Here is a 576,716-nt window from a genome sequence, read left to right as displayed (position 1 = left end):
TGCGAGAGATAAGCGTAGATAAAGACATATGTATCAGTGACGATAGTGCGAGAGATGAGCATAGATATAGACATGTATCAGTGACGACAGTGCGAGAGATAAGCGTAGATAAAGACATATGTATCAGAGACGATAGTGCGAGAGATAAGCACAGATATAAACATATATATCAGTGACGATAGTGCGAGAGATAAGCGTAGATAAAGACATATGTATCAGTGACGATAGTGCGAGAGATAAGCATAGATATAAACATATATATCAGTGACGATAGTGCGCGAGATAAGCACAGATATAGACATATGTATCATGTAAACCTGTAACAAATGTTATATTTGGGTTAACACTTTTTTAGTTAAGTACAGATTCTCATACATTTTTGGGGTTGAGTCCCGTCCGGGATTCGAGCCCACACTATAACATTTGTTACATTTGACCACTTTCTAAATGGTATTGTGTATTCATATAAACATATGTTTTTACTGAAGATAGTAAGAGGGTCGTACTTAAGATATAGAGATATGTATCAGTGAAGATAGTAAGGGGACGGTACATAGATATAGACATATGTGTCGCTGAAAATAGAACGAAAGTCAAACTTAGAGATACACATAGGTATCGTTGATGATAGCACGGAGGGCGAACCTAGCTATAGACATATGTGTTACTGAAGACAGTACTGAAGTCGTACATACGTGTAGATATTTGTATGGCTGACGATAGTACGGAAGGCGAACTTACATACAGTCGTATTATCACCAAAGATAGTAGTAACATAGATATAGACATATGTATCGCAGAAGATAGCAAGGGGGTCGTACATAGGTATAGAGATAGGTATCACTGAACATAGTACGGACGCTGTGCAATAGATGTAGACATTTGTATCACTGAGGATAGAACTGAAGTCGAACTTAGCTTTAGACAAATGTATCACTGAAGATACTGCGGAAGTCAAACTTAGATATACAGATATGTATCACTGAAGATAAAACGGAAGGCGAACTTAGATACAGACATATGTATCACTGAAGAGAGAAGGGAAGTCAAACTTAATATAGACATTGGTATCACTGAAGATAGAATTGAAGTCGAACATAGAGATAAACATATACATCACTACAATAGCTGGGAAAGCGAAAATTAGATATAAACATATGTATCACTGAATATAGTACGGGTGTCGTTCATATAGATATGGAAGTATGTATCACTGAAGATAGAATCGAAGGCGAACATACATATAGACATATGCATGCCTGAAGATAGTACGGGGGTCGCACATAGACATAGATGTATGTCACTGAAGGCGAACATAGATACAGACAGATGTTTCACTGAAGATTGTGCGGAAGTCCTACTGAGACATTTACATTTGTAACACTGGATATAGCATTGAAGTCGTACATAGATACGTGTTATGTATCACTGTGGTTGTACGAAAGGCGAACTTAGATATAGACAGATGAATCACTGAAGATAGTACTGAAGCTGAAGTTAGATATCGACATATGTATCATTGAACATATTACGGAGGTCGAACATAGACACAGACAAATGTTTCACTAAAGATATTACGGATATTGACCATTTATCATATCACATTGAGATGAAAGATTCAGCTTTTGGAAAAGTTTATACTTGCTTCATGTTTTAGGGCTATAGCATAACAGTAACGAGAAGGCAGAAAGAAAACTATACGTTTCAAGTTCTGTGAGGTAGAATAGTGTTTAAGTAGTATTCTGTTTAACTTGCTCTTTCACTGAAAAATTGAAAAATGGATTTATACCTGGAGGAAATTTACAATATGTTCGCCACTACAAATAATGTTCAAAATTGTTTGACTGCCGATTCAGATTATTAAAAGGAGATATTATATGCCTCAATAACTTCAAACCTTTTTGAGAATAATGTGATAGGTAAAATGTTAAACTTTATAATTAGTGGGTTTAAAAAGTAGCGAACATATTACAAAGTTGTACCCGTGCCAAAAAAACACTTGTTACATGAAGCTTGTGAGTACCATTTGTCAAACTTCCATTTTTGTCCCGGAAGGGACTCAACTCCAAAAATGACTAGGATTTGCACTTTACAGAGAAAGTCTTATCCCAAATATGTCATTTTTACATTGTACTTATTTATGTTTAAAATACTCTTTACCATCAAAGTTAGAAGAAATAGGGGTGACTATGGTATTTACATGAAAAGAAAACTAATATGAAACTATTCCTATATAGTTTTAACTGAACTTCTCGCATCTACATGAATGTCACCAGAAGACCACGTGCACCACATGTACTGGGCAGTAACATGATCTACATTGCACCTACAGGTTTATGGACACGCTTATAGCTCTTTAAAGATATTTCTTATTATAATGTGAAATGTTGAATCCAGTTATTATATACTGTTTCTGCTTCATATAAAATACACTTGACTTGTTAATTATGAACATTTGTTTTAATTATTCATCAATGTCTACTGTACTTTTGATATTTTCGTACACAACTGACTTGCTAAATGTTTCACGGCAAAAGAGTTTTGTACTTTCAACATAATTCTAGTCTCCCGCCGTTGTGCCAACGATTTCGTATACATTTGTAAATTCTTCGCCACTTCCCAGTTGTTGTATTTCCCAGGGAAAGTGATCCGTGTATAAAGCCTTTACCCTGCCCAGGTCCATTAGGGATTACTGGCGTTACCGTAACCTCAAACTCTTTCGTGTCATTAATATAGTACGCACCCAAAATCCCCTCAGCCGCCCATACACTGTTTTGACGTCTTCCCATAATCCCCGAAGGCGCCTGGGCCATATACCATGTAGATCCGATAACGCGTGACGGTCACTTAATGACTAGCAGGCCACTCTCTCGTTTTCTGCCTAATGATAAATTTATTACTGTTCTGATATATGAATCGATTACTCAAATCCACAGGAATTATCAATGCTTAAGAGCTGTACAATGGTGTATAGGAAAGACACGAACCTGCAGACTGTAGCGTCTATCTACAGTGTAACTAAAATGTCTTTTCATCTGTGCGCCAACCTGCCGGTAAGGTGACACCTGAGTGGTTGTTACTCTTATCTGATACAGACATACATTCAAACAACGTACTGGTTTCGCGCCACTCTATTTATTGAATTGTTACCATCGCAACGACGCAGATTGTCATAGCGAGAGTTACTTAATACGTTTTGGAAGCGAGAACAGCAATCACGTCAAATGAGAGTTATCTCCCCACAATGCTCGACATTGCTTGTTTCCATTTGCGACTATTCCGATACCAAGAGCGTGAGCATCGTTTTCACGACGCCAAACTCCTCCCTGTAAATGGCGTTGTTCCCTGTTACCTTTATTTTCTCAATGTTGGATATGTTTCCTCATCGCGTTTCTCATCACTTTAGCAAAGACATTGACTTGAGAAGTAACGTCGTATTTTCAGAGGCGTTAACAGTGGCCCTGAAAATCGTGTAAAATTCGTCCTACTGGTCTCTTGTGGATATTATACGTGCACTGTTTTACAAGAATACTAAAAGGCAAAGAGGCTCACGGTAGTTAAACATTTTGCAACTATTACATTCGCTATATAACCTCGATCAGTCAGAGCGACACATGTGTTCTTTATCAAACTTAATAGAGGTGGATTTAAAATAACTCAAGGATAATAATTATTGCATCTTGCTAGAGGAAATTATTGTCAAAATGTAGCTGAAAAAGACTTTCATCTGGAACTGCATATGTTTTGTTTAAGACAGGGTTTAAGGTGTCGTGTGGCAGGTCGGTAAATTAACCACAATTTGGTTTGATGTTTTTCGTTTGGCATTGGTCATGCAGGTGGAACGGACATAGCACAAATCTACCTCAGGTTATTGTGTCGCTATTGTTTCCTCGCAATTTAAAAAACCATGCCACAATGTCCTTTATAATGATAAGTGAAGGTGTGCATAAAATATGACTTTAGGAGCCAAATTTGTTTTCATAAAGCACATTTGCAGCTGGTCCTGGAAAAAGTCCAGAGGGTTAGAGGAAAAGGTACCTCTGCCTCCAAACGTACCTTCCCACTCCCATCACCTCCCCAACCCAGCTGCTAACATCAAGGAAAGGGGACGTCCCCTGATCTGAGGAAAGCACGTTCTGTTTTTGCTGTTCCTTGCGCATCTGCTTGTGTGGAGGGGGAAATGACTACTGAAGGGGGAAAAACAATGCCTTAAAAGGTAGCCATACGTTGCAATGGAAATACAGTTGGTTGGAAGCTTTATTTGCACTACCGACAGCCCTCTGATTCAGGTGTTGGTGTTCAATACAAGCTATGTCGACAGGGCGGCTGACAGACTCCTAGTAGTGCATTGGAAACTGAAATGACTCCCCAAAGTGTCTGAAGTAAACGAGAAAGGGGGCTGGCAGCAGCGGGTATTGTCATTCTCGTTCATTTCTCATGCACGTCCGAGGAACAACTCAACATTAATCTTTGCATCACGCGCAATTTCTTTGTGGGCGAAAAGTTTGGGGCTATTTTTTGCGTCGGTAGCACACGGCCTGTATTTGAGGGCTGCCTAACCTCCTTCCTTCACCTGGCCTGCCTCAAAGACGTGACAGTGGAGTGAGGGGAGAACCCCTTACAACAACCAATTAATCAAACAGTTCACCAAGCGCGCACTGAAATTAAGTAGAGTCAGTTTTTATCTTCTAATTATTCCGATTTAACATAAAAATAGGGGTAACGGTACAGCACTTTGTCTGGCGGGCTGCTGCTAACGAAACGATCACTGATAGGCAGCTGGTCTGCTTTAATACTTCCACATTGAATAACTAATAAACAACTGCAAATATCTGAAAGGATTGGGCTACCGTTCGTGTGGCATAAAGCGGAAATAATAGAGAGTTTGGTGGGAGAACCTAGGGTAGAAGAGAGACAGGAGCTGGGGCTGGCGGCCACAGTGGAGGAGACGTGTGTCAGTCAGAAAACACTGCCAAGTTGCAATGTGGACATGCTAGAACCTTCCAGTGAAAATTTACCATACTTCTAGGTGATAAGAGAGGTTGATAAATAGTGGGGGAAAGTCGTGGGGTATCTCTGAATGTTTGCAGAGAGGCAGATGTGAGAAGCTTTAGAAGTACAACACCAGGTCCCTTTGAGAGCCCGATGCAAACTTAATCGATAGTACCTTACTTCATGTGCAACAGTCATCTATACTATATAATCTGTAGATGCTAAAACATATTTGCGTTCGGCTCCTTAAAACGACAACCGGTCAGAAAAGCGCGCGAAAAAGTTTGCTTCGCAGAACGCAACACACGGCCCCCGTGAAAAGTTTTAAATTTCCCTCCATTCCACAGAGCTAAACATGACGCGCATGCGTGGAAGGTGTGTGGCGTCAGTCAAAGCACAGCCACCCATGCATCACAATTGCTTTATCGGCGAACGCGTAGAAAACTGAACATTAAAATGGCGATTCCGTGTAACTCATTTCGTTATTCTCGACTCTCTATGCTTAACGTTGATGTTATTGACGAGGTCAGGCTATAGTATACACTGATTATCATATTGACCTTTGTTTTTCTTTGTTTTGCAAGCATTTTTAGTTCCACATGTTTTTAACCCTGGGAACAATCAGACTTGTGTTAGTGCGTACATGCATAAGTAATTTAGAATAACATAGGGTGTATTATTTTTAATTAATGATGGAATTGGATGTTCATTGTTTGATTAATTATGTTAATTAGCATAATTTACTTGTCAATCACATTTATAAAAGATCGTAGCCATATGATTGTATCACAATGCTTAAGGACACTGTATTTATGTCTTTAACTGTGTGTTTGGGCTGTTCCCAGGAAGGTTCTCTCCCACTGTGCACATACTATGAATTCTTAAGCCATGTAGTCATCAAACCGCAATATGCATATTAGTCAGGAGAATTTGGATGAAAAAAGCAACAGTTGCAAAGAACGTCTTAAACTGGATAATTCCGCTTTGACGAAAGCTTACTGTGCCACTGGGCGGCACCCCGAGTGTTGCTGTCAGAGACTCCTTAGTGTGTTATATATAAACAGGTATATTCTAATCATAGGTTACTGCGCACCAGGACCAGGAATGGAAAACTTCCGATCATTTTATTCATATTGTTGTCCATGATTTAGGCATATTTGAATGAATTTGAATAATTGTAATTTTTCTTAACGAGAGCGGCATGTTTCTTCGTTGAAAACTACATTAAAACACCCTCGTCATAATACCGGACGGCAGACCGCTACTAACTCAAGCCTATCACTTACATTCGCAGCCGGGCATTCAATTGAATACATTTTTTTGTCAAATCAAATGTGAATTTCGTTTAAGGTTAAGGTTAAGGGATGGCTGTCTCGCGGCAACACTTCGCCATACGTACTCACTATACGTGACTGCCAGCGCTCACTATAATTTCGCAACCATGTTAAAGCATGAAGATAATTCAAAAGCTTCGAAAATGTTATGATTTCATAACATTAATATTCAAGGATATTTTCATAGGGATGCAGATTCGTTATTTTGGACTGATGAGCCCATGTCTGATATAACTCCCCCTTAAAATCCCAGTCTTTACGCAAGTTACTTTGTTGATTTGGTTCCACCTCGCCAGGCTACAAGTAGAAAGAAGGCCACAGTTTCTGTCGTCCAATAACAACAAAAAAAAATATCAAATTTCCTTCAGACTTTTCCCACTTCAATTTTGATAAGCAGACAAGTAAGCGTGTTTTATGACGTCACCGTTTTGTGTGTACGTATCCCGTTAGACTGAGGAAGTTTTCAACCGTGTCCTGTGAGCACCGTGTCAGTGTACAAAGGATTCTTTCACACATGATGCAGAGCTTGTGACGACGCTTCAAGCTTCGAACAAAACGTTTGTGTATCGTCAACATGTGCTTTGTACGTGCAGTATATGACTGATAGTGGAAGGATTTTATTTGGTCTAGTCGAGTATTGTGCTACCCTGGCCAACATGGTTTTCTATTTATACAACCACCCAGGTCCTGTTGGCGAGCGCGTGACGCTGTGATTCTCAGATGAAAAGAATATGAAGGCGGACAGAGTTACTCCCCTTGGGCCATGCCACCAAAGCGGGGCAACATTTCCCCAACGAAACAAACATGCCGTCGAACTGTGCTTCTTGCAGTTACTTGCACATAACTTCCACTGACATTTCCAAAGAATCATAAAGGTGAATACATGAAGGCTTTGACATCAAATGGCCCAGAAACTCTTCCACGTGCCACCTGGGAGCGCGTGTCACCGTGTGGAATCTCAAGTCACATTCCTTTCACGGAATACTTACACTATAGTTGGTAAAGCATTGCTCGCGGTCTGAACGAAGAACTGTAACCTATAGGTAGTTATTGCAATTACGACTGCTTCTGTTCTCCTTCCTGGAGATCGGCTGATGACGGGAATGTGTACATGTGACAGTCTGCCCTGATTAGCATGTGCTGTATACATGGAGTGTAAAGAGACAAATAAATACGAAATAGGAAGCAACTGATGGTTGTCATGTTTACTTTCCGCTGGTTCAAGTTTTGTTTGATGTATTCTGTGTTTGCTTCAATCGTAAAATGTATGTTGTCGCAACCAGCATTCAACTTACGCCTAGTCATCGGAAGCGCCTGTAAAATGTTCACGTTTTAGGGCCTGCTTGCTCACAAGAGGACTCAACTCATAGTTCATCTGAACTATGTCGAGTAAACTGGGGATGTTATATACAGAAGAAGTCATTAGCATAAACATTTTAGGATTCGTATATACATTGTCAAGGCAGTGTTTATGGGGGCATACCACTTCAGGGTCTAGACTGCGTCGTCACAGGACATGTCTTTTGTAAACAGATGTTCACTTGGAAAACATTATTACCAATCAGTTATCTCCCTTACACTTGTTCTTCAACGATCTGAGTTATGCTCGGGATGTTGAATCACATGGCGAAAATAAACTAGTTGATACCTTGACAGATATTCTAATCATTTTACGTTTTTATTTTACTTGACATAAATAATGGGTTTGAAATAAGAATAGAATAAGAAAATAAAATAATAAGCAAGAAAAGATGTCAGAAAATATTAATTATCCATATAAATGTAATAAATGTTGACCATTTACTTAATGGAAAGTGATGCAGGACATATATACTAGATACAAGGGGTGGCTGAAAGCTCTGAGCCTTACTATGATAGACTTCGTTCATGAGTTGGTTGCTAATCCTTATTCAGCATAATCCCCTCCGAGGTCCACACACAACCTATGATACATGGGTGCCTGGCGTTCTTTATCACGAGTCAGTGGCCTTGGAACTCAACCTTTGTCATGCCCAGTTCATTCCTCAAAATGTTCTCAAGTCATGTGAGGTGTAGTGATGGGTGAATGTTGGGGCCAGCCTTTCAGTTGAAGCACGGACTTGTATAAGTACTTGATAACAGCACGGTTGCCAATTTTGACCATTTTCAACAACGGAGAATACCTTGTTACTGTGATGCCTGAAGAAACATGATGAATGGTTGTGTATGAGGTTCAAATGCATGGAAAATAAAGTACTTAGTACAAGCAAAATGTTAAGGGTGTATTATACATCTTTCGCGGATATACTCAAAACGTTTTAGTTACCCTTTGTAAGTCTTTGTCCGTAGGTGATATTAGCTAAAGGCAGAGCACCGCACTGAGCCTAAGTTACATCGTTTTATGTAAGACATGCTACTGCTAAGGTCCCTCTGAACGTGTCCAGGGGTCATTAAGCGAAATCTGATACGACGGGAATCTTCACTGTCCAAGTACATCAAGCTGCAGGCGAGACATCTCGACACATGAAGGTGTTATACTGACTAATTTTAATTACACAGTGACGTAAAGGGGAACCAGCGCATTCTCAGTTGTTGATGGATGTTTAGATTATATGACGTCGACCTCGTGTGTATTACTCACACGAAGAGTACATTCAGCGTTGCCAGTGATGTCCCCCATGTTATGATATACTTGATGAACAGTACTATGACCGTGTTATACATGTTTATCAGTTTTATACTCGTGTTATACATTTTTACCAACAACATACTCGTGTTAAGCATAGGTAACAGTAACACACTCTCGTTATACATGGTTACCAATACTATACTCGTGTTATACATGAGTAACAGTCTCATACTCGCGTTATACATGGTTACCAGTACTATACTCGTGTTATACATCGGTAACAGTCTCATGCTCGCGTTATTCATGGTTACCAGTACTTTACTCGTGTTATATATGATTACCAGCGGCATACGCGAGCTATTCATAAGTACAAGAAACATTTTAATTTTATTTTTACCAGTACTATACTCCTGTTATATATGATTATAGTACTATACTGCTGTTATATATGGTTACCAGTACTATACTCCTGCTGTAAATGGTTATAGCACTGTACTTCTGTTGTGTATGGATACAAGTACGAAACTCCTGTTGTATATGGTTATAGTACATACAGTTACGCCCTCACTCTATGAAGGTTCATACTCTAGTGCATTTCTTCATTTTGTTCACTAGGATGGGTGGTAGCGAAGATATTCGTTAAACGATCATGCAGTCAACTCTCTGACGTTTCTCAATGTATACCAAAACACTGAGTTCAAGATTAAAGGGTCTAAATGATCAGCTAGAACGTTTCCAGGAATGTGGAAGCAGTGCGTCAGTGTTTACGTGGTATCAAGAAAAATGGTTTCGTGAAAAACGTATGAATTGTGTCGTTTCCACATTAATGAACGTCAATTTCGCGGTCATGTGACCGACCTGTTGTCCAATGAAAAAGCCGTATATCGTGTAAACTTCAAATTAAAAAATCTTTAATAGTTACCAGTTATGTACTCATGTTATATACGGCTATAGCACTATACTCATGTTATATATGGTTACTAGTACTATACTTATTTTATATATGGTATTAGAACAATACTTATGTTATATATGGTTACAACTACTATACTCATGTCACAAATGGTTACAAGTACTACACTCGTGTTATATATGATTACAAGTACGAAACTCGTGTTATATATAGTAATATTACAATACTCATGTTATATGTGGTTACAAGTACTGTTTTCAGGTATATATATGGTTACACGTACTATACTTTTGTTATATATGGTTATTGTACTATATTCGTGTTAATAATGGGTACCAGAACTATCCTCGTGTTATGTATAGTTACCAGTAACATACTCGTGTTATGCGTAGTTACCATAAGATACTAGTGTCATGTATAGTTACCAGTAACATACTCTTGTTATGCATAGTCACCAGTTACATACTCTTGTTATGCATAGTTACCATAAGATACTAGTGTTATGCATAGTTACTAGTAACATACTCTTGTTATGCATAGTTACCATAAGATACTAGTGTTATGCATAGTTACCAGTAACATACTCTTGTTATGCATAGTTACCATACGATACTAGTGTTATGCATAGTTACCAGTTACATACTCTTGTTATGCATAGTTACCATAAGATACTAGTGTTATGCATAGTTACCAGTAACATATTCTTGTTATGCATAGTTACCATAAGATACTAGTGTTATGCATAGTTACCAGTTACATACTCTTGTTATGCATAGTTACCATAAGATACTAGTGTTATGCATAGTTACCGGTAACATACTCTTGTTATGCATAGTTACCATAAGATACTAGTGTTATGCATAGTTACCAGTTACATACTCTTGTTATGCATAGTTACCATAAGATACTAGTGTTATGCATAGTTACCAGTTACATACTCTTGTTATGCATAGTTACCATAAGATACTAGTGTTATGCATAGTCACCAGTAACATACTCTTGTTATGCATAGTCATCAGTAACAAGTAACACACTCGTTTTATACGTAGTTTCCAGTACTATATTCGTGTTATACATGGTTATCTGTGCCATACTCGTGTTATATACGCGTGTTATACATGGTTACCAGCCACATACTCATGTTATACGTTGTTACCAGGGTGCCGTTGTACAGATCGATCTTAGCGCTAAGGAAACACCCATATAACTTAACATAGACTTACGACAGTCGTAGTGCTTAGGTTGTTTTGTACAACGGCACTATGTATTATACTAGTTTTGTCCATGACTTTCAGTACCATACTCGCGTGACATATGAGTACCAGTTACATACATGTGTTATACAACACACTCGTCGTTGTATAAACTGCCGGGCAAATGAAAGTTTACACCTTTGTTTGATGGTGACTAAAATGAAACTAAGAAAAAATAAGTTAGCATTTCTTTGTTTGTTGTCCTGTTGCCACTAACTAAAACTACTTCCATTGTCAGCTTCATGCATGAGATAAACACTATTAGGCATACATCAACAACACCTTTATGAACACAAGATTTTTATACCCCCTGGGATTCGAACCTGCAAACTCTTGGTTTGTAGACTGTCATGCTACCATCTGTGCTACGGAGATGTTGTCACATGTGTCAGTTTTTCTAGTTACCTTTGGCTTGGCGTATTTGTACATGTTTTATGTTAGTATTGTAAGTTCGTTTTACGTCCTGGCAGTATAATTTCAACATATATCATACATCTCATCCATTTTTGACTTATTGTCTGATGATATGCACCTTATCAAACATGTTTAAAGGTATTTAAATTCTAAACATGTTTAAATGTGTTTAACTTCTAAGCATGTTTGTATTAGGGGATGTTGCGTGTAGGTAATGTTTAGGCTGTGAGGCAATAGGAACACATTCCTAAACATGTCTTGTATGTGTTTACATTCTTAACACATTTCTTACGGTGTGCTTTAAGTATTGAATTATACTAATTTAATAAGTGATATTTGCTTATCTTCAGCATTTTCTTAAATCTACCAGGCAGGTTAGTAAATACGTTGTTTACTAACCTTCTGGCCGCTGTGACTAATGAAGTACGAAAGTTTCTCAGTGTCTGCAGTATGCAGCCTGGCGCTGTCTGCTGTAAGAGTGTTCCCCGATGTTGTTGGCGAAGGAATTGTACCACCACGTGCAGAAGAACGTCATCCCAGTAGATCTAGCCTTTGAGGTTGCCACGAATGATGACATGTCCTGTCCGTTGGTTGCCACAAATTTCTCCCCAACCACCCCCCTACCGCCACCACATAGATGCGGCCATTCTGAATGTAGCCTTGAGCCAATCGTTTCTGAGTACCCTCTGCGACGATAACCCCGAGCACGACCATCGTTATGGAATAGCCAGAATCTGCTTTGGTCAGTAGAATACACTCTCTGCCAGTCAAGGATCTTCCAGGGTTCTTACCCAGCGGCGTCTTCGACGTTGCTGTTCATGGGTCAAATCCATACCTCGGATGGGGCGGTAGGTTTGAATACCCTGTGACACAGAGACGTCATAGCATAGTGCGTCGACAGATACGGCGTCCTGACGCTGTTGCTGCCGTTTCCGTCAATGTCACAAACCTGTTGCGCAAACGTAAAATGCGCAAGTACAGTCATCGCGTCACGCGTGGTCAGACCGGTGTTGCCCTGACCTGTGTAGTGCCAGCCTGTAACGTTCAAACCGCCTGATGATGGTTGCACGTGTACAGTAATATTTAAACTGCTAAAGTTTCTTGCAATCTTGGTGTGGTTGGTACCCATTTGTCTCATTCCTACGACCCCCTCACCCACTGTTGTACTGGTCAACGCGAAGATCGGGGTTAGAATAGGTATTCAGCAACCCATGCTTTCCGTATTAAGCGACTATGCTTGTTGGTGGCGACTAACGGGATCGGGGGTTCAGGCTCGCTGACTTGGTAATGTATATCATCGTATCCTCATTGTGTGGACCGATGCTCATGATGTCAATCACTGGATTGTCGGTCCAGACACAATCATATACCGACCGACGTCATTTAGCTAGAAGATTTCTTAGTGCGGCGTTAAACAACAAATAAAACAAATAAACATACATTACCTGTGATGTTTTGGCAACGATCCGTTGTATTTTATACTATTCTGCTGGTGTATTTTTACGGGTACCCCTACCCCAAAACACCCCAAACACAACCCCTACCCCATCTAAACATATTCCCCATAATTCAAACATGTTCAGTCTTAAAATACTTTAAAACATGTTTAGATTTGAAATTTAAATTTAAATCCATATGCAAGATTCTCGGGTTTAGAAGTCAATATTCATTAAACGCGACTCCTATTGATAGGAATCAAGACACCATCGAGAATAAAACTGGAAACTAAATTGGGACCAAAGTAGATAGCTGAAGTTGTAGGCTCTGCACCAAAGACATAGAAACAATCACATATATTCATGGATTGAAGTAAGGTAAACATTATCTAGAAATTACTTGAAATATGGCTTTACAATATAAGTCACATTTGAAATTAGAAAGAATCACGTACTATTTGATTATCCAAGTAGAAACAATGATCTAATCACCATTAATATTATACTTTAAGAAAAATAAATTTTCAAAAGTAAGTTTCACAAAACTATGTCACCATTCTATACTTTCGAAAATGAAGTAAAACAATACCACATGATCACTAAATGTTCCTCTGTAATAGGGGCGGTCGGGTAGCCTAATGGTTAAAGCGTTCGCTCGTCACGCCGAAAACCCGGGTTCGATCCCCGACATTGGTACAATGTGTGAAGCCCATTTATTGTGTCCCCCCGCCGTGATATTGCTGGAATAATGCTGAAAGCGGCGTAAAACCATACTCATTCACTCCTCTTTAATAGATCGTAACGCATATTCCTTTTAAAAGTTCTGGTCGTCCTGTCATGCTCTATCTTTTTACAGTCTACACATTTCCACTCTGGTGCTCTTTAATCATTCATATCACTAGAAGTCATTGTTATTGCAACAAAATGCATGAATGAAACAACAGAATAAAATAATATTTTTATATATGTTATTTTTAATAATATTTGAACATGATTAGATTTTAAACATGTTTGAGCATATACAACATATTCTTAACCCATGACCACAGTACATCATGTCCCTGATACTCAAACCATAATACACCACTTCCCTGTCACCGACCACAGAACGTCATGTCCCTGTCCCCAACCACAGTACACCATGTCCCTGTCCCCAACCACAGAACACCATGTCCCTGTCCTCAACCACAGAACGTCATGTCCCTGTCCCCACCCACAGTACACCATGTCCCTGTCCCCAACCACAGAACACCATGTCCCTGTCCTCAACCACAGTACACAATGTCCCTGTCCCCAACCAGTGTACATCATGTCCCTGTCCTCAACCAGAGTACACCATGTCCCTATCCCCAACCACAGTACACCATGTCCCTATCCCAAACCACAGTACACCATGTCCCTGTCCCCAACCGCAGAACACCATGTCCCTGTCCTCAACCACAGTACACAATGTCCCTATACGAAACCACAGTACACCATGTCCCTGTCCCCAACCTCAGTACACCATGTTCCTGTCCCCAACCACAGTACACCATGTCCCTATCCCCAACCACACTACACCATGTCCCTATCCCAAACCACACTACACCATGTCCCTGTCCTCAACCGGTGAACACCATGTCCCTGTCCTCAACCACAGAACACCATGTCCCTGTCCTCAACCACAGTACACAATGCCCCTGTCCCCAACCACAGTACACCATGTCCCTGTTCCCAACCACAGAACACCATGTCCCTGTCCTCAACCACAGTACACAATGCCCCTGTCCTCAACCACAGTACACCATTTTCCTGTCCCCAACCACGGTACACCATGTCCCTATCCCCAACCACAGTACACCATGTCCCTATCCCAAACCACAGTACACAATGTCCCTATCCCTGTCCCCAACCACAGAACACCATGAGCCTGTCCTCAACCACAGAACGTTATGTCCCTGTCCTCAACCACAGAACACCATGTCCCTGTCCCCAACCACAGTACACCATGTCCCTGTCCCAAACCACAGTACACCATGTCCCTGTCCCAAACCACAGTACACCATGTCCCTGTCCCCAACCACAGAACGTTATGTCCCTGTCCTCAACCACAGAACACCATGTCCCTGTCCCCAACCACAGTACACCATGTCCCTATCCCAAACCACAGTACACCATGTCCCTATCCCTGTCCCCAACCACAGAACACCATGAGCCTGTCCTCAACCACAGAACGTTATGTCCCTGTCCTCAACCACAGAACACCATGTCCCTGTCCCCAACCACAGTACACCATGTCCCTGTCCCCAGCCACAGTACACCATGTCCCTGTCCCATGACCACAGTACACCGCGTCCCTGTCCCCAAACCACAGCACACCATGTCCCTGTCCCGAACCACAGTTCGTCATGTCCCTGTCCCAAACCACACCACACCATGTCCCTGTCCCCAACCACAGTACACCATGTCCCTGTCCCCAACCATAGTACACCATGTCCCTATCCCCAACCACAGTACACCGTGTCCCTGTCCCTAAACCACAGCACACCATGTCCCTGTCCCGAACCACAGTTCGTCATGTCCCTGTCCCAAACCACAGTACACCATGTCCCTGTCCCCAACCACAGAACACCATGTCCCTGTCTCCAACCACAGTACACCATGTCCCTGTCCCCAAGCACAGAACACCATGTCCCTATCCCCAACCACGGTACACCATGTCCCTATCCCCAACCACAGTACACCATGTCCCTATCCCAAACCACAGTACACCATGTCCCTGTCCCCAACCACAGTTCACAATGACCCTGTCTCCCACCACAGTACACCATGTCCCTGTCCCCGGTCACAGTACACCATGTCACTCTCCCCTACCATAGTGCACCATGACCACAGTACACCATGCCCCTGTCCCATGACCACAGTACACCGTGTCCCTGTCCCCAAACCACAGCACACCATGTCCCTGTCCCGAACCACAGTTCGTCATGTCCCTGTCCCAAACCACAGTACGTCATGTCCCTGTCCCCAACCACAGTACACCATGTCCCTATCCCCAACCATAGTACACCATGTCCCTGTCCCCAATCACAGTACATCATGTCCGTGTCCCCAACCACAGTACACCATGTCCCTATCCCCAACCACAGTCCACCATGTCCCTGTCCCAAACCACAGTACACCATGTCCCTGTCCCACAACCACAGTACACCATGACACGGTCCCAAACCACAGTACGTCAAGACCCTGTCCCCAACGGACATTGTCATTGTCCCTGGCCACAGTACATCGATCATGTCCCTGTCCCTGCCAACATTACATCATTTCCCTGTTTCCGACCACATTACATCATTAATCTCAGTTTCCCCGATAGAAACATCGTTCTCCGGTATCCACACACGGTACATCTTCTCCCTGTCCTCAACCACGATACATCATGTCCTTGTCCCCGACTACCCCCAGTACCCAACCACAGTACGTCATGTCCCTGTCCCCAACCACAGTACACCATGTCCCTATCCCAAACCACAGTACACCATGTCACTATCCCCAACCACAGTACACCATGTCCCTATCCCAAACCACAGTACACTATGTCCCTGTCCCCAACCACAGTTCACAATGACCCCGTCTCCCACCACAGTACACCATGTCCCTATCCTCAACCACAGTATACCATGTCCCTATCCCAAACCACAGTACACCATGTCCCTGTCCCCAACCACAGTTCACAATGACCCTGTCTCCCACCACAGTACACCATGTCCCTGTCCCCGGTCACAGTACACCATGTCACTCTCCCCTACCATAGTGCACCATGACCACAGTACACCATGCCCCTGTCCCATGACCACAGTACACCGTGTCCCTGTCCCCAAACCACAGCACACCATGTCCCTGTCCCGAACCACAGTTCGTCATGTCCCTGTCCCCAACCACAGCACATCATGTCCCTGTCCCCAACCACAGTACACCATGTCCCTGTCCCCAACCACAGTACACCATGTCCCTATCCCAAACCACAGTACACCATGTCACTATCCCCAACCACAGTACACCATGTCCCTATCCCAAACCACAGTACACTATGTCCCTGTCCCCAACCACAGTTCACAATGACCCCGTCTCCCACCACAGTACACCATGTCCCTATCCTCAACCACAGTATACCATGTCCCTATCCCAAACCACAGTACACCATGTCCCTGTTCCCAACCACAGTTCACAATGACCCTGTCTCCCACCACAGTACACCATGTCCCTGTCCCCGGTCACAGTACACCATGTCACTCTCCCCTACCATAGTGCACCATGACCACAGTACACCATGCCCCTGTCCCATGACCACAGTACACCGTGTCCCTGTCCCCAAACCACAGCACACCATGTCCCTGTCCCGAACCACAGTTCGTCATGTCCCTGTCCCCAACCACAGCACATCATGTCCCTGTCCCCAACCACAGTACACCATGTCCCTGTCCCCAACCATAGTACACCATGTCCCTATCCCTGTCCCCAACCACAGAACACCATGAGCCTGTCCTCAATCACAGTACATCATGTCCCTGTCCCCAACCACAGTACACCATGTCCCTGTCCCCAACCACAGTACACCATGTCCCTGTCCCAAACCACAGTACACCATGTCCCTGTCCCAAACCACAGTACACCCTACCCATGTCCCATAACCATAGTACCCATCACCCCCAGTACCCAACCACGGTACACAATGTCCTTGTCCCTGATTGTGTCCCCGGCACTCAACCGGGGTACATAATCTCCCTGACCCTGACTATGGCACATGATCTGCCTGTACATGACCCTATTACGAATATCGGTACATCATCGACCTATCCCCCACCACGGTGCATCGTCTCGAGGGTCCCAGTTCTTCTTCTAGCTAAGTGCTTTATAGCCCACGCAAAACAGTTACGTTGCTGACATCAAGATCTCTGAAGTTTAAAGTTTACCAAACAGGTGGCTTTCCCCCGTAAGACCGAGGATGAGTTCAACGTGGCAGTCAAGCTGGGCCTCTGTTGTCAGGCAGTGTTCTTTTACGTCATTCTTTGACATTGTATTTAATAGTTTGTAAACGACACCATTCAGCATTGCTTGATACTTCTCTGTCCTGACGTCGTCAAACCCGGACGCTCATGTTCTGGTAGCATATGGTTTGGAACACGTCTCACTTGTAGATATATATTCATTCTTATTCATGAATAAATTCAAATTGTCACGCAAAGTACACACTATACAGATTTATGAGATGTCATACACTATGCACGATCAATATTACACTTGGAAATATGCACTAAACTATTACACACTCATATAAGTCCAGTGATGCAGATAATCTCTTGAGCAACTGAGTATTAATATTGACATGTTATCATTTTTCAATGTGTATACATGTTTCTGTTTGGGTCTCTAATATAATTTTCTTCCTTGTGCCAACTTGGTATTTAAAAACAATGAGTATGCATTCTTAATAAACAATTTTCATTAAAATGCTGTAGCAGGTGTCTTCAAGTTTGAATATGTTCGTGTGCTGCCCCAAGTGTACCACAACTGCGAAATATGTCTATTATCATGTTCACAACATTTACAGCTGCAGAGTTCAAGTATTTTATGCCTGCACTCGATCAGCAAGAACTATACCTATATTCCCAACCAATGGTATGTTCTGTTCAGTGCAAGACCCAATCTCATGACCGCAGAAGCCACTTTGGATATGTTTAATAGAGTCAATGACAGTGAATAATAAATCTGATTAGTATGCTGCTAGCTGACTGGTATACCTTTTTAGCTATCTCAGTTGGGTAATGTTATTGTGAGAAGATCACTTGATTATCATTAGATACACTTGTATTTTTCATTTGCTTTGATGGAATTGGAGTCCAATTTGTTGTCTTGGAAACCGGAAAATAATATTAAAGAATAACATTCCTTAAATAGCAAAAGGCTTCAGCTCATGGATAGACTGATATATGTATATGTGCAAAGTTTAAACAAGTAATATTGAATAGTCTTAGAAACAAAATGACGGACGGGGGTAGGGACAGTACCGATTCCTATTTCCCTCTCCTGCTTTGTGGCGGTGGATAATGATGAAATAAAGGTACGCACGCAGATTAGGCTAAATTGGGTAAGTACGCACGTTGGTTGTCATGATATTGCCGTTGTCATCTTGTTGTTTTTCAACTTGTGCGCAAATACTCAAAAAGGCCAATGGTTAATATATCAATATCAATGGAAGTTTCTAGAATTGTATAGACTGCCTCCTTGGGGTAGAGGATGGTGATTATGCCACGAGAGCGGAGTGTCGGTGGTTTGTTCCCCTGGCTGCATCATACTAACAGACGTTAGAATATGGTGCATGCTGTGCCTGAGAGAGGTAACAATGTTAAACTACGGCATGGTGTCTCGGTAGCACTACATCAGTCGGCTAATTACGGACTAGTACACTGACAGAGATAGTTTGTGAAGTTTACTTACTTAGTGAATTTCACTCTCCATTCAGACACCAACATGACAGGAGTTTTACTATTCAGTTAGTAAATATTTGCTAATTAGACTAGTATAGGTGGTCCCTCGTAGACTAGTACAATTTACTAATCAGTTAGTCGACATTACTATCTGTTTTTCAAGGAGCTTCTTCTCATAACTTGCTAACTTTAATATTGTATTTACTAAACATGTAGTAAGTTTAACTACACTAAAATAAAGGCTCGTTTCTTGGTCATTTTGCGCTCAGTGCTGACAGCTGCTGAATACAATTTGCAAAAAAACAAGTACATAACAAACGCATAACCAATACATTTGATATAAAATAATTATTTGCAGTGGCATTTAAGGATAGCTCAACGGTATATAGTTGAAATGGTCATTCATTTGAAGAACCTTAGCACCTAAAATGTTTAAACAATTGAGTTGTTTAAAAAGATATTCAAAAACGCTATGCTTAACTGTGAGGACACTGAGTGAGTCGGCCCTGCTTGATGCGTGCCGCCTTTCGCACGTACACCTCGCTCTGTGGCGGCTTGGGTGTCCAGAGACCAGTGTACAATTCACACAGGACCAATTTGAGCATATTGACCAATCACTTTAATATAACTTGCCCATGCTGAAGGGCTTATTGTGAGCAAAATTATCCCTTATCAAGATAAGAGTAATCTCTTTTCTATCTGTACCTTTCTTTTAACGAAAGCTACCAAACCTACCATTCGTACAATACATCGAATAACATATTACATAAAACTTATCGCATAAAACACATATTTCAGCGTTCATAAACGGATAAACTATTAGTAAGTACATATTTAGTTGTTCATTTTATAACGTTTCTTCGATGTCGATATGGCAGAAGACCATATTCGTTAGCATTCTGTGTGTACTGCGAGGTTTTGTTCCTGTTGTATGATAGGGGAAAACGATTTTGTAATTGCCAAGTTATGCTCAACTGACAATTCGGTCAGTTAATACCCGTTCAAAGACAAAGAATGACGCTGGGGAAGCCTTTACGTTTGCTCGTCACGTCGAAGGCCCGGGTTCGATTCCCCACTAGGGTACAATATGTGAATATGATATTCCGTGATATTGATGGAATATTGCTAAAAGCGGCGTAAAATCCAACTCACTCACTCAAAGACAAAAAAGCCTGAGTTTAAGCTCAGTTACACAATATTACAAAAGGTAAATACAATTTACGAGTCTTTTTTTTACACAGGCACACTAACCCCCTTTCTCATTCAGTACATGTAATAAAATGGTCGGTCATGAAAAAATAGCATTAACGTTATCAAGCCAATAGATAGATCTAAGACTGAATCTTAATCACCTCCTTGTTTCCGCAAAATGGCGAGCGTGACACTTACCAGGCGGAATTGAGGAATGCCTCCACTGCTGCCGTGTGCACTCTACCAAGCAGGATAGTAAATTCGTTGTTTATTAACCTTCTGGCCGCTGTTGCTATTTAAGTTAGTTGAATTCACTAGACTGTTTTCTCAGTGTACACGCAGCCAGAAACATACGCCATATAAGCGAATTAATCTTGAACGCGACCTTAACCCCATTTAACTTTCACTTCTGGAATTGAAAATAACACATACAATGATAAATCGAAGCCTTGACTATCTCTCGTCGTTCGTGTATGAATATGTATCTCAATGTTTGTTCGTGCGTCTCTCAGGCTGTAGATTCCGAGTCGTGACTATGTACAGACTAGGTTCTTACTACAATACTTAATGAATTTAGTTGTGTCTTACATCGTAATGACAAAAATGGAGATTTGTATATTTCCTTGTGGCCTTCGGTTCAATGTCATGATACATTCATATTCATAAGGATGCCACCTCTTTCCCACCTTACAGTGTATTTCCAGGCTAGAAGAAAATGTTCAAGAGTTTTTATATCATCCTGGTTATTCTGGTGTGTGTGTGAGTGTGTGTTTGTGTTTGTGTGTATGTGTTTGTGTGTTTAAGGAGATGTATATAACTGTGACGATCCAAATCTTTATTATCACGATGTGTGCTGTATGTTAAGTAACATGTTCAGTGGAAATATGAGAAGTATATGGCAACAAGTAATCCGTATATAACTGTGACGATCCAAATCTTAATTATCACACGATGTGTGCTGTATGTTAAGTGACATGTTCGGTGGAAATATGAGAAGTATGTGGTAACAAGTAATCCGTATATAACTGTGACGATCCAAATCTTTATTATCACACGATGTGTGATGTATATTAAGTGAAATGTTCAGTGGAAATATGAGAAGTATGTGGTAACAAGTAATCCGTATATAACTGTGACGATCCAAATCTTTATTATCACAAGATGTGTGCTGTATGTTAAGTGACATGTTCAGTGGAAAAATGAGAAATACATGGCAACAAGTAATCCGTATATAACTGTGACGATCCAAATCTTTATTATAACAACATGTGTGCTGTATGTTAATTGACATGTTCAGTGGAAATATGAGAAGTATGTGGTAACAAGTAATCCGCATATAACTGTGACGATCCAAATCTTTATTATCACACGATGTGTGCTGTATGTTAAGTGACATGTTCAGTGGAAATATGAGAAGTATGTGTTAACAAGTAATCCGTATATAACTGTGACGATCCAAATCTTCATTATCACACGATGTGTGATGTTTGTTAAGTGACATGATCAGTGGAAATATGAGAAGTATGTGGTCTTAAGTAATCAGTATATAACTGTGACGATCCAAATCTTTATTTTCACAAGATGTGTGCTGTATGTTAAGTGACATGTTCAGTGGAAATATGAGAAGTACATGGCAACAAGTAATCCGTATATAACTGTGACGATCCAAATATTAATTATCACACGATGTGTGATGTATGTTAAGTGACATGTTCAGTGGAAATATGAGAAGTATGTGGTCACAAGTAATCCGAACATAACTGTGACGATCAAATTTTTTCTTATCAAACGATGTGTGCGGTATGTTAAGTGTCATGATCAGTAGAAATATGAGAAGTATGTGGTAACAAGTAATCCGTATATAACTGTGACGATCCAAATCTTTATCATCTTACATCACACGATCTGTGAAGCATGTTAAGTGACATGTTCAGTGGAAATATGAGAAGTATGTGGCAACAAGTAATCTGTATATAACTGTGACGATCTAAATCTTAATTATCACACGATGTGTGATGTATATTAAGTGACATGTTCAGTGGAAATATGAGAAGTATGTGGTAACAAGTAATCCGTATATAACTGTGACGATCCAAATCTTTACTTACACACGATGTGTGCTGTTTATTAAGTGACATGTTCAGTGGAAATATGAGAAGTATGTGGTAACAAGTAATCCGCATATAACTGTGACGATCCAATTCTTTACTTACACACGATGTGTGCTGTTTATTAAGTGACATATTCAGTCGGAATATGACAAGTATATGGTCACAAGTAATCCGTATATAACTGTGACGATCCAAATCTGTATTATCAAACGATATGTGATGTATGTTAAGTGTCATGATCAGTGGAAATATGAGAAGTATGTGGTCTTAAGTAATCCGTATATAACTGTCACGATCCAAATATCAATTATCAAACAATGTGTGCTTTATGTTAAGTGTCATGATCAGTGGAAATATGAAAAGTATGTGGCAACAAGTAATCCGTATATAACTGTGACGATCCAAATATTAATTATCACACGATGTGTGATGTATGTTAAGTGACATGTTCAGTGGAAATATGAGAAGTATGTGTTAACAAGTAATCCATATATAACTGTGACGATCCAAATCTTCATTATCACACGATGTGTGATGTTTGTTAAGTGACATGATCAGTGGAAATATGAGAAGTATGTGGTCTTAAGTAATCAGTATATAACTGTGACGATCCAAATCTTTATTTTCACAAGATGTGTGCTGTATGTTAAGTGACATGTTCAGTGGAAATATGAGAAGTACATGGCAACAAGTAATCCGTATATAACTGTGACGATCCAAATCTTAATTATCACACGATGTGTGATGTATGTTAAGTAACATGTTCAGTGGAAATATGAGAAGTACATGGTAACAAGTAATCCGTATATAACTGTGACGATCAAAATCTTAATTATCAAACGATGTGTGATGTATGTTAAGTGACATGTTCAGTGGAAATGTGAGAAGTATGTGGTCTTAAGTAATCCGTACATAACTGTCACGATCCAAATCTTTATTATCACAAGATGTGTGCTGTTTATTAAGTGACATGTTCAGTGGAAATATGAGAAGTATGTGTTAACAAGTAATCCGTATATAACTGTGACGATCAAAATCTTTATTATCACACAATGTGTTATGTATAATAAGTGACATGTTCAGTGGAGATATGAGAAGTATGTGTTAACAAATAATCCGTATATAACTGTGACGATCCAAATCTTTATCATCATATCATCACACAATGTGTGATGTATGTTAAGTGTCATGATCAGTGGGAATATGAGAAGTATGTGGTCACAAGTAATCCGAACATAACTGTGACGATCAAATTTTTTCTTATCAAACGATGTGTGCGGTATGTTAAGTGTCATGATCAGTAGAAATATGAGAAGTATGTGGTAACAAGTAATCCGTATATAACTGTGACGATCCAAATCTTTATCATCTTACATCACACGATCTGTGAAGCATGTTAAGTGACATGTTCAGTGGAAATATGAGAAGTATGTGGCAACAAATAATCTGTATATAACTGTGACGATCTAAATCTTAATTATCACACGATGTGTGATGTATATTAAGTGACATGTTCAGTGGAAATATGAGAAGTATGTGGTAACAAGTAATCCGTATATAACTGTGACGATCCAAATCTTTACTTACACACGATGTGTGCTGTTTATTAAGTGACATGTTCAGTGGAAATATGAGAAGTATATTTTAACAAGTAATCCGTATATAACTGTGACGATCAAAATCTTTATTATCACACGATGTGTACTGTATGTTAAGTGACATGTTCAGTGGAAATATGAGAAGTACATGGCAACAAGTAATCCGTATATAACTGTGACGATCCAAATCTTATTTATCACACGATGTGTGATGTATGTTAAGTGACTTGTTCAGTGGAAATATGAGAAGTATGTGGTAAAAAGTAATCCGTACATAACTGTGACGATCCAAATCTTATTTATCACACGATGTGTGATCTATGTTAAGTGACATGTTCAAAGGAAATATGAGAAGTGTGTGGTAACAAGTAATCCGTATATAACTGTGACGATCCAAATCTTTATTATCACGCGATGTGTGCTGTTTATTAAGTGACATGATCAGTGGAAATATGAGAAGTATGTGGTAACAAGTAATCCGTATATAACTGTGACGATCCAAATCTTTATTATCACGCGATGTGTGCTGTTTATTAAGTGTCATGATCAGTGGAAATATGAGAAGTATGTGGTAACAAGTAATCCGTATATAACTGTGACGATCCAAATATTAATTATCAAAAGATGTGTGCTGTATGTTAAGCGTCATGATCAGTGGAAATATGAAAAGTATGTTGTAACAAGTAATCCGTATATAACTGTCACGATCCAAATCTGTATCATCATATCATTACACGATGTGTGATGTATGTTAAGTGACATTTTCAGTGGAAATATGAGAAGTATGTGGTAACAAGTAATCCGTATATAACTGTGACGATCCAAATCTTTATCATCTTACATCACACGATCTGTGAAGGATGTTAAGTGACATGTTCAGTGGAAATATGAGAAGTATGTGGCAACAAGTAATCTGTATATAACTGTGACGATCTAAATCTTAATTATCACACGATGTGTGATCTATATTAAGTGACATGTTCAGTGGAAATATGAGAAGTATGTGGTAACAAGTAATCCGTATATAACTGTGACGATCCAAATCTTTACTTACACACGATGTGTGCTGTTTATTAAGTGACATGTTCAGTCGAAATATGAGAAGTATGTGGTAACAAGTAATCCGTATATAACTGTGACGATCCAAATCTTTATTATCACACGATGTGTGCTGTATGTTAAGTGACATGTTCAGTGGAAATATGAGAAGTACATGGCAACAAGTAATCCGTATATAACTGTGACGATCAAAATCTTAATTATCGAACGATGTGTGCTGTATTTTAAGTGACATGTTCAGTGGAAATGTGAGAAGTATGTGTTAACAAGTAATCCGTACATAACTGTGACGATCCAAATCTTATTTATTACACGATATGTGCTCTATGTTAAGTGACATGTTCAGTTGAAATATGAGAAGTATATGGTCACAAGTAATCCGTATATAACTGTGACGATCCAAATCTGTATTATCAAACGATATGTGATGTATGTTAAGTGTCATGATCAGTGGAAATATGAGAAGTATGTGGTAACAAGTAATCCGTATATAACTGTCACGATCCAAATATCAATTATCAAACAATGTGTGCTGTATGTTAAGTGTCATGATCAGTGGAAATATGAAAAGTATGTGGTAACAAGTAATCCGTATATAACTGTGACGATCCAAATCTTTTTTATCACACGATGTTTCCTGTATGTTAAGTGACATGTTCAGTAGAAATATGAGAAGTATGTGGTAACAAGTAATCCGTATATAACTGTGACGATCAAAATCTTTATTATCACAAGATGTGTCCTGTTTATTAAGGGACATGTTCAGTGGAAATATGAGAAGTATGTGGTAACAAGTAATCCGTATATAACTGTGACGATCCAAATATTGATTATCACACGATGTGTGATCTATGTTAAGTGACATGTTCAGTGGAAATATGAGAAGTATGTGGTAACAAGTAATCCGTATATAACTGTGACGATCCAAATATCAATTATCAAACGATGTGTGCTGTATGTTAAGTGTCCTGATCAGTGGAAATATGAAAAGTATGTGGTAACAAGTAATCCGTATATAACTGTGACGATCCAAATCTTAATTATCACACGATGTTTGCTGTTTATTAAGTGACATGTTCAGTGGAAATATGAGAAGTATGTTTTAACAAGTAATCCGTATATAACTGTGACGATCCAAATCTTTATTATCACAAGATGTGTGCTGTATGTTAAGTGACATGTTCAGTGGAAATATGAGAAGTACATGGCAACAAGTAATCCGTATATAACTGTGACGATCAAAATCTTAATTGTCAAACGATGTGTGATGAATGTTAAGTGACATGTTCAGTGGAAATATGAGAAGTATGTGGTCTTAAGTAATCCGCACATAACTGTGACGATCCAAATCTTATTTATCACACGATGTGTGATGTATGTTAAGTGACATGTTCAGTGGAAATATGAGAAGTATGTGGTCTTAAGTAATCCGTACATAACTGTCACGATCCAAATCTTTATTATCACAAGATGTGTGCTGTTTATTAAGTGACATGTTCAGTGGAAATATGAGAAGTATGTGTTAACAAGTAATCCGTATATAACTGTGACGATCAAAATCTTTATTATCACACAATGTGTTATGTATAATAAGTGACATGTTCAGTGGAGATATGAGAAGTATATGGTCACAAATAATCCGTATATAACTGTGACGATCCAAATCTTTATCATCATATCATCACACGATGTGTGATCCATGTTAAGTGACATGTTCAGTGGAAATATGAGAAGTATGTGGTAACAAGTAATCCGTATATAACTCTGACGGTCCAAATCTTTATTATCACTCGATATGTGCTCTATGTTAAGTGACATGTTCAGTGGAAATATGAGAAGTATGTGTTAACAAGTAATCCGTATATAACTGTGACGATCCAAATCTTTATCATCATATCATCACACAATGTGTGATGTATGTTAAGTGTCATGATCAGTGGGAATATGAGAAGTATGTGGTAACAAGTAATCCGTATATAACTGTGACGGTCCAAATATCAATTATCAAACGATGTGTGCTGTATGTTAAGTGTCATGATCAGTGGAAATATGAAAAGTATGTGGTAACAAGTAATCCATATATAACTGTGACGATCCAAATCTTAATTATCACACGATGTTTGCTGTTTATTAAGTGACATGTTCAGTGGAAATATGAGAAGTATAATTTAACAAGTAATCCGTATATAACTGTGACGATCCAAATCTTTATTATCACACGATGTGTGCTGTATGTTAAGTGACATGTTCAGTGGAAATATGAGAAGTACATGGCAACAAGTAATCCGTATATAACTGTGACGATCAAAATCTTAATTATCAAACGATGTGTGATGTATGTTAAGTGACATGTTCAGTGGAAATATGAGAAGTATGTGGTAACAAGTAATCTGTATATAACTGTGACGATCCAAATCTTATTTATCACACGATGTGTGCGGTATGTTAAGGGACATGTTCAGTGGAAATATGAGAAGTGTGTGGCAACAAGTAATCCGTATATACATGTAACTGTGACGATCCAAATCTTTATTATCACGCGATGTGTGCTGTTTATTAAGTGACATGTTCAGTGGAAATATGAGAAGTATGTGTTAACAAGTAATCCGTATATAACTGTGACGATCAAAATGTGTATTATCACACGATGTGTGCTGTATGTTAAGTGACATGTTCATTGGAAATAAGAGAAGTATGTGGTAAAAAGTAATCCGTATATAACTGTGACGATCAAAATCTTAATTATCAAACGATGTGTGCTGTATGTTAAGTGTCATGATCAGTGGAAATATGAAAAGTATGTGTTAACAAGTAATCCGTATATAACTGTGACGATCCAAATAATAATTGTCAAACGATGTGTGCTGTATGTTAAGTGTCATGATCAGTGGAAATATGAAAAGTATGTTGTAACAAGTAATCCGTATATAACTGTGACGATCCAAATATTAATTATCAAACGGTGTGTGCTGTATGTTAAGTGTTATGATCAGTGGAAATATGAAAAGTGTGTTGTAACAAGTAATCTGTATATAACTGTGACGATCCAAATCTTAATTATCACACGATGTGTGATGTATGTTAAGTAACATGTTCAGTGGAAATATGAGAAGTGTGTGGTAACAAGTAATCCGTATATAACTGTGACGATCCAAATCTTTATTATCACGCGATGTGTGCTGTTTATTAAGTGACATGTTCAGTGGAAATATGAGAAGTATGTGGTAACAAGTAATCCGTATATAACTGTGACGATCAAAATCTTTATTATCACACAATGTGTTATGTATAATAAGTGACATGTTCAGTGGAGATATGAAAAGTATGTGGTAACAAGTAATCCGTATATAACTGTGACGATCCAAATATTAATTATCAAACGATGTGTGCTGTATGTTAAGTGTCATGATCAGTGGAAATATGAAAAGTATGTTGTAACAAGTAATCTGTATATAACTGTGACGATCGAAATCTTAATTATCACACGATGTGTGATGTATGTTAAGTAACATGTTCAGTGGAAATATGAGAAGTACATGGTAACAAGTAATCCGTATATAACTGTGACGATCAAAATCTTAATTATCAAACGATGTGTGATGTATGTTAAGTGACATGTTCAGTGGAAATGTGAGAAGTATGTGGTCTTAAGTAATCCGTACATAACTGTCACGATCCAAATCTTTATTATCACAAGATGTGTGCTGTTTATTAAGTGACATGTTCAGTGGAAATATGAGAAGTATGTGTTAACAAGTAATCCGTATATATAACTGTGACGATCAAAATCTTTATTATCACACAATGTGTTATGTATAATAAGTGACATGTTCAGTGGAGATATGAGAAGTATGTGTTAACAAATAATCCGTATATAACTGTGACGATCCAAATCTTTATCATCATATCATCACACAATGTGTAATGTATGTTAAGTGTCATGATCAGTGGGAATATGAGAAGTATGTGGTCACAAGTAATCCGAACATAACTGTGACGATCAAATTTTTTCTTATCAAACGATGTGTGCGGTATGTTAAGTGTCATGATCAGTAGAAATATGAGAAGTATGTGGTAACAAGTAATCCGTATATAACTGTGACGATCCAAATCTTTATCATCTTACATCACACGATCTGTGAAGCATGTTAAGTGACATGTTCAGTGGAAATATGAGAAGTATGTGGCAACAAGTAATCTGTATATAACTGTGACGATCTAAATCTTAATTATCACACGATGTGTGATGTATATTAAGTGACATGTTCAGTGGAAATATGAGAAGTATGTGGTAACAAGTAATCCGTATATAACTGTGACGATCCAAATCTTTACTTACACACGATGTGTGCTGTTTATTAAGTGACATGTTCAGTGGAAATATGAGAAGTATGTGGTAACAAGTAATCCGTATATAACTGTGACGATCCAAATCTTTACTTACACACGATGTGTGCTGTTTATTAAGTGACATGTTCAGTCGAAATATGACAAGTATATGGTCACAAGTAATCCGTATATAACTGTGACGATCCAAATCTGTATTATCAAACGATATGTCATGTATGTTAAGTGTCATGATCAGTGGAAATATGAGAAGTATGTGGTCTTAAGTAATCCGTATATAACTGTCACGATCCAAATATCAATTATCAAACAATGTGTGCTTTATGTTAAGTGACATGTTCAGTAGAAATATGAGAAGTATGTGGTAACAAGCAATCCGTATATAACTGTGACGATCAAAATCTTTACTATCACAAGATGTGTGCTGTTTATTAAGTGACATGTTCAGTGGAAATATGAGAAGTATGTGGTAACAAGTAATCCGTATATAACTGTTACGATCCAAATATTGATTAACACACGATGTGTGATGTATGTTAAGTGACATGTTCAGTGGAAATATGAGAAGTATGTGGTAACAAGTAATCCGTATATAACTGTGACGATCCAAATATCAATTATCAAACGATGTGTGCTGTATGTTAAGTGTCATGATCAGTGGAAATATGAAAAGTATGTGGTAACAAGTAATCCGTACATAACTGTGATGATCCAAATCTTAATTATCACACGATGTTTGCTGTTTATTAAGTGACATGTTCAGTGGAAATATGAGAAGTATGTTTTAACAAGTAATCCGTATATAACTGTGACGATCCAAATCTTTATTATCACACGATGTGTACTGTATGTTAAGTGACATGATCAGTGGAAATATGAAAAGTACATGGCAACAAGTAATCCGTATATAACTGTGACGATCAAAATCTTAATTATCAAACGATGTGTGATGAATGTCAAGTGACATGTTCAGTGGAAATATGAGAAGTATGTGGTAACAAGTAATCCGTACATAACTGTGACGATCCAAATCTTATTTATCACACGATGTGTGATGTATGTTAAGGGACATGTTCAGTGGAAATATGAGAAGTGTGTGGTAACAAGTAATCCGTATATAACTGTGACGATCCAAATCTTTATTATCACGCGATGTGTGCTGTTTATTAAGTGACATGTTCAGTGGAAATATGAGAAGTATGTGGTAACAAGTAATCCGTATATAACTGTGACGAACCAAATCTTAATTATCAAACGATGTGTGATGTATGTTAAGTGTCATGATCAGTGGAAATATGAAAAGTATGTGGTAACAAGTAATCCGTATATAACTGTGACGATCCAAATCTTTATTATCACGCGATGTGTGCTGTTTATTAAGTGTCATGATCAGTGGAAATATGAGAAGTATGTGGTAACAAGTAATCCGTATATAACTGTGACGATCCAAATATTAATTATCAAAAGATGTGTGCTGTATGTTAAGTGTCATGATCAGTGGAAATATGAAAAGTATGTTGTAACAAGTAATCCGTATATAACTGTCATGATCCAAATCTGTATCATCATATCATTACACGATGTGTGATGTATGTTAAGTGACATTTTCAGTGGAAATATGAGAAGTATGTGGTAACAAGTAATCCGTATATAACTGTGACGATCCAAATCTTTATCATCTTACATCACACGATCTGTGAAGCATGTTAAGTGACATGTTCAGTGGAAATATGAGAAGTATGTGGTAACAAGTAATCCGTATATAACTGTGACGATCTAAATCTTAATTATCACACGATGTGTGATGTATGTTAAGTAACATGTTCAGTGGAAATATGAGAAGTACATGGTAACAAGTAATCCGTATATAACTGTGACGATCAAAATCTTAATTATCAAACGATGTGTGCTGTATGTTAAGTGACATGTTCAGTGGAAATATGAGAAGTATGTGGTCTTAAGTAATCCGTACATAACTGTCACGATCCAAATCTTTATTATCACAAGATGTGTGCTGTTTATTAAGTGACATGTTCAGTGGAAATATGAGAAGTATGTGTTAACAAGTAATCCGTATATAACTGTGACGATCCAAATCTTTATTATCACACAATGTGTTAAGTATAATAAGTGACATGTTCAGTGGAGATATGAGAAGTATGTGTTAACAAATAATCCGTATATAACTGTGACGATCCAAATATTAATTATCAAACGATGTGTGCTGTATGTTAAGTGTCATGATCAGTGGAAATATGAAAAGTATGTGGTAACAAGTAATCCGTATATAACTGTGACGATCCAAATCTTAATTATCACACGATGTGTGATGTATGTTAAGTAACATGTTCAGTGGAAATATGAGAAGTACATTGTAACAAGTAATCCGTGTATAACTGTGACGATCAAAATCTTAATTATCAAACGATGTGTGATGTATGTTAAGTGACATGTTCAGTGGAAATATGAGAAGTATGTGGTCTTAAGTAATCCGTACATAACTGTCACCATCCAAATCTTTATTATCACAAGATGTGTGCTGTTTATTAAGTGACATGTTCAGTGGAAATATGAGAAGTATGTGTTAACAAGTAATCCGTATATAACTGTGACGATCAAAATCTTTATTATCACACAATGTGTTATGTATAATAAGTGACATGTTCAGTGGAGATATGAAAAGTATGTGGTAACAAGTAATCCGTATATAACTGTGACGATCCAAATATTAATTATCAAACGATGTGTGCTGTATGTTAAGTGTCATGATCAGTGGAAATATGAAAAGTATGTTGTAACAAGTAATCTGTATATAACTGTGACGATCCAAATCTTAATTATCACACGATGTGTGATGTATGTTAAGTAACATGTTCAGTGGAAATATGAGAAGTACATGGTAACAAGTAATCCGTATATAACTGTGACGATCAAAATCTTAATTATCAAACGATGTGTGATGTATGTTAAGTGACATGTTCAGTGGAAATGTGAGAAGTATGTGGTCTTAAGTAATCCGTACATAACTGTCACGATCCAAATCTTTATTATCACAAGATGTGTGCTGTTTATTAAGTGACATGTTCAGTGGAAATATGAGAAGTATGTGTTAACAAGTAATCCGTATATAACTGTGACGATCAAAATCTTTATTATCACACAATGTGTTATGTATAATAAGTGACATGTTCAGTGGAGATATGAGAAGTATGTGTTAACAAATAATCCGTATATAACTGTGACGATCCAAATCTTTATCATCATATCATCACACAATGTGTGATGTATGTTAAGTGTCATGATCAGTGGGAATATGAGAAGTATGTGGTAACAAGTAATCCGTATATAACTGTGACGATCCAAATTTTTATTATCACACGATGTTTGCTGTTTATTAAGTGACATGTTCAGTGGAAATATGAGAAGTATGTTTTAACAAGTAATCCGTATATAACTGTGACGATCCAAATCTTTATTATCACACGATGTGTGCTGTATGTTAAGTGACATGTTCAGTGGAAATATGAGAAGTACATGGCAACAAGTAATCCGTATATAACTGTGATGATCAAAATCTTAATTATCAAACGATGTGTGATCCATGTTAAGTGACATGTTCAGTGGAAATATGAGAAGTATGTGGTCTTAAGTAATCCGTACATAACTGTGACGATCCAAATCTTATTTATCACACGATGTGTGATGTATGTTAAGGGACATGTTCAGTGGAAATATGAGAAGTGTGTGGTAACAAGTAATCCGTATATAACTGTGACGATCAAAATCTTTATTATCACGCGATGTGTGCTGTTTATTAAGTGACATGTTCAGTGGAAATATGAGAAGTATGTGTTAACAAGTAATCCGTATATAACTGTGACGATCCGAATCTTTATCATCATATCATCACACGATGTGTGATCCATGTTAAGTGACATGTTCAGTGGAAATATGAGAAGTATGTGGTAACAAGTAATCCGTATATAACTGTCACGATCCAAATATCAATTATCAAACAATGTGTGATCTATGTTAAGTGTCATGATCAGTGGAAATATGAAAAGTATGTGGTAACAAGTAATCCGTATATAACTGTGACGATCCAAATATTAATTATCACACGATGTTTGCTGTATGTTAAGTGACATTGTTTTAGTAGAAATATGAGAAGTATGTGTTAACAAATAATCCGTATATAACTGTGACGATCAAAATCTTTACTATCACAAGATGTATGTTGTTTATTAAGTTACATGTTCAGTGGAAATATGAGAAGTATGTTTTAACAAGTAATCCGTATATAACTGTTACTATCCAAATATTAATTATCACACGATGTGTGACGTATGTTAAGTGACATGTTCAGTGGAAATATGAGAAGTATGTGGTAACAAGTAATCCGTATATAACTGTGACGATCCAAATCTTTATTATCACACGATGTGTGATGTATGTTAAGTAACATGTTCAGTGGAAATATGAGAAGTACATGGCAACAAGTAATCCGTATATAATTGTGACGATCAAAATCTTAATTATCAAACGATGTGTGATTTATAATAAGTGACATGTTCAGTGGAAATGTGAGAAGTATGTGGTCTTAAGTAATCCGTACATAACTGTCACGATCCAAATCTTTATTATCACAAGATGTGTGCTGTTTATTAAGTGACATGTTCAGTGGAAATATGAGAAGTATGTGTTAACAAGTAATCCGTATATAACTGTGACGATCAAAATCTTTATTATCACACAATGTGTTATGTATAATAAGTGACATGTTCAGTGGAAATATGAGAAGTATGTGTTAACAAATAATCCGTATATAACTGTGACGATCCAAATCTTTATGATCATATCATCACACGATGTGTGATGCATGTTAAGTGACATGTTCAGTGGAAATATGAGAAGTATGTGTTAACAAGTAATCCGTATATAACTGTGACGATCAAAATCTTTATTTTCACACAATGTGTTATGTATAATAAGTGACATGTTCAGTGGAAATATGAGAAGTATGTGTTAACAAGTAATCCGTATATAACTGTGACGATCCAAATCTTTATGATCATATCATCACACGATGTGTGATGCATGTTAAGTGACATGTTCAGTGGAAATATGAGAAGTACATGGTAACAAGTAATCCGTCTATAACTCTGACGGTCCAAATCTTTATTATCACTCGATATGTGCTCCATGTTAAGTGACATGTTCAGTGGAAATATGAGAAGTATATGGTCACAAGTAATCCGTATATAACTGTGACGATCCAAATTTGTATTATCAAACGATGTGTGATGTATGTTAAGTGTCATGATCAGTGGAAATATGAGAAGTTTGTGGTAACAAGTAATCCGTATATAACTGTGACGATCCAAATATCAATTATCAAACAATGTGTGCTGTATGTTAAGTGTCATGATCAGTGGAAATATGAAAAGTATGTGGTAACAAGTAATCCGTATATAACTGTGACGATCCAAATATTAATTATCACACGATGTTTGCTGTATCTTAAGTGACATTGTTTTAGTAGAAATATGAGACGTTTGTGGTAACAAGTAATCTGTATATAACTCTGACGATCAAAATATTTACTATCACAAGATGTATGTTGTTTATTAAGTGACATGTTCAGTGGAAATATGAGAAGTATGTTTTAACAAGTAATCCGTATATAACTGTTACGATCCAAATATTAATTATCACACGATGTGTGATCTATGTTAAGTGACATGTTCAGTGGAAATATGAGAAGTATGTGGTAACAAGTAATCCGTATATAACTGTGACTATCCAAATCTGTATTATCAAACGATGTGTGACGTATGTTAAGTGACATGTTCAGTGGAAATATGAGAAGTATGTGGTAACAAGTAATCCGTATATAACTGTGACGATCCAAACCTTTATTATCACACGATGTGTGCTGTATGTTAAGTGACATGTTCAGTGGAAATATGAGAAGTACATGGCAACAAGTAATCCGTATATAACTGTGACGATCCAAATCTTATTTATCACACGATGTGTGATGTATGTTAAGTGACTTGTTCAGTGGAAATATGAGAAGTGTGTGGTAACAAGTAATCCGTATATAACTGTGACGATCAAAATCTTTATTATCACACAATGTGTTATGTATAATAAGTGACATGTTCAGTGGAAATATGAGAAGTATGTGGTAACAAGTGATCCGTATATAACTGTGACGATCCAAATATTAATTATCACACGATGTGTGATCTATGTTAAGTGACATGTTCAGTGGAAATATGAGAAGTATGTGGTAACAAGTAATCAGTATATAACTGTGACGATCCAAATCTTTATTATCACAAGATGTGTGCTGTATGTTAAGTGACATGTTCAGTGGAAATATGAGAAGTATGTGGTAACAAGAAATCCGTATATAACTGTGACGATCCAAATCTTTATTATCACACGATGTGTGCTGTATGTTAAGTGACATTTTCAGTGGAAATATGAGAAGTACATGGCAACAAGTAATCCTTATATAACTGTTACGATCAAAATCTTAATTATCAAACGATGTGTGATGAATGTTAAGTGACATGTTCAGTGGAAATATGAGAAGAATGTGGTCTTATGTAATCCGTTCATAACTGTGACGATCAAAATCTTATTTATCACACGATGTGTGAAGTATAATAAGTGACATGTTCAGTGGAAATATGAGAAGTATGTGTTAACAAGTAATCCGTATATAACTGTGACGATCAAAATCTTTATTATCACACAATGTGTTATGTATAATAAGTGACATGTTCAGTGGAAATATGAGAAGTATGTGGTAACAAGTAGTCCGTATATAACTGTGACGATCCAAATCTTTAGCATCACACAATGTGTGATGCATGTTAAGTGACATGTTCAGTGGAAATATGAGAAGTATGTGGTTACAAGTAATCCGTATATAACTGTGACAGTCCAAATCTTTATTATCACTCGATGTGTGCTCTATGTTAAGTGACATGTTCAGTGGAAATATGAGAAGTATATGGTAACAAGTAATCCGTATATAACTGTGATGATCCAAATATTAATTATCAAACGATGTGTGTTGTATGTTAAGTGTCATGATCAGTGGAAATATGAAAAGTATGTGGTAACAAGTAATCCGTATATAACTGTGACGATCGAAATCTGTATCATCATATCATTACACGATGTGTGATGTATGTTAAGTGTTATTTTCAGTGGAAATGTGAGAAGTATGTGGTAACAAGTAATCCGTATATAACTGTGACCATCCAAATCTTTACTATCACGCGATGTGTGCTGTTTATTAAGTGACATGTTCAGTGGAAATATGAGAAGTATGTGGTAACAAGTAATCCGTATATGACTGTGACGATCCAAATCTTATTTATCACACGATGTGTGATGTATGTTAAGTGACATGTTCAGTGGAAATATGAGAAGTATGTGGCAACAAGTAATCCGTATATCACTGTGACGATCCAAATCTTTATCATCACACGATGTGTGATGTATGTTAAGTGACATGTTCAGTAGAAATATGAGAAGTATGTGGTAACAAGTAATCCGTATATAACTGTGACGATCAAAATCTTTATTATCACACAATGTGTTATGTATAATAAGTGACATGTTCAGTGGAGATATGAGAAGAATGTGGTAACAAGTAATCCGTATATAACTGTGACGATCCAAATATTAATTATCACAAGATGTGTGATCTATGTTAAGTGACATGTTCAGTGGAAATATGAGAAGTATGTGGTAACAAGTAATCCGTATATAACTGTGACGATCCAAATCTTATTATCACACGATGTGTGCTGTATGTTAAGTGACATGTTCAGTGGAAATATGAGAAGTATGTGGCAACAAGTAATCCGTATATCACTGTGACGATCCAAATCTTTATCATCACACGATGTGTGATGTATGTTAAGTGACATGTTCAGTAGAAATATGAGAAGTATGTGGTAACAAGTAATCCGTATATAACTGTGACGATCCAAATCTTTATTATCACAAGATGTGTGCTGTATGTTAAGTGACATGTTCAGTGGAAATATGAGAAGTATGTGGTAACAAGAAATCCGTATATAACTGTGACGATCCAAATCTTTATTTTCATACGATGTGTGCTGTATGTTAAGTGACATTTTCAGTGGAAATATGAGAAGTAGGTGTTAACAAATAATCCGTATATAACTGTGACGATCCAAATATTAATTATCACACGATGTATTCCTGTATTTTCACCTGTACTGAGAGACACATGAGCTCTTGACTGGTTCAGCTTGTTCCATTTAATGATGGTGTAACTAGACATTCAGCTGATTTTTGTTGTCACCTAGTTACCCCGCATTTACGCCAGAGTACGCGATACAGATATAAGGTTAATGGCGGCTCATAGTTTTAAGGGTGAGGGGGTTTGTGAGGGAGTTTAAAACGCTTTCACAATATTTCAGTTATATTACGATATTTCAGTTATTGTACAATATTTTAGTTTTTTCACAGAATTCCAGTTATTTCACAATATTACGTTACTTCACAATATTTCAATTAGAGTATTTCGACCTGTTGTTTAAGGAAAGCACGATATTCTGGGGTATGCCTGGCCATTATCTTATAAAGATAATCTGATTCTGAGAATGATAGAAGAAAGTATAATACCCATTGGGTTCACACATAAAATCGTTCGCAGCACATGCTGGATGTTCTGAAAATAATCTACACTCACATGAAACATCGCATCTACAATTTGATCTGCTTGTCCTTCGTCCTACTTCATCTGACATTCAACCCACCCACTACACCTCTCTTTTCCAACCCCATCTTTATCTCACCCCAAACAGACATCTATGCACCAAACTACCTTCTTTTTCCAGTTTCAACAATGTTTCGACTTTCTGCACTGCCTCTACTGAAAGACAATCTGGGGACAACGGGAATTCTCTTTACACTAGCTCGTTAACCACGTGTTGTGCTAAATACCTCATGCTGAAAAAATACACCTTCATTTGTCGTAAATATCACATTTTTCATTTCTTATGAGTACCGTTTTTGTCGTCTTGCTGTTATCTACTCATTCTTCAGGCCTGGACGTGCTATGATAAATAAGTTTGAACTCTAAACGGACATACTTGGATAAAACATTCACATTTTCATCGGAGTAACAGGCACACATTTCTATTTAACAATATGGTCGTTGAAGCGTAATTTTATTTCTTTGGAAATGTGTGCACAAGCTGCTTGAGTTCCTATTTACGTTGTTGCTCTATACTTCTCTATGTTAACTATAACAACACTGTTTGAAACTGTTTCAAACTATAATGAACAATTTCAATATTCTTAAGTAGATGGGAGTATGTGTAGCTAGTCATATGGCATAATGTGTGACTTGGCAATGCTACTGCCTACTGTGTTATATGTCTACTACTAACTGTGTTACATGTCTAACACTGCCTACTGTGTTAAATGTATGCCTCTACTTACTGTGTTACATGTCATACATCGTCAAGAGTGTTACATCTCTATCACTGTCTACTCTGTTACATGTCTAACACTGTATACTGTGTCACATGTCTGCCACTACTTAATTTGTTACATGTCTAACACTGTCTACTGTGTTACATGTCTGTCAATGTCTACTGTCTTACATGTCTGCCAGTGTCTAATGTCTTACATGTCTAACACTGTCTACCGTGTTACATGTTTAAAACTACTTATTTTGTTATATGTCTAACACTGTCTACTGTGTTACATGTCTGCCACTACTTAATTTGTTACATGTTTAACACTATCTAATGTGTTACATGTCTGCCACTATCCACTGTGTTACATGTCTAACACTGTCAACAGTCAACAGTGTTACATGTCTGCCACTGTCCACTGTGTTACATGTCTAACACTACTTAATTTGTTACATGTTTAACACTATCTACTGTGTTACATGTTTGCCACTGGCCACTGTGTTACATGTCTAACACTGTCTACTGTGTTACATGTCTGCCACTACTTAATTTGTTACATGTCTGCCACTATCTAATGTGTTACATGTCTGTGACTGTCCACTGTGTTACATGTCTTACACTACTTAATTTGTTATATGTCTAACACTGTCTAATGTGTTACATGTCTAACACTGTCTACTGTGTTACATGTCTAACACTACTTAATTTGTTTCATTTCCAACACTATATACTGTGTAACATGTTTGCCACTGGCCACTGTGTTACATGTCTAACACTACTTAATATGTTACATGTCTAACACTGTCTACTGTGTTACATGTCTGCCACTACTTAATTTATTACATGTCTAACACTATCTAATGTGTTACATGTCTGCCACTACTTAATTTATTACATGTCTAACACTGTCTACTGTGTTACATGTCTGCCCATACCTAATTTATTACATGTCTAACACTGTCTACTGTGTTACATGTGTGCAACTACCTAATTTATTACATGTCTAACACTGTCTACTGTATTACATGTCTGACACTACTTAATTTATTACACGTCTGACACTGTCTACTGTGTTACATCTCTACCACTACTTAATTTGTTAAATGTCTAACACTGTCTACTGTCTTACATGTCTGCCACTGTCCACTGTGTTACATGTCTAACACCTCCTACCGTATTACATGCCTAACAGTGTCTAATGTGTTACATGTCTGCCACTACCTAATTTATAACATGTCTAACAGTGTCTAATGTGTTACATGTCTGCCACTACCTAATTCATAACATGTCTAACACTGTCTACTGTGTTACATATCTGCCACTACTTATTTTGTTACATGTCTAACACTTCCTACCGTGTTACATGGCTGACACTGTCTACTGTGTTACTTGTTTACCAGTGCCTGCAGTGTCACAAGGCTAACACGCTCTACTGTCTTTAATGCCGACCATTCTCTACTGTGTTACATGCCTACCACTATCTACTGTGTTACATGTCTAACACTGTCTACCGCGTTACATGTCTAACACTGTCTATTGTGCTACAACCCTACCACTATCTACTGTCTTACATGTCTGCCACTACCTACTGTTACATGTCTAACACTGTCTATTGTGCTACAACCCTACCACTATCTACTGTCTTACATGTCTGCCACTACCTACTGTTACATGTCTAACACTGTCTATTGTGCTACAACCCTACCACTATCTACTGTCTTACATGTCTGCCACTACCTACTGTTACATGTCTAACACTGTCTATTGTGCCACATCCCTACCACTGTTTACTGTCTTACATGTCTGCCACTACTTACTGTGTTATATGTTTAACACTGTCAACTGTGTTATATTTCTAACACCGTCTGCTGTGTTACATGTCTGTCACTGCCTACATTGTTACATGTCTCACACTGTCTACTCTCTTACATTTCTACCACTGTCTACTGTCTTACATCCCTACCACTGTCTATTGTGTTACATGTCAGACACCTCCTACTATGTTACATGTTTAACACTGTCTACTGTGTTACATGTCTAACACTCTCTACTGTGTTACATGTCTAACACTATCTACTGTGTTACATGTCTAACACTATCTACTGTGTTACATGTCTAACACTATCTACTGTGTTACATGTCTAACACTATCTACTGTGTTACATGTCTAACACTATCTACTGTGTTACATGTCTAACACTCTCTACTGTGTTACATGTCTAACACTATCTACTGTGTTACATGTCTAACACTATCTACTGTGTTACATGTCTAACACTATCTACTGTGTTACATGTCTAACACTATCTACTGTGTTACATGTCTAACACTATCTACTGTGTTACATGTCTAACACTCTCTACTGTGTTACATGTCTAACACTATCTACTGTGTTACATGTCTAACACTGTTTACTGTGTTACATGTCTGACACTGTCTACTGTTTTACATCCCTTCCACTGTCTACTGTGTTATATGCCTAACACTGTCTACTGTGTTACATGTCTAACACTTCCTACTATGTTACATGTCTAACACTGTCTACTGCGTCACATATCTACTAGTTCCTACTGTGTTACATGTCTACCACTGCCTGCTGTGTTACATGTCTATCATTTTCTGTTGTGTCACATCCCTTCCTCATGTCTGCCACTACCTACTGTTACATGTCTAACACTGTCTATTGTGCCACATCCCTACCACTGTTTACTGTCTTACATGTCTGCCACTACTTACTGTGTTATATGTCTAACACTGTCAACTGTGTTATATGTCTAACACTGTCTACTGTGTAACATGTCTACCAGTGCCTGCAGTGTCACATAGCTAACACTGTCTACTGTCTTACATGCCTACCACTGTCTACTGTGTTACATGTCTATCACTGTCTACTGTGTTACATAACTAACACTGTCTACTGTGCTACATGTCTGCCACTACATGTGGTGTAATAGGGAGACATGGTGTAGTAGGGAATGATGATGAAGTAAAGAGAGATGGTGTAGTAGGGAGAGATGGTGTAGTAGAGAGAGGTGGTGTAGTAGGGAGAGGTGATGTAGTAGGGAGAGATGGTGTAGTAGGGAGAGATGGTGTAGTAGGTAGAGATTGTGTAGTGGGTAGAGATGCTGTAGTAGGGATAGTTGGGAGAGATTGTGTTGTGGGGAGAGATTGTGTAGTGGGGAGAGATGGTGTAGTAGGTAGAGATGGTGTATTAGGGAGAGATTGTGTAGTAGGTAGAGATGGTGTAGTAGGTAGAGATGGTGTAGTGGGGAGAGATGGTGTATTAGGGAGAGATTGTGTAGTAGGTAGAGATTGTGTTGTGGGGAGAGATGGTGTAGTGGGGATAGATGGTGTATTAGGGAGAGATTGTGTATTAGGGAGAGATTGTGTAGTAGGTAGAGATGGTGTAGTAGGTAGAGATGGTGTAGTGGGGAGAGATGATGTATTAGGGAGAGATTGTGTAGTAGGTAGAGATTGTGTAGTGGGGAGAGATGGTGTAGTGGGGATAGATGGTGTAGTAGGTAGAGATTGTGTAGTGGGTAGAGATGGTGTAGTGGGGAGAGATGGTGTATTAGGGAGAGATTGTGTAGTGGGGAGAGATGGTGTAGTGGGGAGAGATGGTGTAGTGGGGAGAGATGGTGTATTAGGGAGAGATGGTGTATTAAGGAGAGATTGTGTAGTGGGGAGAGATTGTGTAGTGGGGAGAGATGGTGTATTAGGGAGAGATTGTGTAGTAGGTAGAGATGGTGTAGTGGGGAGAGATGGTGTAGTGGGGATAGATGGTGTATTAGGGAGAGATTGTGTAGTAGGGATTGTAGGGAGAGATTTATAGTAGGGAGAGTTGTAGTAGTAGGGAGTGATGGTGTTGTAGGGAGAGGTGGTGTTGTAAGGCGTACCATGTATAACATGTCTTCTAACTGATTGTGATATACAATTGTATGAGTTCATGGATTAATATTTTTCCGCAGGTAATTTTAAATACATGAGAATCCTATGTGCACCCCTGTAAAGTTTCTTATATAAAATTTGGCCTTTTTGTAAAATGATTATGTATGTGTAGAGTTTCACAACTCAGCATAAACGTTAATGTCTCGAAAATATTATTTTGGAAGACAAGTTTCCACTTTATTGCTTTCCATGTATGTTCCAAATGCATAAACTCATTTTATATTTTCAACTATTTTAACATAAAATATCAGCTTCAACTGAAATATTGTTGTTAGACACATGGATAGTTTTGTTTGACTCGGATTTAAAAGTATTATCCACTAACTGTCCCTGTTACTTATGTATTTAAACATTTAGAAAAATCGGAAAATAATCTGGTCATACAATCGAGAGTGTCATTTGACAATGAATGGGAACGTTCATAGAATCAGTTATTAAAAACATTTTTTTTCTGATAGTTTAATGTTATAAAACGAGCTTGGTGTCAGTTTGTTATTTCATTCAGTAATCATTCCAACACTAATCCATTAAACGATAGCCTCTAGAGCCCTCTCTGACCCAGCTATAAAAAAAAATAAATGTATCACCTGAAACCATATATAAGTTGTATTTAACTGCTTTTCACACATGGTTATAGAACTCCTGTTTGGAAACCTGTCTGGTGGTAACTGAACGAGCGAATTCCTAACTACACGTCTTTTCAAATACGACTGTTTTATGAGGTTGGTCTTTAAGTCTGAATATAGTAGATGGTGGCGAAACATCAGCTACTACCCGTTTTAGAATGTGTACATGTTTATTGTTTAACGACGCACGCAGCACAATTCCAGCTATATGACGGCGGTCTGTAAATGATCGAGTATGGACCAGACAATCCAGCGATTGATATCATGAGCATCGATCCACACAATTGGGATACGATGACATGCATCACCCAGGTAAGCGAGCCTGAGCACCCGATCCAGTTAGTCGCCTCTTACGTTAAGCAAGGGTCGCTGAAGACCTATCCTAACACTGATCTTCACGGGTCCACATGTAAGGAAAAAGTACAGTTTTTGTTGGATTATACATTTTGACAAACTCCTTAAATGTTCGTTAAAAAGTGATAATATAACATCACCATACCTCCACTCATTCCTCCCACCTTGGGTTTCTATCAAGGTATTCAATGTATCGAAGCTGCACAATTTACGGGTCAATGACTCACCTCATCACTTCCAATTATTGGATATGACAATGGGCAACTAGCTCTTGAGACTCGGGATATATATTACGCAACCATTTCTTGAATATAACTTACTGATGTGATATCTCTAATAGACACCATGTTTGTATTGATACCACTTATAGCTAGCGATATTATATCCAAAACATACTGGCGCTTAGTCAACACTCAAAACACTTCCACAAGGTTTTACTTTTATAAATATTTTTAAATATTAAGATAAACTCTCATAATACCGATGGGTATCCTTGATGTCTCATCTTTGTAACTCAATACATTGCACTCGGCACAAATTTACAACATTATAAACATGATAGGGATCACGTGGTTGTACATTCCTTTCTTGTCCCAGACTTCATTAAACCAATTTAATTTTAAACAAAATTACCCAGCCACATTACTTTTTACAAACTGTTGCAGGAATAAGTGATGGTTATATAGCCATAATCAAATTCTTTCAATTTTCAATGAAATAACATATTCGGTATACTTTCTTTTGCCCCTCAGTTTATTTTCGTTTCAAAATATCATTACTTACATAAACTAAATGTGACTCGGTGAAACAAACGAAGTGTTTATCAGAAGAAGCGTAACTCAGATATTTTACTTATAACGTACACTTCGTGCATTTAGTTTAAATACTGACAATAAGTCGTTGCAATGACTATTGACACGGTTCATTGAGCAAAAATGTGTTATTCACTACGTATCAGACAGGTGTATTCGTAATCTCCAGTGTGTTGTTAATGTTGATGACCCTTCTGTGTGGAAGCTCGCCCAGTCAAAATGAAGGTACCATGCCGAACTATATCTCAAAGAAGTTTCGATCAGTGGAGGAATTGGTGGCCCTGGATGACTATGTGCGACACTGTCTTTTGAAGAAAACAAATGGAAATTATATCGTTGTGTCTGTTAGAGCAACGTAAGCCATTGCAGTAGATACGAAAGAAAATATGGAGGTGCACTACGGTCATCCTTGTAGTTGGGTTGAAACAACAAGTAAAGGTCAACACGTTCGTTTTCGGTTTCAGAGCTGTGAAAGGAAGAAACAACGTTACTTGTACAACTTCAGTCAATGAGGTCACTCGTAACAAATACGACATGTTTTCTTTACCATTGATATGTTATTTTTGCTCCAGCGATACGATTTCTTTCAAGAACAGAAATGGAAATTCGGTGTATTGAATGTCAAAAACAAACACGCCAACCCAGCGCACCTGATAGGAGTATTGGGTTTCACATAACTTCCTCAAAACGATGTGTTTGCTGAATCCCTAATTCTTCAAACTCTAAGCAAGGAAAGTAAAAATCTAGAAACAAGTACAGTGTGTTGTGCTGGGTTGACCATAGAAAATTGAACTGTGTGAGTGCAGCGTTTTATGTTGAGAGAGAGAACACTTTGGAATGGGTGAGTGCAGCGTAATATGTTGACAGAGAGTACACTTTGGAATGTGTGGGAGCAGCGTCTTATATTCACAGAGAGAGTACACTTTTGAAAGTGTGGTTGCAGTGTGTTTTGTTCAGAGAGAGTACACTTTGGAATGTGGTATGCTCACAGAGAGATTGCACTTTGGAAAGTGTGAGTGCAACGTAATATGGTGAGAGAGAGTACGCTTTGGAATGTGTGAGTACAGCGTGTTGTGTTGAGAGAGAGAACACTTTGGAATGTGTGAGTACAGCGTGTTGTGTTGAGAGAGAGTTCACTTTGGAATGTGTTTGTGTGGCGTGTTGTGTTGGAAGAGAGTTCACTTTAGAATGTGTGAGTCTAGCGTGTTATGTTGAGAGAGAGTACACTTTGTAATGTATGAGTACAGCGTGTTGTGTTGAGAGAGAGTTCACTTTGGAATGTGTGAGTCTAGCATGTTGTGTTGAGAGAGAGTACACTTTGGAATGTGTGAGTACAGCGTGTTGTGTTTAGAGAGAGTTCACTTTGGAATGTGTTTGTGTGGCGTGTTGTGTTGAAAGAGAGTTCACTTTGGAATGTGTGAGTCTAGCGTGTTATGTTGAGAGAGAGTACACTTTGTAATGTGTGAGTACAGCGTGTTGTGTTGAGAGAGAGTACACTTTGGAATGTGTGAGTCTAGTGTGTTGTATTGAGAGAGAGTACACTTTGGAATGTGTGAGTCTAGCGTGTTGTGTTGAGAGAGAGTTCACTTTGGAATGTGTTTGTGTGGCGTGTTGTGTTGAGAGAGAGAGTACACTTTGGAATGTGTGAGTACAGCGAGTTGTGTTGAGAGAGAGTACACTTTGGAATGTGTGAGTCCAGCGAGTTGTGTTGAGAGAGAGTTCACTTCGGGATGTGTGAGTACAGCGTGTGTGTTGAGAGAGAGTACACTTTAGAATGTGTGAGTCTAGCGTGTTGTGTTGAGAGAGAGAGAGATAGAGAGTACACTTTGGAATGTGTGAGTACAGCGAGTTGTGTTGAGATAGAGTTCACTTTGGAATGTGTTTGTGTGGCGTGTTGTGTTGAGAGAGAGTTCACTTTGGAATGTGTGAGTACAGCGTGTTGTGTTGAGAGAGAGTACACTTTTGGATGTGTAAGTCTAGCGTGTTGTGTTGAGAGAGAGTACACTATGGAATGTGTGAGTCTAGCGTGTTGTGTTGAGAGAGAATACACTTTGTAATGTGTGAGTACAGCGTGTTGTGTTGAGAGAGAGAGAGTTCACTTTGGGATGTGTGAGTCTAGCGAGTTGTGTTGAGAGAGAGTACACTTTGGAATGTGTGAGTACAGCGAGTTGTGTTGAGAGAGAGTACACTTTGGAATGTGTGAGTACAGCGTGTTGTGTTGAGAGATAGTTCACTTTGGGATGTGTGAGTCTACCGTGTTGTGTTGAGAGAGAGTACACTTTGGAATGTGTGAGTACAGCGTGTTGTGTTGAGAGAGAGTACATTTTTGGATGTGTGAGTCTAGCGAGTTGTGTTGAGAGAGGGTTCACTTTGGAATGTGTTCGTGTGGCGTGTTGTGTTGAGAGAGAGTACACTTTGGAATGTGTGAGTCCAGCGAGTTGTGTTGAGAGAGAGTACACTTTTGGATGTGTGAGTCCAGCGTGTTGTGTTGAGAGAGAGTACACTATGGAATGTGTGAGTCTAGCGTGTTGTGTTGAGAGAGAGTACACTTTGGAATATGTGAGTCTAGCGTGTTGTTTTGAGAGAGAGTACACTTTGGAATGTGTGAGTACAGCGTGTTGTGTTGAGAGAGAGTACACTTTAGAATGTGTGAGTACAGCGTGTTGTGTTCAGAGAGAGTACACTTTGGAATGTGTGAGTCCAGCGAGTTGTGTTGAGAGAGAGTACAGTTTGGAATGTGTGAGTACAGCGTGTTGTGTTGAGAGAGAGTACACTTTAGAATGTGTGAGTACAGCGTGTTGTGTTGAGAGAGAGTACACTTTGGAATGTGTGAGTACAGCGTGTTGTGTTGAGAGAGAGTTCACTTTGGAATGTGTGAGTACAGCGTGTTGTGTTGAAAGAGAGTTCACTTTGGAATGTGTGAGTCTAGCGTGTTGTGTTGAGAGAGAGTACACTTTGGAATGTGTGAGTCTAGTGTGTTGTGTTGAGAGAGAGTTCACTTTGGAAAGTGTTTGTGTGGCGTGTTGTGTTGAGAGAGAGTACACTTTAGAATGTGTGAGTACAGCGTGTTGTGTTAAGAGAGAGTTCACTTTGGAATGTGTGAGTACAGCGTGTTGTGTTGAGAGATAGTACACTTTTGGATGTGTGAGTCTAGCGTGCTGCGTTGAGAGAGAGTACACTATGGAATGTGTGAGGCTAGCGAGTTGTGTTGAGAGAGAGTACACTTTGGAATATGTGAGTCTAGCGTGTTGTGTTGAGAGAGAGTACACTTTGGAATGTGTGAGTACAGCGTGTTGTGTTGAGAGAGAGTTCACTTTGGAATGTGTTTGTGTGGCGTGTTGTGTTGAGAGAGAGTTCACTTTGGAATGTGTGAGTCTAGCGTGCTGTGTTGAGAGAGAGTTCACTTTGGGATGTGTGAGTCTAGCGTGTTGTGTTGAGAGAGAGTTCACTTTGGAATGTGTTTGTGTGGCGTGTTGTGTTGAGAGAGAGTACACTTTGGAATGTGTGAGTCTAGCGTGTTGTGTTGAGAGAGAGTACACTTTGGAATGTGTGAGTACAGCGTGTTGTGTTGAGAGAGAGTACACTTTGGAATGTGTGAGTACAGCGTGTTGTGTTGAGAGAGAGTACACTTTGGAATGTGTTTGTGTGGCGTGTTGTGTTGAGAGAGAGTACACTTTGGAATGTGTGAGTACAGCGAGTTGTGTTGAGAGAGAGTACACTTTGTAATGTGTGAGTCTAGCGTGTTGTGTTGAGAGAGAGTACACTTTGGAATGTGTGAGTCAAGTGTTTTGTTTCAGGAAGAAATACTGTACAGATTATATTTACAACTGATCGATGTCTTCAGACTAAGCAGCGTAGTTGCAACTGAAAGTCATCTGCATGTGTAAGCACAAAGAGTTTGGTTTACGACCTAAACAACTGTCTGCTCGGGTATTTATCTCCATAGCAACAACCTCTGTGATAAAGTGTTGATAAATCATCAAACAGTACTGCAATTGTTTCCTGTAAATTTACCCCTTAGGACACAAGATCAAAGAATTCAAGAAAATGCCGAAGCTCGTGTTTTGTTGCATTATGATTTATGAGAATTTTTTTGTAGTAACCATATGTGAGATTCCATTCTGCCATTGAAGTCAGTATGTTAAATACTTGGATTGGAACTACACTCAGCGAACAGCACGCCTGTTTCTGCTTGTTGACACCGATATTTGAAAAGAATTACAGATTTGAAGAGAATGTAGATTTATAGATAAAATCAGCATCGTCGTCGTGTATCACCTGAAAAGCGGACTTCACCAGTTTTTCGTTTCAAAGAAACCCACAAGTTGAGTTGATGCAATAAATGTGACTGAAGCAGGACAATGCAGACCTTTTACATAGCATCCAGACAAAATCATGTGATAATGTGTTGTTGAGTTTATGGTTGAGGTATATCTGGATTATCATGTGGAATACCGAGATCCCGGTGTGGCATCAGTGTCGAGCGCTTAATATTAGATTACATTATTGATGAGAAGCGACAAAAAGTACAAATAAAATCATATATATGAAAGTGACAAGTTTTTCACACTATTTGTAGATACAATGTATACAAATTTCGAAGAAGGATGTAAGGTGATTTCTACGTTTCCGCGTTTCCCAGTTTGGGTCAGTCGGAAATGCAAAACCTAAAATGTCCGCCATTATTAAATCGATGGGGTGAGTTGTTGTTAAAGGATTGATCACACAGTAAATATACAGTTTTCATTTAAAACTTTGAATATTTCGTCTACTCCGCAAATATCCAATCTATCAGCTGACGCCAAGTGATAAAAATAAATATATGCAGATGTCGCGTTATCAATAAAAGATGCTGTATAAATTGTATTATTAAACACATAAATAATTATTTTTTCATAATTTTTCAACTGAGATAATTTCGTCATGGCTTATGCACCGACGCCACTTTTACTTGAAGAAAAATTCAAGTAATCCTTTTCATATGTTTATCGAAAGGGCTGTATATCTTACCCTAAACCCACAATATCTACACGGGAGAATGTTGAGGCAATCATGACATGAACACATTGATATGGGGAAATTTATAGGTGTTAGTAAGAATTTGAAGCTCTTTGTCAACATATAGGATAATTTGCGCATATTTCTTCAAACGCTCCAGTTGAACTGACCCATTACAATAGCTTCTGAATATATTACTATAGGCAGAGACCAGTGACCGATATGGTCTCTACTGTAGGGCAATATATGGTTCAGATTATTATTTCATGTGCTTGTACATTTGTGTCTCTATTGCCCTGGTCACTTCCCGTTACATCACGCTATGGACAGTTCAAACATTTTATTGAGGTGCAATCACGGAAACAAAATAACCTATTTTAAAGGACATGGTATGCGAAAACGACTAGGACGATACTTTCTGGTTAGTTGCCAGACAGATGCACTGCTGACTTCCTTCACAGGTGTCCCAAGTAAGCTCTGAGTCCTTCACAGGTGTCGATGCTAGACTGCATGTGCTGCACAGGTGTCGCACCTGCGATGGTGTGCTGGTAACTGTGCGTGCCGGCACATAAAACAAAGGAATTGTCCTACAGTCTGCCCTACAGCAATGGCCACCACCTCAAGCAGTTTTTGATGTATACCATTGGACGAAATTTTGTCTGGACTTCAGTGTACAATACATACATGACTACTGTAGGCGCATGTGCGTCATGAACAGGTGTCGGTAACGCACAGTAAACGTCGCAAGACAAAGTGATAACATGACGTGTGAATACATATAATCCATTTAGTTAGTCATCAGTGCTGTCGTGGCTGGTGCTAATTCCTCTTATAATGACAGTCAGGGGATGAATAATTTGACGGTAATTATGGCGTATTTGACATGTCAGAATCAGAAGAATAGAACCAAATGTTCTATCTTCCCATATTCTTCAAATACTTAACATTATCTGTGTCCTGCTACAGTCTTGTATACATAACATGTCATCTTTGTCCTGCTACAGTCTCGTATACATCACGTTCTGTGTCCTGCTACAGTCTCGTTTACATCAATTGTCATCTGTGTCCGGCTACAGTCTAGTATACACCACATGTCATCTGTGTCCTGCTACAGTCTAGTATACACCACCTGTCATCTGTGTCCTGCTACAGTCTTGTATACACCACATGTCATCTGTGTCCTGCTACAGTCTCGTATACATCACGTTCTGTGTCCTGCTACAGTCTCGTATACACCATATGTCATCTGTGTCCTGCTACAGTCTCGTATACATCACGTTCTGTGTCCTGCTACCGTCTCGTATACACCACATGTCTTCTGTGTCCTGCTACAGTCTTGTATACACCACATGTCATCTGTGTCCTACTACACTCCCGTATAAACCACATGTCAGCTGTGTCCTGCTACATTCTTGTATACATAACATGTCATCTGTGTCCTGCTACAGTATACTATACACCACATGTCATCTGTGTCCTGCCACAGTCTAGTATACACCACATATCATCTGTGTCCTGCTACACTCCCGTATACACCACATGTCATCTGTGTCCTGCTACAGTCTAGTATACACCACATGTCACCTGTGTCCTGCTACAGTCTACTATACACCACATGTCATCTGCGTCATGCTACACTCCCGTATACACCACATGTCATCTGTGTCCTGCTACAGTCTTGTATACACTACATGTCATCTGTGTCCTGCTACAGTCTACTATACACCACATGTCATCTGTGTCCTGCTACAGTCTACTATACACCACATGTCATCTGCGTCATGCTACACTCCCGTATACACCACATGTCATCTGTGTCCTGCTACACTCCCGTATACACCACATGTCATCTGTGTCCTGCTACAGTCTACTATACACCACATGTCATCTGCGTCCTGCTACAGTCTACTATACACCACATGTCATCTGTGTCCTGCTACACTCCCGTATACACCACATGTCTTCTGTGTCCTGCTACAGTCTTGTATACACAACATGTCATCTGTGTCCTACTACACTCCCATATACACCACATGTCACCTGTGCCCTGCTACAGTCTTGTATACACCACATGTCATCTGTGTCCTGCTACAGTCTACTATACACCACATGTCATCTGTGTCCTGCCACAGTCTAGTATACACCACATGTCATCTGTGTCCTGCTACACTCCCGTATACACCACATGTCACCTGTGTCCTGCTTCAGTCTAGTATACACCACATGTCACCTGTGTCCTGCTACAGTCTAGTATACACCACATGTCATCTGCGTCCTGCTACACTCCCGTACACACCACATGTCACATGTGTCCTGGTACACTCCCGTATACACCACATGTCAGCTGTTTCCTGTTATAGGTCTGTATACACTGCTGTCATCTGATTCCTGTTATAGTTCTGTATACACTGCTGTCATCTGTTTCATGTTATAGGTCTGTATACACTGCTGGTTATCTGTTTTCTGCCCCTTATATAGGTCCGTAGTCTCATATATCAGGTTAACCATGTATGTGCGCACTGTTCTCTTGAAGGCATTGAGCACACGCGAGGCTTATTTTGAATTGGGGTTCAGAACGAAACAGATTCTCCACTTTATGTTTTCATTACTTTTAATGAATTATTTGTAAATGAATCAGCGCTAGCTATTTACGTATATAACTTATGTTTTGTTTATTGAAGGCTACAATGAGTGCGTACTTATAGAAAACCCATGTTACCTCATCGTAATAAAAGGTGTAGGGTAGAAAAAGATGATAGTTTCTGTTGTAACACCTGCTTGTGTTTGATGTCCCTCTTATGTGAAAATAACATCATTTTTCCGATCTACTGCTTTGGAGAAATAGCCATGAGTCCCTCGATAATTAAGCTTGTCGGTTTTTATAGTGTTTTGCTGCAATACTGATGCTGACTACCTTACAGATGCTGGGGAGTAGCTTCAGGTGCTGCCGGAGATTGTTTCCTTATGACTGCTCATCGACTCCCGTTTGTGACACGCTATAAATGTGCCATATAAAAATGCCCTTTTGGTTGCTGGCAGATGTACAATGACTTTACCAGTCGTCTTCCTGGTTGGTTCTTCGTCTTGTGAGTCTTGGCTGTTGTCAGCCCAAGCCTTCATTGCTAAATGTGGGTGGGTGGTGGTGGGAACCTCGAGCTGTCGCCGGCCTCACTGCTCGGCCAGCACTAATGCAGTGAAGTAGGTGATGCTGCTGCTGTCAAAGTACACAGCTACAACTACTGGCTCCGGTGATACAATTCACCCAATCAATGGGTGGATGAAAATATAAAATCAGACTGTTTTTTTTCAGAGAATTTATGTTATGTAGGTGTACGTGCGTGTTTATAGTGTCCGTGTGTCTGTAGTGTGTTGTGAGTGGGGTTTAGAGGCAGTTAATATAGCCACTGGTTAATGAAATGGCGCTGCGTAATTGTCTACTCAACTCATATAACTGCTCTTTGAAATGTGTGATATTTTGTTAGTGGCATTTAGAAGATTTAGTGTCTATAAAGACGTGGCATATTTTATTCTTTCATCGTGACCTGTTCTCCGAACATATTTCACTACTAACTGTGTCGAAACATCGTAGTAAACGAATAAAAGGGCGAAGTCCATAAAGTCAAGCGTGTCTTCATTGCTATTGTCTGTGTGATCTTCATTTTTAACAATTCACCCCCATTACTTAAACAAATGACACACACGAAAAAAATATTGAATGCCATTCTTGGTGAAAACGCTGGAGAAGGAAGGAAAACGTTGACACCGATCTGTATGTCTTTGTGATAAGCGGGTTGTGTTTTCCTAATGACATGCTTGAGTGTGAGGAGAACCGAAGCAGACGGGGTGTCAATAAGTGTTATGAAACTCTCATCAACTGATAAACTGCTAGTTTCTAGACAGGTGGTACTGCAGTCAGAATGGTGTTGCTGTCCCGGGGGACAGCCGATATTTAGGAAGGGGCACTGCAAAGGGAGTTTCGAGATCAAAGAATATCATGTATATTGGGATCAATGTTACAATGTAAAGGGTAAACACAAAATTGTTACGTATGCATAGGTATACTCTCATCTTTACAATGTTCATATATGATTAATAACTTAAGATGATATTAGATTATTAGATATGTGTACATGTATTAAGGAAAGTACTAATAATTGTACTTTAATGACAATGTTACAAATGCATGTGTCTAAACATTGATAATCTCATATGGAAAGATTTGCTTGTATCAGCAATTTCGAAATACCAGGGCCTAATATATGACAAGGCTGTAGTAGGCACGCGGTATATAAATGTGTAATGTTGTCATTATTAGTACAATAATTATAAACCTGGTTAGCTATCCTTATGTGATGTCTTATCTTCCTGTCACTACACCTATTCACACCAGGGAAACTTCACTCCTTACTATTCTAAACTATGGGTATCGCTCAGTGTTACTTTCTTTTAGTTCATTAAAAAATTTGGGAATGTTTGTACGTGACCACTTTCTTATGAACACAAAAAATATTCTTTTTTTCTCAATCCTGTTTGCGAATTAGTCGAATAAACTACATCGCACATAAACTCATTACATATCAAACATTATGTTTTCATTCAGTTATGCTCTCAGTTCAAAAGGACAATGCTTTATCGACCTTACCATATAACCTAGATGGCATTTATTAGTAAGATATCGTTCATATATTGCTGTCAATTTAACATAAAGAACGATTTATATTGGCCAGCAAAAACATTGAACAACACATATAATATACTATTATTGTGTGCATTTCATATAAAAGAACTAAATAAAGTAACGTTTGCAAAAAAAACTTGTTCTTTCTTATTAGCATGAAACTCTTGAATTCGACACGAAACGTCTTCATGTTTGAATTAAATTTACAAAACACAGACATAAATATTCCTGGCCAATGTTCGGAGCTTCTGTTTTGGAGCCTGGTTGAAGCCAACTGGTTTGAACACCTGACGACGCCAGGAGGCGCCGGAGCGTGACGCATGCGCCCTAAGTCGGCGTGACGGGTTCTCGGCGCCATATGCAAAAGTCATAAACGACGGCTCACCAAAAATATGGTCTTAAGAGCCAGGAGAAACCTGTGCTGGGATTTCAAACAGGCAATTAAATCTTCCCCTCATGGTACAGAAGGAGAACTGCCTCCAGAGAGAACAGTGTATAATATAAGCGTCATAACGAAAAAAGTGTCATTTTTAGATGATAGAAATCTATTATCTGGCGACCACAAAAGATGAAATGCACTCGATGAAACTTCTAACCTGAAATCGAGACAACTAATTCTAGTTGATCTTAACAGTTGAAAGTCAACCAGTGAGATTACACGATCTGGATTGAGGGCCAAACGGATAGAGTGTTTTAGAAATAAAGTAGGATTTGTCATTAACCTGTTTTCATGACTATAAAGAACACTCACGAGTAATATTGTTTTCTTGCACTGTTCTGCGTACAGTGACTCACCCGAAAACAAAGACGTCATGACCATTGGTTCGGATAGTACATTGAGTACTGTGTATTCTGATTGTGATGACGTATATGTTTCAGCTGTGATATTGTGATTGTTTCCCAATGAGTAAGCAGATTATAGCTGGGTAAATTAAAATGTCTGATCAGGAACAAGTGCCCATATATGTTTTTTACCATATGTTTTTGGTTGTCAAGACTATTTGTGTTTGATTTCTATTGCCTAACATGGAGGCTATGCTTAAGTATCTAGTGATCCTTCAGTGTTAATCTAGCAGTACCAACCAACATTTTTTCAACTAGCAACAGTTGTTCGGCGCCAAAGGTTAACCAAAATGGAAAAGAAAACGAATGAAGCGTCTGCACGATTCCACATCGTGTATATGATATATCGGCGCCAAAGGTAACTAAAATGGAATAGAAAACGAATGAAGAGTCTCCACATCGTGTATGTGCAGAACTGTTACCCCTTTAAGTTTTTAAATTTTGATATGACACTTCAACATGTCGCATTAAAACCTAAAATCACGTTTTAGTAAGCAGCTTTTACAAACATTATTCTTTTGATACGTTATGAGAGTTTTCCCCAGATTTCGCATCAGTTGTAAATAAAAACAGTGCTGACCAAACCTGTCAGGGGTGCTGGTCAGCTGCGCTTTCAAAGATATATGTGATATTTAAAACAATTCATCAGAACCTCCTTTCTACGTGACTCCCCCCTATGTTGTTCCACCAATTGACAAAGGGTATCATGTTTTCGTCACCTGGCAAAAGAGATGGAAAGAAAATGGCACCCCAAATACTTCAAAGGAGTCATTATCACATCATCATGCGTTCCACTTCCCTCACTGACTGACTCTCGATGAATTATGCGCTCGCTCCTGTACGTGTGGGTATCACTTGAAGGTGGGCAATATGTTGTAGGACGCAGAGGGGAGATGGGCACAGCAATATGTTGTAGTAGACAGAGGGGAGAGGTGCACAGCAATATGTTGTGGTATACAGAGGGGAGAGGTGCACAGCAATATGTTGTAGTAGACAGAGGGGAGAGGTGCACAGCAATATGTTGTAGTAGACAGAGGGGAGAGGTGCACAGCAATATGTTGTGGTAGTCGGTGGGAAGAGGGCACAGCAATATGTTGTAGTAGACAGAGGGGAGAGGTGCACAGCAATATGTTGTGGTAGACAGAGGGGAGAGGTGCACAGCAATATGTTGTAGTAGACAGAGGGGAGAGGTGCACAGCAATATGTTGTAGTAGACAGAGGGGAGAGGTGCACAGCAATATGTTGTGGTAGACAGAGGGGAGAGGTGCACAGCAATATGTTGTGGTAGACAGAGGGGAGAGGTGCACAGCAATATGTTGTACTAGACAGAGGGGAGAGGTGCACAGCAATATGTTGTAGTAGACAGAGGGGAGAGGTGCACAGCAATATGTTGTACTAGACAGAGGGGAAAGGGGCACAGCAATATGTTGTGGTAGTCAGAGGGGAGATGGGCACAGCAATATGTTGTGGTAGTCGGTGGGAAGAGGGCACAGCAATATGTTGTGGTAGACAGAGGGGAGATGGGCACAGCAATATGTTGTGGTAGTCGGTGGGAAGAGGGCACAGCAATATGTTGTAGTAGACAGAGGGGAGATGGGCACAGCAATATGTTGTGGTAGTCGGTGGGAAGAGGGCACAGCAATATGTTGTAGTAGACAGAGGGGAGAGGTGCACAGCAATATGTTGTAGTAGACAGAGGGGAGAGGTGCACAGCAATATGTTGTACTAGACAGAGGGGAGATGGGCACAGCAATATGTTGTGGTAATCGGTGGGAAGAGGGCACAGCAATATGTTGTAGTAGACAGAGGGGAGATGGGCACAGCAATATGTTGTGGTAGTCGGTGGGAAGAGGGCACAGCAATATGTTGTAGTAGACAGAGGGGAGAGGTGCACAGCAATATGTTGTACTAGACAGAGGGGAGATGGGCACAGCAATATGTTGTAGTCGACAGAAGGGAGATGCGCACAGCAATATGTTGTAGTAGACAGAGGGGAGATGCGCACAGCAATATGTTGTAGTAGACGGAGGGGAGATGGGCACAGCAATATGTTGTACCAGAAAGAGGGTAGATGGGCACAGCAATATGTTGTAGTAGACGTAGGGGAGATGGGCACAGCAATATATTGTAGTCGACAGAAGGGAGATGGGCGCAGCAATATGTTGTAGTAGACACAGGGGAGAGGTGCACAGCAATATGTTGTAGTAGACAGAGGGGAGATGGGCACAGCAATATTTTGTAGTAGACGGAGGGGAGAGGTGCACAGCAATATGTTGTAGTAGACAGAGGGGAGATTGGCACAGCAATATGTTGTAGAAGACAGAGGGGAGATGGGCACAGCAATATGTTGTACCAGAAAGAGGGGAGATGGGCACAGCAATATGTTGTAGTCGACAGAAGGGAGAGGTGCACCGCAATATGTTGTAGTGGACAGAGGGTAGATGGGCACAGCAATATGTTGTACCAGACAGAGGGGAGATGGGCACAGCAATATGTTGTAGTAGACAGAGGGGAGAGGGCGCAGAAATATGGTATAGGAGACAGGAGGAGAGGTGCACAACAATATGTTGTAGTAGACGTAGAATATGGCTACACACGACTGGAGTGGGACACAGCTAAACATGACTGGAGTGGGACATGGCTATACACGACTGGAGTGAGATATGGCTTCACACGACTGGAGTGGGACACAGCTAAACATGACTGGAGTGGGACATGGCTATACACGACTGGAGTGAGATATGGCTTCACACGACTGGAGTGGGACACAGCTAAACATGACTGGAGTGCGACATGTCTACACATGACTGGAGTGGGACATGGCTACACATGACTGGAGTGGGACATGACTATACATGACTTGAATGGGACACAGCTAAACCTTACTGGAGCGAGACGTGGCTATACATGTCTGGATTGAGACATGGCTATACATGACTGGAGTGGGACATGGCTATACGTGGCTGGAGTGAGACATGGCTATACATGACTGTAGTAAGACATGGCTATACATGACTGGAGTGGGACATGGCTACACATGACTGGAGTGGGACATGACTATACATGACTTGAATGGGACACAGCTAAACCTTTCTGGAGCGAGACATGGCTATACATGTCTGGATTGAGACATGGCTATACATGACTGGAGTGGGACATGGCTATACATGACTTGGGTGGGAAATGGCTATACATGACTTGAAGTGGACACAGCTATACATGACTGGAGTAAGACATGGCTAAACACGACAGAAAGTAGTCACATCTTTATACGACTGTAGATTGACGCACAATCTCTGGATATATATATATATCATTTACGACCGGTTACGTTATTACTATAACGCCTCCCATTTGACGGCACATGGGCACTAGAGCCCCGACACAGGTCAATCTCAGGTCCACCAGCCTGGTACCACTATGATTGCATTTTTAAATCCATAGAACCTAAAGTACCTCGTTAATAAAATCATGTCTGGTAATAAATAACACAAGGCATAATGATCTTGAGGAAAAGCGCGGCGAACGTATTTATCTTGTGAATATGTAACCGTCGCGTATAATTCGCATTCCCATTATATATGGAATTAGGTTTCCCTCTATTTGCTTTGATGAGTAAAGAATAAGAAGAAAAGAAGAAGAAGAAGAAGAAGAAGAAGAAGAACCTATAAAACCTCCAATAATATAGTTTTGGCATTGTGTGGGCTATTTTCATTAGATATAAATTTTCAGTGTAGAGTACTTTCATACTGGATAAGAATTATTCACACAATTTTCACCAAGATACTCCAAACATTGTTATGAATTTCTGAAACGACCCGACGAGGCAGGTCATTATAATTGGCTTTTTAGAGTGGTTTTGGTCATGTTTGGTACGCACAAGATGTCAGCGATATATATATATGAAGATATTCAAACTTCTATGTAAAGACACATATCAACAAGAATGGCACCGTGAAGTAAATCAGTCCAAGTGAATATAATTTCTCAGAATTTAAGTTAAACATTTCACGCGAAGGTTATCTCATAGCAATAACATCTATTTAACTTCGTAACTGTTCAGCACTCGAATGTCACGACATATTTTTAGATTTACGGAAAAATATTTGCCAAAGTATTATCTGATGCGTAAACTTGTAAACTTGTAAACTTCTACAAACTGATGACCTTGCTATTTTAATTTCTAATTCCTTTGTCCCATAATTTGATTGTCGGGAACCGCTGAAAGTACCAGTATGTATAAGTCAGTGTTACGATATTGATCACTCTCATTAATGACCATGGGAATTAAGTCTTCTTCATTGCTCAGTTTGTTGGTTTACTGTAAAAATATGGTGTGTGTACATGATGTACTACAGGCCTTATGACTACATAAACAGTATCCATTAGAATAGTTTTGCTCGTCTAAACAAAATGGACATTGTACACGTAAAAGTTAAGCCCTAAAATGTAATCCTTTAGTAAGCCAGTGGGGGAGTGAAAATCATCATGACGGGGTGTACAGGTTGATCTGTAGTGTAGCTCCAGCCACGTGTTACACATGGGGTGATATGTTGGCTCTGGTCAGCCTTCTCTCCGTTCACCACTGCAGGGGGCACCTGCTAAGAGTGTTTCTAGTTTGGCTGCAGTGTCTAAGTAGCGGCCCCATGCGCAAGACTTTTGATCACATTGCAACAACTTGTTATTAATTAGGACCCCAGCGGTACATGTTTTCAAGTTGTGCTTACAATTACTGACAATTGTAACTCTCCATAGGGAAAATCAGTTTAACCTACTAGTAGATTCCCTATATTTCAAGACGAGAATATACAGAACTGAAGTGTGTTCAGTGTGTTATATGTAATTATAAAAAAACGCATGTATGTATATTTATTCTGTGTTACCGTCTAGATATAACTGGCTGCGATAAATTTCATCACTGACCTTTTGTCCACTCCACAGGAGATATTTATGAAACGGTCATGGTTTTGATATCACAACCACAATTCAGCATCAAATAATTTCATAAAGTCATTTATTTCATGAAAAGGTGTCACTTCGCCATTTTGTGCCACCTGAATAGATGCGTGCAGTAAGATTTCAAAGTTTTATATTTTCCTATCTTGGATTTTATCTGATGCGGTACTATAAAATTTAAAAAAATTTCATTCATTTAAAAAAAAGGAAATCCCAACACGACATTCAGCTTCGATGTATCGACATAGTTGGCGGAGAGAATCTGTCTCTATGTATTATGTGTGACGCAAGGTAAATACAGTAACTCGGTAGAAGTCTCGGTGAGCGGTTGTGTGACGCTCGGGCAAAACTTTGGCAAAGTTTGGGCGTCGCTATTATTGGTGCGTAAATGAGCCTGTTTAGTGCTTAATAAAATAGTGTTCAGTCTTTCCGGTATAAAAGGAAGATGAAGACAAGACCCCTCGGTCACGTGTCTCCGTGTGGGAGGTTGCAGAGCTCTTGCAATTTTATTTTTGCATGCTTGGTTCCATTCTCTCGTTATAGAAATAAAAAAAATTAAAAAATTCGATTTATCTAATGAGATATTGGGACATAAAGCAATAGAATATCTGCCCGAGAGGCTTTGGTTTAGTCCACTCCAACTACTGTAGTGAGTGAGTGAGTTCAAATTAAACGTCGCATCGGCATTATGTCTGCCTTATAGCGACAACAAACTACTGTATAGTGGGGTATTGATAACTTCTTAATTGTTTAATTTATTTCTTCAACAAAAGCCTAGCCAAGTCCAGATCAAACTAAACCAAATATAGTATAGCTAAATATAAGAAGAGGGGAGGTTCTTTTGCAAAGAAAAACACAATTATTTTAGAGACATGTTTTCATAGTGTTAGTCTTAGGGAGTACACGCGGGATGCATATCAAACACTGTAGCCAAATAAATGTCTTACTGCTGGCACACCGTACCATACAGACTTAATGTTAATAAAATAAGTTCTTGTTCAGGGTAAAAATTAAACTATTACACAGATTATAATCATTAGCAAGGTAATCTCTGTTAATAAGCAATAAATGAAACAACATTGATGTAACTACGGAAAAAAATATATTCTTATGATGTATCAATACCATGAAAATACGAGATACAGTTAGCAAGTCTATGTATCTTTCCACGATACGTTTTGGCAAATCAAAATATTTACAAGACTTTACAATATTTATAGAATAGTAAACTTAGTCCACTGTCTTATCAAATTAAAGCTGATCGATACTTTATGATTCTACAGATAACAAATGCCTAGTGAAGAAAGCTGGTTTCACTGTTTATAGCTATTTAGTTAGTGTAGCTTCAACTCGGAAGCAAACATCAACACAGATCGGTAAGTGGATCACGTAACTTTCACCAATGTGAGACAGGTGTGCAAGCATCGTCCCTACAACGATTGGTCACCTCTCTGCTGCCCCCTATTGCCTTTACCTCGATGTGATCTTCTTAGTTTGTTGTGTAACGCCGCACTCAGCAATATTCCAGCTATATGACGACCAATGATATCTGGACCCATGGTTCGATTTTCGCCGCTTTAAACCTTTCCAAAAACTTTACAGATAAAAACACATGTATTTCAAAGTATATGGCAAATCTGTTCTGATACCTATAATATGAATATGTCGTTACGTTTAGATATACTTAGCAGAGTGGCCAAGCATGTATATAGTACGTTGTATCCCGCCGTGATATTGCTGGAATATTGCTAAAAGCGGCGTACTCAATCATTCACTAGTACTTTGTAACGTTAATTGTATCAATTTTAGTCTTTATGCGGAGGAAATATACAACCGTTATGAACACAATAATACTTGACAGATATCAATTTACCTTTTTGTCCATTTTGTATTAAAGCACCATTGTTACAGGAAATTACTTGTTGGGTTTGATACTACAATGCCTACCCTCAAGTCTACCTGATACTACAATGCCTACACCCCAGTCTGCCTGATACTACAAAGCCTACACCCCAGTCTGCCTGATACTACAATGCCTACACCCCAGTCCGCCTGATACTACAAAGCCTACACCCCAGTCTGCCTGATACTACAAAGCCTACACCCCAGTCTGCCTGATACTACAATGCCTACACCCCAGTCTGCCTGATACTACAATGCCTACGTTTCAGTCTGCCTGATACTACAATGCCTACACACCAGTCTGCCTGATACTACAAAGCCTACACCCCAGTCTGCCTGATACTACAATGCCTACACCCCAGTCCGCCTGATACTACAAAGCCTACACCCCAGTCTGCCTGATACTACAAAGCCTACACCCCAGTCTGCCTGATACTACAATGCCTACACCCCAGTCTGCCTGATACTACAATGCCTACGTTTCAGTCTGCCTGATACTACAATGCCTACGCTCCAGTCTGCCTGATACTACAATGCCTACACTCCAGTCTGCCTGCACAATGAAGTGAAAACACTCCTGGCCGCTATAATGTACACATCCGATGTACTTTTACTAAAAACACATACTCTTGTGTGTTCGCCAAAAGACTCCAGTTACATCTGCTCCTATCCTGAATGGCGTGTAATTACATACTAGTCTCTTCTTTAAAACACGATTCCACACATTATTATATAGCTTCCCGGTTTTCTTCACTTTCTGTTCAGGTGTGTCAACTATTGTATTTACCTGTGTATATCCTACGTAGTAAACCTAACTATGTGTTCAGGACAGAGGTGAGCCGGTAGGTATCTGGACACATCAAACCAAGGAAACTACTCCGTGCACACATTGGAGGTAGCTTCTTCCACTATATGCTCCCTATGCAATAGACCCGTGAAGATTCCGGGGTATAATAGGTCTTCAGCAACCCATGCTTGTCGTAAAAGGTGACTATGCTTGTCGTAAAAAGAAGACTAACGGGATCGGGTGGTCAGGTTCGCTGACTTGGTTCATGCATGTAATCGATACCAATTGCGTGGATCGATGCTCATGACATTAATCGCTGTATTGTCTGGTACAGACTCTATTATTTACAGACCGCCGTCATATAGCTGGAATACTACTGAGTGCGGCGTTCAACAACAAACCAACCAACCAATCCTTCTGTAATACATTATTATCTGGAATACCATTTCTCCCAGAATGTCATTTCTATATCGATCTAAGATTAGGCATGGGACAACATTCTATTAACCAATCAAAAATCTCTTTGTTGTAAAGTAGCATGCTTTTCTTGAGGAATGTTTAAAAGGACGCCAGCAACTTCTCTAAATTCTTTCCATACATATGTATATACCGATTGTATCAATTCATCATAATTTATCCAACGAACTACATGTATTTGATTTGATTGTAGCCAGGTCTGTCTGTCATATTGAGTGCACAGGTTATTGTGAAAGTATATCTGCACTTTTGTTATTGTGAACATTCTGAGTGAACAATTTACTGTGAACAATGTATATCTGCACTATTTTTGTGTGAACATGGCGAATGTTCATATGATAAACTTCGATCAGTCAGCCGACAGAAGGCTTTATGGACTTTGCGTCTCTGTAACACAAAGTCTACGCAATTCCTGTGTCCCAATATGTTGGAAGAGTTGTATTTTAAAATTATATTGTGAACAGTGAGAGAAAAAGATATGGAAAGGTGACGATCTGATGAGTCTCATTGCGGTAGTGTGAAACAATTTGTCTATTGCGATCTTAATCTTAATTTGATTACAGCACTGCCTTCTTCACTCACCCGTCCGGCATTCGCCCCCTTTATCATTGGCGGTATCTCATGCGCGCTGCTGGGACCCCCCCTCCCGCCGGGGGTAGGGGGTTACAGAGGAAGTGCCTACAATACTGGTTTAATTAATGCCTCATTATTATGCACTTTGAGGAGATTACAACCGTTGCGCGATAAGGCTGTGCTAGTGTTTATTACTCCCTCTAAATGATTCTCTAACGTCCCCTTGCTTCTATACTCCTGTTGCCTTCCTTTAATACAAATGAAACCCACGATGAACAATTAGATACTTGCCTTGTTACACATGTTACAGACATCACACCACACTACAGCGTATGGATGGGTATGGAGCTGATGAAGTGTATTGTATCAGAATGGGAAAGAACACCACTTTCCTTGATTGGGTATGTTTAGGGACTATGTTTGGTTGACCAACGTCTTACCAACACCAGATAAGATAAAAAACACCATTTTATTTATATATATATATATTTCAGACCATTTAGAATGAAACGCTTGGTGTTTAAGGAGGTGTTTTATCATATCATAACAATCGGAAGACCAAAGGACCAAAGCATACCAACTTCTATTTACAGATGCATCAAGCAGATGTTGGATATGTATTGGCGGGCCACACACCCATAGTACATCAACTAGGTGTTGTATATGTATTGAAAGGTCACACACTTACAGTACATAAACTAGGTGTTGTATATGTATTGACAGGTCACACACTTACAGTACATCAACTAGGTGTTGTATATGTATTGAAAGGTCACACACTTACAGTACATAAACTAGGTGTTGTATATGTATTGACAGGTCACACACTTACAGTACATCAACTAGGTGTTGGATATGTATTGACAGGTCACACACTTACAGTACATCAACTAGGTGTTGCATATGTATTGAAAGGTCACACACTTACAGTACATCAACTAGGTGTTGTATATGTATTGACAGGTCACACACTTACAGTACATCAACTAGGTGTTGTATATGTATTGAAAGGTCACACACTGACAGTACATCAACTAGGTGTTGTATATGTATTGACAGGTCACACACTTACAGTACATCAACTAGGTGTTGTATATGTATTGAAAGGTCACACACTTACAGTACATCAACTAGGTGTTGTATATGTATTGAAAGGTCACACACTTACAGTACATCAACTAGGTGTTGTATATGTATTGAAAGGTCACACACTTACAGTACATCAACTAGGTGTTGTATATGTATTGACAGGTCACACACTTACAGTACATAAACTAGGTGTTGTATATGGATTGGCAGACCTACGACCTATAGTACATCAATTAGACGTTGTATTTCTATTGGCAGACCTAAGAATGTTGTATATCAACTAGGTGTAGTAGATGTATTGAAATGCCATAACTTGAAATAATCTGAAATGATACTTAAGGAACCTCTTGCATTTCCTGCTTTATTTCCTTCAGAAAATATCTTTAGAAGATTCCAAAACCGAAATTTAGATGATTGAATGGTCATCAAAAACGTATGTTCCAACAATGACAAAAGCATATCTACTGGTCTGATGAGAACACATATTTGCATCTATATGCCTTTGTGAATGTGCTTTCGTTGCATTGTAACGGAGAGAACCCTGATATATGGCCCCAAAGTTAGAAGTGTGAAAGTCGATGAGAGTACACCTCTGGCAAGTCCATCACTGAGTAGCACTAGGACGGGGTGAAGGATCACTACCACACACGCTTACAGTACTCCACAACCATAGACTATTTTATGGACAAATAGAAAGAAATAGAAACACTCTTTATTGTTGGGAAGAAATTGGCCTTGATAGTATCAGCATTATTTGAATTTTCCCTAAAATCCTCAGGAAAGGGTCTGTCAAAGTGATTAACCTTAGCTCCGCCCTCTCGTTTTCACCCACCGTTTCAAATGATTGATTACCCTTAAGCCCCTCCTCCTGACCTATGACCGTAAGCTAATATCATATAGAGGGCGCTTCCTCAGACGGATATTTATGTATGGAACTGCCAACACTGTCATTACGCATCGTCACAATTCTTTGGAATTTGTATCAATTTGTGTTACATTTTTTTATCTGATATAGAGAAGAATGGTTCGATTTCGTAAATAGATTGTGTAGACGTTTTGGAACGTTGTTGTGAGAGACGTTTGCAAGAGGAAACATGGGAGATGACAAAAAGAAGAGCTCGGAAAGCAAGAAACCAAAAGTTGAAGAAGGGTCTGGAAATTTATCCGATAGTAATGGAAGTGGTACCTCTACAGACGACACTTCTAAAGGCAAAAATGGGTCCAGCAGGAAAAGAAAGCAATCATCTGCGGATTTGGAAATGGATAATGGTCTCCCTCCGCAAAGGTTCGCCGCCAATGCACGAGAGAGGGACAGGACACACAGTGTAAATACTGCTTTTATCACACTAAGAACTCTGATTCCAACGGAACCAGCAGATAGAAAACTTTCCAAAATTGAAACCCTAAGACTAGCAGCGAGTTACATAGCTCACCTAAATACGGTCCTTATGGTCGGGACTGATTGTCTTGACCAACCGTGTGTAAAACACCAAGCCATGTTGCGGGGAAGCATGGACCCTATGCCGAAACCAGTGTGCACTTTCTGTCTCAGCGCTGCTAGATCCAGGGCGGTAAGTACTGTATTGAAAATAAAGGAATGTTGCTAGCTGTAAGGTAAGTTAAAAATATTATTCCAGGAAAGGTCATTATTATTGGGAATAAAAATGGCCTTCAGGGGAACATTTTGCAAGTTAAATTAATTATAATGAAAATAATATACACTGAAATATATAATGATGACCCACGCTTAGCTTTGTATATTGCAGTGAAGAAGGTTCTCTGGTGCTAAACAATTGTCTTAACTATTATTTTTCTACAGCAGACACACTTGAGTTCAAGAGACAACAGTCCCTTCTATTGTGTAGACAATACACTGTTGAACTTAGATATATTGGTGTACCTCACGACCCACCCCATTCTATAGGGGATAATTACCGCCAGATACACTGGAAGAAGTTGTCAGGGGGGAGACTGAAAGGGAGAGACTTTTTCTGCTATGTTAACTGTCACACGAGACATGTTTGAACGGCGATCACAGCTGGTCAAGCGCTTGATTGACACCTCCATGCTTTCAGTATCCGAACTCTGACTTTGTCCATCTATATCGAGAACACCTGGCGTCGTATATTCATCTCCACAATACATATCAGCAATAATATTGCATCACCATTCACCTGCCAGTACTGACTGCTACATGGTAATAACCACCTACACCATGTGTGATAACATACACAAATCTATTCAGGAATATTAAAAAAAACTGAATCCGCGTGTACCCATTGAAAGGAATTTACAAATTCTGATCATCACGGTATGGACAGTTGACGGACGAACAGCCAAAGTGTAGGTTTACTGTAGATCGAAGGTGCAAAAAGGTTGTTTTCTTCTTTTGTTATCATTCCTGTTTAATTCCATAGATCAACCCGTTTGTTTTTTTCATATTTGAGATTTCCGACCTCACTAATATCAACACAGATTATTACTGCGTTTCATAATTCCTTTGGAAAAAAATGTTCCATATATAAAACAAAACTTTAATTAGTCGAAATACTGCAAAACTTATTACAAGTAGGGTTTGATGAAAAGAATATGTTTTCCAATTTTAAGATTTAAGACGAACATCCTCAAACCTAGGTAAAGGGTACATTCTGAGGCTGAAAATCTCGATGAAGAATAATAGTCACAATAGTGAACACTATGCAGTGTAACAAATATTAAGATCAACAAAACAAAGTAAAACAGTTCAATAACACGATGATGAAATGTATAAAATGAAAATTTGTGTTCACAACTATTTGGCAGATGAAAACACCGGCGATGTACTGTTGACTTAACCATATCCTTATACACCTTCAGTCCTCTTCTGGTTATGGTCAGACGTTCACTTGTCCAACATGTCGGATAACCTCAACACAGCAGCCGCGTCTGCTAGCGATTATAGAAACACAATAATTAAGCATACATTCGTATAACCATCCAAGCGAAACCTTTGTGCTGTGTGGATGGTCACCACATGTAGTTATATCGCACGCGGAAGCTGGTCTTGTGTGCACGCACGAAATGCAGGGGGAGTGCAAGAGTTCCGAGTGAACATTCTCCCAACTCGCACATAGTTGGATGAAAGTGGGGAATTTATGAGATGTAACTATAATGAACCGTAAACATGAAGTGAAATGCGACAAAACTATATGTGTCGACGTGGGAAAATATCAAGAAGTGGAAACGTGCAGGACATGTTGGTTAGTCTGTAATTATAATGTGCGGATTGTCGTGGTATACAGACAGAGGTTTGAAGTTTGGGGTTACAATTATGTCATGTCTCCTTGTAGATCTTGTATAGAATAAACGTTTATGTATGAATTTTCAGGAAGTCTTGTTTACTTTCTGTTTATTAACTATATTGAGCAATTTGTAGGAAGTAGTACAAACCTATGTACAGGGATAATGTTCAGTAGAGTAATCTTGTACAAGATATACGCGAGTATTTTGTTCCTCTTGTCAGTTGTTCTTAATAACAATCCTTATCATAAACATTTTAAACACAATAATTTGATTATTTCAGTACGTTTTCAGTAGGCATTTAATTTTGTTTTTACTGATAAAACGCACCACGATGAAATGAATTATCTTTTAATATTCTTCCTAGTGCGGTAAAGTGTATCAAAATACACCTACTTTGATAATTGATAGTCCAAATGTGGATAATGAAAATTAAGCATGGGAAACAAGAGTGATCTGTGGATTGAGAAGGTGCACACGTGGCCATATTGTGACAAGGGCCACACGGATCATTGTGTATGGTTGTAGGATATTGCTTCATAAACCTAAAGATTATCGCCTCAAAACAATGCTAGAGACAAATAATATTACTTCATAAATTTAAAAATCTATGTCATCAGTCTCTCATCGTGTAATGTAATTGACCCAAGAAGCACTTGTCTAACTACAGGACAACACACTATATAGAAATATGTGCAATGAATCCAGATTTCCAGATTTCATTAAGGTCATCTTCAATTTTTTAATTATCCCTTTTATTTTATACCGTGGAGGTGTTCTCTAGTATCCATTTAGTCAGAATAATTCCTGGACACGTGTAAAATATTGCCATCAAACACAAGAGGGATATTGCCAGATCGGAGAATACGCAGTTGTTGCAAGTTGACTTACAGTTGTTTTGATGACGAGAGTTTACCCAGTGTTCCATGGGTTTGAATTAGTTTGCAATATTTGTGTATAAAGTCAATATCAAGTTTATTGTAATTGTGCGGATATGTAGTGTATACTTTAGGTGCATTTAGTCTGTTGGACGTTTCTGCATTTAACAGGCATAAACTTAATCAGCAATTGTTGCCTCTACTACTAATTTCCAAATGTCTGCACAATCTCTGACCCCAACAAACAGTTATTAAGACGATAACTTTAACCGGCTTGCCTATACGGGACATTAATGCCACGATAACGCTCATTTTTCGAGTGTTGTCATTACTTGCCGCGCGTCGTCATATCCACTAGTTAAAAAAATCGCCTCCTCTTTTCATTAAATGATTTTATGTGACGTGGTTAATATTTTGTCTTGAGTGATGCATCTTGATGTGGCACAAACTTCAATAACATACTCGTACCATAAGCGGATAATACATGAGTGCGTCTATGTCATGACCCCGAGCCTCGTCAGCTACTGTTTGAAATATTTTGTATTTCTTGTAATATATTCAGTTCCACGTACTTGTCAGTTGATAACCACACTAACAGCTCTGCAGTAGAAACAGCAACAAAAGTTCCTGTATCTGTATTCAGTTGTCTTCCTGTGTGACTTCATTATCGTATCACAAAAATAAGTACAAGAAATATGTTCGGTGTGTGTGTGTATTTGAATTATTTGATTCACGAGACCAGGGAGAAAATAGGAGATGAATTATTGGCGAGTCATTAGAGATGAACGAGAAGTATTCATTTTTAATTTATACTTGCTTTATGGTGCACCAAGATCAGAGTTTAGTAAATTGTTCTACACTTGATACGTTTCAAAATAAGACATTTATTACCCATGACAGTTTAAATTTATGGGAAATTAATCACATTCACAGCGGTAGTATCGCTTCAACGTAGCTTCGTCGGAACAGATACTGCCAAGCCCAAATATAGATATAATACAGCGCCGGGTGCACGCAGGTGAAGAAGTCTGGACACAGGTTCCCTGTGAGAGAAGACGTACCTCTGTGTGAAGCATGGGTATTGTGTGTTGGGGGCGACATATCGGTGTGTGAAGCATGGATATTATGTGTGTGGGACGACATATCGCTGTGGAGCATGAGTATTGTGTGTTGAACGACATATTGCTGCTTGAAGCTTGTGTATTGTGTGTGTTTGACGACATATTGCTGTGTGAAGAATGATAATTCTGTGGTGAATGACATATCACAGTGTAAAGCCTAGGTATTCTGTGAGGGACGACATATTGCTGTGTAAAGAATGGGTATTCTGTGAGGAACGTCATATCGCTGTGGAATACATGGGCATTCTGAAAGGGATGACATATTACTTCGTGCGGGATTATCTTATCATTTGTGGGACGACATATCGCTGTGTGGAGCATGGGTATTGTGTGTTTGGCGACATATTGCTGTATTAAGCATGCGTATTATGTGTGGGACGACATATCGCTGTGTCAAGCATGGGTATTGTGTGTTTGGTGACATATTGCTGTATTAAGCATGGGTATTATCTGTGGGACGACATATCACTGTGTGGAGCATGGGTATTGTGTGTTTGGTGACATATTGCTGTATTAAGCATGGGTATTGTGTGTGGGACGACATATCGCTGTGTGGAGCATGGGTATTGTGTTTGGTGACATATTGCTGTATTAAGCATGGGTATTGTGTGTGGGACGACATATCGCTGTGTGGAGCATGGGTATTGTGTTTGGTGACATATTGCTGTATTAAGCATGGGTATTGTGTGTGGGACGACATATCGCTGTGTAGAGCATGGGTATTGTGTTTGGTGACATATTGCTGTATTAAGCATGGGTATTGTGTGTGGGACGACATATCACTGTGTGGAGCATGGGTATTGTGTTTGGTGACATATTGCTGTATTAAGCATGGGTATTGTGTGTGGGACGACATATCACTGTGTGGAGCATGGGTATTCAAGGTGACCATATTAGGGATGAAAACACTTTTCGAAGTTTCTGAAATGAACAAAAGGAATAATGAACCCTAAGGTGCAGTACAATGACACTGACTCGGCTCTGTCGAGATGGTTTCATTGTATTGGAATGAGGAAACCGGAATTTGTATTTACATATTTATTGTCTCAGTTTAATATTCAGAATTCGAAAAATTCAGTAGAAAGTAACAGAAATTCTGAAAATGAAGATCAATTTGAAGTGTTTTTCTAAAAGTTGACGACCACAAAACCAGGAATGGATGCGTTTGTGCCATGTAGTAATAAACCATTCACAAGCTAGGTGAAAACATAATCTTTGAATTAGAGACATTAATATTATTGACATAAAAATATACCTTACAACTCTGGGTTTGATATCATGTCTGAACTTCATATGAAGATGATAAGCGTGGAAAATAATAGGAGACAGATACAATTAAACCGTCACTTGTCTGTGAATTTGGCAGCTGAAGCAAATTTGATTTACGGACCTTTTATCTATTCTCTTGAAACTTCGAAAGGTGATACTTGATGTTTACGTCTCTCTGTAACGCCTACTTTTTTCACAAATCAGTTGTGGATACATATGAGCGCTACTATAAATCTAAGTTCCGCCATGAGTAGGCTACTATATCGAACTGCAAAATACCATAATACGAAGACCAGTTATATCCTATGAACAGGGTGAGGTACTTCAGGGGGTGGATATTGTATAAGATGAACAGCTGTTTCTATCACAAGCGCCATCGCGTTTATTCGTGAATAATAGATACTACATAAGGAGTGTATTATTTTTTAATACAGTTGTTGAACTTCTTACTTGGACATTAATCATTTCACACATATGGGTAGCCTAAGTGTAAGCACGAAAACTACGCTTATGAAATGAAACTGACCGTGCACTGCAGTTTTATTTAGGAAAATTTAGGAATTTATACAGTGGACGAACAGTCTAACATTGCAGGGAATGGTTGGGTTGTTTCCCAGTCATGTCTATTTGTTATAGATAATATGTATCATAAGATGCATTTGTGCTCAGATAATTCCCCTTTAATACAAGCTGCTTTGAAATCTCGCGAACCTCAGCTTCGGTTTGGATGTGACACCACCACCTCTAACGTTCTTGCCTCTAAGCACAGAATTTCTCGCGCTCATCAGAATAATTTGATTGTATTTTAGCGTCATGCCATTCGGGTCGGGCTCAAATCAAAGCTATTCGGCAAATTCACATTGTTCTTTCGACCTGTGCAAATCGATGCTCAAAGTGATTAGACAAATCAGTTTAATTATACTGACTGCCGACTGCCAGCGTTAGTTCAGTAGCGAAACCCGAAGTATGGTCTATCTTAGATCCATTTGTAGTGTACCTAGATGCACGAACTCAGCTAATAAAGCACTAAAAATATGATGAATCCCTGGACAATTGAGGATGCACTTCTCCGTGTGTTTGACTTTCTTAGTTTTGATTTTTGAAATCTCATTTTAGATAATTCTCCATAAAAGATATGGCAGGTTTTTTTGTTTTTTTTTACCGAGGCCTGGGTTTGTTTTCCGGAAGCTGTCTTGAACAAATACTTTTGGTGATAAGTTAGGTCACATTTTTAGAGACAAGCCCAATTTCACTACTTGTTTATTTGAAGACCCAACGTTGCTCATAATATCAACGACTGGTTGGTCAAGCCAAGACTTTGTACTGGACCGTGCTATGGCTGGAATATTGCTCACGGCAGCATAACACAACAAAAACATAATAATAGATTTCTGGTTTATTACTTCGACAGATATCAACCATTGATGAATTAATTATCAGTATTAAGTGAAAACAGTCACCACTGAGAAGGACAAAAGAATGGCATGGTGATATTGGAACTCATCTTCGCTGTAAAAGAGTGTTGAATGTAGATCAAACTCAAATTCAGATCAGGTTCAACAAGATCATTCAAAGCGGAGAACTCGTGATTTCTGAACGATAACTTCACCATAAACTCATGAATTAAGCAATTTCAATTGACATTTTGTATTTACAAATGACGCATGCACGCATACATATGTACTATATAATTTATATGTATATAACTACATACATGTGTGTTTCTTCTTGACATAAGTACATAATATATATGCATATATATAATGACTGGTATATTGATGTAAATGTTGATCATAGCTTATTGTTAGAGTATGATAAAAACAATTACGCAACAGTATTTAAGAAATAGAGTTTGCTCCACCCTCATGTGTTGCATAATAAAGTATAGTTTTGTCCTGAACTATTATAGATAAAGCACCACGACGTTTAAAACATAATGTAAACACCACTTACATGGGTGGTTTATATTTTGAATAGGTCGTGTTTATTGTACGTCCAGTGTGACATTATCCATTCTCTCATGCATAAAAAAAAGGTTTTTTAATTAATTTGCTTTAGTTTAATCACGTAACTCGAAACAATCGACAAGTGCTTTGTAGGAGCATGCAAGGATGAGTAAATCAAAGTTAATGGAAATGTTTCGACGGAAGATTGAGAATGCTTATGAAAAACGTAGATAAGGAAATTTCTTCCTAATATGATAATCTTTGTGCTTTGAAAAAAACGTTGCCTCTATTTGGGTGTGGCGTTAGATACAAATTTGAATCTGCCCACACACTAGATATATTGGTGACCATTTCAAGTACTATATATGTAGGGAGAGAATGAGAGGAAAATATGCAGATAGCCTATTTGCATGTACTGTGCCTGTAACAACGGCATGGTCAGAAGAGCTTTCACATATCGGTGAACGTCATGGTGTCCTTCAACCATGAGGAGAAAGTGTTACTATATGGAGGGTTTTGTTTAAATCTGCAAGTCAGATCATAAGTGGTTTTTTTACATAACAAGTCATTCAACAGAAATTACGTAAACACGCTGCAATAATAACACACATTTTGGCTAGCTTAGCCAGCTCCTTTTCCGAGTACAGGAAGCTAAACACATCAACCCCAATCCCGCAACAAATGTCACCTGCTTGCAAATGGTCAAATACGGCATAAGTCAACATGTTAAACAAGACAGCACTAAATATTGAAAAACATGGTTCCTGGGTGGATGTATATTTAAGAACATAAAAGTCGTACACAATATCATCTAATCTAGATTTCTCAATCTACACTTTTCTTCGCCTAACAACTGATTCTGATTTCGTGTAGTAGAACGTGTAACACATCGTTTCGCCTGCACAGGAGTTGTCTTCCTTTGTCACACGCCATTGTGTCGGACAGAAAGCTCACACTCTCCTTCCCATAGTTCCATGCGTTCAATCGATTCGTGACATCGTGCTCAGTGGTGTAATACTGAGTCATCACTGCGCCGGAGTGAGAGGAATCTCAGTGTAATGTGATACCCGATTGGTCAGATTATCTATCTGCGTGTTGATAGATGTTTGTAAATTAGCCCTTGGTCTGTCTGAATGACTCCAGGCTATACATGTATATCGCTAAAGGGGCACAAGGCTCTGACTTCAACCCGGGTGTCTAAACACTGTCGATAATACAAAGGGCGCTTGTTCATTAATTTCTCCAACCTAAAAAAACAGACAAAAAGAACGGTTGCAATAGACCTATTATATTAAACATAAACATTTGATTTATTGGAAACCGTGAATGAAACACCATTTTACCATGGATGGTTATTGTATACTATCGACTTTTGGATGTAAACTGAACAAGAAGATAAAGTCATCAATATCCCACGCCCTTTTAAATAGGTGCCTCAATCATACAATGAATATGTCATATATCTCATTTTACCTAAAAAGGCTGTGAGTACGACTGACATAATAACAGATGACTAACCCGCAAAATAAAACCACCATTTGAACTCTAGTTCAACTTGTTGACGCAAAATCTAAAAAGAACATATTAATTGCAAAACCAACCAGTTAAGCATTTGCACGATAAATAGAAATGAGGAACTTTTTGTGAGTTATGCTCTGGAAACGACCCATACCCTCGTTTATAGTCCAACTTGTTCTCATGGAAACGCAAAACAAATCATTTTTGAATAGCACAAGGCACCAGATCAGTGTATACCTGATGTGTATACAAAGTTGCATAAAGAAATATTGAATGGTTTATGAGTTATGCTTCGCAAACAAAACTTCATTTGGGCGGGGCGTAACAAAAGCCAACCATTAAAGTAAATGTGTATGTACCATTATGTTCTTTAATATACGGCAAATACGTGTTCTTATTATTTTTGCAATGAACAATGAAGTTCAGTTCATATGCTCACAACAGCAATGACTAATTATACTGCATATGATACAACAATCTCTACTCCCTTGTTGTCATGGTTATCTCCCATTTGTTAGACTGGCATCCATATACCACAACGTTAGGAAGAGTTGGAGATGGACTTTGAAACCATTTGACATAGTGACATTCCAGAATATCAATAAGTAGTCTAAATGTCTTAACAATAGTGAAATGAAGATAAATAAACGAAGTCACCACAGATTTGTGTTAGTTTTGTTTCTCAAAATTGCGGGACCATTTTCTCCAAAACATGGGGCCATTTTGAAACAATTTGTGGCCATTTTCTCAAAAATTGTCTGGAACCATTCTCCTGCACCCACTCATTTTTACCTGACTTAATGGACATGTTAAAGAACTTTGGACATCACGAAACTATTTGTCACGTGTACTATCTCAGCAGATTAAACACCTATGTGAAACACCTGAAAAAAACCTTCCGTGATCATTTGAGAAACGAACTCGAGTTAAAATATCCCGAAAAGAGACTTTGAACAAGTTTCTTTATACGGCTGCATATGTATGGGATATTCTTCCTTTATTTCGGATACATTCCTCGAAAAAGGTAATTGCCTTATATTGTAATTATTATGTAACTTTTACCGGTTGTTTTCATTCATTTGCTGTAGCTTTGAACAGAATCATTCTAGTTCCCTTTGTTTATCGTTGGGAAGTTCTTCGAAGACAGACAGAAAGACAGACGGACAGATTGTTTGTTACAGTCTCACCTCTGTTTACATACTAAAATAAATGACATAGTAAAATAAACAACACAGAGCCATCCGTCTATGGGTTATGGGAGACTATTAAATGGAATTGCGAATCGCATAAAACTATTCACTAAAAGGCGCATAAAACTTTAAATAAACCAAAACACATTCCAAAACAGACAACAGCAATGTACACACCATGAAAAAAATAGATTTGTCATAAAAGTTTGCAGGTCTTGGCAACTAAGAACAGTACATCAGTATGAAGACACTTTTTCAACATCATAATAATCATTGAAATATAACAGTCTTGAGTACATCTTCTTAATAATGGTGCTCTAATTTCATTATAAAAGGGGCAGTGTAACAAGAAATGATAGTCATGCTCCACACACTCTTTACAAGTAAAACACACCCTTTATACAAACGGCAAGTTTTCGTATCGTCCTGTTTCTACTCTTAAAGGCGCCACACAACAACGCAGTTGAGTCAGTGAACGTCTTTGCGACCAGGGGAGGTAACTCTGTACGTTCCACCCAGTTCCACAGGTGAACTTAAAATGTTGATAGATACTCAGTTTATTTCTACCGTTGCCACGTTGACTATGCGGTTGCTGCACTTTACTTTTCGAGTCCTGCGCGTAGATTTGTATCAGTTTGACAGCTACTTCGAATACAATGAATTTGATATTAAAACAGTTGTCCAATGGAATGAAGTGTTCTAATGAGAGGTTTGTTAGCTTCGCATGAACACGGAAACTCCAGTTACGTCTGTTTCTGTTTGCGTGACAGTCCGGCCATTTGAAAATTCACAAGCCGTTTCGTTTGTAGACGTGTATATCGCATACTCAATGTGTAATTCTAATACACAAGGCAATTTGTCATTATACAAACCGAGTGTCCGTTTATTTAACGTATTTACTAAAAGATATTAAGAAGTTCAAAATGGTTTAAAATTATCACAATTATGCTAGGATTACAAGTACGTTGACTTTCATTTTCTTTTAATCCTATCATTTAGTCACTGGTTGATGAAATTAAACATCAAAATGTTTTGAATTCGTTATCATAATAAACTAAATGGACAGATATTTCATTCAATTTTTAAAGTAACTCAAACATTTAAGCGTTTTATAAACTGCCAAAGTGAAAAGGTTTAGTCATGTAACACAGTGCTTGTAACATATACACACGATGTGATAAACAGGGCTCAGGTGAAATCATTAGTTTGTGTCAGTCAAAATGGTGTAAAGGAAAATCGCAGAATTCAAAGCAATTAACTTGCCAATACGTCGTCAACATTACCGATGCTACCCTCAAAGATACCTTAATTTCCTTATTAATTCCAAAACAAAACTGTCGTTTTTGTTGATCAATGTTCGTTTGTTTGTTTGTTGTTTAACGCCTCACTCAGCAAACAATATTTTGTCCCCGAAAATGCTTGAAAAAAATAATTATGCTTCAGACAAGAAATTGCCTGTTGCACGCCCTTATGGGAATTACCACATAGCTAGTTTTTTAATGCGGTGTATTTGGAATTTATATAATCAATACTAGATATATTGGTGCCCAAGGGCTTAGTTTGGTGAATCTCACAACTAATTTACACATGATAAGTGAACGAACCGTGCTGGTTAATGCGTCGGCAATGAAGTGTTAATGGGGATTTTACACATTCGGTCACGGTCTCTACTTATTAGTTTTTGCTCAGCATATTGTAAATGACATAGGTGTGCTGAGGCCACACGCCCTGCATCAAATTGATGGGCATTATACAGATTATGTTCGCGGTTCAATGCTCAGAGAATCACATTCATTACGAACAAATATACTTTACACTCCCATGTATTTGTGAATTGATAACATGTGTCCACATCACAATGTAAAGAAACTGATAAAGTAGACCGAGAAACATCAAACATGTCCCAAACAATAAACTGCGAAGGTTGGACTCAAACCAGAGACCGACATGGTTGAGGGACACCTTCCGACGTGGGACAGCAAATTAAGCACGTGCAATTTCCCATACAAAGGACTCCATTGCAGCAGCCATATTTAACTTTCTCTGATAATCGGATCTCTCATAGCGTTTCTTGTGACCTTAACAGCTGTCAAAACAAAACACGGGGATACGGTTGACGGGTCTGCACATAAATCCCCCAAACATAAATATGTATTGCGATAGTGTGTATTTCAGTAAGGAAGAGCCGGGCACAGAGAACCTCCGTGATAAGTGTGGAGTGCGTAAAGCATACGGGGTCTTATAGGAGAATAAACTAACAAATAAACAGCCATGTTCCCCAAACAGGCTATCTTTATTTCGTCCAGTATGTGCTTTCCGCTTTGCTACGAACCTGTTATATTTGTGCTGCAGTAGATTTAACAATATTGGTTGAATACATTGGCACGGGGTAGTGTAAACAATACCTAAAACTAATCCTGTGAAAAAAATGTGTGTGGAAAATAGCAACTTGAAAAACTTGTATTGGTTGTAGAGGGGTTGTAGCCTATTTGTGTCCCTGCTAGATCTAGTGTTCTTCCCCACAACCACAGTGGCAACAAAATATATACTCACTACATTCAGTATAAGTTACTGTTGAATAGTTGCCAAGGATGACATTATAAAGAATTGATCTTTCAGAATAACGACACAAAGCATGTAGAATGGGATTCGGTTTGTCCCTATTGCCTTCAGCCATATGTGCTTTCGAAAGGCAACATCATTTTGTCAGCAAGTTTTCTAAAACAAATATGCAACTCCTTTGAAGGCATCTGTTTGTAATGTCATTAGGAGTAATCCCAAATATGTCATTTGTCATTTTTCTTGACAGATGTTAGATTTTGAATCTCTTAACCGAAAAAAAACTGCACACTTTATTGAAATGGATGTCGTCAAAAGTCTATGTACCCTTTCAACGCGATATTATGTTACAAGTTTGGTAATGCTTTTGAAATATTTATGACAAAATATATTTTCGAAATAAAACTCTTATACGATCCGTTCCAGCTTGTTCATCTAGTACCGGTAAATTCCAGCCTTACAAACATATGAATAACTATGAAACGAATCATGAGAATGTAAACTTTTTTATCCAGAATACAAACAGTTTTATATTTCGTTTACTCAATAGTTTCTTTAAATCTGTGAATGTTATTCTTTACCGTATATTCAACAATCTATCCTGTTTCGTTCCAGGTACGCCCAGAAAGTTGTATGTTTAAAGATGTCCGACACGCTATGCCTATTCGACGATAGCCAAGATGACCCGTTTGAATACAGACTTTCCGTAAACATGGCCAAGTGGACTTCAGTCAACCTGCAACATGGCATGCATGTTTTATCAGTCATGATCGACACCATCCAACAGAAAAAAGGAAATATGTAAATATTTATCCAGTAAGGAACTGTATGTTGTTTTTTGTCCAAAACTGAAGCCAAGCCAGCGGACAGCTGAATGTAGACATTGTGGGCAGCAGTAAGGCAGGCCCAGAGGATGGCTTCATCGTTCATCGTAGTCTCGTAAAGAGTCAATGTGATGACAGTTCCATTCCAGGTTTAACTTACACGAAGATATCATAAAGCCAATACTATTATATTGAAAATTCCTATATTGCAACCTGAGCTTACAGTGGTTGTAACACGTTAGTCGTTGGTGCAAAGGTGGCCAAGGCAGCGATCTTGTGTGATCACACTGTTCTCTAACGGTGTTACGGTCAATGAGGCTTCAAAGTCTGTATCAAACTGCAGAAATTTAGTTTCAAACAGGAAGGTCAATTAACGGCTTTGATGCGCCAGTTGTCGTTTCGAATAACTGATGGCCACTATCGTAAATCTGGGCTACTTCTAGAGTGTCCAGCATACTGTAGTCTTTGGTTGAACAACAGTACTGATGAGTGCCCAGAGGAAACAGTAAACCCCTGGTTCCCGATTAAACAACAGTACTGATGAGTGCCCATTGGAAACACTCAACTCCTGGTTCCCGATTGAACAACAGTACTGATGAGTCCCTAGTGGAAACACCCAGATTGGTTCCCGATTGAACAGCAATACTGATGAGTTCCCAGTGGAAACAATCAACTCCTGGTTCACGATTGAACAGTAGTACTGATGAGTGCCCAGTGGAAACAATCAACTCCTGGTTCCGGATAAAACAACTGTACCGATGAGTGCCCGGTGGAAACACTCAACTCCTGATTCCCGATTAAACAACAGTACTGATGAGTGCCCAGTAGAAACAATCAACTCCTGGTTCCCGATTAAACAACAGTACTGATGAGTGCCCAGTGGAAACACTCAACTCCTGGTTTCCGATTAAACAACAGTACTGATGAGTGCCCAGTGGAAACACTCAACTCCTGGTTTCCGATTAAACAACAGTACTGATGAGTGCCCAGTGGAAACAATCAACTCCTGGTTCACGATTGAACAACAGTACTGATGAGTGCCCAGTGGAAACACTCAACTCCTGGTTTCCGATTAAACAACAGTACTGATGAGTGCCCAGTTGAAACAATCAACTCCTGGTTCCCGATTAAACAACAATACTGATGAGTGCCCAGTGGAAACAATCAACTCCTGGTTCACGATTGAACAACAGTACTGACGAGTGCCCAGTGGAAACAATCAACTCCTAGTTCACGATTAAACAACAGTGCTTATGAGTGTCCAATGGTAGGACTCATGTCAACTGTTCCAATCACTGATGTCTTGTGTCTGGAGTTTCTGCACAAACCTATGTGTTGTTTGTAGCCACATGGCTTGAATGCTCATGCATATACTAATGATGAATAAAGAAAGTTGGTCCACATGATATAAAGGTTATCACATATTGTTTAGAACATAAGTTTAGAACGTAATTTAAACGATTGTAGTTGCGGCATGCGTGTTCGTGGGGGGGGGGGGGGGGGGGGGGGGGCGGGGTTATCGAATAATACATTGTCCCCATCCGAAATAGAAGAAAATAATTCTGCTACAGGCTGATGCAAAAGATAGAAGTTTCCCGTGAAAGAAATAACGTTGTTGCAAGGTTGTTGTTTTTCTTTTTGAAAAATCTAGGCTGTAGCTTGAACAAAATATCTAATCACGATTCGAAACCTTAGGCACTCCCTTAGAATATCAAATTGTCGGTCCTTTAAATCGACGAAACTCTTTCCATAATTTGAGCAATAGTCGTATGACGCTCTTTGAAGGGGAACTACACAATAGAGAAGGACATTACTTGGGTGAAAATAATCAAATCAATTTCTGTGCAGGTTTGTCATTCATGATGTCAAAATAGCACCCCACAGTAGATGTAGTTTTGATAAAGGGACATGGTGGCCCTGGACCGTCTGACAATACGATGTTTGCTGTATTTGCCACTTGCTAAAAGTCTATATTCAATATTGAATACTGAATATATTCAGTATTGAGTGTTTATTTCCTGATTAGACAAAATAATTGAAGACATCTTTCAAAAATTGTTGAATGTACAAAAAGTATAAATGCATTTTAATAAAGTATTTAAACTTCTACATTTTGTTGGCACTAAACTTTTAGTACTTCTTCGTATAAACAGATAAATATTTAGAAGATAATCTGAAGGGTACACCCACACTCTAGGGTTATCCATACAATGCACAAGCCCTTTGGGTATGGCGAATCGAAGGGTATATATGGGTACTAGTTCTATGGGTATATCGAATGAGAGGGTATATACAGCGCACACGCTCTATGGGTATCGTGAATGGAAGAGTATCTATACAATGTACAGGCTCTATGGGTATGGTGAATGGAAGGGTATCTATACAGTGTGCACGCTCTATGGGTATGGTGAATGGAAAAGTATCTATACAGTGTGCACGCTTTATGTGTATGGTGAATGGAAGGACATTTATACAGTGTACATGCTCTATGGGTATGGTGAATGGAAAAGTATCTATACAGTGTGCACGCTTTGTGTATGGTGAATGGAAGGACATTTATACAGTGTACATGCTCTATGGGTATGGTGAATGGAAGAGTATCTATACAATGTACAGGCTCTTTGGGTATGGTGAATGGAAGGGTATCTATACAGTGTGCACGCTTTATGTGTATGTTGAATGGAAGGACATCTAAAAAAATTGTATACGCTTTATGTGTATGGTGAATAGAAGGGTATCTATACAATGTACACGTTCTATGGGTATGGTGAATGGTATATGGAAGGGTATCTATACAATGTACACGTTCTATGGGTATGGTGAATAGAAGGGTATCTATACAGTGTACACGTTCTATGGGTATGGCGAATGGAAGGGTATCTATACAATGTACACGTTCTATGGGTATGTCGAATGGAAGGGTATCTATACAGTGTGCACGCTTTATGTGTATGGTGAATGGAAGGACATCTAAAAAAATTGTATACGCTTTATGTGTATGGTGAATAGAAGGGTATCTATACAATGTACACGTTCTATGGGTATGGTGAATAGAAGGGTATCTATACAATGTACACGTTCTATGGGTATGGTGAATAGAAGGGTATCTATACAGTGTACACGTTCTATGGGTATGGTGAATGGAAGGGTATCTATACAATGTACACGTTCTATGGGTATGTCGAATTGAAGGGTATCTATACAGTGTGCACGCTTTATGGGTATGGTGAATGGAAGGGTATCTATACAATGTACACGTTCTATGGGTATGGTGAATGGAAGGGTATCTATACAGTGTGCACGCTTTATGTGTATGGTGAATGGAAGGACATCTAAAAAAATTGTATACGCTTTATGGGTATGGTGAATAGAAGGGTATCTATACAATGTACACGTTCTATGGGTATGGTGAATAGAAGGGTATCTATACAGTGTACACGTTCTATGGGTATGGTGAATGGAAAAGTATCTATACAGTGTGCACGCGCTCTGGGCATGGTGAATAGAAGGGTATCTATACAGTGTGCACGCTTTATGTGTATGGTGAATGGAAGGACATCTATACAGTGTAAATGCTCTATGGGTATGGTGAATAGAAGGGTATCTAAACAGTGTACACGCTCTATGGGTATGGTGAATGGAAGGACATCTATACAGTGTACACGTTCTATGGGTATGGTGAATAGAAGGGTATCTATACAGTGTGCACGCTTTATGTGTATGGTGAATGGAAGGACATCTATACAGTGTAAATGCTCTATGGGTATGGTGAATAGAAGGGTATCTAAACAGTGTACACGCTCTATGGGTATGGTGAATGGAAGGACATCTATACAGTGTACACGTTCTATGGGTATGGTGAATAGAAGGGTATATATACAGTGTGCACGCTTTAAGTGTATGGTGAATGGAAGGACATCTATACAGTGTAAATGCTCTATGGGTATGGTGAATAGAAGGGTATCTAAACAGTGTACACGCTCTATGGGTATGGTGAATGGAAGGACATCTATACAGTGTACACGCTGTATGGGTATGGTGAATGGAAGGACATCTATACAGTGTAAATGCTTTATGTGTATGGTGAATGGAAGGACATCTGTACAGTGTGCACGTTCTATGGGTATGGTGAATGGAAGGACATCTATACAGTGTAAATGCTCTATGGGTATGGTGAATAGAAGGGTATCTAAACAGTGTACACGTTCTATGGGTATGGTGAATGGAAGGACATCTATACAGTGTACACGTTCTATGGGTATGGTGAATAGAAGGGTATCTATACAGTGTGCACGCTTTATGTGTATGGTGAATGGAAGGACATCATTACAGTGTAAATGCTCTATGGGTATGGTGAATAGAAGGGTATCTAAACAGTGTACACGCTCTATGGGTATGGCGAATGGAAGGGTATCTTTCAATTGTACACGTTCTCTGGGTATGGTGAATAGAAGGGTATCTGTAGAGTGTACACGCTCTATGGGTATATCGAATGGAAGGGTATATATAGAGTAACAGTAAAGACAAGATTTGTTTGGATGACAACTTCTGTGTTGTATTATGATGCAACCTTTCGGTGTAGATCCTCATACCGTTGTCAAACAAGAGTGAAGTAAGACAGCAGCTTACAGGGTTATATGCATCCATAAGGATTGACAAAAAGAACATGAGAGTAAACATCAAAGGGATTAACAACAACAAAGGATGACACAGAAACAAAAGAAAGAAGAAATGGTACAAATTTACAATGCTGATACATACATACATAGAGCATTCTGTTTTAACAATTCATTGTAGGTAGACGGGATTAGGTATCCTTGCTCTCTGTTTATTGATGACTTGTGTCGGCGGATTTGAGCTGCTTCTGCTAGTTTTCGTTTGGTGAAGTTTGAAGTGAGTCAGTGAGTATGGTTTAACGTCGCAATACCACGACGGGGCCATCAGAAATGGGCTTCACACATTGTACGCATGTGGGGAATCGAAACCGGGCCTTCGGGGTGACGAGTTGGCTTTAAATCACTGGTCCGGAAGTCATCGAAATGGTTAGATAGGACTTGGTCATTGCCCCACATGATGTTGTGGTTGGGCAGTTGATGATGTGGTCTGAGAAAGCTGATTTTCGGTCTGATTTGGTGGTAGATGTTTTATGTTCTTTTATTCTGACGCTTATGGGGCGGGAGGTTTCACCCCTTCACAGTTAGGCTCGTGTTGATTTGTAGTGTTCCTCTCATTGGCTTTCAGTGTCGTTTTACGGTGTGTAGAACTGGTGAAATACGTTCACATGTCGGCTGCTGCTTGAGGAAGCGGCTGCTATGGTTGGAAATTCAAAACAAAATGCCAATCAGACAGTCCATGTGCAGAGTACTCGCTGTATGGGTAGGGCGAATAGGAAGGTATTAAAAGTGTACACGCAGTCTGCTTCGACTTAATATACAGCGTCCATTTTAGTGGTATATTGAATAGGCAGTGTACACGCTCTGGGAGTTCGGCGAATGGGAGGGTATAGATAGGGTACTCCCAACGGTCTTGGTGTACGGCCATTGAAAGGGTATAGACAGGGTACTCCACACGGTCTTGGTGAACGGCCATTGGAAGAGTATAGACAGGGTACTCCACACGGTCTTGGTGTACGGCCATTGGAAGAGTATAGACAGGGTACTCCACACGGTCTTGGTGTACGGCCATTGGAAGGGTATAGACAGGGTACTCCACACGGTCTTGGTGTACGACCATTGGAAGGGTATAGACAGGGTACTCCACACGGTCTTGGTGTACGGCCATTGGAAGAGTACAGACAGGGTACTCCACACGGTCTTGGTGTACGGCCATTGGAAGAGTATAGACAGGGAACTCCACACGGTCTTGGTGTACGGCCATTGGAAGGGTATAGACAGGGTACTCCACACGGTCTTGGTGTACGGCCATTGGAAGAGTACAGACAGGGTACTCCACACGGTCTTGGTGTACGGCCATTGGAAGAGTATAGACAGGGTACTCCACACGGTCTTGGTGTACGGCCATTGGAAGGGTATAGACAGGGTACTCCACACGGTCTTGGTGTACGGCCATTGGAAGAGTATAGCCAGCGTACTCCCAACGGTCTTGGTGTACGACCATTGGAAGAGTACAGACAGGGTACTCCACACGGTCTTGGAGTACGGCCATTGGAAGAACATAGACAGGGTACTCCACACGGTCTTGGTGTACGGCCATTGGAAGAGTATAGACAGGGTACTCCACACGGTCTTGGTGTACGGCCATTGGAAGAGTATAGACAGGGTACTCCACACGGTCTTGGTGTACGGCCATTGGAAGAGTATAGACAGGGTACTCCACACGGTCTTGGTGTACGGCCATTGGAAGAGTATAGACAGGGTACTCCACTCGGTCTTGGTGTACGGCCAGTGGAAGAGTATAGACAGGGCACTCCACACGGTCTTGGTATACGGTCATTGAAAGAGTATAGACAGGGTACTCCACACGGTCTTGGTGTACGGCCATTGGAAGAGTTTAGACAGGGTACTCCACACGGTCTTGGTGTACGGCCAGTGGAAGAGTATAGACAGGGTACTCCACACGGTCTTGGTGTACGGCCATTGGAAGAGTACAGACAGGGTACTCCACACGGTCTTGGAGTACGGCCATTGGAAGGGTATAGACAGGGTACTCCACACGGTCTTGGTGTACGGCCATTGGAAGAGTACAGACAGGGTACTCCACACGGTCTTGGTGTACGGCCATTGGAAGAGTATAGACAGGGTACTCCACTCGGTCTTGGTGTACGGCCAGTGGAAGAGTATAGACAGGGCACTCCACACGGTCTTGGTATACGGTCATTGAAAGAGTATAGACAGGGTACTCCACACGGTCTTGGTGTACGGCCATTGGAAGAGTTTAGACAGGGTACTCCACACGGTCTTGGTGTACGGCCAGTGGAAGAGTATAGACAGGGTACTCCACACGGTCTTGGTGTACGGCCATTGGAAGAGTACAGACAGGGTACTCCACACGGTCTTGGAGTACGGCCATTGGAAGGGTATAGACAGGGTACTCCACACGGTCTTGGTGTACGGCCATTGGAAGGGCATACCATACACTTGTCCGTCTCCCAGACCCAAGAGAATAAATTAATATAGGAATCAAACTCAAGTCTAGGATTATTGGCAAGCCTGAAATTAATCATTGTTCTAACACCATTTGGATTTTCACATCATTGTCTCTCAGCCCATTACTTTGGATTCCTAGAAGGTCGCGTTGTCGTATTGTCGCGCTTTGAATAATCATTTTTAATTTACCAAAGGGCGACAACGCGACATTTTTCAAGGTCAAATAGGTCACGTTGTCGCATTGTAGCCCCATTAAAAATGCGTAAAAAGGCTTCAAAATGCGCGACAACGCGACAATGAGACATTTTGATAATGTCGAGTTGTCGCCCTTTTCGATTAATGATGCGCATGTATAGTAAGTGAATTATTTTACGAATGCGCCGAAATGGTGGTTTGGCAATATGGTTTGCGTTTCTCAAATGAAAACAAATCTTTCATCTTTGTTGTCTGTGTCGGTTTTCAAAAACCAAACGTATTTTCACAACAGAAACAAACACATTTCATTTCTATTTAATTTAATTCCGGCATCCGACATCTCTTTTCAAATGAGATGCGACTGGCCCGGTCGTTTTAGACGGCGCAGTTCGCTGTGCGTCTTCTAGACGTACCAGAAAACTACGATAGCGTGTTCGAATGTCAGCACCATACACATACATGTACATCATCTCAGATACAAATATGACAGTTTATTAATGCGAGCACGAGACAGTCGCATTTTGTGCATTCATTTCGTGTTCGCATTTTTTCCTGGCTTACAATACATCATCCCCAGGTACCCAATCGCGGTTTCCAATCTCCCTCTCCGCGGACACTGTACACCATCTCTCTTTCCCCGATCCCACAGTCCCAGGTCCCTGTCCCATGACCACTGTGCACCATGTCTCTGTCCCATGACCACAGTACACTATATCCCCGTCCCATGACCACAGTACACCATGTCCCTTTCCTATAACCACAGTACACCATGTCCCCGTCCAATGACCACAATACACAATGGCCCTGCCCCATGACCACAGTACACCATGTCCCTGTCCCATGACGACACTACACCATCTCCTTGTCCCATGACCACAGTACACCATGTCCCTGTCCCATGACCACACTACACCATCTCCTTGTCCCATGACCACAATACACCATGTCCCTGTCCCATGACCACACTACACCATCTCCTTGTCCCATGACCACAATACACCATGTCCCTGTCCCATGACCACAATACACCATGTCCCTGTCCCATGACCACACTACACCATCTCCCTTTCCCATGACCACAGTAACCATGTCCCTGTCCCATGACCACACTACACCATCTCATTGTCCCATGACCACTGTACATCATGTCCCTGTCCTATGACCACTGTACACCATGTCCCTGTCCCCGACCACACTACACCATGTCCCTGTCCCATGACCACACTACACCATCTCCCTGTCCCATGACCACAGTACATCACGTCCCTGTCCCCAACAACAGTAAACCATATCTCTTTCCCCCCGTGTCTGGGATGAAAAGTTTTCATGTATTCCTGTTTGGTAGACATGTGACAACAGTACGTGATCACAAGCCCTTTATAACACTTTTCAACCCAAATAGCATCACTTTACAAATGGCACCCCCTTAAGTTTAGTGATATGCTGTCACCCTTTTTCTGTATGATTATGACCTGATATACGGACCGGGATCAGAGCAAGGCGCTGCAGACCTTCTCCAACAACCCAACCCAGTCCAGATGTTGTTTTACTGATAGAAAATGTTCATGAATCGCCAGTGACAAACCCACAGTCTCCACCACAGATGACCATCAAAGTCAATACGTGACATACGACATTTTTACAAGAAAAGATACTAACTGAGTCTTCGTGGTGGATGTGTTTGGTGATCAAGAGAAAGTAAGTTACAGAATAGATTCTCTCTTCACATCTAGGTATAGCTTGCAGCTTGCAGTGGCCTAACATTCATTCTCAATTGGGAGAAAAAATTAAAACGTGCTGCGCGTTTGACACGAAAACAGAAACTTCCCTCCTGTAGCACAACTCCTCCCATGAGAATGACCACAGACCACTTGGTTCAGGTTATACGTTGACTTTTCTAAGATGATTTCTAGGCCAAATGTTTCTAGTTATTATTAATGGTCATTCAAAATGGATGGAAGTGTTAATTACGAACAGCACTACAGCCGAGGCAACCAGACAAATGTTTGCCACCAATGGCTTGCCGAAAACGTTTGTTTCAGACAATGGGTCTCAGTTTAGAAGCTAAGAATTCGTCACATAAAATCTTCTCCTTACCATCCACCATCCAATGAATTGGCCGAGATGGCAGTGTATTTTAAAAAACCCGGAATAATGCCGATGTCGGAAGGTACCATAGAAACTAACCTTACAAGATTTCCCTACAAGTATAAAACTACTCCAAATTCCACTAAAGCATTGCTTCATGCATGTTACTGTTGGGACGACAGATTCGACGACATATGGACTTGCTTATCAAGACGAATCAAAGAAAGTTAAACAGAATTAGCAACACCCTGAATGAGATCTGCAAGACAGTATCTGTATTTATTTGGGTAATCAATTTATACTGCCAACTTTGCTCCATATGGGCAACAGTGGTTGACGGGCGTTGTTGTTGAACAACTACGACCAGTCTTTTGCAAGATGAAGTTGATGGTTGACCGTATTATCAAAAGACACATTGATCTTGTGCATGCCCGATACACAGATCCCCACCTTACCACTTCTCTGGAAAACAAAAACTTCTTCAAGCAGCTTGAAACCTGGTATATGTCAAACACAAGCACCTCAGTTTCATCAGCCTAGGAGAAGAATCTCTTGAAATGATAAGCCTAAACAGTGCGAAAACCAGGGAGACTTGATTTGTGAGCTGAAGTTGTTGACTTTCCTGTCAATTGCAGCATTAAGACGAGTTGTGACTTGAAATCCGATGTAATTCCTTTACTTATGTTTACTCTAGATTTACTTTTAATGACTTACCTCAAAGTCAGTTTGATATTGTTTGAAATTTAATTGTTAGACTTATATTTTAGAAACTAAACTCGTCACTCACATACTACACACAAAGGACATGTTTTATGGCCTAAACACTACAAAGGTCAGGGAACTGGCCAAAAAAATGGTCTGGGTCATGCCTTCAAAATATGAAAAGTGCTCCAGCTGCCTCGATTGGAAGAGTTGGATATTACCTGGCTTCACGAATTCATAGAATTTGCAAAACCATGAAAAACGAATAAATGCTAGATGGACACAACAGTCGTATAGACGCTACACACTCCCATCCTTGCTAGAGATAATGACATCACGAGGTCCACCTTCAACTTCAACAAGCAATCGATAAATGGATCCTGATGGTGGATGCTACAAGGGTATCCTTCTATGAGTTGGCATCGCTGTTTGGAGGTGCCCATCAATGATGCTAAAGGCAAATAATGGCTTCCAGACCACAGGTATATGGCCCTTCAATCTTTTACGGAAATAGATTCTGCAGCCACAAATGTATCAAATGCTGATGTAGACTTACCACACGCTAGGACTTATGCACATGCACCACAAGCTAGGACTGATGCAGACCCAGTACATGCTAGGACTGATGCAGACCCACCACAAGCTAGGACTGATGCAGACCCACCACAAGCTAGGATTGATGCAGACCCACCACAAACTAGGACTGATGTGTACCTACTACATGCTAGGACTGATGCAGACACACCACAAGCTAGAACTCATGCAGACCAACCACAAGCTAGGACTGATGAAGATCCACCACAAGCTAGAACTGATGCAGACCAAACACAAGCTAGAACTGATGCAGACTCACCACAAACTAGGACTGATGCAGACCCACCACAAGCTAGGACTGATGCAGACCAACCACAAGCTGGGATTGATGCAGACCCAACACAAGCTAGGACTGATGCAGACTCACCACAAACAAAGACTGATGCAGGTCTCCCATAAGCTAGGACTGATGCAGACCCAACACAAGATAGGACTGATGCAGACCCACAACAAACTAGGACTGATGCAGACTCACCACAAACTAGGACTGATGCAGATCCACCACAAGCTAGGAATGATGCAGACCAAACACAAGCTAGAACTGATGCAGACCCACCACAAACTAGGACTGATGCAGACCCACCACAAGCTAGGACTGATGCAGACCAACCACAAGCTGGGATTGATGCAGACCCAACACAAGCTAGGACTGATGCAGACTCACCACAAACAAAGACTGATGCAGGTCTCCCATAAGCTAGGACTGATGCAGACCCAACACAAGATAGGACTGATGCAGACCCACAACAAACTAGGACTGATGCAGACTCACCACAAACTAGGACTGATGCAGACCCACCACAAGCTGGGAATGATGCAGACTCACTACAAGGTAGGACTGATGCAGACTCACCACAAGCTAGGACTGATGCAGACCCATCACAAGCTAGGAGATGCAGACCCACCACAAGCTGGGACTGATGCAGACCAACCACAAACTGGGACTGATGCAGACCCACCACAAACTAGGACTGATGCAGACTTACCACAAACTGGGACTGATGCAGACACAATACAAGGTAGGACTGATGCAGACTCACCACAAGCTGGGAATGATGCAGACCAAACAAAAACTAGAACTGATGCAGACTTACCACAAACTAGAACTGATGCAGACTTACCACAAACTAGGACTGATGCAGACCCACCACAAGCGAGGTGTAAGGACTGATGCAGACTCACTACAAGGTAGGACTGATGCAGACCTAACACAAGCTGTGAATGATGCACACCCACCACAATCTAGAACTGATGCAGACCAACCACAAACTAGTACTGATGCAGACTCACCACAAGCTAGGACTGATACAGACTCACCACAGGCTAGGACTGATGCAGACCCACCACAAACTAGTACTGATGCAGACTTACCACAAACTAAGACTGATGCAGACACACTACAAGGCAGGACTGATGCAGACTTACCACAAGTTGGGAATGATGCAGACCCACCACAAACTAGCACTGATGCAGACCCACCACAAACTAGGACTGATGCAGACCCACCACGAACTAGCACTGTTGCAGACTTACCACAAACTAGGACTGATGCAGACACACTACAAGCTGGGAATGATGCAGACCCACCACAAACTAGGACTGATGCAGACCCACCACAAACTAGGACTGATGCAGACCCACCACAAACTAGGACTGATGCAGACTTACATCAAACTAGGACTGATGCAGACTCAGCACAAACTAGTACTGATGCAGACTTACCACAAACTAGGACTGATGCAGACTCACCACAAACTAGGACTGATGCAGACTCACTACAAACTAGGACTGATGCAGACTCACTACAAACTAGTACTGATGCAGACCCACCACAAACTAGGACTGATGCAGACTCACCACAAACTAGGACTGATGCAGACTTACCACAAACTTGGACTAATGCAGACTTACCACAAACTAGGACTGATGCAGACTTACCACAAGCTGGGAATGATGCAGACATACCACAAACTAGGACTGATGCAGACTCACTACAAGCTAGGACTGATGCAGACTCACCACAAACTAGGACTGATACAGACTTACCACAAACTAGGACTGATGCAGACCCACCACAAGCTAGGAGTAAAGACTGATGCAGACTCACTACAAGGTAGGACTGATGCAGACTTACCACAAACTAGAACTGATGCAGACTCGCTACAAGGCAGGACTGATGCAGACCCACCACAAGCTATTCCTGATGCAGACTTACCACAAACTAGGACTGATGCAGACCCACCACAAGCTAGGAGTAAAGACTGATGCAGACTCACTACAAGGTAGGACTGATGCAGACCCACAAGAAGCTGTGAATGATGCACACCCACCACAAGCTAGGACTGATGCAGACCCACCACAAGCTAGGACTGATGCAGACCCACCACAAGCTGGGAATGATGCAGGTCTCCCACAAGCTAGGACTGATGCAGACTCACCACAAGCTATGACTGATGCAGACCCACCACAAGCTGGGAATGATGCAGGTCTCCCACAAGCTAGGACTGATGTAGACTCACCACAAGCCAGGGTTGATGCAGACCCACCACAAGCTAGGAATGATGCAGACCCACCACAAGCTAGGACTGATGTAGACTCACCACAAGCTATTCCTGATGCAGACCCACCACAAGCTAGGACTGATGTAGACTCACTACAAGCTAGGACTGATGCAGACTCACCACAAGCTAGGAATGATGCAGACCCACCACAAGCTAGGACTGATGCAGACTCACCACAAGCCAGGATTGATGCAGACCCACCACAAGCTAGGACTGATGCAGACCCACCACAAGCTGGGACTGATGCAGGTCTCCCACAAGCTAGGACTGATGACTGATGCTAGGACTGATGCAGACCCACCACAAGCTAGGACTGATGTAGACTCACCACAAGCCAGGATTGATGCAGACCCACCACAAGCTAGGACTGATGCAGACCCACCACAAGCTGGGAATGATGCAGGTCTCCCACAAGCTAGGACTGATGCAGACTCACCACAAGCTAGGAATGATGCAGACCCACCACAAGCTGGGACTGATGTAGACTCACCACAAGCTAGGAATGATGACAGACCCACCACAAGCTGGGACTGATGTAGACTCACCACAAGCCAGGATTGATGCAGACCCACCACAAGCTAGGACTGGTGTAGACTCACCACAAGCCAGGATTGACGCAGACCTAGCACAAGCTATTCCTGATGCAGACCCACCACAAGCTGGGAATGATGCAGACCCACCACGACATGTAACCTCATCTCCATTCAAGAAGTCAAATGAAAAAGTGAACAGAGCAAAAGAAAACAGAAATGGGTCAGGCTAAGTCATGCTAACAAGCTGAAAACTAATAGTTTACCTGAACAGATCAACCACTGTCAGAGAAAGACAGTGCAGTGAGATGTATGTTGATCGGTATAGAACGTACACGTTACCATGTGATATGTGTAGTGGTTCACGTCAAATAGTTTGTGACTGACCTGGATATTAAGGTTGCTCCTTTAAATTGCATTCACTTGTTGAAGTTTGTCACATTTATTAGTTTTAACCAGAGCAACAACATAACATTGTTTTCTTGTTTATATGTTAGATTAGGTTCACTTGTTTATAACATTATTAACAACTTTACTGAAAGCTCAACTGTACAACCGAAAGAAATTCAAAGAACTGATCGGCGACGTAGAGGCGAGCAGTGTACCAGGACAACAATTCTTGACCATGCTCGGTATGGTGGCGAACTTTCATGGTGTGGGACTGTATCACACATAACAGGCGAACTGATTTGGTTATTGTGAATGAACATTTAACTGGCCAGCAATATGTTGACGAACTTTTTCGTCCTGTCATTTTCCATTCGAATTATCGGCAGAAATCTTGAACTGCAAGATGTCAATGTCAGACCACATCATGCCCAGGTCGTCGCCGATTATCTCCGACGAGAAGACATACGGACATTGGACTGGCCCGCTCTGTCCCCTGACATGACCCCAGTACAGCATCTGTGGGATGTTCTCGGGTGAAGAGTGTACGCAAGAGAGACAACTCTGGCTAGCACTTCAGGCGGAATGGCGTTATACATTCACTATCATTTCATCAGTTCTCTTATTATCATTTAAGTTGGGCAATAGTGAAGTTATCAGTATAAAACCCGCCCCATCAACAGGGTGACACAGGTGCACCACAGATTCCTTCTGTTCATGGAGTCCTGAAGATTTTTGACAAACATTTGAAATGACGGAAATCATCCATCTTGATTGTTGAATCTACATGGTTGATTACCACCCCAGTCACTTGCTGTTTTGAAATGTGTCAGATATTGGCTCTTATCAATATGAAGGAATCTCGCTTATCCCCTAAAATGTTATGATATGTTGCCGGTTGTACGATGAACATGGCACCGTAAATTTGGTAACGGAACTTGCTGTTATTTTTTTATAAGAATTTGGTGATGTCTGGCACTTTCAAACAAGTCGTAATAAAACCGTCATTTTAAATGTGTTACGCCAGCAGTTAAAAAACAACTTTTTACAGGTTTGGCATAGAGCCTATTATCAATTTAAATGCAGCAAAAGACTTGTTTTATGCCAATGCTGTAAGAATTTATTTCGTGTACAAAAAGGCTCGTGGCCTACAAATACTGAACAAAGTGTATGTGCTTATTGCTCCGGCAAATGTTTTTTTAAAACTGACTACCCCATTATAGAACGGAAAAGATCAAATGAGCAGCAACCAGAGCCGATGGTAAGCTAAAGGATTGGGTGTTACAATTTTAACGCTACCTGTCTTCCTTGTTTGTTTTAAAAATATTTTATTCAGATTGAATTCGATTGGGAACAAGTTAAGGACTCCCTCTCGATATTCCTTGAAGTAATATTTTCCGTTATTATGTGGTTTTCATTTCGAATCGTTTACAACAAACTTCTTTTTCTTCAAGTTTACACGAAAAGTGTACACCATATTAAATGAGTTATTGCCTGAAAGTTAAAATATATCATAACATTACATTCTGTAAGGACATGTAAAGGCCAGAACAGATATGTGAGAAGTAATTGCAAACTCCACATGCACTGCAGTGACAGCGATAGGTACAGTGAAGCTATCGTAATTTCCAAAGCACGAAGAGATCGGGATTATTTCTGTACATGAATGAGTTTTTTCAAAACGGTATTAAAGCAAATATATGTATTCCCGAAAGTCGGCATTGTCGGTTTCAGAATTAGCATTATGTGTGTTACAGTACGATGTGGCTATTGCTCATTTACTGGTATATTAAAAAAGACAGTCAATCACTGTGTTCAACAACACACACATGATACAATTAAATTACTGTGTGTCAAATTCTATGAAAATTAAGGAAGATATAAATATCTACTAAACATTTGTGACATTGTACTGATACCAAGCCGACCAGTGCTTAATTTATCATTTTAAGGCCGAGCGCCATGGCAGGCACGGCAACAACTAATACCATATTTTTACGTCCCTTGGTATGATGCGGCCGGGATCGAACTACTGTCCTTCCGCTCCCCGGGCAGACGCTCTGTCCACTAGACCAAGGAGGCGGTGTTTATGTGGTATACTGATGTGACTCACCGCGTGAGAAAGTCTATAAAGGCAATGGATAAGGTTGTAATGTCTCTGTTTCACTTGTTCGACCCTGGCAGGCTTCCGACAGCGTTGCTGATTTTATACCTCACCATATAAGATTGTTCAACATCGTATCATTACATGGAGGACACTTGGCTTTTGTTGTCAAACAAAGTTTATCTCCTCCAGTGACTGATACTGTCTTGGATGAGGCAGATCACGAGATGAGATTATGTTGATTAAGAAAAGCCAAAGATTGTATTTAATATATATTTTCTTACTGATCTTACTATAGTGTTAATACACATAATGTTGTATTTATATGTTTTATATATTATTTTTATAAATGAGCTTGTAGATGAAATGAAGAAAAGTGGATTGAGAGGTGTTTTTGTCAGAGATGGACCAAACGATATCACACTACTATTATTTGCAGATTGATTGATGTAAACCTGGAGAAGTCATGTATTGCTGTTTTCAGAAATGGCGGATACCTAAGAAATAGAGAAAAATGGACATATGATGGTAAACATATGAAAGTAGTATCCCACTGTGAATATCTAGGTATTGTCTTCACATCCAGATTAATTTGGTCAAAAGCGTGTGAAACATTAGCACTACAAGCCAGAAAGGCTTCGTTTCCAATAATTACCTTATTAAAGGATTATCAAAACATTTCTCTAAAGGTAGCTTCTTCAATATTTGACAGTAAAATAGCTTCCAAATTGTTATATGGTTCAGAATTTTGGGGTTACACTTCTCGTACAAATATTGAAAAAAAAGTTTGTATGTTAAAAGATATTTATGTGTCAATAAATTATCAGCTAATGCTATACTAGGCGAAGTAGGTAGAACCTACTTATGTGTTAATTATTTTAGTCGTTGTATAAAGTATTGGCGCAGGCTCTTGTATATGGACAGTTATCGATACCCCAAAAGCATGTTATGACATGTTGAAATCACAGGATGAAAAACGACAGCTACTACTGGGTAACGACGTTCGTTTGCTGCTATTAGAAACCGTATTTACGTATGTTTGGTTAGCACAAGAGTGTGGCAGCATATCAAATGTTATGTACTACTTTAAGCAAAGTTGTAGACAAAGAGATTCAGAATTGGCAAGCTAAAATTATTTCTTCATAATTTCTAAACCATTATTCTACATGTCTGTACTCGAACTAGAGAAATACATTATGTCCAAACAAAGATCTCATCCGCATATTATTTGAATTCCAATGTTTGAGCCATAAGTTGGGTATTCAACACTTTCATTACAATGACAAAGCCAATGGTGATACAATTGTAATCATAATATAATTGAAGATGAATACCATTTCCTTAGTTTGTCCATTTTATATGGAAAACAGAAGGCTCTACATTCCAAGTTTGTAGCACAGCTACTTCGTAAGCTAACATAAGTGGGCACGCCGTTAAATGGTTGTAATGCGGCATGAGATGGCATAGTTCCTGGATGATATCTCTGATTGAATAATCATTACATCTAAATAGATTGTATGTTGCAGACTCATCATCACAAGGTGGAGTGCTGTGATGGGAACGTTTGTACTCCCGAGACCGGCTGCGTGATGGTGAGGTATGGCGTGAATCTCATGCAGAATAAATGTAAAGGGTAAATGACGCGGCCGGCAAGCTGTCATACGTTAGGCTGGAGCTGGAGTGTGTAAGGTGTGTGGTGCATGCTTTTTGTAGATTTCTGCAACCTCTGCATGTTTGTTTCTCTCTTACATGTCTGTCATGGTGCCTGTGCGACGCACCTGAAACACGATATTTGTATTCATATTCGTAATGAGGCTCTGTCGGACTCTTTCTATTGTCTGATGTTATTGACTCCGCTTGGCTACTGTATTGCATGACTTTCTTTGCGTTTACAGAGGGTGTTGACTGTGTAATATTGCTGTCTCGGAGTTACGGATTGCAGACGTTGGTCAAATAATTTTGTCACAGTTGTGGTGATTGTATCCGAGATTGTGTCAGTGTTAAAGGGAGCAAGCGGGTTAAGGTGGGGCTCAGAAGTTTCTCTCAAACCAAGATTCAACCCTTCCTCGATCTGCTCGTACTTCTGTCATCTGTCTTTCAGTCTGTCCACCAAGGCTTGTTTTGCCATGTTCTCCTTTCAAATCCAAGCGTTGTTTCTAAGTTAAAAATTCAAGTAAAATCCGGGATATTTTTTATATCTGTGTACTTATCCTGCATTACTCCTCAATGCACCTATCGCTTGTTCTTAACAGAAAGAAGAGCTGCGTAGGGTCTTGCTGAAGAAGAAGTCGTTTCAACAAGCTGAGAGGACAACCCTTTCACACAGCTCCTACGTGACCATAGAAGTGATGACGTCACGAATCAGCACATGACTGCTCAAATCCGGAACATATGAAGACATCACGGGGAGGCATCTTTGCGATGGGTGCATCTCTTTAGACGCAGTAATGCAGGATAAGTATACAAATAAAAAAAATATCCCGGATTTCACTTGAATTTTTAACTTATTCTGCATTACTCGTTTATGCATCTCAATCCCACGAAAAGGTCTAGGGCATACCTTCAGATGTGATCTTCCCTCCAAGACTGCTGGAATTCCTCTTAGCCAATAAGCAAAGGCGAGTCTCGGCGTCAATCAACCGTTCCTGTTGACAGGGAAGGAGGGAGTCCGGTATGACGTACATCTAGATATCGGTACAAACAGAGCATAAATTAAATTACAATTTACAATTGACGTACCATGCCCAAATGCACGTAGCATGTTGCCTTCTAGTTAAGGTGGTACGCACCGGAAAGGTAGAGAGGCTGGCTCTGGATAAGTGAAGTAATCAATGGCGCCCAGTAGCAGTGACTTGTTGGGCCACCACTTAAGGACCAAAACCGTACATGCCTTGCACTCTTCTTTGGCCACCTCTCGCAGGGAGTGACAGGCGAACAATGTTTGATTGCCAGAAACAGCCTTCCGTAATGGCGGATATAAAGCAATTGCTGTGAAGCGCCAAGGTGGATGTGACTGCCTGGATCTTGTGTGGGTTGCTGGCGCCATCATGTCTAGAGCCAGGAGGAAAATGGTCTTTTTCATCAGGGTGTCGAACCACGCCCAATGAAGTGGATCAAAGGGCACAACTCTCAGGCAGGTGAGGATGACATTCAGGTCCCAGGCTGGGAGTCTGAACTTGGCCTTCTGGTCTTCCAATAGGAAGTAGCGAAGTTTGGCTTGGAGTTCCGGAATCCTCATCATTTTACCATCTTCCGGAATCGCGAAGACGGAGTTGAGGGACACTAGATATGTTGTGATGGTGCTGCCATCAACTCGGCTTGTGAAGCAGGAACAGCAGGAGCTCTGCCAGTAATTGAGAAGACGCAGTGCTGGGCTTCTGATGTTATTCCTTGCCACAGGCTGTCATAGAGACTCTTGGTAGATGGTCGGTGAGCCAGTGTAATGGCCTTTGCCGCTCTGGCAGAGTAGCCCTTGGCACTTAGTGCTCTTTGTAGATGGACCAGAGGTGTAGATGAAACTTGTCTGGTGCTGGATGTGGTCGCTTGCTGTGTCGAGGAACCAGAAGGTTCGCCCATCTTGGTGTTGGAGAAGGTCAGCTGCCGTTACCTCTGAGATTGACGAACCAACCTCTCACTGGCCACAAAGGCGTGACCAAAGTCAAATCTTGACTCTGTGTCAGCTTGATCTATTGGATGACCCTCGAAAGGAGTACAGGAGCCCTTCCCAGGGGACGCTAATGGTGTTGACAACCCAAGCTGAAGCAGTGAGTGGGAGAGTCATTCCCTGGTTCTGGAGGCACAAAAAGACGGTGATGTTTTCCATCGAGATGGCGAGACGCGCGTTCTGAAGGGTCTACTGTAGGAGACCCCTTGAGGTCAAGTCCTTCCCTGCACGTGGGGAGGCCAAAGATCACTTGCCACTGATTCCGTGTGCATGACTGGTGAAGAGCCGGAAGTAGGTGGAGTTGGATCCAATCAGTCCTGTCCCTGGGTACATAGAGGATGTATCGACTGGTTTGTAAGAGACCCCAGATGAATTGAAGGCAGAATGACAGTGTAGTTCCTACTTCAGAGGTTGATCCATCCCAGCTTAAGTATCATGAAGGAGCGTCGCCGTGTCCATGTGGTTCAGGTTGCAGCCGTCTATGTACGTCTCAAACTGGATGCCTCTCAAGTGAAGGGTTGATGCTTTCGGCTTGTTGATGAGTGTAATAGCAACGGGGCCAATGAAGTTCCAAACAGGAAGACTGCCCATTGGTTGTGGACTCCCATGAAGATGAATCCGAGGAATATCCCGGCCAGCAGCATTTTGACGTTCAAACGGAGGAGCTGCTGTTGAGCAGGGGGATAAGTGTTCACTATGGGCGACGACGTCAGTGGCGGGTCGTCAATAGTGTGAGCCTGTTCCTGTGGCGGAGGACGTTGGTGATGAAGAATTCCCCAAGTTGACAACTTGAACAAGTTGGGGTGGGAGGATGCAGTCGTGGGTGTGTGTTGCTTCACTTGCAGTACCTGCAATCGCCGCTCCCACTCCCAGAGCATTCTCGTCGCTGTTAGGAGCCAGAGTGCTTTCAGTTACCCCTGGGCTTACCCCAAAAGGCTGAGAGGTTGTGTCCCGGAGAGTTGCACCTGAGTGGATGGATTAGTTGTCTCTCTTATACTGAAGGAAGGAGTTTACGACAACTTTGCAAAGTCCTTATCCAAGGCTCAGATCATCTCCATGATTGAGGGATCTGGAGGGATGGCTGTGGGGACTTTTGTCCACACCCTGGCCAGGGAAGGAGACCAAGGTGAGCATTGACCACTGTCATTGACCCTTCATAAGAAGATTTAAAGGAAAAGTTGCTCCTGAAACGTCGCACCAAGGAGTGACTTCAGGAGTGGCGCCTAGAACTGGACGACTTGCTGCTGCCTTTAGACGAAGTTCCAGGTGAGGAGACATGCGACCTGGAGGGTCTAGTGGCAGTCGCCTGGAGAGACGCCTGAAAAGGCGCAGTCCACCGCGCTTGTGACTGTAAGTCACCTGTAGAGACGCTGGAGGAGCCAAGATGGTGGCCGAAGCTGAAGACACCAGGAACCTCGGTTGGGATTGCTGGAAGTAATGGAGCCAAGAGGCATCTCTTGCAGGGCGTCTGTGGCTGTGGCATCTGTTGTTGCTGCTTCTGTTGATATACAGAAGGTCCAAAGCCTGGAGGCGCCTGTGAACTGGACTGCATAGTTCTTTACATTTGGTTGACTGGGAGCACAGGGACATACAATTAAGGCACAAGAGATGAGGACCCCACTCCGTTTTGTTACAAGATGGCATGTTATCTGCAATGAAGCAGAGTTGAATCACAATCCCCCCGCACCCGATTATGTATGCTATAATCTTTTTTCCAGTCTTGTGGATTTATGAAAGGATTTATGAAGTTTAAGATAACACGAAAAACAACAACACTTTAATAAACAATAAAATACAAGTACTTGGCAATGAAAAGAATACAGAAGGCAAACAACGAGATACACATGACCACATAAAATATTCAAGATGGCTGCTGAAACAATAAGACACCTGATTTTACTGTGGTGAAAAAGTATCACCATGTGTCAAGTAATTATGCTATGAAGTAAATCATATGAATAATATGGAGATACAAACCTGAGGCACAACAGAATCACAAGGGAATTCACTTAAAATCAACACAACTAAGTGAGAATAATAGTGAGTGAGTTTGGTTTTACGCCGCTTTTACCAATATTCCAGCAATACCCATGTCGGGAATCGAACCCAGGTCTTCGGCGTGACGAGCGAACGCTTTAACCACTAGGCTACCCGACCGCCCCGTGAGAATAATAAATTTATGCTGAGAGATCACACTGGTGTATCCACTGTGAGTGACAGCAGTAATGTGCAGATCTGGGACGTCATCACTTCTGTGGTCACGTACGAGCTGTGTGATAGGGTTGTCCTCTCAGCTAGTTGAAACAACTTCTCTTTATCAAAACTTCAAACAGTTCTTCTTTCTGTCAAGACAAGCAGTAATATGTATTGAGGAATAATGCAAGATAGATAAAAAATACTATTTTCAGAGTTTGGTAGTATATATTTGGATGATGACTTTGGAACTTAGACATGACAGCAATATGTCAAAAGCATTTCCTATGACCAAAATGAAGACATGTATGCCATGATATCCCTGAGGTGTCTAAGTATTGCATGGTTTTAAACAAAGTGTGGCAGTGGTCAAATTCAGGCAAACCTTAAGGCATGGAACTGCTGTGCCTTGATTTTATGTTCCGTATGTGTGGTATGCAAGCCCCAAACATTATGTGCCTTACTGTGATGTAATACTATGTTAGAGTGCCCTGTCACGTCGAAATAGCAGTTACAGGGATCTCCTTTTAGAAACAGGCAGATGATTCATGATGGATTAAGTTATTGAAAATGTGACCCTGTCGGTTAAATTTTGCTCAGTACAATATACAAAAGTATCAATGTTGTGACACCGAACATATAAGTGAAAACTTGCTTAATACGGCTCATGAAATCTTTTACATCCAGATACCCATCATGTCTCAATGGGATGGTTCCAGGGCAAACACTGCACATGCTTCTAATAACAGTAAACAAAGAGCAGAGGTTTGAAAATAGCATCATGGCACTATTTGTAACCAGGTATGTTCTAAGTGTACTGAATGTTATAAATTGTGAAAACTCTAGTCATCAAATAAGGAAATGTGTAATGTGGACTGTTTCATTAGAGGACAGTATCATCCCAATGTTATATTCTTTAAACTGTAAGGAACATCATTACAGTGACAAAAATTCATGTAAACTGGGATGGAAATTAACCAAGAGTGCCGCCTTGCCCAAATAGTGAAAACATCCAGCAATATCCCCACAACTATTTGAAATTCTACTAGTCCTTAGGATACCTTTAACATTAACAAAACTGGATGGGCTAGCCGGAGGGGGCTCATTTCCATCCCTGCATTTGGTAAAGCTGTTTCTCAGTTATTAAATATATTTCATTTGCACAACATCTTCAGCAATGGACAAAGTGGACAAAGTGCAGTGGATGGTGCGGTACAGAAGCTTATAGTTATAAGCATCAATATTTAGATCATACATTTTAAAGGTATTTTCATTTTACTGGCACCAGGGTTTACCCAGGAAAAATAAGTGGTGGGCCTATACAAGAGAATATCACTCATGGGCCAGCATGAATGGGATTCTTACTAAAGGTAACAAAGTTTCTACAAATATTAATGAAATTTATGATTTTTTATTATCGTTTTTAAATACATGTCAAAGACAATAACAATAATCATTTGTCAATATATGTCACTGATCAGTGTGCATTTTGATTACAGTTAAAAATATTACCAATACTGTAATGACCATTATTCATGTGTACGTTTTTATTCTCTTTAATCAATCATGATCTAACAAAAAATGACATTGTTACACAAATCTTTGAATAAAACTGCAGAATGAGTCTTCGTAAAAGTGAAAGTCGGCGGACTCAAAGTACAAAATGCATTGAATAAGCGACTTATTAACCTGGTAAACCCACAGCAATCGTATGATAATATTCCCTTGCGAGATGCGAGACCTTGCATTTTCATTGGCTGGTCCTAATATGCATATTATGTATGACCCTGTGGCATGTGTAAAAATTGTATTGCATTTATTCTCTTATAAGTGAGCAAGAAATAACAATCACTCACTATTTCTCCAGCCAGAAATTATTTAAAGAGATTCTTCTTATGAGTTGTCCCTGTTTATGTCACCATTAATGCAATATGAGTGTTGTGACTAAAAGTGTTGTGAGTTAATGAGTCTCAACACATGAAAGTGAAACTTAGAAATCCAAGGCATTATAAACAAATGCTTGGTGGCATTTACAATTGTAAGTTATAAATGGATATGCACAAACTGCTAGATTGTAATGATATTACTGTCACGTTTGATATTTATCAATGACAGATTGGCATATGTAATGCAATAATGTAATGTAATGCGTAGTGAAAACACCTCCCAACGCAATCCTTGCCAGCATGAACAAATATGAATCTCACTGAGTTGCTACACATCATATATATGTATAGTTATATATATTTCAAGACCTTGTAGTTCCATAGAACCTTTTTTTTAGGGTTTATGGCAATTTGCATTTATTTATTTCTTATTTTGATTTGACTGTTGTGAACACATTTGAGTCCTGTTACAGTGCTAGATAACCTAATTGCAGTCAAAAGTTAACAAGTAACAAACAACATGCCATAAGCTCGCATGGACCTTCAGTCCAAGTGATGAAGATAAAAATGAGTGAGTCATGTCATTGGCTCATGCAAAGACAACTTACACTTCTTGAAATACATAATGCCAGACGGAGTGCATTTAGTTGTTCTATAATACAAAGGAGAGCCTAACCATTATTATTGTAAACTTTTCTACATGCATTGAGAGATTAAACCTCTTCAAGATTTCTTATGATAACAAAATGTTACATCTAATTATACATAAATAATTTTTCATTTAAATGCTGTCATGAAACAATAACTTTGATGACTGATGAGTATAACCGGGAAGGTCCCATCAATAGGACATTAACTGGGCCTTTGAAATCTACTAGCCTTACAGTATCCAATATAGAATATGTTATGACTGATGAAAGAGCACATTAACATGGAGTTTATTGACATATGTAGTTTGTTCCAGTCACTGTTGGTGAAGTGGTGTCGTCATGCCACGAGGGTCAGGTCCTGGGCCGGTGGGTGCTTCTAGGTTTACTTGCAGCTGAGAAAGCCATCTTTTGGTAGAGTTGTCATCTTTAAGACATGTGGCAAATGTACTGTCTTTGAGTTGGTCTGGTAGGCACTGGCGCAAAGCTTCACATGCTCTGTAAAAGATAGTAAAAGTTTCTGAACATTTTAGTTGTAAATGACGTTTCAAAAATATTTTATTTATTTAAATTTTTTACAAACCTGTAGAGGTTATGAATTCTCTGATGAAATCCTCCTTGGGGAACTTATTGCATTTTCCTTGATCAAGAAAATCTACATGACATAGTTATAACCATTTTTCCTTAATAAAATGTTACCACACAAAAAACTTCGTTTTTGTATGATATACGACCACCTTTACAGTGCCTCACCCTCCACGGCAGCCTGCGCCAGGTGGAGTAACTCTCATCCAAATCACTTTCCATATGTCTAATGCTGACGGAATGTGGGGAGGTGGGTTGCCGTGCCCCAAGAAGGATTTCATCAGAGAATTCATAACCTCTACAGGTTTGTAAAATTCTCTTTCAGATTAAATCCTCCTTGGGGCACTTATTGCATGAAGATAGACTCCTAAAGATAATCTAGGAAGTGGCATCTGTCAGCAACGAGCATAAATAAATACATCGTATTCTGATTATTTCAATGAATAAAAAAAGAGTTCAATAAATGGAACCAACCTTATCGTGAGGCACCACCGTCAAGAGGCGGGGGCTAGAGACAGGGCGTGGTCGACCATATACTATGAACTAGCCATTATTTGTGGCTTATCAAGAACTCCAAACACCCCCCCTGCTTTGTTTGAACAAGTGAGATAGGGGCGAAGATCCCGCGAGACTTAACCTGTGCAAAACTAGGTCAGAGGTTCCCCGAGGATCGAAGGAGTGCGTGTGCAGATACAAGTATTATTGAGTAGTAAGGACTGATATTTCTCGAAGGCTCAATCGGCTAGAGATGTAGAACTTTGCCCAGTTCGGAGAACTGACTGACCAAGCCGAGCACGCTCGCTTGAGTGTTTGTCGAGTTGGTAACGTTTGATGAACGTGCTCGGCTGGTTCCAAATAGCCGCGGAGCAGATCTCCTCAATGGGCTGAGCTGCGGCGTACGCTTGTGACGTAGCCACTGCTCTAACCGAATGAGCCTTCAACCTGGTAGGGGGGTCCCTGCCTTGAAGCGTATACACTGTACAAATGGTTAAAACTATCCACCTCGAGATAGATTGTTTGCTCGCAGGTGAGCCAGCCTTCCTACCGCCGCAGCAGCAAAATAGTTGGTTATCCTTACGGATACCCTTAGTTCTGCTGATATAGGCCTTGAGGGTCCTGCGGACATCCAAGACATGAACATGTCTTGCAGTGGTCCCTGACGAGGAAGGCTGTGAATAGGAGGCGTCACGTGGAAGGCGTGTGTGACCTTAGGACGGTAAGAGTCCGGCAGCTGAATACTGACTCTGTCCCGGTGGAAGACAGTTAGTTTGGGATCGGCTGACATTGCATGAATGTCGCCTACCTGTCTGCTGGACGTTACCGCCACAAGGGACGCCGTCTTCCAGCTCAACAGCTGAAGAGAGAGACGACAGATCCCGAAAGGAAGGACCGGACAGCCAATCAAGAACGATTGGCAAGTCCCAACAGGCGGACAGGCGGTCGGATCCTGTCCACACCTGCTAAAAAGCGCTACACTAATGGGTGTGCAATCAGAAGTGCCCCGTCGACAGGGACTTGAAAAGCTGCAATAAAAGTAGAGTACCCCGGACTGTCATTGCGGCCAGACCATCATCTAGTCACGACTGGAGGAACTCAAGCATGGCTACGAGATCTGCAGAAAAGGGATCTGCAATCCCTCTATCGACACACCAGCGCGCATAGCAGGCCCATCTATCCTCGTACTGAACGTTTGTCGAATCCCTCCGCAACTCGTGCAGGAATACCGCTCTTCTGGAGGCGATTCCTGACAGTGGCCAAGCAACCCATAGAATCCTGGGATTCGGGTGGATGGCCCCATTCTGGGATAGGAGGTCCGGTCGTAAAGGTAATAGAACAGGAGGCTGAGCCCAAAACCTGAGTATTACTGGAAACCAACTCTGCGCCAACCAAAGAGGTGCCAGGAGCACAAGTAGTCGCACAGGCTGAGTGGCTAGCTGAGGTAGGACCTTGGAAATCAGATGGACTGGTGGGAATGCCCACAGAACTCTGTCCGTCTAGCTGGAAGGCATCTGGTGCCACCGACCTCGGGTTGGGGACTGGGGAGCAGAGCGTTGGTGTCTGGTGATTCACCCCAGATGCTTAGTCCACCTGGAATGACCCGTATAATCGGGAGATAATCCACTTGTGAGGAGCGAGGATCCGGCAAGAAAGAGCGTCCACACAGATGTTGTCCACCCCTGGGAGATAAACAGGTATCACCCTGATATCGTGAGTGTCGCACCATAGGAGGAACTGCCACGTCTCTTGGAGAAGCGACGGAGACAAAGTCCCCCCCTGCTTCCGGATGTAAGTCATCGCTGTTTGGTTGTCCATCTCTATAAGTTTGTTCAGCCTTAGGTCTGAACCCTCCGTCTTTTTTGGTGACTAGGAAATACTTCGAGTAGAAGCCCTCGTTTTCCTGTCCCTTGGGAACCGGTTCGATCGCAGCTTTCATAAGAAGTGCGTCGACGGAGGAACTCCGCCTTCTCTTGGGTAGCAGGCACCGGAGTGTGCTTTATCTCGGAGAAGGGGGGCGGATGGTGTTTCCACCGAGGCAAATGGCCATCCCTGATAGTGGACAGGTTCTAGGGATTGGATGTAACTGTCTCCCGTTCCTTGAGGAATAGAGCCAGTCGGCTGCCTACGGGGACATCTGGTTTGAGGCAGTGGATCCCGGTTTTCTGCAGTTTGAGAACTGGTGACTGTGGGTCCACCCGGGGTTCAAGGGAACCCACCTGGCTCAGGGCCACAGATCCACTAGTGGAAGCCTCGGCCTCGGAGAAGGCGTCTGGCTCAGCTAGGGAAAAAGGTGCAGAGGAAGTGACCGGGCCAGTGCCAGTCACCCCTCCGCTGGGGAGCGACCTCGAGCCGGAGCCGAAGCCCGGTCTCGGATCGTCCCCGAGGCCAAGTGGCCTGTCTCAACCGACGCCGGGCATTCCACAGGGCCTCAAGGCCGCATCCGGTGCCGACAACAGGGAATGCCCAGCCCGCAGCTCCTCTCGGAGTTGGGACTTAACCTCCTCCATCATCGACGCCATCTGCGACTTAAGTAAAGCAGAAATGTCTGCCAAAGAAGGTGCAGGAGAGGGTGCAGGTGTAGGAACCTCGGGGACCCTAGAGCCCTCTCCCGCAGCCCTTGTAGCAGAAGGAGTAGATTTAGCCTTGTTTTTAACCCTTTTTAGAAGGCGGGGAATGGCCTTCTTGGAGTGAATGTCCACCCCCGCATCAAATAGACCATTAAAGTGTATGAGGTCAGCTTGCCAACGCTTCATAGTTCTCGGGGTAAACTCCCGGCAGATGGGGCATGACTGATCGTCATGCCCCCTTTCTACCAAACACTTCAGGCAGCTTGAATGCTGGTCCTGGGGTGGGATCCCGAACAAAGTTTGAAGGTCTGTAAAAAAGACCGTAAATTCTGAGTTGGGTTGGGGGCGGGAAAATAGTGTATCAGCGCGATATTAAAGATCGGAAAGATACATGCAAAATTGTGAAAACAGAAGCAAAGGCTAAAGTAGAATGTGATTTGTAACGCAATACTAATAGCCAATGTCCGTTGTATAATTTTTAACACCAAAGGGGCGTGTTACGCGCTAAGGTGTAAAACCCGTAAAAAAGGTAAGTGTAGTTATAATCTAGCACACCACCTTGGGTTTATGTAAAGGAAAACCTGTAGTTCAATTCTGTATGATATAATAAAAAACCAAGCCGTTTTGATGGCCTTGGTTTACATGTGTCAGACAGTGGAACTACAAAATGGACGCCATTACGGCCATTTGAATTCAAATATACCGTGCACGTGGCATTTCTTCTATTAGAATTACAACACTATAACTTTACAATGCGAGGTATGACGCCTTTGCAAGAAAAGAAATGTACCATACATACAGTTTGGTCAGTCATGGTCTCTCAGAGAACGATTAGGTTCTTGAAACTTTCTTGAAATAATCAAACGTCTTGACAGTCAGATGACATAAAGGACAGTGATTTGGGTGAGAGTTACTCCTCCTGGCGCGGGGCGCCGTGGAGGGTGAGGCACTGTAAAGGTGGTCGTATATCATACAAAAACGAAGTTTTTTGTGTGTAACATTTTATTGAGGAAAATGATTAAATGTTAACTATTGCAATAGTAGAAAACAGTAGCTATTGCAATGGCAATAGTTGGTTGGCAATAGCACAATAGTTCTTTTTACACAATAGTCACACCCACTGAACATATACTACATGTCATTCCATTTTGTACATAATTTTGCTGAGTAATTACCATAAATTGATTTCTTAATTGGATTCAAACCTCTTGAACAAATTCAGATATCATCATCAGGTGGGAACAAACATGTTAAGTTTCTGCTTCATTGGTCCTGTGTTTACAGATGGCACCATCAATTGCTGGATGCCAGACAAGAAGGACATGACAAAAGCTCACTTGACTTTCAAGTGAGCTGAAAGTGTATGTTTATGACACATGGATTATGGACTACTTGCACCGACACATGCGTTAAGAACTGGTTGTCTTGTTTTCTGCTACATTTGAATCATTTATCTTGTGCATGTAAATGAAAAGTTGTCATGAAAGATCAAATTCATCTGCATAAAAGTCGACATATAACCATGATTTTTTTGTGTGAGTGAGTGAGTGAGTTGGGTTTAACACCACTTTTAACAGTATTACAGTTATATCGCGGCGTGTCAGCTTCATGTGGGAGGAAAGCCCGAAGTGATGCAGGTCTCAGACGTTTACCACTTCGGTGAAACCCACGAGCACGGGTATGGTGCTGACAAACCTAGAAACATAATCGGGGCGATCTGGGATTCGAACCTACAATCATAGGTTTCTGGCATGCCAAGGGGACGCAACTCTGCACAGCGAATCGCAGCGCCTTAGACGACTAGGCCACCCGTGCCACCGAATTTTATGTGAGTGAATGAGATGTGACATACATGTTAACAGTGAACACTTACCTAGGATTATCGGACAACCTCAGGTAGCATCTCACCACATGCTTGAGCAACCTGGCTGATGGCTCTTTGGACAAATGTAGCACCATTTTACCCTGAAAAGATTGAAACATTCGGGCAGCTATTTCTAAAACAAAGAACGCACAAACAAGGTTCTGTCTTGATTTATGACAATATACTTATTCAGCTGCTTCAGTCAAACAGTATCAGAGGAGAAGATATTTAAGATCATGGCCCTGCTCTTTAAACTGCAAAGATCAATGTCAGTGTTTCTGTGAGTAACAGGGCCAGATATCTTTTAAGTGCTGTCAGTCACTAGCTGTTTTCGCTTTGGCTTTGACCAGCCGAATAATTAAAATGTTGGCCTGCTGTCTGGGGACAGTTTGAGCCTGCTTGAACTTAATTTTGCTGTTTAATCCTATATCAATACTTTTAGGTCTTTGATAGGCATTTAGAAGTTGGGAGAACATGACTTTAAGATTCTTTTATGGATAGCAACTTCATTTTTATTCTTTGTACAACAATTCAAAGCTACTTCTTGCTCCTGATGGACAACTCGTCCTATAGACTAGACAGATAAATCATTCCTGGTCTGGCCAGTGAAGTTCTTTAAGACTGGTTGTACACTTACATTACTCAGACATAAGGCTTAGCATCTCTTGTTTCACTCAGTTACAGCTATCAACCTCAACCGCAGTGATTGACTACGCTAGAGTGAGAAGAGGATAATACCAGACAAGGTTTTTAAAACCAATTCTCTACAATATATCTGCAGACAAAGGTTCGCGAGCAGAAGGTTAATGACACCGTCGAAACAGCCTCTTCTTGTGATAACTTCAATGTTGCAGTCATAATTCTCTACAGACGAATCTATTATCCCTCGTATTTCGGAACCATGATGTTAGAACAAATAAAGAAGCTTGAAGATTCAGTTATATATTCTTGTAACTACACGATACAGCATGCGTTCCAGTCGGATGCTAGTATCAAGCCATGCACCTGCGATGACGGGCTGCTGTCAGCTGTGGAGCCAGTATGAGTGGTCCAAACTGGTGTAGGCCCTGTATATCTGTACCTAAGGTTAAGTGAGGCAAACACTGTGTCTGACTTCCCGAATTAACCAATCAACAGTTGCTATGTCATGCCATGGTCCATGCCACTGCCTTTGTCTCATGCAGGTTAGAGGCAATTGGGGTGGTACACCCCCAAATGTGGGGACCAACCATCTGATACATGTATTCTGGGGCAGCCTTGGATTTTGTCGAAAAAGAAAATGATCACCGAAATTTTTTTTGAACTGTTCATTATAAGAACTTATATAAGAGTAAAGATGTGTTTGTCATTTAAAACAGTTTGTACTATTTTTATGTTGATGACTAGATTATGTGTACTGTTAATGTTACGTATTATTCCTTTAACCTTTAGCCTGCTGAACTGTTTTAGCATAAGGCCCTGTAAAGAGGATGGACGATTTCAAACAGTCGGTGCTTCATAAAGCAAGTCAGTGCTTCTTAAATTATCAAATTTCTGTAAATTGATTTCAATAATCATATCTCTGCTATCTTAAATTTAACCAAGTATAAATTTGATTTTTTTTTTAATTTGCAAATAACAACACATTACAACATTAAACAGAAAAAAACTTAATATTTAAAGTCATCATGTCAGCAGCAGAGATACGAACATTCAGGCTAATCTGACGTGTCATGTAACAAAATTTGCAGGAAACAATAAATGACTCATAAATATTCACCAAACCTAATTTCAAGTGTTTTGTTTGAATATTTATGATACACGAAAATACAAATCTCGTGCTGTGATGCTAGCAGACGTATGAAATTCAAACATGGTGCGCTTCGTCTGACGTCAGCATTACTTAATGCTATTTTAATATCAACAAAACTTACATTGCCTTCATATATATGTCTTAGGGAGTAGTGAACTTTACCTGCCTCACTTTTTTCGGATTTCAATTAGCCACACTTGGAGGATCGAACTTGCATTTTGCAAGCTTGAAGCTAAGCTAGGTTTATGAAATAATCTAATCGGCCAACACACGATGGGCTCTATCATAAATTATTAGTGCTCGTTTACCAAGTCATCAGCACTCTATTGTTTCACTTTTATGCTCATGCGCAGTAGCCATTTTCTCCGTGAAACTCCAAATTTGATAAAAGTGTTCAGAGTTTCCTGAAATTAGATTTGATTTATTCTTTAAAAGAGATAGCTAACTGATATCCTACCTCACAACTTCCCCAAAGGATCGTAAAAGGGCATCTAACCCTAAAGATCATAAAGGTTTGTTTGTTTGGGTAGTGGTACCATCCTTAGGGTCATGAAGGTGTTTCATGGAAAACGGATATCTAACCCTAATACGCTTACCCTGACACAACTAACCCTATGGATCGAAGAGGCATGTGAGCCATAGTCGGCAACCTGATCCAATTAGTACTATGGTAAGCTGAGCCTGGGAAATGGAAATCGGGCAGTCCCTAAAACCCTTGTCAGCATTAGCCTCGTCGTCTCGTGCTATGGACCAAGATCTTTCCGAGACCAATGCCAATAGGATCGATAGTTTCCAGATGATGGTAGATTTCCAACATAGGCACATTGACCACATGTGCAATCACCTTCAGGCGGTTTGAGCTGAGATTACCGCCACCCGCCATCTGGTGTATCTGGCCTTATCCAATTGAGATTCTTAACTTAAGCGCCTGCTGCTTCGTCAGCCATGGTAGGCCTCAACATTATTTAATGGTCCCATAACTGACATGCATACAAAAGACAGCACTCAAGCCTCTGGACATTTGGCCAACGTACATCAAAGTCTGGGAATTATCAGCCCAGGCACTCATCCCTCAAGGACCAGACAGACCACCGATCAGTCATCCTTTCGTGACAAAGGACAGGGGAGGGGCAGAGGCCAAGGCTCCTATCAATCCCATAGGGGGAGTTCCCAGGGTAGGAGCAAGGACCAAAGTGGAAACATTGACCAAGTGGGATTCAAACAAGATGCGGATGAAACACAACCTTGCACTGTTCAGCAAACGTTACCTGGAGTGTCCTCGTCTCATTACCTCAGGGGCAGCATCTATGCTTACGATTCCCTGATCAGCCTCCGCTACAAGTGAGCGGTCCTACCACTTGGCATTTCAGTGGAGCCGTGGCTTTTTAATTACCAGCTTTACCAAGCCAATAGCCGCCTATTGAGTTGTACATAGAAGACTGCATACTGAATCATCCAGAAGCGGGAATATTAACCCCTCATTGGGACTTCACCAGGATAGTCAAAGAGGCAAATATGGAACTAATCCCATCCTACTGACTCCAATTCATAGGAGGGCTATTTCAGACAGATCTAGAGCTCTTCAGGGCCAAGGTGACAGATGGATAAAAATCTTAAGCCATGGCACATCAACAACCTTGAGTTGGAGGCACTCATACCAGTGATAACACATTGGCAGGAGCGCCTTCGAAACACGGATCGTCAAATGACCAGGATTCGGGAACTGCAAGCTTTATCACATTCATTTAGGGCTTAAGGACCAGAAGACCAAAAAGTGTCTTTGCCAAAAAAACCACATATTTGTCATTCCCTGAACACTCTTTGGTTAAGTGCTTGAAATTTTCAGTGTCACAAATTATTTCTTCAAAATTTCATAAGGATTTTTCTTTAATGGACCAGTGTCAAACCATCTGAAAAGTTAGATTGAATCATAAGCCCTCTTTTCACAAGTATCCATATTTTTCAGAAAAACATTTCTACTATTAGAACAAAACATGAGCCGTCTATCTGTTGGGTTACGTAAAGAAATACTCGTTTTTTAATGTGAAAAGGAATTTTACTGACGAGAAATTTTTTTTTTATCCCAGTGTTCCAAGAAATCAAAATGAAATGTAGTGGGTTTTTTACCCTTATCGGTATGTAATTTTGTACCTAGAATAATTTTGTATTAGTTTCAAAGATACACATTACTTTTAGAACCCAAAAGTTAATTTATTATCACTTTCCTATCAAAACAAAACTAGTAAAATCCTAGATATATTAAATATTTGTATACTTATTCTGCCTAAGTCCTTAAAGGGGCACTGTTCTAAAGCAATTCCCCGGGATTGGTGGTTGCCTTTGTTATTGTTTTTTCCTTGTGAGTACCCAGATGATACGCAACTGAGCATGACAAGAGACTGGGCTACCGTCTGCAAGGACAGCTGAATAAACTTGGAAGCAATAATTGTTTTACTCATTTTTGAACACTGATTGGTTAACATTGATCTAAAAAGATTTCGACAAAGGGCGCATGTTAATTAATTTCTTCAGCCTAAACAAACAGACAAAAAGAATCTCATCGGATGTCGTCATTTGGAAATAGTTATAATTGATTGTCATAGTTTAATAATAAAAGAATATCCATGCAGTGAAAGCATTTTCGGATTTCGGATGGCGTCGATAATATGATTACTACTCCCTTGTTGTCATCTACGTTTTCTCGTATAACCCTACACTTGTTTGTATTTGTTGACATTCGCTTGATGCTCAGTTAATGAATTTATTACAGGTATAATTAGTGGTAGCACCTCTCAGAATACCTGACAAAGGTTCCCATTTGGCATTTATTGTGTCTGGGGTAATTATTCAATCTAAATCCAGGTTTGAAGTGAGGTGAAATGTGTGTTATGTAATATGGATATGGCAGCCCAGCATGAGATGAATTATCAGTTGATTTACTTTTTTGAAAATTTTTTGATCGTTCCTAGTCATCAAAGGATTAACAGAAAATACATTGATTGATTAATCACTGTTATCTTGCCAGTGGATATGTCAAAAGTGAGTGTTTACATGTCTAGGTTTACTAAAACAAAGGGAATACACTCATACCATGGCGTGAAGTGCCAATGTAAAAACACCATACTTTCTTCAAAGGGTTAACCGATAATATATTGATTGATTGCTCATTGTTATCTAACTCAAAGGATTTTTTTAGGAACCGTGAATAGTTGTCACATGGGCTTTCTTAGTCGACGTTTGAGACATGACACCTATGTGAAACACCTGAAACAATTTAAATGATCAGTTGAGAAACGAACACCGGTCCTACTAAATAACGCCCGGAAGTTTCTGGCCACTGCACATGGCAAACACGTACGACAGTTGATATTCTCACAATCTTACCAAACTGAGAAAGACATGTTTTATTGACTGCACTGTATTTTAAACTCCTGGATGTCTGATGAAGCCTCCCGGACTTTTCCGAATGTCTGACAAAACCTCCCAGACGTTTCTGGATGCCCCCGGACGTTCCCAGGCGTCCTCGGACGTTAAATAGTAGGACCCACGAACACGGGTTATAATATCCCGAAACGCTATATATTTTTAAAAATATCTGATTGTTACAGAGACACGTGACATCGAATGAGTTCCTTTGTACAGCTGCAGATGTGTGGGATATTGTTCCTTTGTGTTGATATTCACGGATACATTCCTCAAACAAGAAAGCTGCCTAAAATTATACACATACATTTGGTAGGTTGTAATTATGATATTTGCATTTTGTTTTCCTTCATTTGCTGTAGCATTGGACAGATTCATTCCTGTTCCCCTACATCTTGGTTGGGAAATTCTTCGATGTGCGATAGACGTTGTTTTCACAAGTCTTTTCCTTTGTAAGCAAGTATATATTACTGTCAATTTGTAAAATGTGATTTTCTCAGGCAATTTATAAAATGTGTAAATATTTCAGTCATTTTGACTGAAAAATCTGTCCATTTCTTTAACAGATTGACTTAAACTGATTAAGACGATCAAAAGGGCCTATAAACATCACAATAGATTATTATGTAGGATTAGAAGCCAAACAATAAAGAAATGTACTTTTCATCGTAACATTTTCAGTCTCTTGGTGATGATATTAAACATAAAAATGTTTGGAGTTTGTTTTCATAATAATACAGATGGACATATTTTTCAGTCGATTTGTAAAATAACTGAATATTCAGGCGTTTAATAAATTTCCTAAGTGAAAATTTTGCACATTTGGACTGTGAAAAATATATACACAATAAAATAAGCAATGCTCAGGAGAAATATTTATTTTGTGTTGCAAGTCAAAATAGTGTAAACGCAAATCGCACAATTACCAAGCAAGTTCGTCACCATTACCGATGCTACCCACAAAGATACCTACATTTCCTTATTATTTCCAAAACTGTATTTCATTTGGTTGATAGATGTGACCATACGCCCTTATACTATCAATAAAAGTGACAAATGCGCTTATGAATTGCACAGCACAGGTCGCGAACTAGTCTAGGTTTCTGCTATATCATACGGGTACTCACGGGGAAAAAACAATAACAAAGGCAACAAAGGGGAATTTCTTTAGATCAGTGCCCCTTTAATGCATATTACTGCTTTTTCATGACAGAAAGAAGAGGTGTGTGAAGTATTGCTGAAGAAGAAGTTGTTTCAACTAGCTGTGAGGATAACCCTATCGTGGGCAGGAAGCTCTGCAATAGATGGGTCCCTTTTGATGCAGTAATGCAGGATAAGTATACAAATACAAAAAATGTCAAGGATTTTACTAGATTTTTTAACTTATCCTGCATTTCTCCTAAATGCATCTGTATCCGACGGAAAATGGTGGAGGGCATACCTTCAGATGTGGCCTTCCATCTGTACTCTCCAAGATCCCTCAGCCAATCAGCTAAGGCAAAGCTCAGCGTCTAAATAACCATTCCTTTTGACAGGGAAGGAGAGAGTCTTGTATGGTGGATATCCAAGTATCGATACAATCATAGAGCATAAATTGAACTAAAATTTACAATTGACCTACCAAGCAGCAATGTGTGTAGCATGTAGCCTTCTAGTCAAATGTGGTATGCACCAGTGAGGTTGAGAGGCTGGCTCTGGAAAGGCGAGGACATCACTGGTACCTAGTAGCAGTGTCCTGTTGGGCCACCACTAACCGGCCAAAGCTGTGTGTCGCTTGCATGTCTTCTAAAGCGACATCTCATAGGTTGTGACTGGCGAAGACTGTATCAGAATGTTCCATAATGGCACGTATGGAGCAATTGCTGTGTAGTGCCATGGTGGATGCGACCACCCTTATCTCATGAGGGTTTCTGGCTCTTGGCAGGCCCAGACCCGACGATTCGTAGGCTTGGAGGATGACAGCTCTGAGCCAAAGGGCGATGGTGTTGCTGCTGACTTCCGCTTGCGATGTTGCTGATACCGGAATGAAGAGACCGCTGGGTTGTTTGCTGCAATCCAGAGATTGGTTGATGAAACAGCGCAGTGCTCTCACTGGACATAGAAGGAGCTCTTGCTCATCCTCCGCTCCTCCTATTGATGATAGTGGTGGGATAAGGAAGAATTTGTCGGGCTGTCCTGGGAGCTGGTTCTTGGTGATAAAGTCCCTACACAGTCCTAGTTGAACAGCTCTGTGCGCTCCCAGCTTGAACCTGCCCTGTACACGTCTAGTCCGTGGATCTCACCATGCATCGCCAATGGTCTTTTTCATCAGGTTGTGGAACAACTACGAATGAAGTGGCTCAAATGGCGCGCCTCTCAGGCAGGTCAGGACGACATTCAGGTCACAGGCTGGGGGGGTGGGGTGGGGGGGGGGCTGAATTTCGCCTTCTGGGCTTCACAATGGAAAGAGCAAAGTAGGCCTTGGAGTTGGAATTTTTGAAATATTGTGATTTTCCGGAATCACTAAAACAGAGGTGAGGTGAAGATATGTAGTAATGGTGCTGCCCTTTTAATCGCCATTTTGGTTCATGACATTTTGCTTTGCAGAAACATTCGAAGGAGAACCACTAGTCGTCGTAGACTCCTGGTGAAGCCAGTGTAATGGCCTTTGCTATGGACCAGATGTGTACATGAAACTTGTCTGGTGCCGGATGTGGTCGCTTGCTGTGTGGATGAACCAGTAGGTCAGCTATCTCTCTGAGATCAAGCCTGGGAAGGAGTACGGGAGTACAGAAGGCAGAAAAACGTACGCTTTTAGCCCTTCAAAATGAATGCTAAAGGCATTGACCACCCAAGCCTGCAGATCTGGGACCAGTGATACAAAGGTGTGGATCTGGTAGCGGATCTGGTAGCGGATCTGGAGCTTCAACTCTGTTGGGGCGACCTTCCCCGGTTGGGATAGAGCATCTGCCAGAATGTTTCGGCAGCCCAGGATGAGTTGAAACCGTAATTGAAGCCCAAGCTGGTCGACCAGGTTGAAGAACCGGATCGTCTGCTGACGCAGTGAGTGGGAGTCATTCCCTGGTTCCGGAGACACCCAAATGATGGTGATGTTGTCTGTCGAGATTCACATTATGAAGGGTCTGCTTCCAGTTCGAGGTTGTTGATGAGCCAAACTTTTTGTACGGTGGACCACAACCCCGAGGCAACCTGTCCTTCCAGCAGCGCTCCCCAAGCTTGAAGAGAGGCATCAATGAATAGGTGCGACAAGGTCGTTAGCTCTGTCAATGAGACGCCTTCTTAGACATTCTACCATCCACCACCAGAGGTGAGTCATGAGACGGTCGGGGGGATGACGGATATCAAGGGGTCAAGGCGTCTGATGTATGGGGTATGGAACATCTGGATGTCAAGTCAAGTCCTGTGCTGACGTCAGGAGGCCCAAGAACTCTTGCCACCAGCGTAGTGTGGGGTGGAGTTGCGTGATTGGTGGAGTTGGATGCGATCCCAACTATCCCTGGGTACAGAGAGGATGTCTCAACTGGTTTGCAAGAGACCCACGATGTATTGTAGGAGGAATATCAGTGTGAGTTCCGACTTCCAGAGGTTGATTATCCATCCCAGTTGATTATGGCTGGGGAGTGCACAATCTCTATGGCCTCTTTGTGTCGATGTTCGTATGGAGGAGCTGCTAAGAATCAGGGGGTAAGTGTCCAATATTGTCACAACGTAAGAGTTGAGTCGTCTATCAATAAGACCCTGTACGCATGGCGGAGGATGTTGGTGACGTACGGGTCCCCCAGGATTTCCCAGTTCCGCCAATATCTGCACAGTCTCCCACCTACAGGGGTGTTGACAACTTGACTGACAGGGGGTGGGAGGTCCCAGTCGTGAGTGTGTGTCTTTTCATTTGCGGTCCCTGTAATTGCTGCTCCCTCCTCTGGAGCAATCATGACGCTGGTAGGTGCCAGAGGGCTTACCCGAAAAAGACACAGAGGGTGAATCTATATTCTTATAGATATAGTTTTAATTTCTTGGAAACAAAATCACCAAGTATTTTGGGTACAAATTTGTTTTTGGGTACAAAATCAGATAGGCCCTACATTCATCCAGTCACTGTGTACCTTGTTTCATCAATTCTGAACACTGAGGAGTGGGGAGGGAAAGAGAGGGGTTGAAAGTTTTTAACAAACATCTTTAATATTCTAAATTGTCCTTCTTGCAATGATAAACCAATAACAATATTATGTTATCAATATTATGTCATATCAATGTGTTATATCACTCCCCGATGCTGTTGTCCGAAAATAATTTGATAATCATCGAGTGTTGAATCCATAATGATTTCGGATTTAGACTTACCGACTCACAATAAATAGTAAACAGGTGACAACAAATAGTAAATTATGTAATATCTTTTGAATTTAAACCTATTTCTTAATTTTCTTGATGATGGCTTACCAACTTTTGCATATTTTGACTCGATGTGTGACATGCGGTTCGTGCTTCTGGTTTTAGCAATGATAGATAAAACTGCAAGTATTTTGATTATTTTTCGTAATGGGCAATAATTTGCAATTGAATCGTTTACCTAGAACCTTTCATTATTCGCAGTGTTGGTTGACTTTGTTCAACTGAACAAATCGCATGTTAGGGAACACTCAAACGTGTCACTTAAGCTTGTCAACAGCATGTCAATGTCCAAAACACTCTTCTACCCAGAGTTCCTTGCATCCTGCAGCCAGCATAGTACCTCTTCCATGGGCCTCTGCCATGGGCCAGCGCCATGTGATGATTTGTCACATCTTACACAGTCAATTCAAGATATTGCATATGTTTTTCACCTGTTTTATTTTTGACATGTCTACGCTTCTAAACAAACATATGTCATAGAATGGTTATCTTTCAGTGAGAAAATATCCTGAAAAATAATTTGCGTAGTTATCCTTTGTTTACATTGGTTGTACGGCTCCACATGCTGTCATCATAGCCAAACGGATGGGCTAGCAATACAGCCACTTTGAAGTTTAAAAATATATCATCATGAACTTCACTATCGCAGTTGTATTTGAAAATCTATATTATTATGCCAAACAATATGTAAAGTGCACACAAAGGCATGCATTAGGCCAGTACATTTGTTTTCAGAATATGCGCGTTTGTTTACAAACAGAAAAGTCTGGCGATATGAAAATTAGCCTGTGGCAATGGTGTTATGCTAAGTCACCACTGCGCCGGAGTGTGTGTCCGAAAGCTAATCAAATGAAATCACTTGCAAACTCGATAAAAATGTGATAATTTTTACAAAGATTTATACATCCAAGTAAATTATTTCTAGAAAATTAAGTTGGATATGTAAAAAAGATTGTAGTAGTAGGTCTATCATGGGATCACGATGCATGTGGAGTTACTTGTTTACCGCCACTGCCATGATCGTACAACTATCATCCAATCGATGATGTTATGATTCAGATTGTTTCTGTTTGTAATTAATTATACCGGAAGTTGCTAATTTTTAGAAATTAAGGAACTAGAGTGTTTTCTTTTTATCAGGGAACTCAACATCATGATCGAACCTCATCTGATCCTCAGTGTTTGTCTGCAGTTGAATGATCTCATGTTCCCAATTGGTTCTTGGTTGAACATGTAACAGAGGTCGAGATCACCGAATGCCTGTGAAACGCATAATCTTGATAAGACGCCATGAAAGTGATTGCAGATGGTTATTTATTTGCAGGACTACCAATCATAGCGGACTCTTTGATCATTGAAATAAGTAAGAAAAAGGCCCTCCAATTACTTTTCTTTATTTTCCATGTCTGAATGCAAGCTAAGAACAGTAGACATGGCCTGCACCAAAGCATGAATATCAGACGAAGAAAATGCTGATGATTGAGTCCAGTGAAGAAGCTAAGTGAGGTCGATTCTGTCGATCCATCCTTCTGCTCCAAATGATCCTCATACACTCACTTCCGTTCTTCACTTGAACGAAGATACACTCACTCCTGATCCCGCTCCTGACTATCGTCATGTCTGACATCAAACTATGTAGACTAATCCAACTTCTCACAGTCGTATCGTTGCCTATGTGTCCAGGGTCTCTGATCCTTAAGGCAAGACGATCGTGGTGAGGTGTCCATCGATCCCAGTTTTGGCTGTCAAAGCTGTCTCTAATGCTTGTTGAGGGGTAGGAAGATCTTTGTTAATTTCCTCCGTTCTTTCGAACTCAACCATTGATTTGGTCTCTCTCTCTCTCTCTCTCTCTCTCTCTCACTCTCTCTCATGGGACCGTCTGTGATTTGTCTTTAGAACTGGTCTGATCTTCTGTCCAAAACCAAACGACCAAACGTGGTCCTTCTGATGCCACTCTCTGTAGTAAGATCAGCAGGAAGAAGGAGCACTCTGTAAATTGTTTGTGATAGTAGCCATGGTTACGATTGGCATGTGTTCGGGTGAGGTGGGGCTTTTTGGGGCTGGAAACTTGTTTTAGGATCGTTTCATTCAAGGTAAAAAAATGAAGGATAAAATGCACAGAGTGAGATAGTATAAGTTTTACAAATAATTTATATGTTATTCTCAAAACCATTAACTTGCTGCTTTTAAATTTCCAATATAATACATGGTCACCATTGCAGCCATGTTTGAAATCAAATCAGAATTCTGTGTCAGGTTTCAGAAACACCATGGCGGGGATCAATCGTGCAAACTTACAGTTCCAAAGGCCTTATATTTTCAGAAGAGATGCTGAAAACGCAAAAGACAGCCAGACAAGAGGATGCACTTTGGTTCAGTAACCAAAGAAATAGAACTACCTTACAAATGAAGATCTAAGGGACATTCACACGGAACAACTAATTGAAACAATTTGTTGCACATAGTTCAGCAATCACTCTGTGTTGAGTTGCATATAACACGGATCTCTTAAGATCTCTGACTAAATGCTTGAAAAGAATTGATTTTCAAAAGTTGATAAAATCATGAATATTTCCTGTGTTCAGTTGTCTCTTGCAAGATACCTGAAACCAGATACTGTTAGGATTTAACACAAAATCAGAATTTAACAGTATATATTACCCACAATTAACCAAAGAAAAATTGGATTAAAGAACATGTTAAAATTTATCAGTACTGACAGTACAACACTTCAATTCTCAAAGTAACTATACCTTATTCAGAGACATAGTAATGCTACGAATTGGAAATTAATAAAATGGTGATATCATAAATTGTTGTTTATTGAACATTAGCTTTGCCTAATATGACTAACTGATATCACATAAAAGACAATTTCCCGCAGTATCCATAACTGAAGTGTATTTGTGTGTGTCACATACTTTGTTGTCTTTAAATGTAATGGACCTCTCCTGACAGTTACATATCCAGCAGTTTCAACCCACACTGTGAAAAGAGTGACGCAGAGACAGAGACTGCTAAAATGTCAACAGTGGCAATTTGGTTCAGAGATGTTCCATGTAACTACCGGTACCTTTAAAGGTCCTTTATTGAATGTTTACACATTGGAATGGATACTGAAAAACAGAAGTTACTGTTGCGAATTGTAGTTGGCGTATTTGTTTCCAAATCAAGGTGTAAATATCACATTTATTGCAGGTTCAAATGATGCAATGTGTTCATATGCAATAAATTGTTTTCAGCTATTTGTACTGTGTGAATGCCCCTTGAATCACCCTTATCTTCATTGAAGGTGGCTCAATACCTCACCACCTACCATGATAAATTTCATCCTATTACCAATGATTACAGTGAACATTTCTTGATCAATCATGAACGTAAGACATTACTGAGTGTATGACCAGGAATGTGAACTTGACCTTGTGCTAAGTGCAAAGGCTGTGGTGGTCATATTTAAAAATAAACTTAAAGCATTCCCATTAATATGGGGATGCTTCATGAATAATTTTCTTTGCACCATATCATCCTGAAATACCAGTAAATATGATTTGTAAGCATGGAAGAGGTACATACCAAGATCATTGCAACATGTGAAAATCTTTCATAAGTTTGGCAGATATAGGCAAGACCTGTTTCGTCCAAAAGTATCTTTTGTAGGATGAATGTGGCTACCTGAAATTAGACAAAAAGAGCTCATATTATTATTCTTACAATATTGGTTGTTGTTTAAAGCCGCACTTAGCAATATTCCAGCTATTTGATGGTGGCCTGTAAATCATTGAGTCTTGATCAGACAATATTGTTATTGATATTGTGAACATTGCTCCATGTCGTCGGGCTACAAAGACAGGCCATCAACCATGAAATCCATGTGGTCGCTCTTTACAAGCCCAAAATAGGATGTTGAAGACCAATTCTAACTCAGAATCACCACGACGGTTATTCATGTGTACACATTTACTTCCCCATGCCCTTGCTGTCCTTGATTGTTCACAATTTGCTATTGACAGACAAGGCAGACAACTCACCAAGTGTGTTTCGACCTGGTGCAAATTTATTCTGGACTTATTCTAAACATTGTTAAACAAATGACTAATCATTTCTGAAAATGTTGCTAGTCTTAACATTAAAAGGCATGTTTGTTATTACAGAATAAAAAGTTCTTTTGGGTGGAAAACTTATTTGATGGTAAAACCTGCTGACAAATTTAAGAAAATTGCCATAAATTCTTTATTGTCCGGATCTCCTGCCAACCTTTTAGTGCTGGAGGATAACAGACTATCAAAATGTCTTACTGTTTTTGAAAGTTCACTGCCTGATTCCATGATTCTCAAACACAGAGGAATGATTTCAGTGTTCAGCAGAAAGTTGATAACTTCTTGCTCATCAGTCTGAAAATAAAACGAAGACAACACGATACCACCAGTCTTAGGACAGTTGTCATGCTTGATCATAAGAAGTATCCTGAACATTTGACTTTCAATTATTCAGCATTCCCACAACCCCAGAGGTCTGTATAAAGTGCAATTAAGGATCAGAGGCATTTACATATATCAGTAGTTGATGATAGATAGATAGATACTACTTGAAACAGATTATATTTCTAATCAATTACTACAGTAAGTTTAGGAATTACCAACCATTCTATTCTAAAAATGACACAACTGAGGAACCCTTTTTCATGAAAAAGAAGAAGAAATGTAATGTGAACAAGAGGACAAAGTCATCAATATCCCCTACAATGGTAAATACTCATCTTGAATAAATATATGAAATCTCTGGCATTGAAAGTCGAAATATATTTGTGAACAAATCACAAACAATCAAAGCACATCAGTTCACCTCTGGACCCAACTATGTGCCAACTTTGGTGAGGAAATATAGTATTCCAGATCTGCTCCGGAAAACACTTATCGCAATTTTTAGTCAAAGTCATTACCATGGAAACTCAACAAAATGCATTTTCCAAACATCCCAAACTATGAAAAGGCACCAGTTCACCACGAGACCTATCTGTGTGCCAAGTTTGGTTAAGAAATATTGTATGTTTTTCAAGATCCACACAGGTTAAATGTCAAAATAAACATGAACATTTTTCAATATCCTATTTACAAATTCATACTTTTTTCTTCTTGGTCATAGCATAAGGTTTTGTGGTAACAGTACCATGGAATTTTACTGTATTAATAACAAGCAGAAAATAACTTTAAGAAATATGAAAATAAATGCTTAGAATCTAAAACCATAAAATGAACCACATCATGCTTGTTCTATATCAACTACTGACATATTAACACCTCCTTTAGTCATGAATATTGCTGTGAATTGACCTCTAAATTTCTGATTGATAATGGACTTCATCAATCAATCTATAATCAATAATGTATCAGCTTTGAAACTTGTCACACCCTCAGAAGTTCATGATCAGGTGTTATGGATGCATTTCCATGACAGGTGATCTCAGCTCTGTATCCTTTCGTAAATACACAAGTTGGTCCTATTATTACACTATCTTGTTGTAGTGGTCAGTGTATTTTTGTCTGTATGTTTCCAATATCTATTAATAGTGTCTTCTTTTCATTCAGCGAATCCTATGTGAACTACTGACTTCTTGACACAAACGTAAGTTGTCCTGACAGCCATCTATAAATAATAAATCGGGACCAGACAATTGATTGACAGTGATTGACATGGGATACGATGACATGTTTCAACCAAGTCAGCGAGCCTGACCACCAGATCTTGTCAGTTGCCTCTTATGACAACCATAGTCGCCTTTTACAGCAAGCATGGGTTGCTGGAGACATTTTCTACGCCGGATCTTCACGGGTCAATTCTAGTCTGAAGTAATCAGTGTCAACACAGCAATCAACAGTAAACCATGGAACATTAATGAACTTTCCAGGTTCTACAGCTCTTTCAAAACAAACATGTCCAGACAAATAATATACTCATACATATGTAACAGGACAGGCTTTGGGCACTTTAGGACACCATGACTTTGCGTTGTTTCTTTTATTCAGAAGATATTAATGCCGAAAAATACTAAAATAAAGTGTCTATGGTCCCTCTGTCTGTCCTTTACGACCTCAGTTCGTTGGATGTAGGGAGGTGATGCACAACAAAATATAATCAAGTTTTAACAGTTTATTATAGAAAAATAAACAAAACGAAAAAAAACCAACTGTAACAAAATATAAATACGAACTCAAGAACAATTACAAATCAATCAATCCTATTCCTAACTAAACTTTACATTATTAAACCAAAAATCCTACTTACATATACCTTAAAAATAAAACTCAAAAGCAGCCTAAAGCAAACGAACAAACCCCTCACTAACCCCCTTTAATTCCTACAGCATCCTTAACACAGTCTATGAAGACAAACAAACCACCCTTCCAAACCTCCGAACACAATCGTTCAATGTAGCTACATCACATAGCTTATATTATTTCCTGATTCAGTCCACCCATCCAACCCAGCTTTATAACAATTTACCCATGAATTCTAAAGTTGCCACATAAGTTAGATCTTTATTGCCTAAAATTACTAGGGATTTGGGGAATTGTTCGACCTCCGAACACGGTAATTTGGTGTGGTCTCCCTCACCTGTAATGATCTTCCCGATCATGCCAGACAATGAGAGCATTCGCGCCTATCTCTTATATACTCGCAATGACACGTAACCTCTGGGTCAACACGTTTAAACGGTGCAGCCACTGGCTAGTCCAGTCTGTCACCAACCAATCGGAGCGCTCTTACCATATGACCCACGACTGTAAACACTAAGTCAGCATGCATCCGACAATGCACGTGCCCGCACGTGGGGCAAGATCTGAAACGTGCTGTCCCAAGCGAACTAACACATCAGTAAGGAGCCATTAACCACGTAAATGCTACCATCTATCCTACATAATCAGAGGAAATTTCAATATTTCTACACATATAATAATGTCCAACGGAGAGATATACACACCTCAGTGTACTTTATTATAAAGTTATTTTATGTTTGATGTAATACATGAAAATAACAATACATGTACAATGAAAAAATTACTGAAAGTAAAATTGAGTAACAAGTGACATATGCGGCATATGTGCAACTCTGGAATAAACCCAACAGAGCACTGACCAAGACCCTGAAGTCAACATTCTCAACAGAGTTGGTTTGTTTGTTTGTTGTTTTACGCCACACACAGAGATATTTCAGCTATATGACAGCGGTCTGTAAATAATCGAGTCTGGACCAGACAATCCAGTGATTGATATCATGAGCATCTATCCACGCACTGGGGATCGATGACATGCGCTACGCGGATTCATACATTTTGCACATCGGTTTTTCGATTCATACCTCAATGCACAAATAACAAGCTGGAGAGGTGTCCATCGAATCCAATTAAAAAATGGCTCCTTTCTGTAATAGCTCATTCACTGCTTCCATGGCTGCTGACAGCTTGGGATCTTATAAGACATATCTGTTGCCTACAGTGTGAAACATCCATTGAAGCCAATAACCCATTCTCAGAACATTAAAAATCCACTGGTCGGACGTTATTGATTTCCAATTCTCGTAAACAGTGAATGTCGACCACCCACTGGACCCTCGGTACACGGAATGAGAAAATTGAGGTTTATAATATCGTAGTGCATGGCCATTCCAAGATCAACAGGATTTGACTTGTGAGATGAAACTAGACGATCATCAAAATGTGTGTTTTCTCCCCTCCCTTGGGAAAAACAGTCAGACCCCTGACCTCCAGTTGTGCGTTCCCTGAAATTTGCTGGGGCATCCGAACTTAGGTTAAATACCGGTTTAGACTGAAATCTACCAGCAGATGATTTCTGTTGAAATTTGGTTGATTGGTGAGGTCTAGTTGAAGATAAAAGTTTGCCTCTGGTATTCCTTTGACTGTTTCCTGTCTGTGTTTTCCATCGGGTCAATCATTAATTAAGCAACATTTGCGTTTTATCCTGTTTGTCTTTTAATGTTTCTGCACACATACCATTAAAAAGTGTGTTAGCCAGTGGCTGTGCATATAATAAATCTTTGGATATGTCTGGGAGATGTGGCCTGCATCTAAATTCTTCATTCTTTCCACACATTAGCTTGGCAATTGTGTTAACTTGAAACATGGCAGGATCCAATACTAACATATAAATAATGTCAAAAATGAATGTGCCATGGCAACATCTGCCAACATGGTAACCAACGAATCAAGTTGAATACCTGTAGAGTCTTTGAAAGTAGGAGGAAGTAGTGATCTAATTCCTGCCCTCAACTACTTGATGTTTGACAAAATATCTGGAGACGTATATGCATATATCTTTTAAATCCTTCTGCCAAACAGAAACATGAGAATTTTTTAGGTAGTCACAGATATGAGAAATCATTGTCCAATTTAGGCGCATGAGATTCATGAGATGTGCTTATGAATGGCATAAACTGGTTTGGCTGGGGTAGCTTTGCTCCAAACTTCAACTTTGATAAATTTTCATTCATCATAAGTAAAGTCGAATGGACAGTTGTGGAATGCAGCATGGACAATCTAGAATTTTTCTCTGGAATTGAATAATCAGATTTTCCTTATTCCACAGGTAGAACCTTCATTGGTTTTTTCAGTGGTTTGGTAACTGGTATTAACATGTACACTGCTTCCACTTTCTGAGAAATATTCCAACCCCGCAATAAATCATCCAAATTGGTTCTTGGGATGAAATAGGTTGTATGCTTGACCCAAGACCCGTACAACGTGGAAAAACAAGCTGTGGATCCCACTGTGCATGACAGGGTTCGGTCTGCCTGTTGTTCCAAACCCACGTCAGGCATTACAAGCTTCTCAACTTGGGGCTAAGCAGAACGGATTTGCCTGAACTTGCCCGCAGCCTGTCAGACAGATCCAGGGTCCCAGGCTCTTTAGCAGGAAACCCACATTGAGTAACCGGTCCCTTTGTTTTGTAAGCCTCAGATAGCTTGAAATCCATTTATCCAGCCATTGTTTAGTTAGCTAAGCTTGCGTAATGATCACTTGCTCAACTCAGGAGTCATCTATTTTAGCAATGTCAAGCGTAATTTCTGAATGAAAGTTCGCAAACACTGAAGATAACAACTGTGTAAATTCATTCAAAAATGGTTATTTCTCTTCCATAAGTTCCTCACTTTTGGTCTTTGCTGATATGACCGAGATAGATGAATCAGAAGAGGTCAAACTAATTGATTGTTTACGCTTGTCCATTTCAGGTTTATTCCATGCATAACAAAAGGGATAAGGTAATGCTAAGAGTAATCTCTTGTTAATCAGTAACTAGTTTCGAGCTTGATTACTCATATCAAACTAATTTGTTGTGAGCTCCTCAAATGCCATTTTTGTCACAGGCGGTGGGATGGTGATCTAGTGTACTGGTGGACAGATCAATATTCAGTGACCAAATCGACATTGAGGTCCTCCAAAAAGTCTGTCCATTTCTCAAATGGTGAGGTGTACACACATTAGACTGGGCAGAGGTGAAGTCTGTGATGAGCTCAGATCTTGAGTAACTGGCATGGAGGATCCATTTTCGGAGTTCCCCCACCCATTTCCCATCTTTATTGCAATGCATAATTAATTCTTTAAATTCCGTCTCCGTAGAATCAACACACACCTGGTGCATTTAGTTTGAGCTCGAGTAGCCATGCGTGATGCTGTACACAATCACCTAAACAAAGAAAATAATTTCCTTACTTGTCAAGTAATATATGTAAGGTAGGAACTAATCAAAAGATACTATGGAGAAACCTTGTCTAAAAGATCATCAAAAACAATTTATAGAGTATGAATTTGAAAATTGGAGTGGAAATTGGAAGGATTACACATGCTTTGAGTGTAGGGTTTCCTGTGTCAATTGAGATAACTGAAGGAAAGAAACAACCAACACTTACTGCTGAAGAAATTTTGTTTTTTAACATATTAGGGCAATATTAAAAGGAATGTTTACATAACACTTATTCCCTTATCTCATTCCACATTGTCTCTGGACAAATGCTACCACAGTGGATGAGTGTCTCCGTGCCCTGTTTGCTGGGCATATTCCAGCTGAATTGGCTAAGACAGAACAGACTTCCTGTTGGGCTCTGTACAGCTTGTGCGAGGAGATCTAGTCTCGGCTCGACATCCACACCTGGGCCGCAAGAAGATTTTCTTGCATATTCAGAAGACAGGAACTTATACAAGACATTCATAATCTTGGAGAAAGTACTGTACAATTTAAAGACGTTTTATTATCTGATACAACAGGGTCAAAGTCAGGATTAACCCATTGCAATTTATTAGCTAGAAGACTTATCACTGTCGCTAGGTGTCTTGCTCCTTGCAGATGACCTGAGGTAAGACTCGCACATGCCATGTGCAGTATACCGCATTTTCTTGAGTATAGTGTGCACCCAAGTATAATGCGCACCCCCCTTTAGTGGATCAAGTATTTTGGAAAAATAAAATAGCGGATATTATGCACAATTTTTTTTTCACCGTACCCCTTCAGCAAATTCCGGTAAACGAATGGGCAATAAGAAACTTGGTCAGTACAAATATGAAATTAGAGATAAAAAATCACCAGACGTTGATTTACTGTTTAAATTGTATTTTTTGTTAGAATCATCAAACTACAACAAATACGACTTTTAACGTGTCAAAGTATGGCATTTATGATAGATGCATCCATTCTGTCAACTACAGTTCGTTTCAAGGCGTCTTCCGATCGCTTCACACAGAATTTCGCCGAAATTAATTAAAACAATATCAAAAGGAAATAAGTTACAATCGTAAGTCCAGATATACAATGAACACTTGTTATAACCAGACAGTGTAATTATATGATTAATTTGCATACTTCAGCTTGGATTTGTTGACATGGTATTTCCAGTGTTATGTGCTCACAGTGTAATGTCTTTGCATTCGAGAAAAAAAACATCAAAAATCATTATGCAATAATATGCACCCCCTTCTACCCAGCTATGTTTTTTGAGAAAAAAGTGTGCACTATACTCAAGAAAATACAGTAACCATTGTCATCGTAAGAGCTGTTATCAAGCAATACATCAGCTCAAGTAAAAGTAGCTGTAGACTTGTTCTTACTGGTGGCAATAGCAGCACAAGATCTAGCAGAATCAAAGGTTATCCACATGGTACACCTTGGGAATGTTACTATCTCACGAGTAGTTTCCAGAGGGAACATGCTGGCTCTGCAAAATCAGAAATTTCATTCATCTCATGAGGAGCATGGTCAGGCGGAATCTAGAAGAACAATATACATTCCTGTCTCAAGTAGAGGGGACGGGAGTCGGCCTGATGGGTATATCCCGGTAATGGTACACTCCTTGTAACTGTGAAATCTCTTGTTTGACAGATATGAGCTCTTGTCGAATCACGTCACTCATGGAAGCACATAATTCGGACTGTATCTTCATAGTCTGTTTCTCAAAGAATTCCTCCATTTTGAAAGGAACAGACACCGACAGCTTATGTTTTCATTGCGAGTACTCTCAACCTGCAAGTCCAGGTATTCGGTGTATTCTGTGGAACTGTGGACTACCTTGTCCTTCTCCTTGGGGTGGAAAGCAGAGGGTGCAGAGTGCTTCCCACTCTCACCATGTTTGCACTTCTTACACACTGCATCCTCATGATCGAGTGTCACTTTATCCCTCGACAATCTCTTGTCCTTCTTAGAGTTAAAAGAGCTTGAACAAATTTTCCTGCAGCTTTCCAAGAAAGTTGAACACAGAGGGAATTTAGAGTTCCAAACTTCTGGAAGTCTAGCAAAATCTGATTCGAAACCGAATCATACATTTCACATCTTGTTTCTAATACAATGTAGTGGAGCAGCTAAGGCTAAAAAAGGGTTGAATTCAGCACTTTGAGTAAAAAGCATGAAACTTGGTACAATAAATGCTTTAACCTTGGCTATAGGGCCAAGGGAAATGGCCACCATTCTTAATATTCTTAATATGGCTGCACTTAAGCCTAAAATTCTGCCTGTTCCTTGGTAGTGTTCATGGAGAGTGCTACTGAAGCTATCACTGAGAAGAACTGGCAAAATCATTTGTATGGAACCCAATTTTTACTGTTATGTGAGTATAATATGATGAAAAGTGCAAAACAAAAAGCATAGTGATTAATTTTAAGCAAAAAATGAGAAAAATACTCAATTTCAAGCATTTATAAGATGTGAGGTGAAAGATTATTGTACTTATACAGCGACTTGCATGCACGTGTGTGAGGCTGCTTGTACTAGTCCGGACTGATGCCGATTTTATAGTGCCAACCTACTGAGATATCATGCCGCATAAGATTCATATGTGAACAACTAAAGGCATAATGTTTACAAATGCCAAAAATAAGGATAATTTTTGTGGCCATATTGAAAAGGAATGGCTGGCCCCGTAGCCATAAATGTTTGTACTGGGAATGAAGAACCTGTGTACAATTGTTCATGCTTGTATTTCTATGCGAATAATTCAGTCAAAACCCGCTCCTCTATAACATGCATATAGTATCCCTGTACCTGAAGCATGATATATGAGGACCCAAGGAAATCGGAGGTGCCGCAATCCGGGCACCGTGAATTAGTATATATGAGAATATGAGTGAATAAAGACAGCACGTACCGAGAAACTAGTTATGTGTAAGCTGAGAAAAATCTCAGACTAAGGTACGAGCCTTAACCCTTGTGTACTTAACTAATATTAAATAGCTGGCATTGAAGAATAAAGATTTTATGGTGTGAGGACAGACAATGTGCAGGATTATGGTTATGCTATGATGTAAAAAAGATTGGGTGTTTGAAGGAATTCAGAGAATTGTATCATTTTTGTCACTGAAGCATCACATTCTTAAGTAACTTACCTTGACTAAGGCACCAATTACACCCAGACTGGTAAGTCGGAGATACTCAAAAGGTCTGGTCTTACTGACAGTGTGCAGGAATGGATACAGGAATAGGGGTATATGAGCTGAAAAAGAATGATGCACATCTTAAGATTAAAATCTATATATCATCAGAAAATTGTAAATTTTACATTAAATTGAATATTCATTATACTAATCTTATCTCACACTATGCATTTCTCTGTTTTTAGCCAATCTTGTAGTTGAAACGATCCTTGAACCTGTTTCCAGCCTACAATGACACCTCACGCAAACACATCCCAGCTGTAACCATGGTCACCATTATCCACTTGTCTTTGCAATGCATGGACCTCATGCTGCCTGACTACGTGGTCTGACCTGCCAATTCATTTTATCATCAATATACGACTTAATGTGTAAATTTACAAAAATATTAAAAGTTATCCCATCTCAAACTGTGCATTTATCCCATGGTTGGAAGGTGGGATGCAAATACCCAAGCCTGAAACAGACCTCAACCTTGAGATTTACACAGGAAGCTGGTCCTAGAAGAGAGTGAGTAATTTAAAATTTAACTTTGCATCATGATTATTTCAGCCATTATAGCGACTGATCCTAGAACAATGATCCAATCAAAGATAGACGACGAGAACTCATGTATGGGTAGCTTAAAGAAAATCTTTGTGCCTCTGGGACTATCATGATGTCGGGCAACTCATGCAGTTTTGTGTCTTATGCACAGGATGGTCGGGTAGCATGGAACAAGAGCAGACTTGCTTGCCCACTACTAGAAAAATTTCCCGGGTTCCAGAGAGATACAACCAGTCCTTGGTTCATCTCTGGTCCAGAAGTGATGTTCTGCAAACAGATCCCCTCATACATCATACAGACGTAACTTGGAACAGTTTGGCATCTTGTTAAACGCTTTGTTCAACCCACCAACCACGACTGCAGTGGTTGCTCAAGCATGAACGAGAAAAGGAATGATCAACAACACCCATAAGGGTCTCCAAACTGACCAATCAGACAAACAAAACTCAGAGCCAAGGAGAGCGAGTGGAAGATTCAAGAAACCGTAAAATATTGTCTGTGCTGTGGTGTGATTTCGATGCTGTAGACTATAAGTCACTACAGGCGAATATCATTCCCCGACAGGATGTTCAAGTCTGGGTAACCCAAAAAACAAATAGAAACAAATCTAACAGACTCAATTAAGACAAAAATTGTGATCACAAAACCTCTTCCGATCCTCTGGACGTCACACAATGATAACGGCTGGGATGTGTTTGGGTGAGGTGGTTTTTGAGACTGAAAACAGGTTCAGGATCGTTTCCACTCTAGGATCAGCTGAGAACAGAGAAATGCACAGCGTGAGATAGGATAAATTTTTAAAATCTAGAGTGTCAGAGATTGTGAGATTGGAAATTGTCCTCATTAACATCAATAGAAACATACTTGTTCCTGTTTGGACACATGAAGATTTGGGTTAAAATTGGTCCGCAGCAACCCATGCTTGTGTCATAGGCGACTAAGCTTGTCGTAAGAGGCAACTAACAGGCTCGCGTGGTCAGGCTCCTAATTTTGTGGATCGATGTTCATGATGTCAGTCACTGGATTGTCTTGTCCAGACTCAATTATTTACAGACCGCGTCATATAGCTGGAATATTACTGAGTGCGGCGTTAAACAAACAAACAACAGTTACTGTTTAGCAGCACTGCCTTTTTACTCAAATATATTAAAATATATCAAAATGAGCCCCCAAACTTGTCAGAAGATATGACTAAATGGAAATTGGGTAATCATTCATTGTGTTGAACATCCAGATGGCTTATACATTGCTTATGCTCTTAACAGCTCGTTTTGTCTGTCCCAGACTCAATTATTCACTTTCCTTACACACCTGTGGGTGAGAAACCCATTTTTCATAACTGGTATCAAACATATAGGTGAGATCGAATTCCAGGCCTGTGATAGGCTAATCCATGGTGATGACCTGAGGTCAGATGATGACGGACTACTTTCATTTATCCTGCATTACTCCTGAATGCATCTGTATCGGACGGTTTTGAGGTGGGAAACCCTCAAAATACAGAAACCACAATAATGAAGAAACAACATCAGTAGTCGATAAACCGTGAAGAGAAAAAGTTCAGAAAAACGCCATTACGGTCAGGGTATTTCCATGTGAAAAACAATTGGACATATGAATTAAACAGTAGCTCCCGATACACCATAGTAATAAAAGATCAAATTTGCTTACAAGCTAAGTCTTACTTACTACGACATAGAGCCCTTGTAGACAATCAATTGTCTAATATTCTTCCACTGGTGAAATCTAAGCGACTGCACTGGAAATGGGGCAAGTTCATTATTTGCTCCGGGGGTTGGTAACCTGCTGGGCTACAACCAACGGCCCATAACTTCATACACCTTCGACGTCCTCGAGAGTTATATCATGATATAACATTTATACAAGGTTCTCATATAATAATTAGATCCACAGCAGATGCTTTTATGAGTTATCATGGTGTAACATTTACACAACATTTCATATAATTATGGTTTAACAAGTAATACATATCATCAGGTAAAATGCATATACAAAAAATGTCAGTAGTTTCAGTCATAGCTTTTTGGAAAGATACTAGTCTAAGGTATCAAGATCCCAACTCCCAGACATAATATCCAATAAGACAAAGATATGTCTTAGACATAGTCTTATAGATTGCCTTGAACTATCTTATTTAAGTAAATCTGTCATCACTTATATTAGAATAACATTCAGCAATTACTTCAATTAAGACTCATTTAGGATTAGCCCCCATACAAGCTCGGCTATAGTGATACCATAATCTCTTTCCATGCACCCAGTAAATATGTCAACAAGATTAGTGCCAGTCCAACAGGATTAACAGGATTAAGTATTCCCCTCTGTCTAGCCATTCATTAACCATAAGGCACACCCCATCGTGTATCAACCAATCATATTCCTTTTTATTGTTCTAAGATTTGTTAAATACATACAGAAGCAAAATGTTAAGCAGAAGGGGTTTGACGTTCATACCAAGCAGATCTCTCTCCCACAGCCCAGAGGGTTGTACCGACTCTCTGTGGCACTCTCTGTGGCTAGATTCTAAGATTGTTCATCGTTAATTGTTCTCATTCCCCCAAGAAAACCAGCACACCATTTGGAAGGTTTTGTTCATCCGAACAGAACCATAATAGTCACATTGCGAAGATAGTGAGTGAGTGAGTTGGGCTTAACGCCGCTTTTAACAGTATTCCAGTCATATCACGGCGTGTCAGCTTAATGTGGGAGGAAAGCCCAAAGTGATGCAGGTCTCGGACGTTTACCACTTCGGTGAAACCCACGAGCACGGGTATGGTGCTGACAAACCTAGAAACATAATTTGGGCCACCCGGGATTCGAACCCACAATCATAGGTTTCTGGCGTGCCCAAGGGACGCAACTCTGCACAGCGAATCGCGGCGCCTTAGACGACTGGGCCACCCATGCCCCCCCATTGCGAAGATAATGACTGGCGAAAACTGTGTCAGACCTCCAATAACATCCTTCCATGATTGTTTTAATCAAGCAATTGCTGTGTAACGCCATGGTAGAGGCTATCGCCCTGATCTCGTGAGGATTATTCGCTCTCGGTGGATCCAGATTAGCTATCTCGTAAGCCTTCAGGATGACTGCGCGTAACCATAGTGATATGGTATTGTGACTAACCTCGGTCGTGGACATAGGAGAAACGGGTTTAAATAACCGCTTCCTGGAACCAGGCCTAGTCTTGGAAAGGCAGATGAAAGAAAATTTTTAATGCCCGCATCGGTCATAGTAGAAGTTCATTCTCATCTTAGCTTCCCACAAGTCATTATTGGTGGGATGGTGAAGGAACAATCGGGTTGGCCTGGTTGTTGATTTTTGGCAATAAAATCCCTGCACAATCCGATATGTACCACTCCGTGCGTCCCATACTCAAAACGAACCTGGGTGATGTCAATCACATTTAGTTCGCTCACCCATGCCGCCGTGGCTAATGCCAAGAGAAACACTGTCTTCTTGGTGAGGTCATAAAATGAGGATGCATAGAGGGGCTTGAAGGGGGGGGTCCTCGCAAACCTCGAAGTACCACGTTCAAGTCCCACGCAGGTGGGCGGAACCTGGCCTTCTGATCCTCAAGCCTGAAAGAGCGTAATAGGGCCTGTAGTTCCGGGACTTTAATCATCTTCAGATTTTCCGGAACGGCCAACACTGAGTTGAGTGCAACCAAGTACGCAGTAATGGTGCTACCTTCCAAGTGTCTTTGGGTACGGAGATGTAGGACGTATTCAGCTAGGAATTGTAGGGACTTGACTTTTCACCTTGCAAAAAGTTTCAAACGATCCCACTTGTCATCGTATAAACCTCTTGCAGAGGGACGATGAGCTAATGTTAGAGCTTTTGCTGCCCGTGCCGAATAGCCCTTTGCACTTAATGCCCTTTTAAGACGAATCAACCATGCGAAACCTGTCTGGTGTTGGATGAGGAAATTTCCTTGTGAGGGTGGATAAGTAGGTTGTGTGAGGGGTAGTGGATCATCTACTGCTATATTTCTGAGCTCGACGAACCACCCTCTCACCGGCCACCAGGGAGCGACCAAAGTAGAGCAAGGCTCCTCGTCTCCTTGATCTTTTGCATTACTCTGGGAAGTAAAACAGGTGGCGGAAAAGCGTACGCTTTTAGCCCTTCCCAAAGGATGCTGAACACGTCCACCGCCCTGTGGATCCAGTAACAGGGAGACATACGTCATGAGTTAGTAATTTTGGCAAGTTGCAAACAGGTCGATGTTTGGTTGCCCGAACTTCTGACGTGATAAGGCATCGGCCAGAACGTTTCAACATCCGGGGTTGTGTTGAACTATTAACTGTAGTTGCAACCGATCCACGAGATGGAAAAACATGAATGTCTGTTGAAGCAGGGAGTGGGAGTTTGTTGTTCCCTGACTGCGCAGGCACCACACCCCAGTGCTGAAATCTGTGGATATTGCGAGTTGACTGCAGTTGATTATGCCAATGTGTGATATGGTCAGAATTAACGCTTCGAACTCCAGGTTGTTTATGTGCCACATTCAATGAGCGCTGGACCATAGCCCAGAGGCTGTCTGGCCTTGTATGTGAGCACCCCACCCCTGAAGGGAGGCGTCTACGAACAGGTGTAGATTTGGGGATAACCGGGATAAAGAGACTCCTAAGACATTCGACTCTACTGACCACAAATTGATGTAAGGCCATAGTTGAGTCGGTAGAGTGATGGCCTTGAGTAGATCCTGACGCCTGATGTAAGGATTCAGGAATTGTTGAATTGGGAATTGAGGTATCTGAGGAACCTGAGGTCGGAGGAATGAATAGGTATATGCAGGTAGGCATCCCGCAGATCGAGACTGATCAAGGAATCTAACGCCTTTATGGTGGTTCTGAGTAGTCTCAACGTGGTGAGGCGGAAGTATGGTGGATGCTTCAGGTAACGTCCGTTGAATACAGTTGGTTGGTTGGTTTGTTGTTTAACGCCGCACTCAGCAATATTCCAGCTATATGACAGCGGTCTGTAAATAATCGAGTCTGGACCAGACAATCCAGTGATTAATATCATGAGCATCGATCCATGCAATTGGGATCGATGACATGCATCAACCAAGTCAGCGAGCCTGACCACCAAATTCCGTTAGTCGCCTTTTACGACAAGCAGTCACCTTTTACGGCAAGCATGGGTTGCTGAAGACCTATTTTAGCCCGGAATCTTCACGGTTCCTGTTGAATACAGAGAGATTGTGTTTCATTCTCATCTTTTCTGAGTCCTTCTTGGGTACCAGGAGGATGTGGGAATAAAAACCTGGTGTTAACACTGCTGCGTGTACAATCTCTGCAGCTCTCTTTAACAACAGAATGTCTATGTTGGCCTTTAACAGCAGATGTTGCTTTCTTGAATAACTCCAAGGAAGTGGAGCCGTGGTCAACGGTGGAACCACCTCTACGTCTAGTTGGTAACTGTGACGTGATACGTTGAGAACGTAATCGTCCTTGAGGATGCTCCAGTTCTTCCAAAATCGATTCAGTGAATTTCCTTGTGAAAAGGAAATCTGTTTTGTGGATTTCTAAAGTTTGGAAAGGGAGCCCTGCTGCTCTGTACACTGAGGATTACTGCTCTCATCGAGTGAGTGAGTGAGTGAGTGAGTGAGAGAGTGAGAGAGTGAGTGAGTGAGTATGGTTTAACGCTGCTTTTAGCAATATTCCAGCAAAATCATGGCAGGGGGACACCTGAAATGGGCTTCACACATTGTACCCATGTCGGGAATCGAACCTGGGTCTTCGGCATGACAAGCGAACGCTCTAACCACTAGGTTACCCGACCGCCCCGCTCTCATTCTGTGGTATTATTCCTACAAAATGGAATGAAAACCTTTATTTTTTGGTCGTCTAGAGCTTGATCTGTTTAGGTATATGCGTAAATAATAAAAAGAATAAAGGATAAATCCTCAGTGTCCTTCAATCCTAGGATTGATGGAAGTGGTGAGATATGAAACTGTCTGGCTGACCAGGTAGTGGATTCTTGGCGATGAAATCCCATCTCAGGCCAAGATGGGACGATGCATTCTCGCCACTGTCAAACTCAAATGCATGAATATCAGACATTCATGTAGAAATAAGGTCAACTGAGTTAGATGTTCGGAATCAGCTTGTTGTGAGGGTACATATGCGTCACTGGTAAGGTGATTAGATTAAGTATCAAGTTCAGATCCCGGGCAGAATCTGAATTTCTTCTGTTGATCTTTAAGCCTGTACAATGATAGCAAGGCTAACAAGAGTCATAGATGACATATCCCCCAGGCAGCTGTCTGTAAAGTAACCATAAGTAAATGTGCAATTCTGTATGTAATGAGTCAAGAGTTGAATGTTCTTGAAGAAGCATACATTGTTTACCCACAAAAGATCCTACATGTTCGCATCCATATGAAATGGAAAGTAAAACAAGTGTGTTTTTGTGGGGTTTTTATGCAAAAAAAAAAAAAATTACAAGAAACAATAACTAAACAAGTGTATAGTCAACGAAGTCATCTATATCTCCCACCCATTTTAACACGTTGTGGTCCCAAAACCAGGTAACTGACCCAACATTTCTCTTAGCCCATGTCAAAATAGCTGCAATGGAAATTATAAAATAAACATTTCTAAAACTCCTTAATATCAAATGGCACCAGTTCAGCATGAGTCTGATAGACATGCAAAGTTTTGTTAGAAAGTATTGAATGGGTTTTGAGTTATGCTCCGGAAACAAACTCTACCCTATAGAACCTTAGTCCAGCTTGTTGCCATGGAAACGTAAAAAATAAACATTTATAAAATTGCTAAATAGAAAAAGGCACCAGTTCAGTATGTGCCTGGTAGACATGCACAGTTTTGTAAGAAAGTATTTAATGTTTTTTGAGTTACGCTCCGGAAACGAACACCACCATTATAGAACCTAAGTCCAACTTGTTGCCATGGAAACATGAAAAATTCTAAAATTCCTAAACAGCAAAAGGCACCAGTTCAGTATGTGCCTGGTAAACATGCAAAGTTTTGCAAGAAAGTATTTAACAGCTTTTCAGTTAAGCTCCTGAAATGAACACCACTCTTATAGAACATAAGTCCAACTTGTTGCCATGGAAACATAAAAAATAAAAATTTCTAAAATTGCAAAAAAGCAAAAGGCACAACTTCACCACTTCAGTGATATAAATGCAAAGTTTGATGAAGAAATATTTAACGGTTTTCGAGTTCTGCTCATAGCTATATCCCCCCACATTATATGCTGGGGGGATAATAATGCTGGTGAGCTTGATTCTGTTATGCATTAGCATGGAACTAATCTCTGCAAGATAGGTGATAAATGACAAAGGAATTCTGCTACTTGGGTAGGGTAGCGTTGGCAGCCTTAAACCCTTTTATAGGTCGCAAACTGGTCAAAGCTCTTCAATTTATCATCATTTAAATTCTTCATAGATCTGCAAGGGCTAGACAGACTACCTTGGCTGCTCTGTCTGAATATCCCCTTCTAGTGAGATTGAAAGTGATATGTTCCATATTTGAAGTTCATGAACTTTTTATCATAAATTATCATATTATGCATTTATATACCGCAGGTATCCAGATACTAGAATCTGCTCAAATGTGAATGAAACTGCATGGTGTGACGATGAAGAAGGTATGGCGAGTTGGAGAGGTTTACTTTTACTGTTAGTGAGACGAACTCTGGGAACCAAGTCTTTGCTGGCCAGTAAGGCACGACCAAAAGCAGTAATAGCTTGTTGATCTGTCTGATTTTCTGAATAATCAGCGGTATTAGTGCTGGTGGTGGGAACGGGTAAGCATGTAGCTCTTCCCAAGATATCGCCAGGGCGTCCATGGCCCAAGGTAGTGGGTTCGGTACTGGTGAGACGAATGTTGTTAACTGTTTATTGAACTTTGCTGCAAATAGGTCTACTGATGGGCAACCGTTCTCCCTTGATATCAGCTGGAATACCTCCATATTGAGCATACATTCTGTTGGGAGATGGTTTTGATGGCCTTGATAGAGCGTCCACTAGGACATTTAATGATCCTTGGATGTCTCTTGCATTTATTCATAAATTGAGACTGTCTGTTAGTGTGACAGTTAAAATATTGATCTTGTTGTTCCTTGGCGATTGATGTAAAAGCCCACCATTGACTTATCTGTTCTTATAATTAAGAACTTGTGTTTTAACTGTGGGTCGCAATGCGTTATGGAGTTGTTGGACTATGGTGAGACGAAGGTTGCTACCTGTCTGTTAAATCTGGTTGCCACTTGTCTGTTAAATCTGGTTGCCAAAATATCCACAGTGTTACTCACATGGAGATTGCATTCATCTACAGATCAATCGCCCAGTCCCATGTGGGTATAATAAATGAGCTCCCCAGTCGAAGGTGGAGGTCTCAACATAATGACCTTTGAAAGTAAGCTGCATCTTGTAGATTGAAGCTGCATATATAATTCTTCGGTCTGAATGATCGTACAATGTCCGAGACCATGGCAGTGTTATCAGAAAATTGTGCCTTGAAGGAGCATAGAGAACACTTGGAGCGTATGCCGCATCAATGTGTCTATTTTCACCAATTCCTGATCATCGCATCATCATCATCGCTATTGGTCGAAGTTAAGTTTAAGTAAAAAGGTTTCCATCCCCCGAGTGTTGTACAAGCGTTCCTGTTCTTATATTGAGGTATCAATGAAGGGCGGTGCCTTGGTGTGAATTACTCCACATGACGTCATCAGGAAGTCTACTGAAGTTAGGGACCCATTCACATTGATGTGTAGTGTCAGGCATCTGATCGTCTGATTGCAGCATCATGTACAAGTAATCATGCAAACCGATCTGTAGAGGTACACTGCATGTCTCGCATTAGGTCAGTTTGATCTAATTCCAGCATAGTCGCATAGTTTGTTTACAGTTCGTGAATTCTTGACACGTGACATGCAAATCATCCTGCACCCAAAACATAGAAAACTGCATTCTTGCCGGGAACGAGGTCCAATGCTCCACACAGTGATGTGTTGAGTTCTGAAGCATAACAGTGTATATGCAGTCAGTTTCCTGTAGAATCTGCAACATGTTCGGTGCAGAAACAATTTGATTTCTAAGGTATTTGATGCTAGTAGGCATCAATATATTGTCGATATTTGATAAAGTTTTGCTGATCGATGAATAGCCCAGTTGATGTCTATCTTGTCTTGATCATCCATGAAGGACTGTTCCTCTTGGTACAGATACGCAGAAGCTATAATATGTACTGCAATCATCATAGCAGGGTTTGGATCATGAAGGCGAGAATTATGAATGTAATGTTGGTGTTGTGATGATCTTTTCTGTTTAGACGGGTATCGATCTTGAGATAGTGAGAGTTTGGTGAATTTCTTGCAGTTTAATCAGTGTTGGTTCAACGTTAGCTTAACAATTCCATGATGTGTGTGTATCCTGATCTGTACCAAACTTGAATATCAGACTGGGGTAGCCCCGATAATATGAGAGATCCCTTCAGATGAAAGTGTGGAGGGGCCAGGTTGTGCGCAGGTTGATGCAGTTGCATGTTCATGCAACCAGGTCAGTATTTGATGACGACGCAGGTATAGTACTTCTTCATGAAGGGCAGACTAGTGTGCGAAGGTCCATGACTGAGTGAAGGATGTGTCTGCGTGAAGGTGAGTGTCTGCGTGAAGGTGAGTGTCTGCGCAATGACCTCGATTTCTTTTTTAAAGGAGGAAGGTTTTAGGGTTTGGAGCCCATCAGTCTGAGAAATGTCTTCAGGTGTTGAATAGGGGAGGCTGTGTGAAGTCTTCCTTTCATCGTTCATGTTGCTGAATAGTGAATTGAAAATGTCAGAATGCAGGCTTTGTGAATGTATGAGAGTGTTTTAACCCTTGACGGCTGCATGCAGATCTGAAGTCTGTGAAAACCTGTGTCGCTGCCTTTGTGAAGGCCTGTGGCTGTATGTTGGCTGGAATCTGAGAAGGCATGTCTATTGCTGTGTGGTGCTGCATCACAAGTAAAAGCTTGCTGGGTAACACAAATTACTTATCTGCATTGGTAAATGAAGCCAGTATAGCACACGGTTGCTAAAGGTTAGGCTCTGTGGCCATTGTTGGCTATATGAAAGCTGTAGGCTCCACCAAAGTTGATGGTTTGCATGAACCGTCCAAAGGTCTGCGCCTCAGTGAAGTTTGCTGCTTGAAGGGCTTCAGCGTGCTGCAAGATTCCTTGAGGCTGCGCGAACCCCCGGGGCGAAGGTCTGGGGCTACATAAAAGCTGAGGCCTGCGTGAAGGTCTGCGACCGCATGAGGGACAAATCCAACTTGAGAGGTTGCTTCTGCGTCACTGATGTGTCGTCTTCAAGTCAGACTTCGTAGATCCCTTCTCAATTGCAGCAGTCTGCTTTGGGATATTCATATTTGCATAGACATGTTGACTCATCGGCATTGACTTTGATGAAATAAAAAGGTTCTTCTTAGCCAGCGATTGTAGATTCTTCTTTGTGATGCAGGCAGCCTCAGAAGATTTCTTCTTCGGTCTGGTTGTGCCCTTTGCAGGGGTGTCAACACTTCTGTTGCCCAAGGAAAGCGCTGCAGGGATAATCAGTAAAATGGCAGATAAGTAAATACTCTCTATTTTCCTCAGAGGGTGTAGGTTTGATGTTGATTTTCTGTTTCTTTGATGAAGTCAGCTCCAAGGATGATGCAGATCCCTCCTCTGATGGTCCATCTTATTCTGTACTGTAAATAAATATTCTGCAAATTTATTTTCTCCCAAAGGAGAGCAGAAACTACACTTTCAGTAAAATCTAAATATTTTTTACATTTGTATACTTATCCTGCATTACTCCTTATTGCATTACTGCTTACCTTACGACAAAGAGGACAGTGTCTTGCGATGGTTCGGGGTGAAAAAAAGAAAAAGCTGTTTCCGACTCAAATTTCCTTTTAAAGGACCATTGCCGCTGATATATAACAGGTTGTGATGTCACATCCAATTCAAATTACTGCTTCTCGCTGTAGCTATCAAAAAGTTCTCAAGCTATAGTGGGGAGGTAAGTCTGCAAGGGGTGGGCATGATTGCTCTAATGGAACAATTGCTGTTTTGAGTAATGGTTGAGGCTACCGCTCTGATCTTTTGAGGGTTTTCACTCTTGGCGGATCAAGTTTAGCGATCTCGAAAGCCTGCAGGATGACTGCGTGTAACCATAGAGATATGGTGTTGCTTCTAAGTTCAGTCGTGGGCTTACAGGATACTGGAATGAATAACTGTTTCCACGAGCCACGCCTTGCTTTGGAGCAGCGGATGAAAACTTGTTGTGTGCATACAGGGCACAAGAGAAGTTCACCCTCATCTTCAACTCCCACAATCGTTGAGAATGGTATGATGGTGAAGGAACAATTGGGTTGGCCCGCGAAGTTGATTTTTTTGCCATAGATATGTACCCCTGCATGGGTACTCTGCTCAAAACGGACACGGGTGATGTCAAGTGTTTGTAACTCGCGCTGCAGCCTTCTGATCCTCAAGCCTGAAAGAGCGCAATAGGGCCTGTAGTTCCGGGATCTAGGTCATTTTGCGATTTTGTGGAATGGCCAACACTGAAATAATTGCTACCAAATACGTTGTAATGGTGCTACCTTTCTTCAAGTGTCTTTTGGTATTCAGCTAAGAACTCAGGTGATGTTGTTGTGGGATCTTTATTCTTTGCCTGACAAAAGGTTTCAAATGATCTCCACTTGTCATCATATAACCCCCTTCTCGGGGGACCCTGTGCCAAGGCAATGGCCCTAGCTACCCATGCTGAATAGCCGTTGGGGCTTAGCACTTTTTAAAGACGAACCAAGCATGCAGATAACATCAGCCTGGCATTGGGTGGGGTAGTTTGCTGTAAGGGTGGAGGAGTACCACTCTGGGAGGGGTAGTGGATCGTCTTCTGTAAGGTTTTTGAGGTAGACGAACTACCCCCTCACTGGCCACCAAGGCGTGACCAAAGTCAGAGCAAGGCCCTTTGTTTCTCTGATCTTTTGTATCACCCTGGGAAGTAGGAAAAGTGTATGATTTTATCCCTTCCCAGGAGATGCTGAATGCGTCTACCCCCCAAGCCTGCTGATCCGGGATTGGGGAGACATTTGTCATAAGTTGGTGGTTCTGGTGAATTGCAAACAGGTGGATGTTTGGTTGCCCGAAGCACTGAAGCACCAGGTTGAACACCCCCGAGTGAAGTTTCCAACCTGGGTGAGACAGCCTGTCTGGCCCGGATAAAGCATCCCAGACGGTCCACTAGATGAAAGAACCTGAGCGTCAGTTGTAGAAGGGAGTGAGAGGTGTTGTCCCTTGATTGTGCAGGCACCACACAAACATGCTTTTGTGGGAGGAAAGCCCGAAGTGATGCAGGTCTTAGACCTTTACCGCTTTGATGAAACACATGAGCACGGCCTGATGTAAGGAGCCGGAAATTGTCCCATTGGGCGCAATTGTAGGCGGCCTCTGCTTGTCAGATCCTGGGCTGAAGTGAGTAGCCTCAGCAACACTTGCCATTGGTGAAGTGTGCTTGATTGGTGCAGGGCAGGTGACTAATGGCGTAAGATCTTTAGCCATCTGTCCCTCGGCACTGATAGGAGGTCCTAATCAGTATGAAACAGGCCCCTTAGGAACTGGAGTACAAGTATGAATCCTGCAGATTGGGACTGATAAAATGTGTTTTTGTTGGTTCTTAGCAGTCTTAAAGTCATGAAGTGGAAGTAAGACGGACGCTCCAGATAGTGCTTGTTGAACACGGAGAGATTGTGAATGATCCGCATCTTGTCTGAGTCCTTTTTGGGTACCAGACAGATGAGAGAGTAAAAGCCTGGTGTTAACGCAGGGGTGTGTAAATTTCTTCAACAAGATGTTTATGTTGGATTTTAGTTGCAGATGTTGCTTCCTTGGATAATCCCAAGGTGGAGGAGCTGAGGTCAACGGTTGACTGCTGCCACATGGATTGCATAAAGTTTTGCATACAATTGTTCTCCAGGTACAGTGCTGAAAGCTGCGCATACATCTGTTGCACTACCGGGTAGGAGGTGCATCGCAAAGCTGACCTAGCGTCGATGTCGTCGCAGGACACGCTGGAATCCCTGAGGCTGTAGTCATTGTTAAAGCGCCCAACGGGGTGTTGGCAGACAGTGCGCTCAGTGCAAGCCCTTGTGATGAGGTGACAGTAGGTGTTGACTGGATTGTGGCTTGCACCCCCGGTGCCGACCCGTTAGACGCACCTAAGACGCGTGCACCGCGACACAGGTACCATCACTGTGCAGGCCAAGGAGGCTGAAATTTTTAAATAGGTGTGATAGTCCCAATTGAGGTCAAGGTCTTAGTACATGGAGGTGAATGAATGTCGGCAGTCACTATAGGCTTGGACAAAACTTCACCCGACTGCTGTAAAACATGTTTATGAGTGACCTGTCTTTAAATGGAGACATTCTGTGGAGAGAGAGGTGAACAAAAATTACATTTGAAAGTTTCGCATACTTGAGGGCAGTCCAAGCAACTTTGGTGAGTTTTTTTTGAAGATTTTTTATGACAATTTGTACACTGTGCAAGCATGTGTTACACAAAATTAGAACCTGGGAGTTGAAATAAAATTAAGCATAAACCAACAGTCGTAATTGGCAAAGATTTACGAGTTTTAAAGTGTATATCAACATTAACACATGAAACTCAATATAAGGCCAAAGGCTATAGCTATTTAAATATATATAAGCTATATGTTAATCGTACAGTGTTGAGGGATTCAGGAAGCACAGATGGGGTGAAGATCTCGATCTGAAACACAAACACTACAGACATAACATACTTTCTTAGTAAACAACAAAGTCACATGTTAGACCTTAAACGACTCATCAGAAGATGACAAATCCCACAAATTCGAGAGAACAAATCATCTGACTGTTACTTTAAGTCCAACTTAAGGTGATAATTTCTATCTTATTTTTCTGTCCATATACAAGTGTAGTTATTCAACAATAAAAACAATACCATGCAATTGGAATTCGTAACTTTCATATCAGGTACACACCAATATGAGTCAAAATCAACCTTGTTGCCATGGAAATGGAAAAAGTATAAATTCTAAAAATCCTTAAACAACACCAGTTTACAACCTGGTATTTGTGTGTGCAAAGTGTCATGAAAGAATAGCTATTAGTTTTTGTCAGAGATATGGTCCGGACAAACACACCACTATGATTGGTTTGTTATTTTACGATGCACTCAACAATATTACAGCTATATGACGGTGGTCGGTAAATAATCAAGTCTGGACCAGACAATCCAGTGTTTGATATCTAGAGCATCGATCCACGCAATTGGGATCAATGACATGCTTCAACCAAGTCAGCGAGCCTAACCACCACACCACTATGAACAGAGTCAAAGTCAAACTTGTTGCCATCAAAACAGGAAAAAGTTAACTTTCTAAAAATTCCTAAATAGCAAAAGGCACCACCTGATACATGTACCAAGTTTGGATGAAAAATGTAGAATAGTTTTTCAGCTCTGCTCCAGAAACGACTGTTTCAGGTAAATCTAACTTGTTTCCACAGAAACAAGGAAAAATAAAATTTTGAATAATTTCCAAATAGCAAAAGGCACCACTTCAGCCTATGGTGAATACATGTGCCAGGTTTGGATGAAGGAAACGAAATCCACCACCCCTTTTGAGACTTAAGTCCAAATTGTTTCCATGGAAATCGAGAAAAATAAAAATGACAAAAATCCACAAAAAGCAACAAAACTTCAGTATCTATTTGATATATCTGCCAAGTTTCCTTGAGAGATATTGAATGTATTTGAGTTGTGCTCCAGAAAGTGAGATGTTTTCTCTGTTCTCCAGGAACACAGTTCAGGAAATTTCCACACTTGAAATGAGTAGAGATGATCAATAAGCATAAGTCAGGATAAGATAAAATAATTCTGTTTTTATGTATCATATCCTTACTATAATACCAGGGAGTGGTTTCAAAACATCCTATGACAGCCGAACCTTTTTAGAGGGTTAGAGGGAAAATGGCTTATGTAAAACTGATGCCAAATTTCAGCTTCATTTGTCAAGCCTCTTCACAGAAAAGATGTTAACAGAGTTGATATGGCTTTTGAGAAAATTTAAGTGAGTTGTAAAAATGTGAAGGTAATGAAGGTAAAAAATCACATCAAAAGACATAGAAGAATTATTAAGCCCCACTACTAACTATACAAACAACAGATTTCATAACATTGGCATGGCTGAGTTATAGCTTTACTGGGTTTTCAATATAGCTGCAACGGTACAGTCATTGGTGAGAGCAAACACATATGACGTTTCTGTTTCATTGGTGCTGTAGTTTCCGAGGAAAAGATGTTCACAGACAATGATGCCAATGGTCACCAAACAAGCAGGCTAAGGCATAAGCTCACTTGACTTTCAGTGAGGTGAGCTAAAAAGTGATATGCATGGAGAAACACTTTACAAACCTTGCAGAAAAGCTGACCTTGTCTCCGGATGGGAAGCCACACATTGCAGCAATGCAAGAGCATTACAAACTCTGTTGGACTGTGATGCCTGATGATATAAAAACAAGAAAAATAATAACAAGAAAACAGCTTTATCACTATCCCCAGCCATGGGGCACTTTAGAATATCAGGTATTCACCTCAATGCTGAATTTCTAAAATCATGCACTGCAAACAGGTTAGCAACAGCAAAAGGGAGGTTAACAACGGGAAAAAAAAGGAAACAATTTAATTTATAGAAAAAAACAAAACATCAAAGGGCACCAGTTCTGCATGTGTTTGATACATGTGTAAAGTTTCATAATAAAGTTATGCTTCGAAAATGAAGGCTACACATATTTGAGTCTAAGTCCGGTTTGATGCCAAAGAGACACAATTATTTTTTTCACAGATATGCCAAAACACCAAAAGGCACCAGATTAGCATGTTTTTGATACAAATGCAATGTCTCATAATAAAACATTAAACAGTTCCTGAGTAAAGCTCAGGAAACTAAACATGACGACAGACAGACAACCGGACGGAAAGACAGTACCCATTCCAATATCCACCTCACACTTTGTGGCGGGGGATAATTACAAAAACAACTGATAACCATTTCATTAAGAGAAGCTATTTCTCAGTGTACATTGGGAGCAGTCTAAAATGGCTTTGATAAAAGGGTATGGTATATATACTGACCGCCAAGAAAACGTGAACCATAGAAACAGAGAAGTATGTGCGTTTAGAAAAGATATTTCAAATGTGTACCACTTAATGATAAAACTAACAATCAGTCAAGCTTTACCACAGAGTGACATTATTCTTATCATAATCATGCTGATCGTAAACTCCAAATTTTACATGCAAATCCTGCACGAGAGAAATGGTTCATCTCGAGTCGTGGATCTATGACGTCAGATGTGACGTGTTCAAGCTTTTGTGTGACAATATGGCAACTGCAGTTTATTACTGAATTCTCAATCCAGTCCATCAGTTATTATTTGCCAACTCAGAATATTTGTGTTACCTGCAACCATGAATAACTTTGTACTTAGTACATGCCACGTCCCAGGTAGACTGAATGTTATAGGAGATGCATTGTCTCATTAACAGATGGCCAAGTCGACACATTCCCCACATTATGCCTTCCTATCAAACAGCTTACTGTAACAGGGATTAATTTAGTTAAATTATGTCGTGTACATAAATGTATAATTAATCATTTTATTCTTATTTCAGGTTTTAGTGATCCAGCAGACGATGATTGGGTTATATATATACAAGTTGAAATTAGTTGTCAGTCCGTCTGTCTCTTGCTTTTATGTTTACTGCACAGTTCTGTGTCACAGGGCTAGTCACATTTTGGCTCTCAGGGTATTTGGGTTGGTCTATTTTCATGTCATTGTCTTTGGTGTTTTAACAATAGCCCCGGCCAAGCTTCTCACTTGATTGGTCCTGTTTCAAATATACATGTCATCCGCCATGTTACTAACCAGTCACACTATCCCTGAATGAGGATTGCACACCTGCTTGATTATTGCACAACTCAAAGGTTAGTTATTATACATTTTAGTTGTTCTATAATTGTAAATTAAAGTCTTATATAAATCATTGCATAAAATAGGTGTAAATATGTTCATGATCAACCTAGTGTAAGTATATACACAATCTACCATTTAACCTGTATGAATGTGCATATGGTTTGTTTTCTATGTTTAATCTGGTCAATATGATGGCTAGAAATTATTGTTTTGTAACTGTTTACTGTATGATGTAATATTGATATATCATCAATCCTGTATTGTTGGTAATATTGTAGAAGTTCATTGTGGTGGTCACTATTATGTATATATGTTTCAGTAAGTATAATGGTAGCCCTTGATCAATGTATTATCCCTTATATAGGTTTACTATACGAGTTTCCTGTCGGGCTACTTGGTGAGTGGACACACTCCCGTGTCACCCACAGGGTAGGTTTCTTTGTACAGACTCTATGGTCTGTTTCAATATTAGGCCATGTTATTTTTATAGTCTTCATGTCAACAGATACTTTGTTCATCACATGTAAACATGTAATCATATAAAGTCACTTGTGTAATGTATTATTGTGTTATACCTGTATATGATGATATATATGCGCATGTATGTACTTAGTTCATAATGATGATAGGTTCACCACGTGTGGTTTTAATTCATGTATATTGTTTATTTTTATTATTATTACAGGGGTGTCTTCTTCCACTACGCTGGAATATACAGATTGTATCTCACAACCCATAGCCTGTGGTTTATGTAATAACACCCTAACACCACTATATCATGGCTGCAACATTACCAAGCCACCTCAAGAGACTTGGACCATCTGTGGAACCATGCAGTCTATAGAGAACCAGTTATGGATTGTTCAGGGATCAAGGCTTTCCTGTCTTTGATGGCCATGTGTTGTAGAGTGTGGTGGTCTAAAGTATTACAAGATATCAATGAAGAACACGTTATTGTTTGTAGCAGACTGTCAACAATGTTTGTTCATCAGATATGCCACAATTTAGTCCTACTTGTGTACCATTAGATTTATGTATCTTAGACAGTGTCTCTAATCCTTGGCTTACTGGTCTATACTTCATCTTGAGATTGATATATATATATATTGCGATGTATTTATACATTAAACCAGCGTTTGGAAGACCACAGATTTAGGGAGACTGAAAACTGGTCAAGCACTCAGGAATTGCATAAAAACATTTTAACATTAATTACATGAAATAACATTATCAAAAGAAAGTATATATTTGATAACTTTTATAAACTATTTATCAATTATTTAATGAGAGTGGCATAAAATGACAAATAAAAACATTATATTGATATATATATGGATACTTTTGCACCAGGATATCATACAAAGTGTTTCTAACATTGCCAGGAAAACATGAATATAAATTATAATTTGATGAAAATTAAAACATCGAACCATGAAAAGTTGCTCGTGTCTGAAATGTTGCTTACAGCGCCAGACTTGTTTTTCAATAAATATTAATTGACTGAAAAATCAAACCTGAGACGCATGTTTTATTGTTATACCGGTATCTTAAAATCATAACCATCACCAAAATAACTGACAACTTGCTGGTTGGTCCTACTTATTATCTTAGAGGCCATTTGTGTGGTGCTTTACTTACTGCCACTTTCGCTTTGGTTACTGCTGATCTTCAGGGCTTTACATAGCACTTGGTCACTACTGTGACTGACTTACGAGAGTGTGGTTACAGTATTCGTTCACTGTCACCTTCATACATGTCATGATCATGATGTACTTCTGAGTATTTGGGCAAGAGTGTAGTTACAAAGTCTGTATATTGGCAAACATTTGACACCAGGCTCACGGTTCACTGGCCATGCAGTCACCAGGCATGGCTTAGGCTAAGTTACGTTGGGGATGTTTCATGACACTGAACTCTTGTGTACTAGTAAAATCTAGATATTTCTTATATTTGTATTCTTATCCATTCACTGCTTACCTTTTCACAGTAGTGAAGAAGTGATTGATCCTATTGAAGAAGAAAAGTGCTGTTCTGTTTACAAGCAGGACCTATCCACGATCACTCGCTGCCCCATCATACTGGAAGTGGCAGACGACTAATGTCTTCATATCACTGTTGGTAAGATGTAATGTGCCTGAAGATATTGTGGGGAGTCTGTGAAAAGTGGGCCCTTAGATGTAGAAATGCAGGAAAAGTATAGATATAAAAAATATCTAGATTTTACTTGATTTTTATAACTTATCCTGCATTACTCCTTAATGCATCTGGATCCGACGGTATTCAGGCGGGAATACCTTCAGATGTGTACTCAATAAAAACTCTCCGGACTAAAATTGGTGTCAGCCATACGGCACAGATCGGTAACTGATGAGCCAATCCTGTCCGAGAAAGTATAAATATGTCTGGGTAAACAACCAGTAAAAGAGAATAGCGTAAGCTAGAGTCTAGAAAAAGCCATGTTAGTGTAGACGCCGTAAACCCCCCAGAAATAAAACTGCGCGAGTAGGAAAAGGCGGGCTCTTCACAAGATTCAATTGTTTTTATGTGGTCGCAGATTGGTTACCTGCTACAACCTAGCGGTCTAAAACTGTGTATACCCTTGACGTCTTCTAGAGCCACGTCACTAAGGTAGTGACTGGCGAAGACTGTGTCTTACCTCCAAAAAGCACAATTACTGTGTGGAGCCCCATCTCATAGGGGGGGGGGGGGGTTAGTTCTCGGTGGCTAGAGATTGTGTATGCATGAAGGATGATAGCTCGCAACCATAAGGTAATGGTATTGCGGCTGAACCGTTTTTTTGTACCACACCAAGTAAGAGTTCATCCTCGTCTTCAACTCCCATAATGGAAGATAATGGTGGGGTAGTGAAAGAACAAAATCCAAGAATAACCCCAGGTGGACAACTCTGTGTGCACTCAACTCGAATGTGATGTCGAGGGCATGAATCTCACTCACTCTTGCCGCTGAGAAAAATTGTCTTCTTGGTGAGGCCTGAACAGAGTTCCACGCAAACACCGAAGTACAACATTCAAATCCCATGCAGGGGGACGAAATTTGGTCTTCTGAACCTCAAGCCTAAGTGAGCATTAATAAGGTTGCAGTTCCGGAATCTTGGTCATTTTACAATCCTCTGGTACTGCCAACACTGAATTTAAAGCCACCAAGTACGTAATGATGATGATGATGCCTTTCAAGAGTCGTTTGGAATGCAAGTGTAGGAGATACTCTGCCAAAAATTGAGGCAATGCTTCTGTGGGATCCAGAGCCTTTTCTTTACATTATGTCTCAAATGATAACCACTTATCATTGTAAGGCCTCGAGTCGAGGGGCTATGTGCCATAGCAATGGCGATGACAGATCCAATGATTTGATGAGATGAGATCCAAGGCACGATCCAAGTCAGAGCTAGACTCCTGGTTGCCTTTAACTTTTGGATCACCTTAGGAATAAGTATTAGGGATGGAAAAGCTTTCACTCTTAGGCCCTCTCAAGGGATTCTCAGTGCATCGACTTCTCAGGCCTGCAGATCCGGAAACGGAGAGATGGACGTTCCGATGTGGTACTTTTGGCATGTGGCAAATAGGTTAGTGTTGGGTTGACCTTGGCTCTGACACACGAGATGAGCACCACTTTGATGAGATGAAATGAGCGCCGTGGTTGCCACTTTGTCTGGCCTGGATAGGGTATGTGATGGACCAGTATTCCAGTAACAGTATTCGTTCACTGTCACCGTCATACATGTCATGATCATGATGTACTACTGCCAAAAATTGAGGCAAGGCTTCCGTGGGATCCAGAGCCTTTTCTTTACAATATGTCTCAAATGATAACCACTTATAATCGTAAGGCCTCGAGTCGAGGGGGTATGTGCCATAGCAATGGCGATGACTGCTCATGCCGAATAGCCTTTCTTGCCTCAGGCTCTTTGTCAATGCACCATGCGCACAGATGAAACCTGCCTGGCGTGGGGTGTGGATGCACCAGTAGGTTTGGCCACCCCAGCAGACGTAGTGGTTCGCTTCCTATATATTTTCTTAGGTCCACAAACCACCCCCTCGTCGGCCACCAAGGCACGATCCAAGTCAGAGCTAGGCTCCTGGTTGCCCTTAACTTTTGGATCACCTTAGGAAGAAGTATTGGGGATGGAAAAGCTTTCACTCTTAGCCCCTCCCTAGGGATTCTCAGTGCATCGACTTCTCAGGCCTGCAGATCCGGAAACGGAGAGACGCACGTTCCGATGTGGAAATTTTGGCATGTGGCAAATAGGTTAGTGTTGGGGTGACTTTGGCTCTGACAAACGAGATGAGCGCCACTTTGATGAGATGAGATGAGCGCCGTGGTTGCCACTTTGTCTGGCCTGGATAGGGTATGTGATGGACCAGGAAGCGCAGACCCAATCTATCTATCAGGTTGAAAAACCTGAACGTCTGTTATGAGCAGAGAGTGTGAGTGACTGGTCCCTTGATTCTGCAGGCACTATAGCACTGTGGGATATAGCAAGTTGGGTGTTTCAAGGGAAAAGGCACTCCTGCCAATGTGTTATCACTTGTATGAGTGCCTTCTTGTATGAGTGCCTTCAACTCACAGCCCTGGCGCTGTCTGGTCCTCTAGATGCGCACCACAACCCTGCAGAGATGCGTCTACAAATAGGTGTGACGCGCGGGATAGCTTTGTTAAGGAGACACCATTAAGACGTTCAATTCTACTGTCCACCAACTGAGGGGTGTCCTGAGGTGAAGCAGTAGAGGGATGGATATGGATACTTTTGGATCGGGTGTAATTGCAATCTACCCCTGATCATCAAGTCCTGAGCTGACATGAGCAGTCCCAGAAGCACTTGCCATTGGTGAGGTGTGATTGGCTGCTGCAGGGCAGGGTACAGATGGCGTAGGATTTTTATCCATCTGTCACCTTGGCACTAATAAGTGGTCAAGTCAAGATCTGTCTGAAATAGCCCTCCTATGAATTGGTGTCAGTAGGATGGGATTAGTTCCAATTTTGCCTTGTTGACTATCCTGGTGAATTGCCAGTGATAGGTTAATATTCTGGATGATTCAGGATGCAGTCGTCTATGTACAACTCGTACCGAATGTTCCTCAGGTGTAGAAAGGTGGCTATTGGTTTGCTAAGGCAGGTAAAACGCCATGGGCCACTGAAATGCCAAATGGTTGGATCTCCCACTGGTAGTGAACACATTGAACTGCAACCTGAGAAACTGCCAGCCACTGGGGTAAATAGGCAGGTTAAGGCTGATTAGGGAGTTGTTATCATTAATGCTGGCCCTGAGCAGTCTCAAGGTAATGATACAAAAGTACAGAGGACGCTCTAGGTAACGTTCGTTGAACAGTGCAAGGTTGTGTATTATCCGCATCTTGTTCGATTCCCGCTTGGGAACGTTAAAAATGGGAGAGAAGAACCCTAATGTTAGCCCTGGGTTCTGCACAGCCTCTAGGGCACTTTTCTCCAACAAGCTCTGTATGTTGGTCCCCAACAATTGTTGTTTCCTGGAGTAAACCCACGGCTCTGGTGCCGTTGTCAGTGGAGCGTCTGCCATCATACCTTATGATGTTGAGAGCGAATGTGCCATACCGATCTAATGTCTCTGAAACAGGCCCAGTCTCTCACCTACAGGTGTGTCGACTATTGAGACGACTTGAGGTGGGAGATCCCAGTCGTGATTGTCCACTGGGTCCATGTTTCCCCCATCGGGCTCGGGGCCCCCGGCCCCAGGCCCCGGGGCCTACTCCTAACCTGGGAACTACCCTTACGGGATTGATAGGAACCTTGGCCTCTGCCCCTGCCTTTGCCACACAAGGAGCACTGATCGGTGGTCTTGTCCTTGATGGATGAGGACCTGGGGCGATAATTCCCTGACGCACATTGGCCAAGGTTCTGGGATACATGTTCCAGCGCCTTGAGCGCTGTCTTGTCTCGTTTATATAGCTCGAGACTTTTGTATGTGTGTCAGTTATCTGGCCATTGGATGCAGTTAAGGCCAACCATGGCTTACAAAGCAGCCCCAATTGGTTACGGCCAGATACCCCAGACGGAGGGGGAGTGATTGCCCATTGGATCTATTTGCCTTTGTTGGAAATGTACCACTATCTGGAAATGATTGATCCTATTGGCATTGGTCTCAGAAAGATCTTTGTCCACAGCATAAGACAAAGAGGTTAATGCCGACAAGGGTTTAAGGGACTTGGTAATTTCCGTTTCTTTGAATGCAAAACCACTGTCAGGGATTTGAATGTTAATCAGCTTGGACAAGCCTGTCATACTATGGAGATCCTCGTCCAAGTTGTGAGAGTGGTCCGCTTCCTCAAAGTCGTGTATGGGAAAATCATTCCTTCTAAATCTTGGCCCCTTGAAAGTTGGTGAGAGTGTAAGTTGAGAAAAATCCTTGTCCAGGGCTCCGACCATATCATTTCACATGGTGTCAGGTGGATGTAGGGTGCGACAAGATTATGTCCCTCTTGACGACGCCTCAGCCACAGGAAGGAGCTACCGTTAAAAGACGAGACAGCCATCCAATCTGGCATCTGAGCAAGGCCGAGGTGCATTTTCCACTGCCCAGGGTTGTCAGGTGACTCAGCTAGTGACACCTCAGAGAGTTCAAATGATAATGCTCGGAATGGTGGACAGGAAAGCGGCTCCTGGAGCGACTTAGATGCCTTATGTGGGACTTAGATGCCTTATGTGGGACTTAGATACCTTGGAAGATCGTCTAGACGCCCTGCTGTGAGACAATGCGTCCCTTTACGTGGCCCAAGACGATGACGGAGTACCCAAGCCCACCTGAGGGGCTTTAAAGCGCAGGAGAAGCCATTAGACCCATAGGTGCAACCAAGGTAGCGCTGGCAGGTAGCATAGGCATAGCCATATTGCCCGGAGGCGCACGCATCATGGACCCGTCTTGAGGCGCTGACATAGATAGAGGCTGTCGCCAGTGTCAGGGTAGATACACCAAAGGCACTGAGGCCGGAGCCTTTGCAGACATCATAGATGTCATAGGCTGTCGACACTGTCATTGCGCTCTGGACTTGGGACATAATAGGCGACTGGATGTCAGCATTCCGAGGGTGTAGGTAGCGCCCACCCACAGGTCGAAGGCTGGGTAGTGATTACCAGGGAGATAAACATTGTAGACTCTTGAGAGTCAGACATCCTTTTGGAGCACCTCTGAGACTGAAGCGCCAAGCACTTTGCTGATGCCTGCTAATATCTGGAGAAACTTATGGGTTGGTAAATTAATGTATAACTCTATAATAACCTACAACTGTTAAAGTGTGAGTATTAAGCGCTAAATGTCAGACAATTATGCAAAAGTTACTATAAATACGGCCACCAATTACGGAGAACTAAACAAGTTAAAGTTCACAATAATGGATAATCAGCATAATATAAGAATAGTACTACACTATAAACATGGATAAAGTGTGAAAGGTATCTACACGCAATGCTAATACCTAGCCGGCCATGAAATACAAAACACTATCCACGAAGGACCACGGCTGGTTAGCAATTCAAAATGGCGGAACGAAACAATGACAAAATGTCACCTTCACGTGCTAATAAATAGAGAATGAGTGTCGTATTTTATTTATTACCCACGCTAAATATACATTTAAGTGTAAATACACAACTTTCGTTCGTTGACAGACCAAACTGAAACCGGTTGCATAATCTGGTTGTGCATGAATATTGATATATGCCCATTTATGGGCATTGTTGACATTTCTATGCATACGCATCAATAACATGTGCCAGCAGTTGTGTTTGCAAACATAACAGCACCAACACTAAAGATCCTTTTGGAAGAATTTCTTCAACTTAAGATAATTCAAGTGCCATGTTGTTGGTACGCAGGACACCTATAAGAAAATTTGAAAAGTCACATGAGCCCCGCACTTTGAATATCAGACCAACAGTCGGTCACTCGCAGTGCATTCAAAATGGTTCGGTTTCCTTGGTCTATTAGCTGAATTTATATCATGTCCGTACCATTTTGGAAGAGGGAATCAGAGTGTTCACCAAAGACATTCATGTTAACTGTTCCACCCTATACTGAAGACCTGAAAATCAACAAACTCAAGTCTGCTTGCATGTAAGTGACATCTTCGAACGAAGGGCAAGGTCACCACCGGAATAAGAAAAGTGATCGTGAAGCGTGATCTTCTCACAGCGTTTTACGCTAGAGATTGGGAATGTAATTGTTCACATTTGGGATATTTTGGGCCGCATAATCAGAGATCAGGCACACTTCTACGGAGTTTTCGGATGATTTGTATCGTAAATGTTCACATTCAGTGATCTGGTCGTGCAGTTGTGAACAAATAACTCCCGAAACAGTGCCACAAAATACCCTTCGAAGTGGACACTAATTGCACAACCAGATCATCCAAAGTCAGTCTAGATTTTTGACCAGATGGCTTAAACTGACTTCATTTCACCACGCTTTTCCTGTTACATTAAATTAAATTGGAAGTTTGCGAAAGTGGTAGGGTACATCACGCTCATGATCTATTGATTGGTAGTCGTACATTGTAAATGGATATAGCTCGATTATATAATGTCAGTAGGAGCTCTATGCATAGCTTATATAGAATGCAAACCGAATTTGATGCGTGTGACTATCTTGTTTGGTTTAATAAGGTGTTTGTAAATATCTCTCGCTCTCATGAGATTGCTTCAGTTCTGCCTTGTAGTTGCACAATAAATGATGTCCTGCGATTTGTTTATGAATGTAAAAAGTAGTCCTGGTGTGAAAGAGGTCACGGTTATCCAATCAAAACGAATAAAACAAGGTCAACCTTATACGACACACGTTTGTCGTACGGATTCAGTATCATACCACCTGTATCTTCACCATGTGGGTAATGATACATATTATTGCATACAAAATACACCAAACAGGACACCATTCATCACAGGGGAAAAGATAAAGGATTTTCGATGGAAGAGTTGGGAGCCACAGGGACAGCAAACAGCAAAAATTGAGGACCAATTAGAAACACATGTGTTCTGTTTTGTGACCAACAGTGATATGAAGACATCAGTTGTCTGCCGCTTCCAGTATGACGGGGCAGCTAGTGATTGTTGAGGGGTCCTGCTTCTGAACGGAACTTTTCTTTCTTTAGCAGGATAAAATCACAGCTTCACTACTGTCAAAAAATAAGCAGTGAATGCAATAAGGAGTAATGCAGGACAAGTTAAAAAATATGAATATATGTGTTTTACTTGATAACCTTGACCAAAATAAATGTTACAGTATCATCAGTATGACTTTTGAAACATTTAGGGAGGACATGTACTATTCTGGTTCCCCACCCCAAGCCAATCATGAGAAGGGATAAAACTTAGAAAAATAATGGCCACAAACATGGCTGCCATACAATTTTTTTTACAATTTCTGCATCATGATTGGGGTGTCATCATTGGTGGGAAAAAGCAAATGTTTTTGACAGGCAAGAAATAAAACGGAATGATTTTTAAATCATTTTCCCTGTATCATCTAATCAACAGTTTTGAATTTTTCTGTAAAAAAATGGTTTTACTCAAAATCATCACATAGTACTCAAATTGAGATCACATGCAAAAGACCTACACAAACATTTCAAGTACTCACTCAAGTAATGACAAGCTGGAGGCTTTCTGGTTTAGAACTACACTGCATTCGGCATATATTTTCACAAACAACAAAAGATGTCATTACATTCAAGGTAATGTCATTTAAGCAGAACTGCATAACATTTTCACGTTTAATATTGAGAGAACTTAACCATGTTAATATTGAGAGAAATAGAACTTTCAGGATTTATGTCATATGATTCTCAGACTGCAAATAATGTCATTACTCGTAGCCTGACAATCCACTTCACTCTGGCTTGAGTTGAGGTTGTTGTTTTGAAAACTATCATGACTATTTTCTGCACCGTGATTTTATTAGGGGTGTGCATTGTTTAAAAGGTAGGACTGATCGCCCCATGATCGTAGGTTTATATTATTTTGCACTGTAGGGGGTATTATGCTGTAAAATACATATAATTTGTTGAGTATTATTATAAAAACGATAACGTGACATATCAGCAGTGTTTTAAACCATATTTTCTCCATATTTGTGAACTTTTGGAAGAGTCAATTTTTTTATGGAGGGTTAAAATTTTGTGCTTGTCAATTGGTATATTTGGGGTGCATTTTCATGGTTTAGCATAGGAAATGTGTTATTATTATTATTTCAAATTGAAGTGTTTGGAGGCCAGCCATACAATAATGAAAGGACAAGTATTTAATCTTCCATTTGGTAGAGTTTATTTTTGAAGGGGCATTTTGTAAGTCCATGTGAGAGAATGCCTTTAATTTCCTGAGGTAATATGGAATGCAGATAACAAATGTATGTTTGAAGCATCATTTATTATTTCTGAGTTTTATTTATTTACAGAATATTCCCTTTGTAAAGCTAGCACCACCAGGTGCACTTGCCAACTTACATCCAATTACATCAATAGAGGGATATAAGAAGACATCCTCCTCAGTCATTGTTCATTCAAAACAGTTGTAGTAGGCAAGTATTTCCCCCAACAAATCAGCCTGGAAATGCATGATGAATGTAATGATTTCTTAGGGTTTTGTAAATGGCAGTGAAGGGGTGCTTCTGTTTTGCAAGTAATCTCCAACTCTTTTCTTGTTACCTTAAACATGTTAAATGTTAATAGTGACGTGACGTCTGATAGAAATGTCATTATTATTGATATTGGTATCATTTGTTTAGACATGAAATACCAAGTTTTGTAGACAATAGAATTACATGTCTTGAAACTGTGATGGCCAGTTCAAGGAATTAAGACTTGTGACAACTGTCATCCTGCAAAATAAAGTAAACATTTGGCAAATCCTTTGCTGCCTCCAGCTAAACATGTGTCTTCGGTTTCAATGTACTTTTGGTGAAGATATTTCCAGAAGTGTTAGTGAAATTGCCATACCAGCATAGGTTACACAATACTGAATGAGTGCCAAAAGCTTTCAATCATCAAACAAACTCCAATTCTGTTTCACCACTTACAAACTGAAATGTTCTGGATTGAGGTAATGGAAATAATCCTAATATCTGCAAAATGTGTGTGGAATAGCCCTTGCCCGTCACTTCAAAATGTCAAAATATTTACATTTTTGGTCATTGGTGGATTTACCTTTGCATGCCATTTTGTAGCAGAGTTTTTATACATGTAGCAGTGACAATTTTCATATTGCCAGGAAATTCTTTTTGTTTCATAATACTGAATTCCACAGGTTAAGTCTTTTGTCATTGAAAGAGTACTTTACTTTAAAAGCAGGGTGGAGAATGCTATCCCAGAGAAAGTCGGGAAGAAAGGGAATGAGAGCTTGTGAACAGACCTTTTGTCACTTACCGTAAGATTAGGAGGATTAATGGCCGGGTATATATTTACTATTTCTTGGAGTAGAGCTGCAATTGTGCCAAATGAATGCCACAGCATTGGTGCCAAGTCAGGAACAACCTCTCTCTTCTTACTGCAAGATATAGGTTTAACTGATTGAGCTGTAAGGATTTGATAGACACAAGTCATTGTCAAAACGGTGGCAACCAATCAGTGCTTTACCAGTTTGTTGTATGCCCAAACTTGATTATCAATCACATAATCATAATCACATATACCTCATGAAATTGATTTCAAATCAAAACAAGAATCATCCGAAGATGACATATCCCCCCGACCTGGCATGTCAGTAAACTGTGTGTACCTTCAAATGTATTTAGATTGGCAAGGAAATCTTTTTCCTTGATGCCCAAACCAGAAATATAATGAAGGTTATTAAATATTGGTTCATGTAGCTCACTTTCTGATGATCTCGGATGTCAGGGGCTACAAATTAAAAAGATTAAAATCTATAAATAACAAACTGCACTACTAGTGAACATGATTTATATGTGCATAAAGTTTGGTGAATCTGTGTCGCATGGTTTAGAAGATATGCTCCAGACGAGGACATTACCCTAAGTTCATAAATTTTCAATTTAAATTGAAAAAAGAAAAAATCTCTTAATAGCAAAGGCACCACTACATAACCTGCTTGATAGGTGTAAAAACTTTTGAGAAGCTAAGTTGTATGGTTCGGGAGATATAGTCCGGACAAGAGCACTACCCTCAAATTTCCTAATTTCATCATATTTCCATAGAAACGACAAAAATATAAAATTCTAAAAATCTCTAAATAGCAAAAGGCACTACTACTGAGCCTGATTGTTAAGTGTACCAAATTTTGTGAAGCTAGGTTGTACGGTTTAGGAAATATGCTCCAGACAAGAGCACTACCCTCAAATTTCCTAATTTCATCATATTTCCATGGAAACGACAAAATTAAAAAATTCTAAAAATCTCTTAATAGCAAAAGGCATTACTACTGAGCCTGATTGGTAAGTGTACCAAGTTTTGTGAAGCTGGGTTGTACGGTTTGATGATTACAGATTGATGGATGCACGGATGGACAGACGGACGGACGCAACCTTGGTATAACTATATACCCCCGACATTTTGTCATGGGTATAATAAACTTGGAGGCAATATTTGTTTTACTCATTTTTGAACACTGATTGGTTAACTGCGATCTCTAAAGATTACGACAAAGGGCGCGTGTTAATTTATTTCTCAGCCTAAACAAACAGACAAAAAGAAAGGCGCAGCTCATCCTATGTCGTCATTTGGAAATATCCCTGATGGCTATGGCTTAATAATAAGAAAAAGTATCCATGCAGTGAAAGCATTTTCGGATTTCGTCGATAAAAAGATTACTACTCCCTTGTTGTCATCCACATTTTCTGGTATAACCTACACTTGTGTATTTGTCGTCATTCACTTGATGCTCAGTTAATGAATTTATTACAGGTACATAACAAGTGCAAAAGTGAGCGTGGCTCACTAATACCCCCGACCCGCCTAGTGTGTCAGTAGTTACAAATTAAATAGCTAGGATAGGGTTAGGCAGGGTTCCCCCTAGACTCAAATATCTGAGCGTCACCTTGACTCGGCCTATGAATTTTTGGGAGTCAAATGTTTATTTGTATGATTAATGACATTTAAAGTGTTCACTGTTAATGTTACACTTTAAGTTAAGTATCTTTTAAATATTATATGTCTTTAGTTTAAGTTAACAAGTGCTAATTAATGTTCTCAGCTGATTGTACAACAGAGAAATAAAGGATATATGAATGAAAAACAAAGTTTGTTGGTTTTATCTTTTCACAATCTTTAATTACTTCACAGCTCATGAAACAATTTACAGTGACACTAATACAGGATGAATAAATAACATCAGTCTCAACTGTGAGACATAATTTTTAATCATGGATGGATATTAAAATACATTTCATGTCAGATTATAATCTAATACCACTAGCTCATTTACATCTTTTATCTAGTTATCTCGTTGAACTGAAGACTTGTGAACACTCGTAATATTTTCTGGTTGAATACAGTTTATTAGCAACAACAAACACGCCCAAAGCTTTACATTTCGTATATACCATATTTATTCGTGTATAATACACACTCGTGTATAATACACACCACGAATTATGGGCTATTAAATCCTGAAAAAAATATCTCTCGTGTATAATACGCACAGACTTTTCTTCAGTCTTATTTCAGGCTGTCATGATCCGTCATCGGAAATAGCATAACCAATCCGAAATTGAATTACGCAAGTTAATCCTGTTGTTACATTATCTGGTATTAAAAATGTGTTCTCTGTATATCTGACCTTATGTTTGTCATCTATTTTATTAATTTTATTTAAAATTTCATTCAATAATGTTTACCTAAATTTCGGCAAAAACATATGTCCCTCCGATACTTACAACTTCTGTTTACCCCGTTCCATAGGTTCTGCTTAACCACATACTGTAAACGTGCCAAATCACATTATTCACCGCAACAATGATAATATTTTCTTCTGTTTCATTTTTTACGAGTCTACACATCTAGATAAACATATGTCATGGTTAACTTTTAGTGAGAAAATGTGCCAAAACATGAAAAACCTTGTCCATTTGCGGAATTTTCCTTTGTTTACATCACGTGCCGTCATCGAAGCCACATGGAGTGTGAGAGTTACGTTCACTTTGATGCATAAAGATATTTTGAAACGACGATTAATTAAAAACTAGACGTAAATATTAAGATGTTTGCATGTATTGTCTTCAGAAAATGTTTATAAATTAAGTTCAGGTGAGTAGTTGTAATATTTTCATTCCAAAGCTGGTAAACAACAACACAGATATTTTGAAATTGCGTCAGTCATGACGCATTCATTAATTTCTGGACATATTTTTCCTTAATTGAGAGTCAAATACGCAAGAATACTGCGTTAGGGTTTGAAAAATTCATAAAAAAATGGAAAATTAATAAAAACAAAAAAAATTCTTTTGACTGCACCCCTCCATATGACACAGATTATATGTACTACGTTTGAGATGAATCCACTGAAAAGTTTAAAGGAAATCGCGTGGACAAGGTTTTCGGACGGACGTTAGGGTTTGAAAAATTCATTAAAAAAATGGAAAATTTATGAAAACATTTTTTTTCTTTTGACTGCACCTCTCCATATGACACAGATTATATGTACTAAGTTTGAGATGAATCCACTGAATAGTTTAAGAGAAACCGCGCGGACAAAGTCTTCAGATGGACATTAGTATTTGAAAAATTCATAAAAAAATGGAAAATTAATAAAAACATTTTTTTTCTTTTGACTGCACCCCTCCATATGACACAGATTATATGTACTAAGTTTGAGATGAATCCACTGAATAGTTTAAGATAAATCGCACGGACAAAGTTTTCGGACGGACAGACAGATGGACGGACGGAATCTTGGTATAACTATATACCCCCGACATTTTGTCGGGGGTATAATTAGTGGTAGCACCACTCAGAATACCTGACAAAGGTTCCCATTTGGCATTTATTGTGTCTGGGGTAATTATTCAATCAAATCCAGGTTTGAAGTGAGGTGAAATGTGTGTTATGTATTATATGCACGTGGCAGCTCAGCAAGAGATGAACGATCAGTTGATTTACTTTTTTGTAAATCAACAGAATCAACAGATCGTTCCTAGTCATCAAAGGATCAATAGAAAATACATTGATTGATTAATCACTGTTATCTTGCACAGTGGATATGTCAAAGTGAGTGTTTACATGTCTAGGTTTACTAAAACAAAGGGAATACACTCATATCATGGCGTGAAGTGCCGATGTAAAAACAAATACTTTGTTCAAGGAGTTAACCGATAATACGTTGATTGATTGCTCATTGTTATAGACCTCAATGGATTTTTTTAGGATCGGTAGACGTTATGAAAATAGTTATCAGTGGGCTTTCTCAGCGCACATTTGAGACTTGCCACCTATGTTAAACACCTGAAACAATCCAAGTGATCAGTTGAGCAACTAACACGGGTTATAATATCCCGAAACGATATATATATATATTTTTAAATATTTGATTGTCACAGAGACACGTGACATCGAACAAGTTTCTTTGTACAGCTGCAGACGTGTGGGATATTGTTCCTTTGTGTGGATATTCACGGATACTTTCCTCGAACAAGGAAGCTGCCTACAATTATAAACATAAATTTGGTAGGATGTAATTAGTATATTTGCATTTTGTTTTCCTTCATTTGCTGTAGCATTGGACAGATTCATTCTTGTTCCTCTCAACGTCTTGGTTGGGAAACTCTTCGATGCGCGATAGACGTTGGTTTCACAAAGTCTTTTCCTTTGTAAGTGTGTATAATTACAGTCAGTTTGTAAAATGTGATTCTCTCAGGCATTTTATAAAATGTGTAAATATTTCAGTCATTTTGACTGAAACATCTGTTCATTTCTTTAACACATTGACTAAAATTGATTTAGACGATCAAAAGGGCCTAAAAACATCACAATAGATTATTATGTAGGATTAAAAGCCAAACAATATAGAAATCGTAACATTTTCAGTCTCTTGGTGATCATATTAAACATAAAATTGTTTAGAATTCGTTGTCATAATAATACAGATGGACATATTTGTCATTTTTATTTGTAAAATAACTGAATATTCAGGCGTTTAATAAATTTCCTAAGTGAAAATTTTGCACATTTTGACTGTAAAAATATAAACATGATAAAATGTTTACTTCGTGTTGCAAGTCAAAACAGTGCAAATGAAAATCGCACAATTACCAAGCAAGTGACTTATCAAAACTTTGTCACCATTACCAATGCTACCCACAAAGATACCTACATTTCCTTATCATTTCCAAAACTGTATTTCATTTTGTTGATCAATGTGACCATACGCCCTTATATATATATTGTCAATAAAAGTGACAAATGCGCTTACAATTGCGCAGCACAGGTCACGAACTAGTCTAGGTTTCTGCTATATCATACGGGTACTCACAGGGAAAAACAATAACAAAGGCAACAACCAGTCCCGGGGGAATTGCTTTAGATCAGTTCCCATTTAAGGTAAACAAAAAGGTGATAACAATTAAACTTGGTCAATACAAATTTTAAATCTTAGATAAAACATCACAAGACTTGATGATTTACCATTTAAATTGAGTTATTCAACATACATTGAGCCAGTACTACCCAGAAAAACCAATTTCAATATCAAAAGTAAGTGTACATAATGATATTATCAATTATGGTGGTTGTTTTCAATACAATGACAACTGGCAAAACACAGCTAAATCAAGACTTTGTGTGAGATCTTTAAGATTGTATTAATTTCATTCACGATGAATATACACAAAAAGAACACATCTGTTCACTATTCTATTATTACATCTATATACACAGAACTATACAGATAATACATATGAGATCAAGCTACAAAAAAAATATGTATGCATAAACAATAAAACACACCAAAACTATTCAATCACACAGCTCATACAACAAAAGACGTTCACTCCTGACCCAAGTAATCTTACATAACATCTTTAAAGCTCACAGCTTACATACAAACAAACTGAAGAATGTGTGAGATTTTTAGTCCGAGTTGAATAACAATTTAAATATTTATTTTAGATATGTTTAAACACAAGTGTTTTTCGTAGAACATACCATGGTGTCTGAAAGTAAAGTTTCAGTAATTCTTATTATGTATTTTATTTTAATTAAAACTGCTTAATTGCGGTTAAATTGAGCTGAAGGGTGTGTCCGTAACCCTAAGTTTGCACATCAACATTGTTTAATGTTGCTAAAAATAAAAAATATTATGTAAAAAATGTTTATATTGTACATTACCTTTCTAACTCATGGAATAAAATTATCTTTTAAAGATACACACTTTTATTTATATTGGTTTTTGGTAAGAAACACTTGTACATAAAAAAGTGTCTGTCCTGTTACCAGGATGGATCTAAACTGAAAAATAAATAATCCTTCAAGATTCCCATAATTCAAAATAACAGAAATACAGCTTACTTCCTATACTATCATGGCAGCAGTGTCCTTCAAGTGAGAGAAGACCTTGGATAATTTTGCTTGACAGGGAAGTTTATTCCTATCATGAATACCCTTTTCTTATGTCTGTGCTGTTACTGCTCATTTTTGCCAAAACAAATATTTTTTTCTAAAACCATTTTTTCAGAATATTAGATAATATGAACTGTTCACAATGCCATGTGGTCTCAACATTTCAAGGGAGGTCTCATTAAAAAAACCTGTAATTAATGTCAATTTGTCTATGCTGTTACTGTCTGTGCTGTTACCTTCAAACATGTAACAGGACAGACACTGGTGGTAACAGCACAGACTTATCATCTTAAACTGTCTTTCCTTGTTTAACCAATCAATAATATAATTACCATAACTTAAATTATTCCTTTTGAAATAAAACAGACATTCAAGAGGCTATAGTTGTACAAATCTTCCAAGCTGAATAAAAACAAGTTGCTCAAGACTTAAAAGTAACAGCAGAGACAAATATTGGTAACAGCACAGACATTTGGTCAGCTTTATCTAACTATTCTTGTCCAATCACTCAATATTCAAATTTTATAAAACATTAAGACATATGTTTTCAAATTTATCACAGTTTAGAAGAAAACATATACCGGTACATAAAAAATAGACTACTTTGTTGAAGATAGTTATCTGATGAAAAAGTAACAGAACAGACATTCCGTGGTAACAGCACAGACTTATCATCACCTTAAACTGTCTTTCCTAGTATAACCAATCAATAATATAATAACCATATTAACACAAATAATTCCTTTGAAATAACATTGGCATTCAAGAGGCTATGGTTGTACAAATCTTCCAAGCTAAATAAAAAATAGTTGGTTAAGATTTAAAAGTAACAGCACAGACATTTGGTCATCTTTATCTAACTTTTCTTATCCTATCACTAAATATTCTAATTTTATGAAACATTAAGAGATATGTTTTCAAATTTATCACCGTTTAGAAGAAAACATATATACATAAAAAAATAGACTACCTTGTTGAAGATAGTTATCTGATGAAAAAACAACAGAAGGGTGAGGCTGAGAAAAGTGTGGAGAAGACAGGTGGTGTGGTGGAAAAGGGTGAGGTTGAGAAAAGTGTGGAGAAGACAGGTCGTGTGTCGGAAAAGGGTGAGGTTGAGAAAAGTGTGGAGAAGACAAGTGGTGTGTCGGAAAAGGGTGAGGTTGAGAAAAGTGTGGAGAAGACAGGTCGTGTGGTGGAAAAGGGTGAGGTTGAGAAAAGTGTGGAGAAGACAGGTTGTGTGTCGGAAAGGGGAGAAGGTTGAGAAAAGTGTGGAGAAGACAGGTGGTGTGTCGGAAAAGGGTGAGGTTGAGAAAAGTGTGGAGAAGACAGGTGGTGTGGTGGAAAAGGGTGAGGTTGAGAAAAGTGTGGAGAAGACAGGTGGTGTGTCGGAAAAGGGTGAGGTTGGGAAAAGTGTGGAGAAGACAGGTGGTGTGGTGGAGAAGGGTGAGGTTGAGAAAAGTGTGGAGAAGACAGGTCGTGTGTCGGAAAAGGGTGAGGTTGAGGAAAGTGTGGAGAAGACAGGTGGTGTGGTGGAAAAGGGTGAGGTTGAGAAAAGTGTGGAGAAGACAGGTCGTGTGTCGGAAAAGGGTGAGGTTGAGAAAAGTGTGGAGAAGACAGGTGGTGTGTCGGAAAAGGGTGAGGTTGGGAAAAGTGTGGTGAAGACAGATGGTGTGGTGGAAAAGGGTGAGGTTGGGAAAAGTGTGGTGAAGACAGGTGGTGTGTCGGAAAAGGGTGAGGTTGAGAAAAGTGTGGAGAAGACAGTTGGTGTGGTGGAAAAGGGTGAGGTTGAGAAAAGTGTGGAGAAGACAGCTGGTGTGCACAAGCCTGGCACAAAATGGGATAAAAAATTATTCTTCTGGCCAAGACTCCTGCTGGACAAATGCTGGTACAAGCACGAGGACATTATTACCATCATTCCTTAACGAAAGAAGATTGAAGGCACTGCTTCCCACTTCAGTGTTGAAAAAAATTACTGGGAAGCTATTACAGATAAGATAAAACAAGAAACAATAAACAACCTGTGGTTTCTGGGTGAATGAAAGGCATCATTTAATTCTGGCACTAATCAAATAATCATAGATACAAGTGAAGTGTACTTTTAAGGAAATTATAATTCACCCATTCAGACCGTTTATTTGAGTATTTGCGAATACAATTGCAAAGGAATACAGCTTCAACAGGAAATCTTCTGACAAGGTTTTTTCTCCAGATTATGTTGATGTTTGACATGGATAAAGTTGGTTATTATGTTGTTGCTTCATGACAAAAACTGTCATATGACTTTAGTGTAAGTTTAAATCAATTTAAATTCTTTGTAATTCTAGGGATTAACCCAAAATGCAAAAGTTATTGTCTTTGGCGTTACTTCCGTCTGTGCTGTTACCTACCAGTATCCTACATTCTGATCACATAGAAGAACATTCAGTTAATAACATCCATATGATCAGATACTGTTAAATAAGCAAAACATTTTCTTATTTGTCAGAGTTCAAAACTTTGAACTTCTGAACAGGATAGTTGACTGCAAACATAAGTTTGTCCGTCCTGTTACTTTCAATTGTCCGTCCTGTTACCGACCAGTTTCTATAGTTCAGATTACATACAAGAATATTCAATTAATTACACCTTATATGTTCAGGTGTAATCAATTGCACATATTTTTTTCGTATTTGTCAGATATTTCAAAATCTTGAAACTCCTGAACGTTAAAGTTATCTGCAATCAAAGCCGATTGTCCATCCTGTTACTTTCAATTGTCCGTCCTGTTACTACGTTGTCTGTCCTGCTACCAGAACTTAAAATAGAAATATACTGATTATATTTTTTTATTTTTCAGAAGAACATATTTGAATTCAAACATATATCATCTAATGAAGTATATGTGTCAAATATATGATGCAATAATCAGGGTATGTTTGTCATATTGGATTTGAATGAATTCAAATGTTTTCATTTGACTCAAATGCTGGACAAATCTGTCCATAAAATAATGTATCAATCTCTTTTTAATTGTACTCATTGAAATATTAAACAATACATTTAAAAACAAGAACTGACATGATTTGTGTTGAACTTTGAAAAATATTGTTATAGAAAATATAATTGTTAACATGGTAACAGGACAGACATATTTTTCCTATTCAGTGTTAATTAATTATCATAATTAGGACATCATTGATTATTAAGGTGTCATTTTGCTTAACATTGTTATTCAGAAGTTAAGTCAATGAAAAAAGTATTTTACAAAAGACAATTTTGATGTTTTTGCTTAGTTGAAATTCTGACATTTTTTTAGAATGACCCGTATAGCAACGGGACCAAGTTTATATATTCACAAGTGAGTCATTTAAGAAAAGTTATATTGAAAACAAATTTCATGAAACACATTTGGGAATAACAGTAAATAGGCCTATCATACAGTTTAAAACACAGGCTACAGGCCACTAACAACCAAAGTTAGGCCACCTTGCTGGGGATCATGGGGACTTACGGTACCTCAGCTTCCTGCAAGCTATCCTAGCATTACTTAAGCTATTGGTGGTTGTGCACAATATTAGCCAATATTAAAATATATTCAACAATGAGTTGACTTAAAAACACTGGTTGATGTTAGTTACATCAATTATGATAGGAATTACCTGTTACACAGGGGGACGATTATTTTACAGTACTTTAACCTCCTGGACAGAGCCTTCGATAACGTCAGTTGATTATAGCATCACATAAAATTTTAAAACAAGCAATTTATTATTTACATACAAATTTAAAATATATTATACAGATCAATTTCTTTTAAGTAACTTAGAATTTGATGCCTGCTTACACAAAAAAAAAGATCTTTCAGATTTACTGTTTGATCATGTAAATCCCTTGCAACTGCAAAGTCCACACAGTCAAGCAATATGCTTGAAGGTAAACCTTTCATCACAAGGGATACACTTAGGAGGTAATGTAAACACCATGTTCAAAGTAACAGGGGCAGCAACAGCTTGTAGAGTAGTGTTGAGTGGAACAGGGCTATGGATTATGCCCTGCTTCACCAGGACAGAAGAACCCCCTGTAGCTAGCTTAATCACCAGGAGGGGAAAACGTGTGGTAAGAACTGTACTGACGGATATCAAATAGATCTGATTTTTAGTTATGTTTCTTGCAGACAAAAAGCTGACAGTTTAAAATCTTTGATTAAAAGTTGTACTTCATTTTAGTTCTTCTTAAGAATTCTGCAATTGTTATTCCATTGTACTATGTTTTGTGGATTCATGGTGGTGCTTCCACAGGAGAAATAACAAGAATAAGACTTTGTTGTACTCCTATTTGTTTTGTGTGGAGTTACCTCTATGTCCAGAGGACCAAAGTAGTTATATGGACCTCTACTGGGACCTCTAAAGGAGAGATGGCCTTGGTGTTGGTGCTTGTAGTTCTTTTTGTTGATTTTGTTTAAGAATTTTCGTTCTTTCTTGGTGAGATGAACAATTTCTGGTTCTGGTTCAGGAGTTGATTTTGGAGTCTGCGACTTGACGTTTTTGACAGTTTTGGGAGGAGTCACAGATGAAGGTGTCACAGCTGGTTTATGGAGTGAAGCAGTTGGAAGTGGCTGGACAGACTTGACCCATGTTAGATCAGTCTGGCAGTCTATTGTGGTTGCTGTAGAACCTTAAACCCTCTTCTTATCTTCGTGGTACGAGACATTTTGTTCTGTTTTGACTTTCATGATTTGGGACTCGCGTTTCCACACTGGACAGGATTTTAAGGAACCCATGTGGTTCCCACCGCAGTTTGCACACTTCAAGTCCTTCTTGCAGTCAGTGGCCTCGTGTTTGTCACCGCAGCGGTAACAAAAAGCAGAGGCATGGCAGGACTTGGATCCATTTCCAAACGCTTTGCAGGTGTAGCTCCGGAGAGGACTGGAGATATACACCTCCACTCCAATGCTACAATAAACAGCTTACGATTGAGTGATAGTATTTCAGGGGAAGGTAATGAGGTAGGTGTTGGTCAGTTTGACACACCATCCTTCTTTACAGTGAATCGTTTGACAGATGTGACGGACTGCTGGTCAAGATCCTTGGTAATGTCAATGCTCTGTCATGGACAATGCCCTTACAGTTCAGTTTCTTGTGCACTCATTACCAAGAAACGTGGCCAATAGTCAGATAGAGTGGGCGGAGTAGTTTCAGCAGATTCAATGTGTAGTCTTTTTGGACAAGGGTGTTGGGAAGCCATGTCGAAAGGGAAATGATTCATCACCCCTTTTCCCCACCCACCATGGAGTGTCAACAAGGACAGTCTTATACTGCAGTGGATCTCCGAGCTGCAAAAACCGAGGATAAAGGGGTACATACTCCAGCAAATTTGACTTGAAAAGCTATAGCATTCTACCAAATTAAAGGTCAGGCTGGTTTGGTCCATTGACAATTAATTGGAGAAGTACAGAATTCGGAGGCAAGCATCACTACTTTGGCCTATGAACCACAGCCTTCTGGGCATAAGGCTCTAATCAATTTTTATAGATTGAGACATATATAACCATTCATGAATTTATTTTTAAATACCAAACGTTTGTGCGAAATAGTGTATCCACAGGGCATGACATAACCATGATAACCAGCCGACTGATAGAATCGGGCCCATTCAACACCCGTATTGGCAAAGTGAGGGTCAAAGTGGTGTGATGGACTTGGGAGCACTACTGCCAGCTCCCTTCCTCTGCCAACAAATTAGTTTGTAACATCCATCAGTAAAGCAGTTTACTGTAATTTTTTATTCATCAGGATAATAGGTAAAGTGACAAGTTTTAGATAGTGTGATTTGTTTGTGATTTTGTTTGTTGTTTAATGCTACACTCGGCAATATTCCAGTTATATGACAGTGGTCTGTAAATAACTGAGTCTGGACCAGACCATCCAAATCATGAGCATCGATCCACGCAATGGGGATACAATGACATGCATCAATCTAGTCAGCGAGTCTGACCACATGATCCTGTTAGTTACAAGCATAGTCCCCTTTAATGGCAAGCATGGGTTGCTGAAGACCTATTCTACCCTGGATCTAGGTAGTGTAAATTTGCAATTAAAAAGTTATACTAGATAAGAAAGGTTGCCCTGCGGGTAATGTAATTTAGAGACCCTGCGGGTCAGTAGAAAGGGTGATACCCTGTGGGTGTGAGTGAAAATGAAATACTTTTGGAGACTGCAAGCCATATAATGATAGTGTACAGAATGATTTACTTGCAAAGCCCCTTCCGAGCCAGCCCCTTGGTGGAGATGGGGATGGATGGAGGGTCGTAATGACAGCTGAGAGAACAATGGAAACAAGCTAAACGACATTGAGGCTCTTGTTGTTAATACAGATAAACGAAATGACGTCACATCTGAGCATGCTACGTAGAAAAAATATTGCATTCTGGGATAGAAAATAGTAACTGGATACAGAGAAGAAATATGATCGTTCACGGACAATTCTGAATGATAAATGACAACTTGAAATAAAGGGAAAAAAACCTTACGTAGGTGACAAATATATCCATATGTTGTGTAGACATCAATGTTAATAATAGGTGATCACTGCACAAACAAAAATATAAAAATCAACCTTATATATGGTGGAAACTGCAACTAAAAATACACGATATTGGAATATATTATTCCTGATAAAATGATAATTTCAGATACAATTTCTTGAAATCTTAACTACGGTTTGTCTGGGAAGCTGTAACGCATGAATTGTTCTTTTCATGTACTTTGAAATGTCTTTCACTTTCAGCCTTAAAGTATTCAAATATTCAAATATTTAACAACGAAACCTTTCGCATCAGCGAAAACAGGGGAAAAGCAAATTTTGAAAACTTTCTAAATAACAAATGGCACCACTTCAGCCCTTGGTTAATATTTTTCTTGTTCCAGGTTTGGATGAAAAGTCTTTCATGGTTGTGCTCCAGAAACAAAAAACACCACCCATTTTGAGTCCAAATTATTTCCATGGAAATAGCGAAAAATAAAAATGCAAAACATCTGCAAATAGCGAAAAACACCATTTCAGGATCTCTTTGACATACAGCCAAGTAATGTTGAAAGGTACTGAACGTTTATTTGAGTTTTTTCACCCGTAAATGAAATGATTACAAACTGAGGGACAGACAGATGGACGAGACACGATAAATATCCCCACACATTATAGTTTCACTTCTGAACTTGAGCTACCTCAGCCAGCAAAATTTCAGAAAGGGCAAATGTCAAAGATATTACCAGTGGTTTGATTATTATCCTCGTGTCATGGAAGTTCGATCCCTTATGAAAAGTCGCTAAATATTCACAGTAATATTTATATGATCTATTATTCAAATATCTTGCCTCTAAACTTGTTTATTTATGACAAACATTTCAGAAATCCAGGTATTTCCACTGAAATTGACACTCGCGGCATGGCCTCCCTCTCAGAATGTAGACACACAACACGAACTGGCATGCAGAAACAAAAATGTGTCCAATGCGGACATGTAGGGTGAGTACATTGTTCCCATGTTGTAATTATTAATGAGACACTAGCTTGAACCTCAAATTGGTTACATTTGCAGCAGAGTTCTCCATCACTTGTCCCATCACTATCGTATGAATCAAAACTATCCTCCTGATGCGCGTTGGTCTGTGAATTTCCAGATTTACTTATTTGTGACAGTGACAGTAGTTATATTTTAAGATTGACATGGTTTAGGTGCTTGCTTGCTTTTTGGGGGTGCCGATTTCACAGTCTGGTGGGAAATAATTTTATTTAGAATGACGTCTTCGGTGATGGCCTTGCCCTCGACAACAGCTCTCAAAACATTTCTCATTTTAGTGGGCAAGGCTTTTTTGAAAAGTACAGTAGTCAAGTCTTTAAAGAATCCTGCTACATCAATGCCCTCAGGAGGTGAAGTGACATTCTTGTCTCAAACTGGCACACTTGAATCAATAACACCCGTATCAGGATGCAGCGAACGTTCAGTCGACTTAAAAACTGTTGATGGTGCAGAGTTGATATTGGCGGTGGAAGACTTGTCAAATGGGTAGACTCCACATTTCCTGAAAGAGGATTGCAAAATTGTTGATGTCAGCGACAGGTTATAAGCTCTACAGCCAAGTTCACAGACCGAATGTTTATCAACTGAACAAGATGCATTTTCCCACATATACGTATGAAGGAGGTTATTGTAAATTTTATCAAAGGTCCAAAGCAACCAACATCCATTGGCTGTAAAACATTGGAAGTGTGTGCAGGCAGTACAAACAAAATAATGTGATGCCGACACGCCCATTTGATCAGTGGAATAGATACATGGGATCTATGACCATCGTACACAATAAGAAGTGGACTATCTGCAGATAGTGTTGAAAAATCTCTGTGTTTGACCAGCCACTGTTGCTTACAGTGCCTGCCACCCCAGGGGTACTTCCTGAAAGGAGTTCTTCTCGCATCCTCTTGCCCTTGAATACAAAATATGGTGGTATAGAAACTACCAGACGCATTGCTGCAACCTATAACAGTACTTGATCTTGATGTTGTCACTGCAGCTGGAGTACTCTGAGTAACTCGATGTGACTACATATGGTGGGACATGATTCTCCATAAGTCCCTTTTCATCAACATTATAAATTCGATGAGGTTGTACTTATCCATGATGTGTTCAAGCTCATTAAATAATGAGATAATGGGATCATAGCTTCTTCACAGATAGATCAGGCCATCGCTTCATAAATCCATAGAACCACTGAAGTGATAGGGGTTGCTCATCCTTTGTCTTCTTTCCAAGATGACATAGAATAAATCCATAGAACCACTGAAGTGATAGGGGTTGCTCATCCTTTGTCTTCTTTCCAAGATGACATAGAATAAATCCATAGAACCACTGAAGTGATAGGGGTTGTTCATCCTTTGTCCTCTTTCCAAGATGAATTGCTAGGTCTCTGGCAATAGTAGTAACCTCAGCCCTAGTATAGCCATATAGTCCCTATTCTTCTTCTATGGACAATAGTGGTTCTCTACCAGTGGTACTACATTCAATAGAAATTTCCCCACTATAACTGTCATGAGGCGTAGAAAATGGAACAGCAAAGCTAGTGGCAGCTTTCCTAATTGCCATTCCATCCAAAACAGAATTATATGCCTTGTCTAGGGCTGCAGACAATTATTGCCTATATTGGTCTCTTCTGGTTGGTTAATCATTGGTCAAAACCTGTCAAAATGAAGCTATAATTTTATATGTCATCAAAACTACAGAGACAGAAGTTTTCAAAATGCATTAAATTTTCAATAAAAAATTACCCTTACTTGTTTCCATGGTTTTAAATTTTGGCTAGGACATCACACGTCTGGTCACATGACATTTACACCAGGAAAGTAAACAAGCAGACAATAGGTGTGCCGTCAATTTACAACGTGTGAGTTTATTACAACTGACATTTTATTTGAGCTGATTAAGTTACATTAGTGACCTAGGGTTAAAAGTAGTTGTTTGCTTAATATGAGCTATAACTTACGTTTGGTAACTTGACACGAAGCATTTTCCAGTCCAAGCGAACGAAAGCGGAGTTGCAAGAAGATCAAAACTGCAGGTACCGTAATTTCTCGTTTTATATCACGAAAATTATCATTCTAAATGGCCGATCGAAGTTACATGTAGATGAACTTGTTTGACTTGACGATACTTTTTTTGTACACCATACCTAAGTTCAAGCAGAGCATTTTCACGGCTGTCTGGACTGGTGAGCTCATTGATCCATTGATATATTCGCTCTCTATCCACTTGAGGCAGCACAGTTGGTTGTTGTGGGGTCAAGAGTCTCGGCTAAAAACAAAAGCAACAAGTATGGAACAGAGGTTGTACATCATGTAAAAACAGAAGCAACGCCATTAAGTACTCTCTAATAAAAGGAAAAAGGCTTGATGTAAAGACAAATATGGTAAAGTAGGTTCCAAGCTGACTAGAACTCATAGTCAATATCACCAGTACCAAATCTATCCAAAATAGAGTACCAGTGGTGCAACTCACCTGAATTAGATCATAAACAAGAGTCATTAGAAGTTGACATATACCCCTGGTCGCCATATTTTTTATATAAGCCCAATGGGCCAACCTAGTATCGAATACAAAACCTAAGGGATGGGCTAATTTACAAATGGCAGGAATTCAAATTTTAGTGTTTCTTAGATATTGGATTCTGCAGAGGCTGAGATACACATATATACACATATACTATGGTATGGCGCATTGGTGTTAGTTAACAGTTTATTTGACATTTGCAACAAGAGTCATCAGGAGATGACAAATCACCCCCCCCCCCCCCCCCCCCCCTACAACTTCAAAAGAACAAATCATCTGACTGTTACTTTAGTCCAACTTGAGAGGAGAATTTCTATCTAATCTGCCTGTCCACATACAAGAGTAGATATTGAGCTATCAAAATAATACCATGAAAATGGGATTCGAAACTTTATGTTTCCATGTCAGGTACACACGACTATGCGCAGACTCAAAATCAGACTTGTTGCCTTGGTCACAGAGAAAACATAAATTCTAAAATTACGTAAACCACAAAAGGTACCAGTTGACATCATGTTCTTTGTGTGTGCAGAGTTTCAAGAAAGAATACCTATCAGTGTTCGAAATAGGCATCGGCCCATAGACATGGGGAACCTGAAGGCAGACTGCAATGACATCACATCAAGGATAATAACTTCATTTCTGGTTTGGGAAGTACACTGCCTGTGCCAAATGCAGTAAAATCTGAAACCAGTTACAGAATGAATGGTTTCACTTCTGTTATGAGCAAGTCCCATACCTCCAACTATCACAATAAGAAAGTTTTTATATGCACTTCTGACATAATGACATCACTTCCAGTTTAAGAAACATGTGCCTAATTCAGAAAATAATTTAAACCAGAAAGTTCTGTCCCTCCAGCTGCCTTAACCAGAGTCATCAGGTGATGACATGTCTCCCCTGGTCTTGTGCAATTCGGAAATGGAGTTTGGCTACTTATACCCCACTTTTGGTTCATTTGAACATACTGCAATACATAGGCGTTAATATTCATTAATTACCGAAAAAGAAATCATAAACATCCAATAACAATTATTACAATGTGAGTAAATATTCAATGGTTCATAAAACTATCTGAAGCAAAGGAAATATTTTGCCATATTTTGTCCGAACTCTTTCATCCATTTAGGTACAATAGTAACATTCTTTGGTATAATAGTAACATTCTTTACAAATTGTAGCAAGTCCACACTGAGTGATTCAGCAAGGGACTGAACTCTGCAGTACTTAAAACCATGGTTTAATTTCGCTCTCAGGAGGGGCTATTGTTTTACGTGTTCTGGCTTTGTCCACCAAGCATTTGAGTAGAAAACAATGACTGGTCCCTTTCAGAAGATATTCCAGAGTGGGCACAAAGGTTTGTTTACTTTTTCCCTCTGTAGTTTGTCAATTATTTGAAATATTGATGCACATAGAAACATTTTTTTCAGCCGATGGCACACTTAAGAATATTTTTATCATATACATATATCACTCTTCAGTGTAAATAAATTACTTTAACTTACTTTGTCCACAGGTGCTAATTGACTGAAGCCTGTGAAGGTGGGTGTGTGTTGCCAATGGCATATAACTCAACGTGTACGTGAAATAAGTTGTGAACTTAACATACTCTATATGTTGTATTTAGACAATTTACAAAACGCAAAAATATTTCAGTTATTTTACAATTATTATATAATATAATGATAACGAATACCAATGCCATTTTATTACCATACATGTTTATGCTCTATCATCATCACCCAGTGGCTAAAAATAATAGGATTAAAAGAAAAAGAAAGTCAATGTCTATTTTATTAAATTATTTGCAAGCGGTTGCTCAAATGATTGAAATAATGCCTTTTTTGGTTTATTATCTCATATCCCTTTCAAAGTGAAAGTCATCTGCTTTTGGTGATTAGTTAATTATGTTAAAATTTGTTTGTTCTGTTTTATTAACAATGTATACTAACTCCAATTCCAATTTTTTTCCGACAAGATTTCAGATTTCAAGGTTTCATTTTGTGGTGTCTTCACTTTCAAAACAATATTTTTATTTCATTACTATCTTCAACACTGGTAATACATGTTAAAAAGTTATTAAAATGAAAACATGGTACCAGCTAAAATCCAGATCAGTTCAAAATCATTTGTCTTGACACTCACTTGAAGGCCCGAGTATTTCTCCCATGGGAGAAAATTGTAAGCCTTCCAAGCAGAGCGGAGGGGTGGCTGAAATATGACGCTTATAGAGATCTCTGCTCTGGCCATGTGGCTGTGTAGGCATGTGCCGTAAGTCATCATATGGCACTTCTAATGTAAATTTAGGTGAGTGAAGAAATGATCAAAAATTCTACAGGACATTTTCCTAACAATTGTTGAAATAACATTCAAATAATTGCATACTGTCAACTACAAAATATCGACATCACACTCTAACAATAAACTTTGTGAATGTTTCTTCTTCTACTATATCGAATTCTTTTCGTTTCTTCATTTTTATAACTTATACTGCAAATTAATGTGCGACAAGATTACAGTATAAAAATAATATTAAAAAATGTCTTATTTTATAGAAATTAACAAAATAAAACAAAATGTTAAATAATTATCAATCATTCAATCTTTGCAAATAATAATGTCTCTACACATTCTCCCACTGATGTCTAACATACTCCTCCCTGTCAGTCTTAGGCATCCATAGTCATGTTTTCACACAGAAGGGCATTATGTCCCTCTTATGCTACCTGCAGTGTGTCATCCTTCTGTCTTGTCTCAGAGCTGAACATTTTCTGGTTATGTATGGTGTATAAATTGGACAAATACTTACTATTTTTAAGTATTTTCACATGTTTGTCTCTTTACCAACATTTCCTTCATCTACCATTATTCTCTTGCATTGAAACACTTGTGGTAACAGAGGTAATGGCCCCAGATAGCCATCGATCTACACTACCCTTCACGACCCGGCTGTGTTTACAGTACTTGGCTACACCTTCTCACCTAACAACTTTATTGGGAAATTCCAAATTACTTTTCAAGATATCTATGTATGATTGCTATTTCAAAAAGCTACTTATAGGATGATTTACTCTCAGTAATACCTGGAATAAATGGACCGGATATGCCTTTGAACTAGCAGTATTTTCAAAAGAGCAGTCCAAGTGAAGTACCATTTCAACGGCTTAAAGGGGCACTGATCTAACGCAATTCCCCGGGACTGGTTGTTGCCTTTGTTATTGTTTTTTCCCAGTGAGTACCCGGATGTAGAGCAGAAATCTAGACTAGCTCGCGACCTCTGTTGCGCCATTCGTAAGCGCATTAGTCACTTTTATGGATACCGGTAGTAATAAGAGCGTATGGTCACATTGATCAACAAAATGAAATACAGTTTTCGAGATAATAAGGAAATGTAGGCATCTTTGTGGGTAGCATCGGTTATGGTGACGAAGTTTTGATAAGTCACTTGCTCGGTAATTTGCGATTTTCGTTTACACTATTTTGACTTGCAACACAAAGTAAATATTTCACCTGAGCATTGCTTTTTTTATACTGTGTATATTTTTTTACTGTCAAAATGTGTAACATATTTATTAAACGTCTAAATATTCAGTTATTTTACAAAGTGACTGAAAAACATTTCCATCTGTATTATTATGATAACGAATTCCAAACATTTTGATGTTTAATGTCATCACCAAGAGACTGAAAATGTTACGTTGAAAAGTACATTTCTATGTTGTTTGGCTTCTAATCCTACATAATAATCTGTTGTGATGTTTGTAGGCCCTTTTGATCGTCTTAATCAATCTGGACAGATTTTTTAGTCAAAATGACTGAAATATTTACACATTTTAAAAATTGCCTGAGAGAATCACATTTTACAAATTGACGGTAATCTATACACGCTTACAAAGGAAATGACCTGTGAAAACAACGTCTATCGCGCATTGAAGAAATTCCCAACCAAGACGTAGAAAAACAAGAACGAATCGGTTCAAATGAAGGAAAACAAAATGCAAATACCATAATTACAACTTACCAAATTTATGTGTATAAATAGGCAGCTTCCTTATTCGAGGAATGTATCCGTGAATATCTACACAAAGGAATAATATCCCACTTGTCTGCAGCTATACAAAATAACTTATTCGATGTCACTTGTCTCTTTAACTATCAAATATTCTAAAAGATATATATCGTTTCGGGTGTCAAGTCTCAAGGGTCGGCTGAGAAAGGCCACGTGACAACTATTTTCATTACGTCGACGGTTCCTAAAAAATCCATTGAGTTTGATAACAATGAGCAACCAATCAACGTATTATCAGTTAACCCTTTGAACAAATTGTATGTTGTTTTTACATCGGCACTTCACGCCATGATATAAGTGTATTCCCTTTGTTTTAGTAAACCTAGACATGTAAACACTCACTTTTGACATATCCACTGTGCAAGATAACAGTGATTAATCAATCAACGTATTTTCTGTTAATCCTTTGATGACTAGGAACGATCCGTTGATTTACAAAAAAAGTAAATCAACTGATCATTCATCTCTTGCTGGGCTGCCACGTGCATATTACATAACCTCACTTCAAACCTGGATTTAGATTGAATAATTACCCCAGACACAATAAATGCCAAATGAGAACCTTTGTCAGGTAATTTAAGTGGTGCTACCACTAATTGTACCTGTAATAAATTCATTAACTGAGCATCAAGTGAATGACGACAAATACACAAGTGTAGGGTTATACGAGAAAACGTGTATGACAACAAGGGAGTAGTAATCGTATTACACAATCCGAAATCCGAAAATGCTTTCACTGCATGGATACTTTTTTTAGTATTAAACTATAACCATCTGGGGTATTTCCAAATTACGACTTCCGATGAGCTCCGCCGTTCTTTTTGTCTGTTTGTTTAGGCTGAAGAAATCATTTAACATGCGCCCTTTGTCGAATCTTTATAGATCACAGTTAACCAATCAGTGTTTATGCAAAAATGCGTAAAACAAATATTGCCTCCAGCCTCCAAGTTTATTTAGTTGTCCTTGCAGACGGTAGCCCAGTCTCTGGTCACGCTCAGTTGCGTTACGTATCATCCGGGTACTCACGGGGGAAAAAACAATAACAAAGGCAACAACCAGTCCGGGGAATGGCGTTAGATCAGTGCCCCTTTAAAGTCAAAATTGTCACTGCCATCTTTGGGAGAGGTCCACTATTTATAGGGTACGTACTACGCAGGCCTTTAAATATGTCTAAATAACTATTTCATAAAATATGTTGTTATCAATATTGACATGGTACAACATTCATGATGTTTAATGAATTGTTTTTGTCTTGTTGTAGGAATGCTGAGCATTCCTTTGGCTTTGAAATGGACAAACTGGTTTTCTGGTGAGCAAAGACTTCATTAATAATGACATTAGGCCCTATATTCCAAACCAACATGTTTCCTTACTGTAAAGCAATATACTCATGTAAAAAGACTGTATATACATTTGTGGTTAAAAAATATTTGTTAAAGAAAGTTTCTTATTTGAGATAAAGTGTGTCAGTTTTTTTTTACAAATATGAAATGTGTTCAAGTTTGTGGAGTGGACGGAAGGAGACTTCTACAGCTTGTTGTGCAAAAATGAATCTACTGAAACTGGAAGATTAAAGTTTGTTGCAATACTGATGTATCACAAAGCCTTGGAAAGATAGTTTTTAAAATCCTCTTTCATTCATAAATTGTATGGACTTGCTATTACAAATACAATAAGAGTTGTGCACCTAGCAGTACGCCTTGCCTGAAGAAACTTTATAATCATTTAACAAACAGTTGAAGGGGATGTGTCGTTTATGGTTTGTTGACAAACGTTTAGAAGCTTTATAGCAGCATTTGATACAACACAAAAACAAATCACCTGCTGTTGTTGACCAAGCGCATTCATTGTCATTTTCCCCAATCTTCTAACATAAACCGAACATAAAAGCGAACACACTAAGACCGCAAATGCAGGCGACGATAGTAACCGGAAGTCGGATTTCAGTTTTCCGCAGTTTTCGATCACTGGATGTATTCGCGCGCGCCGACAACACAATGCCAGGAACGGAAGACAATGAAATGGACTAAAACCAGTAACGCGTTGAAGAAAATGAAGATTTGCTTGATGACATCGAAGCATCGAGAAGTAATTTCGTGACTAACTCAAATCACGTCATTGTATTATGCAATACATCAGTATCACGATGAAACGGCACAGCGTCAAAACGGCAGAAAAACCTTCTTGCCAAATAAGGCACCATATATTGCACGTCATAAGAAATAGAAGAGTGTACACGGGACTTCATTCACCGTGTAATAATTCCACATTATATTCTGAAATTTAGATTCTACATATATTATACATGGATCTACTGCACTGCTGTTTTATGTGATCTTGCGATGACTGCGTTTAGGATTGAGTGTGCCTGGGTGCGTGACGGTGTGGGAGCCACTTCAGGCCAAACAACAGGATAACTTTGATCCCAGATCAACACGGTGCAAAGGAATGTTGTAGCAGACACCTATACTGAGTAACCCAGAAGATAAAACAAACTGTAATTTACATGTGGTGCCTTCAAAATCAGGAATGACAATATGGCACATTTAAGTTTAAATAATTGTGTAATATAAAGAGTAGAAAACAAACTTAAAAACAAATAATGACAACGAAACTAGTAATATGTTTTCACAATGACTTTCTGAAATATTTGTTATTGTTTTCTGGGGAATCAAGTTGACACAATCGTAGTGATGTAAAGTTATTGATATTTTTTCATAATTAATCTTTTCAAAGTCTAAATTATTAAATTATTGTAATATTATTTTATAATGAAGTAGACCTATGGAGACATGCAGATGTTGTTAAAATTGAAACCCGCAGCCTTGTGAGTGCGTATGTGACTTTTAACCATGAACCATACTTCTCTGTGAGAGTAACCTCCCTAATGGTAATATGTGTACTCCTGTAGCCTCACACGTCAGTTATTCACATTGTCCAAAGGTGCTAATATCTCTCCACATAGAAACTGGGTCAACGTTTCCCGCACATAGGCATATGCTGTAGGCCTGTCCCCGACGCTCCCGACAGACCTCGCTACACGAAAATGGGTCAACGTTTCCCGCGTTTCCGCCATACCCCAACTGCCAGCAGTACAGTCAACGTCTCTGCCGTTACAAGCATGCTGTATCACGATATGGAATCGCTGAACACCAGATATGAATCTTACTCTCCATTTTCAACGGATCAAACCAGAAAAGCAGCACGGTAAAATAAAATTGCAAAGTTTTAGAATAAAAATTGTAGAACACACCAAATAAAATGTGCACATCAGATGTATATAGGCCTAATGTACCTCCAAGCCAATAATTCATTATGTTGTTTAATGCGATAAATTCAACAATGCAGTTGTTTTGATACTATCCAAGTCAAATTGCATTTTTGACACGATTCTTCGTTTACATAGTTTCTATGATGTTCACTGAATTGATTTAACTATTTCTTTAAACTTGATTATCTTTAGGCGTTGAAAGGAGGAATACTGAAAGTCAACAACCTTGTGATCCGGTTGAACGGATTACGCTGAGGGAATTGTACGAAGCACACTTTTTCATATATGACTGAACACATTACAATTTTGAGTAATTGCTTTTTAAATAGTTTTATACAATTATGTAAAAGCAATAGAATTCATCCATATGCGTCCTGGAGGGTGTGATAATCATGTCCATAATGTTTACTGCATTAGTTGCCTTAACTATTTCTTTTATCTTGATTATTACGGAATTACAGATATCTTCAGTTCTTTTAAAGATATCCTGAATTGAATTGAAGATATCGTGAATGGAATGAAAGATATCTTAAATACAGATAATTGTAGATATCTGCAATAAAATTTAAGATATAACGAAATGAATTAAGGATATGGTGAAGCGTATCATTGATATCTCGAAAAGAATTGCTGATATCGTAAAATCGATTATTGATATCAAAATATGATTTGAAGATATCAAAATGTCATGTTTTGTTATGAGGTCAGTAACTCAATTCCTGATATCTCGAAACTAAGTACAGATATCAATAATTAATTATTGATATCTTCAATTGTTGCCATTATTAAAGATGTTACATTAAAATGTTACTTAGATAAGGTTACTGATATCAATAATGGATATAAAGATATCATGAAAATTATTATTGATATCTATAATTGGATTTTTGATATCAGTAACGTTCAGAATTAATGATATCTTGAATTTGATTAAAGATATCTCTAATTTAATTAAAGATATCTCTAATTGAATAAAAGATATCTGTAATGCATTTGTGGATATGTATAACTCATTTCAAGATATCTTAAATTGAATTTAAGGTATCTTGAATTGATTTCTAATATATCTATATGTACAGTAGGATGGTAATTGTTTAATGATATCTTAAATACATTTAGAGATATCACAAACTAATTTGTTAATATCACCGTAACATTTTAAGATATCAGTAATTTTATTATGGATATCAGGAATGAATTTAAGATATCTTTAATTATGTTTTGATATCTTAAAAACATTATTGATATCTTTAAATAAAATACAGATATCTTTAATCCCGATTAAATCTGGTAGGGCGAGGGTGTGGAGGCGCCGTCATGAACGTTACGCCCAGTGTTGTGTACTGTAAGTTGACAGATTTCGAGGCGGAAGTGTCATGGTGTTGGGTGCTTTCTGTGGCAATGCACGTGCCAGGCGTCTTGTCATCCGTGGCAACCTCAACGCTGCTGCTTACCCCGACCAGGTATTGGCACCAGAACTTCTGCCTTTTATGGCAGCACATGGACCCGGTTTGATCTTCTAACACGACAATGCCAGACCCCACACAGCAATTTCGACAAGGAATTTCCTTCTGAATGCGGGAGTCAACGTCATAGACTGGCCGTCAAGGTCTCCCGACGTCAATCCCATCGAACACGTCTTGGATACTCTTGGCAGAAGTCTGGCACTCTCCAGAACCAACCACAGAATTTGCAAGATCTTGGCACCATTTTGCAGCAACAATGGCGTCGTCTTCCCAATCATGTGTTCACAAGCATCACAAGGTCCATGCGGAGGCGTTGTGTGGCAGTTGTCAACGCACATGGCGGCCATACACGCTACTGAACTTGTGATTCTCGTGCTTGGGACTTATGATTTAAACTGTTGATGTTATTACCGAATACCGTAGGTGCTTGGAACAAATTATGGTTACCACCGTTAATTAAAATCCTTGATTGAAAATTACCTTCTCTGATACATTTGTCCGTTGTATATCATATATGGGATTACTTTTAAAAATGTGAAGTTTTTAATTTGACTCAGTATACTTTAGGAGAATTCCCCAATGTCCAAAAAAAACATTAAAAATATTTTAGGGAAAACTGAGAGCGACATCACATTAGGCTATGAATGATGTAGGCTTTGTGTGAGTGAGTATGGTTTTACGCCGCTTTTAGCAATCGGGGGACACCAGAAATGGGCTTCACACGTTGTACCCATGACGGGAATCGAACCCGGGTCTTCGGCGTGACGATGCAGGCTTTGAATTCAGACAGATCATGTATATGTCGGGTCACCGAAATGAAGCGTCCATTCGAAGCTATAACAGAGAATGCTCGACTTACCAAAGAAAGAATAGAAGCATATAACGGAGAGAAATTAAAACTATTAGAAAATTCTAACGATAACCCCAAAAAGTTTTGGGAAGTGTTAAAAAGTTTAAAATATACTAACTTTGCGTTTAATACGATAAAATTGGAAGACTGGTTTAACCATTTTAAGGGATCATTTGACGATAGATCAGAAGAGAATGGCTCAGATGTTAATGATTTTCATAATTATTTCGAGTCAGTTTTGGAAAATACTGTTGAGAATGATATTACAAGGGATATCTTGGATCTCACCAATTTCAGAAGATGAGATAAGAGTAAGCATTCGGCATCTTAAAAATAATAAATCTGCAGGAATAGATAACCTTATCCCGGAGTTTTTCAAATATGCTGAAGATTTATCAACGCCATACCTACTGGTAATTTTTAATTTAATGCTTGTAAAATCTTACTCTCCTAAATGTTGGGATGTTGGTATTATCATACCCCTATTCAAGAAATGGTGACCCAAATATGACTGACAATTATCGAGGTATTACACTTCTTAGTATATTTAGTTAAGCTTTCTTGTATATCATCTATAAAAGACTAGTTTTTTTGTCCAACGCTACAGATAAAATCAGCGAGGCACAAGCAGGATTTAGGGAAGGATACTAAACCACGACAATATTTTTATTTTGTATATTCTCAGTAAGCCCTATATATCAAGCAAACTTTACGTTTTATTTGTTGATTTCTATAAAGCTTTTGATTCTGTGGATAGAAGTAAATTATGGATGTTATTTACCAAGGATGGCCTGAGCAGTAAAATGGGAAAACTATTATGTAACATACATAAAAATGTAAAAGCATGTGTAAGATATAATGGTGTAATGTCCACCGCTTTTGACTGCAGCACTGGTGTACGCCAGGGATGTATACTTAGCCCTTTTTTGTTTGTCTTCTTTATTAATGAACTAGCTACAGCTGTTCATCAGAACTGTACAGATGGTATACAACTTCATCCAGTCATTGTCAAGCTATTTCTTCTGTTATTTGCTGATGACATTATCATGTTTTTTACTACGGTGAAAGGATTGCAGAAACAAATAGCAGAATTAGAAGTTCATTGTAATAAGTTTAATTTGAAAATTAATACAAATAAGACAAAAATCGTTGTTTTAAAAAAAAGGTGGCAATTTATCAAGGTCTGAAAAGTGGTTATTTAAAGGTCAGTGTTTAGAAGTAGTTAAGGGTTATAAATATGTAGGTGTGTATTTTTCCAATACGTTGGCATGGAATACACATGGAAATAATGCTGCTGTACAGGGAAAGAAAATATTGTTGGGCATGTTCAGTAGTTTAAAAAATGTTGGGGCTGTAAACTATAAAATATATTTTAAAATATTTGACACGAAAATTAAACCCATTCTTTTATATGGGGCAGAAATTTGGGGATTTAGACAAATAGATGCTTTGGAAAAAGTTCATTTATATGATTGTAAGAAATATTTAGGAGTTAAAATGAATAGCCCAAACGTGATGGTTTATGGTGAATGTGGACGAGTCCCTTTGTGTATAGAAGCTCGTCTGAAAATAATAAAATATTGGATAAGACTACTAATTATGCCCACATCAAGATTCCCTAAGAAATGTTACAATATGATGTATTTGTATGATAGCAATGGCAAAACAAATTGGGTAACCGACCTGCTGAATAATTGTGGTTTTGGTTACATTTTTAAATTAGAACATATTGCTTATCCAAAGTTGTTCATAAATGCTATAACACAAAGATTAAAAGTTTTATATTTTCAGTCATGGAATGCAACTCTAACGCGTTCACCAAAGTCCCTGTTATATAGCAGTTTCAAGTCATATATCATTGCAGAGCAATATCTTTAGTCTTAGAAAATTTAGTGTAGCACGTGCAAGATTCCGATGTTCATCACACGATCTTTTAATTGAAAAAGGTAGATATCAAAAAATTCCGAGAGAAAATAGACTCTGTCCACTATGTGACCTAGGATTATTTGAGGACGAGTATCACTTTTTACTAGTATGTCCGCATTATGATGAACTAAGAAAAGTATATTTACCAAAATATTTTCATGTAAACCATTGTACATTTAAGTTTAAACTACTAATGACCACTAGCAACACTAAAACCATAAGAAATCTTTCTATGTACATATATCATTCTTTTATACAAAGAAAATCAAGTTTGGAAATTATATGATTGTGCCAGTTGCTCCTGCAATCATGACTGTACTATAGGCTTGTGGCCTCCTCGGGACGTTGAATAAAGAAATTGACTTACCAAAAGAAATCACCGAGCTCCACACTATAGTGCCTCAGTAAATCCACCCGCGCCGCCTCAAGCGGTAATCCACGGCATCGAAGCCGTATTATGACTCTAACACACAAAACGTTAGTAAGTATCCATTTTCAACACGAGCCGGGTCTGGATTTCTTTCCATTTCCCACGCTAACTTTACTGGGTGCAACTTGTATTTCAAGCGAATGACATTGGGGTAGCCACCATTTTCTGCCGTTTGTAAAACCAAGGAATGTCACTCCAAATGGAACGTTTGGACGGATCACATCGCGACGTCAAGACTCCCCGCGTTGATATAGTTCGCCTTCAATAATTAAAGTTTGATGTTTAATGGATTTTTTTGTAATGAGTTATGTATCTGCCAATACAAGGATTGAAGTTGTATTTGTTGCCGTTCATCAGCTGATGAACGTCAACAAATACAACTGTAATCCTTAAATGTATACTGAAACGCCGAGACCAAGAATATATATAGGTTCTGAGAGAGTGAATGATCAGAAAGAACGCTTATGTATGTTTTCCTGCTAGGGAATACCCAGGGGTTTCCCCAGGAATGTGGAAGTAGTCCGTCAGTGTTTACGTCATTTCAAGAACAAGGTCTCGTGAAAAACGTATGAACGTCAAATTGTGTCGTTCATACACTATGAACGTCAATTTCGCGGTCACGTGACCGACCTCTCGTCCAATGGAAAGGCCGTATATCGTGTTAACTTCAAATTGAAAAAAAATATTTAAGGATTGGCTGTGTTTAATATGTATGACTTGCTTTTCTATAATAATATGACTTTTGTATAAATGTTTAAGGATTGAATGTATTTTTTTTGTTCATTGAGGTATGCTCGCTGTGTATTTGTCTTCGCGTATTCTTACAGTTTGCACATCGGTTTTTCGATTCATACCTCAATGCCCCCCCCCCCCCCAAAAAAAAAAAAAAAAAAAAAAAATACACATTCAATGCTTATAATTAAATTCGACAACGTAAAACATGTTTTATCTACAGTAGTTTAATCAAAAACAGTTGTATACATCAAAACAGACAAAAATGACGAGATTGATAAACATTCCAGGTGTAGGAATACTGTGGCGTGACATGAATCAGGTGATCGTTTAATTCATGGACATAACGCAGTCAGTAGCCAATCAACGGAGAGTAGGATCAAAACAATGTTCATTGGACCTGTCAATAAGGCAAGAGGCGAAAAGAACTGCAATAGTCAGGCTGTAACCAACCGGAAAAAAATATGTCCGGAAGAAATGTCCTGTGCTTGACGATACACGTGAGCAGAAAGGGAATTCCCTCGACTGTTATATTGGGATTCCCCGACATTCCGCAGTAGTGCGCCTCGGTGGGCGTGGCTTAATTGTTTACATTCATTGGGAGATGTCATTGTTGACTTTTGGCACTTCACGTTGAACGGCATGCAGTCCGATTTTTCTTTATAATTTTATCATTTTTCATATTCGATCATAATTTTGTGTTTGCTGACGAAAGTAAAACACACAAGTTCCTCAATTTCTAAAAAATAGCAATTTTCGGTGTAACTAATTGTAAGCAGAGGGTGAACATATGGCAGACAAATAGAGAACCACTCACAGTGTACCTTACACACGTCGTTTGGGATGTTTGCACGTAAACTCCGATGGAAGATCACACATATATTAACACATATATGAACCAATGAAAACTATGCTCACCTACACTGTCATGTTCATAATGCAACGGGGGCGGTCGGGTAGCCTAGAGGTTAAAGCGTTCGCTCGTCACGCCGAAGATCCGGGTTCGATTCCCGACATGGGTACAATGTGTGAAGCCCATTTCTGGTGTTCCCCGCCGTGATATTGTTGGAATATTGCCAAAAGCGGCGTAAAACCATACTCACTCACTCACTCATAATGCAACGACCAACGTAAGAAATACGTTTGGGCGTGGCCTAACTCGCGATTTGTTTAGTTGAACAAAGTACACAAACGCTGCGAATAATTAAAAATATTTTATGATAAGCAAAATATGAATTTATATACATTAAAGATAAACCATTCAGTGGAAAAATAATGCATATCACGAAAAACAATCAAGATTCTTGCAATTTTATCTATCGTTCTGAAACTGAAAGCACGTACTGCATGTGACACATCGAGGCAAAATATGCAAAAGTTTATCAAACAACCGTCGCTTAATCCCGAAAAAGATTAATCAGAAATTACATAATGTAATATCTATCGTCAACTGTTTACTATTTTTGTCCTGGGCAGCAGTCTCCACTCCGATGTTTTATATTTGTTCGTGATTGCCGCCGGTGCGTGACATGTTTGAAGTCTAAATCCGAAATCGTAATGATTGGATTCCACTGACTGTCGATTCTTTTCGAATTATTTTCTGACAACGACGGCGGCGGCGGGGAGTGATATAACTTTTTGATATGGCATAATAACACAATTATATTGTTATTTGTCTAACATTACAAAAAGAACAATTTAACATATTAGAGATGTTGAAAACTTTTTCTGAGAACCTCCCGTCCTCTGAACCAATTAAAATTTTGGTACACGACGACTGCATGGAGGATGTAAATATATATAAGCTCTATATATGTGATTTTGTACCCAAAACAAATTAAATTGTACCCAAAATACTTTGTGAATTTGTACCTAAGAAAATAAGACAATAGATCTATAATTATATTTATGTTTTCATGTAGATGAGCAGAACACATAATAAAATATTTCACCTAGTTCATAATATAATTATGACTGTGATCCTTGTAATTGATTATTTGGTTTTGATAGAAAAGTGACGTTTTGTCACTGAAGAAGAGGCCAGTTAAGTTGGTTAAACCTAAGTTAAAATGTATTGTTTTGATAGGAAAGTGGTAGTAAGTTAACTTTAAGACACAAAAATTAATCTATATCTTTGAATTTATTCTAGTTAGATCTACAAAATCACATACCCATTTGGGTACCAAATCACTGAAAATTTTGGGTACAAAAGTCACTACTGTTCATTTCAACTTGTTTTCGTGAATCAATGGGATAAAAAAATTCTGCACGGCTCTCGTTTTGTCCTAAAAATATTTTTAAAATGTGAAAAATATGGACACCTCAGAAATGAGAGCCTTTAAGTTCTACCTAACTTGTCACATGGTTTGACTTAGGTTTATCAAAGAAAAGTCCTTATCAAAATCATTTTTTTAATGTTCATGACACTGACAATTTCTGGACCTTAACCAAAGCGTATTCATGGCAAGACAAATATGTTTTTGATTGAAAATATGACTTTCCTTTATAATTCTTGTTTCATGATGACAGGGGAACTTTTATACACACTACCTGAGGAAGTTGTGATACTGTGATTCCATACAAAGGAAAAACAGGTAGGCAGCAGTACCTGTATGTGTAAAATAGACCACATAAGGTGAACTAAAGTCATGGGGAGTGGAGGACTGGAAAAGAAACATCTGGCAAGGGTAAACATGTACACAGGCACATTTCTTTTCACTCCAACCAGAAGACTGAGACAAACAGAACATGATAAGGACCTTTTCTGACTGGATATTCTGAAACCCATCAAATGATCAAGGATGTCAGATCCAAAGCTGGTGATGATCTGCATTTATGTTAATTATTTGTATACATCACACTGACTAATACACGAAAACCTGTTGACCACAGTCCTCAATGGTTCATGTTCCTTCAGGGACAGGAGGCTCACTGTCAGACATCCGAGCATACTGTAACAAACCTGGAAAGTCCTGCCACACTTACTACACATTATTTCATCGGTGAAAACCCAGAAATAAATACATGCATAAGGTAGGATAGTTCCATGTACTTTTCTCCAAACAGAACAGAACTGCAAGAATTGTCAATATGCCCTTTTTCTTTTTCAAAAGATAACATTTTCTTATAAACATATGGCTAACTCACCAGCTTATGTGCCACCCTGGTTATTGTGATTAAACAAACCCAAGTTTCATGTACTGTTACAAGTAATTAATGTATCATATTCCTGTTACAAATACATTTTAGAATGGTTTTATTTGGAAACAAACCACTTAAAGCACAGGATCAATGTCCATGTGAGTTTAGTATGCACATGTTAAGGATCTGATCAATTTATTCATTTTTCATGGAATACTAAAATTAAATGATGACATCAAATAGTTACTTATTCACATTACTTATTCAGAGTGAAAGATAACAATTGTAGAATAAAATATCTTTAAACTAAAGATAATAATTGAAGTTTGTCAGTGACACTGTGCTGATGCATTGACCAATATATTAGTGTCCATACACACAATCATTGTGGAAAAAAATAACTACAAAATATAAAAATATAACTTAAATCTTTTAAACCTGTAAACAGCTGTAAATAATTAAATAATTACAAATCTATCATCAATACGCAAACATGGCGGTCTTCATATTTTTCGAATAGATTTAGAAATGCTTCGTTAAATTGTTTTAAAATCATGCTAGAATGAAAGGAACTAACACCGAAAATATGTATGTAGCATTTTATTGCTTATATATATCCTATCATATTCAGCAACGCAGGAATGTTATTTTGAAACACGTTTTGTCAAGCCCATTTTCGCGCACCTGTTGTAGAGGGTGATCTTACTGATCGACGATATCCATAAACGTATTGCGTGGGATACACTTATTATAGCGAAACTTATCAGCGTATACATCGCAGAAATATGAATCATGTTCATTTATATTACCGTAACATCGAATGGTGATTCTTAAATATCAACAAAAGTTCAAGTTAAAGATACCGAGAAACTTGCATGTGGCATGTTGATTTATCGTCTACCGTTTCCGGGTCACGGGAGCATGCAAGGTCAAACGGTTCAAATAATACGCCAATTATATCGTCAAAGTCACATTTTTATTTCATATTAGTAGTGATTACTGATACTATGTATTAACTTTTGTTTTTGTTGTATGTGATAGGCGAAATATTTCAAAATTTACTTAAATTGTTTTGTTACGAAAGATTATCAACAGGCTACTACCCTATCACATCCGATGACCTTTGCACTTACTGAAATTTTGCTGTCAGAATTCACGATTTTTATTTTCATTTTTCTCTCGTCATATTAATAGGAAAATGACGAATAAAACATTCTTCGATTGAGAAGATCGTCAACTTTCGCCAAAGCATACTTATGAAGGCAATGTAAACTTTGTTGATATTGAAATAGAGAGTCTAGCAAAATGTTATTCGAAGGTCGGGCGAAGCGCGCCATGTTTGATTTAAGGACGTCTGCTGGCATCATGACACAGTTTTTTATAATTTTTTTGTATATCGTAAATATTCAACCAAAACGCTTAAAATTAGGATTAGTGAATATTTGTAAGTCATTAATTGTTCCCTGCATTTTTTATAAAATGACATGTTAGATTAACCCGAATGTTCATATTTCTGCAACCGACATGATGACCTCGAAAACAAAGGGTTCTTTCTGTTTAACATTTGGATAATAAATTTACCATCGCGCTGGCGATAAAAAAAAATCGAATGTGCTACATATTTCTTCAATTGGCCCTTGTTTAATGAGGCGCCGACTGTTTGAAATCACCCACCCTTTCTAGATCGCCTTATGCTAAAATTAATCCAGCAGGCAGGGGTAAGAAATGTGAAAACAATTCAGCAGGCTAAAGGTTAAAAGAAGAGAAGAAACAATGACACAAACATGGACTAACCCAATCACCCTCTACATTATAAGTAAACTAATCCAGAAGCTCACAATAGATATTGAACTAAGAAACTACTTTAAATTTACCAACAACTTAAAATAATATTACAGGCTTAAAGGACCTCAAATAGATCAAAACACATGTACAACAAAACTGTATGTCAACACTTGTGTCTGCCAGAATAATACGTTTCTAAAACTTAAAATACGTCATAGACACATGTACAAATAGCCTACACGTCACAGTTTTGGATTATGTTGGAAAGTATCTTACTGAGTGGTGACATTAACAACTATAATTTAGGCAATATCTGAAAATAGACTGCAACTAAAATATTGCCATTTTCGCATTTTACCAATTCCCCGTTCTAAATGTGATTATTTATTTAAATAACGTATAACTACATGAGAGTTGGCAGTCTGCTCTTTGTCCAAACACCACTGATCATTCCTAAAAGACTCCAATAAATACTATATTTGTTTTCGAAACATAAAAACTCGGGACCGAACCTCCATGTTGGATAGTGTTGCAAAATCACGATTCTTTTCGCGTCAGGCGAGATTCCTGTCAGTGTCACATCACCTGTATTTCACACTCAGCTACCATACATACATGTACATCACTGAATTCACCATACCATTAACAATCAATTTTGCCACAAGTCAATAATACAAACGGTCCAAATGAAATCAAACGAAATATTAAAGTTTGCTCTGAAACCTACGATGCAGTGGGCCTTCTCGTTTGAAAATGTAAACAAAGCAAACTTCTAGTTTTACTTAACATTTTCTACTATTCCGATCGAGAGTTTCAGTCGTCAATTTGTTGCATACATTAGCTCAGATTATTACGAATATGCATGGGTCGATATTTGTTGCAAGAATCGAGGAATAAATAATTATTTGGAAGTCAACAGAAGTCGTTCCACGTGACGCCATTTTTGACGCAAAATCACGCACACTGACGACGGCATTGGTCTGCCTTTCCACGTTGTGTCAAGGCGAGAATGGAAACACAAAAACAAATAGAACTTGTTGATTTCAGATTGATTCTGATTACTTAACTTACACAACCCATGTATGTATATATATATATATACTGTCAACATTCCGCACTGCTGTCAGTGAACTCGCTATGTTGTGACGGGAGGTTACCGGTAGTGATGTCATATTAGTATACGTCAACATCGTTGAACTAGTCCGGCAGAATGTTGACATGACCTTGCAATTTAGGTCCCACAGTTGTTTTTGCATGATTTCATTTGTTCAGATACTACATATGAATAAACTAATGGATGCCACTTTGGCACCTTTGAGGGTTTTGAAAAAAAAAGATTTAAAAAAATTGGCCCAATTTTCATATTCGGCATCATTTTTGTAGTCAGAAAGAAACACATAATGAACTTTTCAGAGTATATAGATGTTTAATACACTTGATATACAACATATATGTTTAAAAGTTTTGGTCAGACATGTGGTAGAAGTTCTTTTAAGTATTAAAACATAGGGATTTATGATTTTCTAAACCTCTTTTATCCAGACGAAATGTAATCCATACCATGTTATTGTTGAATTGTGAAATATCAATGTATTACAGAAGATAAAAAACAATTATTTGATTTTGAAATTTCTAATATGAATTAAGTAATAATTACTTTGATTTATTTCTTGAAAATAGGACAAGTAAACCTTTTTTAGAGACCTTTCAGATGTTTACTAATAAATTGTATGGATAAAAGAGTGCTTTGACAATATCCATAAAAGTATTTTAACTCATTGTTTCAATGAATATATAAATATAATGCATGAGTTGGAAATAACATAAACCCATGAAGAACATGCATCATACAAATCCTTATCCAGGATAATCAGTCAGGTCCCATTCTTGAATCAATTTAAGTCACAATATTCATGAGAGAGTCATAGCTAAAGTCTGTTTGAGTCTATTGACACATCAGATCTGTCACATCAGTCACTTTCATCTAACACACTCTGTGCAGTTCTGGTGTGCTAGTTATAACAATCATCATATCCTTCACATTCACAGAACATTGTACATGGAAGTCGAGCAACAGCACATCCACACTTTGCTGAGGCGCAGTTTTCACAGCTACATTATAACAGTTTGAGAATGTAGTCAGGAGCTGATGGCGTTCCTGGTGGCAGCAGCACTGGAAGCAAAGTCTGGTTGAGGGTGTCTTTCATCCAGCCATGCTTGAGAGGATCTAGAGTCGGAGGGTCTTCATCTAAAGCATGTTTCCAGATGCAGGTTTGCAGATGAGCCCTCAATGCATTCTGTTCACATGCCTCCTGAGTAGGTGGCAATGACATGATCTTCATAGATGAGAGAGCATTTCTTCTTCCAACTTTTGATTTCCATACTTTGAAACGTAGCTCATGCATTGTAGATGCAGTGTGACCATAACATGATGACAGAAATAACATGGATTCTTCTGTTATTTCTTTAGAGGAAGCAGACAGGTTCCCAACATGATGAAGATTACAATTACCTTTCAACAATTTGACAGCAGTAGATTTTCCAACACCCCAGCACTGAGCCACTGTGTCACAGCCTGTGAGAGCATGAGCTGCAAGAATTTTGGGAACAATAGCAGAGTGTTTCTCAACTGTGGCTTTGATGTCAATGCACTTCTTGTTGACAGATGATGTTGACTCCATGCATAGCTGACACGTTAATTGTTGGTATAGGTAGAAATGCAGTAGCAGCACAAACACATCAGTGTCGTCACACACCACTGTGATAGATGCATTGGCAACTGACTCTGCAACAGATACCACCTGCTGAATGATAATAACATCAGCCTCTTCATGGGTTGTCTTGAGATCTTGTCGATGAATCAGTAAACCATTGTTGACCTCCACAGGTACTGAGGAACTTCCAGTTAATACAACTTGTGTGAGCAGACTTTCAACGATTCTCTCATCTCTTGCAGATAATCTACTACTAGATCTATCAGTTGAACTTTGTTTGAAGTAACTGTGAGTAGAATCTTCTGTGGTGGGAGGGGCATGGACAGAGAAATCTTGTGTTGTCGGTTGGCTTCTTTGTCCCGTGATGATCTTGTGACACCTTTGATGCTCTATCCAAAGTACCTGTCAAATACAAGGTACACATCAGCGTCTTTCAGTTTCCTCATTACATATGAAGCAACATTGTCAATGAAATCTTTTACTTTTCCATCTTTCGGCCAGTGAATCACCCATAGCATTGCAGAACCATCAATGATAATGCTTTTTTGGTCCGAGGGGAGGCTTTCTGACAATTCAACCTGCAATTGATTCCTCAAAGTAGCTTTGTTTGTGGCTGTTCTCATGACACCTGCATCGGTAAAAATAGAAGTAGGCACTGGTGACAACTCAAACTTTAAGACCTCAGAAATGTTGATGTCTCTTCCTGAGGCCTGAAGTCCAATGATTCTGGAGTAGATCAGATTTGTGTCATATAACGTGGCAGATCCAATCTGAACATGATTCTTCAAGACAGCCATAGTCTTTATCTTCTTTGACAAGGGCCTATGAAATCCATCTGGCCATGACCTTTCAAATTTCTCCATTTCTTTCTGACCCACTGCCAATGCCTTATCAACATTCACAGTACTGTCTGCAAATCTGCCACTCACAACCTGCAAAAGTTTATCAGTAGGGAGTTGCGATACGTCTAGTGGATCACTTGACTCTTGCAGCTTCTGTCGAATGTTTTCCCGATCTTTTGCATCTGCTGCAATTCGGCCTTTTATTTCTTCTTTATGAACTTGATTTGTTGATTTGTCCTGGTTTGTCATGTCATAGATATCATTTGACAAAACACTGCAAATATGAAGACTCAAGGCCCATGTCTTCAGAGTGTTTGGCTTTAAGGTGATGCCAATGATGCCATCTGGACCCTTTCCATATTTCATGAAAGTAGTTTCAATCATCATGTCTGTCCATATTCCATTCCAAGTACCAGGTGTATGACGCGTGACGTGTTCCCCTTTGAGAAACTTCTCAAGTAGTCCTGGATTTAGTTCTTCTGCTGTTCTAAGATAATAGAGGCCATAACGAGCATAGTTCTGATGTCCAGCAGCAAAGAAATATGGCATCATCAGTTTCACTGCAAGCAAATGGAGTGGCCAATCACCCTCTTTTTCAGCTCGGACAAACTGTAGCATCAGCAAAACTGGTTTGATTAGCATATCCAACCACAGTCGCGTTGTTCTGGCATGTCTTGCTCTGCCTTCCAAGATGTTCAATAAGTCTTCTGGCTTGGATACTTCTGTTATCACATTCCTTAACAGCTCTTCAAAAAGAATTCTTAACGCTCGTAAGTTTTGAGGGTATCTTTTTCCTGACATCATGTTTGTTACACTTCCGAAAGTTTCATCAACAACCAACTTAAGGGTGTCTGTGGCAGTTTCACGGAAAACAAGAATACTGGCTATTCCATTTCCTCTTAGAATAATCAGTTCATCAGCAAAGCACCTTGATAATTCTTCAATAAACTGTCTTTTTGAAAGCATGACCCCTCCACTCTCTAGGTACTGATTGTATACTTCTGTGGAATTTCTAATTTGTTTCCGATCAGCATTCATTGATCTGATCACATAATAGAGTGATTCATCTGAAATTGATTCGTTTCCATTCAGTGTTGAAGTAGCTAATTGTACAGATTTAGGGGCCATAAAATTTGTTCCACATTTGTCATGATATCTTGCATCTGCAGCATGAAGATCACTTATGGCACCATCTACTCTAAGTCGAACTTCATCTCCCCACTTATCCTAGCCTATATCGCATGTCCCAAGAATTATATTCTTGAATGATCTTTGGCCATCATCTGCAGTTCTGCAAAGAAGAGATCTCTTCCATCGTCCAGCATTTCTAGAGTCTTTTTCAATTTCACATGGGTTCCCACAGAATAAGCAATGTTTTAGAAAGTTAAAGTCAGTGCTTGAAACTGAACGACGCCTTCTCTTTTGGGATGGTTCTGGCAGGCATTTATCTGAACAATATTATATATTATATTAATGATATATTGAAAGGTAGTTGAATAGCAAAATATTAACTATAATGTTTCAAAAAGTTTAAAATTCAAATAAATATGAAATTGATTTATGAAATTGTAGCCACTGACAGACATACATCAATTATTTAACATATTTCCAGTGCACCTGTACCAATAATCAATATTGCATTTGATGAAAATTATGTAACATTTCATTTGAATCATTTAGGGCTCATATTGCCAAATACGTCTTTTTTTTGTCCTTTGTAGGTTGATATCAAACATAATAGTTCTCAGGAAAATAGTATCTACAAATCAAACCCTTTCAATTTATTTTAGTAATCAATTTAGAGACAAAAATAAAATAAAATCTCTTCCTTACTTGCATAGTCAATAGAGACCCTATGGCAGTATGATAAGTGGTTTGGAAAGTAGTATATACAGTTTTCATCAAACTATCAATTCAAGTGAATGGAGACATTATTTCCATGAGATATTTTGCATACAGTTTGCAAACATGAATATATTGATGCATATATAAATAGTTGTTATATATTTCAACAACAAATAAAGTTTAATGCAGTTTGATCTGAATTATTTTCCCCACTTATCTCTCATTCAATTACTCTGCATTACTGCAATGTCTATGTCATAAATCAGTTGGACAACAAAAATAACTTACCATTGTGCCATATTATTTGTGAAAATGAGGTAGAAAATGAGTAACTAATGTAAACAGTCTGTACAGGAAGTACTCCATTTTGTGCTACTTACCGAACAACTTATTTTACCTCCATACGGCCCTCTGCTGGCGCTTGAAATTCCAAGGGTATATTCTAAAACACATTTTAATAAAAATCCTCAAGGGTGCCAAGTTGGCATCCAGTTGTTTCTTGATCTACATATCTTTAACTTATAAAATCAGCAATAAAACACTGTGGGACCTTAAATGCAAGGTTAGCATTGAAAATTGCTTTTAGCTACTAGACTAAACATATTTGTTATTTTCTTAAGGTGCCCGCATTCATTTCATGAAGTAGTTTGTTTCAATCTTGAATTATTAATTGAATATCTCTTGCATATTTTTACCCTGTAAATTAAATTAATGCACTGCTGCAAAATGGGTAGATGTATGTAGTACTGTTACTCATGTCATCTAAAATTATGGGCTGTCATTCGGTCAAAAAATACAAGGTTGAAAAAAAGGACAAAAGTACGCAATTAAGGTCAAATATTATGAATAAAGAACTAGATGTTACTACTAAAGGTCAAAAATACAAAACAAACACACGCCGGTTAAACATACAAAGTTGAAATAAATGTCAAAAGTACCCAATATTAATAGTCAAATGTTACGAAAAGACGTCATAAGAAAAGAAAGAACAATGTGTCCGAAAGAGTGAGTGAGTGGGGTTTTACGCCGCTTTTAGCAATATTCCAGCAATATCACGGCCGTGTATATGATAACTGCATGCCTAGGTGCACAATGTATTACGTCATTCCTTGTGCACTCACCGTCTGACGTCACACACACACACACAGATATATATATTTATCATATAATGGGTAGGTTTCTCGGCAGGATAAAGCCAACGGATAAAAACGATATCCGTTGGGGTCATATGCGGATAGAGATGCAAATATCAAAGGTCAAGTAGGGACTACTTTCAGTGTTTATAAACAAACATGGCGTCGCACTTGTCATTCGGCGAGTCAGAATTAACCATCGTGAATCTGGATAAACTACAGGGATAATTGATACAATTATTAAAAAAAACAGTCTTACATACTGAAAGTCAGTGTCGAACTGCGACGTAACTAAGGCATTTTATAAGTTTGGGCAACTTTGGAGATATAAATTTCGAAACAATTTTGCGAGGGCACTAGGCCTAGCCAAGCGGGATCAGTAGCCATATCTGTGCTTGTAGACCTTTGCGGCTTGAAACCTTTTCCACAAATAAAAATAGTTGGGTTTAGGCGAAATATGTATGAATTGTTACCTTGTTTCGTTTTGGCGCTGTGTATACTTCTTAACGTTATGACAGACCAGGCCGACTGTGAACGTCTCATGATGTCTCATAGACTAGGGTTAGAGTAGCTTCCCTTTGACAAAGGGCAGTTACTCTAGCGGACAGACCGATGGATTGTCGCGAAAGGCAAGTAAAAACAATTGTTGTTTTGCGTATATGTTGCTTCGCCACTGTTGTCTGGTCATTCTGTAATTTAACCTCAAGAAAATTGCAACAGAATATTTTACGACTGTTTCCTTTTAATTGAATGTATTTGAGTTTGTATTAAAAAGTCTACCAAAATCAACCTTCGAGAAAATGGTTAATTCCCGCATCAAAAAAGATAAAAACCAACGAGGAGAATATGGTTTCTACGGGCCGCCGTACATCAAGAAGAGCTCGCAAAGGGAGATAATTCGTAGTGATGTTGCTAGTGCCTAGGAAAATATTCAGAAAAAAACAACGATAACAGAGCCGTATTATTTTATGGTAAGTTGACAAATACACATTTATTTAAAAATGTAAATAATAATGATAAAAATATAAGCAGTTGGCTTCCAATATACTTCTAACATGCCCATCAACATAAATTGTATAGCGTCGTCTGCTATGTAACTACGGCCGCACCAGCAGAGAACACGTGTGTTAAACACGACCGATAACCATATTCCTGTCTTTTATAAATTCATCCAACATTGTTACAATTATTAGAAACATAATTATGTGAAAAATTATTTCGAAAAGTGGACCCTCCTTGATAAAATCAAAAATGTATGGAAGCCCATGAGTGACATGATGTATAATCATTTGTGTAATGCGTACGTAGTTTGCAATTCATTAAATTCTTTACGTTTTACAACCAATCTTGACAATATTGATATCGGAACAAGTTAACTATTTCTAAAACACCCGATATTGACATTACTTGCGTCTTGAGTGCATTTGTTTTACTATTTAAAGTCACAAAATTAACTCTTTTAACCGGCTTGTAACTTTTTTGTGTGTCTGGGAAATTGGTGAAAAACGGAACCAGCAAAATTCAGCAAATGCAGATGTAATTACTTGAAATATATAGGAATTTAAACAACTTTACTCTCTTTTGGCACGATGCTGTAAGACATTTTTCTTCTCTCAGAATTACGGCTACCATTCTGGAACGGCATGATCTCAGACAACAGCGCCAGTGGATTCTGTCTCCGTTTCTTGACTTGAAACTACAGCGAGGCACTTGTGTGTTTATTCGCCGAAGGCCCGGGTTCGATTCCCCATATGGATGCAATGCGTGAAGCCCATTTCTGGTGTCCCTCGGGGCAATCTCATTAAAATCAAATCTTTGTACTCGCTGCCGCCAAACAAAGATCTGAGGACATCCCATTAGGGGTCGCGTCAGAACGACCTTTCATCCGACCAATCAGAGCGTCGCTTACCAGATCATGAAAGTGACAGTCGGAACGTGTTTTCTAATCATGCAACCACGAAATATTTGAAACGGGGTATTCCGAACGACAGTTACGGGTTTTATGATTATATCCATACAATCTAGGCCATCTATAAGCCATTTCAGAGTGTTCTTCTTATCAGTTTTAATTTTTTTATCGAGAATACGTCAAAATATGTTTCGAAGAGTAGTCGCCAGTTTGAAACTAGTGTCGTAAAGCGTGTTTAGGAATAAACACTATGTATTTAGCTCGCCAAGGCTCGCTAAATACAATGTTTATTCTTAATGCAGGATATTTACCATCCACAAACACACTCGCGTGATAACCTCTCTCTCTCTCTCTCTCTCTCTCTCTCTCTCTCTCTCTCTCTCTCTCTCTCTACCGTCTCTGATTTGTCCTTTGTATATCATATATGGGATTACTTTTAAAAATGTGAAGTTTTTAATTTGACTCAGTATATCTAGTATACAAAAACTCTAAAACGGGTGGTTAATTTGTTTTCTTAGCATTTTCATGAATGCACTTGCAATGTATTTGTCACGAGAATAATGTCCATTGTTACTTTTAGTGAAGGAAAACATTATTTAAGCTGTTTCGAAACTCGAAAGTGGTCGTCACATCGGTGAAATGTAAACAATGACACATATATCTACCCCATTTTCAACAGTGATATGTGCGTTAATATTTCGTGTCAGCTCACTGTTATCACGAAATCGTATACATAATACATGTAATTAAACGACCACGTCAATGAAATACTGTTGGCATCTTTGTTTTAGCAAATTTGATGAAGCAAATGTCGCCGATTATGCCCCGTTTTCTCCCATTGTGAAATGGTGGTTTAGCGGAATTATTACTGAACGCAAAGTATCCCTAATAATGGTGTTTAATGATGGGGTCTGTCATTGGTTCTGATATTTGGCCTCTGGATTTTATTCACATGAAAAGACATTTATTTGGCATTTGTTTTCTTATTACACAATGAAATTAATCATAAATATATCTAATAATTTTGGAAACAGATTGGATTAATTTCAATCTAGTGTTTCTGAACTAGATCTGTGTGTGTGCTTGTTAAAATGCCGGGTCTGAATGGGATAATAATAAAGAATATGATCATAATTAATTTGGTACAGTGGCATACACATCCATGAGTATTCTACATTATGCAATATAGCGACTGGGGAGTCCTGTAAAGAACAACATAAAGAAGTGTGCATACCATTATTATTAAATAGTTATGATTATAATCATCATGTTAGATGAAATATCTGTGTACGAAATTATCTACAAATAAACTAATCAATAAAGAAGTTAAGATACAGTATTGTTCAAGCAAAGAAAAAACCCAGTATGATCATGATGGTAATACATAACATTAAAAGTGCACAGAAATTGTAATATTTGAGGATGAAAGCTGGAGACATGTGTACTTTCCACTATTTATTTGTGAACAGTTTAACTATGGTAATGATTACAGGTACCAATGGAACCTGTCTAGACTATGAGTACCATAGTTTTGGGGGCTTAAAGCCAGTATCCATGCATATACTGACATCATTCAGAGCATGATATACACGTAGATCTGACAGAAGTAATAAATCACATACATGTAATATGATGTCATCATTTATTCAGCCAGTGGATAAAATGATGCATTCCTTCACACTCTTATGCCTTAACAGTATTGCTTCCATACCTGGATCAATACACAGTCAGTGATTTTGCTTTGAATTCAGGAGAATTTCACTTTCAGGACAAACTGTTTGGGTGTCTGGATCTCAAACACGGCATTGGTATCTAGCAGAATTTCATGGCATTTCATTGATTTTCCATATCAAATAGAAAACCTGCCAATGGTGTAATTTATAATAAAATTTTCTATAATCTGAAATGTCTTCAGTTGATTAATTGCCACACCATGACTGTTACATTTTTATTTTTTCATTCTGTGAAAAAGAGAATACACCTGGATGTGTATGTCACTGTATCAAATTAATTCAAAATAATGAGCATATTCTTTATTATTATGCCATTCACACCCGACATTTTTACAAGCTCACACATAGTTAAAAAAACACTAGATTTTCCAAAATTATTAGATCTATTTATGATTAATTTCATTGTGTAAAAAAACAAATGCCAGATAAAGGGATTTTCATGTGAATAAAATGTCAGAACCAATGACAGACCCCATCATTAAACACCATTATTACGGATACTGGGCGTTCAATAATTCCGCTAATTAAACCACCATTTCACAATGGGAGAAAACGGGGCATTATCGGCGATATTTGCTTCATCAAATTTGCTAAAATACAGATGCCTACGGTATCGTATTGACGAGGTGGTTTAATTACATGTATTGTATACGATTTCGTGATAACAGTGAGCTGACACGAAATATTAACGCACATATCACTGTTGAAAATGGGGTAGATCTATGAGTCATTGTTTACATTTCACCGATGTAACTGTAACCGGAGTGGTTTAGGTGAAGGAATCACTAAACGCAGGTTTATTTGTGGATGCTAGTTGTTTAATACATAAATAAACAGAGGCCCTGTGAAAATAAATACAGAGTTAAAATATGCACAATACCTACACATACAAATAAGTCATTACATTATAACTTATTAACAAATATTAGAATCTTATATATGATCATATACATTGTTATGACCACTTTCGTGTTTCAAAACAGCTTAAATAATGTTTTCCTTCACTAAAAGTAACAGTGGACGTTATTCTCATGACCAATACATTGCATGAGCATTCATTAAAATGCTAAGAAAAAAATTAACCACCCGTTTCTGGCGAAAACGCACGGTATTTGGCGAAAACGGCTACTATGTGTCGGGCGAAAACGGCAACTCTATTTTTAATAACGATAAGAACGATTTATGTAGTATTATATCTTCTTCACGTGTTTACAATATCGGTCCATGTACCACCGAACATTGTGATAGTAGATGACTCAGCTAATATCTCGATAACAGGCCACAGAAAGTCAGGTACACACATATATATATACGATGGGTCCACTGGTCGGAGTTGTCGAATGATACAGCATGTTGATTTTTTCTGACATTCTTCTCGCATGCAACACATCGAAAGGCCATTGTGAATAATTGTGATCTGACATCATCATGCTAGGCCTCTTAAATACAGTTTCAGCTTGACACTGAGTTGAACTGAGTAAAGGTACTTAGACTTCAAAGCGTATAGTGTTTTCACAATAAGTTAGCTGAGCCTCCCACACAGAGTCAGTCAGTAAATTGGAGTAGAGGCTAATTTCTAATGTAAACTTGTTTTAACATTTCACAATTGTTGGTGTTTGCAAGTTATCAATCCAAGTTTAATTTCATTTATTTTACCAAGGTAAAAAAACCCAATAGGGTGCCGGTTTTGCCAGGCAAAAGTAGCCGTTTTTGCTTGAGGCGAGGTGACTTTTTCGCCAAATGGTGCCGTTTTCGCCCGGTGCCATTTCGCAGAGGTGCCGTTTTAGCTCTAACCCTTGTATTTGACGCATGAATAATTATTGCAATTACATATTTCGCATATTTAGGCCTATGGAAGTGACATTTGAAACTGTCAAGGAACTTATAAGACTGCCTTGCCCACCTGCACTGTCAGTAATATTTTGAGACTATCTCACACCTGGTTGCAACAGTGAATTAACTTGTGTCGATCGGCATTGCGAAGGAACTTGTTATCGTTCGAAACAAAACCATATCGCGCAAATACGCCGCCAGTGTTTCACTCGCGTCCATAAATCAATATTTGTATTACATGAATACTCAACTCATGTTAAATATTGTATAGTAAATATGACAAAAATCACTTACTAAAATCTCTTTGATTTTGATGTCCTTAAAATCTTTTTTTCTTCAGTTTTCATCCAATGAAAATAGTTTCATCTTGGTGTTGACGGAAGTTGTCGTACTTTGTTTTGATTCTGCAGCTGAGGTGAAAACAGCACTGAACGGTCATTTGGCTCTGGGAACTGTTGGCATTTACAAAGGGTGAACTCGGGTACTTATTATCATATTTACACATATACTCACATGGTTATATATCAGTAAAGCTTCGAGGTCGTTTGATCATCTTGAAATTGTCAATGACAGCTCCAGTAATAACGGTAGATTATGCTACAGACTGTTCCTCATAATATTGTCGCTTGTGGTGGAAAGCGTAAATCGAATATTATCCAATGACCCCAAAAGTTTTCTCGACCTACATATACCTTTATTACAGTGTCGGAAATTCATGTATTTTACATTACTGCGCAGAATCTAGCTCTAGATCTAGGAGATCACAGAACACTGTAGGCTAACACGCAGACTCAAAAGAATTCCTATGTTTGGGAAGACATGACAGCTTGTAGGTAATCTTGTTTTTTTGGTTACACGTGAATTTGCGATGTAAATCTAACCAATATGTATGGGTTATGAAAAACGACACTGTGTCAAGTACCCTGTTTTCGAAACAATTGGGCGTACATTGTTTGAATTTTGACAGAAACTCTCTGTTCTATGATATCATCCACTGTCATTTTAATCAAGGCAAAATGACTGAAATTTGTGAAATGATCTCAAATAAGGTAAATTTTAAATATCGCTGATGTTATTCATTTTACTAAATCACAAATTCACAGCATTATTACTTGAATACACAATGCCATTTAGAAAGTGGTCAAATGTAATAAATGTTATATTTTGGAGAACACTTTCTTAGCAAAGTACAGATTCTCATACTTTTTGGGGGTTGAATTCCATCTGAGATTCAAACCCACACCACCAGAATGAGACACCTTATCGCCAGCACACAAAGTCAGTGATCTAACCCACTCAGCCACGAGGCTGCCACAGAATGAAATCTGACAACTGGTAGTCTAGATCACATACTTTGTGTACCCCTCTGACAACCGTAAATAGGCACGGCTCCCATGGCCTACCAGTTGTCAGACTTTCATTTTACCAAATACTGAGTTATTCAAGAGCTTATATAGGTTCTTTTCGAAATCGCCAGAAGCCATGCATCTTTGTTAAGTCTGTGTTCAGCCATAGGGCTCCATCCAAGGTTTTTGATCAAACTTAAGAACTCTTTGTATTTTCTTTAGTTTCATGCCTAATGATAGATATAACTTGAGATTTGTATAGTGGACTAGTAGTATAGATGATAGGGGTTCTGGCTCACTTCCACTGGAGCCAGATTTATATCCTATACTGCTACTATAGAGGGAATTTTTTATGTCAAAATGATGATGTGATTCAATGATCGTCATGAGATTAAGCTAAGTTGACTCTAGCTCACCACCACCTGGAGCCAATCAATGCTTCTATGATATAATTTTTTATAGACAATGACAGTTTTACCACAACCCCACTAGAGCCAGATTTATATACCTATACCACCACTACAGAGGGAATGTTTTATGCAAAAATGATGATGTGATTCAATTATTGTCATGATTCATATTAAAAGAAACATCAATACTAATTAATAATGGATAAAATTTACTAAAGCCTACGAGGATATTGGAAAGGTATAGGAATCAATACAAATATTAGCCACTGCAGCTAAGGTATCTAAAGATATGCCAAGGATTGGCTAAAGAAACAAGCGATGTGGCAAATATACTTACCAGCACCGCGTTATATCCCGAGGAAGAAGTTTTATATTTTTACAACGAATGAAAGTTCATCAGGCTGACCTCTTGTTTCTTCCCCATGATAAGGTAAGACGCAAAACGTATAAATACGCTTTAACCGTAGTGGATGTGGCTAGTCGCTACGAGGAGGCTGAACCATTAACCTCGAAAGATTCAACAGAAGTAACTAATGCACTGAGTCGCATATATAAACGCGGACCACTAAAATGGCCTAAGCTATTTCAAGTAGATCCTGGTCACGAGTTTATGGGATCAGTAACTAAACTGTTAACAAAGCACGATGTCGCAGTCAGGCGTGGTGAAAAAGAGGCCCATCGTAGTCAAGCTATCATTGAAAGATTTAACCGGACATTAGCGGAACGTTTGTTTGGCTATCAGTATGGGATCGAAATGAAATCGGAACGATTAAGATCAACCGGATGGGTGACACAATTATCAGCTGTTGTATCAGCGCTGAATAATGAAGTAACAAGATTTATCGGGGTGAAACCATTCGATGCGATTAAAATGAAATCTGTGACTTCCGAATCTTCAGCACCGAGGAGAGGCAAAAAACAAAAACTTCCGGATAGAGTAAGCGTAAGATATTTATACCAACCCGGTGAACTCAAAGGAGGCCAACGTCGCGCAACCGATCTGATTTGGTGTCTTAAGATATATAACATTAGTTGGTTGGTTACGAAAGGAGAGCCTATTCTTTATTATCTTAAAGATGGACCGGGCATGGCATTTGTACGAGAAGAGTTGCTCATAGTTCCAGACGATACAGTATTACCACCATAACCATAAGCATAGGTAGTTACACCATCCTTATCAATTCATCTCTTTGTATATATATAAGGGGGATAATGATGTCTTGTTCATTCTTAATCCATATATCCTGTGATTGACACTTCTTAAAGCGTTCATCTCATGTTTGAATGTTCTAGCATTGAATAATGCTTCTTTATATTGTTCGTGTTTGATATGCTTTTTCACCACATACTTCTTAACACCCTGTGTCAATGGGCCTCCTAACCTCAGCGCAGGACTTGACCTACAGAGGAAGGCTCCAACTGCGCCCAGTTCAGATGTCCCTGGCGCCCTACATCAGACGCCAGGACCCCTCCATATTCATCGTCCTCCCGGATCATCTCAAGCAGCATCTCCGGTGGTGGACGGTGGAATCCAATGTCTTAGGCGGCGTCTCCTTGACAGGGCTTACAACTTCTCTACATCTCTTCGTAGACACGTCCCTACAGGGATGGGGCGCACACTTGGAGGGACAGGTTGCCTCACGGCTGTGGTCAGCCGATCAGCGCCTATGGCACATCAACAACCTTGAACTGGAAAAGTGGCTACCACAGAGTGGAAACTTCACCCTGACGTCTTCGCTCTTGCTTGTCAAGATCACGGTCTCCCCAACATAGACCTGTTCGCCACCAGCCAGAACTACCAGATCCCGACCTACATATTTCTGGTGCCGGATCCACTGGCTTGGGAAGTTGACGCTTTCAGCGTCCCCTAGGAAGGACTAAAAGCGTACGCCCAAAGTCGTCCAGAAGATCAGATCGACACGGAACCTCGATCTGACTTTCGTCGCTCCTGGTGGCCAGTGAGGGCTTGGTTCGTCAACCTCAGAGAGCTATCCGACGTCAACCCCCTGCCACTCCCAGATTGGCCAAATCTGTTGATCCACCCTCACAGCAGACAGCCACACCCAGGACTAGACAGGTTACGTCTTCACGTCTGGTCCATTTACAGAGAGCTTTGAGCACCAAGGGCTACTCTGCCTGAGCGGCTAAGGCCAACACGAGGGCAAATCGCCCAACCACCAGGAGCCTTTATGATGACAAGTGGCAATCCTTTGAGAGCTTTTGCAGGAGTAAGCACCAAGACCCCACATCTGCATCGCCTCAATTCTTGGCCGAGTTCATGCTCCATTTGTGACACAAGTGTAAGCTCAAGGGCAGTACCATCATGACCTACCTTGTGGCGCTCAACTCCGTCCTGGCAGTCTCGAAAAACAGACGCATGACGAAAATCCCAGAACTCCAGGCACTGCTCCTCTCATTTAGACTGGAACTTGAATGTCATTCTCACCTCGCTGAGAGACGTGCCTCTCGAGCCACTTGAAACGTCGCCATTCTACAATCTGACGAAAAAGACGGTCTTCCTACTGGCGCTCGCTACAGCAGCCTGTGTCAGTGAGCTACACGCCCTAGATGTCACACGGGTCCGTTTTGAGCAGGGAGCACACAGAGCCGTGCATCTGGGCCTGTGCTGGGACTTCATTGCAAAGAATCAGCTCCCAGGCCAGCCCGACAGATCGCTCCTCATCCCCCCCCTGTCATCAAATGTGGGCGCGGAAGACGAACTAGAGCTCCATCTATGTCCGGTCAGAGCGCTTCGCTGCTACATCTGACGAACCGAGGAACGCCGTAGACGACGCCTCTTTGTACCGGTATCTGCGACCTCGCGAGCGGAAGTTAGCGACAACACGATCGCCCTCTGGCCACGAGCCATCATACTCCAGGCCTACGAGGCCGCGGGATTGGACCCACCACGCTCCAACAACCCGCATGAGATCCAGGTGATCGCCTCCACCATGGTGCTTCACAGCAACTACTCTCTACACGCCATCATGGAGGGAGGTTTCTGGCGTTCCAACACGGTCTTCGCCAGTCACTACCTCCGAGACGTCGCTTTGGAGGACGTGCAAGGCACACACAGCTTTGGTCTGTTAGTAGTGGCCCAGCAGGTCACAACTGCTACACATCATTGACCATGCCTCCCAGTCCAGAGCCGGCCTTTCGACCTTCCCTGGTGTAAGCCATGAATTAGAAGGTTCATGCCTCATTTGCATACGGCTCGGTGCTCCAGTCTCAACCTAACCGAGCGTTATTGTCAGGCTGCGCAGTACTAGGACACAAAGCATACCTGACTCTTCCCTTCCATGTAATGGTAATCCAGGCCGACCACAGCCGAAGACGGGCTGACGGAAACGGAGTTTCCTATACATGGAGTGGTCACCTGATGCCGACCACACAGCCGAGGACAGGCTGAGGGAATCGGAGGTTCCCACACATGGAGTGGTCACCTGATGCTGACCACTCAGCCAAGGATTGGCTAGGAAACAGAGTCTGGAAATAAAAGATGACAGTCCACATCTGAAGAATGCCCACCTCCGGTTCCGTCCGATAAAGACGCATTAAGGAGTAATGCAGGATAAGTAAAAAATCTAGTAAAATCCTAGATATTTTTATATTTGTATTCTTATCCTGCATTACTGCGTCTAAAGGGACCCACCCATCTCAGATCTACCTCCCCACGATGTCTTCCGATCTTTCGGACTACAGAGTAATGTGAGGATCCGTGACGTCACTTCCTTTGGTCACGTGTAAGCTGCATGATGGGCCTCTCAGCTAGTTGGAGCATTACAGAGTTATGCAGGATAAGTATACAAATATGAAAAATATCGAGGATTTTACTAGTTTTGAATTTTCCTATTGTAGTAGCAATGTGTATGTTGGTTACATATGTTCCTAGGTCAAATGTGATGAGGTATCACATCTCATATACAATTTTAGGCCATTGTTTGAAATCAGTATGCACTAAAATGATAGCTATTGAACTTCGAAAAAAATGGTTATCTTACTTTTAAATAGCTGTTATAAACAGAAATTTGTGTTCATACTCATGGTGTTAAATTCAGTAGTATAGGTAATAGGGGTTCTGGCTCACTTCCACTGGAGCCAGATTTATATACCTATACTGCTACTACAGGGGCAATTTTTTATGCAAAAATGATGATGCGATTCAACGATCGTCATGAGACTAATTAAAAGAATCATCAATATTAATTAATAATGAATAAAATTTACTACAGCCCACGAGGACATTGGAAAGGTATAGGAGCAATAAAAAATTAGCCATCGCGGCTAAGATAACTAAAGATGTGGCCAAGGATTGGTTAACGAATTAAGCGATGTGGCAAATATACTTATGGCGTTATATACCGAGGAAGAAGTTTGATATTTTTACAACGAATGAAGTTCATCAGGCTGACCTCTTGTTTCTTCCCTATGATAAGGTAAGACGCAAAACGTATAAATACGCTTTAACCGTAGTGGATGTGGCTAGTCGCTACGAGGAGGCTGAGCCATTAACCTCGAAAGATACAACAGAAGTAGCTTATGCACTGAGTCGTATATATAAACGCGGACCACTAAAATGGCCTAAGCTATTTCAAGTAGATCCTGGTCGTGAGTTTATGGGATTAATAACTAAACTGTTAACAAAGCACGATGTCGCAGTCAGGCGTGGTGAAAAAGAGGCCCATCGTAGTCAAGCTATCGTTGAAAGATTTAACCGGACATTAGCGGAACGTTTGTTTGGCTATCAGTATGGGATCGAAATGAAATCGGAACGATTAAGATCAACCGGATGGGTGACACAATTATCAGCTGTTGTATCAGCGCTGAATAATGAAGTAACAAGATTTATCGGGGTGAAACCATCCGATGCGATTAAAATGAAATCTGTGACTTCCAAATCTTCAGCACCGAGGAGGGGCAAAAAACAAAAACTTCCGGATAGAGTAAGCGTAAGATATTTATACCAACCCGGTGAACTCAAAGGCGGCCAACGTCGAGCAACCGATCCGATTTGGTGTCTTAAGACATATAACTGTAGTTGGTTGGTTACGAAAGGAGAGCCTATTCTTTATTATCTTAAAGATGGACCGGGCATGGCATTTGTACGAGAAGAGTTGCTCATAGTTCCAAACGATACTGTTTTACCACCCTAAATAACCACAAGCATAGGTAGTTACACCATCCTTATCAATCCATCTCTTTGTATCTAAGGGAGATAATGATGTCTTGTTCATTCTTAATCCATATATCCTATGATTGTAACTTCTTAAAACGTTAATCTCGTGTTTGAATGTTCTACCCTTGAATAATGCTTCTTTATACAGTTCGTGTTTGATATGCTTTTTTACCACATACTTCTTAACACCCTTAGCTTTTCTTATCTCTCCATTATCGGACTTCTTTATTGCATCTTAAGTCTTTATGGAAGGATATGATCTGAGTTAACCCGACACGCACATATTATATCTTGACGCCAACAATTTGTATGGATGGGCTATGAGTCAACCTTTACCCACGGGTGGTTTTGAGTTGGTTGAAGTGAATTGTATCCATAATATTGATGTGAATAAAGGATACATACTAGAAGTTGACTTGGAATATCCAAATTTCGTTAATGGTTAATAAAGATTGGAAGTCGGAATATCAACACTCCTTGATGGGTAATACAAGGTTAGCTAACGTAGAAAAACTCGTACCAAATTTGATGGATAAGACAAAATATATAGTTCACAACAGAAATCTCCAGTTATATCTATCGTTAGGTATGAAACTAAAGAAAATACACAGAGTTCTAAAGTTTGATCGAAGCCCTCTGATGGAGCCCTATATAAGGCTGAACACAGATTTAAGAAAGTTAGCTACCAGCGATTTTGAAAAGAATCTATATAAGCTCATGAATAACTCAGTATTTGGTAAAACTATGGAGAATCTAAGGAAGCGTAGCTCTTCATTAATAAAATCTAATCTTAATATCCTCTGTCTGGTCCATTGTGACTGGGCTGCTTCGAGTTGTTCTAATGCTTTATTATGTTGTTTACTCTCCTCTTCAACTTCTTTAGCATTTGATTCCCTCATACTAGAAAATAAAAAATTACTCCCCGAAAAGAGGAAAGCTAGAGCATTAACAACAGCTCCACCGACCATGATCGCAATTGATGCCATGTTTATATGAATATAAAATATTCAAATGTTTAATTACTTCATTATATCTTCTGGGATAAGCCCTTGTTTGATGAGCATATCTTTTGTTGCCATAGCCAATCAAATATCAAGAATCATCATACCGATATCATAACCATTAAAATCTAGCTTGGGTGGTGTGGCTTTAGTAATCATTTTAGCTACACGGGCATAGCCAATGGCCAAGCCGCTGACCACTGCTGAATGATACGTTGCGTTTACCAACATTTTACCATCTGTAACTGGAGTAGTCATGCTTCTTATTATAGCATTATATGGGGGCTAACCTCTAACTGAACTTGTTGTGTAATTGGGGGTGACGTTTTCTCTTCTCGGGTCTTATAAAACAACCATACCACCGCTATAGCAACAACTCCTACTAGTGCCCAAGTTTTAATCGGACGACTATGTTCAATATTTGAATTTTGCATTATTTTCGCTTTCCTCGCCAGCCCGCCCTTTCTACTGGCTGCGATTTTTGGGGGGTTCTTCGTCACTCTGGCTTGTGGTATTTCCTCATTCACAATCTGTTGTGCATCCTCGTTCACTTGTTCCACAATCTGTGGTGGTGTCACTTGAGTCTCCATTATTATTAAGTGGGCACGTATGTTTAAATTGACAATACCTAGCCGTTATTAAAGCTGTGGTGAGTGGAGCTAAGAACATTCCATATCTATGAAAAAACTCACAGCTTACTGAGCTTATAGTGTGTTTGATGAATGGGTCTTTCTCGAGAGATTCGCATAAATACATGCGATGTTCTGCCAGGATAGGGAGAAACCTACTAGCTACGACTATGAATAGTTGTAACATAGCCGACCCTATTGTTTTAGTCATGGTAGCTCTCAGTCTAGACTCGTAACGCGCGTACAGTTTTTAATTTCTTCGTCGGTCATGTTATCAATTTTTTCAATGGTATAATTTTCCCCAAAATATTGGAAACATTTTCCACCGGCTACCAAAGCGGCGAGACTTTCTCTATGTTTATCTAAAGATTTATCTGTCATAGGTTCTGGCTCATCTTTGAGCATTTGTTCGATGAGTTCATCGCATTCCATAATGTAATACCTAAGGAAATATTTAAGTCTAACATAATAAAATATGGCATATCCAATACAGCCCGTAATAATAAACTGTTGCGAAAGAATGAGAATTTCAAGCCACATTATGTCATAATAACTGCTAATGTTCAATTTATCGTATTTTTGCTACTTTGTGCTATCTTTTTGCTATATTTGCTATAATTTTGCCATAGTTTTGCTATTTTTGCTATAATTTTGCTACATTTTGCTAAGTAATTGCATAAGCAGCTGGTTGATCGGTTTATAAAACAAAATTTACAGTGCTTCGTTGAAGCTAACAGTTTTCTGACTCTATCTCGTTCGGACTTGGTATAAATAACATCATTTCGCGTAGACATTCCTCGAATGAATCTCAGTCTTTGCAATGAAACAGGGCTACCCATTTGGTCTGCTCTCTAAGATCTTTCAGGACAGAGTTGTATTTTTGAGTAAGTACCCAAACGCTATGCTGAGTATGCCGTCCGAAGAATGCTAAATATGAAAGCATATCTTTCTTTTTGGTTAGTTCTTTACTCATGCTGCAGTCGTCTATTATGAAAAGTGTTGATTCTCCTTTGAATTTTTCGTGACATACTCGTAAGCAGTCTTGTAAACAATCGCCCGGATCAACTCTTTGTACCCCATCGTCATTCATTACCCAATCTCTCGATAAGTATGTTTTATTAACGCTTATAGTCGGGCACAGAATAATAATATGATCAAAAACGTCCTGATAATGACTAAAATATCTAGAATAAAAGCTGTTTTTCCACAACCCGTTTGCCCGCAGATGATAGCGCAGTGCGGTTCTTTAGGTAAAAGATTATTAATAGATTGCTTGCACGAATCTTCCATTCTGTATATTAAGTTCCACATCCATAATCACGTACAAATATATGTTTAATTTACCAGCCGATTCCTGGTGCTTCGTTATCTGTATAGTGACACCCTTGCTGGCATTTTCTATTCTCCGCCCACTGCCGTGTAGTTGGTCATCGTCCGTTCGCATGTCGAGCCAAAGCGCATACTTCGTGGTGAGGTATTCACCCATCGATACATCCCCGAGAGACAGATCTTTCATGACCGCATTAACTTCTGGGGTTCGTTTTATAGAAGGGAGTTTTTTAATCTCATCCCATTGTTGATACGCTAGCATTCCTTGACTATATAGTTGATTAGGAATGCCCTCGATAGTCAATTCTACTTTTGTAATCTTGGGGTTGTAGAACTTCTCGGTATCTCTTTTAAATGCATCAGAGGGGTCCTCGAACAACATTAAAATACCCTTCAACGATGTCGTGGGGACGTTTAGATTGATATTCCACGTCATATCTTTTTTGTTCCTTGTGATCTTTCGATGTCGAAGCACGCGATCGTACAAAATAGCTAAACTTCCTGTATACTGGTTACAAATTTGTCTGGCTAATTCGGGATCTGTTATCATATCATACTCCAGTGAGATATTTTCAGTGGAATAGCTAGCATCTTCAGCAGCTCTGATTACTCTACCATAGTCATTAAAAGTGAGTTCGTATTCTAACCTATCGCCTAGGGATGCTTGATAAAAGGGCATATGGGAATCTAGTAATTCAAAGTCTAGCGGAATATAGAATTGGTTACCTAATGCGCTGGCAACAGCAAGATCTTTTACGACAGTATTATCACCATTATCAGCACCCACATGCAGTCTCAATGTGTTCCGATTACAAATACCTTGGTACTGTAAGTTTTCCCGCTCTTTATTCGTTCTCCAGAGATCCATGTAACAATAGTATACATCGCTATCATCGATACCCAAAACCTCATTACCGCTTATTTTAATCGCGATTTTCTTAACAATAGCACGACCTATGTTCTGAACAGGCTCCCTGTTAACGTCGGCAGAAGTCAAACTAATCGTAAATGCTAGTCGGACAGTTCCCAGAACTAACACATCGTGTGTGCCAAGATTAGGAAAGCGAACCAGAACTGTTTGATTCTGATCGATGGTACTCGGGTTATTAGTTATAGTTACAGACTGACGAATTGCTTTGACCCCTAATGGATCTCGAAGTCTGCGTTGTGGGTTTAACTTGCGTCCGTATTGTGAAGACATTGTTATATTGAAATTATGTAACCTTATGTTTAATATAAAAATGGATGATTTTGATCTAGATGATTTTGATCACCCTAGTACAATCAAAGAGGGTACTGATGAAACCAGCTTTGGTGGCATGAATCTTAAGTATGAAGTTTTACGATCAACCGTTAATGATTATTACGATACCTTTAAAGATGTTAGCCCAGTTGGTCGTGACTATTCAAAGTTTACAGCACTAAACACGGCATAAACTTTGTTCATAATGAATTAGGTTTTGTAGACTACTCACCACGAGAAAAACTTTCCGCGAAGACTACTAAGGTTCTTCGGACTGTGCGTGATGAACTCGGTAACATAGATAAAGATAATTTGGAAGAAAGCTCTAAGCTGGCCTCGGACAGACTCGAAGAAATCTTGGATACCTACTACGATAATTCCACGGTCAGTGTACCATCCTCGGAGTTCAGTATTAGGGAATTACGAGGTCTTGACAAGGCAATGCAAACAATGCGGGGAGAACTCATCAATAATATAGCCAAGCTATCCGAACTCGACAAGCATATAGCTTATTAGAAAACAAAACTTGAACAGGCGGGTGATGAATTCAGTAGACGTCGCGTTGCAGAAAGATTGCGTAAATTAGAAGATGGAAGATCGGCCCGCCTCGAAGAGGCTTCTAGAAATAGAAAGGCACTTCGTTCACAAATCAGTCGAATTCGAGAAACTATCGATCAAGTCCTCAACGATGAAACTACACTGGCCGATAAAATTAAAACATTGTTCAGAGAACAGGGGATAACCATTGCCAGTATATTAACCGCATTGGGATTTATTATATCGACTTTGACTCTCGCGTTAACCAGTGGTACAGGAGGTGGTGCACCGCCTAGTGATAGGGGTGGCATGAAAGAGTGGATAAAAAAGCATTTAAAAGCATTAGGTTCAGCACTGGGAAAGCTCGCTGGGAAAGCCTCGTCTGCACTTCCCGGTATAACAGGGACTATTGTTTCCTGGCTCTTGAATTTATTAGCTAAGACCACCACTTGGCTTAGTCAAAACTTGTGGGCACTGATTGTAGCAATTGCAGGGCTGTTGTACGTATCCGCTAAGAACTATTTATCCAAATCAGTTCATTAACCAAATCATGAGTAAACCAGCCGTGACTCCACCTACTATAAGCGCTGTTTTTTCATCGATATGTTATTGATTTTTAACTGCAATATGTAGTGGCACTTGTGGTTGTGCGTTAGTAGATGTGTTAGTAGGAGCGTTAGTAGATATCTGTGGCTTGACTATTCCCGTTTCGCCTGTGTTTGTTTGCGTCATTAATTCGGTGTTAATATCTGAATTTATATCTGGTTTTTGTAGATCGGTAGCAATAAGAAATTTATTATTATAACTGATCACTTGACTGATCTTAAGTTCCATATTACTCGGAGACATGTATAGTCCCGGCGCATAAACATAGTATACTTTCGATTGAGCGTACTGTAATACATCTTGATAACGTTTTGCAGAAGATGGTATGTTAACTGGTGAATTAATAGCATCCTCCACGTTTGCAACAAACTGTTTTTGTGCATCGAGTGCTGTCCCAAAACCGCTGATGATTCCCGTTCGTGTTTGCGATTGTGCACCAAGAATTGCCCATACATAAGTTCTTATTGATTCATTAACTCTTACAACTCCTTGGTTAGTAAAATTATTTTCTGTTTTATCATTAAGAAATTCATTCCAAGCTTTTCCAGGTGGTTGCTCAACCTTTTGGACGGTGAAAGCAACACCACCCTTAAAGTTCATACGATCATCTCTCCACTCGTTACTCGAGAGAGCAAAGCTCGGAAGAAGCCGACCCCTTTTCAGTAAATCATCCTTGACTTCTTTAACAGAGTGTGCACCAGCGTACGGAATACCTAGACCATGGTTAACTCCACTCAGACACCAATATTTACTCGTAGAAACATTAAATTCCTGACAAATACGTTTGAATGCCCACCTATTGTACGGATTATTTGATGCATTCCATGCTCGATCCTGCGGTAATGGAGCACTAATTTCTTTAAGTATACGTCTCATCTGATAGTACATGTAAAATGATAAAACAGACTTATTTAGTTCAAATCCTGGGGCATAAAGAGATACACCACATCCTGTTGTGGCACACCATATGGTAAAGTTTAACTGATTCTGCCAAAATTGCATCGGATTGTGGAACCAATCGTGCACCATTTTATTGCTAGTTGCCGTGAACCTGTATTTTTCAAAGATATCAGGGAATTCAACAAAAGAATTAGCACCAGAGGCACTTACTAAAATCGACTGATCAGTAGTGTAAGTTGATTTCATATTTAAGTTATGATATAGTATCATTGTATATCTAATATGTACCGGTATGTTACACTCAGAGGAATAACAAATGAGCAGTCTATTGAACTGATTCATACTATCCATAACTCAGATGGACAACTTGAAGTCGCTCTCTGCGATGTAACGTATTACCCGCAGTGGACCAGTATAAGTGCTGCAAGAGGTAATAATAAGATATTGATTAGGTGAAATAGATGGAGACATTTACATTAAACTTGATGGGTATTACAGCATACGCTCACTTAATGATGAAATTTTTAAACCTTTGGGAGTTAGTCTTACACAAAATGAGTCGAATGGGATGCTGATTTTAAAAGCTGGAGAAAAGGGTGTAAAGCTTCTCCCATACTTAGAAGTTACACTTGGATTTGCACGCTTAGGAGTAATACCACCCAACAAAACAGTGCGTGGAGTTAAATTACCCGATTTAGTTCCCTATAAAGAGTTGTGCATCCATCTTGATCAGATAAGCATGACGGATAATATTCAACTAGAAAGCCCTTCAACTCTACTCAGAGCTGTTCCAGTCAAAGATGAAAAATACAATAGTGGTAGAACGGAATCTTTCTCATCATTACAGTATAAAAAACTAAAGCATGGTATTATTTCAGACCTCAAAATTTCTGTATTAGATGTAAAACATCAACCTGTACATATAGGATACTTGAGTGTAACACTCCATATTATAAATAATGGTTGATTCATCAGGCCCTGGAATGCTCAGACAATGTAATACAATTGCGCTTTCCGATCTCAGAGACACAGAAGGATTCCGTAAACCCGGTACCAATGGTAAATTATACGCTTTACACTTAAAAGATAATGTATACAAACGGAAAGAAGTTACATTCACAGGTAATCTAGGAGATATAAGCAATGTCGACATTAGTAGACTCAATAAAAACACTTCGTATAATCTTACTCGCAACGATGATAATATATGGACTATGGTCGAAGCAAACATCGAGTGGCTACTGAATATCATCATTACCCCACCGTATGTGATGATGGGTAAGGCACATAATTTAACTAAGATAATGAATAGTGGGGTCGTACTTGAGGCTTATATCCCATCAAAACGAAAAAGTGTGTTAGTCTCTCCCCTGCCAGAAAACCGAGGTCATATGTTATATAGTCGTCCGGCATCAAAAAATGTTAGTTTAAATTTGGTTACTGAATTCAATGATATTAAACAGAACTTGTTCGGAGATGCACCGGAAGATGCCTTCGAAATATTACCAGGTCTATCGATTAAATGGCTAAAGAAACACCAACATCAATGTTGTAATATTATTCATATTGGAGCAAAACCCGTTGCAACCCTTGAGGGGGTCCAAATTATTAAAAGTGACAGCATTTCTCTTACTAAGATATTCATGCGGTATAATATACATTTGATAAGGTTGATGTATACTCTCAAAACATTTAAGCAAGACCAATTAAAGACTATTATATGACATAATAATATGGATTTATATCCAGCGCTCGATGAAGTTTATGAATTTCAATTACATCAAATAAGCGACATAAAACATCGAATAGAGAAGGAGAGGGAGTTGAGACTTGGATTGTATAAAAAGTATCGCAGAGCTGTGAATGCTCTCGACTGAGTTGACACCGTGCTTGTAACGGCTAGCATGGGACTCGGTGTAGCCGGTGTTGGTTTATTATCAACTATAATCGCTGTGCCTATCGTACTTGGCATGCAAATAGCCGCCGGAGTATCAGGACTGGCAGGAATAGAGATAAAATTCATTTCTCGTAAGTTGCAAAAGAAAGCATTAAAACACGATAATATTAGGATACCCGCCGAAGCAAAGTTGAACAGCATTGAGGATCATATTTCAACAACAGTGGCTGATTGTAAGATATCCGAGGAGGAGTTTCGTTTAGTGTTGTCAGAACTCACCAAATACAACGCAATGAAGCAGGAGATTCAATCAAAGACCAGTGGTATTAGGAAAAAAAGTTCATAGAACAGGGGAGACAACAATTAATCCGTGTCAAAACCAACATTTAGAAGAATGCTTAGATAAGTAAATATATAATAATGGAATTTATGCTCAGGGACAAAATTATCAAATGGAGAGAATTACCACAAGGTATATATATTATATCAGTGATATCAAACCAACCAAATACGGTCATCAATTGTTTCTTTCCAATTACCAAGAAGAGTATATAGTCTGGTCTCCTAGTAAAATGAACGAAGAACTTAGTAAAAATGTTGAATATCCCTTTGTTAAAAATAATGGTATATGTATGAATAAAAATAATAGAGAATATTTTCATTACAATTTAGTTTAGTCTCATCATTGTTTTTGTACTAATGGTATCACTGATTGACTCAAGGTAGTGGTGAGCTAGAGCCAATTTAACTTGATTCTTATCACTATCGTTGAATCGCATCATCATTTTTGCATAAAAAATTCCCCCTGTAGTAGCAGTATTGGTATATAAATCTGGCTCCAGTTAAAGTGAGCCAGAACCCCTATTACCTATACTACTAATTCCTTCAGGGTTTTAGGAGTTTACTATTGTTTAATTTAATTTTGTAAAGAATTTAAGGGGTTGTTGTCATTACAATGTTTCTGATAATCTGCCACCTCTTCTATGTTTCTACAATTTTATCTGTGATTGTGCATACTTTTTCAAGTATTATAAACCTCCAGTGACGTCATCTTGTTGTTCTCCAATCAGGTTATAACTCATAAAGGGGGATGTTATATAATATCTCAGATATTCTATTTATTCAACTTCTGGTGATATTGTAATGTGAATGTATTTTGAATTTGGACACAATGTACATAATGAAATGGCAGAATGATGTAAAATCAAATAACAAAAGTTTTCTTTGTATTTCCATGGATCAAACTTGCAACCTACATATCTGTAGCCCAGTGAATGAACCATGATGCATGCATGTACAATGCTTTTAAAAATCTCTTTTTCAGGTACCTGTATGCCAGGAAGAGATATTTTATGTATTGGAGAAAACACACTTACGAGGTTTTGGTAGACAGAGCATGCCCTGGGGAGAAGGAAAAGCCAAGGGCATGCTCTCTCTACCAAAACCGAGGGAAAGTGTTTTTCTATACTTATAAACCGTCTAAATTGATTAAATGTTATAACGAGCATCTATAAATGAGGCGCTTCATTATAGCGCTTCCTTGAAGACGTGGGGCGGTCGGGAAGCCTAGTGGTTAAAGCGTTAGCTCGTCACACCGAAGACCTGGGTTCGATTCCCGACATGGGTACAATGTGTGAAGCCCATTTCTGATGTCCCCCGCCGTGATATTGCTGGAATATTGCTAAAAGCGGCGTAAAACCTCACTCACTCACTCACTCACTCACTCTTTGAAGACGTGATATCATAACTTGCACATGAAATTCGCTGACTTGCCAGGCGTTCAAGAGCACTTGGATGTGTCAAAAAAACAAAACAACTAAAATACTTACTTTAAATGAAAGTGAAATCTTCGGTTTCTAAATGTTTGTGTTGCAATATTCCACTTCTTTTAAACTTTTCAAAACGAAAATATCGCAAATTTTAAAGGTGTTTTTTTTTGCTTTACAAGATTTTCGACTTTAAGCAATCCAAATGTTACCTAGAGGTAGTTGTGACATAACGGCTAGCAGTTACTGCACGTGCAAATTGTGCAGCATTGATAAGCACTTGTTTAAAAGCATGTGTTTTGAAACCTCACTGTCCTTTCAACAGAGACTCTGAAGTGATGTTGCTTTTAAATGTCCACGCGGAACTGTACACATGACATTCAATTTTAATTGAATTAAAATTTTGAATTGCTACTTGTTGTCATTTTTTCAGTTACTTGGTTAAACTTGGGATTTGAGGTCTTACATTCAAAGTAAAACCTCCCGAACAAAAATAAAACCTCATAATAGGTTTTACTTTCAAAGTAAAACCTCACAATAGGTTTTAATGCCTATAGAAAGAACTCTCTTACTTAATAACATAAAGAAACTAAGATTTTTCTTAAGTCTAAACTGAAGTTTTAGAAATCTGACTTAGCTAAGTCTGATACTTAAGTTGATATTCTTAAAGATGCTTAGTTCAAAGGTTTCTTATGGTGCATGGAAAGTATGTTTGAAACATAAAATTGTTGATAAATGTTGTTTTAAATTTCATCGGTCGGGATAGAACTCAGATAAAACACTTCCCCTGGGTTTTTATGTGATTTAAACCCCTCAGATTCGGGTTTTAAATGTCATGAAAACCCTTGGACGTCTCTTAACCTACAAATAAACACATGGAAGCAATTATTTTGTAGTTTGGTACTGGATAAGCCAGTTCTTTCTTAAAAGATTGGACTGTAGGGACAGGTAACTCTCTTCTTAATAGTTCTATTGCTTTTGGATCAAAGGTGAATGGACATTGGTGAGGTCAGGTTAGAAGTCTTTGGTGGGAATGTTTTGGGACATTCAGGAAGACGGAAAGCATTTCTATCACCAACCTTTCTTGTAATGCAAACACTTTTCTAGAGTCCCTCTGTACCTCTGATCCTGGATTGTGGCACCAGTGAACTTTCTGTTGCACTGATCCTTGTGGCTCCCAGAATAAATTAGTACTATTTGCATAACAATTTGTGAAAACCTCTAAAAACTCTATATTCCTGCCTGCAAAATGTTTAGTGCCTTTGGTCTAAAAGAATGTAACTTAATTCATTTGTCACTTGCTTATTCAAATTATATCATAATTTGTATGTTTTATTGCAGTACAACAGCAAGGAATAGTTGACACAGAAGATGGCAGAGTACCAAACAGCGTACCAGGCTCTAACCTCCTATGATGATGAGGATACTGATGATAATGACCTTCCAATAAACGACCATGATGTAATGATACATGTGGCTCCAGAGAGTAGCAAAGGTTGGCAAGAGTATATATTGTTTTAATGATTTTTTTCGAAAAGAAAAAAAAGAACACTCAGAGACTGATTGGTAACTTGTGCAATATCAATTGCTTTTAAAAATGTATGATTGTTTTCTGTTGTAAATTTCCCTGCCCAACCCCTTTATGGTTCTGTGGACATAAGCTTGAACCCAACTGACAGCCTAACCAGTCACTTTGTGAGAAAGGAAATCTGATATCTTCAAAATGTTTCCTTACTTAACTGCTTATACTTGTGTTTTACCACATAAGTGCTCTCCTACTATTGTTGCAATACTGCAGATCATTAGCAATCAGGTTTACTTGTATAATTTTTGAATGATAATATGGCCACATTTTTTCAACTTATCCTATCTAACACTTTGCATTTCGTCCTTCTTTGATCCTTGTGTGGATAAAACAACACCTCAACAAAACACGTCTATAGTTACCATCACCAACAATAGTGCATGCAACGCATGAATCCCATGCAGCCTGAGCACATAACATCACCAGTTAACTCAATCTCATTCTAATCGCTCTTATTTGGAGATGTTTCATTAATTATCGAGACAATGAATTGCGACATGAACTTCACATTCGGCCTCTGTTACACATCCAACCATAGACCAATCGGAAGATCATTCTGCGAGTGTCCCATGGAGGGTGATGGACTATTTCACCGAATGATGTGAACACAGGATCCTTCACTCGCTGAAGTATCGGAAGAGGTTCGTCGAATCTTCCTCAGGAAGCTTGGGATAGGTTCGATAATAAGGATCAGGATCGTCACCCGTCCCAACGAGGTCATGCAATGAGTGATTACCAGGACAGTAGACAAGGTGATGAGGATCAGACAGTGAGCATTGTTCATGTGTTCGTCGACACCTTGGCGATTGGTTGATGAGTGTACTTATTAGATCAACGGGTAGCAGGTCATTGGTCCACAGACAAAAGATATCTACACATCAACAACTTGGAGTTCAAGGCAATGGTGTTGGCGTTACACATTAGGCAGAGGTTCTATGAGCATCCTGACTGATGGTTCAATTGGTCAACACATCGATTGTGTGGTACATCAACAACATGGGATTGATGAAGTCTACATCACACCTACGAACGACGTTCCAGTTTTTCCAAATGGTCGACTTACTTCACATTCACGTTCGAGCCAAGCACATTCTGGGTATTCAAAATGTGATAGCAGATATCCTGACCAGATCAACCATCCCCAACAGAGTGGCAGCTTTATCCGGAGGTTTTACTATCTCTACCGGAAGCCAGTAGTCAATCTATTCATGACCAGATACAACATTCAACTACTGAGGTTCATCTCCTCCATACTGGATCCTCAGGCGGGAATCATGACGCGCTAGTCGACTCTTGGGAAAGACTTAAGGCGCATTCTCAAAGTGCGATTTGTAGTAGCAACTTGTTCCATGCCACACAGTTGCAAGGTCAGAACACCCTTATTGTTATGATTTTAATTGCATACAATTAGTTGCAGACAAGCTGTACCTCATTCTTACTACTAGTCGCAAGCTCTCAACCAATCACATCATGTAGATCTGTTACAACCAGAGTGATGTCCCTTTGTTTGTGTTGACATCATGTCGGAACCATGACAGAAGAAACTTGATTTTACCAGCGCAGTAAAGGATCGCGCAGCTGATGGCCTGCAAACGGAGAGAAATGACAGGTGAGTTCAGCCTCGGCCACACTGACCTGGCAGACAATAGGTTTTCTCCACAACTAATGAAATTATAATGAATAATTTCTGGCAGTAATTTACAATTGAATAATTCCTTTAGCCCCTTCATGACTGCCAATTTGTGTTTCAGTGGAACAAGTTGCTTATAAAATTGCAAGTCTACAGGCTTACTATGACCGTGAGCTATGGAAGATCATTCAGTCTGAGAAAATTGGAACTGGTGTTGATGATGTTTACCATTCATCTTCTGAGTTATTCGGAGCTCTGGATCCCTTCTTGAGATGTCATGTGCAGCAAAGACCTTTTCCAAACAGTCAGGTCATTGTCAGTGATATGGTTGTCTACCTAAGTTATAATTTCATAGCATATGCAGTCAGGCCTCAAAGTTGTGACTAAAACGGTTGCCAATGCTACCTTAATTTCAATAAGTCTACTGTCTAAAATTCAGAGATAGCCAAATGCATACCTTGAAAAATATCTTGTGAAGACTAATTTCTATTGCTACACATATGTAGACACAAAAATAAATAACAATTGACTTTGGAAAACATGTCTGCTACCAACTGTACTCGCAAATAATTCTACCTAAAGTCAACAATGAATCGAAATGCATAAATATTAATGTTATTAGTGTTTTATTTTTGTTGATAGTTTATTGGATAAACAAGGATATACCTATAGGATCTAGTCACATAAATTGTTCGAGTCACAAATAACAAAACTCAAGTACAGCATGTTCAGTTTCCACTAATATACAATTCCAAGACTAGTGCTATGACTTGTACATGTAATAGTTATTTGATAAAAGAAATTTTCAAATGCCTTTGGCTACCAACAATATTGGCTTGACTTCTTGATTTTACCACTGGCTACCTGGAAAAAAATACTTGTAGCCTTATGGCTACTAGGTAAAAATTCAAACGTTGAGGCCTGCTGCAGGCTTAAATACCACAATCTGACTATTGCTTAACTCATTTAATGAGACCGTTTCCTGGCAGCCGATCAGGACTGATTTCAGCTGTCACAGAACTGAATATTCCTGACCCAACTCTTGATCTGTCTTGGCTTTCTCATTCAGCCGGTGAAAACAGTACTTACACCCATTCAATACCTATCTTACATCCGATGCAGGCTTCCTTCCAAGGAAAGGTCTACTCTGCCCCACAGAAGATTGTTTTGCTGCTATGACTCGTACGATCACCGAGGCCCTCACCCTGCCGACTGCATGATCAGATGGTGGATGTCCCTCCTTGGAAGACTTACCTCACTTCAGGATTTGACCCACGGGGGCTGATTACGATTAAGAACTCTACAAGCATCTGAGACCATCCACTAGGCTCACCAACTCCTCCGTTCTTATTGCCACCACAGTTGTGGCCTGCATACAGAAGCAGGGCAGAACCAAGTCCACCTCTCTGATGATGGAGACCTCATATTTCTTCAACTTGGCCGACTCATTTCCTTTGCCGGATGGAAACATATTCCAGGGAAATTGAACATCCCATTCTGATCCTGATCTCTTTGGATCAGTTTACATGATGAAAGCACAAGGATTATTGGATACTGCTGTCAACTATACAGGGAATGTACTAGAGATAGAACCCGCCTTTTCCCTCTGGTATATTCTGGCATTGATGTAATAGAGGAAGATGATTCTTAAGAATTATCGAACAAAAGTTATCATTCTTTGTAATTCTAAGAATACTACCTTCATTACATCAAAACTACTCTCTGCCACCTCACCAAGCATCTGCCTATAGTAGGCTGATGTTTTGGGGAAAGAAATAAAGGTTTTCTCACCTTGCACACGTAAGCTGTGAGCTGCCAGTGCTTTTGGGACAACTATTATTGTATAGTTGACAGTAAAGAGGACCCCAGTTGAAAATCTGAAAGTTTTAGTGTGGTGTGACTGCAGCCAAAATATAGGATTTATGGCAGTGATTTTATAGAGGTAGTATTCTTAGAATTATAAACAATGATAACTACTGTTTGATAATTATTCAATTTCTTGTAAAGATTACTGTTTTAAGCTCACCTGAATGAAGTATAATGAGCTTATATCAATGCATGCTTGTCTGGCATCAGGGGAGCAGGTCCAAACGGCCTCATGTCAAAACGGCCTCATGTCAAAACAGCCTCAAAAGGTAAAGTCAAAATGTCCACAGAAAAAAGTCAAAACGGGCACAACGCATAGTCATAACAGACAGACAGACAGTTTATTCAGTAATTTAGGCATCAAGGCCCATAGTACAATGCAGATTGGATATTAACATTTGTCACATAGTCATAATGGCCACAACAAAAAAGTCATAATGGTCACACAAAAAATAAAAAAGACAAGCTCAAGTATTGTGTCACATTAATGGTATTATATACATTGTATCACAGTTCTTAACATTTACCCTGTACCATAGGCACACAGTTCTTAATTCAGCGCTAACTCAGTACTACACAAGTGATTGCACAGTTCTATATCACAGTTCCATATCGCATATCAACTTGGTCCATGGTTTGAAGCACAGATATTCAGCAGCTCAGATGGTGTTATGTCTTAGTTCAGCACTAACTCAGTACTACACAAGTGATTGCACAGTTCTATATCACAGTTCCATATCGCATATCAACTTGGTCCATGGTTTGAAGCACATATATTCAGCAGCTCAGATGGTGTTATGTCTTAGTTCAGCACTAACTCAGTACTACACAAGTGATTGCACAGTTCTATATCACAGTTCCATATCGCATATCAACTTGGTCCATGGTTTGAAGCACATATATTCAGCAGCTCAGATGGTGTTATGTCTTAGTTCAGCACTAACTCAGTACTACACAAGTGATTGCACAGTTCTATATCACAGTTCCATATCGCATATCAACTTGGTCCATGGTTTGAAGCACATATATTCAGCAGCTCAGATGGTGTTATGTCTTAGTTCAGCACTAACTCAGTACTACACAAGTGATTGCACAGTTCTATATCACAGTTCCATATCGCATATCAACTTGGTCCATGGTTTGAAGCACATATATTCAGCAGCTCAGATGGTGTTATGTCTTAGTTCAGCACTAACTCAGTACTACACAAGTGATTGCACAGTTCTATATCACAGTTCCATATCGCATATCAACTTGGTCCATGGTTTGAAGCACATATATTCAGCAGCTCAGATGGTGTTATGTCTTAGTTCAGCACTAACTCTGTACTACACAAGTGATTGCACAGTTCTATATCACAGTTCCATATCGCATATCAACTTGGTCCATGGTTTGAAGCACATATATTCAGCAGCTCAGATGGTGTTATGTCTTAGTTCAGCACTAACTCAGTACTACACAAGTGATTGCACAGTTCTATATCACAGTTCCATATCGCATATCAACTTGGTCCATGGTTTGAAGCACATATATTCAGCAGCTCAGATGGTGTTATGTCTTAGTTCAGCACTAACTCTGTACTACACAAGTGATTGCACAGTTCTATATCACAGTTCCATATCGCATATCAACTTGGTCCATGGTTTGAAGCACATATATTCAGCAGCTCAGATGGTGTTATGTCTTAGTTCAGCACTAACTCTGTACTACACAAGTGATTGCACAGTTCTATATCACAGTTCCATATCGCATATCAACTTGGTCCATGGTTTGAAGCACAGATATTCAGCAGCTCAGATGGTGTTATGTCTTAGTTCAGCACTAACTCTGTACTACACAAGTGATTGCACAGTTCTATATCACAGTTCCATATCGCATATCAACTTGGTCCATGGTTTGAAGCACAGATATTCAGCAGCTCAGATGGTGTTATGTCTTAGTTCAGCACTAACTCTGTACTACACAAGTGATTGCACAGTTCTATATCACAGTTCCATATCGCATATCAACTTGGTCCATGGTTTGAAGCACAGATATTCAGCAGCTCAGATGGTGTTATGTCTTAGTTCAGCACTAACTCTGTACTACACAAGTGATTGCACAGTTCTATATCACAGTTCCATATCGCATATCAACTTGGTCCATGGTTTGAAGCACAGATATTCAGCAGCTCAGATGGTGTTATGTCTTAGTTCAGCACTAACTCTGTACTACACAAGTGATTGCACAGTTCTATATCACAGTTCCATATCGCATATCAACTTGGTCCATGGTTTGAAGCACAGATATTCAGCAGCTCAGATGGTGTTATGTTGACTTCCTTGTACATTCTCCAGGCCGCGAAGATTTCTTCTTGCTGATTTGTAGCATTCTAGTTGATGTTGCAGCGGAGGTTGCCAGCTTGCATCTGGGGGACCTGAAGCCCAAGGAGAGATCCCACCTTGTGTAGGATTAGTTTAATATATAGATTGAAAGGTTTACTCATTAGGATAAAAGTTCATTTATGTTTTCACAACAGATTGGTACACTGGTCAGTACAGAGATCAAAGTAAATTGATGAGATTGGTTAAAACAACATGCGAACTCTACTGGAAGATTTTACAATGTAATACAGAGCTACAGATAAGCGTATTCGCATAAAATACCCCACCGCACCCCCAAATATTCAAAACCGAATTACATTCAATTAATTTGCATACAGGAATGCATGTATAAAACGAAAAAAATGTTAAAAACAGCAGGAGTAAATACCCAGTGAAGCTTTTTCAGCATTCATACAATTGAGCTAATTTCCAAAACACACTTACGAGCTAATTTACTTTCGGAGTCAAGCCTATATTTAGAACCGTTATATACATCTGAAACATTATTTCATTTTGTTAAAATCTCAAAATGTTTATTCATTTTGGAAAATAACAAATAGAGTGATGAATAGATGAGTGAAAAAATATTGTGTACCCAATGAAAAATGTAATAAACAAATTAAAATAGAAACCGTCAAAAAAAACCTCAATTGCTCAAAAAGTTTTCTGGAGCTCTGTTAATAACAACATCAAACATGTATACTCTGTACGGTTCACACCCAATTGTCAGACATCCCATTTGTCAGACAACCCATTCATCAGACAGACAAGTCAAGTGTGATCAGTGTCACCTGTCTCACCTACTAATTACTGCGCTACTCCATACTGTGGGCAGAGTACTAAGCTACCCCAACTCGTTTAGTGATACAGATAAACCAGATTATGATTGTGTTGTTACATGTTGTTGTTGCATTAAGTGTTCAAGAGGTCGCCTTCTGCCTAAGCTATTTCGGCTGACCCATCCCTCTTTGGGACTCGTGTGTGAGTAGGGTACACATATCTATTGTGAGTTTGGTATTCAAAATAATTTCTGTTTTTGTATTGATATGATTTCTATTTTTGTGTATTGATATAATTTCATTTTTATCTTTGGCTGCTCTGTTTATATACTTTCGAGCAGCTGTCCATCTCTCAGAAATAGAGTTAGTTTTGCCTTTGCTATTGCATCTCTTGGGTTTGGGAGATCTATGACAGATAGCAGATCTAACTGCAATTCTTGTTTTAACCGAGCCCGGGCTGGAGTGTGGTCTTGACATTCCAGTAACACGTGAGCAACGGATTCAGGTTGATTGCAAGATGAAAAAACCTTGTCATAGTGCTTTTTGTGACTGAGTCTGAGGCATGAGATGGCAATTTCAACTTTCCTTTCATTTGAGTATGAGTTTGGCTTTTGATGTATCTTGGGTTGAATTTTGTGTAGCCATCTTCAAATCTTACTTGCGCCAACTGGGCTTGCCATCTTTGGACTATAGAGGCTTTGATTTTGATTTTTCTTGGATCCATCAGTGTATATATATGGGCCCAGCTGTCCCAAGTAGTTTGAATTTTAGTGATAGCTACTGATCGTAGTAGGGTTGGGTTTTCTTTTTTAGTGACTTCTGATGTTAAAGCAGTGTAAACTTTGGAATTTTTAAAGTCCAGGGAAGGTGGCACCCTTTGTAGTGACTTTCTGGTGGCTGAATGTCTTCACAATTGTCACTTCGGATTAGTTCACGTACTAATAACCCAGATGGCTTTAGTGAGGGATTTTTCAGAGCTCGGGCTTCATCTCGAGTGTTTTTGTCTTGCCAGAGGGTTTGATGTTCGTCCCCAGAAGGATGATAATGCCTGCTCTCTTCTCAGTTTCAATGGGAGATCTCCCATTTCTACTTGTAGTGCTTCTACTAGTGAAGTGCCTTTTGCTGCGCCTGTGTATTGTATTCTGTCGAGGTGGCTCAAGACAGTATTTGATGCTGAGTGAAAGGCCTCACAACCATAGTCTATTTTTGATCTGACAAGTGATTTGTAAAGGTCAAACTGAGTGTCCCTCAATGTGCCTGAAATTGCCTGTAATACGTTCAGGTCTTTTTGACATCTGTTTTCTACATATTCTATATGTCTGCGCCAAGTGAGGTGTTGATCAAGGATCACCCCAAGAAATATTGCAGATTTTTCGAATTTGTTTGGTTTGCTGTTTTTGGACACATTGGTATCATAGCATCTTTCCCCTGGCATTTGAATAGAACTCTAACAGTTTTTTCACTTGAAAGGGTAAATCCCCATTAATTGTACCAATGATCTACTCCGTCCAGGGCTGACTGGATTTTTTTCTCATTTGTGAAATATTTCTGTGCTTTACCCACCTTGCTCCGTCATCAGTGAATTTAGAAGTTTGGGTAGGAGAGTTGACATGATCAAAAAGATGATTGATGATGATGTTAAACAGGGTTGGGCTTATAATGCTGCCTGGTGGCGTGCCATTGTCCAGTGACAAAGGATTGTCTGTCACAGATTGATTGTTCCTTATTTTAACTAATAGCGACCTATCTTGCAGGAAGCTGTCAATGAAGTTTGCCGTGTTCCCTTCTACTCCATTTTGTGCTAGTTTTTTTAGGAGTCTGTCATACCATACCATGTCGAAGGCTTTGCTGAATCCCAGAAATATTGTGGGTTGGTATTGTCTATTTAATTGAGCTTTTTTTAATTTCATTTTCCAGTCTTAGAATATGATCTAGACATGAGTGTCCCTTCCTGAAGCCGCTTTGATCAGGTTTTATGTGGTTACCAGTTTCAAGGTGATGCATGCGCCTTTTCGTAACCATGGCTTCCATAGCTTTGCACATGTTTGAGGTGAGTGAGATCAGTTGATAAGAGTTTGGTAGGGCTTTGTCTTTCCCTTGCTTTAGAAGCGGGATAACTGCAGCATGTTTCCATGCTTTTGGGACTTCTCCTTTGGACCATATCGTGTTATACAACTCAGTGAGTAAGCCTTTGGTTTGATCAGGTAGGTTTTTCAATATCTTGTAGCTAGTTGTGTCAAGACCAGGAGCTGTGCCTTTTCTATGTTGTATCGCATCATCAAACTCTGTCACAGTAAATGGTATATTGTTTACCAGATGCTTGCTTTGCGGCCGTTGTGAGATCTTAGGCATAAGCATTTTTTCCTGTTTGAATTCTTTGCTGCAATTTGTGTTGCTGCTGACAGATGGGAAGTGCTCGGCTAGAATGATGGCTTCCCAAAGTGTCTTCACGGACTTGCCATTGGCAATGTGAGGCGGGGTTGTTGATGGCAAAAGTGAGATCAATTGAACTCCACGTGTTGTGACTTGGTCATAACATGTGTGACTGCCGTTGTTCAGAGTTACGAGATTGTCGTGCTCAACCCATTTCTCTATCATTTTGCCGTATTTGCATGAATCATTCCTGTCTTACCATAGACGGTCAAGTCACCAAGGATTATCCGATTTATGCCAAGTCTTGTTAGCTCTTCCATGTTTGTTCATGAATACCAAGTGCAGAAAAAAATTACACCATACCCCTTCAGCGAAGTCCGGCTAACAAACGGGTGAATTTGAGATAAAAAAATCACCAGACATGTTGATTTACCGTTTAAATAGTATTTATTGTTCTGCTAGGCACTGTTTTATATCCAGGGATTAAGATTACCTTGTGTATTTTCTCGTAAACTAAGCCGGAAACAGCAATCAGCTGTACACACGTTTTCTTGGAATCAACCGGTGATTCGGTCAAGACACACCCAAAGATATAACTTTACAGAATGTTTATGCAAGGATCGGCAAAAATTGTATCTGAAACTATTTTTTTTATCAGGAGTAATATATTCCAATATATTGTTAATTTAGATGCAGCTTTTACTAAACATATTTAAAATAATAATAACCCTAAGCGAAGCAGCTGATGGCTATTCCCGGGTATTATTTTTTACATGGAACCAGTCTAACCATTCACCGTCAAGGCTCACGCGCACTTGATCGCGAGAATTACATGTTGACATAGAATTGTCAAACAAAAACAAATATGACTTTAAACGAGTCAAAGTATGGCATTTATGATATATGTATCCATTTTCTGTCAACTAAAGTTCATTTCAAGGCGTCAATAGCGGTAATCTGACCGTGGTTGCTGTTTATAACAGTGAGTTGTGCGATCTTCCGATTGCTTCACACAACAATATTAAAGGGAATTTGGAATAAAATTAATCTAATAAGTTACAAACGTAAGTCCAGATATACAAAGAACACTTTTTATAGCCAGACAGTGTAATTATATGAGTAATTTGCGTACTTCAGTATGGATTTATTGACATGGTATTTCCGGTGTTTCGTGCTCACAGTAATGTCTTTCCATGGGGGAAAAAGACATCCAAACTCATAATTTGTGTATAATGCGCACCCCCTTTTACACAGCTGTGTTTTTGGGAAAAAAGGTGCGCACTATGCTCAAGAAAATACGGTAAGTCTTTTCTGTATTGGTTGTTCCCAGGTAGTGTGAATTTGGCTTTTTTGCTGAGTTTAGTCTCCTGTATTACTTACTTACTTACTTACTTTGGAGATTTAACATGCGCTTTCCGACTGATGCGTATTTCGCACACGGGCCCGGCCAGGCCATTTAATGTGTTTCCGAAAGGGGCGAAAGTGGTCTGTGCAACCCAAGAAGGGGCTTTAGGGGTTGCTTATATAGAATTTGGGAATTTTGAGATTTGGAATAGATGCCGATGGGGTAGGGGAGGAGAACTAAGGGAGCAGGGTATGGTGGATGTTTGTGTGTTTATGTAATTTTGATTTGGTGGATTATAGTGTTTTTAGATGCGTTTTATTAGTTCCGTTTTGATTAAGAATACGCCTAAGGCCTTGAAGTTTTCTAGTTTATTTTGTGGGTTTAGTGTTGCTTCTAGAGTGAGAGCCTTGTTTAGATTGAGGGTGGTTTGTAATGCGGTTCGATGTGTTAGGTAGTGTACGCAGTAGATGAGTGCATGTTCTGGGGTTTCTAGTTGTTTGCAGTGTGGGCAGTTACCTGTAGTATGTTTTTTAATTTTTTTTAGATGGTTATTTAGGTTGGTGTGTCCTGTTTGGAGTTCAGTGATTACTCTGTCGATTTTTTTTGATGGATGGAGAATTTTTGGTTTGGTTAGTGGTTTGCTGAGCACTTTTTTGATTTGGCTATTTGAGTTTAGATATAGGTTATGCCATTTTTTTGTGATTTTTTGCTTATTTACGCTTTTAATTTCTGATTTTGAGATTGGTAAGTTTAAGCTTATTTCTGGGATTTTGAGGGATAGTTTAGCTGCTTTATCGGCGTTTTCATTACCGTATATTCCTACGTGGGCGGGTATCCATGTGCAAGAAGGTTATTTGTTTGCCTGCCATAGTTAGATGGTTGGAGTTTTTAATTATTAGATTTATTAATTTAGGTCGGTTTTTGGTATTTTTGTTTTGGAGGGCTTGCAGTCCACTTATGGAGTCGGTAAGTATTAGGATTTTTTTGTGTTTTTTTTATTCTTGATTATGGAGGGCTTAGGCCATGCCCATTAGTTCTGCTGTGAATATTGATTGGTTGTTTTGGAGTTGGAAGGATTGTGTGGTTTTAGTTGGTTGTGTGGTATGGACTCCCAAACCTGTGTGTTTGGAGGTCGGATCTGAAGATCCGTCCGTGTAAATGTGACACCAATTTGGCCAATTTTCGTGTATGTATGCTAGTGTGGTGGTTTTAGCTATGTTTGGGTCAGTTTGTTTATTTATTTGGCTAGCTAGTGTTGTGTCTATTTTGGGTATTTTATGTTGAGGGGTGAAGATATTTGATTGTTTGCAGTTTTGTTTAAGATTTTTAATTTAGCGTTCATTGAGGTAGTTTGTTATTCTTTGGGATATTGGGGTAAGTAAGGGGTGTTTACGAGCTAGAGCTTGGTTTTTGGGGCTGATATTTTGGTTTATTAAGTTTTGGATGAGAGGGTTTGATTGGGATGCGGCCCAGAAATTTAAGCTTAGCTGTTCCCTGCGTAGACTTAGTGGCATTTCTCCTGTTAAGGCCTGAAGTGAAGTGTAGGAGGTGCCATGTTGGGTGCGTGTAATTAGTTTGAGAGCCTGATATTGTATTGAGTCAAGTTTTTTAGATAGAGAGTTGTTTAGGGTATTGGATATGGCGCAGCTGTAGTCTAGTTTTGATCTAATTAGTGATATGTAGAGAGAGAGGAGGGTATCTTTGGAGGCTCCCCAGTTAGAGCCAGTTAGGCATCTTAGGGTGTTTAGGTCTTTACTGCATTTAGTTATTAGGTTTTGGATGTGAGCATCCCAGGTGAGATGTTCATCGAAAATAAGTCCTAAGAATTGGGTTTGTTTTTGAAATTGGTTGTTTGGTTGTTTAGCTGGAGGATTGGGGAGGCGGGTTTCATGTTTTTATGTTTGAATACTATTCCTGTTTTTTTTTCTGAGTTAAGGGAGAAGCCCCATTTGTCAGCCCATTGTTGTATTTTATTAAGAGATTTTTGGAGTAAATTTTGGGCCATTTTAATGCTTTTAGTGCTGATCCAGAGGGCTCCATCATCCGCGAATTTTGATGTGTTTATTTTAGGGGATAGGCCCTCGAATAGATCGTTTATCATTATATTGAAGAGGGTGGGGCTGAGGATACTGATAGGGATAGGGATGACTAGTGCCTGTTTCCAGGGAGTTGGTACCTGTCCGTTTTGATAGATTAGGTTATATAGTTTAAGTAGTGCCTGGAGTAGGTTGGGGGGGGGAGTTTTGTGATTATTTGGTAGGATGTTAGGTCTTGTCCTGGGGCAGTTCCCCTTTTCCTATTTTAGAGTACGTACTGGAGTTCTTCCATTGAGTAAGGTTGGTTTATTTCGAGGTTATCATTATTTGGTTCTTTAGTAGGTTTGGCTTCTGCTTTAAGTTTTTGTTGGAATTTTTCGCTGAAGTTATTGTTGCTGCTTATGGCCGAGAAGTGGTTTGCTAGGTTATTTGCCTTTTCGGTAGGGTTGGTTGAATTGTTTATGTTGGGTGTTTTTTTGTAACGTTTTAAGCCTCTAATGGCGTGGATTTTTCGCCAGACTATTCTTGCATCTGTGCGATTATTTACTCCTTCACAAAATAATATCCAATCTTTGGTTTTAGCTATTTTGACTAGTTTTTGGACCTTGTGGTTTAGTTCGTGAGCTACCGTTATATGGTTGTGGTCGCGTTTGGCTCTGTTGAAGGCTGTTTTACGTTTGCGTCAAGTTTGTTCTATTTCCTCGTTCCACCATGGTACCAAGGGTTTGCCTACTTTATTTGTTTTATAAGGTATTGATGCTTTGGCTGCGTTGATTATGTTAGGTTTTTGCAGTAGATTTCTGGGTCCTTATTTTCTAGTTTGGTTAGGTTGGCTTGGTTGCAGATATCCTGAAATTTGTCCCAGTTAGCTTGGTTATAGTTGAATTTTGGTTCTAGGTTTTCTGTTTGGGTAGGAACGTTTGTATTGCCTATGGTAATGTTTATAGGGAAGTGGTCACTACCTAGTGGGGCGTCGTGAACTTCCCATTGAGTACCTGTATTAGAATGACATGCGGCTTTATCACCTGTTTTTTGACGAATGCAGTCAGTTCATTACCGTGGCTCTTAAGGCCATTTGCATTCCACTGTAGTAAAAGCAAGTCCATGATTGTTTATAAATGAGCGCTTTTTGAGTTTTAGGCCATACCCTATTTAGGAACTGTTTCTTTGTTCCTTTGTATTTCAGTATTTTGGAAGCCAGTTTGAGGATGGAGGTGGCTTTGACTCACATTTTTCTTGCTTGTAATTTGGATCAATGCCATGGCAAGGAACTCTACAACTTTGTGTTCTGAGGCTTTTGTCTACCATGAGCTGATGTTTTCTTTGCCTGACTGATTCATTGGCTGTGTGCCTCAGTTTGAGAATTATAAGGGATGAGGTTTGGTTGGGGAGCATGAGGCTATTTCTCCTTGCGTTTTGCAGTGGCTTTGTGTCTGTGAGCAGTGCTCACTGATTCGATGGTTTACTCAGTGCTCACAGATTCCATTGTTTGCTCAGTAGAGTGATCAGTAGTCGCTTGGGTTTTTTCAACCTCTGTGGGTTGAATAGTTGATTGCTGAGTAGGTATTTTATTTATGCCTTTGGTGATGAGAAGTCTGCGCTAGAGACTACTTTTTCCCATTTGGTTTGTGGTCTCCTGTTCTTTTGTGTCTTAGACTCTGATGAGACCTTTCTTTTTCTTTTCTGTACTATTTTAGATTGAGGCCGTTTGCATTTAAGCATGCCTTGAGCCCTTAGGGAACTATAATCAATATTTTCTTTGTTTCTAGTTCCTGAGAATGTGAATCTGTCCTGAAAATGGTCAGGGAAATTTAGCGCAGCTTGACTATAAGTCATGTTGGCTGTCTTTTCGGCAGTTTTTCTGGTGACCAGAGTGGCAAGACTAGGAGTTTTTTCAATGATATAGAATGTAGGAAACTCAGAGAAGATTAATAAAAACCTTTTAACCGTTGAGTTTGTTTTGCATTATTTTCCTTGAATGCATTGGTAGGTAGCAAAAAGACATTTATAAAGATTAAACTTCTCCATAACCTGAGTGTAATCTCAAATGTACTATAAGTACCATTCTATATTACTTTGAAGAATTCATAACAAGCACTATGACAAGGTATGCCCATCTTGCAATCAACCTGAATCCATTGCTCACGTGTTAGTGGAATGTCAAGACCACACCCCAGTCCTGGCTCGGTTAAAACAAGAATTGCAGTTAGATCTGCTATCTGTCATAGATCTCCTGTATCCAAGAGATGCAGTAGCGAGGCCAAACTAACTCTATTTCTGATAGATGGACAGCTGCTCGAAAGTATATAAACAGAGCAGCCAAAGATAAAAATGAAATTATATCAATATACGAAAATAGAAATCATATCAATACAAAATCAGAAATTATTTTGAATACCAACCTCACAATAGATATGTGTACCCTACTCACACACATGAGTCCCAAAGAGGGACAGGTCAGCCGAAATAGCTTAGGCAAAAGGCGACCTCTTAATGCAACAACAACAACAATAATTTGCAGTCAGCCAGAATCAGTATATTGTTCAGACAAGGCATGGACTGACATTGTAGGAGCTTTTTACTCTGGTTGGCTTAAGTTTTTGCATTTGTTTGTTTCATGCAGGATTGTATTTTAGAGTATAGAATTTTAAGTTTTGCATTGTTTTTAAATGAAATTATATGCATAAATTACCTGTAATGATGAGAAGTCTCTTTAAACAACAATAATCAAAAACTACAACACATGATTAAAGTATAAACAGTTCCACTTAGTAAAATGTAAATGGAAGTTTTGGCGCATTGTTGTATGAATTGTAAGGTATTGGCACGTACCTAAGTGACTGTAGTCTTCCAGAACTGGCAGGTTATCCTTATAGTCAAGTAAGGAGGAGAGAAGTACCTCTGATAGTACGTGAGGAGGAATTAGTACCTCTGACACTATGTAAGGAGAGAAGTATCTCTGTGGCAGTGTGTGATGTAGGATGAACACAGCTGTGTCATCTAAGTAACACAGGAACCCTCAACTCCTTTGTGAAACCATCGCCTGGGTGTTAAGATCACCTATTCAGTATACAGAGGAAACGTCCTCTTGTGAAACTCTGGACTTATGTATATAGCTAATTTGAAAGAGACAGTGGAGTGGCGTTGTTTTTATTGTTTTTGTATTAAGGTACTTCTGTGCTATTATTAATTCATTGTGTGTATTAGTTTTGTGATTATTTGGACGTTAGTATTAGTATTGTGTAAGTATTGTTAGAAGTAGACTATTAGAATTGGTATAGTATTATTATTGTTTTGTTCTGATGTACAAAACCTTCCAAATGGCGTGCTGGTTTTCTGGGGGGAATTAGTCAGCAAAGAGCCGGAGTCACAGAAGACATTAAAACTACAATTTTATTTCTAGAAACCTGGACAATGAACATATTAGGCCCGTAGAAATGGTCGAAAACCTGGACATTTTATGGAACAATCAAATTTTATGTTTTTATGTTTCCTGAAGATATAGTTATGGTACACACAAAACTCAGACAAATTCAGACTTGAGGAAAATTTTCTACATCCATTTGAAAATTGGCCTATCATACCTATACTTGTGCCTGTATTGGGCCAAATTGCAACAAATGTGTTATCATATCACAATGTTACACAAATCTTAATGCACCCATTAAGGCTGACAAAGTTCAACAATGTAATGAATTATATGTGCTTGTCTTTATGAATACAAAGTCAGTAGCCAATCAACGGAGAGTAAGATCTAAACAATGTTCATAGGACCTGTCTGGGAGAAGGCAGCTGTTTCAAATGACATGATCAGTTACCGCCAGATTCAAACATTAGTTCCCTGAAAACTGGAAGACACAGTTGGAAACATGATATTTAGAAATGAAACCTGAAGACATGAAAGTTGTGGAACAGAGGCGAGTGGGAAAAAAAACGGCGAGTGAGACTGTACGTTTGCTGTTTCGTTCCTTCTCGGCCTTCGGTCTCAAAGAGTTGTTTGGACAATGAATATGCATGAATTTCGCTAAATGTCCTGTGCTTGATGATATACGCGAGCAGAAAGGGAATTCCCTCGACTGTAATATTGAAATTCCCCGACATTCTGAAGTAATTCCGTAGCTTCGGTGGGCGCAATCTCATTAAAATCAGATCTTAGTTCTCGCTATTGCTAAACAAAGATCTGAGGACATCCCATTAAGGGTCACGTCAGAACGACCTTTCATCCAACCAATCAGAGCGTCCCTTACCAGATCATAAAAGTGACTTTCGGAATGTGAATTCTAATAATGCAACCTCAAAAATTTTAACCTGGGATATTCTGAACGATAGTTACTGGTTTAACAACTGAATCCATACAATGTAGACCATCTATTAGCCATTCCAGAATGTTCTTTTGTTCAGGTTTCAAATTTGTAATCGAGAATTTGTCAAAATATGTTTCGAAGCATAGTCACCAATTTGAAATTTGTGCCGTAAAGCATGAGAAAAATGCCTTCTGATTGGCTAATGTTGACTTCTGGTCGGTCAAACTTCGTGCATGGTCGGTCTGATGTGACCTGTAATCTTTGTTTACCGGTGGTGAGAACTAAGATCTGATTTTAATGAGATTGCGTTGGACGTGGCTTAATTTTTTACATTCATTGGGAAATGAATGCAAGAACATGTGACCAATTCAGCTAATCAGAATGCAGGAATTTCAATGAACACAAGGAAAATTTAATTATTATACCATGATAACATACAAAAGCAATTTGCTGTAGATCTAAATATTATATGAAAACTAAGTATAAATGTTATATCATGATAGTATCATAGTGATAGTAGTATTGTTAGTAATGAGATATTATTATTATTAGTTGTAGTAGATACAGTGGTCCCTTGCTACAACGCTACCAATGGGGTCCAAATAATTGGTGGGCGTTATAGAAGATGAGCAGTTTAACCGAGGCCGAGGTGGGGGAGCGCGTTCGGCAAATCTCAAATCATCAATATGTGTTTATCTCACGTCACGTCAAAATAGTATATATTTTTATGGACCTAGATCTACCTGTAATATCATTCATTTATTAAATCTGTCACATTTCACAATGTCTGAAATACGTATTCCATTTCAATTTATCATTTTTTATCTATAAATTAAAAAATTATTCACTATTTCCCGCGATGTTATTGAAAATAAAATTTTCGGACACACATTTTGACAACGGGTCCGCATCGAACATGTCAAAGAGCAAAATAAAGACGTTTTAAGCAAATCTTTAAATATATTATACAAAGTGATAAATAAAATCAACAAAAATATATCTAAAAGTAATCAAACTTACATCTAAGTTATTATTTCCATCGTTTCGTGCAATCGCGTGTAATATAAGTCAAATGACATCTCGGCTTTTGTCGCCTTGAATTCTCGGCTCGGACACAACGTTTAATGCAAAAATATATGCATGAAAAATCTTTGTCACAGCAAGTAACCTAGCACGATACATTCACGAAGTTCCATATTTTTAATATATATCGTGATTTCCTGCTTAAAACGTTCAGAATAACACGATTTAATAAAAAATCTTTCGCCAACTTCTGAAATTTATCAAACACGAGCTTGGTATCACAGCTATAATTGGATTGGCTGCCTGAGGTCACGTGCTCAAAATTGACCAATCATGAAGCTTGTAGCAGATTTCGGCAAGAAAGCGTCATTAGAAACAAATTTTAATCCAATGAAATCGCTTGTTATAACTACGGAAAAAAAACAGGCGATGTTACGAAAGAGAGATTACGAAATGAATGACCGCTGTGTTGTTACAGCAACTACATGTGTGTGACAGTGTCGCCTCAAATTGGATTGCCCACTAATTAAGAATATAAACTTCGCTTGTGGTTCTCTTTTATTGCATGCATGCGCTTCTAAGATCAAAGGATGTATAGAGTGAAAAGTTAACTAGTTGAACAATCGTATTTCAGGGACTTGCCGCGGATGTTTTCAAACAGATTATTAGAACTCCATTCAGCGATTAACGGTTGATTATGCAATTAGATGCGTTATGTGCAAATGAACAACGAACAACAATACAATTATGTCTGTGTAAAACTCTCAGTATTAAAAGTGTACATAAATTTTGGGAGCCATGCGTTACCGCGCGTAGTAACCGAGGTAGCGCTTTATCGAAGAGCACAAAAGCGAGGGATCACTGTATTAGTATTGTTAGTAGTAGGACATTAGTAATAGGATAAGTAGGCTAGGATAAGTTAAGCTAGTTAGTTGTGTTTGGCCCATTTCTTGTGTCCCCTGCAGTGATTTTGATGGAATGGGCACACCTCGGTTTGCCAGCACCTATTGTTCTGGGTTAAAAACTACCAAACCATTGCTGACAAGTGTACAATAGAGGGATTATGAGGATTAAAAAGGGATTTAAAAGAGGGCAACATGACTTTTCGTTATTTTTTTCTCATGTACATACAGCATACATTATAAATCATACATATCTTCATACATACAAAATATATAAACTTAAAGTCAGAAATTAAATTAATTATTTACACTTCACATACATTTTAACTCACAAACCAATAAATCTTGCCACAGAATCAGCATATTCTGTTGGTGACTTAAGTCCTGCCAACAACAACTGCTTTTCCCTCTCAATACCGCTATCCACATTGTGGTACTTCCTCCTCTTTGGAGGAAGTCGCCCACCAGCCTGGATTTGCAGGAGCAGTGACTCTACAAAACACTGTTCTTTTTTTATAATGTCAATGAATTTGAATATATTTGGATGGCTAGGCCCCTGTTTGCCTAGCTTACCATGCCAGCCTTCCAAATTGTTTGTGGTTCTGGAACCCACTGTCTCGAAGTGGTTCCACATGCTGCGACCATCACTCTCCATCCACTGTTCAGTAACATAATCAGCAAACCTCAGCACCTGTGGATCATCAAAGTTTGCTTCTTCTAGGGCTGCCATCCACACATCGTGGATGTCACACATTCTCACCAGTGGCAGGGCTGAGGCTCTCCTTACCAGGAGACCATTACCAAGACCATTGTCATCGGTCTTATACAAGGTCTGAAGTCCATTCTTCTGGGCATTTCTCCAGATTGCCAGTCTATAATGAAACAGACAACCTTTGGGCTGGCACTGAAAGGTATCTCTGACGGCATACTGCGCAGCTGCTTCAAAGTCGGTGAAGATCTTTGATGGGGCTAGGGGAATGTTGTTGTCTGCTGCAATCTTCTTAACACGTTGAAAGAATTTCATGTAGGTTGACTGGCATTCATCATCAGGAAGCAAACCATAGATGAGTGGGACCATTTTGCCAGCAACAAAAGCATGTCTTGCCAGTCACCTGGGTGGTTGTGGTTGTTGCGGTGTGTGGTGATGATGTTGTTTGCTGTATTGATAGTTGCTGTACAATCTTTCATACAGCAACGCCAGTGAATTGTTGTATTTCTTCTGCTCTTTATACGGAATCTGTAACCATTACACACCAAATTCTGTCCACCATGCTTATTTTCAACGAATCTCACTTGAACCTGTGCATTAGCCATTTTGACACCTTACTTACTTACTTACTTACTTTGGAGATTTAACATGCGCTTTCCGACTGATGCGTATTTCGCACACGGGCCCGGCCAGGCCATTTAATGTGTTTCCGAAAGGGGCGAAAGTGGTCTGTGCAACCCAAGAGGGGGCTTTAGGGGTTGCTTATATAGAATTTTGAGATTTGGAATAGATGCCGATGGGGTAGGGGAGGAGAACTAAGGGAGCTGGGTATGGTGGATGTTTGTGTGTTTATGTGATTTTGATTTGGTGGATTATTGTGTTTTAAGATGCGTTTTATTGGTTCTGTTTTGATTAAGAATACGCCTAAGGCCTTGAAGTTTTCTAGTTTATTTTGTGGGTTTAGTGTTGCTTCTAGAGTGAGAGCCTTGTTTAGATTGAGGGTGGTTTGTAATGCGGTTCGATGTGTTAGGTAGTGTGTGCAGTGGATGAGTGCGTGTTCTGGGGTTTCTAGTTGTTTGCAGTGTGGGCAGTTACCTGAAGTATGTTTTTTAATTTTTTTTAGATGGTTATTTAGGTTGGTGTGTCCTGTTTGGAGTTTAGTGATTACTCTGTCGATTGTTTTTGATGGATGGAGAATTTTTGGTTTGGTTAGTGGTTTGCTGAGCACTTTTTTGATTTGGCTATTTGAGTTTAGATATAGGTTATGCCATTTTTTTGTGATTTTTTGCTTGTTTACACTTTTAATTTCTGATTTTGAGATTGGTAAGTTTAAGCTTATTTCTGGGATTTTGAGGGATAGTTTAGCTGCTTTATCGGTGTTTTCATTACCGTATATTCCTACGTGGGCGGGTATCCAAAAGAAGGTTATTTGTTTGCCTGCCTTAGTTAGGTGGTTGGAGCTTTTAATTATTAGATTTATTAATTTAGGTCGGTTTTTGGTATTTTTGTTTTGGAGGGCTTGCAGTCCACTTATGGAGTCGGTAAGTATTAGGATTTTTTGGTGGTTTTTGGATTCTTGATTATGGAGGGCTGAGGCCATGCCCATTAGTTCTGCCGTGAATATTGATTGGTTATTTGGGAGTCGGAAGGATTGTGTGGTTTTAGTTGGTTGTGTGGTATGGACTTCCTTCCTGGTTCGTCATTTTATAGCCATAGTTGATTAAATGATTAATAAATTCGTTCAACATGATATGAAACTCACGTTTGACACTGATTATACTGAAAAGTGTTCACCAATTCGTGTCAGCCACGCGTCACCATTAATGAAGCAGGGTTCACTGGTCCCTATAATCCTTTAGATAAACATCTAAATTGCTGGCAAATTTAATCTCTTATCATAACATTCAGGGTGCCGGCAAACCGAGGTTAACAGCTCACCATACTCACCATACTCACTCAGTCATTAGTTATTGGGGTTTAAACACAGCTTAAGGGAGGGAATATAATCTTTAAAAAACTTATTTATGTTTGTGTTTGTGAGTACATATACAACAACATTTTGACTTTTTTCATCCCATTGTGTAAGTACCATACCAAAATATAATTGTTTCAACAAAATCAAGTTAAGCACATCCTCCTGTAAGTGCTAATTTATCCAAGATAAGTGAGTTTCTGTACCTCTGGTACCCTGGTTGAATCATGTAATCACTCTCACAATTTATACCTGTGAAGATCCAAGTTAGAATTGATCTTCGGCAACCCGTGCTTGTCATAAGAGGCGATTAACTGGATTGGGTGGTCTGGCTCAGTGATGGTTGATGCATGTAATCATGTCCCCATATGCGCAGATCGATACCTATGATCTCAATCACTGGATTGTTTGGTCCAAACTCAATTATTTAGAGACCTCTGTCATATATCTTGAATATTGCTGAGTGTGGCATGAACAACAAACACAATTGTTTTACATTTTTAATGTATTACAACACTCTAAACTACTCACAAGGTGATATGTTTTAAACACAAATAACATGACTGGTATTGACTATCAAACAGTTTGTGAACATTCATCAAGCACTTGTACGTTAACTATTGATCAAATGTGCCCCTTTTCCCAAATGCTGTTTGTGTGCAATAACTAGTCCTCCACAATGAATACTTGCCCACCACTCACGATTGCAAGTATAAGTAATTTCCTGAAACCAGCATTGCAGATTCACTTGTTTCATTTGCAATTTGTTAATAGATATGTATTTGATGGGTGTAACTGCATGTTTGAATGAACATTTAATTTTTCCCATACTGGTACTTTGATTTTCATCTTTTCACTTATTTCAGCTCGATGGAATCACATTGAAAACTTGGATGACTTCTTCAATCGTGTTTACCATTATCATCAGCGCCATGGATTCCTGTGTATGGTACTGGAAGAAATTCTACAACTTGTGTAAGAATGATAATATTTTTGCAAACCATTTAGTAAGTTTTTGTATATTTTTAAGCAGCCCGGATGCTTTACGTTTTTTTAAGCATGTATATTATCACAGCCTATTTTTTTTTTGAAGCCATGCTGTGCTTGGACATCTCAGAGATGTGTCAGAATGTGTTTATCTCTGTTGTAGCCATGGAACATTTGTTTGGCACATTGATATTTCAATCCTAAGGTCACAGCAAGAAAATTTGTGCCATTAAATTTTCCATAGGCATGAAGATCGAAGCGGGAAGAACATGAAAACATGAAAAGTTTTTGGATATCTACTTCTATATTGTTTTGTAATGATGTTTCAAGGCTACTGCTTGCCCTTTCTTGAGGTGAATACTGAGTAAGCATATGGTTTAAAAAAATTAAATTGGTTTTCAGCCAATGGCTTTTGAAAATATTGTGTGGTGTTTTTTTATGTTCAAGCTAGTATGATGTTCAAATGAGCATTTAACCAAATGTTTTCAATAATTTCGTCAAAATGATGTTATTCTTAAATATTCACTGCTGGGGGCATGTGTTTGGAATGGGGAATATTTAAAAAAAAAAAACAACAACTTTTTTTGTTATTTTTTTGTGAAAATGGAAATAAAAATGAGATGTGCAGTAGACATTATGATGAGGTGGGCGCAGCCTGAAAACCAAGATGTTTTGTTTTATTTAGCCTATGCAAGTTAATGTATGTATGGGGGGGCACAGGTGGCCACAGTCGTCTAAGGCGCCGTGATTCGCTGTGCAGAGTTGTGTCGCTTGGGCACGCCAGAAACCTAGTATGATTGTTGGTTCGAATCCATGTTCGCCCCAATTACATTTCTAGGTTTGTCAGCACCATACCTGTGCTTATGGGTTTCACCGAAGTGGAAAACGTCTGAGACCTGCATCACTTCGGACTTTCCTCCCACATTAAGCAGACATGCCATGATATAACTGGAATAATGTTAAAAGCGGTGTTAAACCCAACTCACTCACTAATGTATGTACATGCATGGTGATATGTTTAAACAGGGTAGGGTTAATGTACAAATATAACAATATGATGTGGAAGTCAATGGTATTCATGAGAGAGAAACCAATTAAGCCACAGCAGCGTTAGAAACTAGCTTACAGTTTTTGACCATAGATCCCAGTAGATAACATATAGCAAAACCCTTTAAAAGAGCAAACTTCTGATGGTCCCTATGATACAACAAGGACTGTAGGACTTGTGGCAGTTTCTATGGAGTGAGTGAGTGTGATAACAAAGAACTTTAGTTTGAATTTTTGCATTGAAATTATCGTATTTAGCCTTAGTTTACCAACCTCTTAGGGCTCAATTCCCAAACAAATAGTTGTGACCATCAGCAGCGACACAAGCAATTCTGATGAGGGCTGTGACATGAGTGAGTCAGATTGTGTTTAAATTATGAGACTCTTATGGTGTCATTCCCTGTACCATTGTGTAACACATGTGCGTTTGCGCTGTTCCTCCTACCATTGTGCATCCCTCCATTCAAGATGTCAACTTGTACACATAACACAATAACACGACAGTGACAGTCGGAATGAGTTTTCTAATCATGCAACCATGAAATATTTAACACGGGGTATTCCGAACGACAGTTTCGGGTTTTATGATTATATCCATGCAATCTAGGCCATCTATAAGCCATTCCAGAATGTTATTCTTATCAGTTTTATTTTTTTTAATTGAGAATACGTCAAAATATGTTTCAAAGCGTAGTCGCCAGTTTGAAACTAGTGTCGTAAAGCTCGAGAAAGCTGCCTTCTGATTGGCTAATGTAGATTTCTTGTCAGTCATTTCATTGGTTGGTCAAAATTCGCGAAAGGTCACTCTGACGTGACCTGAAATGGGATGTCCTCAGATCTTTGTTTAGCGGTAGCGAGAACTAAGATCTGATTTTAATGAGATTGACACATAACAATGATAGTTTCTTAAACAACTTTTTCCAGTGATGGGAATAAAACTAACAAACAGCAGATATTGTTGGGTACAGGGTATTCATTGCCATGTACCCTATTGACATTTAATTGACTATTCCCAATTTGGAGTTATATGGCATTTCATCGTTCTCATTTCAAGCCAAACGGACTGTACTTCTTGGGATTACTGGATTCAATCATCTTCTTTCTCTCAGTCTGATATTCAAGCTTTGATGCAGGCCGTTATCAAAAGTAGCTTGCATCCAGACATGACAATCTATCCAAGTGTTGCTTCTATAGGAGTATGATCGCTTTCACCAAGGACTCATTCAAGCTGACGTTGAACCTACACCAAATGTTCAACCACGTGAATTGGAGGACAACACAGATCGGCACCTACAGGATTCAGAGATTCATAATGCACTGATCTCTGTTGTGCAAATTAATAAGCAAGCTACACTCACTTCCACAGTGTTTACTGTGACACACTTCACAGGGATTCGGCAATCTCAATCCGTGTTCAGCCTTGGACCGATCTGAAAATTGATTAGGGTGTCACAGGGAGGTGATAAACTATCTCTCTGTTTGACGGGAATACAGGATTGTTTACCAGCCGACGAACCCCGAGGATTGGGAGAGGTTCAATGATCAACCAGGGATTATCAGTGAACATCATGATGTTTGAAGAGCTTCCTCTGGAGTCTTAGCTAAGATTAGTCTTAACAACTTACATTCAAAGATAAAATATCTCATGTTTAAGATAAGATACATTTTTGAAACTATCGTAAACCTGTCGCAGATCACACAAAGATATGATAGCTATATCGTAACTCTGACAGAGAACTCATTTGTGTAAGAGATTGAAAAAATGGGGTATTTCCTTATGATGTCATGGGGATTTCCCAGCCGATGACAATAACAACATGAAGAAGTGACACAAAATTCAAGATCACATTGTGAGGTCACATTGTTTAACACGCAACTATTTGAGTGAAATTCCGTACAATCCTACATATGTCCAAGATGTAGAGCTTTGTCCTTATGATAAAAGATACCTCGAGTACTCGACCACAAATAGCACTTGTGTTCTATGCAAAGACATTTATCAAAACCAATAAATATTATAATCAATAAGTGTATAGCTATTAGATATGAAATAATGTGCAAAAAGATACTTCAATATTTCCCTTCAAATGGAGCTTGCAGAACTTTATGTGAACACAATGCGTACAAAGTCAAGGTCAAAAGTAAGGGACCTTATCCTAAATGCCAATGACTAGACAAGACCTTTGATCAAACAGCAGGTGTTCAGCGTTTAAGATGCGTGTTCAAGTCTGATGTTAAGTTATATATACTGGGTCTATCTAGATCCATAATTCTTTTCAATATTTAAAAGTGACACTAATTTCCGTTCCCAAAGAGAGATAATGTTAGAATTTTCTTCAAGTTATGTTGTCTCATGGAACACTCCACAAGTTAACGTGAACACACATGTAATGTAGTCTTTTTTTATCCTTTTAAATTAAGTAGAGCTAATAAACTGATTTGACTGACTTCATTTCAATCTGGCTGAGGAGTGAAATATATTGTAAATGTGTCAAATCTATTCCAGAATGTATATCGATGATGTTTAGCTTGTCTGACAGCATTGCTGAGGACCATTTACTAGTATTTTTCCGTTTAACCTATACTTTACAACGATTTTATTGTTTGAATGGTCACAAGTATCTATATTTTTTTTGACATAAAACATGTAAATGAACACTTATCAATTGTTATTTTAGAATCGGTTTACTGATGCAAAATTCAAAGATTATAGTGTTGAAAATGTCTATTTTTTATTTGTCTGTTATTAATCAAAGCAGGAAATGCAAAATGGAATATATACAAGCCATGCAGTAGTCTGTTGTGTGGGTCATCTACAACTCCACCCCGGTTAAACGACTGATTGTCCATAACGCTCATCAATTATTTGGACCCCAAAGCAATCACTGTATTTTTCCCTGAATATAATAAATAATACATCAACTGCTGACTTGTTGTATTTGTAACTAAATATTCATATTCGACACGCTATATTCGTGATATGTATCGTACTTGACTCATGATGTATTCTTTGCAGCCCTATTGTCTACGAGTTTGGCAAGACTGCAGTATTCCACGCTCTAGTGCATGCATGTATATCAAGGCTGATTTGTGAATCATGTATCAGGACTTTCTCTGATTTGAAAACAAACCTACTTATTCTGGAATCAGGACAGATTGACCTAATGCGAGCCTTTTGGTGCCCTTTATATGTGGTATACATAATTGTGTTGATGTGATGAGGAGCCTGACGATAATTTTTTTTTTATATCATAGTGTCAGTGTCGCTAGCTCCCAGTTGGGCTTCGATGACAACACGTGGAGGTCTTCACACCTTTTTGTTGATGCATCGAGAGTGCATCTATTGGATCACTGAGTGGCCGAGTGTTGGTCTGCAGACGAACAAACACTGCACATCTGCACCGTGTTTATTCACCCGCATCACGGAACCTATTACTCAGTTTCGTCACAGCCGAAGGATCGTGTTGAAGATCTTCATCGACAAATGCATTCAGGCACATACCAACCCGATGGTATTCAAGAAGTAGCTGTTGTTTGCCTGGATATTATTGCATCAGATGGGATGGCTGGTCAACTTCAAGGATTTGGAGACAATCCGCACACAACACCTCCAGTTCATCAGAGCAAGGCGGGTAGGATGTTCATTCCGCAGGACAGGGGGGGACAAAGATACAGAAACAAATATCATTGTCACTCAAATCTCTGACTTTTCGGCAGTGGCAAGAATCTTAGGCCTCCTATTATCAGAAGAGGCTTTTTCAAAGAGAGAAGCCAGCTGCAACTTTGACCTTAACAGGGCTTTCTGAGACCATTTCTGCAGAGAGACGATTGCAAGATTAAGATTTGACTACAGACATCGTTACTGCATTATAGCTTCAGGGATGGCTTCAGGAGTTGAACGTGTGCAAAGCAATCTTCTTGACACCATTCACACCAACGCATCACCTGTTTGTTGACATTTTGACAATCGATTGGGGAGTGGACTTGTAATATCAACTGGTGACAGGTGTTGGTCCGCAGACGAATGAAATCTATTCATCGACTGGGCGGAGGTAGTACAATCGTCCTGACTGATGGTTCAATTGCACAACTTATGGTTGTGTGGTACATCAACAAGATAGGATCGATGAAATCCACATTGCTCCTGCGAATGACGATCCAGTTTTCCAAACTGGTAGACTCACATCACATTCAAGCCAGAGACATAAAAAATATATTGAAACTAAAAGTGCTTTCATAAACTAGTTCTTGGTAAGAAATGCGCTGCCGCAGGCTATATTTAGTAAACAAACATTTAAAACTCTCAACATCGCTGGGCTTATTCACACTCGATGACCCCTGACGTCACATGGCATTGTTTTGCCTGCCAGTGTGACTAGCAAGAAATTACTACAAATTACGTCATAGGCTAATGTGATTGTTTGAAAAGTTGTGGTACTGTATTCTAAAGGTAGGCCTTCAGATATAAGAGTATTTTGTTTGCTTTTAGTTTTCATGAAGCGGTCAAGTTATCAAATTGTCAAACAACTTTTATCAGTGTACGATAAAAAGTGGCGAAATTTGCTATTTGTTTTTTCCGTACGAAATTGTGGAAATCATGTCTGTTGTTTTTTTCAGACCAATTCACAATCAATTTTACACCCTCAGATAGGAAATTTAATATTCTTCATCTCTGCGTAATTTTATAATATAAGATAAAGATAGTGCTGCACAGCTGCAATTATTGCACAACATTCACTTATCAGACTTATGAATATACTCTTAAAAAAAAGGAATGCAAACTCAGATTTGTGAGGTAGGAAAATACAGTAAAATAAGGAACCGCACAAAGATATTGAGCCAAAATGTTGTGGAGAGAACACTTGGCTATTGTACTCATCTCAGTTATCGGTACATAGAAAAAGTCCAAGGTGAAGGTCAGCTACCTTCAATTACGCATATGTCGTTGGAATAGCGGCCTGACATCTCCTGCCCATGGAAGACACAAGTATGCCAATCATATCCTGGGGAATGGCAGCCAACTCGGCCTGCAATGCAAAAACCAACTGCTGCAACGTCTGGGGTTGTGGTTGATGTCGGCGTAGCCATCTAACCAATTCATCCTATAGGTGCTCTATCGGGTTTAAATCCGGGGATCTGGAGGGCCATTGGTGAACATCAACGTTGTTGTTGTGTGGACAGGCTGTTGTGATCCGTGCTGTATGCGATCGAGCCTTGTACTGCTGGAATACACCGTTACCGTTGGCTGCAGTTGGGAGGACGTGTGGTTGGAGAATTTTGGAATAGATATGGACCAAACCTGTCCTGCCATGATGAGAGATAGCTGCCCACATCATAATACTAATCCCACCAAACCTATCTACTTCCTTTACGCAGTTTCCGGCGTAACATTCTCTCTAAAGGCTGTAGGCCCATGCTCTTCCATCCCCTTGCAGAGGAGAAATCTTGATTCGTCACTGAACTAGACATCTCTCCATTACAGTTGAGGCCATACCCTGTGTTTGCGACACCAATGCAGTTGTTGTTGGTCGACTCAATAGAAGTCGTCGAACAGGACGTCTTGCTCATAGACTTGCTGCTCTTAAACAGTTTCATACGGTCTGGTCAGAGATTCTGCGCAGTACGGTTATTTGGGTTTGCGGTTGAAGTGGCTGTGGTTGTCCTTTCACGTAGGTGGCGCAGTTGGATGTAGCAATCTTGGGCGGGGCTGGTTACTCTTGGTCGTCCCTTGGCCGATCACGTGTTGACCCATGCTGTGGAAACCAATCACATAGCCTTGTGATTGTGCTGGGTGCTACATTGAAAACCCTGGCTACAGGTGATCGTGATTCCCCTGCCTGCAAGAGGCCTATGATGTTGTTTCTTTGCACTTCTGTTAATCTTGGCATGTTGTTGAACTGTCACTGATTGACGCAGATGCCATACAATCAAACCTTGCACTATAATACTGTTCATAGTGCTGCTGCACTGCAGTGTGTGCAGCTCCATGGCCCTTTGTTAATGCACTGGGTGCATGTTTCCCGACCAATGGTTTGCATGTTCTTGTTGTGATCATTTTGGTCCGGGAAATTTGTCACTGACTCTACAAAAAAATTAAACCTCTTCATTTTGCACCTCTTGGTCCGCTAATTTTGCTTTTATGGCAAAAAATATTTGTATTGCCTTTCTTTGTTTTTGAAGAGTATGTGCGTAAGAAAGATAACTCAGCTTCCTGGAGGTTAAAGGTCAATGTTTTTACTTCATAAGTAACCATACAAACAGCTGAAGACTCTTGTAACTCTCATGGTAGAATACTCATCCTGGTATAGGCATGGATACATGAAAAAAAGTAAAAAAGTAAGAGAATCTGTACTTTACTAAGAAAGTGTTATCCTAAATTTATAAACCTATTCATTGGGATCTCTATTAAGCAAGAAATATGTTCAAATTGTTACCTTGCGTTTTGTTGCTGTGTGTAATCTGACTGCACTTCTTAACATTATGACACGACTGGCAGACTGTCAACTAGGGTTGAGGCTAGAGTAGCTTCCCTTTGACAAAGGGCAGTTACTCGAGTGGAAAGACCAATGGATTGGTGCTTAAGGCAAGTAAAAACAATTTGTGGAGGCAATTGTTGTTTTGCGTATATGTAGTTTTGCCACTGTATAAGAAACAGGTTTCATTTGGAGCTATATTGGCTACTGTCACTGTCAGATTGACACACCACATACCCTGTGACGTAACATATATCAATGTGCACATTCCAGGAAAACTTGTTTCAGTCATGTTTGTTGGAGATAAAAAACGTTTTTTGAGCACAGAATTGAAGAGTGACATTATATGATCAAGAGGTTATCACGCTTGTGTGTTTGGGGATGGTAATTATCCTGTATTAGGAATAAACATTGTGTTTAGCTAAATACATAATGTTTATTCCTAATACAGAATATTTACCATCCCTGAACACCCTCGCGGGCTAACCTCTATTTATCGCTTTTGCCAGCTGGGATATGTAAGCCTCACAGTGGTTAAAAAATGTAAAATGGCACAGTGTGGGGTATAAGTTCAGAGTACACATGCTTTCCATTGTGTATCAGCTAATCCACCAACAGGTTTGTGTGTGAAACCTCTCTGGCTTGCGCCTCAGAGGTCCTCTGACAAAATTGTATTGGTTGACACACCTATGAGGAGGTGTATATCGTGCTTCCAATAATTAGGAAATGTTTATTTGATTGTTGAATTATAGCTTGAAGATCTTTACGCAAGGAATACTTTATATGACTAACATACCCATTTTATGATTTCAGACAGTTTGTGTTTGTGGTTGTGTTCTCAACATTCCTGATTGAGTGCATAAACTATGATGTTTTGTTTGCAAACATTGCATACAACCATACGCACAAGGTGACAATACCTGAAACAATCTACCCGGTCAAACAGTGCTTCCACAGGTAGGACTATACCCTTCACATTTTAAGCTCATGCAGGCTGAAGGTCCAAGAGAGCTTCTGGTTTGAAACTGTTTCCATCCGTGAACTTTTGACCACTTTTCCAAATTAATACTAGAAGGATTGAGGAAATTTTAATGTAAAAGATAATTGGTAGAATTTCAAACTTTTCATATGAAACAACAAGGCCCTAAGAGTTATGATGACATGTACCATCTTTAAGGCAGTGAAAACACATGAATCAAAACATTTGTAAAGAATATCCTTCTCAGAAGCCACAAGTAACAGTAAACTGAAACTGTTAAGATGAAAATTATTACTTTTAATATTGGTACCATCCTGCAACACCTGTTTGCAAATTGTTTCTGTACTTCGACATCCATAAGACAGTGAAAAAAGCTGACATGGACACACCCCAGCACAGTCACCAATTACGGAGTTATCTGTGCCACCTCTTGCTCAGTTTCACCATTTTTGTGGAAAATATCCTTACTTGGGAAGTCCCTCACTAACCTCCAAGCTGGCCTTATGCTATGATGTTGTGTTTTATGTGCCTACAGTTACCACCATATCTCCAGTTATTTCTACAGCTCCCTGTTATGGTTTGGATTAATCAGTTGGTACATCTATATACCCCTCACAGATCCCTCCTATTTGTATCACCCCTACTGTTGCTGCACGTACTGCCCAAAGATGTTCCAGTACAGCTGTTTTTCAAGAGATCAGAGGCAACTGGTCTCCTCTCCTCATCTCATGTCTCAAGAAAATTAATAGCAGTTCAGTATAATGTATATGTGTAAGGTGATAGATACATTGATCGTCAGATAAGACTTTGTACATGCAGACAATGATTTTGTAATTTTCCCAAAACAAAGACATTATTTATAAATCATGTTCACTGTATATTTGCCTTAATGTTTTAAATCAGTGTTTTTTAAAGGCTCATTCAATATTGTTTTCAGTCAAAATCAGTGAGAACTGATCGGTAGATTGGACCAACTCATTGTTATTTACAGCAACTGTAGTTAGGGCTATTGACACCTTGAAACGAACATTAGTTACTGTAAATCATGGCATTAATACGTTACCAAATTCATGTGAGATACAGACCTTCAAAACATTTTTCCTTTAAGTATTCAACAGATATAAGTCCTATACTGATATCATTCCATAGGATAATATGTGTGTTCTTGCTGCCTCTTGGGATTTGATTACCCCGGTAACTATTAAAGGCACTTGTAGTGATGCCTTGTCTACTTTACTATGTCATTATTGTAAAATATCATTGAAACAGATAGTTATATAGATCTAATGATGAAAGGTCTATTTTTCGAATGCCCTGTACTGAACTATTGAATCGTCAAATTTCTTCTGTTTGTTTCAGATTTGACTTTTTCATCGTAGTGTGTCTGATCATTGCCTCTATTTTCTGGGTGTTCAGACTGATAAAGGTTGTGTACAACATCTTTAAATACCTGGAGATCCGATGTTTTTATCTATCAGCACTGAAAATATCAACAGTAAGTAGATTCAGCTGTTCATATAACACCATTTTACATAAATTTATTGTCATTCTAAAACTCACCTTTTCTTGCGTATGTGCATGTTTCTTCCACCCTATTATATCACATCAAACAGACATAGTCTCCTCAAAAACCACTCAACTGAAACTGAAACTAAATACTTGTTTCCACCAATGGTTATATCCTAATTTGTTTGAGGTGGTTGAATCTGATTTAAAAAAACTTTATGGACAATGCTCAGCCATAATTCTTGCAAATACCCTACCTCTGTTACATCATTGCCATCTATCTTGCATACAGATCTGATCAACTATCCATTATTATTATCCCCTGCCACGAAGTGGAAGGGGGATATAGGAATGGGTGCTGTCCGTCACATTTTGTTTCCGGAGCAGATCTTGAAAACCGTACCATATTTCTTCACCAAACTTGGCACATAGACAGGTCTAGTGGTGAACTGGTGCCTTTTGTTCGCTTGAGAATTTTAAAAACATTATTTTTCGAGTTTCCATGGTAACGACTTTGATGGGTGCTGTCTGTCCTTCTGTCTGTCCTTCCCTCCGTCCGTCACATTTCGTTTCCAGCGCATATCTTGAAAACCGTACCATATTTCTTCACCAGACTTCGCACATAATGTCATCTTGCAATATTGAATACATTTCCTTTCTTGTTGGTAAGTTCTGCATTGCTTGTGTGTATGTTCCTCCAAAAGTGTCATGGACATGGTTGTTGCATTCACTGACTAACTTCATGCCGAAACACAACTCATTATAAATACAACAGTGTAACTGATCTTAAACCTACTCAACTGTATAAAAACTGCCTCCTATACTGCATGTATTCTTGTCAACCATACTCTGTACTTCACTTGCTTGATGGCGGTGTTAGAACCTACACCGAAACCATTGATCCTAATTGTAATATAGAAGTTGTTTGTCCATATGTCTCATCCTTACTCATTATTACAAATACTAATATAGCTGCAAAGTAGCAATGGCGGGCTCCAAGTTACACTGTGCACAAACGTCCATGTTCGAATCCTTAAAGGGTTTCCTTGTACCAAATCCGTCACATGTAGGCACAACTTGCAGGGTATTGCCGCTACGAAATTGGCGTGTGCTAAGTCTGTTCTAAACCCATTTCCGACATCAAACATGTTCGTATCCTCAAAGGGTTTGTTTGTACCAACTCTGTCAAAAGATAGTCACCATTTGCAGGACATTGGCGTGTTCCAGGGGTGTCCCAAATTTTAATCAAATATTACCACCAAGTGTTGTTACTTTTTCCATGCACCCAAGAACAGAAAATAAGATGCATATGATACACTAACTTCATGTAAACTTGCAATAGTTCTGCTAACAAGATATGATCGTTAAAGTAAAATTTAAGTATTTTTTTTTATCAAAATCAAAATCCAATACAACCGCAACTAAAACAGATATCCAAAAACGGCTATTAGAGTTTGCTGTGTTGTGTGTGGAGACAATTCCAAATTTGGAAGCATTTCATGCAGTGGACTCGGAGTTGTTTGCGTTTGAACACAGGTACCCAAAAGACACTGTGAAAACCTTGAATCTAATATGGCTGCCAAACCATGTGACCAATGACCAAAGTAAAAAAACAAAAAATGTCAAGCAGCTCAAGCAGCAGATACATGCAAGTTTTCAAAGTAATCGGATAAGCGGTTGCGGAGCAATAGGGCGAAATACATCTTTTAAAAATCTGCCCTTGGCCTTTGGGCCTACGGCCTTGGGTTTTTGGCGGGCACTAGTACCCAACGGTCTTCATACACATACAAAATTTGAACAAAATCGAGCCAGTGGTTATTATGCTAGCTCTGGTACAAAAATCGGCGGAATAATAATAATATTCAATCGATCGATAGCACTGGGACTCTTCAGCTTTTCGGCTTGGTGACTCTTTAACAGGCTGTAACATCTTTGTCAGTTGAGCTCCAGTCAAATGGATGAGCGTTCTGAGTTCGTCAGGGCCCCGGGTGTATGTCGAATTGCTGAGATAAAGTGCTAAACCTGTTTCCGACCTCGTCCATGTTCGAATCCTGATATGGTTTGCCTGTACCAACGCCGTCAAATGTAATGAACCGCTTGTCAGACATCCCCACATGTGTCCCAGTGTGTTCTTAACCCATGTTTGACTTTGACCATGTTTGAATCCTCAAATGGTTTGCCTGTACCAACGCCGTCAAATGTAATGAACTGCTTGTGAGACATCACCACATATGTCCCAGTGTGTTTTTAACCCATGTTTGACATCGACCATGTTCAAATCCGCATATGGTTTGCTTGTACCAACTCATGCAAATGATAGTCACCGTTTGCAGGAAATCACCGCTACGAAATTGGTGTGTGCCAGAGTTAACCAGTGTGTTCAAAACCCATTTACCACCAAGACAATGTTCGAATCCCGATAATCGCCTCTTAAGACAAGCATGGGTTGCTGAAGACCAATTCTAACCCTCATCTTCAAGGGTAGTATACATACTGCAAAAGACACTTGACGGTCAAAGGGAAATAACCCTAGGTTTTCTGAGCGATGTATTCGGTATTTTGTCAATATTACTACCAAGCGGTGTTACTTTTAGCATGCAACCAAGAACAAAATATGATGTACATATGTCCGACTAACTTCATGTGAACTTTCAATGGTTTCTGTGGAGAACCTTACAAGATATGATCTTTGTATAAAGTAAATATTCGGTGAAAGAAATCATCAAAATCAAAATCCAGTAGCGCCGTCACCAAGAAAGATATCCAAAAACAGCTATGGCTATTTGTTGTGTTCTGTATGGAGACAGTTCTCAGAAAGTTTGAATGCATTTCATGCAGTGGATTCAGAGGAGATAGTATTTGAAGACAGGTACCCAAAAAACCCTGTGAAAACCTTAAATCCAATATGGCCGCAACTAAAAAAGATATCCAAAAACGGCTCTTATCTCATCTCAGGTTTCTGGTTCATCCATCCACATCCTGTATCACGATGTAGGCTACATAGGAGCCAGGTTCCAGCTTTACAGAAGCATCAATTTTACAAGATGGTGCAGATGATATCTTAGGTGATATATCATACACTCTGCTGATGGATGTCATACAATATGACTTACAGAGGTAGGCTCCAACTTACTGTTGTCCAGTGTCCTTTCCACCAACGGTGATGGATGGTCTCACTTGGTTGAGATCTTAGGAGAATGTCGTGTGTGGATACCCATCTGTTGACAGATGCGTCCAACTGAGGATGGGGTGCACATATGGACAATCTGACAAGACAAGGGATCTAGTATGCTCTCAATGTGTGCAAACAGCGTTTATACCATTCTTCAATCCTGGTGGACATGGACATGATAGTGGTGGACTCCATTGAGAGCTAAGGAGGAATGAAAAGGAGCTGATTGATGTAAGACACAACATGTTTGTTTGCGTTGGTCAATTGGATCAACTGCAGGATAGAGGCTTGCAATATTCTGGGGAAACTCAACAGTGGACAGTTCTTTTTGGCCATCACTTTTTTGACCATCACTTTTTTTACTTGACTTGCCATCAAGGATTGTGAACACATAGTGGTTCTCTACACCATGTTTGCCTACATCTTTCCCCCTTGGTCTCTCATAGACAGCTCTGAGGAAGACTGAGGACTCGGAATGCACAATCATCTTCATGTCACTGGTTTGGCCAGCTCAGCTGTGGTTCACAAGACTGTTCCCATTGCCACTAGAAGAACACCACCGGCTATCAGAGCAACTAGATCTTTTTCTACAACCGAGATCAGACATTGTGTATGGAAACCTATGCAGAATACATTCGATGGAACAAATTTTGCCAGTGGCGAATAATGAGGTGGAAAGGGACGATAGTGGCAACCAAGAACTTGGCCATTCAAACTCTACTTGTGAAAGGAACGGTTCGCTCACTAGACAATGCAAACACCAGCTTAGGTTTCTAATGGCCAGTCTTCCTAGTGCCGAAGAAGAACATGTCGGAGATGGTGATGATTATTGACTTAAAGTTTGTCCATGTAAGTCGAAAACGAAATTAATCAAGCACCATCTATAGCACCATGGATAATAACACTGTCTACTCAGACTTCATGGCTGCATTGACGACTGATCAAGGTAGACATATTACATCACTTGTCAGTACTGGTTTCTATGGATAACACCATGGTAGTAGTGAACCTACAACAACAAGGTGGAATGAAACCACAACTTTTATGGAAGGAGACCACATGTTTATTTGGCTTGTGAGACTTGATCATCTGCAGATTGGATGCAGATTTGATAAGCTACAGATTGGTCACATACCTGGCAAACTCAATGTATTGGCAGATTGTCAAGGGACATGATTGTTTTGATTGAGTGGTCTCTCCATCCTAACATCTTCAGATGGATAAAGATAACTTAGAACACTCCACATCTCGACTTCTTTGCGACATGTCTCAACAATAGGCTTCCCATTTATGTCAGCTAAATACAAAACCCACAAGCTCTACATGTGTGCTTTCCTGTCACTGAATTGGGACAGAATGTTCGCTAACTCGTTCCCACCTTCCTGACAAAAGTGGAGGATTTGGACTGTGTAGTCATACTCATCGTGCTAGCTTTGTCAAACAGGACGTGGTTCCCAAAATTTATCTCTCTCCTCATGGAAGCTCCACTCTCACTACCACCATCTACTTCACGATTTTCTTCAACAGTCAAGATAGGACCTCGTCTATGGAAGGCTCAACAGTCTTCACCTATACACCTTGAAACTAGCATGGCAAAGATGCTGGCTTCTGGCTTCTCCAAGTCTGCCCCTGATGTTGTGGCATGGTCATCCACACCTTCCTCTTCTGCCATTTACAGAAATCAATGGCACAAGTTCAGGCAAAGAGGAATAGGATTGAAACATGGTCATGTAACTATCCCCATGTTGGCTGATTTCTTGCTACACCTACGACAGGAGAAGAATTTTGGCATCACTCGATTGGAGGATAAAGGTCAGCTCTAGCATCTGTACTAACATGATGGACTATCACTCTAAGAATTCTTCCAGAGTTCATTGCAAAGAATAAGTCTGCCAGAAAGAGGTCCGCTTTGACACTGGGAATACTCCATCCTGGTGTGGAACAGAAATGTGGACTATTGTGTCCAGTGCGAACACTGAAATTTAACCTCACAGATAGTCAAGAACATCATCATCATCAAGGAAAGACTCTTCATCTCCTGCAAGCCTACTGCTGATAAGGAAATCACAAAGGCAACCTTTTAAGGTTGGCTGAAGACTACCATCTCTCCTCCCATATGGAGAGACTGTGAAGCACTTTAGATTCATGCAATATCCACTAGTCTAGCATCATGGAACTCCATCTCTGGTCTAGGCGGGGGGGGGGGGGACAAATCATTTGGTAACAACCGGTTTTGCACTTAAATATCTGGAAGTGATCTATTGTTCAACAGAAGTGTTGACAAAATATGAAGTCGTTGGTGCCGTATGGGATGTCAACACAACCCAGAAGTTACATCATTGGAACCAGAAAAGAACACCCATAGAAATGGAAGAGACGTCATCAGAACTGAAAGCGACATCACAGGACACAGTAGTGACGTCATAGACCAGAATTGGCATCATGGAAATGCCAGTATGCTGGTAATTTCAGAAGAAGTATGTCTCTGTATGTTTTCATAAAGTTCATTACTGTCAGCTATCCTAGATTACTATATACTAGATCCCACATCACTCTGATGTATTCTGGCTATGATCTAATGGGGGTAAGGTATTGGAAGGAGTCATGAAACAACAGTTATCATTTAGTATAGTTCTAAGAATACTACCTCTATTACATCAGAAGTAGTCCTTCCCACCTTACCAATATATCTGCATCTTGTGAATGTAGTTATTGGAAAGAAGTGATGTGTTCCCGCCCGCACATGCGGAGAGGTTTACCTCCCACTTTAATGGGATGGCTGACAGCAAAAAGGATGTCTGTTGTAAATCTGAAGTTTTTATTCTTATTAATGGGACGATAACAAAAGTACAAAACTATTGGAATAGAGGTAGTATTCTTAGAATTGTACACAATGATAACTATTATTTGAATTCTTTGTGAGAGTTACATTTGCGAGTGAGTTTCTCAGTAGGTTTCAGCACATAGATAGATCAATTTATTTGTACATCTACACTAATGGGTGAATGTACGTTACTCAGTGTTTAGTGTTGTTTCAGGGGTTCCTTCACCATAACATTGATCAATAATGAAGACAATTTCTTCTTGATGGCATCCCTAGCCATGTCTCCATGACCTTAGTCCTCATTTCGGAATAGTTAGTGCCAATAAATAGAATCTAGTAACATTCACATATATAGACATATTCTGATGATGTGTCTATGTAAGTGCAAGTTTCCTCTCCTACTAAGATACTTTACCAGTTTTCCGCATGGTTCTTTGGGGCAGTTTGAACATAAACTTTAGGATCTGATGGATCTCAGCCACAAAGGCTTCCACAATGATTAAAACCCATACTCTCACCTAATCACCAGCACACAAAGTCAGTGATCTAATCTACTCAGCTACCCAGCCTGTGAAGACTGACTTTGTATTCAGGCGATTAGGTGCCTCACTCAGAGAGGATGGGTTCGAATCTCAGATGGGACCCACAAAAGTACTGGAATTTGTACTCTTCTAAGAAAATTTGATCCCAAATAAAACATTTGTTGCATTTGACCACTCTCTAAAAGCAATGTGTATCACATGTGGTCAATGTGTGTAAGAGGAATGAACTTCCAGGCAGAGGTGTATTTCCGGTGGCCTTCTAGAAATGGAAATGCTTTTGTATAAGCAAGTACATATATTTCAAACATCTTTTTGGTTTGAACATTTTTTTTTGACTCAACAGCTTTCGAGGTGATATTGATCGAGTCAACAATATTTGGTTTATGAATATTCCGTAGCCTTTGAAAACCTGCAAGATTGGTCAATATTAATCAATCAAAGGCCACATGACAGTGATAGTCTACGTATTACAATTAAGGGCCTACTTTTGTATATATTCTCGAAACTATTAAAGTCAATCTGATTTTATTTAAGAAGGTGAGCTATAATACCATTGGTTATTTTTTTATCCTTTTGAAAACAAGTAAGCATAGATACTTTTGATCCAAAACGTATATTCCAAAATGCCATAAATTTGGAAAAGTATTATGAGGTAGTGTCATTCTTTTCCATGTGGTGTTTGTCTTGACTTGTTTCAGACTGACCTTCCGAATATGACATGGCATGAAGTACAGAGATGCTTGCTGGAGGTTCAGAAGGAACAGCATCTGTGTATTCACAAACAGGAGCTTAATGAACTTGGTAGGTACTGAGGTATGCAGGCAAAGTTGTTGCCAAATAAAGTGTCTAAAACTGAAGAAACAGTTTGTAGAGAAAATTTATAAAGTCAGTGTAAAGACAGATAAGATGTTGCCAAAGTTTGTTAAATTTAAACAATTGGCCTCTCATTGCATCACTTCAACCAAAATTTCACAATACAGAACAGAATGAAGGTTTCTATCACCTTTGCTATCTTTTGGTGATCAGTTTTAATAAAGACACCAACAGCCATTATTATATAGTGTACCGCAAAAGAAACATCCCCATATGAGAAGCCTTATTTGTCCAAACTTTGTAAACATACTTTGAGACATATTAAAAAGCTGAAACTTGGCAAAACTGATCATCAAGGTTGAAATTAAAGTGTCAAATGTTCTTAGAGTGAAACACAACACTAGTCTCTCAGAAAATGCCATCACAATCACATGTCAGTACCTCGTGTGTCCACCATTTGCATTGATGACCGTGCAATGTCGATACGTGGAATGAACGAGGTGGTTGATGAAGGCTATAGGCACTTGAGTCCACACTCTGAGGAACGCCTGAAGCAGTTCAGCTACAGTTGTCAGCCTTGGTTGGACGTCATTCAGCCATCTTTGAATCTCGTCCCACAGGTGCTCATTGGGATTTATATCAGGACTGAGGGCAGGCCACTGCATGGTTCTGATGCCATTCTGCTGGAGGAAGTCTCTTGTTGCTCTCGCAGTGTGGGCACTCGCGTTATCATGTTGAAACTCTTGGTTGCGGCGACGTGCCAAATGAGGTATGGCATGTGGTCTCAAGATTTGATGAATGTACCGAGCTGCTGTGACACCATTGCCTCTGCCTGGACCAATGTTCTGGAAGTCCACAGGGCCAATCCTCTGTGCAAGGCCAATTCCACCCCACACCATGATGCTCGGACCAACCCACGAGTCTCTCTCAACAACACAAGCATCCGAATAATGTTCCCCAAGGCATCACCAGACTCTCTCTCTGCCATCTGCTGTTGAGATAGAGTAACAGCTCTCACTGCTGTGTTGCCCACTGAAGACGGTCCCTGCGATGACGTTGTGTCAGAATGGGTCCTCTTTGTGGCCTGTGACAGTGGAGGTGTCAGCTCGTCAATCGTCCTCGCACGATGTCTGCACTAATGTGTCGCTGGTGTGTCCCCATGATCTGTCGAGCAGTTTCCCCAGCAGTAACAAAGCGATCTTGAAGATGCTGTCGCACAATCTGACAATCCTGACGTCGGGTAGTGACCCTTGGTCTTCCACTACGTTGTCGGTCAAAAGTAGTGTTGGTGGTCTGGTACTGTTGCTGGAGCCTGTATATGGTCCTTACGTTGTCCTTACGTGGTCCTTACGTGGTCCTAAAATGCATCTGTCGAGCACTTTTGAGCAGTTTCCTGAGCCTGTATATGGTGGACTTGAAATGCATTGGCTACGGTTTGTCCAGCTTTCAATTGTCCAAGGGCTTTGTGTCGCTGATTTTCTTGTCAATCTTGACAATGTTATCCGATCTATGTGGATTTTTATAGGTCAAGAAATGGGGTAACGCAAGTGCAGTTCAATTTGCACGGAACTCATGTGCATCGGGTTACCAAGGCCGTTGCCGTGATGCGTTTGGGCGATCGATTTTATTGTCATCTGTTTTGTTTTTTTTCCGGACAAAGTATAAATGTTAAATTTTAGAAACTTTGACAAAAATTACCCAAATATGTAAATGACAACTTTTCATGCAGTGTTTCTTTGGGTCATGTTTCTTTTGCGGTTCAATATATTCTTCCTCTCATCAGGTTTTTGAAGAAGTAAAATCCAATACCTAAAAAACGGTACTATTAGGTGTGTTTTTTTATATTTACTTTGAAAATAGTCTTGAAGGGAAAGTAAAGGAATAATTTTGATTGCGATTTTGTTGCAGATATCAATTTTCCAATACACATTAAGTCTATAATATCATATTTAAAATCATGGGGCTTGGAAGTTAACTCTCCAAAAAGAACATTGTTGTGTTTAGAAAAGGTAGGTGAGTACAGCCAATGGAGAAGTGGTCCTATAATGATACAAGGATGGGTGTCATTGACAGCTTTACATATCTGGGAATTATTTTTAGTTCTACACCTCTTTAAAAGCATCACAACACCAAATTTGAAGATGAATTGCGAGTCCATTTTAGTGTAGAGATTTTCAAAAGGCACACTGTGTGTTGACAAATCATCTGCCTGTAGAATGGTAGCCACCTTGTGGGTACGTTTATGTGAGCCGTATGTATACCTTAGAGGTCTCTATAGAGAAATTCATGTTTGATGACAGGAAGTTCATACATCTTTACTGTTATTAATTTTGAATGAAAGTTATAGCAAATTGATATTCTTTGGAACAATTGTAACTGAAATGTCTAAGTGTACTATCCCAGAAAATCAAAGATGACAAATCATTGGCATGCACCAAACTGGCATGTAATGTTGGGCTTTTGCCACCACATTAAACATTATTGGTATTGTAATCATAGGAAAACACACCTGACTTGACAGGTCATGCGACGGACTTGCCGAGATTAGCATGTCCACGGAAGACAAGTGCCAGATCCTTCCACGCTAAAAAATGGTTGCCAACTTCAACTTGCACGGTTCTTTGGCATCACCACCAGGCAACAACATTAATAAGACCAATAAGACGTCCACTCCTCCCACCCCAAATATATGTGGGACCATGTAGCCTGGTGTCAGTCTCGGGCACAGGAGTTTTTATTGATCTGACAAGAGTTGTTTTTTATTGAACCACACTGATGGTAGGACACGTGTCCAGAGGCAAAGGGGAACATCTTATCATCAGTGCAACATCCAGGGAACAGAGGCATGTGGTGGCGGCTCAGGGATGGTATGGGGATGTTACTCCTTTGATAGTAAACTTTATTTGATCACAGTTCAGGGGACATTAAATAGACAAAGGTACAAAGATACCACATTGGACAGTTTTGTTGTGCCTCATTTTGATAACAATTTACTTGCCACAAGGATGGATTGTCATGGATGACAATGCAAAACCCCACCAAGCATGAGCTGTGACTGACCATCTCCAGAATACCGCCATTGAGACTCTGCCTTAGCCTTCTCGAAGCCCAGACCTGAATCCAATCCCTGCATCGATGGGATCAGTTGAGACGTTGTGTTAGAGCAAGGGACCCTCCAGTATAGGATCTTCAAGAATTGACCAAGCCATTGCATGTAAAAAGGCAACACACCTCACAGTTGAGGATGAGACGTCTGATTTTGAGCTTGAGGTGACGTCTTGCGCATGCGATGCGTCTACCGGGTGGCTACATCAGTTATTGACACGGTTGATCATTTAACTGTGATATGGGTACATGTTGATCTGTCCGTCTGTTTCTGTAAGTGATTATTAAGTGTTAAAAAATCTACATGTAATGCACTGGTATATGACATCTACATAAAGAATGTACAAAATTATTAAAAATTGGAGCAAATTGTTTGTAACTGATAACTGTATCCTATGTGGCTACTATGAATGTCTATTCGACAATATGGAATCCTGAAACATACAGCATTGAGCATATCAGGTAATATACTGAACCAAATTAAAAACTTCATAATCCTAAAATTTTGACATTTTGACCAGCTATCATTGTGGGCCCTTATTGTGTATTTCAACAGTAATGGCCACGTATTGTCTTCAGATAACACCCGTTTTTGTGCAGGTAAATCGATCAAAATCATGTGCATAGCACTATAGTGGCAAAAGTGGTTTTTCAAGTGCAACTGGTCACGTGGCCATAATACCGCACGTTTTCAGCCATACTTGTTAGCAGTCATTAACAAAAAAAGAAAAACACAAGAAAACAAAAGTCTTTACGGCCATTTGTCATGCCACGCCTTTCAAAGGTGCCACGTGAATGTGCCATCAACATGTTGCAGACGGGAACGTCCTTAGCTGAAGTCGCAAGGACGATGGGTTGTAGTTGATGGACTGTTTATGATTTACAGATGCGTCTACAGCAAACATGTACCACTGCTGATAGGTCTCGTCCAGGTCGACCACGTCGACCACATGTGACGTCACATGCAGAGGATCGTCAGATTGTCTTACGTCACCTCTGTAACCGATTTTTGACTGCTACATCAACCAGAAATTAACTGTTTAGGGGTAGACGGAGTGCGCAAACTGTTCGAAACTGTCTGAGAACTGCTCACCTTCAAGCACGACGGCCATACTGCGGGCCGATTCTGACTCAATTACACAGACGTCAATGTCAATTGTGGGCACAGCGACACTTACGATGGACTCAGAGGAATTGGAATCAAGTCTTCAGTGATGAATCCTGATTTAATCTTCGATTTGCGAGGGTGTGGAGGCGCCGTCATGAACGTTACGCCCAGTGTTGTGTACAGGAAGTTGACAGATTTCAAGGCGGAAGTGTCATGGTGTGGGGTGCTTTCTGTGGCAATGCACGTTCCAGGCTTCATGTCATCCGTGGCAACCTCAACGCTGCTGCTTACCGTGACCAAGTACTGGCACCACAACTTCTGCCTTTTATGGCAGCACATGGACCCGGTTTGATCTTCCAACACAACAATGCCAGACCCCACACAGCAATTTTAACAAGGAATTTCCTTCAGAATGCGGGAGTCAACGTCATGGACTGGCCGTCAAGGTCTCCCGACCTCAATCCCATCGAACACACCTGGAATGCTCTTGGCAGAAGTCTGCGCACTCTCCAGAACCAACCACAGAATTTGCAAGATCTTGGCACCATTTTGCAGCAACAATGGCGTCGTCTTCCCAATCATGTGTTCACAAGCATCCCAAGGTCCATGCAGAGGAGTTGTGTGGCAGTTGTCAACGCACATGGTGGCCATACACGCTACTGAACTTGTGATTCTCGTGCTTGGGACTTATGATTTAAACTGTTGATGTTATTACCGAATACCGTAGGTGCTTGGAACAAATTATGGTTACCACCGTTAATGAAAATCCTTCTTTGGACATTAATGATTAAAAATTACCTTCTCTGATACATTTGTCCGTTGTATATCATATATGAGATTACTTTTAAAAATGTGAAGTATTTAATTTGACAACTAACTGGGGCCACCGCAAGAGAGATATGGAATCCCTTTATGTACAGAATTGAGCATTTGATGTAAAACATATTTTGACAACTATCGGTTATGGTGAAATGTGGTATAAGCAAGAGTGGGATATTAGTCATTTAACCTTAATTAAACAGAGAATTATAGATCATGCCTTGCAGTTAATTTGAAGTCATTTGACAAGTTCTTCGAAAAGTATCATGTATAATTATCTTTGGACGTCTATCCCTTCTGTGTACATAAAATATTTTCTTCATACAATATGCTCTAGAAACTGGAAGGTATCAGCATATACTAATGTTCAAGAGGGAAAAGGCATAACTTGTCCCAGTGACATTGAAGGAGAATTTCAGTTTGTACTCAAGTGTCCAGTTTATGCTGATATAGGAAAATGTAGAGCAAACAATATTGTTTGGACTACCCTTCAGTCTTTAAAAATGTAAAATTATTTAGCTTTCAGGTTTTTAAGCAGCAATGTCACCTTGGTAAAATGTTTTGATGATGAATTATTGTGGAAAGTTACACCTTAAATTTGTTCTGGTATTGACAGATTCCACTGTATTTTTCTGATGGCTGTAGTCTCTGATGTCATGTGTTTTTGATGAATATGTTATTTTATGTTTTCTCATTATTACAATTGATGATTTTTTTTTCAGATATTAATCATCGTATTCTTAGATTTAAGAACTACATGATTGCCATGGTGAACAAGTCAGTTCTTCCCCTGAAGTTCCACGTCCCTCTGCTGGGAGAAAGGTATGTTACCTTAATACATTAGTGTCATATGTTACCCTTTGCAAAGATTCTATATATGATACAACATTAGGACTCCTACTTGTTATCCCCCGCCACGAAGTGGAAGGGGGATATAGGAATGGGTACTGTCTGTCCTTCCGTCTGTCCTTCCATCCGTCAGATTTCATTTCCGGTGCAGATCTTGAAAACTGTACCATATTTCTTCACCAAACTTGGCACATAGATAGATCTAGTGGTGAACTGGTGCCTTTTGATAGTTTGGGATTTTAAAAAAAGTTATTTTTCGAGTTTCCATGGCAATGACTTTGACTTCGACTGAAAATGTCGGTAGTCCTCGTTTCCGAAGCAGATCTTTAAAATCATACCATATTTCTTCACCAAACTTGGCACATAGATAGGTCTAGTGGTGAACTGGTGCCTTTTGATAGTTTGGGATTTAAAAAAAAATATATTTTCGAGTTTCCATGGCAACAACTTTGACTTCGACTGAAAATTGTGGTAGTCCTCGTTTCCGGAGCAGATCTTGAAAACCGTACCATATTTCTTCACCAAACTTGGCACATAATGTCATCTCGCAGTATTGAATACCTTTCCCTTCTCGCTGGTAAGTTCTGCATTGCTTGTGTGTATGTTCCTCCAAAAGTGTCATGGACACGGTTGTTGCATTCACTGACTAACTTCATGCCGAAACACAACTCATTATAAATACAACAGTGTAACTGATCTTAAACCTACTCAACTGTATAAAAACTGCCTCCTATACTGCATGTATTCTTGTCAACCATACTCTGTACTTCACTTGCTTGATATCGTTGTTAGAACCTACACCGAAAAAATCGCTCCTAATTGTAATAAAGAAGTTTTTCTTCCATATGACTCATCCTTACTCATTACAAATACAGTTACATATTCTATCATAAACTGCAGATAGCAAAACAACACCTGTAATAACTTTTTTTAGTGCTTCAATTGGGCTATTTACAAAAAGGCCCAGTGAACATAGTTCACAGGAGCTAATGCATTGCACACAACAGGACATGTCATATTGGTGGGGGATATGAGTATTTCATGCTTGTTGATAACTAAGTTAATATTTTAAAACTCTCGCCAAAATGAAATTCAAGTGGCCATGCAAATTCACACTTCCTAATACATGTAAAATTGGCTGTAACTTTACCTATTATTTTGATGAATAAAAGATTATTTTAATTTGAAACATGTTTTTTATTGTTGTTGTTTTTTGCTACCTATACAATATGCAGTATTAAGTTTATTCTTCAGTTCATCCACATCTTTTGCTTCAGTTTTGTATCTACTGCATGAAATTGCAGCTTGATAGCTAATTTAGAAATGGACGTTTCTAAATGTCCTATGTCTGTAAGAATCACTATGCGCATTAATATTCTTTTGATTAAACTTCTCACTGCTGTTAAACAAAATCATTGTTTCCTGCAATAGATCACAAAACATTGTATATGACAATTTGTGGTATCACAACCAGTCAAATAGCTAAAAACTCCTTAAAATACACATGATGGAACATTCACCTGTCAACATTCAACTTCTGATTTCTTTTCTTGGTAGAGGTTCAGTCACTAACTTGAAAATATGATGTACATTGTAAATCCTTTCCTTTTGAATTTCCTTTCAAATCGACAGGCGTCGCCATGTTTACTCGTCTTCTACACAAGGAACCCATATTGTGCTGGATAAGACAAAATAAACAAGAGTTACTGTATATCTCCGTCTATAAAGTGACCCCTCCCCACCCATTCAAGCCTTCAAAATTTATGCTAATTTATATACCCTGCTAAAAAAGCAATCAGTATGAAGCACGGCAACGCCACATACACAATCCCTACTTTGGCAATAGAAATGTGTTTGTCTTCCGCAAAACAAAACAACTGGATTGGGTGCTGTTGGAGTCGACTCCTTGGGGTCAAGTCCTGCTCTGATGTCAGGAGGCCCAAGATCGCTTGCTGGGAACAGGTGAAGTTGGATTCGATCCCACCTGTCCCTGGGTACAGAGGATGTCTTGATCGCTTTGGAAGAGACCCCCAATGAATTGGATACAGAATGAAGGAGTTCTGACTTCCATAGGTTGATTAGCCATCCTATTTGGTGTAGGAGGCGTTGCGTCAAGTCCCTGTGACGAAGTAGCATGGCCTTGTCCTTGTGGTTCAGGAGTCAGTCGTCTTTATACCCCTCGAACTCGACACACCTCATGTGAGGGAACGATGATATCATGTTGGTGATACATGTAATTAGCCACGGGGCCGAAGAAATTCCAAATGTGAGGACCGTCCATTAATACTAGTGGACTCCCATGAAGATGAATTAGAGAAATTTCCTGGTCATCCTGAAGTAAGGTGGATGCGCCAGGTAACACTTGTTGAAGGTGGCGAGATTGTGAATCGTTAGGAATTGGTCTGAGCCAATTGGTCTGAAGAGAAACCTAGTGTTATGGCTGGGGAGTGTACATTCTCTATGGTCTATTTGGCCAGTAGCGTCTCGTTGTTTGAGCATAGTAGCTGCTTTTGAGTAGAGGGGTAGGTGTCCGCTATGGGTGAGAACATGAGAGGTGGTCGTCTATCAGTGTGAGCCTGTACCCGTGGCGGAGGATGTTGGTGATGTAAGGGTCCCCCTGGAATTCCCAATTCTGACAAAATCTGCATAGTCTTCCACCTACAGGGGTGTCAACAACTTGAACGACTAGGGTTGGGAGGTCCCAGTCGTGAGTGTCTGTCGCTTCACTTTTGGTTCCTGTGATCACCGCTCCCTCCCCTGGATTGGTCTCGTCCCTGGTACGAGCTAGAGGGCGTGCCTTTTCCTCTGGATTTACCCAGAAAGGATGCCGCAGGTTCTGGCCATGAGGCTGCAGTGATTTATGCCTGGGCTGATAGATGCTGGACTTCGTTGGCTTGAAGGAGGCAGACTAAGACACATGGTGAAAGCTGAGACCCTTGCTTGTGTCTTTGAAACTTGGCCATTGAACAACGAGGTGGACGACCATGGCTGCCAGAGGAGGTCCTTCTTGAACTCTGGGTCCCAGTGAGACAGGGCGAGGTAATTGAAATGACATGTAGTAGTTATCTCGCATGTGTGTCCTCATGTGCTCCATTTGTCACTGAATATCAGTTCTGACAAGTGACCGTTTTTGTTGACACTGTATACTGTTGACTACTTTTCAAGGTGAGCTACAATGATGGGGCACTTTTTTATTGTTTATGTGTTAGAGGTACTTTGACATAACTTTGTTAACATGGTTAAGGAAGCTACAGGCATTGGACTTTCTGTTTGAAACTTGTACTCCATAGTTAATGTCAAGTGAGACCAAACTTCTGATATCAATAATCAAATTTCTGTGAGTAGCCTATGCTATATTTTCATTGTTACACTTAATTCGCACTTGGGTCATCATATTTGGTTTATGAATATGCTGGATATATTGCCCTTTGGAATGTTCCTGAAATACTTGAAACTGATATAGAAGGTCAAATTCATTCTCACCTCACCCTACAGGCTATTTGCCATTCAAAAGCACACTTGCATGTTGACCTCATTTGCATCCCAGGACGGAAGGTTCAGTTTTGACCTTGTTTGAGGTGTCATTGATAGATACTACTGTTGTTGTATAAGATGGAAAACTAACAATTTTTAAACTAATTCTATCTCACACTATGCATTCCTCTTTACTTTTTGATCATGGCATGCAAACGTTCTAGAAAGAAGTTTCCAGCTTAAAACAATCCCAACTCTACCATCACTGAGTTCATGGGTCATGCACCACCGCAATCCCGTGGTGGTTCATTCTCTTTCTTATCGCCTGGCTGAAAGGATGTTCTTAGAACCGAGAATACATTTGCTCTTAATCTACCTTTTACAACCGCTCCAAGTTACCTACTTAATGAAGCTAGCCAATGGAGCTGTCACAGCCTCTCTGTGAAGTATGTAGGCGACTTTATTCTCCTCACAACCCCCATTCTGATGGTCGTGCTTGTCATGGTGTCTGTGCTACGGATTATAGATATCAGAAATGTTGTAAACTTTATTAAAGAAAAGTGGTAAGGAATGCTGACCACTGGAGTTCTACTACTTCATGGCAATGCCTCTTCTCACACCTCTTGACTTGCAAAGGCTGCTGTGCGACAATGTGGGTTCTTAGAGCTTCCAGGCCCTCCATACCCGCAAGACCTGGCACCAAGTGCTTTCCACCTTTCAACACGATGACCTCAAAGCTGCCTTGAATGGGTATTTCAGGGTGGCTTTAGAAAACTTTGTCCTAACTGAAATTGAAAAGCTTCACTATCGATATGAGAAGTGTATTGCAAGATTATATTGAAAAATAAAATTAAAAACACTTTCACAATTGTTGGTTTTGTTTGTTTGGTGTAGAACTTTTTGACCAGAACTTATAGTAGTGATGCATGGGATGTGTTGGGTGAGTTGTTAGTTTCAAGCTGGAAACTTGGTTCTATGACATTTCCATGCCAATTTTCAACATGTGTGTCAGAACCAGACTTGGCCATGTATTTTTTAATGCTATTCCCATGTAGATACTGGTGCCATAACATTTGCATATATGTGTCAGGTACTTACCTTAGAGTTTATCTTTTGTGAAACAATTATCAAGGAAGAGGTGTATTTTGATTATTCATTTGTTTTGACAGCACGTTTTTGAGCACTGGCCTGAAATATAACCTGGAATTTATCCTGTTCTGTAAGTATTACTTTTTTTAATGTTTTATTGATGGTACCAATATATACTGAGCCGCATAAGAAGCGTACCATGGATAGATATATGAGAAACCTTATTTGTCCAAACACTGTAAACATACTTTGAGACATATTAAAAAGATGAAACTTGGCAAAACTGATCATCAAGGCTGAAATTAAAGTGTCAAATGTTCTTAAAGTGAAACACAACACTAGTCTCTCAGAAAATGGTATCACAAGTCAGTATCTCGTGTGTCTGCCATGTGCATTGATGACTGCCGTGCAACATCAAGACATGGATGAGGAGGTTGATGAAGGCCATAGGCACTTGAGCCCACACCCTGAGGAACGACTGACGCAGTACAGCTGCAGTTGTCAGCCTTGGTCGGACATCATTCAGCCGTCTTTGAATCTCGTCCCACAGGTGCTCATTGGGATTTAAATTGGGACTGAGGGCAGGCCACTGCATGGTTCTGATGCCATTCTGCTGGAGGAAGTCTCTTGTTGCTCTCGCAGTGTGGGCACTCGCGTTATCATGCTGAAACTCGTGGTTGCGGCGACGTGCCAAATGAGGTATGGCGTGTCATCTCAAGATTTGATCAATGTACCGAGCTGCAGTGACACCATTGCCTCTCCCTGGACCGATGTTCTGGAAGACCACAGGGCCAACCCTCTGTGCAAGACCAATTCCACCCCACACCATGATGTGACCACACGAGTCTCTCTCAAAAACACAAGCATCCGAATAATGTTCCCCACAGCGTCGCCAGTCTCTCTCGCTGCCATCTGCTGTTGAGATACAGTAACAGCGCTTGTCTGAGAAGAGGACTCTTCTCCACTGCTGGTGGCGCGAATGCTGGTTCTGTGTTGCCCACTGAAGACGGTCCCGGCGATGACGTGGTGTCAGAATGGTTCTTCGGTGTGGCCTGTGACAGTGGAGGTGTCTACTCTTCAATCGTCCTCGCACGATGTCCGCACTAATGTGTCGCTGGTGTGTCCCCATGATCTGTCGAGCAGTTTCCCCAGCAGTAACAAAGCGATTTTGAAGATGCTGTCGCACAATCTGACAATCCTGACGTCGGGAAGTGACCCTTGGTCTTCCACTACGTTGTCGGTCAAAAGTAGTGTTGGTGGTCTGGTACTGTTGCTGGAGCCTGTATATGGTCCTTAAGTGGTCCTTACGTGGTCCTAAAATGCATCTGTCGAGCACTTTTGAGCAGTTTTCTGAGCCTGTATATGGTGGACTTGAAATGCATTGGCTACGGTTTGTCCAGCTTTCAATTGTCCAAGGGCTTTGTGTCGCTGATTTCTTGTCAATCTTGACAATGTTATCCGATCTATGTGGATTTTTATAGGGCAAGAAATGGGGTAACGCATGTGCAGTTCAATTTGCACGGAACTCATGTGCATCGGGTTACCAAGGCCGTTGCCGTGATGCGTTTGGGCGATCGATTTTATTGTCATCTGTTTTGGTTTTTTATCATCAAATTTCATTTTTCCGGACAAAGTATAAATGTTAAATTTTAGAAACTTTGACAAAATTACCCAGATGATTAAATGACAATTTTTTTTGCAATGTTACTTGGGGTGACGTTTCTTTTGTGGTTCAGTATATAATTATAATATATATTATATTTTATAATATCATTATTGATTATCCAATGTATTTTGTTGGGATAAATACCCTTGACCCATTCGCCACCATCGTCCTGAGAGCCTTATTTGAAACTCACAGGACTAGAAATAACAACCCAAACATATTACTCTTATGAATGTGAAAAGAAATAGTTTGGGATATGAGTGATATTGTTGCTGATGTCATTTCCCAAATGAAGGTGTTGTTGTGAATGTCCAGGGTATTTCTTATGATAATAGAATGTACATGTAATACACCGGATAATTGAGGGTGTTATGTTGTAAGAAAGAGAAATATTCATGCATGAGCTCCTATGCCATCAAAACATTTGCGTTATGATGGATGCATATCATTACAATCTATGCAAGTTAGATTTGCACAAATGAGTTAACTACAGAAAAACTGTAATAAACTCCAAGTGACTGTTGAAATTGATTCCTCATATCTATAGCTTGTTACTCACAAAATCTTGTCCGCCGTTTCGTATTTGTCAAAATGAACAAGCCTTGAACTGGACATTAGTCGTCAGAGATTCAAAGTCTTTCTTTCATTCCTTTAAGAATTCTTTATGTATGTTTTAACTAAATAACCCATAGGGGAGAAATTGTTCATGTGTGGACAGCTGATTGCTATTTCTGGCTTGTGTTACGAAACAATTACACACGTAATCCTAATATGTGTGTATAACACAATGTTTAGCATACAGTATACAAATACCGTTCAATTTGTTAATCATCATGTCTAGTGATGTGTTATTGCAAATTTCACATTGACCAAGTTGACAAGAAGCAAAACAAGCACACAAACTCCATGACCTTATTAAACAGTTGTGCAGTAAAACAGGGCACATGTAGAGGGAATTAACCACATGATATTTTGGATCGCGTTATTTCTATTGTTGCGACATTTCACTGCCAGGGTCATGTGTTCAAGGCGTGGAATATTTATTGATTTTTATTTTTTTCAAAAGTGAAATGTAACAGAAACTAACCTGTGCAGTGGACTTAATGATGATGGACCTGTACCTGAGAAACAATACTATTTTATTTAAGCCTTCTATTTAAATTTTCCAATTATCAGTGATCTTATGTCCTGTAACAATAATGTATCCTGTGCCAGCTAGGCTTGTCCACATGTCAGTTGTTTTAGCAATGCTTTCCTTGCTTAGGATCAACAGTAGTTCTGATTTTTTAACTTATCCTGCATTGCTACTTAATGCATTTACTGCTTGTTTTTGAGAGAGCTTGAAAGGGTTCTTGCTGAAGACGAAGTTGTTCCAACTGGTTGTGTGGCTAACCCTATCACAAAGCTCCCATGTAAACCTTGAAGTAGTGACATCACTAAGTCATAGCTACAAGAATCTTTCATATGATTTTTGTCATCGCAATAATATTTATTGCCTGGTGTGGTGTTTTTACTACAGTAATTTTCAGGTGCATTGTTGTTCCAATCTTGAATTCACCTCGTATTCACGTATTGTTGTGGCATGCGTTCTGTATTCTTTGTGTTGCTTGGCAGTGCAATTTATTGTCGCACCCTAGTGATATTATTATTAAACTGGTGTTTTTTTTGTGTTGCTTGCATTAACTTTTTATTCATAAACTTGGATAATGATAATAGCATATATGATCGGCAGGGACACATTTTGATTACAAATATTCTGTTATTGCAGATACATGCCCCGTTATAGCAAGTGTCACAGGAATAAGTCAGGGTGGGACCCGCACCCTTTATGTCTCAATTGCACCAACATCTGCTCCCAGACAGCTTGGTGCAAAGATGGTCTGCTCCTCTCTCCAACTGCTTTCTCCAAATACCTACAGATTTCAAGGAAAAAGCAGACTCAGGAGACTCTTTATTGAGAATGGCTTACACATCAGAACCCACCATCCCACTTCCTGCTACTACCTCTTCCCACTCCCATATCCCTCTGGCGTTCATCGCCATGCCTGTATCTTCGGCAGGGACGATCATAACCTCCTCCCCACATAATCATAATCATCCTGTTACTGTTGATGTGTCACTGGCGTGTCATCCACGCTCCCTGGCGTGGCACTCAGTAATTTGAGACCCTCTCTACGGGTATTGTCCCAGTTCACCACGGTGCCTCTCCAGCCGCCTCCAATGCCCTTCATGGATGAGTCTTGGTTTTCAAGCATCATGCAGTCAATGTTTCAACAACCTATGACTAGATACACAGCTTCTCCACAGCATCTAATACGCTCTTGGCCCCTCCAGCGCCTTGGACCTTGGTGGCGCCTCAATGACACACCCTTCATATTCCTTTGGCTCAGCCTCTCCTATTTCTTTGGACATTTCTGACATGGCTAACATTCTCTATGACGACCTCCACCTCATGACCGGTTCTAACCACTCTCCACCATCTGTGTTCCCGACAGTTGGCTGGCCTTTTTCGAAACAAAAATCTGCCACTCTATTAAGCCTCTCTTGATCATGGCCTCCACCTTGAGACCCATTCTTCAAGACTTGTCAGAGGACAATCCTAACTGGTTCGACAACCTGACCACAGTCATAGCGTACCAACAATGCCAGATTGACCATATGTGAGCCCATGTGCGCTGACTGAGAGATCTGCTTCGCCAACTCTGGTCCTCTTCTTCCCTCTTCAACAGCCAGGTCTCCACCACTTATACTTGTGTTTCCACCTATGCATGAGATGAGACTACCCACAAGGCCCTGTCACATGGTGACCGCAAGCCTAAGTATTGATACAACGAACGCTAGCGGCTGTTCAAGTCATCGAGACCCCTGTAGGTGGGAGTTTAGAGTGCTATTGGTGGAACTGGGACATCCTGGGAGACTTATGCGTCAGAAACATACTGACCGAGGGTCACCCATAGCAGTCACTTACCCCCATACACTACAGCGGCTACTGCGCTCAAACATCCTCACACTGCTGGCCAAAGAGGCCATAAAGATTGTACCCTCGCCGGCACTGACGCCAGGTTTCGACTCCCCGATACTCCTCGTCCCCAAAAAGGACTCTGGCCAAAATCAAATGATCCAACTTGGTGACTTTCATAAAGTGCTATCTGGAGCGTCTACCATACTTTTGGATGATCACTCTCAGGCTACTCAGATCCAAGACGACTTGATCAGCCTGGACATTCAGGACGTGTTCTTGCATGTACCTATCCACCCCAATGACAGGAAAATCCTCTGCTTCTTCTTCTAGGGTGTCCACTATCAATGGGCAGTCCTCCCTTTGGGAATTTCCTCGGCCCAGTGGCTATTCACACACATTATGAAACCGATAACCACCTACCTCCATCTTAGGAGTGTCCAGTTCGAGACATATTTATTGCCTCCTGAACCACCAGGACATGATCACGCTGATCCACCACAAGGACTTCACTCAGGGCTTGAAATCAGAGCTCATACCCTCGTACGATCTCAAGTTTACCGGAGGTTGCTTTCAAACTGATTGTGACCACCTCTCTGTACCCAGGGACAGGTAGCGTCGAATTCAATGCCATCTTCTCCCTGCACTCTCTGCCAATGGCAGGCGCTCCTGGGTCTCCTCATGTCAGCGGACATCCAGAGGACGGCTCCACCTCCGCCCTATCCAAGTGTTCCATGCTCCCTACAACAGGCGCCAGGACCAGTCCATCTCCATTGTCCTCCCAGACCACCTAAAGCCACATCCCAGATGATGGATGGTGGATTTGAATGTCTTAGATCTCACAGAGCACCAGATGGAGGGTCAAATTGCCAGGGGGCTGTGGTTTGCCACTCACAACAACAGCGGCATATCAACAACCTGGACCTAGAGGCGCTCATTCTGGCTCTGTCTCACTGTAAACAGATGCTTCAACACACCCGGATCACCATATGCTCCATGGAATGGTGCCTCAGCAACCAGGGAATGACTCACTCCTCCCTGATATGGCAGACATTCAGCCTATTCCAGCTGATCAATCAACTGGACCTGCAGTTTCAGATCCAACACATTCTAGGATGTTGCAACTCTCCAGTCCGGTCAGGGTAGCAACCACACAATGGAAACTCCGTCTGTCAACATTTCGGTGATCCCAACATAGACCTATTTGCCACCAGCCTGAACTGTGAGGCTCGGATGTTCATCTCACCAGTCCGGATCCGCAAGCCTGGGCAGTCGACGCCTTCAAAACGGTCCTTCAAAAGATCAGATTGACTCAGAGCCTCGATATGTCTTTGATAGCGTCTTGGTTCATGGACCTCAGAGAAATGTCCTCCACCAACCCCCTCAAACTCCAAGACTGGCCAAACCTGCTGATCCACCCTCACAGTCGACTACCACACCCTACGCCAGATAGGTTACATCTTCACACCTGGTTCATTTACAAAGAGCTTTAAGCGCCAAGGGCTACTCTACGCAGGCTGCGAAAGCAATCACCCTGGCGCACAGACCTTCCACCAGGGACCTCAAGGACGACAAGCTGCACTCCATCAAGAGTTTCAGAAAGGAGAAACACCAGAATCCTGGCCCTGCGGAATATCTATTATTCCTGCGCCACAATGCCATCTGAAGGGTTGTACTCTCATGAGTAATCTTGTGGCCCTTAACTCCATCCTGGGAGTTCCGGGAGATTGGAAAATAACCAAGGTTCTGGAACTCGAGGCAATGATCAGAAGGCCAATTTGAGACCCTCACTTCAGACCATCTTCCTTTTGGCTCCAGCAACAGCGGCATGAGTGAGTAACCTACATCCATTAGACATCACTCATGACAGATTTGAGCGCAGAGCAAATAATACTATTCATCTTGGGCTGATAGATCCTTCACCATCCTGCCTCTATCTTCGATGCTATCTTTATACTGCAATGATACCTGGACATCACACATACCTGACTCTCTCCCTCCCTGCCGACAGGAATGGTCAGTCGATGCCGCACGTTGCTGTTGCTGATTGATGCAGTCTATAGAGAGCAAGAAGTTCTCATCTAAAGATATGCCCTTCGACGTACCATCTGATGCAGATGCATAAACGAGTAAAGCAGGATAAGTTAAATCCTATATATCTTTTATATTTGTATATTTATCCTGTATTGCTTCGTCTGAAGTGGCCCAACCATCACTGAAGCTTCCTCCCCTCAATGCCTTCATTGTGCTGTTTTAGCAGTCACCGGTATGTGCTGTTCAGTGATGTCACTACTTCCGGGGTCACATGGGAGCTGTGTGATAGGATTAGCCACACAATCAGTTGGAACAACTTCTTCTTCTGCTTAAACTCTTTAACCATGTATTATGATACTTACCTTTTTTTTCGATCAGAAATGAATTGATTCTGGGAATATGTTCTGGAGGGAGCTTATCCTGTGTACAACAATTCCTTGAAAAGAATGTTCGAAAACATTTATAGCTAAATTATTTTGTTTTTTTGCCTAACCAATTTGTGAGATTGGTGTAGGTTAATCTATACCATCAAGGTTGAGGTCAATGTATTTGAGATAGCTCAAAGGCCTATCCAAATTTTTGTCTGCGGGAAACTGGGCAGATATTATCATCATTCTGAAACAGTCATCACCTTTATTTTTTACATTTATTATGGCTTTTTTCTTCTTATAGTAGGAGGGTAAATCTATATAAGATCCACCTTTCAAAGGCATATAGTTGATTAGGCAAGCCCTTGATAGTCAATTCTACTTTTGTAATCTTGGGGTTGTAGAACGCCTCGGTATCTCTGGAAGATGGGTCAGAAGGGTCCTTGAACAACATTAATATACCCTATTCCACGTCGTATCACTTTTGTTCCTAGAAATCTTTCGGTGTCAAAGAGCACGATCATACAAAATGGCTGAACTTCCTGTATACTGGTTACAAATTTGTAAGGCTAATTCAGGATCAGTTATCATATCATACTCCAGTGAAATATTGTCAGTGGAATAGCTAGCTTCATCAATGGAATTGATTACTCTGTGGTAGTCATTAAAAGCAAGTTCATATTCTAACCTCATCGCCTAGGGATGCTTGATGAAAGGGCATGTGACTATCTAGTAATTCAAAGTCAAGCGGAATATAGAATCTGTTACCTAATGCATCAGCAACAGCCTTATCTTCTACGATGGTATTATCACCACCAACAGCACCCACAAGCAGTAAGTTTTCCCGTTCTTTTGCTGTTCTACAGAGATCCATGTATACATCACTGTCGTCAATACTCAAGACCTCAATACCGCTAATTTTAATCGTGATTTTCTTTACAATTGCACGACCTATGTTCTGAAAAATCTCCCTGCCACCTGCAGTAGAAGTCAAACTAATTGTAAATGATAGTCGGGCAGTTCCTGGAACTAACACATCGTGAGTGCCGAGATTAGGAAAGTGAACAAAAAGTGTCTTATTCTGATCAATAGTACTTGGGTTATTAGTTATAGATTCAGATTTGCGAATTGCTTTGACTCGTAATAGATCCCAAAGTCTGCATTGTGGATTTAACTTGAATCTGTATTGCGAAGACATTGTTTATATTGAAATTATGTAACCTTATGTGTCATATAAAAAAGTTGATGATATGAATCTAGATAACCTAACTGATACTAGTAACTTAGAAGGGGGGACTGACGAAACCAGCTTATGAATCTTTATGATGAACTTTTGCAATCAGCCGTTAATGATTAATATGATGTCTTAAGAGAAGACAAAGAATATGTTACTCCTATTGGCTGTGACTATTTACTGTTTAGGAAAGTTAGTAAAGGAATATTGTGACTCTCCAGATGTTGATGTTATGAATTCTCGTACCAGGAAACCCCTAGCATTTTCTGCAATAGTTGGGAGTCTTGGTGGCATCAACATTATTCGTAATGAGTTAGGTCTTGAAGATTATGAAAGCTCACAAGCAAAACTTTCTGCAAAGACTACGAAGGTTCTTCAGACTGTGCGGCTGCCATAGATAAAGATAATTTGGAAGACATACCACAGCGTGCAAAGGAGGCCTCTGATGGTCTCGACGAAATCTTGGCTACCTACGATAGTTCTACATTACAGGCACCATCTTTGAAGTACTGTATTAGAGAATTACGAGGTCTTGACAAGGCAATGCAAACAATGTGGGGATCACTCATCAATAATATAGCCAAGCTAGATGAACTCAACAAGCATATACCTTATGAGAAAACAAAACTTACACAGGCAGAAGATAAAAGTTGCGGAAAGATCAGCCCGCTTGGAAGCTGCTTACACTAATAGAGAAGCACTTCGTTCACAAATCAGCCGAGTAAAAATATATTAAAATTTGAGCATTATTGTTATCAAATGCCAGTACCGTACATGATTTAGCCTGACTTCGAAGCACTTCTCAAACTGATAGAAAATACCGAACACAGTACTGAATGTAGTTTTACATACAAAACTCAAGAACATACTCCTTGCGGGTTTGGATATATACAGTGTTCCCTCGTTATTAATCCCGTCAATATAGCGCAAACTCGGTTATAGCACGCGGTAAAGCATGGCTCCCAAAATTTACTAACATTTTCATTAAACTCAAGTTTTCCATTAACATGATGTTTTCCCCCATCTCAGAAAACATTATCAGCTGATCACCGCGATCACGTTACACCGGAAATACCTGTCAAATCCGAACTGAAGTACGCAATTCAATCGTATTATTATGATATCTGGTAATGATAAAACTAATTCATTGTTTATCTGGACTAATGTTGGCAATATATTTTAATTATATTCAAAATTTCATTCAATAATTATAATAATGTTTACAATAATTTCGGTGAAATCATATGCAAAGTGATCGGTAGATCGCACAACTCACCTTTATTAACAGCAACCACGGTCAGATTACCGCTATTGAAGCCTTGAAACGAACTTTAGTTGCAAGAGAATGGATACACATATGATAAATGCTGTATCATAACTCGCTAAAAGTTAAATTTGAGGCAGTTTTACTGTTAAATGTCAACATAATGTTTTTGCAATTGAAATACATGTAGCACGGGAAATCCCTACGGTTACTGGTCAAAATTGTTCCATATGTAAAAAAATATCCTGCATTCAATTTGTGCCAAAGTGCTACGCTTATGGTTATTATCGTTTTAAGTATATATGGTGGAAGCTGCAACTAAACTAACACGATTTTGGAATATATTTTTCCTGATAAAATAATAATTTCAGATACAATTTCTTCCGACCATTGCATCAAATTTCTTTAAAGTGGTATCACTGGGTACATTTTAACTGAATCACCGGTAGATTGGGAGAAAACGTGTGCACAGCTGATTGCTATTTCCAGCTTAGTTTTTGAGAAAATACACACAGTAATCTTAATCTCTGCATATAAAACAATGCCTTTGAGAGCAGGAAATACATTTTAAATGGTAAATCATCATGTTTAGTGATGTTTTATATCAAATTTCATACTTTTATTGACCAAGTTATACCTATTTATTCACCTGAAGGGATACGATGTGTTGTTTCTTTTGAAAGCGCATATTAATACTTTATAAATCTTTTTTTTACACTATGAATCATAAATAACTTCTATTCTAATATTTTTTGAAACTCTGAAAAGTGCAGCGTAGATCGTGTTAGGTAGGCAGAGCATGTATACTGTTTTGTTGGTCATCTACCACCTCCGACTCGACCTTCGTTAAACCGCTGATCATCTACAACACTCATCAATTATTTGGACCCTGAAGGTAGCGTTGTAGCGAGGGATCACTGTAGTTCTAAGGTATGATGGGAAACAAATGCACCCGTGATTTACAGAGGTCCTGATGCAGCGGAAAGGTTCCTAGAATATCTACAAAATGAATGATTCTCATCTCATCATGCAAGCTATCTCAAAGACTGATGGCCGTTTAACTTGCCTTCCTAATAGTATGGAAAGATATATATCATTCTCGTTGACTAAAACTATACATTATACAGACAAGGATGGGAAAGCGAGAACAAAACGAAGTAATTCATAGATAGCGAACAGTTTCTATTATCTTCCCTGGACAGGGGCGGTCGGGTAGCCTAGTGGTTAAAACGTTCGCTCGTCACGCCGAAGACCCGGGTTCGATTCCCGACATGGGTGCAATGTGTGAAACCCATTTCTGGTGTCCCCCGCCGTGATATTGCTGGAATATTGCTAAAAGCGGCGTAAAACCCCACTCACTCACTCACTCTTCCCTGGACAATTTAGCTAATGCGAGCAATCCCGATGAGTAGTATAGATGATGGGGGTTCTGGACCACTTCCACTGGAGCCAGATTTATATACCTATACTGCTACTACAGATGGAATTTTTTATGCAAAAATGATAATGCGATTCAACGATCATCATAAGACTAATTAAAAGAAACATCAATATTAATTAATAATGAATAAAATTTACTATAGCCCACGAGGATATTGGAAAGGTATAGGAGCAATAAAAAAATTAGCCACTGCGGCTAAGGTATCTAAAGATGTGGCCAAGGATTGGTTAAGGGAACAAGCGATGTGGCAAATATATTTACCGGCACCACATTATATACTGAGGAAGAAGTTTGATATTTTTACAACGAAAGAAGTTCATCAGGCTGACCTCTTGTTTCTTCCCCATGATAAGGTAAGACGCAAAACGTATAAATACGCTTTAACCGTAGTGGATGTGGCTAGTCGATACAAAGAGGCTTAGCCAATAACCTCGAAAGATTCAACAGAAGTAGCTAATTCACTAAGCCGTTTATATAAACGCGGACCACTAAATTGGCCTAAGCTATTTCAAGTAGATCCTGGTCGCAAGTGTATGGGATCGGTAACTAAACTGTTAACAAAGCACCATGTCGAAATCAGGCGAGGTGAAAAAGAGGCCCACCGTAGTCAAGCTATCGTCGAAAGATTTAAAATCGGAACGATTAAGATCAACTGAATGGGTGACACAATTATCAGCTGTTGTATCAGCGCTGAATAATGAAGTAACAAGATTAATCGGGAAGAAACCCTCCGATGCGATTAAAATGAAATCTGTTACTTCCGAATCTTCAGCACCGAGAAGAGGCAAAGAACAAAAACTTCCGGGTAGAGTAAGCGTAAGATATTTATACCAGCCCGGTGAACTCGAAGGAGGCCAACGTCGCGCAACCGATCCTATTTGGTCCCTTAAGACATATAACATTAATCGATCTGTTATGAAAGAAGGAGAGCCTATTCTTTATTATCTTAAAGATGGACCAGGCAGGGCATTTGTACAAGAAGAGTTGCTCATAGTTCCCAACGATACTGTATTACCGCCCTAAATAACCATAAGCATAGGTAGTTACACCATCCTTATCAATCCATCTCTTTGTATCTTATGGAGATAATGATGTCTTGTTCATTCTTAATCCATATATCCTATGATTGTAACTTCTTAAAGAGTTCATCTCGTGTTTGAATGTTCTACCCTTGAATAATGCTTCTTTATACTGTTCGTGTTTGATATGCTTTTTTACCACATACTTCTTAGCTTTTCTTATCTCTCCATTATCGGACTTCTTTATAGAATACATCTTAGGTCTTAATCCGACATACTCCGCTATAGGAGTCCCAGCACATTCATCCTTCATCTTACCTAACACCTTTTTATTTACTACTCTGTGCAGTGGATTATCTTTTGGGTAATCGCTCGCGTCGTACATATCTATTTTTTCTGCCATATCTTTATACACATCCTCGCTTTGTATTTCCATCAACAAAGAATCTGTGTCGGTTTATAACACCTCGCATCTATCGCTGTACTGCATCTTAAATTCGTTGTAATAAAAGTCATACATTAAGTGTTTTGACAAGTCAAGAATACTCATACCAACGTACACCGGTCTGTTGAATTTGATATTCCTCTTCTGCATATGCAGCGCCACTAAGTCGTTATCGAATATCTTGCTTCTGTTAAAAGCCGGACTGGCTATAAGTTTCCTGAGTCTTTCTTCCTCATTAGATCTGACTAATTTAACATCAACACGCTTCCTTAGATTCTCCATAGTTTTACCAAATACTGAGTTATTCATGAGCTTATATAGATTCTTTTCAAAATCGCTGGTAGCTATCTTTCTTAAATCTGTGTTCAACCGTATATACGGCTCCATCCAAGGATTTTGATCAAACTTTAGAACTCTGTGTATTTTCTTTAGTTTCATACCAAACGATAGATATACCGTATTCGACGTAATAAGCGCCCCACTCTAATAAGCGCCCATGGCGATATTTGCTAATATGTTGGCTAGTGAAGAATCCCTATTAGCACCCCTTCCGATTGATCAGTGTACACAAGACTTATTTATTTGCGTATAATACGCTCTCGTGTGTTCTATGCACCCTTAATTATGGGCAATTATATTCAGGAAAAATATATCTCTCGTATACAGTGATCCCTCGCTATTGTGCTCTTCGATAAAGCGCTACCTCGGTTACTTCACACGGTAACGCATGGCTCCCAAAATTTATGTACACTTTTAATACTGAGAGTTTTACACAGACAAAATGGTATTGTTCGTTGTTCATTTGCACATAACGCTTCTCATTGCATAATCAACCGTTTATCGCTGAATGGAGTCCTAATAATCTGTGTTTGAAAACATCCGCGGTAAGTCACGGAAATACGATTGTTCAACTAGTTAACTTTTCACTCTATACATCCTTTGATCTTAGAAGCGCATGCATGCAATAAAAGAGAACCACAAGCGAAGTTTATATTCTTAATTAGTGGGCAATCCAATTTGAGGCGACACTGTCAACTCACATGTAGCCTAGTTGCTGTCACAACACGGCGGTCATTCCTTTTGATTCGGATCAAGTAACCGTATCAAACCAATTAATCTGGATTGAATGTGTATCTATATTTGTATGAATGTGTATGAATGCGCGTGAACATCTCACCTGCGATGCTCACATCCAAAACCTAACAACTAAATGCAGTAAAGACCTAAACACCCTAAGATGCCTAACTGGCTCTAACTGGGGAGCCTCCAAAGATACCCTCCTCTCTCTCTACATATCACTAATTAGATCAAAACTAGACTACGGCTGCGCCATATACATCACCCTAAACAACTCTCTATCTAAAAAAACTTGACTCAATACAATATCAGGCCCTCAAACTAATTACACGCACCCAACATGGCACCTCCTACACTTCACTTCAGGCCTTAACAGGAGAAATGCCACTAAGTCTACGCAGGGAACAGCTAAGCTTAAATTTTCAAACCCTCTCATCCAAAACTTAATAAACCAAAATATCAGCCCCAAAAACCAAGCTCTAGCTCGTAAACACCCCTTACTTACCCCAATATCCCAAAGAATAACAAACTACCTAGTGAACACTAAATTAAAAATCTTAAACAAAACTGCAAACATTAAAATACCCCAAATAGACACAACACTAGCTAACCAAATAAATAAACAAACCGACCCAAACATAGCTAAAACCACCACACTAGCATACATACACTTAAATTGGCCAAATTGGTGTCACATTTACACGGACGGATCTTCAGATCCGACCTCCAAACACACAGGTTTGGGAGTCCATACCACACAACCAACTAAAACCACACAACACTTCCGACTCCCAAACAACCAATCAATATTCACGGCAGAACTAATGGGCATGGCCTCAGCCCTCCATAATCAAGAATAAAAAAACCACAAAAAAATCCTAATACTTACCGACTGCAAGCCCTCCAAACAAAAATACCAAAAACTGACCTAAATTATTAAATCAAATACTTAAAAGCTCCAACCACCTAACTAAGGCAGGCAAACAAATAACCTTCTTGTGGATACCCGCCCACATAGGAATATACGGTAATGAAAACGCCGATAAAGCAGCTAAACTATCCCTCAAAATCCCAGAAATAAGCTTAAACTTACCAATCTCAAAATCAGAAATTAAAAGCGTAAACAAGCAAAAAATCACAAAAAAATGGCATAACCTTTATCTAAACTCAAATAGCCAAATCAAAAAAGTACTCAGCAAACCACTAACCAAACCAAAAATTCTCCATCCATCAAAAAAAATCGACAGAGTAATCACTGAACTCCAAACAGGACACACCAACCTAAATAACCATCTAAAAAAAATTAAAAAACATACTACAGGTAACTGACCACACTGCAAACAACTAGAAACCCCAGAACACGCACTCATCCACTGCACACACTACCTAACATATCGAACCGCATTACAAACCACCCTCAATCTAAACAAGGCTCTCACTCTAGAAGCAATACTAAACCCACAAAATAAACTAGAAAACTTCAAGGCCTTAGGCGTATTCTTAATCAAAATGGAACTAATAAAATGCATCTAAAAACACTATAATCTACCAAATCAAAATTACATAAACAAACAAACATCCACCATACCCAGCTCCCTTAGTTCTCCTCCCCTACCCCATCGGCATCTATTCCAAATCTCAAAATTCCCAAATTCTATATAAGCAACCCCTAAAGCCCCCTCTTGGGTTGCACACACCATTTTCGCCCCTTTCGGAAACACATTAAATGGCCTGGCCGGGCCCGTATGCGAAATACGCATCAGTCAGAAAGCGCGTTAAATCTCCAAAGTAAGTAAGTAAGTAAGTGTATGCGCATAGTGCTGGTCAAAACTAAAAAAGTAAATTAGCTGAGAGAAATTTCGTAATCGCACTTTCGTAACATCGCCTGTTTTTTTTCCGTAGTTATAACAAGCGATTTCATTGGATTAAAATTTGTTTCTAATGACGCTTTCTGGCCTAAATCTGCTACAAGTTTCGTGATTGGTCAATTTTGAGCACGTGACCTCAGGCAGCCAATCAAATTATAGCTGTGATACCAAGCTCGTGTTAAATTTCAGAAGTTGGCGAAAGATTTTTTTTTTTTTTTTTTGCATCAGCTACCTCACACACCCTCTCACCCGCAGCCCTCATCACCACATGGGCCCTCTACTTTTTTTCGGCCACCCCCTCAGTACAACTAGCTCCAACACTAACCATAAATAAAATAGGCATGTGGCTAAGGCAACAAAAAATCAATTACCTAAACATCAAACGTAGTTTCAAAGGATATCAGATAATCTTCCCAAATCAAGAATCCTACATAGCAGCAACTAAAATTAAACAAATATTCCAATTCACAGTAAATAGCTCTAAACCTAACTGGCAAATATACACTAGGGGAGTTATTCGAGTGCACCCAAGGGAAACCGACGAGGACCTCGACATATACGCCAAAGAAGCTAACACTATCCAAACCCAACCACAAATAACTAGCCTCCGCAGGATTAAATCAAACAGAAACGGGAAAACCACCCCCACACCTATTGTAATAATAAACTTAAAAAAAACAGCTAAACACCCTGAAGCCCCCAAACATATCACTTTCGGCGCTAACCATAACTTAGAGGTCAAACCATACATCAAGCAAGTAAAGCAATGTTCTAATTGCCTACAATATAATCACACCGCTAACCAATGTACTTTAAAAAAAAATAAATGCAAAAACTGTGCCCAAACGGACTGCCCAGGCATATGCACACCCTGCTGCATCTACTGCAAATCCATAAAACACTCATCACTCTCGAACCAATGCCCCCACAGACTATCACTCACCCAACAGGCCAACAGACATATAGACATAAACACGGCCAAAATCCAAACCAAAAAACCCACACCGCAAGCATACAAACCACTACTACCAACACCACCCCCAAACAACAACACTCACGCACGCAAAACAGTATACCCAGTCTCCGTATGGGACTAAAATCAGCGAGACGCATACATCGCAAATGAAACAAACACCCCACGCATCCCACAAACTCACACTCTCACCCTCCCCGCCTCTCACCCTACAATTACCACATCTACACCCGCAAGCAAACCTAGAGGCACCCCCCGAACACCCAGTCAACAGGGAAACTACAGAAACCACTCAGACTCTCGCACCCAAACCCAGCATGCAACCCACCACCAAGCAGAGTGACCAAACTAAAGATAACTTAACCGAAGAGGACGAGTACACATCCTCAGAGGAAATAAACGATCTTACCTTGTCAGTCCCAAAAACCAAAAGCTATAGAAAAAAAATCACCCAAAACCTAGCAAGCAAAAAACTAAACAACTTAGTCCTCCGACTAGCTTACATGTTAAAGCAGTCTAATCCAGAAGCCAGCTCCAAAGCCTTCTTTGGTGTAGCACATAAACTAAAACTCGTCACCACCTCTTTCGACCGTTTCAGCAGCAACCTTAATAACCTACTAAAGTAAATACCTAAACCAAGCCTAAACCAAACATAAATCCACCCGGTTTCCCAATGGAAGGCCTAAACATTTTTCAATGGAATGCCAATGGCCTCGCCGGCCATGGTTCTGAACTTAAAGCTAAATTCAAAATAGATAAAGGTCCCCATGTAGCTTGTATTCAAGAAACCAAATTCTCACATAAAACTAAATTCAACCTACCAAATTATAAAGCAGTGAGAACCGACAGGTCCAAAACCATCCCAGGCAGAACAGGAGGAGGTCTAATCATCTACGTTAGAGAGGATATTAACTACGAGGAAGTTAAAGTAAACACTCCTAATCTAGAAGCTAATGGAATCCAAGTCACCATCAATAACCAAAAAATAAAAATCATTAACATCTATCACTCAACAATAAAACCAATTAAAGATACAGACCTAGATATCCTTTACCAATTAGGAAATAAATCAACCGTCTTCCTAGGAGACTTCAATGCACATCATCCTACCTGGGGCATTGCAGATAAACTAGACAACCATGGACAACTAATATCAGAGTGGATAGAAAAAAATGACCTAATACTATTAAACAATAACCAACCAACTAGATACGACAAAACCCACCACACCTTGTCGGCTATCGACTTAACAATATGTACGCCAGACTTAGCACAAAGTCTGATGTGGGACGTCCACCCAGTACCTCTAGGCAGCGACCACTTTCCCATAAATATAACCCTAGGAAATATAAAAATACCAAATCAAACCCCTAAACAGGAACCTAAATTTCAGTACAAAAACGCCAACTGGGACCAATTCCAAGAATTATGCAACGAAGCTAATCTAAACGATTTAGAAACAACAGACCCCGAAACATTCTGTCAAAACCTAACTAACTTCATAATCAACGCAGCCAAATCCGCAATCCCCTTCAAATCATCCAACCCAGGAAAACCCACTGTCCCTTGGTGGAATGAGGAAATAGAGCTAACTAGACTAAAACGCAAATCAGCTTTCAACAGAGCTAAACGAGACCCCTCTCATCTCAAAACAGCTCATCAACTTAACCACCAAGTCCAAAACCTAGTTAGAACTGCTAAAACCAAAAACTGGAAAAAATTCTGTGAGGAGCTAAACCACCACACCGACGCTAGGAAGGTGTGGCGCAAAATTCACGTCATCCGAGGCATCAAACGGCACAAAAAAAGCCCCAATATACTCAACTAACCCCACCCAAAAGGCCAACAACCTAGCCAAACACTTCTCTAAAGTTAGTAGCAACAGTAACTGCAGTAAGAAATTCCAAGATAAACTAAATAAAGAAACCAAATTCTCCATAGAAAACAGACAAGACAACCTAGAAATAAATCAACCTTACTCCATAGAAGAACTAAATCACGTACTAAACAACAGAAAAAAAGGAACAGCCCCTGGCCTAGACCTCACCTCTTACCAAATAATCAAACACTTACCTACCAATTTACTCCAAACTTTACTTAAACTATACAACCTAGTCTACCTAAACGGACAGGTCCCATCCTCATGGAAGGAAGCTCTAGTAATCCCAATACCTAAACCAAATAAACCAGCAGATCAGGCAAACTCCTATAGGCCCATCTCCCTAACCTCAAATCTCTGCAAAATAATGGAACTTATGACTAAAAATAGGCTACAGCACTACCTAGACCAAAACAACATCATAAATCCCGACCAAAGCGGCTTCACTCCTGGACGATCAACTCTCGATAACCTTGCCCGACTAGAACAGGATATAAAAACAGGACAGCTAAACAAGCAATACACCATAGGCATATTCCTTGACTTCTCTAAAGCTTTCGATATGGTATGGCACCACGGGCTAATACAAAAACTAAAAAAAAACAGGACTAAAAGGTCAAATAATAAACTTCATCCAAGATTTCCTAAACAATCGCAAAATTACCGTGGGTATAGACCATACGCTATCGGACCAGTGTCCCCTAGAAAATGGCACTCCCCAGGGCAGCATCCTTAGCCCAACCCTCTTCAATATAATGATAAATGATCTATTGGAGGGCCTATCCCCTAAACTAAACACTTCAAAATTCACGGATGACGGAGCCCTATGGATCCGCACTAAAAGCATTAAAATGGCAGAAAACTTAATCCAAAAATCTCTAAATAAAATACAACAATGGGCAGACAAATGGGGCTTCTCCCTTAACTCAGATAAAACAACAGGAGTAGTATTCAAACATAAAAACATGAAACCTGCCTACCCAATCCTCCAGCTAAACAACCAAACAATCAAATTCCAAAACAAACCAAATTCTTAGGACTTATTTTCGATCAACACCTCACCTGGGAGGCTCAATTCCAAAACCTAAAAACTAGATGCAGCAAAGACCTTAACACATTAAGATGTCTCACCGGCTCTAACTGGGGAGCCTCCAAAGATACCCTCCTCTCACTATATACAACACTAATTAGATCAAAACTAGACTACGGCTGTGCCATATACAATACCCTAAACAACTCTCTATCTAAAAAACTTGACTCAATACAATATCAGGCTCTCAAACTAATTACACGCACCCAACATGGCACCTCCTACACCTCACTTCAGGCCCTTACAGGAGAAATGCCACTAAATCTACGCAGGGAACATCTAAGCGTTAATTTCTGGGCCACGTCCCAAACAAACCCTCTCATCCAAAACCTAATTAACCAAAACATTAGCCCTAGAAACCAAGGTCTAGCTCGCAAACACCCCTTACTCACCCCAATATCCCAAAGAATAACTAACTACCTCAATGAACACCAAACTCAAAATCTTAAACAAAACTGCAAAAAATCAAATATCTTCACCCCTAAACTTAAAATACCCCAAATAGACACAACACTAGCTAACCAAATAAATAAACAAACCGACCCAAACATAGCTAAAACCACCACACTTGCATACATACACGAAAATTGGCCAAATAGGTGTCACATATACACTGACGGATCTTCAGACCCGATCTCCAACCACCCAGGCTTTGGAGTCCATACCACACAACCAGTTATATCCACACAATCTTACCGACTCCCTAACAACCAATCTATATTCACGGCCGAACTTATGGGCATGGCCTCAGCCCTGCATAACCAACAATCTAAAAACAACAAAAAAATCCTAATTCTCACTGACTCCCTTAGTGGACTATAAGCCCTCCAAAACAAAAATACAATAAAAACGACCTAAATTAATAAATCAAATACTTAAAAGCTCCAACGACCTAACAAAAGCAGGCAAACAAATAACCTTCTTGTGGATCCCCGCCCACGTAGGAATTTACGGCAACGAAAGCGACGATAAAGCAGCTAAATTATCTCTCAAAATACCAGAAATAAGCCTAAACCTACCCATCTCAAAATCAGAAATTAAAAGTGTAAACAAACAAAAAAATAACCAAAAAATGGCATAATCAATATCAAAACTCAAATAGCCAAATCAAAAAAGTGCTCAGAAAACCACTAGCCAAACCTAAAATCCTACACCCCAAAATTGACAGATTAATTACAAAACTCCAAACAGGACACAAGAATCTAAATAACCACCTAAAACAACTTAAAAGACACACCACAGGCAACTGCCCCCACTGCAAACAACCCGAAACCACAGAACACGCACTCATCCACTGCACCCACTACCAAACACACAGAACCACACTACAAACCACCCTCAATCTAAATAAGGTTCCTACTCCAGATGAAATACTAAACCCTCAAAATAAACTAGAAAACTTCAAGGCCCTAGGCGTATTCCTAATCAAAACAGACCTAATTAAGAGCATCTAAAAACTAATTAATCCACCAATCCAAAATCCAATAAACATACAAACACCCACCTCACCCGGCTCCCTTAGTTCCCTCCTCCACCCAACTCGGCATTTATTCCAAATTTAAAAATTTCAAAAAATCAATATAAGCAACCCCTAAAAGCCCCCTCTTGGGTTGCACACACCACTTTCACCCTTCTCGGAATACACTAAATGGTCCGGCTAGGCCCGTGTGCGAAATACGCTGCAGTCGGAAAGCGCACGTTAAATCTTCTATATCAGTCAGTCAGTCAGAAAGATTTTTGTTAAATCGTGTTATTCTGAACGTTTTAAGCAGGAAATCACAATATATATTAAAAATATAGAACTTCGTGAATGTATTGTGCTAGGTTACGAGCTGTGACAAAGATTTTTCATGCATATATTTTTGCATTAAACGTTGTGTCCGAACCGAGAATTCAAGGCGATGAAAGCCGAGATGTCATTTGACTTACATTACAAGCGATCGCACAAAACGATGGAAATAATAACTTAGATGTAAGTTTGATTACTTTTAGATATATTTTTGTTGATTTTATTTATCACTTTGTATAATATATTTAAAGATTTGCTTAAAACGTCTTTATTTTACTCTTTGACATGTTTGATGCGGACCCGTTGTCGAAATGTGTGTCCGAGAATTTTATTTTCAATAACATCGCGGGAAATAGTGAATAACTTTTTAATTTATCGATAAAAAATGATAAATTGAAATTGAAAAAAAAATTTTAGACATTGTGAAATGTGACAGATTTAATAAATGAATGATGTTACAGGTAGATCTAGGTCCATTAAAATATATACTATACTGACGTGACGTGAGATAAACACATATTGATGATTTGAGATTTGCCGAGCGCGCTCCCCCGCCTCGGCCTTGGTTAAACGGCTCATCGTCTATAACGCCCACCAATTATTTGGACCCCATTGGTAGCGTTGTAGCGAGGGACCACTGTATAAACATTTCAGGCTGTCAGCATAAACTCAAAATTTATCTTTGAACTCTGTTTTTTTTCACCAAAATGATATTCTAATAAGAGCCCACTATTTTTAATTTTGAGAGCGCCCTGGGCGATTATTACGTCGAATAAGGTAACTGGAGATTTCTGTAGTGAACTATATATTTTGTCTTATCCATCGAATTTGGTACGACTTTTTCTATGTTAGCTAACCTTGTATTTCCCATCAAGGAGTGTTGATATTCCGACATCCAATCTTTATTAAACATTAATCTTTCGGGAGCTAGCGGATAACTCTTATGATCTTTATGTAACGAATTTGGATATTCTATGTCAACTTCTAGTATGTACCCTTTATTCGCATCATTCACATTGATATTATGGATATCATCCACTTTGATATCATCGACCCACTCAAAACCACCCGTGGGTAAAGGTTGACTCATAGCCCATCCGTACAAATTGTTGGCGTCGAGATATAATATGTGCGTGTCGGGTTTACTCGGATCATATCCTTCCACTAATTTATTATTAGCCTTAGAATACCTTTTAGCTACCATCGATATACCACTTCTTAATCCTTTCTCAATAAACAAGTGCATATCGTAATCGATGAATAATTTTAGTTCTACGCCAGTCTTCTTCAACAATGCCATGCCGGGTCCAATTCCACCGTTGTGTTTTAAACAAGTCTTTCTAAATATCTCGAATATATCGGCGAGTAACAGTACATCGGTTTTTAAGTACAGATCGTGATAATCGCCTAAATTCTTACAACCTAACTTATCCCACACCGTCAGAGGGTGTTCATAATCGGCATCGGTTATTTTAGATTCTGTTAAGTTACTATAGAATGATTCAAGAGGTGGTAATTTAGTTTCGTCGAAGCTAGACCAATCATCCATATATTCGTAAGGATATACACCTTTTCTTAACAACAAATGACGGCACCTATCGGTATATTGATTTGTTATCGCAAAGTCATCGGGATTGTTCGCATTAGCTAAATTGTCCAGGGAAGATAACAGAAACTGTACTGTATGAATCTAAGTCCATTACTTTGCTTTATTCTGGCTTGTATAGTTTTAGTCAACGAGAATGATATATATTTTTCCATATTATAAGAAATACACATTAAGCCACCGTTGGTCTTTGAGATAGCTTACATGATGAGATGAGAATCTTATCCTCTAAGGTTATGAAACACAACGGGGATGGGTATTGTTTGAGAATTCATTTTTAGTTAAATTTTCCCTGATTATTCTCTCTTCATTTTGTAGATATTCTAGGAACTTTCCCGCTGCATCGGGACCTCTGTATATCACAGGCGTGTTTGTTTTCCCATCATACCTTACAACTATATATCCAAACCCACAAGGAATATGTTCTTGAGTTTTGTACGTAAAACTATCTTGATTATTGCGTTCAGTATTTTCTATAGGTTTGATAAGGGCTTCGAAGTTGGCGTAAATTACGTACGGTACTGGTATTTGATTACAATAATGTTCAAATTTTAATATATTGTTCCCCTCTTTAGGCATATCGATCCTGAAAGCATTCTGTCCAACACCTCTGCAGTCTTCTTTATGCGCTTCTAATAGATCTTGTTTGCTGTACCAATGTAGGCATCTTTCGCAGACATATTTCTTTTCCTCATGTGTTGTTTGATTGTATAATAGCCTGCTTAAACTCTTTATCCACATATAATGATATTTTTCATCTTTTTCAATCAGAAATGAATTGATTCTGGGAATATATTCTGGAGCGGAGCTTATCCTGTGTATAACAATTCCTTTAGAAGAATGTCCGAAAACATTTATAGCTAAATTATTTTGCTTTTCCACCTTATCAATTTGTGAGATTGGTGTTGGTTCATCTATACCATCGAGGTTGAGTCCATCGTTTTGGGGATAGCTTGAAGGTCTATCCGGATGTTTGTCTACGGGGAACAATGCAGATCTTATCATCATTCTTAAACAGTCATTTGATTTATTTTTTACATAAATTATAGCTTTTTTTCTTTTTATAATACAGGGGTAAATCTATATAAGATCCACCTTTGAAAGGCATATAATTTGCTATATCTAAATATAAACTATCGATTTTATCCACACCCCAACCCAAACCTCTATTAGTCCAGCGTTCTAAAGTTTCCTGTATCCTCTGAATTGATGTATCTAATAGTATCGGATTCGGTTATAACTTCTTGATTGCTCCGGAAATATGGTTCGGTATATTCAGTGCTATCGTCTGCGCTACTTTTACTCAATGACATTTTAATCGTCAGCTGGTATTTTATACTATGTAAATCATCTAACTCTAATTTTGCTCGATACGATGGGCTTAACATCATTTACATCCATGTTGGAATTAATATCCATCTTCCAACCTCTTAGATATTTACCAACGCCGGCGGATGTGGGTACAAATTTTAATTCTTGATGATTTTTATCTTGTTGTTTTTTATCATTATTATCTAGTAAAGCGATCAATTCAGCTTTTCTCATTCGAGAATAACCTCTCAGCCCACTGTGTTTTGCTTGAGCTTTGAGTTCTCTAACAGTCTGGGGTTTGTTGTATTCCCAACCGAGTAAACCTGAGTTGATCTGTCATAGGTTCTGGCTCATCTTTGAGCATTTGTTCGACGAGTTCGTCCAGTTCCATAATGTAATACCTAAGGAGATATTTAAGTCTAGCATAATGAAATATGACATATCCAATACAGCTCATAATAATAAACTGTTGCGAAAGAATGAGGATTTCAAGCCACATTATGTCATAATAACCGCTAATGTTCAATTTATCGTATTTTTGCTATATTTGCTATAATTTTGCCATATTTTTGCTATATTTGCTATAATTTTGCCATATTTTTGCTATGATTTTGCTAAGCAATTGCATAAGCAGCTGGTTGATCGGTTTTTAATACGAGTTTACAATGCTTCGTTGAAGCTAACAGTTTTCTGACTTTATCTTGCTTGAGCTTGTTATAAATAACATCATTTTCGCGTAGACATTCCTCGAATGAATCTCGGTCTTTGCAATGAAACAGGGCTACCCATTTGGTCTGCTCTCTGAGATCTTTCAGGACAGAGTTGTACCCAAACGCTATGTTGAGTATGCCGACCGGAGAATGCTAAATATGAAAGCACATCTTTCTTTTTGGTTAGTTCTTTACTCGCGCTGCAGTCGTCTATTATGAAAAGTGTTGATTCTCCTTTGTATTTTTCGTGACATTCTCGTAAACAGTCTTGTAAACGATCGCCCGGATCAACTCTGTGTACCCCATCGTAATTTATTACCCAATCTCTCGATAAGTATGTTTTATTAACGCTTATAGTCGGCACAGAATAATAATATGATCGAACACGTCCCGATAATGACTTTGTAAAATATCTACCGTAGAATAAAAGCTGTTTTTCCACAACCAGCATTAACTTCTGGGCTTTGTTTTATAGAAGGGAGTTTTTTAATCTCATCCCACTGTTGATACGCTAGCATTCCTTGACTATATAGTTGATTAGGAACGCCCTCGATAGTCAATTCTACTTTTGTAATCTTGGGATTGTAGAACTTCTTGGTATTTCTTTTAAATGCATCAGAGGGGTCCTCGAACAACATTAAAATACCCTTCAACCATGTCGTGGGGACTTTTAGATTGATATTCCACGTCGTATCTTTTTTGCTCCTTGTGATCTTTCGATGTCAAAGCACGCGATCGTACAAAATAGCTAAACTTCCTGTATAGTGGTTACGAATGTGTCTGGCTAATTCGGGATCTGTTATCATATCATACTCCAGTGAGATATTTTCAATGAAATAGCTAGCATCTTCAGCAGCTCTGATTACTCTACCGTAGTCATTAAAAGTGAGTTCGTATTCTAACCTATCACCTAGGGATGCTTGATAAAAAGGCATGTGGGAATCTAGGAATATAGAATCGGTTACCTAATGCGCCGGCAACAGCGAGATCTTTTACGACAGTATTATCACCATTATCAGCACCCACACGCAGTCTAAATGTGTTCCGATTACAAATACCTTGGTACTGTAAGTTTTTACCGGTCTCCCTTCTCCAGAGATCCATGTAACAATAGTATACATTGCTATCATCGATACTCAAAACCTCATTACCGCTAATTTTAATCGCGATTTTCTTAACAATAGCACGACCTATGTTCTGAACAGGCTCCCTGTTAACGTCGGCAGAAGTCAAATTAATCGTAAATGCAAGTCAGACAGTTCCCAGAACTAACACATCGTGTGCACCGAGATTAGGAAAGAGTTTGATTCTGATCTGTGGTACTCGGGTTATTAGTTATAGTTACAGACTGACGAATCGCTTTGACCCCTAATGGATCTCGAAGTCTACGTTGTGGATTTAACTTGCGTCCGTATTGCGAAGACATTGTTATATTGAAATTATGTAACCTTATGTTTAATATAAAAAATGGATGATTTTAATCTAGATGATTTTGATAACCCTAGTACAATCGAAGAGGGTACTGATGAAACCAGCTTTGGTGGCATGAATCTTAACGATGAACTTTTACAATCAACCGTTAATGATTATTACGATACCTTTAAAGAAACCCCAATTGGTCGTGACTATTCAAAGTTTACGATAGATAGTAAAGGAATATTGCGAATACGCGGCGAACCTGATATTGACCTTCTCTTTTATCGTACTCGTAAGCCCCTAGCCTTGTCTACGATAGCTGCTAAACACGGCATCAACACTGTTCATAATGAATTAGGTTTTGTAGACTACTCACGACGAGAAAAACTTTCCGTGAAGACTACTAAGGTTCTTCGGACTGTGCGTGATGAACACGGTACCATAGATAACTTGGAAGAAAACTCGAAGCTGGCCTCGGACGGACTTGGAGAAATCTTGGATACCTACTACGATAATTCCACGGTCAGTTCAGTATTAGGGAATTACGAGGTCTTGACAAGGCAATGCAAACAATGCGGGGAGAACTCATCAATAATATAGCAAAGCTATCTGAACTCGACAAGCATATAGCTTATGAGAAAACAAAACTTGAACAGGTGGGTGATGAATTCAGTAGACGTCGCGTTGCAGAAAGATTGCGTAACTTAGAAGATGGAAGATTGGCCCACCTCAAGCGGCTTCCAGTAATAGAAAGGCACTTTGTTCACAAATCAGTCGAATTCGAGAAACTATCGAACAAGTCCTCAACGATGAAACTACACTGGCCGATAAAATTAAAACATTGTTCAGAGAACAGGGGATAACCATTGCCAGTATATTAACCGCATTGGGATTTATTGTATCGACTTTGACTCTCGCATTAACCGGTGGTACAGGAGGTGGTGCACCGCCTAGTGATAGGGGTGGTATACAAGAGTGGATAAAAAAGCATTTATAAGCATTAGGTTCAGCACTGGGAAAGCTTGCCGGGAAAGCCTCGTCTGCACTTCCCGGGATAATAGGGACTATTGTTTCCTGGCTCTTTAATTTATTAGCTAAGACCACCACTTGGCTTAGTCAAAACTTGTGGGCACTGATTGTAGCAATTGCAGGGCTGTTGTACGTATCCGCTAAGAACTATTTAACCAAATCAGTTCGCTAAGAACTATTTATCCAAATCATGAGTAAACCAGCCGCGACTCCACCTACTATAAGCGCTGTTTTTTCATCGATATGTTGTTGATTTTCAGTCACAATATGTGGTAGCACTTGTGGTTGTGCGTCAGTAGATGTGTTAGTTGATATCTGTGGCTTGACTATTCCCGTTTCGCCTGTGTTTGTTTGCGTTATTAATTCGGTGTTGATATCTGAATTTATACCTGGTTTTTGTTGATCGGTAGCAATAACAATTTTATTATTATAACCTATCACTTAACCGATCTTAAGTTCCATATTACTCGGAGACATGTATAGTCCCGGCGCATAAACATTGTCCACTTTGGATTGAGCGTACTGTAATACATCTTGATAACGCTTTATAGAAGATGGTATGTCAACTGGTGAATTAATAGCATCCTAAACATTTGCAACAGAATGTTTTTGTGCATTGAGTGCCATCCCAGAACCACCGATGATTCCCGTTCGTGTTTGCGATTGTGCACCAAGAATTGCCCATACATAAGTTCTTATTGATTGATTAACTCTTACAACTCCTTGGTTAGTAAAATTATTTTCTGTTTTATCATTAAGAAATTCATTCCAAGCATTTCCAGGTGGTTGCTCAATCTTTTGGACGGTGAAAGCAACACCACCCTTAAAGTTCATACGATCATCTCTCTCTCCACTCGTTACTCGAGAGAGCAAAGCTCGGAAGAAGCCGACGTCTTTTCAGTAAATCATCGCTGACTTCTTTAACAGAGTGTGTACCAGCGTACGGAATACCTAGACCATGGTTAACTCCACTCAGACGCCAATATTTACTCGTAGAAACATTAAATTCCTGACAAATACGTTTGAATGCCCACCTATTGTACGGATTATTTGATGCATTCCATGCTCGATCCTGCGGTAATTGAGCACTAATTTCTTTAAGTATATGTCTAATCTGATAGTACATATGAAATGATAAAACAGACTTTTTTAGTTCAAATCTTGGAGCATAAAGAGATACACCACATCCTGTTGTTGCACACTATATGGCAAAGTTTAACTGATTCTGCCAAAACTGCATTGGATTGTGGAACCAATCGTGCACCATTTTATTGCTAGTTGCCGTGAACCTGTATTTTTCAAAGATATCAGGGAATTCAACAACAAAATTAGCACCAGAGGCACTTACTTAAAGCTCTGCACGCTAACGTCGAACCCATTCGACAGAGGTGTCCATCCCCGTGCATCTGATGTCGAACCCATTCGACAGGCGAATAGCATAACAACACCCCAAAATAAAACTCGCCATATCTATTTACCAAGAAGGCTTTGCGTAACATTTAAATTACGTATGACATGCATAAATGCTCAGCTTGCTCAATATCAAAACGTTCAGTCATTTATTTACCTCAAAAAGAAAATATCGCGAGTTAAAAAAGTTTCGGCCAAACTTCTCGGCACACATCTACCAGGAACGGCCATTGTTGACTTTTGGCACTTCACGTTGAGCGTCATGCAGTCCGATATTTTCTTTATAATTTCATCATTTTTCCTATTCGATCATCATTTTTTGTTTGCTGACGAAAGGAAAACACTCATGTTCCTTTATTTCTAAAAATTAGCAACTTTCGGTGTAATTAATTGTAAACAAAAACAATCTGAATCGTAACATCATCGATTGGATGGAACTTGTACGATCATGGCAACGGCGGTAAACGAACAACTCCACATGCATAGTTATCCTGTTAGACTATTACAATCATTTTGTTACATCTAACTTAATTTTCTAGAATAATTGACACGCATGTATAAATCTTTGTAAAAAGCATTTCATTTTTAAAGAGTTTGCAAATGATTTCGTTTGATAAACTTTCCGACACATTGCCAAGCCGACAAACGTCAGTGATACGTTTGGGCGTGGCCTAACTCGCGATTTGTTGAGTCGAACAAGGTCAACAAACACTGCGAAAAATGACAATTATCGGATGATAGGCAAAATCTGAACTGATATACATTCTAGGTAAACTATTCAATTGCAAAATAATGCATTTTACGAGAAATAATCAAAATACTTGCAATTTTAGCTATCATTTCTGAAACCGGAAGCACGTACCGCATGTGACACATGGAAGCAAAATATGCAAAAGTTGGTAAGCAATCATAAAGAAATTCCGAAATAGATTCAAATTCAAAAGAAAATACATAATTTACTATATTTCGTCAACTATTTACTATTTATTGATCTGGAGAGCAGTCTTCACTCTTATTTGTTTCATATTTCTTCGTGATTGTCGCCATAAAATGTGTAAGTCTAAATCCGAAACCGTAATGGATTTCACGCTCGATGATTTTAATTTTAAAATATTTTCTATAAACGAGCGCAACGGAGAGCAATCCAACGTATTGATATGCCATACTAATAACATAATATTGTTATTGGTCTAACATTACAAAAAGAACAATTTAAATATTAAAGATGTTGTTGAAAACTTTCTGAGAACCTCCCGTCCTCTGAACCGATAACATTTTGGTACACAACGAGGTAGTGTAAATATATATAGATTCTAGGCTCCTATTTATATATATATGTGTGATTTTGTACCCAAAACAAATTAAATTGTACCCAAAATACTTTGTGAATTTGTACCTAAGAAAATAAGACAATAGATCTATTTATGTTTTAATGTAGATGAACAGAACACATAATAAAATATTTCATCAAGTTCCAAATATGATTATGACTGTGATCCTTGAAATTGATTGTTTAGTTTTGAGAGAAAATTGACGTCTTGTCACTGAAGGAGAGGCCAGTTCAGTTGGTTAAACCTAAGTTAGAATGAATTGTTTTGATAGGAAAGTGATATTATGTTAAGTTTAAGACACCAAATTAATGTATATCTTTGAAATAATTCTAGGTAGATCTACAAAATCACATACCCATTTGGGTAACAAATTACTTGAAATTTTGGGTACACAAGTCACCACTGTACATTTCAACTGATTTTCGTGAATCAATGGGATAAAAAAAATTCGTCTGAATGATTCCTTTTCTCATTTTTTAAGACAAGAATTTGTTTTACATAACAAAACAGGCAGATCTACACGGATCACGTTTAGTCCTAAAAATGTGAAAAATATGGACACCTCAGAAATGAGGGCTTATAAGGTTATAATTCTACCTAACTAGTCACATGGTTTGACTCAGATCTAGGTCTATCTAAGAAAAGTCCTTATGAAAATCTTTTTTTAATTTTTTTATGACACTTACATTTCTGGCACTTAGACAAAGAGTATTCAAGGAAAGACAGATATGTTTTTGAATGAAAATATGACTTTCCTTTATAATTCTTTTTTCATGATGACAGGGGAACTTTTATACACACCAGCTGAGGAAGTTGTGATACTGTGATTGCATACAAAGAAAAAACAGTTTGGAAGCAGTACCTGTATGTATAAAAAAAACCACATAAGGTGAACAAAAGTAATGGATTGGCTGACTGGAAAAAATACATCTGGCAAGGGTAAACATGTACACAGGCATGTTTCTTTTCATTCCAACCAGAAGACTGAGATAGCATTTTCTAAGTAACCTATGGCAAACTTACCAGCTTATGTGCCACCATGGTTCTTGTGATTAAACAAACAAAAATGTCATGTACTTTTACAATTACTGTTACTGTAATTAAATTAAATTAATTCCTATTAAATTATATTTCAGAATTGTTTTATTTGGAAACAAACCACATAATGCACAAAATTAATGTCCATATCAGTTTAGTATGTATATGTTAAGGATCTGATTTAATCATTATTCATGGAATACTAAAATTAAAATGATGACATCAGAGAGTTACTTATTCACATAGTTGATTTTCAGAGTGCAAGATAATAATTGTTGAATAAATATGTTTAAACTAAAGATAATAATTGAAGTTTGATCAGTTACACTGTGCTGATGCAAAGACTAATATTTACTGTCCCCACACACCATCATTGTGGGAAAAATAACTATTAAATATAACTTAAAATTTTAAAACCTGTAAAAAGCTGTAAATAATTAAACAATTACAAATCTATCATCAATGCGCAATCATGGTGGTCTTCATATTTTTGGAATAAATTTAGAAATCCTTCGTGAAACGGTTCTAAAATCATGCTAGTATCTATGAATGTATTCCCGAAAGGAAAACTATCCTAAATGTAATGTGGAACTAACACCGAAAATATGTACGTAGAATTTTATTGCTTATATATACCCTATCATTTTCAGCAACGCGGGGATGTTATTTTGAAACACGTTTTGTCAAGCCCATTTTCGCGCACCTGTTGTTGAGGGTGATCTTGCTGATCGACGATATCCATAGACGTATTACGTGGGATACACTTGTTGTAGTGAAATTTATCAGCATGTACATCGCAGAAATATGAATCATGTCCCATTGATATTCACAACATTGAATGGTGATTCTTAAATATCAACAGAAGTTCAAATAAAAGATACCGAGAAACTTGCATGTGGCATGTTGATTTATCGTCTACCGTTTCCGGGTCACGGGAGCATGCAAGGTCAAACGGATTAACTAATACGCGAATTATATCGTCAAAGTCACATTTTTATTTCATGTTAGTGGTGATTACTGATACTGTGTATCGACTTATATTTTTGCTGTATGTGATAGGCGAACTATTTCAAAATTTACTGTAATTGTTTTGTTTCGAAAGCTTATCAGCAGACTACCCCTGTCTGTGACATCACATCCGGTGACCTTTGCACTAATTGAAATAGTGCTGTCAGAATTCACGATCTTTATTTTCATTTTTCTCTCGTCATATTTATTGGAATATGACGAATAAAACATTCTTCGATTGAGAAGATCGTCAACTTTCGCCAAATTATATTTATAAAGGCAATGTAAACTTTGTTGATATTAAAATAGCAATAAGTTATGCGGAGGTCGGGCGAAGCGCGCCATATTTGATTTTAGGACGTCTGCTAGCATCATGACACGGGTTGTTTATTTTTGTATATCGTAAATATTCAACCAAAACGCTTGAAATTAGGAATAGTGAATATTTATAAGTCATTAATTGTTTCCTGCAAATTTTATAACATGACACGTCAGATTAACCCGAATATTCGTATTTCTGCAACCGACATGATGACCCCGAAAATTTAGTTATTTTTCTGTTTAACGTTTAGATAATAAATTCACTGAAATGGTTCATAATTTACCATCGCGCTGATATATGCCGATTATAAATCCCGAATTTTTACTCAATTAAAATTATGATATCGGAGATATGATTATTGAAATCAATTTGCAAAAATGTTACGATATTAGAGGGTTCCTAGCATGAAATGCAAACCACCTTCAATAACGCAATTCAGGTAAGTTCAAGAAAATTAACAAATTTTGTGTTCGCTTTGGTCTTAACCTTGGTATGATTGAAAACACCAGGATATTTTTATATAGAATTGTGTAGTTTTCTATCAGGAATAAATGTGCAAAATATTTCTTCAATTGGCCCTTGTTTAATGAGTCACCGACTGTTTGAAATCACCCACCCTCTTTAGAACGCCTTATGCTAAAATTAATCCAGCAGGCAGGGGTAAGAAGTGTGAAAATAATTCAGCAGGCTAAAGGTTAAATCGACTGATTAGTAATAGAAGTTGATTTCATATTTAAGTTATGATATAGTATCATTGTATACTTAATATGTATGTCACACAATAACAATAACAAATGGTCAGTCTATTCAACTGCTTCATACTATCGATAACTCGGATGGTCAACTTGAAGTCGCCCCATGCGATGTAACGTATTACCCGCGGTGGACCAATATAAATGCTGCAAGAGGTAATAATAAGATCCATATAATTGAAAAGAGTGTTATTGCCGAACCCACTATATCTGATGGGTATAACAGCGTATGCTCACTCAATGCTGAAATTTTGAAGCCTTATGGAATTTAAACGCTGGAGAATAGGTGTAAAGCTTTTCACGAACTTAGCAGATACACTTGGATGGAGAGGAGATATGACAGTAATCAAGACATCAGCACAGGGAGTTAAATTACCCGATTTAGTTCCCTTTAAAGAGTTGTGCATCCATCTTGATCAAATAAGCACGACGGATAATATTCAACTAGAAAGTCCTTCAACTCTACTCAGAGCTATTCCAGTGAAAGATGAAGAATACAATAGCGGTAGAACGGAATCTTTCTCATCTTTACAATATAAAAAATTAAAGCGTGGTATTATTTCAGACCTCAAAATTTCTGTATTAGATGTAAAACACCAACCTGTAAATATAGGATACTTGAGTGTAACACTCCATATTATAAATAATGGTTGATTCATCAGGCCCTGGAACACTCAGACAATGTAATACAATTGCGCTTTCCGATCTCGGAGACACAGAAGGATTCGGTAAACCCGGTACCGATGGTCAGTTATACGCTTTACACTTACAAGATAATGTATACAAGCAGAAAGAAGTTACATTCACAGGTAATCTAGGAGATATAAGCAATGTCGACGTAAATAGACTCCATAAAAACACTTTGTATAATTTTACTTGCAACGATGATAATAAATGGACTATGATCGAAGCAAACATCGAGTGGCTACTGAATATCATCATTACCCCACCGTATGTGATGATGGGTAAGGCACATAATTTAACTAAGATAATAAATAGTGAGGTCATACTTTAGGCTTATATCCCGTCAAAATGAAAAAGTGTGTTAGTCTCTCCCCTACCAGAAAACCCAGGTCATATGTTATATAGTCGTCCGGCATAAAAAAATGTTAGTTTAAATTTGGTTACTGAATTCAATGATATTAAACAGAACTTGAGTGCAATACCTAATCTTTCTACGCTTATTATTGAAGTCTTGTTCGGAGATGCACCGGAAGATGCCTTGGAAATATTACCAGGTCTATCGTTTAAATGGCTAAAGAAACACCAACGTCAATGTTGCAGTATTATTCCTATTGGAGCATCACCCGTTGCAACCCTTAAGGGGGTCCAAATTATTAAAAGTGACAATATTTCTCTTACTAAGATATTCATGCCGTATAATATACATTTGATAAGGTTGATGTATACTCTCAAAACATTTAAGCAAGACCAATTAAAGACTATTATATGATATAATAATAATATGGATATATATCCGGCACTCGATGAAGTTGATGGATTTCGATTACATCAAATAAGCGACATAAAACATCGAATAGATAAGGAGAGGGAGTTGAGACTTGGATTGTATAAAAAGTATCGCAGAGCCATGAATGCTCTCGACGGAGTTGACACCACGCTTGTAACGGCTAGCATGGGACTCGGTGTAGCCGATGTTGATTTATTATCAACTATAATCGCCGCGCCTATCGTACTTGGCATGCAAATAGCCGCCGGAGTCTCAGGACTGGCAGGAATAGCGATAAAATTCATTTCTCGTAAGTTGCAAAAGAAAGCATTAAAACACGATAATATTCGGATACTCGCCGAAGCAAAGTTGAACAGCATTGAGGATCATATTTCAACAGCAATGGCTGATTGTAAGATATCTGAGGAGGAGTTTCGTTTAGTGTTGTCAGAACTCACCAAATACAACGCAATGAAGCAGGAGATTCGATCAAAGACCAGTGGTATTAGTAGCGAAGACGAGGGAAAAAAGTACATAGAACAGGGGAGACAACAATTACTCCGTGCCAAAACCAACATTTAGAAGAATGCTTACATTAATATATAATAATATCTCATGACGATCGTTGAATCGCATCATCATTTTTGCATAAAAAATTCCCCCTGTAGTATAGCAATATAGGTATATAAATCTGGCTCCAGTTGAAGTGGTCCAGAACCCCCATTACCTATACTACTCGATGTCTTTGCAATAACAAATCAAAATAGTGATCGGTTAACATGGCATTTGTTCCTGAGAAAAGGTATACGAAAAGGACCTTACGAATATATGGATGATTGGTCTAGATTCGAAGAACTAAATTACCACCCGTTGAATCATTCTATGGGAACTTAACAGAATCTAAAATAAGCGATGCTGATTATGAACACGCTCTTAATGTGTGGGATAAATTAGGTTGTAAGAATTTCAATGATTATCATGATCTGTACTAAAAAACCGACGTACTATTGCTCACCGATATATTTGAGATATTTAGAAAGACATGTTTAAAACATGCTTGGATCCGGAATGGTACTATTCCAGTCACAGACTCTCGTGGGATGCATTGTTGAAGAAGACCGGTGTAGAATTAAAATTACTAACTGATTATGATATGCACTTGTTTGTTGAGAAAGGATTAAGAGGTGGTATATCAATGACAGCGAAAAGGTATTCTTAATTAGTAGAAGGATATGATTAGAGTATACCTACTACGCACATATCATATCTCGACGCCAACAATTTGTACAGATGGGCTATGAGTGAGCCTTTACCCAAGGGTGGTTTTGAGTGAGTAAACAATATCGATGTGAATACTGTATTCGACGTAATAAGCGCCTAGGGCGCTCTCAAAATTAGAAACAGGGGGCTCTTATTAGAAAAGTATTTTGGTGACAACCTGAAATGTTCATATACGACAGATATATTTTTCCAGAATTTAATTGCCCATAATTAAGGGTGCATATAACATACAAGTGTGTATTATACACGAATAAACAAGTGTTAAGTACATGGATCAATCGGAATGGGTGCAATTTGGGATTGTTCACTAGCCAATATATTAACAAATATCGCTGTGGGCACTTATTAAAGCGAGGCGCATATTACGTTGAATACGGTAATATTCACACAGATTCTGATAAAGGCTACATACTTATAATATCCAACAGAGTTATACAAAGACCATAATAGTTATCTGCTAACTCCTGAAAGATTGAGGGTTAATAGAGATTGGATGTCAGAGTATCAACACTCCTTGATGGGATAGACTAGGTTAGCAAATGTAGAAAAACTCGTAACAAATTTGATGGATAAGGCAAAATATATAGTCCACTGTAGAAATCTCCAGTTATATATATCTGAAGAAAATACACAGAGTTCTTAAGTTTAATCAAAGCCCTTGGATGGAGCCATATATAAGACTGAACACAGATTTAAGAAAGATGGCTTCCAGTGATTTCGAAAAGAATATAAGCTCATGAATAACTCTGTATTTGGTAAAACTATGGAGAATCAAAGGAAGTGTGTTGATGTTAAATTGGTCAGATCTAATGGTTGGTTGGTTTGTTGTTTAACGCTGCACTCAGCAATATTCCAGCGATATGACGGTGATATGTAAATAATCGCATCTGGACCAGACAATCCAGTGATTGTTATCATGAGCGTCAATCCACGCATTTGCGATCGATGACATGCATCAACCAAGTCTGCAAGCCTGACCACCCGATCCCGTTAGTCGCCTTTTACGACAAGCATAATCACCTTTTACGGCAAATATGGGTTGCTGAAGAACTATTCTACCCCCCGTATCTTCACAGCTGGCTCAGATCTAATGAGGAAGAAAGACTCAAGAAACTTATAGCCAATCCAGTTTTTAACAAAAGTAAAATACTTGATAATGACTTAGCGGCACTACATACGCGGAAGAGGAATATAAAATTCAACAGACCAGTCTACGTTGGTATGAGTATTCTTGACTTGTCAAAACACTTAATGTATGACTTTTATGACAACAAACTTAAGAAGCAATATGGCGATAGATGCGATGTGTTATATACGGATACTGATTCTTTGTTGATGGAAATACAAAGCGAGGATGTGTGTAAAGATATGGCAGAAAAAAAAGATATGTACGACACAAGCGATTACCCAAAAGGTAATCCATTGCACAGCGCAGTTAATGAAAGGTGTTAGGTAAGATGAAGGATGAATGTGCTGGAACTCCTATTGCAGAGTATGTTGGATTAAGACCTAAGATGTACCAGGGTATTCTATAAAGAAATCTGAAAATGAGGGGATAAGAAAAGCTAAAGGTGTTAAGAAGTATGTGGTAAAAAAGCATATCAAACACGAACAATATAAAGAAGCATTATTCAAGGGTAGAACATTCAAACACGAGATGAACTCTTTAAGAAGTAACAATCATAGGATATATGGATTAAGAATGAACAAGACATCATTATCTCCCTTAGATACAAAGAGATGGATTGATAAGGATGGTGTAACTACCTATGCTTATGGTTATTTAGGGCGGTAATACAGTATCGTTTGGAACTATGAGCAACTCTTCTCGTAAAAAATTCAACAGACCGGTGTACGTTGGTATGAGTATTCTTGACTTGTCAAAACACTTAATGTATGACTTTTATTACAACGAATTTAAGATGCAGTACGGCGATAGATGCGAGGTGTTATAAACCGACACAGATTCTTTGTTGATGGAAATACAAAGCGAGGATGTGTATAAAGATATGGCAGAAAAAATAGATATGTACGACGCGAGCGATTACCCAAAAGATAATCCACTGCACAGAGTAGTAAATAAAAAGGTGTTAGGTAAGATGAAGGATGAATGTGCTGGGACTCCTATAGCGGAGTATGTTGGATTAAGACCTAAGATGTATTCTATAAAGAAGTCCGATAATGGAGAGATAAGTAAAGCTAAGGGCTTTAAGAAGTATGTGGTAAAAAAGCATATATAACACGAACAGTATAAAGAAGCATTATTCAAGGGTAGAACATTCAAACACGAGATGAACTCTTTAAGAAGTTACAATCATAGGATATATGGATTAAGAATGAACAAAACATCATTATCTCCCTTAGATACAAAGCGATGGATTGATAAGGATGGTGTAGCAACCTTTGCTGGGACTCCTATAGCGGAGTATGTCGGATTAAGACCTAAGATGTATTCTATAAAGAAGTCCGATAATGGAGAGATAAGAAAAGCTAAGGGCTTTAAGAAGTATGTGGTAAAAAAGCATATCAAACACAAACAGTATAAAGAAGCATTATTCAAGGGTAGAACATTCAAACACGAGATGAACTCTTTAAGAAGTTACAATCATAGTATATTTGGATTAAGAATGAACAAGACATCATTATCCCCCTTAGATACAAAGAGATGGATTGATAAGGATGGTGTAGCAACCTATGCTTATGGCTGCTTAGGGAGGTAATACTGTATCACTGGGGACTATGAGCAACTCTTCTCATACAAATCCCCTGCCCGGTCCATCTTTACGATAATATAGAAAAGGCTCTCCTTCTTTCCAGTGTTTCCGTTCTCTGGTATATGTCGGCTTGTGGCCGGTAAAAAATGGCAAAGACCGGTAAATGTTTAGTGTGACGGTCCCAGTGTCCGGTAGAATGTTAGAAAAAAATAACTTTAACTGAGTCTGTGTTTGTGTCTGCAACAAGGTGTTTAAACTTTGTTCACTCAATCACTCAATCACTTGTTCACTCTAAAATCAGTCCGTGTTTCTCTTCCACACAGAATGGAATTCCCAGTTTTCTAAAAATAAACTGGACTCGACTCGTTTCGTTTCATTCAGATTGCATCTGTTTATCTTTGGTATCTTGACACAACAAAGCTATAGTAATCAAGTAACAGATTTAAACGATATTTTCTGAATGAGTTCAGAACCACGTGCACACTCATGCGCAGTGATGACTTCACATTGCTCCATTGCCATTGGCTAATTTGCATATCACAATCATGTGACTGAACTTTCGCTTATTCTGAAAACAGAACAGACTGGCCTAATGCAAACCTTATTGGTGAGCTTTACATATTGTTTTTCAAAATAATATAGATCTAGATATGCTACCACAAATGCGAAAAGGTGCATGACAAAATATTTTTGGGCTCCATGTGCTGTCATCGAAACCTACGGAGAGCTATATTGCGATGCTGTCATTTTGATTTGTAAATATCATATGTATTGTCATGCATCTCACTGTCGCAGTTGTAGTAGCGTATCTATATAATTATGCAACCCAATATGTAAACCGCCCCCAAATACTTGCATTAGTCCGTTCTTTTCTGATTTCTTAAAAAGCGTGTTGGTTTACAAACAAGAGAAAAGTCCGGTGACGTGATATGCAAATTAGCCTGTGGCAGTGGAGCGATGCTAAGTCACCACTGCGCCGGAGTGTGATCCAATGTGAACAAAGAATAAATATGCAAATAGAGTCTAGTGATAGTTTTTCACATTTCATGATATTTTCTCAATGAAACTTACTTACACAATGTAAGACATATGTATATCTAAATAGATAGGCTCATCAAAAATAAAACAGATGAAATACATATGCAATATCTTGAATCAAAGACGTATATATATATACATACGTCTTTGCTTGAATGGAGATGTGATGAATAATCTGAGAGGACCTATGCTGACCGCATGGAACTCTGGGCAGGAGGGTGAACCATGTGTAACTGCCAGCTCTGATACCTTCGTTACGTAACATTGTGATAGGGGCTGTTGCTGTGGGGAGGTTGGGCATGAGTGTACTGCTATAATAATGGCAGGCAAGCAGACGACACTGTCATCATTCTTTGGGGGCAAAAACAGTACGCTGGGGAACGGAGGGTCTAAATCGCCTTTTAAAAGTAAGAAAGTTGTCTCAGAGACTGACAAAGAGGGTAACAAAGAAACGGGCACTGGTGATTGTAGTCTAAATGTTGCTAAAAAACGTAAACTTGATTCAATGTCTGAGACGGGGTCAGATACGTCAACTGTCAGTTGTCAAAAGGCCAGCCAAACTAAAATTCGGAAATTTAATTCTGAATGGTTGCAGCAATTCAAATAGCTACATTATGAAGAGGAATGTGGTAAAATTATGATGTAATGCAAGATATGTGAGGCAGCTTGTAAACAAAACGGATTTACAAAAGGTTGCATTAATATGAAGAAGTCGGCATTGAAAGAGCATCGTGATAGCGCGGCACATCACCATGCTGTTACCACAATGTATCAAAGAACTTCCATGGCAACTCATATGAATGCGGCAACGGAAAAAAATGATGAAAATTGACTGTGATGATGAGAACTGTATTGTTCATGGCCAAAGAAAATATTGCTACAAATAAATTTTCTAGTCTCTTGGATTTGCAGGAAAAACATGGATGTACCAGTTTAAGTGGTGTGGTATATAAACATTCTGATTCAGTGGAAGAAATGGAACATGCTTTAGTTGAAAGTACTATTAAGGATCTAAAGGAAAAAAATAAAGGAAAGCAGGTTCGTTGGTTTAATCATCAATGAGACAGTTAACGTTACTGTGGAAAAAAAACTGATTATGTTCATCAGAGTAGTGCTTAACGGAAAACCTGAGACAATATTTCTTGGTAATTTTACGGTACACAGTGGGACGGCCGAGTGTGTCACAGAGAAGGTTAAAGAGGTGTTAGTACAGTGGAACATTCCTATCAAAAAAGTTATCGGTCTAGGTGGCAGCCCTTTCATGATTCATGTGCACTGTATCGCCCACGGGTTGGCTTTAGCATCTGCTGATGCAGCCAAAGTATCTAAGACTATCTCTTATTATAGAGAAACACTGAATAGCATTTACAAACTGTACGAATATTCAGCGACGAGATATGCCAGATTACGTGAACTGTCAGAGGTTCTTTCTGATTCCGATTTCTCAAGTGTTAAACAGCCGTGCAGTGTGCGTTGGCTGTCCGTAGGGAGGGCTGTTAAGGGGACGAAAGATAACTGGCCAACACTTGTCATGGAAATAGAAGAAGAAGCAGCAGAAACCTACTCATTTATTGCAACAATCTACATGCTATCAGATGTGTTGTATCATATGGACAAACTTGTCACAATATTTCAGAAAGACAATCTGAATCTCGGCATGAAAATGCCAATTTTGAACTCAACCTGCGACTCATTGCAAAGATTGCTAAAAACACCAGGAGAAAATGAGCAATCGTTTATTAACAACATCACAAACCGCTTGTTTCGTGGTGTGAAAGTTACATATGCAGATGCACGTTCGGTGCACGCTTTTAAAAATTCACGTGCAGGCTTCATCGGTGAATTGTGCAGTACCATCTCACTTCCCAGATTCACGCGAAGAATTGAATAACTATGGAAGGGATTCCCTAAATCAGCTGATTACCCATTTAAGTCCTGTGATTGGTCCAATATATAATGATGTCACATATATCATAGATGGCGATCGGGCCAACCGTGATTTCACCAGCTACAAAACTACAGTTGTGGGACTTGGTACACACACACTTCAACAGAACTGTCGAGTTATCATGGCTGATTATGAGGATATTTATCCAGATTTTGCTGTTTTCGCAGCTGTAGCCATGACGATACCTGTCAGCAGTGCACCAGCCGAACGCGGCTTCAGTCTGCAAAACCGCATACATACGGCAAGTCGTAACCGACTTTGCCAGCGAAGATTAAACAATCTTATGATCTTGAACATGCATTCTGGTGAAAAACACCTTCCTGTAGCAAATCTACAGTTCAGAAATCAAAAAAGAGAAAACTCTGATCGAAAGGTGTGTTTTTACACAGTAACTTGGGGGACCGTCCAAAAACGATAAGAACCGGTATATTTTTAGTCAGCCGGTCTAATGACCGGCTGACAAAAAAGCTGACGGAAACACTGCTTTCATAACCAATCGACTAATGTTATATATCTTAAGAGACCAAATCGGATGAGTTGCTCGATGTTGACCTCCTTTGAGTTCACCGGTCTGGTATAAACAGGGTTTGACAAATATCTTATCTACACACAAACTGACTGGTCCAGTAGGAAATAAAAACTACTGGCCCAGATATAAAGTTACAAGTCCAACAGAAATTCAGAAATTTAAGAGAGTAAACACTTGTCAATATAGTTAAAGTCATTTTATTCATGACTTTACTGACTTTGTTTGTTTCATGCACTTCTAACCATGGAAATTTGAGCTTCCACGACTGTTGGAATGTCCTTCCCCGCTTTCTTGCACTTTGTGCTGGCTTTTCAATTTTCCGTAGAGGCTTTAAAAAATTCCACAAAGCAGTTCCGGCCGTGACGACCATTACAGAATACCGGTATGTGAAGCGTAGAAAGTAGCATTAATTTTTCACCATAAACACTTCCTGTTTGCTACAATGGAATTCATTGGTTATTAACAACTGGTCTCTCACTTTCCTATGTAGAGTTGTTATCATAGCATGTGCCTGCCACACGGACATAAATAGCCAGTTTACAGATATTTTATTACCTCGTGTTACAGTCTCATAAGGGAGGTAACTAAGATTGGTAGTTGGCAGAGACAAGTTGATGTACGGCTTTTGTTGACTGAATAAAAGATCGAGTGAGTTTTAACCTGACTTAAAGCGATTGGTACACCATATTATTTCAATAGCCAGCTGGGCCAGTGTAAATATAAAATTACTGGCCTAGATCAAGTTTCACTAGCATTTGTCTAGTTGGCCGGCATATTTGTGGAACCCTGACCAATATCTTACACTCACTCTATCCGGAAGTTTTTGTCCTTTGACACTCTGTGCTGAAGATTTGGAAGTCACAGATTTAATTTTAATGGCATCGGATGGTTTCTTCTCGATTAATCTTGTTACTTCATTATTCCGTGCTGATACAACAGGTGATAACCGTGTCACCCATTCCTTGGATCTTAATCAATAAGATTTCATTTCCATCCCATACTGATATCCAAACAAACGTTCTGCTAATGTCCGGTTAAATCTCTCAACAATAGCATGGCTATAGTTGGCCTTTTTTTCACCACGCCTGATTGTGACATTATGCTTTGTTAGTAGTTTAGTTACTGATCCCATAAACTCGGGTCCAAGATCTACTTGAAATAACTTAGACCACTTTAAAGGTCTGCGTTTATATATGCGGCTCAGTGCATTAGCTACTTCAGTTCAATCTTTTGAGGTTAATGGCTCAGCCTCTTTGTACGGACTAGCTACATCCACTACGGTTAAAGAGTATTTCTATATTTTGTGTCTTACCTTATCATGAGGAAGAAACAAGAGGTCAACCTGATGAACTTCATTTTTTCCTCAGTATATAACGCGGGGCTGATAAATATATTTGCCACATTGCTTGTTTCTCTAACCAATCCTTGGCCACATCTTTAGATACCTAAGCTGCAGTGGCTAATTTTTGTATTGCCCCTATACCTTTCCATTATCCTTGTGGGCTATAGGAAATTTTATCCATTATTTATTGATCATAATCTTTGTTGCAAATTGTCAAGCTGCTTTCTCTGTATAAGCCTGGTTTGTTCCCTGTGAAATAGGCCTCTTGACCTGACCTGAAGCACAAGTAAAAACGTAATAAAAGATTCTCATACACTCTTACAGTGATCTTGCCATGTACACTAACAATTTTCTTCAGAAATATTGCTGAGTGAGGTGTTAATTAATTAACAAGTAACTCAACATCATACACCAATTCAGGTATTGTTTGGTATTGTGATTGTTGGTTCCATCTGTGTGTCTGTCCCCAAATCATTTATCATCCCTACCATGAAGTGGGGCAGGGGATACAGGAGCAGAGTTCGTCCGTCTGTCCGTTTAATCCTTCCGTTCGTTCTCTTCTCAAAGGAAATGTTTTCTCAAAAACTAAGTCTGTGAAATGAAATTGTACACACCAATGATTCTGGTCATGATTTCAAATGAGTTCAAAAATTGGTGTCGTAAATTCATTTTTTTTACAGAGTTATGGTTGTTGCTCTATGCTTTTCAACTTAGTGCATGGGGAAAAGTTTTCTTAGAAACTACAGAAGTTACATGAATGAAAGTTTGCTTGCTTATCTTAAGAGATACTTGTCAAGAAAATTGATATCCTAAAATTATTATGGCCCTTGATCTGTGTTATTTTACTTGGTGCTAAGTGTCTGCAATATGGGGACAACTACGGAAGTTAGCTTATCTGAGAGATACGTAAAACAAAAAAATATTGTTTCCAGCGAAGGGCTTTTTATGTGTATTAATTTCACATTTAATCTTTTTTTTGCACGCCATAAAGTGGGCCAGGGGATATTGGAACAGAGCTCATCCGTCTGTTCTCAAAAACTATTTAAGTCAGAGATGAAATTTTACACAGTGATGTTACCAGTCATGATGTCAGATGAGTTCATAAACTGGTGTCATAAATTCAATTTTTTTAATTTATCCTATCTCACACTATGCATTTCTTCCTTCTTCTTTCGATCTTTGAGTGGAAACGTCAATCAACATCAATCCATGGATTGATTCTCCACCCATGCATGGTCAGTCCAGTTTTAGATCACCAACGACATCAAGTTCGATCTCAAAGCCTTCCCCCTCTCTTCCACTTACAGCTTCGACAACGTCGATCCAGCTGATTCGCTGCCTTGGATTACAGTCACAGTGAAGTCATTTTACTGAAGACCATCATCGTACCCAATTCCAATTCATCGACCATCACGTTGCCTCCGAGGTCTGTTATGTTTTTTCTATGCAGGAATTTGGACCAGGCCTTCGCTGCTTAAACAGCTGTTCGATCGACTATTTCAACAGTCAATCATCTACCATCATGTTCTTATCTATGGAGAATGATATCGTCTCTGATACACAGCAATATTCCGACTATATGATGGCGATCTGTAATGAATCAAGTTTGGACTGGACAATCCAGTGATTGACATCATAAGCATCAATCTACATCTTGGGATACGATGACACTGCACCAAAAATGTCCGCAAACATAACCACCCAGTCCCCTCAGTCTCATATTACAAGCATAGTCACCTCATGTGGCAAGTATGAGGTACTGAAGACATAAAACCTACTCTCTTCAGGGATCCAGTCCACATGCCTTTTAGCCATGGATTGTCTTATGGTGCTAACTGAAGAAAAATCACTGGTACAGGTTATGACAATCGAGACAAACAGCCACTCATCAGGCCCAGATCCCATAAGAGGCAACTTTTTGTATCCTTAAAGTACTGTACTTCGCAGAGAGGACGAAGCAGAGGCAGAGGCAGTCTCCGAGGAAAATGACTCAACCACAAATCTGCAGATCCCTTCAGTTCCAACCGACATTGCCTGCTCACTGGACAACGATTTATAACTACAGGAGATCAACGATACAACCACATTGAATCCAGTCGAACTAGCCGGTCTCGACCCAAGACTACCCAAGTTCAGCATTCATCCTATCCCAGGACCAGTCGGAGGTAGTCTTATGCAGTATGCAGACAACTAGAAGATCATCACAGAAGACGACTCATGGCTGCTCGAAGTAGTAAGAAGAGGCTACAAACTTCACTTAAAACGACCAAGACTAGTCATCCAGAAACCTATGATGGTGGGTTCGAATCCCGGTTCGCCCCAATTATGTTTCTAGGTTTGTCAGCACCATACCCGTGCTCGTGGGTTTCACCGAAGTGGTAAATGTCTGAGACCTGCATCACTTCTGGCTTTCCTCCCACATTAAACTGACACGCCGTGATATAACTGGAATACTGTTAAAAGCGGCGTATAACCCAACTCACTCACTCACTCACTCACTCACTCCTATCGGCAGATCAAGACAAATCGCAATTCAGATCAAATGCAGTGTACCTTTTTTTATTTAACTACTAACACACTTAGGATTCCTGGTTCACCCTCAAAAATCAGAATTAGTACCCACACATGACATCACCTACATAGGCGCAAGATTTCTACTCAACGAGGGCATAGTAGCACATCCAGAGGACAGATATGTAAGAGTAGAGCACATGACAACAAGCTCACTTGATCAGCCCATCAAACCGAGACGCTGGTGGATGTCTTGCCTCAGCACGCTCACATCTATCCAAGATCTAACCTACAGAGGCAGACTACAATTACAGGAAAAAATGTAGAAAGTAACCTCGTGAGAGGCTGATGGGTTAATAAAGGTGAACACTGTGATGACATGTCCGGCTTATGAGCAGACTGTTTGGATGTGGAATTGTGGGAAGTAATTACTGTAACATGATCCAGACGGAAAGAAACAAGTTCAGGTGATAGAGGTTTTGGAAATCATGTTGATTATAACAGTAATGGGGTGACTGACCTGTAATTGGTAGATTAAATATGCACGAGTAAATACTGTTGTTGCACAAACTTAATATTAAATTACCATACAATTCATGACTATACACAAGACCAAGGAGCGTCAATTCCAGTTTGGAATGAACGTTGGATTGCTTTGGAAAGATCGCTCATTCCAACATTTCCAAAGCTTGGAAGGATCGATCTTTACAGAAAATCCAAAATTGGATTGCAACATTTCCAAACATATTTCCAACGCAGGATATGTTTTGAATGGTTTGGAATTGTTTGGAAGTATGTTTAGAAGTAACAAGTTCAAATATGTTTTATTAGTAATTTGAACAATAAAAAGACTATGAATTATCTAGAGTTTAAACTATACATAATAAATAATAAACTTATCTCAAACATTCACTACTTGTCTGTCTAGCGAGGGGCTTTTACAGTCGCATTCTCCCTAAGGTGAGAGAGAGACCCGCACTTGACTCGACAAGACCATAATAGGTCTCAGGATTAAGTATTCGTCTGGGTCAGCTGCCATTTAATTATAAAACAGACAGTCGTCTAGACGGCTCACATGCAAGTGTGCCGACATGTGCCTAAGATCATAAAATGGACAATCTTTGGTAACATCTAATTTATTGTTGTCTCACGCCAGAGCTTTGAATAATTCTGTTCATTGAACAATTGGAATTCAGGAAGTTATCAATAATTGTTTTACTTAAAGGGGCACAGATCTAACGCAATTCCCCGGGACTGGTTGTTGCCTTTGTTATTATTTTTTCCCAGTGAGTACCCGGATGTATAGCAGAAATCTAGACTAGTTCGCGACCTCTGCTGCGCCATTCGTAAGCGCATTAGTCACTTTTATGGATACCGGCAGTATTAAGGGCGTATGGTCACATTGATCAACAAAATGAAATACAGTTTTCGAGATAATAAGGAAATGTAGGTATCTTTGTGGGTAGCATCGGTAATGGTGACGAAGTTTTGATAAGTCACTTGCTTGGTAATTTTGCGATTTTCGTTTACACTATTTTGACTTGCAACACAAAGTAAATATTTCACCTGAGCATTGCTTTTTTTATAGTGTGTATATTTTTTTTAATGTCAAATGTGTAACACATTTATTAAACGTCTAAATATTCAGTTATTTTACAAAGTGACTGAAAAACATTTCCATCTGTATTATTATGATAACAAATTCCAAACATTTTGATGTTTAATGTCATCACCAAGAGACTGAAAATGTTACGTTGAAAAGTACATTTCTATGTTGTTTGGCTTCTAATCCTACATAATAATCTGTTGTGATGTTTGTAGGTCCTTTTGATCGTCTTAATCAATCTGGACAGATTTTTTAGTCGAAATGACTGAAATATTTACACATTTTATAAATTGCCTGAGAGAATCACATTTTACAAATTGATGGTAATATATACACGCTTACAAAGGAAAAGACCTGTGAAAACAACGTCTATCGCACATTGAAGAATTTCCCAACCAAGACGTAGAGAAACAAGAACGAATCGGTTTAAAAGAAGGAAAACAAAATGCAAATATCATAATTACAACCTACCAAATTTATGTGTATAAATTTTAGGCAGCTTCCTTGTTCGAGGAATGTATCCGTGAATATCCACACAAAGCAACAATATCCCACTCGTCTGCAGCTGTACAAAGAAACTTATTCGATGTCACGTGTCTCAGTAACAATCAAATATTTTAAAAGATATATATATATTGATGACTAGGAACGATCCGTTGATTTACAAAAAAAAGTAAATCAACTGATCATTCATCTCTTGCTGGGCTGACACGTGCATATTACATAACCTCACTTCAAACCTGGATTTAGATTTAATAATTACCCCAGACACAATAAATGCCAAATGAGAACCTTTGTCAGGTAATCTAAGTGGTGCTACCACTAATTGTACCTGTAATAAATTCATTAACTGAGCATCAAGTGAATGACGACAAATACACAAGTGTAGGGTTATACGAGAAAACGTGTATGACAACAAGGGAGTAGTAATCGTATTATCGACGCAAGCCGAAATCCGAAAATGCTTTCACTGCATGGATACTTTTTTTAGTATTAAACTATAACCATCTGAGGTATTTCCAAATGACGACTTCCGATGAGCTCCGCCGTTCTTTTTGTCTGCTTGTTTAGGCTGAAGAAATTATTTAACATGCGCCCTTTGTCGAATCTTTATAGATCACAGTTAACCAATCAGTGTTTATGCAAAAATGTGTAAAACAAATATTGCCTCCAGCCTCCAAGTTTATTTAGCTGTCCTTGCAGACAGTAGCCCAGTCTCTGGTCACGCTCAGTTGTGTTGCGTATCATCCGGGTACTCACGAGGGAAAAAACAATAACAAAGGCAACAACCAGTCCGGGGAATGGCGTTAGATCAGTGCCCCTTTAATAGATACAATAGAGTATTTATACCCTTGATCATAAAGTTAGTCACTACTTTTATTTTCACATGTTCGATTTGTATGATTTGGGTTATGATTAAATTGACAAAATAAGAAATCATTCCGTGTATATGTGTAATATATACTAGTATTGTACCCCAATACGTAATTAAATTGTGTATAAAAAAGGACACTAGGTTAATTACTGTAATTGATTATTTGATAAACATATTCACCTTTAGTTGCGTAATATGTCACAGAGGTAAAGCTAATTCATAACAACTAATTGTCCCATTTATTTGGCTTCTATCTTTTATATGAAACAAATGCTCTAACTTCATTGGCAATAGACGTAGCATATAATTGTCCGCATGAACAGTCTACTCTGTTCCAGATATGTTTATTCATTTTGTCAGCATTTAAATCGTTGCATTCCTGGCTCAATGATTCCTTTTACGAAATCTTGTTCCCTGTTTTGAATTACCGTCAGATAGTTCCAGACCAATTATACAATTTCCCACCCTATGTGTTACGCATAATTCCGAGATAATTCATATCCTTGTTCGAACACTTATCAAAATTCATTTATACCTAGTACTATTATGTAAATGTGTATATTAGTTCAAATTATAATAATGAGGCCCTTTATTCTCGAAACGGTCTTTGTTCTACGACAACCGCAAGTCGGTATGGGAAAACAAAATATTTGTTTAATTGTTCAAAGTTCATAGTCAATGTCATATGATTATAGACAAGGAAGATAAGAAATTAAATATAAAGAGTAGCCACTTTAAATGACAGAAATTCATTTAGTTAAATTTGCTCATGATTTGGTCTTTTCGTGTTAAATAGTGCCAAAATACTCTTAATTATTTACTTTCATGTCTTTACTAATCTCACATAAGGTCAAACGTTGTACAACATTTAACAGATATGATTATGACATGTTGTATCCAAACATATCCAAACAAATCCAAACAAATCCAAGCTTGGAAATATGACCTTGACAAATTTTGGAATGGTCATATTTCCATTTGGAATGGTGGTATTTCCAAGTTTTGGATTGTTTGGAATGAATGATATTTTGTCCAGTGATAGCAGTCAGGGCATCCTGGTCATTTACCTTGATGAAACCTGGGAGAAAAAGAATCACACCTGGCTACTGTCAGATGGACGAAAAGCACCCATAGTATCATCTGGGAAAGGTAAGTAGATACATCATTGTTTTGCACCCGTGATCTGAGGCTTATTGATGGATGTGAGGTTGTTTTCATCTGAAACGGAAAGTACAACTCCTGGAGAAAATTTGTTTGAGTAAGAATCCGGTTAAGTACAAGACAACATGGCACATTATCTTATGTACGCCAGTCAGGCAGGGTGAGATTAACCCTATTGAGCTGAAAACTATAAAGGGTTCAAGGCAAGACATGCAGGAGAATGAAGTGCATATCTCCATTTTCATCTCGATTTCAGGGGGCAGGTGACCATTTCCTTGATTTTGCTGACATCAAGTTGGATCCCAATAAAAGACAAGAGGATTTGTATCAAAGACTTATGGCCTTTGTTGAGGACAATTACTCCGTCATGAGAGTGGTATCAACCACCTTGGCACTGCACCTGATGAAGACGAGGCACTGTCATTAGAAAACTTCATGGTGCTTATCTGGTTGAACTGCCCAATCTGGTAAACAGCGCTACAAAACAGATATCCACTCACGAGCAGTTGTTTCACTGAAACCTGAAATCTCACAGGCACTGGACTCGCTACTGGATCAAATCCGCACTGCAGAGGATGCGTCCTCTTGATGGTCCTCCTGCTGTTATCCATACTGACCCTGCTCTGGGTTTTATCAGTCTTGAGAAGAATAAGCTACTTCAACAGCACAGATTGGCATTGTCAGTCAAACAGCTTATCATGGATCGACATGCTAGTCGTACAGCAAATTCTGTTCACAAGGCTCCTCAAGACCACTGCTTTGTTACTGACAAAATTGAGATTGGTGACTAAGTGTAGCTGCACAATGATTACAACAAAACATGCACAAGAAACTGTAATCTGGTAGTTGCCAAGAATGGTTATGGTACAACATTCGCAAGTTTGTTGGATTCCAACTACGTAACAATTAACGTTAAACTCTCCAAATGTTCCAAGGTGCCCTTTTACACCAAAACATATCAAGATGAAGTTGCCAGCGAAGATACAAAGGACAGAGATGATCAACCTGTCCAACTTGCTCAACAACCTTGTGCACCACAGACTGCTTTTGACATCTTAAAGGGGCACTGATCTGGTTGTTGCCTTTGTTATTGTTTTTCCCCCGTGAGTACCCGGATGATACGCAACACAACTGAGCGTGACCAGAGACTGGGCTACCGTCTGCAAGGACAGCTAAATAAACTTCGAGGCTGGAGGCAATATTTGTTTTACACATTTTTGCATAAACACTGATTGGTTAACTGTGATCTATAAAGATTTCGACAAAGGGCGCATGTTAAATAATTTCTTCAGCCTAAACAAACAGACAAAAAGAATGGCGGAGCTCATCGGATGTCGTCATTTGGAAATACCCCAGATGGTTATAGTTTAATACTAAAAAAGTATCCATGCAGTGAAAGCATTTTCGGATTTCGGCTTGTGTCGATAATACGATTACTACTCCCTTGTTGTCATCCACGTTTTCTCGTATAACCCTACACTTGTGTATTTGTCGTCATTCACTTGATGCTCAGTTAAAGAATTTATTACAGGTACAATTAGTGGTAGCACCACTTAGATTACCTGACAAAGATTCCCATTTGGCATTTATTGTGTCTGGGGTAATTATTCAATCTAAATCCAGGTTTGAAGTGAGGTGAAATGTGTGTTATGCACGTGTCAGCCCAGCAAGAGATGAATGATCAGTTGATTTACTTTTTTTTGTAAATCAACGGATCGTTCCTAGTCGTCAAAGGATTAACAGAAAATAAGTTGATTGATTAATCACTGTTATCTTGCACAGTGGATATGTCAAAAGTGAGTGTTTGCATGTCTAGGTTTACTAAAACAAAGGGAATACACTCATATAATGGCGTGAAGTGCCGATGTAATAACAACATACTTTGTTCAAAGGGTTAACTGATAATATGTTGATTGATTGATTATTGTTATCTATCACTCAATGGATTTTTTAGAAACCGTGGACGTTATGAAAATAGTTGTCACGTGGGCTTTCTCCGCCGACCCTTGAAACTTGAAACCATTGTGAAACACCTGAAACAATCCAAGTGATCAGTTGAGAAACTTATCAAAACTTCGTCACCATTACCGATGCTACCCACAAAGATACCTACATTTCCTTATTATCTCGAAAACTGTATTTCATTTTGTTGATCAGTGTGACCATACGCCCTTAATACTGCCGGTATCCATAAAAGTGACTAATGCGCTTACGAATGGCGCAGCAGAGGTCGCGAACTAGTCTAGATTTCTGCTATTCATCCGGGTACTCAATCGGAAAAAACAATAACAAAGGCAACAACCAGTCCCTGGGAATTGCGTTAGATCAGTGCCCCTTTAAGTCAAGATATCAAGAGCTTGACATTATTCCCCCAACCTTACACCAGCCTTATTTCAGATCAGCCTGAATCTAGCACTCCAACACAGCCAGATCTAAGCTGACCTACAAGGCCCTCTCGTCAATATATATGGCCACGTCAATTCGACGACTATGTTCTGGACCTTTGAGTGTTTGTGTTTAACCAATCGTTTGTGAGGGGAAGAAAAATCCCTGTAGGACAGGGGTCAGTCAACCAACTTTTTTCAGTGCATGTCTATTAAATATATATCTTGACAGTTTCATTCCCTTCACATCATTTTCTGCTGTGTTCTTTCTATGAGCGTCAAGCTTTCAACTCAAACAGGAAAAGAAAGAGACTGTCATGCCAACGGAAGATTGCTTCGCAGGTTATTAGAAACGGGAATTATCTCCCATACTCGACTCTCCTTGCTCTCAGGTCTCATTTTGCCTAGTGATGGAGAGTTTTCTCTTGTTCTGTTGAATCATAATAAATACAACTGATCCATTAACCTCAACTGGCGCCAACCTTCCCATACACTTTCCATTTCATAGCAAATATAATGCAGGACATATCTTAATTGCAACCTTCTTCAACGCATATCTGAAAATTAAAGTACTATAACATCAATATTTTGAGACCCCCGAACTCAGGTGACCTTTGCACCTGTGTTAATGCAGGGACCGTTGTGAGGTCATTAGCAAGGGACAGGTGTAAGGTTATAGGCGGTTTCATACATGCATGACAATACATGAATATTTCCAAAGTTTATCACCATTTTACCTAAATGCAGTATTTGATATATACTATTTTCATATACGTAGCCCTAGGGTGATTTGTATGCACATGTCTTAATGAAGCCAGAAAAGCATTTTTCAAACATTTCTGACAGTGATTTAGTTCACTTATTCTTGCAGACTTAGAAACATTGTGGAAAGCACATATTTGTTAATAATTTTTGTTCTAATTATTTTTGCCGAAAATATTTGAATATCAATCTTGACAGCAATGTTTTTAAGTGGATGTCGTTGTAAACAGTTTAAACTGTTGACTACATGTCTGGGTAAGCACTGTCTTAATTGTTTTGTTGTACTTACATTCTTTAGGACTATGACTATATTTATGATTTGTACGATCAGATGAATGATCATATGAAAGTAAACTTTGTGTGGAACAAACTGATTTTGAGAGTTACTCTAATCTGAGCAGCTTGTTGGGCCAAGTAGTCATAGTCACTCAGATAAAAGATTTTCAATATTTCTTTGAACCACAAGTGAGGGTTCAGGCCAATCTCATTAAAACCAGATCTTAGTTCTCGCTACCGCTAAACAAAAATCTGAGGACATCCCATTATGGGTCATGTCAGACCGACCTTGCGTGAATTTTGACCGACCAGTGGAATGACCAATCAGAAGACAGCTTTCTCGTGCTTTACGGCACAAATTTCAAAATGGCGACTACGCTTCGAAACATATTTTGACAAATTCTCAATTACAAGTTTGAAAACTGGTCGAAAGAACAATCTGGCATGGCTAATCGATGGTCTCGATTGTATGGATTCAGTCGTTAAACCCGTAACTATCGTTCGGAGTACCCCGTGTTTGGTCGGATGAAAGGTCGTTCTGACGTTACCCTTAATGGGATGTCTTCAGATCTTTGTTTAGCGGTAGCGAGTACTAAAGTCTGATTTTATGAGATTGGGGTTCAGGCAGAATAACGTTGTACCTATTGCTCATGCAGGCAACAACTGGCCTGACTGACATGAGCTTGATTGTGTGAAAACCCTTGTGATATAGCAGATGGGGGGCACACAACTGTTTTCACTCACATTTGAACAGCCAATAGTTGGCAGAAACAGCTTATTTTTCACAATCTCACCTGGGTGGTGGGGTAGCCTAGTGGTTAAAGCGTTCGCTCATCACACCAAAGACCCGGGTTTGATTCCCGACATGGGTATAATGTGTGAAGTCCACTCACACTCACTCACAATCTCACAATTCAAAATGTCTGTTCCTGTGGTTTTCATGTATCCTGGTTGTCAAGTTTGATCCTATGGTCTCTGTTGGTGAAGTGTGATATGCAATGAAATAGGTGATTGTAAAGTATTTAAAGTGGAAATGATTATGGAACATATCTCTGAAAATAATGTTTGGTTTTAATAATCCCTTTTCATTTTTTAGGGGGTCCATGGTCACCATTTGCCAACAACTGGCACCTACGAGATGACTTCAAGCAAAGTCACAAGAGACAAATACTAGCAGACAGGTAGTATTTACAAATGCAGCTAGTAGCTAGTCTTAGTTTATATTACCGGTTATCGCCGTCTGTAAAGCGACCGCACATATGAGGCGACCCCCCCTGTACAAGCTTTCAAAATCGATGTTAATTTATATACCCCGTCTATAAAGCGAAATGGAATGAAGCACGTCACCAGCGCATACACAACCCCTACATTTGCAATAAAAACGTGTTTGTCTTCCATAGAAAAAAATTACATTGTATCCTTTCAGCAAAGTCAAGGAAACGAACAGATCATAGCAATTAAACTTGGTCAATACAAATAATAAATTTGAGATAAAACATCACTAGACATGATGATTTACCGATTAAATTGTATTTCCTGTTCTGAGAGGCATAAGATCAATGGCTCTACAACTCATCTTGAGACTTTTGTCAGGGCTATCAAGAAGCCAGACTGACCAGACTGCCAATCTCAATTAGAGAACTTACAGACTTGTGTATCAAGCTGAACCAAGGTGTGTTGAGTAGTCAACTCTTATGTTGAAGGTGGTTTGCATTTCATGCTACGAACCTTTTAATATTGTAACATTTGTGCAAAATGATTTTAATAATCATATCTCCGATATCTTAATTTTAATTGAGTAAAATTTCTGATTTTTTTATCGGCAAATATCAGCGTGATGGTAAATTATGAACCATTTCAGTAAATATATTATCTAAACGTTAAAGAGAAAAATAACTTAATTTTCGAGGTCATCATGTCAGTTGCTGAAATACGAATATTCAGGCTAATCTGACGTGTGATGTTATAAAATTTGCAGGAATCAATTGATGACTTATAAATATTCACTAATCCTGAATATTTACGATATACAAAAATAAACAACCCGTGTCATGATGCTAGCAGACGTCCTAAAATCAAACATGGCGCGCTTCTCCCTACCTACGCATAACTTATTGCTATTTTAATATCAACAAAGTTTACATTGCCTTTATAAATATAACTTGGCGAAAGTTGACGATCTTCTCAATCGAAGAATGTTTTATTCGTCATATTCCGATTAATATGACGAGAGAAAAACGAAAATAAAGATCATGAATTCTGACAGCACTATTTCAATAAGTGCAAAGGTCACCGGATGTGATGTCACAGACAGGGGTAGTCTGCTGATAATCTTTCGTATCAAAACATTCTGTAAATTTTGAAATAGTTCGCCTATCACATACAGCAATACACAGTTTCAGTAATCACCACTAACATGAAATAAAAATGTGACTTTGACGATATAATTCGCGTATAATAGTTAATCCGTTTGACCTTGCCTGCTCCCGTGACCCGGAAACGGTAGACGATAAATCAACATGCCACATGCAAGTTTCTCAGTATCTTTTATTTGAACTTCTGTTGATATTCAAGAATCACCATTCAGTGTTGCGGTGAATATAAATGGGACATGATTCATATTTCTGCGATGTACACGCTGATAAGTTTCACTACAACAAGTGTATCCCACGTAATACGTCTATGGATATCGTCGATCAGCAAGATCACCCTCTACAACAGGTGCGCGAAAATGGGCTTGACAAAACGTGTTTCAAAATAACATCCCCGTGTTGCTGAATATGATAGGGTATAAATAAGCAATAAAATGCTACATACATATTTTCGGTGTAAGTTCCACATGACATTTGGGATAGTTTTCCTTTCGGGAATACATTCATAGATTCTAGCATGATTTTAGAACAGTTTCACGAAGGATTTCTAAATTTATTCCAAAATATGAAGACCACCATGATTGCGTATTGATTATAGATTTGTAATTGTTTAATTATTTACTGCTGTTTACAGGTTTTATATTTTAAGTTATATATTATAAGTACAATTATTATCTTTCACTCTGAAAATCAACTATGTGAATAAGTAACTCTCTGATGTCATCATTTTAATTTTAGTATTCCATGAATAATGAATAAATCAGATCCTTAACATATACATACTAAACTCATATGGACATTAATCTTGTGCATTATGTGGTTTGTTTCCAAATAAAACAATTCTGAAATATGATTTAATAGGAATATGATACATTAATTACAGTAACAGTACTTGTAACAGTACATGACGTTTTTGTTTGTTTAATCACAAGAACCATGGTGGCACATAAGCTGGTAAGTTAGCCATGTGTTTCTTAGAAAGTGCTATCTCAGTCTTCTGGTTGGAATGAAAAGAAACATGCTTGTGTACATGTTTACCCTTGCCAGATGTATTTTTTTACAGTCAGCCAATCCATTACTTTTGTTCACCTTATGTGGTCTATTTTATACATACAGGTACTGCTTCCAACCTGTTTTTCCTTTGTATGCAATCACAGTATCACAACTTCCTCAGCTGGTGTGTATAAAAGTCCCCCTGTCATCATGAAGAAAAAATTATAAAGATATCTGTCTTTCCTTGAATACTCTTTGTCTAAGTGCCAGAAATGTCAGTGTCATAAAAAAGATTAAAAAAAGATTTTCAAAAGGACTTTTCTTAGATAGACCTAAGTCAAACCATGTGACAAGTTAGGTAGAATTATAACCTTATAAGCCCTCATTTCTGAGGTGTCCATATTTTTCACTTTTTTATATATTTTTAGGACAAAGCGTGATCCACATAGATCTGCCTGTTTTGTTTTGTAAAACAAATTTTTGTCTTAGTGAGAAAAGGAATCATTCAGACGAATTTTTTTTATCCCATTGATTCACGAAAACCAGTTGAAATGTACAGCAGTGACTTTTGTACCCAAAATTTCTAGTGATTTGGTACCCTAATGGGTATGTGATTTTGTAGATCTACCTAGAATTATTTCAAAGGTATACATTAATTTTGGTGGCTTAAACTTAACATAATATCACTTTCCTATCAAAACAATACATTCTAACTTAGGTTTAACCAACTTAACTGGCCTTTTCTTCTTTGACAAGACGTCAATTTCTCTCAAAACTAAACAATCAATTTCAAGGATCACAGTCATAATCATATTATGAACTTGATGAAATATTGTATTATGTGTTCTGTTAATCTACATGAAAACAAATATAATTATAGATCTATTGTCTTATTTTCTTAGGCACAAATTCACAAAGTTTTTTTGGTACAATCTAATTTGTTTTGGGTACAAAATCACATATATAGGAGCCTAGAATCTATATATATTTACACTACCTCGTCGTGTACCAAAATTTTAATCGGTTCAGAGGATGGGAGGTTCTCAGAAAGTTTTCAACAACCTCTTTAATATTTTAAATTGTTCTTTTTTTGTAATGTTAGACCAATAACAATATTATGTTGTTATTATTATGGCATTTCAATACGTTATATCACTCTCCGTTGCGTTTGTTTTCAGAAAATATTTTCAAATTATAATCATCGAGCGTGAAATCCATTACGGTTTCGGATTTAGACTTACACATTTGATGGCGACAATCACGAAGAAATATGAAACAAATAGGAGTGAAGACTGCTCTCCAGATCAATAAATAGTAAATAGTTGACGAAAAATAGTAAATCATGTATTTTCTTTTGAATTGAATCTATTTCGGAATTTCTTTATGATAGCTTACCAACTTTTGCATATTTTCTTTCATGTGTCACATGCGGTATGTGCTTCCGGTTCAGTAATGATAGCTAAAATTGCAAGTATTTGGTTTATTTCTCGTAAACTGCATTATTTTGCTATTGAATGCTTTACCTAGAATGTTTATCAGTTCAGATTTTGCGTATCATCCAATATTTGTCATTTTTCGCAGTGTTTGTCGACTTTGTTCAACTCAACAAATCGCGAGTTAGGCCACGCCAAAACGTATCACTGACGTTTGTCGGCTTGTCAATGTGTCCGAAAGTTAATCAAACGAAATCATTTGCAAACTCTTTAAAAAAAATTAAAAAATGACAAAGATTTATACATACGTGTCAATAATTTCGGCCTACCTTTAGAATACAGTACCACAAACTTTTCAAACACGTGATCATACCCTATGACGTAATTTGTTGCCAGTCACATCGGCGAAACAATGCCCTGTGACGTCAGGGGTCATCGAGTGTGCATAAGCTCCTCCCAGTGATCTGTCTTCTCTACACGAAATGTCAGTGAATATGCCAAGCGCTGTGGAGAGTTTTGAATATTTGTTTACTGAATATAGCCTGCGGCGGCGCATTTTATAGCGAGCGCTAGTTTACGAAAGCACTTTTTTTATTTTTATTTTTTTAATTTAGTTTTTCTCGTAATTCAAGTGGCTAAAAGGGTTATAAATGGGAACTAATATACATATATTATTTTTTCGGTGCATTAATTTTCATTATTATGTAAAAGAATGAAGTTTGTTAGGGATATTTAGTGGTGCTGAACACATCCAAATGTCGCTAGTGTTAGGGTAGGTTACCCCGAACTCTATCCTTAGCCCTTGGATCCCCTTTACGATAATTCACCCCTTTACGATCATTAGGGATAGGAACCCGTTTAGTGGCTATTAGATTACCCTAAGTCTATCCTTAACCCTTGGATCCCCTTTACGATCAATCACCCCTTTACGATAATTAGGGTTAGGGGCTATTATAGATTATATAGAGGCTCCTTATATTCTTCCCACAAAAACGTCGACTAAAAAGGATGAAATGGTTTTGTGTCGAATATTTTGTCAACTGGAAACTGTCCCGGAACATTCACACAAGCCACTTTCACCGGCTACATTTTTCAGTACTGATTCAAAAGCGAACTCACTGTTGTGTCATTACTAGTCATGCTTATTCCTCCATCGTTCCTTACTTTTATCCACATCATCCTTACAGTGTTCCCTACCACACTTTTCTGTCACAAAAATCACCCGACGAATTATTAAATACCATATCATTCATGCGCACTCGAGAGTTCGACGTCTGACTTCTGACGCCTGGAGCCGTTTTCAGTTCGCGGCATATCGGTTCATTCCTCACCACCCGGTATCTTGTAGATTACGGAATGTGACAAGTGTGCCAAATGGCACGGGATCATTCGTAAGTGTCCGTAGACTAAAGTCACGAGACACCATGCCCACCCGTAACTTTCGTAAGTGTCCGTCACCTATTCGACCCTTTTCGTTCAGTTCCGTAACGTCATAGGCATGAATAGGTAGATTTGCACTAAGTTTAACAGTGTGGACGTAGCTCAGTCGGTTAGCTGTCAGGCTAACAATCCGAAGGTCGCGGGTTCGCGTCCGACGGATTCTCACTAAAACTGGTTGCTTGTCTTGTGACATGTGACCTTCGGCAGAGATCGTCCTCACGAGAAGTTGTGGTACTGTATTCTAAAGGTGCTCCAATAATTCTAGAAAATTAAGTTAGATGTAACAAAATGATTGTAATAGTCTAACGGGATAACTATGCATGTGGAGTTGTTTGTTTACCGCCGTTGCCATGATCGTACAAGTTCCATCCAATCAATGATGTTACGATTCAGATTGTTTTTGTTTACAATCAGTAACACCGAAAGTTGCTAATTTTTAGAAATTAAGGAACATGAGTGTTTTCCTTTCGTCAGCAAACAAAACTTTATGATCGAATAGGAAAAATGATGAAATTATGAAGAAAATATCGGACTGCATGCCGCTCAACGTGAAGTGCCAAAAGTCAACAATGGCCGTTTCTGGTAGTTGTGTGCCGAGAAGTTTGGCCGAAACCTTTTTAACTCGCGATATTTTCTTTTTGAGGTAAATAAATGACTGAAAGTTTTGATATTGAGCAAGCTGAGCATTTATGCATGTCATACGTAATTTAAATGTTACGCAAAGCCTTCTTGGTAAATAGATATGGCGAGTTTTATTTTGGGGTGTTGTTATGCTATTCGCCTGTCGAATGGGTTCGACAATAGATGGATGGGAAGTGACACCTCTGTCGAATGGGTTCGACGTTAGCGTGCAGAGCCTCAAGGTATAAAAGACTGACCCATTTCAGAAAGGTGTTATTTTCTCCTCACACAGACTGTATGAGACCCCGTTGTGCTGCCAGTTTCCCCAATTTAAGCCAAAACATTGAAAAAAAATTACATATCCTGCATTAATCCTTAATGCATTTACTGCCCTCTTTTGAGAGAAAATGAAGCTGCAGGGGTCCAGATAAGAAAGAAAGTTGTTTCACTGAAGTGTGAGGCTGGACCCAGCAGATGAGACCAGTGACTCCGATATGATGACGTCATGTAAATACCATATTTCTGCTTGTCACCAAACAGACATGCAGCTCTAATTAATTGTCCATTCTTGGATTAAGGTGTGGTGTTGTTTATTGCCTTTTTTGCATAAATTCGACCTCCCCTGTGATGGGTGGTTGGCCTTAGTATGTATATTTGTGATTTAAATGTCTAATTTATTTGTGAAATGTGACTTTGTCAACCTTTGTTCATTCACATATGTACTGTTGTTTCAATCTGCCATCTTGAATATGCTTACATGTCTCATGTTTTCGTGGCATATGATTTTCCTTCATTTTGGCATGGTATTGTTGCTTGCTAAGTACATTTAGTCTATAAAAACCTCTTAAGAGTGTCATACACTTTTATAATTATCCAATTTATTCTGAATTGAACTTGGTGTATAAATCATTGTTTATAAATCAGCCCTCCATGTCAGATTGGGCTTACCAAGTTCTTCAGGGATCTTTGATATTCCCATTCCTCATGCGTGTCACCAGGTGCCTAGCGTATCCAGAGCGTCTACGGCAGTCACTACTTTCCTCGCTGTGAGGAAAACACCTTTGCAGACAGTTGCAGCGTTACCTGCGCTTGAGTCGCCAGTGATTACTACTCAGCCTTCCTCGTTGGGTTGGGCTTTACCTGGATCTTCGGGGATGTCTGACATTCCCCTCCCTCCTGCACGTACCTAGGCACCTAGTGCTCCTGGCATATTCAGACCCTCTATGCTGGTCATGACTACTTTCACTATGCTGACAGCACCTTTGCAGACAGCTGCAGCCGCGCCTGTGCTTCCCCCCTAGGCGCCTTAGGGCACTGCAGTGATACTTGCGCCTCCTTACTCTGGGGGCTACGAGTGACTCAGCAATACCTGCTCTTCCGGGTTTCCCTGCAATGCCTGTGCTGACCGTCCCTCAGGGTCAGTTGTTTACTGCCCCTCCGCCAGCACCTGCCATGTACCCTAAGGCGCGGCACCATACATGGACTCTTCCTGGATGCATTGCTTCATGCAGTCCATGTTTAAGCAGACCTTTGAGCCTTAAAGCCCCGCCCTGACTATAAATAGCCCGCAAGGTGGCGGTGTTTCAGTTTTGGAAGTGTAATGTGTTGTATATTTTTACGGCAGAACAGCAGCAGAACTACAGTTTAGGTTAATGTAACAGTAACGATACATAAATACCAAATTGACAACAAGATTCTTTCAGTTCAATACAAATATTACAGATATTTGTTTAGTTTTGGTCATTTGCATTCAACAGTTAGAGTCTAGATCTATACTACACAATAATCAGATTATATTTATAAAACTTAAATTATTACTCAGATTTTTCAACAAGTGTTTAGAAAGGGGCCTAATTTGAAGCATCAGAAGTTGCGCCAATATTTCTTATGACTACATAATATGAATATGTCACGTGTATCTACATGACATTGCACACAAGCAACTGATAGGCTAAATATGTAACGAAACATACTAGATGTTTTGACCTACATTAGGCTTATCTAGATAATATTGTACTTATGATAAACGAAAACTCCAATACACACATAATTCCTGCAAATCCTTAACCTCTATTACATCATATTCATAGCCATATATCCTGTATTTTGGCTGCAGACACACTATTACTAAATCTTCAGATTTTCAACAGAAGTCTTCTTCACTGTCAGCTACACACAACTAGTTGTTCCCCTAATAGCACATGTAGCTCTTCTGTGGAAGAAGGCAGGAAAAACGTATTTCTTTCCTGTGTGGTGGCCTACATTCAGAAGCAAGGCGGAATCAAGTCCAGTTCTTTGATGACTGAAACTACTCAGCTATTTGCCTTGGCCAACTCATTCAGCTGCCAGATGGAAGTGAGACACATATTCCAGGCAAACTAACCGTACTAGCGGACAGCCTATCTAGGAGAGGGAGGATCGTAACCCACAGAGTGGACTCTTCACCCAGACGTTTTTACCTGGATAACCTCCGTTTGGGACACCCCGCATCCCGACCTCTTTGCAACCAGTCTCAACCATCAACTTCCGGTCTCATCAGCCCAGACTACTATCGCTTCTGATGGACGAGCCACTCACTCTTCCACTTTGCAATGATCTCCTGTGTCAGCCCAGGTCGAGCCTATTTTACTCCAATCTTCCCAGTCTCCATCTCACCACCTGGAAAGTATCTCTCAGAGAATGCAGGACTCTGGGTTCTCTCAAGCTGCCTCTACTGCTGTCTCAAGATCTTGGAGATCGTCATCAACCCAACTTTATGATAACAAATTCATCTAGTAGAGACACAGATGTGGTCTAAACTAATGTCACAGTGGACATTCCCATGGTTGTGAATTTACTCTTACACCTACGACAAGATAATAACTTCCGTCATGGGACCATTGAAGGATATAGATCCGCCCTCCATTCCGTTCTCCATTCTGTTAACAGACTCATGTCATCACTCAGCCTAGAGGATATTCGCATTCCCCGGATCTTCCCCAAATGGAATTTATCAGTCATCCTGTCTGACTTACTAGCCGCTCCATACGAACCTCTTGGAAATGCTACCCTTGTACAAAAAACCCATAAAGCAGCATTTTTACTAGCTATGGCTACCCCAGCTAGAGTTTCTGAACGCAACGCTCTCGACTATTCCAGTCTCACTAACACTTCCAACTGGACCTCCATCACATTGCGGTCTCTACCGGACTTTATAGCCAAGAATCAGTCCACGGCTACTGGTCCATTGGGTCATAGACATTATACTATTCCTGCCTTAAATAAAAAATTAGCACCTACAGTAGATTATCCCGATCGCCTCCGATGTCCTATACGAGCTCTCAAGTTCTATCTTACAGCCACTGATCCACATTGCCGATGTTGAAGACGTCTATTTAATAAAACGAAAAAGTGTGTTAGTCTCTCCCCTGCCAGAAGACCCAGGTCATATGTTATATAGTCGTCCGGCCTTAAAAAATGTTAGTTTAAATTTGGTTACTGAATTCGATGATATTAAAGTTAACTTGAGTGCAATACCTAATATTTCTACTCTTATTATTGAAGTCTTGTTCGGAGATGCACCGGAAGATGCCTTCGAAATATTACCAGGTCTATCGATTAAATGGCTAAAAAAACACGAGCGTCAACGTTGCAGTATTATTCATATCGGAGCATCACCCGTTGCAACCCTCGAGGGGGTCCAAATTATTAAAAGTGGTAGTATTTCTCTTACTAAGATATTCTTGCCGTATAATATACATTTGATAAGGTTGATGTATACTCTCAAAACATTTAAGCAAGACCAATTAAAGACTATTGTATGATCATAACATACACTATAAGGCGAGACCAATTTAATTGCTAGGATTACGGATCCGCCGACACCATTTTTTGCCAAATCGAAAAAAATAAAAAATGAAATTCTATCATTTTTTTTTTAAATATTCTACCCGATATCCGACATCAATCGATAAGCCTTGTTGTGAGAGATGTTAGGGGAAGTAACTCTAGTTTTTAACTAATATTCGTTACGCAAATGTGTCGTCAAATTCCATTGGTCGTTCCAGGCGAACATAGCCAATCGAATGCGTACTCTCAATTACAAGTGTTTCCCGCATGCACACAACGTGTATTGCATATACATGTGTAGGACATGGGGTGTCAGTTTGGGTGTTTTAACTCTTTTAACACCGTAGGCCGGTTTTACGGCAAAGAAGCATCGAGTCCCCAGACACCGTAGGCCGGTTATCCGGCCAAGCCGTTGTTACATCAAAATAGTATATATTTTTATTTATTACCCACGTGGTGAAGATACAGGTGGTAAGATACTAAATCCGTACGTCACACGTGTGTCGTACAAGGTTGACCTTGTTTTATTCGTTTTGATTGGATAACCGTGACCTCTGTCACACCGGGACTACTTTTTTCATTCATAAAAAATCGCGAGACGTCATTCATTTTGCGATTACAAGGCAGAACTGAAGAAATTCATGAGAACGAGAGATATTTACAAACACTTTATTAAACCAAACAAGATAGTAACACGCATCAAATTAGGTTTGCATTCAATATAAGTTATGCATAGAGCTCCTACAGACGTATAATCGAGCTAGATCTATAAATCGATTTACAATGTACGACTGCCGATCGAGCGCGTCCCTTGAGCGTGACGCACCCGACCATTTTCGCAACTTTCAACTTGATTTAACGTAAAAGGATAAGCGTGGTGAAATGAAGCCTGTTTAAACTATCTGGACAGATATCTAGACTTACTTGGGATGATCCGGTTGTGCCATCGGTGTCCCCTTTGAAGCGTATTTTGTGGCGCTGTTTCGGTAGGTGTTGTTGTTCATGAATGAACGAACACGACAGCACGACCAGATCACTTAAAGTTCACAGTTCCGATAAAAATCATTCGAAAACTCCGTGGAAGTGTGCCTGACTTCTGATTTTGTGGCCCCAAACATCCCAAAATGTGAACAGTAACATTCCCTATCTCTAGCGTAAAACGCTGTGAGTGGATCGCGGTTGTCTTTTCTTATTCCGGTGGCGACCTTGCCCTTCGATCGTTCGAAGCTGTCACTGACATGCAAGCAGACTTGAGTTTGTTGATTTTCACGTCTTCAGTAAAGGGTGGTACAGTTAACATGAATGTCTTTGGCGAACAGTCTGATTTCCCTCTTCCAAAATGGTACGGACATGATATAAATTCAGCTGATAGATCAAGGAAACCGAACCATTTTGATTGCACAGACAGGACCCCGGCAGTGTGACCGACTGTTGGTCCGATATTCAAAGCGCGGCGCTAGTGTGACATTTCAAATTTTCTTATCGGTGTCCTGCGTACTAACAACATGGCGCTTGAATTACCATAAGTTGAAGACTTTCTTCCAAAAGGATCTTGAGCGTCGGTGCTGGTTTGTTTGCAAACAGAACAGCAGGCGCATGTTGTTAATTAATGCGTATGCATAAACATGTCAACAATGCCCATATTTGGTCATGTATCAATATTCATGCGCAACCACATTTTGCAACCGGTTTCAGTTTGGTGTGTCAACGAACGAAAGTTGTTATGTATTTACACTTAAATATATATTTAACGTGGGTAATAAATAAAATACCACACTCATTCTCGTTAGATACCATTTTTACGAAACTCGTGAACTTTCTATGGTATCTGACCTCGCTTTCGCTCGGTCAGATACCATAGAAAGTCCACTCGTTTCGTAAAAATGGTATCTAACGAGAATGAGTGTAGTATTCTCTATGGACCTACCTGTGATGTCATTCAATTTATCATTTTTAATCGATACATTAAAAAATTATTCACTATCTCCCGCGATGTTATTGAAAATAAAATTCTCGGACACAAATTTCGACAATGGGTCCACATCGAACATGACAAAGAGCAAAATAAAGAGGTTCTAAACAAATCTTTAAATATATTATACAAAGTAATAAATAAGATCAACAAAAATATATCTAGAAGCAATCAAACTTACATCTAAGTTATTATTTCCATCTTTTCTTGCGATCGCTTGTAATGTAAGTCAAATGAAATCTCGGCTTTCGTCGCCTTGAATTCTCGGCTCGGACACGATGTTTAATGCAAAAATATATGCATGAAAAATCTTTGTCACAGCTGGTAACCTAGCACGATACATTCATGAAGTTTTATATTTTTAATATATATATAATCGTGATTTCCGGCTTAAAACGTTCAGAATAATACGATTTAACAAAATTCTTTCGCCAACTTCTGAAATGTATCAAACACGAGCTTGGTACCACAGCTGTAATTTGATTGGCTGCATTAGGTCATGTGCTCAAAATTGACCAATCACGAAACTTGTAGCAGATTTCGGCAAGAAAGCGTCATTAGAAACCAATTTTAATCCAATGAAATCGCTTGTTATTACTACGAAAAAAAACAGGCGATGTTACGAGCGTCTAGATGAAGGAATAAGCTTTCTAGCGATGTGTCATATGCCATTCTTCGACGAATGTGTTATTCATGCGAAGCCTCAAAAACGGCGGTATTTCTTCACGTTACTGAGCAGACAGCCGATGTTATCGGGAAATGGGTGATGACAGAAACTATATATAAATTCTTTTTAAAATGATTTTCCAATTACGTAAACAATGAAAACAAAACAGAAATAGGCAAGTGGATTGACACAGCTGGTGATTTGGCGACGAAAGCCGTATCGTCAATCACCGATGAGATGGACTTTCTATTCAAGAGGTGCATGCAACAGAATGTAAGGCTGGTTCCTACGGGGATATTGTCGAACTTACAACACTTATGCAAGTTTTAGCAGACTTTGGAATAAATTATGTGACAGTGGTGGCAAAATCAAGAATAAACAGGGCTATTCAATTTAAGTGCATTCCACATGTTAGCATAACACTTCAGCCATGAGTGTTACCTGATCATTTAACACGATAAAGTTATACTGGACAGAGTATTTCAAGTACCAAATGTTTATTTGTTTTGAAGCCAAGTGTTGTTTTAATTTCAGTGTATTTCACATTGTTTTTATATTTTTAAAATACAATAAAACTTTAATAAGTTAAAAGCTTCTTGTTGAGTCTACCTGCTTGTGGGAAACTGCCAAAAGATACCTGTAAACCCTGGTCATCATTAAGGAGTGTCATTAGATAAAGGGACTATAGTGCATTGCTTGCTACATGCGTGGTGGGTAATACTGAAATACTTTTGTAGCTTCTGTGGCACAAGTGAGGTATTTTTTTTTTATTTCCTCCTATCAGCATTCCCGCCTCCTAAAATCCGTAATACCTGCGGAAAAAAATTCACTCAAGTAATTTTTTTTTTTTTTACATTCTCTCCTCCATTCAGCCACTTTAATCGAAAAAATCTGTAATCCTAGCAATTAAATTGGTCTGGCCTAAGCGACATAAAACATCGACTAGAGAAGGATAGGGAGTTGAGACTTGGATTGTATAAAAAGTATCCCAGAGCAGTGAATGCTCTGGACGGAGTTGACACTGCGCGGATACTCGCCGAAGCAAAGTTGAACAGCATTGAGGATCATATTTCGACAGCAATGGCTGATTGTAAGATATCCGAGGATAAGTTTCATTTAGTGCTGTCGGAACTCACCAAATACAATGCAATGAAGCAGGAGATTCAATCCAATTCTCGTAAGTCCAGTGGTATTAGCGAAGACGAGAAAATAAAGTTCATAGAACAGGGGAGGCAACAAGCGCATCAATTATTCCGTGCCAAAACCAAAGAACTGGTTGGAGATTAAAAATAGATTGCTTACTATCGTTAGATCACATTTAGACAAATGCTTACATAAATATATAATAATGGAGAATCACAACCCAACAATCGAAAAAGCTATTAAGTGGAGAGAATTACCACAATGTTTTTATTATATCAGTGATGTCAAACCAACCAAATACGGTTATCAATTGTTTCTTGTCAATTTCCAAGAAGAGTGTAGTTATATAGTCTGGTCTCCTAGTAAAAAGAATGAAGAACTTAATAAAAATGTTGAATATCGCTTTATTGATAAAAATAATAAAAAATATTTTCATTACCATTTAGACAGCATTGATTGGCCTCAGGTGGTGGTGAGCTAGATCCAATTTAACTTAATCTCATGACTATTGTTGAATCGCATAATCATTTTGGCATAAAAAATTCCCCTGTAGTAGCAGTATAGGTAAATAAATCCAGCTCAAGTGGAAGTGGTCCAGAACCATCATTACCTATAAAAATTTATATCATTGGCTCCAGGTGGTGGTGAGCTAGAGTCAATTTAACTTAATCTCATGACTATCGTTGAATCGCATAGTCATTTTGGCATAAAAAATTCCCCCTGTAGTAGCAGTATAGGTATATAAATCTTGCTCCAGTAGAAGTGGTCCAGAACCATCATTACTTATACTACTCAATGAGTGCTACATCTGAAGGTATGCCCTCCGCCATACCATCCAAAACAGATGCATTAAGGAGTAATGCAGGATAAGTAAAACATTTATTACAATATTTTTTACAATTGTATACTTATCCTGCATTACTACATCTAAGAACCCACCCGTAGCAGACCTACCTCCCCACAATTTCCTCAGATGTTAAAGATCTAGATGTCTGTGACAAGCAGTAATATGGTGTTTACGTGACGTCATCACATCCAGGTCACGTGGTCTCATCTGCGGGGTCCTTCGTCACACTTCAGTGAAACAACTTTTTATCTTATCTGGACCCCTCCAGCTTCAGCTTCCCAAAAGTAAGCAGTAAATGCATTAAGGAGTAATGCAGGATAAGTATACAAATGTAAAAAAATATTTAGATTTCACAAATATTTTAATTAATATTTGCCTTATGATGTTTGTTGACTCTAACAGGGGAATAAAGTGTAACAAAGTGTTACTTAATGTCATCATATTCCAATAGAGTGGGTAGATGCTAAAGATGACAATCACTGGATTGTCAGGTTCAGACTCGATTATTTACAGACCAGCATCATAAGGTGGCGTTAAACAACAAACAAACTAAGAAACATACTTTATGTCAAATAAGATGTTAATTTTATGAATATTAGGAAAAATGAACATTTGCAAAGGAAATAAGGGATACATAGAGGCAGTATAAGTATGGTAACTCTCAGAGATAAGATGGCAAGATCAACGCTTACATATCTTAATAATGCTGTACCCATGTCACAGTTAAATGATCAACAGTGCAAGTCAATGTCTTATGTAGCCACCCCATACAAGGATGACATCTGCAAAACGTCTCTTCAAGCTCAAAATCAGACACCTGATCCTCATGCAATGCCTGGTCAATTCTTGAAGATTCTGTGCTGGAGGGTCCCTTGCTCTAACCCTACGTACCAAGTGATCCCATAGATGCTCGACTGGATTCAGGTCTGGGCTTCAAGAGGGCCAAGGCAGAGTCTCAGTGGCGGTGTTCTGGAGATGGTCAGTCACAGCTCATGCTTGGTGGGGTTTTGCATTGTCATCCATGAAGACAGGACTTGTGGCATGTACATTGTTATCAAAATGAGGCACAACAGAACAGAATCTTTGTACTTTTGTCCATTTAATGTCCCCTGAACTGTGACCGAATCAAGTTTACATTCAATTGAGCAAGAACCCCATACCATCGCTGAGCCACCATAAACCACTGTTCCCTGGATGATGCACTGATGTTAAGATGTTCCCCTTTGCCTCCAGACACATGACCTACCATCAGTGTGGTGCAATAAAAACAGGCTCTTGTCAGACCAATGAATCCTCCTTCATGACTTCAAGTTCCAGTGTGCCGAGCCTGACACCAGGCCTAAACAGTTGCGCATTTGTTGAGGTGAGGAGTGTGGATGTCTTATTGCTCTTCTGGCCCTTAATCCTGATGTATTCAGTCAACGCCTGATGTTGCTCAATACCACCTGATTTTGCTGTGGGTATGACAGTGTTGATGATGAAGAACAGTTCAAGGTGAAGTTGGCAGCCGTTTTGCCAGGCGTGCAAGGACCCGGCACTGCTATTCTATGGACGTCCTGATCTCAGCTAGTCCCTCACATGTCCAGTCAATGTGTATTTTCTAATGATTTGACTGATTACAGTGTTATTAATGTTCAACACGGTTGCAATAGTTGACATGACATGCCAGTCTGATGCATGCCACTGATATGCCATCTTTGATTTTCAGGGATATTTCAGTTACAGTCATTCCAAAGACTTTCAAATTGCTATAACTTTCATTCAGAATTAATAGCAGTAAAGACACATGAACTTTCTGTCATCAAAGAAAATCTCTTTAGAGACCCTTTAGGTGTGCATACAGCCTGCATAAACACATCCACAAGGTTGGGCAGTTAATGTGACTACCAATGTACAGGCAGATGATGTGTCAATACACAGTAAAGCATTGGAAAATCTCTACATTGAAAGTGAACTTGCAATTACACCTCAATTTTGGTGGTGCGATACTTTTAATGAGGTGTATATATTAAGTGACTATCTTTTTGACACAACTACAGTTTTGTGGCACTATTTTAATGAAAAACAGACTTTTTTACTTGAAGAGTACTTGTACTACAAAGAATTGTTTGTCAATTTCATGATCATGTTGTTAAAATCGTTATTTTTTTTTTTTTTCAGCTTGGCATCAAAGATTCTATGGCTTGGTGTGTGTAACTTTCTGTTGTGTCCAGTCATTTTCCTGTGGCAGATCCTTTACCTCTTCTTCAGATATGCTGAGGTGAGCTGCATTGTAGCCATATTGTTGCCATTTGCGTCTTTATATTACCCACATCGTGAAGTCTAATGGCCAATTATTCTTGCCCAAGTGCGCTTTTGTCATGACCCATGGTCATATGTCACCATCAATAAACATCCTCATCTGTAAACATTTTCTCTGAAACTATTGAAGCTTACATTGGCTTATATGCACCACAAATGGAAACAACTGTTCAAGATGGTTGAATATCATTTTCAATCTGTCATCTATTTTATACCTGTCATGTGTAAATACAAATCATGTTCAACTACTTGAAATGTCTATTGGTCCTAAGTTAATCTATGTAAAAGTGAGGCTCATGAAATAAATGCATACACAAATCAGGTAATTCTTATGAAACTTCTACCTTTATTACATCTCTGCCATAAATCCTGTAATTTGGCTTCAGTCACACAAACTAAAATTTTCAGATTTTCAACAGACGACCTCTTCACTGCCAATTACACACACAGCTAGTTGTCGCTAAGTAGTCTCAAGCCATGACATCATGTGATGTGTCCCGAATTCTGAGTAGGAACTGTGATGTTGCCAGTGTAGGAGCAAGTTGATCCTCATGAAAAAACAAACGACTGAGGGTCTTTAGGTCGATTCTCTTTCTCATGTCGGTAGTATTCTTCTTCGGAACAATGAATACCGGAGAATAAAACCTGGGTCTTTTTGGTCTCCACTTGTCTCCGAATGGCTTGCTTCTTTAGTAGCTTCCTGATGGACAGATCTGCTGCTGTTAGCTTGGCTCCGACAAGATGAAATCTATGTATGGCTTGAGATCTCAAGATAGGATGTTTCTTGAAATGTATTTGATTCCTAAAAAAACTGATGCTTGTCGTATCCCCTGACTCAGTTGGCATGAATCCTGCCCCGGGGAGACAAAGTTCTTAGGAGGCTGTTTATTTGACCTTCTGATCCCCGGTACGCTTCTGGGAGGGGAAGGGGGGGAAAGATCTGTGTGTCTTGCCAGCTAGGCTGATAGTTGATGCTTGAAATAGTTCCTTGTGTCTTGACTTACTTCATCTAGGATATGTCCAATATGCCATTAAATGTCTTGGGAGCAGAAATTGGTTGTGACATTATCAACCTCTTGGTTTACCTGGAAACAGTTCTTGAACGAATCTCTGCTAGTATTTGTTGACGCTGAACTCATAATAGTAGTGAAGACATCCAGACTTGGGAATAATCGCATCTGGACCAGACAATCCAGTGATTGATATCATGAGCATCGATCCACACAATTGGGATCGATGACATGCATCAACCATCAACAATCTAACACTTGGTAGTAAGTCACATTATTCTAAGATTATTCTAATAGTTCTAATAAAAATAAAACAGGCATATATGTATACATTAATATTACTGCTGGAGTAAGCGTATGCACGTAAGTATAACTGGTGCTTGGTGCCCTTTGTGAGTTCAATATGCAGTCTTCCTCTACCCCCAGGGTTCAAGAAGTTTGGCCGTTTTCATGGTCACGGGAGATCCTCATGATAACTGCACAAAGTACAGATGCACTTCATGTTCAAAGAACAGCAGGAGATGATGAAGAGCATGCTTGAGACGTAGCTCTCAGTGCTGAATGAAGAGATGAAAAAGATCAAGGAGATAGCTCTGGCAAAGAAGAATTCCCCAGTCACAGACCATAGAGGGGGATGCCATCTGTCAAACCTTCATACACGGCTGTACGGCCTTCTTCAGATGACCATACGGCCAGCCAACCGACCAACCATATGACCAGCTGGGTATAAGCCAGCAGGCTTTGCTCTACCATGAGACAATACCGTACGGGAGCCGCATTGAATCTAAGGACCAGCCGTCCACGGCAACAAAGCCCTCCAACCAGCCGACCAGCCAGATTAAGACACCATACCGTGGTTACATGGACTCCATGGGCCTGCCTTTCATGGCAACCCAGCTGACCGACACACCGTCCAGCCATTGTCATTAAGACACCGAACAGTCGTCGCACGGACTATATGGGCCACCCGACCGACCAATTGTCCAGCAAGCCGACCGTTAGAACATCGTACGGCTACATCACGGACTCCATGCTGACCGTCCAGCCACTTTGCTTACCGTATGATCTTCATAAACCGGCAGCTCCCAAGGCAGCCGCACGGACTACACAGGATCATCCAGTTAACCGTTCAACTGACCAGTCAGCCGACCGAGAGGACAGCCACCGCAAGGAGGCCGCACGGAGGCAAATTATACCGGAATCATGGACATCGGAGGATGATGAACCCCAAGGGGTAGATGAGGATAATTACGATTAATCATCCCCCGACGGGAGCTACCCAAGGCGGAAATGGAGTGCGAAGATCAGATTGAGGAATCACCCCAGCGGGATTACACCAAAGCTTACACCTTCGTACAGTTGATAGAAGAACTCTACCATCTTATGCCTGTACTCCAACCTCCTATGACACAGAACTCGCCACCCCAGATGACAAGAATATGGGGGATGCCATGCTCCTACATCATCTCAACACATCCACCAGGCATTTGCCTTGGCCGAGTTAGGCAGGCAAGGTAGTAGACCAGATGTCTGAAAGTCTACTCAAGCTCAGACATGATGAACGACTACCCTTACCTCCATTGAAGCGGAGGGTGTATAGAATTCATGATACTCCACTTCCGGCTTATCAAATTTTGGACGAAGACTTTATGAAGCTTGTACGCAAATAGTCAGAATGAAGGAAGACTTACTCTCCACCCAAGTCTGATGCCTGTGATATCAATCACTGGATTGTCTGGTCCAGACCTGATTATTCCCAAGTCTGGATGTCTTCACTACTATTATGAGTTCAGCGTCAACAAATACTAGCAGAGATTCGTTCAAGAACTGTTTCCAGGTAAACCAAGAGGTTGATAATGTCACAACCAATTTCTGCTCCCAAGACATTTAATGGCATATTGGACATATCCTAGATGAAGTAAGTCAAGACACAAGGAACTATTTCAAGCATCAACTATCAGCCTAGCTGGCAAGACACACAGATCTTTCCCCCCCCTTCCCCTCCCAGAAGCGTACCGGGGATCAGAAGGTCAAATAAACAGCCTCCTAAGAACTTTGTCTCCCCGGGGCAGGATTCATGCCAACTGAGTCAGGGGATACGACAAGCATCAGTTTTTTTAGGAATCAAATACATTTCAAGAAACATCCTATCTTGAGATCTCAAGCCATACATAGATTTCATCTTGTCGGAGCCAAGCTAACAGCAGCAGATCTGTCCATCAGGAAGCTACTAAAGAAGCAAGCCATTCGGAGACAAGTGGAGACCAAAAAGACCCAGGTTTTATTCTCCGGTATTCATTGTTCCGAAGAAGAATACTACCGACATGAGAAAGAGAATCGACCTAAAGACCCTCAGTCGTTTGTTTTTTCATGAGGATCAACTTGCTCCTACACTGGCAACATCACAGTTCCTACTCAGAATTCGGGACACATCACTGGTGTGCCGTGTGTAGAGCTTGAAACTAGTCGACTCAACATACAGGACTACAGTCTGCTGGCAGGAAGAATTACATGTCACGTGTCAAGACAGACTGACTGTAAACATCCTTTGACTAGTCGACTGGTCTAGTGGGATTCGTGCAGTATATTGTACAGACTGAATTACATGATCTCTTATGCATAACACTACAAACATCCCCAGATTTTACTTGGTCCAACTAATGACCTTCCTAGGCTTCATTATCAATCCTTCAAGGTCCGACCCAAGTCCGGTTCAAGACATCATATACATCGGAGCAAGATTCCAGATAGGGGATATCTATGCCTACCAGAGGATTGATTCGACAAAACTATAAAGATGATTCAATCATTTTCAAGTCAACCAAGCAAGTCACTGAGATAATGGATGTCTCTTCTAGGCAACTACAGGATATGACCTTCAGAGGAAGGCTGATGCTACATCCTTTACAGACATGGATCAACTCTATACAATCTCACAGCCTAGAGTTCCAGACTCAGTTACCTCCCAGATTACTACGAGAGCATGTGATGAGCGGCATCCCTATGACTTATCCGAGGCCAGAACACCATCTATTCAAAGACGAGTCAGATTTCGGGATGGGGAGCCCATATGGACGATCTCACAGTACAAGGGATCATGGAACACAGAGGAGAAGAACCTTCATATCAACTGCAGCGAAATGAAGGCCATCTATTACCCCATCCTGGAATGGAAGCTACATCTTTACCAATCATCCGTTCTCTTAGCCACGGACAACACCACAGTAGTGTCCCTCGTTCAGAACTACCAACTTCCGGTTTATGTCAGTCCAGTTCCCGACTCAAGAGCTCACCAGAGCAACACACTATCGATGGATTGGACGAATCTATTTGCTTACACATTCCCACCATGGTATGGTCTCTTCTAGACAAAGTCATCCACTTTGGTGGAGGAGACGGATTGCGTAATAATACTGATAGACCCAAGATGGCCCAGCAGGGCATGGTTCCCCAGACTACTAAGACTACTAATGGAGGAACCTATCCAGTTAGCTCTTCCGTGAGATCTGCTACGACAACCAAAGCCCAGCATTTTCCATGACAATCTGTCCAGCCTACATCTAACCGCCTGGAAGTTATGACGCTGAATATGCCTCAGAAGCTGTAGCAAGAGCTTAGAGACCTTCATTCTCCCTTACTTATGACAACAGATGGGACAAGTTCATCCAATGGAGAAGACGACAAGGGATTATAACTAATGCTATATCCATCCATATGGTAGCAGTTATTCTACTACATCTCCATCAAGACAACAGATTCTGACATGGGAAGTGAGGGAATAACAGGATGTGACGTCAGCACCGGAAATGGCAGAACGGGGTCCTTCTAACCAGGAAATGACATTTTTGGGGTAGAAATAGACCTAGAGAGACGTCATTACGAAAAGAGGAAGTGACATACCGGAAGTGACGTCATAACCGGAAGTGACGTCATGACCGGAAGTGACGTCATGACCGGAAATGACGTAATCGTCGGTATTAGAAGTCACAAATCCAGGTTTATTACGATCAAGATCAGCAAATATGACGGTAAAGCTTGTGAATATATCACATATTTGACTGATTCACAAGTTACAATGACAGTTTCTGATTTTCAAATCCTCAAGGGGAATTTCAGAGGAAATTATCTCAAGTCGGACTAGAATCAGTACATAATGGTTTCCTGAAGAGGTTTGCTGTCAATTTCAAAGGGAGTTACTAGAGGCAGATCCCACTGGGGTCCCTCTGGTATATTCTGGCAGATATGTAATAGAGGTAGAAGTTTCGTTAGAATTATTGAACAATAGTTTATCATTGTTAATAATTCTAAGAATACCACCTCTATTACATATGAACTACTCCCTCCCACCTCCCCAATTCATCTACCTCTTGTAGTAGATGAGGGAAAAAAGCATGGCTTGGTTAGTTACAAGACTACTTGGCGACAACTAATTGTGTGATTGACAGTGAAGAGGACATCTGTTGAAAATCAGAAGTTTTTAGTTAGTGTGATTGAAGCCAAAATACAGGATTTATGACAGATATGTGATAGAGGTAGTATTCTTAGAATTATTTACAGTGATAAATTTACAGGTAACCTAGCTCTAAATTGAAAACACAGTATGTGTTTCTCCTAATTGTCTCATACCTCCCCCAAAATTCCAGTGGGTATTGACGTCGTCAGAACAGGAAGTGATGTCATGTGATTTAGAACAACTGTTAAACATCCAAAGACACGAGATGCCAGAACCCACCAGCCCTTCTAGTATTTTCTGGCAGTGATGGAACGGAAGTAGAATATTTACAGGAATTATCGATTATAGCTATCATTGGTAATTCTAAGATTACAACCGTACATCAGCAGTAACCCTAACCCTCTATCTGCATCTAGGATGATGTTTTGTTGGAAAGAAGTGAGGTTTCCCACCTTGTGCATGTGCCAGAGCATTAAGCATCCAGACACCATTGTCTGTACAACTGTTAATGGATAGTTGATAGTAAAAAGGACTTCTGTTGACAATTTGAAGATTTTAGTGTGATGTCAGCCCAAGTACAGAATTTATGGCAGTGATGGTTGCATAATCGCAGGAAGCGATAGGCAATGACGGGGAAAGAGATACTATTCTGTCCCACAACACGTCACCTCGAACTACTTAAGTGACCAAACCCAGAATTTAATCAGCTGAAAAATAAGATACTACGTATCTAGTAATGTATACGGAACATACAGATTAACTTCAGTGTGATAAACTACCAAAGTATGCTTGACAAAGAGCTCAGACAAATGTTATCAACTCTAGCAAACATGAAGGAATTGAGGTTTCCCACCTTCGCATACACAATAGCATTCGGCAGCAGGACACTATTACCTGCACAAGTATTAATGGATAGTTGACAGTGAAGACGACTTCTGTGGACTATCTGAAGATTTTATAGTGTGATGATAGCCAAAATACAGGAATGATGGCAGTGATGTAATAGAGGTAGTATATTCTTAGAATTATCAACAATGATGACTGTTGTTTGATGTCTGGCTAGCTAAGTACATTGATATGCTGTATCAATAATTTTGATGATGATCTGTACTTTCATGTTTATGTATATTACCTCAGTCATTACCCCTACCTTACTACTTCAATATGTTTGACAAGGTAACAGTGACCTACTTTCAATGACTAGTATGTGCCATGATTTCATTATGTATTTGGTTCATGTGATGGACAGCCCTTTGGATTGATTTTGAAATAGTTGGCACAGATACTGAAGGTCATATTCACTTTCAAGGTCATAAAATAATCCATGTCCCACTATTCAATGTGCTCATACATTACCGTTAAGTAAATATGTTAATGTTATGATAACATGTAAGATGTATTTCTAAAAAATAAGACTCTGGTACACAGTTAAGTTAAATTATCCCCTGATGTTTTTTAAAAAGTCAATTTTCTCTAGCATGCTCAATGTATCTTATATATATTTTCATTTCTTAGGATAATCATGGTTTCATGGAGTTAACTTATTTTCTTGATGAAATTCTTGATGTAGTGAATGAGTGACTGAGTGAATGAGGTTTTACTCCGCTTTTAGCAATATTCCAGCAATATCACAGCGGGGAACACCAGAAATGGGCTTCACACATTTGGTTGTGAATGAAACCTTCATGTAAGAAAACATTTTTATTTAAGAATAATTTTCTTGTTTTCAGAAGTTAATTACTGTTTCATGAAAATATTTCTGAAAGATTTCCTGTGTCAAGATTTATGTTGTTGTTTTAAGTAAACCCCTAGGCAGTGTGATCTTTATTGTTTTTCAACTTCTCCTATCTGTTACATTTCAGCTGATAAAGAAGCAACCAAGTGCTTTAGGTGCCAGACGATGGTAAGATATAGCTTGTAATGCCTTACAGATATTAAATCTTCAACTTGTTAAATCACTGAAACTATAACTCCATTATGCTATCAAGTTTATCCAACTAGCCCAAATGTCATGGCATTTTTGTTCCATACTCATCTGTCAACATCATATCCTCTGAGACTGCTCTGTTGATGAAATTTGTGAAAGATATCAATGTTTTCAGCCAAGCATTCACAGAATTTCGACCGGGATTTCTCTACCCCCTGCCATATGACCCACCCCCAGCAGAGCCTGAGCAGGGGTGCAGCTCTATCGCTAACACTGGTTCTTCATGCAATGGGGACTCTACTATGGAGGATAATTATAAACCAAATAATTATTCCATTAAAGATATCATTGCAGAACTTTATAATCTGATGCCGGCCTTAAAACCAGGTAACAAGGACAAAACGGCTGCCAAACCCTTGTTAGAACGTGCTGGGTATGAAGAACCTGTCAGCAAGACTGAAGAATTCCATACCCTCAACAGTCCGTCATATATTGATGATGTCTTTAAGAAAATTGAAGCCATTGAACGCTTCCCCGGCACATAATATCAGACTTGGTATGCCTGCTATTAATGAAAGTGCTTACAGGACACACAATGCCCCCTTCTCACCAAAGCCGAGTATTGATGAAGATTTCTGTGATCTGGTTAAGAAACCTAACACCAGAATGCACGCTGACATGGCCAGAATCGTGGACTTGGACTACATCAATAAACAGATGATCAATATCAGTTCATATATTAACTGGATTGCAGCTGGAGTTCGCCATGTCATACCCCCGAACAATCAGAGCGAAGGTCTTCCCTTAGACACCCCCACAGACATGACACTACAGCAGACTGGGTTTATGCAAGGCTCACTAGACCATATGCTGAAGATGCAGGAAGATCTTCAATCAGCACAAGTTTGGATGTCAGCACAGATAACAGCAGACTGAAGTCAGTGAAGGAAGCCATTGCATCATCAACTAGTCAGAAGTTTCAAGAATCCACGATCTCATTGGCATCCAAGATACAGAGATGGCCTGCAGATCTTCAGCATCAACAACAGAATCCTAGATCTCGTCATGTGAACACTGTTCGGGATTCTTTTCGAAATTCTACATGGAAGGACAGATCGTTTCACCCAAGTATAGGAACTCCAAAGATGATCATCCCACTTCACAGAGAGGACGAGGCAGAGGCAGGGGCAGAGGCAGTCTCCGAGGGGGATACCGCCGGAAATGACTCAACCAGAGATCTACAGATTCCTTCAGATCCTACCGACATTGCCTGCCCAGTGGACAACGATTTAGAACTACAGAAGATCAACAATACAACCAAATTGAATCCAGTCGAACTAGCCGGTCTCACAGACATCGACCCAAGACTACCCAAGTTCAGCACTCCCCCTACTCAGGGACCAGGAGGTTGCCTTATGCAGTACGCATGCAGACAACTGAGAAGCCCTCACAGACGATTCATGGCTGCTCGAAATATTCCAGATGGAACCTATCAAGAAGTTGAAGAATGCCTTAAGACAAGCAGATTGGATGATAAGCCTAGATCTCCAGGACGCTTATCTTCACGTGCCCATCCATCCAATTCATTATCGATATCTGTGTTACCCAGTCAACGGCTAGAGATACCAGTTCAGGATACTTCCATTCGGCATCCATCACCATCCATAGCGCACTCGACCAGCCCATCAAATCAAGATGCTGGTGGATGTCTTGCCTAGGCACGCTCACCTCCATCCAAGATCTGACCTACAGAGGCAGACTGCAGTTAACGACCCCTGCAAACTGGATGAACACCACCAAAATCCTAGAGCTAGAAAACACCAATTCAATCTCCGCCAGTTCGAATCTCAGAGCTAACTGGTGGCTGACTCGTCAGAACGTCATGCCCGGTAGTCCACTCTCATATCCAACCCCCTCTCTACATCAACTCCACACAGACGCGTCAGGAGAGGGGTGGGGTGCCCATGTGGACGATATTACAGTACAGGGAAAATGGTCCACCCGAGAAAAGGAGTTATACATCAACTGCCTAGAAATGAGAGCGAGATAACTAGCTCTAGAAGCATGACTGGATCATCTGTACCACTTGTCAGTAAAGATTGCTACAGACAACTCGAACATGGCTGCTTACATACAGCACAAAGGAGCACCTGGTGGTTAAAGCATTCCCTCGTCACGCCCAAGAACCGGGTTCGTCTCCTGACATGGGTACAATGTGTGAAGCCCTTTTTCTGGTGTCCCCCGCAGTGATATTGTTGGAATATTGCTAAAAGATGTGTAAAATCAAACTCACTCACTCAACAACAAACTACCAGTCTACGTCAGCCCTGTACCAGACATGCTAACTCTCCAGGTCGACGCTCTTTCTATTGACTGTGAGAGAATGTTCGCTTACGCATTTCCCCCATGGATTCTTCTAGACAGAGCTATGAAGAAAATAGAAGAGACAGACTGCGTCATAATTGTCATAGCCCTGGCATGGCCAAACAGGGCTTGGTTTCAAAGGTTACTACCCCTCCTTGTGGAAGAACCTCTGAAACTCCCGGTACGTCACGATTTACTGAGACAACCGAAAACGGACATATTTTACCGCCGCCTTGACAATCTCCACCTTCACGCTTGGAAGTTATCTCGGATAAGATGCAAGCCTAAATGACGTCACAGATGACTTCAGCACCGCACGTGACGTCATAATATGTATCACATTGGTGACTATATACATGGATACTGTAAACAGGGAATTTTTTGCGACCGTTTTATTATTGCGAGTTTTGTGAACGAGACTCAATCGCAAAAATTAACAACGCAAAAATAAGTATAAATAATACATACATACTTTATTCATTGCAACACGTCATCAAATGTTGAAATCATCAACCAGAACCACAAGTTACTCAATAAGTTAAAAACACAAATGAATGCAGAATGGTCACACAATACATCACAAATGACAGTGTAAACAGACCAATTAGTGTCACTGTTGCCTCACAGTAATCCTGCCTTCTTCCAACCTCGCTTGATTGCGTCAGTGTCCTTTGCAATTTTGTCCACACAGGAAACAAGCCATCTTGTGTGAATCGGTTTCATGACACTGGTCAACTTTCCGGCCAACTCAGATTAACTAGCTTCGGAGAGAAGCTGTCTATTGTTTGGTAATCGAGGTGTCATCTCAAAACGGCAACTCGCAAAAATATCTCGTCGCAGTATTGTCTTTGGTGTGGTATTCGCAATATTTTAACGGCGCAGAAATAAAGCTGTTTACAGTATTATACCCATAATATGACGCTTGTTTTTTTCTCTCCATGTCTAGCCTTGTAAGTACAGTCCATTTGTCCCCCCTTCGTGTCATGTAACATTTCTATACAAAATTACATGATAGTTTCTTAAAGAACTTCATCCGTCATGGGTCTTAAATTAAACAAAATTCAGATTTTGTTGGGTACAGGGTATTCACGGTCAAGTACCGTTTTGATGTTTCATACACTTTTCTGGATTTCGAGTTATTTTGCAATTCATCGTTCTCATTTGGAGTCAAACGGACTGTAGACTATTAGACATATTCCGTTTGGTCCCTTTTGGCATACAATCCTTGGGTTACCTCTTCTCAAAGCCAAACATCTAAGGGATGCCAGATACCAGATCCCACCGGTCCCTCTGGTGTATACTGGCTATGATGTAATAGAGGTAGCGTATTCACAAGAATTATCAAACAATAGTTATCATTATGTATAATTTTAAGTATACTACCTCTATTACAACAGGAATTAATCCCTCCCACTTCCCCAAATATCTGCATCTAGTTGATGAGGATAATGGGTTAAAAGAAATGAGGTGATTCCCGCCTTGTGCATGGGCAGTGGAGCCCCTGGCGAGGGATAGGGTTTCCCTCACAACTATTAGATATGTTGGCAGTGAAGAGGACATCTGTTGAAAATTTGTAAAAAATTTGTAGTGTGGTTCTCAGCATAAACAGGAATTTATTGCTATGATGTAATAGAGGTAGTATTCTTAGAATTATACACAATGATAACTACTGTTTGATATTGTCTGGGGTGGTAATTATTTTTCAACATAGTTCCCATACAGTTCAATCCACTTGTTATTTTATATCCCTGTTTTGTAGAAAGTAAAGTCCTGGTCTGCCCTGGTTTTGTTAAATCTTTGACTACGCATGTATCTTTTTCAAATTTGGAAACAGGAGGTAGTCACTGGGGGCCTTATCTGGAGAATAAGGTAGTTAGGGTATAGAGAAGCTCATATCCACATCCCCGTACAGTAGACATTGCAACATGACTGGTGTGTATTGGAGCATTCTCCTGATGGAGAACACGACATCAAAGTTTCCTGTGATGCTTCTTTTTGAAGACTCAAACAATCTTTCAATAGGTTGGCAAAGATTTTATTGTTCATAGTTTTTCCACATAGTAAATAATCAATGTGTACTAAGACTCTGCTGTCCCAAAAGGTGGCCATGGCTTTCATAGTGGATCTGGTTGCTTGAAGCTAATTGGTTTTGTGAGAACCACAACACTAGTCTCTGAGAAAATGACATCACAAGTCAGTATCTCGTGTGTCCGCCATGTGCATTGATGACTGCCGTGCAATGTCAATACATGGAATGGATGAGGAGGTTGATGAAGGCCATAGGCACTTGAGCCCACACTCTGAGGAACGCCTGACGCAGTTCAGCTGCAGTTGTCGGCCTTGGTTGGACGTCATTCAGCCGTCTTTGAATCTCGTCCCACAGGTGCTCAATGGGATTTTTATCGGAACTGAGGGCAGGCCACTGCATGGTTCTGATGCCACTCTGCCAGAGGAAGTCTCTTGTTGCTCTCGCAGTGTGGGCACGGGCGTTATTGTGCTGAAACTCGTGGTTGCGTCGACGTGCCAAATGAGGTATGGCTTGTGGTCTCAAGACTTGATGAATGTACCGAGCTGCTGTAACACCATTGCCTCTCCCTGGACCGATGTTCTGGAAGACCACAGGGCTGACCCTCTGTGCAAGAATCAATTCCACCCCACACCATGATGCTCGGACCATCCCACAAGTCTCTCTTAACAACACAAGCATCCGAATAATGTTCCCCACAGCGTCGCCAGTCTCTCCCTCTGCCATCTGCTGTTGAGATACAGTAACAGCGCTCATCTGAAGGAGGACTCTTCCCCACTGCTGGTGGCGCCAATGCTGGTGCTGTGTTGCCCACTGAAGACCGTCACGGCGATGACATGGTCTCAGAATAGGTCCTCGGTGTGGCCTGTGACACTGGAGGTGTCTGCTCGTCAATCATCGACGCACAGTGTCCGGATTTATGTGTCTCTGGTGTGTCCCTATGGTCTGTCGAGCAGTTTCCTCAGCACTAACAAAGCGATCTTGAAGATGCTGTCGCACAATCTGACGATCCTGACGTCGGGTGGTGACCCTTGGTCTGCCACTACGTGGTCAGTCATCTGTAGTGTTGGTGGTCTGGTACTGTTGCTGGAGCCTGTATATGGTCCTTACGTAGACTTGAAATGCATTGGCTACTTGCCGAGCGGTTTGTCCAGCTTGCAATCGTCCAAGGGCTTGATGTCGCTGATTTCTTGTCAATCTTGGCATGTGGTAGCAATTCAATAACGAATGAATGTTATCCGATCTGGGTGGATTTCTAAAGGGCAAGAAATGGGGGAATGCATGTGCATTTCAATTTGTATGGAGCTCACGTGCATCGGGTTACCATGGCGCTTGCCGTGATGCCTTTGGGCAATCAGTTTTATTGTCATCTGCCAAGGTAATGTTACATTTGAGAAACTTTGACAAAAATTACCCAGATATTTAAATGACAACTTTTCATGCAGTGTTACTTGGGGTGACATTTCTTTTGCAGTTCAGTTTATAATTGTGCATCTACCAATAATAGTATCCTTTTATGTTTTCTTTTACGCTGTAAATCAAAATTGTTAATTTAGATAACGTTATATTCCCCAACCACAAAGTTGCATGGGGGATACAAGAACGTAGTTCATCTGTCTGTCCGTCAGTCTGTCCTTCTGTCTTTCCTTCTGTCTTTCCATCGCAAAGGGGACAAATTTTCTGAAAAATCAATAAAGTCAGAGAAAAAGATTTACACACTGATGTTACTGGTCATGATTTCAACTGAGTTAAAAAATTGGTGTCTTAAATTCATTTTTTACAGAACTATGGTCCTAGTGCCTATCTCTTTTTAAGGCTTTATAGGACACTATTTTTATAGTTTATATAGAGTTTATAACAGGAAAATAGGTAGGCCATGACAGAGAAAAGACTGGCCTCCATTACGAAGGAGAAAGAATCTATAAGGATACAGTGACCACACTCACAGCTTGAGGAAGTCTTCCCAGCCAGTCATGTGTTGGGGAGCAGCTACCAGGGAAAGGGTTCGAGGACCAAAAGGCTAGGACCAGTAGCATGTGCTTACCATAACTGAGATTGGGGTTAGAAGACAAGCCTACTGTCCCAGTATCAGATTCAGATTGGAGGGATGACAGGAATATCAATGATTCACCAGCCGGTCCCAAACATTTATGAACTTGGCCACTCAATTGCTGATTTCTTTGAGGAATTGTATCATCTTATGCCCTGCCTCAAACCACCTGTGCAGGAAGGGGTCTTTCCTCAGATGTTGGTCAAAGCTTTGTGCCATGGACACTGCACTAAAGCAAAATGGAGTCAATGTTTGTTGCACTGCACTAAAGCATTTTACATCGGCACGGGTCTTTGGTGGTCAAGCAGGCTAATGATGGGATAAGCATGTTAAGAAGTGATGAGAAACTACCTCTTCATCCTTGGAAACTGAGAACATAATGGATCTGCCTCTCCTAGACTTCTATAAGTTGGTCAGGTCACGAACCTCAACATTACTATTTTCTGGACTATTCTCTGAATGATATATGCCACTATTTGACAAACAATGAACATTGGCTCTGACATCAACTGGTTTGTATCCTGTGTACAATCCCACCATTGGAAGAATCTTACACAGGAATTCGAGGGGTAACACCTATATCTTTCCATACTGATCAGATCAGCATTATGTATGGACTCCTGGACAGAATTTGCTCTTCACTAAGATGTGGTTGTTCACTCAGTTCACACGCATGCAGAGGCAACATCTTTTCTCACAAGTTTGTTGGAGGGTTTTGAAGCAAACCATGAGAAATGTCATAAACCGACCAGTCTCAGCGCCTACCATCTTCAGCAGGACAACACTGACAGATTACACCATTATTCTGTGCGCCAAAGAAAAGGTCTCATTCAGGATCGTCCAGAAGAGTTCCTTTTTTGCGATGTCCCCAAGAAGTTCTGGCTTCCGGCTTGGACTCTCAACAGTCAGGAAAGTGTGGATACCGTAGCAACAAACCAGCTCACTCTTGGCCCTACTCAAAACTGCAAGATATTGGCGAGGAGAGTCCCTGGCCATTCGGATACTAATGAAAAGTGTGCTGAGGAGGTATTGGTGGATACAGATCTCTGTCTGGGCACTTATTCACCAGTTTTCTTTGTTATCAGGAAGATCACAACTGACGTTGGCTTGATTATCAATATGAAGATTCTCAACAAGGAGTTTCTGTTATTGCCACCACAGTTCCTGATGGAGTCAATTTCGCATTTGGCTCAGGACTAGGTATTAGATGATCAGCCTTGACCTCAAAATTGCATGCCTGTGCATAACTATTCATCCTGGATACAGGCAATATGTCAGATTCAATGTAAACTGATGTCGGTATGAGTTCCTAGTACTCCTATTCATAGCACCTTAGCTTTTAAACCAGTATTAAGGCACTGGTAATCAGTTTTGATCATATCTGTCTTGTGCGGCTCCATGGATATATATACATCAACGACCTTCTGGGAGCTAATCAGGAAAGAAATCTGATTCATCAGAATACCACTTTCCTGATACACAACTGTTGTCTTAGCTATTGCTTCAAGTTCATCCAACCAAGTGGAGATTTCACCATTGTCCCGGTTTGATATACCTGGTCATTTATTTATTATAGGGGGTGGCTGGTGAGATTGGTGTCTATCATATTTTGCTGCCTCCCCACCCATTTTATGTATATGTTATTCATAAATGACCAGTCCATAAATAATGATCAAATTTATAAATTATGAATTTAGAAAAATAGGACTGAGTAATTTTTTCATGACCTCCCTTCAGACTTTGCCATTTTCGGTGTGGGATATCAGGATCATGTACACCAGACATGGAGTAAACAACCTCTGAACCAGTGGTAGCTTTGCAAGACTGAAAGATTATTCTGTTAAATGTAGGAACAAACATTGACTCCATTTTCTTTTGCCAATCCAATCAGATTTAAGCTTTTCACCGGTATTGGTGTTAGGTTAAAGAAATACATGTAGAGGATATTCAAGTGAAATATCATGTTTCTCTCATCAAGTGACATGGGTAAGGGGATATTTTCATGAGTGGCATACTTTTCATGTAGTTGTCAAGCGGAAAATTATTTTATTTTATTATTAATGTAAAACCTTGAACATCAATTCACCCTATCTAACACTCAGGGATGTTTAACCACACCTTGTAATTGTGACTTTAAAAGATGTTCCATGTTTGCAAAATCTTCAGAATAATAACAAAAGTAACAAAAATATTTGATGTCAATAAAATTATTTATTATACATTTGGATGTGATTGGATATAAAATCAACTTCAACAAAAAGAATTCTTGAAATCTCCGTGACCTTTGTTCGAAGCAAAGAATACATGCTGGTCAAGTAACAATAGTGGTGGTTTGTCAAATGAACAGTCGCGATTGACGAGTTAAATGAAAAATTTGCTGTTTATAACAAAACATTTTCAAGATAATAACAAACGTCAAAAAGCGATATTAAATCCATAAATGACCATCTGTCATTATTTTTCCATGTCAATGTGGAACTACTGTAAATTGGAAGTCAACAGTTTGTGTACGGACAAACAACTTTAGATGAATAGTTCTGTCCAGGGGGTTATGTTGACTGCAGTGAAATATCAAGTGTTATGTTCACTGCAATGAAAATATCCCATTTCTCAACTTCAGAAAACTCTGTCTTTCACACTGAAGTATAATAATGGGGTATACGAGGGCTTGTCAAAAGGTTCTAAGCCTAACAAACAAAACCAGCAATTGTGAAAGTTTTTTGTGTGTGTTTTTTTCCAACATACTCTTCCTGCTTTTCAATACACTTCTCATATCGATAGTGAAGCTTTTCAATTCCAGTCAGGAAGAAGTTTTCTGAGGCCACCCTGAAATACCCATTCAAGGCAGCTTTGAGGTCATTGTTGTCGTCGTAGCGCTTTCCACCAAGGTGTTCTTTTAGTTTTTAGAAAACTGGTGGTAATCACTTGGTGCCAGGTCTTGCAAGTATGGAGGGTGAGGAAGCTCTTTGAACCCACATTGTTGCACAGCAGCAGCCTTTGCTAGTCAAGAGGTGTGAGAAGAGGCATTGTCATGAAATATTAGAACTCAAGCAGTCATCATTCCTCGCCGCTTTTCTTTGATAGAATCTCTCAGGCGATGAAGCAACTCAGCACAGTAGGCACCATTAATCATCTTTTGAGTTTCTAAGTAATCAACAAGGATCAGACCCTTTGCATCCCAGAATACAGTGGCCATAACTTTCTTCACTGATCTTGATTACTTAAATTTCTTTGACGCCGGAAAAGTGGAATCATAGTGATAGACCCATGTTTTATCACCCGTTACTAATCTCTTTTTGAATTTCACGAAATCCTCCTCAGTTAGCTCTAAATTTTCTCTGGCAATGTTAGTTTTTTCCCTTTGAGATAAGAAATTAGAAACTGTCGCACCCAATGAGCAGATTTGCAAATGATCATGAATAACAGTTTCAGTTTATCCATGGCTTAGACCTGTGTCTTCCTCAAAGTTCAGTAATGGTATTTCGTCTATCTGACATATCGTTTTTCTATCTCCTTGATTAAATCTTCATTGAAGGAAGTTGATCGACGTTCAGACCTATGTCATAAACAAGCCATGTTCTCACAGCCTTAAACATAGCTCCCCAGCATTTAACAGTGGAATTATCCCCATACACCTGTGAAATGCGGTCATGAATGTTTTCGGGAGTACTTTTCTCTAAAGTTAAAAGTACTGCTCAGTACTCATTCTTTTTGGAACCCTATCATGTTCAACTGGCTGTCACTAATATACAAACGGCCTCAAATACCAAATACACTTGTATCGCAATGAACTTCTCAAACAATGTACTACATTGACTTGTTCACTTTGTTATGGCCCATGGTTGAAATTGATTAAAACCTTTTGACCAGCCCTCGTATGTGTCATTGTTAATGAAAGCAGTGTTTGCTGCTTTCTTTGGCTCCTGATGTGTGTATCTTCAACTGAAAGGGCTAACCCTTAACAACTATCCATGCTGACATGTTGTCGACTTCAGGGGATGATGTTCATTCCTTTGCCATTATTAAGAAGTGGTCAGCTGAGTTCAGTAGGGGAAAAGAGAGAGTCCAAGATCAGGAAAACCAACTGCCACCACTTGGGAAAAGTCTAACAATCTACATGATATCATTATGGATGATTGATGGCTCTCCACATGTCACATAGCCAATACAGTAGACATCTCTCATGAGTTGAGATCCTTCTGAAGAATGAAATGGGCATGACAAAGATTTCAGCATGTGGGGTTTCAATCAGTGAAGGGTTCATTTCCACAGCAAATTTCATGCACCATTGTATTTTCACAAGTGATCAAATGAGGCCTTGTAAGCTTTTTGAATTTGTTATCTTTTATTGTTGATTAATTTCACGAAAATAGATTGAAAAGGATATCTATAATAAGAACTGCTCCCATTGATCTTCTCATGGTAACACCACCCTACTGAAGGTGACTGAAGGTACTAGTCGTCTTACAGGGAATTCATCATTTGTATATTCAATGTCATTGACTCTTTAGAGCAAAGTCCCAGACAGCTATGTGGGTCAGCAGCTTGAATGTCGCTTCCAAAAGAATGTTCCATTAGCAGGGGATATGAGTATTTCATTATTGTTTTTTATGTTTTGATTGAGTTTGTAACATATTTACATTGTAGAACTGTTGTCTTACATGTTAATATGGATACTTTGTCCCTATTTTACTTCAGGTCGAACTATGCACGACTCTACCTACGACACTTCAATGAGGTGGACCATGCCTTTATTGCCAGGTGAGGAAATCTGTCATGGAGCTTCAAGACATGTGCACCTGCTTAATAGAATAGTCTGTTGTGAAATTTTATGCACTTGACTTCGAAGTGAACAGATTGACCATCCATACCAGGCTTACATGTCATCCTCGAGAGTGCTATGATAAAGAGGAATGCTTGATTCTGATTTGTTCTCCATTTTCCGATTGATACCTCTAAATTATACTTTTTTTCACTAAAAAGTATCAATATAGCCTACCGGTACATATCGATCCATGAAAAACAGGGCTGTGGATAACCAACCCATCAGAGATGCATACTTTCGATATTGGAACATTATCAGCTGTTTTTGACATCATAGACCTTAACCTTAACTGGTTTCATGATGAGATTTAAACACTTAACGAAGGCATATTGTTTGCATACAAATGAATTGTTTGATAGGCATTACTTAGAATTGATGGATGACAAGGTAGACAAAATTTTATGGATAACAACTTCTTTCATACTGTAAAAAGGGATGTTTCGTAATAGATCCTTATACCATTGTCAAGCAAGACTTGCTTGACTTGCTTGACAATGGTATAAGGATCTATACCGAAACGTTGGGGGCGGTCGGGTTAAAGGGGGCGGTCGGGTCGGGTTCGATTCCCGACATGGGTACAATGTGTGAAGCCCATTTCTGGTGTCCCCCGCCGTGATATTGCTTGAATAATGCTAAAAGCAGCGTAAACCCATATTCACTCACACACTATAGTATTAAAGAAGTTGTTATCCATAAAAATGTGTCTATACAAATGCTTATATTTATAAAACTTTTAGGGACAAGTTTGGTAATTTTCTTATTGAATCAAATGATAATACAAGTAAAATACAACACATGCTTGTGTCAAAGTTCGTGTTGTGAAACTGAGAGGTCACAAGAATGACGAATCTTTAATGTCATACAATGCTAGGTCTAAATAACAGTGGTATTCAGCTATACTTCAGGATGGTTCCATTGGCAATCAAGTTGCACCAGCAGGCTCATTCCCAGTAAATCTACAGGTTAAGGTAGAACCACCCCATTGATTGGGGTTGTCATCTGGCTTCATGCAAGATGTCAATGGGATAGAGACTGTCAACAACAACTTTGGCAGCCATGGACAGTTGTGCCGAGTATCTGTAAAGTAGATCAAGTTCATCCACATCAAAGTTCCGGGTGGAGAAGTATTTATTTTTTATTTAATTTATTTACTGGGAGTAATTGCCAACTAAATACAAAAAGTTTTAGAAAATGGAAAAGAATATTTGATAAACTTACCGGTAGTTACATTCTTTTGTCACTATTTTAAAAACCTTTTTTGATTTCCAAGAAACGACTTAGTTGTGTCCATGCAGGGCAAATTGCAGCAGGTTGTGATGAAATTAAAACACATATATATTTGAAGGGATATTTGACAACCTTTTTTGAAACTATGTGTTTTTAACAAATATTATGAACTTGTCAGGAACTTAGGTATTTTAACTTTGAACTTCAGTAATATTTGTTACATTTATTACAACCTGTAAGCCCTTTTTGGAATCTTCTAAGATAGCGGACTTATGTACCTATGTGTAATTAGACATTCCAAAAGACTACTGTTTTAAAGCATTCTTACCTCTATGATAAGCAAAAGTGCTCAGTTCCAAATTAAAAATAAGAAGGTATTCTACAATGAGACTACCTCAAATTTTGAAACACATTAGGTTTATCTCCTAAACATCAGTATATAACTCAGGTTCAACTCTTGTGACTGACATTAATGTTCAAATGTTGATGATAGTTCCCAAGGAAATAATATACTCTGCTGTTTTCTGTAAGAAGTCAAAAGTTTGTAACACACACAAGAAAATACAGACTGTCATGTAACATTTTGGTCTTTGTGCTTATGAAGATTACTTACAGACTAGTCTAGAAGTTGGGCAAGTGTGCTAATTAGCTCTTTTAATGCGAATACAATAGATATCCACAGTGTGAGTTTTTGAATAATAATATACCTATACAAATTCTGCATCATTATTAAAACTTTGTATAGCAGGATACAATGATTGTGTGTACTTGTTCTCGCTGCTCCTTCTATAATTCCAAATATGTACAGCAGTGTGTGACATCACTACTGCTGACCTCTTTTCACAATATTGCTGTTCATTAACAGATCTATGTGGAATGATCAGTGGATGATTTTTGTTGATTGACGGATCGAATATATAAATAAATGGGTCATGTAAGTAATTCATATCAATCTGATAAACTGTGTATTATTTGTTTTTATGCTTTTCATTGCAACCGAGCAGGGTTCGCCCTAGCCTCTTAAAACTTGGGAACTTTATGACTCTCTAGCTGGGTTACAGGGAGTCATAGGTCTTTTGTAAAGGATCATTTTTACAAAATATTAATTGATATCAAATAATGTAAATACTCTGCCAAAAAAACACACCCGGTGATTTTAGATGTATACGGTATATATATAATATGAATAATCAGCAGATGGTCATTGAGCACACTAGGAACAATTAATTTTCAAGATGAAGCTCATCTGTTCTCAATATCTTGTATGGCCACCATTAAGAGTCAAAAACTGACTGGCATCATTGTCCCATGGAAGCAATCAGATGCTAAATTGTGTCCTTGGGAATGTTCACCCGCTCTGACTGCCAACTGTTGGAGAGTGGGTTAAAATCTGGAGACCTGGAGGGCCATGGCAGGACCTGGATGATGGTATTCCTGAAAAAGGCTGTTGTCAGTTTTGCCGTATGAGGTCAGGCTTTGTCTTGTTGGAAAATTATGTTCGTTTGTTGTATGTGTCTGTGTAATGTTGTGCCGTTAAATTCCCAAGAACGTGCACCAAGTCTGTTCTACAGGTGTAGGAGATGGCTGCCCACATCACACTACCACCACCAAATCTGTCCACTTCCTGTTAACAGTTTTGTGCATAACATTCCCTGCGACGACTGTCAACCTTCTACCATCGACATGGTAAAGCATAAAACATGACTTGTCACTAAACCAAACTTGTCTCCATCACAGTTGTGTCCATGCTCTGTGACATTGACAACACTGACATCACATCTGACGATGCAGGTCTGTCAAAATGACACATCTAACTGGTCTTCTTGCGCGAATATCTTCAGCACATAATCATTTTCTCACTATTTGTGCTGATATCCTACACAATCCTGGTATTGCTATAGTTGTAGAGGTGGCTGTTCCCGACCTCTGGCACATATACAACCACGGACCATTCGGAAGATTTATCATTGAGTCCAAAAGAAGTCCTTGCCGATAAGAGAGCAAGTGATTGTTCACAGGATAGGTCAGCATTGCAACGTTCGAAGAGCCTCAAGAGGATCAGCACAGGTTAGACGATAAGGATCAGGATTGTCACTCTACTCAAGATAAGACACAGAGACTATATTTGTTCCACTGACGGAATTATAGCTTTGATAGCGTCGATCAATCTGACTTGGACTGCCAATACCTTAGAAATGCTTTCAAAGATGAGGCTTTTGGAAGAGAATTGACAATCTTGTTTCTTCATGAAGAATGTGGAATCTGTTCCGTTGCCACTTAAATCAGTGATGTTTGAATAACATCTGGACAAAGCTTTCTCTCACCAACAAAGCTTACGTGATGGACTTATGTCACCTCAATTCAACTTGAAGGACTGTGGCACACATCGAATGGAATCTTTTGACACTTCACCAAAACCAGATGCTGATATTCAGAGGCCCAATCCAAAGAGTACATGTCATACAGCCATAGTTGAAGATCAGGAAATTATGCATGTGGATACAGCAATTTAGCAAACCCTCCCTTCCTTCACTACAAACCTCTTAGCCACCAAAGCTATTCCTTTGTCACAATGACATATAAAGAGGCTCACATTCAGGGAGCAATCCTGCTTATCCACAACAAATTCCAAAAGGTGATGGATCAGCTGACTGATTTTTTTAATATGTGACAGCTATGGGAAAGAGAGGTATTCTGAACACTTACTCCTTTTCAACATCTCTGTTCATCTAAAACATTGTTTGCCAATAATATCCAGATGGTGGCCAGAGTAGTTGCAAAGTTAAGATATCAGTGGATCTTCTTAAACTTCAGCACCAACATCTACAGGAGACTCCATGTCGCAGACGAGTGACTCAATGTAGTCCGTTGAAACACAGACCTAAATGAGGCCTTTCTTTCTAAGAAGACAAACTTTTGTGGGAGGCAAAGGTCCAGTGGATACTGATGCCAGAACTGTCATGTTCAATCAACAGAGGGACGATAAAGTTGAATCAGTATGTAATAACACCCCCAAACAATGTGTCGAAGCTAGTGTCGGAGGTTTGCCAGCTACCACTATTTTCAATATCCCGCTCATGGTTGATTCTCCAGCTATATTCCATCCAGCTCATGGATGGTATGGCTCAGAGACACGGTAGGTATGTTAATTTTTATTCGACAAGTATGCAGTAGAAATTTCAGGTCCCAGTCCAAAGTTCCCGGGGTTTTACTCTCCAGTGTTCCTTATCCCAAAGAAAGATGACCAAGTTTCATCTCTACAATACCAGACCCGATAGTATGGCATCACGTTGCACAAGCCAACTCTTGGTAGGGTCAGAATGCTTATGTGTATCCACAAACAGGACTTCTACATCAGGTACTTCAGAAAATCTCAGACATCAAGAGACTCCAAACTGCTTTTGGAAATGCCATTCTGGCCAGCAAGGAGCTGGTCCACCAGCGCAAAGGCAAAATATTCCTGGGCCTTAATTGGGATTTTGTGGCTAAAAGTCAATTCCGGTCAACTAGGCGGATTTTTTACAATTCCTCTGTTATTGTCTTTACGACACCCAGAGGATCAGGAACACTCTGCCCTCTGAGAGCTCTTCAGATCCACCGGTTATTGATTAAGGAATTCTGCTAGTCTGGAATGGTCTGAATAAGGGTTGCCTATTAATCTTATATACTATCATTTTTATGATAGAGTATTCATTTTCATCCTCTGTCCAATTGACCAATGAACTTAGGAAGTTAACTGATTTGGATTAGACAAGAAGAGTTTGATAGCACAAACTGATTAGAATGGAAATTGGTTATAATGGAGCTATAGGTTATGTCTCACTTCGCATGACATCAAACATTATTTTGGTGGGAATAGCTAAAATTATCATTAATAGTATTTTGTTTGTTGTCCAGGAGTGGTGTAGGGATTTGGAGACTCATGGCTGAACAGAGAGGTTCTGTGTATTGAAGGAAAGTGTTAAGAGTTAAGAGTTGATAAGAAGTACTATCAGACTCTTCAATGCATCCCTTAGGTATGTGTTGTGCATGAATAAGTCAGGCTATAGAAACCATCTGAGGATTTTGTGTGTGTATTTATCAATACTTCCGTTTCAAATAAATAGACTTTGAGCATCTAAGCTGACATGTACTTTTAAGAGAGCAACATCATCCCCGGAACCAAGGAGTGGTTGGTAAGAACAAGTGGCCTAGGTAGAAGGGTAACTTACACTTACTGACTCCCAAGGCATCCAACCTGCATAAGACAAGGGAAGTAGCATTCACCATGGCTCTGCATAGAACTGTTCCTTAAAGGCCATTATGGAAGATTGTTTGGATCGGAGATCGGATACAGTGTAGACATCTCGGTTTCGGACTTCCAGTTTCTGCACCAGTTTGAACCCCTTGAACTGGCTCAACAACTGACTGAAGCTCATCAGCACAAATCAGGAAGATATCCTCAATGGTACATACCATCCATTTGGATCGTGTTGTGTCTTGTAAAAAATGAAATAAATATTTAAGTTTGTTAAACCTGTTTGTTCCTTTGATTAATCGGGTTCCCCAGACTTGAACATCTGGTGGAGGATGATATTCGTCTGTAGAGACTTCTAGTCTACATCATTGAAGTCGTCCTACAGTGAGGACGTTTTCATGGTGTTCGATGCCCTCCATTCGCCAAACTCTGCTTGAGTTTGAAGACCCTTACTGGTATTGTCTATCATTCCTCTTCTTGCTCATGCTTGATTAACCAATATGGTTGTGATTAATAGGCTAAATGAAGCAATAAAAGAGATGCTAAACTGTTTCGCCTTACATCTGTATGACGTAGGTGGGGGGCAGTTTGAAGAATATCACTACTGGACTGGAGATGAACCCAAGAACTGGTTGTTTTCTCTAGAATATGGGGGTATATTCCAAGTTGTCACCCATAAGGCTCTTCCTTCTTCCTGGTTACATAGCCGTTCCATCTATCTGTGTACTGTGCAGTCACGAAACACATAAGTCACCCAACCTCATAAAGGGTTTTTAGGAAGCATCCCATTCTCGTTACATACAAGCCTAGACAATGTGACGATCTTTGAATGGATCTGAATTCTAGGTCAAGCTTTCCTGTGTATGTCTCACAGTTGAGTTCTGTTTCAGGCTCAGTTATCTTTGTCCCACCTTTCAACTGTGGGAGAAGAGTATTGTAGCACGAATTATGGAATTAAAAATCTATACATTATAATGAGGTAAATTCAACATAAATCGTAAAAGTTTCCGTCCTGTGTGATGCCATGTCTGAAGCAAAGTCATGCACACGACAACATTAGTTATCCACATTTCTGACAAATTCTCTTGGTTACATTGGAAAACAAAACAAATACTGGTAACAGTATGCAGATTGTCTGATTGTTTCTGATTACTTGCATGACACATTTACAGCGGTAGAAACTAACATTTTAAGTCCACTAGTCCTTATAATGATAACATATAGCAAAACCCTTAAACTTGGCAAATTTCTACTGGTGCTTATGATAACTTAACTATTTGGCAGTTTGGCAAGGACTACAGGACTAGTGCCAATTTCTAACGATGATTTATGTATAAACCATCCCTCAATCAACAAATATACTCCTCTGAAAATCCTGCATACTGTTGTCATTTCTTTGAGGTGAAATTTTTCAACTCGGCATCTTGCAGGTTCTTTGATCTTATCTTAGCAAGGCAACATAAATGGTGTCTGAAAGACATAGAAATTCATTACTAAGGAATGAGCTCGTGCACATCCCTTACCAAAATGGCGGAAGGTGTCCAGTATACTGCATTATTGCCTTGCAGCTTCACTGTACTGGAACATTATTTTTCTGTAACACTGTTCCACTCCAGAGGACAAATCTTTTTCACAGGTGTCGTAAATTTTGCTTGTCTAACTTGAATCTTGACAACTTGAGTGTGACCATCATGTCCAGGAAATTTCTTGACTATCCTGCCAAGAAGCCAACTCTAAAGTCTTTGGTTGGAGTTAACCATTTTTTCCTGACATTAAGAATTGGCAAGCTCTTGGACTCCATTGACTCCTTGGAGTAAACGATGAATCAATTTATGGAGCAAATTATACACCCATCTGGCCGTGAATGTAATGGTTTCGTGTTAAAGGTGGCTCATCTTACGGATGAGCACTCTGGTCAGTTAATGGTGCAGAAGTAACAAGAACTTCTGCCCCTGTGAAGGCAGTCATTAACTCCTCATCAGTAACATCTCCAGCGTTCAATATTGCAGAGATAGACACCCCCAAAGGGAGGTGCATGAGGAGGATTGAATGTCCAAGAAACTTCTTTGTTTGAAAGTGAAGTTTTAACTGCATCTGAGTCTAGTTCTGACACAAGAACCTTCAACTCCTTTGCAGCCCCAACAAAATTTGTGCCATTATCTGAAATTATTTCCTTAACCTTTAGCCTGCTGAATTATTTTCACACTTCTTACCCCTGCCTGCTGGATTAATTTTAGCATAAGGCGCTCTAGAGATGGTTGGTGATTTCAAAGAGTCGGTGCCTCATTAAACAAGGGTCAATTGAAGAAATATTTTTCACATTTATCAACATCAATATGTCATTCTAAAAAAGGCGTTCAAAAAGGATTCTATGTCAAGTCCATATGCAATCCTAAAAAAGACATAAAGACATAAAGAGACAAAGGTCCCTGACGATAGTGCTGCCAAAATACTGTTTGTACCCATGCGCTCTTCTTCTTCATGATACTTTTTGACTGTCAGTTTTGTAACCCAATTTCGTCTTGGATGGGAAAACTGGCATCTGCAGATAACGCCTCTGCATATTTCAATCTTCCACCAGATCGCAGATCACCTTTCTTACGGATACAGGTTGGTACACAAGAATTGTTGAAGAATTTGAAAACCCATGCAAGAACTCTGCAAAGTTGTTTCCAGTCTGAAAAACTAGAAGGTTCTAAACGCCAAGGTGGTCAACTGTGTCACTCAACCTTGGAACTTCCATCTGAGGAATTTGTTGTTCAAGTTTATCACAGTTACTGTAGTCAACAACTTGTTTTGGCCAATCATTTTCAGTTGAAGTCAGGAACCATTTCTTGTTCTCCAGTATTTGAACTTGAGCACCCCTGCTGACAATATCTGCAGCATTCAATTGTGAGGGCTTCTTGTGAAGCATCTGCAAAAATATGCAGCTTTGTATTTTCTATATCAGAAGCAACTTGAATGCCTCCCAATACCCGAATAGATCTAAGAAGTTCTATTTCGTGATACCACTGCCATGCTTTCTAATTGGTGGTTGATTACTTCATCCCACCCAGGACCTGTTGTCCATATTTTTTGGAGGATAACTTTGGCCCTTATGATGAAAGGTGCCAATATGCCAAGAGGATTGAAGAGCTTTGCAGTCTCTCTCAGAAAGTTTCTTTTTGTCATGCTAAAACTGTTGAACTGTCTTGAACATGGTAAGAGAAACGAAAGTCATTACTTTTTGCATTCCATCTCAGATCAAGAGCTTTAACTGAAGCCAACTCATTCATGTGTATATTGATCTCCTTCAGTCTGTCTTCAAGGGGAATGTTGTCTAGAACCTCTAAAGAATTAGACACTCATTTTCTGGCATTCATACCTGCTGAAAGCCATAATGCATTTAACTGTTGATACAGTTCTAGTCTATCACTTCCCAGTGAATCCATGTTATCATTCATGTAAGTGTAAGTGAACTGTTTCTGCAGCCAAAGGATTTCTTTTTCATGATTTTTGGCATGTTCTTGTGAAATATATTGTGCCAAGAAAGGAGAATAATTCATTCCAAACACAACTCTTGAAAATTCGTAAACATCAGGTGTTTGGTTCTGGTCCATACTTCTCTGGAGATACATCTCAGTGATGTCACAAATGATTGAGACTGGGTGCTTCCTGAAGCAAAGGAAAATCTCAAACAAATCATTTTGTTATGAATTGTATCATTCAAGGACAAACCGTTACATTTTGCTGATGCATCAAAGACTATTCTAATTTTTGTTGTTCTATCTGGTTTCACGACAGAAAAATGAGGTAAAAACCACTTTGTTTCTTTAATTTCTTTTTCCAACACTTTCCTGATGTAACCTTTGTTGATGTACTGTGGAATGACATCGTCATATGCCTCTGAAATGGCTTTGTATTTGGACATCTTCTTTTCAATGTACAACAACCGACTAAAAATCATATCATAGTTGTGTGTAAGTTCATCAGTTGTCTTTTTCCAAGGAACTCCAACCTTGTGCCTACCATTGCAGTACTGAAGAGAAGATTGTACAGCATCAACAGCCATTTGATCATTCACACTCATGATGGGATTAGAACTGGAAACATTTTCTATTTCCCAGAATCGTTGGATCAGAAGATCCAAGTCTTTTTCCCCACTGTTCATTTGTCAATCTTGTTGAATGTACCTGCTCCTTGTTTCTTGTTAACATGGAGCCCTTTTACATTCCCTACATACGTCCACCCCAAAAGTCTGCGTCTAGCCACTGGTTCCCCAGGCCTACCACAGACATCACCACGGGATGAGTGCAGTTCCTGATAATCCATACCTATTGGAAACTGTATGTCGCTCAAATGAGACCATTTCTGTGCATATTTGTGCCAATCAAAAACTTTCATGTTGCCAGTGACAACAGACATACTGTCAAACGTTTCTATTTTACTGTTAAGAAAGTTAACAGATGCTTGCATCATCTAACAAGGCATTGACCACTAATCTGTTGTTACCATTCTTTCAGTACATCTGGAATGGTTCTAAGTGCAGAGAAATTAGATTGCTGCTTTGAAGTGGACTCGAAAATGCTCTCAGAGATAATAGTGCCTTTTTTATGAGTTACTCCAGCACCATTACCATTTTTATTTTTATTGCTTCCTTTGCAATCTTCATGTATCAGGCGATTATGAGTAGCTTGACAACTGTCTATAAACACATTTTTCTGATATGGTACATGAAGCCCCATGATGTTTTGTTCCAAGACATCGACAACAAAGATTAAGTTCCTTTGCTTTATCGTATCGTTGGGGAACATCAAGAGATTTAAATATCCTGCATTTCTAAATCTTGTGAAAGACATTGACAACAAAGATTAAGTTCCTTTGCTTTGCTGAGATTTAAATATCCTGCATTTCTAAATCTTGTGATCGGAAGTTTTACAGACATGACAATGTTGTACCTTGCTTACACCCTGTGTCTGCTAAAACAATTTATGTTCATTTGTTGCAGGAGCACTGCCAACATGAGCCATAAATTCAGCTTTCCACCCTTCATAGTGTTTTATATCTCCAGAGAAAGTTGGTATTGAAACTCTTTTCAATTGCTTCAATAAATCCTGGCCAATACTGTTATGAGTCAACCTAACACACTCACGCTATGCAATTAACAATATGAAAGCCCCAAATCTAGAGTTCCATCATGTTCTGGTTTGGGATGTGGAACCTGTTCATAATTCTTGGACTTTTGCTGTGTGTGCTTGCCATCAGAACTGCAACTCTGAGCATCACCAACACTAGCTCCCTTATCAGACTCATGATGTTTACTGCCTTTTGCTCTATGAAAAGTTATGCTTTTTCAGAGTGGTATATATCAGGTATTCCCAATAGTCCAGGCCCTTAGGGGGGATATCGTGCAGATGTGTCTACAAGCATCAAATTTGGCACAGGTGTAGACCAGAACATACTTAATTCATTTTTGGAGGGCGCCAAAGCCCGTGATCATTGGGGCCACCATATTGGCAAAATCCAAGATGGCTGCCAGTCCCTATTGGATTTTGTCCTAACTAAATACCCAAAAGTCATAGGACCATCAATGAAGGCTCCTACATGTTTTGTGACACTTAGCATTATGGGATCGGAGTGTTGCTGCAATACCTAATGCTGTATTTAGTTGATCAAAGAAGACTGTAATATCAGACTGAACGGCATTGATTTCCTTAAAGTCAGTCAGGTCTCTGCCGTGAGTTAAAAGTCCTTCTACCTTTGGTGTTTGCAACTCTCCATATTTATCAGACTGGCATATACAGTAAAGTTCCCAATTGATACTTTCCATTGTTGGCACAATATCACAGGTCGATTTTCATTTATTTCACCACCACCACCACCACTACTATTCTCGCCAATTCAGTCAAAACGAATACAGAGACGGAAAAATATGAATACATTCACTGGACAAGTAGCCATATACGCCACCTACGTGTGATTAATGCACAATTAGTCATGACCACCTATATCAGCATTTCTTGAAGAAGGAAAAATACATACAAGAAACAATTTATGTGACCTCTATATGTTCAGTAATATAAACCATCAACCACCAGCAATGCATTATACTCATTTGCAGACCGGAAAATAACATTATTGTGTCACATCCAAATTAAACCTGAACCTGCAAGTTTTTGCCCTTAAGTATGCCCCTGGAAATAATCTGACAACTACATTGGACAAAGCATATTTTGTATGTCAAAACAAAGCTCAGATTTGGAATCCTTAAGGTCAAAAATCTATGAAAAGAGCCTTCATTGATGGTCCTATGACTTTGGTTATTTAGTTAAGACAAAATCCAATAGGGACTCGAACCAATCAACCAGAACTGTTCAGCCTTGAGTCTCTTCACATGCAGAAACTGTTTAGTAAGGGGTGTGGTTTGGCTAAAGTCAACGAAGCCAGACATCGTCTTTTTACAACTGGTAAAAGAACTCTTGAGAATACACCACCCACTCAGGCAGCCTTGTTTGAACACATAAAAAGGGCACTGCTTTAGGCAAACATTTACTGGAATCAAGCAGCTTCAGGTCACCAGGAAATCCCTGGCTTCAGTGAATGGGGGTGGCAAAAGGAAGACCGTGGTATCTGGTCACCATACTGGACAACTCTCGAGGATACAAGTAAATCAATTAATTGGCCAAAACGCACTTCTATGTCAAAACAAAGCTCAGATTTGGAATCTTTATGGTCAAAAACCTATGAAAAGAGCCTTCATTGACTTTTGGTCATTTAGTTAGGACAAAATCCAATAGGGACTGGCGGCCATCTTGGATTTTGCCAATATGGCGGCCCCAATGATCACCGGCTTTGGCGCCCTCCAAAAATGAATTAAGTATGTTCTGGTCTACACCTGTGCCAAATTTGATGCTTGTAGACACATCTGCACGATACCCCCTAACGACTCCCTAAGGGCCTGGACTACAATGGAATAGACTTAGATGAACTTGAATCCAACGTGTTGCTAAGAGACACTTGTGCTTTGTCAACAGCTGAATCTATGACTTCCTCAATTTCATCAAGTCCAGCAATTTATTCTTAGTTTTAGTCATCACTGATTTAGCAACTGTCTTTTGTTGTCTCAGGGCTGCTAATGTGACATCTAAATTTTCATCTGAGAATTCTGTCTCTTTGGAATCCACTTTTGATTTAGAACCTTGAGACATATCCCGATTTTATGACTGTCATCTGAGAATTCTGTTTCTTTTTGTATCCACTTTTGATTTAGAACTATGAGAGATCATCCAGGTTTAATGAAGGCCCAGGATGTCTATAAATATTCACAGGTGATGTGCAGTGAAATATCATTTACAAAGAAGCCGTCTGAACTATCAAGTGGAGTCAAAAGATAAAAGAGCCCAAGACTATCAAAGTTTGTTGCACAGTGGAAGGCGACAATCACATGTCTACTTTCCATTCTTCTGACTTCCACTTGAAATTATACAATTAATTGGGAACTAAACCTGATTCTCTTATCATAACATATATGGGGAACTAAATGTAATTCTCTTATCATAAAATATATGGGGAACTAAACATAATTCTCTTATTAAATAAATTGTAATAAAAAAAACATGACAACGAATGTAGGAATGAACCACTAACTATAGGAGCAAGTACACATTTTTCACTTATAAGGACCACAAATATTGGTCCAACTCATATCTATTAAGACCACGAATATTAGTCAATGACAACTAAGGTAAAGTGTGTCTTGCTCCAATGAATGAAAAGCTTACACTGACAATTGTAGTACGTCACATGTTAGAATCCATTTTTTCTGCACATGCAACCAATGCCACAATCTGATTTCCGCGGAGCATGTAGCGTTTATACAAATTGTTCATGTTACATGAACAGATACAATGTTTTGTTTTTAATTATCTCTCCTCAATAGTGGCACAAACCTGTTAATGACCTATGAAAGAGAATGAATTGGTAGGACAGGTCACATGGTGAGGCAGCACGAGGTCCAAGCATTGCAACAGCTAATGGTGACCATCGTGACAGCTGGGATGTGTCTGGGTGATGTATTTTTGAAGCTTGGAAACAGGTTCAAGGATCGTTTCCACTCAAGGATTGGAGCAAAAGAAAAAATGCATAGTGAGATGATATAGGATAAGAATAACATTTATTATCAAATTTACAATTTACTGAATTATTTCATCAAGTAATTAATCTTGAACTCAAGAAAAAAAAAATTTGGGGGGGGGAGGGCGCCTGTGACACCTTATCAGCATGTACTAAGATAGCTTTCCTATTTTGCCCATGTGTATGTATAAGAGCACTGTTTTCTTTCAAAGTGGTAGAATGGTATTAAATGTACTGTGTTTTGAAATTTGATGTAGTCCACCGGTAATTAAAATAATTAGAATAAGTGGCATCTAATCCACAGTTAGACTACTTCTTATTTCACAACTCAGTAGGTTTATCTCTTAAGTAACTCTCTTGTGCAGAATGACATAAAAGGCTGGAAGGTGATTTAATTTTTAGTGGTTGTTCAATTCAGTCATGTGCTATTCATACCACACTCTCCAAACTTGTCATGGGTCAAAGAAATACCTGATTTATGATTTCAGAATTAATGATCATGTGAAAATTCTGTCAATAGAATCTGTCTGTAGTTTCAATCGCATTCACACTAATACCATCAAGGCGGTTTAAATGTGACATGTAACAATGACTTAGGTCAATGCATGTGATGACGTGTGATGAGTTTGAACTTCTATTTGCTGATGATTTAGCATAATGTTAGAGAAAAGTTTGAAAATGTCATTAAAAATATCCAGACGCTATGATGTGTTTGCTGCCAAATTTGTCCATCACAATTGACAAATGTGACTTAATCATTCAAATGTAATTAATAAACATCATGAACATGGTGAATGTTAACAGTCTTTTCAACTTCTGGTTATACTCATCAAAATGTTCTGGCTGCTCCACGTGGCAAACACGCAGCCTTCTCTGGAAAATAAATACCTGAATTGTTGCTATTTAAACATAGAGGGACCTGGAACAGTATTCATTATTTATGATGAATTGTCACAAGAAATGACAGAGAAATTGACAAAAGAGCCATTTTACAAAAGAGCCATTTTACATAATATACCATTTTGGAATGTATATTGAAGATATATAAATTTGCCAGCAGTTTGTTACATCACTTACAACAGTTTCTATTTCATGTCTTCTCACTATGAATATTTTTAATTACATTCTAAATACCAAGAAATTTGATAATTTCAGATTGTTTTCTCTCGCATGCCAGCATAATGAACCACTGATCATGGTAAACGATCTGTGATTGTATTCGCGATTAATTCCTCAAAAAGTCGACAATAAACAGAAATACAGAAATATTATTGAAAATGCAATTACCTTTCAGTGTACAATGCTCATTTTCAAATAATATATACATAATTACATATAAATGCAATGGAATCTGATGTTTACAATATTGACAATCCCATTGAGGGATCTTGGATGTCAGCAGATGGGGTACCAATCTTAGTCAAGTTATTTTGATTTTATTGAACTTTAAAGTTTTAAATTTCATTGCAATATGTTCCCAAGTTTTTTACTGATTTAGGCATCACTGGTTTTTGTTTTTTTTTAAAATGAAATAGTTAAAAAATATTTGGGGATGAATCATAGATCATTTCCAAAGGAACCAATATACTATATATTTCTGTCCTAAATACTTTACAGCAATGTTTGCTTGACTGAATATTGGAAGTATGTTTTATTTTCCAGTTTGAGTCCAGCCAATTATTTGAATGTGAATTCTTGTGCAAAATAACTTATCAAATTCTCATCAAATCCAGGTTTAAGCTTGATATATGCTAACTTCAGCATAATTTAGTGGTTGATCATATTTTCAATATTTTTTTGCGCAACCACATTGCCAATATTATATTTTTACATGACTTGTGCATATGGCACTGATGCCAAAACCAACGACAATTTCAATCAGCCATACTTTCGCGAGTAACAGTAATTTTCAATTTATGATATCTCAGTGAAAAATCCATCAAATTATTGTACATCTTCATTGTAAAGGATGTGATTCTGTCAGTCAGAAGGTCATTTGTTTTAACTTGGATTTTGAATGGTAAATGAGATGCTTCTGCCAAATACAGGCTTAATATGTTCATGGTTTCCTGGCGACAGTTTTGTCGTGACATGCACTGCCAAACTCAGTAAGCCTGCACAACTATTGTTGCAACACACAATCTAATGGTTAAAGATGTAGGAGCAATGTGACTTTCAGGTTTAAGGTTATGTGTTCTTTCAAACTGCAAATAATGTCATTGGACGTAAAATGTATTTTGATTCCACAAAAGACTAACTAGAAGTTCAGTGCTTTCGAACCTGGTTTAGGTTATTTACTTGACAATACTCTTCTGGTAACTATTTTCCATAAATGATCATATCAGGTAAGGGGATGTTTGTCTGAAAAATATTATAGACTTAAATGCTTGAACATGGCACAATTATTAACTTCATTTTCTTTATTTTTCAGGTTAAATCGAGGTTATGGTCCTGCATCATACTACATGACAATTTTCACAACTCCTATTTTGGTTATCTTAGCAAAGTAAGTGAAGATTGTTTTGTCTTTTGTTTGTTGCTTAACCCGACACTCAGTACTATTTCTGCTATTACATGGCTGGCTGTAATGACAGCAACTGAGTATGAAGCAGAGCTCCAATGATTGATATTATGAGCATCAATCTACGCTGTCTGGTTAAAATGACATGCAATCAACTTGTGCATAAATTCCATATTATTCAAGGACACAACAAAGGATATAACAATGGATTTTTATTCCCCATGGGGTGAATATACAGGTGATGAGTTAATATATCAGTAAGTTACATTTATTTCATACAAGTTTGACCTTATTTTGATGGGACTAGAGTCACACATTCTCTTCCTTTTGAAAGGTCATGTTTAAAAAAAACTTCATTCGTAAAATCACCGCAAGACTTCTTTGTTATTTTGTGAATGAAAACCACGTCTGTCCTTCCTGTGAATCCTTAACCTACATTACATCATAGCCTGTATTTTGCCTGCAGACACGCTATTACTAAATCTTCAGATTTTCAACAGAAGTTCTCTTCACTGTCAACTACACACTAGTTCTTCCCCTAATAGCACATGTAGCTCTTTAGCTCTTCTGTGACAAAAGGCAGAAAAACGTCATTTCTTTCCTGTGTGTGCTAGAGTCAACACCTATCATCTAGCACCTGGTATAAGGTAGTGACACTGTTTTATTAATTTCTTCAGAAATATTATTTTATGATCTGGCTGGATTACATGAGTATACTAGGGTTTGTTTTTGTGTATTTCTCACGATGGCGTCTTCCTCTTCCCCGCTGACATGCCAGAAGTGTGGCTAGTTCAGGATAACTGGAGATCCCCATAACTTGTGTTAGAAGTGTAGGGAGACTTCATGCTTGGCAGAGGCGAGATGTAACTTTGGTTTTCTCCTGTCCATGTCCATTGTCTTATCTTGGTTTCCTTACCCATCCGACCAAGTCAGCAATTTATCCGGTACAAGACATCGGGGCCAGATTTCTTCTATCTACAGGTATCTTTTCCCCCCAGAGGACCAGTTCAACAACTCCATAGCCATGATCAACTCAGTCCGAGACCAACCTACTAGATGGATCAGATGGTGGATGTCTTTCATGGGAACGCTGTCCTCTCTACAAGATATGACTCACAGAGGTCGATTACAATTACGCCCTCTACAGATTTGATCAACTCCCTATGATCTCAGACCCTGGATACACGGATACTCATACCTCTCTACCTTAGCCAAGATCTATCTAACCTGGTGGACTCGACGAGATCATGTGATGACGGGGATTCCACTCACACTACCAGCTCCAGAACATCACATGTTCTCAGATGCGTTAGATTCAGGTTGCGAAGCTCCCATGGACGACTTCCAAGTTCAGTGTTTATGGACCAAAACAGAAAAACCTCTACACATAAACTGCAGAGAGATAAAAGCAATTTGTTATGTGCTCCAGACTTGGAAAGATCGCCTCATCAAATCATCCGTCCTCATTGCCACAGACAACACGACAGTGGTGGCCTACATTCAGAAGCAATGTGGAACCAAGTCCAGTTCTTTGATGATGGAAACTACTCAGCTATTTGCCTTGGCCAACTCATTCAGCTGCCAGATTGAAGTGAGACATATTCCAGGAAAACTGAACATACTAGCAGACAGACTATCCCGGAGGCCTCTGCTCCATTATTTTAAGGGATGGAGAGTTACTCTGACATTCCCCTCTACTTACATCATAGCCAGAATATACCAGAGAGATAAGGTGGGATCTGCCTCATCCCTACTTTTTCACTTTGTCAAAATATTCTGTCGTGGAAAATATTTGAAAAATAAACCTGAACTCTTTGTAGACTGTATTTATACTGTGTGAGTCTCCCTTGCATGATGCACGAAGAATACGTTCTCTGCCGCACGTGCACCAAGCTTTGTTGCGAGCTTAGATTTCCAATGCATGGTACAAGGGTCTTCATAATTTTGTTGGGTCCTAAACTAGTATTTATCAATCGCTTGCACATTGTCATTACATGCTGACGAGAATAATAGGAAACATAGAGCCCCGAACAAGGATATACAGTAGAACACGGATATAACGAACTACAAGGGACCAGAGAAATCAGTTCGTTATATCCGTTGTTCGTTATACACATTCGTTTGGAAAAGTCCGCCATCTATGATAAGACAAAACACAATACACATAATTGCAGTGTTACACATGAAATCTTCATGGCCTAATTTCACTGCAAGTTCGTCAGCTTTGGTCTGCAGTAACGAACCACTAAGCGGAATGTTTTCGCTTCTCACGGCTTGAAACCATTTGAAGAGGTCCTCCTCTACGTGTTGGTGATTGGCAGTTTGTAACCTTTTCCGGGCGGGGCCAAAGTCGGTCGAGTCGCAGGATTCAAGAATGGATTCTCTCTTCTTCATAATGGTACTTAATGCTGATTTTGGAATGTCAAATTCCATTGCAATGTCTTTCTTGGGTTTTATGCCAGCATCAACCGCATTAATAATTATCAATTTCGTGTGCATGTACAGGTAAGGTGAACACAATGCAAATTTAACAAGGTTGATCCGTCACCGCTGATTGTATAAATTCGCCTCCATTGTGTTGATTCGCCGCTGATTGCGTACAGCCAATTGTCAGTGACACTTGACACTGAGTGAGATTTCTCAGTTCACTATACATGTCACTAATTAGTGAGAGATGGGCTTGTTGGTGATCAGATATCAGTTCGCTGTATCAGTTAGTTCGCTGTAGAGAGTTTGTTATATACGTAAATTGTATATGATAATATAAATCGGGGATTTTTTAACAGTTCGTTGTATCCGTTTGTTCGCTATATCCATATTCGTTATATCCGTGTTCTACTGTATATATTACCTGATTTGTATTTTCTCGTTAAAGGTTTATCTAATTGCTATATATATAAACATTGTTGTAGGTAACCTGCTCTAACACTAAATATATACATATTATTTTGATGTTTTAAGCATTATGCAAAATATTTAATATTAAATTTCACACTATACCTTCATGTGCCGCCGTAGCTGAGGTTGACAATTACACATACTCAAATTAAACGATGTCGAAGCCTGCTGGAGACACATGTTTTCAAAAAAAAGAAGAAATTATTCACTTGTCAATAAGTGTAAAAAATAGTTCCAGGTGGAAATTAATTCAAATATTGTTCAAGATAATGTTCCGGTATAGTTGACAAACAACTCTCCATTCCTGAAAAATAATGGAGCGTTCAAACAATAGAGTGACGTCACAGATGTGTTTTAATAGAGGTTAAGGATTCGCAGGAATTTTGAAACAATATTTATCATTGTTAATAGTTCAAAGAATACTACCTCTATTACATCAGGAAGTACTCCCAGCCACCTTCCCAATTCATCTGCCTCCAGTGGAGATGTTTTGGAAACAAGTGACGTTTTTCACTCTTTTTTGCACAGAAGAGCTGAAGAGCTACATGTGCTATTAGGGAAGAACTAGTTGTGTGTAGTTGACAGTGAAGAGGACTTCTGTTGAAAATCTGAAGATTTAGGAATATAGTGTCTGCAGCCAAAATACAGGATTTATGGCTATGATGTAATAGAGGTAGTATTCTAAGAATTATTTACAATAATAACTATTGTTTGATAAGTCTGTATTCTATGTGTCCCAAATTATTTTCTGTTGCAAATTCAAAACTATAAGGGCCACATTTATGAAACTTGGTATACATATTCATAATTCAACTGTTAATTACAATCAAGTTGTCTGTTTTTGTCCATGTTTTTGGTGTATTTGTAGACTTTTAATTTCAAGTGCATAGATAAGACCCCAACTCATCGGTCTGAAGAAAAAGAGTAAATACTTAAATCTTAAATCATTTCAAAGGCAAGTTCAACTATTTTTCTTGTACATTTTCAAAAAAAAAGTATTACCTTCTTGTTGTTTCATATCCCAAAGGAATACAAATGTCACTACTAACATACTGATTTTTTGTATTAAGTTGATTAATATTTTTCACATTTACTGAGAGTTCTAATTCCATAATAAACATTCTGTTTATTTTATTGATATCTTTTTCAGGAATGTTGCATTCTTTGCTGGGTCCGTCTTGGCAGTTTTGGCGTTGCTGACTGTTATTGATGAAGATGTCCTAAGTGTGGAGCATATCCTTACCACCATGACAGTAGCAGGTATGTATAAAATATATCTGTACTGAGTGATGACGTAGATAAGTATACACCTTTGTTGATGCTGACAGGACAAGGGATATATTTTCATAAATGATGATCTTGGGGATGGATGCTGATTGCTGAAAGGTGTGTAAACTAACAAGCAGTAGATATAATAAATGCACTGACAAATAATCATCAACCGTCCCCTACATGACACAAGACTTGACAATGAAACATTGTAGAAACGGATGAACTTGTATACATATAATGTATGTGTGCTTCCCTAACAGCCATATTGAAATATTTGATATGCAGTATGTGATATGTGAAATTTAAGATGCATGTATACTTGGACCTCGTGGTACTGTGGCATTCATCGTATCGTGGTATTTGAGATTTCACGTAGTTCATGCGGGACACGCCTCTTAGGGGCTGTCTATTAATGCAAATCAGGAACCAGGAACCAGGAAGTGCTTGCTTCGTAACAATTTCAATTTCTTCAGAATGTTGTGTCTGCTGTAAGTAAGGATTTATTAACGTGTTGTTACTTACTTCTGGCATCTTTTTTAATATTGCCTTACACCCATCTATCAATGGCCAACGATATTCCCCGGAGTTCCCCAGGTAAGCTTTCTCCATCGACCTGAACTAGATCATCTGCATATTCATGGTGACTGATAAGGTAAGGGAAGTCATGTAGTCCGCACATTTTCCCCCAGCTCTGTGGCAGAATCTATTAGGAGATCATAAGGGCCATAATGCCATACTTAGAAATACATTCTTCACTGGTAGCTAAAAGATAAATATATACTTTGGGCATGCTAGGAGTGTTTTTTTATATATTTATTGTTGACTTTTAATTATTTCCCATTTTTTTTACAAATTATTGTCAACCAATCTTTATAAGAACAATTGTAAATTTTTTATAATATTTTTCTCCTACTTTTCGGTAAATATGCATTGGATGCCCATTACACATTCAGAATTTTACTCAGACAAATCACTGAAGTCTGGTATCATCAAACTAGTGGTTGGTAGAATTATGTCCTGTTATTGTCCAATTGGGGCCTTCATACACAACTTTTTCCTGTACCGCGATACAATGGAGTTCTCTCCCTTGTCAAACAGCGCAAGGCCCTGCTTTTACTCAGCACTACTAATGTAAATAACGAAGTTTCATCAGTAAAATATGGACATTTAGATTAAATAAATGACATCTGATATAGAGTACACTAATAATCATAAATGTTAGTGAGTGCATTTTGTTCCATTTAGCGTACATAACAAGTACCGCGATACCCCGAGGTTGCAGGGCACTACTAATAAAATATCAAATATTTTGAAAACAAATATGTAACTAATTATTAATAAATGGTTTTATTCTATTGTTCTGCTCACATAAGTGTTTCGACCATCACCTGAATACACTGTGTTTGCGACAGAAACAATTCATTTTGTAAAGAAACAGCATAAGTCTAAACGTGAGAGACCCATGAATCTGACATTTGATGCAAATGCTACACACACACTACTTGCTGTAAAAGTGCATGGGTCTGGAGGTTTTTTTTTATCTCATACACAAAGAGCAGGGAATGCCATGCCTAGACTTTCTGAGGTTCAACAAGACAATGTCATTGGCCATTTGGAGGCTAGTGACTCTCAGTTGACCATAGAAAGGCTACTGAATGTTTTACATAGGACTCTGTCCAAATCATCATGGATAGCATTAATACTGAAAGCGTTTTCAGTGAGGAAATGAAATTTCTCTTTCAACGTCCAGATGTCAGAGCACAGGTACGATACAGGCAACATTTGGACAGATTTGGTGATGGCAATGTTATGATATGGGGGACCATCTCTTACACTTGAAGAACAGCCCTTGTGCTGGTCCCAGGCAACTTAATATCTGCTTTTTACCGCAACAAAATCCTTCAGTCACACATCATTCCATTTATGAACCAACATAACATCATTTTTCAACATGAACACAACTAATTTTCTAGCTTAAAACAACCTTCCTATTCCTCAGTTGTCATCCTAATCACGATCACCAGGTTTAAAAACTAATTGGACATGTGTGTGATGAACTTTATATAAGTGTGTATGACGATGTATTCCACTCTTGCTGAAAGGCAAAAACATGTCCACCAGTGTTTCAGGTTTCACACCTATATCAAGTTCATCCCATTGTCCTTGCAACAAGAGTGGAATAACATTCGAAGACAGTTCATGCGCACTCTTGTTGATTCCATGTGCAGGCAGTGTCAGGCTGGTCATATATGGTACATGATATTGAAACACTGTGTCCTCGACATTTGTAATCCAGAGACATTGCTTATTTTGTATATTTTTCAACTTATCCTGCATTAGTCCTTAATGCATTTACTGCTTGTGGCTGACTTTCACCAGGTGCCTCCACCAGACATTCCAGGCACCTCACATGGATCCTTCTTGGTTTCATACAGATGCTGCAACAGACATTCCAGGCACCCCACATGGATCCTTCTTGGTTCCATACAGATGCTGCAACAGACTATGCCTAGGTTCCCAGCACCTAAGGCTCTTCTGTCCTCAGTACTACCCACGCCGTCTCTCCAAGCGCCTCCACCGACGTCTCTACCGACGTCTCTACAAGCACCTCTACCAGTGTGTGTATAGGTGCCTCTACAGATGTCCTTACAGACACCTAGCTTGGACTTAGGTGGCACCTCTTCAGTCCAGTCAACCTTATCTCACAGGTCTACCTCACCAGGCACCTCATGCCGACGCAGTGGAAGCAAGTCTTCTTGCTCTAGATGCCGCTCTCGAAGCCACTCTCCAGTTGTGCGCTCTATTGATTATCGATCTGCTTCGTCAGAGAATTCCTTTGTCCCGACGTATGAGGGGTCTTTATCGGAGGTCCATTCCCACCTTGGTCTGAACCAGGTTGCGGACAGGCCGGCTGATCATTTAGCTTCGTGGGTAACCTTCCCGGGGGTCAGGCATTGACAAAAAGGACATAGTCTGGTCAGATCCTACATCCGTACCACCTAATCCTGTGATTAAAGACATGATTGCCATGTTAGATGAGTTTGCTTTGCTCTCTCTTACACCCTCATTCAAGGCGGCTAAGTATCAGAAAAAAGACTTTCCTGTCCACAGGGTTAGAATTAGGAGATAAACATACTGTGTATGTGCTGTGCGTTGGTTCCAAATTCAATTTAGTGCGGTTAAATCTACAAGTAACCTAGCTCTACATTGAAAACACATATGTTTATCTCAAATACCATGATTAAATAAAATGCGAACTCTTTGGTGTTAGCAAATATATACTCAGTGAAGCGGCATGGGTTGAGTCCAGTTTTTTGAGTAGGTTATCGATCTGAATTACGGAATCACCGAACAAAAGAAGGCGGTGTATATACTGAAGCAGTTTGTTTACACTTTTATACTTCACTCGAAGATATGGCATTCGTTGAAAGCATATAAGCATGGCAACTTGGTAAGCTAACATGAGGTGGGCATCCCTAAAGAAAACAAAGCAAGCTTTGCAAGGCTTTCGCTCTACATTGCACGTCACCATTATGGCGTCATATCGCTCATTGTGGCGCAAAATATATGACGTCACAGTCGTTTATGGAAAAGCTCCAAAATTCCAAGCTCTCTGTTGTCTCCAAAATGTAAATACATTCCCTTTGTAGATTTCTATCGTGTTTTCTGCACGAAATGTATTGCCACACATCCTTTGAATATTGTAGTAACCCCATCTGTGCATTTTGTAACATGTAATTGTAGATATAATTATTTAAATATGCCTACCAACAATGACTGAAAAGAGTGCTATTCTATGAACATTAGCTTCCGCGGTGATCCAGCCATCAAACCAGCTGTTTCAATCAGAGGTGGTTTATTGTGATTTAAAAGCCTCTGATTGACCAATCAGAATCAAGTAAATTCCAAATTCATGGTAGAATATAATTTATTTAGGCACAAGCAAATTTTTGCTTGTGGTTTCAAAAGTTACAAGCAAAATAAAAAATCAACAAGCAATTATTTTTCTCAACTCAGAACGTTTGAAGTGATGATTAGTTAACCATCCAAAATGAAAAGACAAAATTAACTTTTACACCTTTAATTAACCCACTAGTATATACAAATGTATTTACAATTGTCTCCCAAACAGTGGAGACATGTTGTTTGCTTTTGTTAACAGTTGGTTCTGTTAAATATAAATTCAAGGTCCCTTACTGGGACTAGTTTCCCCTGTTGCCCATCTGACAACAGTCTGACCTGACCAAGATCAGCTTTGAGCCGAGCCCAACAAACATCCCTTACCGGGAATAATGGATATGTTGCCCTTTTGACAACCCAGGCTCAACTGATTAGTGCATGCATTTGGAAGCCACAGCTGGACTTCGAATCACGGATTTCGCGTGCGTTTTTCCGCGAAGCATTTTACGTTTTTGAGTCTTGTTTTTTACTCCAGAAACGGGTGTTCTCCAACCCAACATTCAAAAACAATATCAAAGGATTGCATGATCATGACATATACTGCATATAAATAATGGATGATTATGCATGTTATGACATTCAGATATCAAAGTACTGAAAATCGTGAAATTAATGCGTCTCCAAAAGAATGCAAACGCTGGCCCCCAGCCAAAAATGTGACTCGATATGATTGGGACACCAGCCCTCCTGTCTAGCATGAGTGGATATGTTATCTAAAGAAAATATCCTCTGTCAGGTTTACAAGAGAATTCTCTCCTTAATCCAACCTTACACATCACACATCAAATAGAACTGCTTATTAGCGCTGAGTAGTGTACTTCCGCTATAACAATACATGCGTGCTGGCTCGTGTCGGCCTTTGGCAACTGTGTTGCGTGGGTGACGTCTGTCTGGACTTGCAGGTGTGATCAGTGATGACATAAGTGAGTAGAACCAGCAGTGACAATTCATAGGATGTAATTAGCGTTTGAATGACATTGTTTATATACTTATTACAAGCGCTGCTCATTAAATAGTGATGTGGAATACATAGTTGTTTGTCTTCAGTGTATGTCTAAGTTGGTATTTCTGCTATCCAAAATGTCTTGATGTTGATATAAATGCGATGTTTAATAATGCGAGCCAAGACCACTCGCATTTTTCGCATTTAATTCATGTTCGCTTTAATTTCAAAATTTACATTAATTAAATTACTTTCATAAAACATTTACACCAGTCAACCAGAAGCATTTACTGCTGTGATACCAAGTTCCCAGAGACTCGTGTGTGATAGATGAAATCAACAGTTATCAAAGAAAATATCTGTTTGTAAAACATTTGCTACCATGTTGCTCTTTGCTACCACATATATTTACACCATTTCAAGGTCTACCCCTATTGTTTATACACATGAAAGTTATGTTTATCACATTATTTAAATAATGCATTTACAACTTAATTAAGTTTGTTGTAAATATAAAAAAAAAGTTAGTTAACACATTCATAATGTCCAGATTACAGACCAAGGAAGCGAAACATTTACGCAAATATAAGATTTAATAAAATCCACTTACCTATTTTTATTATTTTCATTGTTTACATAATTTGAAAATTATCTTAACAAATACTATTTTTTATCACCCATTTCCCGATAATAGCGGCTGTCCACTCAGTAACATGAAGAAATACCTCTGTTTTCGAGGCTTCGTATGAATAACACGTTCGTAAAAGTCTGCCATATGACACATCACTGGAAAGCTTGGATAAAATATGTTTCTTATGATGCTTTCTTGCCAAAAATCTGCCGAACAAGGTTCGTGATTGGTCAAAAGTGAGCATGTGATCTAAGTCAGCCAATCAAATTACAGCTATGGTACCGTCCTCATGTCAGAATTTGACGAAAGATTTTTGTTAAATCATGTTATTCTGAACGTATTAAGCAGGAAATTGCAATCTATATTAAAAATATGGAACTTCCTGGATGTATTGTTATAGGTTACAAGCTGTGACAAACATTTTTCATGCATATATTTTTGCATTTAACATCATGTCCGAGCTGAGAAATTGAGGCGATGAAAGCCGAGATTTTATTTGACTTACATTACCCGAGATCGCACGAAAAAATGAAAATAATAACTAAGTTTGACAACTTAAAGATATATTTTTGTTGATTTTAATTATTACTTTGTATAATATATTCAAAGATTTGTTTAAAACATCTTTATATTGCTCTTTGACATGTTCGATGTGGACCTGTTGTCAAGTGTGTGTCCGAGAATTTTATTTTCAATAACATTGCTTTAAATATTGAATAATTTATCAATAATAATGATAAATTGAAATGTTATTCATATTTCAGACATTGTGAAATGTGATAGATTTATTAAATATATAATATAACAGGTAGGTTCCTTAAAATTATATACTATTTTGAAGTCAACCGGCCTACCGTGTCTTGCGACTCAAAAGAAATGACCATAGGTAAATTGAACAAATTATCTATGACAGTTTTTATGGCATTTGATTATGTCTTTGGGGACACATACGTTTAAAACATTCTGCACCAAGGGTATCAACTCACTCTGAGAGACGACCAACCCCGACGTTGTGACCCATAGTAGATGCTTACCCCCCTACTCAACAGCAGCTACTGTGCTCCAACATTGACATACTTGCTGGTCAAAGAGGCCATAGAGATTGTCCACTCCATAGCCTTAACACCAGGTTTCTATTCACCAATATTCCTTGTCCCCATGAAGGACTCAACCAATATCAACGGAAAACATCACCGTTGTCTGGTGCCTCCACAATCCCGGATGACCCACTCCCACAACAAACGTTCCGGTTCTTCCGCCTAGACGATCAATTGAAATTCCAGTTTCAGGTCCAACACATCCCAGGTCGTAGCGACATTCTTGCGACGACCCTCTCCAGACCAGACAAGATAGCTCCCACAGAGTGGAAACTCCTTCTGGATGCCTAGGCTATTGTCTGCCAGAGCCTCAGCCACCCCAACATGGACCTGTTTGCAACCAGCCAGAACTACCAGGTCCGGACCTTCATATCACTGGTACTAGACCCACCGGCATTGGCAGTCATTGCTTTCAATGTCGCCTAGGAAGCATTTAAAGTGTAACAGTTTCCCCGCCAGTACTCCTTCCCAGGGTCCTTCAGAAGATCAGATCGACCTAGAGTTTGGTCGCGCCTTGGTGACTGGCAAAACTCCCAAGACTGGCAAATCTGCTGATCAAACCTCAAAGCAAATGGCTCCATCAGACTCCAGACAGGGCTAGAGGCCGAATTATGTCTCCCCCAGAATGGAAGTGGTGCCTTTTGCTATTTAGAGATTTTTGACATTTTTATTTTTTCTCGTTTCCATGGAGATAACTTGAACATAGACTCTGAATGGGGGTAAGCTTTGTTTCCGGACCATAACTCGGAAACCGTTTAATATTTTTTCGCGAAACTCTGTACACACATTAACCCAGCACTGAAGTGGTGCCTTTTGCTATTTAGAGATTTTTGACATTTTTATTTTTTCTCGTTTCCATGGAGATAAGTTGAACATAGACTCTGAATGGGGGTAAGCTTGGTTTCCGGACCATAATTCGGAAACCGTTTAATATTTTTTTGCGAAACTTTGTATACACATTAACCAAGCACTGAAGTGGTGCCTTTTGCTATTTAGAGATTTTTGACATTTTTATTTTTTCTCGTTTCCATGGAGATAAGTTGAACATAGGCTCTGAATGGGGGTAAGCTTTGTTTCCTGACCATTACTCAGAAACCGTTTAATATTTTTTCGCGAAACTTTGTATACACATTAACCCAGCACTGAAGTGGTGCCCATTAGTTGTTTGAAATTTCTAGGAGTTCTATTTTTGTCTCTGTTATTTAGTAATGGAGGGTGGGAATGAAGAGATGGGGTTTAACGTGAAGTAAACGAATGTATGGGGGTTAGGGGAGTGGGGGGAGACATATGTTTTTACGAGTAAAAACACTTTCTAGTTTCTTCTGTTTTTGTGCCACAAGCGTCATCTGAAGGGTAAGCACCATCACAACCTACCTTGTGTCCCTCAACTCTGTCTTGGCAGTTCAAGAAGATTGGAAATTGACTAAGATCCTGGAACCTCAAGCTTTTCTTTGCTCCTACCGACTGGTAGACCAAAAGACTAAGTTTCGACCCCTAGCTTGGGATCTGAACGTGGTCCTTGCACTAAGAGAGGCACGCCATACTATACCATTCCATGCCATATTATAACCTCACTAAAAAGAGGGTCTTCCTATTGGCTCTAGCTTCAGTGCCGCGAGTATGCAAACTCAATGCACTAGATGTTACATGTGTCTGTTTTGAGCAAGGAGTGCATGGAGTTGTTCATCTTAGGACTGTGCTGTGCTGGGACTTCATAGCCAAGAATCAATTCCCCGGACAGCCCGACAGATCCTTCCTCATTCCGCTCCGGGGCCTGAGGATGAACAGGAAGTCCTGCTATGTCCAGTAAGGGCGCTGCAATGTTTTATTAGATGCTCCAAGAATAGACGCGGACAATGTCACCGCCTCTTCATACTGGTATCGACGACACCACAGGTTGAAGTCAGCCACAACACAATCACCCTCTGCATACAAATGTAAAAAATATTTAGATTTTACTAAATTTCACTTCAAGGTCATAGCTATGACATATTGAAGGTTGAAGAAAAGATATGTGATGTGACACGAGGCATGAGAGAGTCGTGCATCAGGTATATGTTTATCTGCAACATATATATTCATACTTTTTATACAAATTTTAAAGGATTTCTTTTACAAATTGTGCCAGTTTCCTTTGTTCTAATATGCTTTCATTATTTAATAACATATTAAATCAAGTAATATCACACAAGACCTTGTAAAATACTTCTAGTGAATATATAATATACACAAGTTACTGAAAAAAAGACATATTTATAGATTCATCATTCATTCATCAGCAACACACCTTTCATGTTTATTAGTTTGAAGTAGGGCTCAACAAGTGGGTGAAAATTTATACAACAATACAAAATCTCAACATTATGCATCTGGTAAAACCATAGATTTGGCAGATAAGAATTGATTTATTATTTTTGTAAAGACCTATTTGAGCTGATACCAGAACAGTGGAGGTACAGGTTTCTAAAATGTTTGTAAAAATGTGTTTAAAAAAGTGTTAACAAAGACTTCATTCTGTCACCAAGCACAACTGAACCCAACAATAAGCTGAAATCTATAAACATAGGAATATATTACTGATGAACCCTTTTCTTTGTTCCGTATATAAATCTGATTAACTTTAATATGCTCATTATTTCTGCCTTTCTGGCTTCTCAGAAGAGGAGCCGTTTGGGTCATTTGAATTTGTTGTAATGGAATATTGTGAGAAGAGGATCTTGTAACAGGCATGTGCAAGCTATTATGGATCTGTTGTTCAAAACCTTCCAAATGGCTTGCTGGTTTTTGTGGGGAATTACAGCAAAGAGCCAGAGTCACAAGCGACTAATTACAATTCTATTTACAAGAACAGAACAAAATCTTAAATATAGCTGGGGATGCCAAAGAGAGTCTGTACAATCCTCTGGACCATGGGTGAGAGGTCTCCATAGTCTGAGCGTCAAACCCCTACTGCATAACATCTTGCTTCTGTATGTATGTAACTAAAATTAGAACAATAAAAGGAATATGTTAAGACACAATGGCGTGTGGGCTTTTGTCTTATTGAATAGTATGTCTGGGAGATGGGTTCTTGTTACCTTAGGCTAGTAATTATCTAAAAGTTATTACTAATATTTTGTATCTGCATTTCCCCTGGCTCCTAATATATATTACTTGCCGTTCTATAATTATATGATTTTTTTTTAAAATGTTACACCATGATAACTTATAAAAGCACTTGCTGTGGATAAAACTTAGTATAAATGTTACACCATGATAGTTCAAAAAGATGGCTGTGGCATAGTAAATGTTGAGATTTACATTTGGCTCTTGTTAGGTGAGCTGAAGTAAGTCACTGGTACCAACATACTGCAGCACCACGGCACAGAATCAGTCAGGGTGCTATGACCATACACTCATGAGAGGTTAATAACATACTGGAGCCAGAAAGTATAATCTAATGAATCCCTGCACATGGACATTGAATGAACAATAGACAATCAAATAGCAAAATATGCACACCAGTAAAAAGGTGCAACATCTACAATACAAAAGAGAATTTCCTTAGAATGCCTTCTTTATCTTCTTATTATACAAAAATAGAATTACACATATCTGTTGGGTTTGTATCCATGTCAAGGTGTACATTACCATAGGAATTCTTGCCGTTCTGACAAAATAAATTTTCTTTGTTTTGCAGGTCTGATTGTGACAGTATGTAGCGCTCTTATTCCAGATGAGGTGAGTTAGATAATTAAGTGAATAGTGTAAGCACACACCGTTGAATAGAAATCAAGCATGACATTGCCTGTGTATGGGGAAAGTGTCTTCCTCTGGTTCATATGTGACTGAACAATTATTATCTGGTCTTGTCTTATGGTATTTGTTTTGCCAGATCAGTTTTACATGAATCAAAGTTAGTCACTGTCATATCTTTGCTTTTGCACATTTGAGTTTCCACATGTTCATGCGAGCTTAACTGTGCCATGTACAGTTGGGTGGTTTGATGAAACTTACATTTTGTGTATAAGATCCCAGCAATGGTGTCTCCAATACATGTTCACATAATTCAATTTTAAAATGTACCCATTTAATCATTATGAAATTTGATTTGAAGTAAGTACGAGGGGTGACTGAAAAGTTCTGAGCCTAACTGCAAAGGATATAGAGTACGCCCTTAACCGTTTGCATGTATAAAGTGCAATATTTTCCCTGCCTACAGGCTGCACTTGAACCAAATACACAACCAGGCAGCATATGTCTACAAGATGTCATCCCACTTGATCGAATTTTTAAACCCAAAGTACCAAAAATCAATTAAGTCACATGGCATCCATAGTGACATCTTGTTATTTAGGTCTTGTGGGAATGGGTTGTTAAATGGGCTAAGTCAATTCATTCGCATTTGAGGGGTGATCAGGTTCAAAATCAATTCAAAGAGCAAACTTTCATGCTTGAAGAGAATTGCAAACTTTGTTTGATAGTTTATTACATGATATGTACATGTACAACAATAAGAATATCAATTCATATCAACAAATAAATATATAAATATCAATGATTAATACCATTGTCACCACAATTATGACTTGTAACCAGGGGTCCGGAAATCGTCATATGCGCCGGACATGTCCGATTGGGAATTTCAAATGTCCGGTTTAAAATATTGCTTACCGAACATTTAAATCTTTCTGTCCAGACATTTTAAAAAGTATTGTCCGGACATTCTTAAATTTTGACCGGACATGATCAACAGTTTCTGTCTGCAGTTGTAACACAATGAAGATTATCTACACTGAAAGAAAAAAAAATAGGACTCAAAGGTCAAATGATAAACTACATCCAAGACTTCCTAAACAATTGTAAAATAACCACGGGTATAGACCAAACGCTATCGGACCAATGTCCCCTAGAAAATGGCACTCCCCAGGGCAGTATCCTCAGCCCCACACTCTTCAATATAATGATAAATGATCTATTCGAGGGCCTATCCCCTAAAATAAACACATCTAAATTCGCGGATGATGGAGCCCTCTGGATCCGCACAAAAAGCATTAAAATGGCCCAAAACCTGCTTCAAAAATCTCTAAACAAAATACAGCAATGGGCTGACAAATGGGGCTTCTTCCTTAACTCGGAAAAAACTACAGGAATAGTATTTAAACACAAAAACATGAAACCCGCCTCCCCAAAACTCCAGCTAAACAACAAACCAATCCAATTCCTAAAACAAACCAAATTCTTAGGACTAATTTTCGATGAACATCTCTCCTGGGACGCTCACATAAATGATCTACTAACTAAATGTAGCAAAGATCTAAATACGCTAAGATGCCTCACTGGCTCAAACTGGGGGGCCTCCAAAGACACCCTCCTCTCACTCTATATATCACTAATTAGATCTAAAATAGACTACGGATGTGCCTTATACGACACCCTAAACCAATCCCTAAGCAAAAAACTAGACTCAATCCAATATCAGGCTCTCAAACTAATAACACGCACTCAACATGGCACCTCCTACACTTCACTCCAGGCCTTAACAGGAGAAATGCCACTAAGTCTACGTAGGGAACAATTAACCCTAAATTTCTGGTCCGCGTCTCAATCCAACCCCCTAATTCAAAGCCTAATAAACAAAAATATAAGCCCAAAAAACCAAGCCCAAGCTCGAAAACACCCTCTACTTACTTCAATATCCCAAAGAATAACCAATTACTTAAATGAACACCAAATAAACAATCTTAAACAAAACTGTAAAAAATCAAATATCCTCACCCCAAAACTTAAAACACCTAAAATAGACATAACACTAGCTAGCACAATAAAAAAAAACCCCGACCCAAACATAGCCCAAACCACCACACTAGCATACATACATAAAAATTGGCCAAATTGGTGTCACATTTACACAGACGGATCCTCAGATCCAATCTCCAAACACACAGGTTTCGGAGTCCACATCACACAACCAACTAAAGCCACACAATCCTACCGACTCCCAAACAATCAATCAATATTCACGGCCGAACTAATGGGCATGGCCTCAGCCCTTCATAATCAACAATCTAAAAAACAACAAAGAATCCTAATACTTACCGACTCGCTCAGTGGACTACAAGCCCTCCAAAATAAAAACACTAAAAACCGCCCTCAACTAATAAATCAGATACTAAAAAGCTCAAACGATTTAACTAAGGCAGGCAAACAAATAGTATTCATTTGGATCCCCGCCCACGTAGGAATATACGGCAATGAAAACGCTGATAAAGCAGCTAAACTATCCCTTAAAATCCCAGAAATAAGCTTAAACCAACCCATCTCCAAAACAGAAATTAAAAGTGATAACAAACAAAAAATCACCAAAAAATGGCATAACCTATATCAAAACTCAAATAGCCAAATCAAAAAGGTTCTTAAAAAAACCCTAACCAAACCAAAAATTCTACATCCGTCCAAAAAAATCGACAGAGTAATTACTAAACTCCAAACAGGACATACCAACCTAAATAACCACCTCAAAATAATAAGAAAACATGCAACAGGAACCTGCCCACATTGCAAACAACAAGAAACCCCAGAACACGCACTCATACACTGCACCCACTACCTAACACACCGAACTACACTGCAAACCACCTTAAATCTAAATAAGGCTCTTACTCTAGAAGCAATCCTAAACCCACAAAATAAAATAGAAAAATTCAAAGCCTTAGGCATATACTTAATCAAAACAGGACCAATAAATCACATTTAAAACCCCAATAAACTACCAAAACCAGACCACATAATCAAACTAACAAACTTCCATTCTCAGGTCCCTTAGTTCGTTCAAAATTACCAAAATTCTATATAAGCAACCACTAAAACACCCTTACTGGATTGCCAAACAACTTTTCCCCCTTTTCGGAAACACATTAAATGGCTTGGCCGGGCCTGTGTGCGAAATACGCTGAAGTCGGAAAGCGCACGTAAAATCTCCAATATAAGTAAGTAGTAAGTCGATGTACCTCATTATCCTCATAATTCACACTCTCACATTCACACTCTGCTGGGCCAATCTCACCTCAGCTTTTGACTGTTCACGTTTGATTAGTCTAACAAAGTCAAATATGTTTGGATGGCATTTGGAGATTGAATGAAGCTTGTACTGCCAAACCCTCTACGTTGTTGTTCCTACTGTGCCCATTATTGGCAAAATGGTTTCAGTTACGTTTGTCCCACACTGCGACCTCCACCCAGGTCATTCACTCCATGAATCGAGTAACAGCTTCTTCTCGAAGACTGTAACTATGGCATCCAACAACGCTTTGTCTTCCTGGTCCAGTGGAACAAGAGGAAGGGCCTTCGCTCTAGCTGCTAGTTTGCGTAACTCTGGGTCCTCCTTGTATACAAGTCCTAAATGTTGCATCCTTCTCCATATTGTGAGAAATAGCATCCGCGGATCTGTACTCTGTCGAACACAGCAGATGCAGCATGTGCAGCAGCCTTCTGAAACACTTGTGGTTGGAGAAGTAGACAGTGTTGCTCTGCTTCTTGTTGAATCAGCTCAAATGTCCTGGTGTTGTTCGCCTTGGTCTTGTTTCAGGGCAGACAGTAAACAAGTTGGTACATTAATTTTAGTCCTTGTATCTTGGTGTGGAGGGTGTAGACTTGCAGAAAGAGTTTGGAAGAGGAATAGTATGTTCCATCAGCTTATACTACATCAGCATCGCAGAAGTGTTCAAGGTTTTCTCTTGTGGTGAAGAGGAGAATCTTTTAGTTGTTGTCGCCCTCCAGTTCAATAGACTGTCTTGTCTTAGGTAGCTTTGGACAAGTTTTTTGCCTCTCTCTACATCAGGGATTGCATTGGTATCAGATCAGCATTCTTCCTTTGGACGGACAGCTCATCATCAGTGATGGTAGGGATGGGCATAGTCTGTTCTCGACCTCTACTGTAGTGTCGCCTTGAACACATCTACATCATCGATGAGGGGTAGAAGTTCATGGTTGTGTGCGGTAGGTCCAACTTTCAGCAGAAGATTATTGGAGGTCTGGATTGTTCCTCAGCAGTGCTGAACTGTGCATCTCCAATATGTTGTGTCATCTTTCTGCCTGTTATCCTTGAACTTTTTGCTAGCTTGGAAAGCAGAGCTACCTCCGCGTATATTCAGTAAATATCTGACAGCAGCAAGTGCTTTCACCATTGTGACAATGATATGACCATGACTCTTGTTGTTGTTGCTTTAGGTGATTAAGAGGTCGCCCTCTGCTGTAGCTGACCTGCCCCTCTTTGGGAATCGTGTGTGAGTAGGGTACACATGTCTATTGTGAGTTTTTAGTATTTATTATATTTAGGGCTCCAAGCCGAAAGGCTGTAGAGCCCTATTGTAATCGTTCGATTTATTATCATTATTTATTATTATTATTATTTATTATTCCGCCGATTTCTGTACCAGGCCTACCAAAATAACCACTGTCCTGATTGTGTTCAAATTTTGTATGTGTATGTGGACCGTTGGGTACTAGTGCCCGCCAAAAATCCAAGGCCATAGGCCCAAAGGCCAAGGGCACATAACTGAAAAACAAGTATTTTTTGACGATATATTTTGCCCTGCTGCTCCACAACCGTTTGTCCGTTTACTTTCAAACCTTGCATGTATCTGCTGCTTCACTTCTTTGATATTTTTTGTTCTTTGACTTTGGTCATTGATCACGTGTTTTGGCAGCCATATTGGATTCAAGGTTTTCACAGGGTTTTTTGGGCACCTGTCTTCAAATACTATCTCCTCTGAATCCACTGCATGAAATGCATTCAAACTTTCTGAGAATTGTCTCCATACAGAACACAACAAATTAGCATAGCCATTTTTCGATATCTTTTTCAGTTGCGGCCATATTGGATTTTGATTTTGATAAAAAAATTCACCGAAATTTTACTTTAAAGATCATATTTTGTAAGGTTCTCCACAGAAATTGAAAGTTTGCATGAAGTTTTGATACTATATGTACCTCATTTTTTTCTGGGTTGCATACTGAAAGCACCACCGCTTGGTGGTATTACTTGATTTAAGTAAAAAATATTGAGTACAAATTGACTTGAGTACAAATACTGAAGGAAGCGCCTCATAAATCTACTATAAACCCCCATTCACTGGCTTTGCCGATACTAAAGCGTTCTCCACTTCTTGTTCAATATTATGTGTACTACCCTTGACGACCTGAGTTAGAATTGGCCTTTTTCAACCGATGCTTGTCTTAAGAGGCAACTACATGTATGCTTGTCACAGGAGGCGACTAATCGGATCGGGTGGTCAGACTTGCTGACTTGATTCTTCATTTCTCAATTGCCAATTACTACGGTACCTTATTTTTGATGGCGTTGTTAAAAGCAAACCATTTGCGGATTAGAATATGGGCAACTGTGGCACACGCCAATTTGGTAGCGGCAATGTCCTGCAAACAGTGACTATCATTTGACGGAGTTGGTACAACCAAACCATGTGCGGATTCGAACATGGTCGAAGTCAAACTTGGGTTAAGAATACACTGGGACACATGTCATGATGTTTCACAAGCGGTTTATTACATTTATCGGCATTGGTACAACAAAACCATTCGGGGATTCGAACATGGTCGAAGTCAAACATGGGTTAAGAACACACTGGGACACTTGTGGTGATGTCTCACAAACGGTTCATTACATTTGATAGCGTTGGTACAAGCAAACCATATGCGGATTCGAACATGGTCGAAGTCAAACATAGGTTAAGAACACACTGGGACACGTGTGGTGATGTCTCACAAGCGGTTCCTTACATTTGATGGCGTTGGTACAAGCAAACCATTTGAGGATTCGAACATTGTCGAAGTTGGAAATTGGTTAAAACATCCTGGGACACCCAGGCACATGTCAGTTTAGTAGTGGTGATGTCTCACAAGAGGTTCCTTACATTTGATGGCGTTGGTACAGGTAAACCCTTTGAGGATTCGAATATGAACGAGGTCGGAAACAAGTTTAGCACTTTATCTCAGCAATGCGACAGGAACCCGGGGCCCGGACAAACGCAGAACGCTAATCCGTTTGACTGGAGCCCAATTGACAAAGAAGTTACAGCCTGTTAAAGAGTCACCAAGCCGAAAGGCTAAAGAGCCCCAGTGTTATCGTTTGATTTAATATTATTATTATTCCGCCGATTTTTGTATCGGAGCTAGCAAAATAACCACTGGCTCGATTTTGTTCAAATTTTGTGTGTGTATGAAGACCGTTGGGTACTAGTGCCCGCCAAACACCCAAGGCCGTAGGCCCGAAGGCCAAGGGCAGATAACTAAAAATCAAGACTTTTTTAAAGATGTATTTCGCCCTTTTGCTCCGCAACCGCTTATCTGATTACTTTGAAAACTTGCATGTATCTGCTGCTTGAGCTGCTTGACATTTTTTGTTCTTTTACTTTGGTCATTGGTCACTTGGTTTGGCAGCCATATTAGATTCAAGGTTTTCACAGTGTATTTTGGGTACCTGTGTTCAAACGCAAACAACTCCGAGTCCACTGCATGAAATGCTTCCAAATTTTCGGAGAATTGTCTCCACACACAACACAGCAAACTCTAATAGCCGTTTTTGGATATCTATTTTAGTTGCGGTTGTATTGGATTTTGATTTTGATAAAAAAAATTACCGACATTTTACTTTAACGATCAAATCTTGTTATCTTGTTGACAGAAACTATTGCAAGTTTACATGAAGTTAGTGTATCATATGCATCTTATTTTCTGTTCTTGGGTGCATGGAAAAAGTAACAACACTTGGTGGTAATATTTGATTAAAATTTGGGACACCCCTTGAACACGCCAATATCCTGCAAACGGTGACTATCTTTTGACAGAGTTGGTACAAACAAACCCTTTGAGGATTCGAACATGTTTGATGTCGGAAATGGGTTTAGAACAGACTTAGTACACGCCAATTTCGTAGCGGCAATACCCTGCAAGTTGTGCCTACATTTGACGGATTTGGTACAAGGAAACCCTTTAAGGATTCGAACATGGACGTTTGTGCACAGTGTAACTTGGAGCCCGCCATTGCTGCTTTGCAACTATATTCTGTTTTTGTATTGATAGGATTTTATTTTTATTTTTATTTTTTATATGATTTCATTTTTTTATCTTATGCTGCTTTGTGTATATATACATACATTTATACTGTTTTATTTATAAATCCTTACTTCTCAGTTCAATGGAGAAGGAAATAAAAATTCTTAATTCTAGTCAAAGAGTTGGGGCACTGTAGTTGTCCAGCGTAAAATAAATTCATATGAAAGGTTTATTTAAGTTTTCAATTTAACCTGCTTAAGCTGAGTAGAGTTGATTAATTTAGCATTCCCTGAAATTAGCCCTTTATCCCCAATTGAGTCTCATGTGGCCTCTTCCAAAGTATCGATACACCTCAGTGTACTTGTGCTTTAGATCATCTGGGATCAGATATACTCTTGTGTTTATAAATCATCTGGGAATAGTTTAGTTCATAAATTAGATTATGAGGGCCAAATCCTGCAGGCCTCAAAGTGAATAAATATTCTCAGTTGATGAAAATGGACAAAATTGCCTACAGGCAATGACTCCAACAGCCATCCATGCAGACATGGTGTCAACTTAAGGGTATGATGGTCCTTCCTTGCCACTGTTGAGGGGCAGTTAGCAGAGTAAAGAGAGGAAGAGAGCCTTGACGACAATCCAAGATGAGGAAGACCTTCAACTTCCACTACAATAGAAAATGTTGATAATTAGATGAGATGATTATGGATGATCAATGACTCACTACACATCACATGACTAATACACTATGCATCTCTTACTAGAGAGTTGAAAACATTCTGAGGATTGAACTGGCCATGACAAAGGTTTCAGCATGCTGGGTTCTAAGGCTTCTGACACATGTTTAGAAACTTTCCAGGTTCTCTCATGAGCTTTGAAGCAGACTCAGCTCATATTTTGTATGATTTGTAACCATGGATGATTCTTGAGTTCACCACTTTCATCCAGAGACAAAACAACAAACAGAGTGGAAACATCTAACATCTCCTCAGAAGAAGAAGGCAAGGTCTGTTCCATCAGCTGACAAGATTTTCTGGGATACCAGAGGAATCCCACTTGTGGGCTATATCCTAAAAGGTCAAACCACTATTGGCCAATATTATGCTTTCTTATAATCTGCTTAGGCAACTGTGTGAGAATATCAAGGCTAAATGTTGAAAACTCACTGAGGGTGTTTTTCACCAAGGATAATGCACCTGTGCATAAGCCAGATTTCCACCTCTTCCCAAACTTGAAGAAGAAATATCTGGCAAGCATTTTGCAGGTAATGATTACCTGATTTCTTTTGGCCCTCTGACGTTATCTTCAGGTGTCTCAGCAACATCGCAAGCAGCGCCAGAGGCTGTTCATCCCTCTTTCCAGCCGTAGCTCTGCAGAGATCTCTCGTAATAGAGTCTCCTTTTGGCTTCGTTCTGTTATCCTGAGGGCTTATCGTCGTGCTGACTTACAACCACCTACAGCCTCCAATCCACACGAGATCCTTGCCCTGTCTTCTTCGCTGGCCCTCCATGCTTGAACGTCTCCGTCCGATCAATCATGGAGGGGTGCTTCTTGTCATCTACTTCTGTCCTCGCCAGCCATTATCTTCGCAACATATCGATGGAAGACGTCGAGGGTACGCATAGCTTTGGCCCACTTGTCCTTGCCCAGTAGCTGACCCCCGCCGCCATTGACCGTGCCCGTGCCGATGCCGATGCCGATGCCGAGGAACATGGCTGTCTGCGGCCCCACTGGCCCCGCCGACGCCTATTGACAAGGTAGGACCATCCCTTGTACTGTTCCTCTTGAGTTGCTGGGTACTGTTCTGTCGGTACCTTGTAAAGTTTTGGTCCCGTGTTTCCACCTCTTTTTTGAGCCTGTCACGGAATACCTTACTTTTACCCTCTGTCAAGCATTGTTCTCTCTACCATTCAGACCACCATTCTGTTCCGAGAGGGCTTGACTGCATCTTGCCTGCCGTCCCGGGAGCCGTTACTTGCTGACGCCTGCTGAGCTTCCTGCCGGACGTTTTTTTTTTGTGCTTCTTCAGTGTGCCTGGCGCTTTTCACGATAAGCCCGCCTTCCATATATCGAATATAGCACTGTGTAGCGTCAGGTAAGGTAAAACATGAGCATTTCTGATTAAATGCAATGTTTGTATACTTACCTGACACTACACCTATAGGCCCACCCGTCCTCCTCCGCCTTACTGTTGGCGCCACTGTGTACTCTACGTCTGATGTCATCCACTGAAGAATATGAGGAGTAGGGCCCAAGGGGGATAACTCGTGGATACCTGGGCACGGACTGTAGTCTGTCTGAACCTGTCTCTTCGTTCCAGTACTGTCTGTTTGTATAAGGTAGGGAAGCTTAATCTTTGTTTAGCGTCAGGTAAGCATAATGACATTGCATTTAATCAGAAATACACATGTTTGACATTTTTCAGAAATATATTTGTTGATTTTATTTTTTACTTTTAATAACAATTTGCTTGAAACATCTTTTATTGCTCTTTGACATGTTCTATTTAGAGCAGTTGTTGAAGCATGTGAACGGGTAGGTTCATGAAGCAATATATTATTTTGATGTGACTACAGTGTGGCCGGTACACCGGCCTGTGGTGTTGAAAGAGTTATTGAGCAGAGTACTCTGAAGCTGGACCCTGTTTCACCAATCAATCTCAGTGTTATGATTCACTTACCAGGGCCTGCTGAATTATAAAACTATCAGTCAGAGAACAAATCTGTCGGCCTCGGGCCTATCGGCCGATGTCTATTTCAAACAGTGCCTTTACACAAGTTGGATCCAGGCACTCCATCATCACTGGCAGAAGTGTGTGGACCTCAGCAGGGATTATTTTGAAAAATAATTACCAACTCCATCAACACATTATTTGCTTATGCTCAGAAATTTTCTCCCTCCTCTCATTTTTCACAATTTTCGGTATTTAATTGTGAATCTATAACTAGCTTATCAGAGGATTTGGACATAGCCTGCAGCTGTGGCAATAACTAGATCTTGGTTTCTCGTGTGATTCAATAAATGTTTGATAATTTTTCAATCTTTGTAAAACAAGTGATTTTAACCATCTACATGGATGTATCAATGTGTGTAGTTTCATGAACATCAGTGAGGATGTCCCTACATACATCCAATAACGTTGAACTACTGAACGTGTAGTAGTATAGGTAATGGGGGTTCTGGCTCACTTCCACTGGAGCCAGATTCATATACCTATACTGCTACTACAGGTAGCATTTTTTATGTGTAAATGACTATGCGATTCAACGATAGTCATGAGATTCATCTAAATTGGCCCTAGCTCACCACCACCTAGAGTCTATGATATAAATTTTTATAAGTAATGGGGGTTCTGGCTCACTTCCACTGGAGTCGGATTCATATACCTATACTGCTACTAAGATGGAATTTTTTATGCCAAAATGATGATGCGATTCAACGATAGTAATGAGATTGGCTCTAGCTCACCAATACCTGGGGCCAATCATTGCTTTAGATGAGCCTAAATGGTAATAAAAATATTCTTCATTATTTTTATCGATAAAGCGATATTCAACATTTTTATTAAGTTCTTCGTTAATTTTACTAGGAGACCAGACTATATAACTACACTCTTCTTGGAAATTGACAAGAAACAATTGATTACCGTATTTGGTTGGTTTGACATCACTGATATAATAAAAACCTTGTGGTAATTCTCTCCATTTAATAGTTTTTTCCATTATTATATATATTTATGTAAGCATTTGTCTAAATGTGATCAAACGATAGTAAGCAATTTATTTTTAATCTCCAACCAGTTCTTTGGTTTTGGCACGGAATAATTGACGCGCTTGTTGCCTCCCCTGTTCTATGAACTTTTTTTTCTCGTCTTCGCTAATACCATTGGTCTTACGAGATTTTGATCGAATCTCCTGCTTCATTTCGTTGTATTTGGTGAGTTCCGACAACACTAAACGAAACTCATCCTGGGATATCTTACAATCGGCCATTGCTGTCGAAATATGATACTCAATGCTGTTCAACTTTGCTTCGGCGAGTATCCGAATACTATCGCTTTTTAATGCTTTCTTTTGTAACCTACGAGAAATGAATTTTATCGCTATTCCTGCCAGTCCCGAGACTCCAGCGGTTATTTCCATGCCGAGCACGATAGGTGCGGCGATTATAGTTGATAGTAAACCGACACCAGCTACACCGAGTCCCATGCCAGCTACTACAAGAGCGGTGTCAACTCCATCCAGAGCATTCACGGCTCTGCGATACTTTTTATACAATCCAAGTCTCAACTCCCTATCCTTTTCTATTCGATGTTTTATGTCGCTTATTTGATGTAATCGAAATCCATCAACAGTTTCCATCTTTTCAATTGCTTCATCGAGCGCTGGATATAAACTCATAGTGTATATTACGAATACATAATAGTCTTTAATTGGTCTTGCTTAAATGTTTTGAGAGTATACATCAACCTTATCAAATGTATATTATACGGCAAGAATATCTTAGAAAGAGAAATACTACCACTTTTAATAATTTGAACCCCCTCGAGGGTTGTAACGGGTGATGCACCGACATGAATAATACTGCAACGTTGACGCTCGTGTTTCTTGAGCCATTTAATCGATAGACCTGGTAATATTTCGAAGGCATCTACCGGTGCATCTCCGAACAAGACTTCAATAATAAGCATAGAAATATTAGGTATCGCACTCAAGTTAACTTTAATATCATCGAATTCAGCAATCAAATTTAAACTAACATTTTGGATTGCCGGACGACTATATAACATATGACCTGGTTTTTCTGGCAGGGGAGTGACTAACACACTTTTTCGTTTTGACGGGATATAGGCAGCGAGTACGATACCACTATTTATTATCTTAGTTAAATTATGCCCCTTACCCATCATCACATAAGGTGGGGTAATGACGATATTCAGTAGCCACTTGATGTTTGCTTCGACCATAGTCCATTTATTCTCACTGTTGTAAATAATATTGTATCCTATATGTACAGGTTGGTGTTTTACATCTAATACAGAAATTTTGAGGTCTGAAATAATACCCCGCTTTAATTTTTTATATTGTAATGACGAGAAAGATTCCGTTCTACCACTATTATATTTTTCATTTTTCACTGGAACACTTCTGAGTAGAGTTGAAGGACTTTCTTGTTGAATATTATCCGTCGTGCTTATTTGATCTCTTTATAGGGAACTAAATCAGACAATGTCTCTCCATCAAATGTTGACTTGAATATTGCTAAAATTCCGCGTGTAAATCCAAGTGTAGCTGATAAGTTCCCTACAATCCGTACACCTTTTTCTCCAGTGTCGAATTTCAACATCCCATTTGACTCATATTGTGTTAGACTAATTCCATTAGGCTTAAAAATTTCATCATTGAGTGAACATACGCTGTAATACCCATCAGGTATAATAATGAATTTTTCAATTAGATTTAGTTCATCTAATATCCATATCTTATTATTACCTCTCGTAGCATTTATATTGGTCCACCGTGGGTAATACGTTATGTCACAGATAGCGACTTCGAGTTGTCCATCCGAGTTATCGATTGTATGAAGCAGTTCAATAGACTGACCATTTGTTATTCCCGGGAGTGTAACATACATATCAAATATACAATGATACTATATCATAACTTAAATATGGAATCAACCATTATTTATAATATGGAGTGTTACACTTAAGTATCCTATATGTACAGGTTGATGTTTTATATCTAATATAGAAATTTTGAGGTCTGAAGTAATACCCCGCTTCAATTATTTATATTGTAATGTTGAGAAAGATTCCGTTCTACCACTATTATATTTTTCATTTTTCACTGGAACACATCTGAGCTGAGTTGAAGGACTTTCTTGTTGAATATTATCCGTCGTGCTTATTTGGTCAGGATGGATGCAGAACTCTTTATAGGGAACTAAGTCGGGCAAATTAACCCCCTGTGCTGATGTCTTGTATATTGTGTCAGTTAAGCATGCAAATCCAAGTGTAATTGATAAGTCCAATAAAATCATTGCACGCTTTTCTCCATGGTCTAATTTCAGTAACCCATTTGACTCATTTTGTGTTAGACTAACTCCATTAGGCTTAAAAATTTCATCATTGAGTGAGCTTACGCTGTAATACCCATCAGGTATAGTAATTATTTTGGCTGGACTAACTCCATCAGCTATCATTATACTATTATTATTTTTCGCAGCACTTATATTGGTCCACAGCGGGTAATACGTTACATCGCATAGAGCGACTTCGAGTTGTCCATCCGAGTTATCGATTGTATGAAGCAGTTCAATAGACTGGCCATTTGTTATTCCCGGGAGTGTAACATACATATTAAATATACAATGATACTATATCATAACTTAAATATGAAATCGAGATACATTACTAATCAATCGATTATAGTAACTGCCTTTGGTGCTTAATTTTTAGTTAAATTCCCCGATATCTTTGAAAAATACAGAGTCACGGCTACTAGCGATAAAATGGTGCACGATTGGTTTCACAATCCGATGCAATTTTGGCAGAATCAGTTAAACTTTGCCATATGGTGTACCACAACGGGATGTGGCGTATCTCTTTACGCTCCAGGATTTGAACTGAATAAGTCTGTTATAACATTTCACGTGTACTATCAGATTAGACATATACTTAAAGAAATTAGTGCTCCATTACCGCAGGATCGTGCGTGGAATTCCACAAATAATAATTATGATAGGTCCGCGTATGAGCGTATTTGTCAGGAATTTAATGTTTCTACGAGTAAAGATTGGCGTATTAAAGGAGCAAACCATGGTCTAGGTGTTCCTTACACAGAGGAAAAAATATCTGTCAAAGAAGAAAGCGATTATGTATATAAAGAACTTAATAAACTTCCAGTTAATTTTGGTAAGTTGTATAGTACCAGCAAACTTTACGCAAGAATATATGATCATTGGCATAAAACCGGTGATTGGTATAAAGGCTGGGAACTTTATAGTAACGATTGGAGAGGGGATATTATGAGTTTTAAGAGTGGTTTAATTTATATTGTTACAAAATTTATACAACTGAACGATACCGCAAACGCTTGGAATGAATTTCTTAATGATAAAACGGAAAATAATTTTACTAATCCAGGATTTGTAAGAGTTAATGAATCGATAAGAACTTATGTATGGGCAATTCTCGGAGCGCAATCGCAAACGGTTCTGGGACGGCGCTCGATGCGCAAAAACAGTTTGTCTCAAACGTGGAGGACGCCATTAATTCACCAGTTGACATACCATCGTCTATAAAGCGTTTTCAAGATGCATTACAGTACGCTCAATCCAAAGTGGACTTCGTTTATGCACCGGGACTATACATGTCTCAGAGTAATATGGAACTTAAGATCGGTCAAGTGATAGGCTATAATAATAAAATTGTTACTGCTACCAATCAACAAAAACCAGGTATAAATTCAGATATGAACGTCGAATTAATAATGCAAACAATCACGGGCGAAAAGGGAATAGTCAAGCCACAAACACCACATGTTTCACAAACATCTACTGATGCACAAGTGTCACCGCATATTGCGGCTAAAAATCAACAACATATCGATGAAAAAACAGCGCTTGTAGTGGGTGGAGTCTCGGTTGGTTTACTCATGATTTGGTTAAATAGTTCTTAGCGAATACGTACAACAGCCCTGCAATTGCTACGATCAACCCCCACAAGTTTTGACTAAGCCAAATGGTGGTCTTAGCTAATAAATTCAATAGCCAGGAAACAACACTACCTATTATACCGGGAAGTGCGGCCGCGGCTTTCTCAGCTAGCTTTCCCAGTGCTGAACCTAATGCTTTTAAATGCTTTTTTATCCACTCCTTTATCCCGTTTTTATCGTTAGGCGGTGATCCGCTACCACCTGTGCGACCTGTTAATGCGAGAGTCAAAGTCGATATAATAATCCCAACGCGGTTAAAATACTGGTAATTGTTATTCCCTGTTCTCTGAACAATGTCTTAATTTTATCGGCCAGTGTAGTGTCATTGTTGAGGACTCGATCGATAGTTTCTCGAATTCTACTGATTTGTGAACGAAGTGCCTTTTCATTACTGGAAGCTGCTTCGATGCGGGCCGATCTTTCGTCTTCTAAGTCACGTCTTCTTTTCGCTACGCGGCGTCTACTGAACTCATCGCCCGCCTGTTTGAGTTTTGTTTTCTCGTAAGCTATATGCTTGTCGAGTTCAGATAGCTTGGCTGTATTATTGATGAGTTCTCCCCGCATTGTTTGCATTGCCTTGTCAAGACCTCGTAATTCCCTGATATCGTTCTCTAAGGATGGTGATAAATGTAACTGAGGATCATGGTAGGTATCCAAGATTTCTTCGAGTCCGTTCAAGGCAACCATCGAGGCTGCTCCCACATCATCTGTATTACGGAGTTCAGTCTGCACAGTCTTAAGAACCTTAGTAGTCTTCGCGGGAAGTTTTGCTCGTCCGTATTCTACAAAACCTAATTTATCACAAACAAACTCGCGGCTATGTCTGCCGGCTATAGTAGACAAGGCTAGGGGCTTACGAGAACTATAATGCATAAGCTCAATATGCGGAGAGTCACGCACTCGCAATGTTCCTTTACTATCTAGCATAAACTTTGAATAGTCACGACCTATTGGGATAACATAATTTTTTTCTTTTTCTTTTAAGTCATCGTTAAAAGCATCAACGGTTGATTGTAAAAGTTCATCGTTAAGATTCGTGCCACTTAACCTGTTTTCATCAGTACCCTCTTCGGTTGTATTATGGTTATCATGGTTATCAAAGTCATTAAGTTCAATATCATCCATTTTTATATTAAACATAGGGTACATGTTTTCAATATAACAATGTCTTCACAATACGGACGCAAGTTAAACCCACAACGTAGACTTCAAGATCCATTAGGGGTCAAAGCAATTCGTCAGTCTGTAACTATGACTAATAACCCTAGTACCATCGATCAGAATCAAACGCTTCTGGTTCGCTTTCCTAATCTCGGCGAACACGATGTGTTAGTTGCGGGAACTGTCCGACTAGCATTTACGATTAGTTTGACTTCTACCGACGTTAACAGGGAGCCCGTTCAGAACAAAGGTCGTGCTATCGTTAAGAAAATCGCTATTAAAATTAGCGGTAATGAGGTTTTGAGTATTGACGATAGCGATGTATACTATTGTTACATGGATCTCTGGAGAACAAATAAAGAGTGGGAAAACTTACAGTACCAAGGTATTTGTAATAAGAACACATTGAGACTGCGGGTGGGCGTTGAAAATGGTGTTGATACCAACGAAAAAGATAAGGCCGTTGCCGACGCATTAGGTAACCGATTCTATGTTCCCTTAGACTTTGAATTACTAGATTCCCACATGCCTTTTTATCAAGCATCCCTAGGTGATAGGTTAGAATACGAACTCACTTTTAATGACTACGGTAGAGTAATCAGAGCTGCTGAAGATGCTAGCTATTCCATTGACAATATCTCGCTCGAGTACGATATGATAACGGATCCCGAATTAGCCCGACAAATTCGTAACCATTATTCAGGAAGTTTAGCCATTTTGTACAATCGCGTGCTGCGACACAGAAAGATCACGAGGGACAGAAAAGATACGATGTGGAATATGAATCTAAACGTCCCCACGAGGTCGTTGAAGGGTATTTTAATGTTGTTCGAGGACCCCTCCAATGCGTTTAAAAGAAATACCGAGAAGTTCTACAATCCCAAGATTACAAAAGTAGAATTGACAATCGAGGGCGTTCCTAATCAACTATATAGCCAAGGAATGCTAGCGTATCACCAATGGGATGAGATTAAAAAACTTCCTTCTATAAAACGCTCTCCGGAAGTTAACGCGGTCGTGAAAGATCTGTCTCTCGGAAGTGTATCGATGGGTGAATACCTCACCATGAAGTACGAGCTATGGCTCAACATGCGGACAACGGACGATGACCAACTACACGGCAGTGGGAGGAGAATAGAAAATGCTAGCGAGGGTGCCACCATACAGATAACGAAGCACCAGGAAGCGGCTGGTAAATTAAACATATATTTGTACGTGATTATGGATGCGCAACTTAATATACAAAATGGGAGATTCGTGCAAGCAATCTATTAATAATCTTTTACCTAAAGATCCGCACTGCGCTATCATATGCGGGCAAACGGGCTGCGGAAAAACAGCTTTTATTCTAGATATTTTACAAAGTCATTATCGGGACGTTTTCGATCATATTATTATTCTGTGCCCGACTATAAGCGTTAATAAAACATACCTATCGAGAGATTGGGTAATGAATGACGATGGGGTACACAGAGTCGATCCGGGCGATCGTTTACAAGACTGTCTCCGAGTATGTCACGAAAAATACAAAGGAGAATCAACCCTTTTCGTAATAGACGATTGCAGCGCGAGTAAAGAACTAACAAAAAAGAAAGATATGCTTTCGTATTTAGCATTCTCCGGACGGCATACTCAACATAGAGTTTGGGTACTTACTCAAAAATACAACTCTGTCCTGAAAGATCTCAGAGAGCAGACCAAATGGGTAGCACTGTTTCATTGCAAAGACAGAGATTCATTCGAGGAATGTTTACGCGAAAATGACGTCAATTATACCAAGGGTGAACGAGATAAAGTCAGAAAACTGTTAGCGGCAACGAAGCACTGTAAACGCGTATTAAAAACCGATCAACCAGCTGCTTATGCAATTGCTTAGCAAAAATGTAGCAAATTGTAGCAAAAATATAGTAAAATTATAGCAAATATAGCAAAATTATAGCAAAATGTAGCAAAATGTAGCAAATTGAACATTAGCGGTTAATATTACATAAAATGTGGTTCGAAATCCTCATTCTTTCGCAACAGTTCATTATTACGGGATGTATTGGATATGTCATATTCCATTATGTTAGACTTAAATATCTCCTTAGGTATTACATTATGGAATGCGACGAACTCATCGAACAAATGCTCAAAGAATCTGATGCAGATCAAAATGTAGATAAATCTTTAGATAAACATAGAGAAAGACTCGCGGCTTTGGTAGCCGGTGGAAAATGTTCCCAATATTTGGGAGAAAATTATACCATCGAAAAACGAAGAAATTAAAAAACTGTACGCGCGTTACGAGTCTAGACTGGGAGCTACCATGACTAAAACGATAGGGTTGTTTATATTACAACTATACACAGTCGTAGCTAGTACGTTTCTCCCCATCCCGGCAGAACATCGCATGTATTTACGGAATCTCTAGAGAAAGACCCATTCATCGAACACGCTATAAGCTCAGTGAGCTGTGAGTTTTATCATAGATTCGGAATGTTCTTAGCTCCATTCACCACAGCTTTAATAACGGTTAGGTATTGTCAATTTAAACATACGTGCCCACTTAATAATATAAAGAACGAAGTTCAAATAAATAATGGAGACTCAACAGGTGACACCACAACAGATTGTGAACACGCAACCACAAGTGAACGAGGAACCACCAGTGAATGAGGACACACCACATGTGAATACACAAAAACAAGCCAGAGTTACCAAGAACCCCCAAAAAATAGCCGCAGGAAGAAAGGGAGGGCTGGCGAGGAAAGCGAAATTAATAAATAATTCAAATATTTATCCGATTAAAACATGGACACTAGTAGGAGTTGCTGGTATAGCGACTGTATGGTTCTTTTATAAGACCGGAGAAGAGAAAACGTCACCCCCGCCGCAACAACAAGTTCAATTAGAGGTTAGTCCTCATATAATGCTATAAGAAGCATGACTACTCCAGTTATAGACGGTAAAATGTTGGTAAACGCGACGTATCATTCAGCGGTGGTCACCGGCTTGGCCATTGGCTATGCCCGTATGACTAAAATGATTACTAAAGCCACACCTCCCAAGCTAGATTTTAATGGATTTGATATAGGTATGATGGTTCTGGATATTGGATTAGCAATGGCAACGAAGGATATGCTCATCAAACAAGGACTTATCCCGGAAGACATAATGAAGTAATTAAACATTTGAATATTTTATATTATTAAATTTATGGCATCAATTGCGATGATGGTCGGTGGAGCTGTTGTTAATGCTCTAGCTTTTTCGGGGAGTAATTATTTATTTTCTAGTATGAGGGAATCAAACGCTAAAGAAGTTGAAGAGGATCGTAAACGACATAACAAAGCTTTAGAACAATACCAAGCAGCCCAGTTACAATATACACAGCAGAGAATGAAGAGATTAGACTTTATTCATGAACAACTGATTAAGGAAGGACATTCAAACGTTTAATAATGTCGAATCTGCCATGCACGAATACTACCTCGTTTATGGGAAAAAACTCGACCCAATACCGAGACCAACAATGAGTTAGTTTTATACACCGTCAGAGGAACAAAAGAACCGCGAGGTCACATTTGTGATTATGGGATTGACTGCTGTATTGATTTTCAGCTATACAATAGCTACGCAGTGACAGCTGTGGCACCAGTGTAGCTGTGATTTGCATTTAGACAAATGATATGATAGATGTATAACCATGAATAACTGCAAGTTTACACTCATGGGGAAGACGACTCTATGTAATCGACGCTGTGTTGATGATATATACTGTGGCATACACAATTATTACATCAAGCATGGACACATAAACTATACGTGTTCTGAATGCGGGATAGGGGTCAAAGGTCGTTATTGTTTATGTAAGAAACACGGTGCTGATAGGGTCAGGAATCAGATTATTTATGCTAGGAAGAGAGATTACATCAATGAGAGGAATAGGTTGGGGAGAATACCTATTTAGATATATGAAAAACAACCAATTAGACATTTGTCTCATTTTGCATATACCATTCAACCACAATGGTTTTTGTCAGAGAGTTGAAGGCTATGGCAAAGCAACGTGGTCTACGTGGATATTCTCGTATGAGAAAAGCTGAATTGATTACCTTACTCGGTTTGGAATACAACAAACCCCAGACTGTTAGAGAACTCAAAGCTCGAGCGAGAAACAGTGGGCTGAGACGTTATTCTCGAATGAGAAGAGCTGAATTGATTGCTTTACTAGATAATAATAATGATGATGATATTCAACAACAACAAGAATTAATATTTGTACCCACATCCGCCGGCGTTGGTAAATATCCAAGATGTTGGAAGATGGATATTAATTCCAACATGGATGTTAACGATATTAAGCCCATCATATCGAGTAAAATTAAGGAGGAGTTAGATGATTTACATAGTATAAAATACCAGCTGACGATTAAAATGTCATTGAATAAAAGTAACACAGACGATAGCATCGAATATACCGAACCATATTTCCGTAGCAATCAAGAAGTTATAACTGAATCCGATACTATAAACGCATCATTAGATACATCAATTCAGAGGATACAGGAAACTTTAGAACGCTGGACTAATAGAGGTTCAGGTTGGGGTGTGGATAGAATCGATAGTTTATATTTAGATATAGCAAATTATATGCCCTTCAAAAGTGGATCTTATATAGATTTACCCCCGTATTATAAGAAGAAAAAAGCCATAATTAACGTAAAAATAAATCAGATGATTGTTTAAGAATGATGATTAGATCTGCATTGTTCCCCGTAGACAAAAATCCGGATAGACCTTCTGGCTATCCCCAAAACAATGGACTCAACTTCGATGGTATTGACGAACCTACACCAATATCACAAATTGATAAGGTGGAAAAGCAAAATAATTTAGCTATAAATGTTTTCGGACATTCTAAAGGAATTGTTGTACACAGGATAAGCTCCGCTCCGGAACATATTCCCAGAATCAATTCATTTTTGATTGAAAAAGATGGAAAATATCATTATACGTGGATAAAGAGTTTAAACAGGGTGTTATACGATCAAACAAAACATAAGGAAAAGAAATATTTCTGCGAAAGATGCCTACATGGTACAGCAGACAAGATCTATTGGATTCGCATAAAGAAGACTGTAGAGATGTTGGACATAATGCTATCAGGATCGATATGTCTAAAGAGGGAAAAAATATATTAAGATTTGAACATTATTGTAATCAAATGCCAGTACCGTACGTAATTTACGCCGACTTCGAAGCGTTAATCAAACCCATACAAAATACCAACCAAGATAATAATCAAGGTAGTAGTTTTACGTACAAAACTCAAGAACATATTCCTTGTGGGTTTGGATATATAGTTGTAAGGTATGATGGGAAAACAAACACTCCCGTGATTTACAGAGGACCCGATGCAGCGGGAAAGTTCCTAGAATATCTACAAAATGAAGAGAGAATAATCAGGGAAAAATTATCGTGTAAGAAACCCATGCGTATGACGAGGGATGATTGGAGGGCCCACAAGAAGTCAACGAGTTGTCACGTTTGTAATAAACCCCTGGATGGGGATTCCGTAAGAGATCATTGTCACGTCACAGGTAATTATCGGGGAGCCGCTCATAACGAGTGTAACTTGAAACTAAAAATGAATGCTCAAACAATACCCATCCCCCTTGTGTTTCATAACCTTAGAGGATACGATTCACATCTCATTATGCAAGCTATCTCAAAGACCGACGGCGGTTTAACGTGCATTCCTAACAATATGGAAAAATACATATCATTCTCGTTGACTAAACCTATACATTATAGGGACAAGGATGGGAAATCTAGAATAAAGCAAAGAAATGGGATTCATAGACTCCGTACAGTTTCTGTTATCTTCCCTGGACAATTTAGCTAATGCGAACAATCCCGATGACTTCGCGATAACAAATCAATATACAGATAAGATAACTCGTCATTTGTTGCTGAGAAAAGGTGTATATCCTTACGAATATAAGGATGATTGGTCTAGATTCGAAGAAACTGAATTACCACCCCTCGAATCATTCTATAGTAACTTAACAGAATCTAAAATAACCGATGCCGTTTATGAACACGCTCTGATGGTCTGGGATAAATTAGGTTGTAAGAATTTAGGTGATTATCACGATCTGTACTTGAAAACCGATGTACTGTTACTCGCCGATATATTCGAGATATTTAGAAAGACGTGTTTAAAACAATACGGCTTGGACCCGGCATGGTACTATTCCAGTCCTGGACTATCGTGGGATGCATTGTTGAAGAAGACCGGTGTAGAACTAAAACTACTCACAGATTACGATATGCACTTGTTTATTGAGAAAGGATTAAGAGGGGGTATATCGATGGCAGCGAAAAGGTATTCTAAGGCTAATAATAAATTAGTGGAAGGATACGATCCGAGTAAACCCGACACGCATATATTATATCTCGACGCTAACAATTTGTACGGATGGGCTATGAGTCAACCTTTACCCACGGGTGGTTTTGAGTGGGTCGATGATATCCATAATAATGATGAGAATAAAGGATACATACTAGAAGTTGACTTGGAATATCCGAGTTCCCTACATAAAGACCATAACAGTTATCCGCTAGCTCCCGAAAGATTAATGGTTAATAAAGACTGGATGTCGGAATATCAACACTCCTTGATGAGTAATAGTAGGTTAGCTAACATAGAAAAACTCGCACCAAATTTGATGCATAAGACAAAATATATAGTTCACTACAGAAATCTCCAGTTGTATCTATCGTTAGGTATGAAACTTAAGAAAATACACAGAGTTCTAAAGTTTGATCAAAGCCCTTGGATGAAGACCTATATAAGGTTGAACACAGATTTAAGAAAGATAGCCACCAGCGATTTCGAAAAGAATCTATATAAGCTCATGAATAACTCGGTATTTGGTAAAACTATGGAGAATCTACGGAAGCATGTTGATGTTAAATTGGTCAGATCTAATGAGGAAGAAAGACTCAGGAAACTTATAGCCAGTCCATCTTTTAACAGAAGCAAGATATTCGATAACGACTTAGCCGCGTTGCATATGCAGAAAAGTAATATAAAATTCAACAGACCGGTGTACGTCGGTATGAGTATTCTCGACTTGTCAAAACACTTAATGTATGACTTTTATTACAACGAACTTAAGAAGCAATACGGCGATAGATGCGAGGTGCTATATACCAACACAGATTCTTTGTTGATGGAAATTCAAACCGAGGATGTGTATAAAGATGTGGCAGAAAAAATAGATATGTACGACACGAGTGATTACCCAAAAGATAATCCACTGCACAGCGTAGTAAATAAAAAGGTGTTAGGTAAGATGAAGGATGAATGTGCTGGGACCCCTATAGCGGAGTATGTAGGATTAAGACCTAAGATGTATTCTATAAAAAAGTCTGATAATGGGGAGATAAGAAAAGCTAATGGTGTTAAGAAGTATGTGGTAAAAAAGCATATCAAACATGAAAAGTATAAAGAATCATTATTCAACGGTAGAACGTTCAAACACGAGATGAACTCTTTAAGAAGTTACGATCATAGGATATATGGATTAAGAATGAACAAGACATCATTATCCCCCTTAGATACAAAGAGATGGATTGCTATTGATGGTGTAACTACATATGCTTATGGTGATGGTGGTAATACCGTACCGCCGGGAACTATGAACAACTCTTCTCGTACAAATGCCCTACCCGGTCCATCTTGAAGATAATAAAGAATAGGCTCTCCTTCTTTTGTAACCAATCGACTAATGTTATACGTCTTAAGGGACCATATTGGATCGGTTGCGCGACGTAGGCCTCCCTCGAGTTCACCGGGCTGGTATAAATATCTTACCCTTACTCTATCCGGAAGTTTTTGTTCTTTGCCTCTCCTCGGTGCTGAAGATTCAGAAGTCACGGATTTCATTTTAATCGCATCAGATGGTTTCTTCCCTATTAATCTCGTTACTTCATTATTCAACGCTGATACAACGGCTGATAATCGTGTCACCCATTCGGTTGATCTCAATCGCTCGGATTTCATTTCGATCCCATACTGATAGCCAAACAAACGTTCCGCTAGAGTCCGGTTAAATCTTTCAACAATGGCTTGACTGTGGTGGGCCTCTCTTTCACCACGGACGATTTTGACGTTGTGCTTTGTTAACAGTTTAGTTATCGATCCCATAAACTCGCGACCAGGATCTACTTGAAATAGCTTAGGCCATTTTAGTGGTCCGCATTTATATATGCGACTCAGTGCATTAGCTACTTATGTTGAATCTTTCGAGGTTAATGTCTCAGCCTCTTTGTATCGACTAGCCACATCCACTACTGTTAAAGCATATTTATACGTTTTGCGTTTTACCTTATCGTGGGGAAGAAACAAGAGGTCAGCCTGATGAACTTCATTCGTCGTAAAAATATAAAACTTCTTCCTCGGTATTTAACGCGGTGCCGGTAAGTATATTTGCCACAACGCTTGTTTCTTTAACCAATCCTTGGCCACATCTTTAGATACCTCAGCCGCGGTGGCTAATTTTTTTATTGCTCCTATACCTTTCCAATATCCTCGTGGGCTATAGTAAATTTTATTCATTATTAATTAATATTGATGTTTCGTTTAATACAAATCCGGCTCCAGTGGAAGTGAGCCAGAACCCCCATTACTTATAAAAAATTATATCATAGACTCCAGGTGGTGGTGAGCTTGGGCCAATTTAGCTGAATCTCATGACTATCGTTGAATCGCATAGTCATTTACACATAAAAAATGCTACCTGTAGTAGCAGTATAGGTATATGAATCTGGCTCCAGTGGAAGTGAGCCAGAACCCCCATTACCTATACTACTACTCGTGTCAATATCATATTTCTGTACCATTTTCTTTAAGTGTCTGGCTGAAACTTTCTGATATATTTGTTTCATTTATTTGTATTTAATGGAAACTCACAATGTCCATTGCTGCAACATGTTGAGTAAAGAATACAGCCTTCATGCCAACATCATATTGGGTATACAAAATGTTTAGAGGACATGCATAAGATCTTTCTTTTAAATGAAGTATGGTCCACCAATGAATCCTCTATTTCTCCTGGGCTCAACATGGCAACCAGTCCTACTGAATATGATAGAGTTGGCAAAAATACTTTGAGAAACTGACTGGATGGAAAGGATGTCTCTATATCCATTAAAACTGCTAGTGGCTTTGGTTTCTAGGTAATACGAGTAACCACCCTTACCCATTTCCTTTTTCTTTACCTTGACATTTGATTGGTCAGTAACACGTTAATGTAAATCAAGGGTGAGTAATGTGAGACCACAAGAACTACAGGAATGGATCTGGGGCTTAGTGTTGGTTTATCAAAATGAGACCCTGGAGATATAAAGGTTGCCACCAATGATGACACCTGAATTGATTCTAGTGTGAACACCATATTAATAACAACAAGCAGCTGAATCCTTTGCTTTTTGTTATGCAAGATCTACTGTTATTTGTTTCATTTTCTTTCAAGCTAGCAGATGGATTTGATATATGGCATTAATTTTCTGAAATTTTAGGCTTACGCATCAGGGTGTATGTTTTATTGATTTGGTGACGCATAAATATTATGATTTGCATTATGTGATTGAAAAAGGATTTGGAAACAGAGCCAATAAAAACAAGTAGATCTTTGTTTCTCATATGAATGATAATTAAACTATGTATTAAATCCTTCTATCTCTTATCATCTCAAACTGTAGTTGCTATCAACAGTTCACCAGACACACGTGTAGCTGTGATGGTAACAAATGTGATCTGCAGATACCTTCTAACAACATAATTACTTTCTCTGCAGAATAAGTAATTCCTGGATAGAACATGGTATTAGTTCAGATAGGCTTGTTCCTAGTCTCTGTACATTTCTTCTTACAGCATGCTGTGTACTCACCTGAAAGGTTGATGAAAAACATTCTGGCTCACATTCACTACATGCCTAGTCATTGGAATGGCAATGCCCACACATACAAGGTGCGCGATGAGTTTGCTCTGCTCTTCCAGTATAAAGCTGTGAGTATATATTTTGTTGTCTGTTGTGTTTTTATGTTCATGACACAGTCTGTACTGTGGTGTATCAAATGTGCTCTTAAGACATATTTTCAGTGACCTAATGCTGAAATGGGGCGAAAAAAATGAGCTGAGAATTATAGACGAAAGTGTTTGACATCAAACTAAAACTACATGAATACATGATAGGGCATTTACAACATCACTACTGAACATTGTAACCCAGTTGCATGAAATAGGACAGGTGTTAAAGGGTGATGATGCTTTACTGTTTGATGGCCATTTCCGGTAAAGGTTTATACATTGTAGGTAGTGCCATGTGTGAAATTGAAACAAATTTATGTGTTGTTATAGTAATAATCTATGTCTAGCTACTCAACATGAATCAATTTGACAAAAAAATTAACGACTTCACTTGAATTTGCTTGTACTGATAACTGGCCCAGGCCCCATTTTAAAGTTTCCATCCATAGTCTAAAATATCAACACTACTATCACAAGGAAATGATGATGTTTTTATTAAGAAAAAGGTTCTATCAATATGTGACAGGCACTTAAAATTTTGAAAATTAAATGCAATTGAATGGAATGCAGTGATCAACATGTTTACACTTCCATACATGTGCATCTGTAGTCATAATGCACCCCGGGTCCTACTATTTAACGTCCGGGGACGCCCGGGAACGTCCGGAAACGTCAGGGAGGTTTCATCAGACGTCCTGAAATGTCCGGGAATTTAGAAATACAGTGCAGTCAATAAAACATGTCTTTCCTAGTTTGGTAAGATCGTGAGAATATCAACTGGCGTACAAATAAATAGAATAAAAAAATAAAAACAAACAAAAATGAATACAAGTAACAGAGTAAAAAATATTTAATAGGGCGTAAAGGTTTTGTTCTTATCCAACAAGGCGGACGTAAAAGTAAAAACAGACAATGTAAAAAATGTTTGTTTGTTTGTTGTTTAATGCCACAGTCAGCAATATTCCAGCTATATGACGGCAGTCTGTAAATAATCGAGTCTGGACCAGACAATCCAGTGATTGACATCATGAGCATCGATCCACGCAATTGGGATACGATGACATGCATCAAAACCAAGTCAGCGAGCCTGACCACCCAACCCTGTTAGTCGACTCTTACCATTAGCATAGTCGCCTCTTACGGCAATCATGGGTTGCTGAAGACCAATTCTAACCGCGTACCTATTTACAATACATAAGATGTTTAATAAATAATAATCAATGTTCATCATATCTATCTATCCTACTTTCCTACAGTACATGAATTATTTTGTTAAAAATACTACTTTCTTAGAAAGTGAACGTCTTTGCTGTTTTAATCCTCTTTCGTTGTTCTGGTTTTCGGGCTGTCTGTGGTGTCTTGGGGATGTTGAGGCGACCATCAGACGAAACAGTAATGCCTTGTTGACATCTGGGGCCACGCAGGAACTTCCGAAAATGTCTGTCTTTCTCCTGTTGGCTTTTTGATGTGCAGCAGGCATTAGACAGTTTAAAGCCTGCCATCCACGGTGTCAGTTGGTAGTTGCCTTGGCCGTAGAGGGCACGGCACATGTCAGCATACTGGATTTTTACAATTGTGTGAAGTTTGTCAGTTAAATCTGGGATTTTCAATGATTTCAAATTGGTACTTAATTTGATGATGTTGTTCATGCTCTCACAGGCATTATTAGTCCAATGTAACGGAACTGCTTTTGGTCTTTCTTTTAAAGGCAGGAAAATGTCAGTTTTTATAGTTTTAATGACTTTAGAAAGGTAGGAATAGGATTTAGTTCGAACTGATAGGAGTCAAAAATTTCTGATGAATGAGTGGTATCTGCTGATCTGCTGATTGTTCTCCCTGCTGCAGGTGCTTATTGTATACATCTCGTGCTGGCTGTGTCATCACCTCTTCTCTTATCTGCTCGATGACAGTGTCGGGCGTCCTCACAAACTCAGCGGTAGACTTTTTTTAATTTCCATGAATGGCACAGGACTGTGAAATTGAAATAAAACGATTTGAGCGAACCTGTAATGTTAACTCTCAGCAGCATGAGTATACAGCTTGGAATCTATAATTCCCAGGGAGTTCAGACTGACGACAATGAACGCATACAGATCGTTTGATCGGGGGGAAACAGAAGCGCATTTGAGCAGTTATTGACTGGAAGACTACTATTTAGAATATTTATATTTATATTTCATTCTTGACAAAATTATTACAGAGATTTGCAACCTTTACACACAAGAAATAGTCCTACCTCGGGAAACTTGCCAGTGTATTCGACAATAGCTACTTGTGGATGAACAGGAGTGTGGCCGGTGGGGAACTGTTTAATCCAAGTCACCCACTTATGATAGTCTGCACATCGTTTCAGTTTGTTATAATAGCGTTTAACAATTAGGACTTCGCTATTTGGCGGCTGAATTGCCATCGGTACTCTCATACTTTTTTTCATTACACAATACAGTCCTTCCTTTTGATCTAAGTATGTAAATTTGCCATTGACAAAATGATAAAAATGTTTCTTTGTCGACCCCTACCCCACACACCACAATCATCTACAAATTTACTTCGACAGGACATCGATCTGCGGGATATATTCTGAGAGTTGTCACAGATAAATGTTTCGTTTTCTTTTATTATAGTATTCACGACCGTCCGTATGTCCCAGCTGTTTGTTGCAGCGATATCTCAAGAACTAAACACTGGATTGTCTTCATATTTGAAACTATGGTGTATATACAGACTCCGCAGACACCAGTCGGTTTTGGTGACCTTGACCCCATTTTCAAGGTCACAGCAGGCAAATCTGCTTTTGGAGTTGGAAAACGGTGTTGCCGCAATATCTCAAGAAATAATCGCTGGATTGTCTTCATATTTGGAACTTAGGTGTATATACTGAGTCCACAGACACCAGTCGGTTTTGGTGACCTTGACCTCATTTTCAAGGTCACAGCAGGCAAATCTGCTTTTGGAGTTGGAAAACGGTGTTGCCGCGATATCTCAAGAACTAATCGCTGGATTGTCTTCATATTTGGTACTATGGTGTATATACAGGCGGGGGACATTTCGTCACTTTGTGACAAATACTTGTTCCTACAGGAATCTCTAACTGAATGTTTTTTGCATTGATTATTGTCTGAAACAACTCCGGTACGTCCATGAACCTTCCACTGTTGGATAGGGAACCACGGACGCTTGGTGATGAATCCTGTAGGGACAGCTCATCTTTACTTGGAGTGAGAGATGAATCCTCCATGGTGGACACAGGAGGCGCTATTATATTATAATTAATACAAGAACACCATTCTAAACTTTATTATTTAGTATCATTCTCCCGGACGCTCTCACCACATGCTCCCCATCCTTGCCCGGATGCTTTAGTACCTGACGTGGGGCCACGCATGAACTATTGAAAACGTTTGTCTTTCAGTATTAGTTATGGAATAGTATACAGAATGTGACACTATAAAAGAACATTATTTTTGTGCCATAAGCAAATTTAGATTGTATCCTTCAAAGCCCACGTTACGAATACCTCATCAGTTCGAATAAAATCAAAGCGTATTTGCTTTGCAGATACACCATTTAAAAAGAATAGGGGTGTATGTAATGTTTTTTCCAGCTATGTGTTATTTTGTATAACTAATACAAGAACACAATTATAGAGAATACACTTTATTATTTAGTATCATGCTTCCGGATGCTCCCGGACGTTTCCGGACGCCCCTGGGCATTATTTAGTATGACCATGCACCCCATGTACTTGGGGCAGCATGCTTAATGACATTGCTAAGTTTTGTGTGTCAAACAGGGATTTTTGGCGATTTGTCAGGTTGTGACTGGTAATGTTTTATAAAACACTTTTTTTATTCTGACTTTCAACTTCACTAGCTGTGTCAGAAATCTGTCTGTTCGCAACAAAAACAAACTGTTCAAAATCTGTAACATGGTGAATATCATTAGCATCTCTCTCCAGGACATCGGTAGTATTCATGAACAGCAAATACTTAATAAAGCAAATACAATATAAGGGGCAATTATCTCTGGCTTCTCCTTGGCTCTCTGACACTGGCCGCTAGGGCTCACTAGCCATCAAAAAATCAACAGAAAATATGTTGATTGATAAATCACTGTTATCTTGCACAGTGAATATGTCAAAAGTAAGTGTTTACATGTGTAGGTTTACTCAAGCAGACGGTATACACTCATATCATGGCTTGAAGTGCTGGTGTAAAAACAACATACTTTGTTCAAGGGTTAGCTGATAATACGTTGATTGATTGCTCATTGTTATCTAACTCAATGGATTTTTTAAGAACCGTTGACATTATGAAAATAGTTGTCACGTGGGCTTTCTCAGGTGACCTTTGAGACTTGACACCAATGTGAAACAACTGAAACAATCGAAGTGATAAGTTGAGAAACGAACACGGGTCATAATATCCCGAAACGATATATATATTTTAAAATATTTGATTGTTACAATGACACGTGACATCGAAAAAGTTTCTTAGTACAGCTGCAGATGTATTGGGTATTTTTCCTTTATGTGGATATTCGTGGATACATTCCTCTAGCTACCTTAAAGTAAACATACAACTTTGGTAGGTTGTAATTATGATATTTGCATTTTGTTTTCATTCATTGCCTGTAGCATTGAACAGAATCATTCTTAATTCTCTACGATTTGGTTGGGAAGTGTTCTTCGATGCTCGATAGACGTTGTTTTCACAAGTCTTTTCCTTTCTAAGCGTGTGTATGTTACAGTCAATGTGTAAAATGTGATTCACTCAGGCAATTTATAAAATGTCTAAATATTTTGCAAATTGACTGAAAAATCTATCCATTTATTTAACAGACTGACTAAAAATGATTCAGACGTTCAAAAGGGCTTACAAACATCACAAAAGATTAATTATGCTAGCATTATACACCAAACAATATAGAAATGTACGTTTAATCCTTACATTTTCAGTCAATTGGTGATAATATTAAACATAAAATATGTAATTCGTTATCATATTAATACAGATGGACATATTTTTCAGTCAATTTGTGAAATAACTGAATATTTGGGCATTAAATAAATTTCCTTAGTGAAAATTTTACACATTTTGACTGTAAAAATATACCATGGATAAAATAATCAATGCTCAGGTGAAATATTTACTTTGTGTTGCATGTCAAAATAGTGAAAACGAGAATTGCACAATTACCAAGCAAGTGACTTATCAAAATCTTGCCAACATTACCAATGCTACCCACAAAGATACCTGCATTTCCTTATTATTTCCAAAACTGTTTTTCATTTTGTTGATTAATGTGACCATACGCCCTGATACTAACAATAAGAGTGACAAATGCGCTTACGAATGGCACACTAGTCTAGAATTCTGCTATATCATCCGGCGACTCACGTGAAAAAACAATAACAAAGGCAACAACCAGTCCCGGGCAATTGCTTTAGATCAATGCCCCTTTAACCTTTAGCCTGTGAATTATTTTCACACTTCTTACCCCTGCCTGCTGGATTAATTTTAGCCTTAAGCGGTCTAGAGAGGGTGGGTGATTTCAAACAGTCGGTGCCTCATTAAACAAGGGCCAATTGAAGAAATATTTTGCACATTTATTCCCGATAGAAAACTACACAATTCTATATAAAAATATCCTGGTGTTTTCAATCATACCAAGGTTAAGAACAAAGCGAACACAAATGTAAATTTTCTTGAACTTACCTGAATTTCGTTATTGAAGGTGGTTTGCATTTCATACTAGGAACCTTTTAATATCGTAACATTTGTGCAAATTGATTTCAATAATCAGATCTCCGATAGCTTAATTTTAATTGAGTAAAAATTCGGGTTTTATAATCGGCATATATCAGCGCGATAGTAAATTATGAACAATTTCAGTGAATTTATTATCTAAACGTTAAACAGAAAAATATCTTAATTTTCGAGGTCATCATGTCGGTTGCTGAAATACGAATATTCGGGTTAATCTGACGTGTCATGTTATAAAATTTACAGGAAACAATTAATGGCTTATAAATATTCACTAATCCTAATTTCAAGCGTTGTGGTTGAATATTTACGATATACAAAAATAAACAACCCGTGTCATGATGCTAGCAGACGTCCTAAAATCAAACATGGCGCGCTTCGCCCGACCTCCGCATAACTTATTGCTATTTTAATATCAACAAAGTTTACATTGCCTTTATAAATATAACTTGGCAAAAGTTGACGATCTTCTCAATCGAAGAATGTTTTATTCGTCATATTCCAATAAATATGACGAGAGAAAAATGAAAATAAAGATCGGGAATTCTGACAGCACTATTTCAATAAGTGCAAAGGTCACCGGATGTGATGTCACAGACAGGGGTAGTCTGCTGATAAGCTTTCGAAACTAAACAATTACAGTAAATTTTGAAATAGTTCGCCTATCACATACAGCAAAAATATAAGTCGATACACAGTATCAGTAATCACCACTAACATGAAATAAAAATGTGACTTTGACGATATAATTCGCGTATTAGTTAATCCGTTTGACCTTGCATGCTCCCGTGACCCGGAAACGGTAGACGATAAATCAACATGCCACATGCAAGTTTCTCGGTATCTTTTATTTGAACTTCTGTTGATATTTAAGAATCACCATTCAATGTTGTGAATATAAATGGGACATGATTCATATTTCTGCGATGTACACGCTGATAAGTTTCACTACAACAAGTGTATCCCACGTAATACGTCTATGGATATCGTCGATCAGCAAGATCACCCTCAACAACAGGTGCGCGAAAATGGGCTTGACAAAACGTGTTTCAAAATAACATCCCCGCGTTGCTGAATATTATAGGGTATAAATAAGCAATAAAATGCTACGTACATATTTTCGGTGTTAGTTCGACATTACATTTAGGATAGTTTTCCTTTCGGGAATAGATTCATAGATTCTAGCATGATTTTAGAACAGTTTCACGAAGGATTTCTAAATTCATTCCAAAAGTATGAAGACCACCATGATTGCGTATTAATGATAGATTTGTAATTGTTTAATTATTTACAGCTGTTTACAGGTTTTAAAATTTTAAGTTATATTTAATAGTTATTTTTACCACAATGATTCTGTGTGGGGACAGTAAATATTAGTCTTTGCATCAGCACAATGTAACTGATCAAACTTCAATTATTATCTTTAGTTTAAACATATTTATTCAACAATTATTATCTTGCACTCTGAAAATCAACTATGTGAATAAGTAACTCTCTGATGTCATTTTAATTTTAGTATTCCATGACCACGTATAAGCCGAATTTTGAGGACCAGAAAAAAGATTCTGTAGAAAGGGGTCGGCTTATCCGCGGTATACACTTTCATGATAGTATTTTTCAGATCGTGATCTGTCAGAAACATCGCCTGAATGACGGTCCGATAGATTACAACTTCCTGAAAGTTTGGAAGTTGCCACGACTAGAGCCATTATTGTTATAAATTATCAATAAAGTTATTATTATACACCAATGTTGTCATTATTAAAAAAATGTTATGCATGTTACTACTTCCGATAATAAGTTTTCAATTGAATGTTCAAAGTTTATCGTTCTTCGTAAACTTCACAATCTTTACATGTAGCAATATATGTAATTCACAGCTATAATATATAATCCCCAGATAAAATCGCCAATAGCTATTACGTACGTTTTGCAAAGTTCATAAATTGATAGTGAACAAGTGTCTACCTTTATTGAAAGAGGCAAATAAACAACTGTATCGACGAGTTATTCCGTTCGCCATTTGCAAAAACATGAGATCATCTGTTTCCTGTGACGTCACAAACGGTGACCACTGTGATTGCTTCCTGTTGTTTAAAGCAACACGGTACACAAGGAAATGAGCATTGATAATAACGGGCCAATTGGTATTGTCATGTTGTTTACACAAACATTTTCAAGTTGTGGGTGCTTAGCGATCGTGTTGGGAGTAGGGGCTTAATTCCTTTGTTTTCGAGAGATTAGTTTAATAAACTGGAAAAGCCTGTGAGTAAGTGATGGTCATTCAATGTCTTCATAGTATGATAGTTTATTTAATTCAATTGGATTAACATACAATAGTGGTGTAAAGGGGGTTATAAAAGTTGGTATATTTTTACTGACTGACATTTTCATCATGAGTTTTAAACGAGAACGCCATGCTTACGATGCTGAATTCAAACTGCGAGTCTTCGCTCCAGCTGATATATTTTCTCACGGGTTCATAATTCTATATACACCGATTCACAAAATGGTGCAAGGGTGTTGATGGAGTAGTATAGGTAATGGGGGTTCTGGCTCACTTCCACTGGAGCCCGATTCATATACCTATACTGCTACTACAGATGGAATTTTTTATGCCAAAATGATTATGCGATTCAACAATAGTCATGAGTTGTATTAAACGAAACATCAATATTAATTAATAATGAATAAAATTTACTATAGCCCACGAGGATATTGGAAAGGTATAGGAGCAATAAAAAAATTAGCCACCGCGGCTGAGGTATCTAAAGATGTAGCCAAGGATTGGTTAAAGAAACAAGCGTTGTGGCAAATATATTTACCGGCACCGCGTTATATACCGAGGAAGAAGTTTGATATTTTTACAACGAATAAAGTTCATCAGGCTGACCTCTTGTTTCTTCCCCACGATAAGGTAAAACGCAAAACGTATAAATATGCTTTAACATTAGTGGATGTGGCTAGTCGATACAAAGAGGCTGAGCCATTAACCTCGAAAGATTCAACATAAGTAGCTAATGCACTGAGATGCATATATAAACGCGGACCACTAAAATGGCCTAAGCTATTTCAAGTAGATCCCGGTCGCGAGTTTATGGGATCGATAACTAAACTGTTAACAAAGCACAATGTAGAAATCGTCCGTGGTGAAAGAGAGGCCCACCACAGTCAAGCTATCGTCGAGAGATTTAACCGGACATTAGCGGAACATTTGTTTGGCTATCAGTATGGGATTGAAATGAAATCAGAACGATTAAGATCAACCGAATGGGTGACACGGTTATCAGCCGTTGTATCAGCGCTGAATAATGAAGTGACAAGATTAATAGGGAAGAAACCATCCGATGCGATTAAAATGAAATCCGTGACTTCTGAATCTTCAGCACCGAGGAGAGGCAAAGAACAAAAACGTCCGGATAGAGTAAGGGTAAGATATTTATACCAGCCCGGTGAACTCGAGGGAGGCCTACGTTGGGCAACTGATCCAATATGGTCCCTTAAGACGTATAACATTAGTCGATTGGTTATGAAAGAAGGAGAGCCTATTCTTTATTATCTTCAAGATGGACCGGGTAGGGCATTTGTACGAGAAGAGTTGTTCATAGTTCCTGACGGTACGGTATTACCACCATAACCATAAGCATGGGTAGTTACACCATCATCATCAATCCATCTCTTTGTATCTAAGGGGGATAATGATGTCTTGTTCATTCTTAATCCATATATCCTATGATCGTAACTTCTTAAAGAGTTCATCTCGTGTTTGAACGTTCTACCGTTGAATAATGATTCTTTATACTGTTCGTGTTTGATATGCTTTTTCACAACATACTTCTTAACGCCCTTAGCTTTTCTTATCTCCCCATTATCGGACTTCTTTATAGAATACATCTTAGGTCTTAATCCTACATACTCCGCTATAGGGGTCCCAGCACATTCATCCTTCATCTTACCTAACACCTTTTTATTTACTACGCTGTGCAGTGGATTATCTTTTGGGTAATCGCTCGTGTCGTACATATCTATTTTTTCTGCCATATCTTTATACACATCCTCGGTTTGTATTTCCTTCAACAAAGAATCTGTGTTGGTATATAACACCTCGCATCTATCACCGTATTGCTTCTTAAGTTCGTTGTAATAAAAGTCATACATTAAGTGTTTTGACAAGTCGAGAATACTCATACCGACGTACACTGGTCTGTTGAATTTTATATTACTCTTCTGCATATGCATAGTCATTATCGAATATCTTGCTTTTGTTAAAAGCCTGACTGGCTATAAGTTTCCTGAGTCTTTCTTCCTCATTAGATCTGACTAATTTAACATCAACACGCTTCCTTAGATTCTCCATAGTTTTACCAAACACAGAGTTATTCATGAGCTTATATAGATTCTTTTCGAAATTGCTGGTAGCTATCTTTCATAAATCTGTGTTCAGCCTTATATAGGGCTCCATCCAAGGGCTTTGATCAAACTTTAGAACTCTGTGTATTTTCTTTAGTTTCATACCTAACGATAGATACAACTGGAGATTTCTGTAGTGAACTATATATTTTGTCTTATCCATCAAATTTGGTATGAGTTTTTCTACGTTAGCTAACCAACTATTACCCATCAAGGAGTGTTGATATTCCGACATCCAATCTTTATTAACCATTAATCTTTCGGGAGCTAGCGGATAACGGTTATGGTCTTTATGTAAGGAATTTGGATATTCCAAGTCAACTTCTAGTATGTACCCTTTATTCTCATCATTATTATGGATATCATTCACATTGACCCACTCAAAACCACCCGTGGGTAAAGGTTGACTCATAGCCCATCCGTACAAATTGTTAGCGTCGAGATATAATATGTGCGTGTCGGGTTTACTCGGATCGTATCCTTCCACTAATTTATTATTAGCCTTAAAATACCTTTTCGCTGCCATCGATGTACCCCCTCTTAATCCTTTCTCAATAAACAAGTGCATATCGTAATCTGTGAGTAGTTTTAGTTCTACGCCGGTCTTCTTCAACAATGCATCCCACGATAGTCCAGGACTGGAATAGTACCATGCCGGATCCAAGCCGTATTGTTTTAAACATGTCTTTCTAAATATCTCGAATATATCGGCGAGTAACAGTACATCGGTTTTTAAGTACTGATCGTGATAATGGCCTAAATTCTTACAACCTAATTTATCCCAGACCATCAGAGCGTGTTCATAATTGGCATCGGTTATTTTAGATTCTGTTAAGTTACTACAGAATGATTCGAGGGGTGGTAATTCAGTTTCTTCGAATCTAGACCAATCATCCATATATTCGTAAGGATATACACCTTTTCTCAGCAACAAATGACGAGTTATCTTATCTGTATATTGATTTGTTATCGCGAAGTCATCGGGATTGTTCGCATTAGCTAAATTGTCCAGGGAAGATAACAGAAACTGTACGGAGTCTATGAATCTAAGCCCATTACTTTGTTTTATTCTAGATTTCCCATCCTTGTCCCTATAATGTATAGGTTTAGTCAACGAGAAAGATATGTATTTTTCCATATTGTTAGGAATGCACGTTAAGCCGCCGTCGGTCTTTGAGATAGCTTGCATAATGAGATGTGAATCATATCCCCTAAGGTTGTGAAACACAACGGGGATGGGTATTGTTTGAGCATTCATTTTTAGTTTCAAGTTACACTCGTTATGCGCGGCTACCCGATAATTACCCGTGACGTGACAATGATCTCTTACGGAATCCCCATCCAGGGGTTTATTACAAACGTGACAACTCGTTGACTTCTTATAAGCCCTCCAATCATCCCTCGTCATACGCATGGGTTTCTTACACGATAATTTTTCCCTGATTATTCTCTCTTCATTTTGTAGATATTCTAGGAACTTTCCCGCTGCATCGGGACCTCTGTAAATCACGGGCTGGTTTGTTTTCCCATCATACCTTACAACTATATATCCAAACCCACAAGGAATATGTTCTTGAGTTTTGTACGTAAAACTACTACCTTGATTATTATCTTGGTTGGTATTTTCTATGGGTTTGATAAGCGCTTCGAAGTTGGCGTAAATTACGTACGGTACTGGCATTTGATTACAATAATGTTCAAATTATAATATATTTTTTCCCTCTTTAGGCATATCGATCCTGATAGCTGTCTGTCCAACACCTCTGCAGTCTTCTTTATGCGCTTCTAATAGATCTTGTCTGCTGTACCATGTAGGCATCTTTCGCAGAAATATTTCTTTTCCTTATGTTTTGTTTGATCGTATAGCACCCTGTTTAAACTCTCTATCCACGTATAATGATATTTACCATCTTTTTCGATCAAAAATGAATTGATTCTGGAAATATGTTCCGGAGCGGAGCTTATCCTATGTACAACAATTCCTTTAGAATGTCCGAAAACATTTATAGCTAAATTATTTTGCTTTTCCACCTTATCAATTTGTGATATTGGTGTAGGTTCGTCTATACCATTGAAGTTGAGTCCATTGTTTTGGGGATAGCTAGAAGGTCTATCCGGATTCTTGTCTACGGGGAACAATGCAGATCTTATCATCATTCTTAAACAATCATCTGATTTATTTTTTACGTTAGTGATGGCTTTTTTCTTCTTATAATACGGGGGTAAATCTATATAAGATCCACCTTTGAAAGACATATAATTTGCTATATCTAAATATAAACTATCGATTCTATTCACACCCCAACCTGAACCTCTATTAGTCCAACGTTCTAAAGTTTCCTGTATCCTCTGAATTGATGTATCTAATGATGCGTTTATAGTATCGGATTCGGTTTATAACTTCTTGATTGCTACGGAAATATGGTTCGGTATATTCGACGCTATCGTCTGTGTTACTTTTACTCAATGACATTTTAATCGTCAGCTGGTATTTTATACTATGTAAATCATCTAACTCCTCCTTAATTTTACTCGATATGATAGGCTTAATATCGTTAACATCCACGTTGGAATTAATATCCATCTTCCAACCTCTTAGATATTTACCAACGCCGGCGGATGTGGGTACAAATATTAATTCTTGTTGTTGTTGAATATCAACATTATCATCATTATTATCTAGTAAAGAGATCAATTCAGCTCTTCTCATTCGAGAATAATGTCTCAGCCCACTGTTTCTCGCTTGAGCTTTGAGTTCTCTAACAGTCTGGGGTTTGTTGTATTCCAAACCGAGTAAGGTAATCAATTCAGCTTTTCTCATACGAGAATATCCACGTAGACCACGTTGCTTTGCCATAGCTTTTAACTCTCTGACAAAAACCATTGTGGTATATGCAAAATGAGACAAATGTCTAATTGGTTGTTTTCATATATCTAAATACGTATTCTCCCCAACCTATTCCTCTCATTGATGTTATCTCTCTTCCTAGCATAAATAACCTGGTTCCTGACCCTATCAGCACCGTGTTTCTTACATAAACAATAACGACCTTTGACCCCTATCCCGCATTCAGAACACGTATAGTTTATGTTTCCGCGCCTGATGTAATAATTGTATATACCGCAGTAAATATCAACACAGCGTCGATTACATAGAGTCGTCTTCCCCATGAGTGTAAATTTGCAATTATTCATGGTTATACATCTATCATATCATTTGTCTAAATGCAAATCACAGCTACACTAGTGAATAGCTGAAAATCAATACAGCAGATAACCCAATAATCACAAATGCGACCTCGCGGTCTTTCTGAGCCTCTGACGGTGTATAAAACTGACTCATTGTTGGTATCGGTATTGGGTCGAGTTTTTCACCAAAAAAGAGGTAGTATTCGTGCATGGCAGATTCGACATCATTAAACGTTTGAATTGAATGTCTTTCCTTAAGCAGTTTTTCATGAATAAAGTCTAATCTCTTCATTCTCTTCTGCGTATATTGTAACTGGGCTGCTTGTTATTTTTCTAAAGCTTTGTTATGTCTTTTACGCTGCTCTTCAACTTCTTTAGCATTTGATTCCCTCATACTGGAAAATAAAAAATTACTCCCCGAAAAAGCTAGAGCATTAACAACAGCTCCACCGACCATCATCGCAATTGATGCCATATTTAATAATATAAAATATTCAAATGTTTAATTACTTCATTATGTCTTCCGGGATTAGCCCTTGTTTGATGAGCATATCCTTCGTTGCCATAGCCAATCCAATATCCATAACCATCATACCGATGTCATAACCATTAAAATCTAGCTTGGGAGGTGTGGCTTTAGTAATCATTTTAGTCATACGAGCATAGCCAATGGCCAAGCCGGTGACCACCGCTGAATGATACGTCGCGTTTACCAACATTTTACCGTCTGTAACTGGAGTAGTCATGCTTCTTATAGCATTATATGAGGACTAACCTCTAATTGAACTTGTTGTTGCATCGGGGGTGACGTTTTCTCTTCTCCGGTCTTATAAAAGAACCATACAGCCGCTATACCAGCAACTCCTACTAGTGCCCATGTTTTAATCGGATAAATATTTGAATTTTTTATTAATTTCGCTTTCCTCGCCAGTCTTCCCTTCCTTCCTGCAGCTATTTTTGGGGGGTTCTTAGTAACTCTGGGTTGTTTTTGTGGTACATTCACATGTTGTGGTTTCTCATTCACTGCCTCATTCACATGTTGTTCCGTTTCCGCAATCTGTTGTTGCGTTTCCGCAATCTGTTGTGGTTCCTCTTTCACAATCTGTTGTGGTGTCACCTGTTGATTCTCCATTTATATTATTAAGTGGGGATGTATGTTTAAATTGACAATACCTAACCGTTATTAAAGCTGTGGTGAGTGGAGCTAAAAACATTCCGAATCTATGATAAAACTCACAGCTCACTGAGCTTATAGCGTGTTCGATGAATGGGTCTTTCTCGAGAGATTCGCATAAATACAGACGATGTTCTGCCGGGATAGGGAGAAACGTACTAGCTACGACTGTGTATAGTTGTAATATAGACGACCCTATCGTTTTAGTCATGGTAGCTCCCAGTCTAGACTCGTAACGCGCATACAGTTTTTTAATCTCTTCGTCGGTCATGTTATCAATTTTTTCAATGGTATAATTTTCTCCCAAATATTGGGAACATGTACCACCGGCTACCAAAGCCGCGAGTCTTTCTCTATGTTTATCTAAAGATTTATCTACATCAGATTCTTTGAGCATTTGTTCGATGAGTTCGTCGCATTCCATAATGTAATACCTAAGGAGATATTTAAGTCTAACATAATGGAATATGACATATCCAATAAAACCCGTAATAATGAACTGTTGCGAAAGAATGAAGATTTCGAGCCACATTTTATGTAATATTAACCGCTAATGTTCAATTTGCTACATTTTGCTATAATTTTGCTATATTTTGCTACAATTTGCTACATTTTGCTAAGCAATTGCATAAGCAGCTGGTTGATCGGTTTTTAATACGCGTTTACAGTGCTTCGTTGCCGCTAACAGTTTTCTGACTTTGTCACGTTCGAGCTTGGTAAAAATGACATCATTTTCGCGTAAACATTCCTCGAATGAATCTCTGTCTTTGCAATGAAACAGCGCTACCCATTTGGTCTGCTCTCTGAGATCTTTCAGGACAGAGTTGTATTTTTGAGTAAGTACCCAAACGAATGTTGAGTATGCCGACCGGAGAATGCTAAATACGAAAGCATATCTTTCTTTTTTGTTAGTTCTTTACTCGCGCTGCAGTCGTCTATTACGAAAAGGGTTGATTCTCCTTTGTATTTTTCGTGACATACTCGGAGACAGTCTTGTAAACGATTGCCCGGATCGACTCTGTGTACCCCGTCGTCATTCATTACCCAATCTCTCGATAGGTATGTTTTATTAACGCTTATAGTCGGGCACAGAATAATAATATGATCGAAAACGTCCCGATAATGACTTTGTAAAATATCTAGAATAAATGCTGTTTTTCCGCAGCCCGTTTGCCCGCATATGATAGCGCAGTGCGGATCTTTAGGTAAAAGATTATTAATAGATTGCTTGCACGAATCTCCCATTCTGTATATTAAGTTGCGCATCCATAATCACGTACAAATATATGTTTAATTTACCAGCTGATTCCTGAAGCTTCGTTATCTGTATGGTGGCACCCTCGCTAGCATTTTCTATTCTCCTCCCACTGCCGTGTAGTTAGTCATCGTCCGTTGTTCGCATGTCTAGCCATAGCGTGTACTTCGTGGTGAGGTATTCACCCATCGATACACTCCCGAGAGACAGATCTTTCACGACCGCGTTAACTTCCGGAGAGCGTTTTATAGAAGGAAGTTTTTTAATCTCATCCCACTGGTGATACGCTAGCATTCCTTGGCTATATAGTTGATTAGGAACGTCCTCGATAGTCAATTCTACTTTTGTAATCTTGGGATTGTAGAACTTCTCGGTATTTCTTTTAAACGCATCGGAGGGGTCCTCGAACAACATTAAAATACCCTTCAACGACCTCGTGGGGACGTTTAGATTAATATTCCACATCGTATCTTTTCTGTCCCTCGTGATCTTTCGGTGTCGCAGCACGCGATTGTACAAAATGGCTAAACTTCCTGAATAATGGTTACGGATTTGTCGGGCTAATTCGGGATCCGTTATCATATCGTACTCGAGCGAGATATTGTCAATGGAATAGCTAGCATCTTCAGCAGCTCTGATTACTCTACCGTAGTCATTAAAAGTGAGTTCGTATTCTAACCTATCACCTAGGGATGCTTGATAAAAAGGCATGTGGGAATCTAGTAATTCAAAGTCTAGGGGAACATAGAATCGGTTACCTAATGCGTCGGCAACGGCCTTATCTTTTTCGTTGGTATCAACACCATTTTCAGCGCCCACGAGCAGTCTCAATGTGTTCTTATTACAAATACCTTGGTACTGTAAGTTTTCCCGCTCTTTATCCGTTCTCCAGAGATCCATGTAACAATAGTATACATCGCTATCGTCGATACTCAAAATCTCATTACCGCTAATTCTAATAGCGATTTTCTTAACGATAGCACGACCTTTTGATTCTGATCGATGGTACTAGGGTTATTAGTTATAGTTACAGACTGACGAATTGCTTTGACCCCTAATGGATCTTGAAGTCTATGTTGTGGGTTTAACTTGCGTCCGTATTGCGAAGACATTGTTATATTGAAAACATGTACCCTATGTTTAATATAAAAATGGATGATATTGAACTTAATGACTTTGATAACCATGATAACCATAATACAACCGAAGATGGTACTGATGAAACCAGGTTAAGTGGCATGAATCTTAACGATGAACTTTTACAATCAACCATTGATGCTTTTTACGATGACTTAAAAGAAAAAGATAAAAATTATGTTATCCCAATAGGTCGTGACTATTCAAAGTTTATGTTAGATAGTAAAGGAACATTGCGAGTGCGTGACTCTCCGCATATTGAGCTTATGCATTATAGTTCTCGTAAGCCCCTAGCCTTGTCTACTATAGCCGGCAGATATAGCCGCGAGTTTGTTCGTGATAAATTAGGTTTTGTAGAATACGGACGAGCAAAACTTCTCGCGAAGACTACTAAGGTTCTTAAGACTGTGCAGACTGAACTCCGTAATACAGATGATGTGGGAGCAGCCTCGATGGTTGCCTCGAACGGACTCGAAGAAATCTTGGATACCTACCATGATCCTCAGTTACATTTATCACCATCCTTAGAGAACGATATCAGGGAATTACGAGGTCTTGACAAGGCAATGCAAACAATGCAGGGAGAACTCATCAATAATACAGCCAAGCTATCTGAACTCGACAAGCATATAGCTTACGAGAAAACAAAACTCAAACAGGCGGGCGATGAGTTCAGTAGACGCCGCGTAGCGAAAAGAAGACGTGACTTAGAAGACGAAAGATCGGCCCGCATCGAAGCAGCTTCCAGTAATGAAAAGGCACTTCGTTCACAAATCAGTAGAATTCGAGAAACTATCGATCGAGTCCTCAACGATGACACTACACTGGCCGATAAAATTAAGACATCGTTCAGAGAACTGGGAATAACAATTACCAGTATTTTAACCGCGTTGGGATTATTATATCGACTTTGACTCTCTCGTTAACAGGTGGTAGTATAGGTGGTAGTACACCGCCCACACGATAAAAACGGGATAAAGGAGTGGATAAAGAAGCATTTAAAAGCATTAGGTTCAGCACTTGGAAAGCTCGCTGAGAAAGCCACGGCCGCACTTCCCGGTATAATAGGGAGTATTGTTTCCTGGCTATTGAATTTATTAGCTAAGACCACCACTTGGCTTAGTCAAAACTTGTTGGGGTTGATCGTAGCAATTGCAGGGCTGTTGTACGTATTCGCTAAGAACTATTTAACCAAATCAGTTCGCTAAGAACTATTTAGCCAAATCATGAGTAAACCAACCGAGACTCCACCCACTACAAGCGCTGTTTTTTCATCGATATGTTGTTGATTTTTAGCCGCAATATGCGGTGACACTTGTGCGTCAGTAGATGTTTGTGCGTTAGTAGATGGTTGAGCGATAGTTGGTGTTTGTGGCTTGACTATTCCCATTTCGCCCATGATCGTTTGCGTTATTAATTCGACGTTCATATCTGAATTTATACCTGTTTTTTGTGGATCAGTAGCAATAACAATTTTATTATTATAGTCTATCACTTGACTGATCTTAAGTTCCATATTACTCGGAGACATGTATAGTCCCGGTGCATAAACAAAGTCCACTTTAGATTGAGCGTACTGTAATGTATTTTGAAAACGCTATATAGACGATGGTATGTCAACTGGTGAATTAATGGCGTCCTCCACGTTTGAGACAAACTGTTTTTGCGCATCGAGCGCCGTCCCAGAACCGATAATGGATGTTCGTGTTTGCGATTGCACTCCGAGAATTGCCCATACATAAGTTCTTATTGATTCATTAACTCTTACAAATCCTGGGTTAGTAAAATTATTTTCCGTTTTATCATTAAGAAATTCATTCCAAGCGTCATCGTTCAGTTGTACAAATTTTTTAACAATATAAATTAAACCACTCTTAAAACTCATAATATCCCCTCTCCAATCGTTACTATAAAGTTCCCAGCCTTTATACCAATCACCGGTTTTATGCCAATGATCATATATTCTTGCGTAAAGTTTGCTGGTACTATACAACTTACCAAAATTAACTGGAAGTTTATTAAGTGTTTTATATACATAATCACTTTCTTCTTTGACGGATATTTTTCCCCTGTGTAAGGAACACCTAGACCATGGTTTGATCCTTTAATACGCCAATCTTTACTCGTAGAAACATTAAATTCCTGACAAATATGCTCATACGCGGACCTATCATAATTATTATTTGTGGAATTCCACGCTCGATCCTGCGGTAATGGAGCACTAATTTCTTTAAGTATATGTCTAATCTGATAGTACACGTGAAATGTTATAACACTTATTTAGCATATATCCTGGAGCATAAAGAGATATGCCACATCCCGTTGTGGCACACCATACGGCAAAGTTTAACTGATTCTGCCAAAATTGCATCGGATTGTGAAACCAATCGTGCACCATTTTATCGCTAGTTGCCGTGACTCTGTAATTTTTAAAGATATCGGGGAATTTAACTAAAAATTAAGCACCAGAGGCAGTTACTATAATCGATTGATTAGTAATGTATCTCGATTTCATATTTAAGTTATGATATAGTATCATCGTATATTTAATATGTATGTTACACTGTGCTGCGAAAGATAACAATAAGATATTAATAATGGGTGACAAAGATAGAATTATTACTATACCTGATGGGTATTACAGCGTAAGCTCACTCAATGATGAAATTTTCAAGCCTATGGGAGCTAGTCTCACACAAAATGAGGCGACTGGGAGACTGAAATTCTACCCTGGAGAACATGGTGTACTTCCTTACGTGAACTACTTTGCAATTACAATTGGATTTGTAATCGGTGATATAATAGTAATCACTTCATCAAATGATGGATTTAAATTACCCGATTTAGTTCCCTATAAAGAGTTGTGTATCCATCTTGATCAAATAAGCACCACGGATAATATTCAAATAAGCACCACGGATAATATTCAACAAGAAAGTCCTTCAACTTTGCTCAGATCTGTCCCAGTGAAAAATGAAAAATATAATAGCGGTAGAACGGAATCTTTCTCACCATTACAATATAAAAAATTAAAGCGGGGTATTATTTCAGACCTCAAAATTTCTGTATTAGATCTAAAACATCAACCTGTACATATAGGATACTTAAGTGTAACACTCCATATTATAAATAATGGTTGATTCCATATTTAAGTTATGATATAGTATCATTGTATATTTGATATGTATCTTACACTCCCGGGAATAAGAAATGGTCGGTCTATTCAACTGCTTCGTACTATCGATAACTCGGATGGACAACTCGAAGTCGCTATCTGTGACGTAACGTATTACCTGCTGTGGACCAATATAAATGCTGCGAGAGGTAATAATAAGATATGGATATTAGATGAACAAAATATTATTGAAAAATTCATTATTATACCTCATGGGTATTACAGCGTATGCTCACTCAATGATGAAATTTTTAAGCCTGATGGAATTAGTCTCACACAAAATGAGGCGACTGGGATATTGAAATTCGACACTGGAGAAAAAGGTGTACGGATTGTAGGGAACTTATCAGCCACACTTGGATTTACACGCGGAATTTTAGCAATATTCAGGTCAACATTTGATGGAGAGACATTGTCCGATTTAGTTCCCTATAAAGAGTTGTGTATCCATCTTGATCAAATAAGCACGACAAATAATATTCAACTAGAAAGTCCTTCAACTCTGCTCAGAAGTGTTCCAGTGAAAAATGAAAAATACAATAGCGGCAGAACGGAATCTTTCTCGTTATTACAATATAAAAAATTAAAGCGGGGTATTATTTCAGACCTCAAAATTTCTGTATTAGATGTTAAACACCAACCTGTACATATAGGATACTTAAGTGTAACACTCCATATTATAAATAATGGTTGATGCATCAGGCCCTGGAACGCTTAGACAATGTAATACAATTGCGCTTTCCGATCTCGGAGACAGGGAAGGATTCGGTAAACCCTGTAGCAATGGTAAGTTATACGCTTTACACTTACACGATAATGTATACAAGTGGAAAGAAGTTATATTCCCGGAAAATCTAGAAGATTTAAGCGATGTCGACGTTAGTAGACTCCTTAAAACCACTCCGTACAATATTATTTACAACAGTGAGAATAAATGGACTATGGTCGAAGCAAACATCAAGTGGCTACTGAATATCGTCATTACCCCACCTTATGTGATGATGGGTAAGGGGCATAATTTAACTAAGATAATAAATAGTGGTATCGTACTCGCTGCCTATATCCCGTCAAAACGAAAAAGTGTGTTAGTCACTCCCCTGCCAGAAAAAACAGGTCATATGTTATATAGTCGTCCGGCAATCCAAAATGTTAGTTTAGATTTGATTGCTGAATTCGATGATATTAAAGTTAACTTGAGTGCAGTACCTAATATTTCTACGCTTATTATTGAAGTCTTGTTCGGAGATGCACCGGAAGATGCCTTCGAAATATTACCAGGTCTATCGATTAAATGGCTCAAGAAACACGAGCGTCAACGTTGCAGTATTATCCATGTCGGAGCATCACCCGTTGCAACCCTCGAGGGGGTTCAAATTATTAAAAGTGGTAGTATTTCTCTTACTAAGATATTCTTGCCGTATAATATACATTTGATAAGGTTGATGTATACTCTCAAAACATTTAAGCAAGACCAATTAAAGACTATTATATATTCGTAATATACACTATGAGTTTATATCCAGCGCTCGATGAAGCAATTGAAAAGATGGAAACTGTTGATGGATTTCGATTACATCAAATAAGCGACATAAAACATCGAATAGAGAAGGATAGGGAGTTTAGACTTGGATTGTATAAAAAGTATCGCAGAGCCGTGAATGCTCTGGACGGAGTTGACACCGCTCTTGTAGTGGCTGGCATGGGACTCGGTGTAGCCGGTGTTGGTTTACTATCAACTATAATCGCCGCGCCTATCGTGCTCGGCATGGAAATAACCGCTGGAGTCTCGGGACTGGCAGGAATAGCGATAAAATTCATTTCTCGTAGGTTAGCATTAAAACACGATAGTATTCGAATACTCGCCGAAGCAAAGTTGAACAGCATTGAGGATCATATTTCGACAGCAATGGCCGATTGTAAGATATCCGAGGATGAGTTTCGTTTAGTGTTGTCGGAACTCACCAAATACAACGAAATGAAGCAGGAGATTCGATCAAAATCTCATAAGACCAGTGGTATTAGCGAAGACGAGAAAAAAAAGTTCATAGAACAGGGGAGGCAACAAGCGCGTCAATTATTCCGTGCCAAAACAAAAGAACTGGTTGGAGATTAAAAATAGATTGCTTACTATCGTTTGATCACATTTAGACAAATGCTTACATAAATATATATAATAATGGAAAAAACTATTAAATGGAGAGAATTACCTCAAGGTTTTTATTATATCAGTGATGTCAAACCAACCAAATACGGTAATCAATTGTTTCTTATCAATTTCCAAGAAGAGTGTAGTTATACAGTCTGGTCTCCTAGTAAAATTAACGAAGAACTTAATAAAAATGTTGAATATCGCTTTATCGATAAAAATAATGAAGAATATTTTTATTACCATTTAGGCTCATCTAAAGCAATGATTGGCCCCAGGTATTGGTGAGCTAGAGCCAATTTAACTTAATCTCATGACTATCGTTGAATCGCATAATCATTTTGGCATAAAAAATTCCCTCTGTAGTGATGGTATAGGTATATGAATCCTGCTCCAGTGGAAGTGAGCCAGAACCCCCATTACCTATACTACTGATGGCAACATATAACGATGATTATGAGATTAAAAAAACCCACGAGAAACAGCTTCCCACATTATGAAAGTGGATGACTGGTTTGTTAAATCTTTATTAGAAATAATAATGACTTTTTCAATATAATTACAACGTTTTTCATCTTATATTTTTTAATGTCTGCGAGCACCGGCACATGTCTTGCAGTCCGACTTCGCAGTGTTTTTTGTCTTTCAATTCCTAGTTCGGCTTATCTGCGGGTCATATCATTTTCTTTCGTATTTCAATGGTCAAATTAACACCTCGGCTTATCTACGGGGTCGGCTTATCCGCGGTCATATACGGTAATGAATAAATCAGATCCTTAACATATACATACTAAACTCATATGGACATTAATCTTGTGCATTATGTGGTTTGTTTCCAAATATAACAATTCTGAAATATAATTTAATAGGAATTAATCTGGTTTAATTACAGTAACAGTACTTGTAACAGTACATGACATTTTTGTTCGTTTAATCACAAGAACCGTGGTGGCACATGAGCTGGTAAGTTTGCCATAGGTTTCTTAGAAAATGCTATCTCAGTCTTCTGGTTGGAATGAAAAGAAACATGCCTATGTACATGTTTACCCTTGCCAGATGTATTTTTTCCAGTCAGCCAATCCATTACTTTTGTTCACCTTATGTGGTCTGTTTTATACATACAGGTACTGCTTCCAGCCTGTTTTTTCTTTGTATGCAGTCACAGTATCACAACTTCCTCAGCTGTTGTGTATTAAAGTTCTCCTGTCATCATGAAAAAAGAATTATAAAGGAAAGTCTTATTTTCATTCAAAAACATATCTGTCTTTCCTTGAATACTCTTTGTCAAAGTGCCAGAAATGTCAGTGTCATAAAAATGTTAAAAAAAGATTTTCATAAGGACTTTTCTTAGATAGACCTAGATCTAAGTCAAACCATGTGACTAGTTAGGTAGAATTATAACCTTATAAGCCCTCATTTCTGAGGTGTCCATATTTTTCACATTTTTAGGACTAAACGTGATCCGTGTAGATCTGCCTGTTTTGTTATGTAAAACAAGTTCTTGTCTTAAAAAATGAGAAAAGGAATCATTCAGACGAATTTTTTTTATCCCATTGATTCACGAAAATCAGTTGAAATGTACAGTGGTGACTTTTGTACCCAAAATTTCTAGTAATTTGTTACCCAAATGGGTATGTGATTTTGTAGATCTACCTAGAATTATTTCAAAGATATACATTAATTTGGTGTCTTAAACTTAACATGATATCACTTTCCTATCAAAACAATTCATCTAACTTAGGTTTAACCAACTTAACTGGCCTGTCCTTCAGTGAAAAGACGTCAATTTTCTCTCAAAACTAAACAATCAATTTCAAGGATCACAGTCATAATCATATTTGGAACTTGATGAAATACTTTATTATGTGTTCTGTTCTTCTACATGAAAACATAAATATAATTATAGATCTATTGTCTTATTTTCTTAGGTACAAATTCACAAAGTATTTTGGGTACAATTTAATTTGTTTTGGGTACAAAATCACATATATAGGAGCCTAGAATCTATATATATACTTACACTACCTCGTTGTGTACCAAAATTTTATCGGTTCAGAAGACGGGAGGTTCTCAGAAAGTTTTCAACAACATCTTTAATATTTAAATTGTTCTTTTTGTAATGTTAGACCAATAACAATATTATGTGCATATCAATACGTTGTATCGCTCTCCGTTGCGTTCGTTTTCAGAAAATATTTTAAAATTAAAATCATCGAGCGTGAAATCCATTTCCGTTTCGGATTTAGACTTACACATTTGATGGCGACAATCACGAAGAAATATGAAACAAATAGGAGTGAAGACTGCTCTCCAGATCAATAAATAGTAAATAGTTGACGAAAAATAGTAAATTATGTATTTTCTTTTGAATTTGAATCAATTTCGGAATTTCTTTATGATTTGCTTCCATGTGTCACATGCGGTACGTGCTTCTGGTTTCAGAAATGATAGCTAAAATTGCAAGTATTTTGATTATTTCTCGTAAAATGCATTATTTTGCTATTGAATGGTTTACCTAGACTGTATATCAGTTCAGATTTTGCGTATCATCCAATATATCCGCAATTTTTCGCAGTGTTTGTTGACTTTGTTCAACTCAACAAATCGCGAGTTAGGCCACGCCCAAACGTATCACTTACGACGTTTGTCGGCTTGTCAATGTGTCGGAAAGTTTATCAAACGAAATCATTTGCAAACTCTTTAAAAATGAAATTCTTTTTACAAAGATTTATACTTACGTGTCAATAAATCTAGAAAATTAAGTTAGATGTAACAAAATGATTGTAATAGTCTAACGGGATAACTATGCATGTGGAGTTGTTTGTTTACCGCCGTTGCCATGATCGTACAAGTTTCATCCAATCGATGATGTTACGATTCAGATTGTTTTTGTTTACAATTAGTTACACCGAAAGTTGCTAATTTTTATAAATAAAGGATCATGAGTGTTTTCCTTCGTCAGCAAACAAAAAATTATGATCGAATAGGAAAAAATGATGAAATTATAAAGAAAATATCGGACTGCATGCCGCTCAACGTGAAGTGCCAAAAGTCAACAATGGCCGTTTCTGGTAGTTGTGTGCCGAGAAGTTTGGCCGAAACTTATTTAACTCGCGATATTTTCTTTTTGAGATAAATAAATGACTGAAAGTTTTGATAATGAGCAAGCTGAGCATTTATGCATGTCATACGTAATTTAAATGTTACGCAAAGCCTTCTTGGTAAATAGTTATGGCGTGTTTTATTTTGGGGTGTTGTTATGCTATTCGCCTGTCGAATGGGTTCGACATCAGATGCACGGGGATGGACACCTCTGTCGAATGGGTTCGAAGTTAGCGTGCAGAGCTTTAAGCTATATTTCGCATGTTTTACATTTGGTGTATCAACTTCTTCCTTCTGGCCCCCGACCACGATTGCTGTTGTTGTAAACAAGCAGGGCCTGGAATTCATTCGTTCCAACTAGTACAAGGTTTAATAATAATTTTTGTGATAAATAATTGTTGTGTATTTATTCTCTAGTGCCACATTAAATGTTAATTATCTTTGTGATTCTCTTATTTATTTGTATGTGTGTTTATCAAGAAGCTGATGTAACCCAAATTTCCTTCGGGATAATAAGTTTGATCTTATCTTATCCTATCTTAAAATGGCCAATTTGAAAAAGGTACAAACCGAAGAATTTGCCAACTGGAAATTTTCGAGAAAGAGGTACGGCCAGACTGACATGTGTTTTTATCCCCCGCCCAACAAAGTTGGCGGGGGATATAGAAACCGGCTCCGTAGGTCCGTCACGCTTCGTTTCTGGAGCATAACTCATAAACCGTTCAATAATTTTTCATCAAACTTTGCAGGTCTATCAGGTACATGCTGAACTGCTGTCTTTTGCGATATGGAAATTTTAGAAATTTAAATTGTTATGTTTCCATGGCAGCAAGATGGACAGGGTTCGTTTCCGGAGCATAACTCAAAAACCATTCAATATTTGTTCATAAAACTTTGCAGGTTTGTTAGGTACATGCTGTACTGATGCCTTTTGCTATTTAGAAATTTTAGAATTTTTTATTTTTTACGTTTCCATGGCAACAACATGGACTTAGGTTCCAAACTCTTCTTTTTTATCCCCCCGGCATATAATGCGGGGGGATATAGCGATCACCCAGTCCATCCGTCCGTCCGTCTGTCGGTCTGTCCGTCCGTAATCATTTCATTTTCCGGGGCAGAACTCGAAAATAATTCAGTGTATTTGATCAAAACTTGGCATATCTATCAGTCACATACTGAAGTTGTGCCTTTTGCTATTTAGGAATTTTAGAAATTTTTATTTTTTGCATTTCCATGGTAACAAGTTGGACTTGTTCTATAAGGGTGGTGTTCGTTTCCGGAGCGTAATTCAAAAAACATTAAATACTTTCTTATAAAACTTTGCATGTCTACCAGGCACATACTGAACTGGTGCCTTTTGCTATTTAGGAATATTATAAATTTTTATTTTTTATGTTTCCATGGTAACAAGTTGGACTTAAGTTCTATAAGGGTGGTGTTCGTTTCTGGAGCGCAACTCAAAAACTGTTAAATACTTTCTTACAAAACTTTGCATGTCTACCAGGCACATACTGAACTAGTGCCTTTTTATATTTAGGAATTTTTATTTTTTATTTTTTACGTTTCCATGGCAATAAGTTGGATTTAAGTTTTCATATAGGGTGTGTTCACTTATGGAGTATAACAAATAAAATGTTAAATATTTCCTTGCCAAACATTGCATGTCCATATATAAAGTACATACTGAACAGGTGCCATTTGATATTAAGGAGTTTTAGAAATGTTTATTTTAGAATTTCCATTGCAGCTATTTTGACATGGGCTAAGAGAAATGTTTGGTCAGTTACCTGGTTTGGGACCATAATGTGTTAAAATGGATGGGGGATATAGATGACTTAGTTAACTATACGCTTGTTTCTTGTAATTTGTCATTTGTTTGCATTAAACAAATGTTTTACTTTCCATTTCATATGGATGCGACCATGGTGGATCTTTTGTTGGTAAACAATGTATGCTTCTTAAAGAACATTCTCTTGACTCATTACATACAGAATTGCACATTTACTTGTGGTTACTTTACAGACAGCTGACGGGGGGATATGTCATCCTTCTGATGTCTCTTGTTTTACAATTTCCATGACAAGTACCACCTCGGTTAAAAAAGGTTAAGGTTTGTTTAGATTTAATTATGTATATAAATGCGGACCACTAAAATGGCCTAAGCTATTTCAAGTAGATCCTGGTCGCGAGTTTATAGGATCAGTTACTAAACTGTTAACAAAGCACGATGTCGAAATCAGGCATGGTGAAAAAGAGGCCCACCATAGTCAAGCTATCGTTGAAAGATTTAACCGGACATTAGCGGAACGTTTGTCGGCTATCAGTATGGGATTGTAATGAAATCGGAACGATTAAGATCAACCGAATGGGTGACACGATTATCAGCTGTTGATAATCGGGAAGAAACCATCCGATGCAATTAAAATGAAATCTGTGACTTCAGAATCTTCAGCACCGAGGAGAGGCAAAGAACAAAAACTTCCGGATAGAGTAAGCGTAAGATATTTATACCAGCCCGGTGAACTAAGGAAGCCTACATCGCGCAAGTGATCCGAATTGGTCCCTTAAGATATATAACATTAGTCCGTTGGTTATGAAAGAAGGAGAGCCTATTCTTTATCATCTTAAAGATGGACCGGGCATGGCATTTGTACGAGAAGAGTTGCTCATAGTTTCTAATGATACAGTATTACCGCCCTAAGTAACCATAAGCATAGGTAGTTACACCATCATTATCAATCCATCTCTTTGTATCTAAGGGGGATAGACCCGTGAAGATTCCGGGTTAGAATAGGTCTTCAGCAACCCATACTTGCCGTAAAAGGCGACTATGCTTGTCGTAAAAGGCGACTAACGGGATCGGGTGGCCAGGCTCGCTGACTTGATTGCAATCCCAATTGCGTGGATCGATGCTCATGATGTCAATCACTGGATTGTCTGGTCCAGACTCAATTATTTTACAGACCGCCACATATAGCTGGAATATTGCTGTGTGCGGCATTAAACAAAAAACAAACAAACAAATCTAAGGGGGAAAATGATGTCTTGTTTATTCTTAATCCATATATCCTGTGATTGTAACTTCTTAAAGAGTTCATCTCGTGTTTGAATGTTCTACCATTGAATAATGCTTCTTTATACTGTTCGTGTTTGATATGCTTTTTAACCACATACTTCTTAACGCCCTTAGCTTTTCTTATCTCCCCATTATTGGACTTCTTTATAGAATACATCTTAGATCTTTATCCGACATACTCCACTATAGGGGTCCCAGCACATTCATCCTTCATCTTACCTAACGCCTTTTTATTTACTACGCTGTGCAGTGGATTATCTTTTGGGTAATCGCTTGTGTCGTACATATCTATTTTTTGTGCCATGTCTTTATACACATCCTCGGTTTGTATTTCCATCAACAAAGAACCTGTGTCGGTATATAACACCTTGCATCTATCACCGTATTGCTTCTCAAGTTTGTTGTAAGAAAGGTCATACATTAAGTGTTTTGTCAAGTCAAGAATACTCATACCAACATAGACTGGTCTGTTGAATTTTATATTACTCTTCTGCATATGTAGTGCTGCTAAGTCGTTATCAAATATCTTGCTTCTGTTAAAAGCCTGACTGGCTATAAGTTTCCTGAGTCTTTCTTCCTCATTAGATCTGACTAATTTAACATCAACATGCTTCCTTAGATTCTCCATAGTTTTACCAAATACTGAGTTATTCATGAGCTTATGTAGATTCTTTTCAAAATCGCTGGTAGCTATCTTTCTTAAATCTGTGTTCAACCTTATATAGGTCTTCATCCAAGGGCTTTGATCAAACTTTAGAAATCTGTGTATATTCTTTAGTTTCATACCTAACAATAGATATAACTGGAGATCTCTGTTGTGAACTATATATTTTGTCTTATCAATCAAATTTGGTATGACTTTTTCTACGTTAGCCAACCTAGTATTTCTCAACAAACAAGTGTATTTCGTAATCAGTAAGTAGTTTTAGTTCTACAAAAGTCTTCTTCAACAATGCATCCCACGATAGTCCAGGACTGGAATAGTACCATGCCGGGTCCAAGCCGTATTGTTTTAAACATGTCTTTCTAAATATCTCGAATATATCGGTGAGTAACAGTACATCGGTTTTTAAGTACAGATCGTGATAATCACCTAAATTCTTACAACCTAATTTATCCCAGACCGTCAGAGCGTGTTCATAATGTGCATCGGTTATTTTAGATTCTGTTAAGTTACTATAGAATGATTCAAGAGGTGGTAATTTAGTTTCGTCGAATCCAGACCAATCATCCATATATTCAAATAGTCATCGGGAGTGTTCGCATTAGCTAAATTGTCCACGGAATATAACAGAAACTGTACAGAGTCTTTGAATCTAAGCCCATTACTTAGCTTTATTCTGGCTTTCCCATCCTTGTCAGAATAATGTATAGTTTTAGTCAACGAGAATGATATGTATTTTTCCATATTATAAGGAATGCACGTTAAGCCGCCGTCGGTCTTTGAGATAGCTTGCATAATGAGATGTGAATCATATCCTCTAAGGTTATGAAACACAACGGGGATGGGTATTGTTTGAGAATTCATTTTTAGTTTCAAGTTACACTCGTTATGCGCGGCTCCCCGATAATTACCCGTTACGTGGCAATGATCTCTTACGGAATATCCCCATTCAGTGGTTTATTACAAACATGACAACTAGTTGACTTCTTATAAGCCCTCAAATCATCCCTCGTCATACGCATGGGTTTCTTACGCGATAAATTTGCCCTGATTATTCTCTCTTCGTTTTGTAGGTATTCTAGAAATTTTTCCCGCTGCATCGGGACCTCTGTAAATCACGGGCGTGTTTGTTTTCCAATCATACCTTACAATTATATATCCAAACCCACAAGGAATATGTTCTTGAGTTTTGTATACTAGCCACATAAAGAAACTGTGCACGGAGAAAATATAGATATAAGGGCACACCGTCCATATATGAAAGATAGGTTTGAACACAGCAATTATTGGAGACGTTCAAACCCTCATGCAAGTGCCATGCAATATGACGTCATTGATGGGGGCCTATGGACGTGCAATGTGTTACTGCACGTGCATCCTGTGCAGCTGTACACAGCATGTGCAACTCAAACTTCACTGTCACTTTGGAAAGCATGATCTGTGGTCATTCAAAAATTCAAAACTTCTCAGGCGCAGACACAAGCATATCACAAGCAAATCATGCCAAGATTGACAGCTGCACAGCGTCATGAAGCCATTGGAATGATCCGAACGGGAATGAGGCAACAACAGGTGGCAACACATTTCCAATGCCATCGTAACACGATATCGGCATTGGTGATGCGTTATCAGAACACAAATGACGTTGCCAACCACCCACGTTCAGGATGTCCCCGAGTAACGACGCCAAGACAGGACAGATGGATTCGAGTTACACATCTCCGACACAGGTTCCAAACGGCAGTAACAATGTCCCAGACAATTCCTGGACTGCGCCGTATCCATCCCAACATTGTCAGGAATCGTTTACGTCAGTACGGGATTCGACCACGACGCCCTGCCATATGTCCCATCCTGACACACAGTCATCGAGTCAGCCGTCTAAGATGGTGTCGAAATCATGTTCGCCAACCTCAAATATGGTGGAGAAAAGTTGTCTTTACAGATGAATCGAGGTTCAACATTTCCCACAGTGACGGGCGCCAAAATGTCTATGATGATTTGGGGTGGGATAACAGCACGGCACCGAACCCCTTTGGTGGTTGTTCAGGGCAATCTCACCGGTGTTGGCTACAGAGATCAGATTCTCAGGCCTGTGGTCATTCCTTTCCTGCAACGTCATGGCCTGGGATTGACATTTCAACAGGACAACGCTCGTCCTCACACGGCTAGGGTCGCAATGGATTTCCTTCACCATAACAATGTCATGTTACTGCCATGGCCACCAATTTCTCCAGATCTCTCCCCAACAGTGCATGTGTGGGATGAAATGGAGCGCCGTCTGCGTTGTCTTCCACATCCTCCAGATAACGTCCGTGACTTGGCACAGGATTTGAGGAGGATATGGCAGGCCATTCCCCAGGCCTTCCATGCCCATTTGGTGGACTCCATGCGTCGCCGATGCACTGCTGTGATTCACGCACAGGGTGGTCATACCCGTTATTGACCTTGTGACTTTGTCGTTTGACCCCCTACTTCATTTTGATCTTCTGACGTCTTCGTAACAGATGTTGTTCAGGTCCCGTTGACATTTTCTTATGGTCCGATCATTCAGCTGCTACAGCGTCTGCATCATTTTGTTCTTGCTGTGTTGTATTTCAATCCAGAATATATTTTCTCCGTGCACAGTTTCTTTATGTGGCTAGTATACATAAAACTACAATCAGTATTGTGTTCTGTATTTTCTATAGGTTTTATAAGTGCTTCAAAGTCAGCGTAAATTACGTACCGGGTACGGTACTTTCATTTGTTTACAATAATGTTCAAATTATAATATATTTTTTCCCTCTTTAGGCATATCGATCCTGATAGCAGCCTGTCCAACACCTCTTCAGTCTTCTTTATGCTCTTCTTATAGATCTTGTCTGCTGTACCCATGCAGGCATCTTTCGAAGAAATATTTCTTTCTAGCATGTTTTGTTTGATCGTATAATAGCCTGCTTAAACTCTTTATCCATGTATAATGATATTCTTTTTATCAGAAATGAATTGATTCTGGGAATATGTTCTGGGGCGGAGCTTATCCTGTGAACAACAATTCCGAAGAAAGTCCGAAAACATTTAAAGCTAAATCATTTTGCTTTTCCGCTCTAAAATAACCGTATTTTGCATGCCATCACACACCTAAAATGAAAATGGCAGGCTAAATCATGATCTTCGTGCCTCGATGACACGCTTGGAAAATAGGAATTAATAACCTACCTTTGCCATAGAAGGCATATTTTAATGATAAATATAAATCTCGTCAGCAATAAATTAACTCTTTCAACACCGTAGGCCGGTTTTTCGGCCAAGAAGCATCAAGTCCCCAGACACCGTAGGCCGGTTAACAGGCCAAGCCATAGTCACGTCAAAATGGTATATGTTTTTATGGACCTACATGTAATATCATTCATTTATTAAATCTATCACATTTCACAATGTCTGAAATACGTATTCCATTTCGATTTATCATTTTTTATCGATAAATTAAAAAATTATTCACTATTTCCCACGATGTTATTGAAAATAAAATTCTCGGACACACATTTCGACAACGGGTCCACATCGAACATGTCAAAGAGCAAAATAAAGACGTTTTAAACAAATCTTTAAATATATTATACAAAGTAATAAATAAAATCAACACAAATATATCTAAAAGTAATCAAAATTACATCTGAGTTATTATTTCCATCTTTTCGTGCAATCGCGTGTAATGTAAGTCAAATGACATCTCGGCTCGGACACGATGTTTAATGTAAAAATGTATGCATGAAAAATCTCTGTCACAGCTCATAACCTAGCACAATACATTTACAAAGTTCCATATTTTTAATATATATCGTGATTTCCTGCTTAAAACGTTCAGAATAACACGATTTAACAAAAATCTTCTGAAATGCATCAAACACGAGCTTGGTATCACAGCTGTAATTTGATTGGCTGCCTTATGTGACATGCTCAAAATTGACCAATCACAAAACTTGTAGCAGATTTCGGCAAGAAAGCGCCATTAGAAACCAATTTTAATCCAATGAAATCTCGTGTTATAACTACGGGAAAAAAACAGGCGATGTTACGAGCGTGTAGATGAAGGAATAAGCTTTCCAGCAATGTGTCATATGCCATTCTTCGACGAACGTGTTATTCATAGGAAGCCTCGAAAACGGGGGTATTTCTTCATGTTACTGAGCGGTCAGTCGCTGTTATCGGGAAATGGGTGATGACAGAAACTATTTATAATTCTTTTTAAAATGATTTTCCAATTACGTAGACAAGGAAAATAAAACAGAAATAGGTAGATCTAAGTGGATTTTACTTCAGATGGGGCTTGTCTGTCACAGTCATTAAATGGAAGTCAGTAAAGTAAGTTTGTAACTCACTTTAACTTGAATAAATCACTTACTATTAAGATCACAGATGTCTCATTTACTTACAATTACATGAATTTATTAACATTTTGATTGAACTACTGACAGAGAGACACAAATAAACAACAAACACTTAAATAGTTGTTAAAAAATTTAATGCTGAAATGTAACAAATAATTGGCTGGGCACCCCATGATTTCCCAAGGCACACCTAAATTTTTACACCTTGTGCCTTGTGGCACACTTGGCAAAAATTGCATTTCTAGCCCTGTAATATACAAAATGATTCAAATGTCTAAATGGTTGTTTTTCATATATAAATACATATTTTCCCCAACCTATTCCTCTCATTGATGTAGTCCTGGCCCTATCAGCACCGTGACTCTTACATAAACAGTAACTACCTTTGACGCCAATCCCACATACAGAACAAACGTAATTTTGAAATCCCTGTCTGATGTAATAAGAATGGGTACCACAGTAAACACCCACACATGGCTTCTGACATTGAATCGACTTCCCCATGAGTGTATATCTGCACAGATTCATGGTTACACACATATCATATCATTTGTCTAAAAGGTAAATCACATCTCCACTGGTGAGTCATAGCTGTCATCGCTATTTATAGCTCATATAGCTTATCTGTAGCTAAAAAAAGACAACAGTCATCACAACATAGCTGAACAGCCAGTCAGTGCTATTTATAGATTAGCAGTCAGGGTTATTATTAATGGTTGATACACAAAAGAACATAGCTAAATATGGACACACCAGTCAATCCAAAAACTATAAATACTATCTCGTGTTTTTTCTGAGCCTCTGACGGTGTATAAAACTGACTTATTGTTGGTCTCTGTATTTGGTCAATTTTCTTTCCATAAACAAGAAGGTATTGGTGCATGGCAGATTCAACATCCTTAAACGTTTGGATTGAATGCCCCTCTTTACGCAGTTCATCATTAATAAAATCTAATCTCTCCATTCTGGGCCTGGCCCATTGTGACTGGGCTGTTTCGAGTTGTTCTAATGCTTTATTATGTCTTTTACCCCCCTCTCCTCTAATACTAGAAAATAAAAAATTACTCCCAGAAAAAGCTAGAGCATTAAATATAGCTCCACTGACCATCATCGCAATTGATGCCATATTTATATGAATATAAAATATTCAAATGTTCAATAATATAAAATATTCAAATGTTTAATTACTTCATTATGTCTTCAGGGATAAGCCCTTGTTTGATTAGCATATCTTTTGTAGCCGTTGCCAATCCTATATCAAGAATCATCATACCGATATCATAACCATTAAAATCTAGCTTGGGTGGTGTGGCTTTAGTAATCATTTTAGCCATACAAGCATAGCCAATGACCCAGCCGCTGACCACCGCTGATTGATACGTTGCGTTTACCAACATTTTACCGTCTGTAACTGGAGTAGTCATTGTCTTTACAACATTATATGAGGGCTTACCTTTAATTGAACTTCTTGTTGTGTAATCGGGGGTGACGTTTTCTCTTCTCCGGTCTTATAAAACAACCACACAACCGCTATTGCAACAACTCCTAGTGCATAGGGAGCCCAAGTTCTAATCGGACAACTATGTTCAATATTTGAATTGTGTATTAGTTTTGCCTTCCTCGTTAGCGCACCCTTCCTACCAGCTGCGATTTTTAGAGGATTCTTAGTCACTCTGGTTTGTGATTTCACAATCGCTGGTATTTCCTCATTCACTTGTTGTGATTGTGCAATCGGGGTTATTTCCTCTTTCACTTCTTGTGTTTCCAGAATCTGTTGTCCATCATTAGTAAGTGGGCACGTATGTTTAAATTGACAATACCTAGCCGATATTAAAGCAGTGGTCACCGGCGCTAAGAACATTCCGTATCTATGATAAAACTCACAGCTTACTGCACTTATAGCGTGTTCGATGAATAGGCCTTCCTTAGAGATTCGCATAAATACATGCGATGTTCTGCCGTGATAGGGAGAAACGTACTAGTTACAACTGTGTATAGTTGTAACATAGCCGACCCTATTGTTTTAGTCATCGTAGCTCCCAGTCTAGACTCGTAACGCGCGTACAGTTTTTTAATTTCTTCATCGGTCATGTTATCAATTTTTTCAGTGGTTTAATTTTCCCCAAAATATTGGGAACATTTTCCACTGGCTACCAAAGCCGCGAGTCTTTCTCTATGTTTATCTAAAGATTTATCTAGATGTTGATCTGCATGTTGATCAGGTTCTTTGAGCATTTGTTTGATAAGTTTGTCGCATTCCATAATGTAATACCTAAGGAGATATTTAAGTTTAACATAATAAAATATAACATATCTAATACAGCCTGAAATAATAAACTGTTGCGAAAGAATGAAGATTTCAAGCCACATTATTACATAATAACAGCTAATGTTCAATTTATCATATTTTTGCTAAATTTGACTATATTTGCTGCTTTTTTTGCTATGATTTTGCTATTTTTGCTATATTTTTATTTGTTCAGCAGTTGCTATTTTTTGCTTAGCAGTTGCTATATTTGCTATATTTTTGCTAAGCTGTTGCTATAATTTGGCTCAGCAGTTGCTATTTTTGCTAAGCAATTGCATAAGCAGCTGGTGGATCGGTTTTTAATTTACAGCGCTTCGTTTCCGCTCACAGTTTTCTGACTTTATTTCGCTTCGGCTTGGTATAAATGACATCATTTTCGCGTAGACATTCCTCAAATGAATCTCGGTCTTTGCAATGAAACAGGGCTACCCATTTGGTCTGCTCTCTCAGATCTTTCAGGACAGACTTGTATTTTTGAGTAAGTACACAAACGCTATGTTGAGTATGCTGACCGGAGAATGGTAAATATTAAATCATATCTTTCTTTTCGGTAAGTTCTTTACTTGAACTGCAGTCGTCTATTATGAAAAGAGTTGATTCTCCTTTGTATTTTTCGTGACATACTCGTAAAAAGTCTTGTAAACGATCGCCCGGATCAACTTTGTACACCTCGGGATCATTCATTACCCAATCTCTCGATAAGTATGTTTTATTAACGCTTATAGTTGGACACAAAATAATAATATGGTCGAAAACGTTCCGATAATGACTTTGTAAAATATCTAGAATAAGAGCTGTTTTTCCAAAACCCATTTGCCCGCAGATGATAGCGCAGTGCGGTTCTTTAGGTAAAAGATTATTAATAGATCACTTGCACGAATCGTCCATTCTGTATATTAAGTTGCGCGTACATAATCACGTACAAATATATGTTTAATTTACCAGCCACTTCCTGATGCTTCGTTATCTGTATAGTAACACCCCCGCTGGCATTTTCTATTCTCCGCCTTCTACCATGTAGTTGGTCATCGTCTGTTGTTCACATGTCGAGCCATAGCGCATACTTCGCGGTAAGGAATTCAGCCAGTGACACATCCCCAAAAGTTGATTAGGCACACCCTCGATAGGCAATTCTACTTTTGTAATCTTGGGGTTGTAGAACTCATCGGTATCTCTTGCAAATGCTTCAGAGGGGTCCTCGAACAACATTAAAATACCCTTCAACGATGTCGCTGGGACGTTTAGATTGATATTCCACGTCGTATCTCTTTTGTTCCTGTTGATCTTTCGGTGTGAAGCACGTGATCGTACAAAATGGCTAAACTTCTTGTATACTGGTTACGAATTTGTCTGGCTAATTCAGGATCTGTTATCATATCATACTCCAGTCAGATATTGTCAATGGAATAGCTACTAGGATCTTTAGTAGCTTTGATTACTCTGCCGTAGTCATTAAAAGTGAGTTTGTATTCTAATCTATCGCCTAGGGATGCTTGATAAGAGGGCATGTGACTATCTAGTAATTCAAAGTCTAGCGAATATAGAATCGGTTAACTAATGCATCAGCAACAGCCTTATCTCCTACGACGGTATTATCACCATTATCAGCACCTACACGCAGTCTGTTCTGATTACAAATACCTTGGTACTGTAAGTTTTCCCGTTCTTTAGCCGTTCTCCAGAGATCCATGTAACAGAAATACAGGGGTCCCTCGCTACAACGCTACCAATGGGGTCCAAATAATTGGTGGGCGTTATAGACGATGAGCCGTTTAACCGAGGCCGAGGCAGGAAACGCGCTCGGCCAATCTCACGATCTTCACCTTGTCTCGCACATTGCAATGATACAAGTTGTTTACCGTTCATAGTGTAAAAAGATCCATAATGTTTTCGCCGTTTGTTATTATTTACAAGCCTTAACTGTCACATTCAATGTGAATGTAGTCTACTTACATGAAAATATCGATCAATAATGGTAGTAACAGACGCTATGAGTGAAGAGCCAATCACAATTCATTACAGAAGTACAGAGAGCTTCAGTGGCATTGATTGGTCATGTTGCTTAAAATACGGAAAACGAGAGTTTTGACCAGCACTATGCGCATTCATACACATTCATACAAATATAGACACACATTCAAGCCAGATTAATTGGTTTGATACGGTTACTTGATCCGAATCAAAAGGAATGACCGCCCTGTTGTGACAGCAACTACATGTGAGTTGACAGTGTCGCCTCAAATTGGATTGCCAACTAATTAAGAATATAAACTTCGCTTGTTGTCTCTTTTACTGCATGCATGCGCGTCTTCGCTCAAAGGATGTTTAGTGTGAAAAGTTAACTAGTAGAACAATCGTATTTCCGAGACTTGCCGCGGATGTTTTCAAACAGATTATTAGAACTCCATTCAGCGATAAACGGTTGATTGTGCAATGAGAAGCGTTATGTGCAAATGAACAACGAACAACAATACAATCATGTCTGTGTAAAACTCTCAGTGTTAAAAGTGTACATAAATTTTGGGAGCCATGCCTTACCGCGCGTTGTAACCGAGGTAGCGCTTTATCGAAGAGCACAATAGCGAGGGATCACTGTATACATCACTGTCGTCAATACTCCAAATTTCATTCCTGCTAATTTTCTTAACAATCACACGACCTATGTTCTGAACGAGCTCTCTGCTAGCGTCAGTAGAATTCAAACTAATTGTAAATGATAGTTGTGCAGTTCCCGGAACTAACACATCGTGTGCACCGAGATTAGGAAACCGAACCAGAAGTGTTTGATTCTGATCAATGGTACTCGGGTTATTAGTTATAGTTACAGACTGACGAATTGCTTTGACCCCTAATGGATCCCAAAGTCTACGTTGTGGGTTTAACTTGCGTCCGTATTGCGAAGACATTGTTATATTGAAATTATGTAACCTTATGTTTAATATGAAAATGGATGATTTTAATCCAGATAACTTAACTGATACTAGTACAATCGAAGAGGGTACTGATGAAACCAGCTTTATGAATCTTAACGATGAACTTTTACAATCAACCGTAAATGATTATTACGATGCCTTAAAAGAAAGCCCAATAGGTCGTTACTATTCAAAGTTTATGATATATAGTAAAGGAATATTGCGACTGTGTCGCTCTCCGGATATTGATCTTATGAATTCTCGTACTCATAAGCGCCTAGCCATGTCTACGATAGCCAGTAAACACAGCATCAACACTGTTCGTAATGAATTAGGTTTTGGAATTAAGTTTGCCGATTTAGTTCCCTATAAAGAGTTGTGCATCCATCTTGATCAGATCAGTACAACGGATAATATTCACCTCGAAAGTCCTTCAACTCTACTAAGAGCTATTCCAGTCAAAGATGAAAAATATGATAGCGGTAGAACGGAATCTTTCTCATCATTACAATGTAAAAAGTTAAAGCGAGGTATTATTTCAGATCTCAAAATTTCTGTATTAGATTTGAAACATCAACATGTACATATAGGATACTTGAATGTAACACTCCATTTTGTAAATAATGGTTGATTCATCAGGCCCTGGAACACTCAGACAATGTAATACAATTGCACTTTCCGATCTTGGAGACACAGAAGGATTCGGTAAACCCGGTACTAATGGCAAGTTATACGCTTTACACTTACAAGATAATGTATACAAGCAGAAAGAAGTTGTATTCACAAGTAATCTAGGAGATTTAAGCAATGTCAATGTTAGTGGACTCAATAAAAAAACTTCATACAATCTGACTCGCAATGATGATAATAAATGGACTATGATCGAAGAAAAAATCGAGTGGGTGGCTATTGAATATCGTCATTACCCCACTGTATGTGATGATGGGTAAGGGACATCAATTAACTAAGATAATAAATAGTGGGAGCGTACTCGTGGCTTATATCCCCTCAAAATGAAAAATTGTGTCAGTCTCTCCCCTGCCAGAAAACCCAGGTCATATGTTATTGAGTTGTCTGGCATCCAAAAATTTTTTAGTTTAGATTTGGTTACTGAATTCAATGATATAAAAGATAACTTAAGTGCAATACATAATCCTTCTACGCTTATTATTGAAGTCTTGTTCGAGATGTACCGGTAGATGCCTTCAAAATATTACCAGGTCTATCAATTAAATGGCTTAAGAAACACGAGCGTCAATGTTGTAGTATTATTTGTGTAGGAGAATCACCCGTTGCAACCCTTGAGGGTGTCCAAATTATTAAAGGTGACAGCATTTCTCTTACTAAGATATTTATGCCGTATACTGTAAACAGCTTTATTTCTGCGCCGTTAAAATATTGCGAATATCATGCCAAAGACAATACTGCGACGAGATATTTTTGCGAGTTGCCGTGTTGAGATGACCCCTCGCGTACCAAACAATAGACAGCTTCCCTCCGAAGCTAGTTTTTCTGAGTTGGCCGGAAAGTTGACCGGAAGAGATTGCGACCAATTATCAAATACGATAATTGACTCAACTCAGTGTCATGTCATGTGTGGACAAAATTGCAAAGGACACTGACGCAATCAAGCGAGGTTGGAAGAAGGCAGGATTACTGTGAGGTAACAGTGACACTAACAGGTCTGTTTACACTGTCATTTGTGATGTATTGTGTGACCATTCTGCATTCATTTGTGTTTTTAACTTATTGAGTAACTTGTAGTTCTGGTTGATGATTTCAACATTTGATGACGTGTTGCAATGAATAAAGTATGTATGTATTATTTATACTTATTTTTGCGTTTTTAATTTTTGCGATTGAGTCTCGTTCGCAAAACTCGGAATAATAAAACGGTCGCAAAAAATTCCCTGTTTACAGTAATATACATTTAATAAGGCTGATGTATACTCTCAAAACACTGAAGCAAGACCAATTAAAGACTATTATATATTCGTAATATACATTATGGGTATGTATCCGGCACTCGATGAAGCATCTGAAAAGATGGATACTGTTGATGGATTTGGATTACATGAAATAAGCGACATAAAACATCGAATAGAGAAGGAGAGGGAGTTGAGACTTGGATTGTATAAAAAGTATCGCAGAATGCTCTCGACGGAGTTGACACTTCGCTTGTAACAGCTGGTATGGGACTCCGTGTAGCCGGTGTTGGTTTATTATCAACTATAATCGCTGTGCCTATCGGACTTGGCATGGAAATAGCCGCCAGAGTCTCAGGACTGGCCGGAATAGCGATAATATTTATTTTTCGTAGGTTGCAAAAAAAGCATTAAAACATGATAATATTCGGATACTCGCCGAAGCAAAGTTGAACAGCATTGAGGACCATATTTCAACAGCAGTGGCTGATTGTAAGATATCCAAGGAGGAGTTTCGTTTAGTGTTGTCAGAACTCACAAAATACAACGTAATGAAGCGGGAGATTCGATCCAATTATCGTAAGACCAATGGTATTAGCGAAGACGTTAAAAAAAAGTTCATAGAACAGGGGAGACAACAAACGCGTCAATTATTCCGTGCCAAAAAACCAAAGAACTGGTTGGAGATTAAAAATAGATTGCTTACTATTTTTGGATCACATTTAAACGATTGCTTACATAAGTATATAATAATGGAGCCATACAAATGGCGAGAATTACCACAGGGTATATATTATATCAATGATGTCAAACCAACCAAATACCGTCATCAGTTGTTTCTTTCCAATTTAGAAAAAGAGTATATAGTCTGGTCTCCTAGTAAAATGAACAAAGAACTTAGTAAAAATGTTGAATATATCTTTGTTCAAAATAATGGTATATGTATGAGTAAAAATAATAGAGATTATTTTCATTACAATTTAGTTTGATGTCATGACGATTGTTGAATCGCATCATGATTTTGACATAAAAAAAATCCATCTGTAGTGGTAATATAGGTGTATAAATCTGGCTCCAGTAGGGTGGCAGCAGAACCAACATTACCTATACTACTATTATCAATGGATTGGACAGGCCTACACGTGTAGGCATTCCCTTCACAGACTGAAAGAACTGGAATTACCTCATAGCTAACCTGAAATGATAATACATAATCAAAAGAGATACTGATGACACTAATCCCGTCAGAACTGGAAATGACATATTGACCGGTAGGGACGTTGGAAGCGGAAATGACAGTCAGCTAGATAATTTTAAAACATCTGATGAAGTCACAATTCTGAATATCAGCAAATATAACGGTAAATCTAGTGAAGTTATGACATATTTGATTATCAAGTCCTCTTGAGGTTCAATACAAGTTATTTCCTTTTAGGATTTGAGACAACTATTAGAAGATGGAATCACAAGGGGTCAATGATCTACTGTCAACTATACAGGAAATTTACTCTTCCCCTCTTTTTAACAGTCAATTCTAGTCTTAAGTGCGAAGTATAATTAATGTGAGCCAAACCCTCGCATTTTAACTCATTATATTCAATTGCATTAATTTCAAGATTAACAGTGGTCCATGTACTTGACAACTTTTTCTCCCTGTGAACTTTCTGCAATGGTGTCCACTTCTTCCACAAGTGGTACAATGGGAAGGGCCTTGCTACGCTTTGCCAGTTGTCGTAATTTGTCATCTTCTTTGTACATTGAGTCCTAAGTTCTTGATTCTTTTCGACAGTGCCTAAGCAGAATTGAATAAAACCATGATCTGCAGTAAGGGCAGCCTTTTCAAAGTCAGTTTTTGACATGTTTAGTTTGAGATTAAAGTTGTGTACTTCTGCTCTGTTGTTGGAAAGCTGGAAAGCTCTTGTTGAGGTTGCTTCGCTCTTGTTGGGCAGGAGGCAGTAGACATGGGGAAACATGTGGCTCTGTACTCCAGCATGCAGGCTGTAAAGCTGCCCAAACAGAAAAGTGAGGATTAGAAAGCTCCATCAGCAAATATGACATGCACATCACACAGGTGCTCCAGGTTGACCTTTGTAACATATACAAACAGAGATCAGTGTTGTTTTGTCACAACCCAGGTCTGTTATGATGAATTCATCGCTGGCAACAGTTGTAGTCTAGATTCCAAATGCTCTGAAAATATCTTTTCTCCGAACTTTTACCAGACTGTGAAAGCAGAACTTTCACATATATTTATGACATTATATATTGTAATAAGTAGTTCGCCTTTTGATCCTCAGCATTCATGCAGAAGTTATTCAAGTAGCAATACTGACAACAACTTTTAAGTGGATGTTTTTGTTGACATAAACTGTTGACAACATATCCATGTCAGCTATGGTATACCATTTTGTGGCTCTCTTTCTTTGCATGTTAAAAGCATAAACCATAAAATAGTGTTCACTGGCAAATATCAACTTAAGCACATCCTTACACATGTAAAGGCATCCAAAAAGGCTTGTGCTCACAAGATCTTTATATAAATGATCTCTTGCATGGAATTTCTTTCACATAAGTGTTAGGGAAAGTCACTGTTACTAGAGGTCACATGGAACATGGTTTAACCTCAGGAAATGTCTTATTCATTACTGAAAGGTCAAAGCATCTTCCAATTAGTGAATATAAAACTTCAAATAACTAAATCAACTAAGTCTTATATCATGTTTGTGTTATATGTCAAGGTCACAACTGATGTGCACATGCACTATTTTACAGGTATACCTTGTGGAAGAACTCCTGAGCCCCATCATTACACCATTCATACTTTGCTTCTGTCTGAGGAAAAAGGCACTGGAAATTGTTGATTTTTTCCGGAACTTCACAGTAGAGGTAGTTGGGGTTGGTGATGTCTGCTCCTTTGCTCAGATGGACATTAGGAAACATGGAAACCCACAGGTGAGAATGCATGGAATTTGTATGTGTAACCATCTCAGTGACATGTTAACAGTTATGTATTTGGAAAGTGTTTGCTTCCCAGTTCATTATCCGTTTGCCTTTGCATATCTGTTCATTTATTGTAAATTTTGCATTTTGAAAATCTTTTCTGAAACCACAAGGTTTATATGAATCTATCATTGAATGGATGATCCCAGAAAGTGCATCTCTAATTTCTACTCAGTTTCAAAGTCATTCTAAACATGGCCATCATGTTGAAAATGCCCTTTGGGCTAATGTACCAGCCCTTTCTATGTGAGTTGTTGTGAAATTATTACCAATATACCTGTTTTACTGTCTTATGGGTGTGTGTTCTCCAAAATAAAGACAAAAAGGATATTATATCAAAATGAATTTAAAGTTGAGTCCAAGGCTTCCATTTTTGATCTACATTTGACAATCATATTGATTCATATATTTGTAGAAGTTTCTGTTGATATATCTGTAAACAAAGTGATTTTATGAACAATAATAAGTACCCAAGTATGTGGTATACATTATGTCATCATACATTCTCTGAGTAATGTAGGTGCCAGTGTTGGCATCTGCAAACATTTCCTCAGAAACCATTGGACCAATAAACCTGAAACTTCACATGTTTGTTGACACCTGAATTTGTTCCAGAAGTTTGAATCCATTATACAAAATGGCTACAATGGCCATACAGAAAACAACACGAGAGATTGTTTTTCAAAATATATTGAAATTTAGTGTAGTTAACAGTACAGCTCAGTCTAACATATAATATTCCTACAAATACAGAGCCACGATTACATCATTGCCACAAATCCTATATTTTGGCAGTCATCACTCAAAAAATTCTCCAGCTTTGCAACAGTTGACCTCTTCATTGTCAACTATCCATAATCATTTGTGACAATAACAGTACCTCCCGTCTCAAGTCTTTTGCATATGCACCAGATGGGACCAGATGGGAAGACCTCACTTCTTTTCTATGTTTGCTAATAGAGTAGCGGCCAACCCTTAAAAAGAGGCTTATTTAAGGAGTAACCCCTCCCCACAGTATAATAAAACACAACCACATTTTTCTTCACAAGATGTCATTTATGCATTAGAAAAATATGGTTGTGGTGATTTCTTTTGGTAGCAGACATGTCTTTTGGTGGTAAAATGCACATTTGTGTGTCAAAATAAAGGAAATCAAATAAATGGCTCTAAACAGTCAGTTTGCATATTGCAATGCTCATTTTAAAAACAAAATCAGTGTACTGATTTGGGAAACCTACAATAGAACAAATAAACAAGTACCAAAATTGTCTAAGTCGAGTTATGGGCCAAAATGTGTCAAAAACAGGAAAAAATCACACAATTTTCATTTTCAAATTATTCCAAAACTAAATATAATATAACCCCCACATTTACAATCATGTTTTGTGATATCTCAAAATCTACCTGAATGCTTTAGGAACTTACAGAAAGAATCCACAATTAATGTAGGTATAATATAATATATGAAAATTTAGTAAATGTGATCCCATCCCCCATCCTGTTAAGGAAACAACAAAGATGGCCGCCAATACAGGAAATAACAATATTTCGTCTTCACTTCGGAATGTATGAGAAATTTACATGTCAAAATTTAGGTTTCGGCTGGGAACTCTATCTATCGTGTTATTGCCATACATAAGATAATTATTGCCTATGTTCTGTACTAAAGCGTACTGTACTCATTACCAAATCCGATCCGTGACGATCTGGGGTAGAATAGGCCTTCAGCAATCCATGCTTGCTGTAAAAAGCAACTATGCTTCTCCGAAGAGCCGACTAACAGAATCGGGTGGTTCACGCTCACTGACTTGGTTGATGCATGTCATCAATCCCAATTGCGTTGATCGATGCTCATGATATTAATCACTGGATTGTCTGGTCCAGACCTGATTATTAGCCCACCGGGTCCTAAGGACCAAGGTGATCTTATGCCATACCGTGGCGTCCGTCGTCAGTCCATCGTCTGTACGTCAACAATTTTTTCTTCTGAACCACTAATTGGAAATTAACAAAATTTGAATGGATGTATCCCCAGGTGTTGGGGATTCACAATTGTACAAATGGTGAGGCTGACACCCCAAGGGCTGGGGGGGCGGTCGGGTAGCCTAGTGGTTAAAGCGTTCGCTCGTCACGCCGAAAACCCGGGTTCGATTCCCGACATGGGTACAATGTGTGAAGCCCATTTGTGGTGTCCCCCGCCGTGATATTGCTGGAATATTGCTAAAAGCGGCATAAAACCATACTCACTCACTCACTCATCTGTCTGGCACTCCCAAATGAGTTAGAACCTTGACCATAACATGCAAACCGATATTATCCCCACCCTATAATAAACAGATACATTGTATACATTTGTTTTTTATGAGGAGAATAATACACTTATGCCAATAGGATTCGCCCTGGGATCCAGCCTTGCCTCTGGAAACCTAGACCCTGAATCATAACATGGAAACGGTTCAGATCTTTATGCTACATTTGTAGCTAGAGAAATACATGTTCATGCTGGCAGATTTGCAATCCAAATATTTGCAGTATTATATACATGTTCAATGCAAATGTATATTTTGTCATGATTGCGTCACTATCCAGGTGAGAGATACTGGCCCTATGGGCCTCTTGTTGTCCTAATTTTTGTTTAATACATACAGAAGAAAATGTTAAGCAGAAATGGTTGACGCTCATACCAAGCAGATCTCTCTCCCACAGCCCAGAGGGTTGTACCAACTCTCAGCGGTATTAACAGCTATATTCTAAGATACTGTAAATTGTTCATTGATTGTTCTTGTAAATAACATTGTGATTACCAGTAGTCTCCTGTTAGACTTATTTTCAGTTAGACTTATTTGCTACTTGCCTCAACAATGTATCTTCCTGATGAAGAAGTTATCAGTGATATTCTCTGCTCTGCTTGAACTATATGAACACTCACTCCACCGGAGTCTCTGTCTCTATCAGATCTCTCCCCGATTTTGTAGCCGTGAACCAGTTGGCGACTCTTGGACTACATTGAGATAAACATTGTTCCATACCTGCTCTGAGCAAAATGTGGGCCATCCTGATTGACTCCTATCCCTACTCAGTGCAAGCACTCAGGTTTTATCTGGCAGCAACAGAGCCTCACAGAATACACAGAAAACAGCCTTTCATATCTTGTAAGACTGCCTCTGAAAAGTACATTACAAAAGCAAGATCATAATTACAGGAACTTATGCCACAGAGAACTTTCTACTCCAAAATTAGGTCTCCTTACAGCTCATGAAATCAGAGCCTAATAAATCTGCTAGCGATATGTCATCTCCTGATGACTCTTGTTATTACAAGAATATACATACTGTATTCCACATAAGAAGCGCCCTGCTCTAATAGGCTATATTTGCTAATATATTGGCTAGTGAACAATCCCAATTAGCACCCCTCCCGATTGATCAATGTACGCAAGACTTATTTATTCGTGCATAATACGCACTCTTGGGTTATATGCACCCTTAATTATGGGCAGTTAAATTCTGGAAAAATATATCTGTCGTATAACATTTCAGGCTGTCAGCATAAACCACGAAATTTATTTATCTTTCAACTCCCCCTATTTCTAAATTTTAGAGCCCCTGGGCGCTTATTCCATTGAATACAGTGAGTAAAAACAGTACATTCTTTTATGAGTGGAATATGAGACCATTTATTGAACAAGAGATTAGATATAAAGAGAAACATCATCTGTATATCGTTTCTGATTAAATGACAATCTCAATAAAGTTTGCTGTTCTTTACTCCAATACACTATCTGTCTGCATGAAGATGTGAGAACACCTTCATAAGAGGTTGCATCAGGTGAACTTTCCAATTAAGGATTGACTGTGTATTTTTTTCGGTTCATTGAGGTATGAATCGAAAAACCGATGTGCAAACTGTATGAATCCGCGGATTCTTACAAAAGTTTGCACATTGTTTTTTCGATTCATACCTCAATTAACCGAAAAAAATACACAGTCAATGCTTATAATGAAATTCGACAACGTAAAACATGTTTTATCTACAATAGTTTAACCCAAAACAGTTGCATATATCAAAACAGACAAAAATGACGGCATTGATGAACATTCCACGTGTAGGAATACATACAGTGGCGTGACATGAATCAGGTGATCGTTTAATTTATGCACATAACTTGACACGCCTACACAGTCAGTAGCCAATCAACGGAGAGTGGGATTAAAACAATGTTCATTTGACCTGTCAATTAAGGCAAGAGGCGAAAAGACTTGCAACAGTCAGACTGTAACGAACCGAGGGAATATGTCCGAGAGAAGGCGGCTGTTTCAAATAACATGGTCATTTACTGTGTGATTCAAACATTACTTCTCTGATTACGGTAAAACAGTTGGAGAAATGCTAGTTAGAAATGAAACACGAAGACATGAAAGTTGAACCGAGGCGAGCGGGAAAAAAAACTGGCAAGCGAGCCTGCACGTTTGCTGTTTCATTCATTCTCGGCCTTCGGTTTCAAAGGGTAGTTTGGACAATGAATATGCATGCAAGTCGCTAAATGTCCTGTGCATGACGATACACGTGAGCAGAAAGGGAATTCCCTCGACCCTAATATTGGGATTCCCCGACATTCCACAGTAATAAAAGTAGTGCGCAGCAGTGGGCATGGCTTAATTTTTTACATTCATTTGGAAATGAATGCAATAACACATGACCAATTCAGCTAATCAGAATGCAGGAATTTCCATGAACACAACGGAAATTTAATTATTCAGGGTTGAGACTTCTAAATTCTCGGTAGGAGCCAGTGAATCATTTAATTTTAACTATCTCAAAAACAAAAACATTGATGGAGATCTCAATGCCCAAATAAACAGCTGTCTCTATTATATTGTTTCTGATATTGCTAAGTCATGTTGTTTCTGATCACTATGGCATCTACACCCAAAATGTTGTAGTTGGGAATATTTTTGTTCTGTGGCAGTTTGCTTTTGCTGAGATGGATATTTCCAAAATGAAGTCAAATTGTTTTAGAAAGCTCGATTTCTGTTGAATTGTCCAATTTATTTTTATGTATTTTTTTTTTTTAAATTCGTCATATCTTACAATAAATATCTTCGAATGAATATTCTTTCTTTCAGGGATCCTTGGGGTTAACTTTTCATCTTGAAGTATGCAGTAATGAATTGTGTCATCTCCTGATTGTTGTTTTTGTCAGACATCCCCACATGTTATTTTTATAATTCTCCACAATATACAGGTCTTTCTTCTGCATCAATTCCCAAGTGTATTAACTATGACTGTGACAAAATGATCAACATGTTGATGTATTCTAAATCTACAAACTGTTTGTATTTAGTGGGTTGCTGAGACTGAGACACTTGCCAACAAGTACCATCAGGCAGAGGATGGCAAGACAGAACTTAGCCTGATGCATTTTCATGTGAGTATATTATCAAAAAGTGATCCACATGCATCCAAGATATAAACACTACTTTTCATGATAACTTGTTGCAAAGATGACTTGGAAATGATGCAAAAATATTACCAAAGTATCTCAGAAAATGGCATAAAAAAGTGGCAAAATCATAGCTTGCAATACAAAAGTGTTTTAGAATACCTGTTCCTCTCAATTAGCTATTTAATGACATATATGTAATACACCCTGCTATCGGAAACATGTTAAAACAGTTGTATTTGTCTTTCAAATTTAATGATCCTATGCAGGTCATACCGTATATGACCGCCGATAAGCCGACCCCGTAGATATGCTGAGGTGTTAACTTGACCATTGAAATACGAAAGAAAATGATATGACCTGCAGATAAGGCAAAAAACACTGCGAAGTCGGACTGCGCCGATGTCGAAGGCTTCTCCAGTTTATTAAACTAATCTCTCGAAAACAAAAGAATTAAGCCCCTACTCCCAACACGATCGCTAAGCACCCACAACTTGAAAGTGTTTGTGTAAAAACAACATAACAATACCAATCGGCCCGTTATTATCAGTGCTCATCTCCTTGTGTACCGTGTTGCTTTTTAAACAAAGGAAGCAATCACAGTGGTCACCGTCTGTGATGTCACAGGAAACAGCGGTTTTTTTTATCACGTTTTTTCAAAAGGCGAACGGAATAACTCGCCGTTACATATGTTTATTTGCCCCTTTCAATAAAGGTAGATACTTGTTCACTATCAATTTTTTATTTTTGCAAAACATACGTACCGGTAATAGCTATGGCAATTTCATCTGTGAATTATGTATTGTTAAATGTAAAGATTGTGGAGTTTATGAAGAACGATAAACTTTGAACATTCAATTGAAAACTTATTATCGTAAGTAGTAATATGCATAACATGTTTTTAATAATGACAACATTGGTGTATAATAATAACTTTATTCCAAACTTTCGGGTTGTAATCTATCGGACCGTCATTCAGGCGATTGTTGGATCACAATCTGAAAAATACTATCATGAAAGTATATCCCGTGGATAAGCCGACCCCTTTCTACAGAATCTTTTTTCTGGTCCTCAAAATTCTGCTTATACGCGGTCATATACGTTAGTCATTACTCGTGACATACCAATCACAAGCAAACTTACTATTAAAATTATGACTATAATAAAACCGCATATATACGTCGACATTGGGCAGCACAGTTGTGTTTCAGTCAGAAATACATTAAACTTGATATTGATAGAGAGAAGTAACATAGTTCTTACGAAACCTCTACCTCTATTATATCTCTGCCATAAATCCTGTATTTTGGCTCTAGTCACACTGACTAAACTTTTCAGATTTTCAACAGACGTCCTTTTCACTGTCAATGACACACACAACTAGTTATCGCCAAGTAGTGTTGTAGCTACCCAAGCTATGACGTAACAATGGTGGCAACCTCACTTTTTTCCTATGTGTGCTAGAGTCAACACTTATTGTAATAGTAGAAACGATCTAGCACTTGGTAGTAAGTCACATTAATCTAAGATTTTTCTGATAGTTTTCTATAATAGCAGACAATAAGTACATATAAATAATTACTGTAAAGCAGGTGCTTGGTGTTTGTGAGGTCAGGATGCTGTCTCTAAAATGTGAGAAGTGCACCAACACTTCGAAGAAGATCTTAACTAAGATAGCCGAGGCACTGACCAAGGCTAAGAGGGGCGAGGCCGCCAAGAGGAGGGTGGAAAACAGCACAGCCGAGAAATCAGCTTCCGCACCAGCGTCTGCCGCTCCATCTGATCCATCATCTCCTGCTCTCTGGTTCATCAACTGTTCAAAGAACAGCAGGAGGCGATGAAGAGCATGTTTGAGATGTAGCTCTCAACCCTGGATAAAGAAATAGTGAGAATCAAGGAGACAGCTCTGGCTAAGACGAATTCCCCGGTTCCGAGACCAGAGAGGGGGGTGCCATCTGTCCAATCATCATCATAGGGCCTGTCCCAAACGACCAGCGAGCCGTGAAGATTCCGGGGTAGAATAGGTCTTCAGCAACCCATGCTTGCCATAGAAAGGTGACTATGCTTGTCGTAAAAGGCGACTAACGGGATCGGGTGGTCAGGCTCGCTGACTTGGTTGATGCATGTCATCGATCCCAAATGCGTGGATCAATGCTCATGATTTCAATCACTGGATTGTCTGGTCCAGACTCGATTATTTACAGACCGCCGTCATATAGCTGGAATATTGCTGAGTGTGGCGTTAAACAATAAACCAACCAACCAACCCAAACGACAAGCAAGCTGAGCCATAGGCCAGCCAGCTGACCAGCTGACCAGCCATCCGACCAGCCAGGTATAAGCCAGAAGGCTTTGCTCTACCATGAGACAATACCGTACAGGAGCCGCACAAGTAGTACAGTAGTTCATGGCAGCCCAGCCGACTGACAAGCCATCCAGCCAGTCAGCCATTAAGACACCATACAGTCGTCACATGGACTCTATGGGCCAGCTGACCGTTAGGACACCATACAGCTTCACCATGGACTCCATGCCGACCGTCCAGCCACACTACACAGGATGGTCATGCGAACCGTTTAACCAACCGGTCAGCCGACCGAGAGAAGAGCCACCGCACGGCTACCGTTACACACAGACCATTGCAAGCTGCATGGAGGTTAATTATACCGGAATCAAGAACACCGAAGGATGACGATTACTATGATTATCCACCCCCCCATAGGAGCTACCCAAGGTCAAGGCGGAAATGGAGTGCTTTGAAGATCAGGCTGCCGACTCACCCCAGCGGGACTACACGGAGGGTTACACCTTCGTAGAATTAATAGAAGAATTATACCATCTCATGCCTGTACTCCAACCTCCTGTGACAGAGAATTCGCCACCCCAGATGCCGGAATATGTCATGCTCCTAAATTGTCTTAACACATTCATCAGACATTTTGTTAGCCTAACTATGCAGGCAAGGTAGTATACCAGTTGTCTGATAGTCTATTCAAGCTCAAGCATGATGAACGACTTCCTTAACCTCCAATGAAATGGAAGTTATATAGGATGCACAGGGATCCACCTCCGGAATCCCCATATATGGACGAAGACTTCAACAAGTTGGTACACAACCCCAACACAAGCATAACGTTAACTCCTTCACGGATTAAGGATCTAATATCAGTATCCAAATACTCAATAGATATTGGCACTTACATTAATTGGTTTGTCGCCGGAATCAGACACATCATTCCACCATTACAGCCATCCTATGAAGGCAAATCCGGTGACACGCCTATGACTACAGTGATCGCTCGCTATAACGCTACCAATGGGGTCCAAATAATTGGTGGGCGTTATAGACGATGAGCCGTTTAACCGAGGCCGAGGCGCGCGCTCGGAAAATCTCAAATCATCAATATGTGTTTATCTCACGTCACATCAAAATAGTATATATTTTTATGGACCTAGATCTACCTGTAATATCATTCATTTATTAAATCTGTCACATTTCACAATGTCTGAAATACGTATTCCATTTCAATTTATCATTTTTAATCGATAAATTAAAAAATTATTCACTATTTCCCGCGATGTTATTGAAAATATAATTCTCTGACACACATTTCGACAACGGGTCCACATCAAAGAGCAAAATAAAGACGTTTTAAACAAATCTTTAAATATATTATACAAAGTGATAAATAAAATCAACAAAAATATATCTAAAAGTAATCAAACTTACATCTAAGTTATTATTTCCATCGTTTCGTGCGATCGCGTGTAATGTAAGTCAAATGACACCTCGGCTTTCGTCGCCTTGAATTCTCGGCTCGGACACAATGTTTAATGCAAAAATATATGCATGAAAAATCTTTGTCACAGCTCGTAACCTAGCACGATACATTCGCGAAGTTCCATATTTTTAATATATATCGTGATTTCCTGCTTAAAACGTTCAGATTAACACGATTTAACAAAAAATCTTTTGCCAACTTCTGAAATTTATCAAACACGAGCGTGGTATCACAGCTATAATTTGATTGGCTGCCTGAGGTCACATGCTCAAAATTGACCAATCACGAAACTTGTAGTAGATTTCGGCAAGAAAGCGTCATTAGAAACAAATTTTAATCCAATGAAATCGCTTGTTATAACTACGAAAAAAAACAGGCGATGTTACGAAAGCGCGATTACGAAATGAATGACCGCCGTGTTGTGACAGCAACTACATGTGTGTGACAGTGTCGCCTCAAATTTGATTGCCTCACTAATTAAGAATATAAACTTCGCTTGTGGTTCTCTTTTATTGCATGCATGCGCTTCTAAGATCAAAGGTCGATAGTGTGAAAAGTTAACTAGTTGAACAATCGTATTTCAGGGACTTGCCGCGGATGTTTTCAAACAGATTATTAGAACTCCATTCAGCGATAAACGGTTGATTATGCAATGAGAAGCGTTATGTGCAAATGAACAACGAACAACAATACAATTATGTCTGTGTAAAACTATCAGTAATAAAAGTGTACATAAATTTTGGGAGCCATGCGTTACCGCGCGTAGTAACCGAAGTAGCGCTTTATCGAAGAGCGCAATAGCGAGCGATCACTGTATTACCACTGATCAAGTCGGACTCATCCATAGCCTTCTAGATACTATAGTCAGGATGCAAGAAAACTTGCTCTCCTCACAAATCTGGATGTCTTCACAACTTCTATGGCAAAAGTGTCAACAACGTTTAGCCCAGATCTGCAACAGAGCTGTCTCTAACCAAACCAAGAAGTTTATAATGTCACAACTCATATCAGCTATCACGACATTAAATGGGAAATTTGGACACGTGATAGATGAAGTCAGACAAGACACTACGGAATGATTCCAAAGTTCAACTATCAACTTAGCTGCTAAAGCTCACAGATTGCCCTTTCCCCAGAAGCGTCCCTGGGACTACAAATCTTCATTATCTGACCTAAGAAGAAATTTGTCCCCTCCAGGAAGGATTCTTTCCAACCGGGGGTAAGACAAGCGGAAATCTTCTCAGGAATCATTTCGCCAGCCAGATTACAAGAAACAGGATACAATTGCCATGGAAGATCTGGAGGCAGAGGCGAACACGGGTTCTGACTTCCATACCACCATCTCTGACGTTGTAGATCTTTTCGACCTGGTTATGTCTATTGTCTTTTAATATAATGCCGACTCCGGGACCATTGGGAGGGCGCCTTCTGTCCGCTGATAATTCGAAGCAAGTTACGTCTGACCACTGGATTCTAGACATCGTGGCTCACAGGTACAAACTGCACTTCAGGAAACATCCTACCTTGAAGACACATGCCGTCGGACGCAGATTTCATCTAGTCAGAGTCAAGTTAACACAGCAGATTGGCCATCAAGAGGCTTAGAAAGAAGCGAGCCATTCGGAGACTAACGGAGACCAACAACACCAAGAGATTTTATTCTCCGGCCTTCTTAGTCCTGAAGAAGAATACAACCGAAATGAGGGTGGTAATCGACCTAAAGATCCTCAACAAAAGATATCTGGTACCTCCGCCAAAATTCCAGATGGAATCCATACGGAAGTTACCGTCAAGGCTAAAGACAGAGGACTGGCTTATCAGCCTAGATTTACAAGATGCCTATCTTCACGTCCCGATATACCAATTGTCAACATCAATGGTCAACGTTACGACATTACGAAGTCTTACCATTCGGGATAGCAATAGCCCCTTGGCTATTCAACAGGATTACAGCACCAGTCATTAAGTTTGCTCACCTCCAGCTAGTTTGAATTCATGTTTACCTGGACGATTTCCTAGCGACAGACCAAGAAAAAGCTCAGCTACATCAGGACTTGATATTCTTGGTCCAACTTATGACCTACGTAGGCTTCAAAGTCAATCCTTCCAAGCCCAAGACTACTCCGATTCATATACATCAGAGCAAGACTCCAACTAAACAGGGGATATCTATGCCCACCAGATGATAGATTTGACAAGACTTATCAAGCTGATTCAATCACTTTCAAGTCAACCAGCATGTCTCTGAGGTGGTAAATGTCTCTTCTAGGCAACTTAACATCTCTACTGGATATGACCTTCAGAGGAAGGCTGATGCTAAGTCCTCTACAGACCTGGACCAATTCTGTATGATCACACAGCCTCGAGCTCCAGACTCAGTTACCTCCCAGATTAGGAAGAGACCTGCATTGGTGGACTCACAGAGAGCATGTGATGAGCGACATCCCCCTGCCTTATCCAACGCCCGAACACCATCTATTCACAGACGCATCAGACTTGGGATGGGGAGCCCATATGGACTACCACAGGGATCATGAAATACCTGAGAGAAGAACCTTCATATCAACTGCAGGGAAATGAAAGCCTTCTATTATGCCATCCTGGAATGGAAGATACATCTCTACGAATCGTCCGTCCTCATAGCCACGGACAACACCACAGTAGTGGCCTACATTTAGAAACAGGAAGGAAACAGATCCAGCTCCCTGATGACGGAGACACACGAATGTTTGGCTTGGCAGACTCCTTCCATTGCCGGATGGAAGCGATCATATACATGAAAAACTGAACATCCTTGCCAACAGCCTTTCTCGCCGGGGGATATTAGTAGCAACAGAATGGACACTACATCCCCAGATCTTCGCTTGTATAACCACCTTATGGGACAGACTACACCTGGATCTATTTGCCACCTGCCAGAACAACCAACTTCCAGTTTATGTCAGTCAAGTTCCCGACCCAAGATCTCACCAGATCGATGCACTATCGATTGGTTGGACTGATCTAGTTCCTTTAGCATTCCCCACATGGTCTCTCCTAGACAAAGTCATCCACAAGGTGGAGGTGGATTGCGTATTAATACAGATAGATTCAATATGGCCCAGCAGGGCGTGGTTCCCCAGGCTACTAAGACAACTAATGGAGGAATCTATCCAGTTACCTCTTCGTCGAGATCTGCTACAACAACACAAGTCCAGCATTTACCATGACAATCTGTCCAGCCTACATCTAACCGCCTGGAAGTTATCACGCAGAAGATACAGACTTCCGGATACTCTGAAATTGCCTCAGAAGCTGTGGCAAGATCATGGAGACCTTCATCCTCCCTTACTTATGACAACAGATGGGACAAGTTCGTCCAGTGGAGAACACAACAAGGAATTATAACTAATGCTATATCCATCCCTATGGTTTTTCTACTACATCTACATCAAGACAACAAAGTCCTACATGGGACGAAAGAAGGTTATAGATCAGCTCTTCATTCGGTACTTCAACATGACGGATTATCAATCGAAAACCATCTCATTCTAAACAGTCTAATGTGATCCTTTCTACTAGAAGATGTTCGAACACCTGTTAATGGAACCTTATGAGCCCATGGCTAAAGCTACCTTACTCACAAAACCCAGGAAGGCTTCCTTCCTTCTAGCCATGGCAACAGCAGCAAGAGTTTCAGATTTACATGCCTTCAACTATTCTAGTCTCACCCATGACCAACATTGGACCTTGATAACTCTAAGATCGCTTCCAGACTTCGTAGCCAAGAATCAGTCTACCACAATGGAACCCTTGAGACATAGACACCATACAATTCCTGCATTAGGAAATTATCTCAAGTTAGGATTAAGATCAGTAAATAATGGTTCGCAGAATAGGATTGCTGTCAAGTACACAGGGAGTTAGTAGAGCCAGGTCCCACTGGGTCACTCTGGTATATTCTGGCAGAGATATAATAGAGGAAGAGGTTTAGTAAGAATTATCGAACAATAGTTATCATTGTTAATAATTCTAAGAATACTACCTCTATTACATTCGAGGTACTCCCTCCCACCTCCCCAATTCATCTACCTCTTGTCAGATGTGGGGAAAAAGTTCGTTGCCTCCATTATTATGTCATAGCTTGGGTAGTTACGAGATTACTTGGCGATAACTAGTTGACAATGGAGAGGACGTCTGTTGAAAATCTGAAAATTTTAGTTAGTGTGACTGAAGCCAAAATACAGTATTTATGGCAACGATGTAATAGAGGTAGTATTCTTAGAATTATTAACAATGATAACTTTTGTTACATCAAACCTATAAATTCTGTATTTTGGTTATTATCACATTAAGAAATCTTCAGATTTTCAACAGATTTCCTCTTCACTCTTCATAACCAGGTTGTGCTAGTAATAGTATCTTGCTATCCATACCTTATGGGCATACATAAGGCAGAAAAACTTCCCTTCTTAATAGAGATTATGTTTAATGTAATACCACCATCAACAAATTGATGTAGCTATCATTGAGGTGTACATTGACATTACTGTGGCTTTGCACACAATGAAATTGCACAACATGCATGTACAACATGTGATGGTCGTGCAACACAGATGGCAGAAAACGTTGTTGGCGACGTAGCAGTGAGTGATATGTCAGTACAACAATTCTTGATCATGATTGGTATGGTGGCATGGCATGGTATGGCATCTCTTATGAGAAGGCATACAGACATTGGACCAGCCCACTAAGTCCTCTAACATGTCCGCAACAGAGCATCTGTTGGATGTTCTCGGGCAGAGAGTTTATGCCAGAGACGCAGCATCTGCCAATGTGGCCCAGCTTGAGGAAGCTCTTCATGCGGAACGGTGGTCTATACCGAGACAACCAGAAGCAATTTAATCAACCTTATGGCTTCAAGGTGTCAAACATGTATCGGCCAACATGGTGGACAACCAGATATTGATCTACACGCCCAAAATAAATTTTGTAGATATTTATCGTCATTACACCTTCACTATCGTTTCATCAGGTCACCTGATAAATAATTTTTGTCAGTAGTATGTAATTATCCTGATATCCATCCGAAGAAAGAATTGTGTGTGAGTGTACCTTAGTTTCTTATTGTTTAGGCCTCTTTTTTATTTGCTGGTTTACAAATTTTGGAAAACAAGGCACTTTCAAATTTGTTTATGTCTTTTTTGTAAACATGTTCAGTAGGTATTGTAAAAACTACATTATAATTCAATGTCATTAGGGTCAAGATCCTGAACAATTATTTGAACATGCTGTCGTGGTGAGTTTAATACCTTGTGCAGGTACATGCATGGAACCAATTTGTAATATATACTCTTCAAAAAAAAAGAAACTTGACACCATCTTTCAAAATTTAAGATAAAAACAATGTTTGAAAATAGGACACAGAAACCATAATTGAAACACGATTTGAGGATCAATGTACACAATGTTCAAAACATTAATCGTGTCGCACAGACAGACACATGTACACAATGGAGTTAACGTCACAGGGGTTCAGGAAATGTTGTGACCACCACGTGCATCAATTACCGCTTGACACCAACGACCCATAGATGCAATCAAGTTGTGAATAACACGCTGTGAAATATGCTGCCATTCATGCTGAAGAAGCGGTAATGTCTGGATGTTGTTGCGCTGTAGAAAGTCCTGACAAACATGGGTAATATACAGTCGAGCATTGTCTTGCTAGAATTTCCCACCGTGAATGTTGAAGTGAGACAGAATGTAAGGCTGTAGGATCAAGTTTCTGTAACGCACGCCTGTCAATGTACCTGCCACATTCATGAGAGGCGTCCTATCATTGTGATGAATTCCAGCCCATACCATGACACTCCTGCTGCCAAATGGGACAACCTGCTGCACACAGTTGGTGGCATAACATTCATCCTGACGTCTTTAGACACGTGTGCGCCCATCAGCATGTGTGAGTAGAAAACGGGACTCACCAGTGAACAGCACATTTCTCCACCTTGCACGTGCCCATCTCGCCCTCTGTTGCCACCAATGCAGACAGTCTGCCAGATGACGTGTGATCAATACATGACGTCGAACAGATTTTCGTGCAAAAAGTCTGGCCTTCCTCAATCTGTTGCGTACTGTTTGATCTGAAATGCTGCATAGCCCAGGGATCTGTGTGTTTGTAGACATTGCTGTGGTAGTGCGTTCCGGATGTATCGATCTTGTGCTGGCACTGTCACCCTTGGTCTCCCTGACCTTGGTCTGTCGGGATACGCCAAGGTGCCTGGCCACATCTTGCTGAGTTGCTCCAGCTTGTAATCTGCCATGGCGTTGTGACGTTGAGCTGTATTCAGTTTTGGCATTCTGTCACCGCGTCTACTATCGTCACAAGGTCTGTATGAACGCCTGTTGATGTGGTTATTTATACCCCTTTAGCAGGGGTGCATGCATGCATAAATGCAGGATCCTGTGCTGCACTTTATTTACAGCCGGTTGTGTTTGGATGAATCTGTAAAATTTATCCCCAAATGCTACGTTTATGTGGTTTGGATGTGTTTCCACAAATTACCGAAACATCATCCTTCTGTTTGACTAATTCTTATCACATTTCATTTAATGATTTGGGATATTTTGAGAAATGTGGTTTTACATCTATGTTAAGTTTCTTTTTTTTGAAGAGTATATATTTTTTACTGAATGGGTTTTCAGCCTCGCCATTAATATTAAAAAAACTCTCAATAGAGAAATTTTTCCTACTTTCCTGATATAAAGCCTTACATACCTGCTAAGGTAGGAGATCGACATGACTCTACCAACCCAAATTGCATTGTCTTCCTGCATGAAGTGTGGTCACTTTATGACTGTGGCATATCCACACGAGCTTTGTTGGAAGTGCAGACATGCTACAGGAAATGCCAAATAAACAAAAGAAGAGATGAAGGCAATGTTTATGGTCATCATGGTGGCGTCAAGTAGCTACAGTGCTGTGGCACTATTCATATTTCTACAAAGGCAATATTTCAGAAAGATAAAGTAAAGATTTTCCTGGGTGCTTAGCCCCAACCCTACTCTTGCATCCTTCTGTTTTACATCTTCATTAAAGGCATGTCAGGCCTTAGTGAGACAAATACCAAGTAAAAATTAAAAGGACACTATTGACATTCATTGTAAGATGTAAACAATCAATATTGAAATTCAGTTACATATTTCATATTTTTTATTTAGTCAATATATATTCAGAAAATGTTTGAGTATCAGTGCAAACTTATGATAAGTTGCTTTATTTGTTGACATTTTAGACAGTAGACTACATATCAGGTTAGCTACAGTAAGATGTATTTAATCGTTGGCCACCTATATAAGGTGACATGGTTTATGAAGTTGACTTAATGGTGTTTGTTGTCTCTCTGCTTCAGCTTACGAATCCTGAATGGAAACTTCCAGACAACTGCAGTGTGTTTGTAAACACAATAAAAGATCAAGGTATAAGAAATATGCTGATCACTCTGAAAGCAGCCGCATGTAAATAAGGATGAGAGAGAGAGTGAATTTATGGATATGAACTTATTTATTATGAGGAACACAACATTGTGGTGTATATGCTTACTGCTTTTTCAGGTGAATAAATGCTTAGATGCAGAGAGCATAGTATGTACATGTAAAAACAACAAAAGTAAAAAGAATAACAAAGGTTGAAACATTAACAAGTAAAGCCACTAGTTAATTAGCACTGATTGGTGATTAGCAATGGACAAATGGAAGCATTGGACAATGGTGGCCAGCTGGATTAAATAGCCCTAGGAGGGGGTGGGGGATAATGTGATAGATTGATGGTGGCACAGATTAATTATCAATCAATAAGGCCCGTGCACTAGGCAGATATGTTCCCTGGTCAAAGTTCATGGTTGGTAGCTCCTGATGTCAATGGCCTCTTGTAGTTTCCTTTGACACCAGTTGTTGTTGGGCAGGACTTTGGTAGCATGCCACATGATGGTATGGCCTTGTTCAGAAGTTGCAGATTTATGTTCTAGGTTGTTGACAGAGATATGATATTCTTTGAATCTGATGGGTCTAGGGGTTTCTCCAATGTATTGGTGGCCAAAGTTGCAGGAGATCTGGTATATATACATCCTCTGGGGTTGGGACTTGCGCTGCTGATGCCTCTGCCATTGGCTCGTAGATGGTTCTTGATGGTCTTGTTGCTGGAAAAGGTGATATCTGTGCTGGCATGTTCCTGATGAAGTGGGAAATCTGACGACTGGCAAGGTATTGGTAGGGTCTGGTGATTCTGATGGGGCAGGTTTGGGTCTGGGCTCTGAGTTCTTTCGTGCCTTGTTGATGGTTTGGGCGATTAGGTGGTCATTGTTGGCGAAAGTGAAGGTTTTCTTGAGATAGTTTACTTTACTGCTGAGTAGGGATTGGTATTGGACGTTTAAAGTGCATCCCAATATCTTATGATGCACAAGGCGGTGTTGCAATACATATCACGATATATTGTATAATTCTAAATTTTTATTTCAGAAGCAATTTGAAACATCAGTGTATAAATTGAAGTTCATTAATGGAACTGTTGTTCTTAGTCCATCTTCTGATGTTTGTAGGGACACATCTAGGAAGCGAATGTGTTGATTATGGGGTCTCCATGATGAACTGGATTCTCTTGTGCGGGGCGTACAGATATTTGAGGAACTCTGTGGGGTTGTCCTGGTGGGCGATGGCGGTTAATTTGTCATCAACATTCCGGTTCCAGGAGAGGGTTGGAATTGTGCTGTGGAGTGGGTGGGCATGATGACAATTGCTTTACCTTTGTCAGCTTCTGTTATGGTGATGGTGTTATCTTTCTGTCATGGCATGTCTCTCTTGGGTGGAAAGGTTTTGGCATGGTTGGCGGGTGTTCTTGATGGTGTCTGTGATCTGAAGGCATTTGGAGCCATTTGGAGCCGGTTGTTGGAGGTCACTCTCTCACTGATGAAGGCATCTGTGTTGATCTTGGTGCTGACTGGGACATACTTCAGGCCTTTTTTTTGTTGTTTAACACAGCACTCAGGAATATTCCAGCTCTATGAGGGGCGGTCTGTAAATAATCTAGTCTGGACCAGACAATCCAGTGATTGACATCATGAGCATCGATCCACGCAATTGGGATACGATGACATGCGAGCCTGACCACTGGATCCTTTTAGTTGCCTTACCTTGGTGAGGAGGGATTTTTGTGCAGATGTGAGGATCTTGCTGCTCAAGTTGACTACTGTCTTATTGGTTGTTCTGGAGATGGCTTCTGGGACATGGTAGTGTAGTGGGCGTTGTATTTGAGTGAGCTTTTTGATGTGAGTGGTCTTGAGTTGGTGACAACTGATCTGGGCTAGGGATTTGGTCTTCTGGTAAAGGTCAGGTTTGAGAGTATCTTCAAGATGTGATCTGATGAAGGAGTAATAGTCCAGACAATCAAAATAGTATCAAACCTCTCAACTAATTGTAACAGAATTTATTTTTCGTGTTTCTTGTATGTGATTATGTAGCACGTAACATATAAACAATCTCTCCATGATAATGATAAATCCATTTAAAACATATTTTATTGAGGATAATTTACTAGTATGTTCAAATGACAAAAATGACACCTCCCACTCATAAAATTACTTAGAAAACTCAAAATTATTCGAAACTTTTCCCAATATTGTGAGATTTCTGTATTTAGTACAAAATATTTCTGTAAAATAACAATCAGATAGGTAACAAAAATAATATATCAATGTCAAGGAATATCCTTTAGAAAGTCTTAAATAACCTGTCAACATGCAGATAACAGGTACTGTTTAAACACGCTTAGGAGTTATAGGCTCTTGACGTGAGGAAACTCTATGGCTAAAATCGCATTGGATAAAGTTTTAAGCCTCCACCATCACCCCGATATTTTTCAAAGTAACTAAATGTCGATTTGATTATCGGTGGTCAAACAAAACCTAAAAAACAACTCCTTACTGAGGTAAAGTGTTTCTAGTTCTTTACACCTTCAAATTTAAGAAATTCTGTAATGAGAAGAGAAATTAAAACCCTTTATAAACATATCATAACACTTGAAATTAACCAATATAGCTATACATCACACACTATCTGTTAAATGAAATTTCATTATTCATGTGTTTGAAATTAAATACTTGCTTGATATAGAAGAGATGAATAAATGGCCTCCAAGGTGCCACAGTCCAAGCGACGGACCGGGAGACGCTCTCCTGTCCGCTGCTCAAGGCACTACCTTACCCGTGAAGATCCGAGGAAGAATAAGTCTTCAGCAACCCATATTTGCCATAAAAGGTGACTATGCTTGTCGTAAAAGGCGACTAACGGGATCGGGTGGTCAGGCTCACTGATTTAGTTGATGCTTGTCCTCGTATCCCAATTGCGTGGATCAATGCTCATGATGTCAATCACTGGAATGTCTGGTCCAGACTCAATTATTTACAGACCGCCGACATATAGCTGGAATATTGCTGAGTGCGGCTTTATACAGTATATAAACAAACAAACAAACAAACAAACAAAAAGCACTACCTATGGGACTCCTTGAAGGGGGCGTGAGTTGAGTACCCCTCGGAATGAGATACTCACCTCGTCCTTGTCCAGATGCCAGATTGGATGGCAGACCACATGTCACTGGTAGCGCCCTCGCCTGGCCAAGAGGGACAACATAGGGTCTCAACCTATTTCCATCCCACCTGATACCATGATTAAGGACATGGTCGGGGCGCAGGATGAGGACTTCTCTCACTTGACCTTCACTTCAGCGTTCAAGGTGTCCAAAGTTGAGAGGTATGATTCCCCATCCACACCCGGGATGAGGATCTCCATCATATGACAGGGTCGTCTAAGCCAGCGACTATCCAGGTATTGACACACGATTGGCTTTCATACAACTGAGGTCAAACGTCCCCTCACACCTTGGCTGCACCTGGCCTCATGGTTAGGGCTCTGTGAAATTTTCCACCATTTCTCCGTATGTAATAGGTGAACGTTCAATGTTGGCTGGATGATTTCATGGAGAAAGGCGAGAGTACTCTCTTAGAATTATTCAATGTTTTACGTGTCAAGAAATTGCTGACTGTAAACAAACCCGACTTTACCAAAATTAGGTAGTACACATAGTTGTTTGGGATTGACATGGAGATACTAACCCCAACGACATCGTCTTACTGCAAGAAGTGTGGTCACTCCATGATCTCTGCAAACCAACACAAGCTTTGTTGGAAGTGTAAAGCTTGAAAGTGCACTGAGGATATGAGGTGTCCTCAGTGCTTGTCTCATTTCCCCTAGGTGTTTGCCAAGGTGGCAGACTCCTGGAAAGCCTGGAAAGAAAATGATCGATGCACTGCCCTCTTTGTCTGAGGTTTTGCTACAGATCCGCACCAAGACGTCCCTCGACCAAGAATTCGTGAGTGGATAGGATTATCTCCAGACGTTCAGTCTATGCCTTCCCTAGAGACCCAGAAGAACCCCCTTGCCAAAAGGCAAGTAGGGGGACAAAAAGTACCGGGGTAAGATGTCGTAGAACAAAGAAACAACATTGAAGCCTTTGTCTCTTCAGGTTTGGAAGGGTACAACATACTGGCTGTGATAGGACAGTAGTTGTGAATCCACCACAGGCACAAAAGCATCCTGTTACCACCAAGATTATAAGCTCGGAAACTATGATGAAGACCTCAAGTGTGGTCCTTCACCCTGACAACGGAACCGGTCAGATTCCAGTCAGGGTACAAGTAGACACTCCCCTCCAGACAACAAAGCCAACTGGCTGCTACACGATCCTGGGTCACAGCTAGACTATCAGATATTCAGGACAGCTGGGACAGGATGGCACAGAACTGCACTTCACAGCATATGGTGATGTTTCGATTTTGTTCCCTAAATAATGCTCAAGTTGATAATGTTATAAAAGTAGTATGGTGTCATTTGTTTTCATTCCCTTACCTCCCCCTTTACTCCTAAGGGGAAGTCACCAAGTGAAACCCCTTAAGACTCAATCCAAATGAATTGGAACAGCTTATAAAGAGACAACAGGTGGTCCTGATTGACAGGGGCCTGACCACCTTTACAATGGAGGTTGAGGATATCAAGCAACAAGAACACGTTTTCTCTCAAAAGCATTACCTAGCCAAAAGGGCAACGGCAGAAAAACTTGGATACCAGATCTGTTGCTACGGTTGACACAGAGGCGATTACATCCATGGAAGGAAGTTATACAGGGTACCCCCATGTCGGGGTCGTAAGACTGCTGTCCAGGCGTTCCTGAGAAGATTTTGACACCGCTGGATTGGGGATACCGGCAGGGTCACCAGACTGATGGCCATGGGTTCCCATGAAAATATGGACACCACATGATGGATCTTCACATCAATTTTCTTGAGATGAGAGCTATTTACCGTACCCTAAATACATGGCAGCATATCCTAGTGTGACAACCCCACAGTGTTAGCATAAATCCAGAGATAAGGAAGAACAAGATGAGTGAGTTTGATGAACGAGACTACAAATTTCTTTTGCCTTTGCAGACTCAAACAGCTGCAGAATTCCAGGAAAATTCAACTTTCAGAAAGTCTTTCCCAGAGGAACAAGATTGTGGCAACAGAATGGTCTATCCAGCCAGAAGTATGGGAAAACCCTCAGCTGGTCATGACACTTGCCTTAACAACAAACTCACAGTGTACATCAGTCCAGTTTTAGAACTATAAGCCCTTACAAGTAGAGGAAACACTCAAACTACCGGAGTGCCCAGGGCCCACTTGCCATCTTAGCGCTAAGACTATCGTAAGCCTATGTTAAAGTATGGGAGTTACGATCATCTTAGCACTAAGAATGCTTTGTGCATGTGGCCCCTGATGTGACCGCAGGAGCTGCAACGGTGACTGGTCCAAATGTAAAAGGTGTCATCCGACATTGGAGATCATATGTGCTAGGCATATGGTTATTATTTATTTCAAAATATGGGGGCACAGGTGGCCCAGTCGTCTAAGCCGCCGCAATTCGTTGTGCAGAGTTGCGTCCCTTGGGCACATCAGAAACCTATGATTGTGGGTTCGAATCCCGGTTCGCCCCAATTATGTTTCTAGGTTTGTCAGCACCATGCCTGTGCACTTCGGGCTTTCCTCTCACATTAAGGTGACATGCCGTGATATAACTGGAATACTGTTAAAAGCGGTGTTAAACCCAACTCACTCACTCACTATTTAAATATACATAGTAAAAGCAACGAAAATAACACTGTATTTGAATATAATACTCCTGATAAAGTAATAGTTTCTTCCCATCATTGCATCAAAATTCTTTAAAGTTATATCATTGGGTATTTTTTAACCGAATCACTAGTAGATAGGTAGAAAATGTGTGTACAGCTAAATGCTATTTCAGGCTTAGTTTGCTAGAAAATACACACAGATACAATCTGCATATTAGATTATGCCTCGCAGAACAAGAAATACAACTTAAATGGTAAATCATATCTAGATTTGTTTTATCTCAAATTTCACCTGTTCGATGTAGTTTTTTTCTGTGGATAATATTCGAAAAAGGTTGTTTTTTTTCCAAATACTGAATCCCCTACCGGCGCATTATGCATGGGTGTGCACTATCCTAAAAAAATATGAAATGACATGGACTCATATTTTCTGAGCCTGCAAGACTGAAAACAGAATTTTACTAGATTCATATCGGCTTGTGGCTCATATCAATGACTTCTGATGATATTTGAATCTATTCATGATGTCAAAATCAGATTTTCAATATGCACTGGACAAAATATCATCCATTCCAAAAAATCCAAAACTTGGAAATACCACCATTCCAATTGGAAATATGACCATTCCAATATTTGGCAAGGTCATATTTCCAAGCTTGGATTTGTTTGGATTTGTTTGGAAATGTTTGGATACAACATGTCATAATCATATCTGTTAAACGTTGTACAACTTTTGACCTTATGTGAGATTAGTAATGACATGAAAGTCATTTTAAGAGTATTTTGGCACCATGTACCACGAAAAGACCAAATCATGAGCAAATTTAACTAAAAGAATTTCTGTCATTTAAAGTGGCTACTCTTTATATTTAATTTCTTATCTTCCTTGTCTATAATCATATGACATTGACTATGAACTTTGAACAATTAAACAAATATTTTGTTTTCCCAAACCGACTTACGGTTGTCGTAGAACAAAGACCGTTTCGAGAATATAGAGGGCCTCATTATTATAATTTGAACAAATATACATATGTACATATTAGTACTAGGTATAAATGAATTTTGATAAGTGTTCGTACAAGAATATGAACTTCGAATTATCTCGGAATTATGCGCAACACATAGGGCTGGAAATTTTATAATTGTTCTGGAACTATCTGATGGTAATTCAAAACAGGGACAAGATTTCGTCAAATGAATCATTGAGCCAGGAATGCAACGATTTAAATGCTGACAAAATGAATAAACATATCTGGAACAGAGTAGACTGTTCATGCGGACAATTATATGCTACGTCTATTGCCAATGAAGTTATAGCATTTGTTTCATATAAAATATAGAAGCCAAATAAATGGGACAATTAGTTGTTATGAATTAGCTTTACCTCTGTGACATATCACGCAACTATATGTGAATATGTTTATCAAATAATCAATTACAGTAATTAGCCTAGTGTCCTTATTTATACACAATTTAATTACGTATTGGGGTACAATATATAATACACATATACACGGAATGAATTCTTGTTTTGTCAATTTAATCATAACCCAAATCATACAAATCAAAATGTGAAAGTAGTGACTAACTTTATGATCAAGGGTATAAATACTCAATTGTATCTATTAATCCTAATAGTATAACAATAAACCCTGTGTATATACTGAGCATATTTAGATACATCCGGATCTACGACCGCAGCCATATAATCAATCAAGGAAAGTATATTAGATCGAATTACACATGTACTATCACTTAAACAAAACTTTCCGTTATCCACGTAAGCCTAAACCTGGGAGAAATAAAGTTCTGTTCTGTTCTGAAGACGCCGTCATGATTAGTTGGCGCCAGTCTAGACTGTCCAATCAACGTGAATATACAAACCGGGATGTTACTTGACCAGTTGATGACACCTGTCAAACTCAAAGTGCCCCTGGTCCTCCACCCACCATGTGTAATACTTTAGCGCACCTGATTGTTTAATTTGCAGTTATATCACTGTTAGGCTGAGTGATGAGAGAATACATTTTGTTGTTTTTGTTAACGATCGTTTCCATTTTCAACGTGGTAACCTTATAAGTGACTAACTTTTTTATCATGATGAAATGAAACATATCAAAATAATCAGAGGGACTGACGATCGCATTTTTCGCATAAATGTCATGCTCGCATTAATTTCATGATTTACTGAAGATAGATTTGAACATTTCTGAGCAACGATCATGTTTGGGTAAGGGAAGTAATCTTGTCTCCGCTTGCAATTGGATTCAGTTCCGAGATCGCAGCTTGACTGTTTGGTATGGCCGAAAGGCGGCATCCATGTTGTTCACGCTCCACTGATCACGGGGCCTCATTTGTCTGTATTCTGCTTATGGGCCGGGATCCGCATGAAACACGGGTGTCAAAACGAATATATTTACCAATTAAAGCTGCAAGCAGCAATGGCGGGCTCCAAGTAACACTGTGCCCAAACGTCCCTGTTCGAATCCTCAAACGGTTTCCTTGAACCAAATCCGTCAAATGTAGGCACCACTTGCAGGGTATCGTTGCAAGGAAAATGGCGTGTGCCAGGGTGTCCAGGTCTGTTCTAAAACCATTTCCGACCTCGAACATGTTCGAATCCATAAAAGGTTGGCTTGTTCCAACTCTGTCAAAAGATAGTCACCGGAAATCGCCGCTACGAAATTGGCGTGTTCCAGGGGTGTCCCAAATATAAATCAAATATTACCACCAAGTGGTGTTACTTTTAGCATACAACCAATAACAATAAATGAGATGCATATTGCACACTAACTTCATGTAAACTTGCAATAGTTTCTGTAGAGAACCTTACAAAATTTCGTTGAAAAAAATGATCAAAATCAAAATTCAATACGTCCGTAACTAAAAAAGAATTCCAAAATCGGCTATTAAAGTTTGATGTGTTATGTATGGAGACAATTATGAAAAAAGTTTGAAAGTATTTCATGCTGTGGACTCGGAGTTGTTTGCGTTTAAAGATAGGTACCCAATAAACACTGCGGAAACCTTGAATCCAAAATGGCTGCCAAACCACGTGACCAATGACCAAAGTCAAAGAACAAAAAATGAGGTACATATAGCACACTTACTTCATGTAAAACAATCAATAGTTTCTGTGGAGAACCTTACAAGATGTGATATTTATAGTAAAATTTCGATGAAAAAAAATGATCAAAATCAAAATTCAATACGGACGTAACTAAAAAAGAATTCCAAAATCGGCTACTAAAGTTTGATGTGTTATGTATGGAGACAATTATCAAAAAGTTTGAAAGCATTTCATGCAGTGGACTCGGAGTTCTTTGCGTTTAAAAACAGGTACCCAAAAAACACTGTGGAAACCTTGAATCCATAATGGCTGCCAAACCATGAGACCAATGACCAAAGTCAAAGAACCAAAAATGTCAAGCAGGTCAAGCAGCAGATACATGCAAGGTTTCAAAGTAATCGGATAAGCGGTTGCTTAGCAATAGGGCGAAATACATCTTCAAAATATTCTGTTCTTTTAGTTATCTGCCCTTGGCTTTTGGGCCTACAGCCTTGGGTTTTTGGCGGGCACTAGTACCCAAAGGTCCACATACACACACAAAATGTGAACAAAATCGAGCCAGTGGTTATTTTTCTAGCTCTGGTACAAAAATCAGCGGAATAATAATAATATTAAATCAAACGCTAACACTGGGACTCTTCAGCCTTTCGGCTTGGTGACTCTTTAACAGGCCGTAACTTCTTTGTCAGTTGGGCTCCAGTCAAACGGATTAGCGTTCTGCGTTCGTCCGGGCCCCGGGGTTCCTGTCGCATTGCTGAGATAAAGTGCTAAATCTGTTTCCCACCTCGTTCATATATTCGAATCCTCAAAGGGTTTACCTGTACCAACGCCTTCAAATGTAAAGAACCTCTTGTGAGACATCACCACTACTAAATTGACCTGGGTGTCCCAGGATGTTTTAACCAAGTTCCACCTTCGACCATGTTCGAATCGTCAAATGGTGTGCTTGTACCAACGCCATCAAATGTAATGAACCGCTTGTGAGACATCTCCACACGTGTCCCAGGGTGTTCTTAACTCATGTTTGACTTCGACCATGTTCGAATCCGCATATGGTTTGCTTGTACCAACGCCATCAAATGTAATGAACCGCTTGTGAGACATCACCACACATGTCCCAGGGTGTTCTTAAGTCATGTTTGACTTCGACCATGTTCGAATCCGCATATAGTTTGCTTGTACCAACTCCGTCAAAAGTCACCGTTTGCAGGACATTACCAAATTGGCGTGTGCCACAGTTTCCCAGAGTGTACTAAACCAATTTCCGACCTCGACCATATTCTAATCCGCAAATGGTTTGCTTTAAACAACGCCGTCAAAAATAAGGTATCCTAGCAATTGGCAATTGAGAAATGAAGAATCAAGCCAGCGAGTTTGACCACCCAATCGGATTTGTCGCCTCCTGTGACAAGCATAGTTGCCTCTTGAGACAAGCATCGGTTGAAAAAGGCCAATTCTGATCCTGGTCGTCAAGGGTAGTACATACAATATTGAACAAGGCTGTGGAGAACGCTTGGATATCTGCAAAGCCAGTGAATGGGGGTGTATGGTAGATTTATGAGGCGCTTCCTTCAGTATTTGTACTCAAGTCTGATTTTTTAACTTAAATCAAATAATACCACACCAGCAGTGGTGCTTTCAGTATGCAACCCAGCACAAAATGAGCTACATATAGTCTCAAAACTTCACGCAATCTTTCAATAGTTTCTGTTAAGAACCTTACAAGCTATGATCTTAAAGGTAAAATTTCGGTGAAAAAAATGATAAAAATCAAAATCCAATATGGCCGCAACTACAAAAGATATCGAAAAACGGCTATGCTGATTTGTTGTGTTCTGTATGGAGACAATTCTCAGAAAGTTTGAAAGCTTTTCATGCAGTGGATTCAGAGGAGATAGTATTTGAAGACAGGTACCCAAAACACCCTTTGAAAACCTTGAATCCAATATGGTTGCCTAACCACGTGTCCAATGATTAAAGTCAAAAAACAAAATATCTCAAGCAGCTTAAGCATCAGATACATGCAAGGTTTCAAAGTAAACAGACAAACGGTTGTGGAGCAACAGGGCAAAATATATCGTCAAAAAATACTTGTTTTTCAGTTATCTGCCCTTGGCCTTTGGGCCTATGGGCTTGGCTTTTTGGCGGGCACTAGTACCCAACGGTCTACAAACACGCACAAAATTTGAACAAAATCAAGCCAGTGGTTATTTTGCTAGGGCAGGTACAAAAATCGGCGGAATAATAAATAATAAATAATAATAAATAATAATAATAATAATAAATATAGCTGCAAGCAGCGATGGCGGGCTCCCTATCGGAATAATTGTAGAACCGGATCCTGTTTTCCATTCATAGAAGTACTTCTGCAAAATTGCACTTTGGTTATACAGAGTACTAAAAACCTTTGTAACTGAGTTCTTAATGGCCCTAATCTATTACCATTCATGCATTTTCTCCTGTTAAATATATGCATTCCGATATGAGGAAGGATATGTGCTATACTGTGTACGACTATGATATGATCTGGATTATCAATGTGCACTTTCCACTGGCAGAGTGTACTACAAACAGCGTGAAGAGAATCTATACAGAAACAGACTATAGAAATCTTGAGCACACTCATACCATGTTAAAATGTCACTTCTACCGTCGAAACATCAAGTGAACGGATTACCCCTCTGTTAATACCTTTAGTTGTGGTAATACAATACACTTTAATTGGCACACTACAGCGCTACTGCTATCTTGCTATACCGTTACCGTGGCTCTCGCTCCAATATGCAATCGGCTGACCCATCCTCAAGCTGGCACGCTGCGAGGTCAATAAACATCCGTTGTGTATTGTGAATTCAGACATGAGCTTCCACAAAACAAAAACTACGATGTCGATACATTATACCAAGTTGCTCACGTTAATCTATTTCTATAGTCTGTTTCTACCTGCGTTGTCAATGATCTGTTTAGGAGCAATAAGCAACAAATGTTGTTATACATGAATTATGTATCATTTCTCTCTTATATGCTGCGTGACTACAATACTCTACCAATACACACGAAATTTATCCGAAATCGGACTAGTAGTTCCCGAGTAACAGGTGTCTAGAGTTTTGCTATTTGGCAAGTTTATGGACTGGGGCCAAAGAGTGCCATATCTAAACAGCTGTAGCTCCGTTGTCCATTTACCTACAGACAAACGGTTTGGTGTTCTGGAATCGCCAGGACAAGGGCTATCAGGAAATATATCACATTTGACATAAATACATGTTTTCTTTGAAGTTGTTAGTATGGTACTTGGAGCCAAAGTATGGAGAGTTTGGAAGCTTTTGAGCTGGTAGTTTGAGCTGAGGAGATTTTGGGAGTCAAGTACTGAGAAATCTGGTAAAAAACAGTGCAAAAACACTTAATCCGATATGGAGGCCAAACGAAGCAATTTCGCTACATTGGATGTCTAAAGATTTTGTTGGGCATCTGATTCCGCACCTGATCAAGAATTTTGAAAGTCTTTGGAGCTTTCGTGGCGGAGTTATGATCTGTTGAAATTGCGATTTTTAAAGTTGTTTTGAGTTATCTGCCCTTAGTCCATGAGTCTAGAGTCTTGAGATTTTTGTGGGCATCACTTCAGTAGCTAAGCTATCTTGTTGCAAAGTTTCAAGATATGCTGAGCAGTAGTTTTGGTGTTACGATTGGTACAAAATACGCCGGTATAATAATAATAATAAATAATAATAATAAATCTAACAATTACAATAGGGCTCTTGCCTAGTAGGCAGGGAGCCCTAAATATAGCTGCAAAGCAGCAATTGCGGGCTCCAAGTTATACTGTGCACAAACGTCCATGTTCGAATCCTCAAAGGGTTTCCTTGTACCAAATCCCTCAAATGTAGGCACCACTTGTAGGGTATCACCGCTACGAAATTGTCGTGTGCCGGGGTGTCCAAGTCTGTTCTTACCCCATTTCCGACCTCGGACATCATCGAATCCGTTAAGGGTTTGCTTGTACCAATTCCGTAACAAAATAGTCACCGGAAATCGCCTCAATGAAATTGGCGTGTTTCAGGGGTGTCCTAAATATTAATCAAATATTACCACCAATGATCAAAGTCAAAGAACATAAAATGTCAAGCACCCAAAGCAGCAGACACATCTAAAGTTTAAAAGTAATTGGACAAGCGGTTGCGAAGCAATTGGGCAAAATATAGCTTTAAAAATTGCTTATTTTTCAGTTATCACCTCTTGGTCTTTGGGCCTACGGCCTTGGAATTTGTGTGATATCTGGTACGTAAGTATCTGGATACACATACAAAATTCGAATGGAATCGAGGCAGTGGTTATTATGCTAGCTCTGGTACAAAAATCGGCGGAATAATGATAATATTAAATCGAACAATAGCACTGGGACTCTTCAGCTTTTCGGCTTGGTGACTCTGAACCAGACTGTAACTTCTTTGTAAGTTGAGCTCCAGTCAAATGGATGAGCGTTCTGAGTTCGTCAGGGCCCCGGGTTTATGTCATATTGCTGAGATAAAGTGCTAAACCTGTTTCCTACCTCGTCCATGTTCGAATCCTGATATGGTTTGCCTGTACCAATGCCGCCAAATGTAATGAACCGCTTGTCAGACATCACCACATGTGTACCAGTGTGTTCTTAACCCATGTTTGACTTCGACCATGTTCGAATCCTCAAATGGTTTGCCTGTACCAATGCCGTCAAATGTAATGAACCGCTTGTCAGACATCGTCACAAGTGTCCAAGTGTATTCTTAACCCATGTTTGACTTCGACCATGTTCGAATCCTCAAATGGTTTGCCTGTACCAACGCCGTCAAATGTAATGAACGGCTTGTGAGACACACATGTCCTAGTGAGTTCTTAACCCATTTCCGACCTCGAATCCTCATGTTCGAATCCTCAAAGGGTTTGCTTGTCCCAACTCATGCAAAAGATAGTCACCGTTTGCAGGACATCACCACTACGAACTTGGTGTGTGCCAGAGTTAACCAGAGTGTTCTAAACCCATTTACCACCCAGACAATGTTCGAATCCCGATAATCGCCTCTTGAGACAAGCATGGGTTGCTGAAGACCAATTCTAACCACCATCTTCAAGGGAAATGTACATACTGCAAAAGACACTTGACGGTCAAAGGGAAATAACCCTAGGTTTTCTGAGCGATATATTCGGTATTTTGTCAATATTACCACCAAGCGGTGTTACTTTTAGCATGCAGCCAAGAACAAAAGATGAGATACATGTGCCCGACTAACTTCATGTAAACTTTCAATAGTTTCTGTGGAGAACCTTACAAGATGTGATCTTTATATGAAGGAAAAATTCGGTGAAAGAAATCATCAAAATCAAAATCCAGTAGCGCCGTCCCCAAGAAAGATATCCAAAAACGGCTATGGCTATTTGTTGTGTTCTGTATGGAGACAATTCTCAGAAAGATTGAAAGCATTTCATGCAGTGGATTCAGAGGAGATAGTATTTGAAGACAGGTACCCCCAAAACCCTGTGAAAACCTTAAATCCAATATGGCCGCAACTAAAAAAGATATCCAAAATCGGCTATGGCTATTTGTTGTGTTCTGTATGGAGACAATTCTCAGAAAGTTTGAAAGCATTTCATGCATTGGATTCAGAGGAGATAGGATTTGAAGACAGGTACCCCCAAAACCCTGTGGAACAAAAATCGGCGGAATAATAAATAATAAATCGAATGATTACAATAGGGCTTCCAGCCTTTCGGCTTGGAGCCCTTATAAATCGAATGATTACAATAGGGCTCTACAGCCTTTCGGCTTGGAGCCCTAATAAATCGAAAGATATCAACAGGACAACAGGATTACAATAATAAACTGGACAATCCCAATCTACACACGAAATTTGGTCGAAATCAGACCAGTAGTTTCCGAGTTACAAGTGTCCAAAGGTCTGCTATTCAGAGGTCTGCTGTACAGCAGCTTGTGGCAGGGTGACAGGCCGACAGGCCGGGTGGCAGGCACTTTGTGACAGGGACTTTGTGACAGGGACTTTGTGACAGGGACTTTGTGACAGGGGGTGAAATAGTCCGGGAGAAGAATGAGCGTAGCTCCTTTGTCCATTGAGCTACAGTCAAACGGATTAGCGTTCCGAGCTCACCAGCACCCCGGCTTTCTGTCGCACTGCTCGGATAAAGTGCCGAACCCGAACCTGTTTCCGACCTCGTCCATGTTCGAATTCCCAGATGGTTTGGTTGTACCGACGCTGTCAAAAGCAAGGAAACGCTTGCGAGACATCGCCGCTACGAAACTGACGTGTCCCAGAACGTCCCGTGATGTTCTATGTCCATTTCAGACGTCGCGCATGTTCGAATCCGCATAAGTTTTGCCTGTACCAACGCCGTCAAACATAAAGAACCGTTTGCGAGACATTACCGCATGTGTCCGAGTGAGTTCGTAACCCATTTCCGACCTCGAATCCTCATGTTCGAATCCTCAAAGGGTTTGCTTGTCCCAACTCATGCAAAAGATAGTCACTGTTTGCAGGACATCACCACTACGAAATTGGCGTGTGCCAGAGTCAACCAGAATGTTCTAAACCCATTTACCACCCAGACAATGTTTGAATCCCGATAATCGCCTCTTAAGACAAGCATGGGTTGTTGAAGACCAATTCTAACCACCATCTTCAAGGGCAGCATACATACTGCAAAAGACACTTGACGGTCAAAGGGAAATAACCCTAGGTTTTCTGAGCGATATATTCGGTATTTTGTCAATATTACCACCAAGCGGTGTTACTTTTAGCATGCAGCCAAGAACAAAAGATGAGATACATGTGCCCGACTAACTTCATGTAAACTTTCAATAGTTTCTGTGGAGAACCTTACAAGATGTGATCTTTATATAAAGGAAAAATTCGGTGAAAGAAATCATCAAAATCAAAATCCAGTAGCGCCATCACCAAGAAAGATATCCAAAAACGGCTATGGCTATTTGTTGTGTTCTGTATGGAGACAATTCTCAGAAAGATTGAAAGCATTTCATGCAGTGGATTCAGAGGAGATAGTATTTGAAGACAGGTACCCCCAAAACCCTGTAAAAACTTTGAATCCAATATGGCTGCCAAACCACGTGATCAATGACCAAAGTCAAAGAACAAAATATCTCAAGGACCTGAAGCAGCAGATACATGCAAGGTTTGAAAGTAAACGGACAAACGGTTGTGGAGCAGCAGGGCAAAATATATCGTCAAAAAATACTTGTTCATCAGTTATCTGCCCTTGGCCTTTGGGCCTACGGCCTTGGGTTTTTGGCGGGCACTAGTTCCCAACGGTCTTCAAACACAGACAAAATTTGAACAAAATCGAGCCAGTGGTTATTTTGCTAGGGCAGGTACAAAAATCGGCGGAATAATAAATAATAATAATAATAGATAATAATTATAATAATAATAATTAAAGCTGCAAGCAGCAATGGCGGGCTCCAAGTTACACTGTGCACAAACGTCCATGTTCGAATCCTTAAAGGGTTTCCTTGTACCAAATCTGTCACAAGTAGGCACAACTTGCAGGGTATTGCCGCTACGAAATTGGCGTGTGCTAAGACTGTTTTAGACCCATTTCCGACATCAAACATGTTCGAATCCTCAAAGGGTTTGTTTGTACCAACTCTGTCAAAAGATAGTCACCCTTTGCAGGACATTGGCGTGTTCCAGGGGTGTCCCAAATTCTAATCAAATATTACCACCAAGTGTTGTTACTTTTTCCATGCACCCAAGAACAGAAAATAAGATGCATATGATACACTAACTTCATGTAAACTTGCAATAGTTTCTGTCAACAAGCTAACAAGATATGATCGTTAAAGTAAAATTTCGGTAATTTTTTTTATCAAAATCAAAATCCAATACAACCGCAACTAAAACAGATATCCCAAAACGGCTATTAAAGTTTGCTGTGTTGTGTGTGGAGACAATTCTCCGAAAATTTGGAAGCATTTCATGCAGTGGACTCGGAGTTGTTTGCGTTTAAAAACAGGTACCCAAAAGACACTGTGAAAACCTTGAATCCAATATGGTTGCCAAACCATGTGACCAATGACCAAGGTCAAAGAACAAAATTTGTCAAGCAGCTCAAGCAGCAGATACATGCAAGTTTTCAAAGTAATCGGATAAGCGGTTGCGGAGCAATAGGGCGAAATACATCTTTAAAAACGTCTTGATTTTTAGTTATCTGCCCTTGGCCTTTTGGCCTACGGCCTTGGGTTTTTGGCGGGCACTAGTACCCAATGGTCTTCATACACATACAAAATTTGAACAAAATCGAGCCAGTGGTTATTTTTCTAGCCCTGGTACAAAAATCAGCGGAATAATAATAATATTAAATCAAACGCTAACACTGGGATTCTCTGGCCTTTCGGCTTGGTGACTCTTTAACAGGCCGTAACTTCTTTGTCAGTTGGGCTCCAGTCAAACGGATTAGCGTTCTGCGTTCGTCCGGGCCCCGGGTTCCTGTCACATTGCTGAGATAAAGTGCTAAACCTGTTCCCCACCTCGTTCATATATTCGAATCCTCAAAGGGTTTACCTGTACCAACGCCGTCAAATGTGAAGAACCTCTTGTGAGAGATCACCACTACTAATTTGACCTGGGTGTCCCAGGATGTTTAAACCAATTTCCAACTTCAACCATGTTCGAATCCTCAAATGGTTTGTTTGTACCAATGCCATTAAATGTAAGGAACTGCTTGCAAGACATCACCACATGTGTCTTAAAGTGTTCTTAACCCATGTTTGACTTCGACCATGTTCCAATCCGCTTATGGTTTGCTTGTACCAACGCCGTCAAATGTAATAAACCGCTTGTGATACATCACCACACATGTCCTAGGGTGTTCTTAACCCATGTTTGACTTCGACCATGTTCGAATCCCCATATGGTTTGCTTGTACCAACGCCATCAAATGTAATGAACCGCTTGTGAGACATCACAACAAGTGTCCCAGTGTGTTCTTAACCAATGTTTGACTTCGACCATGTTGGAATCCCCATATGGTTTGCTTGTACCAACGCCATCAAATGTAATAAACCGCTTGTGAGACATCACCACAAGTGTCCCAGTGTGTTCTTAACCCATGTTTGACTTTGACCATGTTCGAATCCGCAAATGGTTTGGTTGTACCAACGCCGTCAAATGTAATGAACTGCTTGTGAGCCATCACCACATGTGTCCCAGTGTGTTCTTAACCCATGTGTTTCTTTGACCATGTTCGAATCCGCATATACTTTGCTTGTACCAACTCCGTCAAAAGATAGTCACCGTTTGCAGGACATTACCGCTACCAAATTGGCGTGTGCCACAGTTTCTCAAAGTGTACTAAACCAATTTCCGACCTCGACCATATTCTAATCAGCAAATGGTTTGCTTTAAACAACGCCGTCAAAAATAATGTACCGTAGCAATTGGCAATTGAGAAATGAACAATCAAGCCAGCGAGTCTGACCACCCGATGCGATTAGTCGCCTCCTGTGACAAGCATAGTTGCCTCTTGAGACAAGCATCGGTTGAAAAAGGCCAATTCTAATCCTGGTCGTTAAGGGTAGTACACATAATACTGAACAAGACTGTGGAAAACGCTTGCAAAGCCAGTGAATGGGGGTGTATGGTAGATTTATGAGGTGCTTCCTTCAGTATTTGTACTCAAGTCTGATTTTTTAACTTAAATCAAATAATACCACACCAAGCAGTGGTGCTTTCAGTATGCAAACCAGCACAAAATGAGCTACATATAGTCTCAAAGCTTCATGCAAACTTTCAATAGTTTCTGTTAAGAACCTTACAAGCTATGATCTTAAGAGTAAAATTTCGGTGAAAAAAATGATCAAAATCAAAATCCACTATGGCCGCAACTAAAAAAGATATCGGAAAACGGCTATGCTAATTTGTTGTGTTCTGTATGGAGACAATTATCAGAAAGTTTGAAAGCATTTCGTGCAGTGGATTCAGAGGAGATAGTATTTGAAGACAGGTACCCCAAAAACCCTTTGAAAACCTTGAATCCAATATAGCTGCCAAACCACGTGATCAATGACCAAAGTCAAAGAACAAAAAATATGAAAGAACTGAAGCAGCAGATACATGCAAGGTTTCAAAGTAATCGGATAAGCGGTTGCGGAGCAATAGGGCGAAATACACCTTCAAAAAATTCTTGTTTTTCAGTTATCTGCCCTTGGCCTTTAGGCCTACGGCCTTGGGCTTTTGGCGGGCACTAGTACCCAAGGGTCTTCAAACACACACAAAATTTGAACAAAATCGAGCTGGTGGTTATTTTGCTAGGGCAGGTACAAAAATCGGCGGAATAATAAATAATAATAATAATAATAAATATAGCTGCGAGCAGCGATGGCGGGCTCCCTATCGGAATTGTTTAGCTGCGGATCCTGTTCTCCATAGAAGTAATTTTGATAAATTGCACTTTGGTTATACAGAGTACTAAAAACCATTGAAACTGAGTTCTTAATGACCCTAATCTATTAGCATTATCTACTGTGGTTATATAAGTGCATTCCGATATGCGGAAGGATATGTGCACTACTGTGTACGACTATAATATGACCTGGATTATCAATAGGATATTTCACCGGTCCGTTTTGACCAAGAAAAAAATTCCCATTTTGGCTCTGGGTCTGTTCAGGTTGGAAGATATCAGCATGCAGAGGTGTTGGTGACTTGATATTGTAATATGTAGGAATTGGATCTTGTAATTTGATCCGTGCTCAGGGATGAGATGGCTTGGGACATTATCTAACAGTAACAACACATATCAGTCCCTTCTTGTCATCTTCTTGTTAAAACAACTCATCCAATCAGCAAAGAAAACCCCGTGTGTACCACTGGTTGACAACGGCTCATAATTATAGTCAGTTTCGGTAGATCTTACCCACTAGCAGTCTGCAGTACGCTTTAACATTATAGTCCGTTTCTACCTGCGCTGTCAATGATCTGGCTAGGAGCAATAGGCAACAAATGTTGTTATACATAAATTATGTATCATTTCTCTCTTATATGCTGCGTGACTACAATACTCTACCAATACACACGAAATTTAGCCGAAATCGGACCAGTAGTTCCCGAGTAACAGTTGTCTAGAGTTGTGCTATTTGGCAAAATGATGGACTGGGGCCAAAGAGTTCCATTTTCAAAAGTCTGTAGCTCTGTTGTCCGTTCAGCTACAGACAAACGGTTTGGTGTTCTGGAATCGCCAGGTCAAGTGCTATCAGGAAAATATATCACATTTGACATAAATACATGTTTTCTTTGAAGTTGTTAGTATGGTACTTGGAGCCAAAGTCTGGAGAGTTTGGAAGCTTTTGAGCTGGTAGTTTGAGCTGAGGAGATTTTGGGAGTCAAGTACTGAGAAACTTGGTAAAAAACAGTGCAAAAACACTTAATCCGATCTGGAGGACAAACGAAGCAATATCGCTACATTAGATATGTAGAGAATTTGTTGGCCATCTGATTCCGCACCTGTTCAAGAATTTTGGAAGTCTTTGGAACTTTCTTGACGGAGATATGAGCTGTTGAAATTGCGATTTTTAAAGTTGTTTTGAGTTATCTGCCCTTAGTCTTTGAGTCTAGAGTCTTGAGATTTTTGTGGATATAACTTCAGTAGCTAAGCTATCTTTGTGGAAATTTTCAAGAGATTCTGAGCAGTAGTTTTGGAGTTCGGATTGGAACAAAAATCGGCGGAATAATAATAATAATAATAATAATAAATAATAATAATAATAATAAATCGAACAATAACAAGAGGGCTCTTGCCTTGTAGGCAGGGAGCCCTAATAAGAAATCGTTATTTTTGCGATTTTGGCGGTTTTGACCCCGGGATCGGGTAGCTGGACTAAAACCATTTTAAAAAATTCAAGGTCACCAAGGTCACGGGGTCAAGGTCATTTAGGTGGTCCGTAAAACGAAAATGTACTTTTTGGGGCGAGCTTTCACGCGACTGTTATTGCATGTATGGTGGAAGTGGTTGGTAATTATGCATTACCCCGACCTGTTCTAGCATATGTATAGGTAAATTTTGATGATATGCATGTCCGCCGTCCGTCCGCGCGTCTGTCCACCAAAACCTTGTTTTGTCATTTGCTCATGAACTATTTAAATTACAAAGCTGAAACTTTGCAGACATCCTCCCATGGTCTGTATCTAATAGTGTTGTGAATATCAATGCATTCCGTTGTCACGTCTGGTTTCCATGGCAACCTGACGAAAAAAAAATTAAATCCAAGATGGCGGCCAAACGGCTGGAAATATCGATTTTGACGGCCCGATCGAAAATGATCAGTATCTCATGACGGTGACACATGCAAAATATGGTAGCTATTGGAGCAATATTGGCGGAGATATATGCTGTTTTGTGCCGTTTTTATCACTTTTTGCATTTTTACGGTCTTTAATCCAATATGGACGCTAAATGACGCAACTTTTGACAAACAGCTAAGGACATGAAATGTTCAGCATGTGATGCTGGTGCATTGTGGTAATTTGTAGCACTTTCTATCAAGAACTTTAGCAGCTACGTCGTTTGCAAAGTAATTATATTAGAGGCTAGCTAAATCCAATATGGCCGCCACATCACGTGACTTTTGACATAAGAGCAAGAAGAGATCTTGTTCAGCAACCAAAGCAAGATACAACAAAGGTTGTTCAAGTGCCTTACCTGATAAGTTTCCAATGCTAGAGCTTGCTAAAGATGTCCTATCAAAAGTTTCAAAATAACTTTGAGCCGGAAGTTGGAGTCAATATGGCGGCCATTGAAGACATATCTGAGGATTTTTTCTTTGAAGTTGTTAGTATGGTACTTGGAGCCAAAGTCTGGAGAGTTTGGAAGCTTTTGAGCTGGTAGTTTGAGCTGAGGAGATTTTGGGAGTCAAGTACTGAGAAACTTGGTAAAAAACAGTGCAAAAACACTTAATCCGATCTGGAGGACAAACGAAGCAATATCGCTACATTAGATGTGTAGAGAATTTGTTGGCCATCTGATTCCGCACCTGTTCAAGAATTTTGGAAGTCTTTGGAACTTTCTTGACGGAGATATGAGCTGTTGAAATTGCGATTTTTAAAGTTGTTTTGAGTTATCTGCCCTTAGTCTTTGAGTCTAGAGTCTTGAGATTTTTGTGGATATAACTTCAGTAGCTAAGCTATCTTTGTGGAAATTTTCAAGAGATTCTGAGCAGTAGTTTTGGAGTTCGGATTGGAACAAAAATCGGCGGAATAATAATAATAATAATAATAATAAATAATAATAATAATAATAAATCGAACAATAACAAGAGGGCTCTTGCCTTGTAGGCAGGGAGCCCTAATAAATAATAATAATAAATCGAACGATTACAATAGGGCTCTACAGCCTTTCGGCTTGGAGCCCTAATAATAAATCGAATGATTACAATAGGGCTCTACAGCCTTTCGGCTTGGAGCCCTAATAATAATAAATCGAACGATTACAATAGGGCTCTACAGCCTTTCGGCTTGGAGCCCTAATAAATCGAACGATTACAATAGGGCTCTACAGCCTTTCGGCTTGGAGCCCTAATAAATCGAACGATTACAATAGGGCTCTACAGCCTTTCGGCTTGGAGCCCTAATTATATGTACGGTCAATTAGCCAGTCCAAGAGACAATACCCTGGTTCTACCGCCTTTAGGTGTAATTACGTCACATGCCCCTGGTTCACAGTTCGTCTGATCTCCCACCTGGAGCCTCCGACAGCGCTGACTTCCTGTGTACATGTACGTACATGGCAATAAATGGTTTGACAGTTGTTTGACGGAATCAATCAATAATTATTGACACGGTGATGTAATTAAAATTTGTCACTATTCACTACTCTTATTTTTATTTTTATATTGTTCAGCTGTATTTTCGACCAGTTTTATATGTATAAAAAATCTTCTCTTGTATTTATAAACCAAACTTAAAAACATTATATAAGAACAACTTTTAAACCGTAAGTTTTCTATTGAAACAACCATGCAAGTAAGATTTCAGTCGTAATATTACTTTAGTCACTCCACAGATTACACATCATTTATGCTGCAAACGCAGCGAATGTAATGCTACTACGTCACAGCTGCCTCGGTAATTAAGGGCTGGAATGTTTTGTGAAGGCAGTTAGAGCAGACGAATTTCCCCCCTCGCTGTATAATGACGGTCGCTAACCATATATGTGTATTTTTCATGTTTTTGGCTTGATTTGATTGTCCTTTGTGAAAACAAATGTTTAATTGTGAAAGCAAACCCTTTTCCCCTGAACGTTAAAAGACAGCTGACTTTGTTTTTGTCTGAAATATCAACGTTGGAGTCGTTTATATATTCGGAAATCCATTTTATGGTTAATATTTATAATATAATATGGACAATGGTAAAATTCATTAAATTCACAGTTTAAGTGCTATTCACAAATGTATGTAAATCTACTTCGTGATGAATGAAGCATGGCAATAAATGTATGCATCTGATTCTTCATTTGTTCTGTATTCTTTGACGAGAATGAGTTTCGTTAATGATGATCACTCTCACAGATTTTTTGATAAGAGAATAGGACTTTAACTGGAGAATAGCTATGAAAAATATATATATAAGTATAGGCGGTCTGTGCACATGTGGTGAAACTGATACCTCATTGATTTGCTAAGCGGGACTTGGAAATCATAGTCTATCATTAAATTGATTTTAAGATATATGGTTTTGACTGTAGTACGTCCTAATATCATAATATTATGTTGTAAACAACTTATCTTATCTTTTGTTAAGTAAAACAATTATTGATAACTTCCTGAATTCCAATTGTTCAATGAACAGAATTATTCACAGCTCTGGCGTGAGACAACAATAAATTAGATGTTACCAAAGATTGTCCATTTTATGATCTTAGGCACATGTCGGCGCACTTACATGTGAGCTGTCTAGACGACTGTCTGTTTTGTAATTAAATGGCAGCTTAATCGAATACTTAATCTTGAGACCTATTAGTTGTCTCAGCACTACACAATCAGCAATCTAAAAAACAACAAAAAATCCTCATCAGAACCGACTCCCTCAGTGGACTACAAGCCCTCAAAAATAAAAACACCAAAAAACACCCCAAACTAATAAATCAAATACTCAATAGCTCAAACAACTTAACTAGGGCAGGTAAACAAATAGAGTTCATTTGGACCCCCGCCCACATAGGAATCTTTGGAAATGAAAAGGCAGATAAAGCAGCAAAATTATCCCTTAAACTCCCAGAAATAAGCTTAAACTTACCCAGCTCAAAATCAGAAATCAAAAGTCTCACTAAACAAAAAATCAACAAAAAATGGCCAAATATATTCCAAAACGTAAATAGCCAAATCAGGAAAGTACTCCAAAAAAACCTAAATAAACCAAAAATACTACACCCATCCAAAAAAATCTACAGAATAATTACTAAACTACAAACAGGCCACACCAAACTAAATAATCACCGTAAAATAGCTAATCTACACACAACAGGAAACTGCCCACATTGCAAACAACAAGAAACACCAGAACACGTACTCATTCACTGCACACACTACCAAACACACCGAACAAGACTACAGACCACCCTAAATCTTAAAACCGGACTTACACTAGAATCAATCCTAAATCCACAAAATAAATTAGAAAAATTCAAAGCCTTAGGTTTATACCTAATTAAAACAGGACTAATTAGTCGCATTTAAACCCCAAATAAAATAATAAAACCAAAACTACCTTATCTAACAACCACCCAACACACACAGCTCCCTTAGATCGTCCCCTGGGTTGCACAAACTCACTTTTCCCCTTTTTGGAAACACATTAAATGGCCTGGCCAGGCCTGTGTGTGACATACGCTTGCAGTCGGAAAGCGCACGTTAAATCTCCAATATAAGTAAGTAAGTAAGTGTCTTTTCGAGTCAAGTGCGGGTCTCTCTCTCACCTTAGAGAGAATGCGACTGTAAAAGCCCCTCGCTAGACAGACAAGTAGTGAATGTTTGAGATAAATTTATTATTTATTATTTTTAGTTTAAACTCAATAAATAATTCATAGTTTTTTTATTGTTCAAATTACTGATAAAACATATTTTAACTTGTTCCTTCTAACCATATTTCCAAACAATTCCAAATCATTCCAAGTCATTCCAAACATTTCCTGTGTTGGAAATATGTTTAGAAATGTTGCCATTCCAATATTGGATTTTCTGGAAAGATCGATCCTTCCAAGCTTTGGAAAGTTTGGAATGAGCGATCTTTCCAAAGCATTCCAACGTTCATTCCAATTGGAATGGACGCTATTTGGTCTTGTGTATGGCTGTCACAGAAGCCATGTTGAAAAAATATTTATGGCTACCAGTAAGCTAATTTTGTAATATTGTATGCTTATTTTGCTGATGTCATGCTGATGTCAAACCCACAATCATAGACTTCTGGCATGCCCAAGGGACTGCAAGACTGAAAACAGAATTTTACTAGACTCATATCGGCTTGTGGCTCATATCAATGACTTTTGATGATATTTTTATCTGTTCATGATGTTCAAATCAGATTTTCAATATGGCTGCCACAGACGTTTACCACTTCAGTGAAACCCACCAGCAAGGGTATGATGCTGACAAACCTAGAAACATAATCAGGCAGACCGGGATTCAAACCCACAATCATAGGCTTCTGGCATGCCCAAGGGACACAACTCTGCACTGCAAATTGTGAAGCCTTAGACGACTGGGCCACCCATGCCCCCCATGCCCCCCCTCCTTACCAAGACTCGCAAAGGTCTCGTTCTCGGAAGTGCTCTCATGAGGATCAACAATCCTCCAATTCGAATCAGCTTGCAATGACTCAGCATTCGGCAGATACGTTTTCCTCCACAGTGCAATCACAGAACTTGACTCAAGATCGGGAATGGCAATCTAGGGTTTGCCGATCACAGGATCAGCGATCTCCTCAGCCTCGCCATAACTCAGAGGATTGTGAATCCATCCCAGATTTACGTACTTCTAAGGTTTGGCGAACATCCAAGTTTCAGCGAACTTCTCAAGATTGGTGCTTCTCTGTGAAGCAGCACACTTCCAATGTTTGACATACCTCACAAGTTGACTCACCCCCAACAGATGGTCACACTTCCAACAATCGACGCATCTCAAAGGGGAGACGTAACTCTAAGAATCAACATTTCCCCATGATTTGACGAAACTTCCACAGATTGACACTCCTCTCTAGATGGATGTCCTTCAACAGACCATTACTCTTCCAAGGATCGACAATCAGGGGATCAGTCATGTACTAACTGTCTCTCATGACGTGACACTTCAGATTCCTCATGTATCGGGTCGGAAGATGAACTTTGTACCGATTGCACATTCGTCTTACTTGGCTCACTCCTCTTCTGACAGTCATCTTGACTCTCCTCTACGTGTTTGTCTCGTTCTTATGACTGTCATCATCAACGACAAGAATTTCCTTGGAACCCTGTTTCATTTTATGCCTACACAAACCTGGTGCATGATTGGGAATGCTTCCCACTGTTTATAGACTCCTTCCCCCATGGTGCGATATTCCTGTGACACTGCTCACCCATATTACCTTCTTCGGCCGAGCTACTGTTCCTCTCCTTGCCATGAATTTTGCTCTCTTCATCGGCACAGAGATAACACTCGATCACTCGGCTTCTACCAGCAGATGCCCTTCCCCAAATACCACTCATGGCACTCTTCCTTCAATCCGATGCTCGGATTCCCCTCCTCTGCCTCTGGTTCAATGTCCACCTACAGAGGCTTTACCAGATCCTCTGATGACATTATTCAACACAGATGCTTCCTACCTCATGGCATCCCAATGATTTAACCTTCATTCCAGCACAGAAACTTCAGTCTCTCTTACAATTTACAAATGCCTCTCTCATTTGGGTCCTTCTACAGTCACAGTAACTTCCGTTCCGGCTTCTCTTCAGCCTACGACCCTTCTCCCGTGGACCTGTTGCAAGAGGAGAAATTGATTGATCATCATGCCTCCCCTGCTTCTTCCTCTGGCAGTTTTGACACTGCTGACCCTGTTAACAGTTTTGATTTGGATTGCGAATAAACTCCAGCTTCCCAAAAGCTCTTTGACCGAAGATACCTTATCATCTTTTGTTGTCCCCTCTGCAGCTTCGCCAAATATTAAGCTCCCTCACAGACCAGTGACTTTGGCCCCCAAATCAAATACTACCCCTAGTCTCTTCTATTCTTTCAGTGAAGGAGGCTCTTACCTCAGTTTTGGTTCACGCATCTTCTCCCTGCGTTCAAGGTTCTGTCGGTCAAGGTTACAGACATTTGGGATCTTCTTGCTCACCACACGGGGTCAATTATTTGCCTAAGATGGCATGGTGTCCTTCGACATTGCTTATGGGACGATCCCTTTAAAAATCGCCTATACTAACTGCCTTGGTCAACTCCTTCAAGTTTCGCAAGAAACATTCAAGACATTGCACAGGAGGCTCAGTGTGACACATATCTCCAGGTGACAGTGGATTTGCTTCATTTACAACGTAATCAGCATGAAGAGCAACAATGGAAGGACTGTAAATGACCTCCCACTCACCCTGATATCCGGGAGGTTATTCGTAGCAGATCCAGTTCTTTTTGCCAAGGACATCCTGCTGTCAAATCTAAAACAATGACTGGTCGGCTCGGAGTAAGTATACTGTGTCTGAGTGGGGTATTCCAGACTAAAATCTAAAATGATATTATTTGTCATTAATTGTCCGGTGAATTAACAATTTAAATTGAAACAATTCATAATTCATCATATTATCAATACGTAACAACTTGTAATGTGTGTGAAAAGTCGTCCTAAAAGACGCTATTTGAAGGGGGCGTGGCCTAAATGCAAATGTCCGATTGGGATTTTAAATTTTCCGGACCCCTGGTCTGGACTAGTACAAGCAGACACACACACACACACACACACACACACACACACACTCACACTAACACACACATGCCAATCTCATTAAAATCAGACCTTAGTTCTCGCTACCGCTAAACAAAGATCTGAAGACATCCCATTAGGGGTCACGTCAGAACGACCTTTTATCCGACCAATCAGAGCGTCGCTTACCAGATTATGAAAGTCATTATGTCAGAAATGACAGTCTGAATTTGATTTCTAATCATGCAACCTCGAAAACTTTAACACAGGGTATTCCGAACGATAGTTTCGGGTTTAACAACTGATTCCGTACAGTCTATACCATCTATTAGCCACTCCAGAATGTTCTTTTGTTCAGGTTTCAAATTCGTAATCGAGAATTTGTCAAAATATGTTTCGAAGCATAGTCGCCAATTTGAATTAATGCCGTAAAGCACAAGAAAGCTGCCTTCTGATTGGTCATTCCATTGGTCGGTCAAAGTTCGCGCAAGGTCGGTCTGACTTGACCCGTAATGGGATGTCATCAGATCTTTGTTTAGCGGCAACGAGAACTAAGATCTTATTTTAATGAGATTGACACAAGTGCATGCACGTCGCTATATAAGTGCAATAATCTTGGATGTGACATCAAACCCCATATCACCTCACCTCTTCAGAATGAATGGACTCTTCCATCCCCAGCCGTTCCTGTAGTCACATCGCTCGTAGGCAGAAGATTGAGTCATCCTGGACAACCTGTTTGTGCTGTGCCATCTATAAACCATTTACCATCTACTCCTCATTGCGACTCCTAAGACTTAAAAGCGCCTGTATCCAAGCAATCAGCTTCTGGTTCTCGCAGATGCTATGGATACGCTCCTTACAAAGAACGCCATAGAGTGCCTGGGCACAGCTCCCATGACACCGAGTTTCTACTCACCGATCTTCATGGTCCCAAAGAAAGACAGCCTCCAACTCTGTCTCATGCAACAGCAAAATTTCTACAAGCTATACCTAGAGTCACCTCCATACTTCTGAATAACATCAATCGTGTTACTACACATGATTCTTTGTCCCGTCAACTTCATGATCAGTCTAGATCTACAGGATGCACGTCCCCATCCATTGGCTTCATTTTCTTGGCCATCACTACCAATGGAAGGTGCTCCCATTTCAAATTTTTACATGCTCCATGCCTATTTACCAGCCTCACCAAGCTCATCGTCGAATTCCTGCACATTCGAGACATTGTCTTCAAATCATATGTTGGAGGCTGCATTCAGGTTAATGAAGATCCAGGCATTTTTTTCATACGTCTCAACTTCATGTAGCGTCTTCTTCATCAAACTTGGCTGGCTCGTCAATGTAAAATAACCCAAAATAATTTCCACTCAATGTCTTCAGTTTGTCGGGGCTATGTTCGACACGCACCTAAGCAAGATGTTCATGTCCGATGATCATTTGGTAAAGATTCAACACCTTGTTCTATTGGCACTCAGACAGTCACTCCATCTGCATCAGTCAAAACAACTGATGTCAGCATGTGGTCTTACCACAAGAGGACAACTACACCTGCAAACAATTTAGTGTTTTCTCAAGCCCTACCTGTGGAACTACCCCACTACCTTCAAGACATCTCTGTGACAGACATCGAAGGTCTGCATCAATTTCGGCCATTGGTTTTCACACAGCATATCTCCAGGGCACATCTGCACAGATCGGGTGAGATGTGTACCAAATCCAGTTCCTTGTACTACGTGGTAGTGTAGGCAGAAGGGCTCCAGGAAAACATGCAGGCTGTGGCACAGATAATTATGTCTGAAACTTTTTTTGTGGAGGGTCTCACTATGTATGATTAATAAGCAGTAAGCAAAGTGATGTCACCCATTCATGAATGTTGTCTTATGTACTAATATGCCACTGCGATGAGAATCTTAAATAGTTGCAATTTTAAGGTGTGTAAGAAACAGATATCTAGGCGAGTTGGAGACTAAATGGTATCTGACAGACACCTGTCTAGATATCTGTAATTCAGAATGACTATCTCTTCACCCCGAACATCGACCTGGCTGAACTTGAACTTGACTTCTGTTACTCTTTGCTGTCAATTGCTTCCAAAAGAATTCTTCACAGTGGTCCTGTTTACAAATTGCATGAAACCAGAGGACAATTACTATCTGTAGTTAAACATCAACCAGATGATTTAGTAAGAGAAATTAGTCTGCTGGAACAACCTCTGCCAACAGAATAACATCGATGAATACTGTAATTTTTTAGCTGAAGATGAGCCAGCGCGGGGCAACATGAGACACTGCTCAGTTTTATAACACAGTGGTTTGTGAATGTTTTACTTAACTGTATGTGTTGTACTACCTCTATTACATTCGAAGTACTCCCTCCTACCTCCCCAATTGATCTGCATCTAGTAGTAGATGTGGTAAAAGAGTAAGGTTGCCGCCACTATGATGTCATGGCTTGGGTAGTTATGAGACTACTTGGCAACAACTAGTAGTGTGTGTAATTGGCAGTGAAGAGGGACGTCTGTTGAAAATCTGAAAATTTTACTTAGTGTGACTGAAGCCAAAATACAGGATTTATGGCAGAGATACAATAAGGGTAGTATTCTTAGAATTATAAACAATGATAACTATTGTTCGATTTTTTTTATTTTGAGGTATCAAATGGAATTTGATACCTGATTTTAATGGTATTAGGACCAAACAAGATTATTCAGTGTCATGGTTAGAATATACAGTATAAGTAGTCTAACAATTACGATGAGGCTTCAAGCCATTTTGGCCTATGAAAGCCTAATATAATAAGCCTAATGATAATTATTGTACTTTCAGACATTCTGGCTTTAAGCTTTATAATAATTATTTTAATCCTATCAATAATAAGCCAGACATCTGAGAACCCTAAGAATTTTGAAAGGAAATGTTCTTTGGGAGACTGGGATTTTTGTTAGAGGCAGAATAATTTTGGGTAAAACTTTGGGACTTATTTTTCTCTGAAAGGAGAAATAAAAAAATCTGGGTTTTTTTTCTGAACATCCAGGTCTCCCAACAAAAAGAGGTAATTTTGTTTTATGAAACAGAAGCAAAATATTGTTATCACAATAATTTCATAATCAAATTAATTCTTTCCAAAAAATCCCAGAACAAACCGCCACCACCCACCCCATATCCAAGCATTTGTATGCTCTTGCCAAGTGAGCTAAAATGTATTATCCATTTCAGCCCAAAAGGATATGGCTTCACTCAGTGTAATGCAACAGGAGAATGCAGCATTTTCCTCATTGTACAGCCCAATGCCAAGCCTAGGCATTGGTGTCGGATATGGGGTAAGGCATCTGCACATGTTAGAATCTGAATAATCAGTTTTAGTACTAAAATGCACGTTATTTATATATATATTTTGCTGTCTGTGAACAGTGAGTTTCTTTGCACCTCTGAATTATTATGCACTCTAACAGAATGTAGTTCTCATGACTCTTTTCTATCAGCTTCTGTACTTGCAATATTCATTTTGGGAGACATTTATATTGGGGTTCTTTATTTTAAAGAAATTTTACAGTAAATATGGTGAAAATGAAGCCTACCCAACTGGTAAATACAATAGTACACTGTATATGGATCAGTAGACACATTAAATGTTAAGTTAGAATCAAATACTTTTCTGATTTGTTTAGAATGGAATATCTAATAGAAAGGCACAACAGTAACATTTCTCAATGTTTGAGCTCGAACCTCTTAAATGGTATCCTGGAATTTGACCCTCACCACTTCTGTACTCAATTCCAAGCTAACAACACATCCTTTTTACCCTTAAGAAATATTTAGCACAACAGTAGAGGTTATGCATTGTCCACTGATTGTACCAGTGCCCTGTTTGGGGCAAGCTTTGTCTCTGGTTTAATGGATTTTAAGCAAACACTTCATATATGGATAGTGCCTCTTGTAAGACGGTCTATCCAAATCCAACTTCAAATAATCATGACAAAAACTGACTTAAGAATGGATTCCATGATATACATTTTCCAAAATCATAAATTCTTCAAACAGTTGTTAAAATGTTTTTAAATGAATAAGAAGATATTAATTACTTAAATAATTTCACCTTTAGAGACTGTCCTCTGTGGTCTAGTGGTAGTGTCCGCCAGGAGAGAAAAAGGTTGGGGGTTCGATCCCCGGCTGCGTCATGCCAAAACATGTTAAAAGATGGTACTTGTTGTAACCCTGTCTGGTGCACAGCATAATGGGGCTAAAACAAGGACTTATCAACTCGAGTCAGTATACTGTTTTCTCTTTCTCTCCCTCTCTCTCACACACACACACACACACATTGGTGAAACAAAATTACCAGTAGTTCATTTTGGGAAAGGGTATAGTGACTCTAATTACAATCTGAAGCAATCTCCTTTGTTTTTTTCTTTATGGTATTAGTCACGCCGCAAGTTGTCGTTGGTGAAACTATTCTACTTTTGCGATGTTCGTAGAAGTGAATTCCACTGTAATTTCTACACTTTTATAGATTCTAATGTAATAAAAAGTCAAGAAACTTACTTTATTTTAATGAAATAATAGTTTGTAAATAGAGATTTTTTATGCAAGAATGTGTGTCATAACAAGTGTCAAAATTCTTGTATTTCCCAAGCGAAAGCAAGTTTTGTAAATCAGAATGACACACATGTGAGTGTAATAATTTCTTTATTACCCATTATTTCTCAATCCTTTTGAGCCCCCCTTTAGAACAAATGCACTGATCACGATTACATTTCAGAAGGACGACATAAATCTTCAGCTATGACATCATTTATAGTGTGTTGTCATTCCAACCTTACGTAAAGTAAGATTTTAATGAAGCCCACAATTCCGTCTGGATGACATAAACAATACACTAAGTGATATCTGTATCAGTTGAGCTACAGTGATAGGTGCTATTTTGCAGTTGTAAGGTGAAAATAATTGTATCATTGATTGTGCATACAATGATGAATATCCTTCTGTTAAACTATTTCAGTTCAGCAGTATGGTGACAAGTAACGCTACCCAGAGCACAATGACCGCTCATGGACATTCTCACCCAGTACAGCTTCCTGCTCGTCTTCGCGGAGCTCTCACCAGCATTGATGGACCTCTGTATACCTCAAGTATGGGCAGCTTACAGAACTCGACAGATCTTCTCAGTAGTGGACTAAGTGCAATTGCCTCGTCGCGTTTTATTGATGAGGGTACACGGGAGTTGATGTCTGCTGATATGAGTTTCAGTGCTTTGTATATGCATGAAATGAGAAATAGACGTACAAGGCCCAGTGAAAATTTGGAAGACATTCGTACACGTGTTCAGTGGCAGAGACAGGACAGCAATACACCCCATAATTCCCCTCATACCCCTTCTATGCCTGAAATAGTGGAAAGACCAGTGGAGGAAGAAAAGGAAATTGACACGAGTGCTCCAGATGAGCAGCACAGGATTACCAAGTCATGCTGAAACCATCATTAACATTTGGAAAGGGGCAGATCATGTTGAAGATGAGAAGCCAATTTCTTGGCTGTTCATATTATTTACTTGCCGATGTCAACTGTTATCTCCATTAGAGAAGATAACATTGATGAACAGCATCAGAACAATAATTTTATTTGGTGATGAAGAACATTGAATTAATATTATCCACACAGAAGAGCAACACATGCTATGTTAAGCCAAGCTGAGGCATCACTATTTCGCAGTAGCATTCATAACGCAAAGTAAAAATAAATTATTAGGTCTTTTTACTTTCCCCCATTCTGGCAAGAATTGTTACTTTTAGATATTGTGTGATATGTTATGTTCTTACTGCTGTTAAAGCACTGACATGCATGTATTTTCCATATTCTTTTGTATATGTTTTGACCAATAATACTGGATGAAAGGCTTCTCAATGGTTGATATATTGATTTACACTTTTGTAGATCCTAATGGATGCTAGTTACTGAAAGAATGCATTATTAAGATAAACAAGCAATCTCTTTGGCACTGTATAAGCAAATACCCCATGGATGCAGTAAAACTGCATTTCACCTTGCCTGCACAGTTCATGTTAGTATGTGTCTTGGTGAATTGTGAAAGCTCACAAGCAAAATATCTTAACTCACTGCAGAGGGACCTACTGGGTCCAACCAACTTTGATGTTGTCGTATATCTTCACTGGAGCGATGAAATTGATGATAATGCCTGTTTGTCTTTGGTTACTTTTGCGATGCAACAGTATCTAGGCAACTTGTTTGTGCCCAAATGCTCCAAACACCTTTTCATGCCTAAGTAAGGCTTGCAGAATGTTGATGATATTCATGAACCTCGTCAATTGTATTGTCTGTTGGGTCAGATGGAGTTGTTAAAGATCAAACACACATTTTAAAGTAGTTTGTCTTTCTATCATATTGTTCACTGGTATGTTTCTTTGTGAAATTTTTAATCTATCGTGTACAGTTATGGTTTTAAATATAATCACATAAGCTGTCTGACTGCACTTCGAAGCATATTGTGTGACAAGAAGGACAGTCATTCTTAAAGTTTCTGAATATATTGTAACAATTAAATTAAATATCACTAATTGCTCTTAGCGTTGTACTCATATCTTCATGGATGGCTTTTGGTGTTGAGACTTTTTCTCTGCAAGTACTTTGTCAGAGCATGTTCACCCAGTTTGTCCATTTTTCAATGGTCACAGACCATTGCTTACTTTACTGCCTTGTCACAGCCTGGCATTTTCCTCAAATGAATCAAGTTTTGATGGATATACCTCTATGACATAATATAATGTCCACAACAAAAGATTTCACAATTTTGTAATTCCTATTGGTGATTAGAACTTATGAATTAATCCTCGTATAAAGGTTACTAATGTTTCAGGTAGGATCTAAATTTTCCATGTATAAATAGGTTGGGCATTTCAAACATACTCTGATCATGAATGTCGGAATTTAGGGGTTTTTTATTTATAAGATGGGATTACAATATGGTTTAGTTTTCCATCTTCCTATTTCCATAGGAAGATAATGCTTGTAGCATGTAATATTCTCTTAAAGTACACCACTGACATTCTTGTATAGATAAAAGATCAGGTTCTGGATACAATGCCAATATGAACGAGAATCTGTACTTAATTAAGAAAGTGTTATCCCAAATATAAAATTTGTTACATTTCCTCACTTTCTTATTGGCATTGCATGTTCAGAGTTTTCGGCCATGGGAGCCGTGCCAATTTACACTTCTCAGAGAGGTACACAAAGTAGGTGATCTAGACTACCAGTTGTCGGACTTTCATTTTTATGGAAGCCTCGGTGGCTGAGTGGGTTAGATTGCTGACTTTGTGTGCTGGCGATTTGGTGCCTCACTCTGGCAGTGTGGGTTCGAGTCCTGGATGGGACTCAACCTAAAAAAGTATGAGAATCTTTACTTTACTAAAAAGAGTTATCCCAAATATAACATTTGTTACACTTTTTTTATTACTTGCTCATGAAGAGATCACCCGTTTAATAAACATACAGCTGTATTACACATTGTGTAATACTAAAATGTGTGCTTATGTACTGTGGGAACAAGTTCCATGACATAATATTAAAAGCTCTAAACACAACTTGGCTCATTCAACGACATTGCGTGTGGAAATGATAGATCACTGAGAGGAGCTTAAGCACACTCGATGACCCCAGCAACCTTGTTGCTAGGCTGACGTCACATGGCATTGTTTTGATGATGGATCTTTCTGCAAAATTCCACAAATTATGTCACAGTGTATTGTGCTGTGATTGTAAACTTTGTGGTGCAGGTCTCCGTTCCACATCAAGGTGGGCCTTGTGTTGCATTATTGTGCTGAAGAACACTGGTTATGTGCTGTTGTATGCATTTTGGGGGGGTTCGTGATTTGAGGAGCAGTCTGAAGTTATTGTTGGTGGCATATGTATTTATAAGAAATGATTTCAATATGATTTTGCGATATATGGAGTTATAAATGTTAAAACTGGTATGCACATAGGTCTTTATGTTTATAATTCCATAAACGCAAAACATATTGAATTCAATTCTTAATGATTTATATTAATAATGTGAATATAGATTACGATTTATTTGAATAGATATACTTGGAAAATAACAATTTAAAGATTTTTATCAAAATTGAAAAAAGAAATGCTGTGTCTATCCCTTCTATAATCTCCAGTCCCCGTAGGCTGTCCCCTAGGGCCAGGATTGTGAAATACAATTTTTTTAATTTCAACATTAATCCATGGTCAGGAAATTGTACTTCATAATATGCTCATGCTTGTCGCAGTTGTCTGTGTATTCAGATGGATGAGTGAGTTGGATTTAATGGCACTTGAAACAGTTTGTCATTTATTTGATGTCATCTCACTATCTGACTCGGTCCAATGGGAAAAGCTCTTTTAGTTCGAAAAAACATGCTAGGTGGTCGAAGTGTAGCATTGTACCCAAACCTTGAACAAGCTGTTTTGGTGTAGCATCATACCCAACCCATACCCTGGCTTTCTCAGTGTAGCACTGTACCCGACCCATAGCTGTTTTTCCTTACTAAAACAGTGGTGTAGAACAGTACCCAAACCAGGACTAGGTTGACGTAATCTAATACATTGTCATTCCAGAACCATGGCCTGACCCTTAAATATTGTACATGTACCTGAACCACAACATGGCTGTTTTAGGCCTTCACATCTTGAACAAGCATTCTTTGTGTAGCATTGTCCAGGACAATGCCTGGCTGTCTGGTTGTGAGTGAGTATGGTTTTACGCCGCTTTTAGCAATATTCCAGCAATATCACGGCGGGGGACACCAGAAATGGGCTTCGCACATTGTGTCTGGTTGTGGCTTTCTACCCAAAGCATGAGTATCCCAACTGTGACCTGTGACCTAATAGGTACTCTTTCTTGAAAGAACCAGGTTGTCAACTGGTGCCTTTGCTATCCTTAGATTTTTCTCTGTTTCCATGGAAACAAGTAAGACTTAGCTGAAGGTAGGTGTTGTTTCCAGAGCAGAACTAAAAAACTATTCAACGTTTTTCACTGTAACTTGGTACATGTATTAATCAAATGCTAAAGTGGTGCCTTTTGCTATTTAGGAATTAAAAAAAAAAATCCTGTTTCTATGGCAAGAAGTTTGACTTTGAATCCTATTTGTGTGTTTGTCCAGACCATGACTCTAAAACTAACTACTCTTTCTTGATTCTGTGTACAGATAAAGACCAGGTAAATAATCATGCCTACCAGATGTATCTGAGGCAGATGTATTTCGTAAAATTATCATCTGTCTGTATTTGCTTCTGATTGAAATGCCATCTCCAAAAACTGAAGTGTGTTTAAGACAACAATAAGGTAATACTATACTGTACTAATTCTTTCAAGGTTTATGCTTAGTGTTAAGGAAAGTGTCCAAACTTACGTCATCCAAAATGTCATATCTACATCTGGTTGCCACAGGGTCAATAGCATGCACAGCTGCCTTATGATCACTATAACTTCTTTCTACATCATGTGTTCCTTCATAGGATACACCTGGAAATTAAAGGTTAAACGCCCCAGAAATGTTTTAATGACAAATGGAACAAGTGCTGGAATGAATTTACTGAGGAAATGGTCATGCATGTGTTCTGTGAAAACAACCCTCTGACTTAGATTTTAACCATGATATTGTAGCTCAACTGCAGGGTCTAAGTATGTAGCTGCCAAGCTCATACCACAATTTCGAGTGTTCATTTCTGGATAAAAATGTCATTGGAGATATTTAATTAGAGATAGATAAAAGAAGTTAGATAAGTTTTATGTTTCCACAGCTTTAACTGTTGTTTAGTCTCTGGTTGATGGTGAACCCAAGACTCTTCCATGGTTCCATATTGCTCAACAAAATCAGCTTCAAAACTTCGTAACTTGTCTTGAAAGGTGATGAACCTGGAGCGTTTCTGATAAGGCCAGAAGCCTTGGAAATTTGTCTGAAATCTGTGTTATGCCCTGTCCATTCCTCAGAATCTCAGGAGAAATGTATACTGTTACACAGGCCTCAAAGTTGCGACTAAAACGGTCACCAATTCGACCTAAATTTCTATTTGTCTATTGTCTTAAATTCAGAGGTAGCCAAATGATTACCTTGAAAATATCTTGTGGCGACTAAATTCTATTGCTTGACACTTGTAGACACAAAAGTAAATAACAGCTGATTGTGGAAAACATGTCTGCTAATAATTGTACATGTGTATAAGTCCTCGTTAAGTCGACAATAAACAGAAATACAGAAATATTTATGTAATTAGTATTTTATTTCAGTTGACAATGCTCATTGGATAAGTAGGGATATACCTAAATAATCTAGAAGCATAAATTGCATCATTGTTTGAGTCACAAATAACAAATCAAGAACAGTTTCCACTAATATACAATTTCAAGATTAGTGCTATGACTTGTACATATTATAATAGTTATTTGATAAAAGATAAGTTCAAATGCTTTTGGCTACTTACATTGGCTTGACTTCTTGATTTAACCACTGGCTACCTGGAGCCATATGCCTACTTAGTAAAAATTTAAACTTTGAGGCCTGCTGTTTTGCTACATGAAATGTGGTGTGTCATTTGAACTCAATCATATCATGTATAATATTAACATATATACGTAAGTGTTTGTTTGTTTGTTTGCTGTTTAATGACGCACTCGGCAATAAATCCAGCTATATGATGGCAGTCTGTAAATAATCGAGTCTGGACCAGACAATCCAGTGATTGACATCATGAGCATCGATTCACGCAATTGGGATGCGATGACATGCATCAAGCAAGTCAGGGAGTCTGACTACCCAATCCCATTAGTCGCCTCTTGTGACAAGCATAGTCACCTTTTACAGCATGTAGAGGATGCTGAAGACCTATTCTACCACTGATCTTCCAGGCTCTCTGGTCCCCTCTTGAACTTTGCTTCATCCCTTTGCAGCATTCCCTAAAGGTCTGCACGCTATCGTCGAACCAATTCGACAGAGGTGTCACTTATCGTGCATCTGATGTCGAACCCATTTTATAGGCGAATATCATAACGACATTCCCAAAAAACCCTCGACATATCTATTTACCAAGAAGGCTTTGCGTAACATTTAAATTACGTATGACATGCATAAATGCTCAGCTTGCTCAATATTAAAACTTTCAGTAGTTTATTAACCTCCAAAAGAAAATATCGCGAATTAAAAAAGTTGCGGCCAAACTTCTCGGCACACAACTAGATCTACCAGAAACAGCCATTGTTGACTTTTGGCACTTCACGTTGAGCGCATGCAGTCCGATATTTTCTTTACTATTTGATCATTTTTCATATTCGATCATAATTTTTTGTTTGCTGACGAAAGGAAAACACCTTAATTTCCTTAATTTCTAAAAATTAGCAACTTTCGGTGTGACTAATTGTAAACTAAAACAATCTGAATCGTAACATCGTCGATTGGATGGAACTTGTATGAACATGGCAACGGCGGTAAACAAACAACTCCACTTGCATCGCGATCCCGTAATACTATACCCACGCGCAAAAGAAACGCAAGTGGTTTTAAGCAAATAGGTAACAAACATGGAACCGTAGGGTGATACGAGTTTTAGCATGTAGTGAAGCCTGATGGTGTTATCAATGTTTTTGGAAGCCCCGAGTAAAAACGCAACATAAAAAACGAATTGCCAAAACGCACCATTTCAATGAATGTGTGGGTATCATGCACCCATTTCTCGCGAAATAGAAAATGCACGAACTGTAGTGGGTATAAAACTGGGGCCGATTCTTGGACCTACCACTCCTTGGTCAACAATGCCACGCCTAACTCAAATTTAGAGAAACCAGGCTATCGGACGTTTGGAAGCTGGAGAGTCTGTCCAAGATGTTACCCGTCATTGCAACGTTAACATAACTACAATGTACCGTCTCCTGCATCGATACAATGCTACACAGACAACAGATGACCTTCCTCGGAGCGGTCGTCCTAGGGTCACCACACCTCGACAAGATCGGCAGATTACCCGTCAACACAAGCGAAGTGAAAGTGCTCGACAGACCATAGGAACACATGATCGACACATTAGCCGGGAAACTGTGATCCGACCTCTCCGTTCCAACAACCTCAGATGTCGCCGACCAGCAACGTCGTCCTGTTCTCCAACAACGGCAACGACAAGCACGACCTCAGTGGGTACAGGGTCATCACAATTGGCGTCATCGTGACTGGAGGCGTGTCATCTTCTCTGATGAAAGTCGCTTTTGTTCTCCCATGCAGACGGAAGAGTCAGAATTTGGCAGCGTCGAGGTGATCGTCTCGCTGACAGAAACGTTGTGGAAAGGGATCCATGGGTGGACCTAGCGTCGTGAAATAGGCAGGGATTGGACTTAATGCGAGACTAGGACCCGTGTGCTTTCTGAATGTTGGTCAAGGTCGGGGACACGGCGTCAATGCTCAGCGGTATATCGACCAAGTGATCAGACTCCACGTTGTTCCATTTTTTGCATCAACAAAACACTTTCCAGCAGGACAACGCTCGTCCCCATGTTGCCAGAGCTACCATGGCCTTTCTGCAACAACACAACATCCGTGTTCTACCGTGGCCAGCCCTCAGCCCCGATCTGAACCCCATCGAACACTTGTGGAATGAGGTTCAAAGGCGTCTGCACAATGTGCGCCCAGTCCCTACAACTGCCGATGAACTATGCACAGCTGCTCTGGATGTGTGCAGAATGATCCCTAGGGCCTTCACTCAATCCACTCAATGTACAGGAGATGTGTGGCAGTGATCAATGCTGATGGTGGTCACACTAGGTATTGACTGACATTTTGGGTATTGACCCGAAACTGTGTAAGCCCTTAACATTTGAAAAAAACAACAATTATGTCATCTGCCTTTTAATCCATTAAACTGTCTTCAGTAAAATTTTTGTCAATCTTGCCCTATTAGTATTTCTTGTCTTTACTGTTGAAAATAAATAACATGTATACTGCATACTCGACTTGCGTTTCTTTTGCGTGTGAGTATATTATAACCATTCAGTCACATCTAACTTAAGTTTCTATAATTAGTAACATGGATGTAGATTTCTATACACAGTAAAAAAAGTGTTGCACCCCCTATACTTTTTCATGGAGGGGTGTTTTGAAAGGGTGTAAAGATAACCGAATTAATATTATAACCAGGATTTCGTGTATACCAACAAACCAGTGTATTGTCTATACAATGAACTTAAATGGGGTATTCCATGACCTTATGGCATGTAATAATCTCATGCTGAACTTTTACGAAAAATGAACGAACAACGAAGACGCATTAAGTATGGTGACATCTCAATAATTTTTAGTGACCAAATTCATCCAATAGGGTAAGAATGTCATATGGAGATTTGACGAACACAGTAAGTCAATATCGAGAACTTCCACCAAGCACTTGGATCACAGCTTGAAGTCTTCGTCTCATACCCCTCACCAGACGTTGGAATCGCTCCATGGGCAGCTGCTGCCACTCCTCGTGTAATGCTGCTTCCAATTTACGCAAGTTCTGTGGAGGAGGGTCCCGACGATAAATCAGGCGTCCCACAATGTCCCATACATGTTCCAGAGGATTCAGATCTGGACTCATTGCTGGCCATGGAATCTGCGTCAGAGCATTGTTGTGGATAACCTGGGTCACAGCTCGTGAACGATGTGGTCTGGCATTGTCATCCATGAATATCGGTCTGGTGGCCAGTGGATGATTGTCAAAATGGGGCACCACAACTGGATTCAGCACCTCTTGGATGTAGCGCTCCCCTGTCAAGTTGCCTCGTATGGTCACTAAATCAAGCTTACAATCAAATGAGAAGCATCCCCAGACCATAACAGATCCAACTCCATATGGTACAGTTGGCATGATGTTTCTTGCAGTATAAGCTGTTCCAGGACGCCTCCATACTCTCACTCTGCCATCCACAACATGCAGAAGGAACCTGCTTTCGTCCGACCAGTGGACTTTTCTCCAGGACCTCAAGTTCCAGTTCTGTCTCAGTCTACACCAGGCTAGACGTAGTCGTTTGTGGTTGTCTGTGAGTTTAGGTCGCTTGATAACCCTTCTGGACTTCAACCCTGCAGCTTTAAGACGATTTCTCACGGTCTGGGTACTGAACTGTTGACGAGGAAGCCAAAGACGTTTCAAGGTTGTGCTTGTAGCAAATGGATGACGCCTTACCACCCTCAACAACGCTCTGTCATCTCTAACTGTGGTCTTACGTGGTCTGCCAGAGGGTCTGCGATTCCTTACATCATTAGTTTGTGCGTGTTTTCTGACCAAACGGCTTATTGTTGAGTAGTGATGTCCGGTTCTTCTGCCAATCTCCTTGAACGAAAGACCTGCTCCATGAAGGCCAATAATCTGCCACTTGACTGCTTCTGACAATCGTCTACCCGGCATTGTGGGTTACAATAAACTGGGCTGTCAGAGAACATCTTTTATAGGCGATGTTGAGCTTAAGAAGATACTGCAATTTGCAAATGTCATGCACCATGCAATTCACGTGCTGATTGCTACGTTTTGGTGATCATTTTACCTCCGAAAACATTACACATTTCGCATCAGATCCCCAAGGAATACCTACCATTAAAACCAGAGTCGGGCGTTTTAAATGTTGTCATGTATCAAACGTATTAATGTGGGGGTGCAACACTTTTTTTACTGTGTATATATATCTTTGTAAAAAAAATCTCATTTGTATCGAGTTTGCAAATTATTTCGTTTGATAAACTTTCGGACATTCATCTATTGTTGACAAACCGACAAACGTAAGAAATACGTTTGGTCGTGGCCAAACCCGCGATTTGTTTAGTTGAACAAAGTCAACAAACACTGCGAATAATTATATATATTTTATGATACGCAATATCTGAACTTATATTCATTTTGGGTAAACCATTCAGTAGAAAAATAATGCTTATTACGAAAAACAATCAAGATTCTTGCAATTTTATCTATTGTTCTGAAACCGGAAGCACGTAACGCATCTCACACATTGAGGCAAAATATGCAAAAGTTTATCAAACTACCGTCGCTTAATCCCGAAAAAGGTTAATCAGAAATTACATAATGTAATATCTATCGTCAAGTGTTTACTATGTTTGTCCTGGGCAGTAGTCTCCACTCCGATGTTTTATATTTGTTCGTGATTGCCGCCGGTGCGTAACATGTTTGAAGTTTAAATCTGAAATGGAAGTGCTTGGGTTCCACTGTCGATTTTTTTCTAATTATTTTATGACAACGACGGCAGCGGGGAGTGATATTACATATTGATATGACATACTAATAACGTCATTATATGATATTATTGGTCTAACATTACAAAAAGAACAATTTAGAATATTAAAGAAGATGAAAACTTTTTCTGAGAACCTCCCGTCCTCTGAACCGTTTAAAATTTTGGTACACGATGACTGGATGGAGGGTGTAAATATATATATATAGGCTCTGTATGTCATTTTGTACCCAAAACAAATTAAATTGTACCCAAAATACTTTGTGAATTTGTACCTAAGAAAATAAGACAATAGATTGTCAATATTTATGTTTTTGTTTTCATGTAGATGAGCAGAACACATAATAAAATATTTCATCAAGTTCCTAATATGATTATGACTGTGATCCTTGAAATAAATTGTTTGGTTTTGAAAAGTGACGTTTTGTCACAGTAGAAGAGGCCACTTAAGTTGGTTAAACCTTAGTTAAAATGTATTGTTTTGATAGGAAAGTGATAGTAACACCAAAATTAATGTATATCTTTGAATTTATTCTTGTTAGATCTACAAAATCACAGCCATTTGAGAAATTATGGGTACAAAAGTCATTACTGTACATTTCAACTGGTTTTCGTGAAACGATGGAATAAAAAGTTCTCTTCTGAATGATTCCTTTCACATTTTAAGACAAAAATTTGTTTTACAAACAAAAACGCAAATCTGCACGGCTCACGTTTTGTCCTAAATATATAAATAAAAATGAAAAATATGGACACCTCAGAAATGAGGGCTTTTAACGTTATAATTCTGCCTAACTTGTCACATGGTTTGACATAGGTCTACCAAAGAAAAGTCCTTATGAAAATCTTTTTTTTATGTTTTGATACTGACAATTTCTGGTACTTAACCAAAGCGTATTCAAGGGAAGACATATATGTTTTTGATTGAAAATATTACCTTCCTTTATAATTTTTTGTTTCATGATGACAGGGGAACTTTTATACACACTAGCTGAGGAAATTGTGATACTGTGATTGCTTACAAAGGAAAAACAGGTTTGCAGCAGTACCTGTATGTATAAAATAGACCACATAAGGTGAACTAAAGTCATGAGGCATGGAGGACTGGAAAAATACATATGGCAAAGGTAAACATGTACATAAGCACATTTCGTTTGACTCCAACCAGAAGACTGAGACAAACAGAACATGATAAGGACCTTTTCTGACTGGATATTCTGAAACCCATCAAATGATCAAGGTTGTCAGATCCCAATCTGGCGATTATCTACATTTATGTTAAAATATACACATGCACAAAAGTTAAGCGCGACCATATTCATAGTATCTTGATTTCACGTGTGGGAATCAGAAATACGAGGCATGAAAAATACTGGCATGTCATACAGGGCCATTGCAAGACAAATGGGTCGTCATCACAGTGTTATCACTCGTTTGATTGTCAAACATGGTCAAACCAATGATGTCAATGACAGACATAGGTATGGTAGGCCAAGAAAGACCTCTCACAGAGAGGATAGACGTCTTTTCAGGATAGTCAGACGAAATCCATTCCAGATTTAAGACTGCAGTGGATTACCCATCAGAGACTCTCGATGATGGCCGTAAGGCGTCGCCTTAGAGCGGCTGGTTATAACGCCAGAAGACCAGTAAAACGCCCTCAACTGACAGAGAGACACATGCGGAATCGTCTGATATGGTGTCGTGCCCGTAGTCGATGGAACTTGGCCAACTGGAGAAGGATCCATTGGTCTGACGAGTGTCGAATGCTGCTTCGAATACGAATGGTCGAATACGTGTTTGGAGGCAACGTAACACTCGTTTTGCACCAAGGAACATCCAGAAGACCTTAGCATGTGGCGGGCGGTCTGTCATGATATGGGGTCGCGTTTCCTTCGGCTGCAAACTTGGTGACAATTCGTGGAAACCTGAATGGCCAACAATACCAAGATGCCGTTCTTCGTCCAGTGGTAGTCACTCATTTTTCACAACCATCCTCTTCAGACAAGACCTGATTACATGGACGACAATGCTACACCACAGAGATCTCGGGCAGTTTTGGCTTATTTGTGTCAAGAAGCTATTGCCACTCTTCCTTGACCGGCCTGTAGTCCGGATCTTAATTCGATTGAGCATCTGTGGGACATTCTTGGCCGGAAAATCAGACATCGTGATCCCCCAGTTCAAAATCTCGCTGGACTTGAAGCTGCACTTCATGAAGAATGGATCCGTTTGCCTCAGGGAAGCATTCAACGACTTGTAATGAGTATGAGGCGTAGGGTTAAAGCTGTGGTCAAAGTCCGTGGATCATACACACGTTACTGACGTTTCTGTCTTGCAATAGACTCTGCACTCCCTAGGGTGTCTATGTGACACCTGATATGGTCTGCTGATATCATGACAGTTACATGACAAAAAAAAAGTTTTTCAATGTTTTCTATTCCTTCAATTTCTGGTCTCCGGTAAACTTCCTTTCTGCTCATATTCTTTCGGAACACAAGATAAACTTGCTTTGGGAAAACTTTTTCATCACATTAGGTTTTGCATACATCTCGTTATAATAGTCATCATTAAGTGCCAAAAGTAACAGCTCACAAATATGGTGGGTGGCGCTTAACTTTTGTGCATGTGTATACATTATACATCACACTGACTGATACACGAAAACCTGTTGACCACAGTCCTCAATGGTTTATGTTCCTTCAGGGACACGAGACTCACTGTCAGACATCCGAACATACTGTAACAAACCTGGAATGTCCTGCCAGACTAATTACACATTATTTCATCGGTGAGAACCCAGAATAAATACATGCATAAGGTAGGATATTCCTATGCACTTTTCTCCAACAGAACAGAACTGCAAGAATTGTCAATATGTCCTATTTCTTTTTGAAGAGATAACATTATCTTATAAACATATGTCTAACTCACCAGCTTATGTGCCACCCTGGTTCTTGTGATTAAACCAAAAAAAAGAAGTAGTTAATGTATCATATTCCTATTATAAATATATTTTAGAATTGTTTGATTTGGAAACAAATCACTTAGTGCACAAGATTAATGTCCATATGAGTTTAGTACGTATAGGTTAAGGCTCTGATCAATTTATTATTTATTCATAGAAAACTAAAATTAAATGAGGGCATCAAATAGTTTCTTATTCACATAATTGATGTTCAGAGTGAACTAAAGATAATAATTGAAGTTTGATCAGTAACAGTGTGCTGGTGCGTTGACCAATATTTAGTGTCCATACACACGCTCATTGTGGAAAATAGCTACTAAAATATAAAAATAGCTACTTGTGGAAAATAGCTACTAAAATATAAAAATAGCTACTAAATATAAAAATTTAACTTAGAATTTTAAAACCTGTGAACAGCTGTAAATAACTGAACAATTACAAATCTATCATCAATACGCAGTCATGGCGGTCTTCATACTTTTGGAATATATTTAGAAATGCTTCGTGAAATTGTTCTAAAATCATGCTAGAATCTATGAATGTATTATGAAAGGAAAACAATCCCAAATGTAATGTGGAACTATCACCGAAAATATGTATGTATAATTTTATTGCTTATATATATTCTATCATATTTAGCAACGTAGGAGTGTTATTTGAAACACGTTTTGTCAAGCCCATTTTCGCGCACCTGTTGTTGAGGTTGATCTTGCTGATCGACGATATTGCGTGGGGTACACTTATTATAGTGAAACTTATCAGCGTATACATCGCAGAAATATGAATCATGTCCATTTATAATTACCGTAACATTGAATGGTGATTCTTAAATATCAACAAAAGTTCAAATAAAAGAAAATTGGCGCAATTGCATCAAAAATCATAACTTGACAGTATTAGTAATTAGAAAGTATTAGTCTCAGAATAAAAGTCTTTGGTGTGTGGATGCATTCTTACATGGCGAAAACATTTGGCGTAATTGCATCAAAAATCATGACTTGAGGCCAAGAATCAGCAGCACTATAAACACATCAGCGATTCGAACTTTTTCACATGCATAACTTTTACGCCATGGGAGCTGAGAGCTATTCTCAAAAGTATTAGTCTCAGAATAAAAATCTTTGGTGTGTGGATACATTCGTACATGTCCGACCCTCATGAAAAACATTTGGCGCCATTGCATCAAAAATCATGACTTGAGGCCAAGAATCAGCAGCACTATAAATACATCAATGATTCTAACTTTTTCACATGCATGACTTTTACGCCATGAGAGCTATTCTCAAAAGTATTAGTCTCAGAATAAAAATGTTTGGTGTGAGGATGCATTCTTACATGGCCGTCCATCATGAAAAAAGCTTGGCGCAATCGCATAAAAAATCATGACTTGAGGCCAAGAATCAGCAGCACTATAAATACATCAGCGATTCGAACTTTTTCACATGCATAACTTTTACGCCATGAGAGCTATTCTCAAAAGTATTAGTTTCAGAATAAAAGTCTTTGGTGTGTGGATGCATTCGCACATGTCCGACCCTCATGAAAAACATTTGGCGCCATTGCATCAAAAATCATGACCTGATGCCAAGAATCAGCAGCACTATAAATACATCAGCGATTCGAATTTTTTCACACGCATGACTTTTACGCCATGAGAGCTATTCTCAAAAGTATTAGTTTCAGAATAAAAGTCTTTGGTGTGTGGATGCATTCTTACATGGCGAAAACACTTGGCGCAATTTCATCAAAAATCATGATTTGAGGCCAAGTATCAGCAGCACTATAAATACATCAACGATTCGAACTCTTTCACATGCATGACTTTTACGCCATGAGAGCTATTCTCAAAAGTATTAGTCTCAGAATAAAAGTCTTTGGTGTGTGGATGCATTCTTACATGGCGAAAACACTTGGCGCAATTTCATCAAAAATCATGATTTGAGGCCAAGTATCAGCAGCACTATAAATACATCAACGATTCGAACTTTTCACATGCATAACTTTTACGCCATGAGAACTATTCTCAAAAGTATTAGTCTCAGAATACAAATCTTTTGTGTGTGGATGCATTCTTACATGGCCGACCATCATGAAAAAAACTGGCGCAATTGCATAAAAAATCATGACTTGAGGCCAAGAATCAGCAGCACTATAAATACATCAGCGATTCGAACTTTTTCACATGCATAACTTTTACGCCATGAGAGCTATTCTCAAAAGTATTAGTTTCAGAATAAAAATCTTTGGTGTGTGGATGCATTCTTACATGGTCGACCCTCATGAAAAAATTGGCGCAATTGCATAAAAATTCGAGACATGAGGTCGAACTATAAATACATCAACGATTCGAACTTTTTCACATGCATGACTTTTACGCCATGAGAGCTATTCTCAAAAGTATTAGTTTCAGAACAAAAATATTTGGTGTGTGGATGCATTCTTACATGTCCGACCATCATGAAAAACATTTGGCGCCATTGCATAAAAAATCATGACTTGAGGCCAAGAATCAGCAGCACTATAAATACATCAACGATTCGAACTTTTTCACATGCATGACTTTTACGCCATGAGAGCTATTCTCAAAAGTATTAGTCTCAGAATAAAAGTCTTTGGTGTGTGATCGATGCATTCTTACATGGCCGTCCATCATGAAAAAAGCTTGGCGCAATCGCATAAAAAATCATGACTTGAGGCCAAGAATCAGCAGCACTATAAATACATCAGCGATTCGAACTTTTTCACATGCATAACTTTTACGCCATGAGAGCTATTCTCAAAAGTATTAGTTTCAGAATAAAAGTCTTTGGTGTGTGGATGCATTCGCACATGTCCGACCCTCATGAAAAACATTTGGCGCCATTGCATCAAAAATCATGACCTGATGCCAAGAATCAGCAGCACTATAAATACATCAACGATTCGAACTTTTTCACATTCATGACTTTTACGCCATGAGAGCTATTCTCAAAAGTATAAGTCTCAGAATAAAAATGTTTGGTGTGTGGATGCATTCTTACATGGCCGTCCATCATGAAAAAAGCTTGGCGCAATCGCATAAAAAATCATGACTTGAGGCCAAGAATCAGCAGCACTATAAATACATCAGCGATTCGAACTTTTTCACATGCATGACTTTTACGCCATGAGAGCTATTCTCAAAAGTATTAGTTTCAGAATAAAAATCTTTGGTGTGTGGATGCATTCGCACATGTCCGACCCTCATGAAAAACATTTGGCGCCATTGCATCAAAAATCATGACCTGATGCCAAGAATCAGCAGCACTATAAATACATCAGCGATTCGAACTTTTTCACACGCATGACTTTTACGCCATGAGAGCTATTCTCAAAAGTATTAGTTTCAGAATAAAAATCTTTGGTGTGTGGATGCATTCTTACATGGCGAAAACACTTGGCGCAATTGCATCAAAAATCATGATTTGAGGCCAAGTATCAGCAGCACTATAAATACATCAACGATTCGAACTCTTTCACATGCATGACTTTTACGCCATGAGAGCTATTCTCAAAAGTATTAGTCTCAGAATAAAAGTCTTTGGTGTGTGGATGCATTCTTACATGGCGAAACCATTTGGCGCCATTGAATCAAAAATCGTGAATTGAGGCCAAATATCAGCAGCACTATAAATACATCAACGATTCGAACTTTTCACATGCATAACTTTTACGCCATGAGAACTATTCTCAAAAGTATTAGTCTCAGAATACAAATCTTTTGTGTGTGGATGCATTCTTACATGGCCGACCATCATGAAAATAACTGGCGCAATTGCATAAAAAATCATGACTTGAGGCCAAGAATCAGCAGCACTATAAATACATCAGCGATTCGAACTTTTTCACATGCATAACATTTACGCCATGAGATCTATTCTCCAAAGTATTAGTTTCAGAATAAAAATCTTTGGTGTGTGGATGCATTCGCACATGTCCGACCCTCATGAAAAACATTTAGCGCCATTGCATCAAAAATCATGACCTGATGCCAAGAATCAGCAGCACTATAAATACATCAGCGATTCGAACTTCTTCACACGCATGACTTTTACGCCATGAGAGCTATTCTCAAAAGTATTTGTCTAAAACAACACCTATTTGATGTGTGGATGCATTCTTACATGGCCGAGTCTCAAGTAGAAAACTGGCGCAATTGCATCAAAAATCATGACTTGAGGCCAAGAATCAGCAGCACTAAAAAATACAACTTGCATATGGCATGTTGATTTATCACAGGAGCATCCAAGGTCAAACGGATTAAACAGTACGCCAATTATATCGTCAAAGTCACATTTTTATTTCATATAAGTAGTGAGTACTGATACTATGTATTGACTTTTGTTTTTGCTGTATGTGATAGGCGAATTTTTTCCAAATTTACTGTAATTAATTTGGTACGAACAATTATCAGGAGACTAGCCCTGTCTGTGACATTTTGCCATTTTTAAGGGTTTGCTTATATGTCATCATTATAAGAACTAATAGAGTAAAAATGTTAGTTTCTACCACTGATTCACATGATGGCTCCAGATTTATGATCTTTCAATGATACAGTATAGGGATCATCGGTTTCGGATCCAAATGAAGTCACCTTCTGATCAAGACACGTTTCGCGGGAAGGTCCAGTGATCTAGAATCGGAATCAGAGGAGATTGATGTTGGCCGGTTCATTGATTGTCCTCAGGTGGATAAACAACCCTTCGTTGAGTAAGGGGGGGGGGGGGGGGGGGCGAGGGAGCGGTCGGGTAGTCTAGGGGTTAAAGCGTTTGCTCGTCACGCCGAAGACCCGGGTTCGATTCCCGACATGGGTTCAATGTGTGAAGCTCATTTGTTGTGTCCCCTGCCGTGATATTGCTGGAATATTTCTAAAAGCGACATGAAACCTCACTCACTCACTCACTCACTCACTCAGAGTATGAACCCTGAAACTCTTTTACGAACTTCATTGAAGCAGTTATTCACTTGATGCCAGGCTTTAGATCTCAGGTAGAGGAGGAACCAACACTCCACATGTTGTGATGAAAAGCCAACACTCCCTCCGCCAAGGCGGCGTTTTAGTCCACTAATTTTAAAAATTGTAAACAACGGACTGAATACACCACAGACGGACATCAGAAGAACGGAAAATAACATCTAAAATATTTTTGTCAATTATAAGTGTTGAGGAGAGGTAATAAAAACAAAACAAAATATTGTTTCGGTTCATTAATATGAACAATTCATAAAGTCTGATGGTTGAAGGCCCCGGAGCCGGTGTAATGTCGAATTTCTACCCGCCATTGAGAAATGAATCGGTTCTGTTTTCAACGTTGAAAAATGAAGCCAAACAGTTGAATAATAACCTTTGTCATTGAAAAATTAACCGGTTTATTTTCCAACGCTTATAGTGCCTTCGGGGTCTTAATACAACGTTGAATAATGAACCTAAGATAAAAACTAAATCTAATCATGACCCGCATCAAACTTCAACAACATGTAGTCGTCTCACAATTCAACGCTGAACAATATCCATAATTAAACTTGCTTATTCCTCCTGCACACACTGAGGGTAGTGTGCAATGCTTGCAGTGCTGAAAAATACCTCGTCTGACGAGAATACATCCATTCTATCTGACTATTGGCCACGTTTTGGGGGTATTGAAGCATGTGACAAAGAACCAATCAAGCTGAATCCTTTTGCAATTCCCAAAGGTATCGCTGGCATCTGGGGAGAGGTTTCAAATGTCACTAAACTTCGTTTCAGTCAAAACAATTACCGTCAAGAAGGTTGTTGTGGTCGAACCGACCAACATCTACCTCTTTACCTTCTGTCGAATATCTATCCCTCAATTAGTTAAGCCTAGTTACTGTAGCATTGGAGTGGAGGTGTATATTCCCAATCCACTCCGGTGCTACACCTTCTCAGCGTTTGGACATAGATCCTGCCATGCCTCTGCTGTTTATTATCGGTGACAAGCACGAAGCCACTGACTGCAGGAAGAGTGAATGAGTATGGTTTTACGCCGCCTTTAGCAATATTCCAGGAATATCACGACGGGCGACACCAGTAAAAGGGCTTCACACATTGTACCTATGTCGGGAATCGAACCCGGGTCTTCGGCGTGACGAGCGAACACTTGCACCACTAGGCTACCCGACCACCCCTTAAATGTGAAGTGTGCAAACTGTGGTGGGAACCATATGGCCTTTTCAAAATCCTGCCCTGTGTGGAAACGGGAATCCCAAATTATAAAAATCAAAACTGAACAGAATCTTTCTTTCCATGAAGCTAAGAAGAGGGTTGTAGGTCTTACCACAGCCACTTCTACTGTCTCCTACTCTGCTGCTGTCTGTCGTCCTGTTACCACTACTTCTATCGACTGCCAGACTGATCTAACATGGGTCAAGTCTGTTCAGCCAATTCCAACTGCTTCGCGTGCGTCTGAAGGATCTCTTTTCCCGTGTCAGTGGCCATCTCATCTTAGGGTACTTGAAAGAGGTTGGTCTGTATAATGGGTTTTAGATGTGTTTGTGAATAGTTTAATAATGTTTTTGAATTCAGTGTAATGCTATTGCCATCTGACATTACTGAAGGCTCTGTCCAGGAGGTTGAAGGGCAGTGGAATTGTTGTCCCCATGTGTGACGTCATAATCGATGTAGCTATCATCAACCAGTGCTTTGGGCCAGCTCATTGCTGAGTGTTTTTTTACTATTTGCTAGTATTGTGCACAACCACCAGTAGCTAAAGTGATTACGTAAATCCTGCTGGGATGTCATGCAGGAAGCCGAGGTACTGTAAGTTGCCATGATCTCCAGCGAGGTGGCCTAGCTTTGGTTACTGGTGGCCTGTGGTCCGTGTTTTAAACTGTATTGGTGGTGTTGTTATGCATGTTTGATAAATAGAGGATTCATCACGAGTGTTTTTTAATATGGGAAATATCAACCGAGTCTTAGTTAATCGGTATTTGCCGAGCCTTTGGCGAGGCAAATACCGATTAACGGGACGAGGTTTATCATATAAATTAGTTAAATGATAAAATGTGTTTTTAGATATGGGTTTGCATTCATGACTCAATTGTGAATATGATAACTTGATCCTAATAAAGATCCATAACTCCTTTGGTCCTCTCCTCTGGACATTGAGGTAACTCCATCTCCACATAAAACCAGGAGTTCTACCAAGTGGTCCTCACGTTCGCGTGCCATTTCATCTGTGGAAGCACCACCATGAATCCACAACACATACAATGGAATTGCAGACGTCTTAAGAAGAATTTTTATGAAATACAACTTTTAATTCAAGATTTTAAACCGTCAGCTTTTTGTCTCCAAGAAACATACCTAAAAAACACAGAACCACTTGATACCCGTCAGTGCAGTTCTTACCACTCGTTTTCACCTCCTGGTGATAAAGCTTCAAGAGGTTCTTCTAACCAGGCGAAGCAGGGCATAATAGTGTTTACATTATGTTCACTGTATCTTCCACCTTCCCCAACTGTCCGTCAATCAGATCTCCAGACTTTGTGCGATAAGCTCCCTAAGCCCTGTATGATCATGGGCGATTTAAACGGTCATAATCCCAAATGGGGGAATGCTGATACAAATAATAAGGGAAAAGTCCTTGAAAAAATTATCTTAAACAATGATTAATGCATCTTCAGTTATGGTGCTAACACCTATCTGCATCCTGCCACTTGCACATACTCTGCCCTTGATCTTTAGATTCAAATATTTAAAGCGAAAAAGTTGAAAAAGTTGACTTTTATGTATTGGAGAAAACACGCTTACGAGGTTTTTGGAGACAGAGCGAGCATGCCCTGGGGAGAGAGAAAAACCAAGGGAACGAAGCCCCAGCGGTTTTTCCCGACCCCCAGGGCATGCTCTGTCTACCAGAAACGAGGGAAAGTGTTTTTCCATGCTTATAAACCGAAAAAAGAAACTTAAAACAACATTTATTAACATTTTTATGTTTCGAACATACTTTCCATGAACCTTAGGAAACGTGCGTAAAATATCTGTTGCTGGCGTACGGATCTTGAAAAGGACATTCTAAAAACCAAAATGGCTTTTTCAACACCTCTGTAGCCTCGTGGTACGCTCACCGGGCTACATATATGAAGGTTGCGAGTTCGATCCTCGGGAATATAAAGAAAACATTTGTCGTTTGATTTTACATTTCATTACATGTTCCAATCTGAACGGAAGTTATATTAATAAAATACCCAGGACATTATAAAAAATCCCAGAGACATTACAACGTCCCTGTTTATGAGATTTAACCCAACTGGAAAGTAAAACCTCACAATAGGTTTTAATGCCTATAGAAAGAAGTCTCTTACTTAATAGCGATCCCAATGAATAGGTTTATAAGCAAGCCCCATGCATTTCACTACCTAAAAATGGTTATAAAAACATGTGGTTTAACGGGATTCCATATGCATTGTTTAGCATCGTGCTGACAACAACCACTCAGAAAAAACAACAAAATCACGCAATTATTCAACATTACGAAATGCCACGCCTGTCCGAGAATGGGCGTCTGCGAGCCATTGGTATGCTTGAAGCAGGATCGAGTCAACGTGATGTTGCAAGACAATTTAACGTCCACAGGAACACCATTTGGTGTTTATGGCAACGTTGGCAACAGACGAATGCAGTCAGAGACCATCCTCGGAGTGGCAGGCCGGGCGTAACCAATAATCGACAAGACAACTGGATTCGAACAACACACCTACAATATCGATTCCAGCCAGCAACAGTGACTGCGAGAAGCACCCCTGGCCTTCGACGAATATCTTCACAAACCGTACGTCGCCGCCTCAGATGTGCAGGGATTGTCGCCAGAAGACCCGCCAGACGTCTCATTTTGACAGGAAACCACCGTCAAGCACGTCTATAGCGGTACAGACAGCGTCTACGCTGGACGGCCATGCAGTGGGGACAAGTTCTATTCACTGACGAGTCTCGTTTTCACCTCAGCCACAGCGATGGACGGATTCGAGTGTACCGACGTCGAGGTGTGCGTTACGCCAATCATTGTGTCAAGGAAGAAGATTGGTTCGGGGGTGGCAGCGTTATGGTATGGGGTGGGATTACAGCAAGGCAGTGGACCCGTTTGATAGTGGTAGAGGGAAATCTCAATGGACAGCGCTACCACGACGAGATCCTTGGGCCCTGTTGTTCGACCGTTTTTGCGTCGTCATGGACGAGGCATTACCTTTGAACATGGCAACGCCCGGACTCATATTGCTCGACTTGTTCAGGATTCTCTTCAACAAAACATAGTGAATGTCATCCCCTGGCCGGCTCGCTCCCCTGATCTCTCACCAATCTAGCACATGTGGGATGAGATGGATCGGCGCCTTCGACGTCAACCACGTGTTTCACAGACACAGTCCATGAGACGAAGATGTGAGGTGGACAAACACGCTATTGATTTGTAAATTGACATTTTGTCATGTTCATGTTATTTTTATGAAATCACGCATTTTCTGAAGTCACTATGGCAAATTTAACCATTTGAACACTTACAGGAGTCTTTTATCTGTTGCAAACCGAAATTGTTTCAGATTTGGTAAAAACATTACTTTGCATTAAATGTTATTCAATGTCACAGGAACTTTTGTTGTTTAGTATATTAAATGCTATTGGAGACAAAAGCATTCATAAGTCCTCTTCATATACGTAACCATGGTTAGATAGTGATTGTAAACAAGCTATGAAAAATAGGGAGAAAGCTGAGAAATATTTCCGCCGACATCCCACTGTTAACTTAAATAATGATAAAATCACGAGCGCCAAACCGAGACGTACCTTCAAAAAAAACAAAAACGGCAATCCTGGAGGAACTATATGTTTCAAAAATCAATTCCAGCACACCCATGTCCAAGGTGTGGAACATGATTTAAAAGATAAGGGATAAAGATCCAAATCTGGAGTTCACCCCCTCAAAGATGGTAATACACTTTTAACTATACTAAATCTGAAATTGCCAACACGCTTGGCGAAACATTGCCAAATCATTCCTCGTCTTCCAACTATAACCCTCAATTTCAGAGGTTTCAAAAACAGCAGGAAAAGAAACAAGTAAATTTTAACTCTGATAATGGTGAGGACTATAATGAAACATTTTCACTCCATGAATTATATGCTGCACTAGGGCAAGCTCATGACACTGCAGCAGAAGCCGACAACATCCACTATAAGCTCCTGAAACACTTGCCCGATTAATTTTTTGGAAACTCTACTTAATATATACACAAAGAAAAAAGTTAAGCACACCCTAATATGTTTCATTATTGTTTGGTCCCAATATTTGTAACAACCATGAAAGATATAATTACGGGAAGAATTATGTTTTCTCGAGATGATGTAATCAGTCATGCGTGACGAAAGCTCACGTGCCGTGCATGGTATGCCCGTGCAGCATGCTATCCTCGAGTACTTCTAAAAGCAGTGTATTCAAACGTTAAAATTGCTTTCTTAAGCTCGGTTTAAAACAGTTATTCCATGACATTGCGTGACCATGGCACAAAGGCGATGATCAATCGCCACAAGATGGCAAATAATCGACATGCATAACGCACGAAAGTCTTCTAATGCCATTGATCGTAATTTAGGGTATCATCACATTGTCGTAAGCCGTTTAGTCGAGAAATGCTCAGACCGGTGATGTAAAGGACCGTCCCAGATCTGGAAGACCGTCTGTGACGACACATCGCTAAGACAGGGACCTTCTTCGTCTCATTCGCCGAGTACCCTTTTCAACAAGTTCTCGTCTGAAACAGTTGTGGTTGCCCAATCGTCGTTTCAGCACCAGGACCATAAGGAACCGGCTTAAAGCAGCAGGACTGAGGCCTAGACATAAAGCATCCCTTGTTGAGAGATCACCACAAAGCTGCTCGTTTAGCGGTGTATTGCGTGACAGAACTGGAATCTGAGAACTTTCAGACGTCCCTGATGGAAGAACGAGAGTTTGGAGGCACCGGAACACGACCTACACCCCCGGGAACATTAAACCGACTGTTGCACAAGGCGGGGACTCGGTAATGGTTTGGGGTTGTATGATTGCAGGTTGGATTTGGTCACCATAAAGGGAAACTTAACAGGGGCTCAGTACATCCGGGACGTTTTGAGGCCAGTCGTCGTTCCCCATTTTGACAACCACCCTCATGCTACTCGACCTCAGTACATGGATGACAATGCCAGGCCTCATCGTTCGCATGCAGTCGTGGATAACATGAGGGCCAATGCAATAACGACTCTACCCTGGCCAGCAATGAGCCCAGATTTGAACCCCCTTGAACATGTTTGGGATATTCTGGGGCGGCGCATACAGGCACGAGATCCTCCTGTACAAGAGCTGCGCCAATTGAAAACAGCATTGCATCAGGATCGCTTGTTGTTGACCCATCAACAGATACAACTTCTGACTGGAGGCATGAGACGTAGGGTGGAATGTGTCATCCGGGCACGAGGCGGTTATACTCGCTACTGATCTGTTTCACGTGTCATGTCAAGTAGAGACTTTAAGGAACATGTTCACATGAAACATCAAACGTAACTCGTTTATTTAATCCTGCAGTTCCATACATTTTTTAGATATTGTCTAAGGTCAAAAACAGTACCTGTGTTACCGTGATGTTTTTGTCAGTAAATTCCGATCACAACTGACCAATATCTTCTTTATTTGTTGTCAAATGTTTGTTCTGTCCGATGACATTGGTATCGCCCAGCTCCTGTGGTCATCCCATGCCATGATTTTTGCCATTTGTCATGGTTCAGAAATAGGGGTGTACTTAACTTTTTTCTTTACGTATATATGATGAAATATGGACAACCGGAAATTTCCCTCCTTCGTGGCACGATGCTATTATCATACCAATACCAAAGCCTGGAACGGGATCATACAGATAGAACCAATTACCGTCATTCATGAGACTTTTTGACATTTTCGAGAAAACGAATTATTTTGTTTGTTTTTTACTGAAATGCAAAATTTGAAAAATGTATTTTCTCTTCTGAAAAATTTCATTCTTGAGACTTCTCAACATTTTCAAATGCAAAATTTGGAACAAGTGTGGTTTCTCATTCTGAATAATTTCACCCTGGGACTTTTTCGAGGAAACAATTTTGGGGGGACTGAAATGCAAAATTGTGTGATTTCTCTTCTGAAACAATTGGACTGAAATGTAATGTTTGGAGAAAAAAGAAATGAGATTTCTTTCTGAAAAATGTCATTCATGAGACATTTTGACATTTTTGATAAAAACAATTTTTTTGCGACTGAAATGACAAATTTGAAAAAAGTGTGATTTCTCTTCTCAAAAATTTCATTCCAGAGACCTTTTGACTTATTGGAATGCTTTTAATGGGGGACTGAAATGCAATATTTGGGGAAAAAAAGTTATTTCATTCTGAAAATTTCATCATTGAGACTTTTTGACATCTTCGATAGCAATTTGTTTTGTGACTGAAATGCAAAATTTAAAAAAAATTGATTTCTCTTCTCCAAAATGTCATCCATGAGAAATTGTGATATTTTCAATAAAAACATTTTTGGACTGAAACGGGTAAAAAATTAATGAAATCTCAGGGATGAAGTCGAGAAATCAAATTTCCCCCCAAATTTCAGTTGAAAACCAAATCTCAGGGATTTTTTCATCATTAAAATCGACATTCTTTTGCCAAACATTACATTTCAGTCAAAAATTGTCGAAAAGATAACAAAATCTAAGAGAAGAATTTTTTCACAAGAGAAATCACTTTTTTCCCAAATTGTGGATTTACAGTCTAAAACCAAAAATTGTCGAAAACTCAATCTCAAGGATGAAATATTTCACAAGAGAAATCACATTTTTCCCAAATTGTGGATTTACAGTCTAAAACAAAAAATTGTCGAAAACTCAATCTCAAGGATGAAATATTTCACAAGAGATGTCACATTTCTCTTCAAATTTTGCATTTAAGTAAAAAATCATTGAAAAGTTCACTAAATCTCAGGGATGACATATTTAAACAAGAGAAATCACATTTTTCCCAAATTGTGCATTTAGAGTCTAAAACCAAAAATTGTCGAAAAGTCAATCACAGGGATGAAATATTTCACAAGAGAGAATCACATTTTTACCTGATTTGGCATTTCTATCCTAAACCAATTTTTTAAGAAAAATTCACCAATTCTCAGGGATGAAATATTTCACAAGAGATATTACATTTTTCTCTCCAAATTATGCATTTCATTAATAAATCGTTAAAAAATTCACCATATCTCAGGGATGAAATATTTCACAAGAGATGTCATCCCTCCAAATTTTGCATTTCAGTCCAAAATTGTTAAAAGATTCACCAAATCTAGGGTAAGACTTTTCAGAAGAAAAACTACTTTTTTTTCCCAAATTTTACATTTCAGTCCAAACTTGTCGAAACATTCACCAAATCCCAGTAATGAAATATTTCACAAGAGATATCACATTTCTTTCCCAACTTTGCAGTTCAGTCCATAACAAAAAATGACCGAGTCTCAGGGAGGAATTTTTCACAAGAGAAATCACATTTTGTTTCCAAATTGTGCATTTCAGTAAAACAATTAAGGTAAAATGAATCAAATTTGAGGGAACAAAGTTTTCACAAGAGAAATCACATTTTTCCCAAATTGTGGATTTACAGTCTAAAAGAAAAAAATTGTTGAAAACTCAATCTGAAGGATGAAATATTTCACAAGAGATGTCACATTTCTTTTCAAATTTTGCATTTCAGTCAAAAATCATTGAAAAGTTCACCAAATCTTAGGGATGACATATTTAAACAAGAGAAATCACATTTTTCCCAAATTGTGCATTTCAGTCCAAAACCCAAAATTGTCGAAAATTTCACCAAATCTCAGGGATGAAATATTTCACAAGAGAGAATCACATTTTTACCTGATTTGGCATTTCTATCCTAAACCAATTTTTTAAGAAAAATTCACCAATTCTCAGGGATGAAATATTTCACAAGAGAGAATCACATTTTTACTTAATTTGGCATTTCTATCCTAAACTATTTTTTTAAGAAAAAATCACCAATTCTCAGGGATGAAATATTTCACAAGAGATATGACATTTTTTTCTCCAAATTATGCATTTCATTCATAAATCGTTAAAAAATTCACCAAATCTAGGGTAAGATTTTTCAGAAGAAAAACTACTTTTTTTCCCCAAATTTTACATTTCAGTCCAAACTTGTCGAAACATTCACCAAATCCCAGTAATGAAATATTTCACAAGAGATATCACATTTCTTTCCCAACTTTGCAGTTCAGTCCATAACAAAAAATGACCGAGTCTCAGGGAGGAATTTTTCACAAGAGAAATCACATTTTGTTTCCAAATTTTATATTTCAGTAAAACAATTAAGGTAAAATGAATCAAATTGGAGGGAAGAAAGTTTTCACAAGAGAAATAACAATTCTTTCCAAATTGTGCATCTCAGACCATAACAAAATACTGTCGAAAAATTCACCAAATCACAAGGATGAAATATTTCACAAGAGATATGACATTTCTTTCCAAATTTTGCATTTCAGTCAAAAATCATTGAAACATTCACCAAATCTTAGGGATGACATATTTAAACAAGAGAAATCCCTTTTTTCCCAAATTGTGCATTTCAGTCCAAGCCAAAATAAATCTCACGGATGACATTTTTAAACAAGAGAAATCACATTTCTTTCCAAATTGTGCATTTCAGTCAATAACAAAATACTGTCGAAAAATGCACCAAATCTCAAGGATGAAATATTTCACAAGAGATGTCACATTTCTTTCCCAACTTTGCAGTTCAGTCCATAACAAAAAATGACCGAGTCTCAGGGAGGAATTTTTCACAAGAGAAATCACATTTTGTTTCCAAATTTTACATTTCAGTAAAACAATTAAGGAAAAATGAATCAAATTGGAGGGAAGAAAGTTTTCACAAGAGAAATAACAATTCTTTCCAAATTGTGCATCTCAGACCATAACAAAATACTGTCGAAAAATTCACCAAATCACAAGGATGAAATATTTCACAAGAGATATGACATTTCTTTCCAAATTTTGCATTTCAGTCAAAAATCATTGAAACATTCACCAAATCTTAGGGATGACATATTTAAACAAGAGAAATCCCTTTTTTCCCAAATTGTGCATTTCAGTCCAAGCCAAAATAAATCTCACGGATGACATTTTTAAACAAGAGAAATCACATTTCTTTCCAAATTGTGCATTTCAGTCCATAACAAAATACTGTCGAAAAATGCACCAAATCTCAAGGATGAAATATTTCACAAGAGATGTCACATTTCTTTCCCAACTTTGCAGTTCAGTCCATAACAAAAAATGACCGAGTCTCAGGGAGGAATTTTTCACAAGAGAAATCACATTTTGTTTCCAAATTTTACATTTCAGTAAAACAATTAAGGAAAAATGAATCAAATTGGAGGGAAGAAAGTTTTCACAAGAGAAATAACAATTCTTTCCAAATTGTGCATCTCAGACCATAACAAAATACTGTCGAAAAATTCACCAAATCACAAGGATGAAATATTTCACAAGAGATATGACATTTCTTTCCAAATTTTGCATTTCAGTCAAAAATCATTGAAACATTCACCAAATCTTAGGGATGACATATTTAAACAAGAGAAATCCCTTTTTTCCCAAATTGTGCATTTCAGTCCAAGCCAAAATAAATCTCACGGATGACATTTTTAAACAAGAGAAATCACATTTTTCCCAAATTGTGCATTTCAGTCAATAACAAAATACTGTCGAAAAATTCACCAAATCTCAAGGTTGAAATATTTCATAAGAGATGTCACATTTCTTTCCCAACTTTGCAGTTCAGTCCATAACAAAAAATGACCGAGTCTCAGGGAGGAATTTTTCACAAGAGAAATCACATTTTGTTTCCAAATTTTACATTTCAGTAAAACAATTAACGAAAAATGAATCAAATTTGAGGGAAGAAAGTTTTCACAAGAGAAATAACATTTCTTTCCAAATTGTGCATCTCAGACCATAACAAAATACTGTCGAAAAATTCACCAAATCACAAGGATGAAATATTTCACAAGAGATATGACATTTCTTTCCAAATTTTGCATTTCAGTCAAAAATCATTGAAACATTCACCAAATCTTAGGGATGACATATTTAAACAAGAGAAATCCCTTTTTTCCCAAATTGTGCATTTCAGTCCAAGCCAAATGAATCTCAGGGATGACATTTTTAAACAAGAGAAATCACATTTTTCCCAAATTGTGCATTTCAGTCCATAACAAAATACTGTCGAAAAATTCACCAAATCTCAAGGATGAAATATTTCACAAGAGATGTCACATTTCTTTCCCAACTTTGCAGTTCAGTCCATAACAAAAAATGACCGAGTCTCAGGGAGGAATTTTTCACAAGAGAAATCACATTTTGTTTCCAAATTTTATATTTCAGTAAAACAATTAAGGAAAAAAGAATCAAATTGGAGGGAAGAAAGTTTTCACAAGAGAAATAACAATTCTTTCCAAATTGTGCATCTCAGACCATAACAAAATACTGTCGAAAAATTCACCAAATCACAAGGATGAAATATTTCACAAGAGATATGACATTTCTTTCCAAATTTTGCATTTCAGTCAAAAATCATTGAAACATTCACCAAATCTTAGGGATGACATATTTAAACAAGAGAAATCCCTTTTTTCCCAAATTGTGCATTTCAGTCCAAGCCAAAATAAATCTCAGGGATGACATTTTTAAACAAGAGAAATCACATTTTTCCCAAATTGTGCATTTCAGTCAATAACAAAATACTGTCGAAAAATGCACCAAATCTCAAGGATGAAATATTTCACAAGAGATGTCACATTTCTTTCCCAACTTTGCAGTTCAGTCCATAACAAAAAATGACCGAGTCTCAGGGAGGAATTTTTCACAAGAGAAATCACATTTTGTTTCCAAATTTTACATTTCAGTAAAACAATTAAGGAAAAATGAATCAAATTGGAGGGAAGAAAGTTTTCACAAGAGAAATAACAATTCTTTCCAAATTGTGCATCTCAGACCATAACAAAATACTGTCGAAAAATTCACCAAATCACAAGGATGAAATATTTCACAAGAGATATGACATTTCTTTCCAAATTTTGCATTTCAGTCAAAAATCATTGAAACATTCACCAAATCTTAGGGATGACATATTTAAACAAGAGAAATCCCTTTTTTCCCAAATTGTGCATTTCAGTCCAAGCCAAAATAAATCTCAGGGATGACATTTTTAAACAAGAGAAATCACATTTTTCCCAAATTGTGCATTTCAGTCAATAACAAAATACTGTCGAAAAATTCACCAAATCTCAAGGATGAAATATTTCACAAGAGATGTCACATTTCTTTCCCAACTTTGTAGTTCAGTCCATAACAAAAAATGACCGAGTCTCAGGGAGGAATTTTTCACAAGAGAAATCACATTTTGTTTCCAAATTTTACATTTCAGTAAAGCAATTAACACAAAATGAATCAAATTTGAGGGAAGAAAGTTTTTTACAAGAGAAATAACAATTCTTTCCAAATTGTGCATTTCAGTCCATAACAAAATACTGTCGAAAAATTCACCAAATCACAAGGATGAAATATTTCACAAGAGATATCACATTTCTTTCCAAATTTTGCATTTCAGTCAAAAATCATTGAAACATTCACCAAATCTTAGGGATGACATATTTAAACAAGAGAAATCCCTTTTTTCCCAAATTGTGCATTTCAGTCCAAGCCAAAATAAATCTCAGGGATGACATTTTTAAACAAGAGAAATTACATTTTTCCCAAATTGTGCATTTCAGTCCATAACAAAATACTGTCGAAAAATTCACCAAATCACAAGGATGAAATATTTCACAAGAGATGTCACATTTCTTTTCAAATTTTGCTTTTCAGTAAAAAATCATTGAAAAGTTCACCAAATCGCAGGGATGACATTTTTTTACAAGAGAAATCACATTTTTCCCAAATTGTGGATTTACACTCTAAAACAAAAAATTGTCGAAAACTCAATCTGAAGGATGAAATATTTCACAAGAGATGTCACATTTCTTTTCAAATTTTGCATTTCAGTCAAAAATCATTGAAAAGTTCACCAAATCTAGGGTAAGACTTTTCAGAAGAAAAACTACTTTTTTTTCCCAAATTTTACATTTCAGTCCAAACTTGTCGAAACATTCACCAAATCCCAGTAATGAAATATTTCACAAGAGATATCACATTTCTTTCCCAACTTTGCAGTTCAGTCCATAACAAAAAATGACCGAGTCTCAGGGAGGAATTTTTCACAAGAGAAATCACATTTTGTTTCCAAATTGTGCATTTCAGTAAAACAATTAAGGTAAAATGAATCAAATTTGAGGGAACAAAGTTTTCACAAGAGAAATCACATTTTTCCCAAATTGTGGATTTACAGTCTAAAAGAAAAAAATTGTTGAAAACTCAATCTGAAGGATGAAATATTTCACAAGAGATGTCACATTTCTTTTCAAATTTTGCATTTCAGTCAAAAATCATTGAAAAGTTCACCAAATCTTAGGGATGACATATTTAAACAAGAGAAATCACATTTTTCCCAAATTGTGCATTTCAGTCCAAAACCCAAAATTGTCGAAAATTTCACCAAATCTCAGGGATGAAATATTTCACAAGAGAGAATCACATTTTTACCTGATTTGGCATTTCTATCCTAAACCAATTTTTTAAGAAAAATTCACCAATTCTCAGGGATGAAATATTTCACAAGAGAGAATCACATTTTTACTTAATTTGGCATTTCTATCCTAAACTATTTTTTTAAGAAAAAATCACCAATTCTCAGGGATGAAATATTTCACAAGAGATATGACATTTTTTTCTCCAAATTATGCATTTCATTCATAAATCGTTAAAAAATTCACCAAATCTAGGGTAAGATTTTTCAGAAGAAAAACTACTTTTTTTCCCCAAATTTTACATTTCAGTCCAAACTTGTCGAAACATTCACCAAATCCCAGTAATGAAATATTTCACAAGAGATATCACATTTCTTTCCCAACTTTGCAGTTCAGTCCATAACAAAAAATGACCGAGTCTCAGGGAGGAATTTTTCACAAGAGAAATCACATTTTGTTTCCAAATTTTATATTTCAGTAAAACAATTAAGGTAAAATGAATCAAATTGGAGGGAAGAAAGTTTTCACAAGAGAAATAACAATTCTTTCCAAATTGTGCATCTCAGACCATAACAAAATACTGTCGAAAAATTCACCAAATCACAAGGATGAAATATTTCACAAGAGATATGACATTTCTTTCCAAATTTTGCATTTCAGTCAAAAATCATTGAAACATTCACCAAATCTTAGGGATGACATATTTAAACAAGAGAAATCCCTTTTTTCCCAAATTGTGCATTTCAGTCCAAGCCAAAATAAATCTCACGGATGACATTTTTAAACAAGAGAAATCACATTTCTTTCCAAATTGTGCATTTCAGTCAATAACAAAATACTGTCGAAAAATTCACCAAATCTCAAGGATGAAATATTTCACAAGAGATGTCACATTTCTTTCCCAACTTTGCAGTTCAGTCCATAACAAAAAATGACCGAGTCTCAGGGAGGAATTTTTCACAAGAGAAATCACATTTTGTTTCCAAATTTTACATTTCAGTAAAACAATTAAGGAAAAATGAATCAAATTGGAGGGAAGAAAGTTTTCACAAGAGAAATAACAATTCTTTCCAAATTGTGCATCTCAGACCATAACAAAATACTGTCGAAAAATTCACCAAATCACAAGGATGAAATATTTCACAAGAGATATGACATTTCTTTCCAAATTTTGCATTTCAGTCAAAAATCATTGAAACATTCACCAAATCTTAGGGATGACATATTTAAACAAGAGAAATCCCTTTTTTCCCAAATTGTGCATTTCAGTCCAAGCCAAAATAAATCTCAGGGATGACATTTTTAAACAAGAGAAATCACATTTCTTTCCAAATTGTGCATTTCAGTCCATAACAAAATACTGTCGAAAAATGCACCAAATCTCAAGGATGAAATATTTCACAAGAGATGTCACATTTCTTTCCCAACTTTGCAGTTCAGTCCATAACAAAAAATGACCGAGTCTCAGGGAGGAATTTTTCACAAGAGAAATCACATTTTGTTTCCAAATTTTACATTTCAGTAAAACAATTAAGGAAAAATGAATCAAATTGGAGGGAAGAAAGTTTTCACAAGAGAAATAACAATTCTTTCCAAATTGTGCATCTCAGACCATAACAAAATACTGTCGAAAAATTCACCAAATCACAAGGATGAAATATTTCACAAGAGATATGACATTTCTTTCCAAATTTTGCATTTCAGTCAAAAATCATTGAAACATTCACCAAATCTTAGGGATGACATATTTAAACAAGAGAAATCCCTTTTTTCCCAAATTGTGCATTTCAGTCCAAGCCAAAATAAATCTCACGGATGACATTTTTAAACAAGAGAAATCACATTTTTCCCAAATTGTGCATTTCAGTCAATAACAAAATACTGTCGAAAAATTCACCAAATCTCAAGGTTGAAATATTTCATAAGAGATGTCACATTTCTTTCCCAACTTTGCAGTTCAGTCCATAACAAAAAATGACCGAGTCTCAGGGAGGAATTTTTCACAAGAGAAATCACATTTTGTTTCCAAATTTTACATTTCAGTAAAACAATTAACGAAAAATGAATCAAATTGGAGGGAAGAAAGTTTTCACAAGAGAAATAACATTTCTTTCCAAATTGTGCATCTCAGACCATAACAAAATACTGTCGAAAAATTCACCAAATCACAAGGATGAAATATTTCACAAGAGATATGACATTTCTTTCCAAATTTTGCATTTCAGTCAAAAATCATTGAAACATTCACCAAATCTTAGGGATGACATATTTAAACAAGAGAAATCCCTTTTTTCCCAAATTGTGCATTTCAGTCCAAGCCAAATGAATCTCAGGGATGACATTTTTAAACAAGAGAAATCACATTTTTCCCAAATTGTGCATTTCTGTCAATAACAAAATACTGTCGAAAAATTCACCAAATCTCAAGGATGAAATATTTCACAAGAGATGTCACATTTCTTTCCCAACTTTGCAGTTCAGTCCATAACAAAAAATGACCGAGTCTCAGGGAGGAATTTTTCACAAGAGAAATCACATTTTGTTTCCAAATTTTATATTTCAGTAAAACAATTAACGAAAAAAGAATCAAATTGGAGGGAAGAAAGTTTTCACAAGAGAAATAACAATTCTTTCCAAATTGTGCATCTCAGACCATAACAAAATACTGTCGAAAAATTCACCAAATCACAAGGATGAAATATTTCACAAGAGATATGACATTTCTTTCCAAATTTTGCATTTCAGTCAAAAATCATTGAAACATTCACCAAATCTTAGGGATGACATATTTAAACAAGAGAAATCCCTTTTTTCCCAAATTGTGCATTTCAGTCCAAGCCAAAATAAATCTCAGGGATGACATTTTTAAACAAGAGAAATCACATTTTTCCCAAATTGTGCATTTCAGTCCATAACAAAATACTGTCGAAAAATTCACCAACTCTCAAGGTTGAAATATTTCACAAGAGATGTCACATTTCTTTCCCAACTTTGCAGTTCAGTCCATAACAAAAAATGACCGAGTCTCAGGGAGGAATTTTTCACAAGAGAAATCACATTTTGTTTCCAAATTTTACATTTCAGTAAAACAATTAACGAAAAATGAATCAAATTGGAGGGAAGAAAGTTTTCACAAGAGAAATAACATTTCTTTCCAAATTGTGCATCTCAGACCATAACAAAATACTGTCGAAAAATTCACCAAATCACAAGGATGAAATATTTCACAAGAGATATGACATTTCTTTCCAAATTTTGCATTTCAGTCAAAAATCATTGAAACATTCACCAAATCTTAGGGATGACATATTTAAACAAGAGAAATCCCTTTTTTCCCAAATTGTGCATTTCAGTCCAAGCCAAAATAAATCTCAGGGATGACATTTTTAAACAAGAGAAATCACATTTTTCCCAAATTGTGCATTTCAGTCAATAACAAAATACTGTCGAAAAATGCACCAAATCTCAAGGATGAAATATTTCACAAGAGATGTCACATTTCTTTCCCAACTTTGCAGTTCAGTCCATAACAAAAAATGACCGAGTCTCAGGGAGGAATTTTTCACAAGAGAAATCACATTTTGTTTCCAAATTTTACATTTCAGTAAAACAATTAAGGAAAAATGAATCAAATTGGAGGGAAGAAAGTTTTCACAAGAGAAATAACAATTCTTTCCAAATTGTGCATCTCAGACCATAACAAAATACTGTCGAAAAATTCACCAAATCACAAGGATGAAATATTTCACAAGAGATATGACATTTCTTTCCAAATTTTGCATTTCAGTCAAAAATCATTGAAACATTCACCAAATCTTAGGGATGACATATTTAAACAAGAGAAATCCCTTTTTTCCCAAATTGTGCATTTCAGTCCAAGCCAAAATAAATCTCAGGGATGACATTTTTAAACAAGAGAAATCACATTTTTCCCAAATTGTGCATTTCAGTCCATAACAAAATACTGTCGAAAAATTCACCAAATCTCAAGGATGAAATATTTCACAAGAGATGTCACATTTCTTTCCCAACTTTGTAGTTCAGTCCATAACAAAAAATGACCGAGTCTCAGGGAGGAATTTTTCACAAGAGAAATCACATTTTGTTTCCAAATTTTACATTTCAGTAAAGCAATTAACACAAAATGAATCAAATTTGAGGGAAGAAAGTTTTCACAAGAGAAATAACAATTCTTTCCAAATTGTGCATTTCAGTCCATAACAAAATACTGTCGAAAAATTCACCAAATCACAAGGATGAAATATTTCACAAGAGATATCACATTTCTTTCCAAATTTTGCATTTCAGTCAAAAATCATTGAAACATTCACCAAATCTTAGGGATGACATATTTAAACAAGAGAAATCCCTTTTTTCCCAAATTGTGCATTTCAGTCCAAGCCAAAATAAATCTCAGGGATGACATTTTTAAACAAGAGAAATCACATTTTTCCCAAATTGTGCATTTCAGTCCATAACAAAATACTGTCGAAAAATTCACCAAATCACAAGGATGAAATATTTCACAAGAGATGTCACATTTCTTTTCAAATTTTGCTTTTCAGTAAAAAATCATTGAAAAGTTCACCAAATCGCAGGGATGACATTTTTTTACAAGAGAAATCACATTTTTCCCAAATTGTGGATTTACACTCTAAAACAAAAAATTGTCGAAAACTCAATCTGAAGGATGAAATATTTCACAAGAGATGTCACATTTCTTTTCAAATTTTGCATTTCAGTAAAAAATCATTGAAAAGTTCACCAAATCTTAGGGATGACATATTTAAACAAGAGAAATCACATTTTTCCCAAATTGTGCATTTAGAGTCTAAAACCAAAAATTGTCGAAAAGTCAATCACAGGGATGAAATATTTCACAAGAGAGAATCACATTTTTACTTAATTTGGCATTTCTATCCTAAACCAATTTTTTAAGAAAAATTCACCAATTCTCAGGGATGAAATATTTCACAAGAGATATTACATTTGTCTCTCCAAATTATGCATTTCATTAATAAATCGTTAAAAAATTCACCATATCTCAGGGATGAAATATTTCACAAGAGATGTCATCCCTCCAAATTTTGCATTTCAGTCCAAAATTGTTAAAAGATTCACCAAATCTAGGGTAAGACTTTTCAGAAGAAAAACTACTTTTTTTTCCCAAATTTTACATTTCAGTCCAAACTTGTCGAAACATTCACCAAATCCCAGTAATGAAATATTTCACAAGAGATATCACATTTCTTTCCCAACTTTGCAGTTCAGTCCATAACAAAAAATGACCGAGTCTCAGGGAGGAATTTTTCACAAGAGAAATCACATTTTGTTTCCAAATTGTGCATTTCAGTAAAACAATTAAGGAAAAATGAATCAAATTGGAGGGAAGAAAGTTTTCACAAGAGAAATCACATTTTTCCCAAATTGTGGATTTACAGTCTAAAAGAAAAAAATTGTTGAAAACTCAATCTGAAGGATGAAATATTTCACAAGAGATGTCACATTTCTTTTCAAATTTTGCATTTCAGTCAAAAATCATTGAAAAGTTCACCAAATCTTAGGGATGACATATTTAAACAAGAGAAATCACATTTTTCCCAAATTGTGCATTTCAGTCCAAAACCCAAAATTGTCGAAAATTTCACCAAATCTCAGGGATGAAATATTTCACAAGAGAGAATCACATTTTTACCTGATTTGGCATTTCTATCCTAAACCAATTTTTTAAGAAAAATTCACCAATTCTCAGGGATGAAATATTTCACAAGAGAGAATCACATTTTTACTTAATTTGGCATTTCTATCCTAAACTATTTTTTTAAGAAAAAATCACCAATTCTCAGGGATGAAATATTTCACAAGAGATATGACATTTTTTTCTCCAAATTATGCATTTCATTCATAAATCGTTAAAAAATTCACCAAATCTAGGGTAAGATTTTTCAGAAGAAAAACTACTTTTTTTCCCAAATTTTACATTTCAGTCCAAACTTGTCGAAACATTCACCAAATCCCAGTAATGAAATATTTCACAAGAGATATCACATTTCTTTCCCAACTTTGCAGTTCAGTCCATAACAAAAAATGACCGAGTCTCAGGGAGGAATTTTTCACAAGAGAAATCACATTTTGTTTCCAAATTTTACATTTCAGTAAAACAATTAAGGAAAAATGAATCAAATTGGAGGGAAGAAAGTTTTCACAAGAGAAATAACAATTCTTTCCAAATTGTGCATCTCAGACCATAACAAAATACTGTCGAAAAATTCACCAAATCACAAGGATGAAATATTTCACAAGAGATATGACATTTCTTTCCAAATTTTGCATTTCAGTCAAAAATCATTGAAACATTCACCAAATCTTAGGGATGACATATTTAAACAAGACAAATCCCTTTTTTCCCAAATTGTGCATTTCAGTCCAAGCCAAAATAAATCTCACGGATGACATTTTTAAACAAGAGAAATCACATTTCTTTCCAAATTGTGCATTTCAGTCCATAACAAAATACTGTCGAAAAATGCACCAAATCTCAAGGATGAAATATTTCACAAGAGATGTCACATTTCTTTCCCAACTTTGCAGTTCAGTCCATAACAAAAAATGACCGAGTCTCAGGGAGGAATTTTTCACAAGAGAAATCACATTTTGTTTCCAAATTTTACATTTCAGTAAAACAATTAACGAAAAAAGAATCAAATTGGAGGGAAGAAAGTTTTCACAAGAGAAATAACAATTCTTTCCAAATTGTGCATCTCAGACCATAACAAAATACTGTCGAAAAATTCACCAAATCACAAGGATGAAATATTTCACAAGAGATATGACATTTCTTTCCAAATTTTGCATTTCAGTCAAAAATCATTGAAACATTCACCAAATCTTAGGGATGACATATTTAAACAAGAGAAATCCCTTTTTTCCCAAATTGTGCATTTCAGTCCAAGCCAAAATAAATCTCACGGATGACATTTTTAAACAAGAGAAATCACATTTTTCCCAAATTGTGCATTTCAGTCCATAACAAAATACTGTCGAAAAATTCACCAACTCTCAAGGTTGAAATATTTCACAAGAGATGTCACATTTCTTTCCCAACTTTGCAGTTCAGTCCATAACAAAAAATGACCGAGTCTCAGGGAGGAATTTTTCACAAGAGAAATCACATTTTGTTTCCAAATTTTACATTTCAGTAAAACAATTAACGAAAAATGAATCAAATTGGAGGGAAGAAAGTTTTCACAAGAGAAATAACATTTCTTTCCAAATTGTGCATCTCAGACCATAACAAAATACTGTCGAAAAATTCACAAAATCACAAGGATGAAATATTTCACAAGAGATATCACATTTCTTTCCAAATTTTGCATTTCAGTCAAAAATCATTGAAACATTCACCAAATCTTAGGGATGACATATTTAAACAAGAGAAATCACTTTTTTCCCAAATTGTGCATTTCAGTCCAAGCCAAAATAAATCTCAGGGATGACATTTTTAAACAAGAGAAATCACATTTTTCCCAAATTGTGCATTTCAGTCAATAACAAAATACTGTCGAAAAATTCACCAAATCTCAAGGATGAAATATTTCACAAGAGATGTCACATTTCTTTCCCAACTTTGCAGTTCAGTCCATAACAAAAAATGACCGAGTCTCAGGGAGGAATTTTTCACAAGAGAAATCACATTTTGTTTCCAAATTTTACATTTCAGTAAAACAATTAACGAAAAATGAATCAAATTGGAGGGAAGAAAGTTTTCACAAGAGAAATAACAATTCTTTCCAAATTGTGCATCTCAGACCATAACAAAATACTGTCGAAAAATTCACCAAATCACAAGGATGAAATATTTCACAAGAGATATGACATTTCTTTCCAAATTTTGCATTTCAGTCAAAAATCATTGAAACATTCACCAAATCTTAGGGATGACATATTTAAACAAGAGAAATCCCTTTTTTCCCAAATTGTGCATTTCAGTCCAAGCCAAAATAAATCTCAGGGATGACATTTTTAAACAAGAGAAATCACATTTTTCCCAAATTGTGCATTTCAGTCCATAACAAAATACTGTCGAAAAATTCACCAAATCTCAAGGATGAAATATTTCACAAGAGATGTCACATTTCTTTCCCAACTTTGTAGTTCAGTCCATAACAAAAAATGACCGTGTCTCAGGGAGGAATTTTTCACAAGAGAAATCACATTTTGTTTCCAAATTTTACATTTCAGTAAAGCAATTAACACAAAATGAATCAAATTTGAGGGAAGAAAGTTTTTTACAAGAGAAATAACAATTCTTTCCAAATTGTGCATTTCAGTCCATAACAAAATACTGTCGAAAAATTCACCAAATCACAAGGATGAAATATTTCACAAGAGATATCACATTTCTTTCCAAATTTTGCATTTCAGTCAAAAATCATTGAAACATTCACCAAATCTTAGGGATGACATATTTAAACAAGAGAAATCCCTTTTTTCCCAAATTGTGCATTTCAGTCCAAGCCAAAATAAATCTCAGGGATGACATTTTTAAACAAGAGAAATCACATTTTTCCCAAATTGTGCATTTCAGTCCATAACAAAATACTGTCGAAAAATTCACCAAATCACAAGGATGAAATATTTCACAAGAGATGTCACATTTCTTTTCAAATTTTGCTTTTCAGTAAAAAATCATTGAAAAGTTCACCAAATCGCAGGGATGACATTTTTTTACAAGAGAAATCACATTTTTCCCAAATTGTGGATTTACACTCTAAAACAAAAAATTGTCGAAAACTCAATCTGAAGGATGAAATATTTCACAAGAGATGTCACATTTCTTTTCAAATTTTGCATTTCAGTCAAAAATCATTGAAAAGTTCACCAAATCTTAGGGATGACATATTTAAACAAGAGAAATCACATTTTTCCCAAATTGTGCATTTAGAGTCTAAAACCAAAAATTGTCGAAAAGTCAATCACAGGGATGAAATATTTCACAAGAGAGAATCACATTTTTACTTAATTTGGCATTTCTATCCTAAACCAATTTTTTAAGAAAAATTCACCAATTCTCAGGGATGAAATATTTCACAAGAGATATTACATTTGTCTCTCCAAATTATGCATTTCATTAATAAATTGTTAAAAAATTCACCATATCTCAGGGATGAAATATTTCACAAGAGATGTCATCCCTCCAAATTTTGCATTTCAGTCCAAAATTGTTAAAAGATTCACCAAATCTAGGGTAAGACTTTTCAGAAGAAAAACTACTTTTTTTTCCCAAATTTTACATTTCAGTCCAAACTTGTCGAAACATTCACCAAATCCCAGTAATGAAATATTTCACAAGAGATATCACATTTCTTTCCCAACTTTGCAGTTCAGTCCATAACAAAAAATGACCGAGTCTCAGGGAGGAATTTTTCACAAGAGAAATCACATTTTGTTTCCAAATTGTGCATTTCAGTAAAACAATTAAGGAAAAATGAATCAAATTGGAGGGAAGAAAGTTTTCACAAGAGAAATCACATTTTTCCCAAATTGTGGATTTACAGTCTAAAAGAAAAAAATTGTTGAAAACTCAATCTGAAGGATGAAATATTTCACAAGAGATGTCACATTTCTTTTCAAATTTTGCATTTCAGTCAAAAATCATTGAAAATTTCACCAAATCTCAGGGATGAAATATTTCACAAGAGAGAATCACATTTTTACCTGATTTGGCATTTCTATCCTAAACCAATTTTTTAAGAAAAATTCACCAATTCTCAGGGATGAAATATTTCACAAGAGAGAATCACATTTTTACTTAATTTGGCATTTCTATCCTAAACTATTTTTTTAAGAAAAAATCACCAATTCTCAGGGATGAAATATTTCACAAGAGATATGACATTTTTTTCTCCAAATTATGCATTTCATTCATAAATCGTTAAAAAATTCACCAAATCTAGGGTAAGATTTTTCAGAAGAAAAACTACTTTTTTTCCCCAAATTTTACATTTCAGTCCAAACTTGTCGAAACATTCACCAAATCCCAGTAATGAAATATTTCACAAGAGATATCACATTTCTTTCCCAACTTTGCAGTTCAGTCCATAACAAAAAATGACCGAGTCTCAGGGAGGAATTTTTCACAAGAGAAATCACATTTTGTTTCCAAATTTTACATTTCAGTAAAACAATTAAGGAAAAATGAATCAAATTTGAGGGAAGAAAGTTTTCACAAGAGAAATAACAATTCTTTCCAAATTGTGCATCTCAGACCATAACAAAATACTGTCGAAAAATTCACCAAATCACAAGGATGAAATATTTCACAAGAGATATGACATTTCTTTCCAAATTTTGCATTTCAGTCAAAAATCATTGAAACATTCACCAAATCTTAGGGATGACATATTTAAACAAGAGAAATCCCTTTTTTCCCAAATTGTGCATTTCAGTCCAAGCCAAAATAAATCTCAGGGATGACATTTTTAAACAAGAGAAATCACATTTTTCCCAAATTGTGCATTTCAGTCCATAACAAAATACTGTCGAAAAATTCACCAAATCACAAGGATGAAATATTTCACAAGAGATGTCACATTTCTTTTCAAATTTTGCTTTTCAGTAAAAAATCATTGAAAAGTTCACCAAATCGCAGGGATGACATTTTTTTACAAGAGAAATCACATTTTTCCCAAATTGTGCATTTAGAGTCTAAAACCAAAAATTGTCGAAAACTCAATCTCAAGGATGAAATATTTCACAAGAGATGTCACATTTCTTTTCAAATTTTGCATTTCAGTAAAAAATCATTGAAAAGTTCACCAAATCTTAGGGATGACATATTTAAACAAGAGAAATCACATTTTTCCCAAATTGTGCATTTAGAGTCTAAAACCAAAAATTGTCGAAAAGTCAATCACAGGGATGAAATATTTCACAAGAGAGAATCACATTTTTACTTAATTTGGCATTTCTATCCTAAACCAATTTTTTAAGAAAAATTCACCAATTCTCAGGGATGAAATATTTCACAAGAGATATTACATTTGTCTCTCCAAATTATGCATTTCATTAATAAATCGTTAAAAAATTCACCATATCTCAGGGATGAAATATTTCACAAGAGATGTCATCCCTCCAAATTTTGCATTTCAGTCCAAAATTGTTAAAAGATTCACCAAATCTAGGGTAAGACTTTTCAGAAGAAAAACTACTTTTTTTTCCCAAATTTTACATTTCAGTCCAAACTTGTCGAAACATTCACCAAATCCCAGTAATGAAATATTTCACAAGAGATATCACATTTCTTTCCCAACTTTGCAGTTCAGTCCATAACAAAAAATGACCGAGTCTCAGGGAGGAATTTTTCACAAGAGAAATCACATTTTGTTTCCAAATTGTGCATTTCAGTAAAACAATTAAGGAAAAATGAATCAAATTGGAGGGAAGAAAGTTTTCACAAGAGAAATCACATTTTTCCCAAATTGTGGATTTACAGTCTAAAAGAAAAAAATTGTTGAAAACTCAATCTGAAGGATGAAATATTTCACAAGAGATGTCACATTTCTTTTCAAATTTTGCATTTCAGTCAAAAATCATTGAAAATTTCACCAAATCTCAGGGATGAAATATTTCACAAGAGAGAATCACATTTTTACCTGATTTGGCATTTCTATCCTAAACCAATTTTTTAAGAAAAATTCACCAATTCTCAGGGATGAAATATTTCACAAGAGAGAATCACATTTTTACTTAATTTGGCATTTCTATCCTAAACTATTTTTTTAAGAAAAAATCACCAATTCTCAGGGATGAAATATTTCACAAGAGATATGACATTTTTTTCTCCAAATTATGCATTTCATTCATAAATCGTTAAAAAATTCACCAAATCTAGGGTAAGATTTTTCAGAAGAAAAACTACTTTTTTTCCCCAAATTTTACATTTCAGTCCAAACTTGTCGAAACATTCACCAAATCCCAGTAATGAAATATTTCACAAGAGATATCACATTTCTTTCCCAACTTTGCAGTTCAGTCCATAACAAAAAATGACCGAGTCTCAGGGAGGAATTTTTCACAAGAGAAATCACATTTTGTTTCCAAATTTTACATTTCAGTAAAACAATTAAGGAAAAATGAATCAAATTTGAGGGAAGAAAGTTTTCACAAGAGAAATAACAATTCTTTCCAAATTGTGCATCTCAGACCATAACAAAATACTGTCGAAAAATTCACCAAATCACAAGGATGAAATATTTCACAAGAGATATGACATTTCTTTCCAAATTTTGCATTTCAGTCAAAAATCATTGAAACATTCACCAAATCTTAGGGATGACATATTTAAACAAGAGAAATCCCTTTTTTCCCAAATTGTGCATTTCAGTCCAAGCCAAAATAAATCTCAGGGATGACATTTTTAAACAAGAGAAATCACATTTCTTTCCAAATTGTGCATTTCAGTCCATAACAAAATACTGTCGAAAAATGCACCAAATCTCAAGGATGAAATATTTCACAAGAGATGTCACATTTCTTTCCCAACTTTGTAGTTCAGTCCATAACAAAAAATGACCGAGTCTCAGGGAGGAATTTTTCACAAGAGAAATCACATTTTGTTTCCAAATTTTACATTTCAGTAAAACAATTAAGGAAAAATGAATCAAATTGGAGGGAAGAAAGTTTTCACAAGAGAAATAACAATTCTTTCCAAATTGTGCATCTCAGACCATAACAAAATACTGTCGAAAAATTCACCAAATCACAAGGATGAAATATTTCACAAGAGATATGACATTTCTTTCCAAATTTTGCATTTCAGTCAAAAATCATTGAAACATTCACCAAATCTTAGGGATGACATATTTAAACAAGAGAAATCCCTTTTTTCCCAAATTGTGCATTTCAGTCCAAGCCAAAATAAATCTCAGGGATGACATTTTTAAACAAGAGAAATCACATTTCTTTCCAAATTGTGCATTTCAGTCCATAACAAAATACTGTCGAAAAATGCACCAAATCTCAAGGATGAAATATTTCACAAGAGATGTCACATTTCTTTCCCAACTTTGCAGTTCAGTCCATAACAAAAAATGACCGAGTCTCAGGGAGGAATTTTTCACAAGAGAAATCACATTTTGTTTCCAAATTTTACATTTCAGTAAAACAATTAAGGAAAAATGAATCAAATTGGAGGGAAGAAAGTTTTCACAAGAGAAATAACAATTCTTTCCAAATTGTGCATCTCAGACCATAACAAAATACTGTCGAAAAATTCACCAAATCACAAGGATGAAATATTTCACAAGAGATATGACATTTCTTTCCAAATTTTGCATTTCAGTCAAAAATCATTGAAACATTCACCAAATCTTAGGGATGACATATTTAAACAAGAGAAATCCCTTTTTTCCCAAATTGTGCATTTCAGTCCAAGCCAAAATAAATCTCACGGATGACATTTTTAAACAAGAGAAATCACATTTTTCCCAAATTGTGCATTTCAGTCAATAACAAAATACTGTCGAAAAATTCACCAAATCTCAAGGTTGAAATATTTCATAAGAGATGTCACATTTCTTTCCCAACTTTGCAGTTCAGTCCATAACAAAAAATGACCGAGTCTCAGGGAGGAATTTTTCACAAGAGAAATCACATTTTGTTTCCAAATTTTACATTTCAGTAAAACAATTAAGGAAAAATGAATCAAATTGGAGGGAAGAAAGTTTTCACAAGAGAAATAACAATTCTCTCCAAATTTTGCATTTCAGTCCATAACAAAATACTGTCGAAAAATTCACCAAATCACAAGGATGAAATATTTCGCAAGAGATGTCACATTTCTTTTCAAATTTTGCTTTTCAGTAAAAAATCATTGAAAAGTTCACCAAATCTCAGGGATGACATTTTTTTACAAGAGAAATCACATTTTTCCCAAATTGTGGATTTACACTCTAAAACAAAAAATTGTCGAAAACTCAATCTCAAGGATGAAATATTTCACAAGAGATGTCACATTTCTTTTCAAATTTTGCATTTCAGTCAAAAATCATTGAAAAGTTCACCAAATCTTAGGGATGACATATTTAAACAAGAGAAATCACATTTTTCCCAAATTGTGGATTTAGAGTCTAAAACCAAAAATTGTCGAAAAGTCAATCACAGGGATGAAATATTTCACAAGAGAGAATCACATTTTTACCTGATTTGGCATTTCTATCCTAAACCAACTTTTTAAGAAAAATTCACCAATTCTCAGGGATGAAATATTTCACAAGAGATATTGCATTTGTCTCTCCAAATTATGCATTTCATTAATAAATCGTTAAAAAATTCACCATATCTCAGGGATGAAATATTTCACAAGAGATGTCATCCCTCCAAATTTTGCATTTCAGTCCAAAATTGTTAAAAGATTCACCAAATCTAGGGTAAGATTTTTCAGAAGAAAAACTACTTTTTTTCCCCAAATTTTACATTTCAGTCCAAACTTGTCGAAACATTCACCAAATCCCAGTAATGAAATATTTCACAAGAGATATCACATTTCTTTCCCAACTTTGCAGTTCAGTCCATAACAAAAAATGACCGAGTCTCAGGGAGGAATTTTTCACAAGAGAAATCACATTTTGTTTCCAAATTGTGCATTTCAGTAAAACAATTAAGGAAAAATGAATCAAATTGGAGGGATGAAAGTTTTCACAAGAGAAATCACATTTTTCCCAAATTGTGGATTTACAGTCCAAGCCAAAATAAATCTCAGGGATGACATTTTTAAACAAGAGAAATCACATTTTTCCCAAATTGTGCATTTCAGTCCATAACAAAATACTGTCGAAAAATGCACCAAATCTCAAGGATGAAATATTTCACAAGAGATGTCACATTTCTTTCCCAACTTTGTAGTTCAGTCCATAACAAAAAATGACCGAGTCTCAGGGAGGAATTTTTCACAAGAGAAATCACATTTTGTTTCCAAATTTTACATTTCAGTAAAACAATTAAGGAAAAATGAATCAAATTGGAGGGAAGAAAGCTTTCACAAGAGAAATAACAATTCTTTCCAAATTGTGCATCTCAGACCATAACAAAATACTGTCGAAAAATTCACCAAATCACAAGGATGAAATATTTCACAAGAGATATCACATTTCTTTCCAAATTTTGCATTTCAGTCAAAAATCATTGAAACATTCACCAAATCTTAGGGATGACATATTTAAACAAGAGAAATCCCTTTTTTCCCAAATTGTGCATTTCAGTCCAAGCCAAAATAAATCTCAGGGATGACATTTTTAAACAAGAGAAATCACATTTTTCCCAAATTGTGCATTTCAGTCCATAACAAAATACTGTCGAAAAATTCACCAAATCTCAAGGTTGAAATATTTCACAAGAGATGTCACATTTCTTTCCCAACTTTGCAGTTCAGTCCATAACAAAAAATGACCGAGTCTCAGGGAGGAATTTTTCACAAGAGAAATCACATTTTGTTTCCAAATTTTACATTTCAGTAAAACAATTAACGAAAAATGAATCAAATTTGAGGGAAGAAAGTTTTCACAAGAGAAATAACATTTCTTTCCAAATTGTGCATCTCAGACCATAACAAAATACTGTCGAAAAATTCACCAAATCACAAGGATGAAATATTTCACAAGAGATATGACATTTCTTTCCAAATTTTGCATTTCAGTCAAAAATCATTGAAACATTCACCAAATCTTAGGGATGACATATTTAAACAAGAGAAATCCCTTTTTTCCCAAATTGTGCATTTCAGTCCAAGCCAAAATAAATCTCAGGGATGACATTTTTAAACAAGAGAAATCACATTTTTCCCAAATTGTGCATTTCAGTCAATAACAAAATACTGTCGAAAAATGCACCAAATCTCAAGGATGAAATATTTCACAAGAGATGTCACATTTCTTTCCCAACTTTGCAGTTCAGTCCATAACAAAAAATGACCGAGTCTCAGGGAGGAATTTTTCACAAGAGAAATCACATTTTGTTTCCAAATTTTATATTTCAGTAAAACAATTAACGAAAAAAGAATCAAATTTGAGGGAAGAAAGTTTTCACAAGAGAAATAACATTTCTTTCCAAATTGTGCATCTCAGACCATAACAAAATACTGTCGAAAAATTCACCAAATCACAAGGATGAAATATTTCACAAGAGATATGACATTTCTTTCCAAATTTTGCATTTCAGTCAAAAATCATTGAAACATTCACCAAATCTTAGGGATGACATATTTAAACAAGAGAAATCCCTTTTTTCCCAAATTGTGCATTTCAGTCCAAGCCAAAATAAATCTCACGGATGACATTTTTAAACAAGAGAAATCACATTTTTCCCAAATTGTGCATTTCAGTCCATAACAAAATACTGTCGAAAAATTCACCAACTCTCAAGGTTGAAATATTTCACAAGAGATGTCACATTTCTTTCCCAACTTTGCAGTTCAGTCCATAACAAAAAATGACCGAGTGTCAGGGAGGAATTTTTCACAAGAGAAATCACATTTTGTTTCCAAATTGTACATTTCAGTAAAACAATTAAGGAAAAATGAATCAAATTGGAGGGAAGAAAGTTTTCACAAGAGAAATAACATTTCTTTCCAAATTGTGCATCTCAGACCATAACAAAATACTGTCGAAAAATTCACCAAATCACAAGGATGAAATATTTCACAAGAGATGTCACATTTCTTTCCAAATTTTGCTTTTCAGTAAAAAATCATTGAAAAGTTCACCAAATCTTAGGGATGACATATTTAAACAAGAGAAATCACATTTTTCCCAAATTGTGGATTTACACTCTAAAACAAAAAATTGTCGAAAACTCAATCTCAAGGATGAAATATTTCACAAGAGATGTCACATTTCTTTCCAAATTTTGCATTTCAGTCAAAAATCATTGAAAAGTTCACCAAATCTTAGGGATGACATATTTAAACAAGAGAAATCACATTTTTCCCAAATTTTGCATTTCAGTCCAAGCCAAAATAAATCTCAGGGATGACATTTTTAAACAAGAGAAATCACATTTTTCCCAAATTGTGCATTTCAGTCCAAAACCAAAAATTGTCGAAAATTTCACCAAATCTCAAGGATGAAATATTTCACAAGAGAAATCACATTTTGTTTCCATATTGTGCATTTCAGTAAAATAATTAACGAAAAATGAATCAAATTGGAGGGAAGAAATATTTCACAAGAGATGTCACATTTCTTTCCCAACTTTGCAGTTCAGTCCATAACAAAAAATGACCGAGTCTCAGGGAGGAATTTTTCACAAGAGAAATCACATTTTGTTTCCATATTTTACATTTCAGTAAAACAATTAACGAAAAATGAATCAAATTGGAGGGAAGAAAGTTTTCACAAGAGAAATAACAATTCTTTCCAAATTGTGCATTTCAGACCATAACAAAATACTGTCGAAAAATTCACCAAATCACAAGGATGAAATATTTCACAAGAGATATGACATTTCTTTCCAAATTTTGCATTTCAGTCAAAAATCATTGAAACATTCACCAAATCTTAGGGATGACATATTTAAACAAGAGAAATCACATTTTTCCCAAATTGTGCATTTCAGTCCAAGCCAAAATAAATCTCAGGGATGACATTTTTAAACAAGAGAAATCACATTTTTCCCAAATTGTGCATTTCAGTCCATAACAAAATACTGTCGAAAAATTCACCAAATCACAAGGATGAAATATTTCACAAGAGATGTCACATTTCTTTTCAAATTTTGCTTTTCAGTAAAAAATCATTGAAAAGTTCACCAAATCTCAGGGATGACATTTTTTTACAAGAGAAATCACATTTTTCCCAAATTGTGGATTTACAGTCTAAAACAAAAAATTGTCGAAAACTCAATCTCAAGGATGAAATATTTCACAAGAGATGTCACATTTCTTTTCAAATTTTGCATTTCAGTCAAAAATCATTGAAAAGTTCACCAAATCTTAGGGATGACATATCTAAACAAGAGAAATCACATTTTTCCCAAATTGTGGATTTACAGTCTAAAACCAAAAATTGTCGAAAAGTCAATCACAGGGATGAAATATTTCACAAGAGAGAATCACATTTTTACCTGATTTGGCATTTCTATCCTAAACCAATTTTTTAAGAAAAATTCACCAATTCTCAGGGATGAAATATTTCACAAGAGAAATCACATTTTGTTTCCAAATTTTACATTTCAGTAAAACAATTAAGGAAAAATGAATCAAATTTGAGGGAAGAAAGTTTTCACAAGAGAAATAACAATTCTCTCCAAATTGTGCATTTCAGACCATAACAAAATACTGTCGAAAAATTCACCAAATCACAAGGATGAAATATTTCACAAGAGATATGACATTTCTTTCCAAATTTTGCATTTCAGTCAAAAATCATTGAAACATTCACCAAATCTTAGGGATGATGTATTTAAACAAGAGAAATCCCTCTTTTCCCAAATTGTGCATTTCAGTCCAAGCCAAAATAAATCTCAGGGATGACATTTTTAAACAAGTGAAAAAATTTTTTTTCCCAAATTGTGCATTTCAGTCCATAACAAAATACTGTCGAAAAATGCACCAAATCTCAAGGATGAAATATTTCACAAGAGATGTCACATTTCTTTCCCAACTTTGCAGTTCAGTCCATAACAAAAAATGACCGAGTCTCAGGGAGGAATTTTTCACAAGAGAAATCACATTTTGTTTCCAAATTTTACATTTCAGTAAAACAATTAACGAAAAATGAATCAAATTTGAGGGAAGAAAGTTTTCAAAAGAGAAATAACAATTCTTTCCAAATTGTGCATTTCAGTCCATAACAAAATACTGTCGAAAAATTCACCAAATCACAAGGCTGAAATATTTCACAAGAGATGTCACATTTCTTTCGAAATTTTGCTTTTCAGTAAAAAATCATTGAAAAGTTCACCAAATCTTAGGGATGACATATTTAAACAAGAGAAATCACATTTTTCCCAAATTTTGCATTTCAGTCCAAGCCAAAATAAATCTCAGGGATGACATTTTTAAACAAGAGAAATCACATTTTTCCCAAATTGTGCATTTCAGTCCAAAACCAAAAATTGTCGAAAATTTCACCAAATCTCAAGGATGAAATATTTCACAAGAGAAATCACATTTTGTTTCCATATTGTGCATTTCAGTAAAATAATTAACGAAAAATGAATCAAATTTGAGGGAAGAAAGTTTTCACAAGAGAAATAACAATTCTTTCCAAATTGTGCATTTCAGTCAATAACAAAATAATGTCGAAAAATTCACCAAATCACAAGGATGAAATATTTCACAAGAGATGTCACATTTCTTTCCAAATTTTGTATTTCAGCCAAAAATCATTGAAAAGTTCACCAAATTTGAGGGATGACATTTTTTTACAAGAGAAATCACATTTTTCCCAAATTGTGGATTTACAGTCTAAAACAAAAAATTGTCGAAAACTCAATCTCAAGGATGAAATATTTCACAAGAGATGTCACATTTCTATTCAAATTTTGCATTTCAGTCAAAAATCATTGAAAAGTTCACCAAATCTTAGGGATGACATATCTAAACAAGAGAAATCACATTTTTCCCAAATTGTGCATTTCAGTCCAAAACCAAAAATTGTCGAAAATTTCACCGAATCTCAGGGATGAAATATTTCACAAGAGAGAATCACATTTTTACCTGATTTGGCATTTCTATCCTAAACCAACTTTTTAAGAAAAATTCACCAATTCTCAGGGATGAAATATTTCACAAGAGATATGACATTTTTCTCTCCAAATTATGCATTTCATTAATAAATCGTTAAAAAATTCACCATATCTCAGGGATGAAATATTTCACAAGAGATGTCATCCCTCCAAATTTTGCATTTCAGTCCAAAATTGTTAAAAGATTCACCAAATCTAGGGTACGATTTTTCAGAAGAAAAACTACTTTTTTTCCCAAATTTTACATTTCAGTCCAAACTTGTCGAAACATTCACCAAATCCCAGTAATGAAATATTTCACAAGAGATATCACATTTCTTTCCCAACTTTGCAGTTCAGTCCATAACAAAAAATGACCGAGTCTCAGGGAGGAATTTTTCACAAGAGAAATCACATTTTGTTTCCAACTATTACATTTCAGTAAAACAATTAACGAAAAATGAATCAAATTTGAGGGAAGAAAGTTTTCACAAGAGAAATAACAATTCTTTCCAAATTGTGCATTTCAGTCCATAACAAAATACTGTCGAAAAATTCACCAAATCTCAAGGATGAAATATTTCACAAGAGATGTCACATTTCTTTCCCAACTTTGCAGTTCAGTCCATAACAAAAAATGACCGAGTCTCAGGGAGGAATTTTTCACAAGAGAAATCACATTTTGTTTCCAAATTTTGCATTTCAGTAAAACAATTAACGAAAAATGAATCAAATTGGAGGGAAGAAAGTTTTCACAAATTTTGCATTTCAGTCCAAGCCAAAATAAATCTCAGGGATGACATTTTTAAACAAGAGAAATCACATTTTTCCCAAATTGTGCATTTCAGTCAAAAATCATTGAAAAGTTCACCAAATCTCAGGGATGACATTTTTTTTACAAGAGAAATCACATTTTTCCCATAAATTTGGATTTACAGTCTAAAACTAAAAATTGTCGAAAACTCAATCTCAAGGATGAAATATTTCACAAGAGAGAATCACATTTTTACCTGATTTGGCATTTCTATCCTAAACCAATTTTTTAAGAAAAATTCACCAATTCTCAGGGATGAAATATTTCACAAGAGATATGACATTTTTCTCTCCAAATTATGCATTTCATTAATAAATCGTTAAAAAATTCACCATATCTCAGGGATGAAATATTTAAACAAGAGAAATCACATTTTTCCCAAATTGTGGATTTACACTCTAAAACAAAAAATTGTCGAAAACTCAATCTCAAGGATGAAATATTTCACAAGAGATGTCACATTTCTTTTCAAATTTTGCATTTCAGTCAAAAATCATTGAAAAGTTCACCAAATCTTAGGGATGACATATTTAAACAAGAGAAATCACATTTTTCCCAAATTGTGGATTTACACTCTAAATCAAAAAATTGTCGAAAACTCAATCTCAAGGATGAAATATTTCACAAGAGATGTCACATTTCTTTCCAAATTTTGCATTTCAGTCAAAAATCATTGAAAAGTTCACCAAATCTTAGGGATGACATATTTAAACAAGAGAAATCACATTTTTCCCAAATTGTGCATTTCAGTCCAAGCCAAAATAAATCTCAGGGATGACATTTTTAAACAAGAGAAATCACATTTTTCCCAAATTGTGCATTTCAGTCCAAAACCAAAAATTGTCGAAAATTTCACCAAATCTCAAGGATGAAATATTTCACAAGAGAAATCACATTTTGTTTCCATATTGTGCATTTCAGTAAAATAATTAACGCAAAATGAATCAAATTGGAGGGAAGAAAGTTTTCACAAGAGAAATAACAATTCTTTCCAAATTGTGCATCTCAGACCATAACAAAATACTGTCGAAAAATTCACCAAATCACAAGGATGAAATATTTCACAAGAGATATGACATTTCTTTCCAAATTTTGCAATTCAGTCAAAAATCATTGAAACATTCACCAAATCTTAGGGATGACATATTTAAACAAGAGAAATCCCTTTTTTCCCAAATTGTGCATTTCAGTCCAAGCCAAAATAAATCTCAGGGATGACATTTTTAAACAAGAGAAATCACATTTTTCCCAAATTGTGCATTTCAGTCCATAACAAAATACTGTCGAAAAATTCACCAAATCTCAAGGATGAAATATTTCACAAGAGATGTCACATTTCTTTCCCAACTTTGCAGTTCAGTCCATAACAAAAAATGACCGAGTCTCAGGGAGGAATTTTTCACAAGAGAAATCACATTTTGTTTCCATATTTTACATTTCAGTAAAACAATTAAGGAAAAATGAATCAAATTGGAGGGAAGAAAGTTTTCACAAGAGAAATAACAATTCTTTCCAAATTGTGCATTTCAGACCATAACAAAATACTGTCGAAAAATTCACCAAATCACAAGGATGAAATATTTCACAAGAGATATGACATTTCTTTCCAAATTTTGCATTTCAGTCAAAAATCATTGAAACATTCACCAAATCTTAGGGATGACATATTTAAACAAGAGAAATCACATTTTTCCCAAATTGTGCATTTCAGTCCAAGCCAAAATAAATCTCAGGGATGACATTTTTAAACAAGAGAAATCACATTTTTCCCAAATTGTGCATTTCAGTCCATAACAAAATACTGTCGAAAAATTCACCAAATCACAAGGATGAAATATTTCACAAGAGATGTCACATTTCTTTTCAAATTTTGCTTTTCAGTAAAAAATCTTTGAAAAGTTCACCAAATCTCAGGGATGACATTTTTTTACAAGAGAAATCACATTTTTCCCAAATTGGGGATTTACAGTCTAAAACAAAAAATTGTCGAAAACTCAATCTCAAGGATGAAATATTTCACAAGAGATGTCACATTTCTTTTCAAATTTTGCATTTCAGTCAAAAATCATTGAAAAGTTCACCAAATCTTAGGGATGACATATCTAAACAAGAGAAATCACATTTTTCCCAAATTGTGGATTTACAGTCTAAAACCAAAAATTGTCGAAAAGTCAATCACAGGGATGAAATATTTCACAAGAGAGAATCACATTTTTACCTGATTTGGCATTTCTATCCTAAACCAATTTTTTAAGAAAAATTCACCAATTCTCAGGGATGAAATATTTCACAAGAGAAATCACATTTTGTTTCCAAATTTTACATTTCAGTAAAACAATTAAGGAAAAATGAATCAAATTTGAGGGAAGAAAGTTTTCACAAGAGAAATAACAATTCTTTCCAAATTGTGCATTTCAGACCATAACAAAATACTGTCGAAAAATTCACCAAATCACAAGGATGAAATATTTCACAAGAGATATGACATTTCTTTCCAAATTTTGCATTTCAGTCAAAAATCATTGAAACATTCACCAAATCTTAGGGATGATGTATTTAAACAAGAGAAATCACTCTTTTCCCAAATTGTGCATTTCAGTCCAAGCCAAAATAAATCTCAGGGATGACATTTTTAAACAAGTGAAAAATTTTTTTTTCCCAAATTGTGCATTTCAGTCCATAACAAAATACTGTCGAAAAATTCACCAAATCTCAAGGATGAAATATTTCACAAGAGATGTCACATTTCTTTCCCAACTTTGCAGTTCAGTCCATAACAAAAAATGACCGAGTCTCAGGGAGGAATTTTTCACAAGAGAAATCACATTTTGTTTCCAAATTTTACATTTCAGTAAAACAATTAACGAAAAATGAATCAAATTTGAGGGAAGAAAGTTTTCAAAAGAGAAATAACAATTCTTTCCAAATTGTGCATTTCAGTCCATAACAAAATACTGTCGAAAAATTCACCAAATCACAAGGATGAAATATTTCACAAGAGATGTCACATTTCTTTCCAAATTTTGCTTTTCAGTAAAAAATCATTGAAAAGTTCACCAAATCTTAGGGATGACATATTTAAACAAGAGAAATCACATTTTTCCCAAATTGTGGATTTACACTCTAAAACAAAAAATTGTCGAAAACTCAATCTCAAGGATGAAATATTTCACAAGAGATGTCACATTTCTTTTCAAATTTTGCATTTCAGTCAAAAATCATTGAAAAGTTCACCAAATCTTAGGGATGACATATTTAAACAAGAGAAATCACATTTTTCCCAAATTTTGCATTTCAGTCCAAGCCAAAATAAATCTCAGGGATGACATTTTTAAACAAGAGAAATCACATTTTTCCCAAATTGTGCATTTCAGTCCAAAACCAAAAATTGTCGAAAATTTCACCAAATGTCAAGGATGAAATATTTCACAAGAGAAATCACATTTTGTTTCCATATTGTGCATTTCAGTAAAATAATTAACAAAAAATGAATCAAATTGGAGGGAAGAAAGTTTTCACAAGAGAAATAACAATTCTTTCCAAATTGTGCATTTCAGTCAATAACAAAATAATGTCGAAAAATTCACCAAATCACAAGGATGAAATATTTCACAAGAGATGTCACATTTCTTTCCAAATTTTGTATTTCAGCCAAAAATCATTGAAAAGTTCACCAAATTTGAGGGATGACATTTTTTTACAAGAGAAATCACATTTTTCCCAAATTGTGGATTTACAGTCTAAAACAAAAAATTGTCGAAAACTCAATCTCATGGATGAAATATTTCACAAGAGATGTCACATTTCTATTCAAATTTTGCATTTCAGTCAAAAATCATTGAAAAGTTCACCAAATCTTAGGGATGACATATCTAAACAAGAGAAATCACATTTTTCCCAAATTGTGCATTTCAGTCCAAAACCAAAAATTGTCGAAAATTTCACCGAATCTCAGGGATGAAATATTTCACAAGAGAGAATCACATTTTTACCTGATTTAGCATTTCTATCCTAAACCAACTTTTTAAGAAAAATTCACCAATTCTCAGGGATGAAATATTTCACAAGAGATATGACATTTTTCTCTCCAAATTATGCATTTCATTAATAAATCGTTAAAAAATTCACCATATCTCAGGGATGAAATATTTCACAAGAGATGTCATCCCTCCAAATTTTGCATTTCAGTCCAAAATTGTTAAAAGATTCACCAAATCTAGGGTAAGATTTTTCAGAAGAAAAACTACTTTTTTTCCCAAATTTTACATTTCAGTCCAAACTTGTCGAAACATTCACCAAATCCCAGTAATGAAATATTTCACAAGAGATATCACATTTCTTTCCCAACTTTGCAGTTCAGTCCATAACAAAAAATGACCGAGTCTCAGGGAGGAATTTTTCACAAGAGAAATCACATTTTGTTTCCAACTATTACATTTCAGTAAAACAATTAACGAAAAATGAATCAAATTTGAGGGAAGAAAGTTTTCACAAGAGAAATAACAATTCTTTCCAAATTGTGCATTTCAGTCCATAACAAAATACTGTCGAAAAATTCACCAAATCTCAAGGATGAAATATTTCACAAGAGATGTCACATTTCTTTCCCAACTTTGCAGTTCAGTCCATAACAAAAAATGACCGAGTCTCAGGGAGGAATTTTTCACAAGAGAAATCACATTTTGTTTCCAAATTTTGCATTTCAGTAAAACAATTAACGAAAAATGAATCAAATTGGAGGGAAGAAAGTTTTCACAAATTTTGCATTTCAGTCCAAGCCAAAATAAATCTCAGGGATGACATTTTTAAACAAGAGAAATCACATTTTTCCCAAATTGTGCATTTCAGTCAAAAATCATTGAAAAGTTCACCAAATCTCAGGGATGACATTTTTTTTACAAGAGAAATCACATTTTCCCCATAAATTTGGATTTACAGTCTAAAACTAAAAATTGTCGAAAACTCAATCTCAAGGATGAAATATTTCACAAGAGAGAATCACATTTTTACCTGATTTGGCATTTCTATCCTAAACCAATTTTTTAAGAAAAATTCACCAATTCTCAGGGATGAAATATTTCACAAGAGATATGACATTTTTCTCTCCAAATTATGCATTTCATTAATAAATCGTTAAAAAATTCACCATATCTCAGGGATGAAATATTTAAACAAGAGAAATCACATTTTTCCCAAATTGTGGATTTACACTCTAAAACAAAAAATTGTCGAAAACTCAATCTCAAGGATGAAATATTTCACAAGAGATGTCACATTTCTTTTCAAATTTTGCATTTCAGTCAAAAATCATTGAAAAGTTCACCAAATCTTAGGGATGACATATTTAAACAAGAGAAATCACATTTTTCCCAAATTGTGGATTTACACTCTAAAACAAAAAATTGTCGAAAACTCAATCTCAAGGATGAAATATTTCACAAGAGATGTCACATTTCTTTTCAAATTTTGCATTTCAGTCAAAAATCATTGAAAAGTTCACCAAATCTTAGGGATGACATATTTAAACAAGAGAAATCACATTTTTCCCAAATTGTGCATTTCAGTCCAAGCCAAAATAAATCTCAGGGATGACATTTTTAAACAAGAGAAATCACATTTTTCCCAAATTGTGCATTTCAGTCCAAAACCAAAAATTGTCGAAAATTTCACCAAATCTCAAGGATGAAATATTTCACAAGAGAAATCACATTTTGTTTCCATATTGTGCATTTCAGTAAAATAATTAACGCAAAATGAATCAAATTGGAGGGAAGAAAGTTTTCACAAGAGAAATAACAATTCTTTCCAAATTGTGCATCTCAGACCATAACAAAATACTGTCGAAAAATTCACCAAATCACAAGGATGAAATATTTCACAAGAGATATGACATTTCTTTCCAAATTTTGCAATTCAGTCAAAAATCATTGAAACATTCACCAAATCTTAGGGATGACATATTTAAACAAGAGAAATCCCTTTTTTCCCAAATTGTGCATTTCAGTCCAAGCCAAAATAAATCTCAGGGATGACATTTTTAAACAAGAGAAATCACATTTTTCCCAAATTGTGCATTTCAGTCCATAACAAAATACTGTCGAAAAATTCACCAAATCTCAAGGATGAAATATTTCACAAGAGATGTCACATTTCTTTCCCAACTTTGCAGTTCAGTCCATAACAAAAAATGACCGAGTCTCAGGGAGGAATTTTTCACAAGAGAAATCACATTTTGTTTCCATATTTTACATTTCAGTAAAACAATTAACGCAAAATGGATCAAATTGGAGGGAAGAAAGTTTTCACAAGAGAAATAACAATTCTTTCCAAATTGTGCATTTCAGACCATAACAAAATACTGTCGAAAAATTCACCAAATCACAAGGATGAAATATTTCACAAGAGATATGACATTTCTTTCCAAATTTTGCATTTCAGTCAAAAATCATTGAAACATTCACCAAATCTTAGGGATGACATATTTAAACAAGAGAAATCACATTTTTCCCAAATTGTGCATTTCAGTCCAAGCCAAAATAAATCTCAGGGATGACATTTTTAAACAAGAGAAATCACATTTTTCCCAAATTGTGCATTTCAGTCCATAACAAAATACTGTCGAAAAATTCACCAAATCACAAGGATGAAATATTTCACAAGAGATGTCACATTTCTTTTCAAATTTTGCTTTTCAGTAAAAAATCTTTGAAAAGTTCACCAAATCTCAGGGATGACATTTTTTTACAAGAGAAATCACATTTTTCCCAAATTGGGGATTTACAGTCTAAAACAAAAAATTGTCGAAAACTCAATCTCAAGGATGAAATATTTCACAAGAGATGTCACATTTCTTTTCAAATTTTGCATTTCAGTCAAAAATCATTGAAAAGTTCACCAAATCTTAGGGATGACATATCTAAACAAGAGAAATCACATTTTTCCCAAATTGTGTATTTACAGTCTAAAACCAAAAATTGTCGAAAAGTCAATCACAGGGATGAAATATTTCACAAGAGAGAATCACATTTTTACCTGATTTGGCATTTCTATCCTAAACCAATTTTTTAAGAAAAATTCACCAATTCTCAGGGATGAAATATTTCACAAGAGAAATCACATTTTGTTTCCAAATTTTACATTTCAGTAAAACAATTAAGGAAAAATGAATCAAATTTGAGGGAAGAAAGTTTTCACAAGAGAAATAACAATTCTTTCCAAATTGTGCATTTCAGACCATAACAAAATACTGTCGAAAAATTCACCAAATCACAAGGATGAAATATTTCACAAGAGATATGACATTTCTTTCCAAATTTTGCATTTCAGTCAAAAATCATTGAAACATTCACCAAATCTTAGGGATGATGTATTTAAACAAGAGAAATCCCTCTTTTCCCAAATTGTGCATTTCAGTCCAAGCCAAAATAAATCTCAGGGATGACATTTTTAAACAAGTGAAAAATTTTTTTTTCCCAAATTGTGCATTTCAGTCCATAACAAAATACTGTCGAAAAATTCACCAAATCTCAAGGATGAAATATTTCACAAGAGATGTCACATTTCTTTCCCAACTTTGCAGTTCAGTCCATAACAAAAAATGACCGAGTCTCAGGGAGGAATTTTTCACAAGAGAAATCACATTTTGTTTCCAAATTTTACATTTCAGTAAAACAATTAACGAAAAATGAATCAAATTTGAGGGAAGAAAGTTTTCAAAAGAGAAATAACAATTCTTTCCAAATTGTGCATTTCAGTCCATAACAAAATACTGTCGAAAAATTCACCAAATCACAAGGATGAAATATTTCACAAGAGATGTCACATTTCTTTCCAAATTTTGCTTTTCAGTAAAAAATCATTGAAAAGTTCACCAAATCTTAGGGATGACATATTTAAACAAGAGAAATCACATTTTTCCCAAATTGTGGATTTACACTCTAAAACAAAAAATTGTCGAAAACTCAATCTCAAGGATGAAATATTTCACAAGAGATGTCACATTTCTTTTCAAATTTTGCATTTCAGTCAAAAATCATTGAAAAGTTCACCAAATCTTAGGGATGACATATTTAAACAAGAGAAATCACATTTTTCCCAAATTTTGCATTTCAGTCCAAGCCAAAATAAATCTCAGGGATGACATTTTTAAACAAGAGAAATCACATTTTTCCCAAATTGTGCATTTCAGTCCAAAACCAAAATTTGTCGAAAATTTCACCAAATCTCAAGGATGAAATATTTCACAAGAGAAATCACATTTTGTTTCCATATTGTGCATTTCAGTAAAATAATTAACGAAAAATGAATCAAATTGGAGGGAAGAAAGTTTTCACAAGAGAAATAACAATTCTTTCCAAATTGTGCATTTCAGTCAATAACAAAATAATGTCGAAAAATTCACCAAATCACAAGGATGAAATATTTCACAAGAGATGTCACATTTCTTTCCAAATTTTGTATTTCAGCCAAAAATCATTGAAAAGTTCACCAAATTTGAGGGATGACATTTTTTTACAAGAGAAATCACATTTTTCCCAAATTGTGGATTTACAGTCTAAAACAAAAAATTGTCGAAAACTCAATCTCAAGGATGAAATATTTCACAAGAGATGTCACATTTCTATTCAAATTTTGCATTTCAGTCAAAAAT

The 576,716-nt window shown here is 38.7% G+C and overlaps 3 protein-coding genes and 2 pseudogenes across 4 annotated transcripts; 2 read left to right on the top strand and 3 right to left on the bottom strand.

The window, feature by feature from the left end:
• Window positions 1-66,170: 66,170 nt before the first annotated feature.
• Window positions 66,171-81,305, top strand: LOC139473371 (transcription factor 15-like). Its single transcript, XM_071255921.1, has 2 exons — window positions 66,171-66,813; window positions 79,618-81,305. Exons 1-2 carry the CDS (start codon window positions 66,337-66,339, stop codon window positions 79,675-79,677), a joined length of 537 nt encoding a protein of 178 aa, XP_071112022.1. The 5' UTR covers window positions 66,171-66,336; the 3' UTR covers window positions 79,678-81,305.
• A 21,987-nt stretch (window positions 81,306-103,292) lies between these two features.
• Window positions 103,293-183,779, bottom strand: LOC139473348 (CCR4-NOT transcription complex subunit 9-like). The gene is made up of 9 exons (XM_071255876.1): window positions 183,628-183,779; window positions 177,361-177,482; window positions 161,519-161,639; window positions 148,552-148,639; window positions 132,486-132,592; window positions 123,900-123,995; window positions 123,178-123,276; window positions 110,007-110,098; window positions 103,293-104,981 (listed from the first exon to the last, which is right to left on the bottom strand). Exons 1-9 carry the CDS (start codon window positions 183,658-183,660, stop codon window positions 104,801-104,803), a joined length of 939 nt encoding a protein of 312 aa, XP_071111977.1. The 5' UTR covers window positions 183,661-183,779; the 3' UTR covers window positions 103,293-104,800.
• On the bottom strand, window positions 174,602-176,777 carry LOC139473395 (uncharacterized; annotated as a pseudogene).
• A 20,020-nt stretch (window positions 183,780-203,799) lies between the features above and the next one.
• On the top strand, window positions 203,800-518,582 carry LOC139473358 (autophagy-related protein 9A-like). Of its 2 annotated transcripts, XM_071255894.1 has the most exons (22): window positions 203,800-203,916; window positions 207,827-207,897; window positions 225,598-225,751; window positions 248,010-248,118; window positions 256,464-256,607; window positions 257,989-258,124; window positions 265,372-265,474; window positions 271,241-271,340; window positions 276,011-276,060; window positions 330,443-330,527; window positions 346,823-346,922; window positions 354,289-354,329; window positions 365,492-365,554; window positions 381,626-381,700; window positions 385,764-385,873; window positions 396,196-396,236; window positions 422,376-422,510; window positions 465,915-466,094; window positions 471,487-471,570; window positions 482,762-482,828; window positions 513,807-513,910; window positions 515,590-518,582. In XM_071255894.1, the coding sequence occupies exons 3-22, from the start codon at window positions 225,628-225,630 to the stop codon at window positions 516,058-516,060; spliced, it is 2,322 nt and encodes a 773-aa protein (XP_071111995.1). In that variant the 5' UTR covers window positions 203,800-203,916; window positions 207,827-207,897; window positions 225,598-225,627; the 3' UTR covers window positions 516,061-518,582. The 2 variants fall into 2 exon arrangements, with proteins under 2 accessions (XP_071111995.1, XP_071111994.1); XM_071255893.1 differs by lacking the exon at window positions 203,800-203,916 and having other exon boundaries at window positions 207,810-207,897.
• On the bottom strand, window positions 423,821-464,900 carry LOC139473398 (uncharacterized; annotated as a pseudogene).
• Window positions 518,583-576,716: the final 58,134 nt, after the last annotated feature.

This window comes from Haliotis cracherodii, unplaced genomic scaffold (genome assembly GCF_022045235.1).
Source record: "Haliotis cracherodii isolate W230 unplaced genomic scaffold, xgHalCrac1.p SCAF_28, whole genome shotgun sequence".
NCBI lineage: Eukaryota > Metazoa > Mollusca > Gastropoda > Lepetellida > Haliotidae > Haliotis > Haliotis cracherodii.
Note: the sequence above shows the minus strand (reverse complement) of the source record. Positions and strands in the feature narration are given on the sequence as shown.

Bases quoted from the DNA above. Each gene is read 5' to 3' on its own strand.
- LOC139473371 (XM_071255921.1), top strand. From the start codon at position 66,337: ATGGGAGATGACAAAAAGAAGAGCTCGGAAAGCAAGAAACCAAAAGTT. The intron at 66,814-79,617 runs GTAAGTACTGTA...GTTTCGTTCCAG, and splicing joins GCGCTGCTAGATCCAGGGCG to GTACGCCCAGAAAGTTGTAT.
- LOC139473348 (XM_071255876.1), bottom strand. From the start codon at position 183,660: ATGACAATGAATGCGCTTGGTCAACAACAGCAG. The intron at 123,277-123,899 runs GTAAGACATTTT...GTCTAATTTCAG, and splicing joins GCAGTGAACTTTCAAAAACA to GTAGCCACATTCATCCTACA. The intron at 110,099-123,177 runs GTATGTACCTCT...CAATCTTTTCAG, and splicing joins CACATGTTGCAATGATCTTG to GGTAAAATGGTGCTACATTT.
- LOC139473358 (XM_071255894.1), top strand. From the start codon at position 225,628: ATGGCAGAGTACCAAACAGCGTACCAGGCTCTAACCTCCTATGATGAT. The intron at 422,511-465,914 runs GTGAGTATATAT...ACTATTTTACAG, and splicing joins TGCTCTTCCAGTATAAAGCT to GTATACCTTGTGGAAGAACT. The intron at 466,095-471,486 runs GTGAGAATGCAT...GTTTGTATTTAG, and splicing joins GGAAACATGGAAACCCACAG to TGGGTTGCTGAGACTGAGAC.